The 576,716-nt window shown below is 35.9% G+C and overlaps 1 pseudogene; it reads left to right on the top strand.

Annotated features, from left to right (window-relative positions):
* Nucleotides 1-246,342: 246,342 nt before the first annotated feature.
* Nucleotides 246,343-247,075, top strand: LOC140507970 (mitochondrial dicarboxylate carrier pseudogene; annotated as a pseudogene).
* Nucleotides 247,076-576,716: the final 329,641 nt, after the last annotated feature.

The following is a 576,716-nucleotide window of genomic DNA, read 5'->3' as shown; positions in this document are numbered from 1 at the left end:
TCAGACGATCATTTTTGCTGAGCTTTCTTTCATTTGATTTGGCTTGATTGGCATTAGGGGAAGCTACATAGGGGAGATACATATAAGACAGAGTCCCTTACTTTTTTTTCTTTCTTTCTAGATCTGGGCTTCTAAACAAGTTGCTATTTTTTTTCTCTTTCCCATCCAATATACGAGACTTCTCTTTTGCTTTATTTTTCTTTTATTTTTCTGATCTTAAAAACACATACATATATACATGTATGCATTTGTGTGTGCATTTTTTCCCTACTGAACATAGTGGCCCTTGCCTTTAATTCTAGTGCCTGCAGAATCTGAGACTGGTGGTTTTGTTGAACTCAATAATTCTGAACTACTGTGGACTAAGAGCACTGGGTCATTGCACTAAGGCTGACATCAGCATCATGAGCCCCTGTTAGAAAGGGTCACACTCATCTACCCAAAAAGGAAAAACCAGCTTAGGATAAAAAATGAAAGTATCAAAGCTCCTGAGTCAATTGTAGGCTTTGACTGTTGAGTAGCCAGTACACTTCCAACCTGACCCAGATAGAGCCTTAATCTTTAAAAATAAAAAAGAATTTCAATTAACAAGCATTTATTTTCTCCTTGCTGATCTAACCTCACATTGTAACCTTGTAAGGCCCCTGTAACAATTTATATAATGAAGCAAAAGAAATTTCCACATTGGCTTGCCCAAAAATATATGTTTGCATCTTGAGTTTTGGAGCTACTAGGCCATATAATTTCATGTCAAGTAAATCCAACAAGGCCCAGCGGGAGGTATTAATTTGGAAAACTAATTTCATCCTCTTTACAGCAGTGTTTCTTTATCTTCTTATTAGTATTTATAGCACTTTAATGTTTTCAGAATGCTCTACAAATATAGCCTTATTTGGTCCTCACAACAATCCTGTGAACTAAATTCTATTTTACCCCTGTTTTACAGAAAAGGAAACTGGGGCAGATAAAGGTTAAGTGAATTGCCTAGGGTCATATCGCCAGTAAATGGCTAAGGTTGAATATGAACTCAGGTCTTCCTGATTCCATCTCCTGCTTTATGTACAGCACAACATTAGCCAATCTAGGATTATTAAGATTTACATTCTTGACTTATATGTTATTTTAAAAGTTAATTTACTGCTTTTATTTTGTATTTATATGCCACAACTTTCATTGAGTACATGTTCAGTACATTGTTCTGAGTTAGAAGCCAATTTATTGGGCCGTTTCCATGACCATGATGGAACATGGGACTAAAAAGAGAAAGGGATGCATGCAGTTATAATAAAAAGACTTATTTTGGCGAATAAGGTTGAGTCAGATGAATTATCAATTCCTGAAACCCCTGAATTTTTACAATGTTGTCTCATACAAATTTTCCAGTCATGAATCACTATACCAACAACAAATTCGTTTTCTGACTGGTCTCAGACCTTTGAATTCTCTGTGCTCTGCAAAAATGTTGACACTAAACTAATCTGTCTTTATTCAATTTACATTAGCTGTCATGACCTAGTCCCAGCTTTCTTGAGCATAGGTAGGGATTCCCTTATCCTTCAATGCCCACTATATGGATTATTGTTCATACTTGAGTCAAGATGTAGTATATGTGGTTGCTATCTTTTATTAAATACTTTGGCTTGTCTCTGCCTGAAATTCAAGCCTATTTTGTTGAGTGAGATCAATTCTATCAGAAAGTTCTGATTTCTAAATGTAAAAATAAAAGCCCCAGGTTCACAGAATCAGAATTTAGAATTGGAAGGAGTCTCAATATCCCTCCTATCCACTCCATTACATGGAAAAAACTTCCCTCTACACCATACTTAACAAGAGGTCATTGATTCCCTGTTTGAAGACCTCCATTGGCTGAGAAGGCAAATATCTTCCATTACTAATATTCATAACATAGTGTAGGTTTACCTAAGGTGTGTGCTAACATTGTGGAAGCTGCTCTTTGTGAAACCACAATGAAAGAATACCTTAATGATGTCAAAATTCATTGATGTCTTGCATTCACAGATGACATTGTAGTAAGTACAGTAAGTTTCTTAACACTACAAAGTCTCCTCAGTGTAATTCACAGCCATGCAACAAAATCCCAGTATAGAAAATGCACTGTGCCCAAATTATAATGTGTAGACCAATGGGCGTCTCACCAGCTTAGTCCAGAAATATATCCACATCAAATACGTGTTATAGTAGTTAGATTTTGAACTGAGCCCAGAATGGATTCAGAGGAGTTTAAGCAGAATCATATTTGAAAAACTATGCAGTACTTTCCATGATCTCAAATTGCTCACTGTCACAAAAGATCAAATCTTTAACTTTACTATTTTTCCAAGAACATTATGTATTTACATGTTACATGCATCATATTATATTATATGCAAGTTACATATGTTGCATACATAATGCAGTTGCAAATCACAGAACATTACCTCTAAAGAATTAAAATTACAACAATATAAAAGACAATGAAAAGACAAATGGTTGACATAGGAAGAATTATACGCATCACAAGTAACAGAAAACTTGGGCACAAAGAAGAATAAAAGAAAAGAAAGTGGGCCAATTATGTAATAGGAATGAAAGAAAACTGATTATATAGTGTCCCAAAAGTCTTAGTGCAGTTTTAAGCAAAAAATGAACTCTTGTTTTTATATACAATAAGCAAATAATACATTGGAATCACATAGTATCTACATTTTTAAGCTTAAAACTACACTGACTTCTACTGAACTTATTTTTTATTAATTATCTAGGATCCATTCTTTTGAATCAAGTGCTTTTTATTTTTGTACTCAATAAGCAAACACTACATTGAACTTGGATTCTCTGCATCTTTAAACTCAAAACTGCACTAAGACTTTTGGGACATCCAACATACCTCAAGTGTACCTTAGTATGAATAAGGGAACAAAAGAGCTTCTAGCACATTAAGGAAGAATTCTATTTTTAAAATTTTTTTAAATTACTTTTCATTGTATTTATGTATTTATTTATTTTTAGATTTTGATACTCATTTCCACAAAATTTTGAGTTCCAATTTTTCTCCTTATCTCTCCCCTCCCCCACCCCATAATACTTTGCATTCTGATTACCCCTTCCCTCAATGTACCCTCCCTTCTATCACACCCCACCCTTCCTTTATCCCTATCTTCTCTCTTCTCTTGTAAGGCAAGATAAATTTCTATACTGCATTACCTGTGTTTCCCAGTTATAGGCAATAATAATTCTCAACATTCATTTCTGACACTTTGAATTCCAACTTCTCTCCCTCTCTCCCTACCCATCCCCACTGAGAAGGCAAGCGATTTAATACAGGCTATATATGTATCATTTTGCAAAAGACTTCCATAATAATCATGTTGTGTAATACTGACTATATTGTCCTCTATCCTGCCTTATCCCCCATCTTTTTTTATTCTCTCATTTGACTTTGCCCTTTCCCAAAAGTGTTTACATCTAGTTAATCCCTTCTCCCATTTGCCCTCCCTTCTATCACCCCCCTCTCCCCACTTGTCCCCTCCTCCTCTACTTTCCTGTAGTGTAAGACAGATTTTCATACCAAATTTAGTGAGCATGTTATTCCCTCCTTAAGTCATATGTGAAGAGGGTAAGCTTCATTTTTCCTCTCTCCCCTTCTCCCTTTTCTCCTCCATTGAACAAGATTTTTATGATCTCTTTTATGAGTTATAGCCTGCTCCATTCTATTTCTCCCTTTCTCCTCCTAGTATTTTCCTCCCTCACCCCTTAATTTTTGTTTTATTTTTTTATGGATATCATCTCTTCTGGTTCAACTCAATCAGTACTCTGTCTGTGTGTGTGTGTGTGTGTGTGTGTGTGTGTGTGTGTGTGTGTGTGTGTGTGTGTGTAATCCCTCCACCTACCCAAATACTGAGGAGTGTCTCAAGAGTTACAAATATTATCTTTCCATGTAGGAATGTAAACAGTTGAGCTTTAGAAAGTCTTTTATGATTTTTCTTTCCTGTTTACCTTTTCATTCTTCTCTTGACTCATGTTTGAAAGTCAAATTTTCTATTCAGCTCTGGTCTTTTCAGTATGAATGCTTGAAAGTCCTCTATATCATTGAATGACCATTTATTCCCTTGAAGTATTATACTCAGTTTTGCTGTGTAGGTGATTTTTGGTTTTAATTCTAGTTTCTTTGATTTCTGGAATATCCTATTCCAACCCCTTCAATCCCTTACTGTAGAAGCTGCCAGATCCTATGTTATCCTGATTGTGTTTCCACAATATTCTAATTGTTTCTTTCTAGCTGCTTGCAATATTTTCTCCTTGACCTGGGAGCTCTGAAATTTGGCCACAATATTCCTAGGAGTTTCTCTTTTTGGATCTCTTTCAGGAGGTGATCAGTGGATTCTTTCAATATTTATTTTGCCCTCTGGTTCTAGAATATCAGGACAGTTTTCCTTGATAATTTCATGGAAGATAATATCTAAGTTCTTTTTCTTATCATGACTTTCAGGTAGTCCCATAATTTTTAAATAGTCTTTTGGATTTATTTTCCAGGTCAGTTGTTTTTCCAATGAGATGTTTCACATTAGCTTCTATTTTTTCAACCTTTTGGTTTTGTTTTGTAACTTCTTGGATTATCTCATAGTCATTGGCTTTCCTGAACTCGATTCTCTCTTTTAAAGAACTATTTTGTTCAGTGAGCTTTTGAACCTTCTTTTCCATTTGCCTAATTGTGCTTTTTAAAGTCTCCTTCTCCTCGTTGGCTTTTTGGCTTTCTTTTTCTGATTGAGTTAGCCTCTTTTTAAAGGTGTTATTTTCCTCAGCATTTTTTTTGGTTCTCCTTTAGCAGGCTGCTGACATACTTTTCAAGTTCTTCTATTGCCTGAGCCCATTTCATTTTCATTTTGGAGGTACTGGAAGCAGAGACCTTGTCTTCCTCTGACAGTATGCCTTGTTCTTCCTCATCCAAAAGGATGGAAGAAGACACCTGTTCACCAAGAAAGTCACCTTCTATGGTCTTATTTTTTTCCCCCCTTTTTGGGCCATTTTCCCAGCCAGTTACTTGACTTCTGAATCCTTTGTCAAGAGGCAGGTCCTAGTGCTCGTCCTCTCCCCAATACCATGCTCAAGACTGAGATTCAGATCAGCTGCTCAATTCCACCTGAAACTTTAAGCTGAGTTGCCTGGACAATGGACCCAGGCTGCTTCCATGTAGCTGTCCACAGCCTGCTGCTGCTACCATGTGGGGCCAGTGCTGGAGGAACCCCATTCCCCTTTCTCCCAGCTGGGAAAGCCCTCCCACACTGTTTTAAACTAATAACACTTAAAACTGTACTAAAATTTTTTGACACTTGTATAAATAAAGAGACAGGAAGTGCATTATATGGTAGATGTACAAATTGTCTCAGAACTAGGAAGAACTGGGCTCAAGTTCTGCCTCTGAAAGGTACTGACTGTGTGATCATAGTCAAATCACTTAACTTCTCAGTGTTCTGGGAAACACTAGGGTTCTGATGTTGACAAACTGCCTTGGAAAAAAGTTCTTCTCTAAGAACTCTATTTGCTAACATTATCTCAGATTCAGGCTGAATCCATATATAAACTAAAGCCAGGAAAAACAAGAAAAACATTCACCAGTACTTTAGTATTTAATTTACCATGGGAATATTATTCCATGTAATTTTAGTAATCTTTGGATTAAAACTCATTTGAACATAAAATATAATATGTAGGTATATATATATATATATATATATATATATATGTCTTGCCTTCCTCACTACCTTTCTGGTCTGGTATGAGAATGACAGGTATCAACAACAGAAAATGAAAAGATAAAATGAAGGTATGCTACAATGAGCGTCAAGACAAGAGGGGTGCTAGATCATCATGGCAGCACTAGGCTATTCCTTGATAGGGCTGGTCACTGGGTATACTTACCTTGTTCCACAAACAAGAGATACCTGCAGCCCAAGGACAGGGAAAGTATGACTGCAGCAAGCACTGGTCATAGCTGTTTCTGTTTTCTCCTGTCTCCACCTGAATCCTGAGACTATGTGCTGTGCTATGAATCCCAAGTCTTTTGAAAGTATTTGTGTCTTAGTCTTAAGATCAGCCCTGTTGAACACATGAATCAATAATCAAGTTTTGAACAATACTGCATTGTGTTTGTTCTCTTGTCTGCTTACATGGAGACCAGTCATGGAGAACTAAACATCCTCAAACTGTTCATTTCTTTGAAATTCTGTTTTTGATGTTATCCTGTGTACTGTTTGCAGTCTGCTTCAGGGATCTTCAGGATCAGTAACACTGTGATAGATATATTGCTCTTTGCTTTCACTATCCCTGTGCCAAATGGGAACTGCCAACCAACATGGAGGAGAAGAGCACTATCCTTCTCCTCACCACCTCATGGGAAGACCAGAGGCAAAAGAGAACTACTTGTCACATGGGAGATATAAAGTTTACACCTATTATCTCATTTGACCTTTTCAGCAATCATGTGAGGTAGGTATTATTTTCATCCTTTTTTCACAGATGAGAAAACTGAGGCTGACAGAATTTTCATGACTTGTCCATGGTTACATAGCTAGTAAGTACATATATGAAACAGAATTTGAACTAAGATCTCCCTGATTCTATACCCAATGCTCTATCCACTGTCCCACCTATCTGCCTAAAGAGAACATTTTTATTCTCTAAAATGGCAACCACTCCACTTTGTAGGACTATTTTGAAATATGCATATATATATATATACATATAAAAATATATGTAGGTATACATATACACATATATATGTACATATGTACATGTGTATATATGTATATTTATATATAGGCAATGTCCCAGAATATATATATAGTATACAAATAAGAAGAAATGGCAGAAATTAAATTCTTTCAAATCTAACAAAGATAATATACACTTTCACATAATATACATTTCACAGCTTTAAAATGGTTTCAAACATACCATATCAGTCACTTCTCACAACAGCTATGCCAGGAATGTAGAGATATTTTCACATCACTTTACAAATAACGAAACGGGAGTTGAGAGAAGTTAGGTTTCTAAAAGATCACATGACTTAGGTTGAATTAGAGCCTAGATTATCTGGATAGCAGTTTTCTTTTCCTATATGTTTAAACGTACATATGCTTTGAATATAAAACAAAACTGAGAGACTGACAGAGTGAATCTAATTAGTTTTACTTTATAGAAAAAGACTATGTATCTAACTAATACAAAATTGAAGCCTTTTATAGAAAACTCCAGAAAAAAATACTTTCCATCAAAGATATATTTATGACTTGAGCTTTATATTTGTCCTGAATTGGCTAAATAATTGCTTCTAGCCTCCCTCTTTTGCTCGCTTTGGCAGCATCTATTCCACATGTGGAAATATACCTTTAATTTTGAAATTGTGAGCCTGGGCTGTCCTCGGAACCTTGCATTACCTTTCACATTCAGCAATTCCAACTCTTGAACTATTTGAATGGTTTTCTCACAGCAATGGGGGAAAAGATACTTGGGATTTTTGTTCCATATATAAACTTTCTAAAAAATTTTGAGACTCAAGCACAAAAACATGTAAAAAGTAGAAGTAGTAGCGTATTGGGAGTAAATGAGGGTCAGAGGTGAGGGAGAGTGTTTGTACTGAAACATAAAGTAAAGGAAAGAGAGGGAAGCCAGAGATTAAAGCCCAGAGATTTTTTTATGGCAAACTACGAAGCACTTTGATCTATCCTCAATAATACCTCAGCAAAGTTTCCAGAGAAGTTTTGTCCCATTAAAATGTCAATATCTAACACTCAGGTGATGTCACCATCTCTGTCACAAAAACAAGGAAAGCACATAATTGTCTAGCTCATTTACTTAATGTAGATCAGTAATCTAGAAAATATGGATCTCAGTAAAAGATTTCTTGTAAGATTTACTAATTTTAATCAGAAAATAATCAACCAAGATGAATTACCAATTCAATGTGCCAACTTTCCTTCCCTTTCATTTTGTGCAGTAGGTGCAAATTCCATATGTAAAGTGGGCAATATCTCCCTCCCTCCATTACTATTTCCCTCCAAGGAATAGAGAAAAGATTAATTGGAGGTTATGTGTGTGCTTTGAATAACTCATACAATGGATATTATATGTACATAGAAAACTTTTACTGTTCTAAATTTCATTTTCATTTCTTCTTCCTTGGCTACATAAGCTTTCTGAGATAAAGATAAAAAGAAACAACACTAACAAGCAGAAGTTATTAAGGCTTAATTTTCAGGTGCTAAATATCCCACCCTAGTGACTTTCATTGCTTGACCCTTGCTCCTTTTTTGTTGACATGATTTTCATATATGTCTAAGATTTATTTGTTGAATTTTCTATTTATTAATACATTCATTCATTCAAATATTTGTTTGTGTATTTATTTAGCTGTCCATCTGTTTTTAGAAAGCATAATGGCTCTTTGTGAATAAAAGTAGACCTGGGAATCAAAATAGAAAAATTTGTTAATAAGGAGAAGTAGAAATCCATAAATATATGTAGAACAGTATCTTGCACACAGCAGAATAATGACTTCTCATTTGCCTGACTTTTCTATAACTCCAACTGCCTTTAATCATCTCCAGGGGGTATTATAAAATCTTACCCAAAGGTATCAAATTTCCTTTAAAATCATTCTAATTAAAAAATAATACAAGCAGTGTATTTTAAAACTTAGGAAGTGAGTATTATAAAATCAATATTCTCTGATCACTACTATAGACTAGTACTACTATTATTAACTTATTTGTTACTTTAAAGTTTACAAAGTACGTTTCTTGCATCAGCACTGTGATGTAATCTGTGCATCCATGTCCCTCATCTATGGATGGCATCAGAAAATGGCTCTTTTAATGAGCAAAAGGAAAAATAATTAGAGCAAACTGGGAGGGAAAAAGAAACTGTTACTCTAAGCAAGCCATTAAGTGCAGCTTGGGCAGGGACATCTTGTGTTCCAACCTGTAGGTTTCAGAGTGCACCGGGTTTCAGGTTTTGGGAATGAGAAGGAAGGAAGGAAGGAAGGAAAGAAAGAAGGAAGGAAGGAAAAGAAGGAAGGAAGAAAAGGATATCTAGTCAATAAATCCCAAAGGAAGAGGAGAGGGAGAAAGAAGAGAGAGGATGAGCTGGGTTACCCAGCTATCTGGGTCTCCACTCAGGCAGCTCAGTTTACTCAAAGGTTATATTCATTCCTCATTTTCGAAGTATGACCAAATATGAGTACATCAAGAGATTTAGCCTAAAAAGACCAAGGTCTCCCATTGCATCCTGTGCCATCTCCAGTCATCCTGATGAATATCTGGTTATTGGATCCAGAAGGTTCAGGAGGAGAAAGAGAGGTTGGTGAACTTGCACAGCCCTCCCTCACTCAAAACAAAGTCAAGTGCAAGTCATGTCATCATTTCTCTTATGCCATGGTCTCCTTTGAACAAGAAGGAAGAACACAACCAACAATAACAATCTATAGATGATGTTATAGTATGAGAAAGCGAATCAAAATTACTGGTCATGCAAACTTCAGAAAAACTGAGAATATCTGTCTTTGACAACTGAGTAAAAGTCTCTCTGTGTCTCTCTTTGTCTGTCTGTGTTTATCTCTGTGTCTCTGTCTCTCTTTCTCTCTAGGTGTCTCTCTCTGACTCTGTTATTCTGTCTTTCTCTCTGTGTCTCTATTACGCTATCTCTATTGGACCCTCATGGAGGTTACAAGCAAAATTTAGGATAACACAGTGAGAACAAATATAGATGAAGATGATAGACAGATAATGTTGCTGCTACTTATTCACCTCTGACAATTCATTTTGCCTTTCTAGACCTTGGCTTTCTCATCTGAAAAATGAAGTGGTTAGACTAGAGAATCCCTACGATCCATTTCAAGTCTACATCTAAAATCCAATGATTTATATGATCTTAGAGATTAAGGGCACTTAAACTTCTACCAAATAACAAGAGCTACAATAACTATAATAACTAGCATTTACAAGGTACTTTAAGATTAGTGAAGCACCATATATATATATATATGTGTGTATATATATATATATATATATATATATATATTCTCTTTTTATTCTCACAGCAACACTATAAAGCAGTCTTATTATTTCTATTTTATAGATAAGGAAACTGAGGGTTTGAGAATAAATGATTGCCTAGGTTTGCATAGCCTCCTATCTGAAGCAGGAATGATACTCAGTTTTTTTTCAACTCTGGTCTAGCCTGGCGCCTATTCTACCACTACACTGCCTGACAGACGGGAGTAGGTTTTACTTTGAACATTTACAGAGACATAGAGATCATGACTTTGCAAGAGAGATCATTTTCACTTTGGACCTAAGCTCATTGGGACTTAGAGCAGAAAGAAACTACAGAGAACATTTGGTCCAAAGTCTTTATTTTACAGATGGGGAAATTGAGGTCCAGGGCAGTTAAGTGATTTGTCCTAAGTCCTACAAGTATCTAATAGTAACCATTGGAATTAGCTGTGTTTGCAGTCAGAATTATGTTTCTGAGAGTCTCCTGTGATCAAGAAATTATACTTCTATAATTCAGGATGGAATGACATCATTATCACCATTGTCATCACTCTTCAGGTTTATCATATAATGAAATTTCTTTACCAAAGCTTTAGAAACAAGTGTGAAGAGCTCTGGGTCAAAGATGAAAAGCTACCATATGAGCACTGTGAAAAATATATTTGCCTAGAAACATGAAGATATAATGAAGAGAATGGAAATGATATGGAAAAAAGAAAATTGTCCACATGCATATACTAAGCCCAATATCACAAATCTTGGCAGGTATGACACAGAAAGAATGTTTAGTAATGACAAGAGACAATACCTATGAAGTGGGACCTTCATTGTCTCAGATTCGTGGATACTGTGTAGATGTTTAATGCAATGTAGGTAGCAAATAAAGGGAGACAGATACCAAAGTACTTAAAGAAAAGTTGCAAAAAGTGAATAAATGTTCTAAGAATGAGATAATAAACAGAAAAAACCCTATAGATTTTAACATAGAAAGGTAAATTTGACCTAATAGTCACTGGATATGATTCAGGATTGCAATACAGCAATAGGATACATTATTTAAAAGATGTAGATAAGAGGGGTGGTAGAATACCATTATATAATTATATCTATCCATATGTATCTGTTTAATATTTTAAAAATTAGTTATATTTATATGTATGTACATATATCTGCATAGAGATAGATATATAATTCTTTAGAAATCAATGAACTGAAGATGAGAAGAATGGTGAAAATTATGTGGGTGCTCATCAATGGAAAGAGAAACATTATTGTGATGGAAGTATCTTGCAAATTGCAACTAGAAGTATCTCAGAAGAAGCCTAAGTTTGCCATAAATGCTAAGTAGAACAAGAGGTTTTTTTTTTGTTTTTTTTTTTTAAGCTATGCCAGGTGTAAGAAACCAGTCAAAGAAGATATCAGAACACTGCCTGGGTATACTGTACATGGTATAACCATAATTTATAAAACTGATGGTGAAATGAAGGCTTAACTATTCAGTAGCTATTTCCTTTTCACTTTCTTGAACATGGAGAATAATCTTCAGTCTGGGTAAGATAAGACAAAAATGTTAATAAGAAATTGAAATGCAATATAAGTATGGAGATGATAAAAGAAAGTCTAGATACTTTCAAAGAATTTGAGTTGATAGGTCTTGAATAAACTACTTTCCCAGGGTACTAAGATCCCTTATAGATCTGCATTCTAAGCTACTACTGATAATCTTTGAAACAATGTGGAAAAAGGGAAATGTTAAAGAACTAAAGATTGGCAAATAGGGTTTTGCTTTTCAAAAAGAAGAGGGTTTCTACTACTATCTCTTATCATAAATATCTGTTTGACCTTGGACAAGACATTTTCCTTCCCTAGAGTAGTTTCCTCATCCATAAAATGAGGGAATTGGATCCGATGGGCTCAAAGGCCCCTTCTAGCTTTAGACATATGATCTTATGAATTCCTACCTAGACAGTGCTTTTGGAAGAGGTGAATAGTCAGAGTAGCTCATAATAGCTCACCTTCAGGGAATCTTCTTTGAGAGGAAGTAAGTGTGAGTGACTCAAGCACAGTAATAACCCTTTTCTTGATGAGAAAACTAATGAATCATTTTGATCAAAAGGAAGGTGTGATGGGTGCAGCTGTAGGTGCCATTTTCAGCTAAGTTGGGGGACTGATGGAGCAATTATTTGACAAAAAGGTGACATATCATTAATGTTGATAAATTCATTTTCAAGAGTAATATGAGAATAATATAAGCTATATAGTCAGTTATATATGGAAGCTCTGAATTATGTGTTCTTAGCATCTGATTAATTTCTTCTTGTCATTTCATTAATGTACTTTAGTTAAAGCTCTAGTTGATCTTTTAAAAAAGATTTTATTAAAAAAATTTTTTTCGTTTTATGTTTTTCTAGTAATTACAAATTACGCTGAAAATTAGGACTTGAGTTGAACTGGAATCAGAATCTCTTAATGTATTGCTGGTGGGAGATGGGATTTCTGAAAATTTCCAATCAAATGAAGCATCTTTGTTAGCTTGCATTGTAGTCTTCTGGACCTAATATTCTTCAGGGATTAGAAAGCCTAGCAGGAAGAAATTTGCTATCCAATAAGATCTATGAATTTTTAGCCAATGGGGAGCCTGGAGGCAATGTGCTAAATTTGATTTCTGCCATGCAAATGATATTTTTCCTCCTCTGCTTCCTTGACACTGTAAGAACATCTGCTTAATTAGCATTTAACTTAAAGCCCCAGGTAATTTATAGTAGGGCCTTTTACTTAGGACCGTATTGCTAGATCTTTTTGTTTATTTGCTGTTTTTATAAATCTATTTTTATTTTTGTTTTTCTTATTCTATTTTTTAAAAAATCTCTTTCCTGTTAGCTAGTGCTTCACATGTTATTGTTATGATTCCTTTTTTTATTTATATCTTTATTTGAATGCCTCATACTTATTTCATTCCTAACTCACAAAATGCTTCTCTCAATTTTGCATGAACACAATGCTCAAATATAAAAAGACATGAAGAAAATAGCAACCCAGATTTGTTACTATGATTCAAATGTCTATAACTTATCATGCAAATGCTTCAAATATATATATATCCCTGACCTACATTATAATAATAACAAACATATTTAAGTAAAGGATTGTCCTTAGGACTCCTTTGCTGCAAAGGTAGTACAAGCATTCTTATTGCAGTTGAGGGAGCTGAAACTCAGAGGGCTCAAGTAGCCTTGGATAAAGTTGTGTAAAGTTGAAGAAAAGAAGCTTGAATTCATGTCACTGGATTGTTTACTTTATACTACAACATGCTGCCTCTAAAGAAGTACTTTTTTACCTAATAAAAAGAGAAGCAGTATGGAATAGTAGGTAGAGACCTGACCTCAGAGTCAGGAAGACACAGGTTTGGAACCTGCTTCTGACACATACTGGCTATATATGGTCCTCCTCAGTTTCCCAGAACATGTTCTATTACTAAAAGTTTTAAAACTGGTGGCTGATCTACATTTATAAAGGAAAAGTTCATTACTAAGTGATGAACTCCCTTCTTGGATGGGTGCATGGAAGGAAGAAAGGAAAACAATCATAATAGTTAGGATTTATATGTCTTTAAAGTTTACAAAGTACTTCAAATATTGTCTCATTTTGGCCTTATAACAACTCTGGGAGCTAGTTTGCAGATGAGGAAACTGAGGCACACAGAGATTAAGTTACTTGTCCAGAGTCACACAGCTAGTAAATTTCTGAGGTCAAATTTGAACTCAAGTCTTCTGCTTGCAAGTGCTACACTATCCCACCAATTACCTAGCCATAGGAAGGAAAGAAAAAGAAAGAAAAACACACACATCTAAAAACATTAGCAAGTCAATACCGTAACATCAAAAATTAATATGATAATAAATCTATTACCATAAAAAGTACTAGTTTTTTTTTTCTGGTTTACTATGCTATTTCTTTTTAATGTTTGTTTTAAAAATTAGAAATGCAACTTTAAATGTCAATAACTAGAACACCTGAACTTTTTTACTAATGAAGAACACTAAAATTAATTAATTTCAACACAACATCACTACACTTTTTCAGTTGTTACTTTTAAGTATTTGTTAGGATTCTTTGCCCATTCATTCACTTTGCCTCATAAGACACTAGTTTTGTTTGCTCCAATCTTCGTTTCTGAAGGGTGTGTGTGTGTGTGTGTGTGTGTGTGTGTGTGTGTGTGTGTGTGTGTGTGTGTGTGTGTGTCTGTATCTGTGTCTGTTTGTGTGCATGTTCATATTACCCATTTGAGGGAATTATAGATTAGTAATGTTGCATATACTATCTTTTTAAATTGATGCTATATGCTTTGATATAATTTAATTACTAAATTAAAAGTATTGTTTCATTTTTTGTTCTTCGAACTTAAATTATCATAGTCATTGCCCAACACATTTTAAAAAGTGTGGAAATGATGTTGTTGTATTTGAAAACTATATGTTCCAAGTCTGCACACATTTCAAATTGTTTTTCTTTTTTTTTTTTTTATTAATTTTTTTATTTTTTTAATGTTTAACAATCACTGCCATACAATTGCGATTTTATCCCTCCCCACCCACCCCCCACTACCTCCCTCCCTCCCCACGACTGCATACAATTCTGTATAGATTCTACATATACTTTCCTATTGAGTATATTTTCACTATAGTCATGCTGTGTAGTCAGACTAAGATAAATGAAAGAATCCGTATAACAAATCAGAACATGATACACAAACAGATACACATACACAAACATGATCTGCTACATTATGTGAGTGACTTCCATATTTCTCTCTCTGAGTGTGGAAGGCATTTTGCCTTGAGGTCCACCATTGGGATTTTTTTTTTTTTCAGAAGTTCTTGTGTTATTACAAAAATCTAAGTCTACCAGAAAAAACTCTCACACACTGTGGTTGTTGCTGTGCATAAAGTTCTCCTGGTTCTGCTCCTTTCACTCAGCATCAGGTCATATAAGTCCTTCCAGGCCTCTCTGAAGTCCTCTTGTTCATCATTTCTTATGGTACAATAGTACTCCATTACATTCATATACCATAATTTATTCAGCCATTCCCCAATTGATGGACATCCCCTTGACTTCCAGTTTTTGGCAACTACATAGAGTGCTGCTATAAATATTTTTGTACATGTGGGACCCTTTCCCATTTTTATGATCTCTTGGGGATATAGTCCTAGTAGCGATATTGCTGGGTCAAAGGGTATGCACATTTTTGTAGCCCTTTGGGCATAGTTCCAAATTGCTCTCCAGAATGGTTGGATGCGCTCACAGCTCCACCAACAATGAATTAGTGTTCCAACTCTCCCACATCCTCTCCAGCATTTATCATTTTCTTGTTCTGTCATGTTTGCCAATCTTATAGGTGTGATGTGGTACCTCAGAGTTGTTTTGATTTGCATCTCTCTAACCAATAGTGATTTAGAGCATTTTTTCATATGATTATAGATAGCTTTAATTTCTTCCTCTGAAAATTGCCTGTTCATATCCTTTGACCATTTATCAATTGGGGAATGACTTGTATGATTATATATTTGGGTCAGTTCTCTATATATTCTAGAAATGAGGCCTTTATCCCCGAGCTTAGCTGTAAAAATTTTTTCCCAATTTACTACATCCCTCCGGATTTTGGTTGCATTGGGTTTGGTTGTGCAAAATCTTCTCAGTTTAATGTAATCAAAGTTATCCATTTTGCATTTCATAATGCATTCTATCTCTCCTTTAGTAAAGAATTCTTCCCTTCTCCATAGATCTGATAAATACACTATTCCTTGCTTCTCCAGTTTGTTCATGGTATCAATCTTTATACCTAAATCATGTACCCATTTGGACTTTATTCTTGTGTACGGTGTCAGGTATGGGTCTATGCCTAATTTCCGCCACACTGTTATCCAGTTTTCCCAGCAATTTTTGTCAAACAATGGGTTCTTATCCCAGAAGCTGGGGTCCTTGGGTTTATCAAACAGAAGGTTGCTATATTCCTTGCCTACTGCGTCTTGAGTGCCAAGTCTATTCCACTTGTCTACCTCTCTGTTTCTTAGCCAATACCAAGTGGTTTTGATAATTGCTGCTTTATAGTACAGTTTAAGGTCTGGTAGCGCTAGGCCACCTTCCCAAACATTTCTTTTCATTAGTCCCTTTGATATTCTGGACCTTTTGTTTTTCCAAATGAATTTTGATATTATTTTATCCAGCTCTAGAAAGTAATTGTCTGATAGTTTAATTGGTATGGCACTAAATAAGTATATTAATTTGGGTAGAATTGTCATTTTTATTATATTAGCACGGCCTACCCATGAACAACTAATGTTTTTCCACTTACTTAAATCTGAGTTTATTTGTGCAAAAAGTGTCTTGTAATTGTGTTCATATAGTCCCTGGGTTTGTTTTGGCAGGTAGACTCCTAAGTATTTTATACTGTCTGCCCTAACTTTAAATGGGATTTCTCTTTCTATCTCTTGCTGTTGAACTTTGTTGCTAATATATAGGAATGCAGAGGATTTGTGTGGGTTTATTTTGTACCCTGCAACTTTGCCAAAGTTGTTTATTAATTCAAGTAATTTTTTACTTGAATCTCTGGGATTCTCTAGGTAAATCATCATATCATCTGCAAAGAGTGATAACTTAGTTTCTTCTTTGGCTATTCTAATTCCTTGAATATCTTTATCTTGTCTAATTGCTACAGCTAACATTTCTAGTACCATATTGAATAATAGTGGTGATAATGGACAACCTTGTTTCACCCCTGATCTTATTGGGAATGCATCTAGCTTATCCCCATTGCATATAATGCTTGCTGAAGGTTTTAGATAGATACTGCTTATTATTTTATGGAAAGTTCCCTTTATTCCTACGTTCTCCAATGTTTTTAGTAGGAATGGATGTTGTATTTTGTCAAAAGCTTTTTCTGCATCTATTGAGATAATCATGTGGTTTTTGTTAGCTTTGTTGTTGATGTGGTCGATAATGCTAATAGTTTTCCTAATATTGAACCAGCCCTGTAGTCCTGGTATGAATCCTACCTGATCATAATGTATTAATCTCGTGATAAGATGCTGTATTCGTTTTGCTAAGATCTTATTTAAAATTTTTGCATCTATATTCATTAGGGAAATTGGTCTATAATTTTCTTTCTCTGTTTTGTCTCTTCCTGGTTTGGGTATCAAAACCATATTTGTATCATAGAAAGAATTTGGGAGGACTCCTTCTTCCCCAATTTTCAAGAATAGTGTATGTAGTATTGGAATTAACTGTTCTTTAAATGTTTGATAGAATTCACTTGTGAATCCATCTGGCCCTGGAGATTTTTTCCTAGGGAGTTCATTGATGGCTTGTTCAATTTCTTTTTCTGAGATGGGGTTGTTTAAGTATTCAACTTCCTCTTCTGTTAATCTGGGCAATTTGTATTTTTTAAAATATTCGTCCATCTCGTTTAGATTGTCGAATTTGTGGGCATAAAGTTGGGCAAAGTAGTTTCTAATTATTGTTTTAATTTCCTCCTCATTGGAGGTGAGTTCACCCCTTTCATTTTTAATGTTAGTAATTTGGTTTTCTTCTTTCTTTTTTTTGATCAGATTAACCAAAGGTTTATCAATTTTATTAGTTTTTTCATAAAACCAACTATTGGTTTTATTTATTAATTCAATAGTTTTCTTTATTTCAATTTTATTAATCTCTCCTTTGGTTTTCAGTATTTCTAATTTGGTATTTACTTGGGGATTTTCAATTTGTTCTTTTTCTAGCTTTTTCAACTGCAAGCCTAAGTCATTGATCTCCTCTTTCTCTATTTTATTTATGTAAGCATTCAGAGATATAAAACTTCCCCTAATAACTGCTTTTGCAGTGTCCCATAAGTTTTGGTACGTTGTCTCACTATTGTCATTCTCTTGAATGAAGTTGTTGATTGTTTCTATGATTTCTTCTTTAACCCAATCCTTCTTTAGAATTAGATTATTTAGTTTCCAATTGATTTTTGGTTTCTCTTTCCATGGCCTTTTATTACATGTAATTTTTAATGCATTATGATCTGAAAAGGATGCATTGATTATCTCTACCTTTCTGCACTGGATTGTGAGATTTTTATGTCCTAGTACATGGTCAATTTTTGTAAATGTTCCATGTACCGCTGAGAAAAAGGTATATTCCTTTCTATTCCCATTTAATTTTCTCCAAAGATCTATCATATCTACCTTATCCAGAGTTTTATTTACCTCCTTAACCTCTTTCTTGTTTATTTTAAGGTTGGATTTATCGAGTTCAGAGAGGGGGAGGTTGAGGTCCCCCACTAGTATAGTTTTGCTATCAATTTCTTCCTTCAACTCCCCCAACCTCTCCTCTAAGAATCTGGATGCTATACCACTTGGAACATACATGTTTAGTAATGATATTGCTTCATTGTCTATGGTGCCTTTTAGTAGGATATAGTTTCCATCCTTATCCCTTTTGATTAGATCTATTTCTGCTTTTGCTTTGTCTGAGATTAGGATTGCTACTCTTGCCTTTCTTACATGAGCTGAAGCACAATATATTCTGCTCCATCCTTTGACCTTTATCCTATGTGTATCCCCCCGTTTCAAATGTGTTTCTTGTAAGCAGCATATTGTTGGATTATGGCTTTTAATCCATTCTGCTATCCGTCTCCGTTTTATGGGAGAGTTCATCCCATTCACATTCACAGTTATGATTACAATCTGTGTATTTCCCTCCACCCTCTTTCCCACCATTTGTGCTTTTAACTCTCCCGTCTCCCTTCCCCTCCTCAATAGTATTCACTTTTCTCCCCCTCCTCCTGCAGTCTTCCCCTCCTTCTTTTAGCCCCCCTCCCTTTTACTCCCCTTTACTCTTATTGCTTCTTTCCTCCCTTTTAGCCACCCTCCCCTTTCTTCCCCCTTCCCCTCCTACTACCTATAGAGCTAGTTAGGATTATCTGCTTAAGATTATTGTTCCCTCCTTTGAACAAATCAGATGAGAGTACCTCTCAAACAATGCTCATCTCCCTCCCCTCCTTCCCTCTACTATGGTTTTGTACTTCTTCCTGTGATATAATTTGCCATTTTCTGCTTCCCCCTTTCCACACCTCCTATTACATTCCCTTCTCATACTTAAATCATATTTTTGCCATGACATCATTTACTTTATGCCCGTTCCCTCTACATATATCCCTTTTATCATAATAGCTGCACAGTTCTCAAGATTAACAGGTATCATCTTCCCTTATAGGGAGGTAAACAGATTGCCCTAATTGAGTTGCAAGTTTTTGTTTTTGTTTTTTCCCCTCTGTTTACCTTTTTATGATTCTCTGGAGACCTGCATTTGAAGATCAAATTGTCTATTGAGTTCTGGTGTTTTGGTCAGGAAGCTCTGGAAATCCCTTATTTCGTTGAATGACTTTCTCCTTGCCTGAAATGTTATGCTGAACTTTGCTGGGTAGTTGATCCTCGGTTGGAGTCCCAACTCCTTTGCCTTACGGAATATTGGGTTCCAATTCTTTCGATCTTTTAATGTAGAAGCTGCAAGGTCCTGTGTGATCCTGACTGTGTGACCTTGATATTTAAATTGTTTCTTTCTGGCTGCTTGTAGTATTTTCTCCTTCACTTGATAGCTCTGGAATTTGGCAACTATATTTCTTGGGGTTTTGAGTTTGGGATCCCTTTCCGGTGGGGAACGGTGGATTCTTTCGATGACTATTTTGCCCTCTGAGTCTAGTACTTCTGGGCAGTTTTCCTTGATGATTTCCTGGAAGATATTGTCCAGACTCTTTTCTTCATCATGGGTTTCTGGCAGGCCAATAATTCTTAGATTTTCTCTCCTGGATCTATTTTCCAGGTCAGTTGTTTTTCCAATTAAATATTTTAGATTTTCTTCTATCTTTTCATTCTTTAGATTTTGTTTGACTGATTCTTGTTGCCTCATTGAGTCATTAGTTTCTACTTGCCCAATTCTAATCTTGATCGTATTGTTTTCTTCAGTTAGCTTTTGCATCTCCTTTTCCATCTGGCCAATTTTTCCCTTTAAGGAGCTATTTTCTCCATTTAATTTTTGTACTTCTTTTTCCATTCGACCAATTTTCCCAGTTAGGTTTTGGGTTTCCTTTTCCATCTGATCAATTTTCCCTATTAGGTTTTGAGTTTCCTTTTCCGTTTGATTAACTCTTCCTTTTAGGGAATTATTCTCTCCAGTTAATTTTTGAACTTCCTTTTCCATTTCTTCAATTTTCTTTTTCAGATTGATGTTCTCATCAGTGAATTCTTTTTTTATGGTTTTAAAATCATTGGCCAGTTTTTCTTTTATATCCTTCTTCAGACGTTCCAGGTAATCTAGTTGTGCTTGCGAGAAATTCATAGTCCCATCTGAGGTTTCAGATGGAAGTACAGTCTCAGCTCTGACCTCTTTGGTGTTTGTGTTTTGGTCCTTATCCCCATAGAAAGATTCTATGGTTTTTTCACTTTTCGTCTGCTTTTTCCGATTCATGATGTTGGCTGAGTGTTGTAGCTTTTGGTTCTTTCAGTCAGAAGATACAGATCTTTTAAGTTGAGTTGATGTTTGTCTAGGCTAAAAGCAGGCTTTTTTTTGTTGTTGTTGTTTCCCAGATCAACCCTGGGTTTAGCTTGATAGGTGTGTGGGAGGTGTGGTCTGGTCTCAGGATATCTTCTCAGCTGGCCTGAGGCAAAGGCAAGGTCCGGGGGATGGTGATCCCAGCTTCCCTATTGTCTTCCCTTTTCCCCTGGAGGGCTGGGGCACGCCTAGAGGCTAATGCGTGTTCCCGCCCCTCCTGGGGCTCGTCTCCCGGGCTGCGGCTTGCTTGGGTCTCAGTGCTAATTTTTCTCTGCCCTGGGTCGTCTGTCCCTCCAGATAGCCTCCACCACGGTAGGAAGAATCCCCCTTTGCCACCTCTCCAGCCTCTGGTGTTATGAGACCACCCGCCCCCTTCTGCTGCTCCCACTGATCCAGGATCAATCTGGGGAAGAATTTTATGGTTCCCTCACGGTCATCGGGGGGGAGGGGAGAGCACTTACTGATCACTCCGGCATCCCAGCTCCTGGATGTTCAAGTAGTGACCCACTGAAGTCCCGTCTTTAGGCTGAAGATTTCAAAGGCTGTTGCGCTGATATCGTTGGCTCGGCCTGGCTTATCTCCTGCTCCGCTGGTCTCGCCCGCCACTCTCGGGCCCCTTGGGTCGCCTCCGCCCTGCCGCGCCGACCGTGCTGCGCTGTGTGCCGGGGTCTTACCCCCGCGGAACAGATCCCTCCCGTGGACCTTCCAGTCCAGCCTGGGCTCCGAATCTGTCAAAGTCCGTCTCCCACTGGATTCTACACCTCCAAAGCCTGGTCAGACTCTCCCCCCAGATATATCCAGAGGAGTTTCTCCAGGAGCTTAGGTGAGTCGTAGCTTTCACTCCGCCATCTTGGCTCCGCCCCCCCCAAATTGTTTTTCAAACTGATAAAATTCTAGCATTTTATTTTGAGTGAAGCCAACATTAATAAAATCTTTCATGTGTTTATTATTATTAAAATCTAAAGCAATCAGATTTTTATTAAAAAGTCCAGACAAATATATATTACCTACATGACCTCAGACTAGTTATACTACCACTAGTTACTCTTGTTTTCATATCTATACATGCATGGTGTCCCAAAACTCTGAGAATGGTTTTAAGTTTAATATACTGAAACATTTGGGCTTGATGAAATATGAGTTTCTTTTAAGCCCTAACTAAACCTTATGATCCTTACATTCTCTAATCTTATGAACTAACATGTGGCTTAAAACAGAATGTCAATTGCCTTAAATGAAATTATTGTTTTAGTGCTTGAATGTTAATGCTTACCCAAAGAACAAGACGACCCTCGTCAGTGATTAATTAAGGCTTTCTGATGATGACAGCATTTATAAAACTTTTCTTTCTTTATAATACTATTCGCCCCCTCTCTGCTTCTCTGTTGAGGGGAGAACCTGTTTTTCAATTCCATAAAGCTTGGTAAAAGCTGGGAGTGAGATTATGAATATCCAAAATATGCATTTTAGCATGACAAATCCATTATGATCCTCCTTTTCCAGTTATAAGATGATGCTCTACTGGAGAAAAACACAAATTTTCTGTCATTTAGATCATTTAGATCATAAGATTTAGGGTAGCACTGCTTAAACTTCTATTTGTCATGGAACCAGGATAAATCTCTGCACATAGTAGATGCTCAATAATGTTTGACAATGTGTAGATAGTTTTCTTAGGCAATAACAAGAAATGTTTGGCATCCAATACTATAGCTTTTCTAGGTAGTCACTTATTTTATACTATTTTGAATATGAAGTCCACAAATATCCAGGATAATTTATAAACTTTCCATTAGATTAATGTGATGTCATGAGTAATACGAACACTCGTTCATATAGCAATATTTGGGGGAAAATATTTAATTCCACACTTCAATGGCCAATATCCATACCTATTGAATATGATGTGGTAAAAATATTTTAGTAATATTAAGAGACTTTCTCATCTTGAACTTGCCTCTTAGAAAGGAAGTGCAAAAATGAACTTTGGGCAATTTCAAAAAAAGCTCTGGGCTGAGATTGTAGGGATAAGAATGAACATATTCAGTTCAATTCACTCAGCATTTATTAAACACTTGTTGTGTACAAATCCCTGAACTCTATGTGTGGGGAGAGGCATAAGAATACAAAAACAGCAAAAAAAAGTTCCTGACATAAAGAACTTACACTCTACTTAATTACATTTTATTTAATTAGTACAAAAAATGATAGCATAGGATGCAAAAATGCCTTCATTAATGACATGTAAAGAAATATATTTTCAGGTCCTTTTCAATTCTTAATGATACGACAGTTAGTAATTGGCTGGTTGAAAGGTCACCCGTCTTCCCCTATTCTGTCAAGCAGTTGGATGATCTCTCTTTTTAAAGGTGTAAATGATTGTAAACACACCTTTGTACTCCGTTTGTATCTGCCTTTCAGCAATTTAGCACCACGCAAATGAAACACTGAAGCAGTCACATTTGTGCCTTAGACGAATCACTCCCTTCTTCCAGCCTGCTTCCTAGTCTTTAAAAGTAAAACTGTTCATGTGACACTTTGTATACTCTGCATGTGTCATTTTTGTACCTCATATGCGACACCTAGGACAGCTAGGTGTAGGGCAGCCAAATGGAACAGTGGAGAGAATGCTAGGCTGGGAGTCAGGAAGACCCATCTCTTAAGTTCCTTAACCTTGTTTGCCTCAGTTTCCTCATCTGTAAAATGAGCTGGAGAAAGAAATGACAAACCACCCCAGCATCCTTGCCAAGAAAACCTCAAATTGGGCTGTGAAGAGCCCAATATAACTGAAACAAGGACAGTAAAACAAATGTGACACTCAGAGCATTGTAACAGTAGTCTTCTGCAGTGTAATCAGTCCAAGTCAGTTCATTTGCTCCTTTCTTAACCCTACAGAACAGCAGCCTGTCATTTGCGTTAATTATCCAGCTAGTGAGTACTGGATGTGAATTGTGCTCCAGGTAATGCTTTCCTGGCACTACAACAATAATAATCACTAGTGTTTATTCTGGGCAGCTAGATGGCACAGTGGATAAAACACTGTGCCTGGAGTGAGGAAGACTCATCTTCCTGAGTTCAACTAAGATTTCAGATACTAACTAGCTGTGTGGCCCAAATTACTTAGCCCTATTTGTCTCAGTCTCATGTCTGTAAAATGAGTTGGAGAAGGAAATGGCAAACCATTCCAGTATCTTTGCCAAGAAAACCTCAACTGGGATCATGAAGAGTTTGACATGACCGAAATGACTGAAGAGCAACAGCATTCATTTAACATTTACAATTTTGCAAAATCCTTTACACACACTGTCTCAAATGATCCTTACAATAAATTTAAAGGGTTTTGTTGTTGTTATTATTATTGTTATCATCTATATTGTCGACCAACTTAGCACTGTACCTGGTACATAGGAAGCACCTAATGAAAGCTTGTTGACGAGTTAGTAAAAATATAAGACTGGCATTCTCAGCATTGTCCAGTTTCAGGACTTGGAATATTCCTTCCATGTGCTCTGGTTCCTAGGGCTTAAGTCTCCTCTACAATGCTGGTCTCCAATTTCAGTTACCCACTGATAGTATTGCGTCTCAACATCAGCAGTCCTGTACGGTGTAGGTGTTGATCTAGAAGATTTTGGCTCTGCAGGAGTGTAGGCCTGATTGGGGAAATGGAAAGCACAAGCTGAACATCAGATCTAGTGTTCATGTCTGCTGAAATGTACAATCCCTACTGTGTACAGACAGGATAGATGTCAGGATAGAAATTGATAGAAATGACCATGGCTCCCATAGAGCACAGTCCAGGATGCTTCCCTTCCAAGTCATTGTGACCAGCAGCCTCCCCCATCAGCACTGGCTCAGAGCAGGGCAAGGGATCTTGTGAAAGGTAATGATGCCCTTTGCTGTTTTGATTTCTTGTTGCTGGTTTTCATATACATCATTTGCTTTCATTTCTTTTCTTTTATCTCTTTTGCTTATTGACTCTGCCCATCCCATAATAGTGTTTTATTCTACTTGAGGTTTTAGAGGGTGGTAGGTTTTGCTGGAATCTTTTGCAACACATGCCTAGGAATTCCTCCCTCTCATTTATGGCTTGACTTAAAATTTCCCTTTAGGAAATCTTCTGTGGTCCTCCAGTCTGTGCTGATTTTGCTCTCTTTAAAGACTTCTTTAAAGACTTTCTCTCCCTTAAAAACTTGCCCAAGGAAGATATAAGCTTTAGAAGAACAGTGCATTTCTTAAAGTACTGATGTATTTTTTTTTACACTCTTTCCTTCAGGGATCTTATCTACTCCCACAAATCAATTTTCAACTCTATGCAGATGATTCTCAGAACCTGACATCCAGCCCTTATTTCTTTTCTGAGTTCCAATTTCATATCTCTAAATGCCTCATGGACGTTTCAAATGTTATGTCCCATAGGCATCTCAAATTGAACATGTCTAAAACTCATTTTTTTCTCCTCACATTCTCACATTTTCTCAACTTTTATACTATTATCAAGGGCACCACCGTCCTTTCAGTGACTCAGATTCACAAATTTGGCATCATTTCTTGGCTCTTCTCTTTCACTCACCCCATGTAGCAAATGCACTGCCAAATCTTGTTTCTACCTCCACAACATTTCTTGTATACACCTCCTTCTCTCCAAACACAGGGCTACTACTGTGCTTCAAGACCAAATTGCATCTTGACTGAATTACTACAGAAGCCTTCTAATTTAACTCCCTGACCCAAGTTTCTTTCCACTCTAATATACCTTTCACATTGCTGCCAAAGTGATTTTCTTAAAGTGTATGTCTGCTAGGTCACACCATCACCACCACCACCACCACCACCACCACCACCATCACCACCATCACCACCACCACCACCACCACCACCATCACCACCATCACCACCACCACCACCACCACCACCACCACCACCACCATCACCACTACCACCACCACACCTTCTTCAGTAAGCTACAGTGATATCTTATTACCTCTAGGACAAAATAGAAAAGTCTCTTTTTGGTATTTAAAGTTTTCCACAGATTGATGACTTCTTTTGCTTCCAGTCTTCTCACACTCTCTTCCCTTCACCTATTTCATGGTCCAACCACTCTGGTCTACTTGTTATATGATTTGCACATGACATTCTCCATATCTTCTCCATATTATTGTAACATCTGTTCCTAAAATCTTAAATGCTCTCTGTCTCTCTTACTCTTTCTTTGTCTCTTTGTGTCTCTGTCTGTCTGTCTCTATCTTTGTCTCTATCTATCTCTGTCTATCTGTCTTTCTGCCTTTGTCTCTGTTTCCGTTTATTTCTTTCTCTCCATCTTTGATTGTCTGTTGCTTTCTTTCTCTGTCATCACTCCATCACCAGACATCCTTGGCTTTCCTCAAGCCTCAGTTCAATATCACCTACTTCAGGAGGCCTTCCACTTGCTTCCACCTTCAGTTATTGGAGCTTTCCTCTAATGTTAACTCATTCACATGTTGTCTCCTCATTAATTTCTAACTTCCTTGAGGGCTTTTGCTGCTGTTCATTTGTGTCTGACTTCTGGTGACCTCAGTTAGGATTTTCTTGACAAAGATACTGGAGTGGTTTGTCATTTCCTTTTCCAGATCATTTTACAGATGAGGAAACTGAGGGTAAGTGACTTGCCCAGGATAACTGACTGTGGCACCTGTCTGTGTAGTCCTTGAGGGCAGGGACTACTTTTGTGTTTTTTACTTCTTAGCACAGTACCTATCATACATTAAGCACTTAAGAAATGTTTGTGAATTGATAGTTTCTTATTAGTCATGACTTAATCTAAATCTGCCTATCCACTTATAAATTTAAATAGGAAACTCATTCTGAGATACTGTTGCCTTGTCTGGGACTTTTGCACAGTTCTGAGACCTTCCTCTAGTTCTGTCAAGTAATTTAACTGGCAAAAGTTTTTTGTCTGGGTAAAACTTCAATTGACCATTTTGTCATGCTTTGTTCTACCCTCTAACCAGTGCTCAGTCATTTCATCCAAGTAAAAACATTTATTATCTGCTATATGAAGAACAGAAAATATAAATTATTGCTAAGACATGGTTTCTGCTGTCATAGGACAAGACTGTCCAGTGAGGGAACTCCTTCTACCAAGTGTTGGCTAGCAACTGCTCCGTAATTAATGTATTATCTTAGTGAGTTGCCTTGTAGGCTAAAATGTTAAAGGATTTTTTCAGAATCACACAGCTGGCATGTCAGAAGTTGGGCTTGAACCCCAGCCTTCTTTTTCTTAGAAAAAAACTTCAACATTCCTTTAAAAAAATGGGGTTCTAAATTTTCTCTGTCCTGCCCCTTCCCCACCCATTGTGAAGGCAAGCAATGCGATATCAATTATACATGTGAAGTCATGCAAAACACATTTCCATGTCAGCTATGTTGCAAAAAAAGCAATTAAAAAAAAGTAAGTTTCAGTCTACTCACAGTCCATCAGTTATATCTTAGGAGGTGAATCTTTTATCATGGGACCTTTGGAATTGTCTTGAATTATGTATTTGATCAGAATAGCTAAGTCTTTCACAATTAATCATCCTTACAATTGCTATTACTGTGTTCAGTGTTCTCCTGGTTCAGCTCACTTCCCTTTTCATGAGCATATATGTCTTCCCAGGTTTTTCTGAAACCCTCCCCCTAATTGTTTCTTAGAGCACAGTAGTATTTTATCAGTTATGTAGCACAATTTGTTTAGTTATTCCCTTATTGATGGGAATCCCCTCAATTTCCAATTCTTTGACAGAACAAAAAGTTTATACAAATATTTTTGTACATGTAGGTCCTTTCCCTTTTCCTTTGATCTCTTTGACTCCCAGTCTTCTTGATTTCAAAGTTGGTTCTCTATCCATCATGCCACATTGCCTTTGATAAGCTTATTATAGAATTACAAGCAAAGTACATGGAAATTTCTCATGGGGGCAAGGTTTTCACTGACATAAGGGATCAGGAAATACTCAGCTTTCTCTGTAATACTTGCCAGCTTGTCTTTGCTTTTTTGTTTGGGGAAAAAGTTGGCTTTCTACTTCATATGACTTGGCAAAGTCTGGTAGCAAGAGAGATTATGTGTATACCTTGTGTGCAAATCAGCAGTGTGAATCCTTTGTGAGTCCTTTTCCAATTAGAAGAGTCTTCTGGCAGGAGAAGAACTTGGCAGTGACAAGTTCTATGTCACTCTAGCTTCTCCCTCCCATCAGGTATCTTGACATGAACATATAATTGGTTTCTTTACTAACCTATGTTGTTGTGCAACCTGGCCTTTCTCAGAAGAAGCCTCTCATAAGGGACTTGTCACAGTCAGCTCAGAATATAGCTGCTCAGAACACAGTGGCACACAAGCAAGGAAAGGGGTTGTAACTATGAACAACTGGTACAAATTCATACTGCAAACAAGCCAAAGGTGATTCAGTCAGATCATTCCCTCTGACATCCATGACTATGAATTCTCTCTGTCTTTCCCTGGTTCTCTGATTGAGTCAGTTTTCCTGGAATTCAGCTTCTGCTTGAATCTAGGTTTTCATTTATGGATTTACCTTGACTCCTTTTCCCTCAGAAGAGCATGATTTACAGCTGGAAGGCACTTTGGCCTTTATCTAATCTTAATTTTATTGATAAGATTTAGAGGGGGTGAAGTTACTGGTCCAAGGTTATTCAGATAATAAATAAAAGAATTAAAATTTGAATCCAGGTCATTTGACTCCAAATTTTATGCATTTTGCACTATGTCACTTTGCTCTAGGACATAGCCTGTCCCAACTCCAATCAAATTGTTCCAGCTAAGATACAGGACTCAGCCTCCTGACTTGCCTCTGGTACCCTGGACTCTGATACTTCTGCTTTTTTACCTTGCACAGATTTAAGCCAGCATGGCACTTCCTGACCATTTCTGAACTATGCTGCTTATACCTGACCATCTTCCTATTCTCTCCCCTGGAATTTGAATTTTGCCCTTGGGATCCTGCACTCCTATAGGAGAGCATTTACTGTATATTGCCTGGAAACAGGCCATCATTCTACTTTCAAACCATTTCTCAAACACTCCCATCTCCCAGTCTCTCCACCCTGTCATCTCCAATTTCCAGTTCAAGTTTTCTTTTATTACTTATCTTCTGCTATTAGAATATAAACTCATTGGAGAGCAGGGCAGGAACTGTCTTGTATGCTTGTATTTTCATCCTGAGATCTTAGCATAGTGCCTGGCATATAATAAATGATTTTTCATTCATTTTTTTATATATCCATTCATTCAATATCTTATATCCCAACTCAAATTAAGAACCTGCTTTAAGACAGGATTGGACAAAGCTCATTTTCCAGAGCAATTGAAAACAGGTCTAGAAAGAACCTAACACATTTTAAATGAAACATGAAGTGACTTCCTTATATTACCTCTTGCTTTCCAATACTTTCTCTAGTAATTTTTTACTTCTATGGCTTTGTGGATAGTCTCCATGCTTCTTTTTGTATTTATAGCATGCAAATTCTCTAGCATCAACCAAGGTAATATCAGTGGCTTCCTATTTTCTTATAGAAAAAAATGTCAACAAATTGTGCAAGGTCCATCATAATTTCATCCCTTAACCTTCTTACCTTCCTCCCACTATTCCCTGATATGTATCCTCTGTTCCAGTCAGACTTGTCTATTCCCTTAAGCATCTCCCTTGTGCATCCCTACCTTTCCAACTTTGTGTACATCATGCCTTCCTTCCTTGAAAATTTGCCCTCTCTTATCTTACTACTCAAGATGTAACTGTCCTTTAAGGCTCAAGTTCCGTTTCCCCTGAGGAGCTTTCCTTGGCTCTCCCTTGCCACACTGATTTTGCCATCTTCTAAATTTCCATTAAAGATATGTATACAATCTTTCTGATTCTCATTGTATGCCACCTCATGTTGTTGTTTAACTTCTCCTTCCAATGTATGCTTATATCCCCAAATCCAGACCTACATGACACTATATCTATAATTCTACTGTTTGAAATCTCACTTTTCATCCAAAGCCAACCACAGGTGCCACCTCCATCTTGAAACCTGCTTTGATTTGCTAAAACAAGATGAATCTTTTCATATTCCTTATAGCATTTTCATCATGAACATTCTACCTTGTGTCATTCCTCCCACCTTTTTTTGCACATATACCATCATTCTTATATAGCTATAAACTCTTTGGGGATAAGGCTCTGTTTCTTTTTATCTTAGTATCCCTCAGTGTGAGCATGGAATCTTACATGGAAAAGGCACTTAATTAATGTTTATTGAGTTGAACTAACTAGATTATAATTTTCCCATAACAGAATAACATAATTTTAGGGTTGAAAAGTACATCTTTTTTATTATACTGTGTTATGGTAATGTTTATTTTATTACATAAATTAAAAAGAAAAAAAAAGAAAATTGTAAGAAAGAAAAGAAAAGGCATTAGGAATCATTTAGCTCTACTTCCTGGGGTAGTGAAATGACTTGCATAAAGTCAAATAATTAAATAGGAGTAGAGCCAAGAATAGAGGCCAGGGCTTCTACCATACCATGGCTTGTCTCCTTTCCAGTGGGCAATAAGTGTAGCTTACACTTCTTGGTATTCCTGAAAGCACTTGCACTTACTTGATAAATATTTAATTGATCAGATACCCCAGTTATTTCAGCTATAGCTCCATGCCTTCAGGGAAAGTCAAATGGATTTCTTTCCCGAGGCTCTGTTGCCCTTAGGATAAATTATAAACTCCTCCATTTGGCTTTTAAAGCCTTTCACACCCAGGTTCTAGCCTACCTTTCTTAAACTATTTCATAGTTACTGTCTTCACACATTCTATCAGTTTCAACTAAATTGCCCTGCTTATAAGTAGTCATAATTGATTTTTCCTTATATATATAAAGTAAGTGAAGGAGGATGCTGTAGATATCATATGACCTCTGAAACACATAAATCCATAATGGACATAAATGGAAATTGCCACCCACATGTAGTAAACAGTTACCCAAAATTCCCTAAATGCTCCTGGTTGGAATATTTTCCTAGGTATTAATATGTACTTTAATGCATAGCAATGGGGAATAAAAAAGGAGGATTATGTTGAATATCACATTGCTTTTAGACTAAATGTAAACATTCATTTAACTCATTTAACTCTTAAGTATGCAGTGATAAATAAGTCAGTAAATATTTCAGTAAGTATTATTTAAGCCAGGATTGGGGAACCTATGGCCTCAAGACCTCATGTGGCCCTCTAGGTCATCAAGTGCAGCTCTTTGACTGAGTCCAGTCTTCACAGAACAAATTCCCTTAAAAAAAAAGATGGGTTTTTAAGACTTGGACTCAGTGAAAAAGCTGCACCCAAGGACCTAGAAGGCCAGATGTGGCTTTAGGACCAGAGACTCCCCACCTCTGGTAAGCCCTTACTATGTTTAGGTACTGTACTAAGTGTTCAGGATGCAAAGGAGAAGCAAAAACAATCCTTGCCCTTGAGAAACTTACATTCTTTTCATTAGATATTTTTGTTTTTTAATTAAATTTATTTTTAATGATCGCAAATCCTCTCCCTTCCCCCTACCAAGTCACCTTCCTCATTGAAAAGTAAAACAAATCCCTTTTAAGGAATATTCACAATCAAGCAAAAGACATTCTTGCATTGATCATGTGCCAAAACTGTGACTTAACCTGAACCCTGAGTGCGTAATATCTCTGACAGAAAGTGACAGGAAGCATCGTACTGCATCACTGGTTCTCTGACATTGAATCTTTCAAAATTGTTTGACTTTAGAATGCTATTACTACTGTATACGTTGTTCTGGTTCTTACTTTAGTCTTTATCAATTTGTATAAATCTTCCTGAATTTCTTTGAAATAATCCCCTCAATCATTTCCTCTTGCATCGTATGCCATAATTTGTTCACCTGTTCTCCAATTGATGGGCACATCTTTAGTTTCTTTACCACAATGATAAGACCCATTATAAAATACTTCTGTATGTATACACCTCTTTCTTTAATATCTTTAGGTTATAAAGTAGTGGTATTGCTGGGTGAAAGGGTATTCACACTCCAGTAATTTGGGAAGTCTTGTTCCAAATTATTTTCCAGAATGGCTGGATGACATCTCCACCAACAAATTCATTAGTGTAATTTTCCCCACAGCCCCTCTAGCATTTGTCATTTTCCTTTTTGTCAGTTTAGCCAATGTGATGAATGTGATGCAAAATCTCAAGGTCATTTTAATTTGAATTTTCCTTTTACTAACTTGCTACATTAAGGAGTCCACATTATGATGGAGAAGAAGACATAAATAAATGTATGTAAAGCATATACACAGAATAGATGAAAAGTAACCTTAGGGAATAAGGCATCAGTACCTGGGGAGATAGAGAAAGAAAGGCTTCAGGAGGACATAACTCTTGAACTGAGACTTAAAAAAGCATATGGATTCTTAAGAAAGAAAGGTTAGTAGAGAGAATATTCCAGGGGTGTGGGATAGCTAGCAAGAAAGCTTAAAGGCAGGAAATGGAGATTTGTATGTAAATATGGCAAGCAGAAAAGTAAAGTGGGACAATAGACTTTGTGGAAGGGAGTAAAGTGTGAGAAGACAGGAAAGCTAGGAAGCAGTCACACTGTGAAGGGTGCTAAAAGCCAAAAAAAGAAGTTTACATTTGATCTTAAAAGTAATGGGTAGGCATTGGGTTTATTGAGCAGAGGAATCATATGATCAGACCTAGTCATAAAAATCACTTTTGACACCTAAATGGAAGATGGATTGGAATGTGCAGACATTTGAGGCCAGGAGACAAACCAGAAAGCTATTGAAATAGTCTAGGCAGGAGACAACAAGAAAGCCCAAACAATCCAGAAATTACCTTGACTACTTGACCTCCATGCTGTACAGAGACATGGCAAGAAAGGAAAATAGAAGTTTAGAATACAAACTAATTTGAAAAATTGTAAGGTTAAAGATGAAAATGCAGTATGTGAAAAAATCTGTGATTTTTATCAGTCTGGAGAACTACCTTCTCCACAGCAGATCATCAACTTTAAGATTTAACACATAACCCTTGTTATGTCTGAACCACATAAAGTTTAAGTGATTTGCCCAGGTTAAGCTCTGTGATTCTTACAGCTAGTAAGTTTCAGAAGTTGGATTAGAATCCAGGTTTCCCTGAATAGCATTGCCTCACATATTAGGGAGAATTGGTAGAGGGAAAAATGATTAGATCACACAATTTAATTTATTGTCAGGCCATTCAAATCTCATACAACTAACTGAGACATTCTCATTGAGCAGTAATTGCCATAGCTTTTTCTCCTTCCATGACACACTTTCCACCTCTCTTTTCTCTCACCCTAAAAGCTTTTTCTTCTTCTTTTTCCTATTGCTACCACTATATCCATTTTCTCCTTTGACTGGGCAAAGGAGAATAAGAAAACACAAAATATTGTAGCATATGCCTATTCCAATAATTTTAAAAGGTATTTCAGAGGTTAAAATATGTTCTTGTTTTCATCTACCTATTAAATATAAGTAACGGTAAAATAGGAAGAAGAACACCAAAATAAGTAGTTAAAGTCTTTAATGTCTAATAGCACTGCAGAATCTCTGGACCCCATTGGAGTGGAGGTTGGGGTGGTTTCGATGGGAGAAGAATGATTCCTTAGTGGAATCTGAGGCAAATCACAGAGCAGTAGCAATCCAAACCAAACACTGGAAAGGGAGAAGGGTGTGGTTTTGGAGGGGGAGGAGAAGAGAGGAGGTAAACAGAAAACCAGGTCAGTGTCAAAGGCAGAGTTATTTCACAAAAACAAGTGACCCAGAAAGCCAGATAGGAAGGAGTGAACTAAATCCTGAAGCAGCATTTCAAAGCCAGCAATGGAATTCAGAGCCAAATAGCCACAGGGGGACCATGGAGGGAAGTATGAAGCTTCAATGATTGGCAGTTTGTCTGAAATTAGAAAGTAGAGTGAAACAGCATGAATTAGGCAGGCCTCTAACCACTCACATACAGGAACCACCTTTGGAGTCAGAAAGATCAGCATTCAAGTCCTTTCTCACAAATGATGGCTGTATTACCATAAACAAGTCAGGTAATTCTTAGTCCTGAGGGCAATTAGCTAAGACTCTAAATTACAGAAACAAAGAATAGCTTTTCTGCGTCAGTGGTGAGTTCTTATTCTAATGATATTCCAGTTCCAGACCTCCACCATAAAAATAAAAAACCTTCAAAACCTTTATTAGTAACGTATATTGGGTCAAAATTCTCCATACTCCAGGAATGCATTCCATTTTTTCCCTTCCCAGCTATCTCTGGATACACAAATCAGTAATTAAATCAACTGTAAAATATTCAAAGAGATAACCGAAGAAGCATTTTAAGTAGGATTCTATATAGCATGCTCCATATCACGTTTCAAGGAATCTAGGTCATTTTAAAGAATCTGAATATATAAAAAAGAACATTTTTTTTCCCCACAGAACTATGCTTTTAAAGGAAGGATTTCAGGAGTTACAAAGAGCTACAAAGTAAAAATGATCCAGTCAATAAAAAACGGCTTTAAAAGATGGATTTTTTATTCATCCATGATGGAGAGGTTTTAAGGTTTAGATCCACAAGGAATTTTTACTAGCTTATACTACATGTACCTAGAATGTAATGACTTAGGTTTGTTTTAGGAGAAGGGAGATAATTGCCCTAAATATCTGACAGCACATTAAGCTTGGTTTGTAATGATAAAATGATATGCCCACAAATACATTTGCTTGTGAGTTTCACACTGATACTTAAAGGGCTTTGACTGTTACTTCTCTAAACATACCTAACACCATGGATGGGCCTACAAAGAGTAGTGAATAGGTTTTTTTTTTTTCCCCTGTACAATGAAATGATCAGTAAACTCATGTAAAACATCTAGGAAGTAGTCAGCAAGCTTTTGTTAAGTGCCTACTATGTACCACCCACTGTTCAAAGCAGTTTTTCATCCTTCTTGAAGAACAATGACACCAGATGGCAATGTCTTGACATATAAATGAATTGGATTCAAGTAGCAGAGATACAAAAAAGGGCAAAAGACAGAATGTGTGTTCAAGGAGCACATGGTCTAATGGTGAAGATAACTTCTAAACAGCTATGTACAAACAAGATGCATACAGAATAAACTGGAGATAATCAACAGAGGGAAGGCACAAGCATTAAGAAAGATCAAGAAAGACTTCTTATAAAAGGTGAACTTTTAACTGGGATTTTAAGGAAACCAGGGACCCAGGAAGTAGAGATGAAGGAGAACATTCTAGGCATGGGAGACTGTGGGTGAAAGTGCCCAATCTGGAGATGGAATATCTTGTTGAGTATCAGCAAGGAAGTCATTGGCACTAGATCATAGAGGATGTAGAGAGGGAGCCCCATAGAAAGAGCTCAGGTTATGAAGGGCTTAAAAGTTAGGGAATTTTATTTTTGATCCTGAAGAAATAGAGAGTCACTGGTTTATTAAATAAAGAGGAGAGATATGGTCAGATCTTAGCTTTAGAAAGATCAGATTGATTGGTGAGTAGAGAATGGATTGGAGTGGGGACAGTTTAAGGTAGAGGGAATAAACAGAAGGCTCTTGAAATAGTCTAGGAATGAGGTGATGAGGACCTGAACCAAGGGTGTGGAACCTGTGGCCTTGAGGTTACCTGTGACCTTCTAGGTCCTCAGGGGCAGCGTTTTGACTAAATCCAAGTTTTGCAGCAGAAATCCTTTTATTAAGGGGATTTGTTCTTTGAAGTTTGGATGCAGGCAAAGGGCTGCATTTGAGGACCTAGAGGGCCACATGTGGCCTGGAGGCCTCAGGTTCCCCAACCCTGGTGAACCAAAAGAATATAAATGTTAGAGGAGAGAAGAGGAGAGCTATCATCTATCTATCTGTCTATCTATCTATCTATCTATCTATCTATCTATCTATCTATCTATCTATCTATCTATCCATCTATCTTTCTATTTATCTATCTATCCATCTATCTATCTATCCATCTATCTATCTATCCATCTATCTATCTATTATCTATCTATCTGTCTCCCTTTCCCTTCTCTAATATGCACAGAGAAAGCACACATGTGTATACACACATACATGTATATACATGTATGTGTGTATACACATAAATACAACTACCAAGTTCAGTAAATGTTTGTAGATTTAGTGTATTTATAAATTCATTGAATATATGAAGAGTTGAATTACAAGGACTACACCTAAGTAAAAGTGAAAAGATTTTTAAAATAAAATAATGTATTTGTCACACATTTATATGTTGTCTTCTCCATTGCCCTGTCCATTAGACAACAGCACAACAACAACAAAAAATATATGTGTGTGTGAGAGACAGAGAGAGAGAAAAATGTTGTGAAGGTAGAAAGAATAAACAGGTCTTGACAGCTAATTGGAAATAAGAGGTGAGAGAGAATATGAAGTCAAGAATGACTTTGGGAACCTGGTTAACTATGAGAATATTGGCGCTTTCTCAAAAACTCAAGGTGAGAGCAAAAAGATAGAGAAACTGAGCCTTTGGAATCAGTCCTCAAGATTGACCATGGTCCTTGCAAGCACAGAATCATTGGGAGGACCCTGAGCTCTGCGTCACACTAGGAACCATTAGGGTAGATAATTTAGTGGGGAGGAATCTTCCCAATATACTTCTGTAGTGCCATTGCGATATTCACAGTGCCTATAGCGGCCGTGAATATCCCATCACAACTCTGAATTGAGAAATACCACAGACTCTCCACATGGAAGACAGAACCAAAACATTTATTCAGACACCAGAAAATCAAATCCATCATAGTAAAAATTAAAATCTATACACAATAACAATGCAAAGGACAACACCTTCCCCAAGCCTTCCCTCTGTTAGGCTTCCCACAAACCAGCTCCATTAAACAAATCACAAGCAGAATAAAACAAAATGCCCTTCTCTCACTCAGGCTAGAGAGCAGCCCACATCCTTCATAGCTCTGACTGCTCACAAGACTCACTTCTTCTCAGTTCTGCTCTAGCTCTGCCTCTTTCTGTTCCATCCATTCAGCAAACTCCTCCTACCACAGGCTCCATGGGACTCAGACTCATGTGCTCCCCATTTTAAATTGCCATTACAACCTTCAATCATCCACATAAGCTACTACCTTCTTACACCTACTCCAATTAGAGCTTATTGTGGTTTCAGAATTTTTTTCTTCTAATTGTCAAGAATTAATAGAGAAATACCTATAGATGAAGTTTGAACTCAGACATCTTGTGGCAATATTCACCAAAGGAGAGCAAGGCAGATTGAATCTATGAATCTGTGCTGTGTATTTTAAGAAATGCAAAACTCTCTGTAAGCACATTTTGAACTGCTGTGGGACCTCAGAGTTAATCTTGTTCAGTGTCCAACATGATAAATTATCTAGCAACGATACTGAAAACATTCCCACTGATTTTTTTTCTTTTCTTCTCGTTAACAACTTTCTATAAATGAGAACATTTAATCTTGAATATAAAAGATCATCTGAGTCCTTTAAAATGTAAAAATTACATATAATATGGAATTTTGTCAGAAGCAGAGCACTGTGTTAGGATTCAGGAGTCTAACAGTAGTTTGTAGTGCAACCTTGGGCAAAGCATTTAAATTCTTTGGCCTCATTTTCCTCATCTGTAACTTGAGGAGATTGGGCATCATAATCTAATCCCCGCCCCGCCCCCAGTTTTTAGATCCTCTGTTCTTATGTTTAAGAAATGTGAAGTCATAACTATTTTATGTCACTCCATCTTCATTTATAAATATTTTCTTTTCTATTTTGAAATTGAATGTCTTAGAGACGAAGTCGTCCTTCCTTGCAAATCTCTGTAGGGTTATTTATAACCTAAGATGTACTTAGTCTAAGCAAGTAGATATAATGACTTAGATTCAAATTCACTGACTTTTGGCTGCTCAATTAAGCTCAACATTTATTGGACATTATAATATAAAAGGCACTTCATTATCCTTTGCAGGGATGGGAAAAATGAATAAAAGCCAATACTTTCCCTCATGGAGCCTAAACTTGAGTAAGGGAGTACAGATATACTTGAAGAACTGTAATATTAGGCAGAATGTCATATGTCAAGAAGAGATATACGCTGTGATATGATAGGGATGCAGAGGACAGAGAATTTGCTTTTCCTCTTGCAGTAAGATCATGTGTTCTGAATATGTATAATAATAACATAGTTAATTCTTGTGTGGTACTTTATATATATATTATTTCATTTACTCCTCAGACTAGTCCATGAGGAACTTGCTATCATTATTCTCCTTTTTTTAGGTGAAGAAACTGAGATTTAGAGAGGTTAAGATATCAGGGGTAAGGAACCTCACAGTCACATGTGGCCTTCGAGATCCTCAAGTGTGGTTCTTTCACTGAATCCAAACTTCACAGAATAAATCCCCTTAATAAAAGGATTTGCTCAGTAAAACTCGAATTTATTAAAAAGGCATACCCAAGGACCTAGAAGGCCATATGAGGCCTTGAGGCCTCAGGTTCCCCACGGGAGAAGTGATTTGTTCAGTCACATAGAGAGTTTATCAAAAAGGATTTGAACTCAAATCTTCTGGATTCCAAGTTTAGCATTCTATCCAATATCCCACAATATGCCTAGTTTAAACAAATAAACTTACAAAGAGATCTTCTTTGTACCTAAACACTAAAATCTCTATTATTGTGGATGACTTGAGAGGAAGCATTTTGTAGTGGAAGGAGGTCTAGACTTTTTGTGGCAGCAAACAACTGGAAACAAACCAGATGCCCATCGCTTGTGATTGGCGAAACAAATTATGGTGCATGAATGTAATGAAACATTCCCAGTATGCCCTGTTTATAGCTTATTTGTACACAGTTATTTGCTTGTTGTCTCCCTGATTAGACTATGAGCTACTTGAGAGCAGGACTGTTTTTACCTTTCTTTGTATCCTGAGTTTAGCATGGTGTCCCTTGTTGGCACTTAATAAATGCTTATCCACTTACTCTCATAAGAAAAGATGAATGTGAATAATTCAGAGCGAAATGGGGACATGTGAACCTAGGATGGGTGAAGAGAATGAGGAAAACAGTATTCCCAGTGACTACAGCAATGTAAATGGAAAGAAGACCACCTCAACTACCACCAATATTAACAAAACAAAAATCTGAAACTGAATGTGTAATTATAATGATCAAGCTTATCTCTGAAGGAGACATAACAACATGAACTTCAATGGAGAGGTGGAACACTGCATGCATTGTCAGATTTAGTATTGGTTGGTTTCATTAGCTGAACTGCTTCTTTTTCCTTGTCTTTAGCTATCTATCTGTATATCTATCTATCTATCTTTTTATTTTGTCACAAGAGATGGCTTATGGGAGAGAAAAGGGCAGGAATATATTTAGGAATGAAAGTGATCTAATAATACAAAACATATCTCAAAGCACAGAAAGCACTATAGGGTCTTACTGTGATTTTAACTTTTAGAAGTTTGAAAAAACCCAGTTACAAAAGTAAAGCTAGCCAACTTTGCAAATGTCTGTGAACCAAGGTTACAATGCTATTTACTCCTTACTTACATCACAGCATTTGCACTGGAAGGGACTTTAGAGGCCATCTATTCCAAATCCCTTATTTAAGAGATGAGGAAGCACAGATTGTAACTGATAGTGGCAGGATTGGAAACCACTAATCTGACTCTATTGTTTTCTCCCCACTATCCAGAGTATATAGTCATTACCAACTTCCCATGACATGTATCCTTTTTGAACCATTCCCTCTTAGACTTCCTAGACATCTATTACTACTTGCTTAATCAAAGAGTAAACGAGGACCAAGTTCATGGACTCAATGAATGTACACATGCATTAAACATATGAAGTGTCTTATGATCAGGACTGGTCCTAGGTAAAAACTAAAAGATCTGAAAAGTAAATTTATTTATTTTTACACATATTCATATACTATCTTTCCCATTGCCCCATCCATTAGATAACAATCACAATGAAAATAACAACAACAAAAATTATGCCCTCATCATAAGCATTGTGGTCAAGCAAAACAAATTCACACATTGGTTATATTCAAAAATTTATGTTTCTTTCTGCATTTTTAAGACAGCAGTTACCCCACTCAATCTCGGGGCTTCTTGGATTCCCCAATTACATCATCCACCTATATTTTCCCTCCCTTTGCTTACAATGTACCTGTCTTTTCTGTTTCCTAACCTTAAAAATGTATCTATCTTCTGTAATATTCTTTTAGGAAACTAGTTTCCAATGTAACCTTTGGCTAAATTGTTAAATTAATAGAGTTTAATAAATTAACTGGAGCCAATGTCTCACCCAGCTGTCACTGGCACCTGGGTGATATGTAGTCTTCTATTAATAAGCATTTATTTAAAGCAAAACAGAATTGCAGTCTTCTACTTTAAAGAATATCTAACCTAAAGGAGTGAGTCTAATGGTTCACTCTTTTATTCTTCTCTGGCTCTGGTCCAGACTCTCTGACTTCTTTCTCTTCTGTCTCCCATCCTTTTATTATCATGTTGTTTTTGTTTTTTTACTGGATCCTCTTCCTCCAAGTTCCTTGTCGATAAGGACTGTCTTTTTTTTGTTCTTATTTATGTTTCTAGACCAGTGACTAGCACATATTAAGCTCTTAATGTGAAATTCAGTCTCCTGTGGGAGGAATATTTCCTGAGTAGATTCTACTTCAGAGTTTAAATCAAACTCTATTGTTGGTCACCTGCACATAGCTAGTTCTATTTAACAAGTTTCAGAAATAGTGGGAAAGTAAAAAGCAAGTGACCTATAAATTTCAATGTCATGTGTTTGGTGCTAATTACACTACACTATACTCTCTAAGAGTTTTTGCTCTCATTTCTTTCTTTCCCTGAAATATATCCCTTTGAAATCTTCCCCCCTGACCCTTGGATTCTCTAGGAAAACAAACAAACAAAAAAAAGGTTTTTTAAAAAAAGAAAACCAAATTAAGCATTCTAAGTGACTTTCTGTTAAGTATGGATCACCAATATGGATCATCAGTATCTTAATTGTATCAGACTTACACAAATATCTCAAGGAAGTAATTAGCATTCACTGTTGTTACGTTGTTTCAGTAGTGTTCTACTCTCTCTGAACCTATTTGGGGTGTTCCTGGCAAAGACACTGGAGTGGTTTGCTATTTTCCTCCCTAGCTCATTTTACAGATTAGGAATTGAGGCAAACAGGGTTGAATGACACAGCTAATAAGCATCTGAGGCTGGATTTGAACTCAGGTGCTCCTGACTCCAAGGCCAGCACTGTACCACCTAGCTGCCCCAATGCAGCTTTTTCTTATTTGTTATTTTTTGTGCTTTTTAGAATATGTCTTTCCTCATTTTGCATATTGATTTAAATCAATAATTATAAAACCTTATTGAAAAGAAATTTGATCCTTCTTAGTTATTCAGCGATTGAAAGAAACAAAGTTCAGTTTAAACAGTTTGGGAAACACCAATAAGAAGGGGGTAAAAATAGGATTTGGAAGGATGGTTCCTCCCTCCTTACCCCCCAAACCCCAACAGCAATGATAACAAAATCCTACTACACGTTTTCCTGGCCTTTGATGTGACAGGAGAGTAATTTGAAGTCTTTTATGCCTTGGCAGTCAGTCTTCATGAGTTATGCCCAACTTTTTAAAATCTATCACCTGTTTGCCAAACTTCTCATGATGAGACTCTCTGAAATTAACCAAATTGGAGTTGAATCTTAGATAATAGACATATATTCTCCTGCTTAACCTACAGTTGAGTTTTTTATTGGAAGGAAGGTAAGATGAGGGAAGGGAGAACTTTGCAGAACCTGTATTTCAGCACCCAGAATTATCATGCAGAGGAATCAGAGGCAGCAGCTTGGCAAGGTTGATTGGATCTGATGGCATTCTCTATCATTATCTGGTAGGCATTTCCAGGAAGGTTGGTGATTAAGTTTTAAGGCAACAAGATTGACATAGCAGTTTCTGTGATCCTATTAACTCATCCTTCTGTCATTTGACAGCAATATTTCCTTGATGACATTTTTCTCCCCATTGCTCATAGGTACACATAAGAATTATAGTAACTGAACTTTATCTATCATTTTAAGGTTTTCAAAATGTTTCCCTTACCATAATATATGCAGTATTATCAGTCATTTTACAGATGATGATACAGAAACTGTGATGGGTTAAATCATTTGTGTATCATTATATAGCTAGTAAATATCATAACCAGGACTTGTGCTTAAGTATTCTGGCATATATGCAACATGCTTTTCTCTTTACAGTACAGGTGGAATAGATATTAGAAATCACTTAATTCAAACCTCCTTCTTTGCTGCCCTTGCTCCCCCTACTCAAGTTAATCACAGCCTTCAGATAAGAATCACATTACCTTTCTCTCTCTCTCTCTCTCTCTCTCTCTCTCTCTCTCTCTCTCTCTCTCTCTCTCTCTCTCACACACACACACACACACACACACACACACACACACACACACACACACACCCCAAAATAAAGAAGATTGGAAGAAGCATTAAATAATGGGATAATTGATTCTAGTGATGTTTCTTAAATTGAATTTGTGGCTTCAATAAAACCCCCTCAAATCTAAACTTCTCAGCGACTTTCTGTTAAGTATGGGACATGAATCATTGTCCTTCATTCTTGAAGACCACCAATGACATTATCAGCATGATGTCTTGACTTGCAAGTGAATTGGATTTGAGGTAGAGTCGCACAAAGTCATCAGCCTCACTCTCTCCTACAGAGTCTTTGGAGTCCAGTGGGCAAGACGAGGGTCAAGATGACTGGCCATGGCCCAGGATGCAGTCAAAGGACCTTGGCCTTTCTGAATTAATGGTCTTCTCCTGGTATCAGGTTGTCTGAGACCAATTAAGCTAGTTGAAGCACTTTACAAAGGCTTAAACACATCTACACATTCTCTTAGCTTAATTGTGTCAGACATATGTAAATATCCCAAGGAACTAATTAGCACTCAATAACACATTATAAACCTTTTACTTATTTCTTACAATCTGTCTCCTTTAGAATCTATTTTTTCCTCATTTTGCATATTGGTCTAAATTAGTAATTACAAAATCTTATTGATCGTAAATCTTATCTAACTTCCTTCTTCCTTAAAGGACCCTATTCATTTACTCACCACATGCATTACATTCAGTTCCAGATCTCAGAATTAATCTGATTCACCAAAATGTTTGATTTTAAACCAATCTTTAATGTTACATCCCAAAGCCAAGCAGAAATTTGGTAATTACCTCATTAGACCACTTTGAGAACTGAATTATGGAGCTAGATGGCTTTATATTGATCAAATTAACAGTTAGTGTATCTTATAGCTCATCATATTTATCATGGAAAAGAGGGTGAAAAAATGTATTGTATAAGAAGTATTATCAATATATCTAAAAGTAGTGACTGGATTTAGAAAAAAGGATAAATGATTACAATTTGTCTGTACTCATCGGCTATTTCTGCACTGGTCATATTTAAAACAAAAGAACAATCTCCCAAGTGAAGATAGTGCTTGTGTTGATTTAAGCATTTTGTTCTCCTCTCTATTTCTGGCAAATAGCCAATCGACCATGAAAATGACATGTTTTTGTATGATTTTACAGATCACTAGTACTTGCAATCATCCATGTTAAAAAATTGAAAATTAACTTAAAAGGACAAAGTGTTCAGTAGAAATGATGATGATTATTGTTTACTTTTTTCCCCTGTTCAGTCTGTTTATTCTGTCTGCCTCCATCTAGCTCTAGACAAAGTCCCTTGAGAGGTAGCTTGGCATGAATATCTGAATTTGAAATCTTGCCTCTGACACTTTGTAAGCTGGATAAGTTCACTTTCTTCATCTGTAAAATGAAGAGCATGAACTTGGTGACCTCCAGAGGTTCCTTCCAACTTAGTGATCCCATGATCCTCCTCACCTGGGAAGAAGTAAAGGTGAATGAGAACTGTAATTGGTTGCTATTAGTTTGAAAAATTAGGGGTAGTAGGATTACAGGAAGACTATAGGAATGACCTACAAATTTAGGATGACAAGTTGTAAGGATATTTTGCGTTAGTTTAGTCCTTAAAAATTATTTTTCTAGGTTTTTCTGGCCTTGACTTTGATTTAGGATTAATTCTGCTGGTTCCCTCAAATTCCAGTGATATATATTTGTCCCCATCATTATGGCACATGGGCAATATCAGTCAACAAACATCTATTATGTACTTACTGTATGTCAGATAGTATGCTAAATTCTGGGGATATTAAGAAAGGCAAAAGACAGTCCTTGTTGTCAAGGAGTTCACAACTTAATGGGGAAGGAAACATGCAAACAACACATACAAACTAGAAATATAAAAGGTAAAATAGAAATAATCTCAGAGTGAAGGCACTAAGATTAACAAGACTGGAAAAGTCCCCTCGCCTTCTATTTTCCTGGGATTTTGCATTTGACAGCCCGGCAATTAGTCTCCACTAACTATATGATCAACTTTATTGATTCCACTCTTTCAGAGAATCAGTTTCATAACTTTCTTTTTGAATTTATCAATCAACAAGCATTTATTAAATTCTTACTGTGTACTAAACTGTGTGCTAAGATTTAGGGAACACAAAGAAACAATGTCTTCCAGGAGCTTATGTTCCATGTGGAAAAAACATGTTCACATGTACATATGTGTAACATATTTTCACACATGCATACATATGTATATCCATTTGTAGTTATATGCATGTGTGAATATATTTCACCAGATGTTAATTGGAAAGTATTGTTTTGTATAGTATCTGGTAAAACATATGTTTATATATGTGTATGTGTGCATATATATTATATATTGAAATATATGTATATATGTATTACTTTGTAAAGCCTTGAAAAAAATAACTAACATTTATAAAGTACTTTAAGACTGGCAAAAATGTTCCTTTATATAGTGTTTTAAGATTTGCAAAAATGCAAAAAATATATGCCATTTTATCCTCATAACAACCCCAGGAGGAATAAGTAATAGTTATCTTCATTTTCCAGATGAGGAAACTGAGTCAGATATAGGTGAAGAGACTTTACCAGGATCACACAGCCAATAATTTCCTGAAATTAGATTTTCACTCAAGTCCTCTTGATTCCAGGTCTATCACTATATCCGCCTTGCACTTCTTTCTTCTCAGGATTCATGATTTAGAGCTAGAAGAGGTGATTCAATGGTACAGCTGATAGAGTGCTGGGTCTCAAGTCAAGAAGACTCATCTTCCTGAGTCAAATCTGGCCTCAGACACTTACCAGCTGTGTGACTCTGAGCAAGTCACTTAACCCTGTTGTTTCAGTTCTTAAGCTATAAAATGAGCTAGAGAAGGAAATGTCAACCTATTCTAGTATTTTTGCAAAGAAAACCCCAAATGGAGTCATGACGAATCAGATGTAACTGAAACGACTGAACAACAATAACGTCATTTTATATGTGAGGAAAGTGATGCCCAAGAAATAGTATTTTTTCCAAGGTCAAAAAAAATAGTGATTTTCAGAAGGTGGAATAGAATCCATACCCGCTTACTATCGATCTAATATGTTTTTCACTGTCAAACTCTAGTTGACAAGTAAATAAAGATGTCCAAATAACTATAACGCAAAAGAGAATCTTTTAATAGCATAGCAGAGTTTAAAAGCCAAGTGTCACAAGATATTCAAAGATATATTAATTAGTTTCAGATTTTATATTTTTCTATTTGCTTTTCTGGATGTTTTATACATCTGCAAATTATGACCTATTACCAAAGCATCAAGATAGTAAACACTAAGAAGAAAAATGGAGTGATTAATAAATAGTCAGTGAAAGGAAAAGGCTGATCTTTTTAAAAAAAATTAGAAAAATATATGCACATACAAAATGATTATTAAAAAATAGGCCTTAAGTGAGAAAACATTAAATTATCATTAACAGTTTTAAAAGTAACTTGGATATGCATTTTTTAAAAATAATTTTTAAATGTATTATATTTGACTCCTAGTTGAAGCTATTACCTCTACCAGTTTTATAATAAAGGATTCTGCTTTCAGCTAAAAAATTTAGAGTGCACCTGGCACTATTATAAAGGGCAGTAAATTAATGTATTTTCTCTGACTCTAGAGAATCATTAGGCATGCCTAAGTCCATGAAACTACCCTAGGGAGCCATGATTGGCAGTACTTATTCCCAGTTCCATTTATACTAGATATCAAGAAATTGTCTATCTTCTATTAGGTCATTTTTTAAGAGGTGTACTTCCTTAGGATAATATAATAATTGTTTTTGATAAAGACAAGAAAAGTCAGTAGAGAGTTAAACTAAAAGAATAAAACTCTACTTAGTGAAGGCATTTCTTCTTCAAGGGTAAAGTGTTCCTGGGAACTAAAATTCTATAATTCATTATTAAAAAGATGACTTGCAAACATTTAAAAACAACAAGAGATCATAGTGACCCAGCTTAATTCATCTGGGACAGGCTTCATCTTCATTTTTTTTTTTTTTGAGAGAGACAGAATGGAATGTATTGGACATAACTGGATTTTAGCAGAGTATTTGATAAATATTCTCATGACTCTATTTTGGGCAAGATACAGGTAATCTGCATTGAATGATCATACGATTCAGTAGCTCCTCATCTTATTGAATGACTAAATTTAACAATGCTAATTAAAAGACAGGACCAAACATGGAAAGAGGTATCTAGTGAATAGAAACAGAATTCTATCTGATCATCTGTTTTCCTAAGAATTTAGATGGTGGTATAGATTGCATGCTTACCAAATTTGTGAATGACGTGTACCCTGGAAAGATAAATAACATTTAGATGATAGATATGGGATCAAAAACTAGCTTGACAGGATAGAAAAATTGACTCAGTTTAATAAGGTAAAAATTAATGGAAATAAATAGGAAGTACTACCATTGGGTTCAAATAATCAATAATACATATTCCTGGAAGGGTGCATAGCCAAAAGCAATCTGTATGAAAAAGATCTGGGGATTTGAATGGAATTCAATCTCAGTATGAATCAACTTGATGAAATTTTAGTTAGAAAAGCTAATGAAATCTTAGATTTCATTAGTAGAAGCTTATTGTCTTAAATAAGAGAGATGGTTGTTGCACTGTTCTCTGCCTTCATTGGACCAAATCTAGAGTATATTCTCTTTCCTCAGTTATCACTCTCTCACAATTGGAATGTAATAAAAGGATAAACTGAGGCAGATCTCAGAGCAAGATAGCATTTATTAGCAGGAGCATGCTACTTGTCAATAAATAGGCAGATGGATAGCCTCCATTTATGTCAAAGACCTTGAGGAAAAGAATGGTTCCCCTTTTATAGGTTTTTGAAAGTATAGAACAAAGAACAGAACAGGGTAGATGACATCATGGGATTAAGGGCAACGTGATTGCTTACAGAGCTGAGGTGCAGGGAATCACATGGTTCATCGAGAGTTTAGTAATGAGGGCTGTTGATGGCTCCAATTCTTCTTTTATGAGACTAAGAAATACTCATTGTTTGGGTTCAGGTGAGAGATGGCCAAACTTATGGATAGCAAACCAGATATTCCTGAAGGATATCTTGGTGGAGTAAAGATATAAGGCCCCACCCTTTTTCTTTCACACACATTCCCCAAGTTTAGTAAAATTCCTTAAAGCAAAAATAGATCGATGATTAGAAGGAAAGCTAGATTTTTCAACTTAATACATCACTGGCCAGCTGAACTGTGAACTAAATTCAGAGTCAAAGAATGATGACTTAAGAAGTTAGAATACAAAATCAATTAATTGTAAATGGGATCCATAAGAAAATAATACCCAACCCACATGTACAAAAATATTTATAGCAGCTCTTTTTGTAGTGGTCAAGAACTGGAAACCGAGGGGATGCCTATCAATTGGGGAATGGCTGAATAAGCTGTGGGATATGAATGTAATGGAATACTATCGCGCTGTAAGAAATGATGAACAGGTGGACTGCAGAAAAACCTGGAAAGACTTATATGAACTGATGCTGAGTGAAGGGAGCAGAACCAGGAGAACATCATATAAAGTAACAACCACAATGTGTGAGGACTATTTTTGATAAACTTAGCCAATCAGAGTAATGCAAGGACCTAAAACATTTCCAAAGGACTCATAATGCAAAACACCATCCACATCCAGAGAAAGAACCATGGAGTCGGAACGCAGAATGAAGCAGACTATTTTCTTTGTTGTATTTTGTTTTGTTTTTCTCATGGTTTCTTCCGTTCATTTAATTCTCCTATGCAACACGACTAATGTGAAAATGTGTTTAATAAGAATGTATGTGTAGAGACCATATAAGATTGCATGCTGTCCTGGGGAGGCGGGAGGGAGGGAGGGAGAGGGAGAAAATTTGGAACTTATGGAAGTGATTGTTGAAAACTGAAAACAAATAAATTAATAAATTTGGGAAAAAAACCAAACAAAATATTTGAGGCTTTTTGGTAGCAAGGAGAAATGCCTTAGCAGTTTATTTTACGTAGAACGTACTTACTAAATGTTTTGCTTATTAATTGATTTGTTGAAGTGAATCATATATACATACTTTTATTCATAAAAATATCATAGATATTTATTTGAGATTCTTTGGAAATTAAAATGCTTTTCTGCTGGAAAAAAGAAAATACAGGATATCATTCTCAATCTTCACCCTTTAGAAAGATATTAAGAACATGGAACACATTTAGAGGAAGAAAATCAGTACTGGGAGGAGGAGGGGGGTTTAAACTGTGTCATATAAGACTGGTTGAAACAGTAAGTATGTTTGGCTTAGAGAACAGAAGATTTAGGGGAGCCATGATAGCTATCTTTGAACATTTCATGGATATTGTGTAGAATAACAATAATCATTAATAAAATCATGGATATGGGTATTAATGTTACATAGAGGACAATTATATTTTTCTTCTAGCAGAATTATTAAAATGTTATTTGCATGTTACACACTAGCTTAAACTTGCCCAAATATTTATAGTAAATACAAGAGAGAAATCCAGTTTCACAGTTTTTTACGACTCAGTACTAATAAAGAGGCTAGAAAATAAAAAATAAAAAAATGATCATTTCAAAGAAGTTGGTATGCCTAGTTCTGAATAAATGTCCAACTTCTGTTCTACCTTGATGTCCTGATTTTGAAGTTTTATTTGGCATATTTAATTAGTGGGTATAAACAGGTGGTAAAAGGGGTATCTCTTGACCCAAAACTGATAAAATACTGAAACATAGGGAGAGTAGGGTCACCGGTCTTCTCTGGTCATTCTTACACCTTAATTCTTTGGGTTACTCCCTTTCTCCCTATTAGCTCACATGTAGTAAAGAACATTTCACATAAAATTATACACACACACACACACACACACACACACACACACATATATATATATATGTATGTATGTATGTAGATATTCTATTACCAGCCCCACCCCCTTTTTTGAAACTATGCTACTTTTAATTCTAGGACATGCTTTTGGTTTTTCCAGTAACTCAATGTTTCTTTTCTAAATGAAAATACAATTTTCTTTGAACTGGAAAATGAGCTACTCTTCTAAAAGTTAACACTAGAAAAACATTTTAACTTTTCATAAACACTAAGTTGTGAGACTATAAACTTCTTTAGGGCAGGGATTAGATATTAGGTATGTTTGTTTCTTTTATAGAAACAGTCATTACATATAGACATTTGGGAAACAAATGAATGCTTGCTGAAAAGATGAATTTAAAATTTTGAATTAAAAATAAGTGAATTGACCAAGGCTAAATGGCTCCTATGTGTCAGAGTTGAGATCTGAACTCAGGTCTTCTTGACTCCTGCAGTTGGCTGTATGCACCATGCAGCATTGTCACTTTATGAAATTCTACAAAGCTAAACATGCTTAAGACTAGATTGAACTTACTTTTTTCAGTGATTTCCTCTTTTCAATTTATTGTTCTGACTGATCTGTCCTTTAATTTTGTTGCTTTACAAGACTTATGAGTCATTATACTTTAAAATATCTTCAGCATAAAAGGAAAAAAATGTCTTTAGTTTATTAGGAATGCCTTATAATAATAATAGTATATTCTAGTTAATTAAGATATTATTTTAACACTTAAAGAATTTAAAAAGCATGTTTGTTATATGTTTTAAAGAAGAGAAACATTTAATAGTATAAAAGGATTTTCTTTTAAAATCTTACAAATATTATCACAATCTTGATATCAACCAAATAAGAAAGAGGTTATGGACAAATAAAGCGCATCTATTTTAAAAGCTACAACTATTAAATCATTTATTTATCATGAAAAAGAAGACATTAATGTTACATGACTATTCAACTTATGATTAATTTAGTAATCCATTTATTATGTATTTTTCCCTAAAATATAAGAAATGCATTTTCTAGGTCTCAACTCTTATAAGTGTTGACTCATCTTTTATATATTATGTAATTTAAAATACATATGTTTGATTAAGTTTCACATTTTGAAAATATATCAGTAGAATTTTTTTTTGTCAACATATTACTTAGCCTCTTTTGAAGTTAACATCCTTTTCTTTCTTGGTCTTATTATGTAAAATGCAAAGAATGAGGAATAAGTGATATAGAGTCCTCTTGCTCCATTGATATACACACAACCCAAAAAGATATGTAAGATATTTTCCATCTACGCATTGGTTGGACCCCAAGTGACAGATTTATAGGATTTATATTGTCAAAAATTTATTTAATTTATAGGATTTATATTGTCAAAAACAGCATGAGATCATCAGGCACAGTTGGATTGTTGCAAGGACTACACATATAGGATGAGATCACAAATTTAACAAAGTATGTACAGTAGAGTGAATAAAATATAACCTTTCTTTGATGATTTAATAGCTTTCAAATTCTGTGAACCGGTACTCTGAATAATGGTTACAAAGTCATTTAGATAGGAGGTCTTGAAGGGAAATTGAGACTGAGATTTATTTGTGTGTGTTATGCTCACATACAAATGCACACACAAATAGATAAGCCATAGATTTATCTATCCCTTTCTCTAATATGTAAATACATATATATCATATGCATAAATATAATGATATAACTATAACTATACACACACACGCACACAAACACAATAGCCATTTTGCTTTGGTTCAGTTGTTTTGGTCATTTCAGTTGTGCTCACCTCTTTGTGACCCTATTTGGGGTTTTCTTGGCAAAGATACTAGAGTCATTTGCCATTTCCTTCCAGCTCCTTTTACAGGTGAAGAACTGAGACAAACAAGGTTAGGTGACTTGCCCAGGGTCACACTGCTTGTAAGTGTCTGAAGCCAGATTTGAACTCAGGAAGATGAGTCTTCCTGCTTCTAGGCCAGGCACTCTAATCTTTGCACCACCTCCCTGCCCGTAAATCATTCTATGTATAAGATGAATGTATGTAAAAATCTAGGGCTTGGCCTGGAAGAAAATACATAAAATTATTTTGTTATTCAGTTATTCAATTGTGTCCAAGTGTTTGTGGCCCTGTGGACCTCTGTCCATGGTGTTTTCTTGGCAAAGATAATGGAATGGTTTGCTATTTCTTTCTCTAGTGGATCACAATCTGTAGGCAAGCAGAGATTAAATGGCTTGCCCAAGGTCACATAGCTAGGACATTTCTGATGTTGGACTTTGTGACTCTGAGTCTGGCACTCTATCCACTGTATCAACTAGCTGCTCCTTGGGTAATTATATGAGATTTATGCCTATTATAATATTTTGCATATGTTATATAGTATATATTTTATATATGTATTATATATTCTTCATATAATATGTATTTATACACACATATCTATACCCATATGCATATAAATGCATGCATAGATACAGTAAATCTTTGCAAAACAATAGCAAATGTGTAAGCAAATATATCAGAGAGAGGAATTCTAGGAGGCAGAGGTGAGGAAAGAGTGTATACATAGTCTGAGAGATAGCCTGTGTAAAAGGCATGGACACAGAGATGGAATTGAAATGCTTTCTTATAAGCCAGGCATAGTTCAGAGAAATATATTGACAAGCTACTGCCAATTGAAACTCTGATAATTCATTTATAAGCATATTCAACATTATGTTTTAATTATAGTTGCCTACAATTATGTATGTTCAAAATGTTTCTAAATTGTTGATCATTTGAGCTATTATCAAATCATATCTAGATTCTTTCAGTCTGACTAAGTAGCTATTTATTTAGTGTACTTCAGTTTATTGACGTAGATATGTATATATTTATATATTCCTGGATATGCAATTGTACTTCTAATTTGAGGCACAAAAATAATAGATTCTTTAAGCTGTGATTTTATTGACCAATGAATTATGTGTTACCGATTGAAATAAAATACCAAAACAAGACATATTTTAAGTCCTTATGGATTCTACTTCTGTGTGTTAATGTAAAAAGAAGATTTATTATGCTTCGCAGAGCAGGTTCCAGGTATTGTGCTAAGTGTAGATGTTACAAATACAAAAATGAAATTTCTCCTCCCCTCAGGGTATGTATATTTTACTGGGAAAGATAACACATAAATAAATATAAATGGGATATATTAGTGTGCATCTCTCGTTAGATGGTAAATACACATCAATGGGCACATATTTTATAGCTTTCCAGATTGGCACCACCTGTCAGAAGAAGCAATCCTATGGGTCACTACTTGTCAGTGCTAGCTCCATGCCAATGTAAGGCAGTGGAGGAAAATTTTAAAGGAGGTAAGATATCTATGGAGGATTCATGGAAGTATGAATTACACAAGTTAAGAGGCCATGGGAAAGGTTTTAACTAGCATCAGTGAAGAGAATACTCATATTGATCAAATCACCAATTTATCAAAATAGATTGACATAATTAAGTTTTCTAATTTTAATTAAATTAATGCTTACTTATGAATTTTTTTCAATTTATACTTAGCAAAAATATGAGAGGCAGCATGGGGAAATGGATAAAAAGCTGGCCTCAGAGAAAGAAGGAACTGGGTTGCAACCTCACCTCTGACATATACTGGCTGTGTGACCCTGGACAAGTCACTTGTCTATAACCCTAATGTCATTCTGGATTCTTCAATCTCACTTGCCTCCCATATGTAATCCTTTGCCAAAACCTGTCATTTCTATGTTTATAATATCTCTATTATACATTTCCTTCTATTCATACAGCCACCCTCATGGTACAAATCCTCATCACCTCCCTCCTGGATCACTACAATAGTCCTCCAACTGGTCCCATTGCTGCAAGCGTCTCATTACTCAAATCCATTCTCCAACTGATTATTTTAAAGTACACGTCTGACCAACTCACTTTCAATGAAATCCCTTCTTACTCAGCTCCAGTGGTATCCTATCACCTTCAGGATCAAATAAAATAGTTATCTACTTGGTGTTTAAAGCTCCTCATAATTTGGTTCCTTCCTACCTTTCCAGACTTGTCACATCTTTCTTCCCTCCACATATTCTACATCCCAGTGATACTGGACTGCTTAGACTTCTCATACCCAACATTTTGTCACATCTTTCAGTGCATTTGCTCAGGCTGTCTGCCCACCCCCCATGCCTAAAATGCTCTGTCCCTTCATATCCCCCATCTTAGTTTTGCAGTATTCCACCAATATTCAGTTCAAATCCCACTGTATTAAAGAGATTTTTATTGTTTAATCCAATTGTTCATACCTTCCTCTTCTATCTTCACCTATCCTGCTTCTAGATGGCTCAGGAGGAAAAAGTGAGGTTGGTGACCTTGCACAGCCCTCCCTCACTCAAAACAAAGTCAAGTGCTAGTCATGTCATCATTTTTCTGATCTCATGGTCTTCTTTGAAAAAGAAAGGACGAACACAACAACAACCCTGTTTCTATATCTTCTGTTTACATAGTTATATACATATTGTCTCTCTGTTAGAATCTGAGCTCCTTGAAGTCAGGGACTGTTTTGTTTTGGTTTGTTTTTGTATGGTGATGTGCCTAGCATAGAGCAGGTGCTTAATAAAGGCTTGTGCATTGCCTGACTTAATCTTGTAGTATCCAGGGTTCCTCTCAGATTCTCCATTTACCGAGGGCATTCTGGGCAGCCATCTCATCATTTTCCACCTGGTCACACTCCTACATATCATTGGAATCTCATAATCCTGCAAGATCACTCACAGCTACTCAGTACTCCTTACCCCTGGGGTCCTTCCTATTTCTGACTGGAAGAAGTCAACAGTAGAGTAGAGAGCTCTTGTACCATCTTCCATTTAAGGAGGTGCAGGAGAAGTGGGGTAGGAAGGAGTAGTTATCACTTTATTTGCCATCTGGCTGCACTGTTCTGGATTTCATCATGATACAGTCTTGGATCTTGAGCCATAGATTCTGTGTTTGAATCTTTGTTCTTCCAAAGATTACTTCTGTAAAATTGTGCAAGTCATTTAATTTTTTTGAGTTTCTTCAGTTTCCTCACCTGTCAGTTGAGGAGATTAGAGTAGTTGGCTTCTAAGGATCTTTCTAGCTCTAAATCTATTATTAATATAATATAATGAATATATATGATATAACAACATGACATAATATATGTATATGATGTGTTGTAATGTGCAATATGTGATGTATGAGATATATTAGATATTATGTGATAAGATATATCATATAGCATGATTACAACTCTATAACTTATGACCTTGCATTCATTCCTTCATTTGTTTTATAGAAATACCTCAACCTTCTGATACTTCTCAAACTCAGCATGTCTAAAACAAGTCATTTCTCTTTTCTTACCCCCAAACCCACCCCTCTTCCAAATTTTCCTATTACTCTCAAAGGAATTATCCTCCTCCTCCTCCTCTTCCTAGTTACTCAGGTTACAATCCTGAAATCATCCTTAACTCTTCACTGTCACTTACCTCACTTACCAAAGCAGTTGTAAAATCTTGTCATTTCTACTTCTATATCACATTTGTCACATCCATCTTTTTCTTTGTCTTTTTTCTTTTTACATTCAGACACTTGGTTCAGGCCCTCATTACTTCTTCTCTACAGTATTGCAATAGCTTCATATTTTGTCTCCCTGTCCCAAGCATCTCCTTATTCCAGTCTAGCCTCCACACAACCACCAAAACAGTTTTCCTAAAGCTCAGGTCTGATCATATCACCTACATTCAGTTAGTAAACCCCAGAGGCTTCCTATTACCCTCAGAGTAAATATAAATTTGTCTTTGTTATTTAAATCTCTCCACAAGCTACTCTCCCTGCCTTTCCAGTCTTCTTATACAATTAACAGAGTGATTGGCAAATTATAGATGCTTAATAAATTCTTACTGACTGATTTATTTCTAATTAAATATTATTTTGGAATAAGATATCACATGATTTCTGAAGTCTGATGTTTTCTATGCATGAGAAATTTTAGAGAACGATATTATGTTTTCTTCTAGGTTTAATCTGCTTAGCTATAGTCATCAGAGACAAACTGAGCTTTATATTTTCATGAAGCCTCTTTCAAACTGTATTCATTTACTCTGAAGATGATACTCTGGTGATCACATTGAGAATAAGAGGTTGGTGAAGTGCTGTGTTTCAGAGAATAAAGAACTGAGAGATAAACCCATGGTATCCTGCACAAATGAAAGAACTTTGGATGTGGTTGTGTCCTTGTATCCTGCACAGCGCCATCCTCACCACAAGAAGTTTCACTCAATTAACCAGAAAACTTAATTAGCCATGCCAGTTAATTGAGGTACAACTGTAGCTCAGAATTGACCCAATTAAATATTTCTCCCCAAGGAAGCATTATAGAGAAGTAAGATTTCTACTAATCCTTACACAAGCATACCTAAACACTCCCCATCCAGCCATCTGCTAAAAGTGAATATAAGTTAAAAAAAAAAAAGAGTACGGTCTCATGGAATTTCCCCAGAACAAACTTTACCTGAAAGGTCAGCTCATGTGCTTTGCTCATTTTTGAATCTCTGAATAAGTGTGAAATTCTCCAAAAAAATCTTGAGTAACAAGCAGTTTGGTTTGTTTAAATACACTAACACACACACACACACACGCGCGCGCGCAACTCACAAAGCCTCCTTTATAAAAATCTGAGTTTTTTTTTTATCTTTTGAAAATAAACAACTTTAGAAACTCATTTTATTCAAAATTGAAATCTATGGATCACAATGTTTGGATCAATAAACTCCATTTGTTGACTCATAATTGAAATAGGATCAAAGACTTTTGATTGGCAGGAAATTATTGGTATGCAATAGCATAACTTAGAAAGGTATGCCAGTAATATATTGTGAAAAAAAGAGACTGATTTATTATCAGTCTCTTTTTTTGAAGATGTGGTGCAGAAGGGAACATATATATTAAAAGAAGCTCATTAAAGAAGAGATCAAACAGCTACAGCTCTATGACAGATAATAAAATACAGAGCACAATGTGATCATAGAGTATTTTTTCAAATTAAAATATTCTTTTCAAATAATATCACATTTCCAGTATCTTGACAACTACCAGTGTGACAGTTTTCCATGAAATTCAAATGGATTACCATTGAGTGTTGCTGGATTTTTGTATTTATTTTCAGAAATTGGAAATAATTTTTGCTTTTTATTAAACAGAATGCTTAATAGATGTATTATTCCTATAAAGTAGCTCACAACTATAATATAAAAAGTATTTACTGTGAATGTCATAGGGTAGAAATCATTCTAACCAGTTCTTTCTTCTCGCCTAAATGATTCAGAATATCCTGGAACTTAACCATATTCCTCATGTCTCTTTAACTCTTTCTGTGATGTCACATGCTAAGAAGGTTTTCAGTACATAGTTTTTCACCCCCCACCTCCCTCCATGAGCTGTGAGTTACCAAACAGATTGGAGGCTTGTTCATTTTCAGAGAAACAAACAATTACATATCTAGAATTATAAAGGACCTTAGAAGCTACGTAGGCCAAATCCTTTCATCTGACAGATGAGAAAATCGAGGCCTCAGACATTAAGTGACTTGTCCAAGGTGTGTAGGCAGTAAGTGTCTCAGAAGTTGGTGATAATGACAGTAAGATTTTCTAGCATGGAAGCAGAAAGGAAATGGATTATAGGTGAGATAAGTGAAAGGACAAGAAAATTCCTTTTCACAAGGTAGCATGGTGTCAATTATTGAAAAAGATAGTAAAATGGAAATTGTGCCAGTCACTAAAGACTAGATTTAAGATTACTTAACGTTTCCTTAATCTGTTGCTCAATTTTAATAAAGTCTTTTTGAAAATGTAGACCTATTTTTTCAGTTACCCAAAGAAAAGAAAGGCAGTCTAAATACACAGGCCAGGACAGCAACCCAGAAGTGAGAGCCCAGGCATGAATTAGTGGCAGTGGTTGAAAGGGAGAGAGAAAAAGGTTCTTGCGCCCTGTAAGAACTCGTGCTTATCATGCCTGAGATCCATTCACAGGAAAAATGTGTTGTTATTGGTCTTATATATTCTGTCAGGGCATTTTATGTAGTAATCGCATATATAAAACACAATTTGATCAACAGCATTATCCAAGTTTAAATGTGTTTGAGACTCCATCCTGACTTGAAGAAGGTCCTTAACTTGGGGCAATCTTTTATTTATTTGACTTTCTTCTACCAACTAGGTGAAATATGGGAATTTGAGGATCTCTCTCAATGGGAGTAGAAGCTGCTTTTCTAAACAGACTCAGAAGATGTCAAACTTAGAACTAGTTTTGTTTACACAGGAAAATACTCAGGACAGATTCATATCCTAGTCCAGAGAGTTGAAAGAGTTCCTTTCTTCTGGTAGGCTTTTCCCCTCTCCTTTACGGATGCCAGTAAAATTACCCTGATCACAATGCTATACTGGATGTTAATTTGCTGTTCCCCATACACGATATTCTATCTCCTGACTCTGTGCCTTTGTACAAGCTTTCCCCTCTTCCTTCCTCCCCCAACCCTTTCGAATGTTTTCCCTATTCATCTCAATCTCTTGTAATCCCTAGCTTTCTTCAAAGCTCAGCTCAAGTGCTACCGCTTACATGAGGCCTTTTCTGATTCCTCCAGCTATTAGTACCCTCTAATCATTAATTTATGTATGTATGTATATATACATATATACATTCATCTGTCTGCATATATCCATGTATAATACATACATACATATATATTATATATACATATAGTATAGCTGCATGAAAATGAATTTTTGAGGGAAGTTTCTGTTTCATTTTTGCCTTTAAAAAAATATCATTGCTAGAATTTTAAAATTCCATCTCACATATTGTCTGGCACGTAGTAATTTGTTGAACGGAAGCAAATTAATCTGACTCTGGGAAAGTGGATGAAGGGAAATCAGGGATACAATCCTCCAGCTAGGTGTTCTGACATTGCATTGTTACCTCACCACATGCCTTTATCTGTCTGCCTATCCATCCATCTATCTATCATCATTCTAGTCCCCTGTCATTTTGGTCTTCTTTAATCCTCAAACATTGATGCCCATCACACTGTTTCCCACCACACTTTTTGAAGGGTCCCTTTTCCTGTCCCAACTGCGTAAGATTTGATGTTACACAGCTGCTGCATAACAACGGTAGAATGTATGAAGGCTGAGAAGAGAAGGCAATTATATTTAGGAAGATATTCTATGGTTTTCAATCACTCTATTTTCTTCAGAGAGTTTTTAGACTGTGGCAAGGAAAAGAGCTAGTACAAAGTTAGCCAATATTCATTTTAAGCTGTAACTGCTCTTCACAGATAGATCTTAGGCAGAGCTAACTTTCTAAATACATAATACCATCTGCCAAATGCTGCGATAAAATAAAAAAGTAAATATGATTAATGTATGGAATATGTAGGATTTTTTTCAACATAAGGTTAATGGAACTTTTTTTTAGAATTCTACTGTATCCACTTTTGATAACAAGTGATGCTTTAGCATAACGTAGAACCATGAGGAAGGAATTCATGTTACAGAGACTCAACTCTTTGTGGGCTATTCTAATTTTCCCCTAAGAAGAAGGAATATTATTTTCCATTTTCAGAACTGAGTTGTCAAATATAACTGTAGGCTGTGAAGTGTAAGGTCAGAGAGATTTTTGTTACATTTTTCACTTTCACCTTTATTACTCCCAAGTTCCAGATTTGGAGAGTTATCATATGTAAGGGAAAGAGAAGTGTTGATTAGAGGAGAACCAGATCCAGTATACTGACTAGAATATCATTGATACAGGCATTTTGTTTGTTTTTGTACTAGAGATGTCTCCTGATATGTGACTGACAAGTGCAGAAAGAGAAGTATCTTCCTTTGTGGTGTATAAAGACAGACTGAGAAATTACTCAGTCCCCTTTGTGCATTTTCTCTGTCTTTGATACTGAAACCAGGATATAGCAAGGCAGGGGAGGAAAAAAATTGCCCCTTCCTTCTCTATCACTCTGATGAGTGGTGATAATTTTTTGAAACACACGGCAAACTTCAGAAGGAAGTTCCTAAATCTCCAGTTTCTCAATGAGTGAATGAGTGAGTGAGTGAATGAAAGAATAAAGTTTATTAAAGAATTACTATCTGCTAAGTTCTAGGAATGCAAATTCAAAAGCAAAGATGTTTGTGTCCTCAAAAGATCGATAATTTAATAGGGGAAGAAAACACAGAAGAAAGTGGTGACCAAGGAGGAGTATATGGAAAGTCATAGGATGGTGACTAGAGCCACAGCGAAATGGGCTGAATTATCTTTTTCAGGAGCAATGGTAATTTTGTTTTGCATGGTTTTGCATCTAGAAAATTGGGGCTGAGGGAGTTTGGTAGCAGGCATGAAGATGGCCACAATGTACAGAATAAAGCCTGGCTAAGACAAGCTAGATAGAGTGAACCGTGTAAGTAAACCACTCACCATTCAAGACACCAATAATCTCTTGGCGGGTGTTCCAGAGATAACAGCATGAAATACTCGGGGCAGGGACTGGTTTAGACAAATCTCAGTGAGATGGCAGATAAGAAAGTTGAATATTGTGTAGCTTGCTGTTATTTTTAGTTGTGTCTCTTTGTGACTCCATTTAAAAAAAAAGGTACTGAAATGGTTTGCCATTTCCTTCTTCAGCTCATTTTACAGATGAGGAAACTGAGGCAAAGAGGGTTAAGCAACTTGCCTGAGTTCAGACATCTTGTAAGTGTCTGAGGTCAGATTTGAATTCAGGAAGATGAAACTTTCTGACTCCTGCACCAGCACTCTATCCACTGTGCTATCTAGCTGCCCATTTTGTGGGTAGTTATTGTTTTATTTGTATAGTTATATAGCTACATAACTTGAAAGAGTAATGATCCTTATCATATGTACAATATGCCCTGTCTGATTCTGACACATATGGATTGGTGAAAAATTTTCATTGCAAGGAAAAACAAGGCAATGAATTCTACAAGACTTCTCAATTATAATGCTATGGTTAAAAATTTCATAATGGTTCAGAAGGGAAAAAAGATGAAAAGTAAGGACAAGAATTAGAATCAGAATTCTCAAGCAGGAAAAAAAACAAAGGAGAAAACAATTTAGAACTTGTGGAGAAGATCTAACAGTTATATTGGCACACTTGGAGTTCCACATGTGGAGGTGACAAACAATCTAACGGAACATAATCAAAACTTTGGAACACATGAAATCTATGGAACTCAATACAATACTCTTTGAAGAATTAAGGCAGTGAGATAATTGTAGGATTATACAGTACCCAGAAAAAAATATGGTTAATTAAAAATCCTGGACACCATATTTTAGAAAATAATATAAAACATGTATTTGTAAGTGTTGGATAGAGAGGTAAAAATACAGATCAACAGAATGCACAGACTGTTGACTGAGAGTGACCTCACCTTTGAATCACCAGGACATATACTATTTAAACTTCAGAGATCCAAAGTCAAATCAATGTTCCTAACATACCAAAGAAAGCCTTTAACTAAAGAGGAATATCAATTAGTATTACTCAAACTACTTTCTATTTGTGAGAAAACAAACAAGAAACTGGAACACAATACTCTGAAAATAAAAGTTTTCACATCAAAACAACATATCTTAAGACTATTGTAATAATGATCAATGAAATTAGAGAAGTCAGTCAAAAAATTGAATTTCCTCATCAAACCAGAAGAATTCCAACGTGATTAGAATATTGAATATGTATATCATATCTTTAAACAAGATAAAAAATAAATGAGCACACTTAAGAGGAAAACAATCTCTGAAATGTATATTTATGTTCTGGGTGTTAGACAAAACTATCAATTAGTTTGGAACCACATAAAACCCCTCTCTTTAGTTTATCTAGAAAGTGAATTGAGGGTGATAACTGAAGTCTTAACTCTTGTTTAGATAAGATCATTGATAGTAACTACCCAAAGTCCTTTTATGATTCCCTGAAAGCTATTTATGGACCAAAAACCTGTGGTGCATAACTACTCAATGCTGATGGAGCATTGATTAGTGATAAGGACATGATCCTAGAGAGATGGGCTGAACACTTCCATAGTGTTCTCAACAGACCATCATCAATCAATGCTGAGGTCATTGACCTCAGGCTGAAGTCAATCCCTCCTTAACTAAACTTCTAACTGAAGAAGAGGTTTTAGGCTCCTTTCATGTGACAAAGTATCTGGTTCTAATTCTATTCCAGCTGAGATTTACAAGGGAGGGGAAACATTGCTCATACAAAAGCTGACTGAAATTTTCCAGGTTATGTTGCAAGAGGAGGTTATCCCCTAGGAGTTCAAGGATGCCTCTGTTGTCCCTCTCTATAAAGGTAAAGGAAATAGATTGTCCTGTGTCAGTCACAGGGGTTCTCTCTCTTATTCACTGGGGACAAGATTCTTGCTAGAATCCTCCTTAAAAAGTTGATCCTTCACCTAGAAGATGATCATCAACCTGAGAGCCAATGTGGCTTCAGAAAGGATGAAAAAACAGACAATATCGTGTTTGCTGCCTGACAACTCCAAAAGAAATGCCAGGAGCAGAACAGAGGTCTGTACACAACGTTTATAGATCTCACCAAAGCCTTTGACATTGTTAGTCATCAGGGTTTATAGAAAATTATGTCAAAATTTGGCTGCCCAGAGAAGTTCATCAGTATTGTATGTCAATTTCATGATGACATGTTTGCTTTGGTTCTGGATAGTGGACAATGCTCTCATCAATGCCTTCCCAGTTACCAATGGAGTGAAACAGGGCTGTATGTGCTTGCTCCCATGCTTTTGAACGTGATGCTTTCAGCCACGTTATCAAATACTTTCAGTGAGAATGAACAAAGCACGTCAAGGTCAGCTACCATACTGATGGTAAATTCTTCAATTTGAAAAGGCTACAAGCCAAGACCAAAGTGGAGGGAGTGTTGATGAATGATTTTCTGTTTGCAGATGATTGTACACTCAGTGTAGCCTCTGAAGCTGAGATGCAACAAAAGATCAATTCTCTGCTGCCTGTGCTAATTTTGGTCTACTAATAAACACTAAGAAAACACAGGTGCTCCAACAACCACCACCACACCATCCATACGTGGAACCATTGATTACAACAAATGGAGAAGTTTTGAAAGCTGCGGATAAGTTCATTTGCCTTGGTAGTGTACTTTTCAGGAATGTACACATTGACAATGAGATTGTCGCACGCATTGCCAGAGCTAGCTCAGTGTTTGGGAGGTTCTGAAGAAAAGTATGGGAGAGAAGAGGTATTAGACTGACTATTAAACTGAAGGTCTACGGAGCTGTTGAACAGAAGTTGTTGTATGCCTGTGAAACATGAACAGTGTACCAGTGCAATGCCAGGAAATTGAATCACTTCCATTTGAACTTAGGAAGATTCTGAAGATCACCCGGCAGTATAAGGTAATAGATACAGAGATCTAATAGACACTCAAACTAAATTGCCTAACATTCAAACAATATTTCAGAGAATACAACTCCAAAGGGCTGGCCACACTGTTCAAATACAAAATGTACACTTGCCAAAGACTATTTTATGGAGAACTCTCATGGGGCAGGCAATCACACCGTGGTTAGAAGAAACAATACAGGGACCCTCTCTAAGTCTCTCTCAAGAACTTTGAAATTGATGGTGTGACATGGGAGACACTGGTACAGGACCACTCAGCATGGTGTGCCCACATCAGAAAGGGTGCTGTGCTCTATGAGCAAAGGAGAATTGAAACAGCTCAGAGGAAACATAGAATGCACAAATTTGGAGTATTCACCCCAAATGTTCATGTTGACTACCTGTGCCCAATCTGTGGTAGAGCATTCTGAACTCGTATTGGTCTGATCAGCCACAGTCAGACACACTGAAACTTGACTTTGTCATGGTGATGTCATTTTGATACTCTTTGAGTATGAAGGACAACGACCAAACATACTCCACCTCTGAAGCACTAGTGCTACTACCCAACCAAGTAAAATGTCATCTTCTATTGAAAGGGAAACATTCTCTCTCCTGTTCTATTCAGTATCCAGTTATATTCTCACTAAAGATCTCTGAAAGGAGTCACATTGATTCAACACTAGGAAGCCGTCTAGGAGGAATAGATGGAATGTTAATTATATCTTTACCTTCTTCAAGATTCATGTAAACATTACTTCCAATCTTGGGGCAGAGAGCTAGGTAAGAGAACAAAAAAGACTAGATTCTAGTCTGGAATCTCTGTCTCTCTTTCTGTCTTTCTCTCTGTCTGTCTGTCTGTCTGTCTCTCTCTCTCTGTCTCTCTGTCTCTTTCTCTCTCTGCTTTGTTTCTTTCCAGGCTAGAAATGCCTTGGATGCAGCTTACTAGCAATTTCAATAAAACTTTCTGTTAGACATACCTAAACTCAGAGTACTTAATTATTGGTGAAAAGAACTCTTACTCTGGAGTTCAAAATCTGAACTCTGATGATTCCTCAGAAATTCATTTATCCTCCTTTAAATTCCCTAAATGTAAAATTAGGGAAATAAACTCGATGGTATCTCAGGTCTCTTGAACCTCTAAATCTATGATTCTATCACCAAAGTAGGTTTCAAGAGTACATAGGAGGGAAGGCTAAAGAATTGAATTAATATTTATTGAGTAAAACTTAAATTCTCTCCTTCCTATCATCTATCTATCTATCTATCTATCTATCTATCTATCTATCTATCTATCTATCTATCTATCTATCTACCTATCTATCATCTGTTTGTCTGTCTGTCTAACTCTGTCTGTATCTATATACCTATCATCATCATCATCATCATCACCACCATCATCATCATCTATCTCTCTGTCATCCATCTGTTTATATTGGTAGGTCAGGGAAGGTCAAAGGTAAGATTTATACGGGGGAAAAAGAGGGACAAAATAGGAAAATATATTCTTTCTTGATTTCAGAGAAAATCTAAATTTTATTTTTCATCTCTAGGTATTCCAAAGGTTTGTGGGGAAATAAGAATCAGGTCTCAACTGTGGAGGACGATTGCTCTGAAGTTTAGATTCTCATTTCCTAGAAAAGGGATTGATTGGGATAGAATGGAGGCCTGCAACAGGTCCCATTTTGGGAAATAGGTACTTCAGGAGACCTTTCCAGATGAGGCATTATGCTTCTCAGGTCACTTCCTGTCCTAAGGAGGAATACTAGGTCTATTTAGCATAAAATACATGTAGAAGAAAAGGGGCAAAAATCTGAAAGAGCTAGAGATGAAAAAATGAAATTTAGCTTTCTCTCTTGTCAAGTTAAGAAAGAGTGTTTCCCCCATTCTTTCCCTCTTCTTTCCTCATGTAATAAATATTTTCTCTGAACTTCGAAGGAAACAGAAGTCAACATATAAAAGAATTTATACTGAAGTGTGTATATGTGTGTATTGCAATTTTGTATTGTGTGGTATAGTATCTTTCAAGTGCAGCTTTGTGTGTATGTGTGTGTGTATGTGTGTGTACACACGTGCGTGTGTACTGATATTACTAAGTTGGGTCTAGGTTTAACTGGGCAATAAAAATAATGACTAAAAAATGAGACACGTTATAATTCTAGATGTCTACTTTTGTTAGATTAACTTAAGAAAGTATAAGCAAAATCACAAAATCAAAATTTGATTGTCATTTCTGAACTTATCTAGAGAATTATGAGGGCAAAGTATATTGTGGACAATCGACCTAGCTACTAAAGTTATTAAAGAGGTGAACTAGAGATGGTAGAGGAAAAAATGCAGCCAAAAGTCATTTGGCAAGTGTTTCATGAGTAAGAATTGTCAATGACTTCTATTGGGAGAAATTTACATGCTGTGGGTGGAAAACTTACATTAAAACCGGTGATATTAAATCAGACAATCAATCATTCAGAAAATATTCATTATGCACTCTATGCCAGGAAATTCTCATTCTCATACTAGGGGTTTGTGAATGAAAGAAAAGTGAAAACAATTTCCTCTCTCAAAGAATTTATAATTTAGAATGAGGGTGGGGAATATAAAGTGTACATATTAAGCACATATAAAGTAGATGCAAAAGAACTATTTACTACATGAATATATGCATGTGTTGGTATATGTACCTGCATGTGTGCATATGCATATATATGTGTGCATATATGTGTGTATATATGCATGTAATTGTTTGCATGTTGTCTTTCCCATTAGAATTTGTGTTCCTTGAGGTAATAATTTAGTGTTTGCTTTTCTTTGTATTTCCAACACTTTGCATATTACCTAGCATGTATTAAGCACTTCATAAATGTGCATTAGTGATGATAGTTCAATAAATTCAATAATTGAATAAATGTTGATTAAATTCCCAATATGTACCAGGCATTGTACTGTGTTACGGATACAAAAAGAGGCAAAAGATAGTCCTTGCCCTTATAGTCAAGGTGATTTTTTTGAGGTGGGCACTAAAATGTACTGGGTTCATGAAAAGCTTCTTGAAAATGTTTGTAGTGCAACTAAGCTTTAGTGAAAAATAAGGATTCTGAGGAATAAATGTGAAGAACAAATACATCTTCTGGGTTGGAGTACAGTCAATATAATGGTACACAGAGAGGAGATAGATTGGGTAAAACAATTAATAAAAGATCAGTTTGACTGGACTGCCATTTATATGGTAGGTACTAATATGTAATAAGACTAGAAAAACAGGTTGAGGCTAGATTAATTTAGATGTTTCAAATGATTTTATATTTAATACTAGAGGTAATTGAAAGCAACTGAAAGTTTATTCAGTTGGGGAATCTATACTTTAGAAAAATCACTTTGGCAGCTTTAGGAAAGATGGGAGGAGAGAGACTTGAAATAAGGAAATCTACAGGTTATTTAAATATTCTAGCTATAGGTAACAAGAGTGTAAATGGGGTATGTGTTTATATGACTAGAGAGAATGATAGAGGTTTTTAGAAGTAGAATTAAAAAGATTTGATAATTGAATGTGAGTTTGTAGAACTGGGGATGATACTGATGTGAATGACTTAAAGGGTGATGATGGTATCATTGAAAGGAAAATGAAAATGCAGTTTAGGAATTTTAAAAGAGTACTCTAGTACTCTTATAGAAGAGCAATTTTTGCAGTTTAGAAATCATAGGTGAATTCAGCCATGGAGTTAAGGTCAGAATCAACATAGTTACATTGAACCATATGTTTTATATTTTTCTGTGTTTGGGTGAAATGGACTTGAGAGGTAATTCTCACACTAAATCATTGTAACAGGTTCACTCTCATTTCTGTGTATCGGATAGTTCTTAAATAAGCAAACATGTGTGATCTCATCAAGGTGGATATTCCTTTCCATCATGCAACCCATTCATGCCTACCCACCTCATATAGCTCTTGTCCATATTTCTTCATAAATTCATCACAAGAGCTCAACCCAATATTCTAGAAATCTTCTTACCTCTCAGTCTGTGAGGATACTATATTTTCTGTCCATATTACATATCTCGCTCTTGCCATAAAATCAGTCCATCTTTTTTAATCTTACAGTTATTTTATTAAATCTTTCTTTAGGATTCTTCTTATTCTACACACATAAAATGGTATAGTAAGATTACATTTTGCCAGTGGAAGTAAGCATCACTGGGCAAGACAACTCTCACAAAATGAGAAGTCAGCGTTGACAAAAAGTTTTCAATAAATCACTTTTAGTGTACAAAGACTTCCTCCCTCCTACTGTTTGGTTAAATAATACAAAGGCACATACAACTTAGGTAATATTAATCTTCAAATACCGGAATGGTAACAAAAATGCAGGACCCTATTTCATGAAGTAAAAATAGTTGATATTTCTACAGCCCATTTCTTACAATGGCCTTATGAGTGTGAAAATGCAGAGATTATTTTCCCTGTTTGACAGATGGAATTGAGAGAAGTCAAAAGACTTGCTTCAGGTCACACAGCTATTCAGACTTAAAAGCTGGACTTCAGATTCCAGTTCTTTGACTCCTAGTTCAAGTTTCTATGTAGTACAGTACAAACATCATAATCTGATCCAACTATTTAAAGAAGATAATATATCAAAAGGGTGACCAAGAGAGAAGAAAGAGAAGTGGTGTAGGTGGCAACTCATGGGCAGCCTCGAGGCTGTGTACCATCCTCACACTGAAAGAGAGATGCCTAAGAACTGCTGATCAATAGCTAAGTCCAGACATGCAGTACATTTTCACTGAGGTTGTCAAAACAACTCAGTTGGCAATTAAATATATCTTAGAAATGAAACTACTGTAGCACAAACATGTTAAATAACATATTCATGCTCAATTGTAGGGAATTAGTGAAGGAAAACGTAATGTTTTTTGGGTTTTTTTTTACATTTCTAGTCAATTCTGCCTTTGCCTTTTAATGGGAAAGTGTTCACATTGCTGCTAAAATGCCTGGTTTTGCTTTTAGGAATGGAATACATCCTTTCCTTTTAGAATATTGCATTAACTCTTCTTTCACTCTTCTAATATTTATTAAATGTGGAAAAAATCACTTAGCAAATATACTTATTAGGTTCTGGAAAACTTCATGCGGAAATGAAGCACATGCCAAAAAACCCCATTCCAGCTTTAAATTCTACACTATTAAGATGTCATGATTAAACAGAGTGCATTTCTGTCCCCCAGGGAGCTTAGAGTTTTTAAGGAGATATATGCACAAAAAGTATTCAAGAATAAGTAATATGAAAGTGATGGATGCTATTTTGAAAATTTTCCTATGCTTTTAGTGACCGCAATTTCCCTTGGTACGTCTTTTACATCTTTTCAATACAAATTCTCTCCTACAAAAAAATAATCTGTGGTTGTGAATCTTGAAGTATCACAATCTGCAAGGAATAAAGATGTAGGTAGCCTAAAAATCAGTGGAGATGTATAGTACTTTTCTGATGATCTACACTCAAGAAAAGATGTAAAGCATGTCTTTGGATAAATGTTTAATCTGAAAAGGCTTATTGGCTGGTCATGTGCTGCTATAGGCTATAACATATAGACATTCCAGGTGCTTTCATATTATCTTTGAGATGGAAAAACACACAAGCAAAAAATTAGAGGAATATAGAACATGGATAAGAATACTGGATGAAGAAGGAAGAAATACTGATATTGATGTAACTGATGTTATTGTCAAGTATGGCCTAAGTGGTAGGCATGAAGAAATCAGCTTTCTTTAAAATGAAGATTCCAAGACAATTTCAAACATTACTATCTTGATAAAAGAAATACTTTATAGTCAATTTTTCATGCTATGTAGTTATCAATACCTGCACTTAGAAAAAAGTCATTCAGACCATTGCTTATGCATTAGTACCAAACTTGTTGATATTTAAGACAATAGTAAAAATAGGAGTGTTGGGCATCTCAGGCATTTCCCTTCCTGAACCTTTTCTTGGTAAGAGTTTAAATTCTGTATGCAGTCTAAAATTCTTGCAAGCAGCTTTAAGAAACCTGGTAACAAGAATTGTTTGACTTTCTAGAAAAAAATTAGTATGTATCTGTATTTTTTATATATTTTTAATGAAATTGATGTATTTTAATGGAATGAGAAGATCTTTCCCATCATTAATAGACCTATGTGACCTGCTTACATCACATGGAAACCTAAGCCACATGAGTTTGAGTCACATGAAGTTTATGATGGGAGGAGCTTGCTGAATGGATGGAATAGAAAGAGGTGGAGCTGGAGCAGAGTTGAGAGGAAATTAGTTAGACTAGTCAAAGCTGGGAAGGACAGAGGAAGCAGGCAACTGGCTGTGAGTGAGAGAAGGGCATTTTACTTAAGGGAGCCTGTTTGTGGGAAGACCTGATAATGTGCATAGACTTCTTGGTTACTATGACAGATTTCTTTGTTGCTATGATGGAGTTGGTTTTCTGGTGTTGGGATTTGGCTTTCTGGTGTTTGGATTAATGTTTTGACGTTGTCTTCTGTGTAGAGAGTCTGTTGTATTTTGCAATTCAGAACTGTGCTGACATATTCATAGCCACAGTAGGTGCAGTAGATATCTCATTGGGGCCATAGTAGCTGGCCTTACTCTCTTCCCCACCATTTCCTCAAGACTTATCCCTCTTTGGGAAAAATTAGAACCCTGGTTCTTAATGTGTTATGGAAATTTTAAAATTGTGCATATTTTAATGATAGTTCAGTATATAACCTTTGATAAAAGATATATTTATATAGCAGTGTACATGGTAGCAAAAAAATAATGTTCAGTGCTTTGATTATTATTACATGACAAATGTTACATAAGGTAAGTTTAGGAACTAGGTTGTGACTGAATAAGGGCTAAACCGGACATTTCATTTGGATTAGGGAACTTCTTGGTGAAAAACAAAATCAGAAACTTCACTCTACCAATACAAGTCTGCATTTTCATATGATTTAAAATCTTACACAATTGCAGAGCAGTGAGAGGTTGAAAAACTTGCCCAGGATCACAAGATCAGGCCCCGTCAGTGGCAGGGCCTCTAAACCCTTTTTTTCTTGTGTTCAAAATCTTATTTAATTAGACATCTATTCCTATTGTCTTGTGTTGGGAGAGCCAGTAGATGGGAGAAGACCCAATAAAGGTCACTGCTGGTGTCAATGGGTCATCTACTCTGGGAAAACATCTATTGGGGAATTTGAATGGTGGTACTCCCTGTCAAACTGTATTGGCAGGTATCAAAAGAGAAAGTCAGGAAGGACAGAAACTCTCCAGAGATCAGATAAAAAATTCACTAAAAATTCACAAAAATTCACAGATCAAATTCACCAGACATTGAGTTCTAGTACAAATTAGGCGAAGTGCTTATATAAATACAAAGTTTAGTAATCTCCAGCTAGCTTCTAGTCTACTGGGGGTTGGGAGGAACCACCCACATGTAAATATGCTGTTATATGAGTTCAAAACCAATAGGAGGACTCAGGGTGGGAGAGGAATAAGGAAGACTCCCTCAAGGAGCTGAACTTTTCAACTCAATTGAATGAAAAACTCATTGATTTGTTCTTTAATTAATGAAATTATTAAAGAAGAAATACTGACATGCCCAGATTTATACATAAGGAAGGCTATTCTTTTCCCCATATGATGGAAAGATTGGTATATGGAGGGGGAGAATGGAGAGTGGCACGATAAAGTTCCATTTGGAGGCTATTGCAGCAGCTTGGGTGGGTGGCAGCAAAGGCCTGGACTAGAGTGGTGTCTAGAAGAATAGAATGGATATGATGGATTAGGATCAAAATATCCAAGATTTCAAATTAAAAAAGGCCTTCTAGATGAACAAAATCAGTCCCACTTCTTTTCTAGATGAAATTTTTGAGAACAAGACAGGTTCATTGGCTTTCCTATATTTACATAGCTAGTAAGTATTTGAGGTAGGTCTTCCTGGTTCAAAACCCATCATTCTATCCATTCCACCACTATATGTCTTAATTAGATAGATTTTACCTAGATGTAATCAATAGAACCTGGTAATTGATTATATATAAGAAGCCAAATAAAGGAAAATGTTTGAGATTACCCCAAGGTAAAAACAAAAATATGGGAGGTCAATTGAACAGTGGTACACAGACAGAAATGATGAAGTCAACATGAGGAGCAGATCTAGGGAGAAAAACCCTGAATTTCTTTTTGGACAGGTTGAGTGTGTTTGTTGGTGAGACACTTATGTAGAAATATCCTATAGGTATTTATGAAGGGAGTCTGAAGGTCCATTAGAAGCCATTTTTGGATTCAGATTTCATGATCAGCTACATAGAGATTACACTTGACAATATGGGAGTAAAAAAGATCTCTAATGGAGAAAGTACAGAAAGGCAAGAGATACAAGAATAGATCTTTGAGGAAAACTCACATTAAAATATCAGAAAGAGGATGAGGAGAATGAGACATAAAGGAGACAGAGAAGTTGTTAGAGAATTCTGAAAAGAAGCAGAGTATATGCCTCTGAAACTAAGGTAAATTAAGATATATATTAGGAAGATAGAAATTACAACATTAAAAAGTATAAAAGTGTTTAAATGTTTAAAACTGAAAAGAGAGAATTTCAAATTCAATAGGTTATTTGGGATGTAAGTCTGATCTAAAAAACTTAAGAAGAATCACTCATGAGCAAGTGAAGACATTGTGGGTAATAAGTTACATTTCTTTAAAATTGGAGTTGGGAAGTAAATGGAGAGATATGGGACAATAGATAGGCCAGAGGGTTAAGAGAAATGATTTTTTTAAGAGTAAGGACACCTGAGCCTTTTTGTAGACAGGAAGAAGTCTGTATCAAAGAAAACGCTAAAGAGCTACAAGGGAGGGACTATCTCGAGCAAGAACTAGAGATGAAAACAGAGAATTAGAGTAAGGATACAGATATATAGATCCAATGCAGTAAAGAGTCTACAAAGAGTATTTCATCATTAGTGACTAGAAGGAAGGAATAAAGGGATGATGGTAAGAAATTTTAAGAGATAGAAATGATGAGCTGAAGTAGTTCATGTCAGAGGACATCATTTTTTCAGTGAAATAGGTTGACTCAGTTATCTGCTGTAAATAATTGGAACGTGACTATGGCTAATAGAGAGAAGAGATCCAAAGAAAAATGTTTGGAAGATTTGTTGTGGAGAATGACAGAGGGTTACAAAGGAGATCACAAGATCACAGATTCAGGGCTGGAGTGGACCTTAAAAATGCTTACGATCAACATATCTATTTTATAAATGAGTAAACTGAGGATTATAGAGGTGAAATGACTTGCCCAAGGTCTCACAAGTATTAAGTTACAAACCTGGGATTTGAGCCCAAATCGAGGAGCAGAGTAGAAATGTGTCTGACAGCATTGAGAGCCTCCCTAAGATTGCTTCCCGAGAATGTACAGTGGTTGAAATCAATTTCTTTACTTTCTCCAGTGATTTTTAGTATGAGTACAAAAATTGAATCATGGAAACCTCTTATCCAGGTATTAGGATTTATAGGTCAGAAATGGTAGAAAATCAAGAAGGCTTTAGGGTAAAACAATTTAAATTTTATGTCATTTATTACTTTAGTTTTATGCATTTCAAGTTCATTCTTGTTTCCTTTCATATGTAAGAACAAACCACTAACAGTTAAAAACTGGAATATCATGAGTATACTGGCATTGAAGCCATACTCAGAGAAACTCAGCTTTGTAGGTCAAGCAAAAGAGAAGGATGGGTAAAATATGTTCACATAACTGCTGAGTGGTAAGAAGAAAGATGGGAAGGTAGACCTAGGTGTATTTCAAGGAAATAGTGAATCGCAGTATTCATGAAAGTATCCATTATTTACTATAGCAGACAGAGTAGTCAGATACATTAATATAAGCAAAAACCCAAGCTAGTCTTTCAGGGCCTGACTGATTCTTCTAGGTAGCATTCATATTAGGAAAAAATAAAGTAGGTTGCATGTAAACTGTATAGGAAAAGGATCATAGATTCACATTTAATGAATATAATAAACAAGGCAAGACTTTATTCCTAAAGTTGACTTGGCAATCAGAGACAGTGTGGTATGGTGGAAAGAATGATGGATATGGAATTAAAGTACCCAGTTTCAAATTCCATTTCTACCACTTATTTTTCAAGTCTACAAGGGTTTAAAGTACCTAATACATGCCAGGGCCTGTGCTAAATGCTGAGGACAACATAACAATGGATAAAAACAAAACAAAAATTAAACAATAACAGTCTGCTCTCAAGGACCGCCTAGTTTAATGGGGAAGAAAACATAAAAAATCTGTAAGATATCTAGAGCACAAATACGAGATAATCTAAAAGGGAAGTCATCAAGTTTAAGGAAGATGAGGAAAGATGGGAATTTATCTGAGAGTTGAAAGAAAGCAAGGAAATTTACTACCCCATGTGACCTTGAGCAACTCACCTAACCCCTTTGTCTCTCAGTTACATCTCCTAGAAAATATGAGAGCTAGACAGGATGCCCTTAAATGTCCTTTCCAATGCTAAAATCTATGAACTATATGATTTCTGTAGTACTAGATTATAAAGATAGAAAATGGAGGAGACAGGATATGCACATTTTAAAATTGTCATTCTCTATGATGCTGAACAAATATTTTTGGTGGACGATTATGGATTAGGAGAATTTCCTTTGTCTATTTTATGCAACATATTCTCATTCTTTCCCTCCAGTCCTTCCTATTTATTTTGCCTTTTTCCTGTGATATGGTATTCATACTTTCTGAATCCATCCTCCTACATCTTAAAAGAAAAAAAAATCTTTACTGAAACTATCTATTCTCTTTGGCTATTTATTGTATCATCTTCCCCTTCTCCCTCACCTTTACAGAAAACTCCTAGAAAAAGCTGCCAACACCTACTTCCTCACCTTCCACTTCTCAGTCCTTTACAATCTAGTTGCTAGACCCCACCATTCAACTTAAATTACTTTCTTCAAGGTTGCCAACAATCTAATTTCTAAAGCTGATAGCATCTTTCAATCATCATCCTTTCCTGGCAATTAGCACAGTGCTTTGTAAGTAGTGGGTGGTTAATAAATTCTTATTCAATTTCTGATTCAATTCCCCTGGCCCATTTCTGTTGCTTCATGGGTAAGAGACATGCATTACTTCTTTAATGAGCAGTTAACAATCATATAGTATGTGAGTGTTTGTAAAGCACTTTGCATATATTATACCTATTGATATTGAAAACAATGATTTGAGGCAGATGCTATTACTATCTGCATTTTAGTAATGAGGAAATTAAAGCTGAGAAAGGTTAAGTCACTTGTTAAGGGTTATGTATGTAGAAAGTAAGTGTCAGAATGAGGATTTGAATTTCAGTTTTTCTGACTGTTGAATCACATGCTCTAACCAGTACACCATGTTGCTTCTACTTCATTGTTTAACAGTTCTATTACTTCACCCATCCTCTCTTCCTTGACAGAGGTCACTGCTCTTCTCTACCTTAGGAGATGATCTTTGTGAGTTACTATGGCCGAAAAATTCACCAACCTGTCCTGAAAGTGAGTTCACCTAAAAACACACAGGCTGGTCCTTGGATAAGAGTCATACAGCTTTTTGCTCCTGCTGAAATAAAATCCCTTCCATCTTTTTCAAATCTTGTGTTTAGTAGAGTAGGCACAACATAAGAACTTGTTAACTTGACTTATCCTCTGTGTCCCTGACCTACAGAAAACAAGTGTTACCTCCAAGGCATCAGACTGGGACTTAAGTAGAGTTTAAAGCTTGCCCATTTTCTTGTTGTTCAGTTATTTTCAGTCCTGTCTGATGCTCTGTGAACTCATTTGGGATTTTCTTGGCAAAGATACTGGAGCAGTTTTCCTTTTCCTTCTCTAGATCTTTTAAAAAATGTTTTTTTAAAAATTGTTTTATTTGGGGGGCGGAGCCAAGATGGTGGAGTAGAAAGACGCACATACACATAGCTCCGAACCCACAACCCACAGAACGGCTAGAGGGGAGTAACTTATGGCGAATTCTGCACACAGAGGACACGGAATATTGGAGCGAGGGAGATTTCTGTTCCGGAGAGACCTGCAAACCTCTCGCGGGGGGTCCTTCACGCTGCGGACTGGGCGCCGGGACTGGGAGCTGAGTGCAGCCCTGCAGTGGCCGTGACACTGTGAGGAAAAGATCCGAGCAGGCTACGGGGACGGGATCTCCAGCGGCCACGCGGGTCCCTCCACCCACAGAGGGACCTGCGAACCTCTCGCAAAAGGTCCGTTGCGCTGCAGACGCGGAGCCCAGCCCAGACCTGCGGCGGCCGTGGCTCCGAGAGGTACAGATCCGAGCAGGCTTCAGGGATGGGATCTCCAGTGGCGGCACAAGCCCCTCCACCCACAGGTGACGGGGGTCGGTGAGAGAGTCTCTTTGGCGGGTCGAGAGGGGAGAGGGGTGCCTCCATGCCTCAGGCCCCCCCGGGAGATAGAAGCTGAGAGGCGGTTGCAGACAGGGGCTCCCCAAGTGGGCGGGAGCCTGGATCCATTGTGGAAGGTCTGTACATAAACCCCCTGAGGGAACTGAGCCTGAGAGGTGGCCCTGCCCCCACCTGACCACCTGAACTTAATTCTCACACTGAATAGCAGCCCTGCCCCCACCAAAAGCCCTAAGGCTGGAAGCAGCATTTGAATCCCAGTCCCCAAACGCTGGCTGGGAGGACCAGGAGGCGAGGTGGGTGTGAGGAGAATATTCAGAGGTCAAGTCACTGGCTGGGGAGAATGCCCAGAAAAGGGAAAAGAAATAAAACCATTGATGGCTACTTTCTGGGAGAACAGACATTTCCTCCCTTCCTTTCTGATGAGGAAGAACAATGCTTACCATCAGACAAAGACACAGAAATCAAGGATTCTGTTTCCCAGCCCACCCAGTGGGCTCAGGCCATGGAAGAGCTCAAAAAGAATTTTGAAAATCAAGTTAGACAGGTGGAGGAAAAACTGGGAAGAGAAATGAGAGGGATGAAAGAAAAGCATAAAAAGCAGATCAGCTCCCTGCTAAAGGAGAACCAAAAAAATGTTGAAGAAATTAACACCTTGAAAACTAGCCTAACTCAATTGGCAAAAGAGGTTCAAAAAGCCAATGAGGAGAAGAATGCTTTCAAAAGCAGAATTAGCCAAATGGAAAAGGAGATTCAAAAGCTCACTGAAGAAAATAGTTCTTTCAAAACTAGAATGGCACAGATGGACGCTAAGGACTTTATGAGAAAGACAGATATCACAGAACATAGCGAGAAGATTAGAAAAATGGAAGATAATGTGAAATATCTTATTGGAAAAACAACTGACCTGGAAAATAGATTCAGGAGAGACAATGTAAAAATTCTGGGACTACCTGAAAACCATGATCAAAAGAAGAGCCTAGACATCATCTTCCATGAAATTATCAAGGAAAACTGCCCTGAGATTCTAGAACCAGAGGGCAAAATAAATATTCAAGGAATCCACAGAACACCGCATGAAAGAGATCCAAAAAGAGAAACTCCTAGGAACATTGTGGCCAAATTCCAGAATTCCCAGGTGAAAGAGAAAATATTGCAAGCAGCTAGAAAAAAACAATTCAAGTATTGTGGAAATACAATCAGGATAACACAAGATCTAGCACCCTCTACATTAAGGGATCGAAGGGAATGGAATAGGATATTCCAGAAGTCAAAGGAACTAGGACTAAAACCAAGAATCACCTACCCAGAAAAACTGAGTATAATACTTCAGGAGAAAAAATGGTCTTTCAATGAAATAGAGGATTTTCAGGTTTTCTTGATGAAAAGACCAGAGCTGAAAAGAAAATTTGACTTTCAAACACAAGAATGAAGAGAAGCATGAAAAGGTGAACAGCAAAGAGAAGTCATAAGGGACTTATTAAAGTTGAACTGTTTACATTCCTACATGGAAAGACAATATTTGTAACTCTTGAAACATTTCAGTATCTGGGTACTGGGTGGGAGTACACACACACACATGCACACACGCACACATACATAGAGACAGAGTGCACAGAGTGAATTGAAGAGGATGGGATCATATCTAAAAAAAAAAATGAAATCAAGCAGTGAGAGAGAAATATTGGGAGGAGAAAGGGAGAAATTGAATGGGGCAAATTATCTCTCATAAAAGAGGCAAGCAAAGACTTATTAGTGGAAGGATAAAGAGGGGTGGCGAGAGAAAATCATGAGGTCAACTCTCATCACATTCCACTAAAGGAAAGAACAAAATGCACACTCATTTTGATAGGAAAATCTATCTCACAATACAGGAGAGTGGGGGACAAGGGCACAAGCAGGGTGGGGGGGAGAATAGAGGGGAGGGCATGGGGAGGAGAATGCAATCCGAGGTCGACACTCATGGGGAGGGAAAAGATCATAAGAGAATAAAAGTAATGGGGGACAGGATAGGATGGAGGGAAATATAGTTAGTCCTATACAACACAACTAGTATGGAAATCATTTGCAAAACTACACAGATTTGGCCTATATTGAATTGCTTGTCCTCCAAAGGGAAGGGGTGGAGAGGGAGGGAGCTAAAGAAGTTGGAATTCAAAGTGTTAGGATCAACTGTAATGTTCTTACAACTAGGAAATAAGAAATACAGGTTAAGGGGTAAAGAAAGCTATCTGGCCCTACAGGACAAAAGAGAAGACGGAGACAAGGGCAGAGAGGGAGGATAGAAGAGAGAGCAGATTGGTCACAGGGGCAATTAGAATGCTTGGGTTTGGGGGGGGAGGGGATAAAAGGGGAGAAGATTTGTAACCCAAAACTTTATGAAAATAAATGTTAAAAGTTAAATTTAAAAAAAAGGAATGTAAAAAAAAATTGTTTTATTTTTAATTTATTAAATAAAACAAGATTTCTATAACAATAAAAAAGATGATTGAACACGAAACTGCAAATTTATAGTGTGCAACATACTATTCCTTTTAAATATATAAAAAGCTATATAATTTTTTTGCCCCTTTTTCTTCCCTGCCCCATCCCTCCCCTCTCCCTCACTCCACTATGGCTACCATTAGACACACACATGTATTTTTGTATTTATGTGCATGTGTGTAAAATCATTCTATACATACATCTATTTATCAGTTCTTCTCTGGATGCAGATAGCTTGTGAAGCAAGGATGCCCACTATCAGCAATATTATTCAGTGTTGTAATGGAAATATTAGCAATAGCAAAAAGAGAAGAAGAAGAAATAGAAGGAATCATAATAGGGAATGAGGTAATAAAACTATCTCTTTTTACAGATGATATACTTAGAAAACCACAAAGACTCAACTAAAAGGTCAGTTGAAACAACTAATAATTTTAAAAAATAGTAAGATATAAAGTAAATCCACATAAATCACAAACAAACTCTGCAAGAAGAGATCATAGAAAATGTAAAATACCTGGGAGTACTCCTGTCAAAACAAGCTTAGAAACTATATGAACAGAATTATATAAAAACTTTTTATACAAATAAAATCAGATTTAAATAGTTGGAAAAATATTAATTGTTCATGGATAGGTAGGGCCAATATTACAAAAATGAAAATTTAACCTAAACTAATTTATATTTTCTACGCCATCCCAATTAAATTACCAAAAATTATTTTACTGAATAAGCAAAAATAATTTATAGATGAAGAAACTGAGGCAAATAGGGTTAAGTGACTTCCCCAGAGTCACAGAGTTAGTAACAAAGGCCAGATTTGAGCTCAGGAAGCTGTCTTCCTGAGTCCAGGCTCAGTACTCTATCCATTTGTCAATTTTACTTTATTGTTAAATCATCACCACACAGAACTCCCTTAATTTACTGAAAAAATGTAAACTTGAATTATTCATGATAAGTCAGGCCAAATGACTATTATCATCTTAATAAGATGATCTAGGCAGAATGGTCTTTGTGAAATTGATGCTCAATGTTTATTTCTACAGGAGCAGTGGTAGAATCAAGGATAATGTCATTTCTACTTCCAGAACTTTTTTTTTGGTGAAGTAGTAGCTGCTTATATTTTTCTGACTTACTAAGGACCCTAAGCTGCTAAAGAAAGTGCAAGGGTGGGGGATGCTTTGTGTTACTCCTCCAGTGATAATGGATAAAGGCATAAGCACTAGGTTTTCCAGAGACCATTTCCTCCATCACTAAGGTTAAGGAAAACTGACCAGAAATAAAAGTCAACATTGAGATAGAAAAGATTCGTTCTTTTCTAGTCTTTTCAAGTCCGTAAATGAAGGACTTATATGAACTGATGCTGAGTGAAAGGAGAAGAATCAGGAGAACATTACACACAGTAACAACCACAGTGTGAGAGGAATTTTTCTGGTAGTCTTAGTCCTTCACAGCAATGCAAGGTCCTAAAAACTTCCCAGTGGACTTGAGACAAAACACCTTCCACATCCAGAGGAAGAGCTATGAAATTGGATCACAAAATGCAGCAGATCATTTTCCTCTTGTGTTATATTTTGTTTTGTTTTATGGTTTCTCTCATTCATTTTAATTCTTCTATGCAACGTGACTAAGGTGAAAATGTATTTAATAGGAATGCTTATGTAAAACCTGTATAAGATTGCAAGCTGTCTCAGGGAGGGAGAAGAGAGGGAGGCAGGAGGGAGGGAAAAAATCTAAGATATATGGAATTGATTGTAGAAAACTGAAAACAAATAAAATAATTTTAAGAAAACACAGAAAAAAACATAGTAGGCAAAAGTCAATTGCTCCTCTTCAGAAACTTAGAATCTAGTAGAGGAGGTAACATACAGATAACAATGTACAAACAAGATATATGTGTGTATTCATATATATGTATATATACATATACATGTAATTGAAAATAATCTATAGAAGAAAGGGATTAAATCAGGAAAGGTATATTGAAGAAGAGTTGAGATTTAATGGAAGCCAGGGAAGCTAGGATGGAAAGATGGGGTGGAATGGGGATGGAGGAGGGAAAAGAAGAAGTGTCTAATGTGAGAAATACAAAGAAGGCCAGTGTGACTGGATCAATGAGAGGAAGGGGAATTTATATAATATGTAAGAAAACTGGAAAGGCAAAAAGGAATTGGATTATGGAGGACTTTAAAATAGGAGATCCCTTAAAATATGATGAATGTAGACTTGTAACTTAAATATATGAAGTACTATATATGGTGAAAAAATATTTCAGAAAGATGTAATGACATCCAAGGCTATAAAACTAGCAAGTACCTCACTTAGACTAAAATCTCAGTCTTTTATTTCCCAGACCAGGATTCATTATAATAAACTGAATTGTAGTGAACCTGTATTGCAGTCAACCTGTATTGCAGTCCTGGCTCAGTTACCTACAATAACCTTGCAAATTTGAGCAAATCATTGTATCTCAGTTTTTTCTTAAATAAAAATGAGTGTTATAAACTTTCTGTATCTATCAAAGATAGGAAGATATAAGACATCATCATCATTAACAGTTATATAATACCTGCTCTGTGAAGATCTGCATTAAGTACTTTACAATTATTGTCTCATTTGATAGGACAACCCTGTGAGGTAGGTGCTACTATTATTTCCATTTTGCAGATGAGGAAACTGAGACAAACAGAAATTAAGTGACTCACAGGTATCAAGTGTCTTAGGCTATGACTGACTTCAGGATCTAGCACTCTATATACTGTGCAAGACTGTGTTGAACACACTATACATAACTTTAAACATCCTTTGTATTTAGAACATTTACAAATATTTCTTTTTTGTCTACATGGTCTACCTTCCATCTTCCTCCCTATAAAATCTAAACTTCTTGAGGGCAAGGCTCATTTTATTTCTTTCTTTCTATTTTTGGTACATAGGAAAGTGCCTTGCACATAGTGGGTACCTATGAAATCTTTGGTGAATTGAAAGATTTGTATGTAACCAGAAACTTCATATCTATACATCTTGAAAAATGTTTCCAAGAAGAAAGTAAATACTGTACATATTAAGTACCATATAACATCAGAGAAAATGAAATGGGTTGTAGTTTAATAGACACTAAATGATTAGTTACTGAAGTAGGAAGCATTTCTGAATTAGCTGTTTCTGTGGAGTGAGACCACAAACTTGTTATTGCAGAAGATAAACGTCAATACTAAATTAAAAAAAATAAAAATGAGAAAAATATATGATGTACAAATGGGGCATCTCCAATATGACTTGTTTAAACAAGTTGTTGACATGAAAATTGTGAAATAGGTAAAAGAACAAGCATCTACAAAGATTATCACACTTTCCCAAGGAAGTTTTACCTATGTAAATCAATTGCCACAGAGGATATCAAAAGAGCTTAGCTCAGCAGTCAGCACATTATTAGATTTCCTTCCAAGTAAAATGTATGATTGTTAATAAGGACCCTGGTTTGAAATACAAAATTGGTTTGCAAAATCATATAAGGCAGTAAGGTTAGTAGATTTTGAACACTATTACTTCATAAAATGGTAAGAAGTGTGAAAAAACAAAGTTATAGAATGCTTAGTGAGGGGGACTTAACTAAGCTAGATTATCCCAAAGGCTTTTATGGATAAAATCAAGAGTGCAGAAAATAGATAAAATGAAAAAATATCTATAAATACTTCTAGGATAAGCTGTTTTCTCACTCAGTAAGTATGAATCTGTCTTCTTAGGAATCTAACACTACAGACCCTGTTATTGCCATTTTGTGGGAGACTAGGATGAGAGCAATGCCAGTGCACTGAGGAGGTCAGAAGAGAGAGTAGGTATGGGAGGGAAATGAGGAGTAAAATTTGGACATGCTCAGTTTGAGGTGCTGGGGAACATACAGGCAAAGCTCTATTGTACAGTTGGAAATATGTATCTGTAAGTTGGGAGAGAGGCAACAGCTGGGCATCATATCCTAGGGTCATAAACATTGAAGTAACAGCTTTGGTTTTTACAGTGGGGAAAAAACTCCACTGCCCCTAGAATCAGAGGATTTGGGTTAAAATTTCATTTTTGACATTTACTACCTGTTGGCCTTTGGGCATGTCATTTAGCCTTCTGGGCCTAAGCTTGCTAATCTGTAGAATAAATACATTGGATGATAGTATCAGATGATATTTCTATCTCCTGATTTATTTTCCACAATCCCATCATGGTCATGGGAAAAGAATACAGAGGCATATAGAAAAGCAACCTTGAAAACAACATTAAGGGAGTGGAAGAAATAAGAATCAGTCATACCGAGAGAGAGAGAATCTGCAGAAAGCAGTCAAGCTGAGAGTTTTAAGGAGGAAATGGTTAACACTTTCAGATACAATAGAGAGGACAAGGAGCTTTAGGATGAATAAAAGCCATTGGTCATTAAGATAAGTAGATAATCTGAGGTAAAAAAAAAGAATAGGGAAAACCCACCAAAGAAACCCCATACTTAAGGAATATGATAAGAAATGAAGCCAGACTGCAAGTTGTTGAATAAATAGGTGGTGAGGAAGTGACTATTTTTAAAAGAAGATTGGCAAGTCACAGTAACAAGAAAGAGGGGAAAAGACAAAGCTAGGTTGGAGACTATCGTTTATTTTCTTTCTGACTCGTTTCTTATCATAGGCTGGTTATAAGAACTCTCTTACTAAAAATTACAGCTGATGATCTATGAAATGCTTCAATATTTCAAGAATCTGTGGCTTCATGTGTGGTTACCTCTGTTGATGAAGAGGCAAATCTCTTTGTAACTTAGTTGTCAGAGATTTCAGGCAAGAAAACTCATCACCAAAACCTGCCTGATGATGAAATTCTCCAAACATAGCCAGGCCCATCCTCCTACAACATTCATACCATCCATTGCTGGATCCAAAGTCCAAAGTCTTTTTAATGTGGTAAAACCTGCCGGAGTTTAGACTCTCTTATAATCTCCAAGAAGTCGGGGTCACCTCCACATCACATTGAAGCATGGCAGTAGGATTTTAGTGGAGATCCTTTGGAATTATATTTATAACTGAAGTCTTTGCAACATGCTATAGGAGAGGATTTTCCAGGACTTGTATTTCATTCTAGGCTCTGACACTGTCTGAACTTGGAAAAGTTACTAAATCTCCATTTTCCTCATGAGTAAAATGAGAGGTTGAACTAAATAATCACTAAATTTCCTTAAAGTCCTAAACTTTATATTACTTCAACTTCAACTCTCTTTCTCTCTCTCATCTTCAAACAGGTATATTTAACTGATCTTGCTCTGTTTAGCATGTAGGCCCTCCAGTTAGATGAGACCAAGATAGATTCAGGTTTAACTGTAATTTAAGATGAAAATTCTCTTTTAATTTTGAAGATAAACTAACAAAAGCCCAATTTAGGGATAATTGATTTGAAGTTTATTTTCTGAAACCCAGCATTTGGTTACTGATTTTAGAAAGATGAGCAACACATTGAAACTTCATTTATCCTTTCTTTAAATTGTATCTATTGTTGGCCAATTGATGAGAACCAGTGTGATTTGAGTTTTCCACTGGTTTATTGTTTGGGACCTTACTGGCTCAGAATGAATGTACATAGCAGTTGTTTCTGTTTTGGTCAGAATCCCTTAGTGTCTTATTCCTCCAGATTGATTTTTTTTTCAGATGAGGTAAAGAGACCTTATTTCTCTCTTACCCTTAATCTCAGATTGGGTGTTGCTTCATTCAGAGACCTTTAAAAGACAGTTTAAAAAGGCCAGAGTCCCATTGCATCCAGGGAGATCTCCAGTTTTCCTGATCTATATCTCACCACTGGACCAGATGACTCTGGGTCTGGGAACTTTTCACAACCCTGCCTCACTTAAATCCAATTCACTTCAATCTCATGGCATCACCTGCCTGATATCATGGTCCTCTTCCAGTATGAAGGACCAAGGCAGCAAGAACAAATAGTAATAAAAATTGTATCAATAGGATATAATAGCAAAAAGTTGCCCAGCTGTCAGAAGCTGGTTTGGGGATATAGTTTGAGACGTGGTTCTGAAAATAAGACTTTGCCAATAAAAAATAAGCCCAACAAACTAGGGCACAGGCTAATAACTAATAAAAATGATTTAAAAGCATTTTGGAAACTGGTACTGCTAAATCTGTGCTGTCCAATGATGGTAATAGCGGTGCTGATCAGACAGCTGTTTAAAAAAGTGCCCACTCAATAGTACAACAATATTAGGTGCTTTTAGTACTGACCACATTTCTAAATTATAATCCCATTTAAAATATTACCCAGTAGCATAGGTGAAAAATGTAAAAGAATGAAAAGCTAAAGATTATCCACGATTCAGAAGGTTTAAAAAAATCTATTCCCACCTTTTCCATGACTTTAATTTTAATATTGTTTTAATAATACATACCATTTTATATTAATATAACCTAATGACTATTTATAGGTATTACTTATCCATCTCTATGACATTTTGTACATATAGGTTGATAGGTAAGAAGCATGCCAACTCGATCATTTTAGAGATTTTTGATCCTCACATTTTCAGGCCAATTAACTAGGAACTATGTACTTTATTCTCTCCCATTACATGCTAATGTTTTAATTAATGTTAATGTTTAATTTTTATTTTTTTTAAGTTTTGAGTTCCAAATTCTATCTCTCCCTACCTTCCCTCTTTCCTCTCTGAGGTGTTAAGCAATCCTGTATGGCCCTGAACAAACTATAGGATTCTATGATCAACATTTAGAGTTGGAAGGATCCCTAGAAACCATCAAATCTATCCTCTTCATTTTACATATAAGAAAACTGAGGCTCAGAGATATTAAATGACTCTAGCCTAATGTCACATAGGTAATAAGTATCTGAGGTAGTATTCAAACCCAGGTCCTTCTGATTCCAAGTCTGGAGCTCAAGCCACTTAAACTTTCAGATCTCTGTTATTTCAACTGTAAAAAACAATGGAGGCTGAACTACATAAACTTTAAGGTCATTTCTAACTGAAATGTTTGAAGATTTTTGTCACTGGGAGCTGTATGAACAATTTTCAGAAAACTTAATCAGTATGTACTTAAAGCTAGAAAACAGATTTGTAAAAACATGCTCAGAATCTATAGTTCTCATATGTCTGCTTCCTCATTCTTATTTAAGTTTCTGATATTGCAGGTAACACACTGATACCCATTCCCACTCCTATAATTTTAAAAGTGTTTATGAAGGACTCAAAAATCCATAGCAAAACAAGAAAGATTACAAGGATCTCTCATATGGTTCTCAGGTAGGATTACAGTGAAGCTATCTGGGACTTGACCTATGTCTGAAGGCTGTCAGCTTCATATGAGTATGGTTTCAAAGGCTCCACAGGCCAGTTGAATGGCTTCTCCTGGCTGATGGAGGAACTAAATTCTTAAGAGTCTTTATCAATGCTATGACTACTCACTAGTCCTTTCTCCTGTATTTTTCAACTGAGTGATTCCATTTGGTAAGTCTACTTTGCACAGATGAAAAGTATTTAAAAGGGATTACCCCCATTGAACAAGATGAACATTTGAAGGTCAAAAGAACAGTAGTTACAGAATGTGTATGTTAGGCATGGAGGATCACAAACAGCTTCATCTACCCAATACATCATACAACAAACCAATGCTGTTCATCCATTCATTCAATAAACCTTATAGTTTCTGTGTTAGGCATAGGGAAAAATACAAAGTTTAGATGACATAGTCTCTGCCATCATAATGTTTACAGTCCAAAAGAGGGATAAAATGAAAATGATTGGATGGGATTATTTCATTGGACAAAATGAATAATTTGAATGTTAAAATCATAACGATAACAGAACATGTGTAATAAGTTTAGGATGTTTCAAACAAGTTCATCTTCCTAATGAACCAAGTAGAAAGCTGATGTTGTTTATTCATTTATTCAACAAATACTTATTAAGCTCCTATTAATATGAGCATTGGACATAAAAAAAAATGAAAAGTTAGATGACTTGGTCTCTGCCTTCATGGCATTTATAGTCTAGAAGAGGAATAAAATAAAAAATAAAATAAAATAAAAAATAAAAAAATAAAAATAAACAAGCAACTATAATGAACAATATTACACAAGTATGTAAAAGAATGCTATATTAAGTTCAAGAGAACAAGTGTTTACTGACTGAAGAAACAGAAAAAGGTTTCATGGAGTAGAAGGCGTTTGACACATTCATTAACAGAAAATAAACACAGGATCATAATTTGAGTCCAAAGTAGCTTTCAAGTTTATTCAATGACTGCAAAATACCACCTGTGACATCCTCCAAGTGCTGATCCAGTCTTAGTTTGTACAACTGTACTTGAGGTGGCCCATTTTCCATTGTCAGAGAGCTCTTGATGTAAGGAAAATTTTTCTTAGATTAAACTTACATATGTTTCTTTGTCCAATAATTGTTTCTTGTTTTACACTCTGCTCTAAGCAGAAAAAGTCCAGTCCTACTTCCACATGACAGCCCTTAAAAATATTTGAAGACAGTTACCGCACTGTTTTGTTTTTCTTCTTTAAGCCAACCATCTCTAAATCCTTAGACTAAACCTCACTCATATGGAGTGAACTTCCTGCCCCTTTCCACTACTTTCCTATGAATTCTCCCCTTCATCAATATTCTTTTTAAAATGTGGTTCATAGAACTAAACACTATATTCCTCATATAGTCTGACCAGGGCAGTATTCAGTGGGACCACCTTATTCCTAGAAGCTAAGTCACTCAGTTCAATTAGTTTATTTGGCTGCCATATCTCAATGCCAACTCACTGTACTTATTAAAATACTCAGATTTTTTTCAAAAAAACTAACAGTGTCTCCTCTATCTTGGACTTCTGAACCCAATTGTAAAATGTTACTTTTATCCCTATTGAATAATGTCTTATTAGATTTAGCCTAATAGTCTAACCATGTGTAGTGCCAATGTAATATTCATAACACCTATGGTGGCCATGAACATCCTGGTGCAATTTTGAATCATGAAATACAGCAGACTTCCCACATGGAAGACAGAACCAAAACATTTATTCAGACACCAGAAAGTCAAATCCATTATAGTAACAAAAATCTATACACAATAACAATACAGAGAGCAACAGCAGCCCCAAGCCTTCCCCTTGCTTGGCTTCCCACAAACCAGCTCCTTTAAACAAATCACAAGCAGGCTCCCTTAAACAAAATCACAAACAAGCTCTCTTTCTCTCACTAGTCATCAACCTGCTTGCCTGCATCCTTCCTACCTCTGACTAGACTCTGATCAATTCCCTCTCAGCTCTGCTCTAGTTCCACCTCTTCCTGTTCCACCCCTTCAGCAAACTCCTCCCTCCACAGACTCATGTGACTCAGGCTTCCATGTGACCCAGGCAGGTCACATGGGCCTATTAATGAATGAGAAAGATGTTCCCATTTAAATTACACAACTTTGAGGTCACATGTAGTCCTCTAGGTCCTTGGGTGCAGCCCTTTTAGTGAATCCAAATTTCACAGAACAAATCATCTTAATAAAAGGATTTGTTCTGTAAAATTTGGACTCAATCAAAAGACTGCACCCAACAATCTAAAAGTCCATATGCGGCCTCAAGGTCAGAGGTTCCTCACCCCTGGTCTATCCTGTGAAGCTTTATTTGGATCTTGATTCAATCATCACTCCTCTCAGCTTTCTTTCACCTGCAAATTTAATAAGTGTTCCATTTGTGCTTTTATTTGCGTTAACAATAAAAGTGTAACATATAGTATCAAGCATTGACCTTTAGAGCATTCCACTAGAGAACTTTTTCCAAGATGACATGGAACCAGTGCTATGTACTCTGATTCTGGTTCTTCAATCAACTTTTAATCTTTCTAGTTTTACTGTCATCATACAGACATCTTTTTGTTTCTTCCATAAGGAAAACATGAGACTTTATCAAACATTTTGTTAAAATCATGGCAAACTCTTTGTGACATTGATCTGCCCATTTAGTAACTCTGTGAAGAAAGGAACGAAGTTAGGCTGGCATGACCTATTCTTGATATGATGATTCTATGTTATTGCAACTTCCTATCCTGGATATTCACCAACCATATATTTAGTGAGAAATTCTAAAAATGTTCCAAGAATCAAAGACAATTTTACTGTCCAATAGTTTGTAGATTCCAGTTTCTTCCTTTTTCTTTTCAAAATTAAGATGAGATTTCTCCTTCTCCATCTCTAAGGTTTGTATTTCTGTTTTCCATGATCTTTCAGACATCACTGATAATGAGTGACTTAGTCATTAAGTTTACAGATTCTTTTAGTTTCTCAGGATACTGGGACAGGTGACTTGAATGCACCAAGTCAAGGTATTTTCTCTCTTGCTATCTCCTTAACAATATTGGGTATCAATTCTCTGTTAGTCACTTTTGTTCTGACTTTTCATATCCAAAGGTCATTAAAAGAGACAAAAGAAACAAAAAATGAATTGAACGCCTCTGGTTTCTCTCCATTATCGGTTAATATGGCACTCATATAGTGATATTTCTATGTGATATCTTCATGTTTTTACATAGGCAGTTTTCACTTTCTTTCCTTTTCAGTTTAATTAGAATTTTTCTTTTTGTAATATTTGAGAGACACTGGCAAAATACATTCTTACCATGCTTAATATATATTCTCCATTCCTGGCTAGGAGTCTGCCACTCCTATATTTTAAACTGAAATTCAGTCCTCATTTTTAGACACTAGCTTTTTAACCACTGGTCACTTACTAATTCAATGTATATTGGTTCATTAAAGTGAATCTTATTTTGGACGTTGTTTTATAGCTAACCTACAAACTTTTCACTGAAGTGTAGAATTTGATGGATGTTTTCATATATAGTGATGTTGAGAACAGTATTGTCTTTTTCTTTCATAGATTTTATGTTTTTAATTCAGTAACTAGTCAAAATGTTATTCTGAAATTTTAAATGTCAGCAACGCACGCTGATCTCGGCATCAAGCAGGAGTGTCCTTTCCATTAACAATATATTTTCTAATGGAAAATATGTGCATTTTAAGAATTAGGCCCTTGGGAATATTGGGCATCTGTTAAAAAATACATAGGCAGCTGTTCCCATGTACAGATAAAGAGATTCCAGCTCTGAAATTAGGTTCCAAATGCTTTGTTCTGAACACAAATTATGAAAATATAAGTACCAATCAGTTCCTGAATCAGTAAAAGCTTTTATCCCACTCCATGTTAACAACCTGTGCTTTCACTAATCTCTGCCTCTTTTTTTTTTCCCATGACCAGTACTTCTCAGTCCTTTTCTGTCAGAGAGAGTACAGCAATTAGTGTCAGCACTGTTCCTTATACTTTAAAGCAGCTTAGAAATGTCCATTTGGGAAAAGGATTATTGGAAGGAGGCTGAAGATCAGATGAAGTAGTAAAGAGGGGCCTAGTTTGATAGGCAATGGTGACAGAAAGACAAAGGAGACCATTGTTTTTTATGGTCATTCAATATAAATGCTTGCCTTAGAAAAGAAAATAAAGCCTCCTTTCCACCCCTTCTGGCTAAATTTATTGTATATATGCATGTATTGTGTATGTATTTATATACATATGTCTGTATGTATCATCTGTCTTTTTCATACAATGTATGCAAAGTGTTTTAAAAACCTCAAAAAACTATATAAATATGAGATACTACTATAACTATGTGTTGCATTGTCAGCATTCTTTGAGAAAAGTTATCAATATATAATTCAATTCACAAACATTTGTTAAATGCCTGCCATGTTCAAGACACACTCAGAAATTCTTTCTGATCCCTTATTTCTTGAGTCAAATTCCCCACCTGCATAAAAATTAAACTTGAGGAACTGTATTTATATTTTCCACCCACTAGAATATTGTAAAGTGACACTTGGGGACATGATATATTTGGGATGGAAAAATTTTCTTCTCCATCAAAGACTGTTAAAAGTTTTTGATCAATTTAATTATTAAGAACTGACCTTGGATCTAGAAAGAACATGTCTGAGTGGTTCCTCTGATGGAATGTATAACTCTGACTATATAAATTAGCTTTTCAATGTTGTAGGTCTAAGACTAGACTATAGACTAGACTAAGGCTATATTAAAAAGAAGGTACTGACCTGTCTTGGTAGTGAGAGTTGTCGCAATTGGGAGTTCCCTAGAGAAAAAAAATTATGGATCCATTCACTACCCCTTTTACATAAAATCCTTTATGAATTCAGTATTTTGTTTAAAAGTCAATAATGTCATCACTACCACTTCTGCTACATTTGTCACTAAGCTAAAATAATGAAAATTATTTCCATGGTTTCTAAAATACACTCTACTTTTAAATATTTCCCATGTCATAGACGTATGCATACATATGTACATACATACATACACATGTATATACTAATCTTTTAAAGGAAGGTATACTGTGCGTGATTTGATTCAATTCAGAATATCATCCATATCTAAAAATATTCCCCTTTGAAAATAAGCATAACTTTTTTCAAAAAGTCAGATAAATCCTGGACAAATGCAAAGAATCATTTAGGATCAATGATTCAAAAACAGAACAAATGACAAAGAACTTGAAAAGAGCTATTAATAACGTAAATGCAGAGGCATGTGTGATTTGGCTAAATAGGAAGGGATCATCACATCCATGATATCAGAGACTCATACTGGAGAAGAAATCAAGAAAACTAGTAGAACATTTTTTTTTTAACATTTGAAAGTTAAGAACTTGGTTCAGTGGACTTTGAAAATTAAAGAAAGGCTGAAGATTTTGCTACCACCTGAACAGGGTTTTATTCAATTTTATGAAAATTAGGAATGAAAATGGATTTGAATGTCATGGCGATCCTGAAATAAGCAAATGTGTGTGCAAATGGATCATAAACGAAATGTAAAATTACACAACTACTCACCTGAAAACAGGTGACTTATGTGTCAATTATAGTTAGTTTATACTGTTGATCTTAAAAGGCAACACTCAGATACTTTGTTTATAGAATGCCATAGTCAAATTGGGCAAGGGTTTATAATAAACTGAAAATAATTGAATATTTTTAAAGGTCCTGATTTATAAATCTATCACTAGTATCCTGAGTATAAGGGAAGGAACTATAAATCAAAACTTTGTGCTTAAGATTTATTAGTATGATTGAAAAGCTGGTGGTAGAATTTTAAAATGTATTTTCCTGACTTGTGAATGCTGACTTACGAATGGGAGCTGATACTTAAGATAATGATTTCCAAATAAAAAGTTGAGCTGGATTTATTATCAGGTTTTATAAATTGGGCACAAGATATATTGTTGAAATTCCTAAAAGCAGTGGTTTATACATCCTTGTCTTAAATCAAAAAGAGAACAAGTGTCTGCAAAGTCCATTTTTCTCTTAATCTAGTCAATTGCTGGGTAAATACTTCATGTCTTTTAATCCATTCCATATTCATAATTAGGAGTCATTTTCTGATATATCTATCAATTTATAGTTATCCCAAAAGGATAAATTTGATGTAAATCTGAGAGTCTTCCTGCATATTAATAATTGTAGTAGATGACTAGTGGAATCACTATTGAGAAGGAATGAAACGCAATATAAAAGTCATGAAACCCAATGTAATAAAACAGTTGAGATGAAATCCTTAATGTTGTTTGCCACATTTTTAAAGTTACAGCACATATTCTTATTTTCTATGAACAATTGGAAATTAGAAAAGTTGAATATGACATGTACTACTACTCCCAATCACTCTATTTAGCTACTTTAGCTGGTTCCAAAGAATGATTAAGGGGTGTCTGAGTATTTGAATACTTTTTGAGAACTGTCTGTGAAACTAAACAAGTTATAAAACTTTAAAAATTAAAACTGAAAATATATGCCCCTGTTTTCATTAGGGATAGAGACAAAGCTTATGATTTAATTGGTATGTATGTCTTCCAGGAGGGAAACTCTCTATTTATGCATGTTGGCACCTCATCTATTACTTGCAATCTCAATGGGTTATCTAGAGCAGTGGTGTCAAACTCAACTAGGAACAGAACTCTGCAGGCCACTTATTGACTTAGAAAACCACAAATTGACATTGTCTATGTTTTATTGTATTTTCATTTATTTTAAAAAAGAATTTTCCATTAAATTTTTGTCTGGCTTTGGCTAAACAGGGAATTTTTCAGACTGCCTGACATCCAGGTGTCAAATTTAAGAACTCACAGCTGATATGTATCAGAAGGGAGGCATGAATTTTCTCTTTTTCATTCTAAGATCAGTTCTGTATCACCTACACTATGTTGTACCTACCTCTTGCTTCCATTCTTATCCCCCAATCATTCTGTGGGCACCATATTGATAGTATCTTATACTTGTAGAATGGTTTATATATTACTTTTACGTACATCATATGTCTTTGATTTCATCTGTTTGGTTCTTCATACTATTCAACTTTGTCTATGTCTTCCTGTAAATCCTCTAGAGTGATTCCCTCCAAGTTTCTGGGGCCATCTTATAGTCTCTTGATGGAAACCCTATTAATTAATGGAGTATAAGCATTGTCCTATGTTATTCTTTATTCTTGTCCCATGACTACCTCACCTCCTTTCTTGGAATGCATCTCTGATGACATGTTTCTCCAGTGTGGTTGCTTACTGATAATGTATTATAGCCATATAAGGTCTTTCTATTGCCCTTTAGATGATTTTAATTCTTTGAAGACTATTGTGTGATGTATTCATACAGTATAATTGTTAATAAATAGACCTTTGTTTCAAGTAGAACCTTGGGGGTAATTAAAGGCACTGAATAGTTTCCAAAAGGCTACATAGCTCATCCACCTCCTATTCAATTTCAGATCCAGCTAATTGTCCATTCACAGTGGCTGTCCAAGCTACATACACTAGTGAGTGAGCTCCCAGTCTGTTCACTTGTATGCCATATCAGGCACTTTTCATTCATTCATTCATTCATTCATTCATTTATTTATCTATTTATTTATTTATTTTACTGTAGGGTTAGTCTGAATTCTGGGTCATTTTGGACCTCATTAAGGAGGCTTTGAATTATCTGAGCATTTCATAAAATCACTAAAATGTGCAAATGAGAATATTTAGAGGACTTCAGCATTTATAAAGAATTCATCCTCCATCTAAAATTCTGACCTAGATGTCTTCCATGATACTAACATACATAACATCTTTGGCAATCTTTTGTTTCCTTGTTGTATACCTTGTTTGCTATTAATAATACTAGGTTTATTGTGCAAGTTATCATGTTCCAAATTTCCCTTAGTAACTTGCACATAGTAAGTAAATGATACATAGTTTTAAATTATGAATAAAGGTATAATTCACAAGCAAAATTTAAAAAAATAGTTTTTAGATTTTTTTTCAGGGGGGAATTTGTTAAGTTTAGTTAAAAAAATGAATTATGCTAATGATTTATTAATTATCTACTTATTAGCTGGGCATCAGTCTAAAAGATAACATTTCCTCATGGTCAATGACTTACCCCCTCTTCCCCTGCAAAAATCTCTCTAACATTAAGATACATTGTGCATCCCCTGCTGTTTTTTAATAAATCTTGTCATATTGAAGACAATATCAATAAAGTGACTTGCAGTCAGTAATAATACCACACACCTGTAATGCTTGTTACTGGGATGAGGGTGTGTGTTTATGTGTGTGTGTGTGGGGGGGGGGGGGGTTGGTGCTGGTGGATTGCTTGAATTCAGGAGTTCTAAACTATAGTAGGTTAAGCCAATCTGATGTCTGCTGCGAGTTTTGCACTAATATGGTTGTCCCCTGGGAGGAAGGGGTCACAATGCTGCCAAGAAGGAGCAAACATGACTAGGTCTGAATCAGAGGAGGTCAAAGCTTCTGTGCCCATCAGACTGTGAGATCAGCAGAAACGGCTGTTGCATTTTCATTCTGGCTAAGATAATCCTAGCCTATAAGGTAAACAAAAGAAAAATGAATAGATGGATGGATAAATGAATGAACAAATGAGTGAATGAATGAATGACTATATAAATAGATTCATAGGCAAATGAATGAATAAATAGATAAAGCATGCATAGCTCCTTAATCATACTTCTTATGCTGGGAGATATCCTAAATCATTTTCATTTCAGGAACAGGTCAGATAAAATATGGCTCTCTTCTTGTTGGATTATAGATAAAAGGATTTCCACCCACATGGGATAAGCCTAGCAGAGGCAACAACTCAACTAAGTCCTTTCAGTGATTAGTAGGTATTCCCAAGCATACTCAAGGATGCTGTCTTGCAGAGACACTCAAGTGACACATTTCAAAGAAGAAAGGATGGATTTATTTTATTATTTAAAATTGTGTCTTGTCATCTAAAGGTCTGCCAAAGAACTCAGCAGAGTAATGTAGTTATGTATTGTCCCTGTGTCAAAGATCATATTAAAATTTGTCTGAGCACTTGTACAAAAGGGCAAATTTCATTGATTGATTATATGTATATAAATTCAGCCAGCACATGAATATTCAGCTCTCTGAGACATAAATCTCTCTTTTGTAACTTAAAGAATGTTCATTTTTGCTCTACTGTGTCGATAATAATTTCCTATTTGAATAATTACTAGCAAAGCGGTTTTGTTGTGCAAGAGTTCTTCTTCTGAAAGACACCATTTTGGCCTCTCTAGTAATGCTCTTTATGTAGCTTTTATTAAGGAACCAGTCTAATAACTTTCTAAATAGGGTGATGGGTAGAGTACAATTTCTAATTACTCAGGAACACTCAAGATTCTATAAGCTTAAAATTGTAATGATGCATTACTGAAGTGTTTGCTGAAGAATTTTTACTTTATAATTTGACAAAGGTGACCCAATTTCCCAATACCCATATTTTTACATTTAATCCCTTCCTTAATTTCAGCCTTATCATCGTCATTCTGCAAAAATAGGTAAGAATGACAAAGCTCTTAAAACAAAGACCATGGTAGCTATGGTAAAGCATAATTGAAGGACACATATTTCCTAAAGACAGGATACATGCTTTCAAGTATGCATTCATAGCAAATTCAAATTTCTTATAACAATTTGCACAGAACAATTTTTATTAAGTCAGAATTGCAGTCATACATGATGCTAGCCCCAAATTAAAGCAATGTAGTAGAAGCACTGAATCTCAGAGTCAGAAGCCACATTGCAATGTTAGTGAGTGATCATTTAGCCTATATTTGAATACTTTTCCTTTAGGAGAAGTGACAACTTCAAGGCAAGCCATTCTACTTAGTGATTATCTCCTCCCTCCCCCCATAACATTTTAATTTTTTTTTTACTTCTTCCTCATTCTCATTTCTGAGTTCATGCAGAAGTTGATTTCTTTACATTTGATGGCACTTCTAACACTTAAAAAAATTACTGGGTCCTCCTGTGAGCCATTTTTCCTTTGGGTCAAACATTCCTAGTTTCTTGAACATCTAGGTCGTTCTATAGAATAATGTTGAGACTCATCAACAACTCTGTCACCATTCGCCGGATGCCCTTCAGCTCATCAATGCCCTTCCAAAAATGTATCATCCAGATTTGAACAAAATACTCTAGAGGTAGTCTGATGAGGGCAGAGAACATTTGGGCTACCATATCCCTAGATGTCTCTTTTCCTGCAACAAAGTGATTACTTTAGGCATTTCTTTAATACACAAGAACATTTTTTTTTTTAACCACATATTGATCATCCTCTACTGTGAAGCATTACAGTCCCAATAATTTGTATTTCACAAATTGCCACTTAATTATATTGTCAAGTACTATTCACTATTAATTTATATCTATTCAGAGGATTAGAGGTAGCTAAATTGTACAGAGCACTGAGTCTGGAGTCAGGAAGATCTGAGTTATATAGCCTTGTATACATAAGTAGCAGTATGGCCAGAGGTAAGTTACAACCTCGGTCAGCGTCAGTTTCCTCATTTGTGAAATGGGGATAGTAATACCTCCGACTTCCCAGGGTAATTGTGAGAATAAAAGGAGGTCTTCCGAAGCAAAATGCTACATAAATGTTATTATTGCTGTTACCATCATCGTCTTCATCATCACGGATTTAGAAGTGCATTTACCCTTACTGGTCATCTTCTCCAACCCTAACATTTCATAATGAAAGAAACTGCACTGAGAGAATGAAATTACATTTCCAACTTCATAATGTTAAAGATATAGGTAGGGTTGATGAGTGGCAGAATTGAGATTTGAACTCAGATTCTTTGACTTCAAATTCAGTATGTTTTCCACTGTATCATACATTTCATTTTATCATTCCAAATATAGTATTTCTAGTAGCTGGGACTACATATTCTTTTGTAAATCTGAGGGCCTGAGCCATGTATAGTATGTGGATACTTGTTGGATACTTATTGGTTAATGAGACAAAGGCTAATGCGTATTTTAGTTCTTTAATTCAAGTGAACTTATTTAGATCAGGAATTTAAGACTTCCTTTATAAAACATTCCTCTTTTCATGGTTCCTGTATTCGTGCTTGTAATCCTTTCTAGCATGACAGTGATGCTATTTTTAGATATTCTAAAGCTGAATGACAGGAGGGGGATCCTATTACTAGGAAATGAAAGATAATTAAACAAGGTGTCCTGTAGTGAGTAAAGGGAATTCATTCCATTGCCAGCTTTGGATGATCTCATAAATTGTTGTTCTGCTTGGCAATTTCACCATAGCCTGCTACAGAAGGTTGAATTATATCCTTGCAAATCAGACAACCTGCCTACTGTCATAAAGAACACAAGGTATGTGTATCTTGGCTGCCTTGAGAGGCATAGGGCAGATGCCCATGATTTTCTGACAGTTGTGGGCATCAGAATCAGCAACAGATCCTTGAGGTACAATTGATTTTATTTTTAAAAGCATATGGGAATAAAAAACAACAGCACATGGTTGACTGCAAAGGTTTGGGCTAACACATGGCTAGAGACAGAGAGCAGTGTGATACAGAAATCTACCATATTCACATCAGAATGAAAGGGACTTAATTTGAGATTCAGAAGTACAAGTGGTCTATGAAGAGATGAGTGTAAATGACAAGCATCCATTGATATTTTCAACAACACATGGATAATGTCACATCCTGTAGAAGAATGGCATCTCAATAGGCACCAGAGGACTCAATAGGATCATGCACCATAGAAAGTAAAGTCCTCACAAGATGCTATATAGCCTCCTCAGGGCTAAACTCTAACCACTATCACCATCATCAACATGGTTAGAAGTTACCCAGAGCTCCTGTTTCACTTGGAGTCTCTGTTCAACATTCTCTCTTTTTCGATAATCATGGCCTGAACCCCACCAGACTCCTCCTTGCTTCCTTGTCTCCCACAACAGGAGGCTCCATATGCCATTTAGAGGAGCAGGGAATTTGCAAGCACAATCCTTTGGATAACAGAGTAAACCATCAAACTTAACTATTTGTCCTGCTTTCAAATCCCTTGGCATTGCCATATGAACTGTCATTTTATGCTAAGGACTCTTGGATCTTGTCACTCATGTACCGATGACCTCAGAAACATGAACTATCCTACATGTGCTGTTAGAGGTGGTTATTTAGCACAGTGCATAGAATGCTGAACTTGGAGTCAGGAGGACCCAAGTTTAAATCCTGCCTCAGATGCCCACTAGCTGAATGATATTGGCCAAGTAATTTCATTGCCATCATCCCCAATTTTCTCATCTATAAAATCTTTATAATAACACATAGAGTTTTGTGAGGATTAAAAGAGATAACATATATAGTAGAAAAGACAATTTGTATATAGTAATAAAGAGAAAGTGAGCTGCAGAGGGAGGTCTGTTTATGTTAAAGGGGCAATCATGATGTGACTCAAAGGGAGGCAGAATAGACTTCTCTCTACCTTTCTCCAAGGGAGGTTTTCATTCCTTTCAAGAGAGTAAGCAGGAGGTTGGAGCCAGAGGCCACCACTCTGCTCTTGTTATAGAGATGTGGTGTAATACCGGAAGTATGTCTAACTGCTTCCTTAAATATTATTACTTTAGGGTATATGGTCTGGTTTGAGCTAACTTGATCACTTGGTCATTTGGGAGTAAAGGGATCCTAAACTCTACATTCAACACTTGGCTCCGTCCCTACCTAATACCAATTCCACCATGAACACACACAGAGAAAAGAAAAAAAAATCTAAATCACAGCAAAAAGAGAAATCAGGGAAGGCACACATAAGAGAATATAAGGCAGGCAATACAGAGTGAAGGAGCTCTCCCATGGAAAGCAAAGTAACTGCTCAACCAAGAGAGAGGGTCCTGGATTTTACTCAAAGGGAAACTCCCCAAAGTCTATGGAGTAGCAAACTAAGAGCAGGGACATGATGGAGATTGCCAGCTTCTCTTATATCTTCCCAGAGACTTTCTCCTTATCAACCTGAAGTGAGATTGACCTCTTCCATCTTCTCTTTTGAAGTTGGAAGCTGACTTAGTGCTATACTCAAAGAAGACTCTTACTTGGAGAGTCCTGTAGGATTACCACTGGAAGAATTCCCGAAGTAGGGGACTGGCTATGAATTGAAGCTCTTACCTCTTGCTAACACTGCCTGGCCCCTCATGAAGTGTAGGGTCTTTATCTCCACCAATAAGAAGAGTCTCATGTCCATGACCTTTGGGACAGGAATGACATATGTAAAGCACTTTTGTAAACCTCAGAGCACTGTAGAAATGCTATTACTCCTCCTCCTCCTCCTACTTCTGTTTGTCTAATTAGAATATGAACACTTTGAAAGCAGTGTTTTTTTTTTTTCTATTTGTATCCCCAGTACAGTGATTGGCATAATGGTTAGAACATAGGAAGTATGTAATGAACCCTTTTTTCATTCATTCATCCATTTATTTGTTCACAGACCTATAGATTCTTAGATATACTACCATGATGCAACATGATGAATTCTCTATAAATAAAACTCTGATTGTACACAGGCAAGCTAACTTCAAGAAATGCTCTATTTGTCAACTCTTGGCTCTGTATATTAATTGAAACTCAAAAACTGGTATTTCTTCCTTTTATGAAGGAAAGGAAGAAAAAGAAAGCTTGAGATATATACCCCTAGGGGCATCTAGGTGGCACAGTGAAAAGAACATCAGGTCTGGAGTCAGGAATACTTGGGTTCAAATCCAACTTCAGGCATTTACTAGCTGTGTGGTCCTGAGAAATTCACTCAACCTCTGTTTGCCTCAGTTTTCGTATATGAAAAACAGGGACAATAATAGCACCTATTTCCAAAGGTTGTTTTGAAGATAAAATGAGATAATTACTATAAAGCATTCAGGCCATTGCATGGAACATTGTGAGCATTATATAAATGTTAGCTGTTATATCCAAGATAAGCCCTCAGAAGCTCTAAAGCAGTTGGTCTGTGATCAGAGAATTAGATTGATTCAGTATACTTCATTTGTTCTCTTTGGTTTTATTTGGTTCTAAATAAAACAGACATTAGAGATCAATGGTCTCATGAAAGTGTAGGCATTGATCAAGAAATAGTCCCTGTAGCAGAAATTTGTCACCCTCTTGTCTCCTTAAATGAACCTGTTCAGTGAGAGGCAGTAGTGCCTTTCAAAGTAGCAACTCTGATGTCTTGAGATAGCCTGATAACCTAATTGGCAGCAAACATGCCCTTTGATGTGATGTACTTGGCCATGTCCCATTATTTTGGTAATTTGTCTTTGGAGTCAAGATGGAGTTCTGTAGGCTTCTTCAAGAGGTCCTTTATTAAAGTGTAATAGAAGCAGCACAAGAGAATGCAAGATGATCTGCTTCTCCCATTCCAAACTGCTTATCTCAGTAGTTTCTGCTTTGTAGCACTCATTTTCACTTGCAATGTTTGATATTTCATTCCAAATCTGGCATTTATGGACAGATCCTCTGATTTATGTCATGGGATGTCATATCTTTAGTGAGTCACATCTTTACGATATTCCAATACAGGGAAATATCAAGGATTTCACCTATGTTAAGTACTTCTTCCGTGGAACTCTGCTCTGGGTTTTGATTGGTGAATGTATCACATGACCCCCTTTGTCTAAACCCAGTTCCAACCATATTTCATTTTACGGGCTACTCATCTTTTACACCACTCATTTTGCTGCCATTTGCATATACTTTATACACCCCTACCTTCTCCTTTAAGTTCTGGAACCATTATGGAATTAGCTTCATTGTTCTGGGAAAGGGTATCTCAATTTACTTCTCTTTTTTGAATTTCATTTCAGGAATTAAATTAACAGACTTATGTAGCTAGTTTGTGTATTTCACAAAGATCTGAATTTTAAACTTTCTTCAGAAGCTTATTGGCTATGTGATCCTGAGCAAGTCATTCAGTTTCCCTCATATTTTCCTGACTCTTGCCCCATACTATATTCAATCCACCACCTATATGTACCAAAGGCTGAAGTTGGATCAAACATTAAAGAGAAAGCATGTACATCATTAATGTAAGAAGTAATAGAAGTATTACAACACTACAGAATATTACAATATTACTGAAATCCTAGCTTCTGTGCAAAACTTAAAGGTGGTCAGTCTGAATAAGACTGATAATTATTTGATTTAAAAACTCAGACTTCAGGGATAACTAGCAAATCACATTTTTAGCTTCATCTCAGATGTAAGGCAGATCTTGGCTTTTCCAAATAAAGGCAACACATCATTTTTCTCCCTAAAGATGATAACATCAGTGACCTCTTACTCTTCAATTGACCCAGTATATGCTGACATCATTTACAGAAAGCATTCATAGCCTGTATCATTCAATAAATTTATAGACACTTAAATATAAATAATATTTTGTCTGTAAAAGATAAAAAAAGAAAAATTTAAAAACCCTAGGAGTATAAAGAACAATTTGATGGTTATTTTTTAAAAATTACCTGGAAGTTCTATAACATTTACACTTCCTTTAATGATCATTACAAAGTCTTTCAGCTGTCTCTCACTCAAAACAAAGTCAAGTGCAAGTCATGTCATTATTTCTCTGATGGCATGGTCTTCTTCAGCAACAAAGGATGAACACACACACAAAGCCTTTAGCTCAGTTTCATACTCATGGCTTTGTCACGTGTGACAAATGCGTAAACTGAACTCAAATATAGTGAAAATAATGGTGTAGTTGATGTCCACAAAGAATTATCTGAAACTTGTTCCTAATTCTATAATATCAACATGATATCTTGAAGTGAGATAGTGCAAGACTGGCATGGTTCTGCCCAACCCCAAATCCATTATTATCATTGCTGAATAGAATTGAATATGGTAGCAAAACATTGCATTGATGAACTTGGATAACATTCTTACACAGCTCCACTGAAAAGCATATTAAACAGCTACTTTGTCCTGAAACTTTCTCTAACAATAGAAAAATATCATTTGGAATTAATAAGTATAAAACTTATAATGTGCACTGAGAAAAAATTAACTGAAGGCTTTGTGCTTGCTTCTGGAGGTCAAATTCAGCCAACAGATGAAAGGAATGCTAAAAAATACCTTAATCTTCTTTAAATAGGATACATTGAGCTTAATTCTGTTAAGAAAAAAGTTGATGCTGTTTATGTTGAGACTTATTGGCATCAAGAAATGAGAGTTTGATGAGAAGGGCAATTCAAATTCTAATTAAAAGCAACTAAAACCTATATAAGCAAGAGGCTTAGTTTATTTTTTGGCATAAAATTGATTATAATGGTTCTAGAAGAGATATCTAAATGAAAACCTGTACAATATTAATGAAACAAAAGACTCACCACTCCAAGGCAACTATAGAAAGATTGAAGTTTTTGCATGAAAAAGGAAGATGATTTACAGTTATTCATAGATATATGATAAACAGTTAAAAATTACAGTAATATTATAGGGACAAATAGACTCTCATAAAACAAAAAAGTTGACAAGTCATAAACCACTGAATTTGTCAAATGTAACAAAATATAATCATCTACAGGTGGAGTGTATGAAAGAGCTAATATCTGAGTGGAATCTAGAGGAACTCCATGCACTCCATTCAAAAGAACTCAACCAACAATGTGTTGACAAAGAAACACTTAACAAATGGTTGAGTCCACGAAGGGAAAATATGGAGGGCAGACATGTATGTCATCACAGAAGAATGGTTGAGTCATTGTGTATAGAATGAAAAGAATTTGCAATAGCAATTCAGTTTCCAATTAATTTTTGGCCTATCTTTCCATGACCCTTTAGTACATATAATTTTCATTGCGTCATGATCAAGAAAGGATACATTGACTATCTCTGCCCTTCTGCACTGAATTGTGAGGTTTTTATGCCCAGTACATGATCAATTTTTGTATATGTGCCATATACCACTGAGACAAAGTTACATTCCTTTCTATCCCCATTCACTTTTCTCCAGAGGTCTATCATATCTACCTTTTCCAGAACTCTATTCACCTCCTTAATTTCTTTGTTGTTTGTTTTGAGGTTAGAGTTATCAAGTTCAGAGAGGGGGAAGTTGAGATCCCCCCACTAGTATAGTTTTGCTGTTTCTTTCTTCCTGTAACTCCCTTAACTTCTCCTCTAAGAATCTGGATGCTACAGTACTTGGTACATATATGTTCAGTAATCACATTTCTTCATTGTCTATGGTGCCTTTTAGCAGGATACAGTTTCCTTCCTTATTTCTTTTGATTAGATCTACTTTTGCTTTTGCTTTGTCTGAGATTAAGATTGCTACCCCTGCTTCTTTTTTTTTTTTTACATCAGCAGAAGCATAACATATCCTACTCCAGATTTTTATCTTTATCCTGTGTGTATCCCTGTTTCAAATGTGTTTCTTGTAAACAACATATTGTAGGATTATGGTTTGTAATTCATTCTATTTGCCTTTGTTTTATGGGAGAGTTCATCTCATTCACATTCGTAGTTATGAATACTATCTGTGTCTTTTTCTCTATCTTGGAAGATATTGTCCAGTCTTTTTTTTGCATCATGACTTTCTGTTAGATCAATAATTTTTAGACTTTTCTCTCCTGGATCTACTTTTCAGATCAGTTGTTTTTCCAATGAGATATTTTACCTTTTCTTCTATTTTTTCATTCTTTAGATTTTGTTGGACTGGTTCTTGGCCTTATGGAGTCATCAGTTTCTGCTTGCCCAATTCTAATTTTCACCAAATTGTTCTCTTCAGTTAGTTTTTGTACTTCCTTTTTCATTTGCCCAATTTTCCCTTTTAAGGAATTATTTTCTCCAGTTAGTTTTTGTGTCTCCTTTCTCATTTGGCCAATTTTACTTTTTAAGGAGATGTTCTCCAGTAAATTCTTTATTCATTTTGTCAATTTTAAAAGAATCATTGGTCAATTTTTCTTCTACTTCTTTAATTTGGTTTTTCAAATTCTTCTTGAGCTCTTCTAGGAATGCTTTTGGGGCTTGAGAAAAGTTCATATTCTTTTTTGAGGTTTCAGATGTGGATATATTGTCAAAGCTGTCCTCTTCTGAATGTGTATTTTGATCTTCCCTGTTCCAGTAGTAAGATTCTATGGTTTTTGTTTTTCTGATTTGCTTCTTGCTCATGGTGATTGCTTTTTCCTTGATTTTAAAGTGGATCTCTGCTTCTGGGGCTTAGGGGCTCTGTCCCATCTTTCTTGTGCTGGGAGCTTGGGGTCTAGTTATTGGCTTTGTGACTTGTGGCCTCTGGTTTTTCAGCTAGAAGCTATACAATGGTGCAATTTAACTAGTGCTGAGCTTGATGATGTGTGTCAAGGCCTAGGTCAGGTGAAGTCTTTCTGAGGTTCCCCAGGGTTACATTAAGCACAGGGGTATCCAGGAGGGGTGGTTTGGTCTCTGAATGTCTCTTATTCTCCTAAGGCTGCACTAGAGAACAGGCAGGTTCAACAACTGGTGGACCCCTATCTGCTTTGGTGTCTGCCCAATTCCCCTGCTGTCCTAAGGCATGCCAGGGGTCCAGGTGTTGGTGTTTACTAGCTCCATTCCCCTCCCTGAGGGGCTCAGGATCTCCTGTTGGTGCTCTGAGGTGGGGCTTAATGGGACACTTCATGTCCTGTACTGATCCACTTCAGCCATAGCAAGAGCGACTCTTCCTATTTTCCTAGCCTCCTGAGCTGAAAGACTGCTGCTCCTACTATTCTTGGAATTTTCCTGGGGTAATTTGTTATGAGTTTTTCAAGGTCTAAAAGGGGAAGGTGAGAACACTTACAGTTTAGTCCACCATCTTGGCTCCTGGAAGTTCAAGTAGGTGACTTTCAAGCATTAGGAGTGGCTGTTGCTGCTACCAAAGGTTGTATGCTTCTCTCTCACTTAGTTCTTCAGGACTCCTGTCCTGTTCTGAGAAGTTTGGGAATCCACACTGCTGCTTCTGATTCAGTCTGCCAGAGGGCATTCCTGCTCCACTAATACAATAGCAATTCAGCATCAGGTCATTACCACCAGAAACTGCAGGAAGATTAGGATAAGCTTAAAATTATGTATCAATGCAAAATATGCAATTAGGTGGTAGAAACTGTGCAAGCCAATCACTTGAAGCTGTAATAATTCAGCATCTCCCAGCTCACTGAAACACATAATCAGGTGCCTGGAATAACACACTCTCTTTTATAAATTAAAAAAAAGATTCCCTCTCCTTTAAATAATACTCCATAATAACTTTGATAATTGACAAATAAAGTGCATTGGAATTGGATTGTTACCAAAGATACAATACTGCTTATAATCATCACAACATTGATCCATACATATTTAAGAATAATGCTTTTTTGGGGGCAGAGCCAAGATGGCAGAGTAGAAAGACACACATCCGGAGGCTGCCCCCACACAGCCGACGAAACACCTGTAGAGAGGAATGCTCAACAAATTTTGGAGCAGCAGAAGTGGAGAACAACAGAGTAGAGGAGATTTCCAGCCCAGGTTGACCTGAAAGACCCACAGGAAACACCAGACATGGAGCAGAGCTCAGAGCATGAAGCCCAGCCCAGCCTTGGCCCTGCCAACCCTTGGCCCTGCCCACCCAGCTCGTGAACAGCCCTCTGGGGTGGAATATCCAGTCCTGGAATCCCCAGTCCCAGCAGCAGAGGGTCTGCAGATCCCTCAATCCACAGGTGCCAAAGGTCAGTGACAGGGTTTATTCAGCTGGCCAAGAAGGGAGAAGGGCCTTCACACTGGGCAGGCAGCAGGAGTTCTCAGGGCAACCCCTACAGCAGCCTGAGACCATAGCTGTATCATAAAAACCCCTGGGGGCACTGAAGAGCTGAGTCTTACCTCAGCCCCATGTAGGCGCCCTGAGGCAGCTGTTCTTTGTCTCCCACTGAATAGAGGCCCTGCCCCCATAGCTTGACTGAATCTTACCCCTCCAGTGCTAGCTTGGCAGAACTGGAGGTCAGGTGCCTGTGAAGAGGAAATGCTGCTAAGATTCTGGGCACAAAAATCCTTCTGTATGCCCAGACCAGTACACACTTGATTGTGCCACCTTGGAGGAACTGATATCATACAGATCCCCAGAGTATACCCTACTCTTGACAAAGGATCCAAAAGTCGAGTAACTAGTTGGGGAAAAAAAGGGAAAAAAATAAGACTATAGAAGGTTACTTTCTTGGTGAACAGATATCTCCTCCTATCCTTTCAGATGAGGAAGAACAATGCTTACCATCAGGGAAAGACATAAAAGTCAAAGCTTCTGTATCCCAAACATCCAAAATAATGGGTGAGGAAGAGCTCAAAAAGGATTTTGAAAATCAAGTAAGGGAGATGGAGGAAAAACTGGAAAGAGAAATGAGAAAGATGAAACAAAAGCATGAAAAGCAGGTCAACACCTTGCTAAAGGAGACCCCAAAAAATGCTGAATATAATAACACCTTGAAAAATAGGCTAACTCAATTGGCAAAAGAGGTTCAAAAAGCCAAAGAGAAGAAGAATGCTTTAAAAGGCAGAATTCACCAAATGGAAAAGGAGGTTCAAAAGCTCACTGAAGAAAATAATTCTTTCAAAATTAGAATGGAACAGATGGAGGCTAATGACTTTATGAGAAACCAAGAAATTACAAAACAAAACCAAAAGAATGAAAAAATGGAAGATGATGTGAAATATCTTATTGGAAAAACAACTGACCTGGAAAATAGATCCAGGAGAGACAATTTAAAAATTATGGGACTACCTGAAAGCCATGATCAAAAAAAGAGCCTAGACATCATCTTTCATGAAATTATCAAGGACAACTGCCCTGAGATTCTAGAACCAGAGGGCAAAATAAATATTCAAGGAATCCACAGAACACCGCCTGAAAGAGATCCAAAAAGAGAAACTCCTAGGAACATTGTGGCCAAATTCCAGAGTTCCCAGGTCAAGGAGAAAATATTGCAAGCAGCTAGAAAGAAACAATTCAAGTACTATGGAAATACAATCAGGATAACACAAGATCTAGCAGCTTCTACATTAAGGGATCAAATGGCGTGGAATAGGATATTCCAGAAGTCAAAGGAACTAGGACTAAAACCAAGAATCACCTACCCAGCAAAACTGAGTATAATACTTCAGGGGAAAAAATGGTCTTTCAATGAAATAGAGGACTTTCAAGCATTCTTGATGAAAAGACCAGAGCTAAAAAGAAAATTTGATCTTCAAACACAAGAATCAAGAGAAGCATGAAAGGGTTAACAGCAAAGAGAAATCATAAGGGACTTAATAAAGTTGAAATGTTTATATTCCTGCAAGGAAAGATAATATTTGTAACTCTTGAAACTTTTTTTCAATATCTGGGTAGTTAGTGGGATTACACACACACACACACACACACACACACACACACAGCACAGCACAGGGTGAATTGAATAGAATAGGATTGTATCTTAAAAAAATGAAATTAAGCAATGAAAGAGAAATATACTAGGAGGAGAAAGGGAGAAATTAAATGGGGCAGGTTATCTCTCATAAAAGAGGGAAATAAAAGACTTTTCAGTGGAGGGAAAAAGAGGGGAGGTGAGAGAAAAAACATGAAGCTTACTCTCATCATATTCAACTAAAGGAAGGAATAAAATGTGCACTCATTTTGGTATGAAATCCTGTCTTACAACACAGGAAAGTGGGGGAGAAGGGGATCATCAGGGTGGGGGGGATGATAGAAGCGAGGGCATTGGGAGGAGGGAGCAATATGAAGTCAACACTCTTGGGGAGAGACAGAATCAGAAGAGAGAACAGAAGCAATGGGGGGCAGGATAGGATGGAGAGAATTATAGTTAGTCATACACAAGACAATTATTATGAAAATCATTTGCAAAACTACACCGATATGGCCTATATTGAATTGCCTGCCTTCCCAAAGGGAATGGGTAGGGAGGGAGGAATGGGGAGAAGTTGGAACTCAAAGTTTTAGTAACAACTGTTGAGTATTGTTCTTGCAACTAGGAAATAGAAATACAGATAATGGGGTATAGAAAGTTATCTTGCCCTACAGGACAAAACAGAAGATGGGGATAAGGGAAGGGAGGGATGTTAGAAGAGAGGGCAGATTGTTGATAGGGGCAATTAGAATGCTTGGCATTTTGTGGTGGGGGAGGGGAGAAATGGGGAGAAAATTTGGAACCCAAAATTTTTTGGAAATGAATGTTGAAAAGTTAAATAAATAAATAAAAAATAATAATGTTTTTCATAGATGTCACTATAAAACCTATATTCCCTCAGCTTCATGAAAATAAGAACTTTCCAAATATAGTGGCCTAGAGGAAAAAATTGAAGTTATGATGGAATTGAACTAGGTATATATCATCCCTGTTGTCTTCTCTGCTCCTAGAACTGTTCTGGCTTCAGTAAGTACTCCCAAAATGAGCTTACATCCCAATAATCTTATTCTTTTATTTAAAAAAAAGTGTTTTATCCACCCGTGCAACAATCTTTTCTCCATAAACATATTTGCTAATAAGCAAGAATTGCTATTTTGTCCTTATAACTTTTCTGTCCAAATTCCATAAAAAAAGAATGAGAAGGAAACCTGAGGCAAGTGTGACACAACAATAATTAGTGTCAGTGATAATATCGCATTTATATAGTGCTTTAAGATTTATAAAAGATTTATATTTATTATCTCATTTGATCATCACAACAACACTGTGAGATTTTTGCTATCATTACCTCCATTCATCTTCATACCATGATGACGCATCAGAGTTGAACTTTACTGGACTTACATTTTCACAAGCACAAGACAATGAAGGAAAATCAGGTGGAAAAACCTTATGTGTGTCAGGGGAGTTGGGGAGAGACTGTTGGAAGTCATGGAGTTTTTCCATTATGGTTTCTTTAGTTGCCCTCAGAAAATTGCTTAGCTCTGATGAGGTGTCTACAGAATAACTCCTACAATGTTCACAAACTATTGAAAATTATTTGGTATTTTGGAAACCAATATTCTATAAGACCCATTTCTTTGCAGATTAGTCTTCTGTGAAGAATAGTTCTTTTTCTTAATCTGCCAAAGACACGTTTTGAGCAATAGTGACATATGTTTGCTTTGTTTTGTTTTTTCAAAGGGACTATTAACCTCACCAGGAGAGAAGGAAAAGACCTTAATTTTATCACATGAAATCCCAAAGGGTATTTTGATCCATTAGGAACAATACTTCCATGTAGACTAAGTAGTCCCAGTTGCAGTGACATCTCACAATGGTCTTGTTCAGTGACCTTGGTAAAAATCTTGCCTTCCTGAGTCTTTGGGACTATACACAGCAGAGTTTATAATTTAACAAGTTACAAAGTATGATTGTTAAGAGGAAAAGAAGGCCTCTCTTTTCAAAAAGAAATTGGTCAATACCCAATTAGAAATTCATTATTTTGTCCAACAGCAATAACAAAAAGTATGGAAGAACCTGTTGAAAATGTAGCTTTAATTATTCAATTAACAAGACCACAGATGGGGAACGTGAGGCCTTGAGGCCACACTTGGCCTTCTAGATCCTCTAGTGTGGCCCATTGTCTCAACCCAAACTTCATAGAACCAATCTCCTTAATAAAAAGATTTGGTCTGTAAAACTTGATGTAATGGTAATTTAAGGATAATGGTGGGTGGGTGGAAGAGTTAAAGGTTTTCCCATCCCATTAATAGACCTCAATACTTTTGTTAATTTCTGTTAAGGTACTGGGCCAGAGAGTCATGCCCTCCAGCTCTGAAAAGTGTATAAACACTCTGAGGTGAGGTTATATTTTGGGGTTTACTCATTCGAAATGTTTGTTTGGCCAGACAAGATTCTGGGTACCCACAAAGGAGCCCCTCACTTTGAAAACCCTGATGTTAGTGCTTTTCTCTCTGATAACTATGTATGTATGGCCAGACAGTTGGATCTGTCTGTTGATCTGTGATGTATGGATTGCTTATGGAGAGAGTTGGAAGCCCTGTTGTTGGTTTTTTTTATTTCTCTGTATTTCCCCTGAAGTTCAGGGTGCTGACTTTTCCCCCTGAACTAAGTGAATGATATATGTGCTTGATTAAAATGATTGTTGAGGATTTCTGGTTCTGGGAGCCAAGATGGAGGAGTGATCAGTAATTGCTATCTCCCTCCTCTTGTTGACCTTGAAGAGTCCAAAGAATATCTCCCTGGGTAAAACCCTGGAACAGTGGGAGCAGCAGAAGGGGTAAGTAGTCTCTTAGCCTGTGAGCCTAGGAAAATTGCTAAGGAGGGTCACTTTTATTGTGGCTGAAGGGGATCAGTGCAGGATCAGAGTTGTCCTAAATAGCCCCACTTCAGCAAATTGGAAGAAGATCTTGAGCCCCAGGGGGGTGAAGTCTGCAACCATCAACCCAAGACTCCAGGCATGCCTCAGCCTCCCAGGGGAATTGAGAAGACGCTAGTGCAGATAGGATCACCAACTGCTGAGCTTGCCTATGCTCTAACTCAGCAGAGGAGATTTCCTGTGATCAGACCACTGCTCCCCCACACTTAAGAAGCTAGATGACTGAGGAGAAACCCAAAAAGACCTCATTTGGCCTCTGCTTTCCAACATCAGCCAGCTCAGCACCAGGTAAGCTGCAGCATTTTAGCTTCTAGCTGAAAGAACCAGAGGCCACAACACACAAAGCTTCAAGTTTTAGGCACAAGAACTGTGAGACAGAGCCCCCATGCCCTAAATATAGAGATCTACTTTAAAAGACAGGAAAAGGCTGATTATCATGAGTAAGAAGAAAAGCGGAAAGGAAAAGACCATAGAATCTTTTTATGGGGACAAAGACAAAAACATGCACACCAAAGAAGTTAGCATTGAGACTGTACTCCCACCTGAAACTTCAGAAGGGAATATGAACTGGTCTGAAGAACAAAGAGGTTTCTGAGAAGAGCTCAGGAAGCATTTTAAAAGCCAAATTAGAGAAACAGAAGAAAAACTGACAAAAAGATTTTAAAAACATGATAAAAGAAATCACAGAAGAATTTAAAAGGACAATTGGACAAATGGAAAGGGAAATACAAAAAAGAACTGGAAAAAAATAACTCCTTAAAAGGAATTGGACAGATGGAAAAGGAGATGACAGTTAACTGAAGAAAACAATCTGATAAAAAAATAGAACTGGGCAAGTAGAAGCTAATGACTCTATGAGACAGCAAGAATCAGTCAAACAGAATCTAAAGAATGAAAAGACAGAAGAAAAGGTAAAATATCAAATTGGAAAAACAACTGACATGGAAAATACATCCAGGAGAGAAAAATCTAAGGATTATTGGTTTACCAGAAAGCCATGATGAAAAAAAGAGCCTGGACAATATCATCCAAGAAATCATCAAAGAAAATTGCCCAGAAGTCCTAGATCCAGAGGGCAAAATCGTCATCAAAAAAACCTACCGTTCACCTCCTGAAAGGAGTCCCAAACTAAAAACACAAAGGAGTATTGTTGCCAAATTCCAGAACTCTCAAGCAAAGGAGAAAATACTCCAGGCATCCAGAAAGAAATAGTTAAAATATTGAAGAGCGACAGATAGGATCACACAGAACCTTGCAACTCCAACATTAAAAGATCGAAGGAATTGGAATATGATATTCTATAAGGCAAAGGAACTGGAACTACAACTACAACCAAGGATTAATTACCCAGCAAAGCTGAGTATACTATCTCAGGCAAGGAAATGGATACTCAATGAAATAAGGGATTTCCAGACCTTCCTTCATCTTCAAATTCAGGTCTCAAGAGAGGCATAAAAAGGTAAACAGGGGGAAAAAACAACTTGTTACTCAATATTGACAAACTGTTTACATCCCTATAAGGGAAGATAATACTTGTTAATCTTGAGAATTGTATATTTATTATGATATATAAAAGGGATATACAAAGATAGATGGAGTGGTATAAAGTAAATGATGTCATCATAAAAATATGATTAAAGAGTGGGAAGGGTTTGTAATCAGAGATGTGAAAAGGAGGAGTCAGGAAAAGATAAAAATATATTAAAGTATAGGGAAAGAGGGGAGGGAGATGAGCATTGTTTGAGAGTTACTCTTGTCTGATTGGGTTCAAGGAGGGAACAAAATGCTCAGTTAAGTATAGAAATACAACTAGTTCTAGAGGCAATAAGAGGGAAGAGGGGAAAGAAAAGGGAGGGGATGCTAAAAGGGGAGGGAAGAAATAGTAAGGGAAAAGGGGATTAAAAGGGAGGGGGGCTGAAAGAAGGGAAGGAAGACTGAAGAAGACAGTGGTTAAAAATTAAACCTCTGTTGTGGAGGGGAAAGGGAAAAGGGAGAACTAAAAGCATAGACTGGGGAGGGGGAAAGGGGATGGAGGGAAAGACACAGATAGTAACCATAACTGTGAATGTGAATGGGATGAACTGTCCCATAAAACGCAGATGAATAACAGAATGAATTAAAAAACCATAATCCAACAATGTGCTGCTTAAAGTGATTGTTAACCCCTCAAAAGTTCTTTTCCTTTTAGAAAAGCAGAGATAAGAACCTGTACAGCAGGCTCGCCTGTGCATGCTGGGGTCCTTACTGTTACATTTAGACTCAGTCAAAAAGTCTCTCCCAAGGATCTAGAAGGCCACATGTAGTCTCAAGTCTTCATGTTCCCCACCCCTGAACAGGAACCTACTATGTGTGAGCCACTATTTTAGGCACCAAAGATAAAGGTGCAAATAATGAAGCAATCTCTTTTTTCAATGGGTTTACAGTATAATGGAGGAAGACAACTAATTAATAGAAATTCAAGGTCCTCCAACTGTCCTGGTGCAGTTTTGACTTTTATAAGCTTAAAGCTTTACTAGTTTAAAATTGACCTTTGGAGCACCCTGATAGACACAGGACAGTTGACTTAGAAATGGCATGGTATAGTGGGTAGTGTACTGGATGTGGAGGCAGGAAGACCTTGATTCACAATTCTAAAACTTATTAGGAAGGTGACTCAGGGCAGGCTAATTAACCTCAATGTGCTTCAAATGCATCTCAAGGATTTATCTATTAAATCATAGAGGACTTGATCTCTGTTTTTGTTGGGGGAGGAAATTTGCTAGGTTGATTAAATCATATGTCTTTTGATTCTGGAAATTTTAGCATTGCATTCCTTGCAGAATAGGATATTATGGAAGAAAAGATCACAAATAATATCCTCAAGCTATTACTCAAAATTTAACAAGATTTCTCCATAACTCCCTATAACTTGATAAAATGTCACTGTTTTTCTGACTGGTCTTCTGAGTTCAACTGATCATCATTCTTTCAGGATGATTCAGTTCTTTATTCCCTAAAGATGGAGGAGTTAAGACTTTGCAAAAATTAGGTTCTTCAAATTGATATTCAAAGTTTTTCAGATTTTCCTATTGACTTACCTTTACAAAATGGCATCTAGTTAATGCCTCAATGTAACTGAAATTTATACTTCTCAAAATGTTTCTTGCTCTTTGTTTACACCATTTCCCCTCCTTACTCTCCTTTCTCCCTCTCTGCTTTCCCCATGCCATCCAGCCTTTAACCTTTAGGGTAAAACTCCTCACTTCCTCCACAACCCTTCCCAGGTTACAGTAATCTCTCTTTCATTGAAAAAAACCATACTGTTTTAGAATTTGTGGCTAGGGAACTGGATTAAAGTCTCAACTCTGCCATTTAGTAGCTGTGACACCTTAGAAAAAGCAACCTAAACTCTCAATGTTCTCGATGCTCAGTTTCTTACCTTCCCCCCAAATTGCTGAGAAGACCAAGCGAGATTACAATTGACACAGTTTTGCACATTGTAAAGCATAGAGCTTAATTCAATATTTCAAAAAATCTTTGAGAATTTGCACAATAGGCAAGATGGCAGAATGGCTATTTTCAGCATAGGTTCCCCAAGCTAATAACCTAAAATAACCCATTATATCTATAGTAATTAATGATGCATCAATACAATTAGAAGAAATACTTCACAAAGTAAGAGCTATATAATTTAACAACATAAGACAGTTGAAACACTTAAGGCTGCCACTCACCCTACCCACTACCAGAGCAAAGCTTGATTCAGACCTAAGCAGTGATGGATTCTACCCAGCTCTACAATGACTGTGATTCAGTCTGAATCACCCACATCCCACAAGAGGCTGAAGATATTAATCCTGACCAGTCATATGACATACATGGGTTGGAACTGTGAATGTTGTTGAAAGACATAGCAGTTCAGAGGTAATTAGAGAGGAAGATGTAGGAAGAGGTTCCTATTTCCAAGGGAAAGAGGGAGCTAGCTATGGTTAGTTATCTCATATGGGAGTTTACAGGAAATAAGGATCCAACCCATGATCCTTTTACCCAACTTGAGGAAGTTGACACTACTAGACCTCAGGAGTCTTGATAGGAAAGAAACCCGAGGACCACTGAAGTAGGCATGGAAGAAGCCAGATCATGAAGAGGGAAGTATGGTGCACATTCAAAATGTAAGACAAAAGATGAAAGATCAAAAGGTCAAGAGAGAAAGTCTGGATATAAAGCTTAGCAAAACTCATGAAGATAATAGGAAAAATTAGTAAGATTGTTTTAAGCCACAACACAATGAAAAAGTATTGCACAGGTGTCTCAAAAGTCTAAATGCAGTTTCAAGCTACTAGAAACTGCCCTGAGACTTTTGAGAAACTGTCTATTTTAAACTTGGGAAACTCTAAAGGAAAGTGAGCAAAAATAATCAATTAAAAAAATAACAAATTAGTTGGCTTTCCCAGAAAGCATGGAATGTAGAAACTACAGAATGATTCAAAAGAGAAATAAAATTTAAGAGGCTATTAAGATAGTAATTATGTCAGCAATCAGATCTTCAAAAGGAGATATAATTAAGAGAAACCCTAAAATAGACAACCTAGAATACATGACAGAGAATGTCCTCAAAATATTAGGGACTGAAAGACAAAATAACAAATTTGTAACTCAAAAAACATAGAAGATAAAGAAAATGGAAGGAGTGAAGCAAAAGATAAGTCTGAGAGACCATACATGAACTTATATGAGGCAAAGCATCTGACCTTGAAGACATTATGCACAGAGATAAATTATGGGTGAGACGTCTCCTAGGGAGAAAATGATAAATTAAAAGACTTTATTACTATCCAGCAAATAACAACACAAATAAATTGAGCAGAATATTTGAAACACATAATAAAGCACCAATTTATAGAATTCTAACTAACCAAATGCTTTTTGGACATTTCAAATTGGATTCCCCAAAGACATTTCAATCTTAACATGCCCTAAATAGAATTAATCATTTTTACTCCCACTCCTCTTCCAAACTTCCTTATTTCTGTTGAAGGAATCACCATTCCTCTAGTCTCCCAAGTACATAGCATGGGACTTATTTTGACTCTTCAGTCTCCTTGGATCATGTATACAAACAATTGCCAAATCTTGACATTTATAACTTCACATTATGTCTCACAGTTGCATCATTTTACACACCTCTCACCTTATTTCAGGCCCTTATTATTTCTCAACTAGATAATTGTAATGATCCCTCAATTGGTCTCTTGGCCCCAAGTTTTTCCCCACTCTAAGTCCCTTCTCCACATTTCTGACAATATGAATTTCCTTCAGAGATGAGGTGACTATGTCCCTTCCCAGGCTCAATAAACTTCATTGGCTTCCTTCCCTTTTTCAACACAATGAGAAGAGGTGAGAGAAAGAGCAAGCATATTTTCATTAAAAAAAAGAAATGAAATATAAACTCCTCTGTTTAACCTTTAATGCTCATCACAATCTTGCCCCAACCTATTTTCCTAGTCTCATTTTATATTAATCTCCTGCTTGTACTTGTGATACAGCTAACCTGTTCTTCCCATCTCTAATCTGTGCTTTTAACTGTCTGTCCTCCGTGCCTGGAACGTACTCCCTCCTTGTCTACAACTTATAGAAAACCTCTCCTTCCTGAAGACCTGATTAACTTACTCTCTTTGAAGACGTACCATCTTCTACACGATGACTTTGAATCCCATAATATCTTCCCTCTCAAATTACTTTATATTTAATTTATGTTATTTGAATTTATTCTCTGTGTATGTTTTTTATGCACTTATATAGTTCTGCTTGAAAGTCCCCAACTCCTTCCACTTATTAGAATTTAAATTCTTTTTGAATAAGGGTTGTTTCATTCAAAATATTTGTATTCTCAGAATCTAGAACAGTGCCCGGCCTATAGTAGGTGCTTAATAGATAATTGTAGATTGAATCCATGAATTGCCAACAGAAAAAAACCCTACACCTGAAACTCCATGGTATCTTGTACCCTGGGAGACAATGTCCTTGACTGATTAAGGCACTCAACCTAGAGTCAGGAAAATTTGGGTTCAAAACCTGCTTCAGATACAACTTGTTTCAGCATGGACAAATCACTTCAGTTTCTGTGCCTCAATTTCCTTATCTGTTAATTAGGAATTTGGATTCAATGGTCTTCATGGTCCCTTCTAGCTTTAAATTTATAGTCTTATGATCCTAAGTATAAATATTTCATAATTCCAATATCCTAATAAATCCTAACTCTACTCCTTTCTCTCTCTGAACTCTTGGACAAGTCAGTTCTCATCTTTGGGCCACAGTTTTCTTATTTATAAAATGAAAGGGATTGACTGGTTAAATCCTGAAGTCTTTTTTTCAGCTTTAAGTTACAGGACTTAAGTCATAGGACTGGCAAATAAAACTCTATAAGTTAAATATAGGAATACTAATAGTTAACCCTGAGAAAGTACTTTAAAGTTTATAAAGCATTTTGCATGTATTATCTAATTTGATACTCACAACAACCCTATGTATTCTCATTTTGCAGATGAGGAAACTAAAGCTGAAAAAGTTAAGTGAGTTGCCCAGGGTCATATAGCAAGTGTCTGAGACAGAATTTGAATTCGGATCTTCCTAATTCAAGTTTATTGTACCGTCTAACTGACCCTATCCACCATAGATGGGCAAATTTTACTGAAAATTCAACAACTTTAATTTGAAAGGAGCTCCATAGATACTATATATTATTCATCCTCAACCAAACAGTGCTTTTACTGGTGCATTATGCATCATTCCTAAGGGAAGGACTCATGGTGCTTCAAGATATTTTTGTGATTTTAAGCAAAAAATCATACTTTCTTCTCCTTTTTTCTTATACTAAATATATTTATAGTAATGAAACTAGATGAAGTCTCAAGGATAATTAAAATAAAGATGTAGTGAACTGCAGTGGGGGAACAGAAGTGAAAAAATTATATCCACCAAGAATAAGAAGCAATATAATTTATTAAACATATGAGTTTAAACAAAGCCAAAACATGTGACAAATATGGATACCAAAGGGTGTTTAAACATGAAGGTATTAAATTAGCATGTAGAATTTAGATAGGAAAATTTTTAAACATTTTTATTTAAAGTTGTGTGTTTCAAATTCTATCCCTTCCTCCTTTCCTTCCCTCCTCCCTCCTTGAGATGATAAGCAATCAGATATTGGTTACACATGGAGATTATATAAAACATTTCCATTTTATTCATTTTGTATAAGAAGACTTGAATAAAGGACAAAATGAAAGAAAAATGCATGCTTCAGCTTGTATTCGTACAGTATCAGTTCTTTCTCTGGTGGCACACAGTATGCTTCATCAATAGTCTTTTGGGATTGTCTTGGATCACTGCATTGCTGAAAACAGCCAAGTCATTTATATTTTTTCATGGAACAATGTTGCTGCTACCATGTACAACATCCTCCTTGTTCTGTTTGTTTCACTATATATCAGATCGTGTAAATCTTCCCATGCTTTTTTCTGAAATCATCCTGTTTATCATTTCTTATAGCTCAATATTCCATTACATTCCATTATAATCATATACCACAGTTTGTTTAGGCATTTCCCAGTTGATGGACATCCCTTTGATTTTCAATTCTTAGCCACTACAAAAAGAGCTGTTATAAATGTTCCTTTTCATTATGGAGGATGTCTTTGGGTTATAGACCTGGCAGTGGTATTGCTGGATCAAAGGATATGTACAGTTTTGCAGCCCTTTAGACATAGTTCCAAATTGCTCTCCAGACTGGTTGGATCAGTTCACAACTCTGCCAACAATGCATTAGTGTCCCAGTTTTCCCACATCCCTTCCAACATCCAATATTTTCCTTTTTTGTCATATTGTCTACTCTGATAGGTGTAAGATGTTACCCTACCTTTTAATTTTTATTTCTCTGATCAATAGTGATTTAGAGCATTTTTTTTCATATGACTATAGTTAACTTTGATTTCTTTGTCTGAATATAGGGAGGAAATTAAATAAAAAACTTATGACATATGATATTAATATCTTTGCTTAAACACAGTACAATTTAAAGGAGGAACCCCGCTTATAGAATGGGAGGGTAAAGTTGAGGAGAAAAGAAAGGCAAGTTTCAATTATATAAACCTTCATTCTTAGAAAGATATCTCAGTTCAAGGAAAATGTATTTAGAAATAAATACATAAATTTAGAACTACGTGGAGCTTTAGCGACTATCTTGTCCAGATTCGTCATTTTATAGATGAGAAAACTGGTCCAGATAAATTAAGGGCCTAGTGGCTTGGGTCACACAGGTTATGACAGAGACAGAATTGGAACACAGGTCTTTTAACTCCAAATCCAGTGCCCTTGCATTGTACCATATTACTCCTGTCATATGGAAGTATTTATTATATCCAAGACAACAAAAATTTAATAATGATAATGATGATGAAAGCAAGTAGCATTTACATAGCACCTTAAGGTTTGCATAGCACTTACATATTTTTTTCTTAATGCTCATGTGCTATTTTCAACATTATACATATGGGGAACTTGAGGCTGAGGGAGGTTGCATGATTTGTCCAGGGTCATATAGTTAGCAATATCTGAGGAAGGATTCATACTCAGGCCTTTCTGAGTCCGAGTCCAGCACACTAGGACTTTAAAGAATATGCCCCGAGAGAGAAAGATAATCAAAGACACCTGAGGTGAAAAGTTACATACATAATCACAAGAGTTACTAGACAGACTGAAATGAAAACTTGGGCACACAAAGGGTGATGTTTGAAGAGAACATTCTACATAGATTAACCATAAATTTCCACATATTTTAATTCATCAGAAACAGCCTCTGGCAATAAAAGTTTCCTTCAATATTGTAATTACTAAGCCATATGTTCAGTTTGTTTACATTAGAGGGAAAGCCTACTGAAGAAGGGAATTTTGCATCCAAGGAAAAAGCTATTCCATCAGAAAACAAAGGTAGGGAAAAGGTCATATGTTCTTATGTTTTACCACTCTCTAACAGTGAGGAAGGTCTCCTTATAAAACCTTAATGATACAAAATTATGTATTTCCTATGCAAAATGTTTCTCACTATAATGAAAATGTAGAATTAGAGTATTTGTAGACATGAAGGTGTAACTAATTGAAACACAGTATGTCTAATCAGATAATCAAAGCCACTGACTCAAGAAATAATAGAAACCTTATTTTGATGATCACACGTATATTTTTCTGAGACTCTGAGAGGCCATTACTTTACCTGAAGCTGAAAAGAAGATTGGCATGTAACTTGTAACAAAGAGCTAAATTTATTTTTATTTTTACAAGAAAATGTTTGATGGCTCTGAAATATAAATCCATCTCAACTCCACTTGTGGTTGTAAAAAGACAGATATTAAACTAACTCTATGTTACAGGAGGAAATCACCGTGATTTCTGGTCAGCACTCCTAACAAGAGCAAATTAACCCAGAAAACTAAACAGCATTTAGCAATTGGCTTTATGGTCCAAACAGAACAGGACATTATTTTGAGAGTTAGATGAACAGCAATGAAGGAATAGAAAGCATATCCTCCCACTTGTCTTTGTACTTAACAAGAAAGAGGTGGTTATGGGATCATAGATGCAACACTCTTCTAGTACCTCCCCCTGCCTCCAGTACTGCTCACAGTCCAAATGGCTGACAAAAGAAATTTTCTATCTCTAGGCAGCAATCTAACCACCCTATCAGGAATTTCTAATTACCATCCAATCTGAATCCCCCTATTATTAAAAAAACCAAAACATTTTCCTTTACTTTTCTCAGTAGGCTTGGCTATAGCTGGTTGATAGTATGGCTGATTAACTCATTGTACACATTCTTCTCCTCTCCATGTTAAATAATTCCTATGACTTTAGCCAGGATTGGATTTATGGGAAATTAGACAAGATGGTGTCTTATCCATGTAGTACACAATGGGAAAGTCTTCCTATTCCCCCCTATGGGTGCCAAAGAACCTAAAGTTACACCATTAACTCATTCTTTTGGCTAAAGCTCTTCCTCCTCCAGACATTTTCTCTTAAAATGGAAATGCCCCACGAGAATGGCAGCCAACAGAAATATCACACATTATTGACTGAGTTTATCAGTCCATTTTCTTTCTTTGCAGGGAATGCCTAGTACCATGAGGCTCTGATGTTTTGTTTTTGAGTTGGAAAATAGAGGGATAAAAGAATGGTCAAGTAAAGAAAGAGAGATATTCAGTGCACTAAATAAACTTTGTCTTCTTCACAGTATTGCAGGTCTGACTTCCGTCTTTCATTAGAGGATTGGCTGCATATTTGATAGCCATTTATAGTGACCTTTATAATCTCTTTGCAGTTCTCTACATGAGGGAATCATTACTACTACCACCTTAACCAAAAGTTAACTACTTTGTCCTTATAGGAGGTTAGATAGATCTGACAGTAAGCAGTTGTACCCAAGGCAGTCTCATGCTTACCTATTGACTTTCCCTGATGTTTATAAACTGATTTTTGGAAGGATAACATGTATACATACATATGTGTGTATATATATATATATACATATATATATATATATCCGTATGCACACAAGGTATGTATGTATGTAAATGTTTATGCAACTGTGTAAAGACAAATGTATTCCTATATATATTACCCATATAGTCTGGGGACCACTAATACTCTATAGTATTGGTGTATCCACAAACTTTTTCTATCCTAAAGACCTGGCCCTAGAAGGTTTGATTTCTATTTTTGCTCTTCTTCTAAAACAAAATTTATGTGTGGTTTGTCTCTAGGATTTCCCTCTATTCAGATTGCCCTCCAGGTGTGTTCTGGAACTTTTTCAAACTAGCTTGGGAGAGATGATTTAAATTTTCAGTGTGAACATTTTTACTTTGAAAATGAACATACACTACAAATTGTTGTTTAATTTATTATTTTGCTGATTTCTAGACTTAGAAAAGTGATGGTGAAAATATTAATTATACAGATTAAACTTAAAAGTGTGTTATATGTATATTTTTTCATATACTGGTTGTTAAACATTAACCAGCACACCACTGGTCCCCTCCCACAATATATAGCATGGGCACTGGGTGTGGGACAAATTTTTATTTCCTCTACCACATAGAAAAAATAATCATGAGACAGAAAAAATTCACAGGGAGATGAACAAATGACTGCAAGGAAACAAACACTTAAAGAGCCTATTTAATTTATTAGACTCTCATAGAAAGGCAAAGACATTTTATATTGAATAAATTATTCTCATAAACTTTAAACCTCTACTGGCTGAACAGCTCATACTGACATTGTGTAGTATGGACAAGGTCTAGATTTCTAGCTCCACATAACAAGGTTTTAATCCTTTAGCTATAGGATCTCCCTTCCTCTTCTCCTCCAAGAAGATGATATTAAGGAAATCTCCATCTAAGTTTTTAGTACCTGAATTTTGAACTTGGGGATGTTTAAGTTCTGAGAATTCAATTCAACGTTATCCACAAGTTAGCCCTCAGGTTCAAATGTACATGATCAGGATTCTTAGTCACTGACTTATAAATGGAAAGAGAGTCAGAACATGGTAGCAAGGTCTGGAGGCCACCAGAAACTTCTCTGTTAGAAAGACTGGAAGCACCCCTTGCACTGCTATATGTTTCTGCTGAAAGTTCCATTACTAGTGCTGGGAAGGATTGCCCTCTTCCATTTTGCTTCATCCTGGTCTAGAATTCCAAGGGAGAGAAAGCCAAGAAAAAGAAAAGGAGTAAAGAGTGTGGAGTTGCTTCATATTTTGTTCTTAAAGATCACCAAGGGGGAGCACCTCTAATCAGAGAGCACCCTTCTTCATTCTCAGTTGATCATTTTGTTAGCAGCTTAGATACTAGGGAGCAATCAAAGGAGTTCGCTTTGTCCTCTTGGTCAAGTGACAGAATATATGTCTACATGTATGTGAGATATTTAATTTTCAGTAAATCTCATTAGGTCAATTGGAGGTATCATTAAACTGATCAATGGTTCTACTTATTGACCTCTTATTACTTACAAACATGCACATTTACCTTTCTTGAAGGTAAATTTCCAGCATTTCTCGTATCACATTTCATTATGTTTTCTCACCAGTTCAAAAAGGGAAATAATTTTTCTTCTTATCTCTTTCATGAAAGGTCTTAAAATATCAGAGCTGTAATATTTCTACTACTCCTTCAGTACCGCCTCCCTCTCAACCCCATGCATCCATCCAATAAAACTGTTATAGTATTCTAGCAACAACTGTGAAGAAGATGGAATTTGTTTTAGTTATTTTCGTATGTCCCCTCTTAGCTCCTTTGGTTTGAAGGCCTCTTTCTGCCAGGAGTCAAGCACCCTCTAAAGTATTTTATAAAAGCAAGCCTTTCTCTGAAGAGTGCCCTAAGCTCTACATCCCACTCTATCTTCTCCTTTAGCAAAACTTCAATTTCCTACATCCCTGTTCTGCAAAAACCTACAAAAAAAGAAGTCTCTATTGCTATCAGCTAGCTAATTCATAACTAGGTGTTAATAAGTGATAACAATGCACTGACCCATTCTAAGGGAAGCAGCTACTGGTATTTTTAAACTTTTTTTCTTCTTTCTTTTCCCTTTTAAACATTCATTAAAAAAAACAAACCTTGATTTCCAAATTTTCTCCATCTCTAGCATCACTCTACCACTAATTGAGCAAGTGAGCAATATGATATCAACAATATAGAATTGTCACGTAAAACACGTTACTGAATGAACGCAGTAAGTTTCAAGAAACAAAGTGAAAAAAGTATTCTTTGATCTTAACCCAGAGTTCATCAGATTTCTTTCTGGAGGTGGATGATATTTTTCATCATGAGTCCTTTGGCATTGTTTTGGATTATTGTATTGCTTAGAGTAGCTAAGTCTTTCAACAGTTGAGCATCCTTAAAATATTTATGTTACTATATAAAATATTCTGTTCACTTCACTTTGCATCAGTTCATATACATCTTACTAGGTTTTTCTGAAATCATCCTGCTTGTCATTTCTTAGAGCACAGTAGTATTTCCTCATAATCACATTTCAAAACTTGTTCAACTATTCCCCAACTGAAAGGCAATTTTCAATTCTTTACCACTACAAAAAGAGCTGCTATAAATATTTTTGTACATGAGTCCTTTTCATTTTTCTTTGATTTCTCCGAGATACAGACCTAGTAGTGGTATTGCTGAGTCAAAGGGTAGGCACAGTTTTATAGTCCTGGGGGCATAATTCCAAATTGCTCTCCACAATGGTTGGATCAGTTCACAACTCCACCAACAATACATTAGGGTACCTATTTTTCCACATCTCCTTCGGCATTTGTCCTTTTCTTTTTCTGTCATGTTAGTCAATCTGATTGGTATGAAGTGGTACCTCAGTGTTTGTTTAAATGTGCATTTCTCTAATCATTTGCAATTTAGAACATTTTTGTATGACTATAGAGAGCTTTGATTTCTTTTTTTTTTGAAAACTGCCTGTTCGTATCCTTTGACTATTTACCTATTAGGGAGTGACTCTTATTTTTATAAATTTGGCTCAATATATCTATATTTGAGAAATGAGGGCTTTATCAGAGAAACTTGCTGCAAAATTCCTCCACCCCAAAATTTCCCTCTTTCCTTCTAATTTCGGCTACATTGGTTTTCTTTATGCAAACCCTTTCTAATTGCATGTAATCAAAATTGTCCATTTTACTTCCTGTGATCATAAACTCTTATCTTATCCATAGAGCTGTCAAGTAAAATGTTCCATGCTCCCCTAATTTGATTATGATATCGTTCTTTATGTCCAAATAATGTAACTATTTTTACCTTATATTGGTATATAGTGTGAGACATTGCTCTATGCCTAGTTTCTGCCAAACTGCTTTCAAGATTTCCCAATAATTTTTCAATAAATAGGGAGTTCTTCACCCAAGAGCTTGTTTTGTTGGTAATAGATAAAAATGCTGATTATATATATGAGTTTATTTTATATCCTGCAACTTTGTTAAAGTTATTGTTTTTTCGACCTTTTTTTACTTGATTCTCCAGGGCTCTCTAAGTATAGAATCATATCATCTTTAAGAGCAATAGTTTTTCTTTATTGCCTATTTTCATTCTTTCAAATTCTTATTCTTTCTTATTGCTACAGTTATCATTTCTAATATAACACTGAATAACAGTGCACATGTTTGCTTCACCCTTGATATCATTGGAAAGTACTCTAGCTTTCCCCTTTTACAGATAATGCTTATTTTTGATTTTAGATAAATATTACTTATCTATTTAAAAAAGATTCCATTTATTTCTCTGCATTCTAGGGATCTTAATAGAAATGGGTGTTAGATTTCACCAAAAGCTTTTTCTGCATCTATTAGGATAATAATATCCCAATACGATTTTTGCTGTTTTTGTTATTGATGTGATCAACTATTCTGACAGTTTTCCTCATATAAAGTCAGTGCTGCATTTCTGGCATAAATCCCACTTGGTCAAAGTGTTTGATTATTGAGATATATTGCTGTAATCTCCATGCTAGAATTTTATTTAATTTTTTGCACTAATATTCATTAAAGAAATTGTTCTACAGAGTTCTTTCTCTGTTTTTCCTCTCCCTGGTTCAGTAATCAAAATCATATTCATGCCATTAAAAAGAATTTGGTTGGACTCATTTTTTGCTTTTTTCAACTTTATATATGCAAATAGTGTACATAATGTTGGGATTTAGTATTCCTTAAATGTCTGGCAGAATTCACTTGTAAATCCATCTGTTCCTGAGATTTTTTTCTTAGGAAGCTCACTGATGGCTTGGCTTGTTCAATTTCTTTTTCTAAGACAGGGTTATTTAAGTATTCTTTTTCCTTTTCTGTTAATTTGGGTAATTTATATTTTTTGTAAATATTCATGCATTTCACTTAGATTGTCAATTTTGCTGGTATATAATTGAGCAAAATATCTCTTAATAATTGCTTTAGTTTCATCTTCATTGTTGGTAGATTCACCTTTTTCATTTTTGATACTGAAAATTTGGTTTTCTTTCTTTTCTAAATCAAATCAATGTGTAGTTTATCTAACATTGTTTTTTCTCTCACAAACCAGTTTCTAGTTTTATTTCTTAGTTCAATGTTGTTGCTTTTTTCACTCTTATTATTCTCTCCTTTGATTTTCAAGGTTTTCATTTTGGTAAGTATTTTCCATTTTTCCATTCCAAATTAAGGATTTTTAATTTGTTTTTTTTCTAGTATTTTTTTAGCTACATGTTCAATACATTGATCTCTTTATCTCTTTTTTTTGGATATATATATATATATATATATATATATATATATATATATATATATATATATGTATGTGTATATATACACATACATATATATACATATATATATATATTTAGAGATATAAATTGTTCTCTAAGTACTGCTTTGTCTATATCCAATAAAGTTTGATATACTGTCTAATTGTTGCCATGATTTTTAGTGAAATCATTGATTTTTTCTATGATTTGTTCTTTGACCCACACATTCTTTAAGATTAGATTATTAGCATTCAATTAATTTTAATCTATGCTTCTATAGTTCTTTATTGAATTTAAGTTCTATTGCATTGTGATTTTTAAAATTAATATTTCTGCTTTTCTGTATTTACTTGTGAATTTTTTTGCCCCAATACATGGTCAATTTGTGTGTAGGTACCACATAGTGCTGATAAAAAGCTATATTCCTTACTATCTCCATTAAATTTTCTCTAGAGGTCTATCATATCTAACTTTTCTAAAATTCTATTCATGTCCTGTTCATCTTCTTTCACATTTACTTTTATGGTTAGATTTATTTAACTTTGAGAGGAGATAGTTGAGTACACACACTATGTGTATAACTTGCTATCTATTTTTTATTATAATTCATTTAGTTTTTCCTTTAAAAATTTTGGATGCTATACCATTTAGAACATATGTATTTAGCACTGACATTGCTTCATTGTCTATAGTGCCTTTTAGCAAGATGTACTTTTCCTGCTTTTATCTTTTAATTAGGTCTATTTTTGCTTTGTCTAACATCATGTTTACAACCTCTGTCTGCCTTTTTACTTTAGTTGAAGCATAATAGATTATGTCCCAGCCCCTTATTTTAACTGTGTGTGTCTCTTTATTTTGTGTATTTTTTGTAAATAACATATTGTTGGTCCTGATTTTTAATCTATTCTATTTATATGTGAATTCATCATCATACTCACATTTGTGATTATTAACTGTGCATTTCTTTCCATTTCATTTTCTTTTGTTTTGTTCTTCTCTATTTTTACACAATCCCTCCTCAGAAATTCCTTTTATTTATGACCATTGTTTCACTTAATCTGTTCTTTTTATCATTCCCCAGCCTATGTTATCTTATCCCTTTTACCTCCTACTTTCTTGTTGCATAAGATAGACTTCTATAACTAAGTGTGTGTTCTTCCTTTTTTTAACCACTGCACATAAGAGTGAGGTTTAAACACTGCCTTCCTTCCCCATTACTATTTTTCCCTCCTCCATAAAAGCTTGTTTTTATATAACCCTCTTCTGTGATGTAGTTTTTCCCATTCTTCCTCTCCTTTCCTCCTTCTTTCAGTGCATCTCTCTTTCACATGCATCTGTGTTTTTTTGATCAAAGTAATATAATGGACTTATTCTTGTATTCTTTGTTTATGTAGAGCCCCTTTAACTGCCCTAAAAATGAAAAATTTCTTAGAAATTACATGTATTATCTTTCCATATAGGTATATAAACAGTTTGACCTCACGGAGTCTCTAACGATTTCTCTTTCATTGTAATCTTTTTATGCTTCACTTGAGTCTTGTATATGAAAGTTATATTTTCTACTAATCTCTGGTATTTATTTTTTTAAATCATAAATACTTGAAAGTCTTCTATCTCCATAAATATGCATTCCCCTTGCCAAGATTATAATCAGTTTTACTGAGTTGATTATTCCTGGTTGTAATCCTTGCTCCTTTGCTTTTCATGGTATCATTTTCTTAGCCTTCTACTCTACTATAATAACTGCTAAAATATAGTGTTATCTTGACTGTAGCTAGGTGGTACTTTTATGGTTTCTATTTAGTTACTTGAAGTACAGTTACCCCTTCCATGCTGTGGTGTTAAGAGGCAGGGCATCCCTGTGATCTATAAAATCAATGTACAATTTTTTGGCTCTCCCTTTGTACCAGAGAAGAAATGTGAATTTTTTTCTTTTTCTTTTATAGAATGTTAACAGTAAAATTTGAATTAAGTATTTGATCATAATTTGTGTGTCATCTTTTAGCCTTCACATGTTATCTGTACCTTCTGCAAAACTCCCCAAAAGGTCCCATTTATTTTCTTATGCCAGCCTCCAATATATAAAAACCAAGATGGTGAAAGTAGTGATGTGGAAGGGGCAACTGCATTTTCTCTTTGACCTGAGACCTCTGGAATTTGGGTATAATATTCCTGTAAGTTTAAATTTTGGTATCTCTTTAAGGAGTTGATCAATGAATTCTTTTAATTTTTATTTTATTTTCTGGCTCTAGGATCTCAGGCCAATTTTCTTTGGAATTTATTGAAATATGATGTTTAAACTTTTTCTTTGATCCTGGCTTTCAGGTAGTCATATAATTCTTAAACTATCTCTCTTCAACCTATGTTCCAAGTCAGTTGTTTTCTATGAAATATTTCACATTTCCTTTTATTTTTCATTCTTTTTTAAACCTTTTTTTCCCCTTGATATCTCATGGATTCACTAGCATCCATTTGCCCAATTCTAATTTTTAAGCAATTATTTTCCTCATTGAGCTTTTGTACCTCTTTTTTGCATTTGGCCAAATCTGGTTTTAAAGAAGGTATTTTCATTGGTGAAGTTTTGTACTCTTTCCATTTAGCCAATTTTCATCTTTTAAAGTGTTAATTTCTTCAGTAATGTTTTTGAGTCCTTTTTACCAAGCTGTTAATTGACTTCTTATAATTTTCTTACAGAACTCTCATTTCTTTCTTCAATTTTTCCTCTACTACTCTAACTTGATTTTAAAAAAATAATTTTAAATCTCTTCCAGGAAATTGTGTTGGACTTGTGTCAAATTTATATTTTTCTTTGAGCCTTTGCTTGTAGCTGTTTTGAAATTGTCATCGTCTCAATATTGTGGAGTAGAAGGATAGACCTGCTGAGATTTCCTCCCATTGCCCATAAAATACCTGTAAAAATGACTCTAAATGAATTCTAGAGCAGTAGAAGCCACAAAATGAAGGAGTGAAACAGATCTCCAGCCCAAGGCAGCCTAAAAGGCTGACAGTAAAGGTCTATCCCACTGGGCTTGGAGTGCAGTACAGCATAGCCTTGACTGTGCTGCATGGCTAGGACAGGACTAGAACAGGCTCCAGACCATACAGTCATGGGCAGCACCCACAGTTCCCAGATTTCTTAACCCACAAACATCAAAGACAGCTTCAAAGGTCAATGAGAAAGCTCTTTCACCTGGGTGAGAAGGGAGCAGGGTCTGTCCCTTACCCCGACCCTAGCATGGCTGAAGTCACTGTGGCACATCATTCATTTTTGGAGCTCTTAGCCTAAAGATCCTGGAGGAATACAGCAGCTGATCTAGGTCTCAGTCTTGAGTGGTGGCCCTAAGGTGAGGAAGAGCATTGATGTGGTGGAGCTGGTGAAGGCTCCAGAGAGGGAATTCTGCATGTGGATCCTGGGCAGAAAAGCTTGTGGTTGATTCCAGACCAGAGTACAGTCCAGGAGAGGAGTAAACTCCTCTCCCTTGATTGTACCACCTTGGAGGAACTGAGAACTTACAGGTCCCCAGAGTATACCCTCCACTTGACAGAGGGCTCAAAAGTCAGGTGACTGGCTAGGAAAATGCCCCCAAAAGGGAAAAAATTGAGACTATAGAAGGTTACTTTCTTGGTGAATAGGTATTTTCTTCCATCTTTTTGGATGAGGAAGAACAATGCATACTATCAGAGGAAGACCTAAAAGTCAAGACTTCTGCATCCAAAACCTCTAAAATATATATGCAGTAACCATAGAAGAGCTCAAAAAGGATTTTGAAAATCAAGTAAGAGAGGTAGAAGGAAAAGTGGGAAGAAAAATGAGAGCAATGCAAGAAAATCATGAAAACCGAGTCAACAGTTTGCTAAAGGAGACCCAAAAAATGATGAAGAAATTAACACCTTTAAAAACAGACTAACACAAATGGCAAAAGAGGCCTAAAAAGCCAATGAGGAAAAGACTGCTTCAAAGAGCAGAATTAGCCAAATGGAAAAGGAGTTTCAAAAGCTCACTGAAGAAAATAGCTCTTTAAAAATTAGAATAGAGCAGATGGAAGCTAATGACTTTAAGAGAAAACCAAGAAATTACAAAACAAAACCAAAAGAATGGAAAAAGAGAAGACAATGTGAAATATCTCACTGGAAAAACAACTGATCTAGAAAACAGATCCAGGAGAGAGAATTAAAAATTATAGGACTGACTGAAAGCCATGGTAAAAAAAAAAATAGGTTAGACATCATCTTTCATGAAATTATCAAGGAAAAGTGCCTTGATATTCTGGAACCAGAGGGTAAAATAAATATTGAAAGAATTCACTGATCATCTCCTGAAAGAGATCTGAAAAGAAAAACTCCTAGGAATATTGCAGCCAAATTCTAGAGTTCCCAGGTCAAGGAGAAAATATTGTAAGCAGCTAGAAATAAATAATTCAAGTACTGTGGAAATACAATCAGGATAACACAAGATCTAGGAGCTTCTACATTAAGGGATGAAAGGGCTTGGAATATGATATTCCAGAAGTTAAAGGAACTAGGACTAAAACCAAGAATCACCTACCCAGCAAAACTGAGTATAATACTTCAAGGGAAAAAATGGTCATTGAATGAAATAGAGGACTTTCAAGCATTCTTAATGAAAAGGCCAGATTGAATAGAATATTTGACTTTCAAACACAAGAATCAAGAGAAGCATGAAAAGATAAACAGGAAAGAAAAATCATAAAGTATTCACTAAATTTGAACTGTTTACATTCCTACATGAAAAGATAATATTTGTAACTCTTGAAACTTTTCTCAATATTTGGGTAGCTAGCAGAATTATATACATACATACATATATATATATATACACATATATGTATGTATGTATATATATATATACACATATATGTATGTATGTGTATATATATATATATATACACACATATATGTATGTATGTGTGTATATATATATATATATATATATATATATATATATATATATATATATATATATATATATATATATATATATATATATATATATATATATATATATATATATATATATATATATATATATATATAGACAGAAGGCACAGAGTGAGTTGAATAGAAAAGGATGATATCCAAAAAAAAAGAAAATGAATGGGTGAGAGGAGAGTATATTGGGAAGAGAAAGGCAGAAACGGAATGGGGCAAATTATCTCTCATAAAAGAAGAAAGAAAAAGCTTTTGCAATGGAGGGGGAAAGGAGGTAAGTGAGAGGGAAAAATTGAAGCTTATTCTCATCATATTTGGCTTGAGGAGGGAATAACATGCACACTCAATTTGCCATGAAAATCTATCTTACACTACAGGAAAGTAGGGGAGAAGGGGATAAGTGTGGTGTGGAGGGGATGAAAGAAGGAGGGAAAATGGGAGAAGTAAACACTTTGGGGGCTGGACAAGTTCAAAAGAGAGAACAGAATAAATGGGGGGCAGGATAGGATGGAGGGAAATATAGTTTGTCTTTCACAACATGACTTTTGCATAACTATGCATATATAACCTATATTGAATTGCTTGCCTTCTCAGTGGGGATGGGTGGGGAGGGAGGAAGGGAGAAATGTTGTAACTCAAAGTTTTAGGAATGAATGTTGAGAATTGTTTTTGGATGCAACTGGGAAACAAGAAATACAGGTTATGGGGTATTGGAATCTATCTTGTCCTACAGGAAAAGAGAGAAGATGGGGATGAGGGAAGGGATGGGTGTGATGGAAAGGAAGGCAGATTGGGGAAAGGGGTAATCAGAATGCATGGTGTCTTGGGGTTGGGAGAGGGGAGAGATGGGGAGAAAATTTGAAACTCAAAATCTTGTGGAAATGAATGTTGAAAACTAAAAATAAAGAAATAAATTTTAAAAAGTTTTAAAAAAGAAATTGTTATCTTCTATGTTTTGTATCTTGGTATCTCTGCCACCATAATAGATTTTTATTGTTAGGTCATTTTTTCTTTCTGTTTTTTAATTTTTTTGTCATTCGTACAGTTTATTTCTTGATTTTGGACTTTATGTGAAGTTTGGGCTCTGTTCTTGGATAGAGGGGAACTATCCAAAGGTTCAGGCTTTTTCATATTATTGTTTTGAGAGCTAGCTCTGGAGGTTTGGAAGTTTTCAGTGCTTCCAACCTAGTGAGATCCAAGAAAAAGTGTGGTCATTGCTCACTTGTGACTGGAAGTGATATTCTTCCTCAGCTTCCTGCTTTCTTCTGATTAAATGTGATACTGCTCCTCAGCTTCCCTGCTTCTTTATGACTGAAAGTGATGCTGCACCTCAGGACCTCTGCTCCATTGTGACCTAAAGCATTTTTGTTGCTTTGGAACTGTGACCTGGAAGTGGTGATAGGCAATGGAGTTGCCACACAGAACCTTGTTTGGTAACCAGTGCTTAAAAAGGTGTTCCTTGTGTTCTCTTTCTGACCGTTTCCTGATCCCTTTCCTGTCTCTGGTTTGAGGCTTCCCAAAGTTGATGTTGTTGATACCTCCAAGGCCCACAGCTGGTGTTGCTACCAAGTACTCTCTGATCTAGTTCTCATTACAAAGTCATGATTATTTCTCCTCATTTCCCAGATTTTCTTGGGCTGCAAAAAATCTCGCTGTGATCTTTTGTTGACTTGTCTACTCCAGAGTTTGATTTGAGGCATTTTAAAAAGTATTTTTTGGAGCAGAATGTTGGGAGAACTTGGATGCTTCCTCTACTCTGCCCTCTTGGTGTCTATCATTTACATACATGTGACATTAAAAAATATATACACACATATACGTACATATGTATGTTAGTAAGAAGGTTATAAAAAATCCATAAACTAGACATAATTCTGCCTCTTTTGCTCCTGTTCAATTCTGAACTGCATTAATTGTCCATCTGTGTATCTGTCCAAAATATAGATACTTGCTGACTATTCTTATGGGTTATCCATCCAATTGTATCCAAGAAAATAACAAATAATTTTTGCCCCCAGTCATCTACATTCTATTGGGAGAAAGAAAATATACACAAATGCATAAATAGAAAATATGAACAAAATATTTTCAGAGCAATTTCTAGGGGGTATTAGTATTAGTATTAGTAACAATCAAGATATTAGGAAAGGTTTTATTTAGCAGCTAGTGCTTGAATTGAACCTTAAAAGGAATTCAGGACTATATGGGATAGCTTGTACATGGGCATAGAGGCTTTGAAAGGAATGCCATGTTAAGTAGGTCAGTTTAAGTAGGCTGGAATGTAGAAGAAGAATAAGGTGAGCTATATCTAGAAAATCATTTGGAGTGAGACCAAGAAAGGTTTTAAACGCCATAGGAGTTTCTATTTTTAACGTTGAGAGAACAGAGAGCCACTACAATTCTTGAACAGGACGAGTAAGGCAGTCAAACATGCTTTAGGAGTATTATTTTGCTATCTCTGTTTACCATGAATTGGAAATGGGAGAGGTTGGAGGAAGGAAGAACAATCAGAATGCTACTGCAACATTCAGAGGAAAGGTGATAAGGGCTTTAACTAGGGTGATGGCCATATGAGTGAAGATACGTGAACAGCTGCAAGAGGTATTACAGAGATAGTGTATAATGATTTGAGAAATGATTGAGTATGGCAATGGTAGGAAAGCATGAAGGGTCAAGGGTGACTCTGAATTTGAGAACCTGAGTGATTCAGTGCATTGTGGTTTACTGGATATAAATGTGGAACTTAAGAAGAAAGAGTGAGTTTAAGGGAAAAAAAAGATAATAAACTCTGTCTCAAAAACATTCACTTTATGGATCTTTTTATTTGAGTATGATGTTCTACTCTAAGGTTGAAAATGTTCCAGTTTGGAAAAGTTTGCTCTCTTTGCATTCCTCACGGGTTGAACTCTTTACTTATGAATTTATAAATAATATCCTTTACATCTTTAGCCCTCTCTTTCTTCAAAATTTCAGTTCTAAAAGAACCTTAATGCTTATTATATTAGTTCTATTTAATTTGGAAGTTTTTGGTGGTTCAAAAATGACTTGAAATTATGGGAAAGCTGAAAGACATATATTGTGGAAGAACACTTTTATTTAAAATTTATTACAATTTGTTTAGTTAATACAAACTGGCACAGTGTGAAATTGCATCAGTACAGTTTGAATAGGAAGAATAAAAATGAGTATGGTTTTTTAAGATAATATAACAGATATTGTCTATATTTTATGAGACATCAAAATAGTCTGGTGGGATTTTACAATAGTGACAGAATCAGGTAGAGAGAAAATCTTTGAGCTGACTGAACCAAATTTAGTCAGATAGTGTATATCACTGAACTATTTAGGTTAAGAGGTCACCTTTAATAAGAATAACAATTAGGCTACTGAGGATAGCTAACCTGATAGTGACAAATAGAACAGAGACAGGTGTAATCTGTGCAAAGAAATCTGACAGACTGGAACAAAAGTTAGTTTATGAAACACTGTTAGAAAGGTAAATTAAATAAAAACATATTTCATACAACTGTTAAACATGATTTTTCATTTACCAATGCCTCCCACACTTCCTCCTTATTCTCCCACCAGACTTTCTTTTCTGTCAAAAGGACCATGCTTCTAGTTGCTTAGCTCCAAACCTCTGAGTTGATATTCACTTCCCTGGCTACACCTACATTTAGTCTCTTACCAAAATCCAACACTTCTTTGTTTCTAATATCATTCCTATTTATCCCCCTCTGTTCATTCTTACTGTAAAAAAAAAAAAAAATTAGTGTCTCATTTTTCAGGCCATAACTCTATGGAGTTATCCAGTCTTTTGGTACTATCTTCCTAATGCAAGTACAGAAAATATTTTCTAGGGCCTTTTCTCTTGGTTGTCATGTCTCCTTGCTATCCCTTCTTATCTAGTTTTGTTGAGTCTATTGAAATAACTGCCCCCTTTCATTTCCCTTGAGGTAGATATAGTGTTTTCACAGGTTATTCAAATGGGAGAGAAAGGGATCAGGCAGTGGTAGATATCTCAGAACTGACATTTCTCAAATAGCCTTTTGTATGTATTGTTTCTTTGTTTAAAAAAATAAAACAACAACACAGCAAAAGCTTTGAATGACCTTTAGGCAGTTAGAATTATAATATGTTTCTTTACTGTCTTAAGATCATTCAAAGTTACATTCTTATAATAATTATTATTAAAATATTTATTGACTTAATTATAGATTAAATAGGTAATTATAAATGTAGGTAATTATAGATTTATATGTTATATAACAGATAGGTAATATCATATTTAATATATAATACAAATAAATGTGTATGTGCAACATACATGTGTGCACGTACACATATATTACTACTCACATATGTGTATGTGTGCATATGTACACACAAGATAGAGAAGAAGGCTCTGACATCCATCAGATTTACCAGGAGCAGGATACCTCTGTATTAGACATGCCCTCTTTTTCGGCTTAACATTTCTTCTTCCTGCTCTTTTTTGAAAATTTTCAAGATCCATACTTGCGTGGTAGGGCTCTACCTGATATTTATCTGCTAGTGACATCTGAGATGGTAGGGCAGACATGAGTGAAACCTTGGGCTCTCCTAACAAAATACATGTTCCTTATCATTGATCTGCCCTTGTGTTGAAGAGATGAAGAACCCAGGCAACTTGTCCAATAACTAGCAAGAGTGATGAAATCTTGGCAAAAGCTGAATGTGCCAAATTTCAGGGCAAATGTTTACAGTACCATCTCCCAGCCTGTGGTGGTCTCATTGTATCCTTTACCTGAACCCTTTTTTCCTTTTCTCCCTACTACCTCTATGACTTTACCTTAGGTATTTTATATTAAATCCAAAGTCTTTCCTTGTGTGAAGCAATATGTCCAATAATAATGGTTGATTACTTCAAGCATTCCTGGCTTGTTTGATCCTTTTGTGAAATCTTTTAGAAGAATTATGTAAGGTACTATAAGAGGTTCTTATTGACTACAGAATAAAGTTGATTTTAATGAGAGTTAAAGATCTTCGGCCACTCATTAATGGGCCTGCCCATTAAGGGAAACTTGATTAAGGGAGGTCCACACCTTTTCTTCATTTCTAACGAGGCACTGGTTCTCAAGGGCTGTGATCCCCTCTGGCTCTGAAAAGAGTATAAATACTTTGAGGTGAGGTTTTACTTTGGGACTTACTCATTGGAAGTGTTTGTTTGGCCAGATGAGACTCTGAGCAGCTGGTAAGGAGCCTCCTAGCTTTGAAAACTCAGACATTGGTGCTTCTCTTTCTAGTAGTTATGTATGCATGGTCAGACAGTTGGAATCCCTGTCTGTTGGCTGATCTTTGTTTCTCTGTTTGTATTTTCTCTGAAGTTCAGGGTGCTGACTTTCCCCTCTGAACTAAGTGAATGATATATATGCTTGATTAAAGTGATTGCTGATCCCTCAAAAGTTGCTTTCCTTTTAGAAAAGCAGATCTAAGAACCTGTACAGCAGGACTTCCTGTGTATGTCAGAGTCCTTGATGACACAACATCCCAAACCCTGGTTTTCAAAGTCTTCCACGGTGTTACCCATATCTGTCATTCCAAAATGTCTCCCACTTACTAGACATGTCAGTCACTTTTGTGAATTTTAAGGAACTTAGACAAATTAATACAGAGACTCACATTAAGTTGATCTAATTGCATGTTTTTGTTTTAAACTAAACTATGAACAAATCTGGTGGACATATAGAAGTATGGAAGGGAAAATATATGTCCATTTTCCATTTCTATGTCACCCCTGACTCCCTGAGGACAGTGAAATCACATGTTGAATTTCAAGAAATAATTTCTGTCCAAAAGTTGACTTGTTCTGTAAAGCCTGAAGATGTTAGAGGCTCTGGGATTTTTCTATCAAGAAGGACAAAGGGGGCAGTCTTTTTAAAAATCCATTAATCTTAGATTAAGCAGTTTAGGTACTAAGGACAGGGGTGGGGATGATTCCTTTGGAGCCAGAGATTGCAAAATGGATATTCACCTGTTACTTTATCTGTCTATGAATATCTCCTATCCCTCCATTCCTAGCAAAAATGCTTACTCTAACTATTTGCATCATTCTTCCACTTAAAACCTTTCCACTAGCAAAACTGGTTTGCTACTTGTTTCTGCAAACAATGCATGCCTACTCTTTCTTTAAATTCTTTGTTCCTCCTTTTCTGCAGTCCTCCAATTCTCCGTTCCTGCTCAGTGCTCATTTAGAGACTTTCACCAGTGGTTGGCACACTTTATCTTTGTAATTTTAATTGACTTCCCTAGTTAAAAATGATTGCATTTTCTGCTGAATACCCATAACACTTATATCTATACAATTTCTGCCATTATAATTTTCTGTGTTGCACCTACTTATATATATATATATTTATATATACGCATAAATACACACACATATACATAAATTATATACATATATTAATATATTAAATATCGTTTGCCTCATCTTGCCAACTGAATTGTAAAACTTAAAGAAAATAACCAGGTCTTTGTATTTTTGGTACCTTGACCCAATCATCTGAATATAGCATATGATAACTTTTTTTCTTATCTTTCCTAAATGTCTAGCAAACTTTCATTTGTATTTTCATTTTTTGAAAGTCTCACATGAAAATTGTTTTTTTTCAATTAATAAACATCAATTTTCTCTCTTTCCCACTCCCCCACTGAAGATGAAGAAAAAATAGCCTTGAAACAAATAGTCATAATACTTAAAAAATGACCATATGGGTCATATCCAAAAAATTATTTCATTCTGTATCTTGAGTATATTACCTCTCTGTCTAGACATGAGTAGCATTCTTCATCATTAGATTTCTAGAATCACAACTGGTCACCGCATTCATCAAAGTTCTTAAATCTTTCAACATTGTTTTTATAATTTTGTTGTTGTTGTTTAGATATTTTTCACTTAGTTTTGTAAATTTCACTTTGAATGATTTCATACAAGTCCATCCAGGTTTTTCTACAATTGTCCCCTTTGTTTTTTCTAATGGTACAGTTTATGGACAAATACTTAGTTTCCAGTTCTTTCCCATTGTAAAAAATAGTTTTTATGCACATACACTCACACATACTCATCTTTTAGGTCAACAGCAACCTGAAAAAATGTTAAATACACCCCCGCCCAAATCAGACAATACAAATTAAATCAATCCCTAGGGTATTATGTAAGTTAGTAATTATGGCAAAATATGGGAAAATTAATTATAAAAAATAAGAGCACCAATGAAACTTTTTCAAATGTACAGAGGAAAAAAGTGCATATGCACAATTAGAAGAATTTCATTACTACTAAGTTAAATTATATAATATAAAAAGATATGTCTATATCATTAACATGCATATATTATATACACTTTGCTTTTTAATTGTTTAGTTGTTCTTTTGTCATATCTGACTTTTCATGACACTATTTGGGGTTTTCCTGGCAAAATGATGGAGTGATTTGATATTTCCTTCTGCAGCTCATTTTATAGTTGAGGAACTGAGGCAAATCAGGTTAAGTGACTTGCCCAAAGTCACACAGCTAATTAAGGGTCTAAGGCCAGATTTGAACTCATGAAGAGGAATCTTCCTGATTCAAAGCCCAGTGCTCTATTCACTGCACCACTTAGCTTCCCATAATTTACCTAGTTTACTATGTATATATATATATATATATGTATATATGTGTATATGTGTATATATGTGTATATATAAATATATATATATTTATATATACACATATAATAGAATAGAATACACATGTCTGGCTTCTTTTCTCCCCAGCCTTTTACAAGGGAGACTTTAATTCTTCTCAGGAGAAGAAGCAGGAAACAGAGGGTCTGGAGGCCAATCTCCTCTCTTCTGAAAGAGGGGGAACTAGACTAGAGTTATATCTATCTTCTCTATATCCTACTTGGATTATTGTAAGTCTCCTTATGTGTTTAAAACCTCTATCTCCATCCCTTCCTCTAAACCTCCCTTCATGTATAGATTTAGTCATATTAATCTTCTGTTTTTTTTTTTTTTAAAGCAACCAGATAATTTTATGCCTCTGGAACATACCACTGTATTCATATATCTCTGTACATTTGCTGACATTGCTCCCTTGTGTTCCTATGTCTTCAGTTGTTCAATTGATTTTTTTCAGTTGTATCCTACTCTTCGTGACTCCAGTTGGGGTTTTCTTAACAAAGATTGTTCACTAGTTTGCCATTTCCTTCTCCAGCTCTTTACAGATGAAAACATTGAGGCAAATGGATAAGATGCTTGCCTGGGATCACACAGTTAGTAAGTGTCTGAGGCCAGATTTGAACTCAGGCAGATGAGTCTTTCTGATTCAAAGTCCAGTGCTCTATCCACTATGCCACTTAGCTGCCCATAAATTCACATACTTTACAAAATATATGGAACGGAATACACATATACACATATCTAGCCTCTTCTCCCCCATTCCGCCCCCAGTCTTTTACAAGGGAGACCTCAATTACTGCCAGGAGGAAAAGTAAGAAGTAGAGAGTCCACAATTCAATCTAGTCTTTTCAGAAAGAGGGGGATCTAGGGTAGAATTATATCTGCTCCTTTCAATATTATTAGACTAAGGAATACAATTTTCAGCTTCAATATAACTTCTGATAGCTGTTCATCATACAATATATCCCATGTTGTATATCCAAGGTTTTACCACATTCCCACCATATATCTATTCCACAATGAACCCACATAGTGACTAGCAAAGAAACCCATTTACCCAATTCAATAACCAAACAGAAATAATAGAATATATACATAGGCAAAATATAACAGACCATATGTAGTGAAGGAAATCTCCCACTGGGAATTGAGGCAATTCAGAGAGGAGAGAGGAGGAGAGAGAAATAAGAAGAGAGGGAGAGAGAGAGAAGGAGAGAAAAGAGGGAGAGAGAAAAGGAGAGAGAGTGTATGGGGGAACGGGAGGGGAGAGTGAGAGAAACTGGAAATAGGGAAATGATGAACACTGTTAGCTCCTCTCATGTCTTTTCAGGGTCTTTTCCTTTAGCAACTAAAGTAGAATTGGCCTCATCTATCATCTGGAAGCAAGAAGTGTCCCAAACAACTTGAAGCTTGAGAGAACTCTAAAATGACTCAAGGAAGACTGAAGAGATTTGAGTTCTCCTGGTGTCACCAGCTGTGTCCTACGCTTCATTTAGGCTCAGGAGATTGAGCTCTACCAGCAAGGAGAGAGTTCTATATCAATAGGCTTTGAGATGGAGGATATATTCCTCCTATGGGCTAAAATTCTTTTCAGTCCCTGGCAGAGATCAGCTGGGGCTGGTCCAAAATCCTGTATTTGCACGATAAAAACACAACCATCAACATCTTAAAACAATAAGGGTGTTTATCTTGGCATCCAGCTATCCAATCTTTGGTATTGTTGAAAATGTAAAGGTGTCACAATATATAGAGTGCCTGCCCTGGGGTTATGTGGATCTGAATTCAAATCCATCACCTGATACTTCTTAGTTGTATGCCCCTGGGCAAGGCATTTAACCTCTGTTTGCCTCAGTTTTTTTCATCTATATAATGGGGATAATAATAGCTCTTACTTGCCAGTGTTATTGTGAGGAGCAAATGAGATAACATTTATAAATTGTTTAGGACAGTGCCTGTATACATAACACACACATACACACACACATATATATTAGGTATTAACAATACATACAATAGGGGGCAGTTAGTACAGTGGAAAGAATACTGGGTCTGATGTTAGGACGTGAATTCTGATCTCAGACACTTACTAGCTTGTGACCCTGGGCAAGTCATTTAACCCTACTCGTCTGTTTCCCCATCTGTAAAATGAGCTGGCGAAGGAAATGGCAAACCCCTCTAGCATCTTTGCCAAGGAAACCCCAAATGGGGTCACAAAGAATTGTAAATGACTGAAATAACAAAATAACAACAAAAACAGAAACATTCATTAGATATGGCACTCTACAGAGCGTCACTTAGAAGGATACTACAGTGACAATGTACCTAACTACATACTGGACATGAGACCTGCACTTTTCAAAAATAACATTTTACCCAAGTGTCCATAGTACACAGTAGCCAATGAAAAGCAGCAAGCATGACAATTAACCAAACAAGCTGCAATAGTTACACTATCTATAGGCCTATGCATAAAATTAAATTTAACTATGTACAATAGCTTACATACAAAACAATGAACCAACACGTATTTCTATAGTATGACCATACATAAAACAATGAAAGGAACATAATAGCAAAATAAAAAAGAAGCATATGCAAACATTCAGTAATTCACCTATATAGCAGTAAACATATGTAATTATTACACTCAAGGCATATTTCCCATAGGCAATTTCTGGTATTATCACTCAGATATATGTGCAACTAAGTCTTCAGGTTTACCTTTTGTCATCATAAGTTAACATAATGACTGATTTAATAGATCTAGCTCTTTTGTAACTATCTCTCTGCTCCTACACTAGTGCTAGTAGTTGGCATCTCATCCAAATAGCAGTCCTGAGTGGAAACACACTTTTCTGGATGGCCACAGTGAAGGGGAGGGCCGTGAAGCTGGCATAGGTTTTGTAATAAAAACTAATCTAGTCAGCAAGCTGGTGTGCCTGCCAAAAGGAGTGAATGACAGGCTCATGACAATGCAATTACCACTTGCTAGGAAAACATCATGCCACCATCATCAGTGCCTATGACAAACCCTGGTGTGCCTACATCAGAAAGAGTGCTGTGCTCTGTGAGCAAAGCAGAATTGAAACAGCACAAAGGACACTTAGGATGAGCAAATTTGGAGTATCCACCCTAAATGTTCACATGGACTATCTGTGCCCAATCCATGGTAGAGCATTCTGCGCTTGTATTGGTCTGATCCACCACAGTCAGACGCACTGAAGCATGACTTTTCCTGGTGATGTCATTTTGGTCCTCTTCAAGAATGAAGGACAACAACCAAGTAGTTGGTATGGGCTAGCCATCAGAATTATTATAGATGTGTCTACACAAGGTCTAGCTGCCATGACAGATTGGCTATCATGTATGTTCAAATTTCCTAGGGTGAGTCTGTAATCTATGAGTCGTTGTAGCAGTTTTGGGTAAACAAAGAGCTGTCTCTGGATTTCATTTTCCTTCCCTATAGTAATATATAGTTTCCTTAACTGGCTATATCATTTTCAATGTGCATATCTGCATCAGAATGTCTTTGTAAAGCTGGTGGGTGGTATCTTTTTCTCAGCCTTTTCCTTGTTGAGTGTCTATCAGTTCTCTCCACTTGCTCATTACAAAATCCAGCTATCTCTTCTATGGGCAATAAATGGTTGCAGTAAATAGTTGGATAGGGGCCCCTCTATTTTCTGGGTCTATTTTATAAACAGCAAGTTGTTCATTCCCTCAATTACTTTGAATTGGTTAGCCTTCTCTCAGTTAGCTAACACAAATCCCTTGAATTTTAAAGATTCTCAATAGAATCCTGTCTCCTTATTGAAGTTCTTGACCCCATACTCTGGTCTTGTAATTCTTTCTGATTCTGTCACAGATCTTCTAAAATGAAGGCATATCTGCTTTACTAGGCATCTGTCAATTTCTCCTTCCTTTGACAGATTTGTCCTTCATCTGATGTACCAAAAGTCAATAGGTAGAAGTGGTTCTTATTCAAAGTTGAACAAGTATTTTATAAAGCCTATAGCATCATCCCTAGCAGAATTGTATGCATGTAATAGAAATGATAAAAGGTCCAACATGTTTAACAGAGTGTGGTTAAAACTTTCAGGCAGTGGATCTCCTTGAGGATGGTAAGGAGTAGTACTAGACTTCTTGATACTTGCCGAGGTCAAGATTTCCTTGAGTAACTTAGCTTTGAGGTCTCTATCTTGGTTAGAATGAATCCTGATAAGGAATCAATATACTGAAAAATACTTTTATTCACAATGCTTTAGCAATAGAAGATGCTTTTTGGTTTCTGGATGGATATTCTTGTTCATATTTGGTGAAATGGTCAATCACCACTGAGATATGACACATTTTTACAGTCTCCTTCCAGGGATAGAAAATCAATAAAGACAAATTCCAAAGGCTTCCTGTTACCTATATGCTTCAAATATGCAGCATGAGTTGTTAATATTTTACTTTGTTCACATCTGGCATAAATTTTATACTTTTTTGTGATATATGCAGTCATTTTGGACCAGTAAAATTGGTTTCTTACCAGCTCTAGGGTCCTTTCTCCACCTATATGTCCAAAGTCGTCATGCAAGGCATTTGTAGCTATTGAGTGTTATGTTTTGGGTAGCATCAGCTGACTCATGGGAGTAAGCACAATCTGACACAGTTCTCCGTTGAATATCTCTTACTTTTGTCATTGCCTGAATAGTGAGGTGCCTTATGCTGTCTGAAGCTTCTGACTGGTAGGACTATTTATCCTAATTTCTTCCATGTATAGTGAGGTACGTATGTTTTAAAGACTCCCCCAATATGCACCAGGGGTATTCTTATGTGTCTCCTAGAGAGGCAAAATAGATATAATTAGCCTCTTCTACTTTTTCCAAGGGAAACTTTAATTCTTACCAGCAGTAGAAGCAGGAAGTTGGAACCACGGGCCACCAGTCTGCTTTCCTCAAAGAGGGAAGATACAAGGCTAGAATTATATCTGCTCCCCTAAATATTATTAGTCTCAGGGATGGGTAACCTGCAGCCTTGGGGCCACATATTCTAGGTTCTCAAATGTGGCCCTTTGACTGAATCCAGACTTCACAGAGCAAATCCTCTTAATAAAAGGATTTCTGTAAAATTTGGACTCAGTCGCAAGGCCACATCTAAGGTCCTAGAAGGCCACATATGTGCTTGAGGCTGCAGGTTCCCCACCCCTGCTGTAGAGGATGTGATTTTCAGGTTCAATCTAACTTCTTCCTTACTGAGGGGAAGCAGGATCCCGTGCATTATTTTCAAGGCTGAACTCTTTTCCCATTCAAATACTGGTTCTACAATGAACTCACATAGTGAATAGCAAAGAAACCCCTTCCTCTGATTCAATAAGCAAATAGAAATCATAGAAAGTATGCAAAAGAGAATACATACCAGACAATATGGAGTGAAGATTTCCCAACGCGAACAAAGTAATTCAGCTCAACAGAGAGAGAGTCCTACATCTTGCCCAAGGGGGAAGTATCCTGAAGTTTCTAGTATATCAAGCTAGGGATAGTGACGATGGAGAATGCCAGCTTCTCTCATATCTTCCCAGAGTCTTTTCCATCAACAATCAGAAGTGAGGTTGGCTTTATTCATCTTCTCTGTGAAAGCTGGAAGTCAGAGGGGCTTGAGGAGCCTAAAGTGACTTGAAGCTTGGAGAGAATTTAAGAAATAAATAAATAAAACAATTCAAAGAAGACAGAATAGAATTGAGCTCTTTTGCTCTCACCAACTTCACCTTGCCCCTCACAGAATCACAGAGGATTCATCTTCACCAATGAGAGTCCTGATGGGTTTGGTGATGCAGTTTGTTAGAAGAGATTTGAACATTCTCTGCTCCTCTCTGCGGGTTTATCTCTCATCACTTACACCAATATGTTAAAACCACTTTTAAAACATTCTGGAAACCTCTCTTGGTCTTGCTCCCTTTGAATATTTTTATTTAGCAACATAATTCTTTCTCCGTGGTACAAAATTAGCACTTTTGATTGGGATTGTCTCTGGTTAGTCATACTTCTATATAATATTGTTAATTCAATGAGAGGAAGAGCTAGACAGTGAACAAAAGGAGAAATTCAATTAACCAATAGTCTTTATAATTGTAAACATCATTGAAATAGTTTATGACAGTAGAGGAGGGTGAAAGACACTCTATGAAGCTAATAATCTCCTTACCTATTAACCAAAATAATGTAACAATCATCATCAATATTTTAAGTAATTTTTTGGACAGTGCTGATAGATTCATGTTGCTATATCCCCGCTCACTTCCTAGGATAAGTTTTTCAGAAAGCTGGTTCCATATTTAGGAGATCCACACACCAAAGCTATTGGCCTACATTGAGACCGTTGTGATGAATTATGATCTAATTGTACCAGTCACACACAGAGACTTAAGGCTTAAAAGAATAGACTAAATAGTAAAAAATGGTGGAAAACAATAAGAATGTAAAATATTAAATTCATAGGCTCATATAATGTTACAGACAGCGATGATCATACAAAAAGACCTCATACAGGAATAATTTAGAGACTGGACTAATTTAGAAGTTATTGATCTGCTACTTGTGTATTAATTTTGTACCTGATTCTTCTACAACTGAATAAAATTAATTTGCTCCTCTATATTCATTAACTAATAATATAATAATGGTTAATATTAGTTAAGCTAATAATTAGCACCTACCTCCCAAAGTTGTTGTGAAGACAAAATGAAATAATTGTAAAGCTTCGAGCAGAGAGCCTGACACATTGCAAGCACTATGTGAATATTAGCTATAATTAATAACTTAATTTTCACAAAATATTCAAATAAAAACATATCTCAAGATGGAATCAGAACGTTTTCCTCAGGCCTATAATTTTAGTTGAGCAGATTGAATCAGAGTGAGGAGTTGCTTAGATTTTTATTTCTGGGAGATTTGGAAATGTATGTGTAATCTAAGTTCCTTTTGATGATCTCTTAATACCAGAATGCTACTATAGTAACTTCTCACATTGACATCTGTACTGTGAATCTTCCAGATTCTGGAGGGCTATGTTCCTAATATTCTATTACATAAATTGTGATTAGTTCTTCCCCCCATGATCATACGCATACATCATTATAGATCTCAGTGGACTGATGTGATCTCATTGGTATGGTGTGGTCTCAATGATTAAATGCACCAGCCTTTTCTAAGAAGACATTTTGTTGCTGTATGTAGTTATTGGTTTGAAAGATAGTTTAAAATTTCTTTCTTCCAAATTGGTCTTAAAGAAGCACCAAATTACCCCAGAACATAAATTAATATTTGCCCAAGGGCCTATTGGTCTCCGTCAAAAACATGTGCTTTTGAACAGTGGCAGCCTGTTGCCCCTGGAAACTCTGTCTACTGGCTTGGCATCATGGGAATTTGCACTGCCTTTTTCATTGAGGTCATCCAACTCAGTGAGATGGAAGGTGATTGGGAAAGAATTTAGAGTTTTTTCACTTTTAAACTATTCCACCATGAATTAGACATGCTTATTCCACATACAAATCAGGATCCATTAGTATAGACTAATTACAGAATATCTTTTTAATTTTAAAAGTCCTCAAAAAGACAAGTATGATAGAATATCACAAAAGGTGGGAGGTTTAAGCCATAATCAGAGATGTATAAATGTTGTAAATCAGATTTAAGACCATTATGAAATCAGTATTACTCTTGACAAGATAGAGCTGATTTGGGGATTAACTGTGATCAGAGAAATAGGGTCAGAGTGTAGTCAAATGTGACATTAGGGCTATTTATCTTTTTACATGGTTGTTGGACTTGTCATAGACATTTATAGTAAGAAAGAGAAAGGAAATTAGAAAGAAGGGAAGGGAAAGGGAAAAGGAAAAAGAAAGGGGAAAGGAAGCAGAGGGACTGCTTGGAAAGTTGAAGAACCTTTATTTTTATTTCAAAAGGAAACCCCTTATAAACTGTTTGGTTTATCCAGCTGTCTCTCTCAAAGGGAGGAAATGCATACAAATAAAACCTCTTTTCATTCTGAGTCACTGACTCTGCTGTACAAGGACCTAATCTGACTCCTATATCTTTCTTGGTTTTTCCTGCACTGCATACAGGACTAGATACTTAGCTGGTGGTACCTAGTATATACTTGCTGTTTGATACATTGAGATGTAAGGTTTAGACTTCCTCTTATACATCCTGACTAAATGATAGTTGTCTAAGATGGGGCAGTGGGGCGAGGATGGGAGGGGAAAGACGGAACAGCATTCTTTGTGACTGAAATACATGAACTTCAAAGCTCATGTCAGACAAAGTGAACTGATTTGTGGTCCTGTCCAGCATTTGTGGCATCCCAAAAGGGTTTCATTTTATGGGAGAAAGACTGAGATGTGCTTTCCAGGCTTCTGCATTAAGTAGGAGAATCCCTCTGTTTTAGGTCTCTCACCTCTTTACTTTTCTGGGCAAAGGAATTCTTGCTGCAGCCCTTTGAACACGCTCCCAGTTTCAGAGTGCCCTCATTTTAATCACTTCACTTCAATAAACTCATTCACTGGAGCTTTCCCACAGCCAGAGAATGCAATCTGGGCTGGCCTACTCGGGTTTTATGAGCTGCTGTCCTAGAAAGAGAACAGGGGAACAGTTCTGTTCAGCTATTGACAGCATTCCTGTGCTGTCATGTCATGGGGCTTCAGAAGTGTTTAGGAATCTCATGATTAACACATTCCATCCTAAAGCAATATGCTAGGCACCCTTGTGTGAAGGGGAGTCTGCTCAGAGAACTGTGCAGGACTCTAGAGAAAGACAAGAAAATAACAGAAAATATTTTATAGTCAATGGCTTGGTATGCTGAATGGATGGCAAGCTATACATATCATCATGGCTGTCAATTCTACTTACTAAAATACTGATAAGATCTTTTTGCTACAATCCATACCACCTTTATAAAGATATTTAGATTGCAGACTTTAAAATTGTATTCCTGGATCCCAAAGCACAAGAGAATTGTAACATTTAATAAGCGTAGTTCTTTTCTCTTCACTCTTTATCCCTCAATCCAATCAGTTGTTTAGTATTTTTGATTCTGCCCCCATAATATCTCCCATATATTTCTTCTTTTCTCCCCTTTCCATTGCTATACCTTAGCTTGAGCTTTCATCACCTCTTGGCTGGATTATTACAAAAATCTCCTGGTTAGGAATCCAGTTAGATTTCCTGCTTCTTGTGTTTCTCATCCAATTCACCTTTCTCATTGCTGTGGTTATGATCTTTGTGTTATACAAATATGATTAGGACACTCTTTTGTTCAAAAATCTTCAGTGGTTTTTCATTGTCTTTTCAATAAATTTTAAAATTCACACCATAATATTCAAGGTATTTCACAGAATGGATTCAAACGACCTTTTCTTCTCTGAACCAATACTGGTTTCCTTTACTCACTCTGTCTGACCAAATAGGTCTGACAAATAAGGTCTGACTTTCTATCCAGTTCTCCTAATGACCTCTCCTATTTCCATGTCTTTACTTTGGTCATTCTTTATTTCTGAAATTGATGTTTTTGCTGAATCTTTATCTATTAAAATCATTCCCTTCCTTTATTCCCTTCCTTTAATATCTAAATCAGTTACCACATCTTCCCTGAAGTCTTTTCTAATGCTACATATGAGAATGAGCTCACCTTTCTCAAATTTTTCAGAGTACTTTTATCCTCTCTCCAAAGCTCTTGTTGCATTTTACCTTATTATAGTTAATTGTGTACATGGTTTATACTTCCTTCCCTCTCCCCGTTAGATCACAAACTCCTTTAGGACAGGATGTGTAGCTTATTTAATCTTTTTATCCCTAACAACTATAAGACTGTCTTCTAAGTGACAGAAGCTTAAATGTTTGTTGAATTTAAGCTATAATAATAACTCACATTTAAATGTGCTTTAAAGTCTTTATAATTCTTTCTTTATAACATACTTCTAAGGGAGATAATACTTAGTAATACCCACATGTTAAAATTTTTATCAAAATTATTTTGGATTTTATAAGATTTTTTCTTTTTAAATTAAATTTCATTTTTTTAATTAACAGAAATAAATTTTCTTTCTTTTCCCACTGTCCCAATTCATGGGATGGGGAAGAGAGAGGGGAAGAAAAACACATTCCTTGTAACAAATATTTAAAAAAAACAAATTTTTTTATTGTTCATATTCAAAAAAGTGTATACAAGTCCATTCCTTCTCTGTCATGATCAGTCTCCTGGAATCATGGGTGGACATTGTGTTGAATAGTTTTGAGGAAAAATAAAATGAACAGAACCAGAGCAATTTATAAAACCAAAATAACAACACTGAAAAACAAACATGCAATAATTTTGTTTTATAAAATCTATCTGGTATGGCAAGCTAGAAGGAAGACTCATTGCTACCAAGAGCTTTTCCTCTTCATGACCTTTCCCTGAGCTAGGGCAGTCTCAAACTCAGGTTACTTCACTGTCCATGTGGCTTAGATGAGATAGGAGTCATTGTTCTCAGTGAGATGGAGGATTATCAGTATTTACTGTCTTCTCTGCATCTAAACCCTGCTGATCCCCCAACATTGTCATCTGACCTACTACCATCACCTAGAAATCTCTGGACCTGGAAATCTGTCACTCTGCTGTGCATTTAGGAATTCTGGCCCTTCCCATCACTCTTAGAGCTACCTTTGATTTCATATTTTGCTGCTCCATATGTAGAGTCCTTGAGAGCAAGGACTGTTTTGATTTTTCTCTTTGTATAGCCAGGGCTTAGCAGAGTGTTTGATGCATGACAAATGACAAATGCTCTATAAAGACTTTTCCATTCATTCATCCATGCATCCATGCATCCATCCATTCATTCATACATGCATGTATTCATTCATTCATTTGTCCATTCATTCATGAGAGAAAACTTAGGCCCAGTGGGGTTAAATGATTTGCCTAAGGTCATGTGAATAAATTATGTCAGAACAGAACCTGGAAGCTGGCCCTTCTGACTCCAAGTCCAGCAATACCGTGCTGATTTAGTATCGGTATAATGGAAAGATATTTGGTTTCTGAGTCAAAGGACATAGGTGTGAAACCCTATTCTTCTCCTTACTTTCCATGTGGCCTTGGGAAAACCTCCTACCATGTCTCAGTATCATCATCTGTAAAACAAGTGGGTTGTACTAGAGGACTCTCCAGGCCCTTTCTAGTTCTAAATATCTCCTAATAGGATGACATAGTATACTCATAACTGGGCACAGTGAGGTGGTACAATAGAGAACCAGGCCTGAAGTCACAAAGACTCATCTTCCTGAGTTCAAGTCTGTCCTCAGACATTTACTAACTATAAGACCCTGGGCAAGTCACTTCACCCTATTTGGCTCATTTTCCTCATCTATAAAATGAACTGGAGAAGGAAATGGCAAACCACTCCAGTGTCTCTGCCAAGAAAACCTCAAATGAGCTCATGAAGGTCAGACATGACTGAAGAATGAGTAAACAGCAAAAACAATAATTTGTATTAATGAAAACAGAAGTTCAGACAGTACAAAACAACGGATAATCTAAAAGTCATTTATGTTTAGCTTTAGAATGATGGATAACCAGCAGAAATAAAAACACCTCAAAACGTAAGTGCAATTTAGTTTTTTCTAAGAATGTGCTGCTTACGTTAATAATAAAATTTGTTAGCATTCTTGGATCAACAAGAAGATGAAAAGTAGCCTAAGAGCACTTTGGTTATCTGGGGAACATATTCATGAATTATCTGGAAGAGACAGTGGACACATAGGTAATGTTAATTAAATACGTGCAGAGCTGTAAGGATGGCATAATAAATGAGTGAAGATTTGCCCAAAGGATGCCAAAATTTAGAGAACTACTAACAGTTCTTGTAGTCTTTCAACAAACACAAAGAAGTGAACATGAGTAATTGCTGCTTTATTGAAGTCTCCCAACACACTGAGATTTAATAAACTATAATATTTTGTTATGTATATTTACTATATTTAATAGACTAGTATATATGTATGTATGTATATATATAAAACAAATTAATATTAATAACTGACATTTACATAGCACTCTAAGGCTTGCCAAACATTTTTCAAAGATCTTTTTATTCCTAAAACAATCTTAGAAAGGTGTTTATTATTCAACTTTATAGGTGAGGAAACTGAGGCACACAGAGATTAAATGACCTGCCCAGTACCTCACAGTTGTTAAGTGTCTGAGGACAAATTTGAACATAGATCTTCTTGACTCCTGGTCTGGTGCACTACCTAGGTGCCCTGTTTTGAAAGTTCTTATCATAAACAATGTCCTCTGACTGTTGTTTTCTGATACATTAGGGTGGGACATATTGGTGGTACAGTAGATAGAATGCTAGCCCTGGAGTCAAGGAGACCTGAATTCAGCTCTTGCCTCCAACACTTAATAACTTGTGTGATCCTGGGCAAGTTGTTTAACTCTGCCTCAGCTTCACCATTTGTAAAATGAGCTGGAGAGGAAAATAGCAAACTGATCCATCCATAATCTTTGCCGAGCATATCCCAAATGAGGTCATGAAGAATTAGACATGACTTAAAAAGACTGAACAATAAATACAGTAGAATGAGCATAAGTAGTGAGAAGGCTAGGTAATGTTACATATTTTAAAGGAGATAATGGAAATATTGATCAGAGAGCTGGTCAAATTTAAAAGTTTCTGTGGTTTGATTCTTATCCTTTTGGCCTCATCCAAGTAAGTTCCTTCCCAGCAGGTCAGCCTACACAAACACTTTGGGTAACCTGGTCTAAAGACAGAGGGAGAGGAAGGCAAGGAAAACTCCCAACTCCTCGTAAATTTTTCTTGAGGGAATTTTTAATATCGTTTGTCTTAGAATTTCTTTTCCCATGAGCAACAACTGGTTGTTATAGCTCTGCATATGATAATAAGGTAATCTAAAATCAGCTATGTACTTAACATAAGATTGTTAGGCTTCCTCATCCAACTTCCATGTCTTTATCAATAATATCAAGATGCAATATCTTATAGTCATTTTTGAAGGGAGTTACCAATTCCTGCACATTTTTTCCCTAGAAATGTCTATGAGATGTCCTTGAAATCTCTTCCCCCATTTGTTCTTGCTGTCATTACCTTAAATCTTGGCCCTTATCATATCACTGGCATCACCTTGGAACGATGACCACACTACTGACTTCTTTATTTAATACACTGATTCATTTAGAAATCATTTAGTACCTACCTTCTATGTGTAAGGCACTGTGGAAGAAAGGAAATTAATGCCCTGGTGTTGAGAATATAGCATGACATAGTGGTAAATATCACTTTTGGATTCGGATGACCTGAGTTCAGAGGTTGACTCTGCTGAATACTACATATGTGACCTTGGATAAATCACTTCAACTCTTTTGGCCTTACTTAATTGACTTGTAAAATTAAGTTACTGAAATAAATGATTTCTAAGATCCGTTTTGGTTCTAAATCTATGCCCATGATCAAGAAATTACATACGTCTCTATGTGGTATCTGAGTGTGTGTGTGTGTGTGTGTGTGTGTGTGTGTTCAGTCATTTCAGTTGTGTCTGACTCTTCATGATCCCATTTGAGGTTTTCTTAGCAAAGATGCGAGAGTGGTTTACTCTTTCCTTCTCCAGCTCATTTTTCAGATGAGGAAACTGAATATGTACATATATATGTATATATGTACATATATATTTCAGATTGTATGTGTTTATAGAATTTCAGAAGAGAAATTTGGGACTTGAAAGCAATGGGGGGAAATGAGGAGGAGATGGGTAAGGAGCAGCTCAGAGCAATGAAAGCTTAATTTTTCCTCCTCAAAGAGATCAAGGAAAGCAGAAAAAGACCCATATGTACAAAAATATTTATAGCAACAGCTCTGTTTTTGGTGGCAAAAACTGGAAATTAAAAAAAAAAACCTGGAAATTAATGGGGTGACCATCAGCTGACTCTGGGAGCAAAATGAGATGTATTTTGAAGGGTCTGGTTAATATGAGCATTTATTTTGCTCGATTACACATGTTTGTTACAAGGCTTTCCCCTCCTCTTCTTCCCTTCAGTGTGGGTAGAGTAACAGGAAGAGGAGAAAATAAACCTTTGTTAACTGAAAAAAAACCCACAAAACTTCATTTAAGCCTAAAAATGGTGATATGTAGACAGAATTTGGAGAACTTTGATTGTTTGGATAAAGAGTTTATACTTTATTCTATAGGCAATCATCTATACTTTTGGGACAAGTGTGTGATATGGGTCTTCTCCTTTCTATCCATGCTGCATATTGTTTCTAGACCTTCTTTGCTTCTTTCTTGAACAGGACTTTTCAACTGATCACTCCATTAGGGATAAAAAATGGTTTACTCTCTGTTTCCTACCACATCAAGTTTAGATAACCTTGGTTATTAGTAGCACCCTATTTAGCTCTTTTGTTTTCAACTACTTCTCAACAAAGAGAAGATGAGAATTGGAAGTAGCATGTTATATTGGATAGAGTACTGGATTTCCAGTCAGGTAAACCTGGATTCAAAGCCCACATCTGACATTTACTGGTAAATCATTTAGTCTTTCAGAGCTTCAAGTATCTCTGGGACTGAATTATAGTTGGATATATACTCCTGCTCTCTGCCCCAGTGAAGCCAGCTTCCTCACTCTCTCACTGACTGAACTATATTCTTATTTTTGCCTCTAATTGAGAATGTTTTCTCCTTTCTCTGTCCAAACCCTACCCATCCTTCAAGGCCTAGCTCAAAACCTTCTCTGACATTTCTGCCGCTCATTGAACTTCTTCTCCTCTGAACTCATCCAGCACTAACAGTCTGAGCTATACAATTAGCACATCATTATCACAGAATTGTAGAAGTTCAGAGTTGGAAGAGACCTGAGAGATCATTTTGACATACAGGAACAGCCTTCTTTCTCTGCATTTTAATTTGTTATGCACAGCTCTAAAAATCAGAGCTTCAATTTGGGAAAAATTTACAGAGGCTCAGATCTGGTACCTTTTTTTTGGACAGGACAGAGGAATAGAAACTGGGAATTGAGCCATCAGTTGGTACACAGGAGGTGGGATTCCAAGAACACTCTCTTAACCATTAAAACCCTTTTGAACCAATGCCTGAAACATTCCTGCAGGTTAATTTTGACTACTGGGGAAATAGCCTTAATTTGCATTGATTTTAAGTTATTTCCCTACCAGCAAACAGCTGGAAACAGTCATACATAGATACCTTCCTGAAGTCAGGGGTACTCTCTTTGACTATGTTACTTCTTCCTTGTACCCTATTAGTTAAAACTTCTCGACTCCCAAAGTCATCACTTAATGAGCTATATACCCTCAATTCTTAATTCTCTTCCTAGTTTCCAGCTGGCTCTTTTTTGACTGACATTTTCTTTAATTATCTGCGATTCCCCACCCTCCTATGGGGTTGTGAGTTTTTTTTTTTGTACCTACAATTTAGATGCAATATTTTTTCTGGTACAATTTAATCATTGAGCGGTACTATTATCTCTGTTATATTGTCTGATTACTATTATCCGGGAAGGCCAATTTCTTTTGTTATCTTGTTATCTCAGAAGCAGAATGATGCAGTTGATATGATACTGAGCTTGGAGTAAGGAAAAACTGAGTTCAAATTAGGTCACACTTAGCTGTGTGACCTAAGCAAGTGATTTAGCCTTTATCTGCCTCACTTTCCTCAACTGTAAAATGGAGATAATAATAGTATCTTTTGGGTTTGTTATAATGCAAAATTAGAATATTTGTAAAGAACTTTGTAGACTTTGAAGTGCTCTCTAACAATAATAATAACAAAAGTGAATTAACTTGTTTTTTATTGTTAGGAGAATGAGTGTTAGATTTGGAATCAGAGGACATAGGTTCAATTCCTGTCTTTACTATTTGTTTTCTCTATGACCCTGGCTAAGTGACTTCTCTGGACCTCAGTTTTCTCATTTATAAAATGAGGGTATTAGATTAGATCACTTCTAAGATCTCTCCAATTCCAAATCTATGAGACAACTTGATGGTACAGAGAATAGAGCCTGGAGTCAGGAAGACTCCTCTTCCTGAGTTCAAATGTGACCTCAGACACTTACTAGCTATAGGACCCTGAGCAAGTCACTTAACCCTGATTGCTTTAGTTTTCTAATCTATAAAATGAGCTGCAGAAGGAAATGGCAAACTGCTCCAATATCTTTGCCAAGAAAACTCCAAATGGGGTCATGAAGAGTTGGACATGACTGAAACAACTCACCAAAAACAATTATAGGAATTCTAGGACACATCTTTCATTTTCTTTTTAAGTGTTACTTTTGCTCTATCTTCTTTTCACTCCATCCCCCATTCCATTTCTTTTTCTAACTATGGCTGATATCGCCATCAGTCAGGTGGTGATATCATATAGATTCTCCTTCTCAAGGACTCAGAAGGAAGTGGAAGGTGGATGAACTCATTTTATGAGACTTTCTTCCAACTCTGACAAAGAAAGAAACTCTAGTAAAACTTCCCTTATATGAGCAGTTCCATGGAAGGAAAAAAACCCCAGAGCTGAAAGCTTTTGCTAACTACATCTAGACTTTGACCTCATTACAGTGTATCAGCATTTCTTTTCTGAAAATGGATATGGAACTTAAAACTATAACTGAAGGGATGTTGGAGACCATTTAGTCTGATTCCCTCATTTTACAGATGTGGAAACTGAGGCCGAGGGAGGTTAAGTGACTAGGTCACATAAAAAGTAAGAATTAGAAACAAAATTAGAATGCAGGGCCTTTGAACCCAGTGTTGTTGTTCTTTCCATTGTACTTCTAGAGGGGCTCCAATTCAGATCACCTCATGTTTACCCCATAACTCGCAAGATCATTTTCACTTTTAAAGAGTGGTTGAGCAGGCAACAAACAGAATTGGCTAATAAGAGCTTACCATAGGTACTTTCCTAAATGTAGTAAACTGCAAAGAATCATAAATCCCCCAAAATCATAGCAATCCCTAGAGAATTTTCCTTCCCAGTCATGTTGTTGAACTCAATGGAATATACCCACCATTGTAATTATTAATAACATTTCCATGAATAGGAAGTATTCTACTTTTCTTGTTAGAACTTCTTATATTTTTCTTAGTCTCTCAATCCTTTCATCAGTCTTTTAGTCTTCCAAATATCCAAGTTCATGAGAACTGATTTCACAAGTGGTTTTATGAGAGACTACATTAAATGCCTGAGAGTGAAGATTTTCAATGTTCTTGTTTCTATGAAAATTGTCATCCTTGGCTCACAATTCATTTAGCACCTGCAGGGTTGATCCAAGCTGTGTATTTGCACACCAAATCGGTAGCAATGAAATTCCATTATTTAGGATGAGTTTGTGTATGTGTGTGTGTGTGTGTGTGTGTGTGTGTGCGTGTGTGTGCATGTGTGTGTATCATTCCATTTCATTATCATAGGGACCTCTCAGTAAAGAAATTCCCTCTATTAATTCTGATCCAAAACTTTGCTGTAAGTTACAATCTAAAGGATTTGCCATGATCACTAAGCGGTGAAGTGATTAGGATGATAAAATTATGGATCTAAAGCCAGAAGAGAATTGAAAGGTAATCTAGAATAACCCTATAATTTTATAGAAGAAACTCAGGGAGGTTAAATGATTTGCTCAAGGTCATACAAAGAGTAAGTATCATAGCAAGTATCAGAGCAAATGAAGACTGGAGTCTAGATTCCACATCTCCAGTTAGTTCTTTTACCAATGAACTATGTTGCAGTCCAGTGGGACTCAGTCAGTCAATGCCACCCCCAGGTCTTCTGAACTCCAAGATTGACTCTATCTCCACAATCCACGTTCTTTTTCAAGGTTATAGGAAAAGATTATGTACTGCATCTACCATAATGTCTTCTAGTCCTGAGTTCTGGTATTCCCTACTGTTAGGGAGTGACATTGGCATCAGAACTTTTACCAGCCAAGTAATAGTCAAGCACAGTTCTATACCTACTACCCTCTCTAAGATTATCCAAAGAACAACAAAGGATGTAGAGTTTTATACAATTTCAAGGGATATTAGCCAACATCAATCAAAGAACGAACCAATGAGATTCAAGCACTGACCTGACCAATGAAAATTAAAACTTCTCTAGTTGCAATAGGTATAATAATAAGTATATATAAGTACATAATCATATACTACATATTACATACTAAGTTTTAATTGAATTTAATTTGATATTTTCAAACGAAAAATTGAGGCAGTCTATTAAGAGTTAAGACTCAGATTTCCACAGCTTGTATTAAGCAAGTCTTACGGGAAATGCCCAATTGGAGGGCAAGAACTATTTATTTTTTTATCTTTATATTTATTTAGTGCCTAGCACAGTATCCAGCACATAGTAATAGACATTTAATGAATGTTTAATAAATGAATTTCTATAGGCATAGTATTTGTACACAGTAGGCATTTAATAGGTATTTAGTGAATTGAATGGGCTATACATTGTGAGCTCCACAAAGGCAGGACTTCTTGCATTCCCAGTACTTAGAAAAGTGCCTGGCAAATAGTAGGGATTTAGTAAATGCCTATTGACAGATTATTGGAACTTTTTAAAAAAATCACTTAAAAGTACTATGCTATTTCAAACTTCAAGAATTCTATTGCCATGAAATGTGTTTTTACACTTTATTTTATCTATATTAAAGGTAGATTGACTGGATAGTTATTTGAGACCTTTTTTGTTAATGTGATAGAACCTAAGGCCCTATGGAATTTTTCATAGCTACCCTTATAAAAATTTTATGGGTAACTAGACTCATCTTTCAAACTATAAATGAGAAGATCTCAAGAAACTCAATAGCTATTGAAGACCACAAAGCAGTTTCATAGCCTGTAGTTCCAAAAAGTTCCAAACAAAGAAATATAATTCCTGTTGTACCAACCATTATAATAGTGAATTAATAGTCTTTTTGTGCCCTTTGTTGCCTTAGGCCAGAGAAACAAATTTTGAAAGTGACCTGGAATCCTGTTTTGTAGTCAGTCAGAGTATGGCCATTTACTTGAAAGAACTCAAGGAACAAGAAGCAGTACACAATATTTCAAACACGTATATGTGTTTGCACATACAACAAGAAGCAGTATACAATATTTCAAACGTATATGTTATACAAGCCATGTAAAGCTTACTTATGTCAATGATATTCTAGTTAACAATTCCACCTCTCTAAGGATAACCATAGGGATAGATCCCATCCCATTTCTTTCATTCTGTGTATGTGTGTTTGTATGTTTATGTGCATGTGTGTAGTGTATGTATATCTATATGTTTCTATGTCTGAGTATGTATATATGTGAGTGTACATATACACACATCTATACATATATGCATACAACAATATAAAATCTCTCAACCTGTTGATATGTATGTGAGTATATACATATTTGTAAATGTATATGTGATTATGTAAATATGTAACTAGAGTCATATTTTTTATATATAAACTGAGTTTGTTTGCTACAATATATACTTTTTACTTTGTTTGAAATAGCATGTGCTGGTTCTTGTCCCCATAGTCTGTCCTGTTAAATAGCTTGTGTTGTTGTTGTGTTCATCCTTCATTTTCAAAGAAGACCATGACATCAGAGAAATGATGATATGACTTGCACTTGACATTGTTTTGAGTGAGGGAGAGCTGTGCAGGTCACCAGCCTCACTTTCTCCTTCTAAGCCACCTGGATCCAGTGACCAGATATTCATCAGGATGACTGGAGATGGCCCAGGATGCAATGGGAGATCTTGGCCTTTTAGGCTAAGGCCTTTTTAGGTACTCACTTAAAGGGAGGCAATGCCCATTCAGTGAATAGGTCTCTTTAGAAAGTAGTCAGGGGGTGGCTCCTTTGGAATTCAGTTTCTAATACTAGAAACATCCCTTGGCCCCAGCTGCCTCTTCTTGTCCATTGAGGCACCCCCCTGCTTTCTGTGTTATCCTGGAGGTTTCCAGAGGTTGGGGCTCAGGCCTGTTTAGCCTGCTTGTCTAGGGCAGCCCAGGGAAGCTGCTGAATACAGCCTGGGTAGGGGATTTACCAATGTCTAGCCACACACACACCAGATTACCTCACCTTTGCCATCAGAGAGACTGGGGGTGGTAGCTCCAAGCTCAGACAGTAGACCTTCTGTGCAGCCCAGGGTCTCTGGTTCCACAAATCTAATCCACCTTTCCTTCCTTGTTGGTTGTTCTTGCACTGCAGTCTCTCAGGGCAAGAGAAGGCTTATGACCATTGCTGGAGATGAGGGTCACTCATAGCTACTCTCTGAATGACTCTAAGGAAAAGGACTAGGCAACTTTTTTGAAGTAGGGAGAAATTTGGGATCAATGTTAGTCCTGCACTTTTCCAAAATGTGATCCATCCTGATATCTTCCTATTTAATTCTTAACCATGTTCTTCTCCATTAGAAGTGCTATTCCAAGAAATATCTACTGAAAGACTAACAAAATGGGCTCCTTAGCATACTAATTGTCATAATCTGGACCATCTGGATTCTTCATTCATTTTTCCTCAGTGTTTATGGATATGCCTAACTCATTTAATTAAATGAAAATTTGAAGGGGCCATATAATGCTATGGGGCTCAATGCAAGCAGTTCAGGGATATGGCAACCATATCAAGACAGCCTATCCATCACTAGGGAATCACTTCCACATTTGTATTTTGCACAGCTTATATTCACCAAAGAAGCTCATTAGTGTATACTCCATGGAATTGACAAACATCTTTGGTGAACATATGTGTCTGTTTTATGCCTTGTTTGAAGATGAAACTCAGTGGACTGTGGAACAAAGTTATCTTTTTTTCTTGCATCTGTCATACCACCATCTTAAGAAATGGAAGGGAGATGCCTTATTTGAAAAGAGCCCCTAAAGATGTATTGTGTTTAAATGATTCAAATTATTTTTTCTTTTGGTAATCAAACCACTATAGACCCATTGAAATACAGGTACCACAGTGGTTTTTCCCAGTGTTTTGGTCAAGGAGTCCTATATAGGCTAAGGAATTGTTGCAAGAGATCTTTGATCCACATGTGCAAATCAAATGGCTATTTTGATCTTGATTTAATTACAAAAGAAAAATGCCACATGACTTGATATTTGTAATGAGCCAAAATATCTCATGCAGATTGAATAAACATGATGTATATATAAATATTTCTATTTTTAAAAGCATGTAGATGCTGTCCTCCCACAATTGTTGCAGGGAAGTGATCTGGGTTCTTAAGACTATCACCATAATTTCTGTGAGAGTCTCTCAGGTTAGAAAGACTTTGAGTATAATCTTGGCAACCAACCAGGTCTGCTCACTGAGAACTAACTTAGGCTCATAACCAGTATGAAAGTGATTAGAGGACGAATTCTTTGATCATCACAACCCATGCAACACAGGAAATTTTTAATGATTCTCAATCCTGTGGGGTCCCATCTGATTCTGTAGTAATGTTGTCAGAGTAGTAGAAAAAGAGAAGAAAGTGTTAAGAAACACAGTTTTTAGACTATTAAGGTTATTTAAATGTTATGTTAAAATATATTTAATGCAATGACACAATTGACTTGTTATTGAAAGAGGTGAATTAATTTATTGATTCAGTATTGATCAATATTGATTGATTATTGTGATCAGTGTAACAGGATAACAAAAGTGATTTTCAGCTAAATGTAAGGGTGATTCACAGGTGCTCCTAGCAAGAGAGAGACAAAATTGATGGGATTAGTTTTGTCCAATGCTCAAATGAAATAAGAAGCAGGATTCTATGAGGCATTTGGTTATCTTGTTAAGCAGTACACATGATGAACATAAGCAAAGAAACCTCTCTGAACATAATTGTAGCTTAAACTCTAGTATCGGTTGCAGGCTATACAAAATAGATACATTGTTTGAAGAATGTGAAAAGTTCCTACAAATAACTCAATATATACTTTGATGGTTGTTGATTTCAATAAGAATGGACTATTGAATAAGAATGGGAGGCTACTGAAAATAATGTTGGAAAATAAAGCTTAAGTTTAACAAATAAAACGATCCAAAAGCTTGCACTCTGCTCAAAAGCCATATACCTATTAGATTAAAAAGGTGAAGGTCTTCCACTTCATCCTGGGACATCTCTGGTGGTCCTGAATTATGTCTTGCCACTGGACTCAGATGACTATGGAGGAGAGAGTGGACCTGGTGACTTTTCATGGCTCCGCCTCACTTAAAGTCAATTCACTTACAAGTCAAGACATCACCTTCCTGATGTTATCAGTCCTTTTTGAGAGAAAAGGACGAGCAATAATCTAGGGTTTCCTCAGCAAAAATACTACAATAGCTTGCCATAGCCTGAGGTAAACAGGTTTAAGTGAATTGTCCAGGGTCACATAGCAAATGAGTATCTGAGGTTGGATTTGAACTCAGGTCTTTTTGACTCCAGGTCACATAGCTGCCCAAACTTTGAGATATAATGCAATATTTGACATTAGGATGTTGTACAGGCATTTGTTTAAAAACAACAGCAATGGTTCTGGAGAGAGATAGCAGAAAATTAGCAACAACATCGTCTGAAAAAAAATTGAAAAGCAGTGGAAAAGAAAACAATTCTGCATAAAGCTTGGGTGAGCCCCAGTGAAGAAATAGCATTCCAAAAGCATTCATTGATGTAATTGGCAGAAGGACAACACAAAGATGAAAATGTAAACTGTCTTTAAACATTTCTATAACGATCAATACTATTGTCATTGAGAGGAGAATCACCATATTTGGATTCTAACACCTCATTTTGCAGTGGGTTTTATGATGACACAAAAATGACATTTAAGAAGATTAGCTCAGGAAGAGTCCCTCATCAGGAAAAAGTACATTCTGAGGAAATTCATTCTGAATGTGCTAGAATCTTGAAGGTGCTGGAATATTATTTTATAAAATATCTCTCAAGGATGGGACATTACCAAAGGAATAGGGGGAAATCCTCAGATATTACTACTTGAAAATATAATTGAGAAGGCATCAATAACAATAGACAAAAAGTTCTATTTTGTCAATTTTACAAAATCTTGATGAAAACCAAGTACCTACCTATTGAGGGTATCGTTGATGAAAATATGAAAAGTTGTTTTATAGCTTTTTTTAAAAAAACATTTTTATCACAATTGATTAAAATGTTCAGATAATATGAGATTCTGCTACATTTATTTTTGATAGTAATGAACAAGCATTTGACAGGCAAAACAAAGTATTTATTGTATTAAGTGCTGTCCTGAAACAAGGAGTCTTTTGTAATAATATAGTTTTTGAGATACCTGGAAAGCTATTCCCCTAAGAGCCTTATTTAAATTGTCACCTATGACACTGATTTCTTCCCTGTGTACTTGGTCAGGTTCACTTATCTCTAGAGAGTGGATTGCACACTGATGTCAAGAAGTCGAAATGTAGGAATTCTACTATTACTGTTGACAAGCATGTTATGGTTGTTGTTCATTTGTTTCAGTCGTGTCTTTTTGTGACCCCATTTGGGGTTTTGTTGTCGAAGATACTGAAATGGTTTGTCATTTCCTTCTCCAGGTAATTTTACATAGGAGGAAACTGAGACAAATCAGGTTAAATAACTTGCCCTGTGTCACACATCTAGTAAGTGTCTAAGATCAGATTTGAACTCATGAAAATGACTCTAGACCCCGCATTCTTTTCACTGTCACCTAACTGTCATGTTGAGAAGAATGAATCTATCTTAAAACACTAGAAAAACGATTCCATTTTAAAATAATTTGTTAATTTATTCAACAAACATTATCAAGTGCCGCCTACATACCAGGCACCATATAAGGAGGTGAACCCCTCAAGTATCTTATGTGTGTGTGTGTTTGACCTTTGTTGCCAAAGAAGACCATGCCATCAGAGAAATAATGACATAACTTGCACTTGATTTTGTTTTGAGTGAGGAAGGGCTGGGCAGGTCACCAGTCTCACTTCTCCTTCAGAGCCATCTGAATCCAGTGACCAGATATTCATCAGGATGACTGGAGATGACCCAGGATGAGGCAGTTGGGGTTAAGTGACTTGCCCAAGGTCACACAGCTAATGAGAGTCAAGTGTCTGAGGTGAGATTTGAACTCAGGTCCTCCTGACTCCTGCACTGGTGCTCTATCCATTGCACCACCTAGCTGCATTTTCACTTAGAATGAGACATACCCATTCAATGAATAAGCTTCTTTAAGTAGTTACTAAAGAGTTGGCCCCTTTAATAAAAAAAAAAAAAAAAAAAAAAAAAACAACAAACTGGGAGGGGAAGACCCTCAGGGTAAGAGAGAAAGAGTTACTTTTAGTAATTATATTCACTCTGTGCTAGGTAGGTGGGGACCTGTTGTTCAGTCTATGAGCTCCAGAGTGAATTGGGTTTTTGAGGCTTGATCTTTGGGCAAGGGCTCTAGCCAGTAAACCCAAGGGAAAAAAGGCAGCTTTTGGCCATGGAAGTGTACTTCTCCCTGGGTAGAATACCAGTGGAGAGGAGAGGAAGGGAAAGGAGAAGAGAGGAACATATATATTAAGGTTGGATTTGAACCCAGGTCTTCCTGGGGCCAAAGTGGCCTTTCTGTCCACTATGCAACAGTATAGCTCATTCTATTGGGGAGGAAGCAATAGATACACAGAGAAATTTGTAAAAAAAAAAAAAAAATAGATACAAAGTGCATTCAAGGCCTAGGGGAGGTCTTTTGCAGTTTAGCAGATTAAGACAGTTCTCCAGTAAGAAGTGGCACATAAGTTAAGCTTTGTGAGGAAACTAAGGAGTCTTTGAATTAAATCAGAGGTTCCCAAACTTAATTGGCATTCCATCCCCTTTTCAAGAAAAAGAAATTACTCAACATCCCCTTGGAATTCTATTCTTTTTAATCCTTTAATTTTTTTTTTGAAATTTGCATCATTTAAAAAATATAAAATATATTTTTTAAAAATGATGCATCTTAAATTTAATAATTTATTGTAAATTTGTGGGTTTTTTCCTGCATTAAAATTCTGATGATGCAACATTGTATCATGTAACTGTATTGTATCATAGTATAAAGAAGTCATTCACACACATATTCCTACCCATGCATTCTAGACTTCCTGACATTGGGCAACATGCTCACCTGCCAGTACTCACTTGTTAAGATCTGTCAGCAGTCTGGACCTGTGATTGGTCATAATTTTGTATGTTTATTTGAAAAATAATGTAATCACTACAATTTTTACTCTGTTACACAACAGATGAAAATGTATGAATGGTTTTTCAAATTTTCTTCTCTTCTTTCCTGATGCTTCCCTGCCCCCTTTTTTTACTCAATGCACCTCAATTGCACCCAAGGCTACTATTGCCCCTCTTGGATCATTCTAGTGCCCCCCCAGGTGGTGATATCAACCACTTTGGGAACTTATGAAGATGAAAGATGTAAATACATTACAGAAATGGGGAATTATCTTGGCAAACTTATTTCTTGCCCTCCTTCCAGCTTCTCTAATATATGCTTTTGAGTTTGATTTGGTAGGTTAGAGACTACGTAGCAACTTTATGCCTGTCTATGACTAGTAACTTTTACAAAGAGAGATTCAAAAGGGACTATACAACAGTGTACATGCACACACACACACACACACATGCTCGTGGGCACACACATGCACAAAGACATGCATAAATTAATGAGTGAATTTTAATATAGAGGAAATAATTTCTCCCTAATGTGGGGATGCAGGATGCAGAGTCCACTATTCTGCATATAGTCAGATCTTCAACAATGATTAACATTAATATCAAATTAAAAGGAAGAAAGATAAGAAAACTCGTGTTCAACCTGATCTGTTTAAATAATTATTAAGTAAAAAAAATCTTGATTGGTTGAAACAGTGGATGGGAATTTAAATTGTTCTGTAGAAAAGGAACATTAACACTCCCTCTTGGATGGCCCCTATCCTGACCTGATGCGAGCTATTCATTTCTACCTTTTCCCATCAGGTTTCCCATTTTCCCTTAGTCTTTTAGACTTCCCCATATCCATCAAGGGTAGATGCCTTTGGAACCTTCTCCGAGAAATAGACCAATAAAGAGATTTATGGTTCTTTACTTGCTAAGTCTCCTTTCCCTTACCACTACTTAGCTCGTTATTTGCCCAGGGGAATCCATGATGTTTGAGTTCACATGGATTAATCTTTTCCTTGCTTTGGGAGAGATATAATACCATTTGTGAGTAAGATTTCTTTGGTTTATTTCAATTCCCCCAGTAAGGGAAACCCTTAAGTGATTTAGAAGACAGCTTCCTTCAAGCTCTCTGTGTAGCTGACTTTTTTCCTCTTCAACTGCCTTTAAGCAAACAAAACACATGCATACTGCTAATGCTGAGGGTTAGCCCCAGTTGTACCTTACTATTGATTTGTGGAGACTCAGTGAAGAACATCATATATTATCAAATTTAAAGAGACAGACAAACATTAGAATATACATATATATATATACATACACATATGTGTATACATATACATGCACACACACACACATCATCCCTTAGAGGGAAGGGGCAACAAAGAGGGGAAAGGGGCAGGGGAAGAATCACCACCATTGATTTTTGTCAAAGATAGCTAAAGCATTTTTTGCATATGACTTCTATACAGTTCAGCCCTCAGATGTGGCAACAGCAATAGTGGTAGGAGCATCAGCACCATCACTGATTTGACCTCTCAGTCACATTCTCACTTTTGATCTCTTGGATCCCCCCTTCCTTGCTCCCTTCCTTCCTTCCCTCCTTTCTCCCTTCTTTCCTTCTTTTTTCTTTCTTCCTTCCTCCCTTTCTCTTTTTTTCTTTCTGACTTGACCTTCTTGTTTCATCCAAGATGGAAGCACAAGAATTACTCACAGGCCTGATCCTACCACTGATCATCATGGAAACTTTGAGCAACTCTGTTTCTAGCCTAGGCAAGTTTTCCCCTTTTTAGGGTCAGCCTAGACTGTCTACACTCCCCCTGCTATTAATGCCAAATGGTGTGAAAATCTGATAAACCCAAAATCCTGGAGCTCAAGAAATCTATCAGTCTCTACTTCCCTGGTGGTGGTGCAACAGGCAGGACCACCATTCCTAGAACTTTCTATTTATTGCGAGATTTTTGCCCTTTCCTTTTCTTTTCTTATGATGAAGGGAGAACGTTGCTGTCATTTCTGGTATTAATATATTCTCTCAGCTCCCAGGGACTTGTATTAAGAGACACTGGCAAGGGGATAAATGTCTATAAAGTACTTACTAGATGCCAGACAGTGTGCTAAGTGCTTTATAATTGTCTCATTTGATCCTCAAAACAATCCTGGGAGGTGGGTGGTCTTATTATTCCTATTTTACAATAGAGGAAATTGTGGCAAAAGGAGTGAATAATCCAGGATTATACAGCTAGTGTCTGAGGCTGGATTTGAATTCAAGTCTTCCTGATTCCAGGTCCAGAACTCTATCCTTTGTGTTACCACCTCTGGAAACCTTATATTTGCTCACAAATACCAATTTGCACAGTTCCATTATGACTTGGAAAATTTGTATTTCCTTTCAAGGTCAGCCACAGTATATTTGAAATCAGGAATTATATACATAGAAATAATAGAAACATATTATACATAAACAGATATAAGCAATATAAACACCAAAATCAACGCACAACAAAATGAAGACAATTAACTCAACATCCCAGTTGGTCATTTCAGAGCCTATTCATAGGAAGCATTCATGCAATAGACATAGTATTGTATAAGGTGTTGCTTCGTTGATTACTGGTTTTTATTATGTATAGGACATATCACATGCACGTATCGCAAAGAAAACAAAGAAACATGTATAACAGTAAAGCAAAATTAAAGAAATAATAATATAAATAGATCTACAGAATAATAAAATATGCATGAACAGCAGTATATGTGCAAATAAATCAATAACAAAAGTGTGCTTTTAATGGGCTAACATATGTACAATATATGTAAGATACCAGCACAAAAACAAATAAAAGTGATCATAAATCATAGAGCAGAAGCAAATTCAAGCCATGAAATAATTAACACATTAGTCAATGAACATAGACAATTACACAGAAGACACATACTACATAGGGAAACATTAGTACTGGCATCTGGCTACATGGGTTAACTACTTTTACAATTTCTCCCACAATGTCATGTTAGTGTGGTCACTGTTCAAATATACCTAGCTCTTTATGATCTTCTGACTTATCTGTCTTTGTACATGAAGTATGACATGGTCATAGTTCTCATCAAAATCACAGACACGCAATGCTAAATTTGATCTTGCGTAGAGTCCAAGCTACCTAATGGTGTTACTTTGCTCTGTGGGATGTCTGTACTCTAGATGGTTGAAACCCAAGGTAGAAAAAAGTACTCCTTCTGGATTTAATCTTTCCCCCTATTTGAGCTTGCTGTTTTCTTGTAAATACTCTTCTTTTCTAGAAATGTCATTTTCTAAGTCATTGTCTGTGTCAGTCTTTGCATGACTAGCAGGTGGTCTCTTTTGCTTAGAGGCTACTGAAATAAGTATCTATCACCCGCCACTTTCTCATCAGGGAATCTAATTGACTTATATAGACAATAAATAGTTTGACTGAATTGTCTTTATAGGGCCCCTGCTAGTATCTGGGACTATTTTGTCAAAAGTCAAATTGCCTTATCTCCCCAAAGTTAGATGTAAAGTAGCCTTGCATCATTCCACTCACTAGAACATCCCATGAACACAGATTTCTCAGCAACTCTTCTAAGAGATAGAGAGTTGCTATAGAAGTCTTGAAATTAATCACTGGGGCAAATTCCTTGGTGTTTAAACTCTCAGAAATAAGTAACATCAGTTCTCAAATGACAGACATTACTAAACCCAGATCTGGTGCTTTTCCAGGACACTGGAATCTTCCAGAGTTTAGAAGTGGTAAAATACTCATATTTCCTGCTGTGTTGTAATAAAGTATCAGAGGAGGAGTTTAGGGGGGAAAACACACATGTGTGTTTGAATGTTTGTGTATTTGAATGTTTGTTTGTTTGTATTTAATTGTTTGTAGTGGAGAGGACATGAAACCTCTGTATCTTAATTAGATGTATTGTAAAGCCTCAGGCATAATACAATAGTTAATCCCAAGCCAGGTTTAATTTATCTGTAAAATGGATTAATTATACTTAGGTCCATCTCTATTGTTTGTTCTCAATATAAAATTAAATTTAGGCACTCGTAGTTTAATACTTCAGTGGATCTCTGAGATCATTCACATTGTTAACTTCTCTAGAAGACATGATCCTAATTCATTTGTTTTTTCGTGCTGTTTTATTCTTGCCCCTATCTCCACATAAATTCTGATGAGGGTCCCCCCAACATGTACTAATATAGATACCAATAAATACCTATTTAGGCATAAGATTAGGTGTGTTTGTATGCACAGATGTCAAAGTACAATTAAATCTCCATTCAGAGATAGAGAACAATGTATAGGCAAATATAAACATTAAATATATATTTTTATAGACATACGCAGGTACTGAAGCTATCCATTTAAAGATGTGCTTGTATAGCACACCTCTCTATACAGATGCATATGAATATGTTTTCTATGTGCATATGTATATATACACACACATAATCCTCTCTGTCTTTTTTTTTTTTTTACCACAAATCTGCCTCTTTGTCTCTTAATTCTATATGATCTTTCTTTTTTATCTTTTCTTGACTCAGCTAAGTTGCACAGTGGATAGACTACTGTACCTGGTTAGGAAAATCTGAATTCAAATATGTTCTCAGTCAGTTACTTGCTTGTAATGCTAGGCAAGTCACTTTAACACTATTTGTCTGAATTTCCTCCTCTGTAGAATAAAGATACTAATATTTGTTGCTGTGAGGTTCAAAGAAAAATACTTGTAAAGTTCTTTGAAAACCTTAACATGCTGTTATCATTGAAGGGTGTGTGTGTGTGTGTGTGTGTGTGTGTGTGTGTGTGTGTGTGTATGTGTGTGTGCACGTGTTAGAGAGAGAGAGAGACAGAGAGAGCATTCAGGCATGTGCTAACCATAATATTTCAGAAGTGATTACAGTGAAATAAGATATTATCCAAAACTAAAGACTTGATTGTGCTCAGAAATTCATATACTGATTAAACAAGTTTAAGTAATGTTGTTTTCTCACAAGTAATATCTTGGCAATTTTTATTGGAATTTAATTACTATTTAGAACAATAGATGAGGACTACACTAGTTCTCTTCTCAGAAGAAAGATAATTGTGAGAGGAATCCTGGATAAGTCTTCAAGAAAAAGAGAAACAGAGCAAATTAAAGGGTTAAAGTTTAATTAATGTTTAATTTTCTAACCAAAATGAGAGAAAAATGAGTTGAAATTCTCCATGTAACAGCAATATTAGGATATTGGCAGTAAATTTTAAAAAATAAAAAAATGAGGTTAGTTATTGATTTTGATTACATTTTTCTAGTCTATCCTTTCCAGGAAAGCAGAAACATCCTTTCAATAAATAAAATGACATTACCATTGTATACAATCAGTTAATTAATTAAAAATATAAAATCCCAAACAATTTAATACAATTTTAAAGAGATTCATTACTTTGGCTGCTTCTTTTAATCATTTAGCAACTTAGTTTCTTTTCTCTCAAGGAGCTAAGCTTTTTGCTACTCCCTGGAGAAATCTGAAGTTAAATTAATCTTTCAATTATAAATACAAACATATGTGTCAATGAAATTTAAATTACAAAGGATTTTTAAAAATCCTTGTCATTAAGGCCCTAGACTGTTTCTATTTTGAAAACAAATAGAAATTAAACTTTGAAAAAATGAATGCCCAACAAAATGAAATCTTAAATGTTCTTATGTGTACGAAGAGTGTGTCTCTAAGTCTCATGTTGGTATAAATGTCAATATTTTGTAAAGTTGCATATTAAAAGAACACTGGGTTACATGATATACTTATCGACAATAATTCGTAATCAGCCCTGGAGGTATATATAGCACTGCAGCACACATTATGGTGATTGTTAGACTTGAGTAGAAATTTACTATCTAGTGGCGACAGAAGGCAGATATATACAATTTGAGTAACCAAAAAAATTGAAATATGAGAAAAAAGTGAAGAAACTATATATATTAACCTACTTGGACAATCAAACCCAGAAGTGAACCTAGGAGGAAACATTTAAGAGCTTATGTAAACGATACCTAAAGATTTACTTTCAAAATTTGTCTCGATGTAGATTTCAGAAGTATCTTTTAAAAGCTTAAGAGTATGCTGATTTTCATGATTGAGGACTATACCCATATACTTAGCTACACAGAAAAAAAAAATCGCATGTTAACTGAATCTATTTCCTACCTCTGAATTTTGGGAAAAAATTATTTTCTTTTCTATGTAGAAATATTTATTTCTATAGAAGAGATTGCATTGTAATGAAAAGAACAATAACCTGGAAATTTAGAAACCTGGCCTTTTCCTGGCATTGCTTTTATCTCTATAAGAAAGGTTAAAGGGTTTTATTTTTCTTAAGTTTCTTTGTTAGTAAAATAAGAAAATTGGACTAGATTTCAGAGATTTTATCCATCTCTGGAGTTCTTTGTTGCATTTTGCTTACCTAAACTCACTATTAATAGTTTTATTTTACATTTTAAAGCATGTGGTTGATAATCTGGTTAGTAAAGTGATTGGAAAGATGAACCATGAGTGGAGGCAATCTATTTGTAGATTTTTTTTTTTTTTTGCATCTAGTTAAATTACCTGGCCAACTGGTTGAAATTGACCTTTAAAACAACCACAGGTGTCTCTTCCCTGGCAGATGAATAATGGGAAAACATTCAGCTTGTGGCTTGATTTCTGGCCCAAATCCAAGGATTGTGTTTCCTTGGCTCTCTGATTGGAAACCTCAACTTGGACTCAGCTTGGTAGGAAGTTCTCTCCCACAAATAAATACATCTTCATCTCCTCAGGTGCCCAAGATAATTGTAAGTAGTGTTTAGTAATTAGTGGAACACACACACACACACACACACACACACACACACACACACACACACTAAAGTAAGTAGCCTTTAACAGACACTTTCAGACTAAAAATTTTTTAATGTACTGTATAATAACCATATATTCCAAGCTATTTCCAAAATATTTAAAAAACAGGTTTATTGCTATGAAATCATGATAAAAATGAATCCAATTGGCTTCTAAGATCCCATCTGATTTCATCTTCTGTGTATTTTTATTTCATTATTCTTATTATTTTTATTATTTTGTTACTTTTGCATAATTATTGTCAATATTTACACTGTTATCACATCTATTCCACTAACTCCTATATCTATAGTCTCAACATTAATTTCTCTTCCAGACATCATTAATTGCCTATACGATATTTCTAACTGGATGCTCCAGAAGCACTTGGACATTATCATATGCCAAACTAAGCTCATTATACTCCCTCATATTACTTGACCCTCTTCCAAAATTCAATTTGCTATGTCTACCATTCTCTCTATTTCTCAGGTTTGTAAACTGACAGTTATATTTGCCTCCTCCTCCTCCTTAATTTTAAATATTAAAAAAATCCTAAACCAATCCAAATGAGAATAAAACACAACAAAAATGATTTAAAAAATGGTTAATAAAGTTAGTGGATTTGCTCCTCAGACCAATTGGCTTTGAGTAAATTGGTTTTAGGTGAATTGATTTCACATAAATTGGTTTAGACAAAATAGTTTTGGACAGGTTAACTTGTTCTGGAAAGAGTTTATTGCCTCTTGGAGAGGTCCCAAATTCAACTTCTAATGATATTAGCACATACCTTCATATGTACTATTGCTATTCATATCTTATAAACTTCATATTTTCCTGACCATCCCTATTGTCTTTTCTGGCTTCATTATTGGACCATGTTAAATAGTGTGTTCAGGTTAACTGTCCCTTTCTGTCCAACCGATAAAAGAGCCCCAGCAATAGGAGGAATTGTTTAAATTGGCGAGCTCTACTTGGGAAGCTTGACATAGAAATAAAATTTTAATAAGAGCCAAAGCACACTATTTCAGTTGATTTTGTCTCTAAGGCAAGGGACAAGAACTGCTGAGTGCCACAATTCTCAAGCAGTATATTAAGAACCTCTTGGTATAGCTGTATCACCTGCTTGGGTGATATTTCCTGAACAGTGACCCCCTTTCAACCATGGCCTAAATTTTTAAAGCATAATCATGTGCCTAACTGTAGGTTACTTCCCTGAATCTAATTCTTCTGACCTGATCACTCTTGTTTCCAAGGATCTGGCCCATCAAGTCTATAGTTGAAGGGAGATTCTAAGGAGTGTGTATGTGTGTCTGTGTGTGTGTGTGTGTGTGTGTGCGTGTGTGTGCATGCATATGTGAATGTCAGCAAAAAGTTTTCATGAAGTCACACCTGAATAAGGATGCGTATGAGGAGATGAAATCATATACAAAATGAAGCTACATCATGACAATTCTGCAATGACCAGAGAATAGTTTTCTGATGCTAGTCAATAAAAGATCAAATTGAAGCCCAGGAACCAATTCTGTTTTGCATATTATGCATATTAAATGTATACATACAAATACATGCATATATGCATATATTTATACATAGAGGTACATGACACTTCCCATGTCTATTATTGCAAGAGCCTCCTAAATTATCTGCCCACCTTAAGTCTCTGACCACTTCAACCCAAAGTCAATTTTCTTATGTGCTCACTTGACCATGCTACTGTCCTACTCTGTCCATGTCAAATGGTTTCCTATTTCCTCTAAAATCAATTATAAACTTCTCTCTTTAAGTTTTAAAGTTCTTCATGATTTATTCTCCACCTATCTTTCCAGCTTCATTGGATATTATTCTCCCCCGATGTTTTTCCATCTAGCCAAATCTATTTACCATTTTTGTGCTTTCGCATTGGCCATATCATATACTTAGAATGCACTTTTGCCTTGCCTTCAAAACACAGAATCCATCTCTTAAGCTGTAGCTCAATCACTATGTTCTGCATTGCCTGTTCAAGGAGGACAAACCCTTCTGGTGTGAGGGCTTGCCAATACCTTTTCAGGAGTGCTCAGCCACCTTTGCTGTACACCTGGCACTCAACTCTCACTGTGATGCCAAAATGCTATAGTATGTGCAGTGAACAAATCCTGGTAAACAGTCTTTATAGATGGACGAAACCAGATTGAGGATAACCAATGAGGCTTATTGGTGAGTTAGCAGGAAGTCTACCCCAAGCATGTGAAGACATCCCCCAATGGAATGGCTAGATGATAAAAATTTGTTCCAGTGATCATGAAGGTGGCTGAAGCAGGTGCTATGGAGTGCTCAGAATTTGATCAATCCAATCAAGCCAAGGTCATCCACTGCATCGTGGACCATCACCAATCATCCTGACTTTCGTCTTGCCACTGAATTTCAATGATTCTGGAAGGAAGAGTGAGACTGATGACATGGTGCAGCTATGCATCACTTAAATCCAATTCACTTGCAAGTCAAGACATCACCCTATAATGTCATTGGTCCTCTTAAAAATTGAGGGACAAATAGCACCTTCTGTATGAAAACTTTCCTGATTCCTCCAACAGCTAGCACTCTTCCTTGGGAATTGTCTTGGATTTAGCTTTGTTGAATATATTTGCATTTATTCACTTTTTTATTTACACTATCTGTATTTCTACGTGTACTTGGTGTCTTTCTCATTTACAGGGTAAGATCTTGAGAAAGTTGTAGTTGTTTGATACTTTGTGCATGTATCCCAAGTCCCTAGCACAGTGCCTGCTAGATGGCAGGCACTTAATAAATCCTTTTTATTGATTGATTGATAGAAAGCCACATGTACAATTTCATCTATGGATGTTTCTCCTAGTAGAGAACTCTTTCTACCAAGGCAGATTCATACCAGTACCAGTTTTGCAATTTAGAGTCTGAGAGTCTGAGAGGCTGTCACTTTCCCAGGGTCACACAACAAAGTTGGGACTTAAATTCAGATCTTTTCAGATTTGAATTCAGTTCTCTAACTATACCATGTTGCCTCTCATGTTGTAATATAATTTGTGTTTTCATTGTTCAGTGATTTTTCTTGGTCTACTCACTCTTGTCATGCTACGGTAGATGGTTTCATTAGTTGTTGTGTCCAAGAGAAGTTATCATTTCCAGTGAAGAGTCAACTCTGAAGTTAACTTAGCTTTTCTTAGGACAACAATCCATCACCGATTCTGTACATAATAAAAACCAATAGCTAACATTTATATAGCACTTATTATGGATCAGGAAACGTGCTAAGTGCTTTACAATTACTACCTCATTTGATTTTCACAACAACCCTGGGATATAGTTGCTATTATTATTACCATTTTGCAGATGGTGAAATTGAGGCAAAGAGTGGTTAAGTGATTTGCCCAGAGTCACATAACTAGTAAATAAATATCTGAGGTTAGATTTGAATGCAGGTTTTCTTAACTTCAGGACTGGCATCTTTTCCCCTGTGACACCTAGCAGTCCCTGTTCCTGAAAACTTACTCTTGGCTCAGCCTGTGAGAGCCCAGGTTCATCTTGATGCCACCCAGAGACATCAGAATTGCATTATCTGTGTGATGCTGGGTAAGTCAATCAATAGACAAGACTCTATTAAGTGCCCTGGGCTATGTTTGGGGGATACAAATATAATAGTAAGAATTCAGTCTCTATTATCAAGTTGCTGACTAAATCACAATCTCTTTATGTCTCACAAGAAATTGCACATGGTACAGTCAGACTGACCTCTACCTTGGTGGAAAGACTTCCCACAATCATGAAGTCATTTATAAAATGTCTGGAATTTAATATAACTATTTTCTATGCAAAAAAAATCTTTTACATATTAAAGGAAATTTTACTGTAAAATGGTCTTAACTCCTAAATCATAAACTTGCAATATTAGACTGTAGTTTTACTTGCTGAAAAGATTTACATCTTCGAAGTATTAGACTAAAATTATTTCATCTGAAAATTTGATTAAGGCATATATCCCTTTTTTGCTAATAATTTCAATAGATCATTTCATTTTACTGGGAAACATTCAAAAGAAATCTGAAAGGCAGTGTTATATCAAGAAAGGCATTAGAAGAGGAGTCAGAAGGCTTGCGTTTTATGATTCACTTTAGTCAAATAAGTCTCTTAGTCTCTCAGACTCAAAATGCCTACTTGGTAAAATGCCAATAAGCATCTGGGATCTCATCTATTTAGACGTTCTTTCCAGTGCTGCAGTTTGTAACCGATTTCTGCCTATACACTCGGTGACATTCTTGCCCATATACTCCATCCAAGATGCTTGAGTCTTATTTTTAGGGACTCAGTAGATAATGATTGATTGATTTTTCCTGACATTACAATATCAGTGGAGTGCACAGACTGTTCACTTGTCTTTCCTCACACTCTCTCACATTCTGCTATTGTACCCTTCCCTTACGGCATCTTTTACTTCTGTAAAAATTCCTGTGAACTTCTGTTCTAAGTTCCTCATCGGCTGTATGTGGCAACATATTTACACGCATCATGCATCTCTTCATTGACCTATGTCTGCTATTCATTTTAATTATTTGGAAACTGGTGTTCTATATTGCAGTCATACAAAAATACCTATATAAATTTCCTTTTGGTCAATTTAGCCTGCCTTGCATCATTGTCCCATAGTTGAAAGGAGCAGAAGAGAGAACCTCTTTAGGCAGTTGTTAAAATTTGCTTTGCCATTGACCTAATTCTTGGTGCTTTCCCAGTCCATATGGTGTCAGTGGTTGGGTAAGTTCTTTTCTTCTATTTTTCTAATGAGAGCAGAGCAAATTGTCCTCAAGTGTCTGAAGACCTCTCTCCTCTTTATCCACAACTCTTGCCCTTGTAGCTCAATCACTTCTATCTTTTATTGTATTAACTCTATTTTTGTATCTAATTTCATCTTTTTTATCCTAATTAGCAAGCACTGGTTTTATCTCTCTCCCATATCTCCTTTCCCTCTCACATTTGAAAAAAATATTTTTTTTTTTCAAAAATTGTATGTAGTCAAGCAAAACAAATGCCCATGTTGGCCATGTCCAAAAAATGTGTGTTTCGTGTTACATGCTGAGTACATGAACTCTGCAGCATTTTGGAATAATGGTTTATCATTAAATAAATCAGAGTTCTTTAAGTTTTTCAAAGTTGTTTGTCTTTACAATGTTTTGTAAATTATTCTAGTGGTGTACTCCCTTCACTCTATTATAGTTTATATATGTCATCCCAGGTGTCTCTGAAACTGTGGGCTTTTTTGGTTACTTTTTTTTAAGACACTATAGTATTCTATTGCATCACCACACTGTAATTTGTTCTTTAATTGCTGTCTATAAAGATGAGTCTGCAGAGATTTTATTAACCTTGATTAAAGTGTATTTGATGTTGTGCTTTGTACAAAATATTGTGACCAACTACTCTGGTGATGGGATGTTGAAAATCTCAACTTCTTTTCTTTTCTGTGTTTGCCAACATATTGTGATTATGCAAATAAATGCTCAGTTCAAATTATTGCTAGTTTTGAATGATCAAGACTATCCTTAAACTTTCAAAAGAAGTTTCTTTGAAGTAGTATCATAGCACTAGAAATGGTAGGTTTCAACTGTGAAAAATAGGCATTATTCTGCCCTCTTATTGCTCTAAATTAGAATAAAAATGACTATAACTAGAAAAAAATCCCCAAATTGATATAAACCCATTTAGTTTACAATTCTTTGCCTTAACTTCTTTCTTACTCATCTTTTATCTTCACTAGGCTCTAATTCACCTCTTTTGAAGGAATTAATTCTCTATTTGCCATAAATATCCATTCAGAGCTAGATACTTATAGCGACAGAACTGGAACGTTTAGTTAAAATAGCTTTCCTGGAACATGACTTTCAATTAGTTAGTCTTTTTAGGTCCTTGCTATTGCTGGGGTCTTATTAGTCTCCAGTTTGAATCTCCTATTATCCCTTCAGTTAAAGGATTATTTCCATTTCTATATGTGAGACTCGATGGGACCTCACGGAAAGTGGAATGAAAGTGAATCACAGAACTGAACAGTACAGTACAATCAATTAATAAAAATTTATTAAATACCCATTTTGTACCTGGCACTGTGTTTAGAACTAGGGATACAAAAAGAGGCAAAAGAGTGCCTGCCTCCCGGAGCTTACAATCAAATGGATACAAATCATGTTGTATCTCATTTCTTAGCGATATTTCCAAAGGATGAGCTTAAAAAGAATAGTATTTATAATGATATGAAAGTATACATTCCTTACAATTTCTTATAACTTCAAATGACATGCTGACTTTGACAGGAATAAAGTATTTATTCTGAACACACTATTCACCTTTGAATTTTGCTTCTTGATCATTTTAAATTCGCATGAAGAACTTGTTTCTGTGTTTCCCATATTCATACTTTTCCCATAAAATCATATTCAAATTTGAAAGCAGAAGCTATGAACTCATTAAGTGGTCTATCTGCCTAAATTTAGAACAACCTAATATAACTTTTTTTTAAACAGTCCCTTGAAAAGCTGACTCAGAATATATAACATTTGGCTTTGTATGTGTTTTCCATTTCAACTGTAAAATTGTTGATTCACTACAAGTCTCACATAAAAATGTATACTTTTGTTTTTGCAAAAAGAAAAAAAGTGGGCATAAACTGATTATATTAGAGAAAGTTTCTGAATATTTCTCCTCACAAACTAATATGTTGTAAGATACAAAAAACTGAGCAATAAGACTAGTGATGACAACTTCAGTGATTTGCTTATTTTAATGATATTATATTGGGAGAAGTTTGCACTATATGAATAGCTTTATCTTTGCAGTTTTCCTAATTCTTCCTATTTCTCAGAACATATGTATGTATGGGACATACATATGTAAGTATGTATGTATGGAACATGCATGCACACATATTATATAAAGACCTTTCCATGTTATTTTACAATTGTTCTTTTAAAGGATTTTATTGATGACTTTTGTCTTTACATTTCAATCATTTCACTCCCTCCCCATGAAGAATGAATGTTTCTATTAAGCAAAACAAACACATACAAACAGAAACAACTGATAAAAAAAATGGGTCAAAAATATATACAACACTCTTTTCTAGTAGTCGCATACCTTTTGGTTGTGAGAATTGTGGTATATTTCATTATCTCTTCTCTGAGACTTTCATTGATTTCTCATTAATTTAAAATCTACTTTCCTTTTAATGTTCTTTTCTTTTACATTGATGCTGTTGGAAATATTGGTTCAGCTTGTTTTGCTCTGCATCTGTTCATACAAGTCTATCCATGTTTCTCTGAATTCTTCATAACTTGTTTCTTAGTACACAATAATATTCTATTATGCTTATATAACAATTTTTTTTAACCATTCACTAATAGATGGGCACCCACTTTGTTTTCTAGTTAATTGTTACCAAAAAGAGTGGAGTTGTGAAAGTATTGATATATGTTGAGGTTTTGTGTCTTTTTTTGACCTCCATGGTATTGATACCTGGGAGTGAGATAAAAGCAAATGGGTGGTTTACTCACTTTTCTTGTAAAATTTCAAATTGAATTTCAAAATAATTGAACCACTTCCTAACTCCACCAACAATGCATTGGTATGCCTAACTTTTCCCTGGTCTGTTTAATCCTGATGGTTTCTTCCTGTCTTTGGTCATCTTTGTCAATTTACATAATGTGAAAGAAAATAGTAGTTTTAATTTTTTCTATTGTTAGCTATTTGGAGCATGTTTTATTTAGTTATTTATATGTTTCATTTTTTATGAAAGCTATTATTTATGTTAAGAGATTACTTATCTATTGGAGAATGATTCTGAATTTTATATATTTGTATCAGTTTCCTACAAGTATTTAGATATACTTGTACTGAGGATATTTAATGAAATTGTATTGAGGATATTTAATGAAACTTTCCCCCATTCCACTACTTCTTTTCTAATTCTTGATCGATTTTATTCACATACAACTGTTTTCTTAAAATAATCAAGTTGGTCTCTTTTTGCACTTTATGATTCCTTCTATAACTTGTTAGTACTAAAGTCCCAATCCAATTGTGATATGTACCTTGTCTATTTTTTTAAGTGTGATCTTTTATATCTATGTAATGTGTCTAATATCAAGTATATTTTGATATAAGGCACAAGTTGTTGGTCTAAATCTGTTTTTCTGCCAAATTACTTCCCACTTTTCCCAGCAGTTCTTGTAAATAAATAAGTCCTTCAGATATCAATTCATGTTCTTGGGTTTATTAAGCACCAGTATACTGTTTTTGATTGTTTCTGCTTTTTACTTATCTATTCTGTTCCATTGATATATATTTCATGCTTCCTAACTAGTAGGAAGTTGTTTTGATAACTTCTGCATAATAATATGATTTCACCTTTAGTAATGTTATACTCTATTTTCCCATTATTTTCCTGAATATTCTAGCTCTTTCATTTTTCCAAGTGTTTTTTAAATTTATTTCATCTATTTCTTACTACACTCCTAGTTACAAGTACAGGAATATATATCTTCCTGAACCTTTTCTCTATACACTCAAGGGGATAATTCCTCAATATCTGAGTGTATCCTGGTCAGAGCTGACCTGGCTGAGGGTGAGTATCTAAAACAAACTTCAACCCTTTACAAAATAGCCTGGGTCTAGGATTCATTCTACCAACTCTTGTCTTCATTGTCAGGTATGACCAAAGCCTAAACATCAGCTCTATTATACACTTGTATAAACATCAGCTCTATTATACACTTGTAGCCTTTCCTATGTATTTGATACTTCTTTCTTAAGGAATAATCACAGTAATAGTACCACTGCTACTGAAAGAGCATGATAATCAACTATCATCTGACTCCACTTAGACTTTCTCTGATGCACAGTCACAGTATGATTTGCTCAAAGTTTCTTCCTCATCCTCAGCTATTTCAGTCCTGATTCCTACAGTGTCCCTAAGCCATTTCTATTGTAAGCCATTTCCTACCTTTCCATTGTTCCCTGTGGAATCTCATGCTATTGCTTTTAAAATGCCCTTTCTATAAGATCTGTGTATTATTTCATTAAAAGTACTTGGAGTCCTCCTTGGAGTCTGGTCACTCCTGAGTAAATATGGGCTCTTTTCTAAAGGATTTGATACTTGAGGATGTCAGATGAACTTGAGCAGTCCCTTGTTTTCCTACCACTATGATGGCTTGAAGAAGGTGTTAGTTATCATATTGTGTCAGAGTACTGAACAGAGAAACTATCTGTTCAGTAGACTTTAGAAGAAGAGAGAATTAGCCTCTGACTTTATTCATCTTTCTGGGACATGTAGCAAGTAACTCGCTCCCTAGAATTGTGTGTAGGAGGTGCTGATGGGTGAGCACCCTGTCACATCCTGCCAGATGTATCCAGTGTTCCCTTATGGCAGCTAGAGAAGAGTCTTAATTTGATGAACTGAGCCTTTGCCTTTAGGCTCTGATTAATTATTCACAAAACTATTTATTTTCCTGTCTATTGATTTCTAACCATCAATCTTGAGAGGCAGACTTTGAAGGAGTATTTACTTACTGAATTCCTACATTTCCTACTTGATGCTGCCTACACTTCAGGAGGAGCTTCAGCAGTATTACAACACTTGGTGTATAAGATGACCTCTGCCTGAAGTATAAGCCAGACCCTTGGACTAATTTGCTACAGGATATTGGTGCATGTAGAGGGAGGTGTTTGGACAGGGCATAACTAATGTGATGGTGACATACAAATTCTACAGTTTCAAACATCGCTAATGTTTTGAAGTTTCAAATAGCCTCTCAGAAGAGTATTACAGAATTAAAACTTATTATTAATTTGTTGAAGTATTTGTAAATGGGTCTTGTGATCCTTTGGGGTTTGTTCTTTTGTGAGGTAAAAGCAAATATCTGAGTTATTCTTTTGAAGTATTTTTTTTTTTTTTAGTGGAGGCAATCAGAATTAGGTAACTAATTACTAGGATCACATAGTAAGTGTCTGGGACTGGATTTGAACTCATGTCCTCCTGACTCCAGGGCCAGGTGGTGTATCCACTGTGTCACTAAACTGTGCAATTCTTGAACTTCATTCTATATTAAATCTGTCTCTCAAATTATATATATATACATACATACACAAGTTGTCAGAGAATGTGAGCTCCTTGTTGACAAGAGTTTTATTTTGTCCTTTTATCCTCAGCACTTAGAACAGTGCCTGATATATAGTAAGCACTAAAAAAAGCATGTTGAATTAAATTGAATTCTATAAAATATCTCTTAGATAATTTCTTGGTATTACACTAATTAATTTAGGTGGTATTGTAATGTTTCTTACATTGGTACAGCCCATTTATGTCAGTAAAATCTCCTTAATCACTTGTTTTCTTTTATTTCTGTGAAGAATAGTTGCATTTGCATTTACATAAATTGTGCATATGTTTCTACAGCTTAACCCCTTGATATTTATCCATTGGACATTTATTGTGTATCCATTATGTATTCAATTTTGGTTTCCTTGTGGTTTTGACCAATGACTCAGAATGCTCATGATTTTATTAATTTATTTTATGTATTTCCACCTTACAAAAGCTATTAATCACCTAGAGGGTTCATTGCTAATTCTCCAGTTTTCTAAGTGAATAATCAAATAATTTTCATTCTTTAGTCCCCTAATGCTCTTTTTGAATTTTCGCCATTACTAAAATAACACAAATTTCATTTTGTATTTAAAGAAAATCAAGCATTACCAGCAGAAAATTTTATCTACTCAGTCTTCATGATCTTGTCTAGCCCTAGCCACATGGAAACAAATTATTCATTTTTTAGCATTCCATGCCATCTGAAAATATTTAAATTTATAACATTTGATTAGATTTCATGTTTAATATACTGCTCATTTCTGAGTCATTTTGAATGAATGATTCTAATTTTATCTTTTTTTATTGAGTATCCAATCATTTTATTTGATGTTTCAGAGCAGTTTTGAGGGATATATTATTTTTTTTTGTCTCTATATCATTTTCTTTTTTTTTCTTTTTTTAATTTTTTTATTTTTTAATGTTTAACAATCACTGCCATACAATTGTGATTTTATCCCCCCCCACCTGCCCCCCACTCCCCCCTTCCCTCCCCACGACTGCATACAATTCTGTATAGATTCTACATATACTTTCCTATTGAGTATATTTTCACTATAGTCATGCTATGTAGTCAGACTAAGATAAATGAAAGAAATCGTATAACAAATCAGAACATGATACACAAACACATACACATACACAAACATGATCTGTTACATTATGTGAGTGACTTCCATATTTCTCTCTCTGAGTGTGGAAGGCATTTTGCCTTGAGAACCACCATTGGGATTTTTTTTTTTTTTGGTAAGAAGTTCTTGTGTTATTACAAAAATCTAAGTCTACCAGAAAAAACTCTCACACTCTGTGGTCGTTGCTGTGCAAAAAGTTCTCCTGGTTCTGCTCCTTTCACTTAGCATCAGGTCATATAAGTCCTTCCAGGCCTCTCTGAAGTCTTCTTGTTCATCATTTCTTATGGCACAATAGTACTCCATTACATTCATATACCATAATTTATTCAGCCATTCCCCAATTGATGGACATCCCCTTGACTTCCAGTTTTTGGCAACTACATAGAGTGCTGCTATAAATATTTTTGTACATGTGGGACCCTTTCCCATTTTTATGATCTCTTGGGGATATAGTCCTAGTAGCGATATTGCTGGGTCAAAGGGTATGCACATTTTTGTAGCCCTTTGGGCATAGTTCCAAATTGCTCTCCAGAATGGTTGGATGCGCTCGCAGCTCCACCAACAATGAATTAGTGTTCCAACTCTCCCACATCCTCTCCAGCATTTATCATTTTCTTGTTCTGTCATGTTTGCCAATCTTATAGGTGTGATGTGGTACCTCAGAGTTGTTTTGATTTGCATCTCTCTAACCAATAGTGATTTAGAGCATTTTTTCATATGATTATAGATAGCTTTAATTTCTTCTTCTGAAAATTGCCTGTTCATATCATTTGACCATTTATCAATTGGAGAATGACTTGTATGATTATACACATGGGTCAGTTCTCTATATATTCTAGAAATGAGGCCTTTATCCCCGCGCTTAGCTGTAAAAATTCTTTCCCAATTTACTACATCTGAGGGATATATTATTTGGGGGCACCAACTATTTCTCTTTGGTTCTGTAGAATACTTTGTTCCAAGTTTTTCTTTACCTTCCCTATAAATAAGGAATAATCTTGGGTTGTTCTGTTGCATTTACCTTGGAATTTTAAATGTCTATTCCATCTATGATCTTGCCATTCTAACTCTTTACATACTCAATTGACTTCCTTTTACATTTTACAAATTCTTAATGATTCATTTCATGCCACATCCCATAAATTCCATCACTAGTGACATTACTGTAGAGCTATCCTGCCGTTTTTTGTTTTCCTTTGAGTCATATTTAATTTTGATTCTTTTAAGACTGTGATATTTTTTAAAAGAGTTTTTCAAAGGTGCTTTTGCAGCAATAAGTTGCTTGGGATCAATGATAGCACTCTATTGCTTCCAAAATTTGGCTCAATCTAAAGCTATTGAATTCTTGGCCCCAGGTTGTTGTCCATTTGCAGTGCTTCTTAAATATGTGTGTACATCTATATGAATTTACATATATATATAAATATATACTATGTATTCATATACATAAACATGTACATGCACATATACATATATTTCCACATGTACACATAGAGATATCTACTTTTATTCTAACAAAATGGGATTCTTGTCCAACTGCTGATCAAAATACTAACTTCTTTCCTTCCCTCATTTTGCTTTTCTCCTCTGTTTTGATGAATACATTTGTCTCATTTAAATGACTTTAAATTTCATTGAGAAGACCCTATATTGTTGTGGGTCTCAGTGCGTGCAACTTAGTGGCATAGAGATCAGGGTTATCAAGAGAACATATTCATCACTAGGGAACTGCTCTTCTATTTGTATTTTGCACGGAATAAGAAACGGAGAATTTAAATGAACCGGTATTGGAAAAAAAATTGAACAATGCATAAATGAATTCCCATAGGAAGAAGAAATAGAGGACCACACGGATAAGTGAATTTATGAAAACCTCAAAGAATAATTAATTCCAAATTATATAATTATTTTGAAACAATTAGAAAAAGAATTGATCTTGACAAAACTCTACCATGATTACAAATGTGATATTGGTACCTGAAACGGAGATAGAAAGCAGAGAAAGAAAAAATATAGATCAATATCTCTAATCAATATCATTGCAAAAATATTAAATGAAATTATTAAGAAAGAGGCTACAAAAGCATATGAAAAGATTTTCCACTATGATTAGGTTGAATTTGTACTATAAATGCAAGGTTGGCTCAATATTAGTAAAATTACAAACATAATAGACATAATAACAAAATAATGAAAATTAAATGATATATCAATAGATGCAAAATAATCTTTTAACAATGACATCCATTTCTACTTAGTATGTTAAAAATCATAAGAATAAATATAATTTTCTTAGTATGGCAAGTAATATTGATCAAAAACAAGAGTTAGCATTATACATAATGGGGAAGCTAGATGGTACAATGGATAGAGTGCTGGGCTGTCTCAGGAAGACTCATCTTCTATTTCAGATATGACCTAAGACACTTATTATCTATGTGACCCTGGGCAAGTTACTTAACCCTGTTTGTCTCAGTTTCTTTCTCTGTAAAATGAATAGGAGAAGGAAATGACAAACCACTCCAATATCTGTGTCAAGAAAACCTTGAGTGGGATCATGAAGTGTTGGACACAAAACAAGAATCCCCCATATATTGAAGGTGATACCTTTTCACTTTAACCTCTTATAATCTCTCTCTTACTTCAAAATACAGCTCAAATGCTGCCTTTTACACAAAGCTTTGCTTGGTCACCTCAACTGTTAGTGTCCTTCATTTCAAATTACTTAATATTATACTACTTTGTATTTATTTGTATTTATTCTGTATATGTCTATATATGTTGCTTAACCCATTGTATTGTAAGTTTCTCATGAGTAAGAATTGGTTAGTTAATTGTATTTATTTCACAAGTACCTAATATCCTTCCAGGTTCATAACAGGTGCTTAATAAATACTTCTAAATTGATTTGCATAGATATTAATTGTTCATGGTTGGTCCTTGCTGATATGATAAAAATCACAATACTACCTAAATTAATTTACTCATTCAATGACTTGCCAATCAAATTAACAAAATTCATCTGGAGAAAACAAAGGTCAGAAATCTCAAAGGGTAATGAAAAAATTGGGGGAAAAGGGAAACAGCACTATTAGATCTCAAATCTTGTTAGGGATCAGTAATTGTCAAATTATTTGGTACCAGTAAAAAAAAAATAGAAGAGCTGATCAGTGATACAGATTAAGGACACTCAATCCACAGGCAAAAGAATATGGTAGCATGGTTAACAATATAACCAAACACCTCTATTACTGAAGTAAGGGCTACTAAACAACAAGCAAACCAAAACTGGAAAACTGGAAGAAACTAGGTTTAAACAAACATTACACATCATATGCCACAATAAGTTCCAAATGGATATATGACCAAGATATAAAAGGTCACAACATAAACAAATTAGATGAACAGGAAAGCAGAAATCTCATGGCACAATTGGAGGGGAAAAGTTCTCGAACAGGAACAGAGGGAATTATAGGTGAAAAAATGGACAAATTTTGATTCCAAAAAATTTTATGTTTTTCTCACAAACTAATTGTGATTAAAATTAATAGGGAAAGAATTAAAATATCTAGAAAAACTTATTTGCAGCAACTTTATCTGATAAATATCTGATGTCCAGTATATATATATATATATATATATATATATACACATATATATGTATATACATATACATATATATGAAAATGATTTCAGCTATGTAAGAAAAAGAGCTATTCTCCAATAGATGAATATGAAGAGACTTCTATCTAAAGAAGAAATTCAAACTTTCAACAATTTTTGAAAACATATTCCAAATCATTAATAATTAGAGATATGCAGGTTAAAAACTCTTAAGTTCTACCTCAGAAATACAACATTAACTAAGAGGACAAAAAAGAAAAAGAAAAATCATTAAAGATGATGTGAGAGTATTGGCACACTAAAACACTCTTGGTGGAGCAATGAATCGATTCAGCCATTCTAAGAAAGCAATTTGGAAAGTCATGAAATGGTACATAGCATTGACCCTGTGATATATGCTGATGACTACAACACTGCAAAAAACACCTCCCCCCAAAACTGAAAGCCTTAAGAATAAAAAGACTTATGATTAATGTCATCATGCTATCCACTTCTTGACAGAGAGATGATGGATTAGAGGCACATTACTGAACATATTTTCTGATATAGCAATATTGTGGGGATGTGGGAAGAAGAGAGAGGGAATTAGTGACAGTGATGTCAAAAAAGGAAGAAAATCAAGAAATTATTTTAAAATCTGCAACAGCAACAATAAAAAAAATAGAATAAGGCAAAGTTCAGAGTAAGATACAGTCACACAGGACTGTTTTGGACTTTATTGCAAAGAGGCAGCTGGTGGCTCAATAGATAAAATGCTAGTCCTGGAATTAAGAAGATCTGAGTTCAAATTTGACTGCGGACAGCTACTAGCCAATGACTGCGGGTAAGTCACTTAACTGCTTGCCTCAGTTTCCTCAATTGTAAAATGAGGATAACAATAGCACATATAAAGACAGTTAGGTTGCACAGTAGATAGAGTACTGGACTTGGAATCAGGAAGACTCATCTTCATGAACTCAAATCTACTCAGACACTTAGTAACTATGTGATCCTAGGTAAGTCACTTAAACTTTTTTGCCTTAGTTCCTCATCTGGAGAAGGAAATGACAAACCACTCCAGTATCTTCACCAAGAAAACTCCAAAATGGGATCATGAAGAGTTGGACACGACCAAAATGATTGAACAACAACAGAATAGTAGCATCTATCTTGCCGTGTTGTGGTGGTGAGGATCAAAAGAGATAATAATTGCAAAAAAAACCATTTAGCACAGTGCCTGGAACATGATAGGTGCTATATAAATGCTCATTAACTTTTCTATTCTCAATATATTGTTAATCTAACAGAAATTCATGATTTTATATACAATCTTCTTTTTCTGTTCTTCATATATGGGCATGTTTATGTTTTTTTTGGTATTTTTAAAGTTTAGAATAACAAAATTATGTTTTAAAATGTTGAATTTTTGTTCAATTTGGCACATTTCTTACTGCTTTGACATGGCAGTTGATGGATGTGGGTTGGCTTGGAAAAATTTACTTTGCTATTCTGCTAGAAACCTACATGTCATCTATTAAGTCTAGTAACTCCAGAAAGAAATCCTCAGAACCAGTATTTTTATAGGATGAAAGAAAGAACATTGTGTTCTGAAGCAGATAATTTTATCATGCCTGATACATTGATTCAGCTGTTGTGGAAAAATACTAGAGAGCAGCTCAGAAGCCCTTCATTTCAGTTCCAGCTTTGCCAGATAATATTTGAGGGACTGTAGGCAAGTGAGTTAACTACTCGAAGCCTAGTTCTTCTTTTGTAAAGTGAGGATAATGCTATTAACATGTCTACTTTACAGGATTGGGAGAAAAGCACTTGATAAATCTGAAAACACTTTCTAACTTTAAGCTATTACTTGCCTCGTTATGTATGGGGAAGGAAAGTGTTTGGTAAATTGTAAAAGAAAGATGATTAACAGATATAACAGTAACAACAGGAGTTAGCATTCATATAGTACTTTAGGGTTTACAAAGCACCTTGTTCTAAAAACAACCCTGAGGGTTAGGTGTTGTTCAAATTTGGAGAGATTAAGTTACTTGCCCAGTGTCACAAAGCTAGTGTCTGATGCTAGAGTTAAATTCAGGTATATCTGACCCTAATCCCCTATCTCCTGAACCTAACTATCACTGTTGTAAAAAAAAAAAGTCACCAATAAAAAATAATTAAAGGAAATAAAGCATGGAGTGTAAAATCATCTATTGTCTGTTGGATATGAAATTCTACTAGATTGGCTGGTGACAATCTCAAGGTGATACAAGTGTTTGACTCAGTCTGAAGGTCTTCCATTTTTCTTCTCTTTTAAAGGATGCTACTCCATGAGGCAAAGCCAAGATGACAGAGTAGAAAGACACACCTACTCTAGCTCTTACCCCACAGTCCATAAAATACCTGTAAAAAAATGACTTAAACAAATTTTAGAGCAGCATAAGCCCCAAGATGACAGAGTGAAAGAGATTTCCAGTTCAAGGTGTCCTGGAAGGCCAACAAGAAAGGTCTATCACATGGGGCGTGGAGCAGAGCACAGCCAACGGAGCACAGCCCATGCTTGGCCATGTGGCACCAACAGTAACAGGATAGCAGCAGACTTCAGGGGTGGAATTGCCAGGAGTAGCTGAGGTTCCCAGATCCCTCAACCCACAAATGCCAAAGACAGCGTCAAAGGTCAGTAAGAAAGATTTTTCACCTTGGTGAGAAGGGAGTAGGATCCTCCCCCACCACTAGATCTCAGAACAGAGAGCAGACCAGGAGACAAGTAAACTCCTCTCCCTTGATTATGCTGCCTTAGAGGAACTGAGAACCTTATAGGTCTCTAGAGTATACCTTCCTCTTGACAAAGGACCCAAAATTCAAGTAACTGGCTGGGAAAATGCCAAGAAAAGGGAAAAAAATAAGACTATAGAAGGCTGCTTTCTTGGTGAACAGGTATTTTCTTTCATCCTTTCAGATGAGGAAGAACAATGTATACCACCAGAGGAAGACCCAAAAGTCAAGGTTTCTGCATCCCAAACCTGCAAAATAAATATCCAATGGTTGCAGGCCATGGAAGAGCTCAAAAAGGATTTTGAAAATCAAGTAAGAGAGGTAGAAGAAAAATTGGGAAGAGAAAAGAGAGCGATGCAAGAAATTCATGAAAAGTGAGTCAGTAGCTTGTTAAAGGACACCCCAAAAATGCTGAAGAAAATAACACCTTTAAAAATAGGCTAACTCAATTGGCAAAAGAGATTCAAAAAGCCAATGAGGAGAAGAATGCTTTAGAAAGTAGAATTAGCCAAATATAAAAGGAGGTTCAAAAGCTCACTGAAGAAAATAGATATTTAAAAATTAGAATGGAGCAGATGGAAGCTAATGGCTTTATGAAAAACCAAGAAATTACAAAACAAAACCAAAAGAATGAAAATATGGAAGATAATGTGAAATATCTCATTGAAAAAACAAGTGACCTGGAAAATAGATCCAGGAGAGACAATTTAAAAATTATGGGACTACCTAAAAAGCATAGTCAAAAAAAGAGCCTAGGCATTATCTTTCATGAAATTATCAAGGAAAACTGTCCTGAAATTCTAGAATTAGGGGGCAAAATACATATTGAAAGAATTAATCAATAACCTACTGAAAGAGATCTGAAAAAGAAAAACTCTTAGGAATATTGTAGTCAAATTCTTAAGTTACCAAGTCAAGGAGCAAATATTGCAAGCAGCTAGAAAGAAACAATTCGAGCATTGTGGAAATACAATCAGGATAACACAAGATGTAGCAGCTTCTACGTTAAGGATTCAAAGGGCTTGGAATGTGATATTCCAGAAGTCAAAGAAACTAGGATTAAAACCAAGAATCACCTACTCAGCAAAACTGAGTATAATACTTCAGGGGGAAAAAATGGTCATTCAATGAAATGGAGGACTTTCAAGCATTCTTGATGAAAAGACCTGAACTGAATAGAAAATTTGACTTTCAAACACAAGAATCAAGAGAAGCATGAAAAGGTAAACAGGAAAGAAAAATCATAAGGGACTTACTAATTGTTTATATTCCTACATGGAAAGATAATATTTATAACTCATGAAACTTTTCTCAGTGTTAAGATGGTTGGAGGGATTATACACACATATATTATATATAATATATATAATATGTATATATATATATATATATATATATATATATATATATAGAGAGAGAGAGAGAGAGAGAGAGAGAGAGAGAGAGAGAGAGAGAGAGAGAGAGAGAGGGAGGGAGAGAGGGAGAGTTGGGTGCACAGGGTGAGTTGAATAGGAAGGGATGATATCTAAAAAAATAAAATTAAGTTGTGAGAGAGGAATATATTAGGAGGAGAAAGGGAGAAATAGAATGGGGCAAATTATCTCTCATAAAAGAGGAAAGAAAAAGCTTTTTCAATGGAGGAGAAAAGGATGGAGGTGGGAGGGAAAAAGTGAAGCTTACTCTCATCACTTTTGGCTTAAGGAGAGAATAGCATGCACACTCAATTTGGTATGAAAATCTGTCTTACACTACAGGAAAATAGAGGAAAAGGGGATAAGTCGGGTGGGGGGATGATAGAAAGGAGGGCAAATGGGAAGAGGGAGTAATAAGAAGCAATCACTTTAGAGGAGGGACAAGGTCTAAAGAGAGAATAGAATAAATAGGGGGCAGGATAACATGGAGGGAAATATACTTAGTCTTTCACAAAATGACTATTATGCAAGTCTTTAGCAAAACTACACATATGTAGCCTATAATGAATTGCTTGCCTTCTCAGTGGGGATTAGTGGGGAGGGGGGAAGGGAGAGAAGTTGGAGCTCAAAGTGTAAGGAATGAATGTTGAGAATTGCTTTAGCATGCAATTGGGAAATAAGAAATACAGGTAATGGGGTATGGAAATGTATCTTGCTCTACAAGAAAAGAAAGAAGGTGGGGATAAGGGAAGGGAGAGGTGTGACAGAAGGAAGAGAAGATTGGGGAAGGGGTAATCAGAATGCATGGTGTTTCAGGATGGGGGAGGGGAGAGATGGGGAGAAAATTTGGACCTCAAAATCTTGTGGAAATGAATCTTGAAAACTAAAAATAAATATATAGAGAAAACAGGATCCTACTTCATTTGCTGTATAGAAAAGAAAGCCTCTGAATGCCCTCTGTATTGACAATGATTTTACCAGATTTCAACCTGGAGTTAAAAAAATATTTTTGTAAATTTAACCCATGAGGAACAGCCTCAGTAAACATAAGATATATTCCAATTTGTCTTCTGCCTATATTTTGAGTCCACTGGAGCTTGATAAGGACACTGAGGGGGTTGATCCATTATATTCCTACAGAATTTAGATTCAGTTAGGATAGACACTAGGTTCCTTTTTATATTGTGTCCTAAAATAAAAAATATATTTTATGATTTAGTCATCTCAAGATGGTAGACTCATAACTGTCATTTTCCAATATAGGTGTTCACAGTTTTGAATCTTACTCAATTCTTTGCTTAAAAGCAGCCATTTGAAATTACTTAGTCTCTTCTCAACGGTCAATGTTTGACATTCCTACTGATCATAATAGAATGTAATATGATTGTCAGGGTGATTGAAATGTTGTTCATGTCTCCATACAATTTACTATATTATACAGCACAGAATTTATGAAGAACAATGCAAGTAGTAAGATAAATTTACTTGGGTCTTTGTTATTACAGTTTACTTAGAGTGCTTTTTAAGATTCTCTTAAAAGATGAGTGACATCTGTTAGTTATACAATTGTTCTTGTTCTTAACATGACCTCAATCTATTGCACCATGGCTACTAAAATCAATGATGCATTAAAGAAAACACAATTCTAGGCTATTTTTTAAAAATATTGAAATATAATTTTGATTGAATTAATCATTCACAACTAAATTGTTATTCCATTAAAATTGTAAGAATAGTGTGTTTTTTTTACTCATTTATATCCCCCTAATGTTTGTTCTGAGCAGCAAGTATTTACTAATTTTCAGGGGGAATGCTTAGCTTACTTATTGAAACGCACTGCTTCCAAGTACAGTTACTGCCTCATTTGCATATAATTAATGTGTTGATTATTCATGTGTGTTTTCTATTTATGAAAATCACCATGGGACTTCTAGTATGCAATAATTGGCTGCTGTTAGTTGTTTCTGAATGTACTAGAAACACTGAATTTCATACACACATACATATAGATGTTTATATGTTGTATTTCTTACCAATATTCTGTAATTCAGAATTTTTAGTGTGACTTTCCTTCCCCACCAATTAATCCAATGATAACAAAATCAATAATAATGCCATGTTATAATTCTATAACAATTCACCATTTTCAAGTTTTCACATATGTTTTCACATTTGATTGTGTAAGTAGCCTAAAAGAATGCCTGGAGCCAGATTGTGAAGGGCTTTAAATATCAAACAGAGGAAAATATAATTTATTTTTAAGGCAATGGAAAACCACTGAGACATCTTGAATAGGACATCAACAAGGTGATCTATACTTCAGTAATATCAATATGGCATCCACGTGGAGGACGTAGGGGAGAGACTAGATGTATTTGTACCAATTAGGAAGCCATTGGCCCAATGGTCCATGAAAGAGATTATAAGTCGCTGAACTGTGTTCCCTGTAGTTTGAGAAAATATTGAAGAAATAGAATTGATATCACTTGGCAACAGATAGGGAGTGGTGACTAATGTGGGTTTGAGGATGAATTCTAGGTTGTGATCCTAGGTGCCTGGAAGAATGTTGGTGCCCTAAAATGAAATAGGGAAGCTGGGAGGATGGGTAGAATTAGAAAGAAATGATAAGTTCTATTTGTGTCATGTTGAGTTTGTGATGCCTATGGATATGCAAGTATGTAAAAACTTCCTAGTGGAAAAGGAATTAGGATAATTAGAAAGGAAATTTAGGAATATATATCAAGGTGGAGTATAACAATTGCATCCAAGAAGTGCTCTGTGCAAGATAGGAATTTATCATGTAGAAAATAGCTAGAATTTTTCTTGGAAAATAAATTCTTGTTGTATTCCATGCAGATGGGCAGTCTACCATCATTCTGTGCTAGGCCCACGTTATAGAGTTGGAGTGACTTTAATAGCTATCTTAATATATTATGTTTAGAAGAACATCTTGTTTTAATGGAGGAGACTGACAATTATATTTTAATGCTAAGCACCTACCATGATGCATTGAACATAGAAGATGCTCCATAAAATTTTTTTATATTTAACCCAATTTTAATATCAATAAAAAAGAGCAGAAATCTCATTGTGTAAATAATTTAACCAGAATTTTATGTTCTAAAATTATCAACCTATGCAATTTAGTATATTGCACAAATAAATGTAAATTTTTCTTTACCACATTTTAAAATATACCCATTCTGCAAAACTGATATGGGCCAGAATACAAATACTGCCTTCAGTATATTTTCTTCTATTTAGAATTTATGATCATTTGAACAACAGATTGGGTTTGCTAGGCAATGTTATTGCTTTTTTTCTATGTAAAAATGACCACAACAACTACAGCTAATTAGGTTTGGCATTGGAGGAAGTTATTTTAAAATTAACTAGCAGTTTGCTAGACTGAACCAACTGACTATAAATAAGAACACTTTGGCATTTTAATGAATAATAGTAATAATAACAACATTTACATAACATTTAAATGCCTGTAAAGTGCTTTATAAATATTATCTCATGTAATCTTCACAACAACTCTGGGAGGTAAATGCTATTATTATTCACCCTATGAAGAAATTGTGGCAAACAGAAGGTAAGTGAGTTGCTCAAAGTGACACAGCTAACAACTGGAGCTGCATTTGGATTCACTTCTTGCTGATTCCAGGTTCAGCACTCTATCCATTGAATTACCTAGTCTTTGTTAACAGGATCCATTGGCTGATCAGTGAGGGAATTCCAAGTAGTTTAGATAGGTAGAAATATATTCATTTCTTCATACCCTTATTCTCTTTACCATTAATCCTCAAATTCTCTACGGTGGATGTCTAAACTGGTGGGAATTGATAAGATTTATGAGACAATAAAATGAGGCTAGGACAATGCCTTCTGAAATACTCATACTAAGGAGGCAGGACATAAATGGTGATGTGAAAAAGGAGGCATGAGTACCAAAAAAAAGCAGTCTTGTAAGTCAAGAAAGGAGAGTGTTTTTAAGAGAAGCAGGTAGTTAAGAATATTAAAAACTTAAGAGAGTTCAATTACAATTAGGACTGGGAAAGGACTACAAGGTTGTATAACCAAGAGGTTTTGGTGACCTTGAGAGTGATTTCAAATAATTTGTGAGGTCTGAAGACAGACTGCAATCGATTGACAAGTTGTTGTGAAAGTAGAGGCCGCAGTTTTAGTGGATATTAGGAATTTGTTATTGAAAAAGAAAAGAGATATAAGATAATAACCTGAGAGATGACAGTATCAAATGTGTATTTTTTTTCTTTTTTGAAAGAATGTGTCAAATGTTAAACAAGTTTATAGACAGTAGAGAAAGAAACAATTGGGAGATGTTGAAAGTGAGATAGAGTAGAAATGATCACTGGAGATGAAGAGGGGTGGAATTTAGGACACAGAAATTTAGGTTTGGTGTTTGGAAAGAAAAGTGCCAACTCTTTCTCAGAGATAACAGCAGAGGAAGAGAGGATTAATGTGTATATGGGGTGGGGTTGGAAGTGTGAAACAAGAGAGAAAAGAGTACTAATGACTGATGTCTCTTTTCTTAGTAAAGTATCATACAAGAAGATCAGTTGAGAAAAAGAAGGATGAAGAAGCCACTGGAGACTTAAAAAGAGATTTTGAAGTAAAACTGAGGGAAGTTGAGTAGACATTCGATTAAGGAAAAATAAAAGATTTCTATACAGGATTAAGATCAGTTTTAGATACTTGATAGAGTTAGTATAGGGCTATGGTTTCCTCTAGTGATGTTTGGCACTTTGGGAGCATGAGCAGATTAAGCAGAGAAGTTAAGGAAGGGTGAGACGTGAAGCTGATAAATGAGACAAGATTGTGAAGTGTTAAGGGAAGTTCATATCTGAACTCATGAGTTATACGTTCAAGATCATGAATACAGGAAAGTGATGCCACAGTAGGGGCAATAGACTGAGAAAATAGGGAGGGATGGAGACTGGAGGTTGTAATCAAAACACAGAATAGGTTTAGGAATAATGAGACAGAGGGAGATGTGGAAAGGCAGAAGATTATGGTCCTGATCCTGGAGGTTATAGGGAGCGAATGAAGTTTATTACAGTGCTGTTATGGCCAATCCTGGATTTTGAAAGACAACTGAGTGGAGGATGGATGGAAATAAGCAGTCATCTGAGGCAGAGAAACCTTCTAGTAGGCTATTGCAGTAGTCCACGCATAACATGAGGAAGACCTGCACCAGGGTGGTTGTTTTCCAGTGCATTTTAAATTCTCTCAAATACCTATCCTTGTCTTGAAGTCATCCAATATTAAGAGATGTTCATTTTGCTCTGAGGATTTAAAAAGATTTTGGATAGTTTCTTTGTTTCTTCAGTCTCCAAAAGAGATGGTAGCAGATAAAGCTATGGCTATTTTTTTTGAGTTTCTTAGTGTTCCCTTGCTTATATTTGCCATGATTGTTAGAAGATAAATTAATCATTTGTTATACACAATGTTTCCTCTTGTTTTGGGACATACAATGAAAGCACCTCTGACTTCTTTATTTGACCCTCCAAGGAAAATATATGAGCCCCCTCCCATTTCTCTTCATTTCCTCTTGTTTCATTTACTTCAATAATGTCAATTTTTATATAATTAAGTTCCTCTAGTGGTATGCCATCTGGTTTGTTGTGCATGGATGTTATGATCAGAATGCAAAGTGTTAAATTCATGAATATATTTGTTCTAAAGACTGAATCGTTTCCAAGAATTTTGTTATTGCCTCCAAAAAAAATGGAAGCGGGCTCCAAAGGATTGAATAAATAACTAAACAAATAAAGAGGAGTATCTAAAACAATTAGAGTCATTTTGAAATGCCACCACCCATAGTTTCCAATTTTGCAGTCTAGGCTTTTATTAATTCAGAAGATATACCTTTAAAATTTTCATTATATATGTTAATTTAACAAATGGGAAATTCTTTTGGGGTTATAAAATTTCATTTACAGATCATAAACAAAATTAATACCAGAACATGTTACATTCATTTCAAATGCCTAAATCCTTATTTGTGATCATTATTTTTTTCTCTTTTTTTTTTCTCTCCAAGGTCCCATGGGAGATAATAATTAAAACATAGACCTAGCTACATATGAATACATAGAAATTTCCAAGATTGAGACAATCAGACAAGTAGGTAGAAAAGAAAATAAGAGGTCATATCCATATGTTAATTTTTCATGCAGTACATGTGCTCTTGAAAATTTATGTATAATGTGAATATGTGATTTATCTTTAAATATATGATTTACCTTAAGAATTCATATGTGTTTTCCTCTACAGGAAAGAATTATATTTATTTATTATATATATTTATTATATATAAACCCATTATATATAAAAAAGTTACTCTTATTAACACACGCTAATCAGCTAGCTATTGCACAGATATAGACTTTGAATCCAGAAGCTCTCAGCTGCCTCAGTTACTTACAAGCTGTATGATTCTGGAGAGTCACTTGACCTCTCTCAACCTAAGTTTCTTCACCTGTAAAATGTGGATAATAATAATAATAATACCTACATTACAATGTTGTTGAATGGATCAAATGAGTCAATATATAAAGAACTTTGTAAAACGATAAAGTGCTACATAAGCACAAAGCTATTATCAATAGTCTTTTTATGAAGGAGAGTTGTTCAAAGTTTCCAATACTAATAATCCACAGGATCTCTGATGTGTGAATTTCTTCCATTGTCATGGCTGTAATTCATTCAAGCCTCCCTTTCCTAGTGACTTCCACATTTCTTCAAAAACTAGCCATACGTATCTCACTAAATATATTTATTAGAGGTCTTCATCTCTTCAAGTATTGTGTCAATACTAAAGGAAGTGGTGAGATATCCATAGGGTATTAAGAGCCCTTACTATACAATCAATTTGCTTTTTACCCCCTTGGCCCTATATTTCCCTAATTACATTTTTAAAGCAATTCTTCCATTTATTATCTCCTTTGCATATATTGCAGCCACTTCATGTCCAATCCGTATCTCTTCGTTGCCCTTTAAGTGATGTTTTGGGGTGTGTGGGTGTTCAAAATGGGTTAGCACCTCTGGTGTGAAGGCCTGACAAGTCCTTTTAGAGTTGCTCATTCGCCTTTGGTGTCCGCTGGGCCATCAGCTCTCACCTGTGGCTCAAAAGCTGTAGCATGAACTGTGACAAGTATAACAGGACAGTATGTTTCTGAGTCTTACATTCCCCTCATAGAGAGAAAATTTTATATACCCTGTCTACCTGATGGTGCTGTGGCAAAGAACAAATGTGATAATGAATGTAAAGTACTTTGTAACCACAAGCACTATGTAAATGTGATTTATCATCATAAAAAGGCATATATATTTTTTCCTTAATAGTATTTTAATTTTTTCCAATTGCATTTAAAGATAGTTTTCAGCACCCTTTTCTGTAAAATTCTGAGGTTCCAAATTTTTCTCCTTCCTTCCTTTGCCCCCTCCCCAAGAGAGCAATCAATTTGATATGTGTTATTTGCCAGGCCTAGAGGCCTGTGTGGGCTACCCGAGTCTTCTTACCTCACCTCCGAGGTCTTCGGTTGGCCAAAACCGGATGCTCATATGAGAGAAAGGACGTTCCAGAGTCGAACAAGGGTTGAGCTTTATTTCAGGGTCTTGGTTACAAGTGCAGGGGAGTCTTCCTTAGGAGGAAGAGGGGGAGATTTCCTAAGGAGGCTAAGATCTTAAGGGATTGGAAGTAGAAGTACAAGCAGGGAGAGAGGGGGAAGGGAGAGAGGAAAGAAGAGAAGCGGAGCCTACTGTCCTCTTGGCTCCTCACGTGCTAAGAGAGCTTTCAGGCTTCCTCAATCCTACTTAACCTTCAGCCGCACAGTTTGCATCTAAATACCGTGCTGTTAGATAACAATAGTGTGCCCAGATCCGGGACGACCTCAAGGGCAGGGAGACTCCACCCATCACGTATCTCCTGGGGAGAGACGGAAATACCCGAGCTAGCCGAGCTAGCTCAGTCTGACTTTCTCGAATCCCCGCTGTTCATGGAGGGCCTCATAAGACTCTAAGATTTAGAAGTCCCACTTTTACCCACCCGAGACTGTCCACATGGATTTGAACTTCCAATCCCAACAGTTATTCATATACAATAATGTTAAAGATATTTTCACATTCATTGGTTGTTTGATTGGTTGGTTGTTGTCCTTCATCTTCAAAGAGGACCAAAAGGACATCACTACAATAAAGTGAAATTTCAATGTGTTTGACTATGGCTGATCAGACCAATATGAGCTTGGAATGCTCTACCACAGATTGGGCACAGATAGTCCATGTGGATATTTGGGGTAGATATCCCAAATTTGTGCATCCTGCATTTATTTTGTGCTGTATCAATTCTGCTTTGCTCAAAGAGCACAGCACCCTTTCTGATGTGGGCACACTATGCTGAGTGGTCCTGTACCAGTGTCTCCCATGTCCCACAATCAAATCCAAAGTTCTTGAGAGAGACCTTGAGAGTGTCCTTGTGTCATTTGTTCTGGCCACCATGTGATCGCCTGCCCCATGGAAGTTCATAAAACTAGTCTTTTTGGCAAGCATACATTTTGCATTTGAATAACCCATCAGAGTTGCACTCTCTTAAGCATAGTTTGAATACTTGGCACTTCAGCTTGAGCAAGGACTTCAATGTTTGGTACCTTATCATGCTAGATGATCCTCAGAATTTTCCTAAGACAGTTCAAATGGAAGCAATTCAGTTTCTTGGCATGGAGCTGGTAGACTGTTCATGTTTCTCAAGCATATAGCAATGAGGTCAGCACAATGGTTCTGTAGATCTTCAGTTTGGTAGTCAGTCTAATACCTCTTCTCTCCCAAACTTTTCTTCAGAGCCTCTCAAACACTGAACGAGCTCTGGCAATGCGTGCATCAACCTCGTTGTCAATGTGTACATCCCTGAAAATTACACTCCCAAGGTAAGTGAACTTATCCACAGCATTCAAAACTTCTCCATTTGTTGTAACCTATGGTTCCACATATGGATGGTGTGGTGGTGACTGATTTAGCCTAATAATTAACACCCAGATTTCCTTGTGAAAGATGAGTCAAAACAAAAGGAAAAAACCATGAGAAAGAAAAAAAAAGTGAAAAGAGTATACTTCAATTTGCACTCCATAGTTCTTTCTCTAGATATAAGTAGCATTTTCCATCACAAGTCTTTTGGAATTTTCTTGGATAATTGTACTGCTGAGAAGATCTCAGTCTATCATAATTAATCATAGAACAATATTGTTGTTACTGTGTTCAGTGTTCTACTGCTTCTGTTCAGCAACTCAGCATCAGTTCATGTAAGTCTTTCTAGGTTTCTCTGAAATCTATCTACTCATCATTTCTTATAGCACAACATTATTGCATTATGTTTATATACCACAGGTTGTTCAGCCGTTCTCCAGTTGATGGGCATCCCCTCAATTTATAATTCTTTTCCACCACAAAAAGAACTGCTGTAAATATTTTTGTATGCATAGGTTCTTTTCCCTTTTTAATGATCTCTTTGGGATACAGATATAGTAGTGGTATTGCTGGAACAAAGGGTATGCACAATTTGGACATAGTTCCAAATTGTTCTCCAGAATAGTTACATCAGTTCACAACTCCATCAAATATATATTAAGGTTCCAATTTCCTCACATATTCTCCAACATTTATTATTTTCCTTTTCTGTCATATTAACCAATCTGACAGGTATGAGGTGGTATTTTCATTTTCATTTCCATAATCAGTAGTGACTTAGAGTATTTTATGTGATTATAGATAGCTTTAACTTCTTCCTCTGAAAACTGTCTATTCATTATCCTTTGACCAATTATCAATTGGGGAATGACCTGCATTCTTATAAATTGCTCTTAGTTCTCTATATATTTTAGAAATGAGGCCTTTATTAGAAACACTGGCTATAAAAAATGGTTCCCCATCTTTCAGCTTTCTTTCATTGGTTTTGTTTGTAAGGCATATGTATTTTTAATGTATGCTATAGAGTTACTACTCATTTAACTGGTGTTTTAATTTGCTTTGTGGGATTTGAAATATTCAGGTAGTCCTGCTTAACTTTCTATTTCTTTAGTTTCTGGGTAGAAGACTAGAATGCCAGTGCTGGGAAGACCCTTAGGGGCCATCTAGACCACTCCTTCATTGTAGAGGTGAGGAAACAAAGATGTAGGATGAGATGAATTTCTACTTATCTTGGAAATATCTCGGACAGAATTTAAAAATATATATTTGTTGTGATTGCAAATACTAAAAAAAAAAAAAATAAGAAAAGAAGGAAATAAAGTACGGACAAAAACATTTTAAATTACCAAAATAGTACAGAAAGAAGTTCAGAATGGAACAAAGAAAAGGATGGTAATTTTGTTATCATGCTAAATTTAATGTGCACTTTAAGAAAAGCAATTTGCGCATCACAAATTTTCAGTTTCGTATACAATCCTTTTTTCTGTTCATCTTTTTGTAATGGCATGTACATTTGTTGTTTCTTAAATTTACGTTAAAAATAATATTTGAACAACAAAAACAAGAGAACTCTCCTTCAGGCTGAGGGAGCTGGGGATTTGCCCCAAGGCAACAAAATTCAATAGCTGCAAAAATTTAACATGTATACTCTTAATTAAAAACCACAATAGTAATTAATTCCTTCTCCTAGTCAACTGAAATTGTCTAAATTACTTGGATTAATTTCAGGTCATGAATTTTGAAATTAATTTGAGGGTGATTTTTGCTTGTACAAATCAGCTCGTCAGAGTGCTAACATGAGTTTGCATAAGCCCTTTGAGGGAAGGAGTTTCATTTTTATCTTTATATCCCCCAGTGTAACACAGTGCCATTAGTATACTAGGCATTTATTAAATGATTGTTGAGTTGAATTGAATTTGTTGTGTTTCATGTCTTTCTCTTCAATAGCTCAGATGGAAAACTAATGCAATAATTGAGAGTTCTGGTTAATTGGATTCTGATTAACCTAGGTTTTGACTATTTCTTTCCCGGACTATCTGATAAGAAACATTTGAGCTCCAGTTCAAATTTCACTTTACTTGGATACAAATGAGCATTAATTATAATTTGCAATTCTTACTCTAAAAGCGAAATGTCAAAAAGCTTACTGTATATTCATTGAAAATATTTTTGTGTGTATTGGCAGCTTTGCTTCAACTATTCATTGAAACCTTCCTGAATTTCACATTGGAAAGAAGACAGGGATTCTAAGCAGCTCTGCGTTGCAGTGACTGAGAGGTCATTTATCTGAGGGCTTCCATTGTGTCATCTGACACAGAGGTGGAGTTTGTAAATGATATATACCTCATAATTTCCACTTCCATTTAACAAGAATGTTAAAATTCTAAGACCCTAGCAAGGAAAACACACGCCCACACACATACACACACACACACAAGCATAAACATTTGTTAAGTACTCACTATATATACAAGGCAGTGTACTAAGCCCTGAAGGTACAAACTGAAGCAAGAAAGACTGCCCCTGACTTCAGGAAGTTTACATTTTAACCATAGAAGACAACCCATTAAAGGAAGAATGGGAAGTGTGTGTGTGTGTGTGTGTGTGTGTGTGTGTGTGTGTGTGTGTGTGTGTGTGGTACATTTGGAGAATTGGTAATATTAAAGAAGCAGAGAGTAAAATCAAAAGTTGTAAAGGATTTTTGCTTGCTTGCTTGGTTTGTTTTACCATAGGCTAGGACCCAGCAAAAAAATAATCAGGTTTTTTAAAAAATCAGCTTAATGTTTAGGTTTCAACATGGTGTGACCCCAAGTAAATTATTTTATTTTTCATTTTTGGATTTGTACTGTGCAATGGAAATGACAATACTTGAACCACCTACAAAAAGCCTTAGAGGGGAACCTGTGTTGTAATTAAAGCGATAGATCAATGTGAGTTATAATTAAAATTTCTCTTTGCTTCCATAGGCTGGTTGTGAAGATAGTCTTTTTTGCCCCTCTCAGTTAATATATAAATGTAAATGATCATTATGAGACAACTAGGAGCTACAAAAATATGTCTGGACCCAGAGTTAGGAAAGCTTAAGTTCAAATCTAGCCTCAAACACTTCTTGTTGTTTATCCTTCATTCAGAGGACTAATGACACCACAGGGAGATGACCTGCAAGTGAATTGGATTTATATAAGGCAGAATTGCACAAAGTCATCAGTGTTATTCTGTCTCCGGAATTATTAAAGTCCAGACAAAAGTCAAGATGACTGGTCTAGCTTGGGATGCAGTGAATGACCTTGGCATTTTAGATGGCTGACCAATCTCTAATCACTCTACAATCCCTGCTTTTACTTCCTTCATGGCCATTGGAACAAATTGTTCTCATTTGCCTACTCCACTAGGGAAAGTCTTAATATGCTTGAGACAGACATTGTCCTAACTCACTTGATAATTACCTTCAACCTGGTTTAACTCATCTTCCCTGATGGCTCTGTCTCAGTATGGCTTTTGTACGTTCTGTAGCTTCTTGGAGTCACAGGTGAGAGTTGGATGTAGACAACAAAAGTAGACAACAAAGATGAATGAGTATCCCTGAGTCCTACCTAAATTCCTCATATACCCTCAGACGTTTACAAGCCATATGAGCTGTATGAGCCTGGGAAAGTCACTTCCTCTGTCTTCCTCAATAATAATCGCACATACCTTCAACAGTTGTGAGGATAAAATGAAGTTAATGTTTGTAAGCCAGCTTGCAAAACTTAAAGTTCTATAAAAATGCTAGCTATTATTTGTGGTGAAGAGTATCACTTGACAGTGAATATGCTACTATCTTTTTATTTGGAGTTGCTCAGTTGTCAACATATATTTATTCTCTCTAAATCAGCTTCTAAAAGAGAAGGTTTACTATACACAGACACACTCACATGTGCACACATTCATACACACACACTCATGCACACTCACACACACAAATATACACAGATACTTACCCATGGTGTTTTTTTCTGAATCAATCTAGATGCAGGAAATCAAGGTGCAATATAGAATATCATGGCTCAGTAAAAACAGGTACTGAATTTCATACTAAAACAGTAATAGCTGAAGCCATTTTTATAAGAACAAACAACAGCAAAACATAATCCTTATCTCAGTTAATTGAACAGCAGAGGTTTTGAACTAATTAATGGGTTCTAAAAATATGCATTCATATTTTTTGATTTTATATCACTTTTATTTCCAAATTCATTCCTTTGTCCCCTAATTAGAGTGCCATTTGTTATAGCAATGAATAAAAAAAAGAAAGAGAAAATAAAGAATGGGTCAACAAAATTAATGAATATTTTATCCAAGTCTGGCAGTATATACAGTATTCCATATTTATATTCTCCCAATTCTGAAACAAAAGAAAATGGTCTATTTTCTCCACTTTTCTTTGGAGATAAACTTAATCATATAATTACATAAATTTGGTTTCATTATTTTCTTCTTGTTATCTTTTTTGAGGCACTCATTGAGTGTTTTTCTTCCAACAAGTTAATTTTTACTAATAAGTTGATCTCTTTAAGTTTGGTCTTGTTTCTTTCCACTAGGTTGAGGTGACCTGGCCCATAGAAAGGGTGTATTTTTGGCATCCAGTAGAATATTGTCAAGAGTTGAAGACCTGGTCCCATATAGTGATGAACTATTCCCATTTTCTTTTCATTTTGAGAATCAAAAAGTAGGGAAGCTAAAAAAGCTTTTATTAAGAACCTACTATGTGCTGTGTACTATGCTAAGTGTTTTACAAATATGTTATTTGATTTGATTTTGAAAAGAAAACAACTTGTGGACCTGTTCCAAAGGGATGGGGCTATGTGAATGAGGAGCTATTCACCTTCCAGTTGGCATTTCTCAGCTCAGTTATGCTTCTGGTTTGCCTTTTTTTGATGCAGACACCCTGGTGCCTTTTCCAAGCCCCCACCAAACTGAAGCCAACCATCTCTGCCTTGAAGTGGCTCTGCTTTCTATCTTCTAGATCACTGCTTCAGGGGTATTTCCTCTTTCCTTCCAAAAGAACAAGAGAGAGAATGGAGCCAAGTCCACCTGAAAACACTGAGGAAATTAGTTGAAAAGCTTAAAATGTTTCTTGGCCCTTTAGAGCCAGACAGCTTATCACATACAAATTGACTGTGAGTGTTTTCTTGTTTGTTTCATTTCTGCCAGAGCCTGGAGCTAACAGGAAGAGATGTAGAGGTAGATGAACGAAGTGCATTTAGGGAGAGAAAAGTAGATCTGGGAGACAAAATAAGACAACTCATCAATGTACACTGAGGAAACCAGGAACATAAGGGGGAAAAAAGATTAAAGCAATTTAGAGAAGAACAGAGGAAAAGTAGGCATTTCTCTTTACACAACATCACTTTTGGTCAGAAATTTGCCTATGTATGAATGTGAAAATGTCTACGTGAAGCCATCAAGTCAGAATTCTTGTTTAGGAAAACACATACTCACATACATACACAAACATATATACTTTCAGGAAGAAATGAAGGGTTTAGTAGAAAGACAGAACCAACTGAACAAGTAATTTTACCTTCTTGAAGTCTAAATATAATATAGAGTAGACAGGACTAGTTTTTAATATAAAGAGCAGTTCTCTAATGGACTGTTGGAAGAGTTGTGAACTAGTACAACCATTCTGGAGAACAATTTGGAACTATACCCAATGGGCTACAAAATTGTACATATCCTTTGAACCAACAACACCACTACTAGGTCTGTATCCCAAAAAGATAAAGAAAAGGGACAAGGCCCTATCTGTACAAAAATATTTTTATTAGCTTTTTGTGGTTCTCAGAGAATTAGAAATGGAGGGGAGGTCCTTCAATTGGGGGATAGCTGATCAAATTGTGGTATATGAATATGATGGAATACTATTGTGCTCTAAGGAATGATGAGGGGAAATGTTTCAGAAAAACCTGGGAAGAATTATATGAACTGAATCAAAGTGAAGTGAGCAGACCCAGGAGAACATTATATACATATACATACATATATATGTATGTATATGTACATCCATATATAGTAACAGTAATATTATAAGCATGATCAACTGTGAAAGACTTAGCTACTCTGATCAATCTAAGACAATTCTAAAAGAGCCTTGATGGAAAATGATAACCACCTCCAAAGAGAGAACTGATGAACTCTGAATACAGATTGAGGCATACCATACTTTTAAACTTTACTTTCTTTGTTTTTTTTTTTTTTTTTGCAGAATGGTTAATACAGAAATTTGTTTTGCATGATTTCACATGCATAATTGATAATATTGCTTGCCTCCTGAAGGGCATGGGATAGAAATGGGATGAAAGGGAAGGAATTCAGAATTCAGAAACTAAAAACATTAAATATTACCATTTTTACATGTGACAGAAATATTTAATGAAAGAAATTATACATTCATATACATACATACATATACACATAGATATTACAGTTCTTGCTAGGCTCTTAGATTTAGAATTAAGAGGGATCTAAGGATATAGCCCAACTCCTTCATTAATTTTTTACTATTATCAATTTGACATATATGAGCATTTTCACATAAAAAGTGGATTACATATGAATTTTCAATCTCTACCATGTATGGTTTGTTTTGTTTAGAGTATTTGATAAACTTAATACTTCCAAAGCTGGCTTGCTTATCTGTGTTTCTCTCTCAACATCTTTCTTTTATCTTCTGTGCATTTGAAAATCTTTCATTGCTACTTTCTTTTTTTCTTATGTTTTTTTAAAAGAATTATTATCACTAGCTCCCTGCTGTAATCCAACTTTCTCTTGCATTCCCCTCTATGAAAAACTTCCTTGTCCTTACAATAAAAAAGCATAGTCAAGCAAAAGAGATGTACACATCTACTCTATTTCTGAAAATGTATGCTTCATTCTGTATTTCTATTTTAGCACCTCTATGTCAAAGGAATGTGAGGGAAAGAGGGAAACCAAGTCTTCTGGAGTCATAATTGGTCATCGAATTGATCAGAATTCTTTAGTTTTAACTTAATAGCATTGTGGTCATCATAAAAACCTTTCTCCTGGCTTTGCTTATTTTGCTTGATTTCAGTTCTCATTAAGTCTTCCTGGGTTTCTCCAAATCCCCTCTTCAATTTATTTCTCTTTCATATTCAATTACATTGATATGTATCAATATATCATAATATTTTATAATATCCCAGTTGATGAACAGCCCCCTATTTTCAGTTCTTTGCTCCAGTAAAGAGTTCTGCTAAATTTATCTTTGTACACATAGCTTCTTTTTCTCTTTCATTAATGTGCTTAAGAGCATTAAAACGTGAGTAAAGAATAGGCACAGTTTAATGTCATTTTGGGTATGATTCCAAATACCTTCAGTTCTATCAGTAATGTACTTATCAGTAAACAGGGGCATCTTAGGTACTTACCTACTTATTTTTCAACAATTACTATTTTCCTTTTTTTGCCATCATTATTAATCTTATGGATCTGAGAATTTGAGTTCTTAATATGCATTTCTTTCCTTACTGATGATTTAGAACATTTTTCTAAGGTTTTGAGAAATGTTTGTTCATATTCTTTAACCACTTTTTTCTTTTTTTAATAAATTAATTAATTACTTTTAAAATTTTCAACATTCACTTCAATAAGCTTTAAATTTTCTTCACATATATAAACGTTCATATAGTTCAGATAAGTGTGCATATAGTTCCTGGAATTGTATTGGCAAGTAAGCTCCCAAATATTTTATAGTGTCTACGGTAACTTTAGATGGAATTTCTCTATCTCTTGCTGTTGGACTTTTTAAATAGTTTATATATGTGTATATACATATATATATATATATATATGTATATACATAGAGGAGAGAGAGAGAGAGAGAACTGGTAATGATTTATGTGGTTTTATTTCATATCCTTCAACTTGGCTAAAGTTCTTTATTATTTCAAGTAATTTTCTACTTGATTCTCTAAGTATATCATCATATCATCTGCAAAGAGTGATAATTTAGTTTTTTCATTGCCTGTTCTAATTCATTCAATATCTTTTTCTTCTCATTGCTAAAGCTAACATTTCTGGTACCATATTGAACAACAGGGTAATTATAGACATCCTTGTTTCACCCCTACTCTTACTGGAAATGCTTCTAGCTTATCAGCGTTATATATAATGCTTATTAATAGTTTTAGGTAGATGCTACTCATAATTTTAAAGAAGGATCCATTTATTCTTGTGCTCTCTAGTGTTTTTAATACAAATGGGTGTTGTATTTTATCAAAAGCTTTTTCTACATCTATTGAAATAACCTTAACCATTTTTGTATTGGGGAATGACTTTTGTTCTTACATATTTGAATCAATTCACTACATATCTTGGATATCAGACTTCTATCAAATAAATTTACTTTGTATATTTTCTCCAGTTATCCCTTTCCCTTCTAATTTTAACTATCAATTGTGTTTTTTCCAATATATATTTTTTTAAAAAATTATGCAATCAAAATAATTCATTTTCTCTCTTATTATCCTAGCAATGCTTTGTTTGGTCAATGACATTCCCCCCATCAGTGGTTGTTAAAGGCACCTCCTTCCCTGCTCTCATAATTTATATATGATATGACATTTTATGTCAATGTCTTTCATACAGTTTGTTGTAGCATGTTCTAAATTGTTCTAAATCTAATGTCTGCCATGGCCTATATATAAAATTCACATTACTAAAAAAGTATGGAGGAAGAGAGAGAAAAAGATAGAAAGAAGAATAAAGAGGAATATAGAATGATGGCAGTGGTACAATGAAGGGAGTATTTTGGACAGGAGGATCAAGGAGAGAAATAAAAAATATAAAATACCATAGAATAAAAATTATAAACTCCATCTGAATAAAAGCCTACACAATATTCCTAACAGTAGTCTGATTAAGCTCAAGCTTGAAGAACTTCAGCAATAAGCACCTTACTATCTCTTAAAACAGCCTATTCATTCCACTTTTGAACAGCTAAAATTTTTAGTCAAAATCTGCTTCTATTCTATTTACAACAATTAAATCTCATTTTTCTCTCTAACAATGAAGTTAAATAACTTAAATATGCCTTTCACAGAGTATCTCTTCAAATGCTGAAAGCCCTAAGACTGAGCCAAGATAAATACCCCTTCAGTTAATGTTTGTTTATGGTAGATAACTAAAGTTCTGGGAGATTTGCTGCTGGTCATAAGTACGTATGTTAGAAAAAAAAAGGCAGGGATTTGGAATGAATAAGGTGTGCACTAGGAACTTTTCAGTAGCCCCATCTAACTTATTTCATTTCTGGTTTTTTTTTTTCATATCCATTCATTTTGTTGGAAACTCAGAGAACCTTGGTGGTTGGAGAGAAAACTAGTGATCTTCAGACCTATACAACTGGTTGTCTTTGTTTTGTTTTTATCATAAGAATCTCATGCATGAAATTAATTTTGAGAGAGCAGGATCACTATAAAAAATAAATGCAATCGGCAAGGACTTTTAAACCCTAAGCCAAAGACTTTCCTAAAATAATAGAGTTTGATTTAATCCCAGACACAGGAAGTTCAAAAGACAGAAGAAATACTTTTAATCTCTAATTAGATAATTAGTTCTTCTGTGTTCCAAAATAAATTAGCTTCTGGAAACTGAGGCTCTATCTGGTAATTGACAGATTTCTTTCTTTGTGGAGAGAAATTTGCTTTCATAGTCTGATGACAAGGTGTACAGTCTCTCTGTGTGTATGTATATATGTGTCAGTAGGTATGTATATATAAACACACACACATAAGACAAATACATACATATGTGTATATATGTGCATAATGTTTATATATTAATGTCTGTGCTTGTATTCCCAATAATAGTGTATTTGTAAAATTTATGGGACAAATATTCTATTGCAACTGTGGCATTGAAAAAGTTCAAGATACATAATCTCTGGGCAATTTAATAATGTCAACATTTTAAATAAAAGGATCAATGGCCCTCTTGAATGCCAAAGGTCATCATGGCAGTGGGCTTATGGCTTATATGTCCTTTGTAAGAGTGGTATCCCAAGGGTGACAATCAACTTTGATTGGTTAAAAATTTATGAAAGAATGAATATTACAATAAGAGGCCAAGTCTGTTCTAATGAATTTTAATTAAGTCATTTACTTCTAAGTAAGTTATCATCCTTGGGAAATGTATCTAAGAATTTTTCCATCACCTGAGCCTAAGCAGAAGGGAGTTTTACCTTAGATTTGAAGTCTGACCTAACTGGGTGGAGTAGCAATACCCAAAATGAGGAAAATGAGTCCTATCTTCGATCTTCACTGGAGAGTTTGGACAAGGAAATAGTAGAGAAGACAAAAACTTGGATCTCCCCAATTTTAATAATTGGTTATTAATATCAAAGAGATATAATCATTTCTCATACTACTATGTTTTTCTCAAAAAACTTTTGCTTTGAACTAATTGTGTCTTCTAGTTGACTAATAAGAATCTGTAAAGGATTGTGAGCTATGACTTTGAGTTACTACAGACTTACTAACAATTCACCCATTACCTTTATCCAAATGCTTACCACCATGATTTCTCATCCAATTCTTAGATTTCTATACACAGGCATATTTTCCCATGATGCCACTCTAGCACTCCTTTAGTTTACTTAATTCCTACTGAATAAGATTTCCTCTTCAATATCCATATTCAAAGGATGAACCTCCCTCATCTCACCAATGTCTCAATTACAATTATAAGATTAAATTTGCCATAATCTACTAGGACTTCTTGTTTTCTTTTTTTATAAATATTCTCAGCATTTGTGTACATGTATCTGAGACCATTATTTTATTTCTGACTCTTTTCTTGACTTCTGTTTCCTATGAGTTACTGACTCTCCAGAATGATGTCCTAGATTGTATGGTTAGTATCTATTGTATCTGGTTTGGCAGATACATATAGAGAGCTTTCTTCCTTCTCCCGTTTTTAATTTAAAGCACTCTTATTACATTTGCTAGACTCCAGATGAATCAATTCTTACCAGTCTTCATTAATTCCACACCATCTGTAGTGAAATCTATTATTCCTATATTTAAAGTAATTGCCCAAAAATGCAAATTCTTTTTTCAGGCTTTTCTTAGATAGATGTTATGGTATTAAATTTCACAAAATGCATGTATCTTACAGTGATTCAAAATAATGGTAACTAAAATTTATATAACATTTTAAGGTTTGCAAAGTGTTTTTTGCACTTATTTGATTTGATCCTCCCAACAGTTCTAGAAGGTAGATTTACAATCTCCATTATGTAAATAAGGAAACTGAAGCAGAAATAGATTAATCTGCCCAGAGGCATAGAGTTAATAAGTAATTGGGGCAGAATTCAAACTTGGATCTTCATTTCTGGTTTATATTCTATCTGTGGTATCATCTAACTGACTTCAATAGATTTGTGACTTCTTCAATATAAATATTCACTTCATCAATAGAAATAGTAACTATCTACTTCACATCCTTGTGATTCTGGTCTATGGTCTCCCATGCATCCTCTATAAAACTCTCTCCCATATGTTGGAGGTCTTTAGCAGCATCTTTATAGTTTTTCTTTGGGCCACTGCAGCACTCAGGCTATCCATCTGTTATCTCTTGATTTTGTCACATGATTGACATGCCTACTTCTCTGATCATGCATTTCCTGGATGATATCCCTTATTCTGATTTTTAGAACTAGGTCATCATTGGAAATACTACAGCCTATTTGGGCTATGACAAAATGGTTAGGAACCAGGGCTGACCATAGGAAAATATGGCAAGCTTGTGAAGTATATTTTATATTTTGTGGTACATTTTTTTCTGTGCCCCTTCCCTTCTCCAAGGAGGGCCCATTCAGGTGCTAAGTGTTTTGATCCTTGCTGTCTTTCTTCTCTCCTCTGTGAAAATATGATCTTAAAAAAGAATCAAGTAGTTATTCATGTCTTAATAGTAATTAAATTCAATTTGTTGCCTCTACAAAAGTCCTACTCTGATAGCTCATTTTGATCCAGTCTTCTCAAGGCCTAGGTGAGTAGAGTGCAAATTCTAGCAAGTTTTACCAAGTTAGGAAGGTTGTGATGATGGTCTCAACAACAGATTATGGCTGCCTGTCAACTTTCTAATCACACATTTCCTTAATGATTTTAACAATAGCAGTAGATGACATTTAAGTAGATCCTTAAGGACAACCAAGTGCTTTACATATGTTATCTCATCTGCTATCCTTTACATGACTTCTGGTGCATGAGTGTAATCAATGGAAATAGGCTAATACCCACTTTTTGACACTCTTCACAGTCATCATTGCCTCTCTACACTGCCTTTTGGGTAATATTTAACTGATATTTCAGCATTGTCAGTAAAATATTTTCTCAAAAAAATGAATTTTGAGTTGGGGAACAGTTTGAGATTGATAAAAATCATTGCAGAGTTCCCCCAAATGCAATCTGTCCTGTTTTCATTTCATTTTTACACATAGTATACATGCTTAGATAGATGATGTGGTATTCAATTTAATGAATGCTCATCCACTGTATTTAATAATCAAGAAGGGAATAAAAAGAAAGAATATTTATCAGCTATTAGGTTTGTCCTTCAAGGGATGTTAGCCTGATTACTTTTGAGTAATTCACAATCCCTTAGTAATCATGGATTACTCAAACCCATGAAATAAAGAAAAAAATTCAAAATAACAAATCTTCTGCTTTACCATTTTGTAAAAAAAAAGTGCGTAAAATTACATTTTAAAACAATCAATATATAGTAATTTAGCTGTTGGTACTTTAATGCAAGACACTTCTCAATATGAATTCATATACTATTGGAGGAACTAAACCATACTGATATAGACATTCTTCTTATTAATGAAACAAACCATAAAGATGTTGTATCTAAATAGAAGGATGGCTCACAGGCTCTCCTTGAAAAGGAAAATGAGTGAGTTGCTTATAATGAACATAAGCAAAAAAAGATCGACTCTGGGGCTTAATCCAATACCTAACACATAATAGATGTGTCATCGTACTTGTTAGCTTATCTTGATAAGAAATTCCAGTAAGAATGCCACAAAATTTTCTAAATCACATGAACATTTACCATGGGGCTGGCCTTATATTTTAAGGCAGACTTAGAAGAGTATGGCTAAAATGTTAGTAGGAAATAGTATGCAGAATTAAGAAACACAAGAGGCCAAGAACTTGTAGACCATCTGAAAGCCTTTGTTTCTATAAGATGATTACATCCTACCAAATGTCAAAAGGAAATGGACATGGTAAATGCTGAACAATATTGACTATATCTCAACACACAGAAAATTGTGAAAAAATGTTTAAAAAATCAAGGAAAGAAAAAAAGATGAGTGGAGACTCCGCATAACTACAACAATCTTTTGTGAGTATTTTTTCTTTTTACTAATTAATTTATTTTTAGTTTTCAACATTCTCTTCCAGAAGATTTTGAGCTCCAAATTTTTAAGGAATTATTTTCTTTAGTGAGCCTTTGGACCTCCTTTTCCATTTGGCCAATTCTTCTTTTGAGGCATTCTTCTCCTCATTGGCATTTTGGACTTCTTTTGCCATTTGAGTTAGTCTATTTTTAAAGTGTTATTTTTTTCAGCATTTTGGGGGTCCTTTTAACAAGCTATTGACTTGTTTTTCATGATTTTCTTGCATCACTCTCATTTCTCTTCCCAACTTTTCTTCTACTTCTCTTACTTGATTTCCAAAATTCTTTTTGAGCTCTTCCATGGTCTTCAACCAATTCCTTTTTGTTTTCTTGGAGACTTTAGATGTAGCAGCTTTACCTTTGTTGTCTTCTGGTTATATATTTTGATCTTCCTTGTCACCAAAGTAAGATTCTACAGTTAGATTTTTTCCCCACTGTTTGCTTATTTTCCCAGCCAACTACTTGACTTTTTAACTCTTTGTTAAGGTAGAATTCTGCCTCCAGTGTGGAGGCTGTACTGTCCCAAACTTCAGGGCTTTTGTGCAGCTATTTTCAGAAATATTTCTAGGGATCTGTAAATTTTCAGTTCTTCCTAGGCTGTATGATCAAAGGAGAGGTATTTACTCCTCTCTTGGTCTGTCCTCTGGTCTATGAGTTACCAAAAGCACACTCTTCTGCCTTGGAACTGTGAAGAGAATTTCCTCTCCACCACCATAAGCTCCTCCTGACCATGGCTCATCCTCACCACAGGACTGCCACCCAGGATTGTGACCCAGATACAGGCATGAGCAAAACAAAAGAATCCTGCCTCAGTGCCAACAAAGAGATCCCTGCAATCCCCCTCTAAGCAGCTGCTTGATCCACTCACAGTCTGAGAGTTCTGGAAGCAGCTACTGTCACTGTGGCTGCCACTGCAACTACCCGGGGGCTGGAACAGGGGCCAGACCATGCTCTTCTCTCATCAATGTCCAGCTGATTTTTTCTGCTGACTTTCTAAGTTGTCTTTGATGTTTGTGCATAGAGAAGTTTGGAAACCACCATAAGCTGCCAGTGATTCCTACAACAACCTTTAACTGGCCTATTTTTCAACATCAAAGATTTTAAATCACAGATTTAGAGATGAAAAAAACCTCGGGTATCATCTAGGTAAACTCCCTCATTTGACAGACAAGGAGACTGAGTCCTGAGAAGGTTTAAGTGATTTACCTATGGGTCTACAAGTAATAACCTTCATACACATGAAATTCTCTGTCTCCAGAAGTTACTGTAATATTGTGCTATGCCATTGACAATAAAAATGAGGAGTAGGCTAAGAAAAAAAGATACTGCTATTATGTTTATTAAATACAAAAGTTTAAACACTGTAAAGCAGTTGCAAAGAGAAGGTAAAATAAAACACAGAAAGTTCCTTGGTCAGTTATTGCTATTATTGCCAAATGGAAAAAAATGGCAGCCAAGGGCAATACCAGTTTGCCTAGACACACATTTGGGTGACAAGTCCACTAAATTACTACACATATTTTGGACAGACACTACAGATGGGCAATAAGTTGAACTGAGAATTGAATGGGCAGAGGAGAGTGGGCTATATTTCTTTTAGGTAGTAGATCAGCTCTTTCAATAATTCTAAACTATTTCTTTATACAAAGCCCCATCTTTTTAACACCAACATTCTTCCAGTAATGCTTTATGATTTTGAATTATGGAACAAGCAAGCCTCCAACAATTTCTCTATAGCTACTACACCATACTCTGTTGTTCAGTTTAAATCTTTGAGTTTTCCAAAGCTACACCTCAGTGTTTCATATCACATAAGCAGCTACCTATATTTTGACTGACCTAACTTAGTACCACCTTAACTGGATAGAAATGCTGGACAGGACTTACAATATGTTGTAAAATCCCAGCTACATAATGGGTCCTGTGCTAGTTCACTCAATTTTTTTTAACTGAAAGAAAGATTAATATCATCTGCAAAGCAGAAAATGTTGCATCTTGGGAAATGCTCCTAGCCTCATATCTGGTGGTGTACACATCAGCATTGATCTGCATGTGATTTACAGTTTTTCCTATGCCAGGAAATATTTGGCATTAGCCAGGATACAAATTAAGCAGTGGAAGGCTTGGGGAAATGCTGATAGCCTTATAGCAGTCAGTTACGAATATGGCTATGGAGAGGTAAGAAATACGTAAGTGATGCATTAGAGTAAATCCAACTAAGGCTTTACAGAATACATCAGAACAGCAAAGTAGACTTGAAAAAACATCCAGCTTTTATCCTTTAGGGAGCAATTCTGCTTCTAAATGATTATTTATGTTCGATATAGAAGTGGAAAAAGTGATCTTCTTCATACAGAATAGATCTTCAGCGTTCTTTCTTTTGCCTAAAACTATTTCTCTTGCATTTATGCCTCTCCAACCCTCTTCAAAAAATGGAAAGTTAAGTCTTGAAATAAACAATTTAATCCTTCTATTTTATCTACAAAAGGTGCAGAGACCAGCAAAACCAGCGTGAGTCAACTGTATTCAGATAAGGAAAGATATGAGTTGGACGATCACCCATGCTGAATTACTCAGTGGTTAATGGTGCCTAACTTTCACCAGATTGCTCAGTTTCACCCATTTTATCTAGGATCCTTTTCCGTAATTTTGTTTTACATTAATTTACATATTGGAGTCTAGAAACTATAACTGAAGATCCTGAAAAGATAAGGAATATAACTCAGTATTCATGAGAAAGGCAAATAGCCTTCATGATATTCTGCATTAGGGTATGGGGAAAAGGAAAGTTCAGATAACAAGAATGATAAAGTGGGGCAGGAAAGTGGGAGAGTATTGATTCAGAGAAGAGACTCTTCCTTGCCATAGAAATTAAGGATTACGAGTCAAAAGTAAAATTAGGAAATAGATGATTGTCTTGAGCATCCCACCCACGCCCATTTCTTCTTTCTGTGTTCCTTCTTCCCTATTTCATGTAGATATTTCCTTCCTCTGACTCCCTGAAAGAGATAAGAAGAAGGAAGAAAGGAAGAAAATAAGGGATGAAGGAAGGAAGGAAAGAAAGATTATTGATATGATATGATATAGCAGTTATTAAATACTTACTATGCACCGTACTAAGCAATGAAGATACCATTGTAAGCAAGTTGTGTTTAAAGAACTTACATTATAATCCTGGGAAAACAGCAGCTAAAGGGGAACTGGAAAGGGATAGAGAAGCAAGGATCCCAGAGCCTTCATGTGCAGAGAATATATGTTTTTTTATCTCCATCCTAGACATGGTATCATATAACCTAGGCCAGTTCTCCGGTGGAGGGTTTCATGCTCCAGATTTTTCCTTAATTTTTCTCTGTACCCAAAGTTACCTGCTCAGCGTTCTATATTATCTGTGCTATGCTAGATGATTAACTAGATAATTAGTTAAACCAACTGCTACTGAGAAGAAGCTGATATAGTAGAGAGGCAGCATGAAGATCTGTATTTGAATCATGTCTACTCAACCCTTGACAAATCACTTTACCTCACATTGCTAGGCAATTGTATAAGACTATAAATGGCAGGTATGTTTCTAGCTTCATTGGTAGAGTTTCCTCACTCAGGAATGCTCTGTACCAAGGAAACTGGTCAGTTCCCTATCACATAGTTTGTGCTAAAGAGTTAATGGCTTATTTTTACCACTCTCAAATGATATTTAATCATTTTCTCCTATAGAAAATTTCATTTATCTTCAGATTAAAATCATGGCTAATATCATTTATGGAAAGACCAGTGAGAAGATACTTAGTGACAAGAATATTCTCTTGATGTTCCTCAAAGCAAGTCATATTACATAGGATAATGTTGGCCCTGAATGTAAATTGCTTGAGTTATTTTAATGTGATGTCCCTTTCTTCTTCTTCAAAACTCTATCCATAAAATTCTATCAGCTTCTCTGGGGACCACTGTTGACCCTCAAGATTGTGTCATTCAGAATACCCAAGGTCAGACAACAGCAAAACTAACCTGTGGGGGGCAGGACTGGGTCCAATAAACCTCAAACAAGACCAGTAAACAAGTTGTTATGGCACTTTAAAGTGACCAAGGATTGAGCGGGTGGTCTCTCCATTCTTAAGTGTTTAGAAATTCAGAGATAAAACAAAAAAGTGTTTATACATATGATATATTACTGACAGTAATGAGGATAATTCCTAAATTGAACATTATTTAGGATAAAGGTAGTATCAAATTGATAGAGATTGTTAAGGTTGAAATCATGATTGATTTCATTTATTTTACATTTTGCAGTTTAAAAAAATGCTTCTCATACAACATATTGAAATTTCTACAAAACTTTAAGAGGTGGGGAGGGCAAATATTATTTTATATATGGCAAAAGTCAGAGAGATGGAGGTTTTTTCAAAGTCTAGGTAGTGATGAGGCAGGATTCAAATTCCAGGTGTGAATCCTTTTTTTTTACAACCCCAAGTTCAATTATATTTTATTTTCTACTTTTCTCTGAAGATACATTTTTTCTTGTTCTCATGAAAGCAATTAGGTCAATCAATAGGAGAAATAACAGTGGTTACTTAAAGAATTAAGTTAGATATCTTTTCTATGGAAATACAATAGTAAATTCCTTTAAAGCAAAGGTTCTTAGAGGCTGTGCACTTGATGGAAAGAAAAAATTACACCTTTATTTTCATCAACCTCAAACTAAAACAGCATTCCATTCAATCTTAAACATGGGCAATGAACCAGAGAAGCATTATTATACTTGTAACCTTGTCATCATTAAAAATCAAAGTTATTCTCATATCACATTGTCGTCGTTGCAGATATTTCAAACTAGTACTTATACTCTTCATTACTCCTAGGCTACTACTAGATCCTAGATTACTACTAGATCCACTGCTGGATTGTATGTGACTCTAGTCTTCCTGATATAGACTGTATTTCAATATAATTGATTTCCATTGTAATCCTATGTTTTTGATTTATTTAAAAACTTTATTAGGAGAAGGGGTAGACTGGTGGCCCCAGAGTGCCCAAGGGAGCATGATACAAAAAATAAGAGCACCTGCCAACATGGTATCCTCATATCCACCAACCATACAAGTTCAATAACAAAAGAAATTTTACACAGAGCAATATTCAAGGACCAGTGTATATAGGCGTCCATTAAAGCAACTCTTCTTGCTTGTTATAGACCTTTTCTGAGGCCCCAACATTTCCATAAGTGACTTTCTGCCCCCTTGAACTTAGTCATCAACTTAAATTATTTCTTTAGTTTTTTTTAATTAGGTATAAAATGAGACCTTTGATAAACATAATAACAAAAGAATTAGTTCAGATGACTGACTTTAGGTAAAAACTGTGGAAATTTGGAATTTTAAAAGGTTATAAGTACTGAGTTGGGAGCAAGGGATGCTGAAAAACTAAGAGAATCATTAAATGTATCCTAGATAATTTTGCTACACTCATGCCATTTTTTCCCTCCATTGTAGATGTGCTCTCTTTCCCTCCCACACCTGTAGTGTTCCTTAGTGTGTTCTATATTATTTAAGATACCGTAAAATACTATCTTGCTTTTATGTCTTCCCCATGGGGTCATTTAAAGTTACATTGGACTTAGGCTTCTGTATTTTAATTCTCTGTGTTTTTTTATCATAACCATAAAATTGAAATTTTATAACAGTTCTGTCAGATGACATTCAATGCCCAGAGGACAGAGTCTATTACCTTCCTAAACAAATGACCTGACTAGAGAATTACCAAGTTTGAGTTATTTTTATATCACTCAAGAATTGAATTTTGTTTTTGATTGCAACATATCAGATTCTGAGGGATCTAACCACAGACCTAAAATTTCTGCATATAGTTTAACAGATTTTAATGTGTGACCAACACCTTTTACCTAGAATTAATATGCTCAAGCTTTTGCATTGTCTGGTGCCCAATTCAAATCTTGCTAAATGATTGTGCATTTTAGTTTTAATGCTTTGCTGTAGTGTGTGTTGGAAATTGATACTCATTCTAGGCTTCTGGAGAACTTGTTTGTATATATTGCCTTGCAGACAGAATGAAAAAATTTAAGACAAACTAGATGTCATTGGATGGATTATATCACATAATACCTTCTTTGTGAGTAGAGCTGATTTATAACGTGCATTTTTATTTTGACTCTTCTGACTATAAATACTAGAGTTGAAAGCCAGAGAAATCAATGTGGCTGAATGACTGTTCCTTCTTATAAAGTTCTTGTCTATAGGTTCCACAAGGAAAATCTACACATGATATGTGGGTCCACCATTCACAATTGCCAAAATTTCCAAGGTGGAAGGGAAGTTAGATCTTTTCTAATCTAACTGACCCATTTTACTACTTGAATATGTTAGCACTTTGATGGACCTGTGGTCTCTCTATGTTGATGTAGATTATAATTTAACAACACTTATCCCTCCTTCCTGAATCCTGTATTGATTCTTCTATAAATCCACCAGACATGCTGGAAGATTTCCTTTCTTTATGTTGATACTCTGTAGATTTTAATGCAGAACACAGGCTTTCTATAAATTATCCCTCACTCTCATTATGTAGCCAGCCTGTTCAGGTCATGCAAAATAAAAACAAAAACAAAACAAAACAACAGAAATAATGCCACAACTTCTCTATTTACACCTCTAAGGAGAACTTATGGCCATCCTTCCATTTAACTGCATATGTCTTTTTTTGGTTTCATTTTACATTAAGAATATCAAGCTTTGGGGGCAGAGCCAAGATGGCAGAGTAGTTGCAATGACCTGCTAGAGCTCTCTCCCTAAATACCTCAAAAAGTCTGTAAGAAATGACTCTAAACAAATTTAAGAGCAGGAGAAGCAACAAAATGACAGAACGAAGCAAATTTCCATCTCAAGAAAATCTGGAAAGTTGACAGGAAGGGTCTATTGCACCAGCCTTGGAGTAGAGTGCAGTTTGGTGTGGGCTGTGATAGATAGCATGGAAAAAGCTAGAGCAGGCCTTAAGGGACTGAATTGCTGGCAGTGGATGCAGTTTTCAGACTTCTCAAACCACAAACACCAGACAAATTTGAAGGTCAATGGGAAGGGTCTCTCATCTGACTGAGAGAGGAGCATGGTCTGGTCCCAGTCCTGACCCCTGCTCCAGGGCAGGGGCAGCCACTGTTGAAGGGAGGCTGCTTCTGGATCCTCTCATTTGACAAAGATCTCAAAAGTCAAATAATTGGCTGGGCACCTGCTTCTGAAGCCCTCAACTTAACCAAGAGCTCAAAAGTCAATTAACTGACTGGGAAAATGTGCAAATGGGGGCAAAAAGAAACAGACTATAGATTCTTATTTTCTCAGTGAAGAGGTATTTTCTTACATCAATGGTGACAAGGAAGATCAAAACACAAAGCAGAAGACAACAAAGCCAAAGCTCCTACATCCAAGGCCTCCAAGAAAAATATGAATTGTTCTCAGACCATGGAAGAGCTCACAAAGATTTTGAAAATCAAGTAAGAGAAGTAGAGGAAAAATGGGGAAGAGAAATTTGAGTGATACAAGAAAATCATGAAAATCAAGTCAACAGCTTGCTAAAGGAAACCCAAAAAATGCTGAATGAAGTAGCAGCTTTAAAATTAGACTAACCCAAATGAAAAAAGAGGTCCAAAAAGTCAATGAGGAGAAGAATGCCTTAAAAAGCAGAACAAGACAAATAAGAAAAAAAAAGTCCTAAAACTTACTGAAGTAAACAAGTCCCTCAGAATGAGAGTGGAACAAATGGAAGATAATGACTTTATGAGAAATCAAGAAATTATAAAACAAAACCAAAAGAATGAAAAAATAGAAGACAATGTGGAGTATCTCACTGGATAAATGACTGACATGGAAAATGGATCCAGGAGAGATAATTTAAAAATTGTTGAACCACCTGAAAGCCATGATCAAAAAACGAGCCTAGACATTATCTTTCAAGAAATTATCAAAGAAAACTGCCCTGATATTCTAGAACCAGAAGGTAAAATAGAAATGGAAAGAATTCACCTGCCACCTCCTGATATAGAGGCCAAAAGGAAAACTCCTAGGACCATTGTAGCCAAATTCCAGAGTTCCCAGATCAAGGGGAAAACATTACAAGCCAGAAAGAAACAATTCAAGTATTGTGGAAACATAATCAGGATAAGACAACATTTAGCAACTTCTACACTAAGGTATCAGAGGACTTGGAATATGATATTCCAGAGGTCAAAGGAGATAGGATGAAAAACCAAGAATCACCTACCCAGCAAAACTGAATATAATACTTCAGTGAAATAGAGGACTTCCAAGCATTCTTGAAAAGACTAGAGCTGATTAGAAAATTTGACTTTCAAACATAAGAATTAAGAGAAGCATGAAAAAGTAAGCAGGAAAGAGAAACTATGAAGCATCTATCAAAGTTGAACTGTTTACATTCCTACATGGAAAAAATGATATTTGTAGCTCATGAGACCTTTCTCAGTATTAGGATAGCTGTATGTGTGCATATACAAGAAAGAGAAAGGGAAAGATAGAATGTAGTTAATTATCTCAAATAAAAGAGGCAAGAAAGAACTTTTACAATGGAGGGCAGGAAGGGGAAGGTGAGAGGAAATAAATGAGCCTTCCTTTCATCAGATTTGACTGCAGGAAGGAGTAACATACACCCTCAATTGACTATGGAAGTTTATCTTATCCTACAGGTAAACAAGGGGGAAGGGGATAAGAGAAAGGGGATAATAGAAGGGATAGCAGGTTGGGGGAGAAGGTAATTGGAAACAAACACTTTGGTAGAGAGAATAGAATAAATAGAGGGTGGGACAGTGTAGAGGGAAATATAATTAATCTTTCACAACATTACTGTTATGGTGGTGTTTTGAATGACTGCACATATATAACATACTGAATTGCTTGCCTTCTCAATGAGGGTGGGAGGGAGAGAATGTGGAACTCAAAGCTTTAAAAATGAATGTTAAAAATTGCTTTACGTGTAACTAGGAAATTAAACATATAGGCAATAGGATATAGAAAGCTATCTTGCCCTACAGGGAAATAAAAGGAAAGGGAATAAGGGTGTGGATGATAGAACAGTGCACAGATTGGAGAAAAGGGTAGTCAAAATACATGCTATACTGGGGTGGGGGGAGGGGGAGACGCTGAGAAAGTTTGAAATTCAAAATTATGTGGAAGTGAATGTTGAAAACTGAAAATAAACAAATTAAAAAACATGGAAAAAGAAAGAATATCAAGCTTCATGTTATATTCCTAAAGTAGCGTGTCTATTCCTTGGTCATAGGACATTTATATATGGAATCTCTACATATTCAATTTGCATTTGGAGTACCAATAGCTACATTAACATTTTGAGGGTCTGAAAATTAGATAATTCTTGATACATTTTTCCCCTCTCTTGTGTCACTCTATTACTATTAACATAAAAGGGTGCCAAATAGTTCTGTGAGCCATTTTACTGATAAGGAAATTGAAACTCAGAGGCTTAGGAACTTGCTAAAAGTCACCTGAACAATGATAAATTGGTAACAAATTGTGATTAAAGCTTGGATCTATTGACTTTTAGTCTAGTGCCTTTTTTACAATTAGAAAAGTAATATAAAGTGTATGACATGAAGTATTTTTTTTCTAATTTTCCTATTCAACATTTGACATGAGTTGAACAGTGTATGAAGTGCATTTAGGGTTGTTAAAAGTGCCATGCAGTCAGAAGAAGGATGATGAAGAATGCCACCCACTTCCTGAAGCATCTAGTAAGACAGTGGGTAGAGTACTAGAAGACCTGAGTTTAAATCTTATCTCAGACATTTACTACCTGTGTGATCCTGGGCAAATCGCTTAACCTCATCTATTTAAAAAAATTCTTTTTTTCGTAAGATGTAAAAGAGGATAATAATAGCACCTACATCCCAGGGTTTTTGTGGGAACCAAATAAGATAATATTTGTAAAGCATTTATTACAGCGCCAGGCACCATCGTAGATGCTTAATACATGCTTATTTCCTTCTTCCCCTTCCTTTATGAAAGAGAAATGATGAGTGAAATGTGCAAAATAAGAAATATTTTTGGTCCTGGTTATAATGGAGACCCGATTTGCTGAAGTATGCATGTTTGTTACAAGATTTTATTTTTATATTTTTCTGTGAGGTGGAAGAAGGCAGAAGAAAGAAAATAAATGCTTGTAACTTTAAAAAAATGTTCAACACATTGAATTACTGAATAGAGAAAGAAGGATTCAGGGTATAATACATCATGTTGCTGAAGCCACAAAGTCATATTCTATGTAGGGCGTTGAGGTAGATGGTTAACGTATAAATTTCCAGGGAACACAGTGCTAAATTGCCTTGTTCTTTAATAAGGATAGTGAAAAGAAAATTGGTTGGGGAAAGTAGGAGAGGATCTTGATGCAGGAAGTAGCTAGTAGAGGTTGGAGTGATTTACAAAGAATGTCAACCAGAAAGGAATTGTGTGGTCATGCAGTCCATCCCTCTTGCAGAGGTGTGAATAAACTCAAAAACATCCCTGTCAAGTCATTATGCAGTCTCTGCTTCTATATCTCCAATAATAGAGAACTTGCTGTGTCATTGTCACTGTTGCCATTTTCCATGCTGTTTTTCCATCCCTCCTCTGAATGGAGGGGAAAACAAGGTGAATTCTAATCAATTTCCCCACTTTTCAAAGCTTGGTGACTGAGATTGCCTCCTCTTTATACAGTAAATTTTCTACATGTATTTAACTTGAAATTTTGTTGCTCATGTAAGATAATGAACTCCTTGAGGATAGGCACTATCTTTATTTTTTCTTTTTTTACTCAGCCATTAGCACAGTTCTTGACACACAGATTTAAATGTTTTTTGACTGACCAACAAGCTATCCATGAAAACTTACATGTGAAAATAATTTTCTGGGATGAGATGATTTTCTTCTCTTGGATGTATTACATAAATTCTGTTGTAAAGTCTGGAATTTTGGAAAATAATCCAACAAGCCAAAGCATCACATTCCCTAGAGTTTTCAAGAGGAGACTATCTCACTTTGATAGTATAAAAATGTCTTCTATACTTCAAAACAATGAGAGGAAAGCCGACTATATGAAAATTTGGATGTTTGAATTTCAGAGATTTTTTACTGAATAGGAGTATTCAGTGTTTTCATTCACTCTCATTGCCAATGGAGTTGGTACAATTTAAATATGAACTTGGTATAAATGTATAGAATAATAGTAAAAGAAAAGTTACTGAAAAAGGCAGACATTTATAAAAAATAATGATCTACTATGTCAAACATGTTCATATTTCATCCCTATTGGGTTATCTCTTTTGTTAGCGTCAGTCTACATCTGGAGAAGTCAATCCCATAGATATTCTAAGTTGGAAGAGGTGTGAATATTTCAAGACAAAAGCAGAACATTTTTAATCTGAGAAGTGAAAGTAAAAACATAAATTTTTGCATGATTACTTTTCATATTACAGATTACTTCAACCTATACAAAAGTGTGAGAGAATCTTTTGTAGTTTAGACACTGTACAACTTAACAAAATAAAGAGGCTGTCTTTTCCCTTGCCTCTGTAGATTGTAGATTTTAAAAGAACAGTCTAAGTCTTCCTTTAATAAAAAAAGGACAACAAAGTAAGAATGATATTGTACGATTTCACTTTCTTCTTTTAATAAAAGCACTTTGGGAAACATGCCACAAAATATGGTAAGCTATTGCACAAAGGTGACTGTGGCTGGTACTTCAATAGCAAACAAAAAAATACGAGGAGGAAATAATGCAAATGGGTGCTGGGGGTAGGGAGACAAGGATCACTAGGTAGAGAGAAGTAAGATAAAAAGGAAGATAGTAGATAATGGGAGGGAATATGGATATGTTTTAATGGACCTATTGGAAGAAAAACTCTTTAGAAACCACCCAAATTTATCTTAATCTTTACTTGTTCAAAATTGAACTTGTATATCCCCCAATACTCATCTCTCTTCTAAACTTCCCTACTACTAAGATCACAGTCACCTAGACTTGTGATCTAAGTAACATCCTCAATTCCTGTCTCTTTCTCTCTCTCTCAAGTATTATCTTTAATTCACATATCTTTTTCTCTTCTCACACTGCAACTATCTGTTGCAAGCTCTCACACATGGACTTTTGAAATAGCCTGCTCATTGGCTTCCCTTTCTCAGCCTCTCCCTATGCCAATCCATCCTCCACCACACTATCAAATTGATCTTCCTAAAATTCAGGTCTGACCTTCTATTCAAAAAAATTCAGTGGTTCCCTATTATTTCCAAGATCAAATATAAAATTCTGTTTGGCTTATAAAGCCATGATCTAGCCCCTTCCCACCTCTCCAACCTTTTTAGTCACTTCAATACTTTGATCCAGTAACACTGAAATCCTTGTTGTTCCCTGAACAGGATCCTTCATATTCCTAGTTCCAAGAGTTTTCATTGGCTTTTTCTCATGTTTGGAATGTTCTCTCTCATCGTTTCTATCTCCTACCTTCCCTGGCTTCTGTCAAACCTCAGTTACTGTCCCATTTTTTTTCATGAAGCTTTTCCCAGTCCTCCTAAAGCTAAGTACCTTCTTTCTGAAATTACCTCCCAGTTTATCTTTTATATTATCTTTCTTGTACTGATTTGCTAGCATATTATCTCCCCTTTTAGAATGTGAACTACTTGAGAGCAGGGACTGCTTTTCTTATTTTCTTTATATTCCCATCACTACTACAATGCCAGGCACAAAGTAGGCACTTAATGAATGCTAATTGCCTAACCTGCCTGTTTTGGCAAATATTTGTGCTTTTTTGAATTACTTCCATAACTTTCCCCACATTCTGCACATTCAAATCAATCTAAACCAATGCAATAAACATTAAGTACCTAAAATGTACCAGGCACTATGCTAAAGCCCTGGGGATGCATTTAATAAAAAGAAAGACAGTCCCTGTGGTTTCCTGATTTACTTCAGCTCTGTTCCTCAGTAGATGAATAGAAGCAAAGGAGGAAAATCGTGGAAGTAATCATTGTTTGAGGTGTGCCAAGGAGATCAGTGATAGGGCATGATGTGAAAGGATTCTAGAAAGGAGAATGCTGTAGAATTGAAGTCATTCACCAAGAGGCAAGCAAATTTGGAGTATGTACTGGGGGAAGAGTGTTGCAGTGGATGGGAATAAGACAGCAGATAGCTAAGGATAAGGAACATGTTTGTACATCTGTAGCCAGGGGTTCAAATCACTGGGTTTAAGAGAGTATGAGAGGGTTGGGAGTATGCTAATCATTAAGGAATGAATCAAAGAGAGTACCAGTAGTGTGAAAATAAGCTACTAAGGGAGGCAGGTAATTAGATTGTTCAAGGCCCTCCCTTGGAAATCTAAGGTAATGTTTGAGTTCTATTCTCTTGGTAGGATGTGCAGGCCCCTGGAGGCCCAATGTACAGCAGACAGGAGCAGGTATGGTATGGACAGGTCAGTCTAGGATCCCAGTCATAAAGCAGGAGGCAGCAATATGTGTTTATCCTAGGTGTGGAATGCCCTAAGGTTAGGGAAAGGGAAGCTCAGATAAATGTAAGTGACGATGTAAAAGTTGGGGGTAGCGGTACTTGAGTTGTGTTGGTGATGTTGGAAACTCAAAAGTGGGTGGGTGTAATGCCAATGTGATACCCATAGCAACCACTGTGAATATGCATGCATATTTCCAGAGAAAATTCCCAAAATATAAACTCTCTTCCTCAAAGACAAAATCAAGGCATTTATTCAAACTCCAGAAGGCCAGATCCATCACAGCAACAAAGAAATCTATGCACATTATCAGTTTTGGGAGCACAGCTACCCCCAAACCTTCCCTCTGTTAGGGCTCCCCACAAACAATCTCCCTTAGACAAAATCACTCCCTCTCTCACTCACATTAGCTGCTCTGCTCTGCTCTGCCTGCTCTTTCTCTCAGTTCCACTTCACTCTCTCTCCCTGCTGCACTTCATCCATTCAGCAAGCTCCTCCCTCCATCAACTCCATGTGACTCAGGCTGTGGGCTGGGCCAGAGCTCAAAGCAGGTCACATGGGCCTATTCAGGGGCAGGAAAGATCTTCAGATTCTCTTACTATTACAGTGAGTGGTAGTGTCTTATCCTGAGTCTGGCTGACCAGCTATAGGGTAAAGATGTAAGCCAAAAGTTCTAGAGATGGAAGAAATCTCAGATGTTAACCCGTCATTTTATAGATGAAGAAACTAAGCTCTAGGGAGTATTTGACTTACCCCAAATCACAAAAATAGCAAGAGGTAGAGCTGAGATTTGAACCTTTACCTGACTCCAAAACTGGCATACTTTCTCCCACACCACAGTACTTCCCAAGTCCCCAGGCAGTCATGAAAAGCTACATGGTATTCTCACTCCAAATCCATTGCCCTATTATACAACTGACAAGAAGCAGATTGGTAGCAATGAATTTTCTGCTATAATATAATACTTCTAGGTTTCATAGAAACCATAGTGAACTTCAAGATCTGCTACTTATCAGTTTGTTATGTTTGGGGAAAATGACAACCTCTCTAGGTTAGACTTCCTCATGTGAAAAATGAGTGAACTGGATGAAATATTTTCTAAGATTGCTTCTCACTTTTAATCTATGATTCTTTGATCTTCTTATAAAAATTCCAGATTGAAACTAATGAAAATGACCAAAGTGCAAAATGTGTTGAAATCAGGAATGATAGAACAAGAGTTAAAGGTTGTGCTCAAGAACCTATAATTGGTCTTCATCTCAGGAAAACACTCACACACAATGCACACATGCATATACACATATGTGCATGTGCACACACACATACGCACACACCAAAGCAAAATAAAACAAAGTAAAACAAAATAAAAAATCTGAAGCTCAAAAATGATGAGTATTTCACCCAAGTTCACATAGATAATAAATAACAGAGAAAGTAGAGCTTAGGTCTTCTGACTCCAAATTCATTGCCCTGACCACTACACAGCTGGCAAGAAGCAGCTTGGTAGCAATGAGCAATAGGATGAAATTTCTGCCTATAATATAAATGCCTATCTTAGGTCTGGGGTGTTTTAGGTGTGAATTAGAATACCTCAGAGTGACTTCTCCATGCCTATAATTTTCTTGTGTATATAGACTCTGAAGATAATTATTTAGTTTGATCCATTCAAGTGGAATGACTTTACAGATTAATTTTACACACATCTTTAGTTCCTTTGGTGTATTCTTTTAGGAACAAGCCTAGACAAATTACGGTGTGAGATATTTATTGCACCTTTCTCAAGGATAGAAATATGGAGTGATAGAAGTTCTGTTTGCCAAAACCTATTTAAATTTAATACAGTTTCTCCCCCCAAACCCGCAATAATACAAAGTGTGAAATAAGGTGAGAAGTTAGACTTTTTTCATTCTCATATATAGTGGGAAGCTGACGCAGTGGATAGAGTCATCTTTCTGAATTCAAATCTGGCCTTAGATACTCACTAGCTGTGTGACCCTGGACAAGTCACTTAATCCTGTTTGTCTTAGTTTCCTCATCTGTCAAATGAGTTGGAGAAGAAAATGACAAACCACTACAGTATCTTTTCCAAGAAAATCCCAAAATGGGGTCACAAAGATTGACATGTCTGAATTATGGCAACAAAATATGGTATCTGAGATTGTGAATTATATTGTTCATTATATTGTGCATATGAAAAATTCATATTTTTAATTTGACAAGCATAAATATCTTCCCAATATTAATAAACACCACATACTAGACATTACAGCCAAAATATACTCTTTCTTCAAAGCATAATTTGTGTTTTTCCATCTCTGTGTCTTTGCTCACATTATTTTTATGCCTAGAATATCTTTTCTCCATCTTTGCCTCTTGAATTCTTACCCATCATTCAAAACTTAAGTCATATGCTCCCTTCTCCAAGAAACTTGCTCGATACTCCATCATAAAAGAAACGACTTATACCCTTGTTTGTTTTATCATCATGACATTTTGTTTTGTATCTCTCAAATGTACTTATCCAAAAATATTGTTCATGACTGTCACTAATCTATATGAACTCCAGCTTTGACAAAAGATATATTAGTTATATAACAAAAATGAAGGTTAACTTATGGACATTCTTCTTTCTGCTTTGGTATTCCACCTAATATTAAGAGAAGTAGGATAAAGGCTTTAGAACATTGAGTGGGTACCCTGAGAAATATTTCTCAAAAACCATGAAGAAGAATAGCACAGCATGGATGAATTTTTACCTGAACCATCCACATTGATGAGATCAAGATTCATTGAAATAATAAAGTGTGATAGTAAGGATACATCTCTTATTTCCCAACTAGCTAGTAAATATCATTAAGATAAAAGTGTGTCTCATTTACACTCTGTACTTTCCCCATTGTTCCCTACTTTACTCATTGTTCTCAAAAAGGATGCATTTTATAAATGTTTGATGAATTCAGAGGCATTGGTACCTTAAGTTTGCAGTGAAATATGAAATGACTTCATATCTTTCTGTATTTCCTTTCATATAATTTCCCTTCTCCTACATTCACAGTGGAACCCCCAAATTCTAAGACTAATGTAAGTAGATCATCCTGAAAATATTCCTCTTACTAGGAACTCTTCCTTTTTAGGTTTTGATATAATCAAATTTTATATTACTATAACTACTTAAAAGATTTTTTTTAATAAAATCTTAGAACCGTAAATATTTTGTTGAATGAATTTTATATTGCCACCCAGTTTAAAGTACCATTATAATTTCTAAAAGGAATTGATGATGGAGATTTCCGTAGAAGGATCATATTTAGGATCATCATTCAATTCTTTGTGTGGAGCAGCTTGCTTTAGATTTAGATAGGCTCAGCTGGGGAACTTCTACATGCCAGCCCATCTTCACTAGTAATTCTTTGATTTCTAACCAGTTTTGAGTTAAGCTATGGGCAAAGATGTTCTCTTCAAACTCAGAAGGATCTCCAAATCAGATTGTCCTCTGTTGATTGTCTTAGAGTCTTTTAAGTCTAGAAATATATAATTATCCTGAAGGTGTAGCAAATCTATCAAATTAGATCCCTATCTTGATCTCAAAAGTTATAGAAGTCTGGTGATTTATTTATGGTTTGGTATCCTGGGAGATTATTTCACAGCTGTTAACCTAGTCTATGCCAGTTGTTTGGATTCTGGAACTACTCTACTACCATTTGAAAGACACCAGAATATTCAGACTATAAAAACATGTTTGAGCCTAATTTTCCTTAGCATCTCTTGTCTTACTTTGATCACGCACCAGACTTCAGTCTCAAGGGGAAGGGGGAAGAAAACTCACCTACTAATCAATCTGAAATTTAATTCCCTCCAGGAAGCCTTTCCTGGCTAATTCTATCCAGCTCTGATCCCTCCACATATCCTCAGCACTTAGATATATTTGGAAATGCTTTTAGAGCCTGCAGCATATATCTCTGAAATTCCTAAATGGTGATGAATCTTTGTCTTTTGAGGGTGCATTTGATTTTTGGGAACAGTCACAAGTCATCTTAACCCAAGACTGTTGAATAAAGTGGTTAATAAAATTGAGTAATAAGATTTGGGGTCAAAAATATGATGTGATTATACAGTAATAAGACTGACTTTCTTGTGTGGATTAAAGCACTAGCTCTCAGAAAGTGTCTGAAGGGAATTCCAAATGAGGAGAATGAAAAATATTTTGAACCAAAGAAAGGCATCTGCAAATATATATACATATATATATATATATATATAATATATATATGTGTGTGTGTGTATGTTTGTATATACATACACGTATTTTATATATATATACATATATATATATATACACACAAACATAAACACACACACACACATATATGTATATCCAGACTTCCCAGGTGACTACTGCTAAGAATAGAGAACTCAGTTGGATGCAAAATTCTGGTGTATTTCCTTAAAAGTCAGTCATGTTATTTACTTTTGCTCAATCATGTAATCAATCAACCAGTATTTATTGCATACATGCTTCATTACAGGCAACTACTCTGAGTACTGGAGATAAAAATAAAAATGATTCCTGACCTCAAGGAGCTTATATTCTCTCAGAGAAAAGAGGCATAAATACATCTAAGTAAATCTGAACAAATGAAGGAATTTCAGGGTTCTGGGGCACAGGTCTACAGGGTAATTTTTTAAAGTAACAGAACAGTGCTTTCAGAAGAAAATGTAAGGAAAAAAGAGAATAAAGAATTGGAGTGCTGACATGGGAGCAAAGAGTAGTGGTTGTGCAAGAGAGATTCAAGTTTGTCAACTTATGACTCAGAATCAAAAAGAGATATAATGGAAAATGTAATGCTGATTTGATTATCAATCCATGAAAAAGAGTTAGAAATTAAGGGTGAGAGGTTAGATGGGGGTGTACCTATGCAGACATCCAGTCCTGGCTACTGGTCAGAACAGGGTTTAATGGAGTTTTGGGCAAGGGGAGCCTATGTTATACAGTTCTTAGTCATGAAGTGATTTCCTTGAAGATGATAAAGTGTGGAATTTCACTTTATGAAATAAAATAGCACACCTATTCTTTTATCATAGCTAAAACTGAAAACACAATCATCAGCATAGACTCTCCCATCCCCCTTTTGGTAAATTTTTAATATGGTGAGTAGAGAATTAGGACATGAAAACATTCTCTTTATGGGAACTGCTTGCCTTAGTCTCTAAACACCAGGCAGAAAATTTACCCTTAGGTTTATAATGTTAATTTTCATATGCATTAATGAGTTGTATTTTTAGGATGGGTATTTTTCTGTAATCTCCATTAGCAACTTTGTCCTTGAAATGTAAGAGACAGTGGAGACATTGTGATTTAATTGTCTTCTTTAAAAATATGAAAACAAGAAAGCTAAAGTTTCATGGATTCCTATCTAAATGCTTCAAATGCACTATATAAATTCAGAAATAGTGTTTTACATTTCCATGAAATATCTATGCCATATTGTAATAGATATCATGTTAATTAGTTTGCTTTTCTCTATTATTGTACTTTTTATGTAAGATTGCATCCAGTAAAGGATGAACTGGTTTTTTAGGCAGAAACTTGATAATCTGGAGCATTTTAGTAGTGAAGAGCAACTGGAATGGTGAAGAGTTACAAGATTCTGCCATAGGAGTCGGCAGTGAGAAGTCAGTGAAAAGGACTGGAAATGTGTAGCCTGGAGAAAAAGAAAAGAAAGGTGGGGAGAAGTGAGAGCTTTCTATATATATATATTTAAAGGTCTATTTAATGGAAAAGGGATTGTCCCCAAGGAAAGAACTAAGAGAGAGAAGTTACAAAGAGGAAAATTTGGCTTAATATACAGGGGAGCAAAATCTTCTCAAAGAGTGGAGCAATCCAAAAGTAGAATGGGAAATCTTGAGAGGTAGTGGATGGTCACATACTATATTCTTCAAATAAAGGTGGGATGACCACTTGCCAGGGACATTTTGGAGGGAATAGACCAGGTAACATATTCAGAGGGATCTTTCCTTGGAAGTCTTACTTAAGTCATGACACATCACAACTGGTGTTGTGAGGGTTTAGGATTGCCAATATCAGAATCTTGACCCCATGATGTATTTTTTGCCCCACTCTAGGAATCAGGAGGATTCAAACAACTTCAATTCACTATCAGAAGGTTTCTGGAAGATGTTTAAGGATTCTTCTGGCCTTTCACAGATGAGTTAATTAAGGCAAAGAGATGTTGTTTCCCATTCATCTGCTTTCCTTCCCCTGAATATTTCTTTCATGTTCAATGATCTTTTTAAAGCCAAAATTAAATCAATAAGCTTAATGCTAATAGGAGCCAGAAACAGGAAGGGGTAATTTAGCGTTAAGGATTAAATCAGACAAATCTCAGATCTATAACCTCAGAGGAGAAAATTCAGTTCAAGTACCATTTCTGTTGAGTATGGGGGGAAAGATGCGAAAGAGGATCCTGGATAGATAATCAGGGAAAGAGAAATTCATTGGTTACATCTGCATATACAAATCTATCTGAGTGCTTAAATTAACTTAATGGGCTAAATGAGTCAAATAAACAACACTCATTTGAATAAAAACAAAAATCAAACTAGCAGCTTGATTTGATTATTTTGTTACTTACTTGACCCACTCAGTCATTTGAAATAGTCAACTCTAGTCAACACAATAGTCTGTGTTCCCTTGTTCAGGCAGTATAATAAGCATTGAAATTTTACACATGAAAGAGATGGAGTGTCGTATTTTTGCTGACTCAGCATACCATAAGGATCTTGGTTTTATTTCCAACTCTGTGATTAACTAGGTCTATGATCTTGGAGAAGTCATTGACTCTCCCTGGGCTTCACTTGTCAAATGGAAATATAACCTCTTCTTTGTCAACTTCACAGTGGAACATGATGGATTTGGAAGCTCTCTTCGAAGTATGAATTATTGAATACATGTTAAGAATTATTGTGGTTGTTGAAAGTCAGAGATAACTTTAGGTATTGAACTCAGTCTACTGGATTGTAAGCTGCATGAGAGCAAAGAACATATCTTTTCTCAACTCTGAATCTCCCCTACTACCCAGTATAGCATTGTGCATAAAGTAAGCCCTTCATAAATGCCTTTTGAAGTGAAATATAATTTTTATGCCAAATTACTTATCATAGATTCTTAGAATGAGTGGGAAACTTGGCAACCATCTGGTCACCCAAGCATAGAGAGCCTCGTAAAGATTTAGATCTGGAAAGTAATTTAAAAGTCATTTAATCCAAATACATCATTGTATAAGTAAGGAAACCAAAGTCAGAAATCCAGTGCTTTGGGTAATCTCATACAGAAAATGGTCATGACAGGTGGGTCTCTAATCTAACTCTGACACTGAGTACAGTATGTTTACCACTACATCACTCTGTCTTTCTGTCTCTTTCTCTCTCTTTCATAATCAGATAGAATATGAATGCTACACAAAGGCAGAGAAAAATAGATCTTTAAACGTTATAGCTGGTTTGCTAATACTCTTATTTATGTTGATAATATTAGGAACTAAGGGTTTACAGCTAATAATACTTAAAATACAATTCAAAAGATAGAGGTTGGATAAATGTGGGTAATTCAAGGTTTGAAACCTATGTTCTTTTTTATAGTCTCAAGTTTTAGCAAAATTAATTTTTTTTCAAAAAATATTAAAGGTTAAGACTGTGCTAAAACTTTTGAGACATCTTGAACATCCAAGGCAGACTAGAGTTACAATATCAAGGAAGGAAAACTTCCATGATTAAACAACAACAACAAAACACAAAATTTATTCTGAATAACTAGTGATGCAACCTTATATTTATTTGTTTTTACCTGAAGAAGTCACATGGTTAATTTATCAATGATCATCTGATCTGCCAAACTGGCCTTGGGCCACTTACTTTACTTCAAGAGGACATTCAACACTATAAGAGAAAGAAATTTTAATCAACACAGTTATAAAACAGAGAGAATCACATTTCACCTCAGCAATATTAGCACTAATTAGCTAATTTAAGTGCTTCATAAACTGTGGACACTGTGTCATTAATGAATCATAAAGATTATACAGGTTAAACTCTTGAAAAAAAGGTAATGGATTGGGTTTGGTGCTGACAGGGAAAAATCTAAGGACTTCAAATGTTATAGTAAAGCCGACAAGGAGAACTTTTAAAATAATATTTCCATTGGTATTCCAGAAAGGCAATTGATGAATGTTTGCTGTGAACATTTATGTCAGCAAAAGCCACAAATTAAAGTTTATTTATGATTTTGTTGGTTGTCTAGACATAAAAAAATGTTGATAATGCAAGTTAAACTTAAAAGTGTACCCTACAGTACTTTTCTTCTTTTTTTCCATGGATATCCAGCTGTTAAACATCTACCAGCATACTTCTGCTTTAGATCAATGTTTCTCAAGCTTTTGGTCTCTGGACCCTATTATTATTCTTTCTATTTTATGTTATTGTGGTTACTATGGACATGGTTCTCCTGGTTCTGCTTTCTTCAATTTGCATCAGTTAATTTGTTTTCTTATGCTTCTTTGAATTTTTCATATTCATTGATTCCTGTATCATTTCTTGTTGAATCATTTTTTCAGTTATGTCTGACTCTTCATCATTTCCCTTTTGATTTTCTTGGCAAAGATACTAGAGAGGTTTGCTGTTTCCTTCTCCAGTTTATTTTACAGATGAGGACCTGAGGTAAATAGGATTAAGTGACTTGCTCAGGGTCATGTAGCTAGTGAGTGTCTGAAACTAGATTTGAACTCACAAAGAGCAGTCTTCCTGATTCTAGGACTGGCACTTTATCCACTGTGCCACTAGCTTCCTTCCTACTATCTCATAGTAATATTCTATTACAATCATATATCACAATTTTTTAGCCATTCTTTAATCCAAAGGCAACTTTTTTTTTGTTTTAAAGTCCTTACTAAAACCAGAGCAATTTAAAGATGCTGCAATTAATATTTCAGTACAAAAGGACCTTTCTGCCTTGGATCTCCTTGAAGTACTTTGGTAGTAGTGAAGTCTCTTGGTCAAAGGTTATTCATATATTAGACATTTTCAAGCATAATAACAAATATTTTTTCAGAATGATTGAACTTGTTCATATGTACAATAACTATGTTAATGTACATGTCTTTCTTGACCCTCTCCAATGCTGATTAATTCTATCTTTTGAAATCATTGCTAACCTACTGAGTGGTAGGTGAGACCTTAGGGTTGTTTTGATTCACATTTCTCTTTTAATTAGTGATTTTGCACTGTCTTTTACTTAGTGAACTATATGTTGCATTTTTTCTTTTGAGAACTATTTGTTCACATTTTATGATCACTTACCCATGGAGGGAATGCCATTATTTATTTCTAAGTCAATAGAATTTGTCAAATTTGGAAGATGAATGGATTTGGGGAAAGATAATGTAATAATATCTGCAATCCCCATCCATGTTTGCTCATCCTCTATGACTGATCTTATTCCACCTCAAATAAAAAGGAGAGGGAGTTTTATTCATTCATTATTGCTACCCACTGAGAAGCGCCTGTCATAACTACATAGTGATATGTGGAGCAAAAGACAAAGAAAGGATTTTCCTAATAGCAACTACATAGCTGCTGGTTTACTTATGCTCACATGAGGGATCAACATTAGTTCTAAACAGGAGGAGTTTGGATGCTAGCACAGCAGAAGGAAGGATCAAAAGTAGTAGAGTACTGTGTAATAAGAGAATGTGTGGCCATGTTGGGAGCAAGTTCCATAGGTGAGATAAGATTCATCTTCCCATCTTCCAACTGGTTAATCAGCATTTTGTAGGGGTACTCTCATAGACCCTAGAGAGGCCTGTCCCCTCATTTTGGAGACTACTAATACAGAGTTTATTCAAAATGACTGAGAGTCTATCTAAATAATTTATATATCCAACAGAATCAAGTCCAAATTCTACAAGAATCTATGTGTCTAAAATATGCAAATCCCTGAGGGAATTGCAAAGATAAATAAAGCATGGTCCCTAACTTCATAAACTTAAGTGGTTTACAATCAAATGGTATATGAATTGGGAACATCCATAACAATTTGCATATTCAGGATCACAGGTGCATCCTATGAAATAAGTATGAGGTACACCCCCTTTAGATGTTTTTAATCTATTATTTGTCAATTTAGAAATCCTATATGCCTTTACATTTATACAGAATGTAGAACAAGAAGAAAAGGAAAATGGTTGAAGGAATATCTCTCTCAGGAAGAGGTATTTGCTCACTGAAAGAATGCAGGAAGAGATTCAAGAAGAAAAAGAATTTGAAGATGTGGAAAATTATATAACACTGGATCAGGAAACTGGAAGAGGTAAGTGGAGAAGGAAAAGGAGAATGTAACAAAAAAGAAAAGTAAGAGGGATTTTGAAATTTAAGAACTTTCTGATAGGTTCATGGCAAAAACTATTACACGGTGCTAATTAGTTTATCTGTTTCTAGGCTCTCTCCTCTCCCATCCATCCTTCATCTAGCTTCCAAAATAATCTTTCTAAGTACAAGTCTGACCAAATTACTGAAAATCTTCAATAGCTTTATAATTACCTCTTGGATAAAATATAAGGCCTTAATTTTGCTACTTTAAAATCCCACATAATTTGATCCAAACCCAATTTTTTCATCTTATTTTGTGACTCCTCTGAGTGTTCTACACAAACTGGACTACTGGAATTTTCTAAAATCAGCATTTCATCTCTTGCTTCTATGTAGAAGAGCATAAAACTTAAAATCATAGGACCTTAATTTGAATTCCCTTTCTGCCACTTTCTACCTGTGGGCAAATAACTTAACCTAAGTCTTTTTCTTCTTCTTTCAGAAAAAAAATGGAAGGTTTTTTAGCTTGTTTCCAAGGTCCCACCAAGCTCTAGATCTATTATCCTTTCATTCATTTGCAGAAGCAATCCCTGATACCTGAAATATATTCTTTCTTCAACTCCTCCTCTTTGACTCTTTATGTTCCTTTAAAACTGCTCAGTGTATCCCCTTTCCTATGAAGCATGTTCAATCACAATTTCCCAAGTTAGTCTTGTGCCCCTCTTTCAATTAACTTGTATTCACTTGTGTGCATATTGTGTATCTTCAATGGGATGTAAACTTCTTGATAACAGGATATTAGAGTTGGAAGGGACATTTGAGATCACCTCATCCAACTCCACCAGATAAGAAAATGGTGGTACAGAGAAGTCAAGAGACTTACACAGTAAATTGTAGAGCCAGAATTTGAATGTAGGTCCTGTGACTCCAAATGTCATGCTCATTTTACTGAACTTTGCTTTCCTCTTGGGGGCCTAGTTCATTTTTTTATCTTTTAATCCCTATATTGTGCCATTATAAATTCAGTATATTAGGTGCTTAATAAATAAATATGGGGGGAAGTTAGCCTAAATGGATGAAAATCCACCAATACAACCAAGAGGAAGGCCATTCAGTACACTGATTAGAGGAGTAAAAGATGAATCCCCGTTGATTAATAACTCCCAGTTGAGGAATACTAAAGTCATCTTATATCATTTTGATATGCCAAAAAGAAGGGATCTTCTCAAGGTATATATCCAGCAAGTGACAGATATCCTTCAGATACTTGTCAAAACTGACAACCAGCATTCTCCATTGTAGTAACTCTTGGGAGAACAAATTTTACCACCTCGAATCATTGCTATGTATAATGAAGACATGAGTAAGAAACTAAGGGGCATAGGAAAATATGTGAATGCTGTTTAATGAAGATGGAGACTTCAGTAAAAAAAACAAAACAGAAATGGAAATGAACAAATGATTAAGGTGGTGATCGAGAATGAGATTTGTCATTCTGGGCTAGGCTTGAGATTATAAGATACTTTATGGCTTGCAAAACACTCCACTTGTTGCTGCTTTCACAACAGACCTTGAGCTAGGTGCTATTTTTACCCCCATTTTACAGATAAGAAAACTGAAGCTAAGAAACCTTAAGTGACTTGTCCAGGACCATTTATTTAGCTAGTCAATGTTGAAATTTGAACTCGTGTTCCTGACTCCAAATCCAATGCTCTTGCCCACTCTGTCACCTAGTCTCTCGACTTGAATAAAGGTCTCTTGCCCATGATTAAGCAAGGGGAAGGAAGTAAGGGAAAGGAAAATATTTATTTTCTTGGAAGCTTAAAGATCTGATGAAGTCAACTTTAAACTGAAATTGGAGAGGGAAGGAGAAAACCCTCCATATACATCCACTAATTTGTGTTTCAGAGAAGTACAATACAAGTACAAGACAGAAGGAAGAATAGTGGAGAGACCTAATGTCAGAAAAAGAAATATTCAGGAAGAGAGACAGTAATGGCTTCAAATGTTTATTCAAATGCACCCAGAGAATGGGTTATTAAAAGGGAAATTAGAAAATTGAATGTAAAGAGGTAAAATAGAATTTCTAGGTTTTACTGAGAGTTAGTGGGATGGGACACATGACAAGGATGTGAGTATGCTTTGTTCAAAAGGAATATATCAGATTTAAAAGGACAGTGGATGAGGACTTCATAGGATAATAGAATAAGAAGATCTATTCCAGTGAGGAAATCCATGAACCAGAGGGAAAGAATATTATACAAAGCATTTGGGTGAGAATCAGTGAGAGGTGAAATATTCTTAAGGTTCTTTGCTGCATCTTCATCCAAGTTGTGCCCATGAACCATGGGTGAACCCCAAGTCTCTGTCCTGGCATTTCTCTTCTATTTCACTTGGTTGCCTCATCAGATCCTAGGGATTCAATCATCTCTAGGCTGTTGATTCTAAAATCTACTTATCCACTTTGAACCTCTTAGCTGACATCCATTCTTATATCTCCAAGTGCCTATTAGACAGTCCAAACCTGATATTCTACAGACACCTTAAATTCAGCATATTTAAAACCAAACTAATTTTTCTCCCTCCATAGCCTTTCAAGCTTTTCCCTCTAAGTTTCCTTTTACTGGTGAGGACACCATTATCATCCCAGTCACCCAGACTCACAATTGAGATGTAATCCTCAATTCCTCATCTTTTATAATATCCAATAATTACTAAATTTTGTAAATTTTACCTTTTAAATATTTCTTATATATGCTCCTTTCTCTCTGCTTACACTGCCACCATGGTTCAGGCCTTCTCTGACTCACACTTGTACTATCTTAATGGTATTCTGCTTGGTCTCTCCACTTTATCTCCCCATTTGAGTGGTTCTCAAATTAATCTTCCTAAAGCATAGGTTTTGACATGCCCAGTTCCCCATTCAATAAACTTTAGTTGTTCCCTATTTATCACCTGCAGAATCAAATATAAAATTTGATTTGGAACCAAACTCCTTTCCACTTCTTTTATACCTTATTCCTTTCCAGTTATTCTGCAATCCACTGCAGACTGACTTCTTCTTGTTCTTCATGCATGGCACTCTATGTCCTGAGTCAGTGCATTTTTACTTCTGTCTTCTAGATCTGAAATTCTCTCTCTCCTCATCTCCATCTCCTGGTTTCTTTTAAATTCCAACTAAAACCCCACCTTCTAAACTTCCTGATCCCCCTTAATACTAGTGCCTTTTCTCTGTGCCTATCTCCAATTTGCCCTGCTTATATGTTGTATGTAAATATTGGCTTGTATGTAAATATTGGCCCTATTAGACCTGAAGATCCTTGAGAGAAAAATTTCTTTTGCCTTTCTTGGTATTTCCATTCCATTCATTAAACATTTATTGAATGTTTACATATGTCAGACAATGTGCTAAGTGATGGAGATATAAAAAGAAGCAAAACACAGTCCCTACTCTCAAGAACCTTACAGTCTAATGGGAGAGAAAACATACAAACAAATATATGCAAAGCAACCTATGTGCAGGATAAATAGGAAATAATTAAGAGAGGAAAAGCACTGAAATGAAGAGGTGTTAGGGAAGGAGTCCTATAGTTGGAACTAAAAGGAAGCCATAGTGGTCAGTAGTTAAGTGAAAGAGGAAGAGTATTCCAGGCATGGGATATTGTCAGAGAAAATGGCTGAAATTGAGAAATGGAATATTTTGTACATGGAACAGCCAGAAGAACAGTGCCATTGCATGTGTATTAAGGTTTAGGAGGAGCTTTTATATTATGAAGCGCTATAAATTCCAAACCAAACATTTTACACTTGTTTCTGGAGATGGTGAGAAGCTCCTGTAGCTTATTGAGAGGGTAGGGGTTGATGATAAGACCTGTATTTTAGGAAAATCACTTTGTGATTTTCTAGTGGTTGAATGGAGGATAGAGTAAAGTAGGGGTAGACAAAGCAAGCATTCCTATTAGCAGTTTATTGTAGTAGTCAAGATACGAGGTGATAAGGAACTGTACTAGAATGGTGATCGTGTCAGAGAAAAGAAAGGGACATATTCCAGAGATGTTAGAGAGGTAGAATGGACATCCTACTGTGTACACAGTGCCTGACTAGTAATATGTACTTAATAAGGTACTTAAGAAGTGCTTGATGACTTGACTTAATATTGATATAAAACTATACCAAAGATAACTTGGATGAAAAAAACAAATGACAGTAAGTTGATCATATACCTGACTCAAAGACAGAATGTATTATGAATGATTGATTCAACTCTCTGAACACCTGTTGGCCTTAGTTCTTTGCCAAAAACAGAATAATATTTTGTTGCTACTAATTTCTTCCTTTAGGAGGTGTAGGAAGTGAATTGCTATTAGCAATGGCAATAGAATAACAAATTGCTATTATAGTATAGATTTTAGCTAATAAAGAATGACATCGCTTAAAGAGAAATGATGGAAGTTGGAGGAAAAGTGATCACAATATTTGAGAACAACAGATAATGAGACACATTCAGGTACAATCTAAACAGTACCCTAGCTTTTAAAGAAGCAGCTTTCTAAAAGTCAAGAGAAAAGACAGTTAGAATCATATAACTTAAGATTCTATAAGGGATATCTCCTGACAAAGGATAGGATTCTTCCAAAAATGAAACTGTGACGACACAATGCAAAAAATAATTCTGAAGAGGAAGAAAAGGGGGAACTATCTAAAGAAACTGATATATCTACAAAGAAGGTTAAAAATTTAAGGAGGAACTTAGAAAAATCACAGGGAAAAAATTGATGGTAGGGCAAGTCAGTGAGGATGTGAACAAAACATGGACATAGTCTTGCAAGAATAATGACAGATACATTCAATCTCAGGCTGAACTGAGACTTGATGTGAATGTTAAATATAGTAGAAAGCTCTTGTTTTTGCTTTTTAGCTTAGTTGAGGACAAGGGAAAGATTAAAGAAGGGACAGAACTCTTGTTTAGCACAGGAGAATTGATTAAAACTGATGGAGAGAAGGCATGACTACTCAACTCCAATTTAGCTTCTCTTATCTCTGCTAAGCAGAACAAAATCATTAATGGAACAAAAATTATTAATGGAGAATTAAAACCAAAGATAAGCAGACGATGGCAAGAGACTACTTATTCTTTTATGTGTTTAAGTGACCATGACCCAATTTTCTATATCCTTGTGTAATAAAATAATATACTTAAACATTACTTTCTCAGTGTCTCAATGAGTCATTTCAATTCGGTTCAATTCAACAAGCATTTGTTAAGCAACTTCTATGTATAATTCTCTGTGCCTTGCACTGATAATACAAAGGCTAAAACGAAAAGGATGTCTTTGCTCTCCAGGGGTGTAAATTCTATTGGTTGGTACAACATATAGACAGATAAGGGAAAACAAGAGTGAGACCATTTAAAAGTATGGACAGCAGGAAAAGCTTCCTAGAGGAGGAATCACCTAAAGTGTTTTGAAGAATGCTAAAGATTTCTAATAAATGTACAGACTACATTCCATAAATGAGGAACAATACATGTAAAGGTAAAAGGAAAAAAATGAAGGGAAGGAGATGAACATTCATTTAGCCCCTACTATGTGCCAAGTTATGTAATAAACATTTTCTAATATCTCATTTTATGATTATAATAATCCTGCAAAATAAGTGCTTTTATTATCTTACTTTTACAGTTGAGGAAATTAAGGCAAACAAGTTGTGTCTTGTCCAATGTGTCACAAATGGTAAGTGTCTGAGATTGAATTTGAACTCAGTGCTTCCCCATTTGGAATTTTCTTTGCAAAGATACTGGAGCAGTTTGCCATTTCCTTCTCCAGCTCATTTTACAGATGAGGAAATGGAGGCAAACAGGGGTAAATGGGTAAGTGACTTGCCTGGGGTCGTGCAGCCAGTGTCTGAGGTCAGATCTGAACTCAGATATTCTTAACTCCAGATTTGGTGGCCTATCCTCTAAGCCAGCTAATTGCTCCCAGTAACGTTTGCAACTTGCTGAATCCAGGCCCGCCATGCTATCAGTTCTGCCACCAGATTGTCAAGCTGAAGAAACAGCAGTTAGCTCAGTCCTCATTCCCTCTTCAAGTTCCCAGGTACCTGGAGTCATCAACTTCTATGAAGATATTTTTGACAGACCTCAGGTTTAATACCACTTTCATGAGTGCCATACACATTGAGAGACTCTAGATCATTAGTCATACCCTTCAAACCTCACCATTGATGCTGTCAATGATGCTTCTTTATCTTCATTTTCATCTGCTAAGTTTTTTTTCCTTTATTCAAAGCCTACCTCAAATACTCACCCTTGTCATATTCCCCTTCTTAATTAATGTAGATAATTTTCATCTTCAAACATATGTTCTTGTGACTGCTTTGAATGTTTACTCCCAGAGGCAAGGTAGTACAGTGAAAAGAGCAACACATTTGAAGTCATAGGACTTGAACTTGGTCCCTGTTCTCACACTTAATGTAACCAAGCTACACCTTTATAACCCCTAATTTCCTCATCTGTAAAATGTGAATAATTATTTTTATACTACCTATTGTAGACCTTGCTCTACAAGTATCACTTTAACTCTTGTGACAGAGTTTTGTGTCAAAACACTTGACAAAATCCTTACAGTAAATATGCCAGAAAAGGAGGTAGTATAATTAATACTGAGGTGGTCAGTCTTAAACACAGGTAATATATTGTCAGCATATGGGTGATAGCATATTACCCAGGTTATGGATGCTCTTTGGGCAAGTAACCTATTCAAAGAATCTGAAAATAAGGTGCTGAAAAATACTTCTTTGTTCTTTTTCCTGTAGTCCTGTTCAGGATTCATAGATCACAGCACCTCATCTTGCTGGAGTCCTAAGATATTAAAGTGCTGACATGAACCTGCAAATCAGTATGGGTTATAAGTGCATGGAATAAATTCTTGAAAGTCATGCTCTAAAAATAAATGGAATGGAAACTCATGTTTTAAACATTGATTACTGCCTCAACCACCACATTTCTTTGATATAGATGTTTTGCTGTAGGCTGAATTAATTAATTAATTTGCATCAGACCTCAGAACTCAAAATGCTTTCTTTCTAAACTAATATGCATTTTAAAATCAGGTCTATAAAACAAAAGTCAAAGGAGGACATGTTCTGCCACTTACTGCCTGAGTGACCATGAGTGAATCACTTAACCTCCCTGATCCTCAAATCCAAGCCTCAACTTCTCTGGTCTCAATTTTTGTTGAGAGAGAGAGAGAGAGAGAGAGAGAGAGAGAGAGAGAGAGAGAGAGAGAGAGAGAGAGAGAGGTGGGCCAGATAATCTTGAATGTCTCCTTACACCTTTACTTTTGGTAATCTATAAAATAGTTTGATGATCATTTAAATCTTATAATATCTTAATCTTCTTGGAAATTTATGTATCAGTGAGGCAGTCTCAGAAATATCTCAACCTTATTATGTCCAGAAAAGAATTTGATGCTTTCCTCCCCCTCAAAAAAACTCACCCCTTTCTAAAATTCCCTATTTCTGCCAAGGGCACTACTATATATCTAGTCTCCCAGGTTCATAGCTGTAGTGTCATCTATGACTCCTTCTTTCTGACCCATCATATCCAATTAGTTGCTAATTTTTGCTAATTACACCTCTACAACATATCTTGCATTTGGCCTCTTTCCTCTGTGCTCAACTATAAGCCCTTCAGCATTTTTTACCTCGACTCAACAGTGGTCTATCTTAATGTCTCTCTCCACCCTAGTACTTATTTCATGAAACCAATAAAGTGTTCCTTAAGCATAAATCTGACCAGATTTCTCTTCTACTCAATTCTTCACTCTTCTTCTAGTAGCTTCCTGTTGCTTGTAGGACAAAATATAAAGACATCAATTTGGTTTTAAAAAACTTTCACAATCTGACCCTAATCTCTCTTTCTGGTCTACATACATTACATTAATCCCCACATGCATAAGTCCCTTCCTTCCATTCTATGATCCTGCCTGGTTGACCTTTCAGTAATTCATATGTGACATTTCTCTTATTTCTGTGCCTTTGCACTGAGCATCCTCTAAGCTTGAAATATAATCCTTGATTACTTCTTTCTAATTAAAATCACACTCTCTCTTCAAACTGCAAATTTATGTCAACATAGTGAAGGTTAGATCAAATGTTGAGTTCTCTACTTGTAGTCCAAAGATCAATTTAGCTGGGGAGGCTTATCCCGAACTTGAGCAGAGGATGATAAGTATTTTGCAAGTTAATAAAGACGATCCACTAATTTACAGATGGGTTTTAATCTTAATTTATGGACAGAACTCCAAACCAATTAAATTAGATATTCTTGTGGTCAGTATTCAAGAATATTTTGTCAAAAAATAGGGTCTCTCATGCTAAGAATGACATTGACATCTCAGAACAAGTCAAAATTAGGAGAAACAAAATGACAAAAGTCCTTGAGTTAAGTTCTATTTGGTGAACATGTATTAAGTTTTTACTTGCTCATGTTATTATATGGATAAGAATATATGAAGAAATGCTAAATGAATTAGGGATGTTGGTGTGGGGATGCAAGGATTTCATGGGTAAAGCAGACTGGGGAAGCAACCTTCAAAGAGTTGAAGGATTGTCATTGGGAAAAGTGATTAAATTTATTTTGTGTGGTGTCAACAGGAAAAACTGGGATCAACCAGGTAAAATATAAGGATACAAATATTACTTCAATGTAAAGAGTAGCATTATAATAACATGAGTTCTCAAAAGACCAAATGGAAAGCCTCAAGTGGGGATGCCATAGGGAAGTTTCTTGTTTCAGAAGAGGTGTTAGTCTAGATGACCTTAGCTGACCTTTCCCAACCTAAGTTAATACATAGCATCTACTTCATACACATAGTAGTATAGGAATATCCTTTATAATACCTTAGATGGTCATCTAGTTTCTTTGGTATAAACACTTCCTAAACACTTAAAAATATAATCTATTCCATTTTTTAAAAGCTTTCAATTTTATAAGAGTCTTCCACATGGAGAGCTGAAATTGAATACCTTGAACTTTCTCCTCAGCTCATTTAAGTCCTACTTGTTTTTCAGAAACACACAAAATGAATTCAATCCCTATTCCATATCAGATATGTGGATGATATGTGAAGACAGCTATTATTGACTGAAAGTATTCTCCATATAAAGCATATTTAGTTCCTTCGACTTCTCAGATGGCATGGTTTTGAGTTTCTTCACCATCCTGGTCACCTTCCTCTAAAAACTCTTCAGTTCAGCAATTTCTTGCATAACATATGACCCTGCAAACTGAAAGCAATATTACCAAAATGGTCTGAGCAGTGCTAAATACAGTGGGACTATTATCTCCCTTTATCTGGACGTGAAATTCTATTATACAACCCATGACTATATTAGCGTTTTTGGCAACCGTATGACATTGTTGATGCATATTGAGCTTGAGTTCAACTACAAGTCAGTTTTGTAAGCCCTATTTTCCCCAACTAGTAAATGTACAATTGATTTTTAACCTAAGTATAAAACTTGGCTTGATTTTCTAACTGTTGTGAAAGATTTTATTTATCCCCAGTTGAAATTCATCTTTTTGGATTTGGCCCATCATTCCAATATGTCAAGATATTTTTAAATCTTGATTCTGTCATTCATTGAATTAGTTAGCCCAACCAATTTTGCTCTATCCACAGATTTAGAAAGCATGAGAGGACAGAGGGGAGAAAGCCCAGAAAAAAATTGTTAAGAGCTGGTAATATGGAGGATAACACATATGACATAGAACGAAAAATAACACTAGAGAAGGCACCTATAAATTCAAAGGAAAAAATAATTTCAAAGATGATCTGAAACAATACTTATGACCTCAGATATCTATATACCAATACATGGAGTGTGGATAATAAAGAAAGAGAATGCGACATTTTAGCAGATGGTTGTAAATATACCTTTGTAAGTGTCACATGAATTTGAAGGTATGAAATTCATGACTATAGGATGGCAATAGAAGGGATTTTGAAACAAATGGAATTTGTTTCAACAGAAACAAATCTAGTAGATAGGAGTACTGAATAGCATTATATGTCAAGAATATCATATACTACCAGGACATTTGACAAAGTCTTTTATGAAATCCTTATCAACAAGATGCAGAAATGCAGGCTGCATAATAGAAATGTTAGGTAGAATCATGATAGATTGAATGAATATAACTAATGATTAGTGGGTCTAAGTCAACTTGAGGAATCCTCAAGTGTCTCTAACACAATAAACTACCCTCAAATCCATCCTGATCAACACTTGCACAAATAACTTAGTTGATTAAAAACATTTAATTTTCAATCCAGTCTAATCTAGTAAATTCATACTAAGTTTCTACTACACCCAAGGTATTATGCTAGGTACTAGGGGCAGCTAGGTGGTGCAGTGGATACAGCACCAGTGTAGGAGTCAGGAGGACCTGAGTTCAAATCTCACCTCAGACATTTGACACTTACTAGCTGTGTGACCTTGGGCAAGTCACTTAACCCCAATTGCCTCATTCTGGGTCATCTCCAGTCATCCTGATGAATATCTGGTCACTGAATTCAGATGCCTCTGGAGGAGAAGTGAGGCTGGTGACCTGCACAGCCCTCCCTCTCTCAAAACAAAGTCAAATGCGAGTCATGTCATTATTTCTCTGATGGCATGGTCTTCTTTGGCAATGAAGGAGAAACACACACACTCTCCCATCCAGGTACTAACAAAACAAGACAAAAAGCCCTCAAGGAGGTTACATTTTACTGTTGGGAGGGGAAATAATAAGCAAACAAATACACATACAAATATAATTTCAGAAGTAAGACTGGAGAATGGATGACTGGGGACCAGGGAAGGATTCCTACAGAAGGATGGCACATAAACTGAGTCTTGAGGGAAGCTAGGGAATCTAAGAGATGGAAGTGAAAATGGAGTATACTCCCAGTATGGGAGCAAGCCTGGACAAAGACATACTCATTGGTGATGGAATGCTGAGTTTGGGGAAGAGCAAGAAAAATACTTTGGCTATGATGTAGAGGATATTAAGGGGAATGATGTCCAATAATTGTGGAAAAGTAGGGCAGAACTAAATAATGAGGGTTTTTAATGCCCAGTTTTTTAAAAAAAAAATGTAATTCTAGAAGCAATATAGAATGAGTAAAGAATCTTGTGTAATGTAGCAAAATGATAATCATTATATTCTGAACATTACTCCAGATCCTCATAAGATGTATCCATTTCCTTAAGGATGACTCCATTATTCAAACATAACATGTAGTCCACAAAACTAAAGCCCGTTTCTTGACAGGGTTCTCTCTCACATATGATGTATGGCAGACAACATACATTTATTATTTCCTGTCCTTTAGTAAGAAGATACTAATCACTATGAAGTATTTCTTCCAACTGGCATCAGAAAGAAGTTGCTTTTTACTTGAAAATGTGAGAAGAACCTCTTTTTCCCATGGAGCATGGAAGGCTTCTGCCTCCTCAGAGGCTCATGATTGGCCTTGGGTAGTAAGAGCATCATAGTTATTTATAATTTCATGTTTCTAGAATTACTTTCCCTTACCTTTTTCATCCAGATCACAGCTTTCTATTGTCCAAATTCTTGATAATAGTTTGATTCTCCATCATCTTAGAAAAATTTTATTTGCAGATTTCCTAATAAAAACTTTCTTCTTTATAATTTCTTCATCCTGCTCTCTGACTGTGCCTCATCCCATTCACCTTGTGCTGCATTCCACCAGCTTGCGCTCATCCTGGCTCTGGCCTATGCAGCCTGGCCGAGGCTCAACTCTGAGCAGTGCAGCCATGTCCAACAGGTGCGTGTCTCGCTGGTACTTTGGGGGACTAACGTGCTCCAGGGACGCATCCTGCACCCACTGTCTGGACCTGATCAAGATCCATCTACAGACACAGCAGAAGGTAGAGAAGAAGATGACTGGCATGGCATTAAAGGTGGTGTGGACAGATGGCTTCCTGGCCCTGTACAAAGGCATCAGTGCCTCCATCCTCTGGTAGATGACCCTTACCTGATTTACCATCTATGAGTCATTCTGAAAACGACTGCAGCGAGACAGGGGCACATCTTTTTCTATAAGAAGGTGCTTTTAAGATCTCTTGGAGGTTTTGCTGGTGGTCTTGTGGGGACTCTGGCAGATGTGGTGAATGTCAAGATGCAGAATGACATGAAGTTACCTGTGCAGTAAAAGCAGAATTACTCCCATTCTTTAGAAGGCATCATATGTGTAGCCCATGAAGAAGGTATAAATAAATTATTTTCTGGAGCTATGATGTCGTCATCCCATGGATGTCACTGTGGGGTAACTATCTTGACCAAGCCAAGCAGGTGATCCCCAGCACAGAAATGATCTAGGAAAACATCTTTGTTCACTTCCTGTCCAGTTTCATTGCTGGTGTCATTCATTGCACTTTGGAGACAGTGAAACTTCGACCACTGACCTTTTACAAGGGTTCTTTACTTGCTGGAATTCATCTGGTCCTCCACACTGTCCTCACTTTCATCTTCTTGGAACAACTCTGATTATAAGTTGGAGTAGATGCCTAAGCTGGGCTTGTTTTCTTGGGAGCCATACAGATGCTACAAGTATCCCAGTCCACCCACGATTCTTCCAAAAAGACCCAGGGAGGGAACACTTAAGCATCCTCTCAGGGGCCAGTACTTCCCACATTCCTGTCCTGTTTCTCCCTTTTGTGTCAACCTGTTCCCACTTTGGTTCATGAGCACAATTCTCCCAAAGGTATCATATCGTCTCTGCCTTCCCCACTACTCTTACCCCTCCAATCTTAGGGAACAAAATAGTTTTTCATCCTATCATGACAGAAGCCTCTTAATTCTACTGATCACTTTCCCCCTATCTGTGTAGCTTCATTTGCCTTAATTGCCCCCTTGGCCCCTCATCTGGATCCTCAGAATGCTTCTGTACCTTAACCTCCGGCTCATTGAAGGGGAGGATCAATATGTTTTGTGGCCAATCTGAAAAAAACCTTGAAAAGTGGCCCCTTCCTCTCATTGCTTATACCTCCCTATCAATCCCACCCTGGACTTCCCTTTGTTTTTATACAAGGGGAGAAAATAAGTGTTTACAGAAACATGACCCTCTTCCAATATCCACTCCCCCTTACTTGGGAATGTGAAGTACATTCTGGTGTTAGTGACCCTCCGGCCTACAAATTGGGTGGAGATGTCAGTTATTAAGTGCTAAAGACTTTGTAGAAGAAAATTAACCACTATAATGAACACAGAATGCACAGTAGCTTTCCATACCATTTCAATAGTCAAAGAGAGACTAAGGGGTGAGGTATATCTCCAGTCTGTCAATCATAACGGAATATGGAGTATCTAGATTTGACTTGGTACCCCAAGTCAAGATACATTTGCTTTTCTTCTTAGCTGGTTCTCATTTTGGATTGTATTAATTGGAGAATTGAGTACTGTAAACCTTATTCTTTTCCTCTCTTTTGACTGTGAAAAAGGAAAATTGATATCCAACAGGTATGGTTCTCCATGGGTCCTGGTGAGAGAAAGATAACAGTTTCTTTTCTCCCTCTCTCATCCTCCCAATGACTCTTTCTCCCCCTCTCATTATTTCTACCATTAAGTCCATCTTGTCTTCTAATTTCCTGTCCCTTTGCCATCCAGAGCAAAGGGGCTGCAACATTGCCCAGTCTGTAGCATTCTCTTACATCACCACAACTTCCCATCTCTTCTCCCAAGTCAAACTTCCAGTAGCCTCCACTGCCAAGCTCAGTAATTGCTTTAAAGATCAAATTTTAGCCCAAACTCAGGCACCAAATAGCTGTTGCTGTCTTCAGGGATTTCCCCTCTATGCCTTCTGCTTTCTCCTATTGTCTCCCAAGCCCTCCATCTCCTTACTTTATGGTACCACATTTCACCACAGCAACTGAATGACTTGTGTTGGACAAAGGTCAGGAGGCCTGGGAGTAGAAGGAAACAGATGTATATTTTGACTTTTTATTTTCTCAGTCTTCAATTCCCAGCCTCCCTAATATTTGATGTTGCTTCTGTAGAAAGAAATTAGACCAGTCAAACTGGCTGATTTTCAGTCAAACCATCATGTCACCCACTGGGAGGTGTCTTTATATCCCCACCTTTGGCTCATTATTTTTCTAGCTGACATTAATGTTCCTTTTCACCTGTTGTTAACTACCTGCCCTGTGGTCCTTAGGAAGGACACTATGTCCTCATGTGTACTGTGAAAACTTAGAGACAGATAGAATTGCATAATGGATAGAACCCTGGACTTAAGAATTGGGAAAACCTGGATTTAGATCCAGCCACTCATACTAGCTCTTTTGACCCTGGCGAAGTCATTCAACTTGTTTAAGCCTCGATTTCCTCATTATAAATATCACCATTCTCATCATAAATAATAAAATAACATCATAAAAACAAGTCAAGGACAGCACCTACTTTACAGGGCTATGGTGAGGATTACATTAGCTAATCTGTATTATACACCATTGAGATATGAGCTGCTATTATTATTGCTACTTACCTATGTACAGGATGAGTTGCAGATCAGTCAGGTAGCTTATTAATGATTCAGAATAGCTTCAATAAACCAGTGGGAAAAGGTTTCCCTTTCTAAGTCAATTAAATAAGTTTTTAGTGAGTTCGTCCCTTTGCAAACCAGCACTAAACAAGCCTGGAGTTTTAGAGAGTATTCAAAGAAGACATTGCTACTGTCCTGTTTGACCTTGCAGCGTATGTGAGGGAAGCAACTAGAAAATGACTCTTGGACTACGGAAAAGAGCATGGTCCGGTCCAGAAACATACCTCACAGGAACAGGTCTTTACTGAGGGCTGTCGTGTGCCAAACTCGAGCTATGACCAAATGGGATATTGTCACAGTCATCTGGATGTGAGGCACCATGCTGGTTTGTAGTAGGGAAGGGTTTCTGTGGAATTGAGGAGTCCTTTTAGCAGTCTTAGAGAAAGCTGTATTAGTTGCATCTCAGAAATCCTAAAGATTAAATGCGATAAATAGCCTCAACTGCTTGTGCGCTCCATTGCCCACCTACCACTACCGCTCCCTGCCACTCTTGATTCTCGTTCTTCTCTGAGTTCATTCCCCACTTCCGGTGTTAGATGGTTTCTATGTGGTGTATAGATGCTTCTATATTAAGGACTTGGTGTCCCATGTTCTTAATCCTAAGCCCCTAGCTTGTGTTTAAAGTAGTTCAGGGGTAAGGAACTTTTTGGATGAGGCCAAGAAAGGTGGTTAGCAGAAGGGAGGCGGAGATTTGTCTTTGCTGAAATTTCCAGAGATTTCCTTTACGCCTTCCTGATATGGTCCAAAAGGGAGTGGGAGGGTCGTTGCACTGAGCTGAGTGCCCAATTTGATTTACTTGACATGGGTAATGATTTGGGTGGCAGAACTAACAGAAAAGTTTGCATTTGTATTTAAATTTTCATTACTCTATCTTTGTAATGGCACATTTGACTGCTGAACTAGCTCTTTCTGGCCCAGGGAAAACCCTCTTCTCCCCCAGGAAATATCTTTGGAAAGGATTTTATTTATCTAAATCTGATTTCTGGATGACTACAGGACTATCACCACCACCATCCCAAAACAAACAAACAAACAAACAAAGGCTAGGGCTAGTTTCCCAGGGAAATTGTTGAAAATGACAAAATCATAGAAATTTAGAGCTGGAATAATGTAGCTTATATTCATACAATGGTGAACAATAATGAAGCATTCTCCCATCTTGGAATGGTATGGAGAGTAAACAGATTACCATTTTCCAGATGAGGAAACAGGCCAAGTTGAAGTGACTTGCCAAATATAATCCAATATAGCAGCTGAGGATTAGAATTTGAACTGAATCTCTTGAATCAAGACCCCTCTTCCCATAATACTACAAATATCTCATGGAAGGGACCTTAAAGATGATCTAGTCTGATTTTCTCATGTTTCTTGGTTGGCATTCTCATATATTTTTTTGGTTGATCAACTTTGTTTCAATTTCCACCAACATGAACATTAAAATATATGACCAAAAATGAGAGATTTTAAACAAATATAAACTACTGAAAAGTGATTGCACATGTAACAATATTCAATGTTATTTACCAATTGTTAAAAGAAAATAATAATTTTAACAAGGCTGTGTCAACATTGTCTTTTGTATTTACCATGAATTTTGTTGCTGTGGTCATCTTCAATTACTTAGTTGGAATCAATTAAAAAATAATTTCTCCTTCCTGTCTAATAAGCCATTGAGCCACTTTATGTCTTTTTTATCATTTCACAAAGTAGGAAGATTAATTTGAATTTAGTTTGAATGTAGGTGCCTGAATTCCATCCATTTCACTTCAATTCAACTCAATTCAACAAGCACTTAGTAAGCTCATAAAGACTTCAAGGCATGTTCCTGGATGCTGAGGATGCAAAGATAAAAATAAAGTAGTCTCTTCCCTCAAGGAACTTTGATTGTGAGAAAGACACAACATGTACACAGAGAAGCATAAGATAATGCAAGGAGTAACGGGGCAAAGGAATCACCAGATAACAATATTCAAAGGAGAGCATTCTAACAACTAGGAGAGATGATCATGGAAGGCTACACAGAAGAGCTGGCACCTGATCTGAATCTTGAGGGAAGATAAGGAATTAAAAAAAAGATGGGGAGTAAAGTACTCCTTAAATAGGAAATGACTAATATGAATAAATCAAAGACATGTTGAGCTCTGGGAACAGCACATTCTCCACTTAATAGACTACCTTGAACAGGAAGTCAAACATTACACGAACCTGGAATAAATGGAAAAACTCCATAATTTTCATGGGATCATGAAATTCCACATCTTCTAGTTTGCCCTGACAGATTTCCCCTCCTAGGGTGTTTAGTTTCCATGTAACTAGGCAACATCTTTTTTAATAAGACTATCCTTTTCCTTCTCATACATATAGACCTTACTAATCTGACTCAGATACTGGCAATTATCATTTAGCTCCCTTTTGCTCAGTTGATTATCTGCCAATCATTTTAAGTGGTAAGACGCAAGAAGTGAGGAAATAGAGAGCAGTAAAAAAAATAATAATGAAACATCTTTTGGGGAAGGAAAACTTAAACAAGAGAAAAATAGTTTGTTTTTTCCTTCCAAAGAACTAGGGTCCAGTTTTTCTTTAAATAGAACAGAAAGAATAGGACATAAGAAACATAGGAATACTGATAGCTCTAATTCTAGGAAATGAAGTGGTGAAACAAAGACCAGCTAAATGACCACAATGATTCAGTTTCCAATATCACCAATATTTCCAATATGCTTGTAGTCATCTATACCCACATGTATATGTCACATCCCCTGCTGTGTCAGAAGTATGTGCACAGAGAAGATAGTTTAATAAAGGCAGTTGCTACAGGCAAGACTGATTGTAATAAATTGCAGTTCAGACAATACAACCTATTATGGAAGGAACATTTGAAAGTCAAAAAAAGAAAGCGTGTCTGCATGCCAATTATTAATGAAAGTTTAAAGAAGACTTGTAGGCTCCTTTCCTCCACTTTTCTTTCATTTTTTTTCATTTTCCTATCCTCCCCCTAAACACACGTGCACAGTTTTTTAAACCATCTCTCTCTATGTCTCTCTGTGTCTCTGTTTCTCTGTTGGTCTCTCTGTCTCAGTCGGTCTGTCTGTCTGTCTCCGTCACTGTATTTTACTGAAATGCCAAGTGCCTTGCTGAAGCTACTTATCCAGATAATGTGATGAGGGCTTACACACAAATTTCAGGGAAACATATTGGGCTATGAGATAGCCTGATTTAGAAAGACTATATTGGACCACAAATAATGGATTAATTGATCCTCCACAGTTCTCTACGTGGATGACAAATGATGGCTTGATTCTGCAATGTGAGTTACTTATGAGTGCCAGCTAATCAGGGCTAAAGGATCAGGCCCTTATTGCCTTTTCCTCTGGAGTTCTTGGAGGTAGCCAAATTCCTTTCTAGATGACAAATAGTTAGTGCCAAGGAACATAAAGCACACAGGTTTGAAATACCCTGTGCTGTGCTGGCTCTTTCAATAAAAGCTGTATAAAGGAACAGTGAGCCTGCCATGTCCTCTTGTCCTTGCATATATGATGTTTTCTTCCATCCATAGAAATGGGTGGACAAGGGTCACTGAGCCAGTAAAGGATGGATATCTTCTTTCTCAGACCTTTCAAGAAATGATTTTGAACTGAATAAAAGTTAGCTGTGTTAATGAAAATGATGATGGATAATAATTATAATTTCATAACCTGACCCAGTAATAGTGAAGAGACTGCCAGTTGGATATTGGGGAAGTAATATAGTATAATGAAAAGAGTGATGGATTTGGAATCAAAACATCTGACTTTGACTTTGGGCACTCTAATTGTTGTTCATGTGACTTTGGACAAGTCAGCTAACTTTTCTGGACTTCTGTTCTCATCTGTAAAATGGGGAGTTGTACAAGATGGCCTCTCAAAACCCTTCCATCTCTAAGTGTATGATCTTATGATGCTACTAGAATCAAGAGAGTTAAGTCAGAGAAAACAACATGAAATCACAATAAATTCAGGCAGGTAAAAAAAATAGATCAAGCCTAAGCACAATTGTAATTTGGGGCCCATAGGTTTAGAGCCTCTATTTACGCTTGGAAGGCACCTTAGAGAACACTGAGCTTAACTCTCTTATTGTACAGATGAGGAAACTGTGTCCCAGAGTGATTTGCCCAAAGCCACACAAATTCAAAAAGTGCTAGAAGTGGGATTCAAGTTCAGGTCGATTGACAAGAGGATCAACACTCTTTCCTCTCTTCCATAATGCACTATAAGTCACTAGACTTTTACTTTAAAGTGCTGACAATCAGGCTGTCATTGAAAGGACCTGCTATGGAGGCAAGTTCATCCAGGACTTTCTTAAAATACTACTAGTTAGGGCAGCACTTCCTCCTTTGTTGATCACTGGTATTACAAAAGCTTTAAGCTTTGTATTATCTTTACTTCTTAAAAGATAATGTTGTGATCAATATTGGCTAATAATGTTTATGTGACAAAGGATATGGGAAAATGAGATCTTTTCATTGATAAATTTGTATTAACAATTATATGTGCATACATACATGTATATATTTATGTATGTATATGTATACATGCATATGTATAAATGTGCATGCATATCTTTTCCTTGCCATTGATCAATTTTTTCATTATTTCTCTTCTTTGGATCTCACTGTGGGTATTACCCAATTAATATGGTAGAGGGAAGGAACATTGAACTTGGAGGCAGGAGAAGTTAGATTTCATACGGAAGCAATCATTTTCAACCTTTGTGACCTCATATTCTGTTCCTCAATGCCCATTCCTTAAGAAGATTAATTGGTTTTCCTGGAGTTGGGAATAATGAACTTTTACCATATTTGTTAATATCACTACTTTCGGAAGGGAATGTAGGTAGGTATTAACCCCTCTCCTCAAGGCAGAACAGAAACAGAGACACAGAGAAAACAGAGAAAGACAAGAACAGAGAGAAAAGTTACTTGTCATTTTGTCCATCATGGGAAATGAACAAAGCCAATCTGTCCATCAGCAAGGGTCTGAAGAAAGTGAGAGCACAGAACACTTGTTTTGAAGATTTTCCTTTCCCATTTTGAGACTTAGGAATCCCTTTGAAAAATAATTAAAAATCTATAAAGCTTCTGTTCCAGCACCCCTAAAAGGAAGGAATCAAAAACATTTGTTCTGTGTGAAATCTTAAACCAGATGGAGCTGTTGCCCCATTTTAAGGGACAAGTCACTTTCAGTTGGAGGAATTATGACCCTGTTAAGCTGCTGCGTCATCTCCATCACATGACATTGCTTCTGATACTCAATTTTTTCTACATGCCTCTGAGTAGGGGGATGGCAAACTCTTAAATATGCCTTATCTTTTCCCCCATTCCAAAGTAATTAATAAGTAATATGGATAAAAATTGGTAATTATCTCCTTGTCAAGGATATTATTTTTAGTTATGTAAAGCTGAATATGCCTAGGAAATAAAGGTGAGATGATTTCATGTGAAAGAATATACCATTATTTGAAGAAGACCATAATGTGGTCTTCATTTTATCTCATTTTCTAGGTAATTTCAAATATTCCAAGATCAAACATTTTAGATATTTTCTGAAATGAATAGGCAAAACTTTTCATCTTATTCTAATTTATTGAAACACACTCATACATTCTACCTTTAATGTATAATGAAAGTCTACATTAATGATTTACCTTAAGATCTATTAGAAATTTATATTTTAAATATATAGCTATGTTTTCTTAAGAGATTTAAGTTAATCATTAAACCAAACTCAATATTGTTCACTTTCAAAGTTGAAATCAATTTTCATGATTTATATATAACCTGAAATATCTTTCCCTTTAAAATATCATATCTTTTTTTCAGTTAGAATATTACCCTGAATAATAGCATATTTAAATCTTGTCCTCTAAAAATGAATTGGGATTTACCTAGTCTTTATTTTTGGATATATATGATATCTCTATTAGAGTCGAGAATTCATAATCTATTTCACGGAGTAAAGCAGTTGCCATTATACTTTAGTGGATTGTAATGTGCTGTGCTGTAATAGCTCAGTCTGCATGCTGAAAAATAAATCCAGCTAAACCCACTTTGTAGATTGTTGATGCATTTTATGTTAAACTGTGTACCCAGTCCCTTTTTACATTTTCAATACAGAACTGGAAGGTAAAAGGTTTTCATTAACAGCATCTTGAAATATTCGAGTCTGAATGCATACAGAGAGGGAATTAGAATAGTGTGAAAAGATTTGCTTTTGAATTCACTCACTTGGAGAGTAGTAACACTTCATTGGAACTGGGAACATTTAGATTGCTTTCTTTAGAATTTATGTTTTATTTACCAGCAAGGCAATGCTTCTTTAACTATGTTTAAACCAAAGCTGCACCAGTGTCTAAGATCATGCTTCCCAACTCAAGGTACATTTTTATTATGGGATGAATAACAGGGGAATATTCCACATGACTTGCTTCATGGGACTGAAAAGTGACTGTTATAAAATGGTTCCCTTGAAAATAACTTTGGTATTCACTCCATTAGACACTAACATAAAATGATTAAGGGAAATAGTGATGGGTAGGCTATAAAAGGTCCTTGTATACTGCATTTTTATGAATATTAGAAGTAGGCCTAGAGTTCATATAAATCTGCCCTGTTAGAGTGAAGGTAGTACTATAAAATCTAGAACCAAATTTACCACAACTCTGTTAACCAGGTTGCTTCCCCTTACATTCTACCTTTGGTAGTATGAGGTGTTCAGGGATAACTATCACTTTGCTGTGCTGAATGCTTTTAGGACTGCTCAACCACATTTTGTATTTCCCTGTGTAATGATAAGATAATTTGAAAATCTTCACTGCCCCTTAATAGACCAGTGTGACCTGCTTTGAACTCTGATCCAACTCACAGTTTGAGTCCCATAGAGTCAATTGTGGGAAAAGCTTGCTGAGCTGGTGGAGTAGGAAGGCTGCAAGAGAGAGTGAGGTGGAGCTGAGAGAGAGAGAGAGAGAGAGAGAGAGAGAGAGAGAGAGAGAGAGAGAGACAGAGAGAGAGAAAGAGAGAGAGACAGAGAGAGAGAGAGACAGAGAGAGAGAGAGAGAGACAGAGAGAGAGAGAGAGAGAGAGAAGAGAGAGAGAGAGAGAGAGAGAGAGAGAGCAGGCAGAGTAGAGCAGAGCAGCTAGCATGAGTGAGAGGGAGTGATTTTGCCTAAGGAAGCTTGTTTGTGGGGAAGCCTGACAGAGGGAAGATTTGGGGATAGCTGTGTTCCCAGCATTGATAATGTATGTAGATTTCTTGGTTACTATGATGTATTTGGCTTTCTGGTGTTTGAATAAATGTCTTGGTTTCATCTTTTGAGGAAGAGGCTTTATATTTTGTGAGTTTACCATAGAAGTACTCATGCATATCCATAGTGGCTGCTGTGGATATTATATTGGTGCTACACCCTGTCTACTCTGTTCTCACCTGTATCTCCAAGAAGCTATAGAATGTACAGTGGAAAAACTATGGTGAACATATTTGCAGATGGGTTAAACCTTTTTGAAGGTAATTGACAGGCTTTAAACCCATTGGCGAGTTAGGAAAATACCTCCCGCAAACACATGCAGACATCTCTCACTGGAATGGGAAGATAAGTACAATTTGTTGCAAAGGCCATGAGGGCATCTGAAGCTCCATGGAGCACGTAGAGCTTGGTAAGATATTGAAACCATGAAGATCATCCACTCCATCCCAGCCATCATCAGTTAACTGACTTTTGTCTTGCCATTGGACTTGAATAACTCTGGAAGAGAGAGGTGGATGATTTGCATAACTCTACCTCACTTAAATTCAATTGTCACATAGGTCAAGACTTTACTCATTTGTGATATCATTAGTTTCTTCAAAAACAAAGGACAAACAATACCTTTTGCAGAAAAAAAAAATCATAAAGCAATAAGTTCATATTAGGAGGTTGAGAAAAGCTGGAAGAAAAGAAAAACTTTCTAGGATATGACCTGAGCACACATTCAACCTAATTTTATAGATCTAACAAACTGAACCATGAAGATAATATTTCTTCTTGTGACCTCCTTTCTAGTCAGAATCCACCAGGTTACCTTGGTAACTAGATTATTAGCTGTTTGTGGTATGACAACACATGGCCAAATTGATTAAGCAGATCCTCTGGAAATGAATTAATTTTCCCCTTGAGACTAGTCTGCAACTTGGGACAGTTACATGACATAATAATGGTATCATGTCAAACTATAAAATTAAGCTAAAGGTTGAAAGGTCACAAAGTACAGTGGAAGGAACACTCAAAGACAGTCTGGCATATTCTGAGCTCCATCACAAAATGTGTGACTTGGAACAAATCATTTAGCTTCTTCAACCCTCCTTTTCCTTACCTACAAAATAGAGATAGTATCTATCCTTCCCATCTCTTCAGATTGCTATCATATAAAAATAAGTATTCTAAGAACCTGTAACAGTTTGAATGAAATTACTATTTTATAAAAGATGATCAAAGTAAAATAAAAATAATTTGCATCAATATATAGAGAAATAGAAACCTAACAGCTTTAGGCTACTCTACAAATTAAATGAAATTATTGTTCTATTCATATTGAAGCAAATCTCACATTGAAAATTTACTTGTGATTTTCAGGTCTATTCAGCACAGCTTATTTTGGTTACTTTTCTACTGTATATGAGTTCAGTATGTTGTGCTTTAGGACTTGTAAATAGCAGTGGTGTAAACTATTCTATTACCACTTACCTGAATTTTTAATTAGGTCTTTCCTTACTACTCTGTTCTTTTCTTTAAAAAAAAAAATAGTTTTCAACTAGTCTTAATGGATTGTTTGGGTGTTTAAAGAAAAGCTCCCCCAACATTAACAAAACAGGACAGGTTTTAAATACAGCATTTGTTCCAAGTCACCCTTACGAGCTTCAGCGGCTAGTCTCTTATAGGTCACAGCAATCAACCAATAAACAGACTGAATACCTGCTGCATGCATAGTATTGATAGGCACTTTGAGGGATACAGAAAGTAGCGCATGATCTAATTAGGAAGTCATCTACAAAGTGCATGAAACTGTTTGAGAACAGTATAAGGTAGTGTAGCATAAAGTGCTAAATTTTGTGATATAAACTATACATTACAAGGAGTCAGAGGAGGAAGTATTGGAATTGGAAAAATTTTGGTGTCAAGAAAAATAATTGAATTGGAAAAATTTTGGTAGCAAGAAAAATAAAGAAAAAGAAAAAATATACTTCAATCTGCACTCAGAGTTTAGAATTCTAATTCAGATTGCCCTTTTCCTCCTCACTGACTTTGTAACAATTCTTGGAACTTAAAAAAATTGCAAAATGGCTAATATGAAAAGGTTTTGCATAACCTCACATGTATGAGGGGTATCATATTACTTGCCTTCTCAGTGGGTGGGGGAGAGGCAAAAGGGTAGGAGAAAATTTGGAGCTAAATTTTAAAAATGAATGTTAATTTTTTTTTTTAAAAGGAAATACTTCTAAGATAAATTAATCCTGGAGAACACAAGTATAGAAATAAACTCATAGTTTACTCATTCAGGCACAGAATACTAAATTTTACATGACTTATTCATATTAAAAATGTTGCACCACTAATGTGAGCTTAACTTAGGAGAAGAAACATTTTATTTATAGTAATTCAAATTATGAGATGCTTGATGTCAAAATAAAATCTTTGCTTTTACTTCCTCATGTTCCATTCATTTCTCAAGCATTACTTCCAATCCCACCATTTGATTATTCTTTCTAAGGTTATCAGTATTTTCTCTTTTTTTAAAAGCAACTAATTTTTTAAATAAACATTACCAATACAAACAACTATGCTTGTTTAGTAACTTCAATTGTTAGTTAATTTAATTAATTATATAATGTGCTATGACTCTTTGTCATCCCCACTCCCCCAGTACCCATCAATATCTTTTATCCATTCATTGTTGTTCATTTTTCCTCAGATGATCATTGTTAGTGAATGTTCTAATTTGCTAGTTCTGACTTATGTTCTTTGTATTATTTCATAAAGGTCTTTCCATCTCTTTGTATTTTTTACAGTTATTCATGTTAATTGCCTTAGAGTAATCCATTACATTAATTTACCAGAATTTATTTAACCATTCCCTGATTATTAGATATTTAGGTCTTCCAACTAGTTTTTAAAAGTATATTTAAGAGTTACTGGGGTGGATGCAAGAAAGAGAAATAGAAAAAAACCCTCAGCTGTGCTCCCCCAACATTCCTTTCCAAACAACTTTAACAACTCAGATTGAATTTTGGAATGGCAAAGTCAACCAAAGGTTAAAGTGAGACTTACTTCTAGCCCTAGACAACATATGAGATTACAAAGAGAGATATGTGATATGGGGAAGAAGGTGAGTGAAACACCAGTGGCGGGACACAATGGTGGTGACATAACCAGCAGCAACTTTGGGAGCTCTCAAACCAGAGATGGTAGCAACCAGTTAGAAAGAGATTATAGGGGACACCTGTGCTAACACTGGATGCAGTAGCAGATATTGTTTGGCAGCTCCACTGCCTATACCCATTCTGGGTCATGATTCAAGAGCAGAGAGGAACACTTGCAGTCAAGAGGGAGTAGAATCCCTGAAAGACACTGCCATTCCCTTGTATTGGGGGGTCAGGGACTCTAAGGAGCAACATTGTTTTTGATCTCCCTGAGGAGCAGTATTGACTGCAATATCAAGGGATCAGGAGCCCTTCCTGGGTAAGGACCAGAGTACAGACCAGGAGAGCAGTGAACACACTTCTCCCCAGATCATCCCAACTTCAAAGCATCAAAAACTTCCAAACACTCAGAACTACCTATGAAACAACCTGAAGTTGTAGAAGGAAACAACCTGAAGCTTCAGACAAAGCCCCTCCCCCACCACACAACTGGAACAGAACCAAACATTTATGTAAAATTCCAGATCAAGAAATAAGATGGGAAAATGAGCAAATAAAAATAACCTAACCATAAAGACCTGCCATGGTGACAGCTAAGATCAAGACACAAACTTGGAAGAAGAAAATAAAGTGAAAAAAGCTACAAGCAAAGCCTCAAAAAAGTGATTTGGATACAACTCCAACAAACATTCCTGAAAGAGTAAAAAAGTTACTTTAAAACTTAGGTTAAAAAATGAAAATGAAGGAAAAAAAATTGTGAAAAAACAATTAACAGTTTAGTAAAAGAGACATGAAAATACTGAGGAAGAAAACACCTTAACAACATAATTAGCCAAATGAAAAAACAGAAGGGGCAAAAATTCACTGGTGAAAACAACTCTTTAAAAAGAATTGACCAAATGGGAAAAGAGGCACAAAAGCTCACTGAAGAAAGTAATTGCTTATAAATCAGAACTGGAATCTGGTCTCAAAAACTTAGCTGTGTGACCCTGGGCATGCCACTTAACCCTGATTGCCTCCCCCAAAAAACAAACAAACAAAAAATTAGAATTAGGCAAATGGAAGAAAAATGACTCCACAAGACATCAAGGAACAATAAAACAAAGTCAAAAGAATGAAAAACTAGAAGAAAATATGAAATGTCTCAGGAAAACAACTGACCTGGAAAACAGATGAAGGATAAGAATTATTGGATTACCTGAAATCTGTCATCAAAGAAAGAACCTAGACATCAGGTTTCAGGAAATTATCAAGTAAATCTACCCTGATATCCCCAAACCAGAAAGTAAAATAGAAATTGAAAGAATCCACCAATCACCCTATGAAAAGCATTCCAAAATGAAAACTTCCAGGAACATCATAACCAAATTCCAGAGCTCCTAGGTCAAAGAGAAAATACTTCAAGCAGCAAGAAAGAAACAATTTAAATACCATGGATCTACACCCAAGGTCACACAAGACTTAGCAGTTATCATGTTTAAAGAAGCAGAGAACTTAGAATATGATATTCATTAAGGCCAATGACCTGGGATTACAACCAAGAATATTCTACCCGGCAAGTATGAGTGTAATCCTTTAGAGGGAAATAAATTTTTAATGAAATAGAAGACTTTCAAGCATTCCTTATGAAAAGATCAGAGCTGAATAGAAAATTTGATTTTTAAAGACAAGACTCAAGCATAAAAAGGCAAACAGGAAAGAGCAATCATAAGGGGATCAATTAAGTTAAATTATTTACTTTTCTATAAGGGAATATGATTCATGAATTGTCTAAGAACCTTAGAGTTATTAGAATAATTAGAAGGATTCCACATAAAAGAGGGTATAAAAGTGAGTTGATTATATTAGGATGATGTAAAAAATGAATAGATGAGAAAGAAAAAATGAGAAATTATTTAACATAAAAAGTCATGCAAGGAAAAGCTTTTACAGTAAAGGAGAAAATGGTCGGGGAGGGGGCAGGCAATTCTTGAACTTCATTGGCATCCAATTGGTCCAGAGAGGGAAACATATATCTACTTACTTAATTGATAATAGAATCCTATCTTTCAAGAAGGATGAGGGTAGAGGATAAGAGAAAAAAAGAGGGTGATAAAAGGGAGGGCAGATAAAAGAAAACAGAGGTTAGAGGCAAAACAAACTTGGATAGATAGGATAAAAAAGATAAAATCAAAAACAGAAGAAAATAGGTAATAGTTCGTAAAACTAGACTAGTGGACAACGTCACCTTTCCCCTCTCTGAACTAGATAAAGCTAACTCTAAAATAAATTAGAAAAAAAGCAAAAATAAGAATACAATCTTAGAAAAATCAGATCTGATAAACCTTTAGAGAACAGTGCCTGGGAATAGAAAGGAGTACAGCTTTTTCTCAGGTATACCTGACACCCTCACAAAAACTGACAATATATTAGATGATAAAAAATCTCAAGATGGCGGAGTAGAAAGATGCACATACACATAGCTTCGAACCCACAACCCATAGAACATCTGTAAATAGCAACTCACTGCGAATTCTGCAGCACCAGAGGCTATGTTCTATGGAACATTGGAGCGAAGGAGATTTCAGTTCCAGAGGGACCTGCAAACCTCTCACAAAAGGTACTTTGCACGGTGGACTGGGAACCAAGCACAGCCTTGCCGCGGCTGCAGCACTGAGAGGAACAGATCCAAGAGGGCTTCAGGGACGGGATCTCTAGTGGACACGAGGGTCCCTCCACCCATAGGTGACTGGGGTCGGTGAGAGGGTCTCTTTGGGGGGTCGAGAGGGGAGTGGGGTGCCCCCATAACTCAGGCCCCCTCGGGAGGCAGCAGCAGAGGTGGGAGCAGACAAGGGCTCCCCAAGCAGGCAGGAGCCTGGATCCATTGTTCAAGGTCTCTGCATAAACCCCATGAGGGAACTGAGCCAGTGAGGAGGCCTTGCCCCTACCTGACCACCTGAACTTAATCTCACACTGAATAGCACCCCTGCCCCCACCAAAAGCCCTGAGGCTGGGAAGCAGCATTTGAATCTCAGACCCTAAGTGCTGGCTGGGAGAATCAGGAGGCAAAGTGGGTGTGAAGAGAATATTCAGAAGTCAAGTCACTGGCTGGGAAAATGCCCAGAAAAGGGAAAAGAAGTAAGACTATAGAAGGCTACTTTCTTGGTGAACAGGCATTTCCTCCCTTCCTTTCTGATGAGGAAGAACAATGCTTACCATCAGGCAAAGACACAGAAGTCAAGGCTTCTACATCCCAGCCCACTCAATGGGCTCAGGCCATGGAAGAGCTCAAAAAGGATTTTGAAAATCAAGTTAGAGAGGTGGAGGAAAAGCTGGGAAGAGAAATGAGCCATTGCAGTCAAAGCATGAACAGCTGGTCAGCACCCTGCTAAAGGAGACCCACAAAAATGCTGGAGAAAATCACACCTTGAAAAATAGACTAACTCAATTGGCAAAAGAGGTTCAAAAAGCCAATGAGGAGAAGAATGCTTTCAAAAGCAGAATTAGCCAAACAGAAAAGGAGATTCAAAAGCTCACTGAAGAAAATAATTCTTTCAAAATTAGAATGGAACAGATGGAGGCTAATGACTTTATGAGAAACCAAGAAATCACAAAACAAAACCAAAAGAATGAAAAAGTGGAAGATAATGTGAAATATCTCATTGGAAAAACAACTGACCTGGAAAATAGAACCAGAAGAGACAACTTAAAAATTATGGGACTACCTGAAAACCATGATCAAAAAAAGAGCCTAGACATCATCTTTCATGAAATTATCGAGGAAAACTGCCCTGAGATTCTAGAACCAGGGGGCAAAATAAATATTCAAGGAATCCACAGAACACCGCCTGAAAGAGATCCAAAAAGAGAAACTCCTAGGAACATTGTGGCCAAATTCCAGAGTTCCCAGGTCAGGGAGAAAATATTGCAAGCAGCTAGAAAGAAACAATTCAAGTATTGTGGAAATACAATCAGAATAACACAAGATCTAGCAGCTTCTACATTAAGGGATCTAAGGGCATGGAATAGGATATTCCAGAAGTCAAAGGAACTAGGACTAAAACCAAGAATCACCTACCCAGCAAACTTGAGTATAATACTTCAGGGGAAAAATTGGTCTTTCAATGAAATAGAGGACTTTCAAGCATTCTTGATGAAAAGACCAGAGCTGAAAAGAAAATTTGACTTTCAAACACAGGAATGAAGAGAAGCATGAAAAGGTGAACAGCAAAGAGAAGTCATAAGGGACTTTACTAAAGTTGAACTGTTTACATTCCTACATGGAAAGACAATATTTGTAACTCTTGAAACTTTTCAGTATCTGGGTACTGGGTGGGATTACACACACACACATGCACACGCACACACACATAGAGACAGAGTGCACAGAGTGAATTGAAGAGGATGGGCTCATATCTTAAAAAAATGAAATCAAGCAGTGAGAGAGAAATACATTGGGAGGAGAAAGGGAGAAATGGAATGGGGCAAATTATCTCTCATAAAAGAGGCAAGCAAAAGACTTATTAGTGGAGGGATAAAGAGAGGAGGTGAGAGAAAAACATGAAGCTTACTCTCATCACATTCCACTAAAGGAAGGAATAAAATGCACACTCATTTTGGTATGAAAACCTATCTTAAACAATACAGGAAAGTGGGGGATAAGGGGATAAGCAGCGTGGGGGGGATGATGGAAGGGAGGACATGGGGAGGAGGGAGCAATTTGAGGTCAACACTCATGGGGAGGGACAGGATCAAAAGAGAATAGAAGTAATGGGGGACAGGATAGGATGGAGGGAAATATAGCTAGTCTTATACAACACAACTATTATGGAAGTCCCTTGCAAAACTACACCGATTTGGCCTATATTGAATTTCTTGCCCTCCAAAGCAAAGGGGTGGGGAGGGAGGGAGGTAAAGAAGTTGGAACTCAAAGTGTTAGGAACATCTGTTGAGTAATGTTCTTGCCACTAGAAAATAAGAAATACAGGTAAAGGGGTATAGAAAGTTATCTGGCCCTACAGGACAAAAGAGAAAATGGAGACAAGGGCAGAGAGGGATGATAGAAGAGAGAGCAGATTGGTCATAGGGGCAGTTAGAATGCTTGGTGTTTGGGGAGGGAGGGGACAAAAGGGGAGAAAATTTGGAACCCAAAATTTTGTTAAAATGAATGTTAAAAGTTAAATAAATTAATTAATTTTTAAAAAAATCTCACAACCAAATGTAGCAAAGGAGAAATTTTAAATACACTATTTTCAGAGCATATGGTAATACAAGATACATTTTAGGATCATAAGTATAGATTAAAAGTTAAACATAAATTTAGTAATCTAGCCACAAAGAATGAATCACAAAACAAAAATCAACAATTTTATTGAAGAGAACTGCAAAAATTAGACAACATTTCAAAATTTGTGAGATGCGACCAAAGTGGTATGTAGGGAATTTATATGTCTAAATGCTTCTATTAATAAAAGAAAGTGCAGAGCAGTGAACTGTGCATCCAACTAAAAAAATTAGAAAAGGAAAAATTTTAATTTCCCAATTAAACTCTAAATTGGACATCCCGCAAATCAAAGGAGAGATTAATAAAATTTAAAGTTAAAGGAAATGAACTGTTAAATAAAACTAAGAGCTGCTTTTATGAAAAAAAGATAAATTATTGGATAATTGGTGTTAAAAAAAAGGAAAGGAAAAAACCATTAAAATAGTTTTTAGAATTAAAAATGAAAAGAATGACTACACCACCAGTGCAGGTGAACTTAAAGCAATTATTAGAAGTTATTTTGTCCATTTATATGCTGGTAAAACTGACAGTGTAAGTGAAATGGATGAATATTTTACAAAAATGTAAACTGACCTGATTAACAGAAAAGGAAATAGAGTATTTAGATAACCCTGTCTTTAAAAAGAGAAAGAAGACAATAGATCAATTTCCTTAATTAATAGCGATACTAAAATATTAAATAAAAATTATAAGGAGATTACAGTAATATGTCACAAAAATCATTCTCTAAGACTAGGTGGAATTTATACCAGAAATGCACATTTTGTTCAACATGAGGAAAACCATCAGCATAATTTACCATATCAATAAGTACAAAGATCATGTAATGATATCAATAGATAATAAAGAAAACTTTTTCACACAATGCAATTGCCATTCCTATTAAAAACACTAGAAAGTACTGGAATCAATGGATACTCTCTTAAAACCATAATTAGTATTTATCTATAATCAAGAGCAAATATCTGTAATTTGGGATAAACTTGAAGTCTTTCCAATATGATCAGGAGTGAAACAGGGATGTCCACTATCACCACTATTATTTCATACTACACTAGTAATGCTAGTCATAGTGAGGAGAAGATAAACAAATTGAAGTAACAAAAATAAGCCATGAGGAAATAAAACTCTCGCTCCTTGTAAATGATATGGTGATATGCCTGGGGAACTCTAGAAAATCAAGTAAAACACTAGCTGAAACAATTAACAAATTTAGCCAAGTTGCAAGACAGAGAACAAGCCCATGTAAATAATCAGCATTTTTTTATATATCCCTAACAAAACCAAGTGGGAAGAGATAGAGAAATTCCATTTAAAATAACTACAGATACTATAAAACACTTGAGAGTCTACATGTCATGACAAACCCAGAAATTATGTTAACCCAATTACAAAACACTTTTAACACAAGTGAACTCAGATCTAAACAATTGCACAAGTTTTAGTTGTTCATGAATATTCTAAGCTAGTATAATAAAAATGACAATTCATCCTAAATTACTTTACTTATTCAATGACATACCAATTATATTACCAAAATCTATTTTGTAGTACTGGTAAAATTCATTCAGAAAAAGAAAAGGTCAAAATATCAGAGGAATAAATGAAAAAGAAATGTGAAGAAAGGCAGCCTAGCAGTTCCAAATTTCAAACTATATTACAAAGTAGTAATCATCAAAACAATCTAATGCTGACTGAGAAATAGAGTGATGGATGAGTAGAATAGATGAAGCACATAATATTCAATAGCAAGTGAACATAGCAATCTAGTGTTTAACAAACCCAAAGGTCCAAACTTTTTGGGTCAGAACTCAGATTTGGTTGTTTGTTTCTCTTTTTTTGGTAAATTATAGTATTATACTTTTTTTCCAAGTACATATGAAGATAGATTTTGATGCTTATTTTTAGCTTTTATTTAGTATTTTGTTTCCCTGTTACATGTGAAGACAATTTTTAACCTTTGTTTTTAAAACTCTGAGTTCCAAATTCTCCCTGCTCTTTCCTCCCCATCCCCTTCATTGAGGAGGCAAGCAATTTTATATAACATATATCCGTGATTATGCAAAACATATTCATAATAGTCATACTGTGAAAGAAAATATAGACAAAAAGAAATATGCTTCAATTATATTCATACACCATCAGTTTTTTTTTCCTCTGGGGATGGATAGTCTTTGATTATTACATTGTTGAGAATGGTTAAGTAATTCAAAACTCATTATCTTACAATATTGCTGTTACTTTGTACACAGTACATTTTATTTTGCATCATGCAAGTCTTTCCAGGTTTTTCTGAGAGCATCTTGCTCATCGTTTCTCATAGTACAATAGTATTTCATCATAATCACATACAACAATTTGTTCACCTATTCCTCAGTTGATGGCCATCCACTCAATTTCTGATTCTTTGACACACTCCCCTCCCAAGAAAAGAGCTGCTACAAATATTTTTGTACATATAAGTCCTTTTCCTTTTTGGGATACAGCCCTAATAGTGGTATTGCTAGGTCAAAGGTATTATAACTCTTTGGGTATAGTTACAAATTACTTTACAGAATGGTTGAATCAGTTCAGAACTCCACCAACAATGCATTAATACACCATTTTTCCCACATCCCCTCCATCATTTGTCATTTACCTTTTCTGTCCTATTGTACAATCTAATAGTTATGAGGCAGTATTTCAGAATTGTTTTAGTGGGCGTTTCTCCAATCTATAGTGTATTTTCTCATATGGCTATAGATAGCTTTGATTGCTTCATCTGAAAATGATCATATCTTTTGATCATTTATCAATTGGGGAATGGTTCTTATTTTTATAAATTTGACTCAGTTCCCTAGAAATGAGGCCTTGATCAGAGAAATTTGTTACAAAACATTTTTCAGTTACTGTTTCTGTGTTTCCCTCCATCCTGTACCTCATTTATTCTACTCTCTCTCTCTCTCTCTCTCTTCATCCTGCCCCTCCTCAAAAGTGTTTTGCTTCTTAGTATCCTCTCCCTTAGTCTACCTTCCCTTCTATCACCACTTTATTTCCCTTATCCCCTTCCCTCCTACTTTCCTGTAGGGTAAAATAGATTTCTATACCTAGTTCTGGGTATATGTTATACCCTTTTTGAGACAATTCTGATAAGAGTATGATTCACTCACCCTCAACTCCTTCCTTATCTCCTTCACTGTCAAAGTTTTTTCTTGTCTCTTTTATGTAAGATAATTTATCCCATTCTACCGTTTCTTTTTTCTTTCCCCCAGTACCTTCCTCTCTCACCCTTTACTTTTACTTTTAGATATCATCCCTTCATATTCAACTCACATCTGTACCCTCAGTCTATTTATATTCCTTCTAACTACCCTAATAATTAGAAAGGTCTTATGAGTTACAAATACCATCTTCCTATGTGGGAATGTAAACAGTTTGAAATTACTAAGTCCCTTATGATTTCCCTTTTCTGTTTATCTTTTTATATTTCTCTTGAATCTTGTATTTGAAATTCAAATTTTCTATTTAGTTCTGGTATTCTCATGAAGAATGTTTGAAAATCCTCTATCTCATTGAATATCCATTTTTGCCCTGAAGGATTATACTCAGTTTTACTGAGTAGTGATTCTTGGTTGTAATACTAGCTCCTTTGTCATTCAGAATAACATATTCCAAGCCCTTTGGTCCATTAATATAGAGGCTGCTAAATCTTATGTTTTCTTGACTGTGGCTCTATCATACTTGAATTGTTTTTTCTGGGTGCTTGTAATATTTTCTCCTTGACCTGGAAACTGTGGAATTTGGCTATAATATTCCTGGGAGTTTTCATTTTGGAAGCTCTTTCAGGAGATGAGAGGTAGATTCTTCCCTTTTTCATTTTATTCTCTGATTTTAGGATATCAGGGCAGTTTTCCTTAACAATTTCTTGAAAGATGATGTCTAGGTCTTTTTTTTGGATAATGGCTTTCAAGTAGTCCAATAATTTTTAAATTATCTCTCCTGAATCTATTTTTCAGGTCAGTTGTTTTTCCAGTGAGATATTTCACATTGTCCTTTATTTTTTCATTCTCTTTGTTTGTTTTATTGTTTCTTGATTTCTCACAGAGTCATTAGCTTCCATATGCTCCATTCTAAATTTTAAGGAATTATTTTCTTCAGTGAACTTTTGGACCTCCTTTTCTATTTGGCCAATTTTGCTTTTAAGGTTTTATTTTATTCAGTATTTTTCCTGTGTCTCCTTTACCAAACTGTTGACTCATTTTTCATGTTTTTCTTGCCTCACTCTCATTTCTCTTCCCAATTGTACCTCTACCTCTATTAAGTGATTTTCAAAATCCTTTTTGAACTCTTTCATGGCCTGACAACAATTCATATTTTTCTTGGAGACTTCAGATGTAGGAATTTTGACTTTGTTTTCTTCTAAGTGTGTGTGTTTTGATCTTCCTGGTCACCATAATAACTTTCTGTAGTCAGAGGTTTTTTTTTTTTTCCATTGTTTGCTCATTTTTCCAACCTATTACTTGACACTTAACTCTTTGGCAAAGTGGGACTCTATTTCCAAGGTGGAGAGCACACTGTCCCAAACATCAGGATTTTTTGCAGTTGTTTTCAGAGATACTTGAAGGGACCTGTAAATTTTCATTTCATCCAAGGGGGTATGATCTAAAGAGATGTATTTACTATATTTCTGGGCTATGCTCAGGTATCTGGGTGAACACAAACACTCTTCTGTTTTGGAAGTCTAAGGACACTCACCCCTCCACCATGGTTGCAAGTTCTGCTATGCTAGTGCTCCTCTGCTCCCTGGGACTGCCACTTAGCACATATACATGAATCCAAGTATGGGCAAAGCAACAGAGTTATGCCTCAGTACTAGCAAAGAAAAAAACAACCCTGCAATATCCTTCTGACTAACCCCTTTGCCATCTGTGGGCTAAGAGCTGTGGAAACAGCTACTGCTGCTGTTGCTGCCTTTGCTGCCACCACCACTGACACCCCCATTGCCACTACAACTGCTTATCCAGTCACTCCCAAGGCTTGCTTCTGGTTTCCTGGGGCCAGGGCTATGTTGGTGTGACCTGCACTGGACTTCACTCCACTCTCACCCAGTTGTGACAGATCTTTTTTGCTGACTATGTTGTTTTTGGCATCTTTGGGCTGAAACATATGGAAATCACCCTTGCTACTAGTGACTCAGTTGTCCTGAGGACTGCTCTGGGTTTACTGGGCTCAGTCTGTGATGGAATGGTCTGTGCTGGACTGCACTCCTCTCTCACCCTGGTGCAAAAGACATTTCCTGCTGACCTTCAAAGTTGTCTTGGGCTGTAAATTTGTTTCACTCACAAAAAAATATTTGTTTGTGGGTTATGCTGCTCTAGAATTTGTTTAGAGTCATTTTTAAAGGTATTTGGAGGAATTTGGGGGAGTGCTCAGGCGATTCTCTGCCTTTACACTGCCATCTTCCAACATTGATTTTTATAAGATTTTAAATTTCAAATTTTTCTCTCTCTCTTTCCTCCTCTTTCTCCAAGAAGACAAGCAATCTGATACGGTTATACATGTGTGAGTCTGCAAACATATTTCCACATTAGTCATGTTATGAAAGAAGAAACAAAACAAAATGAAAAAGTCACAAAAGTGGGAAAAAGTGAATATGTCATGCTTTAATCTTCATTTAGACTCAATAGTTCTTTATATGTTGATAGAAATTTTCAGTCATGAGTCTTGGAATTATCTTGGATCATTGCATTGCTGAGAAGAGCCAAGTCATTCATAGTTGATTGTCACACAATGTTGCTATTATTATGTATAATGTATCCTAGTTCTGCTCACTTTACTTAGTATCAGTTCGCTTAAGTCTTTCCAGATTTTTCTGAAATTAACCTGCTCATCATTTCTTATAGCACAATTATATTAATATTTCACAACTTGTTTAGTCATTCCCCAAATGATGGTCATTCCCTCAATTTCCAATTCTTTGCCACTTCAAAATGAGCTGCTGTAAATATTTTTGCACATGTAGATTCTTTTCCCCTTCTTATGATCTCTTTGAAATACAGACCTAGTAGTAATATTGTTGGATCAAAGAGTATGCACACTTTGATTCCCCTCTGGGCATAGAAGAACTGGCATTTGACTACTATTTCTGGGAAAACTAGAAAAGAGTTTGGAAGAAGTTATTACAGACCAACATCTTAGACTGTATAGCAAGATAGAGGCAAGATAGATAAGTGACTAGACATAAAAGGTGATATCATATACAAATTAGGAGAACATAGAAAAATGTTCCCATCAGATCCATGGATAAAGGAAAGTTTATGACCAAATAACAGATAGAGGGGATGATAGGAAGTACAATAGATACTTCTGATTACATGAAGTTAATTTTTTTCCACAAAACAAAATTAACTTTACCAAAAATAGAAAGAAAACGTGGGGAAAATTTTTAATGGCACATTTATCTGATAAAAACCTAATTTTTCAAATACAAAAGTGACTGAGTCAAATTCATAAAAATAAAAGCTCTTCTTGAGTTAACAAATGGTCAAAGGACATGAACGGGCACTTTTCAGAAGAAGAAATCAAAGCTATCTTTGACCATCAAAATAGGCACATAAAAATGCTCTAGGCAATATGAATGAGAGAAGTGCAAAATATAATACCTCTGACATACTACCTCGTATCTCTCAATTGGCTAATATGGCAGAAAAGTAAAATGACAAAAGTTGGAGTGGATGTGGAAAAATTGGGACACTAATGCACTTGGTAAAGTTGTGAACTCTCTGGAGAACAATTTTGAATTACACCCAAGGAACTTTAAAACTATATCTACTCTTTGACTTAGCAACACCACGACTGAGTCTCTATCTCAAAAAGACCATAAAAAAAGGAAAAGAACATATTTACACAAAAATACCTATAGCAGCTCTTTTTGTAGTAGCAGATAACTGGAAATTGAATAGATTCCTATTAATTGGGGAATAGCTAAAGATGTAGCATGTGAATGTGCTAGAATACTTTTGTGTTATAAGAAATGATGCGCAAGATGATTTCAGAAAAACCTACAAAGACTTATAGGAACTCATGCAAAGGGAAGTGAACAGAATCAGGAGAAATCTGTACATGGTTAAAGCAACATTGTAAGGATGATTAATTAAGAAACACTTAGCTAATCTAATCAAGACAATGAACCAAGACAATTCCAAAAGACCAGTGGTGAAAAGTGCTATCCAATTCCAGAGAGAGAGAACTGGTGTACTCTAAATGCAGATTGAAGCATACTTTTTTAAACTTTATTTCTATTATTTTGTTTGCATTTTCTTTTACAATATGTCTAATATGGAAATATGTTTTGCAAACATGTATAATCAAAATCAAATTCCTTGCCTTCTCAATGGGTGAGGGAGATACTAGAGGGAGGAGGAGAATTTGGAACTCAATATTTGAAAAATGTTTGTTAAAAATTTTTTACATGTAATTGGGAAATAGTTAACAAAATAAATAAAAATAATAAAAAAGCCACAATAAAATTATGGTGTTTTTAACTTGAATTGAGTTGCATGACATTGACATGAGACACTTCAGCAGACATTTCCTAAGAGGCCGCCAGTTAGTACCACTTTGGAACTGGGATTTCTGAAAGATTCTTTCTGGATATTTCTGGGAGAAAGACACTGGAAGGAGAAGACTTGGTTGTTTAGAACTCATGAGTTCATAGCCAAAACCCTACTTTCTGTCTTTGGATAATATGGCAGGTTCCAGGAAGTCTTGGTCTTTTTCTCCTCGCATTCTGCCTTTTCAGAGGCCATAATGAGTCACTTCTGTTGTTGCTACTGATTCTGATGAAGGTATTGTGGTGACGAGCAGATAGAAGCTGGACTTGAAAAGGACAAAAATAATGAAATATTAAACGGGATAATTGGCAGGGTATGTCTCCTATCCTATTACCTCTGCAAGAGTGCTAGGAACAACTCCCATTAATTGACCCACTCCTTAGAAGTATTTGCCATGTTCTCCTTCCCATTGATTTTTACCTGTGCAAATATCCAGCAAAATTTATTCCTCCTGTTAACATAAAACTGGTGGCCACTTATCCTTGTTCCTTGGTTAATGTCAGCAATGCAGTTGGTAGTTTGGCAAAATGTTTATGCCTAGATAGAGGGAGACAAAGACACATTCTGTTTTAGTGTGAGACTGAGGAAGAATAGTGCTCTCCCCTAGGTTAGGCAGTTTGTGGAACAACTCAGAAACTAGTTTCAGTTGATAAGCAGAAAGGATTATTCACAGAGAAGTTACAACAGCCTAAAGTGATTAAGAAGCCTATATGTGTGTATATACAAATATATGTGTATGTGTGTGTACATGCATGTATATATGTAAGTTTGTTTATATGTATGTGTATATATATATACATACATATATATATACACATATATGCATGTATATGTTTATGAAACATAAACCATTTAAGGAGAACTTTAGCCAAGGATCTGGGAAGATGTGGTGGGGTCATTACCATGTTGGCCTCTTGGGCTCCCTTTTGGATTCTTTGCCACTTCTCACATGAGAATCCCCTCCTTTTCTAACGTATCCTACAACTTAAGAGGATTTACATGAGGGAAACTCCTCTCATTTACCTTACCTATACTTAGTATATTGATATATTAACCTTTGAACAGATCACTCCTAACTGCTAAAAGTAATGGGCCCCTTCTCAAACCTGTGGTCCTCTCTGAAACATTTGACAGTATTCACTGCTTTCTCTTCTAGATATTCCTCCATACATTTGCTTGGCATTTTCTCTCTTAGTTCTGCCCTTGCCTATCTGTCCAAATTTTCTTTGTTTCCTGTGCTGGATCACATTTCCTACTTCAAATATACAAGCATATTAAAGGGATTTGTCTCGAGTTCTCTTTCTTTCCTTCTCTATCTCTCCCTCTCTCACATCTCACCAGCTTCCATGGGTTCAATTATCATCTTTAGCAGATGACTTCTAAATCTATGTATTTATGTTAGACTGTAAAACTCTCTCCTGAGTTCTACCAATATGAATTAACTGTCTGCTAGACATCTCCACTTAAGTGTTCCATTGGCACCTCAAACTCAGCATCTAAAAATTCTAAGCCATTGTCTTCTCCCCTGCAATCTATCCTTCTTCCTAACTTCATTATTTCTATTGTGGATACCACCATTCTTCAAGTCACTCAAGTTTTCAGCCTTGGAATCATTTCAACTTCCCCTCACATCCTAAATCCAGTCAGGTACTAAGTACTATTAATTTTACTTCCACAACACCTCTTTCTTACAACATCTCATCCATCTCCCCACTCATGTGATTACCCAACTTAGTCTGGGTCCTTATCACCTCCTTTGGATTATTACACTGGCCTAGACAGCTAGATGAAATAGAAATAATTCTGAGCTTAGAGTCAGGAAGTTTTGAATTTGGAAGCACACTCAAAATCTTTCTAGCTATGTCACCCTGGACAAATCATTTAATGGCTCTCAACCTCAGTTTCCCTATCTGAAAATGGGGATAATAATAATACAGAGTTGTTGTGAAGGTCTAATGAATAATATAGCATCTTGCAAATCTAAAAAGATCACTATAAATGATAGCTGTTATATCATCCTAATCAATCACCTTGCTTGTCTCTTTGCTTTCCAACCTATCCCTCACACAGATGCCAAGTTGATATTCCTAAATCACAAATTTGGCTATTGAAATGTTTCATTAGCTTCCTATTACCTCTAGAATATAACAAACTCTATTGAGCATGTACAGGCCTTCACAGTTTTGCTACAGTTTATTTTTTATAGATTGATTTCGTATCACTCCCCTTCATGCTCTTAATGTTTTTCCTCCCACATAGAACACTTCATCTCCTGCTTCTATTAACTTTATGGAGATTGTGCTCCATTCTTGTAATAAACTTTCTTCTCAAATCTACTTCTGGCAATCCATAGCTTTCTTAAAGACTCAACTCAAGTGCTGCCTCCTATACAAAGCCTTTGCTGAGCCCTCCGGTAGAGAGAGACCACTATTTCCATGAAATTAACTTGTAGGGAATTTGAAGAGAGGAAGGGAAGAGGAAGAGTGGAAGGTAAAGAAGAAAAGCAGGAAGGGAGAAAGGAAAAAAGGAAGCGAGGGAGGGACAAAGGAAGGAAGAGAGGGATGGAATAAAGAAATTAAGGAACAAAGGAGGGATGGAGAGAAGGAAAGAAGTGAGGGAAGATGAGGAGGGAAGGAAGGAGAGGAGGAAAGAAAAAAAGGAGAGAAGGAAAGAGGAGGGAAAGAGGGAAAAAGAAAGAGGGAAGGAAAAAAGGAAAGAAAGACCAAAAGAAAAAAGAAAAGACAGAAAGATCACACACACACACAGACACACTCAAGACTCACTATGAATTGGGCTTAAACATTATCTGCATGTCTCCTCTTACAGTTTCTAATTCACAGCAGAGTAGGGGTAAAGTTTTTTGGCTTCTGAAAGCAATGGTTTAAAATGTACTTGTTTCCTAATAGAATGTTCTCTTTAGTAACGAAGGTTAAATTGGTTTGTTCAATATCCTTGTTGACACTTGGAGTAATGAAAGCAAATTGGATGAAGGGCGAGTAAGATTCAATGGTGAAGGATGTGGCCAGGGCAAATTTTAAGGAGTGTGAATTGAACTGGGTCGCAAAAAGGAAAGATAATTAGATATCTGAAATGAACTTCTAGGTTAGAAAATGTTATAAAACTGGATCAATCAAAGACAAAGTTTATTTGATTTACAATTCTCCTTATATCTCACTGATACACAGAACTGCATGAACTCAAGTAATAGCAAAATTATCAGCTGCTAAGCAAGTGGAAAAGGACTAGTTTACTTTTCAACACTCGTAATAAATACCACGTGTTGTGTCTGTGCTATTGAATTATCAGTGTGTCATGGACAAATATGTTACTCTTTCAAAGAGTAATTATAAATTTTTCAGTCAGCTCTGGTCTTTCTCCGTTGAAAGCTCTTGAACTGTTTTACTGTTTTTAATATGATGTTTTACTATTGAATTTTCCTTTATCATAACCTTCAATGTTGTTCCTTCATCATTCCTTCATTGCAGACTTTTGAATATTTTCTAGTTTATCATTTAATTTTTTTAAATCTCTTTCGTTTCTTTTGGGCATCTTCTACTTTTAAATGGTTTACTATTAACCACTGGTAATTCCTCTACATTCTTTTGAAAATTTTTCAAAGCTCATTCTTTTTGGAGATCCTTTACCTGATTCATAATACCACAATCACCATGAAAAGTAATAAAAAAATCATACCAAGTAATAAATTATGGTAATAGAAAGAAATCCTTTGGTCAATTTTTTCCAGATCTTTCCAAGTTTCAGTCTACATTTCTTATACTTATTTCAAATATTCTTGTAATTGTAAATCCATTATTTGAAGATATATATAATTATGTAATTTTCAGTTCGCTAAAATAGACTACTATAAATCAAACGTGTGTATATGAATATATGAATGCAAACTCATTATACATATATATACATATATTTGATCAAGGGTGACCTATTGTAGGTAATTTAAAATTACATAATCACATATAACATCTGTCTCCTGGAACCCACAATCTACTCATGTACATGCACAATGTACATATATACACATGCATGCCTATGTACATATATTCAATCCATGCACATGCGTGCACATATACATAGATTTATATACACTCCAATATCATGTAAATATAATGTAATTAACAATTATAGTAAATTAATAAAAAATTATTCAAAACTCATTTCTTTGGAGAAACTGACCCATGTTTCATAACACACCACATTCACCAATAAAAGCAATAAGAAATTGTACCAAATATCAAATAATTATAGCAATAAAAATCACCCCACTTGTAATCCAATTTTCTTTGAGATCTTTCCAAGGTCCACTCTACTTTCCCTATATTTATGTTAAATATATTTAATGAATTGAAAATCCATTAGTTAGAACTATTATTGTTGTTGCTTGATTGCTTCAGTCATATCCAAATTTGCGTGACTCCATTTGGGATTTTCTTTTTTTTTTAAATCAATTTATGTGTTTGTTTTCAATTTTCAACAATCACTTCCCTAAGTTTTAAATTTTCTCCTCCTCCTTCCCCCTCTCTCCCCAAGATGGCATGCAATCTTATATGGACTCTACATATACATTCTTATTAAAAATATTTTCACATTAGTCATGTTGAATAAGAATTAAAACAAATGGGAGAAAGCATGAGTAAAACTAAACAAATTCAAACATAACAAAAGAGAAAACAGTCTGCTTCATTTTGCCTTCTGACTCCAAAGTTCTTTCTCTGAATGTGGATGGCATTTTGCATCATGAGTCAGTCTTGCCCTGCTGTGGAAGACTAAGTCTATGAAAAACAGTCCTCTCACTTGATGGCTGTTCTTGTGTATAATGTTCTTCTAGTTCTGCTCACTTCACTCAGCATCAGTTCATATAAGTCTTTCAAGGTATTTCTGAAATCCATCTGTTTGTCATTTCTTATAGGACAATAATATTCCACTACATTCATACATTTGGGGTTTTTGGCAAAGATATTGGACTGGTTTGCCATTTCCTTCCCCAGTTCATTTTACAGACAAGGAAAGAAAGGCAAACAGGGTTAAGTGACTTGCCCAAGGTCATACAGCTAATAAGAATCTGAGGCTGTATTTGAACTCATGAAGTTGAGTGTTCCTCACTTAAGGTCCAGCACTCTATCCCACTCTATCTATTGTGCCCCCTAGCTGTCCCATTAGTCAGTTAGTCTGGCTCGCATAGTTATAATTATGTCATTTTCAGTTTGCTACAATATAATAACATTTATTAAATGTGTGTACACATATGCATACAAATATGTGTGTATTCATACATATGCAAATATATACATCTGTGTATGTATACACATATTATGTAAATGTGTGTTTACATATGGTTTATGTGTAGATTATATATATATGTATATATTTGATAGCCTATTGCAACAAGCTGAAAATTAGGTAATTATATATAGCTCTTGGCTACTGGAATAAATAATTTATGCACATGTGTATATGTATGCAGATGTGTGTTCATGGTTTGATTGTACATGTACATATGTCTTTAATCATGCACTTTTGTGTAAATTTACATAGATGTGTGTGTATTCAAATAATCATGTGGAAATATAAAGTAATAATGCAGATATATGTTATTTAAGGTGACATTAAGAAACTGACAAAGATTTAAGTCACTCTGTGTATTAAATAAATCCACAAATGCAAAACTATCTACATTTTTGCAATTGGTTAAGAAAGCAATTCTTAAAATACCCCCTTCAGGAAATCATTTCTTCACCCAGCTACCAAAATATATTAAAATACAATAAAATATCATTGATTGGAAGTTTAACATCTATTTCTTAAGGGAAAAAAAGAGAAAACTCTTTCTGATATCTATATTTTAAATGATTTTTTGAGTGTTCAATAAAAATCCATTACTTGAATTCCTGAAAATTTCTTTGAACTAGCCCAACCTTCTCTCTAATATTCCCTCCTGGCCCCACTTCCTCCAGCCTGCACTTTCATTAAGAAGATTTCATTTCATTCTTAGCCATCACTCTCCCACTTCTGAGGCTTTTGTCCCACACATATGAGATTCCATCTTTTTCTACTTTTTATCCTTGTCTTTTAAAACAGTAGGTTTTCCAGTAAACATAGTAGATAATTTTTCCTCTATGACTGATTTTACTTGAGGCATTTTTTGGACAAAAAATGAAAAGTGGAAGTGTAACTAAAGTCAATGATAATGCTTTAAATATGTCAATGGATAGTCATGAAAACACTCAATTCATTGCCATAGATAAGTAAAATTTTATCAACACATCATATCAATAATCTGATTTAAATGGTTTTGCTAATATTGTAGCACATGTCAAGACCCATCTATTCTAAAGAAGTGTTTTCCTCTCCACCATTAACCCAACTTTTTTCTGGTCTACAAAAACATTCACTAACAATCTGTACCCATCTTCCCTCATGAACTTAAATAGCAGTTGATAAATAAAATATGCTTCTTTTGACTGCTTGTTCATCTCCCTAGAAATTAGGCTATAAGTTATTTGAAGGTAGGATAGACACACACATATGTATATGTGTATATTTAGACATGCGCACACACACACATATATGCTACAACTCTGGGTAACTACAATAATACAATATTATGCTAAGTGAGATACTAAATAAAATCTTATCCAAGTTCCAAATTAGTTAAATTCAGTCATTACCAGATTGACTACAGACTGATAAACTTTTCAGCCTCAGGACTCCTCAGATTTATCTGTTAGGCCATAGAGAGTATGCAATATGCATGAGTGTACTGAGGTTGGTATTTAGATAACAGTTGTGCAATCTATCACCAAGTCCATATTTGTAACCTTCCCAGCTCAATAGGACTTACCAGAAACTGTTATCTTGAATGTTATGCACATTCAAAAATATGGAATTAAAACATTAGAGTAAGACTTTGGTGAAAAAAATATTTTTATTTCTGTACTGAGAGACAGTGTGACACAGTAGATAGAATGCGGAATGTGATGTCAATAAAAACTAGATTCACATTCTACCTTTGACACCAAAATGAGTTCCAAATAGCTACATAACTTAGATGTAAAATCTTACACCATGAACAATGTAATAGAACATGGGGGGAGGGGTGGGAATTTCTTTCAGATTCATATGGAGGGGAAGAGTTCATAGCCAAGCAAAGTACAGAAAAGATAACAGAAGAAAAACTCAATAATTTTGATTATGTAAAATTTACTAAGTTTTTGCACCAAAAAACCCCAATGCAATTAAATTTAGAAGGGAAATAAGTAACTGAAGAAAACTTTCTCACAAGTTTCTCTGATAAAGGTGTCATTTTCAAGATATATAGGGAACTGAATCAAATTTGTTCAAAAAAATGGCTACTCTCTGAAAGATAATTGGTCAAAATATTTGTAAGTTTTAAGAGTAAGAAATTCAAAACAAGAAATAGACATATATCAAAAATGATTCAGATCACTAATCATTATAGAAATGAATAAAGCAACTCTGAGATCCCACCTCACATTAATTTTGAGAATAAGAAAAAATGAAAATAACATTAATGCATTATTCCTGGAGCTGTTAATTGGTCCAGCAACTATGGAGAAGAATTTTATACTATAAAAGGAATTAAATTGTACATACCCTTTGACAAAATGATATCATTACTATTTTTATACCCCTCAAAGAAGCCAAAGAAAGAGGAAAAAGGTTATACACACATACACATGCATATGTGGATGTATATGTGTATATGTATATGCATACCTATATGTATATATTCTTCCTGTGGTGGAAAAGAGAAGTACACACAATATAAATAGATAAATGATTCACATTTTTTATTTCTCTTCCATTGCAAAGGAATTGATATTTTTAATGAGCTCTTTATAGCCTATCTTCTCCATCTTGTTTTCTTTTTCATTGCTAACATGAAGCATCACTTCTTTTTATGGCCTATAACTGAAATCACTCTTATGCAGAACTCTGCCTGTCTTAATTCAATTGGTTAATTAAATAATTCACTGGAAAAAAAACTTAAAGGCCCTAGTTTGTGCATAGGTGGAGATTAGAGAGAGATAACATTTTTGTTTAGACAAGGTCTCAGCCTTCATGAAGCCTGTATTCATCATAAGGTAAATTGCTGTATTAGTATGGCACAGAGAGTTTGTTACAGTGGAATGAGTGCTAGACCTAGAATCAGAAAATTCATAGGTTACAATCTCATCTTCTCTATTTACTATGTATGTGACAATAGACAAATGACTTAATAGCTTTGAGTCTTACTTGTCTTATCCATAAATCATAGATCAGATTATCTAGACGACATGCCTGACAGGAATATTGTAAGATTTAAATAAGATTTTGCATTCTGAAAAACTTAAAACATTAATAGAAATATAGGTTGCTTTTATTCACAATGGCATTTAGAAAGCAAGCTTCCCAAAAGAAGAGTAGTGTGAAGGTGTGTATAAGAACTTTTTTGTAGAAATCACTTTGGAAGGTGCAGCAGCAGATTTTTGCAGATGAAAATCTTCAATAGGTATTTTCAGAATCCAACCAGAAGCATATGTTATAGTTTATGAAATTTCTCTAAGTACAGCATATGAATATTACCCTTAACTCTTCCCATAGTAACCACGGAAAACAACGCCGCAAGTTAAAGCTATGAGAAGAGAACATTTACAAGATATTTCCGATTTTAATATGTGTTAAATTATATTGTTTAAAGGAACGTGCATTTCTAGTATGCAGTTTGGATGCTCCTTAAAATATGAGAGAATTGACCAGTTAGCATATTGTGAAAGAGTGATTTGAGGTAATATACTATTTTTTATGGACAACTAGTCTCATAAAGTAGTAATAATGAGACCTAGAAAGGTGAGACCTTTATTCAGAAAAATAAAACAACAACCACAAAAAACCCAGAACCCAAACCAAAACAAACCTGGATTGATAATATGGACAGATGGATTGTTGCTGAGGAAAAACAGTATGTTGCCAAGGAGAGTTGGTTGATCCATAGACACAGGTGGATGGATGCTAATGTTTCTTTAGTTTGTCAAGGAAAAACCTTGGCAGATGGATTATCCTGATGATTAGATTATCCAAAAGACTCAGTTTCATTTACAAAGTTTTGTGCATTTGAATTTGTGGTTTTGAAAGGAAACGCCACTATATTCATTGTCAGAATAACTCTAAATCGTTCAGTTTATTTCTGTTGCAAAGTCAAAGGTGCTATTATCTAAAATGAGATGGCTTATTTTCAAACCTTTAACCCATGAGTATGTGCAACTAAATTTGTTTCTCCAAATAAAAGTATATTGTCTCTTTCACAAAGTACTATATCATAACACTTTATACTATATCATGCACTATACATACTATATACTATATCATGCACTTTACATGAAATAAATACAAAATGAAGATTTTTGAATGATTTCAATATGAAGAACCAACATTTTAAGGTGTGCAAAGTTCTTTACTGGTATCCTCTTTCCTGAAACATCCTGTTAGGTAAGTATAATAACAATAAGAACAATTATTATTATTATTGCTATTGTTATTCCCATTTTACAGAAGAGAAAAGTGAGGATAAAGATGGTAGGTGATTTGTCCAGTATCATACACCTAATAAGAGCCTGAGATAGGATAGATTAGACGTAGTACTTCTTCCTAACTTCAAGTCCAATACTGTGTCCATTATTACATGCTAACTCTAATTAAGCATTGCCATTTGAAGTCTAGTAAATGCAAATAAATCACTCTCTTTACAAGGTGCTTCATCAGTTGCTGGTCATCCTTCTTCTTCAAAGAGGACCAAAATGACATCACCATTGTAAAGTGAAATTTCAATGCATCTAGCTGTGGCTGATCAGACCAAAAAAAGCTCAGAATGCTCTACCACATGTTGGGCACAGATAGTCCATATGAATATTTGGGGTGGATATCCCAGATTTGCCCATCTTGCATTTCCTTTGTGCTGTCTCAATTCTGGTTTGCTCAAAGAGCACAGCACCTTTTCTTAGCACGCCATGCTGAGCAGTCCTGTGCCAGTGTATCCCATGTTGCACAGTCAAATCCAGAGTTCTTGAGAGAGACCTTGAGAGTGTCTTTGTGTTGTTTCTTCTGGCCACTATGTGATCGCCTTCCCCATGCACGTTCTCCATAAAATAATCTTTTTGTTTAAAGCAAGCTTGTTTTAACAAGCATACATTTGGCATTCAAACAATGTGGCCAGCCCATCGGAGTTGCGCTTTCTGAAGCAGAGTTTGAATACTTGGCGCTTGAGCTTGAACAAGGACTTCAGTGTCTGGTACCTTATCCTGCCAGGTGATTCTCAGAATCTTCCTAAGACAGTTCAAGTGGAAGCTATTCAGTTTCCTGGCATAGCACTGGTAGACTGTTCATGTTTCACAAGCACACAACAATGAGGTCAGCACAATGGCTCTACAGACCTTCAATTTGGTAGTCAGTCTAATACCTCTTCTCTCCCAAACCTTTGTCCAGAGTCTCCCAAACACTGAGCTAGTTCTGATAATGCTTGCATAAACCTCATTGTCAATGTGTACATCCCTGGAAAGTCCACTAACAAGGTAAGTGAGCTTATCCACAGCACTCAAAACTTCTCCATTCACTGTAACCGATGGTTCCAAGTATGGACGGTATAGTGGTGGCTAATGGAGCACCCGTGGTTTTTTTTTGGTGTTAATTGTTAGGCCAAACCCTGATGAAGTTAAAGAAAACTTTTATGAAGACCTAGAGACCCTTATAGTCCATGTGCCAAGAGAAGATAAGTTTATAATTCTTTAATTATGACTTTAAAAAAATGACTTTAAGGCTAGAGTAGGTTCAGACTACCAGACTTGGCAGAGAGTCCTAGGCAAGAATGGAGGTGGAAACAGCAACAGCAATGGTCAAAGGGTCATACACTGCTGAAGACTTGTGCATCACAAGATCTTATCTGCTTACCTAAATGCAATCTTCATGGAACCACCCTCACAGCAAACACTGGCATCTAATAGATTATGTGATTGTAAGGAGAAGAGACAGACAAGATGTGAGAGTGACAAAGGCAGTGTGTGATGCAGAGTGCTAGACTGATCATAGACTTATCCTTTCCAAGCTAAATATTTTCATTCATCAAAAGCGCTGCCCCCAGGCAAAATGACTACCAGAAGAATTAATGTCAACAAATTAGAGTTCTTTTCTGAGTGTGAACAGTTTGCTGTTGACTTGGAGGGAAAATTGAGCCAACACACAGTTGGCAACAGTGGAACAGAAAAGGAGTGGGCAGCTCTCAGAGATTTGGTGTATAGCACTGCATTTGCTCATTTGGGTCAGAACACTCACAAACACCAAGACTGGTTTGATAAAAATGGTCGTGAAATTCAGAAGTTGCTAAATGAAAAACGAGAACTCCACAGGATTTACCAGCAGGATAATTCATCCACCTCTAAGAAGGCAGTATTTAATTCCATCAAAAGCAAAGTCCAAGCAAAGCTTATAGAGATGGTGGATTCCTGGATCAGTAAAAAGGCAGATGAAATTCAGTTTTATGCTGACAGAAACAATCCAAAATGCTTTTATGATTCCCTGAAAGCTATTTATGGACCAAAAACCTATGGTGCATCACAACTACTCAGTACTGATGGAGCCACATTGATTAGTGATAAGGATATGATCCTAAAGAGATAGACTAAACACTTTCATAATGTTCTCAACAGACCATCATCAATCAATGCTGAGGCCATTGACTGTTTACCTGAAGTTGATGTCAATCCCTCTTTAGCTGAACTTCCAACTGAAGAAGAGGTTATGATGGCCATTAGGCTCCTTTCCTGTGGCAAAGCACTTGGTGCTGATTCTGTTCCAGCTTTATCAGTGCATTTTATAAGAAAGGTGGTTTTGTTTGGTATATGTTGCCAATAGAAAGTCAGCCTCTTGAAGGCATGAATTGCTTTGAATTTTTTCTCTGTATTCCCAGCATGTGGCATAGCATCTGAAATTTGGTTGGTGTTTGAGAGACAACTGTTGAATTGAATTGAATTAAACTGAACAGAATTGAATTCCATTATGTGGTAACCGGTCACTATACATTTTAGTCTCTTTAGATAGACTTATAATGCATCTCAAATTAATATATCCAAAGTTTAAATTAGGATTTTGCCAAGATAAGAAATTAATATCTGTTAATAGTTAACTGAAGATCAAGACCTTTCTAAATAAGGTATTCAACAAAGTGAGCACATTAGTTAAACTATTTTGCCTGATAACCATAAATAGTTCTTTTCAAAACACTTCTAAGGCATTTATCCTGATGGAGTAAATTTATCTTAACTGTTAAAATCAAATATGACTTCCTGAGTAGTTAATTTGCATTTTCCTTATTTCCTATTCTGTTTTGTTTTCATTTTATCTGTTTTATCTTTTGGATACTTGGTGACTAATCATTTCTTCACAGATAATGGGTTCAGACTTTGCTAACACCTGACATTTTGTATAAGGAATTGGCATTTCCAAAGTGATTTCTCACTCATCTCATTTGGTCTCTCTTACACCATTTGAGATTGGGAGAACAGATTTTTTCACCATTATCCAGACTACCAAACAAGCTCGCATATGCCAGAGGCAGCACTCCTAGTAAGTGCAGGGTAGCGTTTGAACCCAGGTCTTTCAACCCCAAGTTTTGTTTGTTACATAAAACTTCCTAGCATTCCTGGACTGACTAGTTGTGTACTTTTATTTAGCTGTTACATAAATAAATACTGCCAAACAATGCAAGAAGGCATTTGTTGACAATATTACACACATTGGGTGCAATTTATGTTTTGTTATAGAGGATAAAACTGCATATGGAGTAAGGAGAAAGTCATATCTCATCAAAGTTGGAAATATAATCTCTTTCTTTTGGCCTTGTTTTAAAATGCTTCTCTGCCATAAATTTCTTTAAGTACAGAACAGGTATAAAGTGTGGTTAATCTGAGTTTAGTGATATCTCTATGTCTAATTTTAGTTCAGATGTAAAATCCTCCTCTTCACTGTGATGCAAAACTTTTTAACAGTGAACAGGCACAAATAAATTTTTAACTTTATATTAGTACTTTTATTCATAAGATGTCACAAAGCATTTTTTCATACTAACTGGCAATGTATGGAATGTATGGGATATTCAAGGAGGACTAGCACCTCTGGTGTGAGGATGTGAACCCTTTTCAGGGCTACTCTTTTAGCTTTGGTGTCTATCTGGCACACAATTTCCAACTAATGACTCTAAGAAGCTGCTGCATGCACAGCAGACACACCCCAGTAAAATGTCTCCACAGACGGCTAAACCAGGTTGAGGGTAACTGACAGGCCTCAAAATGCTGGGGACTTAGGGGGATGTCTTCCTTGAGCACGTGAAAATTTTGCCTGGTGGAATAGGCAGATGGGAAGAATTTGTTTCAATGACCATGAAGGTCACTGAAGCAGGTGCTGTAGAGCACTTAGGGCTTGATCAAATATCCAAGATGCCAAGGTCTTTCACCGAATCTCAGGCCATCACCAGTCATCCTAACTGCTATCTTACCACTGGACTTCACTGACTCTGGAAGAGTTAGGCTGATACTTTTGTGCAACTCTGCCTCACTTAAATCCAATGAACACACAAAGGATGAACAATAAAAACACATAGGAATGTGTTAACATTTTTTTTAAACCATCCCCATGGTTTCATGGGCACGAGGAATTCTCAGCAAAGAAACCTCTTCTCGAAGTTTTTTGCAGGTAATTGCTCTGCAATATAAGTGTATTTGTATATGCATATATGCATGCATATGCACATAAACATATGAGGCAAATAGAGTTATATCTGCCAAGGGTCACACAATTAGTAAGTGCCTGAGGCCAGATTTGAACTCTGGAAAATAAGTCTTCCTGACTCCAGATCTGGTGCTCAATCCACTGTACCACCTAACTATCCCAACAACTATAATGAAAATTTGTACATATATGTATACATATGTACATGTGTATGTGTCTATATACACACACATGCACAAATATGATCACACACACATACACAAGAGAGGTAGGTATACAAAATGTGAGAATTAAAAATATTATGCTTTAGGACCACAGTTCTAGAGGTTTCCAAATATGTGATAGAGAGGTAGCACATATCTTCTCTCAATGAATTCAAGTCACTAGATCTGTAAGAATTACACTATAGGGTACCTGGAAGAAGCAGTACATGTGTGATTGCTGAATTCTTGTCCACCAAATAATTTCTCGATTCTTCAAATCAAGATTGGACAGTCTCTGACATAAAGGTCTTGCCTCTAATACGTTCTCTTAAGATCAGTCAGGAACCACTACACTCTATTTGCCTCTTGGATTTTATGTCATTCCTCTTCCATGGGAAACTTTTGCTCTAAACATGTTGATATAGTCTTCATTTCCTTAACAATGCCCTGGGTCTACCTGCGATTTCATATTCTAATCCTCAGACCTACTGGCCCTATAAATGTTTCTCACTATGAAGCCCCATCTCCTATTTAAGACTTTTTTCCCCCCTAATTACCTCAATTGTTTTGAGAGTGGAAGGGAGAATAATTCCTACAAGACTCATTGGTTCATAGAATCATAATATCAGAGCTGAAAATGACCTTTGATGTTAACAAGTCCACCCCATCCCATTTTGCAGATGAGAAAACAGAGTGATTGATTACATAAATAATTATCTCAGTAAGTATTTGAATTCAGATTTTACTCACTGCAACTCCAGTTTCCTATCCACTGCGCCATCTAGGTGCTTTTGATATCTTCTGACTGGTACAAAAGTAGACAATTAAACTCTACCTGAATTTCATATATTGTGAGGATAATTGAGACCTTTTAGTGAGAACTTAAGAAATTACATGGGCATTTTAAGGTAAAAGTAAAATTGAACACTTGTTACAGGTAATGTTACCATGAGAATCAGTTTTGTTGTCCTTCACACAGGATACAGTGTTAGATTAAAATGAAACGTTCCACATTGATCAATAAAATCATAGAATCTTCAGTTTACATTTGGAAGGGACTTTAGAGGTCAGTGGGTCTGCACAGACTCCATTTTGGAACTTTTAGCCAACTGAAAACAGTGTTACTTTTGGTAGCAATTCAATTTAGTCACTATATGTAGACATAGCCACTTTGTCACCTTTCATTATTTAATAGCATGGTTGTATTTTTTCCCATTCTGCACTAGGAAAATCCTGAATTTCTCAGCATATATGTGTGTATAAAAATGTTTATATATTTTTTTCCTGAAGCAAAATAAAAACACAAGAAACACACTGAAGCAGAGGTGTGTTATTCCTGACCAGTTCACAATTTATTGATCTGTTACTAAGTAGAAATCATCAAATTTTCGAAAAAAAATTATTCTAGGGTAAGTCTCTATGAAGAGTTCTTGGCTTGAGTGAAGGTGTTAAATTTTTGTTTCTTTACTTAGTGGGTTGTTTTGTTTGTTTGAGGTCAATTTCATCTAAAGTCAGATCCTCCTTACTTCATTCATTTTATCTCTTTGATTGGGGGCATTTTCTCTGGGACTGTTTTCTTTCTCCCTCTGAACTTATACCACATTTGCAATGTTTTGTTTTGTTTTTTTAATTTCCTCTGGGTTTAATAAAAAAAAAGCACTGGAAAATATTTTACCTCTTCACATCACATGATTTTCTGCTGCAAATTGTATTTATGAGTTTGGCTCCTCTTGCTCTTTCAGAGAAAAGAAATTTTATCTTGCAATTTCCCCTTCAAGTTAGTTTCTTTACAAATTAATAGTGTATGAGAACTACCTACTTATCCACATAATACAGTTTTTCTTTGTCAAATATGAAATAACAGTTCAATTTCAACTATAATTAATTATTTAGTGAAAGCTGTTGATGAGGAAGATCCTATTTTGAGGGAAATTTAGTCTGACCATAGTTGAGAAAAAGGATAAACAAACAAAAAAAAATGTTCTACCTGTCAGTCTGGAGGCACAGTAAGGAACTGTCTTCATTGTCGAAGACTGACACAGTGTATTTTCCGACTGAGTCAGGTGAATTAAAACTTACCTTAATGCATGCACATCATGAAGAGAAGTGCAAATGACATTTTTAAAGCTATCTGTTATAAATATACACATCTTTAATGTAAAATAATCCACTCTCCCTGCATAAGTATTTATATTCTGATAAATGACAGAAACAGTTTATTACAGTGAAAAGAAGGTTAGATTTGGAGTCAAGATGTCTTGGTTTGAACCCTAGCTTTGATATGTACTAGCTATCTGACCTGGAGCAAATTTTTTTTTACCTCTATGAAACTGCTTTCACATTTGTAAAATAATAGTAACCATTCTTTGGCTATCTAACTCAAAGAATAATTGAGGGTAAAGCATTCTTCAACAATTGTTCTTTAAAGTGCTTATAGAAATGAAGGTTGAGATAAGTAGGGTGTAAGGGAAGATTTGAAGTTTGCCGTAGTCAGACAAAACAGGAAGCACAACTTTGAAACACTGTTTAAGGCAAACAAAGGTTTTACCCTGTCTCTGATTTTCACCCACATACATTTATCTTTTTTTGATAACTCTTTACTTCCTTTGGTTGATTATCTTCAATTAATTATAATATTTTCAGATAGTGAATGGTTAAGCACTCATTTAAATATTTTACAATTTGTTATTATGAAATGATTTTCTTTTTTTTTTTTTACCTTCACTAAAGAAATGATTACTTCACTTCTGAAGATAAAAGCTAAAGTGACATTAGCTTTAAAAAAATTCCACCTCCCCTCTATTTTTGTTTTGGAAACAGAGCAGGGAAACAGAACTTAGGATTTTGTTAGAATTCCTAGGGAGGAGATGCCCTCTACTAGTGCAGAGTAGTATATTTTCTGCAATTTATAGTCTTGAGGCACCAGAAGGTTAAGTGACTTGCCCAGGGTCACTCAGCCTGTATGTTTTTGAAGCCAGGACTTAAATCCAGGTTAACTTAACTTGTAGATTGGTTATATCTGCTCTGCTAGGATTACTCATAAAACCATAGATGTAGAATTAGGAGGGACTTTATAAATTAATCTAGTCCAGCATGTTCATTTACCAAATAAGTCAATTAAGGTCTCCAGCCACACAACTGGTTAATGACTCAGTTGAAAATCAAGCCCAGGTCTCCTGAGTAATGCTCTCTAAATTACACTATGCTGAAAAGCACTTTTATTTCCATCTTACAGACAATATGAAACAATCATTTAGAGGCATTATTGAACTATGTGTGTACAATCTGACAAAAACACAAATTGATTTTCTTGAAAGATCATTGCATAGGGATGAAAGCCTAGAAAACTGAAGACTGTATTTTTTTAAGATACTAATTAATATGTCAAGGCTGCTTATCAATGACTACAATATTTTTGAGAATTGACCATGTGCTCTACAATCTAGGTACTTAATAAATATCCATTGAATTAATTAATGAACAAATGATGTGATACACTAAATATCAGTGAGAAAATATGTTATAGATAACAATTGTGATCAACCCCATAGAGATACATCTAGGAAGGCTAGATTTCTCTCTAAGTTTTTCTATTTATCCTTACAAAGAATATATTGTTTCCTCCATAGAATGTAAGCTCCTTGAAGACAAAGGCTGTTTCATTTCTGTTTTTATCTTGTTAAAATGTAGCACAGTGATTGGCATTTACTAGATATGTAATATATGCTTATTGAATGACCATTCTACTGAAGTTATCGTGAATTTTTGCCATTTCCAGCACTAGGGCTTTTAAGATTCTTATTCACCAATATATAAATTATGATTTTTTACTTCAATTAATATCACAGATGCCTCTTATGTTCAAGTCGTGAGAAGCAACAAGGTTTAGGGTATATAGAATTTTCCTCAGGGCCAAGAAGATGAGGGTTCGAGTCTTGCTTCTGATATATGCTAGGATTGTGGCCCATTGTTAAGTCCCTTACTCCCTCAGTGTTCTGGATGACTCTCTAAGAATCTTGGTTAGCAGAGCAGAGTTAACCTGCATTAAGAGAGAAAGTTCATCACTGGCAGCTCCCTGCACCAATGAAAACATAGCACCTGTTCCTATACCTATTCCTATGAATAGTTCAAAGTCCTAGATACATATGCATACTAACTTCTGTCCTGAAAGAAGGCTTTAAAGGTAGTTTATCATTCTAGTATGAAGACAATACATTGGTTCTTTTTATAGTTTCTCTACATAGCTTTCTATAACTCCCTCCATACATCCAACTGCAAAGAATGACAATAGCAGCCTGCATCAGTTCTAGAACTTGGAAAGATTCTGTGGCCTTTCTTTTAGTACTGACTCCAGACAAAGAATTGTCGATGTCACTGGGGAAAGAACAGTACAACAGGGGCTAATAGTTTGTTTTACACCCTTTGAAGAGTGTTATAAAGTGAAAGAGGTTACCTGCTGATCTGAATTGCTACCTCTGTGAGGCATGTCCTTATTCCTCCCACATTCTTCTCCCTTAGCCTCCCCCTCCCCACCTAGCGTGACTGCTTTATTATATGATACCAAGAATATTGATTAGAAGTGGGGGGTAGAGTGGAAAAAATCTCTGAGTGAGAATAAAATCTATTGATGCAGACTACGTGGAACATGTCTGATGCATGGTGTCTTTACTGCTCTAGCAAAGTCAAATCAAATGTCACCTTCTAAGGAATTAAGTAGGATCACACATAGCTGGTAAGAAAACAGAAATATTCTCTCTGGCCTGCAATGTAGTAGCATCAGAATTATAAAACTAGTATTATACTTAATTGTCCAGCTCATGTGGGGTACAGTTGGGAAAAATTGGCACTTCATTCATTTGCCTTGTGGGAAATGCTAAGATTTAAACCTGGCATTACCCAAGAGAAAGAGTAGCTATTTCAACACTATAAAAGATCCACTAAGAAAGCAATAAATAGACTTTTGATATAATGTGTACATATTTGACACTGTATAGGGACTGCAAGTTATACGTTGGACTTAGTAGAATGTAAAGAAGAGCTTAGCAAAGCTAAGCAAAAGGTTGCTGCATAAGATTTAGGACTTTCTGGTGAGTTGTTTTCCTCATAAGAAACACTCTGTTGGTACCAATCACCTCGCTGACAGAGGTTGTGTGGGATGGCTTGTAGGAAAGCATAGGCAGATCCATAACCAAAGTGGTGTAACTAGGGCTTCACCACAGGACACTGAGCATAAAAGTCACTCACAGATTTCTCAGAATTATTGAATTCACATTGCTTAATACCAAACTAGAAAAATATGTTTAAATTAAAAGGCATCAAGAAATAGAATAAGATGAACTCAATCTTTCCCAACCACCCAACATGACAGTCACCCAAGCAGTGTCCTTGAATTAGCTGTCCTGGCATCTTTATTTCTACACCACAGAGACAACTCTCCCCATCCTTAATTTATTTCCCTTCCCCACCCCTTTCAGATTTTCCTTCCTTCTACTTGCCTTAGGGATGGACTGTAGAATTTTCTGAAAGAATGAAAATTCCTCTTTACTGTAGATATATGCTGTAAAGGTGCTTATTCAACCTCTCTTACTCCCTATTTTGTGACTCTATTATCAAGTCACTACCTTAAAGGTCTCTTGATCAACTTAATTATTTTCAGTGCTTTGGACAATACTGCTATGCATCTATTTTAAAGTGCGTGGGTTTTTTTTGTTTTTTTTTTTTACCACTTTAAATGTGTTTTCTTTAATAGGTGCTGTAGGAATAGTTTCCTTTAAAAGAGAATGACTAGAAAACTGAAAACTCTAAACTCTGAAAACTGTATGTTTATTTCCAGGGTAGGTAGAACAGACAAGACTAATCATACGAAGTTATAAGACCTAAAAGTATGAAATAAGTCATTTAACTGAAAACCAAGAGTGAGAGGAGAGAACTCCATATTTCCATCTTATGCCACAACCCCTCTGATTTCTGGAATGATAATAGAATAAGACAGTAGTTCTTAAAGCTTTTCATGTGTTTCATGAATGCCTCTGGCAGGCTGGTAAAGGCCATAGACTCCTGCTGAGAATAATATTTTTAAATGAATAAAATGAAATATAAAAGAGTACAAAGGAAACCAATATAGTGGAATAGGGCTATCAATTTCTTTAAAAAATCCATGAACTCCAGGTAAAGAAACCCTATTCTAAGAAATTAGGTAAGGGATGGTCTCTATTCTGTTGACTTTCACGTATAAATTTCAAAGTAGAGTTTGAGAAGAGTAGGGGCAGAGAGAGACAGAACTCCTGTAGGTGTGAACAGTCATATTCTTAGAAAGAGAGTTTAAATGCTGTCATTAAGTTAATGGATATGGTGAAGGTTAGCTGGGGCATCACAGCAGGAAGCCTGAAGCAGTTCTGGAGATGTAAGAAAAGAAAACCTCAGTGGACTATGAACAATTCTAGCAGTCAGAGACCTGAAAAATTTTACCTAAAGCTAGAAGGAAGGTGAAGGAAGGGGACTCATGAAATTTGAGGAAATTAGCTAAATAAGATTTAAAATTGTGCTTAGGAAATAGGTACAATTTCATAATATATAACCTAACCAGATCATAAGTTAAGTGTCTGATTTTGTAATATGGAATGCTGGTTATTTAGGTATATTTTCTAGACAAAGAAAATCACTTTAATGATTCATCATTTTTTAAGGAAACAAAACAAAATAATAGGCACAGGTGAAGATCAGTGCTTGAAAAAAACAATTATTTCTAAAATCCTTGGATACAACATTTAAGAAAATTTTTTTAGTTGGGAGAAGAATTAAGGTAGGAAAGTCAAAATCAGTTAGATAATACCATTGTTGGACTTTTGATTTAAAAACACATTGAAAAGGAATTCGTCGGGTATTTATGAGGTGTTTACTATGTTCCAATCACTGTTTTAGGTGATGTAGATGCAAAGACCAAAAACTAAAGTTCCCTCTACCCCAAGGAACTTACTGATAGGAGCATTTGGGAAATAACATTCCAAGAAAAATAACCACTAAATATATACAATGAAGATTTTGTGCATTACAATAAACAATTATTATGTATCTATTATGAATAATGTACATTTTAGGTACTTTCTAGCATTATCTCACACCATCTCACTTCATTCATCCCCATATATGTACTGCCTTGGTCTCTTTGCCTTTGCTCACACCACTTCTTCATTAGAATGTTTTATTCCCTTCTCTCATCTTTTGTCAAAATCCTGCTTTTCTTTAAGATCCAGAACAAATGACACCTCTTTCATAAAGATTTCCCTGATTCTACTTAACCAGAAATCTTCCTCTGCCTTATATCCATAGCCCCTTGCTTATGCTTACTTTCCATTGAATTCAACAGACATTTAATAAGATCCTACCATGTACACAGCATTGGCATTGTGAAGGTGTAAATAATGGTAGAGTTCCTATTCTCAGGGATCCTAAAATCCATTGGAGCACAACAAATAGAACATGTACACGGAAAAGAGAGATGTGGACAATGTACTCTAGGAAAATATGAGGAAGAAGAGAATACTTTCACTTGGCAGGAATTGAGGAAGGTTTCATGAAATAGTTAGATCTTGAGCTGCAGAAAGAGAACTTTAACGGGCAAGAATCAAAATAGCATAGATTTTGCTAGAAATTTGTCCACCCATTCTGTACAACAATTATGGAACTATACCCTAAAATAGTCACAAAATTGCATATACCTTTTGACCCAACAATCTTCCTACTAGTCCTCTACCACAAAGGAATTGAAGAAAAAGTAAGAAAGTTTTTTTTTAATATTAGTTTTTTTAAATATTTTTAATTTAACTTTTTAATTTAATTTTTTTAATATTAGTTCTTTTGTTGTGGCAAAGAACTGGAATGGCTATACAACTGAAGGCATATGAATGCTATTATTGTCCTGTATGAAATGCCAAAAAGGGGTTTTAGAGAAAACTAGTGCATGATATTAATTGCAAAACTAGATAGTAGGGACCTGTTTTTCACTTACTATTATACACAAATATTTTCCTATCTTGTATGAACTTGTATGAACTGATAAAGACTTAATTAAATAGAACCAAGTAATACAGTAACAACAAGAATGTAAATAAAAGAAACTTTGAAAGATAAGATAAATAAAATTGCCAAACAAATTCAAACTACTGATAAGAAGCATGCTGCCCATTTCTTAACGAAAAATAATGTATTCAAATTGTAAAATGAAACATATATTATTGGACAGGGTCAACCTAGAATATTTTTTTGCTTGACTAAGCATATTTGTTACAATTAATTTTCAATTTAGAGGGAGAGGAGGGCTATGGACACAGACTAAATGCCCAAAAGGGATCCCAGAAAAGTCAGACATCATCGAAAGTTACATGTTGACTTTATTATAGATTTTAAAAAGATGGCTCCCAACTTGTCATATATGCAAATAAGACAATATTTACTAGAGGTTCATAAACACAGAGTTACAGAACACAGGAACTGGAAGGAACTTTATAGATTATCTAGTCCACATAGCTTTTTAGGTCAGGAAACTAAGGTGAAATGACATGCCTGAAATCATATAGATAGTAATTGCTATGGTATCGGCATAGCATACCGAGAGGAACAAGTCTTACGCCTGACCAGAAGGCTGCTCATCCTCCTGTGGAGCTCGCGAGTAAAAGAATGAGGCGGGAGAGCGGGTCATGAAGCAACTCCAATTTATTCAAGCAAGCACTCTGATTATATAGTCTCTGCCAGCCAGCCCAGTGAACCATAGTAACACACACAAACAAACCTGAAACTATAGTAATGAACACAAGCTGGAACTATAGTAACAAACACAAACCAGGGGTGGGGCCGTCCCTTCCAGCACCATTTTGTTCACCCTTCCCTGCACTGGACTCAGTTTACCTGATGTCCATCAGTGTGGCTTCCCAGATGGTGTGGCGGTCAGTGCTCCTTACAAGTAACTGCCAGAGCTAAGATTCAAACCCATGACTCTTAGTTCCAAGTCAACCAATCCATTAATTATCAAGTATTTATTAAGCCCCAACTATGTGTCAGACACTACGATAAGTCCAGAGGTGATGAAGATACAAAGTTAAGAGTAAAACAAACCCAACTTTCTACCAACTTATAGCTGAATGGGGAAGGACTACCTCTATTTCTATATCTTATATCAAGAGATAGAGATAGCAACAGAGATAGAGATTGAAATAGTTTAATTGATCTCCATGTATAGAAATCTACTGCCCATTCCTCCCCCCCCCCCCTTATAAACTTAGAGGGTAAGGAGGTAAGGATTTAGCAAGTGGAAGGGAGAACCAGGAAAGGCCTCTTGAAATACATGGCGCTTGAGATGGTTCTTGAAGGGAACCAGTGATTCCAGGAGACAAAGGTGAAGATATTTTAGGGAAGTTTTTCCTGTACTTTTGGTTTCCATTTAATGCTGAAAACACACATCAGAGAATCCCCCCCTCCCATATATCTTTATAAGAATATTTGATGTAGTAAAAGAAAAGTAGAATCAAAACAAATGAAAGAATCTCAAGGTTCCTTTTCTCCTGAAGATCACCATTATTTGTATGACTTTCAAAAAAAATTAAGATGGAGAGAAGGAAATCTACCTGTGCCAGCTGTTACTATATATGCAGATGAATGTGACTGAATGAGAGGATTTGTGATCAGTACCATTAGGCATTATCTTCCTAAAAATACTTACATGGTGATATATTATGAATTCAAAGGAAGATGTAGAATCAAAGTAGCTCAGTGTTGAAAGAAATCTCAGAAGTAATTTATTCTACAATATTCTATCATCTGAAGCTTCCCTCTATTGCTCCTATCTTTGCTTTTGAGGAAAAACAAAATGAGCATAATTCCTTTTCCACATGGAAATCTTCATTTATTTATGGCAACAATCATGTTCCACATCTTCTCTTTTAAAGGCTAAAATTCCCAGTTTCTCCAATTGATTATCTCATGAAGTAATTTCTAGTCCCACTACAAACAGGATTACCTTTTTAAAAGATAAAATCCATCTGGTTATTTCCGAAAGTTTGTTCTGCTTATGATTGCGCATCTAGAATTGGGCACAGTACTCTAAATATGATCTGAACTAGTGTACTGTTGGTGGAGTTGTAAACTGATTCAACCTTTCTGGAGGGCGATTTGGAACTCTGTCTAATGGGCATCCAAACCGTGCATATATCACTACTAGGACTATAGCCCAAAAAGATCATAAAAATGGAAAAGGACCTCCATGTATACAAATACAATTCTTTTTGTAGTGGCAAAAATCAGAAATGGAGTAGATGTCCATCACTTGGGAAACGGCTAAACAAGTTGTGGTACATGTGTAATGGAATACCATTTTGGTACAAGAAATGATGAGCAGGCAGATTTCAGAAAAACCTGGAAGGACTTATATGAACTGTTGTAAAGTGAAATGAGCAGAACCAGGAGAACATTGCACACAATAACAGCAACACTGTGTAATTATCCATTGTGAATGACTTAGCGCTTCTCAGCAATTCAATGATCTAAGACAATTCCAAAGACTCATTATGGAAAATGCTATCCATATCCAGAGGAAGAACTGATGGAGTCTGAATGCAGATTAAAGCATACTATTTTCGCTTTCTGTATTTCTTTAGTAGTTTTTCCTTTTAGTCTGTTTCTTCTTTCACAACATGAAATGGACTAATATGGAAATATGTTTTGCATAATTGTGCAAATGTAATCTACATCAAATTACTTACCATTTTAGAGTGAGGAAGGAAGGTGGTAAAAATTAGAGCCTAATTTTTAAAACATTTAAAAATTAATGTTAAAAATTGTCTTTACATGCAATTAAAAAAAATAAGATACTATTTAAAAAAATAAACATGGTCTGACCAAGACATAAAACCAAGAAATTTTCCTTAATGGAGTCAGATGTCATATGAGATTTCTTTTCTTCCCCTTCCTTTAACTTTCATGTTACTGTTGATTCATACTGAGTTAATAGTTGACTAATACAGTACTGAATTTTTTTCAAATTCCTCCATTTTATGATATTTCATAGTTCAGAAATATCTAAGTACAGGGTTTTACTTTTATCTTTATTATATTTTATATTATTTTATTTATATTCTGTTGAGATCACCTTGGATCCTGATTCTGTCAGACAGTGAGTTAGAATTACTTCCCTGTTTTGTCCTATTTTCATATTTGATCAACATGTCATCTCCCCCTACACAGAAATCATTGATGAAGATATTGAATGAAACATGACCAAGGATGGATCTCTACCTCCACAACCTTATTTATTTTCAAGTCATAAATCCAGGTGTAATTATATGTAAATTTCCTATTATTCATGTCAAATTTCATCATCTTTAAGAGAATCCATAAGAGCAATAAAATCCAGGTTCAACATGACTTGATGTAATATAATTTACTACAATATAATATAATGCAATTCAGGATAATACAATACTGTACATTACAATATAAAATGATGCCACACAGCATGATACAATATAACTTCATCTGATGTAATACAATAAACATTAAGCATCTACTGTTCAGTGTAATGTGCTAGACAATCGATCTCTAGATGAAACACTCAGATAACCCTGTTTTAAAAAAATGAAGTTAATCTGACATGACTACTATTAATGAATTAATGAATCCATGCTAGGGCAAAATGACCATAATTAACCCCACTTACAGAAACTGTGTCTAATTGCAAAGTAAACCATCCAAGCAAAAAAAAAAAAAAAGAATCATAGGGACAACATCTGTATACAATATTTCTCATCTTTCAACCAACTTACATCTATTGAAAAGAGCAAAGTGCATTTTACCATTGTTTCTTTAATCATGATTGGTCATTGAATTTAATCTATATTCTGCAGTTTTTAAGTGTTGCTTTCATTTGAAATCATATATTTTACAAGTATAAAGCTGTCTTGATTCTGCTTTGTTCATTTTACGTTAGTTTATAGTTCTTTATTCCCCCCATAATTCTTCATAACTACCATTTCTTATAATGCAGTAGTATTTCATCACAATCACTTATATAAATTTATTTAGTTTTTCTTTAATTAATGGGCACTCATTTTGTATTTTTTTGGTGTTAATGCAAAAGTTACTGTTAAAAATATTTTGTTATACATATAAACTTTCATTCTGCTCTTGACTTCCTAGGGGTATACACATAATATTGGGATGGCTATATCAAAAGATATGAACAATTCACATATTATCTTGAGTGCGTCCAAATTGCTTTCCAAAATTATTGGACCAAAGCACAACTGCACCAACACTGTACCAACATGCCTATATTCCCAAAGTTCCTTCAACATTTTAATTATTTTTCTCCATTTGATACAAGGGAGATTAAATCTGAGTTGCCTGCTTTGCATTTATCTTTTCTATTACATATAACATTTTCATATATTTGTGGATAATTTATGCTTTTTCTTTTGAAAATGTAATCTTGGATTACTTATTTATCAGAAAAACGTTTATTTATCTAAGTGCTTATAAACTATCTCATTTATAACGCATCCTAAAGGTCACCAGTTCTGTTTAGGAGAAGGGGAAGGAAAGCAAATCCTTCAATTCCTTTTAAAAAGGAAAATAGAGGGAGCCAAGATGGCAGCATAAGCAGTAAATCACCATAAATCTCCCATATTCACATAAAAACAACCATAAAATAGCACCTCAAAAAAATCCTGGAACATCAGAACATGAGTTCTTTCTGGGCTTGAGACTACCTCTCATTTTTCTTTTGGGGGTGAGGGAGGAAAATACTGAGAGGGGAAAAGTGAGGTTTACTGTCTTCACATATGGCTTAAGGAGGAAATAACATGCTCATTAAATTTGGTATGAAAATCTATCTTATACTACAGGAAAGGAGGAGAGGAGGGGACAAGTGGGGGAGGGGAATGATAGAAGGGAGGGCAAATTGGAGAAGGGAGTAACTGGAAATAAACACTTTTGGGAAGAGACAAGGTCAAATGAGGGAATAAAAAAAATAAGGGGGGGATAGAGTAGGGTAGAGGGCAATATAGTTAGTATTACACAATATGATTATTATGGAAGTCTTTTGCAAAACGACACGTGTTCAGTCTTCATTAAATTGCTTGCCTTCTCAGTGGGGATGGGTAGGGAGAGAGGAAGGGAGAGAAGTTGGAATTGAAAGTATTAGAAACGAATGCTGAGAATTATTATTGCATATAACCAGGAAATAAGAAACACAGGTTATGGGGTATAGAAATTTATCTTGCCCTACAAGAAAAGGGAGAGGATGGGGATAAGGGAAGGGTGTGGTGTGACAGAAGGGAGGGCACACTGAGGGAAGAAATAATCAGAATGCAAGATATTAGGGGATAAGGGGAGGGGAGAGATGGGGAGAAAAATTGTACATATTACAAAGTGATGTAAAAGTAATTAGTATTAAAACAATTGACAATTAATTACTGAGATTAATCAGAGACATCTAGTTTGGGGAAAAGAATTTTAGTCTAAGTTTTCTAGAGGCAGGTAACCTAGATTAAAATTTAGAATTGCTGGAAAAATTAAGGTTTTAATGGTAAATTTGATTTTATGATTGTTATTTAAGCAGGAGCTAGAACATGTATAGAAAGGCATGTAAGCCACTTAAGACTTGCCTCAAAAGATGTTTCTCATCCAATGTGAAATTATAGTCATATCTGAAACATGGTTATTGGGACTTGCTATTTTAAGATTCTAAGGGACTATTAACTGACTGTTCTGAGTCTAACTCCAGGTGTGGATAGCCAGAAAGGCAGTCTGAGTTTCCAATCCCTGATGCCCGTAAGCCTGTGAGATGCTGGTATAAAGTGCAAAAGGTGATCTCATGGGAAGGGTGGAAGAGCGGTTGTTCAGCCTGGGCTGAGGTAAGATTCTCCTGACTCACTTTCCCCACTAACACCTGGCAGACTTTAAGCCTGACTGAATGCAAGTGGACAATCTACTCCTGCCTGCAATTGACATGAAGTGGGGGAGATATTGTTTCCCTGCAATGTCCCTACCTTTAGTGGCAGTTTCCTATAGTCAAAAGATTTGTAGGCTTAATACCAGATCTATTAAATTGTAGATTGTTGGTAGGGGAACATCCGAGGTTAATTCTAAAGTTAAGCTATCAGGCTTAGGGCTTTAGATCAGCAACAATAAGTTAGAGTCCTTTAATTCTTAGTAATAGTGTGGAGACAATTAGGTCAAGGGCCTGCGAAGTTAGCATACATAGTTATAATTTGTGTCTCAGTTGGTTAATGTTAAAAAAAAAATCATTTGTGGTCTATATTGTAAATGCTTTAAAAGAAGTATCTCTTGTCCAAAAGTTGGAGCTGTTTTATGTGATATGAACTGTATTAAAAATGAAAAATTAAAAAATTAAAAAAGAAAGTGCTCTATAGGTTTTAAGTACAAAGCTAAGAAGCTGTCAGTAATAAATATTAATGCTAATAGTATTATCAGGCATTAGTAGCAGCAGAATAGATGACAACATAGATAAGAAGTTGTACAGTAGGGAGAGAGATCCAAGGCAGCAGAATAAAAGGAAACAATGTAGTCATACTCCCATCTATAAACTTCCATATAGACCCAGAAAATGCATCAGACCTAATTCTGGTGGGGAAATCCAGGAAAAAAATGGAATGTTCCTCATTCTCATGGAGGTAACATTACAAAGGTATATACAAGACACAAGGTACACTTGGATAGGAAGGCACTATGAGTAGAGTTGGATGGAAACCTCAGGTCATCTAGTCCAACCCATTAGAGTTGCTACTGTTGTTATTATAACAAATTTAGCATTTAATATATTTAATTGCAATTTGGAAGAGAAGCATATTACAAAATATTTAATTAGAGAGAATAGCCTTTTAGACAGCCAACATTCAATTTGTCAGGGGCTAAATGAGTACTTTCTGTATTAATCAAAAATTTTGCTCTTTTTGTGCAAAAATTTCAGATCTTCCTTTTTCCCTCGCTCCTCCCTTTCTCCCTCCTTTCTTTCCTTCCTTTCTTCCTTCCTCCCTTCTTCCCTCCTTCTTTCTTTTTCCTTATTTCCTTCCTTTTCTTCCTTCCTTCCTCCGTATCCTCCCTTTCTCTCTCTCTCTGTGTCTCCATCTCTCTCTCTCCTTCATTCTTTTTTTGTTCCACTTCATAGATCTTTAACACTTCATCCAAGGGTCAAGTAAGCAAAGGGTGTATTAATGAAAGACTTGTTATGAAAGAACAACTCAATAATATTATTGAATACCTGTTACAACCACATTATACCCTATTGGTCTGAAGAAAATAGAGACTGCGTTTCTGCATGATAATTAGAAGGAAAAAGAAAGATAGGACATAGAGATTAATTAGGAGTTAGGTGGAGTCTCATCCTGCATACTTTATTGAATAGTGTCACTTCTGCTTTTTAAAGCTAATCCATAAATACTTAATAAGTTGTCTTCAATATTTCTTCTCTCTCATTTAGCTTTGAAACTAGAGGGAAAAACATATCATACAATTTGCTGGTCTAGAAATCCAGTTACTCTAATCCCTAGCCAGGAAATGACAGAGTGTCTAACTGCAGAACACAGGTTGACAAGATAGGTGATGAGGAATGAATGAATAGAGGCTCTGATCAGGTCCAGTTCTACTCCTCCGTGAAGAAGATGCTTTTACATTTTTATACCACTTTCTAGTCCTTAAAGGGTTTTCACATGCAATATCTCATTCAATTCTTACTAAAAATCCTATGAAGAAGGTGTGATGGGTTGCAATATTCTCATTTAATTCTAGTTTTTCATCTTTTAAAACAGATACTGAGGCAATGACACTGGTATGATGTAGTAAACATTAACTGTTTCTTGACTGCTTACTATGTGTTCAGCCCTAAACTAGGTATTGAGGGAGAAAATAAATTTATATAACTGTATGTTTGAATGACATCATATACGTTTATCACTGATATGAAAGACTGAGCATTGTCAGAGATGGAAAGGACAATAGTGAGAGAGATGGGGAAAGAATCAGAAAGACTTCACATAATAAGTCATATTGGTGTTGGATATATAAGAGTAGGATATATAAGAATTAGGAAGGGCAATTACATGGTGCAGTGGATAGAATACCAGGTGTGAAGTTGAAGAATAATCATCTTTCTGAGTTCAAGTCTGGCCTTAGACATATATTAGATGTATGACACTGGGCAAGTCACTTAACTCAGCTTACCTCAATCTCCTCATCTGTAAAGAGTAGGAGAATAAGGGGGCGGAGACAAGTTGGTGAAGTCAGAGCAATTACTCACTTAAGCTCTTAGACAAACTCCTTCAGATACCTCTAAAAAGAGGTACCTCTAAAAACTACCTGAAATAAAAAACAACTTTGGCAAAGTTGCAGGTTACAAAATAAACCCCCACAAGTCTTCTGCATTTCTATATGTTGCTAAGAAAGCCCAACAGTAAAAGATAGAAAGAGAAATCCCATTTAAAGCTAGGATAGGCACTATAAAATATTTTGGAGTCTACCTGTGAAAACAAACCCAGGGACTATATGAATACAATTACAAAACACTTTTCGCACAAATAAAGTCAGATCTAAGTAAGTGGAAAAACATCAGTTACTCGGGGGTAGGCTGAGCCCATATGATAAAAATGACAATTCTACCTAAATTAATTTACTTATTTAGTGCCATACCAATCAAACTATCAGATAATTATTTTCTAGAGCTAGAAAATTCCATCTGGTAGAACAAAAGGTCCAGAATATCTAGGGAACTTATGAAAATAAATTCTAGGGAAGGTGGCCTAGCTCTATCAGATCTCAAATTGTATTATAAAGCAGCAATCATCAAAACCACTTGGAACTGGCTAAGAAACAGAGGTATAGACCAATGGAATAGGTTAAGTACTCAAGACATAGCAGTCAATGAATATAGCAATCTACTGTTTGATAAACCCAAGGACCTCAGCTTCTGGGATAAGAACTCACTGTTCGACAAAAATTGCTGGGAAAACTGAATAACAGTGTGGTGAAAAATAGTCATAGACAATGACTGACACCGTACATAAGAATAAAGTCCAAATGACTACATGATCTAGGTATAAAGATTGATATCATAAACAAATTAGTAGAGCCAGGAATAATATATTTATCAGATTTATGGAGAAAGGAAGGATTTTTGACTAAACAAGAGATAGAAAGCATTATGAAATACAAAATGGATAATTTTGATTATATTAAATTAAAAAGTTTTTGCACAACCAAACCCAATGCAACCAAGATGAGGAGGGAAGCAGAAAATTGGGAAAGAATTTTTGCAGGTAGTGTCTGAGATAAAGGCCTCATTTCTAAAATATATAGAGAACTGAGTCAAATATACAAGAATACAAGTCATTCCCCAATTAATAAATGATTCAAGGACATGAACAGGCAGTTTTCAGAGGAAGAAATCAAAACTATCTATAGTCATATGAAAAAAATGCTCTAAATCACTATTGATTAGAGAGATGCAAATCAAAGCAACTCTAAGATACCACATCACACCTATCAGATTGGCTAACGTGACAAAATAGGAAGATGATAAATGTTGGAGAAGAGGTGGGGGAGTTGGAACACTAATTCATTGTTGATGGAGCTATGAACTGATCCAACCATTCTGGAGAGCAATTTTACCATGCTCAAAGGGCTACAAAAATGTGCATACCCTTTGATCCAGCAATACTGCTTCTAGGACTGTATCCCTAAGAGGTCATAAAAATGGGAAAGGGTATATGTACAAAATGTTTATAGCAGCTCTCCTTGTGGTGGCCAAAAAACTGGAATTCAAGGGGATGCCCATCAATTGGGGAATGGTTGAATAAACTGTGGTATGTGAATGTAATGGAAAACTATTTTGCTATAAGAAATGATGAACAGGAAGACTTCAGAGAGGCCTGGAAAGACTAATATGAAAGGAGTGAAAGGAGCAGAACCAGGAGAACTCAAGATTTTCCTCCACGGAAGAGATAAAATAGTGCCTCAAGGCAAACAGAGTGTTGAAACTAAGTTAGAATAGGGAACAGACAGAGGTCTGCCTGGGACAATTGGAGAAGATCTGAAGAAAAATTCCCTGATGAGGTTTCAACCTTGTGAAGAGCAAACACCTCCAGGTTAGGGACAGGACCACTTAAACAAGTTGTAAGCCCTTGGGTTAGCTGGGTTTGGAGGCTGCCTAAGCCCCAGCCACAGGAACTCTCACTCCTGTTACAGCGAGGAGAGGTGGATATCTGAGCTGGGGAAGTTGTAGGAATCCTCTGCTGACAAGAAACCAGATCCATTTGTGCTGTGGAAATGTGGTGGGGGTAAGAAGGAACCAGCACACACTCGGTGAGTGCAGAAGCAGTGGGGTCAGAGCTTGCTGACTGTGGGTATTTGCAGGAAGCTGAAGATCTTGCTTTGAGTTCAAAGTCAGAGGGGAGAACTGAAGAGGGTTTGAGACCACAGCCACATCCCCCATAGCCCAGTACTAGAGGAGGAGATTATAAAAACTAAATTATTGACAAAAAATGCACAGACGACAGAGAAAGAATCCAATCATAGAGAGCTACTAGGGGAGGATATTCTTCTATCCCAAAGAGTAATGTCAAATAGCCACCTGCCCAAAAATAATTCATTGGAGAATTTAAAAAAATATTTTAAAAAGCAAATGAGAGAGATTAAGGAAAAACTAAAAAAGAAAAATAAGAATAATTCAAGAAAAACAAGATTATGTAAAGAAAGTCAACCAATTAGATAAGGAGATCCAGAATCTTAAGGTAGAAAATAACTCTTTGAAAATCAGAATTGGGCCAGGGGAAGCCAGTGAAGTTATAAGTGACCAAGAAATAAAAAAGCAAAATACAAAGAATGAAAAAATAGAAGAGAAAGTGAAATATCTCATAAGAAAAAACAACTGATCTGGAGAACAGATCAAGAAGACAAAACATAAAAATAATCAGACTACCTGAGGTCAAAAAAAAATTTGATACAATAATGCAAGAAATAATTAAAGAAAATTGTCCTGAAGCATTAGAGCTAGAGGGTAAAGTGGAAATAGAAAAAAATCACTGATCACTACCTAAAAGAGATCTTATGAGGAAAACTCACAGGAATATCATAGTCAAATTCACAAACCCCCATCTGAAGGAAGAAATATTATGAGCAACAACTACAAGAAAACACAGCAATTTATATATGGCAGTACAGAATATTAGAACAGCACAAGACCTAGCAGTGGTGATGCTAAAAGATCTCAGATCTTGCAACACTGAATATCAAAAAGCATAAAGAACTGGGCATCTGGCTGAAGCATAATTTTGAATGAAAAATAAATGGATATTTAATGAATTATCAGACTTTCAGGACTTTGTTAAAAAAGCAAATAGCAACAAACAAACATTTGAATTTAATAGAAGATTTGATGTACAAGAGCCAAGAGAAATATAAGGTACATACCAAGGACCAATTATAAGGAACTCAAAAAGAATAGATTATTTACCTTTCACATACGTAAAATGTAAAACCTATGTCTAAGATTGTTATTAGCAATTAGGTAGCCTATAAGAAAACTGGGGTAGATCTGAATATGATATGATTTCAAAAAGTTAAACTGTTCAAGAACAGCTAAGAGAGTAATTATACAAATGAGGAAGAATCAATACAGAGGAATTAGATGGTGAAGAGGGCTGTTAGTTCTGGAAACCTACTTCATCAAGAATGGGATCAGGAGGGAAAAATGCTTATACATCTAAAAGAGTATAAAAGTCTTCTATATTTAGAAAGAAATAAAACTAAGGACATAGAGAAGGGAAGAGGATAAAAGAGGGACTTTAGAGGGGAGAGAATAGGTTAAAAGGGTGTACAAAAAGGTTTTTTGGAGTAGAATAAGCGACAGATTGTTGTAGGGGGAGTAGTAGGTAAAGTAAGTAAGAAGACAAGGTAGTAGGTAGAAAAATAGCAATAAGACAAAGGGGTATATAAAAGGGTATTTAGATTTATGGCAATGGGAGAATAAGTTAGGGACTGCTGGAGAGACTGTAGGTTAAGAAATTGCTATTATTATATTATATTATGATATTCTCCTGCAAAGTAGCAAGTAGAAGAAAAGTAGAGGAGTTAGGAGAGAAAGACAGACACAGAGAGAGAGAGAGAGAGAGAGAGAGAGAGAGAGAGAGAGAGAGAGAGAGAGAGAGAGAGAGAGAGAGAGAGAGAGACAGAGAGACAGAGAGAGAGAGAGAGAGAGAGACAGAGAGAGAAGAGGAAAAAAAGGGCCAAGGGCAGAGCCTACCACAAGTAAAGGGAGATACGGTGCCAAAATCCATATTCCCTGAAATAAAAGGAGTTTATGATCTCTTCATTACTTCACACTGCCTCCCAGAAAAGGAACTAAGGTAGCAATTAGGGAAATTATCTCTTTTCTAAATGTAGGTTTTGCTTTCTTATGATGTGACTAACCCATATAGATATTCAGAAAAAAAATAAATAGTGCACCATTTCCTGGATCCATGGAATATAGTTGTGAGTAATACAGAGTGTACTCTAACATTTGAATGTTTTGACGTATTTTCCTATATTCCTATGTGCCACTCACTAACACGTGTGTTTGCTTTTCATAAACTAGTATTGTCATTGGCCCTCATCAAGGCCTGTTATTGTCATTAACAAGGAAGTTAAAAAAAAATCATTTGACTTGGAAGGTCAATCTCACTTAGCATATGAAAAACAGTTGCAATCTTCTTCAAGAACAATCAGCTAAAAGAAGGAATTTGATTGCACTGCAATCAGAGAAGGAACTATTTTTTGGGGGGAAGAAAACATGAAAATGCTGGGCTTGTACCTGAGCCTCAGAGAGTGGAACTTGAATCAGGTTGTCTAAGCATCAGGAACTTCAAATGGAGATGGGTACTTTTTATCTTTAATGAAAACTACTGTTTTATCTATTATTCTTTGACTCAAAGGCTGTCAGTGAAAAATCATCAGAATAGACACACTAGAGTCCCATTTTTTTCAGGCTAGATAATAAAACTACTTTCCTCTGAGACACCTTGCACTGGATATTGGATGTATAAATATACTCACTGTGTTCCACAGGACATTAAGCCAAGCATCTGTTCCATCCTGGACTATTGAAAACAACAGTATCTCATTACATAATCAGATCTCACAATGTCTTCCCTAAGAATAAGGACACCCATTCTCTGCATTATAAAATGTCATTCAGATGTGCTTAGCTATCCATTTTTAAAAGTGAACCTGACAGGCAAAGACTTAAATGTACCTGCTTCTCATAAAATAGTGCCATTGTGTAAAATTCAGGAAACTACTATTTATAACTAACCTTGATTCTAGTCACAACTAGATCAACCAGAATTGGCTGTCAGTGACACTACTGCATCCCCCACCCCCACCTTTACAATATTTTAAAGTAGATGTTTGAAGTGAATCATCTGAGTTTATATTTGAGAAATTGCATTTTCATCCTAGATTTTACAGGAATAGATGACAACGTCACCAGCCCTAGATTCTTCCTGGAAGCAGAATTATTTAGCATTTTTTGGTCTCCAGGCTTATTTCTTAAATCAGTAGAAACATCAAAATTACATTTTGCTTCTAAGACATATTCTATAGGGTGTATCAGAGACAGTTGGGTACCTTACATGTTGACACACTTTTGTTTGCATGTAAATATTAGACTACCAAATGGGAACTAAAGATGAATTTGTATTGATAGGAGAAGCAACATCAAAGATAAAAATAAAAATTAAAAAGCAAGTTCCACAAATACTAAAATGGATATTCTCTTAGTAATAATAGCATGACAACTGATAGTTTGTCACTGATGAAAAACATTTTTTCTTTGATTTATATGTGAATATATATTCTGTGGAAATGACATAATGCTCCAAGAATTAGAAACCACAAACGTTTCAATTGGTCCTTTAAGGTATCTTTCACCCCAGCCCTCACTTCATTAAATAATAAGTATCAATTATTCTCACATAATGATTTGGAGAAATTTAAAAAAAAGGTTTCTAGGATGTTGCCATCTTTATACTTATAAACTTTGATATTTTATCTCACAAGTGTGAGTACTCCATCCACTTGTGCAGATTGCAGTTTCTCCATTCTATGGAATTCTTTATTCTTTCATTGAAGTTTCACTAAATTTTCTGAAGGCCATCCTCAGGTTCTTTTAACATCTCCAGGTTAAGAATAACAATTTACCTTTAAATGAAGCGTTTAAAGTTTACTCATCACTATTCTCACAATTGTCCTGTGAAGTTGGGGGTACATATATTATTATATCCTGATTTCACTGTTGAATCTGAGGATCAGAATACATGTAATAATCTATGACAAATCTGTGACAATCCCCCAATAAACTTGCAACAAAGAATTCACTCACCATTTCTCATGATGTCCTGATGTTTCATGGATATTTCATTTTATCTTCAAAAAACCCTGGGAAGTAGATGCTCCATTTTAAAGAAGAGAAAGCTGAGGTAGAGAGAGATTAAGTGACTTTCCCTAGGTTACGAAGATTGAGTCTGGATTTGAACTTGGACTTTCCTAACTCTAGGTCCACTTCTGTACCCACTTCACTACCTACTTGTTTCTGGTACATTGACATTGCTTCTATTTTGCAATTCTTCATGTGTAATGTGTTGCAGCCCATTCAAACCTAAACTACCTATTTTCTATTGTCTTTTAGGTGATCTTCAACTTCATTTCTTCAAAGATCGTGGCATGCCGTTGTTTGCAAAGAGGAAACATCTGTGGAAGAAAATTGAGTTTAAAATGATAGATCTTTCTTTCAGAGAAAAGCTGGCAATTATAGGAAGAAATTCCCAATTTCCCAAAGGCAGTCCAGCCCAGTCTCCAAATGCTATTCAATCCTTAGGTGAGTTCATTATCAATTTTTAGCACCTCACCAAGATATAGAAATAAAAGTAGAGATAGAGATAGAAATGACATAGGAATAAATGAGATAGAGAAAAAAAAATACAGAAGTATAGATATAGTATAAGTATAGGTATAGGGATATTTGTTGATTAATAAGTTCTCTATGTTTTTCACCTAACTTGAGTTTCCATCATTTTGTGTGTGTGTGTGTGTGTGTGTGTGTGTGTGTGTGTGTGTGTGTATTGGACACCTTTGATATTTCATTAAAGCCTGTGGAGATTTTTCAGAATAATGTCCTTAAATGCATAAAACAATATACATAGAATTACAAAGGAACAATCCTTATTATAATAAAGTTATCAAAATATATTAAAATAATGAACCCCAGGTTAAGAATTCTTGATCTAGGTGAATTAGCATTTTTTTATCCACTTTGTTTTTTCTTTGTGGATGGTGATTATAGATCTCCTTTAGGAAAGTCTACAACATTCTAGCATTTAATCTAATTAGAATAATATCATATACAAATAGCAACATTTGAATGACATCTTTATCACCAGATAATCATTGTTAATCTTATACTCTGTGCTGTTCCTCTTCTATAATAGGGGTGAATCCCTTTGCGGAGACTGCATTTCCTTACTGTATGTTTAATTTTATATGAATAATTAATAAATCATTTAGTAGCATACTATATTCCAGGCACTGTGTGTTTACTATGTTATTAGTAGTAAAAGAGTTATTGAATAAGGCTATCTCATTTCTCAAATATGTAGAGAGCTGAGTCAAATTTATAAGAATACAAGTCATTCCCCAATTGATAAATGATCACTTGATATGAACAGACAGTTTTCAGAAAAAGAAATCAAAGTTATCTATAGTCATATGAAAAAACTGCTCTAAATCACTGTTGATTAAAAAAACACAAATTAAAACAACTGTAAGATACCACCTCACACCTATCAGAATTTCTAATATGACAGAAAAAGGAAATGACAAATGTTGTAGGGTATGTGGGAAAATAGGCACACTGATGTACCATTAGTGGAGTTGTGAACTTGATCTAACCCTTCTGGAGAATGACTTGGAATTCTGCTCAAAAGGTATTGACACAGCAATACTACTTCTAGGTCTGTATCCCAAAAAGAACAAAGAAAAAGGAAAAAGAACTATATGTACAAAATTTCTTATAATAGCTCTCTATGTGGTGGCAAAGAATTAGAAATTGAGGGGAGGCCTATCGATTGGAGAAGGGCTGAAAAAATTGTGGTGTTTTATTGTGATGGGATAGCATTGGACTGTACAAAGGAAGAGAATGCTTTCAGAAAAATCTGGGAAGACTTAAGTAAACTGAAGAACACTCCACATAGGAAGAACAATATTGTATGACAATCAACTGGGATTGACTTGGGTTTTTTCAGCAATACAATGAGCCCAAATAATTCTAAAGGACTTATATTAATGAAAAATGCTACCCACCTCCAGAGAAAGAACTGATAAAGTCTGAATGCAGAATGAAGCACACTTTTAAAAAACTTCATTATTCGTTTCTTTGGTCTGCATTTTATTTTACAACATGGTTAATATGGAAGTGCTTAGCATGACTGCACATGTAAAATCTATATCAAATTACTCACCTTTCCAAGGAAGAGGGAAGAAAAGGAGAGAGACAGAGATTTGGACTCAATTAAAAAAAAAACTAATATTTTTTGTTTACAGGTAATTTAGAAAAGTAAAGACAAAAACCAGGAAAAATAATATATCTTTCAAGAAATCTAGTATAATTTCCATTTATTTCAGTGATATATGGATGACAGCAAAACTTAATGCATAGAAACTTGACCCTTGAGCCAAGAAAGTCTAATTTCAAGTCTTGCCTCTAACATATTTTTACTGTATGATCCTGGACCGCTGACAACCTCTAAGTGCTCTAGGCAATTTTATGACTAAGTTGAAGAGAAGGAGTCTACTACACTGAGGAAAGAAGTGTCTTCATCCAGGAGTTCTCTAGACAAATGAATTCATAAGTCTCTACCTTTCATGAAAAACATTTTATTGGAAATCACATTTTGTCCTTCCAAATAAATAATGAAAAAGCAATAAGTGCAGTAAGATCTTGTATCCTGATATCTTTGATCAATTGTGCGCTTGCAACATGTGACCTACTATTGAATAGCATTTGCTAAAATCTGCCTATTAGCTTCCTATGACCTCAACAAAAATGTCTTCATTGTGTACATATATTCTCATTACCATTTTTTTTTTAAATTTGGAAAAAGGGAGCATATGTATTGATAGTGATTTTCTCTTGGTCTTTTTGGTAGCAACATCCAAGAATTTTTCAAGACTTCAGTATTTTCTGTTCTTTCAGATACTTTGAGAATTGCTCTGTTGACACCCTCAAAACTGTATAAGCTTTAAATATATTCTATGTAGTTTGGTCTAATACAGCTTTTCCCCCATCCTTGTTTTCTTTAATATGATTTCTATTTCACCATACAGCATGTTTAGGGTTTAGAATCAATTTGGAGGAAAATAGTTTGTTATAGAAATTGTTACAAATCTTATCCATTTGTTCTTTATTGTCATCCTTTTATCTTAATCCTAACTACTTTTTGAATAATGTTGCATAATTTGGTCTACTCCAAGATTTAAAAGAAAATAGCTTTCTGCTCCCTCTATTATATCTCTCAGTTTCATGAGATGCTGCCAATCACGATATTTCTTCTACTCTACCATTCTTTCCCAAAAGATCTTACAAATGAACTTATACTAATGTTGCCCTTAAGTTATCATATCTGTCTGCTTGGTAAAGGGAGCAATGTTTTCTGGCTGCGTCAGTTTTCAAGTGTTTTAATTTCTTGAACTGGGATCCAGTTTACTTTGAATTAAATTTGTATGGAGATATGTTGCAATTTGGATCAAAGTTCTATGTCTCCATCCATTTGCCACTTTTATGCACTGATAGGTCATTTAAATAGACCTGGTTATGGTTGTTTTATTGCGTGTCATTTTTTTTTTTTTGCTTTTACTTTTCCTTCTAGTTTTATATTATTTTTTCTTTGTTCTAGCAAGCTGGTGATTTGAATATAAATACAAATTGAACTGAATCTGAAATGACTCCCAAATCAATAATGTTGGTTCTATATTTAAAAACAATTTCATTTTAATGTTATTTTATTTTATGTATTCTGGTACATTGCCTATGCAGTTCCAGGGTGTGCAATCTTGGTCACAGTTCCAGGGCAGAAAAGTTCATGTGGTCATTCAGAGACCAGAGCACAGGCCAGGACAGACAATGAAAGAATCCACAGATCTCCTCCTAAACAAGATATCAAAATGAAAGCTCCCAAGCATATTAATAGCCAAATTCCAGAGCTCCCAGGTCAAGGAGAAAATGCTCCAAGCAGCCAGAAAGAAATAGTTCAAATGGAGCTGCCCAGTCAGCATCACACAAGATTTTGCAGCTTCTACTTTAGAGGATCAGAGGACATTTTATGTTGTTTTATTTTAATGTTATTTTATTCTTTTTCTTGACAACTGAATTAATTTACTACATTCTAGGTAGTTAAAGTCTTTGAATTCTCTCATTTCTAACTCTTTTGCTATATATTCCAACTCTTTTTTTTGAGGTATTCTCCCTGTATCACCAAGGTGGGAAATATAGTTGCCATTCACAGACCTGATATCCCTATTGATTGGTGCAGGAACTTTGACCTACTCCATTTGTGACATCTTTACATCTACTTTACATCTGTTAATGCAGTTTGAACCTCCTTCCTATGCTTAGTGTGGTGTATATAAGGGCGATTTTGTTATCCTTTTTAGTTTAGTTTCTCAGAATCCATGGCCCCAGGAATGTCTAATCTCTAGGTGTTAGCAACTCCCAGAATAGTTTCAAGGGTTCTAGATAGTAATTCTTAGAATCATAGTGACAGATAGTCCTACTGAGGCTGAGCTGTGAGATAAATGGTGATATCATGTAATATTTATTACACTTTCACAGAATGATGATATTGCTAAAGTTAGCCTGTTAGGTTAATGCTGGCAAGATGCCTTCTTTGTCTGTTGCCCTATAAAAGTAAAAGTAAGTGGGCATTGGTCAGTGAGGGAGGAATACACAGGGAACATGAAAGGAGAAAACCATGGGGAACCCATGGGGAATCTATGCGTGCCTCAATTGGCCCCCATTGGGGCTTGAGGGGCCTTAGGGGAGTACACAAGTGTGCTTATCTTGATTGACCCCATCAAGTGTGGGAATAGTTGCCTCCCCCTTCTGGCCAGCCTAGTAAGAAGGGTGATTAGGGAATGCTGTAGGAGCTGGTTCTCCAAGAAATCATTTGAGAAGACTAGACCAGAATAAAGCTGATCATTAACCCCTCCAAAGCTGTCTGCCTGTCTGACCAGATCAAGAGTGAACCTGTTAGAGGCTGGAGTTTGAAACCTCCAGTGTCTCCTTTGTGTTATCTGGGAAACATATGGATATAAAATTGGCTTTAACTTCCTTCAACCCAGAACTCAGTAACTCTAACAATCAACCAATCTTAGCCTACCTATATTTGGCACCTAGCACCTATACATTTGTCACCTCATTAACCTATTACTTCCTTTGCACTGACATCACAAAGTATCAAAGTACATGTTGACTTAATTAGAAAGGTCTTTTCTTTTCTATATAATTTTATTCCTCATATTTTGCAACAGATGGCTATGCATAAGCTGCAATTATTTTATGATTGTCTCTTTGGAAACACTTGTCATGAACATCACAATATAAGATGAACAAGTGTATCATGAAACTATTTTTTGTTGCCTCTGGATATACAGTCTTACCAACTCCAATTTCTTTGCTTTTTCAAGGACCACCTATGAATCATCCTTGTATTGAGCTATCTACTTCTCTTTTCTGTTTTCATTTATAGAAAGAATATCAAAACTAATGATTCAGATCTACTTGTAGTTTAACTTGGTCACTAGATGGTTTTAAAGGTATGAGTAACAGCAAGTAAGTGAATATTTAAAACTGACCTAAAAAAGTGCCAAGCTACTATTTTTTGAACCCTCTTAAATCTACTAATGTAAGTGGAAGAATACTGCATTGAACACTAACTCAACGAATACTTACAACATGTCTACTATGTGCAAGGTAAAATGCCAAGAGCTTGAGATATAAAAATGAGTTACGTTGTATCTCAAGGAGTTTACATTCTATTAGAAGGGATCCAGGATGTGTATAGGATGTGTAAGATAATAATAAAACATGGAACAAGAGGTTAGCAATGAATGCAAATAATAAAAAATTGATATTTTTAATAAAAATAATGTTGCGGGCAGAGGCAAATGGTACAGTAAAGGCGGGGACTTTCCTGAGCTCTCCAAAATTTCCATGCAAACAACTTTAAAATAATACTTCCAAATGAATTCTGGATTGACAGAACAAATAAAAAGGACTGAGCAAAAAGATTTTTCAGGTCAAGACAACCTAGGTCTACAGGAAAAGGCTGTCTTGCTGGGGTAAAAGTGGAGCATAGGCCAGCTAAGGCTAGGACAGAAAAGCCAGAAGCAGACCTTGGGGGATAGGAGGAAGGTGGTGTCTGCATTGGAGGCTGCAGCTTCCAGAGCTCTCTGGCCACAGCAGGCATTAGACAACTCGTCAGAATGAGATTGCAAGGACCCTTTGCTAGGACTGGAAGCAGGATTCTGGTACATTGCCTATGCAGTTCCAGGGTGTGAAACCTTGGTCACAGTTCCAGCGCAGAAAAGTTCATGTGGTCATTCAGAGACCAGAGCACAGGCCAGGACAGACAATGAAAGAATCCACAGATCTCCTCCTAAAAAAGATATCAAAATGAAAGCTCCCAGGCATATTAATAGCCAAATTCCAGAGCTCCCAGGTCAAGGAGAAAATGCTCCAAGCAGCCAGAAAGAAACAGTTCAAATGGAGCCACCCAGTCAGCATCACACAAGATTTTGCAGCTTCTACTTTAAAGGATCAGAGGACTTTGAATATGATATTCCAGATGACTAAAGGACTAGGATTACAACCAAGAATCATCTACTGAGAAAAATATTATCATTTCCCACTTCTGGGGGAAAAATGAACATTTGATGGAATTAGAGACTTTAAAGCATTCTTGATGCAAAGACTAGAGTTAAATAGAAAATTTGACTTTCTAACACAGGACTCAAGAGAATCACAAAATGTTAAGTATGAAAGAGATATCATAAAGGACTCAATAAGGTCAAACTCTTTACATTTCGGTATGGGAAAATTATATTTGCAACTCCTATGAATGACTTCCTTATTAGGGAAATTAGAAGGAGTGTGCATAGAAAGAAGGCATTGATATGAGTTGACTATGATAGGATGGTATAAAAAAATGGGTGAGAAAAAAAGATACAACAGGAGAAGGAGGGAGGGAGAGGTAGAAAGGGAGCAAATTACCTCACATAAGAGAGGCACAAAAGAACTTTCACAGTGGAGAGGGAAATAAGGGAGTGGTGGGCAATGTTTGAAGCTTAGTATTATTGAAATTGACTCAAAGAGGGAATAATATACTCAGTTGTGTATAGAAATCTATCTCACTTCACAGGGAAGTAGGAGGTGAGGGTGATTAGAAAAGAGGTAGAGGCTAATAGAAGGAAGAGTGGTTTGGTAGGATGTGGTGGTCATGCAAAAAACACTTTTTGCAAAAGGAATAAATGGGAAAAATAGGATGAAAGGAAATAACTGTGATTACTGTAATATCAGTAAAAAATAAAAACCCCAACAAAACAACACATATGCACCAAATGGTATAGCATCCAAATTCTTAAAAGAAAAATTAAATAAAGAAATCAAAGGAAGTAGACAATAAAACAAAAATAATGTGGGAGCGTGTTTCCCTCTTAGAACTATGTAAATGTAACAACAAAATTTAGAAAAGAAGAAATTAAAGAGATGAGTAGAATTTTGGATAAGTTAGATATGATAGACCTCAGAAGAAAATCGAATGGGAATAAAAATGAATATACCTTTTTTTTCTCCTTATCTGAAAGAACAGAAGAAAATACCTGCTTACCAAGAAAGTAACCTTCTATGGTCTTATTTTTTCCCTTTGTTGGGCATTTTCCCAGTCAGTTACTTGACTTTTGAGTCCTTTGTCAAGAGGAGGTTATACTCTGGGATCCAGTAAGTTCTCAGTTTCTCCAAGGTGGCACAATCAAGGGAAAGGAGTTTACTCCTCTCCTGGCCTGTGCACTGGTCTATGAGTAGTAGAATTCCCTCTCCACAACTGCCTTCAGCTCCACTGCCATGCTCAGGGCTGAGGTTCAAATCAGCTGCTCAATTCCCCCAGGGGCTTTAGGTTGAGGACTCCACAAATGGACGCTGCTGCCGTTGCTACTGCCACCACCTAGGGCCGGGGTTAGGGGAGGACCCTGCTCCCTTGTCACCAAGGTGGAAAAGTTTTTTCACTGACCTTTGAAGCTATCTTTGGCATTTGTAGGTTGAGGTATCTGAGACCTACCACTGCTACTGGGGATTCTGTACCCAAGGCTTATTCTGGTACTGTTCCTCCTGACCCCAAGTGGCCAAGGCTGGGCTGTGCTCAGCTATGTGCCCCATGTGATAGACCTTTCCTGTTGGCCTCCTAGGCTACCTTGGACTGGAAATCTCTTTCACTCTATTGTTCTGTGGCTTCTGCTGCTCTATAATTTGTTGAGAGTCATTTTTTTACAGGTATTTCATGGGCTGTGGGGGAAGAACTAGAATATGTGCGTCTTTCTACTCCACCTTCTTGGCTCTGCCACCTTTTTTTCTCAGTAGTGTATGGCACCTACACAAAAAAATAACTATGTATTTGGGCATAAAAATCTCAAAACCCAATCCAGAGAAGCAGAAATATTAAATGCATATTTTTAGAGTCATAATACAATAACAATTATATTCAATAAGAGGCAGTGGAAACATGGACTAAAATTTAATTGGAAACTAAATAATCTTATCCTAAAGAAACATGTCAAAGAACAAAACACAGAAACAATTGATAATTTCATTACAGAAAATGACAGCAATGATAGGACACACCAAAATTTATGTGATACAGTCAAAGCAGTATTTAGGGAAAAAATCATACCTCTAAACATTTACATCAATAGAATAGAAAAAGAGCAGATCAATTAATTGCACATGCAAATGAAAAGCACTAGAAAGCCAACAAATTAAAAAAATCCCCAATTAAATACTAAATTGGAGATCTTGAAAATTAATTAATAAAATTGAGAGAAAATTATTGAACTAATAAATAAAACTAGGAACTGGTGTTATGGAAAACAACAACAACAACAAAACTGATAAACAATTGGTCAATGTGATTTTTAAAAACAATGTTGAGGGCAGGATAAAGATCAAAAAAATGAATGGAGCTAATGCTTGTAGGTAATTGGATTATGCTTACAATGAGAAAGCAAAGGAAACTATGTAAGGTACTATAGGTAAAGAAATAATGTCAGAACCTCACATGTGCACTAAATGGCATAGTATTGAAGCTCTTAAAGGAAAAAGTTAATTGAATTACAGGAGGAACATACAGTAAAAGTATAATAGGATCTTAATGAACCCTTTTCAACCCTTAACAAATCTAATAAAAAGATATATCAGCCAGCTACAGCTTAGCCATCTTCTTGATAGTCTCTCTGGAAGTCTCCTTGCACCCTGTACCAGAAACCATGCTCTTCAGGTAGTACAATTAGAAGAATTTTGCAGAAGTAGAGAGTCATAAAATCATAAAATTTGAGAGTTGGAAGAGACTTTAATGATCATTTCGTTCACTATATCCATATACCTTAATATATATGACAAGTGATCATCCCATTTCTGTTTAAAGCTAATCAAGGAGTAGGAACATACACACACACACACACGCACACACACACACACACACACACATACGTACTTTCTTTCTTTCTTTCTCTCTCTCTCTCTCTCTCTGAAAGGTATAATTGAAATATGCCCTTCCCTAATATGGAGGATAAATTTGCCTCTAAAATTTCTACCTCATTGCCACTAGTTTTACCCTCTGATGCCTAAGTCAGTCTAAAACCTATTGAAATACTCTGACAGTTATAATGTGTCTCCTGAATCACTTCTACACCAAGTTAAACTTAGGTAATTTCTTCAACTAATGATCATATCACATGTATTCAAGGCCCTTCACCATCCTGGGTACATTCCTCTTGGTACTCATAGCTTATCATTCTTTTTTTAAACACTGATGAGCAAATATGAACACAATACACTTGATGAGATCTGTTGAGGACAATGTTAGTGATACTATCACGTCTCCCCATTTACTGAAAGTTGTACTGCACTGTTAAATTATCATTTTCAGACTCATTTTTAGATTGTAGTCCACTAAAATGTTCAGATTTCTTTTTCAGAATTATTGTTGTGTACCCACAAATCCCCCATTTTATAATTATTTAGTTGATTCTTTGTATACATATCTAAGAATTTATCTTATGCTTATTGAACTTGATTGTATTACCTTCAAATCAATGTTCCACGCCAGGGAGTCTTAAACTTTTTTGTGTATCATGTACCATTTTCGAAGCCTGGTGAAACTCTTTTTCAGAATTTTTTAAAAGAGGGGGGAAGATCCAAGATGGCTGAGTAGAAAGACACATATACTCTAGTGCTTCCCCCACAGTCCACAAAATACAAGTAAAAAAATGACTCTCAAAAAATTCTACAGCAGCAGAAGCCACAGAACGACGGAGTGAAGAGATTTAAAGCAAAGGTAACCTGGAAGGTCAACAGGAAAGGCCTATCCCATGGGATGCTGAGCAGTGCATAACCTAGCCCTGGGCACCCAGCACAGGGAGGAACAGGACCAGAACAGGACTCCAGGGCAGAATCCCTAGCAGGGAGGGTCCCAGATCCCTCAACCCACAAGCAATAAAGAAAGCTTCAAAGATCAGTATAAGAGGGCTTTACCAGCTGGGCGAGAGGTGAGCAGGGTCCTCCTAGCACTGGCCTCAGGTGGTGGCAGAGGTGGTGGCAGGAGCAGCACCAGGCAGCTACAGCGGCCACAGAAGCAGCTTGGGTCCACTGTCAGAGTTGCTCAGCTTAAAGCCTCAGGGGGAATTGAGCAGGGGATCTGAACCTCAGCCCTCAGTGGCAGCCCCACCCTCACCCATAGCACATGGAGGAATTGAACAGCTGATCTGAATCTCAGTCCTGAGTATGGTCCTGGGGGGAGGAGAAGCACTAGGACCTTCCTTTTGACAAAGAATTCAGAAGTCAAGTAACTGGCTGGGAAAATGCCCAAAAAAGGGGAAAAATATAAGACCATAGAAGGTTACTTTCTTGGTGAATAGGTGTGTCCTTCCACCCTTTCAGATGTGGAAGAACAAGGCATACTGTCAGAGGAAGTCAAGGCTTCTGCCTTCAGTACCTCCAAAATGAATATGAAATGAGCTCAGGCCACAGAAGAGCTTGAAAAGTGAATCAGCAGCTTGCTAAAGGAAAACCAAAAAAATGCTGGGGAAAATAACACCTTTAAAAATAGGCTAACTCAATTGGAAAAAGAGGTTCAAAAAGCCAATGAGGAGAAGAAGGCTTTAAAAAGCAGAATTAGTCAAATGGAGAAGGAGATTCAAAAGCTCACTGAGCAAAATAGTTCTTTAAAAATGAGAGTGGAGTTCAGGGAAGCTAATGATTATCCAATAAACCAAGAAGTTACAAAACAAAACCAAAAGACTGAAAAAAATAGAAGATAATATGAAACATCTCATTGGAAAAACAACTGACCTGAAAAATAGATCCAGGAGAGACGATTTAAAAATTATGGGACTACTTGAAAGCCATGATAAAAAAAAGAGCCTAGATATTATTCTTCATGATATTACCAAGGAAAACTGCCCTGATATTCTAGAACCAGAGGGTAAAATAAATATTGAAAGAATCTACCAATCACCTCCTGAAAGAGATCCAAAAAGAGAAACTCCTAGGAATATTCTGGCCAAATTTCAGCATTCCCAGGTCAAGGAGAAAATATTGCAAGCAACTAGAAAAAAACAATTCGAGTACTGTGGAAATACAATCAGGATAACACAGGATCTGGCAGCTGCACCACTAAGGGATCAAAGGACTTGGAATAGGATATTCCAGAAGTTAAAGGAACTGGGATTAAAACCAAGAATCACTTACTCAGCAAAACTGAGTATAATACTTCAAGGAAATATATGGTCATTCAATGAAATAGAGGACTTTCAAGCATTCATGATGAAAATACCAGAACTGAATAGAAAATTTGACTTTCAAACACAAGACTCAAGAGAAGCATGAAACGGTAAACAGGAAAGAGAAATCATAAAGGACTTTCTAAAGCTGAACTCTTTACATTCCTACATGGAAAGATAATATTTGTAACTCTTGAGACTTTTCTCAGTATTTGGATAGGTGGAGGGATTATACACACACACACACACACACACACACACACACACATAGACAGAGGGCACAGGTTGAGTTGAATCAGAAGAGATGACATCCATTAAAAAATTAAATTAAATTAAGGGGTGAGACAGGAAAATATTGGGAGAAGAAAGGGAGAAATGGAATGGGACTGACTCATATATTACTCATAGAAGAGAAGAAAAATCTTTTTTCAATGGAGGAGAAAATGGAGGAGATGAGAGGGGAAAAGTGAAGCTTATTTTATTTCTCATATGGCTTAAGGAGGGAATAACATGCTTATTAAATTTGGTATGAAAATCTATCTTACACTACAGGAAAGTAAGGGAGAAAGGGACAAGTGGGGTGAGGGAGATGATAGAAGGGAGGGGAAATGGGAGAAGGGAGTAATGAAAAGTAAACACATTTGGGAAGGAACAAGGTCAAATGAGAGAATAAAAAAGGGAGGCAAAGGGTAGGATAGAGGGCAATATAGTTAGTATTACACAACATGACTATTATGGAAGTCTTTTTGCAAAACTACACAGATATGGCCTATATTGAATTGCTTGCCTTCTCAAGTGGGGATGGATAGGGAGGGAGGGAGGGAGAGAAGTTGGAATTCAAAGTAATAGAAATGAATGTTGAGAATTGTTATTGCTTATATCTAGGGGAAAAGAAATACAGGTAATGGGGTATAGAAATTTATCTTGCCCTACAAGAAAAGAGAGAAGATAGGGATAATGTAGGGGTGGAGTGTAATAAAAGGGAGGGCACATTGAGGGAAGGGGCAATCAGAATGCAAAGTGTTATGGGATGGGGGGAAGGGAGAGATGGGCAGAAAAATTGGAACTCAAAATTTTGTGGAAATGAACATCAAAATCCAAAAATAAACTATTAAAAAAAGAATCTTTAAAACAAAAAACACAATAAATAGAATTACAAGACTGTAAATCATATAAAAATATAGTTATCAAAGACATTTGCAAAACATCAGTGACCCCAGATGTAGTATCCTTGTTCTGATCTATTAAGATCTTTATGAATCTTGACTCAATCTTTCAATGTATTAGCTATTTCTTCCAACTCTGTATTATTTGCCATAAAATTCAATGGCCTATAGTTTAAGAGGGTAGCTAGGTGGCCCAGTGGATAGATTGCTTCTTAGAGTCAGGAGAATTGAGTTCAAATTGAGCCTCAGACATTTACTAACTGTGTGACCCTGGGCAAATCACTTAACTCTGGTTACCTCAGTTTCTTCATCTGTAAAATAAACTGGAGAGGGAAATGGCAAACCACTTCATTATCTTTATGAAGAAAATCCTAAAAAGGGTCTCAGAGAGTTGTACGCAACTGAAACAACTCAAGAACAAAAATAAAAGTTTACAGGATCTGTTTCTCTCTCTCTCTCTCTCTCTCTCTCTCTCTCTCTCTCTCTCTCTCTCTCTCTCTCTCTCTCTCTCTCTCTCTCTCTCTCTCTCTCTCCTGTGCCAAAATCAGGATAACAGTTATTCTCTAATCCTGTGAAACCTATTTTATTTTTCATGATCCTTTATGTACATCTGACAGTGGCTCAGCAATCACATCTACAACTTCTTTCAGTACCAAAAAATGTAGTTCCTCTTGGCCAGGAGACAAACTTCTTCACACTTATTTTTATTCTGTATTGCTAGTGGAAAAGTGATTTTCCTTGGCAGAATAAATAATTAAAAAAACATATGAATTGAACACCTCTGTCTTCTTTCTATTGCTAGTTACTACTATCCCATCAAATCCAAAAAATCCTTTCTTTGAGCTCTCATTTTTTCCCTATAGAGTTTAAAATATTTTATTGTATTCAATTTCCTTCAACCATCTCATAGCTCTTATGTTTGGCAGTATTTTGAGCTTTAACACTTTTCTATTTTAGCAACATTCCATATTGATATTTATCCTCTAATACCTGTCGTTGTTTTCATTTTCAACACATTTAAAAAAAACACAGTTTGGTGAATTCCCTGCTAATCCACATGAACTGTACAGATATATCCCATTTTTCTTCAGGTTCCCTTTTTTTGTGTGTTCAGAATTTCATTCTTGAACTTCTGCCATCCCTCATAAGCTGACTTCCCCCCGAGAATTTTATTCCAGGGGATCTTAGTTTTCATTTCTCTAAACTTTTTGAAATCAAATTCCCCAAAAGTTATGGTTTCTTTTAAACTATACCTACATTTCCTTTCCCTTTCTATCACAAAGAGTATCAAGGAGTAGTTACTTCCTTAAAGGCTTCCCATAATGCTTACTTAGGTAATCAGTTCCTCCTTGTTAGCATGAATATGATAGGGAATAAATTTTCTGCTTGTTGCTATTTCTATTGCTTGAAGAAATAAATTACCATTAAGTTAAGAAATAATTAACTGTTCTGCTTTTGACAGAGACTTCTAAAGGATATGTGGATAATTAAAGTCCTCCAATATTGTTATGTCATACTTTTGAGCCAGGTTTGCAATCTGTTTGTAAAGTTCTTCATCTAGTTTCTCTTTTTTTTTTTTGTCCAAGTGATATGGAATATATTCCAAACTCAAAATCAATTTTACTTCTTCCCCTGATGAATTTCATCCATATATTCTCCATTGTGTTTTTTTTTCCCTCTGCTTCCTGGATCTTGCCACATAGGTGTATCTTTTTAACATATTATGCCACCCATTTAGCTTTTGCCAATCCTGTTTCTTTTCCATAAGATTATAACCCTCACATGAATTTCATTTTGTCATATCTTCATAATGCTAATGAAATAAAATTTACCTCCTTGCATCAGGAGCACCATTTGTTCTTGCTCATTAACTAAACTTTTTTCATTTATATATGGATGTTTGGAGCTATGGATTTTACAGTTGGCTTCTTTCTTCTCTTCTATCTCCTATAAAGTTCTGGGAGTTTCAACCAGTAATCCTCTTCCTATCTATGCTATCTTATCTATGGTATCTAAGTTGGCATAAATAAATAGATACAGACAGATATAGAGATATAGGTATATTTATGTCTCTATATATCTATATAGATGTGTGTACCTATAGACTTCTCCCTCTCCTATCTTTTTTAAATGACATTCCTTTTGGTTTTCTGTCTAAGACCCAAGATAATATACATCATTTTAAGAAAAAGTCATATTATACACATACATACATACACACATATCTCTGTCTTATATCACCTTTATTTTCCAATATATTCTTTCTTTTTCTCTAACAAGTGAGCCAAGAGAGGGATTTCTGAGTTTAGAAAATTAAGCAATATCTCACTTAAGTCCAAGATTATAGGTTGTCTCATATCCAAAGTCTTCCACCTCTGTAAAGAAGGGAGAGAGCCAACATTGGTGATTACAATTATGATGTTCGGTTTCATTTTTTTTTTGTTAGTGGTCTTCCTCTTTTGATTCACATTGTTGCAATCATTATATATATATTATTTTCCTGATCCTGCTTGCTTCATTTTGCATCAGTTTAGATGTCTTCAGTCTTGATGATCATCATTGTTATGGTGCAAAAATATCTCATTACATTCACCTCAAGCAATTTATTTAGCTATTTCCCAGTGAGCCTCTACTTTGTTTCCATATTTTATCCTCTTACAAAATATTGTAATGTATATGAGATGTTTCATTCTATCTTTGACCTTTGGGGTATATATGCCTAACATTAGGATCTCTGGGCCAGATGGGATGGACATCTTAATCACTTTCTTAACATAAAATCAAATCGATTTCTAGAATATTGGGGTCAAAGCAAAGCCATAAGGTCAATGTACTCATGTGCCTGTCCTTCTATCCCTCAGTTATGGACTCTTTCCATTTTCATTTACTTTTTCCAATGGCATATTCATTTTCTCCACTTTTAAAATTTGCATTCCATGACCCCTCAGGAATTTTTCATTGCTACACTTAAAGCTGTGATCCAAACATCTAAATCATAGTTTCACACACATTCCTAGCCAGTTGTTTTGTTATCAATTTTTTTCTTTTTTTCATCTTTTTCTTCAGTAAGCAGCAAAGGAAAATATCAACTGTGCCCCTATGTTCTTTTGTTTCTTGTTCAACATTTCATAACTTTAGAAATGCTTCCCACATTCCTTCTGGCAGGATCATTTGTGCCCATATGACTCTCCAGGGGTGCATAGTAGTCATCTGTTATGACAAGTCATGTTAGGTTCTCTATTATGCCTTGACTACATGCCCTGGGAAGACAACGGATGTCTCTATTATGATCAGGTCAATAAAAAGTTGCTCCAGTACCCTTCAGCAGAGTCACCTGCCACCACTACTCTTCTCTTCTTTTATTCTTACTATTTGATCTTTCATCTGAGTATTTCCGTGGCTTTACTTTGTCATTCCTTGGAGGAAAAGCTGATGCTTCCCCTTCAGAACATTTAGCTCCCTCTTCTTCAGAAATAACCAAATTTTTTTGACTTTGAGAGTAGTTTGCTTTTTTCTTCCCTTCCTTTTCTAAGTATAATTCTTACAGCATCTGATCTTCTAACATGGGTCACTTTGTTGACACTTCCGAGTCCCTGTTTTGCCCCATTAAAGCTCTACTTGAATCTTTTTACATTATTTTACTTATGTATTTATTTTTTGGAACACAATAATTACTGGTAATCTGAAGTATAAAGAAGCATTCTCAAGTCCTGTACTTTTATCTTCTTGGAGGGAATCCAGCCAACATATGGAAGACAGGGAGCACTCATTTGACTATTGGAGAACTATAAACATTGCCTAGTCAATAAAATTCATTCAAAATTCTCTCTGCCTCCTGTGTTGATTAAAATTCTTAACATTTTTTCTTAATTACTTGTGGTTATTTATACCTGACCTCTGAAGTACCGTACTGAGACCACTTTAAACCCTTTATCACTTAACAACTTGACATCCACTTTCAGCTGTTTACTTTGTCTTAGTAGTAACTTTGTAGCCAAGTTCTATTTCCTTTCCCTTTTCTTACCAAACTAATTAGCGTCACCAGTTGGTTAAAATTGGCCATTTATTTTGTCAGTTTGCCTGCTTTTTCTTACTTGCTTCACCTTGACAACTACTTTCATCCATTCCTTGTCCTTGAGTCATTTTCAGATTTTTGCTACCCACTCCTTTTCTTCCTTCAAATGATAGTTTCCTTGAGATTTGCTCTCAGTTCAAATTTCAATTCATCATTTTGTTTACTTAAATTCTCCTTCCCTCATATTTTATCTCTAGCTTTCTTCACAATTCCAACTCCCTAAAAATCATCACAATTCCTTTCTGTTTATTTAGTTTAAATCCTCATCTCTTCTCAAACTTTTTCTTACAGAAACCAGAAAAAGAAGCTGGACCGGGAGATTTTTCTTAAGTATTCTTTTATAATTCCTCTTCCCCAAATGCAATCTCTAGCTTTCTTCACAAGGCCCAAACCCTCTAAGCCATTTTCAGAATTTACTTCTCTTAATTAAGTCTTTCTCTTTTCTCTTGCTCCTTCTATTAATACTTTCTCCCAGAGAAGCTGGAAGCAGAAAAGTAAAAATCAAGAATAAAAAAAAGAAATACAAAAGATCTTCTGATTTCATGACTGTTTGACCACTATATCTCATCACAGATGCTTTTCTCTGTGTGGTGGATGTAAAGCTAATTTAAATAGTTCATCAATTCAGTTATCAATGACTAGGGTTATGATATTCATTCTATTGAAATTTGTTCATCTAAGATTTCAAGGAAAAGCAATTCCTTGGACCTTAAATAGCAACTTTTGTTTGTAATTACCATGGCATCCATCAATGATTGTAGAGAATGCCATCCTTGCATTGTCTGTGTCCTTGATTACAGCTATTATTTTATTAAATTAATGGTGAAGTAGAGTTAATTGTTATATTGAAATTCATGGTGTAATAGAAAGAGTGCTGAATTAAGAAATAGAGTACTTGGGTTGAAATAATGCTTCTGTCTCCTATTATTCTTGAGTCTTTAAGAAGTTAACTTCTCTGAGTCTAGCTGTATGACCCTGGACAAGTCACTTCTGCTTGCTTCAGTTTCTTCTTATATAAAATGAACATAATTTTAACTCCCATCTCCCAGATCTATGTGTGAGGATCAAAGGAGATAAAAACTGTAAAGTGCTTGCCACAATGTCTGGGACGTAGTAAGCACTATATAAATATTAGCTATTAGCTATTCAAATGAGAGAGTTAGATTATTTTTTTCCTTTGAAGTCACTTCCAGCTTTACATTTCTGATAGTATGATCCTAAATCTTATATTCCATTCTCTACCATGAAGAGTTGCAATGTAAAAGCCATCCCCAGAGTATATTTCACAATAACCATGAGGACCACTTTGTTCTAAGGTAATTATTTTAAATACAAAATTAAATTCTTCCTTAAAATGTCCCATCCACATACTCCCATACTTTAAAATGACAATCACAAAAGAACTCACTGTCAGCTGATCCTGAAATAATGAGAGCACACTGTGCCTAGAAACTCTCATAGGGTATAAACTTTACTAGGGGCCACCTTGTCTTCAGGATTGTTAGCTGTTTTGGTTAAACCACTAAAACAATTCTTTTATAGTAGAGATTAATTTGTTTGCAACTTTTAAATGAATATTTCTTCCTGGAAGCTCTCCAATCTGTCTTCATGGATAACAGTCTCTAGATGTTTGAGATATTGAACCGATCCTGGTGTGATAACAAGATTTATTCAACTACGGGTCTTACTGTCCAGTCTCCTACACACAATAGATAGTATCAGCCTAGAGGTAGTTCAATAACTAATTTAACCTCAAACTTAATGCCTTTAATGATATATCAATCACATCACCTTAAAATTCTAATATTGAATGGATTTCTAGAGTTTTGCTTAGAATTCAATTAATTTGTAAAGCATTCATTCTCCCTTAATGAACACACATAAGTAGATTGAAAGAATACATGTCCTTATAGACTACAAGCTTCCTAGTGTCGTTCAGTAAAAATAAAGTGATTTGAATTAATAGTATTAACATACATGTCATCTCTAAAGGAGTGGCACTACGATATCATTGTAAGACACTAGACTGGGAGCCTGAATATCTGACTTCTTAGTCAAGACTTAGAAAGTAACAAACTTATTACTTGGGCAAATCATTTAATGATGCATGCCTTGGTTGTCTTCTTCATCTGTAACATGAGAGGTGGGGTCCAGAAAGATCTCTATGGTCTTTTTCAACTCAAAAATGCTAAGACTAAATTAAATAGAAGGGATGTTGAAGTAGAATTACATTCCATAAAATGTGAATAATGAACCCCCTGAAGACATCACATGTATTCAAATTCACAATATTAAAAGTTGCAATTATGTGAAATACGTAATTTGGTTCCAGAGAAATAGAAATATGCAGCCAAATTCAAATAATGTGGTCATTTCAGGGAATTCATTATTCTCACTATTTGAAATTTAGCTGTGTTTTCCAATTATTCTATATAGCTGCAAAGTATGGGATACTATGATTTTAGAAGAACCAATATTGTAGGTTATCTGAAGAACATTAGAAAGATGTTTTGGTTGATGTAAATAGGTTGACATATTTCCAGAAATAATGTGATCAAGAAGTGGTATATAAAACATAATCAAGGACATATATGATCAGAAAAAAAGAAGGGAGCCATTCACGTAGTAAGATTAATGGACAACCTATGGCAGCCCAAGTGCTAAACTGTGACCCATAAGATGGTAAAGGAAATACACATAAATCCTTATTTGTATGTGAATCGCATAAAAATGTAAACAAATCTGTAAAAGCAAAGATGTAAAAATGCTAAAGGAGTGGCAATGAGCACATATGGAGGGGGAAAATGCAATAGCATAAAGCACAGATTTGTTCTACTTGGCACCCAAAATAGAATTTGGAGCAATGATGGAAATTGGAGAAAGGGAAATATATCTTTGCTATATTGAAAGGAAAAACTTCCTAGTGATCAGTTGCATTGCAAACCAGCAAGATTTTCATTACAAGAACAAAGGATCATTTTGACTGTCTGTAATATGAGTTTCTTTAGAACAGGGTCTGATTTTAGAGTTCTATCTCCAGTGTCTGATAGCCAGTTGGTTGGTTGGATGTTGTCCTTTGTTCTCAAAGAAGGTAAAAATGGCACCACTCTGTTGGAGGCAACGTACAATGTGACTTATCAGATGAATATAAACTCAGAAATCTCCACCACAGTCTACACATAAATAGTCCTTATGAACTTTTGGAGTAGAGATGTTTCTGAATTTGCACATCTTATGTTTCTTTTGAAATAGAGCACAGTGCCTTCTTTGATGCAGAAACACCATGTTTGGTGGTCTTTTGCCAGTGTATCCCATATCATGCAATGGATTCCAAATCCTTCAGAGAGACTTTGAAGGTGTCCTTGTATCACTTCTTCTGTCTGCCATGTAAGGGCTTGCCTTGTGTGAGTTCTCCACAAGATAGTATTTTAGTAAATATGTGTTTGGCATTCAGATAAGTGGCCATTCATCAGAGTTTCACTCTCTGCAGGAGAGTCAACACTTAATAAAAGTTTATTTTTTAATTGACAATTTGATGGATTGATACATAGATAGAAGAAAACTTGTGGGTTATCTAGTCCAACCTATTAATTTTACAGATGAAAAAATAATGACTCAGAGAGGTTGGATGACTTGCCCAACATTACAAAATAAGTCAGCATTTGTACTCTGTCTTCAATTCCAGCAAATTGTACTTGAAGTGCTTTATTTTTTCCCCCCTAGATAATTCCATTCAATTCTTCTTGGCTTTTATCATATACCCCATTATCATATGCCCCATCATTTTATAACTCAAAGTTCTGTCTTGCTCCTTCTTCCCTTCCCTCACTATTATCTCTCATTTTGTGACTTTAACAAATCCCATTACTTTCAACATTATCTCCATGTAGATGACTCCCAGAGTGATATCATCAATCATATTTTTTCTTATTTCCAATCACACATCAACAATTTCATATCCTATAAGCATCTTAAACTTGATATGTTCCAAACAGAATTCATTATCACTCTCCCCCAAAGCCACATTTCTTAATTACCCTATTTCTGCTAAGGGTGTCAATCTCTCCTAGTCATCAAAATTTTCAATCTAGGATTCATTCTAGCCTTTAGATGCCAAGTCTTGATGATTGCATCATCACAACTTGTCTTCTCTCTACTTGTACAGTTAATGCTCAGTTCAGGCTCTAATCACCTCTTGCCTGGATTATTGCAAAAGTTCTCTCTTTCAACTCTATATTTTAAATATTTCTCCTTTTCTATACATTTTCCATACAGTTTCCAAAGTGATATTTGATAAATCACAATTATGATCATGCCACTATTCTACTCAAAAAACATTCTAATGACTCCATATTAATTCTTGAATAAAATACTTGGAATTTTAAGTTCTTTACAACCTGTCTCTTATCTGCCTTTTCAGTTTCATTATACATTATTTGCCTTCTCAAACTCTATGGTCAAGTCAAACTGACTTTCTTGCTTTTACCCACATATGGCTTTGTGCTCCATTTCTGTGCCCTTGCATTGACAGTACCTCATTCCTGAAATATATTTGCCTCCTCACCACTGCCTTTTAGAAACTCAAATTTCTTCCAAAGCTCAGCTCAAGCTTCATTGGAGGCCTTTCTTTTCTGAGTCTCTCAGTTCCTGAAGCCTCTTTCAAACAAACTAGCTTACACTTATTTTAAATATATTTTACATGTACTTATACATATACATTTTGGTTCCCCTGAAACAATGTCAGCTCCTTAAGTATAAGGGCTGTTTCATTTTTGTCTTTGTATTCTCAACACCTAGTACTTCCCTGGAGCATGTTGATTAATATGAAGAAGAGATTGTTTGAGATCGTGGAAAGTGACAGTGTACAAACAGTTTTTCTCCCATAGAGAATGGGACCAGAAAAACTGCACACATGAAAATGTGTTGGCTAGAAGTTTGTATATCTATTTCTAGCACTACATCTTGGTTGAATTGAACATGAGAAATAAGTTGCCTGTAATGGGAATTTAAGGTTAATGGTAGGGGAAGAAGAATTAAAGATCTTCCTTGCCCATTAATAGGTCTCAATATCTTTTGTTAATTTCTGTTTAGGCACTAGGTTAGAAGGTCCTGCTCTCTGACTCTGAAAAGTCTATACATACTCTGATGTGAGGTTTTGTTTTGGGGCTTACTCATAGGAAGTGTTTGTTGGACCAGACGAGATTCCAGGTAACTGCTAAGGGACCCACTGGCTTTGAAAATATATATGTTGGTGCTTCTCTCTTTGATAACTATGTATGAATGATCAGAGAGTTGGATCTGTCTGTTGATCTGTGATGTATGTATTGCTTATGGTCAGATAGCTAGAAGCCCTGTCTGTTGGTTTTTATTTGCTCTGTAATTTCTCTGAAGTTTAGGGTGCTGACTTTTCCCCCTGAACTTAGTGAATGATATATGTGTTCGATTAAAGTAGATTGTTGACTACTTAAAAGTTGTTTTGCTTTAAGAAAAGCAGAATCAAGAACCTATACAGCAAGCCCACCTGTGTATGTTGGGATCCTTGCTGTTATAGTGCCCAGAAGACATTTATAAGAAATGAGGAAGATTTTTAGCAAGAATTGTCATTAATTACTGTTCTCTCCTACCTTCTAATACTTATACGTCCACATTTCTTAGTATTCTTCTCCTTTCCCATTTCAAATCCTTTTGACTCAATTTAAGATTTGTCTGTGATGCCTTCCCAACCAAATTCCATCCATCTAGACACTGGATTAACTCTAGAAATTGCATAGCACACATTAGAGATCTATATAGTCATACTAAAATTCTGAAACTGATCTGTGATTCTATTGATTTGAAAGATCATTTTAATAATGAAGATAATTGCCTAATCCATATCCGTCTCTCCCATACAGCTCTTGTCCATTCAGAAGTGGGGGGGGAAGAATTTTCAAAAGAAGGATGAAGGGAGATTACATTGAGGATGTGACACTTAAGTTGAACCTCTATGTATAGGTAGGAATTGAACAGATGAAGATGAGAGAGAATGGTAGGAGGGAAAGATATACTACATTAAGAAAATAGTGGGAGAAAAAGCATGACAGGATAGAAGTGAAGGACATTTTACATTGAAGAAATAGCATGAGAAAAGTCATGGAGGTTGGAAATTATAAGGCATATTTGAAGGATGTTGATGTTCCCTTTTGGCTAGACAGGAGGGTGAGTAAATGAAGTCTCTGAAATGAAGATTATTTTCCAAAAATACAGAAATTCTTCCAAGGAATATGGCATAATCTAGAAGAAGTAATTGAGATTGATTAGAGTTAGTTACCAGTCATGTAAATGCTAATGTTTTCTGTTAGAAAATTAATCAATTAAGACTGTTATTGATCATTACTGATAACAACATAAATGCATAAATCCAGATGGAAGGTATTCTAAATATTTCATGAATGTCCCTTCAATCAAACTCCAATCTTATTTCTACGAGTTATATGTAATATAAAATTACACACACATATTTAAATTTTGAATGAGTTGAAATCCAGTTATTAAATTGAAAGAAAACATTTTAAAATAAGGAAATAGACATCCATCCTCTAAATTCTTGATAAACTTTTAAAAATCCTTTTAAAATAGAACATTTAGTAGACTGATTATATATTAAGCATAAATGTGCATAGAGTGTGGGCTAAATGTTTCAATAAGGTGTTGATGTTCTCTTATGCATGGGAGTGGCATTAAGGCTTCTTTCTTTATTGTCCACATGGGGGGAAAAGTTATGCCTCTTTAATACCATTAGGATTGTTATCTTCATTTTGACAGAAACAGAATAAGAATGCTCTTATGAATGAAATTTCAGTTATCAAAATAATTTGTTTGTATTATAAAGTACGTTTCTTTTGGATGTATAGCCCTAGAACAGAACACAAGAGATCATTTATTTTAAAAAATATGTTATTTTCTATAAGAAAACTAATGCCCAGAAAACTAAGTGACTTACACGAGGTCACTAAGCTAGTTAGTGATGGAACTAAAAGAGGCCTCTTGAGTCCTAATCCAATTTTCTTTCCACTACAACCCATATTCTACTCTAGCCAAATAAGCTCATGGTGAATAGTCAATACTTCTAGCCATCACTCTGCTCTGGTTATAATCTTTAAAAGAGCAAAGGTTTCATCTTCCTCTTGTTTTTTAGACCTGTAAAAACTAGTGCATGTATTAGATGAGTAACCTTTGGTGATGAAGACTATATCTTAGAGAAAAATACTCTAATTGGCATAGGAAGAGAAAAAAATACATGAATAAAGAGATCATTGCCAGAAATGGTGGAAGGGTGGTGGTAGAAGGGGGCAAAGAAAGAGGTTTCAGGATATGATATGCTTGTTAATGAGATTATTAGACTAATGAGACTTTGATATTCTCAATCATTACACCTAAGAAATCAAATCAAACATCATAGTCAATTTAAAGTTACTGCTTTCCTTTTCTGTTTAGTTAAAAATTTCCATTTTTTTCAGGGGTGAAAATTAATAAATTGCCCATGCTGGAAATTTGGAACGGATATTTCTGATATCAATACTTTTTCTGAGAATGATCCAAAATCTTTATTGCATGAAAGTCTCTTTGTCTCTGAATAATTAATTTGTCCAAACACCTTTCAAAATAAGGTCTTTTTTCTATGATTCTCCACTTTGGTAATTTCCGTTAGGAACAAACAGACCTAAGTGGTAGTCTTCCTTTTTGTGGTGATTTTGTTTTTTGAGTAGAGGGGTAGCATGTCACAGTGGGAAAAGCCCAGGCTTTGGAATCAGAAAGAAAATGGGTTCAAAATCCATGTTATATTTTGCTATCTGTGTGAGTTCATACTAGTCACTTACCCTCTATGGGCCTCAGTTTCCTCATGTGTTTCAAAGAGAGAGTATCTGAGCTCTCTTCCAGTTCTACATTTATGATTTTATGAAATTATTAGTTCAATCTTTAAAATCTCTCTTACATTTATTTTTTATGTCTACTTCCATAGTAACTATCTCAGACCAATCTCTCATTACTTATTTTAATAGTTTCCTACATGTTCTTCTTGTCTTCAGTCTCTTCCTATTGTAATGAAAGTCTTGTACTGCCTCCTCCCATTCTCAATTGGTGATAGATTTAAAGGCAAGACTCATCAAGGCTTTTGGGCAAGACTTTAACATGAAGTAAATTGTGATGATAGCAGTGTATACTAGTTTGGAGTAGGTTATAGATAGAAAAAACATATGGGTGGTAAAGAGACAGAATCAAGTAGAAGACAATATAACACTAAAGGGTCACATATCACTAGCCAACAAGCAGGCGTTGGTTCAGAAGGATGATGCATAATTGGTTGTTGTCCTTCATTCTCAAGTGGACCAAAATGGCAGCCCTATGTGAGAGTCAAGTTACAGTGTATCCAACTATAGTTGATCAGACCAATACGAGATCAGAATGTTCTACCACAGGGCAGGCATAAATAGTCATGTGAACGTTTTGAGTGGATTCTCTAAATTTCTGAGTGTTGCCTTTTTATTTTTAGCTGCTTCGATTCTGCTTTGCTCACAGAGCGCAGCACCTTCTGTAGTATGAAGATGCCATGCTGAGAGGTCCTGTGTCAGTGTCTCCCATGTCACACAATCAAGTGCAAAGCTCTTAACAAAGACTTTGAGAATTTCCTTGTATCATTTCTTCTGTCCACCATGTGAGTGCTTGCCCAGTATGCTTCCTGCAACTTCTCTCCTTCAAACTGAACCCTTCAATCATCCAGACTGGAGAAAAAGCTGCTTGCAGAAGATTCCTAGAGAGAAAAAGAAGTCTCTTTCAGTTCCCCCCTCATCGGCAGAATTCTTGAGGAACATGTCTATCAGATGACCTTCCTCAATGAGTGCTATCTCTTAGGATGTGCCCAGCAAATTGACACAGAAGTAATGTCCTCCCTTCCTTCCAGAATCATGGATAAGAATATTCTTTAGAAATGTTAACTGCTCAAGAATCAGGATGCATTATTCACCCAGGAGGATGTCATGAGTAACACTGAAATGAGATGAGGGAGCTACTTAATCTGAGGACCTTCACGGTGGCCTTCCATAAATCCTTGGGATAGTTTCCTCCTTCAGTTTATTACTTTGTTCTCCACCCTAATAATTTGATTCTTAAAGTCAAAAAAGAGACTGAAATGTGAATTATGATAGACCTTCAGTTTGGTGGTTAATCTAATACCGCTTCTCTCCCACAATTTCCTTCATAGTCTCCCAAACACTAAGCTGGTTCTGGCAATGCATGCATTGGCCTAGTTATCAATGTGTACATCCCTGGAAAGTGTACTACCAAGATAAGTGAATTTACTGACAGAATTCACATATTTGCCATTTGCTGTAAATGATGGTTCCACATATGGATGGGGGGGGCGGGGTATGGTGGCTGATGGAGCACTTGTGTTTTCTTGGTGTTAATTGTTAGGCCAAAATTAGCAGAAGTAAGAATCAATCCATATTTCATTGCATGATGCATGAAAAAGGTCCATTAATGTGAGATATCAGTGAAGATGTGTTAACATTCAAAGGGCATAATAAGCGAATTTGGTAAAAAATATAGTTGAGTTCAAGAAACGAAGAGACCAAATAAGTTTGAATTCAAACAATTATAGTGTTCTTAGGATACTTTTAACCTTAAAGGTTGAACTTTTGAGCATAACTCCTCTTTTCTGCTACAGTTTCCATTAAAGGTAGCAGTTGAGTCTGAACAGTAGATGTAAACTGTCTAGCAGTTGTCTATATGCATGGATGTCATTCCTTTGTTCAAATAATTTCCTATTTTCTAGAAGGTAACTTTCAGACTTCTTAACCTGATATTCAAGGACTGCCCCAAATGAGTACCATCCTATTGTTTTAGTCTTAGTTCATAGTCTTCCACTCACTTTATGATAAATTAAGCTGCTTCTTGTTTCCTGCACACCCTCCCCACATCTAGAATATTTCGCCCTTGCCTCCATTTCTGCTTGTTGAAATCTTAACCATCCTCTAAAGCTCAATTCAAATGCCTTCTCTTTAATGAATATTTGATAACCCCAAACAGAAATGGTTTCCTTCTTTGGAAGTCATAAAGCATTTTGTTTGCACTTTTATTCTGTCCTCATGTATTATTTTGCAATGTGCATGGATCATATCCCTCCATTAGTCTATAAACTTTATGAAGAATGTGTCTTCTCTAAACTTGATTTCTGCCACTAGCACAGAACTTTGAGCATACTTATTGCTCAATAAATGTTTATAAAATTAAATTGAAATGAAATAAAATTGAATTCATGGAGGAAATGGATTATACAAATTCTGTTTGGCCCTAAAGGACAGAATTAGGATCAATGAGCGAAAGGTGAAGGGAAGTTGATTTTGACTTGAAAAAAGAGGGACTTCCTAACAGAGTTAACCAAAGTGTAGTAGTTTGCCTTAAGGAATAGTAAACTCCGTAAAACTAGACGTTTTGATGAGTAGGCTGGATTACTATTTTGAAGAAAATTTTTTGACAGTTTTTGTGTTTGGGGGATGGGTTGAACTATGTGATCTCTAAGGTGCATCCTTGCTCTGAGATTCTGACACTGTGATTCCATATGTGCACTTCAAGGATCTATTATGTTGTTGAAATTGGAATTCCCTCTAACCACATAGACCGCACTCATTCCTAATGACTTAGGAGTGGGTCTTCAAGAATTGATACAGATAAAAACTCATTGTTTAATCTGACGATGTGCTATTCTGAGCTTTAGCTGATCTTCAGAGAATAGACTTATGGAATCCATCATCAGGCCAGTACTTGACAAAAGTTATGCTTTTCTGGTCCAGGGTCAGTTCCTTGCTAATTTATATACCACTTCGTATTTAGTTATATATCCATGTACCATATTCTGAGTCGTGTTAGATGATTCTGTAAAGAAAATAGATCATTTTTCACAAACAGACATTATCCTAGATCAAGTACCCATTATCCATTTTAATTGCCCCCTAAGAGCTTTTTTACCAGTTTTTATAACATAATAATAATGATGATGGCTAACACATCACTCTTTAAAGTTTTCAAAATGACTTGCATATTTTCTTTCATTTGGGCCTCACAAAAAAAAAAAACAACATTGTGAAACAGGTAATACTATTTCAACCTTTAGATGAGAAAACTGAGTCACAGTAACTTTTCTCTAAGAATAAAGCAAGTGTTGGAGGTGGGATTCTAAACTAGATCTTTCCTGCTCCAATTTTAGTGCTCTATCTCCTATACTATGCTAAGTCCCAAGGTAATCAATTGATCAATTGACAACTATTTACAAAATATCTGTTATGGAAAAAGTGTCATACTAAGCACTGGGAATGTAAGTACAAAAATCAAACAATCTCTACTCACAAAGAGCTGACATTTTAATTTAAAAAAGAAACAAGTATAGATACGAGCTTACGAAGCACAAATACAGTACTAATGAATGCAGAAAAGGAAATATCCAGTTTAGGAGTGAGATTGGTAGTACTTGACAAGATCAGAAAACTTCATGCAGAAAACGAGGCTTTAGCATCCTCTTAAAGGGTTTCTATAAGTAGAAGTAAGGCCAGAGTACGTTCCAAGCATGAGAGGCCACCAATGTAAGTTACAGAGATGGGAGGCAGATGGCACAGAGCATCTCCTATGTGAGAAGGCCAGGTGACTAGACTGCAGAATGTGAGAGACAGAGGGAGCAATGTCCATTGAGACTGGACTGATTGTTTGGGGCCAAATCTAGTAAGGCTTTAAAAGTTAAACATCTGTGTTTTTCTTTTGTTTTATGTTTTTGTTCTTTTAGAGGATGGTTGCTGATTGCTTTTCTCTCTCTTTCAGAACGTCTGCAGAACTTTACTAAATTAAAGGTGGGCCTTAAGAGACTCATTACTATTATTTAAAAAGATCTGTTTTAGCTCTTTTCCTTGAAAATTCTACCCCACTTGGGGAATAAGTAAAGAAGCTGCTAGCTTGTGTGCACATGCTTGTGACTTAAGTCAGGCCTGAGAACACCTTAGGAGTGAGTTTTAAATAAAGGACTATCACTGGTGATAGTACATTTTGATTTCCTGAGAGGAGTCCTTTAACAATAATTACCCAGTGCTTTCAAAGACTTTGCTTCACCACCAAGTATGCCAAGTACTTGCAAAAAGAAAAAAAAAACAAACCAAACAACAACCTTAAATCATTTCTGAATTTAAATAAAAGCACTCTGTGGGTTCATAATCCATAGAGTACATAAAAGTGTATTGGCATTCAGGAAAAAAAAGATTATTTTTAATACAGCCTAGAAAAATGGATATTCCAAATGAAAAGAATGTCATGGTTTGCTCAGACGTTTCAGTGTTTGATTTAATCAAATACTTAATACCAGTAAGCTCCCCCATGCACACATACACCTCACAAAGCTTTTTCTTATTTTACTGGTTTGAGGCTCCATTTTTAATCAGTTCTGGCATTCAGTATGTGAGCTTGGGGAAATAATTTCTCTTTCTATTTTTCCCATTTGCAATGTAAAGAAAGAAATATTGAAACTTGAAAAAAATTATTTGGTATGATTTTTATTCTGAAGTGGATTGTTTGTATTCACAAAATAGCATAATTTATTTGAAATAGACATGATAATCATAACTTATATGTATTGGGTGTTCTATAGTTTTCTCTGCACTTTCACATGTAATTACAGTCTCATCCCTCAGAAAAATGAATACAGAAAACATACATTTCTAAATTTTTAATATCTAGACTTCTAGAAGTTCTTTTTATTTCTTGTTTTCTAAATAAAAGTAAAGGATGAAATCTTTATCTTATAAATCAGTGTTTGAGAAAAAATAAATTCTGGAAGATGACCCTAAGGGCATCTAATTGAACCTGAAGTCCACACTGATTGAAATACTTGCACAGGGTCACATAGCTAACAAACAACTTAAGGTACTCTGGTCACCAAAGTTATAATTAAAGTCTGTTCTAGGTGTATTCTAGGACTTCACTCCAGAGAGCCTGACATCAAGGTTTATGCTTTCTTCCCTCTATGGTCCTCCAACACCTCTGAGGGCCTCCCCCCACATCTGTAGCAAGGACTCCTCTTCACTTTCAGGTGTCCTTGGGCTACCATGTCCCTATCTATTTTCTGGTGGTCAGTATACCACATTTAAAATTTTCTTCTCACATCCCCAGGCTGAGAGATATACATTATAAGATATGTACAAAATGGGATAATACAATGATATAATAAATTTTAGAGGATTTTTAAATCTTATTTTATTTATTAACAGTACAAAGCACCTTTTGCTTAGGTCAAGAGACATGAGTACTTAGATTCATTAGAGTGAGTGTGTGGGATTAATGAAAGGAACACACAATGGTTAAACTGAGGCTGCAGGATGGGTGCTATGATCAGTTACCTACCTTTTTGTCTGCCCGTAATGGCAACTAAATAGTATAATCAAGCACCATAATGCCTCTATTTGAATGTAACTGAGGAGGATCTCTCCAGCCACTGATGGGCCTGCCCATTGGGAGAAGGTTCATTAGGGGAGCTGTGTCGTAGGAGGGTCCCAAGTACCTTTTGTTTTTTCTATTGAGGCTCTGGGTCAGAGGGTTATGCCATCTGGCTCTAAAAAGTATATAAATACTCTGAGGGTGAGGTTTTACTTTGGGGCTTACTGACTAGAAGTCTTTGTTTGTCCAGAAGAGGACTCTGGAAAGTCACAAAGAAGCCCCCTCCAGCTTTGAGAAAAACTCAGATGTTCCTTCTCTGTTAAAGTATGTTAATGGTCAGACATTTTGGAAGTATATCTATTGACTTTTAATTTCTCTGTACTTTCTTTGAAGTTTTGGGTACTGACTGCCCTGAAATAGGTGAATGATATATGTGCTTGGCTAAAGAATTGATACATGTACTTGATTAAAGTGATTTAGAAGTTGCCTTTCCTTTTATGAATGCAGATCTTCCTCAGAAGTTGCCTTTCCTTTTATGAATACAGATCTAAGAACCTGGGATAGCAGATCCCCTGCCCCTGTGTATGTTGGGGTGCTTATTGATACATTGTCTGACTCACTCATTACCTTAGGAGAAATGTCCATGGCTCAACGTTCAGCAAAGGCAAAGGAAGTAGAGTAGCAGAAGTAATCAGTCATTCAGCAAGCATTTATTAGTGCTGCCTATGTGCTGGTCCCTTTTACTCTGGGCTGGGAATACAAAGTACTTAAAAAAAAATCTCTGCTCTCAAGAAACTCAGATTCCTATAGGGAAGACAGCATATATAAAGAAGCTGGGGGATATTGGGGAGAGGCATAGAGAGGGTAGGTGTATAGGGTAGGCCCAGGTATGCCTGGTAGAGTATAGCTTGGTAAGAAATAAAGAAATGTCTGGCCTGAGCACTCTCCTTAAATTAAGGTTCTGAAAGTAGCCATCCAATCAGAGGGAAGGGCCACAGAGAGCAGAGAGAGCACAGAGGTATGTCTGTGCTGTCAGTTTCAGTACTGAAGTCATCTTCTGTGATGACGAAGTTACTGGGATATAGTGGAATATGAAGGAGTGCCCATGGTGGGAAATGAGGAAGGGAGGTAGGTGATAGCTGTAAGCACTCAGAACAGTTAGGCTGATCCCCTCAATTTAATATTTGTTGCACATTTAAATAGATAATGTTGTGTACCTCCCAGGGCAAGGGTGGGGAACTTGCATCTTGGGGCCACATGTGGCCCTCTAGGTCCTCAAGTGTGACCCTTTGACTGAATCCAAACTTTACAGAACAAATCCTCTTAATAAAAGGATTTGTTCTATAAAACTTAAACTCAGTCAAAAGGCTGTACCCAAAGATCTGGAAGGTCACATGTAGCCTTGAGTGCACAGGTTTCCCACTCTTGTCTTAGGGGATGGATGCTTCATTTTGGAGACAAATGTTCTATGCTGTGGTATTAAGTCCTTATTTGCATGTGCACATAGCAGACTCTGATGATTTGCAAGTAGTGTGAAAGGAGCTTGAAGGGGTTACAATCCCAAACTGGGACATTGATAAACACCAGGAAGCAGACAACTTCACCACATATTTGTTCAATGCCAGCTTTCCATACTAATTTGTTAAGCTCATACTATTTGTAAAGAACTGTACCAGACATGGAGGGCTATTAAAAGATGAAAAAGGCTTGGCCCCTGCTTCCCTAGAATCACAGGTTCTTTTCTCAGAGTTGGATGGGAAACTCAGAGGCCAACTTACACAATGCATCCCTGATGCAAAGTGCCTCTTCTCACGTCCCTAACAAGTGGTCATCTAGTCTTTTCATCAAGACCATGGCTGAGTTGAGAACCTCATAAGGCAGCAAATTCCATTTGAGAATAGCTCTAAATGTTAAAAAAAAATTTTTTTCTTACATAAAGTCTAAGTCTATCTTGCTACAAATTCAACCAATTATCCTTGTTTCTGCCGTCTGGAGAAAAATAGAACAAGTCCAATTCCTCTTTCATATGGCAGTCATTGAAAATGTTAAAGACAACCATCATATGGCCAAATAAGTAAAGCACTTTTAAAAACTTTAAAGAGTTCTAAAAATGTTAGCTATTATGACTGAAATAGGCAGCTAGGTGGCATAATGGATAGAGCATTATACTTGGGAGTTAGGAAGACCCAGTGGTGTACTGATAAGTGATTAACAGCCAGCTCTCTGGAAAAAAAAGCTATTCGTATTTTCAAGTTCAATCTGCCTTATAAATGTGTTCTCCATCACTTTCTAAAATCTAGACAATGAATAAAACAATAAACTGATCCTGAATTTGTTGTGTTTGCCAATTTTCGAGTTGTAAATGCTTGAAGTGAAAATTTAACAATAAGCAAGAATTTCTGAGCTGACTGCATCACATACCTGAGAAGACCTTAACTAAAATCTTATTGGCACTAACATGCTATGTGATCCCAGGTGAGTCATTGTCAGATCAGCTTCAGTTTTTTAGGAAAAGAAAGTAAGTTTGGTGACCTTGCACAGCTCTCCTTCTCTCAAATCAAAGTAAACTACAAGTCATGTTATCATCTTGATGTCAGGGCCCTCTTTGAGAATGAAGGACAAACACAACCTGTGAGTGAGTGAGCTGCTCTCCTCTCCTCTCCTCTCCTCTCTTCTCCTCTCCTCTCGTCTCGTCTCGTCTCCTCTCCTCTCCTTTCCTCTAGTGTTCTGCACAAGGAAAGGGAAATTCCATGACCAAAAGCTGCCTTTTTTCCTTTAGGTTTACTAGCTACATTACTTGCTCAAAGATCAAAGCTTAAACCCAATTCACTCTGGAGTTCATAGACTGGACAAGTCCATACTCCCCTGGCACTGAGGAAATGTAACAACTAAATAGGAATTATTTCTCTTTTACCCAAGAACCCTGAGGGTCTTCCCCTTTAAGTTTGATTTTTTGTTGATTAAAGGGGCCATCCTTTGAGTAACTTAAACAAGCCTATTCATTGAATGGGTATATCTCAGTAGAAGTGAGAATGTAATAAGACCTTAACCTGAAAGGGAAAGGATCTCACATTGCCTTCTGGGCCTTCTCCAATCATCCTGATGAATATCGAGCCACTGAACTCAGATAGCTCAGGAGAAGAAAGTGAGGTTGGTCATTTCCCTGATGTCATGGTCCTCTTTGAGAACGAAGGACACACACAACAACAAGCAAATTAGCTTCAGTTTCCTCATTTGTAAAATGGGGAATATACATAAAGTGCAGGTGTGAGGAATAAATGAGATTTTATATGTAAAGTGCTTTGAAACCTTAGAATCACCATTAGCTACTATTACACTCTTACAAACCCATAAGTCTCCTCTAAGCTAAAATTTTCCAGTTTCTCCAAATTATCTTCATACATTATGATTTTAAGGTCCTGTATTATTCTAATTATCCTTTTCTGGAGGCTCTCCAGTTTATCATTTACCTTCCTAATAGAACTGAATATAATATTCTATTTGTAGTCTGATTGTTGCAGGAAGCTAGGTGGTTCAGTAGGTAGAGAATTGGGCCTAGAGTCAGAAAAGACCAAGTTCAAACGAGTCTCTCAGACACTTAATAGCTGTGTGATCCTGGACAAGTCACTTAACCTCTGTTGGTCTTTATCCACTGGAGAAGCACATGGCAAATCACTTCAGTTCCCTTGCCAAGAAAACCCTATGGACAGTATAGGCCTGATATGATTCATAAGATCGTGAAGAACAGAATGCAACTGAACAATTGTTCAATAACAACAGCCTGACTGTGGCAAAGCACACCTACCTCCCAAGGTTAAAATGCCAACTAGATTGAACCGGCCTCTAACCTATTGGTGACAAGAGCCAAACAGAGCAGACTATAGACAGGAGAGAGACAGGAATCAAACAAAAGTTTAATTTCAAAGTGAGGAAAATGGCTTGCAAGCAAGGAAGACACATGTGCTGAAGCTTTCCCCTTATTGCAAGAGAGGGGAACCTGCTTTAGTGTGGCCAAATCTCAACACATACCAATGACTGAGCATGTAACAAGTTTGATTCATAGCAGGGCTTCATGACCAGAACATGGATATAGAAGGTGCTTGTCCCAGTTCAGAGAACATCTTGTGCTGATCAAAGCAATACACTAATTATATATGATTTTGCCAGATGGTGAGATCCTCCAGAGTGTGAGAGCAAAAGATTGTTGTTAGGCAAAGTTCAGAGCACAGCTTCCTTGCACGGGCCTTAGCTCTGAAAAACAAGACGTCTCCTAATATCTTGTCAAATATTATAAAGACTTTAAGGTAGCCTAAGATCACATTAGCTTATTTGGTTACCCTAGTTGGATTGTTGATTCCTATTGATCTCATAATTTGGCTATAGACTCATGCTGAGCTTATAGCCCACTAATTATCAATTCAAATTAATTTCACAAGAACTGCCATCTTGCCATATGGTAGCTAGTAGTTCTGGTTCTTGGGAAAAGCAGGAGTGGGGAAATAGATTTTGGGGAAAGAATGCTTACTTCAGGACACAAGAATATATAATAATATAACACACACACACACACACACACACACACATATATACTTATTAATTCCAAATATCCTAATCATGAGAAAGGTTTCATGAGTTACGAAGCTCATCTTTCCATGTAGCAATATAAACAGTTCAACTTTAATAAGTCCCTTATGATTTTTCTTTTCTCTTTACCTTTTCATGCTTCTCTTCATTCTTGTATTTGAAAGTCAAAATTTCTATTCAGCTCTAGCCTTTTCTTTCTTTTTTTTAAAAATTTATTTATTTAACTTTTAACATTCAATTTCACAACATTTTGGGTTCCAAATTTTTTCCCCATTTGTCCCCTCTCCCCACCCCAAAAACACTAAGCATTCTAATTGCCCCTATCATCAATCTGCCCTCTCTTCTATCATCACTCCCTTCCCTCGTCACCATCTTCTCTTTTGTCCTGTAGGACTGGATAACTTTCTATGCCCCATTACCTGAATTTCTTATTGCCTAGTAGCAACCATGGCTCTAGCCCCCCCAGGAGATAGAAGCTGAGAGGCGGCTACAGACAGGGGCTCCCCAAATGGGTGGGAGCCTGGATCCATTGTGGAAGGTCTGTGCATAAACCCCCGGAGGGAACTGAGCCAGAGAGGCAGCCCTACCCCTGACCATCTGAACTTAATTCTCACACTGAATAGCAGCCCTGCCCCCGCCAAAAACCCTAAGGCGGGAAGCAGCATTTGAATCTCAGTCCCCAAACGCTGGCTGGGAGGACCAGGAGGTGAGGTGGGTGTGAGGAGAACATTCAGAGGTTAGGTCACTGGTTGGGAAGAATGCCAAGAAAAGGGAAAAGAAATAAAACTATTGAAGGGTACTTTGTTGGAGAAAAGACACCTCCTCCCTTCCTTTCTGATGGGGCTGGAACAATGTTTGCCATCAGACAAAGACACAGAAATCGAGGATTCTGTGTCCCAGCCCACCCAATGGGCTCGGGCCATGGAAGAGCTCAAGAGGAATTTTGAAAATCAAGTTAGAGAGGTGGAGGAAAGACTGGGAAGGGAAATGAGAGGGATGAGGCAGAAGCATGAAAAGCAGATCAGCTCCCTGCTAAAGGAGAACCAAAAAAATCTTGAAGAAATTGGCACCTTGAGAACTAGCCTAACTCAGCTGGCAAGGGAGGTGCAAGGGGCTAATGAGGAGAAGAATGCTTTCAAAAGCAGAATTAACCAAATGGAAAAGGAGATTCAAAAGCTCACTGAAGAAAACAGATCTTTCAAAACTGGAATGGTACAGATGGATGCTAAGGACTTTATGAGAAAGACAGATATCTCAGAACATACCGCGCAGATTCGAAAAATGGAAGATAATGTGAAATATCTTATTGGAAAAACAACTGACCTGGAAAATAGAATCAGGAGAGACAATGTAAAAATTCTGGGACTACCTGAAAACCATGATCAAAAGAAGAGCCTAGACATCATCTTCTATGAAATTATCAAGGAAAACTGCCCTGAGATTCTAGAACCAGAAGGCAAAATAAATATTCAAGGAATCCGCAGAACACCGCATGAAAGAGATCCAAAAAGAGAAACTCCTAGGAGCATTGTGGCCAAACTGCAGAATTGCCAGGTGAAAGAGAAAATATTGCAAGCAGCTAGAAAGAAACAATTCAAGTATTGTGGAAATAAAATCAGGATAGCGCAAGATCTGGCACCCTCTACATTGAGGGATAGAAGGGAATGGAATAGGATATTCCAGAAGTCAAAGGAACTAGGACTGAAGCCAAGAATCACCTACCCAGCAAAACTGAGTATAATACTTCAGGAGAAAAAATGGTCTTTCAATGAAATAGAGGACTTTCAAATTTTCCTGATGAAAAGACCAGAGCTGGAAAGAAAATTTGACTTTCTAACACAAGAATGAAGAGAACCAAGGAAAGGTGAACAGCAAAGAAAAGTCATAAGGGACTTACTAAAGTTGAACTGTTTACATTCCTACATGGAAAGACAATATTTGTAACTCTTGAAACATTTCAGTATCTGGGTACTGGGTGGGAGTACACACTCACACACATGCACACACGCACACATACATAGAGACAGAGTGCACAGAGTGAATTGAAGAGGATGGGATCATATCTTTAAAAAAAAAAAATGAAACCAAGCAGTGAGAGAGAAATATTGGGAGGAGAAAGGGAGAAGTTATATGGGGCAAATTATCTCTCATAAAAGAGGCAAGCAAAAGACTTATTAGTGGTGGGATAAAGAGGGGAGACAAGAGAAAAACATGAGGTCTACTCTCATCACATTCCACTAAGGGAAAGAATATAATGCACACTCATTTTGATAGGAAAACCTATGTCATAATACAGGAGAGTGGGGGACAGGGGCACAAGCAGGGTGGGGGGGAGGATGGAGGGGAGGGCATGGGGAGGAGAATGCAATATGAGGTTGACACTCATGGGGAGGGAAAGGATCATAAGAAAATAGAAGTAATGGGGGACAGGATAGGGTGGAGAGAAATATAGTCAGTCTTATACAACACAACTAGTATGGAAATCATTTGCAAAACTAAACAGATATGGCCTATATTGAATTGCCTGTCTTCCAAGGGGAAGGGGTGGAGAGGGAGGGAGCTAAAGAAGTTGGAACTCAAAGTGTTAGGACCAAATGTAATGTTCTTACCACTGGGTAACAAGAAATACAGGTTAGGAGGTCAAGAAAGCTATATGGCCCTACAGGACAAAAAAGAAGATGGAGACAAGGGCAGGGAGGGAGGATAGAGGAGAGAGCAGATAGGTCACAGGGGCAATTAGAAAGCTTGGGTTTGGGGGGGGGGAGGGGATAAAAGAGGAGAAAATTTGTAACCCAAAATTGTGTGAAAATAAATGTTAAAAGTTAAATAAAAAAAAAAAAGAAAAAAAAAGTTTTTTGCTTGCCTCTTTTATGAGAGATAATTTGCCCCATTCCATTTCTCCCTTGCTCCTCCCAATATATTTCTCTCTCACTGCTTGATTTCATTTTTTTAAGATATGATCCCATCCTCTTCAATTCACTCTGTGCATTCTGTCTCTATGCGTGTGTGCATGTGCATGTGCATGTGTGTGTGTGTAATCCCACCCAGTACCCAGATACTGAAAAGTTTCAAGAGTTACAAATATTGTCTTTCCATGTAGGAATGTAAACAGTTCACCTTTAGTAAGTCCCTTATGACTTCTCTTTAGTGTTCACCTTTTCATGCTTCTCTTCATTCTTGTGTTTGAAGGTCAAATTTTCTTTTCAGCTCTGGTCTTTTCATCAAGAATGCTTGAAAGTCCTCTATTTCACTGAAAGACCAATTTTTCCCCTGAAGTATTATACTCAGTTTTGCTGGGTAGGTGATTCTTGGTTTTAGTCCTAGTTCCTTTGACTTCTGGAATATCCTATTCCATTCCCTTCGATCCCTTAAGGTAGAAGCTGCTAGATCTTGTGTTATCCTGATTGTATTTCCACAATACTTGAATTGTTTCTTTCTAGCTGCTTGCAATATTTTCTCCTTGACCTGGGAACTCTGGAATTTGGCCACAATGTTCCTAGGAGTTTCTCTTTTTGGATCTCTTTCAGGCAGTGATCTGTGGATTCCTTGAATATTTATTTTGCCCTCTGGTTCTAGAATCTCAGGGCAGTTTTCCTTGATAATTTCATGAAAGATGATGTCTAGGCTCTTTTTTTGATCATGGCTTTCAGGTAGTCCCATAATTTTTAAATTGTCTCTTCTGGTTCTATTTTCTAGGTCAGTTGTTTTTCCAATGAGATATTTCACATTATCTTCCATTTTTTCATTCTTTTGGTTTTGTTTTGTGATTTCTTGGTTTCTCATAAAGACATTAGCTTCCATCTGTTCCATTCTAATTTTGAAAGAACTATTTTCTTCAGTGAGCTTTTGAACTTCCTTTTCCATTTGGCTAATTCTGCTTTTTAAAGCATTCTTCTCCTCATTGGCTTTTTGAACCTCTTTTGTCAATTGAGTTTGCCTAATTTTCAAGGTGTTATTTTCTTCAACATTTTTTGGGTCTCCTTTAGCAAGGTGTTGACCTGCTTTTCATGCTTTGCTTGCATCTTTCTCATTTCTCTTCCCAGTTTTTCCTCCACCTCTCTAACTTGATTTTCAAAATCCTTTTTGAGTTCTTCCATGGCCTGAGCCCACTGAATATTTATTTTGGATGTGTGGGATACAGAAGCCTTGACTTCTGTGTCTTTCTCTGATGGTAAGCATTATTCTTCCACCTCTGAAAGGATGGGAGGAGATATCTGTTCACCAAGAAAGTAACCTTCTATGATCTTATTTTTTTCCCTTTTCTGGGCATTTTTCCAGCCAGTTACTTGACTTCTGAGTTTCGTCTCCACAGCCATCTGGCCTCCAGATCTGCCCAGCTAGTGCTTGGGGGCTGAGATTCAAATGCTGCTTCCCAGCCTCAGGGTTTTCAGCAGGGGCGGGGCTGCTTTTCAGTGTGAGATTAAGTTTAGGTGTTCAGGTGGTAGCAGAGATGCTGCATGGGGCTTGGTTCCCTCAGGGGCTTTACATGGAGACCTTCAAGAATGGATCCAAGCTCCTGCCTGCTTTGGGAGGCCCTGTCCTCTGCTGCCTCCCAAGGGGGCCTGAACTATGAAGACACTCAGCTCCCCTCCCAGCAAGCCAAAAAGACCCTCTCACTGACCCTTGGTTTGTGTGGGTCGAGGGACCTGCGCTGCAGCTGGAGATTCTGTCCCTGAAGCCTGCTCAGATCTGCTCCCCTCAGTGCCGCGTGGCCAAGGCAGAGCTAGGCTCTGCTCCTGGTCCAGTGCATGACAGACCTTTCAAGTCAGTTTTTCAGGTCTCTCTGGGACAGAAATCTCCTCCACTCCATTGTTCTGTGGCTTCTGCTGCTCCAGAATTTGTTGGGAGCTCTTCTTTACAGGTATTTTATGGGTTGTGGGTTAGGAGCTAGCATCCAGCTCTAGTCTTTTTATTCAGAATGCTTGAAAATTCTCTATTTGATTGAATATCCATTTTTTCTGCTGAAATATTATACTCAGTTTTGCTGGGTAAGTGATTCATGATTTTAATCCTAACTAATTTGACCTGTGGAACATCATATTCCAAGCCCTTTGATCCTTTAATGTAAAAGCTGCTAAATCATGTTACCTTGATTGTGTTTCCACAATATTTGAATTGTTGTAACAGTAATTTAAGGTTAATGGTGCATAAAGGGAAGAAATAAAGATCTTCCTCACCCATTAGTAAGCCTCAATACCTTTTGTTAATTTCTACTGAGGCACTGAGTCCAAGGATCCTGTCCTCCAGCTCTGAAAAAGTGTATAAATACTCTGAGGTGAAGTTTTGTTTTGAGACTTACTCATTAGAAGTGCTTGTTGGGCCAGAAACGACTCTGGGTAGCTGCTAAGGAGGCCTCTAGCTTTGAAAACACAGATGTTGGAGCTTCCTTCTGTGGTAACTATGTATGTATGGTCAGACAGTTGGATCTGTCTGTTGATCTGTGATGTATGTATTGCTTATGGTCAGACAGTTGGAAACCCTGTCTGTTGGTTTTTATTTCTCTGTATTTCCTCTGAAGTACAGGGTGCTTTCACCCCTAAACTAAGTGAATGATGTATGTGTTTGATTAAAGTACATTATTGACTGCTTAAAAGTTGCTTTGCTTTTATAAAAGCATATCTAAGAAACTGTATAGTAGGCCCTCCTGTGTATGGTGAGATCCTTGCTATTATAATTGTTTCTTTTTGGTTGCCTGCAATATTTTCTCCTTGACCTCGGAACTCTGGAATTTGGCTTTCCTAGGAGTTTTGAGATCTCTCTCGGGAGGTGATTGGTAGATGTTTTAAATTTCTATATTCCCCTCTGGTTCTAGACTATCAGGACAATTTTCCTTGATAATTTCCTGAAAGATGATGTCTAGGCTCTTTTTTGATCATGAATTTCTGATAGTCCAGTAATTTTTAAATTATCTCTTCTGGATCTATTTTCTAAGTCAGTTGTTTTTCCAATGAGATATTCATATTGTTTTCTATTTTTTCATTCTTTTGGTTTTGTTTTACAGTTTCTCAGTTTCTCATTAAAATTATTAGTTTCTGTTTGCTCCATTCAAATTTTGAAGAAATTATTTTCTTCAGTGAGCTTTTGGATCTCCTTTTCCATCTGGCCATTTTTTAAAGACATTCTTTTTCTTATTGACTTTGTGGGCCTCTTTTGTCATTTGGGTTAGTCTATTTATTTAGGTGCTGTTTTCTTCAGTATTTTTTTTTGTCTCCTTTAGCAAGCTGTTGACTTGTTTTTCACAATTATTCTTTTTTTTAAGGAAAAGTCTCTTTTATTGTGATGACATTAATATATATTATATTTCAATCATGTAATTTAACCCTGCAAAGATCTTTATATATACAAAATATAAAATTCTCCCTTGACAACAAGTGGCTCAAGAAATGTCATTATAATGGACCTAACGATACAGGTCTGTATCTTAACGCTCTTAAGAGGTAAGTCATGAAAGTACTAAATAATAAATACATGAATTTTGAAAAGCACCACGACAGCATTTTTGAGTGGGAGTCAGAGTCCAATAGTTCTTATTTCAGCATAAGCCTGCTAAGAGAAAGATCTGAATGATGCCCCAGAGGCTTTCCACCATTATTCTTGAAGAACAAGCATCACATTTCTGAAGAACTTCCCTACAGAGAATCTAGCTCTTTCCATTTGAAATCTTCTGTCTGGTATTTAGCTCTAAGAGGTCAGTAGTCCTTCTTCCAATTATCTTCTCTGTCATGCTCCTCTACCATCAAATCTCAGCAGTCAAGATTCTGTTTTTCCTCTTTTTTTTTTGTTCTTTTGTGGAACCACTTTCATTGCAAGGGAATACTTTCTTGTCCCTGACAACTTATAAAGTAAAGAGGCAATCCTAAAGCCCTTTTATTTTTCTTAATGGGGGAAGATCAAATTATACTTTGAATATAGACTGCATTTATTAGCCATGGCAGAAATGTAAAGATTAGACTGTCCCATTTAGGTCTCTGCTAGAGTCTACCTATTCTCCATAATTTCTGGAAGTAAGATTTTTCAGTTCTTTGTCATTTTTACTAATAGTTCTTATACTATACATAGTAGAGGAGAAGAAGCATATAAACATATAAAACATGCAATAACATAATTTCAAGTTCTGTGATATATTTTAGTTGATTTAATTTCATCTCTGCCTCTTTTCATGACATTTTATTGAGGACATTTCAGTACTGACTTTCAAATGTGATCAATTAACATTTTTTCTTCTGTCTATTCCCTTTATATTGGCTCATTTTTTCTTCCCCCTTCACTATACATATTTTATTGAACTTCTATTTTCTATTCACTTCACCAGGCTCTAAAGTTTAAATACAATTTTCAATTCATTTGTCTTTTTCTACCTACATTTAGTCTATTACTGAATGCTGAAGGTTTTTCTTTCACACTTCTCTAAAAATCTAACCTTCCATTTAAATAGCTATATAAACTTACCTAGTAGTCAGCTCTTGCCTCAATTACTGTGACCCACTCTATGCTTTCCTTGATTCTCATTTCTCCATTCTATTTCAAGTTCTGCTACAAAAATAATCTCTCATTCTTGTCATTCTTGCTAGCTCATCTTATTAAATTGTAAGTTCTACCCTTCTCCCACATTCAAGTCAAATTACTTTTCTTGGCTGTTAATTTGGTCCAGTTTTGTCTCTCTTGACAATTTTCCTTAAAACTGATTTTGTTCTCAATTTAAAAATTAGATTATAGTTTCTCTGTTCTCTATTTGCTTATCCCAAGCTGCATGTTTTTTTCTTTTTTTTCTTTTAGACTCAAACACCAGAACACAAATACAGAATAGAGAAAAGAACCAAAAGCATATCATAAACTTAAATATTGGAACTTAAATACAAAGTCAAAAGGAAAAAAAGCATGTTATGTGCATTTCAGAACATAGGAGAGAATTCAAATTATGTAACAATAAGTTTTCATTTCAAGAAAGCTGATATAATAAATAATACTGTTGTGTTGAAAATTGTCCATCTTTTCTCCTTTGTGAGTTTTCTTTTGTTCTCTGCTGTGCAGTTTTTACTTTATTTTTTCCCCTCCTCCCATTCCTGCAGAATACAATAAATTTTAGATTTGTTCCTCTATAGCTATAGATATATACACACATACATATATACATACATATACTTTCCCAAACATATTCTACTCCTGATCTTTGTTTCTTATGTTTGTGCATATTTCATTTCCTATCCTACCTGCCTCCTCTACTTTACTTTTACTTACCACCTTGCCTAAGCCTCTCCAAGGATCCTTCCCCGAGGATCTCTCCCCCATCCTCTCATTCCCATAAATCTAAACACTTGTCTATACCCCCTTTTACCTATACCTTCCCTCAATCCTCTAAAGAACCCTCTCTTGTCCTCTCCCCCCTGTATGCCCGTACCATTTTATTTCTTCTGAATTTAGAAGACTTTTATACTCTTCTAAATACTTATGTATTGTTCTCTCTTAAACCCATTCCTGTTGAAAGTAGGTTACCAGAACTACCAGTCCTCCTCCCCCATCTAATTCCTCTGTATTGATTCTTCCTCTTGCACCTCATTTGTATAAAATAATTACTCTTTTTAGCTGTTCCCAAATGGTTTTGCTTTTTAAATTCATCTTACTCAGGTTTTCCCCAAACTTACTTATGAGATACCCAATTATTAATAAGAATCTTAGACATACATTTTGCATTTCATATAAATGAAAAGTAAACAAACTGTCCTTGTAAATCCTTCATGATCAATCTTTGATATGTACCTTATATTTTTCATGGTTCTTGTATGCCAAATTTATTAAATTCAGGATTTTTTAAAACAAAATCTTGAAAGTCTGAAAGTTTATCAAATGTTTTTTGTTTTCATTTAGGATAATACTTAACATGGCAGGATATGAAATTTTCAGCCAGAGCCCGAGTGTTTTTGCTCTTTGATATATTAAGTTCCAAGCCCTGCAGTCCTTTAATGTCTCTGCTGCTAGGTGTTGTGTGAGTCTAATTGTGGCATCACCCCATTTTAATTGTTTTAATCTTGATGTTTTTAGTATTTTATTATTGAGCTGGGGGTTTCAGGATTTGGCTATGACAATCTTATGAGTTTCCCTCGTATGATCTCTTTTAAGTGATGAGCTATGGATTTTTTTTTCTATTTCTACTTCCCCCTTGTTCTAATGCTTCAGGACAATTTTCATTCATTATTTCTTGTATTGTTTCATCAAGATACATTTTTTGATCATAACTTGCAGTTAGTTTGATTATTTTTATATTTTGTCTTCTTGATCCAAATCTTTTGTTTTTCTTATATTTCACTTTCTCTTCTATTTTTTCATTATTCATATTTTAGTTGATTATTTCTTGGTCTCTTATAAATTTACTGGCTTAATGTTGCCCAATTCTGATTTTCAAGGTGTAATTTTCTTCTTTAAGATTCAGGATTTTCTTTCCTAATTGGTTGACTTTCCTTTCATAATCTTCTTGTGGTTTTTTTTTTTGGATTATTCTCTTTTTTCTTTTCTTTAGTTTTTCCTCCATCTCTGTCATTTGGCTTTTAAACTCTTTTTAAAGATCTTCTAAGGATTCTTTTGGAGTAGATGACCATTTCTCATTGCTCTTTGGGGTTTCTTTACTTCAATATCCTCATCTGAGGATAAACCCTGGTCATCTCTATTCCCATAATAACTTTCTGTGGTTGGATTCTTTCTCCTCTGCCTGTGCACTTTTTGTGGTGATAGATTAATTTTTGAAATCATCTCTAGCCCTGGGTTATGGGAAATGATGCCTCTTGCCCCAGATTTTCAGTTCTTCCCTTCACCCTGGAACCAAAGCCAATCCTCCAACCTCCTGTAAGTGCCTGTAGACAGAGGTTTTCTGCTCCACTGCTTCTGCACTCACCAGGGATGTGCTGGATCCTTCTCAACCCTGCCTCCCCCCCAATAAAACTTCCCCCATTTCACAGCACAATGATTCTGGTGTTCCTTATCAGCAGAACTTCTCTCAGTCTTCCAGGGCTCAAATGCCTGAATCCCCTCACTATGGAGGGATGTGATGTGTGTTAAAGTTCCTGTGACTGGGGAAGAGGTAGCCTCTCAAACCAATTAACCCCAGGGCCTGCTGCTTTTTATTAAAATGAAACCTAGGCTAGAGGTGTTCATTCTTCACAGGGACCATACCTGTTCCTGATAGTTTTCTTCAGACCTTCCCAAATTGTCCCAGGAAGACCCTGATTATGCCCTTATTCTTATTTATCTCCGTCCACACTTTGTTCACACTAAGGTGCTATTTTAACTCTTTTGTAGGGAGAAATCTTGAGAGCTTGGAATTTTCTGACCTACTCCACCATCTTCTCAGAATCCTCTCCCAAGTTGTATATTTTAAAGAAGTGGTGGCTCTAGAGTATGTTATTAGTTATGAGCCTTTTCTTTAATATTAAATCCACCAATAATTTGGTAGGAAAATTATTTCCTATCATATATGATATTGACACACATACCAGCCTTTTAATCCTGCCCTTTATCATTTCACGTTAAAGTCCTTTTTTAAAGAGTCTTATAACAACACACAAGAGAGAAATCTGACCTTTTAGACAATCTTAATGAAAATGTATATTCAAATGACTTTCAAAGTATGGAAAAGTAGAATTATCAACTTGTTACTTTCTTTTCTTTCTTTTACTTCAAGGTAAAATAATTCTAAATATTATCAGAATACTGATTGCTAAAAATCTAATTAACCAATATAGCATCATGTTAATATTCCTTCATTTATCCATCTAATAAACTCCTACTTTATGTTGATCAGTCAGAGATACTAAGTTTATATAATTGTCAGTGATATAGGGAGATAAAACACCAATAAAACAGGAATGAATGAATGAGGAAGTGGTTGATTGATTGAATGAATGAATGTAAAAACAGTAAATACTTTTTATATGTCAGGTACTGCATTAAATTCTGAGAACAGAAATAAGACAATCGGATCGGTGCTTGCCACCATTCTAATAAGGGAAGGAAAACAAACAAACAACAAAAAGAGTAGTAGCCAGAGAGGGGTTTTTTGAACAGACAAGCCCCAAGCACAGTGAATGAATGTATTACATTTAGTATTACATGTTATGTGAATTTGAGAATAGCTTAAAAATGATATGTGACTTCTGAAGGGGAAAGTTGCTATCAACTGAGGAAATCAGAAAAGGTGCCATGGAGATGAACTATAATTAACAGGTAGAAATTCAAAAGACCAAAAGAAGAAGGGAAGATATTTTTAAGTATGTAAGCAAAAATATGCAGGTAAGAAAATGCTAATTGTATTCAAAGGGCCAGAGATTAGTTTGGTTTGACTCTAGCTTAAAGTACGTAAAAGGGAATAATACAAAATAAGATTGGAAAAGAAAGATAGTGGCAGACTATGGAGAGCCTTAAACGGTAAAGCAAGGATTTTGAATTTGTCATTATTGCATATTTAATAAAATTATTACAAATAAAATTTCTATAAACATCTCTTGAAGAGTATTTAAGACAAACAGTTATTTAAGGGGGAAAAGCATTTCACCTTTCAAAAATGATTAACAAGCATTTATTAAGCACCTATTATGCTCCAGGTATTGTGTTAGAGATTGGGGCTAAGAATAAAAAATGGAAAAGTTTACCATCTATTAGGAAAAATCAGGAAAGAAACAAGTCAAAAAATTGAAAAAGATTGACTAGGTGCAAGCAGGACTGAAGAGATACTTAAATGTCAGTAGGCTTTCATAAATTTAATGTGGGGGTAGGGAAGATGTCAGCAATGTTGTGTGCTGCCATTGTAAAAACAGGTATACCAAACTATATTTATGGGAGTAGGAAGTAAGCAGAAAAGTCAGGATTTAAAAAATTTAAGAAATGAACTAATACTTCTGCTGTATTCAGCATTGATTAGGGCCTTTGAGTTTTTAAAAAATGCCTACTTTTAGTTTTATTCTTTTAAAATGATCAGGTAAAGTTGGAGGGGTTCAAAGAAGAGAAACCAAATGAATTAAATGATGAAAAAAATGAATCCTCAGAGAAGTGAGCTAAAGTTTTGGCTGATAGAAGAGAAGGTTCATGGGCAACTTAATAACTCTTGGATTATGTGGAGATTTATAAGAAGATCCTGATAAATTTGTTCATCTCCATCGAAACAGACAAATCAAGAAAATTTGGTTAGTTGAAATGAAAACCTTTTGAGTTTTTAAGGAGGTTGTTTTACTTAGTAGTTTGTTCTGTTTCATGCATATTTGTTTGTCCCTACTACTTTATGACATAAGTGATTTATATGCTAATACTCTGCTGCTGGTTAAATCAGTTGGCTAGGGCAAAGTGTTAATGAGGCCAAAGTAATGAGGCCATTTAACTGCTCACTAAGGGGAAAAGAAAAACAAAAGCATACGCACAAACTGATATACACAAGTTCACACAGAGTCGCTTAGAGCCACAAACTCAACTTCCAACCTGACCTAGCCAATCATCTAACAAACAAAAAATAGTGATTGCATGTAAGAGTAAGTAAAACAGCATAAATGGGTCATGGGATCATAGATTTAGAGCTGTAAGGGACCTTCAAAATAATTTAATCAAATCCCTTCATTTTCTACATGAAATAATTGAGGCCCAAAAAGGTTAACTGCCTAAGTTCCCATAAGATCTCAGAGGAATTAGAGTTTGAAGAAACCTTAGAATCTATTGTATCCAACCTCTTCATTTTAAAGAGGAGGAAACTGAGGCACTGAGTTTCAGTGAACTGAGCATAATGAAACAGCCAGTATCAGAGGCAGTAGTTCAACCTAGATTGACTCAAGTTCCAGCTCCTTATAGACTTTATTGAATTGCTTCTGGATAGTAAACAGAAAAAGCAAAGGCTTCTGAGTTCAAATCTTGTTCTGCTTTCTTTTCCTTCAATAGAAGGGAAAGAGGTCCATTTTTTTCAGCCACGAAATAAATTATGTCAAATATTTGAAGCACATAAACATATTAAATACATAAGATTGATGGCTTTTGTAAACCTTTGCTAAGCTGGCTAGTAAAATCTGTCATCTTAGAAATGTATCTGGACTACAAACAGATAAATCTATCTAAGTTCCCTAGAAATATGACAGTTTATTTTGAAGAATCTAAATCTAGGCTTAAAAAGAGGGGTAATTGACATGTTTCTGTCTTTACAAACTTGTTTAAAGAAGGAAGTCACCCAAGACTCAGAAAGTGGACATCTCCATTTCTAAATGCTAAATTCATGATGAGAATCAATGGGTGGCAAAGAAGGGAAGAACTACCGTGAGGAAAAAACATGTCTTCTGGTGATTTTAAAGATTTTCAGTATCATTTGTTTTTATATTACTTTTGTAAACAGAGGCAAATGCTTTCTTTGGGGAATTTAGATTTCTCTTTCCCCTTAAAAGGGGAAGATAATCAGAGAATTCTAAGGTCTGTTTTGAGATGTAATTCCCCCTTTTCCCTAAAGGGAAGAAAAGCAGAGGATGATGGTGCTTGTGAAATTAAAGATAATTTTTATTAAGCACGGAAGTAAAACATGTCAATCTAATACTGAGCAGCCTGCAAAGTAATGGATGGTGAGTATATATTTTTCAAACAAAAGGAGGCAAGAAAATGGGGAGCAAAGAGGGAAATCCTAGAAAGGAACAAGTCAAGGATCCCTATTCCAAAGGGGAGGAGGAGATCTAGGAGAAATTCCAAGTGTCAGAGCTGTGACTCTGATACCCAAATCAGGATGCATTCTTAGTGCCCACAGTTCAAGACTTGAGGAAGAACAATAAGATAAGATGATGTCTCCAAAAACATAAAACAGAATGTATCCAAGAGTCTCACAATCAACAGTTAGGGGAATCGCTGAAAGTAAGGATATGTCTTGAAACAACCAAATGGGTCAAAGTCTGCTGCAAAGCTAGTATGAGCTTAATTGGCTTCAGAGTTGCTGATTGTCTGCACATTCAACTGGCTTTACTCTTGGTCATTGCAAAGAATTGTTCGTATGTAAAGCTACTCTGTATTTCAGCTAATATAGCTAGTCCTCATAGCCCTTCTTGGTTACCCAGATAATCAGGGACCTCAAGTACACTTTCATTTTCAAATTTATCTTCCTTCTTTCCCTTTGTAACAAAGAATTTTTTAAAAGAAAGGTAACAGCCAAAATATTCAATAAATTTGATGATGTAATTATTGTTTTATATCTAGAGGTATCCTACCACTGTAATGAAGAAAGAAAGGATTATTGTCTAATTCTTTTGTTTTTCTGAGCCTGGCTTGGTCATTACAATTATAGTGTTCAGTTTCGTACATTAGGTTGTTCTTCCCTACATTTATATCGCCGTAGTCATTTTGTATATTATTTTTCTGGTTCTCCCTATTTAATATTGCATCACTTTATGCAAGTCTTTCCATGTTTCTCCATATTTGTGACATTCGTTTTTTAATGGAACAGCAATATTGCATTACTTTCATGTACATATTGTGTTTAGTCATTCCTCAAATCAATATCTACTTTGTTTACTATTCTTTGCTTTAAAAAATGCTGCTATAAATGTTTTGAGCATTTGTAACTTTTATTTCTATTTTTATCCACCTCCAACACGGTGTTCTAAATAAAGAAAAATAATGCTTCATTAAACAAAAACGCAGAAGATATATACCAAAAAAATGCAGCTTATGCTCCCTATCACTACACAAAATACCAGGTTAAAATCCTTACTAAATCATCCAAGATTATTGGGAAAATTAAGTATGCATATTTTGCATATAATAATTCTGATACTGTGGAATTAACAAATTGTTACAAATTCAATCAATGTAAACTCATTACCATTCCCAGAGTTTTTAATGTCTGTACCCTCTTGATGAATCAGCATTGTAACCTTTTCATGAGCATAACTGTATGCATGTGTGTATACATGTATGTGTATATATGTACACATGTACATGTCTGTGTATATGTTTATATATACATGTGAATTATTGTTGGGGGTGTAAGCTCAGTTTTCACATGGACAGTCTCGGGCAGATAAAAGTGAGGACCTCTAAACCTGAGTTCTCACGAGACCCCCCCAGGGAACAGCTGGGGATTGAGGCGTGAAACACGGGCTGTCTCGTACATTTCCACCTCTTCTCAGTGGGAAACTTGCTGGGGAGAGCATCCCACCCTTGAGATTGGTCCGTGGTCTGAGCACACCTGTTGTTAATTAGCTAGGGGCTGAGAGTACACATGGTATTCACGTGCAAACTATGTGGTGGGAGAGCTTAAGTAGGGACAGGAAAGCCTCTTCCGGATGCGGGGTCCCCTGCGGGGGCTCTTCTTGCTGTGGGGCCCTTGGAGGGAAGAGGGGCCCTCCCCTCTTCCCCTCCCATCCTCTTGCTGTATGATCCTTGCCCCTTGGGAGGAGGAGGATTCCTCTCTCCTGAGGAAGAATTTCACCCTGCACATGGATACGTAACTAAGACTCTGAATAAAGCCTAACCCTTGTTTGGCTCTGGAAAGTCTCTTCTCTAAATACGTTTATCTGGTTGGCCACCGAAGACCTGGACGAAAGGTAAGCAGACTCGGGTGGCTCATCGGCCTCTAGGCTGAACAAATTATATATGTGTGTTTATGTATATTTACTGTTCTACTGGTCTAAAATTTTATCACATTAAAAACTCCTCCATTCACTTGCTTGACAGAAAGTTAATGTGTCCACAGTTTTCAGAGTTCTCCCTCATAAAATAATGGGTGAGAAGACATAATTCAATACTTATAAAATGAGAATCGGGAGAGGGTGTATTAGTAATTTTCAAATAGATCTGGAAATTTATAAAAGTCAGCAGAGCAAAGTGAATAAAGTCATGACCTAGAAAGGGGTCAGATCTAGGTTCTAGTTTTATCTATGGCACACACTGGCTACGTGGCTTTGGCCAAATCACTTAACCTTGTAGTACCTGAGGAAAATTTTCTTATCCTACAGGTTGGGAAAGAGTTGAAAATTGGTGTTGAGTGTAGAGGGGAGTACCTTCATTGGCTTATCCTACACTGGCTAAATCATACGTCTGGACCAAAGTGTCCAAAATAGATCCCTAACCTACCAAAATGTTTATGAGTTCACTTTTACTTACTTTTGCCATCTCTAATAACCTCTGAGACCCCCTATGCACACAATATCCTGTCTCTACTACTTATCTAAACACCTCCAGTTCAGATAAAGATTTTCTTTTCCTGCCTCACTTTGTTTTCTTATTAATATGAACCTAGTCTCAAGGTGCAAGAAGCTGGCACTGATGATGATTTTATTAGTTTATGAGTCTTCAGGATTATTCATTTTATAATATTGATATTAGAGTATAAATCATACTTTTGCTTCTGCTTATTTTTTAAACCATATCTATAATAGTCATGTTGTGAAAGAACATATAGACAAAAAAATCTCAAGAAAAATAAATTGAAAAAAAAAACTTGTTTCAATCCATGTTCAGACATCATCAGTGCTTTCAGTGGGAATGGATAACATTTTTCATCCTAAGTCCTTCAGGGTTGTCATGGATCATTGTTTTGCTGAGAACAGCTATATCATTCATACCTGATCATCCTACAATATTGCTGTTACTTTGTAATGTAGCCATTACATTTCACTTTGCATCAGCCCATGAAGTCTAAGTTTTTTCTGAGAACATCCTACCCATCATTTCTTAGAGTACAGTAGTATTGCATCAAAATTACTTACCACAATTTATTCAGCCATTCCCCATTTGATGCACATCCCCTCAATTTCCAATTCTTTACTCCCAGAAAGGAACTGCCATAGATATTTGTGGACATATAGGTCCTTTTCCTTTTTGTTTTTTATCTCTTTTGGAATACAGAACTAATAGTGGCATTGCTATGCCAAAAGGGTAAGCATGGTTTTATAGGCAATTGGGCACAGTTCCAAAGTGCTCTTTATAATGGTTTAATCAATTCACAACTCTGACAACAGTACATTAATGTCTTTTTTTCCCACATCCCCTCCAATGTTTGTCATTTACATTTTTCTGTTCTATTATCTAATCTAATAGGTACAAGGTAGTACCTCAGAATTGCTTTAACTTGCATTTCCATAATCAATAGTGATTCAGAATTTTTTTTTATATCATTGTAGAAAGCTTCACTTACTTCATCTCAAAACTGATTACATCTTTTGATCATTTATCAATTGAGGAATGGCTCTTATTTTTATAAATTTGCTAGTTCTCCATATGTTAGGAAAATGAGTTCTCTATATATTAGAGAAATGAGACTTTTATCTGAGAAACTTGCTTCAATTTTTTTTCAAGTTACTATTATTAACTGTATTTCCTACCATCCTTTCCTTCCTACCCTTGTTTATTCTATTCTCTCTCTTTTTTCACTGTCCCTCCCCAAAAGTATTTTGTTTCTGATTAACCCTTCCTCCAATCTGCCCTCCCTTCTACCACCCCTCCCCCTCTCTTATTCTCTTCCCCTCTATTTTCCTGTGGGGGAAGATAGATTTCTATACCAAATTGAGTATGTATATTATTCCCTCCTTAAGTCAATTCTGATCAGAATAAAGCTCACTCATTCCTTTTCACACCTCCCCTTTCCTTCCATTATAAAAGATTTTTCTTGCTTCTTTTGTGAGATAATTTACCGCATTCTACCTCTCCTTTTCTCCTTCTCCCAGGACATTCCCCTCTCATCCCTTAGTTTTACATTTTAGATATCATCCCTTCATATTAACTCAAACTATGCCATCCTTCCAACTCCCCTAATAATGAGAAAGGTCTCATGAGTTACAAATCCCATCTTTCCATGTAGGAATGTAAACACTTCAACTTTAATAAATCCCTTATGATTTCTCTTTCCTGTTTACCTTTTCATGCTTCTCTTGAGGCTTGTATTTGAAAGTCAAATTTTCTATTTAGCTGTTTTTTCTCAAGAATCAGTTAAATTCTTCCACATCATTCAATGTTAATTTTTTCCTCTCATGGATTACATTCAGTTTTGCTGGATCGGTGATTTTTGGTTTTAATCCTAGCTCCTTTGACTTCTGGAATATAATATTCCAAGCTCTGTGAACTCTTAATGTAGAAACTGCTACTTGTGTTATTCTGATTGTGCTTCCATAATACTTGAACTGTTCCTTTTTGTCTGCTTTCAATATTTTCTCTTTGACCTGGGAAATCTACAATTTGGTTATAATATTTCTGGCAGCTTTCCTTTGGGGATCTCTTTAAGGAAGTGATTGGTGATTTTTAAAAATTTCTATTTTATCCCTCCTGGTTCTAGAATATCAGGGCAGTTTTCTTTGATAATTTCTTGAAAGACGATGTCTAGGTTCTTTTTGTTTTATCATGGCTTTTAGGTAATCCAGCAATTTTTAAACTATTTCTCTTGGATTTATTTTTGATGTCAGTTGCTTTTCCAATGAGATATCTCACATTGTCTTTTATTTTTTTCATTCTTTTGGTTCTGTCTTATGATTTCTTGATTTCTCATAAAGTCATTAGCTTCTATTTGCTGCGTTCTAATTTTTGTGAAATTATTTTCTTTGGTGAGCTTTTGGACCTCCATTTCCATTTGGCCAATTCCACTTTTTAAGGTGTTCAGCTCCTTTGGACCTCTTTTGAAAGTTGGTCTAATCTATTTAGTAAGGTGTTAGTTTGGGGTCTCCTTTACCAAGCTGTTGACTTATTTTTCATGATTTTCTTGCCTCATTCTCATTTCTCTTCCTAATTTTCCTTCTACTTCTCTTACTTGATTTTCAAAATCCTTTTTGAACTCTTCCATGGCCTCTGACTAATTCATATTTTTTAGAGACTTTATATGTAGGAGCTTAAACTTCATTGCCTTATTCTGGTTGTATGTTCTCATCTTCTCTCTCACCAAAGTAAGATTCAATGGTCCGAGTTTTTTCTTCAGTTTATTTTGCTCATTTTCCTAGTATATTACTTGACCTTTTAATTCTTTCTTAAGGTAGGACTCTGCTTCCAGTGTGGAAGGCATACCGTTCCAAGCTTCAGGGGTTTTGTGTAGCTATTTTCTAGGGACATGTAAGTTTTCAGTACTTCCAAGGTGATAAGATCTAAAGAGAGGTGTTTGCTCCTCTCCTGGCCTATGTTCTGATCTGTGAGTGAACACAAGTACTGTTTTCTTCCCTGAAGCTGTGGGGAAGGTTACATTTTCACCTCTGCCACAAGCTCTGCTTTCCCAGTACTCATTCCTGTCCTAGGACTGCCACCCAGGACTGTGAGTATGGGCAAAGGAACAGAGTTCTCCCTCAGTGCCAGAAAAAAGACTCCTGTAATCTCTTTCTGATTAGTTGTTTGACTCCCTTACTATCTGTGGGTGAGAGCTCCAGAAACAGCCACTGTTGTTGCCACCACCACTGCTGCCACTGCTAATTCAGTTACTCATAAGGCTTGTTCCTGGTTTGCCAGGGCTAGCACTATGCTGGGACCAGGATTGCACTGTGTTCCTCTCTCACCCACATCTGATAACTCTTTCCTACTGTCCTTCTAAGTTATCTTTGGTGTTTATGGGTTGGGAAATCTGGAAACTGTCATGACTGCTAGTGACTCAATCCCCTGAGGCCTGCTCCAGATTGGTTGGACCTGGTCTGTGCTGGCACAGCCTGTGCTGCCCTGCACTCCTTTCTCAGCATGGTGCAACAGACCTTTCCTATTGACCTTACAGGTTGTCTTAGGCTGGAAATTTCTTTTCCCTCTGTCTCTTTGTGAGTTCTGCTGCTTTGGAATGTGTTTAGAGTAATTTTTATAGGTATTTGGAGAGGTTTGGGGGAGACCTCTGGCGAGTCCCTGTTTTTACTCCACCATCTTGACTCTGCCCCCAGTTTTGCTCATTTTATTCTGCATCCATTCACACAAGTTTTTCCATAATTCTAAAATTATCTATTTTCTCATTTCTTATAGTACAATAGTACTTCACTTCAATTTGTTCTACTAAATAGCTCTTATTGTTAGGAAATTTGCCTGATACCAAATCCAGATTTGCCTCTCTGTTGCTTCTATCCATTATTCCTTGTTCTTCTCTTTGAGAAGAAGCTTGATGGGCCTTATACATCTTTTTCTTTCTTTTTTCTTATAAATTAATCTGGATTTAGTGACTTGCCCAGGGTCAAAAAACTGTAAATGTCTAGTGTCTGAGCTTGGGTTTGAATTCAGGTCTTCCTGACTCCAATGCAGGTGCTCTATCTACTATGTCACCTACCTGTTCCTGCCTTATTTATCTTCCATATGACAGCCTTTCAAGTACTTAATGGTAGCCATCACCCACATATTGTTACCCAAGTCTTAACACCCCACTTCCTTCAGAGGAATCTTATATAATAAAGAATTGAGACCCTTTAGCATTCAGATGGCTCTATTGTCTGTGTACTCCTGCTAATCCAATGTCTTCCATAAATGGTACTGTACTGACCAAAACACTCCAGTTGTAATCTGACTAACTTACTCAGATTTCCCCATCTTTTCTGAAAGAATAATTAGAGATATTTTATTATATATTTTGTTTAAATAGAGGTAAGCTGCATTTATAACATTTTCTTGATCTACCATTTTAGTTAATCTAAAAGGTGATGTGAATTTCATTTAACAAGTTCTGTTCTTGACATCAATCTCTTCTGATCACTGCTGCCATTTCTGGTTATTCATTAACTAGCCCTCCAATAATATATTCTAGAATCTTGCCATGAATCCACGTCAGGTTTACTGACCTATATTTTTTATAGTTCTCTCTTGTTTGTTTACTTTTAAGGGTTGTGATTCTTCAGTACTGCAATATATTTCCTGTTATTTAAGCTTTTTCAAATATCACTAACAGTGACTCAGAAATTGCATCTCTTAGTTCTTTCAGGGCTTGAAGATGTAGTTCGTCTAGGTCCAATGACCTCAATTTATCAAGGGCAGTCAGGTAGTTAGTCTCTGTCTATATATCTAATTATCTCAAACACTCAGTCCCTATTTCCCTTTCTGCTTCACAAGTCATTCTTAGCAGAGGAAATAGAAACAATAAAAAATTGAAGACCCCTTTTTTTCTCTCTGTTATTTGTTATCATTGTCCCATCCACCCTAGGAAAGAATATTACACTTTCCTTTATCCTCTTTTTTCCCCAATAAAAATGTAAAAAAAAAAAACCCAGTAATTTTTTTATAACTTTGACTCATGTCTGTGAGGTAGATTTATAAAACAGAACCCAAATTAAAAGTATATTTGCATTTAGATGCTTATGACATTTGTTGTTTAGTCATTTTTTTCAGTCATGGCTCCTTTTTGGAGGTTTCTTGGCAGAAATGTTGGAGTGGTTTGCTATTTACTTCTCCAACTCACTTTACAGATGAGGAAACTGAGGCAAACAGGGTGAAGTGACATGTCCACAGTCACATAGGTAGTAAGTGTTTGAGGTTGGATGTGAACTGAAATCTTCCTGATTCTAAACCCAGTCCTCTTTCCACTGTGCCCCTTAGTTGCTCATTTATAAACACCATTTGTCCTTTATTACCTCCCCTTCTTTCATCTTCTGTATATCTTTTTAGTAGACAAGGGAGTATGGGAGTTGGGATGTTAGTCTATACTTGTGATTTCATTGGTTTATATATGCAGGTAATTCAAAGAAAGTATTTCGATTTAGAAAGAATTATTTGTAATTTTAAATAGTAACTCCTTAAGTGTTCTTTGATTATTTTAATTTTTATTTTCATATAACAATTTTAATATGATGATATAAAATATTTTATTTTAATATAAAAATAGTTTATTTAAATTTAACCCGATTTGTAATATTTTTATATAATTATCTAGGAATACATTGGAAGATATATCTATACAGCAAATACATTCATTCATGGTCTTGGATATTATTTTATAGAAGTATATTAAATCAGAAGAAGATCTTAATTGGCTACAAATCTTTCATTTTATAGATGAGGAAATAGAGGCCTATAATTTTTCTTAAAGGACTAAAGTGACAGGACACAATATTCTAAGACTACAGACTCAGATGAGGAAACTGAGACTCAGAGTTCTTATTTCTCCCTCTCTCTAACCTCTACTGAATGAATCCTTCATTCTCAGCACAATCAGCAGACCCTCTATCCTTCCTGTTCTCCCAGCGTATCATCTCTACTCTGGTTTCACTTGGATCTCTTCACAATCTTGATTCTGCAATTTAACTATTCAAACAAAATACTATCATCCAACTTTGGGTACCTTTGTCCCTTGTTCTTTGGGCTTTCTACAATCTGCCAACTCAAGGCAATAACTACCATACGTATTTTTTTCTGATTTTGCTCCTCAATTCTTGAATGTTACTGAAGGATGTCATATGACTGTTCTGACTAATTTAACTGTAAATGTAGATTACCTAATTTTAACTGGATCATCACTGCTATTCAGAAATCATTTGAATCATCTATAAATGACTCTGTCATAGTCCCAACAATGTGTTCCAAATTGTTTCTTCTCTTTTCAAGTTTCCTATGCTCAAGAGGTCTCAGAAAATGACTTCACATCCAGCCTTAATGAGGAAATTGAGGTCATCTATCTAGAATATCTTCAAGTGGCCTGTGCTACACCTCAAAACCTATGTACCTTCACCTGCCTTCTCTTCTGTTTCTTCAGTCTTAGAAGAAAATTTGCCCATTATTTTTAACAAGGCTACCTTTCTATTTGTTCTCTTGATACTATCACCTCCAGGAGCTTGCCCCATTAATCTTTCCTTCTTTTTTAATTTCTTCTTATCAGTTAGTTTCTTTACTCTTTTCTACTACCATTGTCAGGTCTGCCTATACCTATCTCCCACTCATTTTTCAGTCCCTTGCAATCTAATTTCTGACACTACTATTCCACTGAAACTAGTCTTCCTAAATTAAAGGATTTCTCAACTTCTAAGTCCAAAGGCATTTTGACAGTCTATGTCTTCACTGGTGTCCCTGTAACTTTGGGATCTCTCTCTCTCTCTGTCTCTCTCTCTCTCTCTGTCTCTCTCTCTCTCTTTCTCTTTCTCTCTCTCTCTCTTCTTCTAGTTATTCTCTCTTGCCATGGTTGCCATAATACTTCCCTCTCCTGCATTTTTTAAAAATTTGTCTAACCACTTTCACTCAACCTATCTTCACTATGCCAACATCTATCTACCTTTCTTACACATAAACATCCCCCAAAGCCCTGCCTTAGGCCTTATTTTCCTTCTCATCCAGTGATATAGTCCTTGGTAACCTACCAATCAATAAATCTATCACTAATTTCCCTAATAAACCATACTGCCCATTGGACTTAGGATCACACATTTAGATTTAGAAAAGACTTTGATCTTACAGGCAGAGTTCTTAATAGCGTGTGTGTGTGTGTGTGTGTGTGTGTGTGTGTGTGTGTGTGTGAGTGTCCTGGACTACTTTGGCAATCCAGTAAAATCTAACTACCTCTCTTAAGGCAGATAGTTGACATAAAGGATAGAGTTCTGAGCTTAGAGTTAGGAAAATCTTATTTCAAATCTTTTCTCATGTACTTGCTAGATATTTAATCCTAGACAATTCACATAACCTGTGACAGATTCAGTTTCCTCAACTTTAAAATGTGGGAAAATAATAGTACCCGACTGATACAATTGTTGTGAGGATAGAATGAGATAATATTCGTAAAGTATGATGCTTGGCATTTTCCAAAAATACATGCATAAAAGAATAAAATGAAATATTTGATTGGAAAGAAAACCAGTTACAGTGAAATATACTTTTCATATATACATATATGTATATACATATACACATTCATATATATAAACACATTGTATATATTATATGTATATATATTATATGTATATGTCTGTGTACATATATATATATATATATATATATATATATATATATATATATAGTGTATTTGTGTGTGTGTGTGTGTGTGTGTGTGTGTGTGTTTGTTCTTGGACACCAGGTTAGATTTTCTACCTTAGAGATTTTTCAGTTTAGGCCCTCTGTTTTATAATATGAGAAAACAGATATGAAGAGAAGTTGAGACTTGTCCATCACACCAATTAGTAAAACTGCTATTCTAATCCAAGACTGACTCTAAATTTAGCTTTCTTTGCAATGCTCTGTGCTTTCTGTCCACTGCTCTCCCCTATCAATCTCTCAAACTCCACATATCCAAAACCGAACTTATTATCTCCCCCACCCACATACCTCTAAGCACATCTCTTCTCTAGATTTTTCTATTTCTGTTGAGTGCATTATCACACTTCTAGCCACCCTGCTTTAAAACCTCAGTATTATTCTTCACTCTTCCTTTTCTCTTAAACCCCATAACCAATCATTTGTGAAGACCCATTTATTCTACTTCTGCAGTAATTCACATCTTCCACTCACATTCTTTCCATTCCCATAGCCTCTGTTTTAATTTAGTCCATCATCTCCTCCCATGTGACTTATTGAAATAGCTTGTATTTGAGTCCTCTGTGTCTGGTCTCTCTTTTGTCCCATCCATACTCCATTCACAGGCCAAAAACCATCTTTCTATGGCACAAATCTAACAACGTTACTTCCTTATTTAAAAAGTGATCAGAGAGGCAAATCAAAGGAGAGGATAGGACACTGGACTTGGAGTAAGGGAGACATGGATTTAATTCCTGACTTGGCCACTTATGAGCTATGGGACCCTACACAAGAACTACTTTCTGCTATAGTTAACTCATCTTTAAAATGAGGACTTTAGACTTTGATGGTCTCTAAGTTTCCTTATGATCCTCTGATCATAGGGCTTGATGGTCTCTAAGTTTCCTTATGATCCTCTGATCATAGGGCTGTACTGAAAATACATACTCATCTGTCTGACATTTAAGGTATTCCACAATCTATTTACAGCCTACCTTTTGGGTCTTATTTCATATTACTCTCCAGACACTCATGGTTCCAGGCAAATTGGACTACTTTCTATTTCCCAAACTAGACACTCTATATACAAGTCTAAATCTATTTCTAAGATGCCACAATTTGTTGTACATAACCTTATCTGGTGTTAATGCTTTTTCCCCACCTGAAACAAATAAAAGAACGAGGTATTTTCTTGCCCTGCCACCAATAGTCAGGGACACAATTCAATTTAGCAAACATTTGCTAAACATCCACTGTGGACAGTGCACCATACCGTGAATAGAGAGAAGTAGCAGTGGAAAATATTAGAAGCAAAATTGGAGGCATTGGATTTGTTTCACATCTCAGGAGAAGCAACATTATTAAATGTGAATGTTGTATGTGGTAATTGTGGTTTGTCCACTGTTCTCAAAGAGGACCATGTCATCAGGAAGATGATAACACGACTTGCAATTGACTTTGATTTGAGTGAGGACACCAGCCTCACTTTCTCTTTCACAGTCATATGGGTCCAGTGGCCAGACATCAATCAGGACAACTGGAGATGGCCTAGGATGCAGTGGGAGACCTTGACCCTTTTAAGAAAAGGTCTTTTCAGGTTCTCACTTTAAATGAGGCAACACTCATTCAGTGAATAGACCTCTTTAACAAGTGAGTCAAGTGATGGCCCCTTAAATGCAAAAAAAAAAAAATCAAACTGGCTGGGGAAGACCTTCAGCGTTCCTGATCAAAAAAGAAACAGCCACCTTATATTCACTCTGAGCCAGGAGAGCCAAAAAATAACTGTTAGGTGATGTCTGAACAGGGATCTATTCTTGTCCAATCCATGAGATCCAGAATGAATTGGGTTTTAGGCTTGGTCTTTGAGAAAGAAATGTGGCCAGTAAACCCCAAATTAATTGAGTAGCTTTTGGCCATCGAAATTTACCTTCCCTTGGGCATAACACTCACAGGTACAGGGAAAGGAGAAGAGAGGAGGGGACGGGGAGAGAAGATGGAGGAGGGAAAGACTAGAGGGGATAAGATGAGTGGAATTGCTCGACCAGTCATCTGGGTCCCCATTTAGGCAGCTCAGGCTACTTACAAGTTATGGTTTGTCCTTCATTCTCAAAGAGGACCATGATATCAGAGAGATGATGACATGACTTTCAATTGACTTTGATTTGAGAGAGGGAAGACTGTGCAAAGTCATCAGTCTCACTTTCTCCTGCAGAACTATCTGGGTCCAGTGGTAAGATTGAAATCAGGACAACTGGAGATGGCCTAGCATCCAATGGAAGACCTTGGCCCTTTTAAGCTAATTAGTTAATTTGGAGTTTTTTGGCTTGATTTCTTTCTCAAAGACCAAGCCTTAATCCCAATTTACTTTGGATTAGATTGGACACTGATAGGTCCCTGTCCAAACACAACTTAATGGTTATTTTTGGGCACTTCTGGCTCAGAGTGAATGTGAAAAGGAACTGTTTCTCTTTTGGCCAGCAACCCTGTGTCTCTTCCCCTCCCAGCTTGATTGGTTTTTCTTTTATGTTTTCGTTAAAAGGGTCATACATTGACTCACTTCTTAAAGAGGCCTATTCACTGAATGAATGTTGCCTCACTCAGAGGGAGAACCTGAAAATGTGAATGTGAGAAGTACTTAGCATGGTCAATGAGACATTGCTCTTGATTGATTTCCCTGAATGTACAACAAATGTGTGGTCCTCTGATGAATGTACTGGAATACTTGTCATTTTCTGACTTTCTTTCAAGGCGATCAGCAGCAAGAGAGAACCCACAAGGAGGCAAAGAACTATACATCTACAATAGTTCATGTAAGGTATTTTGGGGGCAGCTAGGTGTCATACTGGATAGAGCTCTGGACCTAGAGTCAAGAAGATTTCTCATTCTGAGTTCAAATCTGACCCTAGTCACTTCCTAGTTGTGTGACCCTAGGCAAGTTATTGGGTTACTGTTTGTCTCAGTTTCTCATCTGTAAAATGAATTGGAGAAGGAAATGGCAAATCACTCCAGTATCTCTGCCCAGAAAACCCCAAATGAGGTCACAAAGAGTTAGATGGGATTAAAATGACTGAAAGCAATATGGTGTTTTTGGAGTAACTCATATACCATAGTGAGGTCTTTGAGGCTCATGATAATTTAATAATAATTGTCCAATAGTCAAAGAAGAGAATTGGATCTCTAGGATCACAGTTTTATAGAAATAGGGGATCTACTCAACTAGAGGATAAATACTCAAATTCTCTCATTTTACCAATAAAGAAATTGAAGCCCAGAGTGGTCAAGTGACTTGCACAAGGTCACATAATAGGTGATAGAGTCAGAACTTGAACTCAGGTCCTGTGACTTCAAGTTCAGGGATCTTGCTGCTACACTGCACTGTCCATCCTAGTTCTTATATTCTCTTGTTTTTCTTCCTACCAGTTCAGACAATGTAGTAAACAGAATTTCAGAATATTTACATATAGGATTATGGATTTGGAGCTAGTAGAAACCATACAGGTCATCTAATAAAACCTCTTCATTTTATAGGTGAAGAAACTGAGGCCCAGAGATTAAATGACTTGCTCATTGTGTCAGAGGAAAGATTTGAACTAAGGTCATCTATGGCAACTAGGTAGTACAAGCGATAGAGTTCCAATCTTAGAGTCAGGAAGACCTGAGTCCAATTCCATCTTCAGACGCTTACTAGCTATGTGACCCTAAGCAAGTCATTTAACCTTGTTTACCTCAGTTTCCTCATCTGTGAAATGATCTGGAGAAGAAAATGGAAAACCATTCCAGTATCTTTGCCAAGAAAACCTCCAACAGGGTCACAAAGAGTCAGACATGACTGAAACAAGTCTGATCAACAAGTCTGACTGCAAATCAAGTGTCCTTCCACTGTACCAGTCTCTATTTTTTTTTACTAAAATTGTCTCTTCTCCCCATCTATAGGGCAGATACAATGATAAATGCCATTCCTATTTTACCCAATGCTCAATTTTTCATATGTTAAAATGGAATTTCTTTATTCCAGTTCATTTATTTACAACTTAATGCCTGTTGATTCACTCATTCATCCATTTCCTCACTCATTCATTAATTTGTGATTCAACAAAATGCATTCATTTGACATTAATTCATGCCTATGTATCATGGGAATATGGGTGTTTAAATGTTAGAGATTCAACTAGTTAAAATGATTTCCGTCTATTCAGGAAACGACATATCCAAAGAGTCTTAGATCTGAACTCAATCTCATCACTTGTTTATTGGGCTATATATTTGAGTCAAAATTATAGTTTGCCCTGAGTAAACTATAACAAGCCAGAGTACATGCTTTATAAAAAGGACTTTTTAAATTTTCTTGTCCTCAGACCATAACCACTTTCAACTTTCCCCACTACTCAACCCTATAGAAGAAAACTTCGGTTTTAGAATAAATATTGACAAGCCATTCAAGTCAACACTGACAATAGAGAATAGACAAGAATGAAATAAGAAGAACTTAATTACTTTGAATGTAAGGAAAGAACACTGAGTTTGGGATTAGAAATTTAAATAAAAGTCCTTCCATTTATATGTGTGTGATCCTGTGGAATAGCATTCTGATCCTCAGCTTCCAATTTGTAAAATAAGAGAGTTAACCAGATGACTGTTAGGGTCCTTTCCATCTCCAAGTAAGTGATCACACTTTGAAGCTGACATTTTCAGAGTGACTTTGAAAGATCTTTGTTCTTTATACAAGCTGAAATGCAAATTTCTTTAATCATTCATTCTCCTATTCATTCAATAAGTGTTTATTGGGCTTTCACTATGAGCACAGCATTGAAGTAGAGACTGCAGGGCACACAGGCATGTACAAGACATTTTCTGTGCTCTTTGGAAACTTGTTAGTTTATAGTTTAATTGAGGAGGTATGGAAGGAGGTATAAAATAAAAAAAACATATGGCAGTACTTGTTTATCATATGACTGGTACAAAGTGCTATAGAAATTCAGGGCAAAGAGATCAGACCAATAATTGCTCCCAAATATAACTATACTCTATCCTTTTTGTATCCTCCATTCCCTCCCTCCCACCCCCACCCCCCATGGCTGAACACATGCTTTCTGACATCTTCCTATTGAAATTCTTTTTGCTCTTCTATTGAGTTTCAAACAGGGATAGTAAATGGCTACCTACTGCTCCTCAGGATCTGCCTTTTCTCTTTCTGGACACCTTCCATACATCCACTCTATCCCAGGCTCCTTTCCACTTCCTAGCCATACAGAATTTCCTGACACCTGAGATGACTCTATCTGAGGATGAACCACTGTGGACAATATTAACCTATAAAATTCATTCCTTATATTTAATGTACATCCATTTCATCATATTCACCCCATTCTAGATATTCTGAACTCCCAGTTTTCATTGTTTTAACTTAATTCTTCATCCTCCACTGATTTTTCTTTTATTCCCATTCCTTTCAATCAAACTTTCCCAACCTACCATTCCGAAGTTTCCCAACCTTTCCTCTGTGCTCTATGGAATGCTTGCTCGAAAGGCAACAAACTACTGGACAGAGCTTATACACTATTTAATAGGAGAAATTTTTGTTTTTGATGTTGGTGTTGCGATTTTTTAATAAAGAGATCAGGTCTATGCTTAAGCAAGACCAGTTTGATGGCAATATGTAAACTAGACTGAAGAAGTTAGGGGAAAGAGATTAGGAAAATAATATGCTAACCATGAAACACTACTGTGTGTTTGTTTTTTTAATATCTTTTTAAAGTGAAATCCAAGAAAGCTAGAATTATGTCACAAATGTGGCACACACAAGTAGAAATCAGGCAAAAATCAAATTAGAGTGATGCCTATTCCAAATAAGTTTTCTTCATCTAATGAAATTGCTTCATATAACTGCTTCAAACTGACTAGAAAATCTGAGTATTCCTCTTCATTAGAAATATTTGATTACTCAGTCCACACATACTGAGCTGACTTCATAAGTATGTAGATTAAGTTGTGTGATTTGAGGGTTGCCAGTTACAACCACACTCCATTTATTCTATTCCTACCTAAAATTATCAGACTTCCTCTTTAAACTGTCCCTTGTCCACAAAACTCTTAAAATGCAAATACCTTGGGAGAAATAGACCATTAAAGTTCATTTACACCACTGTGTGAATGATTTTTAATAAATTACATTTTTTTTGTCTACAGAAGAGCCCCCTGACTACATTAGTTTGCCTATTTCACAATTTTGCCCAAAGCTGGCAACTTCCCATTGAGAGCTAGCTGAATGCTAATCACCCATAAGAGGTTGAAGGGTATCTTTTATGTGTTAAAATTAATTTTGCAAATTAAGCAAATGGGTTAGACCATAGATTCCCCAAAGTGGGTGGTACTGCCTACCGGTGTAAAAGGTGCTGGAATGACAAGGGACAGTGTAGTAGCCTTGGGTGCAATTGGTAGGCATCAAATAAAAATAAGAGGGTGGTAGAAGCATAAGGAAAGAAAAAATAAGAAAAATTTGAAAAACCCTATGTACATGGTTCAACTGTTGTTTAACAGAGTTAAAGGCATCAAGCTTACATTATTTTCCAAATAAACACAAAAAATACAAGTTATGACTTATCAGTGGTCAAGTCTGCTGATAGGTCTTAACAAGCAGATATTGGCAGGGGAGTCTGTCACATATTGATGAGAAGTTCAGCATGCATTGGAACAAATATATGCATGTAATAAATTCTTTACAATATAATGCTATGTGGTTGCATAAAACAATATTTTGTCATCAAAATTTCAATGAAGTAAAAAACCACAAATTTACAATAAATTATTAAGTTTAGAATGTCATTTTAAAATATATGTATTTTATATTTTTTGAAATGATGCATTTTTTTTTGAAAAAGTATTAAAGGGTTAAAGAAGGTAGATTTCTAGGGAGGGTGCTGAGTAATTAAAAAAAAAATAAGTTTGGGAACTTCTGGTCCAGACACTGGAGGTCATCAGTCCACACTATTGTTTATTCACAGTTGTATCAAGAATGTTGTCCTACCTCACAGGAATTTGGACAAAAGTTATAGAAGTTCAAAGACTGATCTGCCCTTTTGAGTACAAATCAAATTGTCATTAAAACAAACAAAAAAATAACTAAAGACTTTATTCACAAAACCTGTATAGAAGTTATGTCAAGCTATATGGAAACATGGGCTCATGGCATGAAGGAAATTCAACCACTCCTTAAAGTATCAAGCTTTGGAATAAAAATGTTAAAGAAAGACTTAACCTAAGTATGGCAGTTTAAATTTCCTTTGTTAATAACTGTTGTCAGTAGCATCATCACTGTTATATGTCAAGATGCCTAGTTTCTTTAAAAGAAAAATTTCATATCTTTATTGAAATTCAAATTTCATAAATTTAAATTATTAGCTAAGGTATAATTGGCCTAAAATGTTGTAGTGTGCGTGTGTTGTGTGTGTATATATGTTTGATTCATCTACTTGAATAATTGATAGGACTTCTAACCTTTAGAAAACAAGAAAATTTAAAATTCAGTCTTTAAAAATCATCAGAAGCAGTGTTATTTTAGTTGAATATCTCCAACTAAATATGTTACTTAGGAGGGGTCTCAGAGAGCATTTGACATCCAGTACAACAAGGGAGATGACCCTTATAATATATTAGCTTGTAAACAGCTGTTCTTCTTACATGGAGATGGTGCAGAAGACATGAGCTAAAAGTGGACTTCATTTGCCTAAGACTGGAGATGAATTCTTACAAGGTGATCCAGATTTTCTACTGTGGTTTCTCTCATGGTCCATGGTGTGTGTGCATATAAAAATTTGTATGGGTTAGATAGGAAGCCTGTGGCCTAAGGTTACAATTCATTTGTCTTATTCAACGATCAGAAACCTTGGTCCTACTAGTATTGCCCTTTAATCTCACATCTAATGTCCATCTACTTTTTACATATCTTGAACTGGATGTCTGTAGACATCTTAAACTAAATATGTCCAAAAGACAACTCATTATCTTTTCCCCTAAATTATCCCCCCCTTCTATCACCCCTTTTTTGAAGGTAAAACCATCCTTCTGGTCCCTCAGGCTTGCAACCTTGGATTTACTATCTCTTTTGCCTCCTTTATCCCATATCCAATCTATTGTCAACACCTGTCAATTTCACTTCTGCAACATCTCTTGAATATGTCTCAACTTCTCCTTTAACGCTACCACCATTCTAGCATAGAGTGTCTGTTTGTTAATGGGTCTGCCTACCTCAAGCCTCCCCTCTCCAATCTATTGTCTATTCATCTGCCAAAGACAGTTTCTTAAAGTATAGGTCCAATCATGTCGAACACACATACAAACACACAAACACACACACCACTCAACAAAATCCAATGTCTCCCTATCTCTTCCATGATCAAATATAAATACAAATTCTCTGTTTGGCATTCAAAGTCATTCATAACCTAGCCCCCTCCTACCTTTCAAGTCTTCTTACACCTTACCTTCTCCTTGATCCAGTACCACTGGACTCCCGGTTGTTCCATGAACAAGACACTCCATCTCTTGACTCTGGGTATTTTCTCTGGCTATTCTCAGGCCTGAAATGCTCCCCCTCCTAGCTTCACTGATTTCCTTTAAGTCAGAACTAAAATCCCATCTTCTATAGGAGTCTTTTCTCATCTCCTTAATCCTAGCTTTTTTGTTCTGTTAATTATTTCCTGTATATCGCTTATTTGTATTTATTTGCCTATTGTCTCCCCTATTAGATTCTAAGCTTCTTACAGGACTGTCTTTTGCCTCTTTTTGTATCCCCAGGGTTTAGCATCATTGGGCACATATTAGGTGCTTAATAAATGTTTGATTGATGAATACATTGATAGGTCAACCTATTCAGCCCAATTTATTGAGGAACATATTGATAATAGAGGGAATTGATTTGTCAAATAATAAGAATAATTCATTTGTTTTTAGTGAGCAAAGAACTTAGAAATATACTAACACTGACCCAACAGAGTCATTATTAATATTCAAGATGTCTGCTTCATAGTATAGTGGTTAGGAATAGTTGAGAATGGTAGCAGGTTTGGAGGAGGACAATTGGTAGCAAATTTTAAGTCTAGATGTAATTTCTACAGTTATTGAATGCAAATCATGGATAGACCTTGGAAAGGGGAACACTTACATTGGAATCTTGCCTCAGACATTTGCTAGCTATGACCCTGGACGAGTCATTTATTTAATCACCCAATCTTATTTTGCTTATCTGTAATATGGTGATAGTAATAGCACCTCCCTCAAAGAGATTTGATCAATGAGATTAGATAGATGGGTGAGTGGGAATAAACACATATATAGTGTTTACAACCTTAAATGGACTACATGAGTGTAATTGTTCCTGTTTTTATGCCACCTTGGCCAACAGAATGATAAAAGAAAACCACTTTTAGTTTCTTTCCCCACCATTCTCCCAGATCCATTCCTTCTCCCCCTGCCAGTCAATATTCATCTCTGTTAAAATTTTACCTATCTCTTAAAGTCCAAATCAAAGCCTGCCTTCTCTATTTAATCTCCTCTGAGTTATTCATTCAGAAAAGACTCCTTTAGGCCTCACATAATACTTTATTTTCACCTTTCTGGGTACATAGGATCATAGGTTCTTCTTGTTAGAACTTGGAAGAAAACAGTCCATATTTGGTCCATTTTATCATCTTAGAATTGAGAAAATTGAAACTTGAGGAGATTAGATCATTTGTCCAAAGTGACATAGTAAGTGACAGAGCACTGCTTGAACCCCTCTACCAAATGCTTTCTACCATTCTACTAAGCTCTACTTCTTCCAGTATGTATCATGTATTATGTTATGGAAACTCAGTTTAAAGGCCTCTTGTTATGGGACTCTCTTCTCATTTGTGGAAATGAATGTCTAACCCTTCATAAGGGATTGGGGTAGAATTGGCCAGAATGAAAGAGCTCCAGTTTCTTGAGTCTTCTTTGAGTCTTTTTCAAACTTTTGGACTTGCTTCGAATCTTTTTAAAGATTTCTTCAAGGTACTTCAGGGGCTTTTTGCTTCCAGTTTTGGGAGAAGATGGAAGAGGTTAACCTTACTCAAGACTGCTGAAGGAAAAGATCTTGGGAAGGACCCAACATGAGATAAGCTGGCATTTTCCATCATATACACATCCCTGGCTTGCTATATTAGAGACTTCAGAGAACTTCTCCTTAGGTGATATTTAGGACTCTCTCTTTCTTGGCTGAGCTGAGTTACCTTACTCCCCAGGGCAGAGTTCCTCACTCTGCATCATCTGGTACATAGTCTTGTCTGTTTATTTCCTCTGATTTTTGTTGGCTGTCAAATTGAATGGATTTCTTTGATGATTCCTATGTATATTTATTGAGGAACTGGTATTTTTTGGAAAGGGAGTCAATCTTTCTATATAGAAGCTGTGGTCCTACTTCCTCCCATTAATAAAAAAAGCGATCAGTAGTTATTTTGAACCGAAAAATCACATCCCCTAGACTAATAAAATTTAAGGGAATATATATACACACACATATGCACATATATATGCATATACAAATACATATACATACATATACACACATATATTTTTAGTTTGGTATTCTTCTCTCTCTGATGAGAACAGAATTACCTTGTCTGAATATACCTACTGCTTTTGCTTCTGGCAGGAATTAGAATCTCCCTTAGAGAAAGGTGGGGGAGAAGAGACTAAAGATGTCTACTCTGCCTTCCTCTGAGCCACATAACTACATTCCTATGCTATGTATAGCATAGTCCCAATATGTGGCATTCATAATATTTCTATTTTGAGAAGCTGGTGAGTGTAGTTCATAGAAAGTTGGACTTAGGAAGTCATTGGTAAATGTTTATATGTATATGTATATATATAATACATATATACATGAATGAATATCTATCTGTATCTATACTTATTACTATTTCTAAATATATTTCTAGAAACCTAGAAATCTCAGTCATCGTTAACCACATGTCTAACATGAAAATATGTTTTGTGTGATTTTACAAATACATATATAATCTATAACAAATTGTTTACCATCTCAGGAAGGGAGAAGCAGAGGGAGAGAATTTGGAACTCAAAATTTTATTTTATTTTTAATATATTTTATTTCCTCCTTAATTACATGTTAAAACAATTGTTAACATTATTTTAAGTTTTGAGTTCCAAATTCTATCCTTGCCTCCCTCCCTCCTCTGCCCCTTCCCTGAGATGGTAAGCAAGCATAAGTTATGAGTGTGTGATCATTTCTATGTTAGTAATTTTGTACAAGATTTGAATAAAATAAAAAGAATGAAAGTGAAAATATCATGCTTCGGTCTGTACTCAATTGATATCAGTTCTTTCTTTGGAGATGGATAGTATATGGCATCATTAGTCCTATGGGATTTTTTTTGGATCGTTATATTAATGAGAATAGCTAAGTCCACAGTTCTTCATTAAACAATATTGCTGTTACTGTGTACAATGTTCTCCTGGTTGCGTTCAATTCACTTTGCAGTGAATGCAAAATTTTAAAAAGATGCTAAAATTGGTTTTTTGTGAAGTTAGGAAAAATATCATTTAAAAAAAGAGGTGGATGGATTCCTTGGTTTTGTCAGTCAGTTATTCTATAAGTCTAGTTCAGATTCTGTGTCCCTTTAATTTGCAGCTCTTATAACAGAGATAGATAAATGAATAAATGGATATCTGAATTTTTTTAAAGCAAATATTTATTAAATGTTTAGTGTGTGCCACACACTGGGAATGCCAATAGGAAAAGCATAATAATCCATTTATTCAAGGAGATCACATTATAATAGAGAAAGAAGCACATATATGAGAGTTTGACGACAGGGCAGACAGAAAGGTCCACGGAACTTTAGAGTACAGTAGCAAGGCAAGTTAATATCTTCTTGAGTGTCATTTTTATGAATAAACCATATCTCATTCTGATGCTGGAACATTTGACAGGAACAACTACTTTGATGCTAAGAACTTTTCTGGGTCTTCAGTACTTGTGGTGCTAGAGGAAATGAGAGTATGTCTTATAATGTCTCTACAAGGGTTTCTTCTCTGGACAATAGCTGCAGCAGGTGGAACTGGAACCTGGTGAATGTGGTATTCCCAGAATTCTTGGGTGTGATATCTTGGTCTTCTTTTACCAGGAACTGAGGAGAAATGGCAATCAAGGAATTGGTAGTAGTTTGATATGCTGCTTAGGTGTGAAGGTTATTACCAGCAACATACATAACCATTCTTCTGGTTCTTAAAGTGGTGACCATCAGTTTTACTGCTTCACTGATTCTCAGAAGTCATGCAAACAGTTGCTACTATATAGGTAGATCTGTGGTTATTAGCCTCATTTCAAGGGCAGACAACAGCTTGCTAAATTGGGTGCAGGTTCTTTATTTTGCTTTAGTATAAGAGTAAATCTTTTCTATATATCATGGATCCTATTGGCAGTGTCTTGAAATCTATAGATCCCTTTAAAGACTATTTTTAAATCTATAAAATACATAGGATTATGAAGGGAGTCACTTATAATGGAAGATGCTTAACAATTTTTTTTTTAATTCATAAGCCCCAGGCTAAAAAATGACTGATTATGATTGTTGATCATCTTTATTTAAAAAGTGGTGGTTAAAAGTAAGTCACAGATCTCCTTTAGCTACTGTCACCTCACACATAAGTTATAGATAATTCCTGTCTTACTTATATATACTTTTCTATTATTCTCCACTGTTTCTTTTTAAAACAGGAGACAGTAATTACTGACACCAATAACATTTCAAAGAAAAAAACCCAAATGTTCATATCCATGATGTAGCAAATGAAGTGGTACTTCCATGGTTTTCTAGTAGTTTTCTTGCTTATCTTTATTTTTGAAATTAGTAGCAGTTAAAAGTGATATTAAAGAATGTATTTTTGAAATAATGGATAATGACAGCAGCGATTAATTAAACAACGAAACTTTTCATAGGCAACATATCATGAAAACAATGCTGGGCTACACTTCGATAGATTAAGGTTATATAGCTGACTACAGTGGGAGAATTACTGTGAGAACCTACGTCTTCCCCCTCCCCAGACTGTGATTCAGATTTAAATTCTAAAAGAAAATTTGTGACATTTATTCTCGATTATTTTTCTTAAATATTCTTTCATTATGAAAAGTTCCTATGAAAATGTATACTTTTTACTCCTGTAGATATTGGTAATTCTCTGTTATTAACTCTTGTTTTATTCTGGTTCTCATCTTTGATTGTGTTGTATTGGTAAAGCAACTTAAAAAACAGGAAGCAAAGTGTGGGAGAGCAAACAGTTGTTGAACTGAATAGTGGTGACTTGAAAAAGATTTTCATTTTCTATTAATCCTCAGTAATACAAATGAAAAATTTACTTGAGAAGAGGAAAGGAGCTAAGTTTAATTTGACTGTTTATAAATTTAATTTAGCCTCAGACTTGGAAACGACCACTAGCTGTACCCTAGTCTACCACTGATTGGTATAAAGTAGAGAACCTGAAATCGATGTTGACATTTTCCCAGCCCGAAGCAGTTGGTAGGCTGCTTCCCTTAATTGGCTGCCCAACTCCTGTTTTTCCAATAGAAGTTATAATGCTCAGAGAATTGCACAAATGCCCTTCTTCTCTCTCATACCTGGATGACCTACAGGGGAAGGGTTGGATATTTTCATCCTACCCCTCTCTTGTTTTATAGGTTGCTGGAGGTGAAAACAAAAAGTTCCTGAAACAAATAACCTTCCTTATTTTTCAGGGAAAACATGATACTAGTAAACTCAATGCACTAATTTGAAAATCCTGTTTAGGTTTCAGAAAATGCTATCCAGACACAGCTGTGTGTGCTGTGTAAAACCTGTTGAGCTTTATTAGTGGTGACAGCCATAGCTATAGTAAAGAGCATGCAAGCAAAATTAAATTATCTCCATTATAATGACTGGATTGCAATCAGAGAATGGAATTTGTTTTCTAATCTACTTATGCCAAAATGCTAGATACAAATCTGAGTTGTCTTTTCTCTTTCTCACAAAGATGCTCTAGGAAACCATATATAATTTGTGCTTATACTCTTTAATGAGTGCTTAGACACAGTATAATAAAATCATAGAATTGCAGGCAAAGGCAAATTAATTACTCTTAACAACTGAAGACTGAAATAAGGGTATATAGGCATTTGTTAGAACATTTTCAGACTAAGTGGAACGATAATGCACATTTTTTCTACTGACTTATTTACGGCATGGAAAAAATCATAAAAATATTTTATGAATGTTACCACTTGTAATATTCAAAGTAAATTTAACAATGAACCTGCTCACAGGGTGAATAGATGCTTAAATAATCTGCAGTATTTATGGTATGATGAAATTTATACCATATTAGACGTATGCGTTCAAAAATTCTCATAATTATTAAATGCATTATATTTATATATTTACATACATATCTTTTCTGTATGAATCAAAAGAAAAAGCCTAATTATTTCCAGGCAGACTAAAATGCATAGCATCACAATTAACTTCAGGGGGTTGAATAAGAAAAGAAAAAAAGTTGATATTAAAAGACCACAATAAGAAAAATTTCATACTAGACATTTTAGAGTTTATTTTAAGGAAAATTTCAAAGCACTCAGCCAATTTCTCCCGGAGGAAAACCCATTTACTAGGAGTAATAGTATACTCTTGAATTATGTAATACCTATCAGGCAACTAGGAGATTACAGACACTGATGTACTAATCACATGCCCTCTATTCTGAATAATCATGAGGCAGAGGAGGTGCTAGCGAACAAAACACATATCTCATGAGAAGGATAAATTTTAAGGCATTGGATCATAGATTTAGTTATGGAATGGAGTTTTGAGTCATCTAGTTTCTCTCTTCCTTTTATAGATGAGTAAACTGAGTTCTGGAGAGGTTAAGTGACTTCCTAAAGTCAAATACATACTAAGTGGCAGAAATGTGAATCACACTTGAGCCCTGTGACTCCAAGTTCAGTCTTCTTGCCATTGCATCTTCTATCTTTGGATGGTCTTGGAGCAAGAAATAGCCGAGTTTACATTTTGGCTATGTCTTCCAATTGTGTTTGCCATGCACTGGGCTGGGTAGGTTTGGCAGTCCCCAGGCCTGAGCCTCTGTGATATTTAATCCTGCATGTGAACAAACACTTCGAAGTCTTGCCTGTGAGAGAGGAAGTCTACTTCCATGGCATGATAAAACTGGTTTCTGTCAGTCCCTGAATCTGACCTCCACATTTGTAGGTGATGCTACCCAGTCTCCTATCCATGTCAGCTCTGTAGTCTTTCTATATGAATTAACTTATCTTAAAATCTAACCTACAGTAGAAACATAGCTCTGAAAATAAATTCCTATTAAAGCACAAAAAAGAAAAGAAAAGAAAATTCAAGGAAAGTTAGAGGACTCAATATTCTCAAGAAACAGCCAGTGATGGGTGGAAGTTGGGATTTGGTTGGAGCTCAGGTCAAAGACCAAGGAAATAGCAAATTATGAAATGCAAACGTTCAAAGGTACCTGTAGAATGAATCTATTTCGTGGAACATATTTTGGATAGTGACTTCAATCTTCCCTAAGACCTAAGATGGCCTTGTACTCAGAGAATTTATGATGGAGTTGTGTTATAGCAGTCTAGCAGAGATGTGGTTCTATGCTGAACTGCTGAGCCACTGATTTTGTACTGTCTGTGAGTTAAAAACAAATACAATCTTAGCTCCCTGGCCATACAAAAGGGGTGTGCCAGATATGGACCAGTCTCTGGCCTGGGTGAATCCTGATAAAAAATATCCTCTCTTCCTTGAAAAAGTTAAAAATGAATCAACAAATCTCTATAATATCTCTGAACCCCTATCCAGAGTTTACGTTCTGGCAAAGTACCACATTAAAACAAAATCTCCCTTCTTAAGATGACTCTTTATGACCTCTCTACCATTTTGTGCCAATAGAATTATACATTATAGGTGAGCAACGATAGTGGTTAGCAACACTTATCACAATCCTCAATTTAAGAGACAAAGTAAATGTTAGAGAAGTAAACAAACTTTTAAAATGTCGAGGTTAAACTTGAGGACAAGGGAAGACAGAAGGCTCAGAAATCACAGAAAAGAGGGAAGGATAAGAGAAAAAAAAAACGAAGATTTCCTTATTGCTGTCTGGATTTCTAACTGGTTTCTGTAATTCATCAGCCTGGTGTTTTGTGGATGACTTTGCCAGAGTGCTTCAGCTCAAGGAGCTGGATTCAAGATTCATTTTATCAGGATTTATTTAATGGCACCTTGCTCCCTCCATCACTTGTGTCTCTCAACTCCCATGAAACTTCATTCTTCCCCTAAATCTAAATATGTTTGACAATGTCTCAGGGCTTATTCTTGACAGGATCCAAAGGGTAAGGGAAATATGGCAAATGTGCAAAACATGGCAGTAGGTAGGGACCAAAATTAAAATAAGCTAAACTTCTTTGGGCCACAGGTAGATTTTTAGTGGTTCACTTTCGAAGTAAAAGTAGCTAAAGACAGACTGATGATGGTTGGCTGTCATAGGTCACATGACAAACAGGAGAGAGTATGTAGTGGAGGGTCCACAAAAATCCTTTGGTGTACCACAAGTAGCTCTCAGGCTGTCTGTTAGGCAGATCTGGCATATAATCTTCCAGAAGCTAATCTTTGCATATAATACTGTGCCAGTTACATCAAACCATAGCATTTTAAAGGGCCCGTTCAATGAGATCCATAACTAGAGAGGAAATGGGGTTAACAAACTATACAAGTTGGAAAATGTTGTCCAAAATTTGACATTCATTTAGGCAGTTAACACAAAGGATGAATATATCAGTATCTATATTTGGGACAGGAATTACAGATAGCCCAATTCATTGGGCCCAGAATTCAATGGGAGAAAGAGAACAGCATGGATTGCCTTAGGCAAATGATAATAAAAATTAGATTGTGGCTTCCTTGAGAGCAGAAACAGTTTTTTTTTTCCTTTTCTTTTTGTTTTTTCTCTTCTTGTACCCTCAGTGCTTGGCAAATAAGAGTCAACTTAATATGGGCTTGTTGCTTGGACTTGATTTAATACTTGTATAACACTTTAGTTTTACAAAATGCTTTCTACACAAGAGCCATGTAAGGAAGATAGCCTGAATATTATTATTTTTATTTCACAGATGAAGCAACTGAATCTTACTGAGGTTAAGTGATAATTTCTGTTGTTACTTACCAAGTAAATACTAGTGATGAGATCTGAACTCAGTTCTTGTGGCAGCAAGTCCAGTGCCCTTTTTGCTATATTCCACTACATCTCAATTCGTAGGCTAGAAGGATGAATGCTTTTGGTGAATATGACACCCAAAAATAAAATAATATATGTATTTTAATATTTGCCAAACACATCATACAAGTAATTCTTTTTATCATAATGCCCCTATGAGCAAGTAGTACTATCTCCATTTGACAAATACAGAGATTTTGAGGTAATGTGAATAATGAAAGATATATTTTATACTTGAAAGAGACCTTAGGGATCATCTAGTTTAATGTAATTTTGCTGATGAAGAAACTGTAGTCAAGAGATATAGGGTGACCAGACTTATCTAGCAGATCAGATTGAAGTTCAGCTTAGAGAGAAGTCATGACTAGTTTGAGAAAGAATAACCTTATGTCTAAGAATGCAAATTCTGATAAACACCCTTGGTGATTTAAGGATACCCATAAGAATGGTTATCCTATTTTCTTCTCTGCCCATGGTCTATAGGGAACATGTTACTATTCCAAGCTGATTCCCAGTTATCTGAGACTAGGGAGGGCTGGCTTGGTAAAGACAAGGTTCCTATAGATTGGAGGAGAGAATGGCTTATCTAATGCTGAAAGATAAAGGAAAACTGTAACCTGTGGAGGGGAGGTCAATAGCAAAATATATTCATCAGAAGATGTGAAGCATGTATGTGGTAAGGAGATTTGTCTCACTGTGGTACAGATTTGAAAGATTTCTGAGCTGGGAGGAATGAATGTTACAATGAAGGTATGGATGAGGTATGCTATATAAAAAATATTAAAAAGGAAGGAAGGAGAAACAATAAGCATTTTTCACTACATTATTCACTACACTATCTATTATGTGCCAGGCACCATACTAAGTGTTTTGTCTCACAACAGTTCTATGATTTGTTACTATCCCCATTCTATAGTTGAGGAAACTGAGAAAAAGAATAGTGAAGTGATTTGCCCAGGGTCACAAAGCTAGTAATTGTCAGAAATCAGATTTGAACTCAAGTCTTCCTGACTTCAGTCCCAGAACTAAAGAAGACACAAGAGGGAAATATTAAATCTTTGTCTCTTTACTTTTGTAAGGAGTTTCAGCTGCTCTTACTTTAATTCAATAAACAGTTAAGTGCTCATGCTTCATTTCTGATACTGTTATGGTCTAGCTTAGGGGAGCCCATTGGTTGTAGCTATAGATTTATAACCATGCATTCACCAAATCTTGTGATCTATTTCAATGTCCATAGCTGTGGTGGTTACATATTGTACTGCTTGGTTGTACTTCATGGAATGTAACACTACTCATTGCATATACAACTACTTTACCTATAAGTCTAATGACAGAATAACTGCAAATAATTGTAAAGATAAATGAAACAGTAATAAAACCATTACTCTAGAAGAATGCAATGGCTGAATGTCATGAACTACAATGTATTATATTTATCATAGTCATTCATCAAAAAGAATGATTTTCAAATGAAGGCTCAGGTGACACTGAACAGCTTCTGAATCAAGTCACTGAAATAATTTTGTAATGATTTTTCATAGTTATATCTCAAATCATACAAAACCACTGTTATGGCACCAAATCTAGAAAGCTCTCAGATCAAAAATTGTCAGAAATATTTCTAACATTTCGTGTGTTATTTTTTTCCTGGCCCTTTTCAATCTATGAACCTAAAAGCTTTGTAAAATTCCGTTACTACAGCATGTGTCCTAGGGAGAGTACCACTTAATGCTCATACTTGATACCAGTGTAGAAGATACTAAATGTACACTATAAGGCTCACCTTTCTGTGGTATGCTTCCATTAGCAGATGTCTAAAAAAAGCATTGAAAAGGAGGCATTTTTCAAACCTCTTCTTTGCACTCAGTGCACCTTTGCTTCCTGAAATAGTTAAATGGCTACTGAATGACCACTTGGGGATTTTGTTAATGATGTTTCTGCCCAGGGATAGATTAGAGTAGATGTCCCCTAGTGTACCTTCCACTTTTGAGATTCAGTGATTTTTCATGGAACCTGTTTAGTTGTTGGTGTTCACACAAAGAAAAATCATGAGAAATCTGGAACTGTATCTATTTTAATAAATATTACTCCCTCTTGCTTAAAAAAACCCACATGATTATAAATTTTTCATTTCTAGAATGAATACATCAACATTATTTTCTCCTTTATGAGAACTTAGCAAAGAATACTTCATCTTGAAATGTCACTACTATGTGAAATATTGGGGACTGATTATATAAGTCATGGATTTTCTTTTTTAAATTATCAATATTTTAAAATGATACAACATTTATTTTCCCCTTCCAATTAGAGAGAAGAAGAAGGAAAAGAAGGAAGGGGAAGAGGGGGAGGGGGAGAAAGGGAGAGAGGGAAAGAACAACTGCATCACGGATTTACCGGCAAGTAAAAATTAATTCCCATATAAGCAATATGAAAAAGATGTATTTCTTACTCTGAAAATTATCTTATCAAATCTCTGTCATGAGAGATCACTTAGTTGATCAGAGTTCCTGAGTCTTTCAAAATTGTTCATTTTTGTTATATTGATGTTTTATATATATACACACACACTATATACAATATATACTACATATAATGCTATGTGTATATGTATATATGTGTGTGTGTGTGTGTGTATATACACGTCCTTTCCATATATATATATATATATATATATATATGTGTGTATACAGGTATGTATGTATATGTGTATGTATGTGTGTGTTACACACATACATATATATGCTGCTAGGCAGCATTGTGGATAGAGAGCTGAGCCTGGAATCAGGTGTATGTGAGTTCAAAACTGAACTCAGACACTCACATCACTTTATTTCTGTTTGCCTTGATTTCCTCATCTGTATACTGAGGATGATAATACTACCTACCTCCCAGGATTTTTGTGATAATCGAACAAAGTAATATTGGTAAAGTGCTTAGTCCAATATCTAGTATACAATAGATGCTACTAGATATTGTTACAGTATAAATTGTTCATCTGTTTCAGTTCATTTCACCTTTCATCATTTCATATCGGTCTTTCAATGTCTCTTTGAAACCATTTTCCCCTTATTTCTTATAGCACAGTGGTATTCCATTGCATTCACATACCTTAATTTATTCAATCATTCTCCAGTTGGTCACCCTCTTAGGTTCTAGATCTTTCTCAATACAAAATTATTTTTATTATTAATATTTTTGTATACATAGGATATTTTTCTCCTTCTTTAATCTCTTTGGAGTACAAGTCTTATGGATTTTTCAGGCTAATTTCTCTGTATTTTTAAACATAAAACACTTCCCTGATCTCTCACGTAATGAATAAGAAACATTACTAGATTATAGTCAGAAGTCAAGTCTTCAGCAGTTGAAGGTATGATCTATAACATTGAAATTATTTGAGGATTTTTAACCTAGGTGGTCTTTCTCTCTTTTGAATGGGTAATTGATTATTTACTGTAGATCTAAATCAATTCAACAAACATTTACTAATCACCTGCTCTAAATACTGAAATTTAATAGGAAGATGAATGGAAAAATTACTTTCCTTCATGAAGTTGTCAGAGAGACTTTTGTTGCTGAGTCATTTTTCAGTGAGGTCTGAGTCTTTGTGATCCTATTTGGGGTTTTCTTGGCAAAAACCACTGGAGTGGTTGGCCATTTCCTTCTCCAGATCATGATACTGATGAGGAAACTGAGGCAAATAGGGTTAAGTGAATTATTCAGCTAAATAAATTAAAGGTCAAACAGATAGTAAGTGTCTGAGGCTAGATTTGAACTCATGAAGATGAGTCTTCCTGATGCCAAACCTAATGCTCTATCTACTGTGTTACCCTAGCTGTCCCACTGGAGAGAGAAATGTAGCATAATAGAAGACAGAATGGCTTAGGATAAAGAGCATAAGTTTTGGATTTAGAATATCCAGCTTTAAATTGAATTAGGATGACTGTGTGACCTTGGGAAGTGTCAAGAAAATTCTAAGGAAAGAAAAATGAGGGTATGGAATGGATGTTTGTCAGGGCTATGGGCCTGCTGCAACACATCCTTCTTTCCCCTTACTTACTCTGATACCCAGAGATTACATGATGCCTCCTTCTCCATATTATCTGGGTTTTTTTCTTCTGAGATATCTTGTGAGAAGGAATGCATTTCCACTCCTTTTTATGTTCCAGTTCCATAAAATAAAACAAACACTTCTTTGGACTTTATAAAAGAACTTTTACTGTTAATCATTATATAGAAATTGTCCAGTGTAGCTTAATCCGGCTCAGTTGGGGTTCCCGGTTTAGGACATTTTAGACTATGCCAGGATAGCATCTGAGTCATGCTGAATTGTGGTAATACAGATCCATGGATGGTGAATGAAAGGGAAACAGATGCTGGAGCTTGTTTAGGGGAAAAGGTCAGCCAAAATAGATTCCCTGAGGACGTGTGGAGAAAGGGGGAAGTGGCTGGATAGCAAAAACAGAGAAGGGATCAGAGAGCATAAACAGAAGCAGAGTTAAGAGCCAAAGTAGTAAGTAAATCAATGAAATCTGAAACAAGACCCTTCAAAAAGACATGCTAAGATTCCATAGCAAGTTGTTGCTTTCAGTAAGCTGGGAATGATTCCAGGCTTTTAAGCTAATTTCAGATTGCCAAGGCTGAGAGAATTCTTAGTCCCTTTTAGTTTTGATTCCTAGTTCTTTTTCCATGTTTTGGACTACTTGGCTGACAAGGACAGTATTTCCTTAATTGGTCCTCCAAATAATGTGCCTTGGGCTTCAGTTAATATATCATATGAAATGTATCATGTGATGACTCCTTTACCAATAGTGAAGATTGTAATAGTTTCAGGTTCATTTGACATATTCCCCTTGCCCTAGATCCTTGAATAAGAAACACCTTCCCAGTTTGACCTCCAAAGATATAAGCATACCCCACTTAAATATGCCCAGTCCAACGTTGTTTTCCAATAATATTACCGATGAAATATAACCCAGTTTCATCATTAAAAGTTACCAGATCCAACTGTAATGTCATTCAGCTGATTTCCCATTTATAACATTTTTTTCCTATGTAATTCGATGCCCCCTGGAATATCATTTTGCCTAAAATAGTGTTTTCATGGAACCAATTAATGATGTTAGCAGAGTATGCCTGCATTGACTTAACATATACTCACTACAATAATTTGAATTTGTAAGGCCAATTATATTCTCTCCTAATAAAGACAGAAGCAAGATCATACAAATTCTTTCTTGTACCCTTGTCATTGAAACATAATTTAGTAATGAGGGCACATAAGTAAGAATGTTCAGATAATTAATTCAGCTAAAGTTAGAATGGAAATTCAAATGAATGGCCATTCTAGTGAGACATATATAGTCATAGTCTCATTACAATTAAGCATAAATGCAAAAAAGATTAGCTTTGTTTTCATGGAATTATCAGTCTGCTAAGGTATCAAGACTTCAGTCTTGTCAGTGACCCCTTTCTTGGTCTGGACAGTATCTAAACTGTCCCACCAAAAATGTACTCTCTTCCCAAATCCTCAGAGGACTTTATGTAGACTTTCTTGATAACAACCTATAATGCCCATCACTGAAAATAAAAGCATTTTCCCTCGTCTGAACTCAATCCTTTCTGCTGCAGTATAAACCTATTTCTCATCTTGTATTCAATAAAGAACAAATGTTAGCTTTGTTCAACTCTGTGATCTCTCCTACAGAATACATAACTATAATATTTTCAGCTTTACTTATAAATCATCTTTGCATTTTCTTTGGCATTCTCAAGAGTCTCTTAAAACTGGATACAATGACCCAAACAAAAAGGAGGAAAAAAGGTTGAGTGTAATGGTTGAAAATACCCTTGATATAAATGTTAAATAACACTCCAGTATTCCCCCTTTAAAGTCACCTTTGTGCTAGAATCTATCATTACTCCTTCCACTTTTTTCTTGTTTTCTTTCTCTCGGTGTGTTTTTTAACAGATAGTCTTCTCTAAACAGAATTCTCTCATTTTTGATTGTTTCCTGATACTTTTCCAGTTTTAGAGGATTAGAATTAAAGAAAGACTTCATAAAGCACGTGCCAAATGTGAATATATAGTCTCTATTCCATCATTCCAGACACTGGAAAAAACATTCCATTTATTTTAAATACTACATATGTGCAAATATATATGCATATGTATGTATATATATAAAGATACACATGTATTTATATAAGGTATATAGTACATATGTGTGTGTTTGTCCTTCATTGCCAAAGAAGGTCATGCCATCAGAGAAATAATGACATGACTTGCACTTGACTTTGTTTTTGAGTAAGGGCTGTGCAGGTCACCAGCCTCACTTCTCCTCCTGAGCCATCTGAATCCAGTGACCAGATATTCATCAGGATGACTGGAGATGACCCAGGATGTATATAGTAGTATATAGTACTTATGTGCATTTATTTGTGTATTAATAAATATATATTGCATTTATTAAGTACTTACTACATGTAAAATTACAATTTTTGTCATACAAAATTTGAACAAGGCACAATCCTACTTTTATGGAGATTACAATCTGGTAGGAAGCTAAGGCACCAGCATGGCTGTGTGGTTGCAACTGTCTACATCTTTAAAAATTCCTGAATGAGCATAGTTATGGCTTTACCAGTACCTAGAATAGAAAAGGACAAAGAAAAAGGCTTAACTTCCAGATCCATTTCTCATGGGTACATGACCTAAGTCAGGAGGTAGCAAGAGGCCCAAGATGATTTCCATTTGCTGCAAGGTGTCTTTGATTATGAATAGAATCCTTTGCGCTCAAATCTGAACACACAAAAAGCCCCAGCTCTACTCAGTCAAAGAATTTTAAAGAATTAGTGCAATGATGTCGCCGACCAAAGCAGAATGTCCGTGCTCATTTTCTTGACTTCCAGAAGACAATCCCTCAGGTCTTCCACGAGTGACACCAATGGAAGTCATCTATGTATGTATAAACACTCATCAAAATAAGATCGTTAGGGAATTACAAAACAGAATGTTATATAAGATATAAGGCAGAAAATATTATGAATTTGGGAAATCAGAGAATGCTTCAGAGTTGGGAATTTGAGTTGTATTTTAAAGGATGAGCAGCCATTCAGCAAATAAAGAGGCAGACAAGCAGCATTTCAGGCAGAGTACCTGGTGAACAAAGACTTGGGCATCTGAGGGTATAGTATGAGTTTTGGGGAAGAGAGCAGTCAAATCACCTAAGGGTTAGGCATATAGAATGTTCAAACATCTTTATCCATTCCTATCCCCTACCTACTTGAAGGGTTTGTCAAACTTTCACTTAATTAGCATAGTCAACAGATGTGATCTCCCCAAAGCCTTTACAACATAGACAATCTTAGGGTAAGACTGGAAAGCTTCCCTCATTCAGCGCAATTGATGTGGACATCAATGAAATGCTGCATAGTCAAATGTTACAATTGCTTAGGCATCAGTTTCTCAGCACACAGCAGTTACACTGTTGTCTAACGTTAGCGGGCAAGAAATAACTGATAGTGATTGACAGGTTAGTAATAGTAAGAAATGGTGCAGAATAAGATAACAGGTTGACAGTTTGGCTATTGTAGCCATGATAATAATAATATTTTGTATTAATATAATGTCTTTCATCAGCAAGCACCAAGTACTGAGACGTTATCTTATTAATGTTCATAAAATATCTGGCAACTGGCCTAGAATAAAATCCTTAGACTCAGATCTTTGCTGATTGCTATTACTGAGTATTTATTGAATAGCTATTAGGCACAAGATATTACATATTGGACCCTAGGATATTACATAGACTGGTTATGGCCCCCACCCTAGTGGATTTAGAGTCAAATGTAGGAGATAAGAGAGAGAGATGCAATCAAGACAGCTATACAGAGAGAGGCAGCAGTATGGTTAGTGAAAGGAGAACTGGCTTTCTAATCAGAGCATTTGGGTCCCCTGACTCTGTCTCTTAATACCAGTGTGACTTTAAGCAAGTAGCCATTTCTTCATCAGTAAAATGAGGGAATTGGATTAGATGACCTATGAGATCCCTTCTAGCTCTAAATCTACAATCCTATTTAATGATTACAGACAAAGCTGGCTTATTCTTATATTCTATGAGGTATTATCTTTTTTTATTTTTAAATAACGCATGTCTATATTTAAAGTACAGTGATAATGGGTGCAAGTGATTCACTGAAATGTGAAGGTAAATTCGGTGAGTTTTTAGTGTTAAATATATTTCATTGCACCCTGTGTAATTATTTTATAATTGCTAAGCTATATATGGTATATTGGATAATTCTCTACTTGATGCATCAAAATGCCATATATCTTGATTATGTCAGCTAATTTACTGTATTTAAATCAATTCTTACAAAAGAAGGAAAAAGAAATTCAGTGTTCAGGCCAGTACATGACTTGTTGTTATCTGGGAAAGTTTCCCCAAAGACATGGCATTTGATTTTCATTCAATAATTAGAGAATATTTTATTGAAAATTATAAGAGAAAAAATGTCAAGTCTCTTCATTTCTGAATAAACTCCTCTTCCAGTTGTAGAATAAGACTTTCCTTTTCTAGGAGTAACTTTCAAGCTCCTTGGGAAAACAAAGCATGATAAAGTGTAAAGAATGCTGAACTATCAATTAGGATACCTGTAATCCAGCACTAATGCTACCACAAACTATGTGCATTACCTTGGAAAAGTCACTTTATGCCCCTCCCCCCATCTGTTTGATCGCCTATAAAATAGCGGGGCAACACTAAGATCATCCCTCCCAGCTCTCAAATTTCTGATACTTGAGAATGAAGATGATTTGTCTTTTTATCCCCAGCTCCAAGAGCACAAAGCCTGGCAAATCGAATATATTTAACAAATGCTTATTGATTAAGAAGTTGGATGATCTCTAAGGTCCCTTCTATGATTCTCAAGGAGGATAACAGGCATAGGGAACTGGTCTCAGAGTTAAAAAAAAAAAAGTCATGGATTCAAGTTTTGCCTTCTGTCCATATTGGAAGGCACTGAAAATCAGCAAGCTTTCTAAGATTAAGTTGCAGTTTTTTAGTCATTTCAGTTGTGGCTGATTCTTTGTGAACCCATTTGGGGTTTTCTTGGCAAAGATTCAAAATCAGCTTTTCCTAACTCTGGGCAGCTAGAGTGCAGTGGATAAAACACTGGACTTGAAACCAGAAAGACTCATTTTCAAGAGTTCAAAAGTGGCCTGAGACACTAGCTGTTTGACCCTGGGCAAGTCATTAAACCCTGTTTGCCTCAGTTCCTCATCTGTAAAATGAGCTGGAGAAGGAAATGGCAAGTCACTCTAGTATTTTTTCCCAGAAAACTCCAAATGGGGTCACAGACAGTTGGACACAATTGAAAAAAAAGACAGAAACTTGACTTCACTCCAAGCTCAGAGCTCTATCCATTATATCACATAACTGCTCTAAACTGCAGAACAGGTGCTTACCTTGGTAGAAGGAAAATCCTTAATGGCTCTCCCTCCATCAATGGAATCACAAGCCTACTCCCCTATCCAAAGTCTTATTTTAATTCAACATGAACACACTCAAGCTGTTTTTTTAATGTCCTATCTTCCACACAATTAAATGGGTTTTATTTTTACAACTTTTAAAAATCTGTTTGGGAATATATGAACACTTGGTCAAATTAAATAGAAAAATGTACAGCTGGAGAGTTGGGATTGAATATTTCAGTCACTTCTAATATTTAACGTTTTCTGGCTTTCTCAGTCATTTAATATTCCAGAGCTTGCATATGTATTTTAGATTGCAGACAGAAGGTTTAAACCACCAAACTCCTGCTTTAATCAATGCAGAAAAATACTCATTTAATCTGACAAGGCGACCTACTTGTACATAGTATTGTTCATTTAGGGAAAAAAATGTTTGGAGAAAGGTTAAAGAATGGAGAAAAATGTAATTGGAAAATTATGATGTTTGTAATAGCTACAAGTGATCAGTAAGAGATTTACCATATGTTCAACTATTTTTTTCCTTCTACACAAGAATATCTTAGAATTTAGACTTATAATTAATTTCACTTCATTTAGAAATTTGAAAATTAAAAAAAGACAGTAGCTATCACAGGTAATGAAAGAGTATTTAGGAGTGAAAGATGATAATTGTTCAAACTTCGGCGTTTTTGCCTCCACCTCATACAATGCTTTTCCCCTACTTACAGATGGAAAATGACATTGAATATTGGACGCTGATAGCACTGGGAAAGCATGCAACACAAATATTTCTGACCTGAAGAAAAGAAGTTGGGAGAAGGAGAGGTAATTGCAGTCTTTAAGGATTTGAAAAGCTGTTTGTAGATAAGAGGTTAGATTTGTTCAGACTGACTGAAGTCCCAACTAGGAACCATGGACAAAGTTGCAGAGGGTCATTTTTAGACTTGATATGAGGAAAAACTTCCTAACAATTAGAGCAACACAAAAGTGGAATGACTTTTTTTGTGAAATGGTGTTGCCCTCGCTGGAATTCTTCCAACAAAGGCTGAAAGACCACACGCTAAAGCTCTAGTAGATGTGATTCGTATATAGATACAGGTTCAATTAGATGGTCTATGAGGTAATTTCAGCCCTGGAATTCTGTGTTTCTATGAAACTGTCATAATTGCTACAATAAAATAAAATGTATCATGTTAAATACTCAATAATGCTCTCATTTCTTTCAATTTTGTTGTTTCCGATATTTAAGATGACCAAGCCAATCCTAGGCCTATTGGGAAGCTTCAGACATTTGAAAGTGGATTTGAAGTAGCTCTAGGATTTTCAGTTAGAATTTTAAATAAGCTTCTTGAAAAGTAGATCCAAGTTTTGGGAGGTCTCCCTAAAGCAATCACCAGAGTCACCCTTAAGTTGTAAAAGTAGAACCAATCACTCACCTTGGCCTAGTCCACTCCAAAATTCTGAGACTGGAACATATGACAAGACCAAAAGTTATTCAATTTCTGCATTCTTAAAACATCCTTAGAATCTGAATCAGAAGAGACTTTGCAGATCCAAAACTTTCATTTTTCAGATTAGGAAATTGCTGCCCAAAGAAGTCAAACGACTGTTCAAAATCCAATGAGTGAATAGCTGAGTTTGAATCTGAATCCAAGTTCTCTGACCGCAAATTCAGGGTTCATTTCACCCAATCATGCTTTGTTACTTGTCAGCCTCTTTACCACCAACTAGTAACCAAAATTTATTAATACTCTAGTTGACAATGACAAGGTGGACCAGAAGATGTCTTTGGTCACTTTCCAGGTCTAATGACATACATTTGTAAAATATAGGAAGGATTTATGATACATGAGCATTTTTCTCACTACTCTCATAATACTCTAGTTGACAATGACAAGGTGGACCAGAAGATGTCTTTGGTCACTTTCCAGGTCTAATGACATACATTTGTAAAATATAGGAAGGATTTATGATACATGAGCATTTTTCTCACTACTCTCACAATTGCTATCTCCTCTGATGAATATTGTTTCTTGAGAGTAGGGGTTATTTAATTTTTGTTTTTATATCCCCAATACCAGCCACTGCCTGATATAAAGTAGGCACTTAATGAACGTTAGTTGATTAAGTGACAAAATTTAAAGCAAAACTAAAGGAATGAATGTATGAAAAAGGATTTATTCCACCTACCATCTGTAGCTCTGCTTGATTTGAGCTCCACAGAACAAGATGTCTTGTACGGGGCACCCCTTGTGTACTCCCTGCTCCCCCACCTGACTTTCCAAATTTCTTTTGTGTATTATTCCACCCCCCCCCACTAGATTATAGGTTCTTTGAGGGAGGGGGCCATCTTTATTTTTTTTCTTATTTGTACACCTAGAATTTAGCACAATATCTGGCACATAGTAGGCATTTAATAAACCTTCATGTAATTTAATTTAATTTAAGTAATTATGATAAGCAAAACATGATAGGCACTAGGGATATGGTTACAAAATTGCAAAAATGTTAGTTGTTATATGAACAATTCTAGTATAGAATTGAACATTCCATATCACACTTGAGAGTCCTTGCTCTCAAGAAGTTCACATTCCAACTGGAGAGGAGCACAAACATGTGCAAGGGGTTTTAGTTGCAAATGAGATGTACAAGTTCAGTGTTGCTTAGAGTGCGGTTGCAATGCAGATAGCAATGTATTTTCTTTAATGTCATTCCCACTGATACTTCTGATGATGGCTCTGGAGGAGAAGTGCAGCTGGTGACCTTGCACATCCCTCCCTCACTCAAAACAAAGTCATGTGCAAGTCATGTCATCATTTCTCTGATGGCGTGGTCTTCCTCGGCAGCAAAGGATGAACACAAGCCTGTGAGTAGACACAGGTGGCTGAATGGGGACCTAGCTACCTGGGTAACTCAGCTCCTCCTCTCCTGTCTGCCTCCCCCTCCCTCCCTCCCTTTCCTTCCCTCCCCTTCCCTTCCCTTCCCTTCCCTTCCCTTCCCTTCCCTTCCCTTCCCTTCCCTTCCCTTCCCTTCCCTTCCCTTCCCTTCCCTCGCCTTCCCTCCCCTTCCCCAAACCTTAAACCTACTACAGTCTGAAGCTGGGGCTCCAATGGGCCCCCAAGGGCTCTTCTGGACCCTCCTGGCTTTAGAGTGATTATCAGTAGTAACTGTTGCTGTTTCCCTCCCAGCCTGATGTCTTCCTCTTCTCTGCCTCATTCAAGGGGCCATGCCCTGACTACTTCTTTTAAATAGGCCCGTTCAAAGAATGGGCAGCACCTCACTCTAAGTGAGTACCTGCATAGAACTTGGCCTAAAGGTGCCAAAGTCTCCCAGTGTATCCTGGGACATCTCCAGTCATCTTGATGAATCTAGTCACTGTATTCAGATGACTCTGGAGAAGAGGCGAGCCTGGTGACCTTGCATAGGCCTCCCTCACTCAAAACAAAGTCACGTGCAAGTTATATCATCATTTCTCTGATGGCATGGTCTGCTTCAGCACTGAAGGATGAACACAATCTGCTTCTGATGGTGAAACATTTGACAGTGCCAAAATCTGTTCTGGATCTTCATTAATTGTAGCTGCTGAGGGTATGAGTAGTAGAGTACCTGCAGAGGCAGTTTTTAGAGCTGATTTCAACAAAGTTCCTCCCCATGCTGATGCCTTTGGAAGTGGGATAAAAGAAGGACAATAATGTGGGAATGCTTCTATTCTTAGAGCTTATGGGGTCATGATCCTAGGCTGCCTGAGGGAGGTGATGATTGAGGTGGTAGATTTGGCATTCCTGGCATCTGTTACATCATGTTTATCTCTCAGGATGCCTTACTATTTCACATAGGCTGTCTAGTCTGACCCATCAGGGCTGGTGGCATTGGTGTTTGCAGGAATGGAAGACCCACTGCCACAAGGGTGGATCCCATGAATAGTTGTTTGCCAGGCTAGTACCAAGTGCAGCACTGTAAAATATCTAAGTGGAAAAAATGTATCTAAAAAGGAAATTATTAAAAAAAAAAAGGTTTCATTGTCCCCTCCAACAGTTGTTGCCAGTGATAAATAAGTTGCTTTTGATATTACACTACTCAGAAAGATTTTTTTTTCCCAATGTGGGACTACCACTTCACAAGTTAGACATATTAAATGTCTTACTTCTAGATATGAATAATATTCAAACTTAGAAGCATTTTTCTCTTCATGAAATATTTCCTCCACAGTAATTATAATGCAAAATGATTATACAAATAAACGCAATTTCTAGTGATATTTTGAATTGACACAGATTGGTCCAAGAATACAGTTTATTAAAACTAAGCATTGTGAAAATAAAAAACTTTATTAATTTAATTATCCTAACAATTAGTGTTGCCAAAAAGTGAAATACTTCCTCCAGAAGTGCTAGTTGTGTCGGACTCTTCCTGACCCCATTTGAAGTGTTTTTGGCAGAGGGGGTTTTGCCATTTACTTCTCCAGAACATTTTACAGGTAAGGAAACTGGGGCAAACAGAACTAAGTGACCTGCCCAGAGTCACATAGCTAGTAAGTGTCTGACGCCAGATTTGAATTCAGGAAGATGAATCTTCCTGACTTCAGGAGCCTCATTTTATCCAGTGTGCTACCACCTGCACCAACAAAGGTTAATTCCTAATTCTTAAAGGCCTCTAAGAATGGGACACAACTGAAAAGATTAAGCCACAACAAAAGACCAGTTGTCATGAAATTTATAGTGAAAATTCCTTTCAGATATTGTTTGCACTAGTTTCTGGGATCCCTTTAAAAGATGTTGTTTGTTAAATTAGTTAATTAATTTTTAGTTTTCAACATTCACATCCACAAGATTCTAAGTTCCAAATTTTCTCCCCATCCCTCTCCTCCTGCTACCCCAAAACAGCCTGCATTCTGATTATCCCTTCCCCAAATCTGCCCTCCCTTCTATCACCCTTCTGTTATCCCCTTCCCTTCTATTTTCCTGTAGGGCAAGACAGATTTCTATACCCTCATTGCCTATATATCTTATTTACCAACTGCAGGTAAAAACAACTTTTAACTTTCATTTTTAAAACTTTGGGTTCCACATTCTCTCCCTTTTTCCCCTCCTCATCTACCCTCAATGGGAAGACAAGCAGTTTGATGTAGGTAATACATGTGTAGTCATACAAAACATTTGCATAATAGTCATATTGTAAAAGACCAACTATATTTCCCTCCATCCTATCCTACCCCACATGTATTCTATTCTCTCCTTTGACCCTGTCCCACTTCAAAGTGTTTGCTTGATTACCTCCCATTTGCCCTCTTTTCTATCATCCCCCCTTTCTTATCCCCTTCCTCCCTATTTTCTTGTAGGGTAAGATAGATTTCCATACCCAATTGAGTATGTATGATATTCCCTCCTTTGGCCAAATCTGATAGGAATAAGGTTCACTCATTCCTTCTCACCTCCCCCCATCTCCCCTCATTGTAAAAGCTTTTTTTGCCACTTTTATGTGAGACTGGGATCCCTTTTAACTCTCACATACACCAGTTAGCTGGGTAATTCAGCTCATCATCTCCCTTCTCCCCACACCCCTTACTCAAAATAAGTCAAGTACAAGTTATGTCATCATTTCTCTGATGTAATGGCCTTCTTTGAAAACGAAGGATAAACACAGACAGACAGACTATGATTCTGTAATATTTATCACTAAACTTTGAGGTACTCAAAATATTGTAAGCATATGCATTTTCAAAATATTTCCATGAGGCAGCTGTATCATGTAATCTTTCTGTAAATATGATCCTATACTTCCTTGTTTTTGATGGTGTTTGTTAGATCTTCAAGATTCTATTTACTGGATCTAGTCAACATTAGTTTGGCTAGACCCCAGAAATCCCACAATCCCTCCACACTACAGTCGTACTCAATGTCAAATTAACAGTTTGAATACCAAGTTTTTCCAACCAGAATACATAAGTGAATGAGACTATGCTCATCAGCATCAAATCTCTCTAAAACCATTATGTGGCCCTTCCCTGAAAAAGAAAAGATATCTTTGAATTGAAAAGAAAGCTTCCTTTTTTTAAAAATTCATTTAAAACTCACTAATGATCATGAAATCCTAGGTAACTAACTATGTCAAATGATTTTAGTGCTAATGAGACAGCACTAAGGCGAAAGCTCATGGCAAACTGGTGCTGGTGAGAGCTAATTTCTGTTCACTTTTGATCAGATCTGAATGTAAATGTCTAGTTGTTTCACTGAAGAACTAGAGGATTTTCTGAGGGAGAAATTAAAGGTTATTTACTTTGATGTGAAAAATTCAAGCTATAGTTGATATCACAAAGTGAAGAAACAAAAACGAATTTAAATGATCCACTCAAATATTTTGCACCTGGATTATCAAGGTTAGGTTTATATTAAAACAACATATATATGTGCATTATGAATAGCATAATTTTCAGAAAATTAATTTTAGTATAATTTTCACTCATCATTTTAATCAAATATCACTTTTTTTTTTTTAATGAAAGTACTCATTTAAGTGCAATTGTAAGCTGAAAGTCTATTTAAGCTTTGACTGGCTATATATGCATATAAAAGGCCAGAAATACATCTAGCATTTAGAAGATAAAATGACCATACCCTCTAGACTTAGCTCTGTCTGCATTTTTCTATATCTACTCATCTATATTAGGGAACCTAAGAGGTTTAGAGTTGAAAAAAACCCTCTGGAAAGCTGAGTCCCATAACTATTGACACTCAGCCTTTACATGGATGACAACCAATTGAAATCCACCTACCAGACATGTGAAGGAGGGTGGGATTTTCATCATAAACTCAAATTTAGTTACCCAAGCCAAGAGCCCAGGAACTTTAGTCAAAAGGAAACTTTAAGCCTTAAGAGCATAGGTTACCTGGGAAGACTGTTCTAAGTCTTTATCAGTTTGGTGTCTAGAGGTAAATAATTTTCTTTTTTTTTTTTTCTTTTTTTATTTTTTAATGTTTAACAATCACTGCCATACAATTGTGATTTTATCCCCCCCACCAACCCCCCACTATCCCCCTCCCTCCCCACGACTGCATACAATTCTGTATAGATTCTACATATACTTTCCTATTGAGTATATTTTCACTATAGTCATGCTATGTAGTCAGACTAAGATAAATGAAAGAAATCGTATAACAAATCAGAACATGATACACAAACACATACACATACACAAACATGATCTGTTACATTATGTGAGTGACTTCCATATTTCTCTCTCTGAGTGTGGAAGGCATTTTTGCCTTGAGAACCACCATTGGGATTTTTTTTTTTTTGGTAAGAAGTTCTTGTGTTATTACAAAAATCTAAGTCTACCAGAAAAAACTCTCACACACTGTGGTCGTTGCTGTGCATAAAGTTCTCCTGGTTCTGCTTCTTTCACTCAGCATCAGGTCATATAAGTCCTTCCAGGCCTCTCTGAAGTCTTCTTGTTCATCATTTCTTATGGCACAATAGTACTCCATTACATTCATATACCATAATTTATTCAGCCATTCCCCAATTGATGGACATCCCCTTGACTTCCAGTTTTTGGCAACTACATAGAGTGCTGCTATAAATATTTTTGTACATGTGGGACCCTTTCCCATTTTTATGATCTCTTGGGGATCTAGTCCTAGTAGCGATATTGCTGGGTCAAAGGGTATGCACATTTTTGTAGCTCTTTGGGCATAGTTCCAAATTGCTCTCCAGAATGGTTGGATGCGCTTGCAACTCCACCAACAATGAATTAGTGTTCCAACTCTCCCACATCCTCTCCAGCATTTATCATTTTCTTATTCTGTCATGTTTGCCAATCTTATAGGTGTAATGTGGTACCTCAGAGTTGTTTTGATTTGCATCTCTCTAACCAATAGTGATTTAGAGCATTTTTTCATATGATTATAGATAGCTTTAATTTCTTCCTCTGAAAATTGCCTGTTCATATCCTTTGACCATTTATCAATTGGGGAATGACTTGTATGATTATACATTTGGGTCAGTTCTCAATAAATTCTAGAAATGAGGCCTTTATCCCCGAGCTTAGCTGTAAAAATTCTTTCCCAATTTACTACATCCCTCCGGATTTTGGTTGCATTGGGTTTGGTTGTGCAAAAACTTCTCAGTTTAATGTAATCAAAGTTATCCATTTTGCATTTCATAATGCTTTCTATCTCTCCTTTAGTAAAGAATTCTTCCCTTCTCCATAGATCTGATAAATACACTATTCCTTGTTTCTCCAGTTTATTCATGGTATCAATCTTTATACCTAAATCATGTACCCATTTGGACTTTATTCTTGTGTACGGTGTCAGGTATGGGTCTATGCCTAATTTCTGCCACACTGTTATCCAGTTTTCCCAGCAATTTTTGTCAAACAATGAGTTCTTATCCCAGAAGCTGGGGTCCTTGGGATTATCAAACAGAAGGTTGCTATATTGCTTGCCCACTGCATCTTGAGTGCCAAGTCTATTCCACTTGTCTACCTCTCTGTTTCTTAGCCAATACCAAGTGGTTTTGATAATTGCTGCTTTATAGTACAGTTTGAGGTCTGGTAGCGCTAGGCCACCTTCCCAAGCATTTCTTTTCATTAGTCCCTTTGATATTCTGGACCTTTTGTTTTTCCAAATGAATTTTGATATTATTTTATCCAGCTCTAGAAAGTAATTGTCTGATAGTTTAATTGGTATGGCACTAAATAAGTATATTAATTTGGGTAGAATTGTCATTTTTATTATATTAGCACGGCCTATCCATGAGCAACTAATGTTTTTCCACTTACTTAAATCTGACTTTATTTGTGCAAAAAGTGTCTTGTAATTGTGTTCATATAATCCCTGGGTTTGTTTTGGCAGGTAGACTCCTAAGTATTTTATACTGTCTACCCTAGCTTTAAATGGGATTTCTCTTTCTATCTCTTGCTGTTGGACTTTGTTGCTAATATATAGGAATGCAGAGGATTTGTGTGGGTTTATTTTGTACCCTGCAACTTTGCCAAAGTTGTTTATTAATTCAAGTAATTTTTTGCTTGAATCTCTGGGATTCTCTAGGTAAATCATCATATCGTCTGCAAAGAGTGATAACTTAGTTTCTTCTTTGGCTATTCTTATTCCTTGAATATCTTTATCTTGTCTAATTGCTACAGCTAACATTTCTAGTACCATATTGAATAATAGTGGTGATAATGGACAACCTTGTTTCACCCCTGATCTTATTGGGAATGCATCTAGCTTATCCCCATTGCATATAATGCTTGCTGAAGGTTTTAGATAGGTACTGCTTATTATTTTATGGAAAGTTCCCTTTATTCCTACGTTCTCCAATGTTTTTAGTAGGAATGGATGTTGTATTTTGTCAAAAGCTTTTTCTGCATCTACTGAGATAATCATGTGGTTTTTGTTAGCTTTGTTGTTGATGTGATCGATAATGCTAATAGTTTTCCTAATATTGAATCAGCCCTGTAGTCCTGGTATGAATCCTACCTGATCATAATGTATTAATCTCGTGATAAGCTGCTGTATTCGTTTTGCTAAAATCTTATTTAAAATTTTTGCATCTATATTCATTAGGGAAATTGGTCTATAATTTTCTTTCTCTGTTTTGTCTCTTCCTGGTTTGGGTATCAAAACCATATTTGTATCATAGAAAGAATTTGGGAGGACTCCTTCTTCCCTGATTTTCAAAAATAGTGTATGTAGTATTGGAATTAACTGTTCTTTAAATGTTTGATAGAATTCACTTGTGAATCCATCTGGCCCTGGAGATTTTTTCCTAGGGACTTCATTGATGGCTTGTTCAATTTCTTTTTCTGAGATGGGGTTGTTTAAGTATTCAACTTCCTCTTCTGTTAATCTGGGCAATTTGTATTTTTTAAAATATTCATCCATCTCGTTTAGATTGTTGAATTTGTGGGCATAAAGTTGGGCAAAGTAGTTTCTAATTATTGTTTTAATTTCCTCCTCATTGGAGGTGAGTTCACCCCTTTCATTTTTAATATTAGTAATTTGGTGTTCTTCTTTCTTTTTTTTAATCAGATTGACCAAAGGTTTATCAATTTTATTAGTTTTTTCATAAAACCAACTATTGGTTTTATTTATTAATTCAATAGTTTTCTTAATTTCAATTTTATTAATCTCTCCTTTGGTTTTCATTATTTCTAATTTGGTATTTACTTGGGGATTTTCAATTTGTTCTTTTTCTAGCTTTTTCAACTGCAAGCCCAAGTCATTGATCTCCTCTTTCTCTATTTTATTTCTGTAAGCATTCAAAGATATAAAACTTCCCCTAATAACTGCTTTTGCAGTATCCCATAAGTTTTGGTATGTTGTCTCACTATTGTCATTCTCTTGAATGAAATTGTTGATTGTTTCTATGATTTCTTCTTTAACCCAACCCTTCTTTAGAATTAGATTATTTAGTTTCCAATTGATTTTTGGTTTCTCTTTCCATGGCCTTTTATTACATGTAATTTTTAATGCATTATGATCTGAAAAGGATGCATTGATTATCTCTACCTTTCTGCACTGGATTGTGAGATTTTTATGTCCTAGTACATGGTCAATTTTTGTAAATGTTCCATGTACCGCTGAGAAAAAGGTATATTCCTTTCTATTCCCATTTAATTTTCTCCAAAGATCTATCATATCTACCTTATCCAGAGTTTTATTTACCTCCTTAACCTCTTTCTTGTTTATTTAGAGGTTGGATTTATTGAGTTCAGAGAGGGGGAGGTTGAGGTCCCCCACTAGTATAGTTTTGCTATCAATTTCTTCCTTCAACTCCCCCAACCTCTCCTCTAAGAATCTGAATGCTATACCGCTTGGAGCATACATGTTTAGTAATGATATTGCTTCATTGTCTATGGTGCCTTTTAGCAGGATATAGTTTCCATACTTATCCCTTTTGATTAGATCTATTTCTGCTTTCACTTTGTCTGAGATTAGGATTGCTACTCCTGCCTTTCTTACATGAGCTGAAGCACAATATATTCTGCTCCATCTTTTGACCTTTATCCTATGTGTATCCCCTCGTTTCAAATGTGTTTCTTGTAAGCAGCATATTGTTGGATTATGGCTTTTAATCCATTCTGCTATCCGTCTCCGTTTTATGGGAGAGTTCATTCCATTCACATTCACAGTTATGATTACAATCTGTGTATTTCCCTCCAACCTCTTTCCCACCATTTGTGCTTTTAGCTCTCCCGTCTCCCTTCCCCTCCTCAATAGTATTCACTTTTCTCCCCCTCCTCCTGCAGCCTTCCCCTCCTTCTTTTAGCCCCCCTCCCTTTTACTCCCCTTTACTCTTATTGCTTCTTTCCTCGCTTTTAGCCACCCTCCCCTTTCTTCCCCCTTCCCCTCCTACTACCTATAGAGCTAGTTAGGATTATCTACTTAAGATTATTGTTCCCTCCTTTGAACAAATCAGATGAGAGTACCTCTCAAACAATGCTCATCTCCCTCCCCTCCTTCCCTCTACTATAGTTTTGTACTTCTTCCTGTGATATAATTTGCCATTTTCTGCTTCCCCCTTTCCACACCTCCTATTACATTCCCTTCTCATACTTAAATCATATTTTTGACATGACATCATTTACTTTATGCCCGTTCCCTCTACATATATCCCTTTTATCATAATAGCTGCACAGTTCTCAAGATTAACAGGTATCATCTTCCCTTATAGGGAGGTAAACAGTTTGCCCTAATTGAGCAGCAAGTTTTTGTTTTTGTTTTTTCCCCTCTGTTTACCTTTTTATGATTCTCTGGAGACCTGCATTTGAAGATCAAATTGTCTATTGAGTTCTGGTGTTTTGGTCAGGAAGCTCTGGAAATCCCTTATTTCATTGAATGACTTTCTCCTTGCCTGAAATGTTATGCTGAACTTTCCTGGGTAGTTGATCCTTGGTTGAAGTCCCAACTCCTTTGCCTTATGGAATATTGGGTTCCAGTTCTTTCAATCTTTTAATGTAGAAGCTGCAAGGTCCTGTGTGATCCTGACTGTGTGTCCTTGATATTTGAATTGTTTCTTTCTGGCTGCTTGTAGTATTTTCTCCTTCACTTGATAGCTCTGGAATTTGGCAACTATATATTTGAGTTTGGGATCCCTTTCGGGAGGGGAACGGTGGATTCTTTCGATGACTATTTTGCCCTCTGAGTCTAGTACTTCTGGGCAGTTTTCCTTGATGATTTCCTGGAAGATGTTGTCCAGACTCTTTTCTTCATCATGGGTTTCTGGCAGGCCAACACTTCTTAAATTTTCTCTCCTGGATCTATTTTCCAGGTCAGTTGTTTTTCCAATTAAATATTTTAGATTTTCTTCTATCTTTTCATTCTTTAGATTTTGTTTGACTGATTCTTGTTGCCTCATTGAGTCATTAGTTTCTACTTGCCCAATTCTAATCTTCATTATATTGTTTTCTTCCGTTAGCTTTTGCATTTCCTTTTCCATCTGACCAATTTTTCCCTTTAAGGAACTATTTTCTCCATTTAATTTTTGTATTTCTTTTTCCATTCGACCAATTTTCCCAGTTAGGTTTTGGGTTTCCTTTTCCATCTGTTCAATTTTCCCAATTAGGTTTTGGGTTTCCTTTTCCGTTTGATTAACTCTTCCTTTTAGGAAGTTATTCTCTCCAGTTAATTTTTGAACTTCCTTTTCTATTTCTTCAATTTTCTTTTTCAGAGTGATGTTGTCATCAGTGAATTCTTTTTTTATAATTTTAAAATCATTGGCCAGTTTTTCTTTTATATCCTTCTTCAGACGTTCCAGGTAATCTAGTTGTGCTTGCGAGAAATTCATAGTCCCATCTGAGGTTTCAGATGGAAGTACAGTCTCAGCTCTGACCTCTTTGGTGTTTGTGTTTTGGTCCTTATCCCCATAGAAAGATTCTATGGTTTTTTCACTTTTCATCTGCTTTTTCCGATTCATGATGTTGGCTGAGTGTTGTAGCTTTTGGTTCTTTCAGTCAGAAGATACAGATCTTTTAAGTTGGGCTGCTGTGTGTCTAGGCTGAAAGCAGGCTTTTTTTTGTTGTTGTTGTTGTTTCCCAGATTAACCCTGGGGTTAGCTTGTTAGGTGTGTGGGAGGGGTGGTCTGGTCTCAGGAGATCTCCTCAGCTGACTTGAGGCAAAGGCAAGGTCAGGGGATGGTGATCCCAGCTTCCCTATTGTCTTCCCTTTTCCCCTGGAGGGCTGGGGTACGCCTAGAAGTTAATGCGTGTTCCTGCCCCTCCTGGGGCTTGTCTCCCGGCTCTGAGGCTTGACTGGGTCTCAGTGTGAATTTTCTCTGCCCTGGGTCGTCTGTCCCTCCAGATCGCCTCCGCCACAGTAGGAAGAATCCCCCCTTGCCACTTTTCCAGCCTCTGGTGTTGTGAGACCACCTGCCCCCTTCTACTGATCCAGGATTAATCTGGGGAAGAATTTTATGGTTCCCTCACGGTCATCAGGGGGGAGGAGAGAGCACTTACTGATCACTCTGCCATCCCAACTCCTGGAAGTTCAAGTAGCTGACCCACCGAAGTCCAGTCTTCAGGCTGAAGGTTTTAAGGGCTGCTGCGTTGATATCTGGCGCTCAGCGGCTCTCATCGGCTCAGCCTGGCTTATATCCTGCTCCGCTGGTCTCGCCCGCCACTCTCGGGCCCCTCAGGTCCCCTCTGCCCTGTCGCACCGACCGCGCTGTGCTGTGTGCCGGGGTCTTACCCTCGCGGAACAGATCCCTCCCGTGGACCCTCCAGTCCAACCTGGGCTCTGAATCCGTCAAAGTCCGTCACCCACTGGATTCTATACCTCCAAAGTCTGGTCAGACTCTCCCCCCAGAGATATCCAGAGGAGTTTTTCCAGGAGCTTGGGTGAGTCATTGCTTTCACTTTGGTAAATAATTTTCTATAAAAAACAAAGTCTTCTGGTCAGCAGTGGAAACTGATGTTTAATGGCCACTGTATTTAAAGAAAAAGCTTTTTTTTTTGTTCTGTATATTTTGGAGAAGAATTTTTGTAGGTTCAATGTATAAGGTTATTAATTTGCTGCTTTTATAAAAGAGCATTTAAAAAAAAAGTTTAGTTTTTGAGCTAAAAGAGCATGGCATAGCCTACTCTTTTCATCCTGAAGAAATGGGATTATACTCAACTATAAATAGAGTCAGAATCTGGAAACAAGAGTAGCTGACCAATAGAGCAATATGCAGCAAAGATGCACAGGCCAATAAGAAAAAGCGGTCTGTGAGATTTCTGTAATAGACATCAGCAGCTTTCTAGCATTTGATATGATATGACCTTCCACTTATGTGATCTGGTGACCTTTGTTCTTTATGTGTGTAACTTCTATTCTCCATTTTCTGTCTTCAGCTCTGCTCGGATTGAATTGCACAGGGCAAAATGCTAGGCTCAGGATAAACTGATCACCTGAAATTTCATTATCAAGCTGTTTAACTCAGTTTAGGATGCAACACCTTGGCACTTCTGGTATGAGGGTTTGCCGAGACCATTTGAGGGCTAATGTTTTAAAGACAACTTTGGTGTCCACCTGACACCCAACTTACCTGTGCTTCCAAGAAGCTGTAGCATGCACAGCTGCCAGACCTTGTTAAAATAATTTTGTCAGATGAACTAAACCAGGTTGAGGGTAACCAATAGTCCTTAAATCCATCAGTGAGTTAGAATATTTATCCAAGGCTTCTATTGGTGGAATGGGTGGATAAGAAATATTTGTTCTCATGGCTATTAAGATGATTGAAGCAAGCACTGTGAAGTGCTTAGAGCCTGATCAGGCAATGAAGATGTCAAGGTCATTCACTGCATCCCTGTCCATGACCAGTCATCTTGACTTTTGTCCTGGTGCTGCAGTTTGGGGTTCTGGGAAACCTGAAAGGCAAGGGTACAAGGGGTCTGCCTGAAAAGAATTCAACCACTCAAACCTTCTTTCAGTGAGAGCAGTAAGGTTTATTGAAATGCTTATAGGAATGGGGGAGATTCTTAGGGAATCTGCAACTTGATGGTAGTGAGATTGATACTCATAAACAAAAAGGGATCCTTGGATGGGATTAAGGAGTGGTATGGTATGGTATGGCTATGGCTGTTGTTCTTCGTTCTCTAAGAGAACCAACATGACATCATCATGATAAAGTGAAGTTTCAATGTGTACGACTGTGTCTGATCAGACCAATATGAGGTTGGAATGCTCTACCACAGGTTGGGTACTGATAGTCTGTGTGAACATTTCCAAATGCATCCTACATTTCCTTTGTGCTGTCTCAATTCTGCTCTGCTCACAGAGTACAATACCTCCTCCAATGTGGACACATCATGCTGAGTGGCCCTGTGTCAATGTCTTCTATGTCCCACAATCAGATCCAAAGTTCTTGAGAGAGACCTTGAGAGTGTCCTTGTACTGCTTCTTCTGACCATCATGTGATCACCTGCCCCGTATAAGTTCTCCATAAAATATTCTTTTTGGCAAGTGTACATTTTGCATTTGAACAACATGGCCAGCCCATCAGAGTTGCACTCTCTGAAGCATGGTTTGAATGTTGGCAGTTTAATTCAAGCTAGGACTTCAGTGTCTGGTACCTTATCCTGTCAAGTGATCCTCAGAATCTTCCTAAGACAGTTCAAATGGAAGCGGTTCAGTTTCCTGTCATGGCTCTGGTAGACTGTCCATATTTCTCAGGCATACAACAATGAAGTCAGCACAATGGCTCTGTAGACAGTCTACATACCTCTTCCAAAGTTTTCTTTGGAACTTCCCAAACACTGAGAGAGCTCTGACAATGCATGAATCAACCTCGTTGTCAGTGTGTATATCCCAGGAAAGTATACTACCATGGTAAGTTAACTTATCCACAGCACTCAAAACTTTTCCATTTGGTGTAACTGATGGTTCCATGTATGGATGGGGTGGTGGTGGCTGATGGAGCACCTGCATTTTTTTGGTGTTGATTATTAGGCCAAAATTAGCACAGGCAGCAGAAAATTGATCTATACTTTGTTTCATCTCAGCTTCAGAGGCTGCATTAAGTGCACAATCATCTGCAAATAGAAAATCATGCACCAACACTCCCTCTACCTGTCACCCAAGTGGAGTGGTAAGGAGTGGTAAATAGGACAGGACCATCAAGTAAGCTAATTAGGTACCTAGATGAGCTCTGGTGAGCCAGACGCTTTGGGCAGAGGCACCAGTGATGTGGGCTATTGAAACGTATGGGAAAATTGAAGGACTGGATTGCTTTCGAAGACATGGTCTTTTCTTTTTAGGGGTCTGGGTCCCATCACCCCATCATTGCCACTGGGATTCAATGATTCTGGAAAAAAAAAGTAAGGCTAACGATTTTGTGCAATTCTGCCTCATTTAAATTCAATAGATGTGCAAATCAAGATATCATTTGTGATGTCACTGAATGTCTTTGGAAATGAAGAAGCAACATATTTCCCAGTTACTTCTCAACTCTGATTTGAGATGGAGTACTAAACTCCCCCCAAAGCTTTCCTTTATAGAGTGCTGGATCTGGATTCTCCAGCTAACTCTTCACTCTCCATCTGCAACTCTATTTGGTTTGAACTCCAAGGAACATAATCCCTTCTGTCAGATTCCCTCTAGTTTCTCTCTTCATTTCCAGAATCCTTTTGTATATTGTTTTCCCTCATTAAAATGTAAGCTCCATGAGGGCAGGGACTGTCTTTTTTTTTTTCTTATTTGCTTTCTCAGCACTTAGCACAATGCCTGGCACATAGTAAGCACTTACTAACTTTTTATTGAATTCAATTGAACTTTCCATGGATTTTTCTTATATGTATTCTCTAACCACAGATGTTAAATGTATATGTGTGAAAGCCTGCCCAACGTTTATTAAGGGAATACTATTTTTTACTAATTTTTTTACTATGTCATTTCATTTAGTGTCTTTGCAGAGAACTAATTGTATACTCTGGATGACTACTAAAGATAAATAAATTGATGGATGCTCATGAGCTATAGTGAATACAGATCTACAGAGTACTGTGAACTTAGGGTAGTATTATTTGAGTGAACCAACCTGTTAAGTAGACAGGGGAGAGGGAAATGGCTCTAGCAACAATTGTCTCTCTCAAAGAAACTTCATCAGATCATGTTTGAAAATAAGAAAAATATGACCCTATGTCCCTGCTTCAGCATGAATAAGGGGCTACTATTGTCTAAGAAATATCATTTTAGAAAAATGTTTTCCTTCAATATCATTCTTATTATACCCTCAAATTGAAAGAAAACTCTTGAGAGCCAACATTTAGATATCACAAACACAACAATCTCTCTTTAGAAAGATCAGTTAAATTAACGTTGCTGAAAGGTAATTCAAGGAGATTGAGACTAGGTTACACATAGACATCAAAAACCTAATCAGAAAGCCATGAGACATACACAGTCTGCTGGAGATTGTTTCCTATCTTTCTAACATAGAGTTGTTTTTTTGTTTTTGTAGTTAGTACACCTATAGGGGAAATAAAGTCTTTCTTTCCCATATCCCTCAATATTTTCCCTCCTGATCCTGCAATTTGAAGTCAATATCATTTTGAAATGTGAATCTAGTAACAATTATGAGGAAATTTTCTGATTGTTAACAATATCATAGGTTCATATAATCATAAAATCATAATGCTAGCATACTTTCTGGGTGCCTGACCACTAGCAAATAAAAGACCCAATTACCTCTCTTTTGAGCATGGGGTGTCCCACTCTATATTTGATATGTAGTTATGACTGACACATGACTTGTGCTTAGTAAATTTTTGTCAACAACTTGTTCACTTGGAAAAAGTTGAAAATGGCCAAATTAGATGAAAATAGGAATATCAATCAGTAAACATTTATTAAGGACCTACATTGTGCCTGGCACTGTGCAAAGAAGTGCTAGGGATACCAAAAACAAGGCAAAAGACTACCCCTGCCCTCAAAGAGTTTACAACCCAATGGAGAAGACAACATAAAACATATATACATATACAAAACGAGCAATATTTAGGATAAATAGGAAATAATTAATGGAAGGAAGGCATTAGAATTAAGAAGGATCAGGAAAAGCTTACCAAAAACATCAAATTGTAGCTGGTACTTAAAGGAGCCAGTCAGTAAGTGGAATTTATGAAGGAGTGTGTTTGAGGCATGGGGAAGCCACAGAAAATGTCCACAATAAAGTGTCTTATTACTGTCTTGTCAGAATGCTATTGTCACTGGATCAAAGAGTATATTCAAGAGAGTAAGATATAAGAAGACTGGAAAGGTAGAAGGGGGCTAGGTTATAAAGGTCCTTAAATGCCAAACACAGCCTTTTGGATTTGTTCCTGGAGGCCATAAGAAATCACTGTAGCTTATTGAGTAAAGAGATAACATGTTCAGAGCTGTGCTTTAGAAAAATCACTTTGGTGGCTGAATGGAGGATGAATCAGAGTGAGGGAGACTTGAGGCAGACAAATTCAGCAGCATAATGTTATAATAATTCAGGCATGAGGGGATGAGGGGTTTAGGTGAGAGTGGTAACAGTATACAAGGAGAGGAGAGAAGAGATGTTGCAGAGATGAAATTGACTGGCCTTGGCAAACAGATTGGAAATAGGAACCTGGAATACGAGAAATAGAGAGGAGTTGAGGATAACTTGTCCATTGACAGCCTGAGGGACAGGGATCAAGGGAATACCTTCTCCAGAAAGAGGGAAGGTCGGGGAAGAAAGGAAGGAGGAAAGAGGAAAGATAATGAGTTCTCTTTTGGATATGACTCCTGGAAATCCAGTTTGGCAATTGGTGATATAAGATTTCAAGAACATAACATTTTCCCAATCTGAACAGTATTTCAGAATACTATAATCTAGTTTACTTCATGTAAAAGTAATCAAAACTCATCTCCAAATACAAAAGGATTATTCATTCTACAATTTTGTAGTATTGGACACTCAAGTATCGTCACAGCAGCAGTCTAATCCTCTTTTTTAGTAAACAATCTCATATCTATGATTTTCATGCTGAGTATACACAATAGTGCTAAAATCTTGATAAAAATATTTTTAACTGTACTTACTCTCTTACTAGGTATAACATGCAATAAAAATATTATTTAATCACGTTTTGCAAATTAATGATTGCAAGTATAGGATCTCTGCCTTCTGAGAGTTTATAATCTAAAAAGAGAAGAAGCATTTTATGCTCATCTGACCTATGAAATCTATACATCAAAATAGGGCCTATAGATGCACACAAAGCTGAAAAGAAAGAAAAAAACAGAGACTTTGAAAAAAGAACACATTTTTTCCCTAAGACTTTTAAATTTCTGATGTTTATGGTTTTCATTCATGAATTTAAAGAAGGAAAGGGAGAACCTAGAAGAAGAAAGCAGTATGCTGGGCATAAAGAAGGAAGAAAAAAGCAAATGACATTGATATGCAATTAAAGAAAACACTTATTAAGAATCAAATGTTTGCAGAGTTCTGTGTAGGCAGTAAGATAGACTGAGACAAAATATAATCCCTTATTTTAAGGAGATTATAATTATTGGAAGAGGGAAAGGGAAAGGATGTGACCAAACAGCTATGCATATATATACATATGGTATATGTGTATCTATACATATGTGTGTGTATCAAGGAGAAATTTCGCATGAGAGAAGAGTTAGCTAATAAATTAAGGATGCATACTTGTGAAGGGAACAATATTTGATAGTCGTTTGAGCACATTTATAGAATTTTTTTTTAAATTGCAATCAAAGATCTGTGGTCTTTGCCTTCAAGATTCGACAAAGAAACAATCTGAGGGAAGAGAAGTGACTTATAAAAAGAAAAAAATGGTTGGTAGAACGAGTATACATTCAATGTGTTTGCACATCATATTTGATCTCTTTTCATCTCCATCAGGTTAACTAAAGTTTGAACATCTAATAAGACACAATGAGGGATTGTTCTGAATTTGATTTCTTTTCTAGAGATATTTTACTTGATAGAATGTGATGTTTATTACCAGGCCAAGTAAATAAACCTAAATATTTATTTGAATTTGCAAAACTAAGTTAAACTCAAAGAAGAAAGCCTGTTCCCTTACAGAGGAAGAGATTGAAAAGTATATAATGACAAAGTCATAGAAAGCTGGTATAGAAACTTGATCATATATATGTATATATATATATGTATATATATATACATATATATTTGCAATTTGCAATCACTTTTTAGAGAAGGATCTTAAAGTACATTATAACATGATCACAATCCAAGTTGGAAGTAGTTTTCAACGGCTGGAAAAAGCTTCAAGGATTCATCTACAATATGCTTAGAGGACAAACAAGACACTTAAGCCACAATATTGTATTGCTATTCTACAATGGAATTCCATTCTCACTTGTCTATTCAAGTTTAATCATCCATGTCTAAACTTGATCCCTTTTGGCAATTTAAACCTATTTGTTCTAAATCGAATCTCTACAGATGACAGAGTCTTCCTTATAATAATCCTTCAGCTATCTAAAGACAATCAAGTGTCTCTTTGATTAAAACAAACAAATAAAAAGAGCTACCACAAATCTTTTTGGCAGTGTTAGCACAGAGATCTAAAAGCTTAAATAGAGACATGACTCCAATATTTTAGCTATAACTTCCTTTATGCTGAAACTTTCTCTAACGTTATCACCAATTTTTTTATGCTTTTTGTCACATAAAATTATAGACATTTCTGGGAGAAGACCTACTCCCTTTTCCTTTAGATTAAACTCTCCCTTGTTAAAAAAAAAAAAAAGGCAAAAAACCCCCCAACCAAACAAGGAAAAACATACAAAACATCAGACTAGATATACAATATTTTGTATTATTCCTCCCCAACTTCTGTCCAAAGAAGGATTTCATTATCTGTTCTACAGAATCAGGACAAATTTTTTAATGTTTATTCATTTATTTTTAGTTTTCAACATTCATTTCCACAAAATTTTGAGTTCCAAATTTCCTCCCCATCTTTCCCCTCTCCCCACCTCCAAACACAGTGCATTCTAATTACTTCTTCCCCCAATCTGCCCTCCCTTCTATCACACCCCTCCCTTCCCTTATCCCCATCTTCTCTCTTTTTCTATATGGCAAGATAGATTTCTATACCCCATTACGTGTATTTCTTATTTCCCAGTTGCACACAAAGACAATTCTCAACTAAAGAAAGGAACAAAGTTCCTAAAACAAAGAACAACTAAACAAAGTTTAGGAACAAAGTTCCTAAAACGTTGAGTTCCAACTTTTTGCCCTTCCTCTCTCCCCACCCATCCCCACTGAGAAGGTAAGTAATTCAGTATAGGTTATATATGTGCAGTTTTGCAAAAGACTTCCATAATTGTCATGTTGTGTAAGACTAACTATATTTCCTTCCATCCTATCCTGCCCCCCCATTTATTCTTTTTTTCTTTTGATCTTGTCCATTCCAAAAAGTGTTTACTTTTAATGACCCTCTCCTTCCATTTTCCCTCCCTTCTGTCATCCCCCCACACCACTTCTCCCCTTCTCCCCTACTTTCCTATAGGGTAAAATAGATTTTCTAACCAAATTGAGCATGCATCTTATTCCCTCCTTAAGCCAAATGTGATGAGAGTGTCACTTTTTCCCTCTCACCTTTCTCCTTCTCTCCTCCATTGAAAATGCTTTTTCTTGCCTCTTTTATGAGAGATAATTGGACCCATTCCATTTCTCCCATTCTCCCAATATATTCCTCTCTCACCTCATAATTTTATTTTTTTAGATATCATCCCTCCTTATTCAACTCACCTTGTGCTCTCTGTCTGTATATATGTGTGTGTGTGTGTGTCTGTGTGTGTGTGTGCATATATATGTGTGTGTGCATATAATCTCACCAACTACCCAAATACTGATAAAACTTTCAAGAGTTACAAATATTATCTTTCCATGTAGGAATGTAAACAGTTCAACTTCAGCAAGTCCCTTATGATTTCTCTTTCCTGTTTACCTTTTCATGCTTTTCTTGATTCTTGTGTTTGAAAGTTAAATTTTCTATTCATCTCTGGTCTGTCTTTTCATCAAGAATGCTTGAAAGTTCTGTATTTCATTCAATAACCATTTTTTCTCCTGAAATATTATACTCAGATTTTCTGGATAGGTGATTCTTGGTTTTAATCCTAGTTCATTTGACTTCTGGAATATCATATTCCAAGGCCTGCTATTCCTTAGTGTAGAAGCTGCTAGATCTTGTGTTATCCTGATTGTATTTCCACAATACTTGAATTGCTTTTTTCTAGCTGCTTGCAATATTTTCTCCTTGACATGGGAACTCTGGAATTTGGCTACAATATTCCTAGGCATTTCTCTTTTTCGATTTCTTTCAGAAGGACATCAATATTTATTTATTCTTTCAATATTTATTTTTAACCTCTGGTTCTAGAATATCAGGGCAGTTTTCCTTGATAATTTATTGAAGGATAATGTCTAAGCTCTTTTTTTGATCATGGCTTTCAGGTAGTCCCATAATTCTTAAATTGTCTCTCCTGGGTCTATTTTGCAGGACAGTTGCTTTTTCCAATGAGATATTTCACATTATCTTCTATTTTTCATTCTTTTCATTTTGTTTTGTAATTTCTTGGTTTCTCATAAAGTCATTAGCTTCCACCTGCTCCATTCCAATATTTAAAGAATTATTTTCTTTGGTGAATTTTTAAACCTCTTTTTCCATTTGGCTAATTCTGCTTTCTAAAGCATTCTTCTCCTCATTGGCTTTTTGGACCTCTTTTGCCAATTGAGTTAGCATATTTCTAAAGGTGTTATTTTCTTCAGCATTTGAAAGTCTCCTTTAGAGAGCTTTAGAGCTTGCTGTTGACTCAATTTTCATGATTTTTTTGCATCACTCTCATTTCTCTTCCTAATTTTTCCTCCAGCTTTCTTACTTGATTTTCAAGATCCTTGTTTAGCTCTTCCATGGCCCGAGACTATTGCATATTTATTTTGGAGGTTTTGGATGCAGAAGCCTAGACTTTTATGTCTTCCTCTGATGGTATGCATTGTTCTTCCTCAATTGAAAGGATGGAAGAAAATACCTGTTCACCAAGAAAGTAGACTTCTATAGTCTTCTTTTTTCCCTTTTTTGGGCATTTTCCCAGTCAGTTACTTGACTTCTGAGTCCTTTGTCAAGAGGAGGGTATACTCTAAGGACCTGTAAGTTCTCAGTTCCTTCAAAGTGGCACAATCAAGGGAAAGGAGTATACTCCTCTCCTGACCTATGGTCTGGTCTGTGAGCAACCACAAGCACTCTGTTCTGCCCAGGATCTCCCAATAGGGTTCCCTCTCCAGAGCCTCCACCAGCTCTACCAGGCCAGTCAGCACTCCTCTTCACCCCAGGGCCACCACTCAGGGCTGAGATCCAGATCAGCTGCATGATTCTCTCAGGTATTTTAGGCTGAGGGCTCCTAAAATGAACATTGTGCTGCAGCAGCAACTGCTGCCTCCCTAGGACCACCAGGGCCAGAATATGTTCCCTTCTAATGTAGGTGAAAGTGCTTTCTCACTGACCTTTAAAGCTGCCTTTGGCATTTGTAGGTTGAGGGATCTGGGAACTGCAGCTGCTGCCAGGGATTCTGGGTGTCCTGAGGCCTGCTCCAGTACTGACCCAGCCTCATGGCCAAGGCTGGGATCTGCATCTGGTGCAATAAACCTTTCCTGTCAGTCTTCTAGGTTGCCTTGGGTTGGAAATCTCTTTCATGGTCATTTTGTGGCTTCTGCTGTTCTATAATTTGTTTAGAGTCACTTTTTATAGGTATTTTTGGGCTATAGGAGAGAGCTTCTACAGGTCCATCCTTCTACTCTGCCATCTTGGCTCCACCCCTAATCAGGACAATTTGAAAAATTATCCAGTATTCCATTTACTTTTAATGATCTTGTCATTTAGAATGTTATTGTCCTTGATTATGCTGGACTTATTTGTTTGTTGTTATTTGGCCTCCTAATTTCACTTTGCTAGTTGATATACATTTTTTCATTTTTCTCTGAATCCCTCATATTGTTATTCCTAAACGTATAATAATAATCTATTACATTCAAAGACTAGTTTTTCATCTGTTCTTTGACTGATGGGGAACTAATTTGAGAGTGTTGCTATAAATATATTGCTATACAGTATACAGGCTCTCATTTCTTTCTTTGATCCTCCTCTCTTTGTCTCCTTGGGGCAATGTATATGTTATTAAAAATTCCTAACTAATGTTCAGATGATTGGACCAAATAAAAGTTTCCCCACTTATTCTTTTGTCTTTGTGTGACTCCTCCAATGCTGTTTCTATTTTTTGTTACAGCTTTAAGGTAAAAACTCAGAGTTGGCTTAATTTGCATTTGTCTTCCTACTGGGGATTTGGAGAATTAGTCAGTTTTACATGTTTCTGTCAATTCTCTGAATGTTTAGCTATCAGATTTTCGTTGGTGATATTTGACATAAGTAACTTACCCATCCTTTATATTTTCTTCTCTAATTCTGTCATCATTGATTTTATTTATGCTAAAAAAACTTAAAACAAACATGCACTGAAGATTGTCTCTTTTGCCTGTGATCTCCAATATGCCTTTTTTGTTTAACAATCCTCATCCTAATTCTTAAATTGAGTTAAGGGGGTATGGGAGATCACAGAGGAAAAAATGAATAATTTCAATGGCATGAAATTGAAAAGCATGTACACTAGGCAATGGAATAGCACTAAGATAAGAAGTCCAATAGAACAACAAACAAACAAACAAAACTTGTCATCAAATTATCTCTAATTGATCCTGTATGTCTTGTTTATACATAGCTGTTGGCATGCTGTCTCCCCCATGGTAGGCTATCAAAGACCGTATGTAAAAATGCTATAAATCATTAACAATAAGAGAAATTCAATGCAAGTTTATTCTCATGCTCATAAAATTAGCAAAGCTGATAAATAGGGGATTGTCCTTATTTGAAAGGTTGTAGAAAAATAGACATTATTATCAAATTTTTGATAGATTTGTGGGATTAGTCCAACCATTTTGGAAGACAATTTGGAATTATAGTAAGAAAGCAATAAAACACCTAGAGTTCCCAGTGTCAGTCTCTAAGGAAGTCAAAGATATATGAAAACATTTTGTAGAAGAACTTAGTTTTTTTTCTGGTAATTGCAGTGAACTAGAAATAAAGGAGATGTCTACTGATTAGGGATTATGTAAACAAATTGTGGTACATAAATATAATGGAATATTATTGTGCTGTAAGAAAGGATGAAAATGAGGCACTGTAAGACAAATAAACTTTTGCTATTTTAAAATACACAAAAGATCAATATATACAATGGCTTCAAAAATGCAAATGTAAAGAACATCAACAACAAAAATCAAAATGTAATAAAAGCAATTATTTTCAAAACAACCATACTACAAATCTAGTGATGCTGACCTTATTTCCTTTTCTCATGCAGATACTCACACCACTCCATTTCCTGACTGAATTTTCACCTGATGTCCCTCATGTGTCAAATTCTCTTACTACTCATCTCAGTCTCCTAGAATCCCTGGCTTTATTCAAGTCCCAATAAAATCCTTTCTTCCGCAAGAAGCTTTCCCCAATCCTCCTTAAGATTAATGACTTCTAAGATTATATTAACTCTAATTTATCCCATATGTCTCATTTGTACCTATTTGCTTGCATCTTATCTCCTCCATTAGATTGTGAGATTTTTGAGCTATGAGACTGTTTTTGCTTTTATTTGTATCTCCAGCACGTAGGACAGTGTCTTGCACATAATAGGTGCTTCTTAAATGCTTGTTCACTTGACTACAGACTATATAACTATCTAGTTGCTAACCAACCAAAATATGTACGAGATAAGCAACGTGAAAAAACTATGTGTGTGGGTAAATTGTTTGTCCAATACATAATTCTCACCATACATTGAATAACCTTCTCCTACCCCCTTTTTGGGGGAGACTCTAGCTTTAAACCATAAATAAAATTGTCTCTAAGGTTTCACATGGATATTTAAAGAGCCAATGAGCAGAAGAAAAGGTAGTCCCTTCTCATTAGAGATCGTGATCCTCACCAATATGAGTCTTTATGCCTTGACACAGAAGAAGGAGTGGAACCGTACTCTTACTGCCTGTTGGCCTAGCAACAATTCTTCATGTTAAAACTTATAGTAATGATAACGATAATTTATACTGCACTTTAAAGTTTGCAAAAGTCTTTATATATGTTATCATATTTGAGCCTCACAAAAGCTCTATGAGATAGGGGCTATTATTGATCCCCCTTTACATTTGAGGAAATTGGGGCCCACTGACTTACCCAGGGTCACAAAGTGACTAAGTGTCTAAAGTAGAATTCAAATTCATGTTTTCTTGACTTAAAATTGAGTGCCCTATCATTCTAACTGGTTTCCTCTTTAATTTCTCTGTTCCTTAGGTTTCCATTTCTGTTTTAAAAACAACAAATTCAAAATATAGATTAAGTTCAGGTAATGCTAGAGTTGTAGCAGACATATTTTTTTCACGTTACTTGTCTTGAGTTCAGGGGCATAATAGGTTGAAAATGTCTTAGAGGTAGAAATGCAAGTTTACAAAGATATAACTTTCCCTCTGGGGACTGCTTTAGCTTTATCTAAATGGTTTTTATTTGTTGTCACATTGTTACATTTAGATTTAACACAGTAATTTATTGTTTCTATGACATAATTGATCCACTGGTTATTCAGTGTGTCATTAATTAGTTTCCATGTAGGTCCATACTTTTTGCTTATATTTATTTAATTCATTACTGTTTTATTGCATTGTTTTTTTTAAACAATGTAGTTTTAGTAATCTGCCTTTTAAAACTTTGCTTATGATTATTTTAGGTTCTGACATATAATTATTTCTGCAAAAGTGCCATAGAATGTTAGAAATAGCCATAGGTCAGACAAAATATTTATCTAATTATCTCTTCTGCTCTATAACTCCTCTACAGTAGTCTTTTTCTATTGAATTCATCCATCTTTGAGACAGGGACATTAATGTCACCAATATTTATTATGTTCCTATCAATGATTTTTCAATTCACCTATCTTTTAAGAATTTAGATGATTTTATCACCTCCACCATTACAAAATCATTTTTTAATTCAGAATTTGACTCTAGCTCCACCTTAGACATTAAACCTTACTTCCTGTCTCCCAGTTGCAGGTATCCTTCTTACCAGCATTTACCTTCTATATATTCCTTCATTCATATGTACATGTATACACATATCTTATATAATTACATATCTATGTATTATTGATAGATTGATAGCAGCTGAAGGAACATAAGCTCCTTGAAGGCTGGAACTGTTTCAGGTTTATCTTTGTATCTCCCTAGCACCTTGTATATAGACTTAAGAAATGCTCATTGCTTGCTTGCTTGCTTGGATCCTATACCATCTGGAACATATGTATTTCATAATGTTACTATTTAGTACTTAGCATTATGCTATAGGATATTAGCCTGAAAGGGCCAGGGTCTTACGTTGCATCCTGGACCATCTCCAGCCATCCTGATGAATATCAGGCCACTGGACCCAGATGGCTCAGGAGAAGAAAGTGAGGCTGGTGACCTGGCACAGCCCTCCCTCACTCAAATCAAAGTCATCTGCATGTCATGTCATCATCTTGAGGTCATAATCTTCTTTGAGAATGAAGGACAAACACAAAAACAACAATAATTTCATAATATTTTTTTCCTACAGTGCACTTAAGTGTATATTCTATTTGTCTCTTTTTCCCCTTTTCTAAACATAATTTTTATTATTGTATTAATTGAAATCATGATTATAACTCCTGGTTTTTTCAAGAGTTTCCTGGAACATATAGATTTTGTTCCATCTTTTAATTTTCATTCTCTAAGTGTATATATTTTAAATGGTTTCCCTTTATGAAACAAATTATTAGGGAACTTTTATACATCTTTCCATTTTGTATATTTTATTGAGTAATATGATGCATTCATTTTTATGCTTATAAGTATTTGGTTTGCATGTGATTTTTTTTTCTAGACAAGTATATTATCTATCTAATTTCTCTTCAATTTAAATCAGCACTTACTCATTATCTTTTGCTTTGCTAATCTGATCTCAATCTCCTGCCCCTCTTCCTCTGCCATCCAACACCTTTCCCTATTCCAAATTACTTGAACCCACATTAGTTGTTTCTGTTATTACTCCCACTTCCTTTTTCCCTCTCCCTCTTCTCCACACTTCAGTTTTTCCCCCTGAAACATTGACTTCATCCTCCTACTCTCCAACTGATTTTACCCATTATATGTTTTGATTCTTATATTCTTTTGTTCATTAATTCTCTGACTTCTCAATATTTCTTAGACAATATGCAAGTCTGTCTCTATGGAAATTACATAAAAGATTCCCCCATTCTACTTTCTATGGTGCTCTTGCTTTAAATATTCTTCTTCCCCTCAATCCTTTCATTCTTGCACATTCAGCGTTACTATGCTTCTGTTCCAGCCCCTAGCATTTATTCTTTGTTCTCTCAGACTACTGGAATCAGAAAATACGTGTTATTTTCAAGAGGTAAGTGTGGGCTATTGGGAAACTGCCACAAAGAACCTCCATGATGTCTCTGTAGCTGGACTTCTTTACATTTCCCAGTCTCCACTATTATGGACTTCACATTCCTCCCTGAAACTTTTTCAGTCTCACTGATAACCTGAGGGAAGAGGTAGTTAGAAAAAGATTGGTGAGACTACTCCAAGGATATTGCTGAAGAAACATTCCAAGATATTTATTGCAATTGTGAGTCATCCTTCTTTTCTTTAAGTAAAGGCCAAATAAATTTGGGTTGGTGAACTTGAAAAAAAATCTAATGGGAAATAATTATCTTCAGGTATGTGATAAAGTTGTTATCTAGTCCTCTAACTCTATGGGGGCAAAGCAACAGTTGATAGCATGCAAATTATAGACTAAGGGATTGCTTCTTGAGTGTAATATAGTTGAACATGAGGGGAAAATCTACCAAAATGAAAAAGGTCATTCAAATTAAGAGATTTAAATGTGACTTAGACTCTAATTTTCCCAGAAAAGCAAGTCACTGCATCAGAAGGTTATGTCCCTTCAAGACCTACAAAAAGTATTGGTATTCATTCCTTACTCCTAGATTGCCTTAACAACGTAGACTTATGATGTCTTAATGGTTGGCAAGATTCTTGTAAGACTGATTTTTCGCACTGTACTTAAGATACTATGGTATCAATGACAAAAACAAAGTCTTCTTCTTTGTGTTTATTTCAGAAAAAGTGTGACTAACTCCAGGTGATGATATGAAATTCAATCTTGTCTGAAGCTACTTTGAAACAAATGGTCCATTATACACAAAGAATAACTGATACAAGTCCTATAAGATAGTAGCATCAAAACGGTGATCTGACAATGGAAGAATGGAAGCTACCATAATATTCAGTAAATATGTCTATAAATATAATGACACAGATGAGTTTGCTTGTTTTTTCTCTTTAAAAAGCACACATACAACTCCACGCAACTACTTTTCTTCGTTTTGTAGAGGTTGTGGATATGTGAAGTCCCTGGGAATGACTAGCAATTTTAATTTGTTTTTTAAGATCCTTGAAGTCAATCTTTGAAATAACAAAGAGAGAAGTACTTATTTTCTCCTGAAGGGGGTAAGGAGGGTGTAAAGATAGAGGTAGGGAACAGAATGGACAAAGAGAAGGAAAGGAACAAAATTTTGGAGAAAAGAAAGTTAGCATGGGCCCCTGGTTGTTTTAGCAAGAAAAGAGTGAAGTCATGGAGTAGAAATAAAATAGAAGGGAATGGAGGCTAGAATATCCTTTCCCTCCTCAACAACTTAGAGAAGTTCCAACAGTTTTCTCCAGAGATATCTTGAGAGGAGAGAAAAAGGAAGTGAGAGAACATGAGCAGGGTGAGGTGGTGAGGAATAGGACAGCTGAGTTTATTGTAGTGTCAAACTCCAATTCCTTACCTGAACAGCCTTGGATTATAGCAGCACTACCTGCTAAGAGGTATTTGGAGGACATAAGTGCTAGAAAGTGGTCCTGATAGAGATTTTCCCTTTGCTCTCGCTGATTAAAGTGTGATTTCACTAGAATTGACCTATAGGGAATTCACAGTGATGAAAATCATTTCTACCATACAAGGAAGAATGAGGCAGGTAGGTGAGACAGTAGATAGAATGCTAGACCTGGAATCAGGTCTGAATTCCTGAATTCCAATCGAGCCTCAGACATTTACTAGCTACATGACCTTGGGCAACTTAACTTTGCCTCAATTTCCTCATCTGTAAAAATGAGCTGGAGAAGAAAATGACAAACCACTCTAGTATTTCTGCCAAGAAAACCCCAAACACAGTCATGAAAGACTAAACAACAACAACAAAGGGGAGAATGGCAACTTTTATGCAAAATCTTGTCTTAAATAGTTCCTTGGGGCACTGAGAGATTCACTGATTCGCCCAGGGTCATATGAACAGTTTATATCAAAAGCAAGATCTGAACCCAGATCTCCCAGAATGTAAGGCCTGTTCTATATCTGTGATGTTATGCTTTACTTTCTCTAAAAGATATTATTAATAAAATTGGTAATTAGAATAAAATTCCTCTTTGTCTGATATATAAGGTTACAATTACTTCCTTTTAGGGTTGCAACATTTTTTTTTAATGGAAAATGCCATAAACAATATTGCCACTCAATATTAGACACTACAGAAGGGATGGTGCTTTTAGACCAGGGAATAGAGGCCTTGTCTCTCACAGTACTACAGTGTGTGACTAAAAAAGTGATCATAACAGGGGTAGATTCAGTCATGATTCAGCTGCTCTTGCTTTTTGCTGTTCTCCACCCCCAGAGATGTGCTCATTTTCTGAACTTGATAGAGACTCTTTAGCTCACTTTACACATAACCATGGGAAATTATTATTCTGAATTCCTAAAGTAGCAATTATGTGGTGCTTTGGAGTTTATAAAGTGCTTTACCTATAACATCCCTGTGCAGCAGGTTAAGCAAGTTGCTCATAGTCCCACAAATTGTCAGGACTGAAGCTGGAATTCAAACTCTGGATTTCTGTCTCGAGGCCCAGCTCTAGTTTGTTCTAGGCTAGTTTCTATGATGACAACACCGCATTTTAGAGTAGGAAGGAACCTCAGTGGTTATCTAGTCCAAGATATCCCCTAAGGGAATCCCTTTTAATTAATCAAAACAGCCATCCAATCAGTCTTGGAGAGCATATCAGGGAAAGATCGAGTTTATTAATTAAAAAAAATAAACCCTTTGGCCATAGTTAAATCAGCTGCATATATGTAAAAATACTTGGGTTGTTGAAATTGACTGTCTCATATACATTACTGCTGAACAACTGTCATCTTTATTTTCAGTGATCCATAGTAGGAAGAAATGTCCATGTGAAAAACATAAGTAGTGGGGAGAAAAACCAATAACAACCACGGGAAAGTACTTTAGGGAGCGAATTTCTTTATTTTAACTACTGATTTTTTTTTTAATTTTTCAAAAACTCCTCCACTAAAATCTCTCTGATTTCTCATTGTGGTGTGGAAATGATTTTGTACTCCCTATGACATGACCTGTAATATTAGGTTTCTGGCAATCTCTAAGAACAAGTTGATCACAGTCTGGGTGACAGTTTGTATGTCTGTCATTTGAAGACCATTCTGGATGACTTCAGAGAGATTTTTCAACAAAATGTAGTCCTTCAAGTGATGACCTTTTATTAGCTGCTGTTACTCATAAAAACAATTTACTATGTTATGCAGAGGTTGGGATTTGTATTTATAGAAATATCCAAAACAATAAAATCATGAAATCCTTTTCATTTTGAGAAATGAATAAAAATGGTTAGAAAACCTACATATGCAATTTCAAAACTAGGAAAACTTCCATTTTCAAGAATCATTTCCATATTTGGAAATGGATATGAAAGTTACACACTTTCATATCACTTCCTAACTACTTATATTTTAGATACAGAAAAAAGTATCGTTGTATGAGATAGCTAGAGAATTTTAAAGATGAATTTGTTCGATAGATAACTTGAAAGTGCTATTTGAATTTCTGCCCATTTTTAATGACTATTCTGGGAGAAGGCCAACCTTGACCCTTCATCATTTTCTTTATTAAAAAAAAAAATACTGGCAGATCTTACAACCCGTTTACTCACAGTTACCAGTCCACATGAGTTAATGCCAAATTGAATCATAGTTTCTTTTTATATGGATTACCTTAGTCATGCTAAAGATTTGTCAGAGGTGCTTAAGAAATCATAAGAAGATGAACTCTGAACTTTATGTAGTCTAAGATGTTTTCAGCTTATGTCCTCATTAAAGCTGCAGTTTCTGTCCTCATTAAAGTTTTAGGCCTAGTGCTACATCAAAAGAAAGAATAAGTTCATAATGATTACTTCAGTTGAAATATGAAGGAAAAAATTCAAACAGGCTCTAGAGGTACTCTGCCAAGGACAAACACCATCATCCATCCTCTAATGTCATGGTGGAGGAGGACGGGCATTGTGGAGACAGCGTTTCTTATTTTCCCTTCCTAGATGAATGGTTTGGTACTTCTTTCCCATGCTTTTAAAATAATAAACAACCTAGCACGAGCTATAACTTCTTGAATAATGTCAAGCTTCACAAAACTTTAAAATGTGAGGGAAAAAAGAAAAGATAAAAAAAAAAAAAACAAGTAAGGCTAGAAGGCTTGGATTTATCCAAGTATTTCTATTAATTACCTGCCCCTTCCCACCAATTTTGAACCACAAGATAATTTTCTTTGCAATTCAATTTCCATTGGATAGTTTGCTGCAATCATCTTATCACAACCTCAATTTCCTTTATGCTTACAACCCCAGCAACAGGTGAGACATCAGCAGGTGTACACAGAGAAAAAAGAGTGAAATTGATGAACCCCAAACCTATTAAAGAGAATAGCATGGCAAGAATCAAGTGCTAACAATACTATAGATGAGATCTTAACAGTATGAATCTGTCATTGGGAGAATTCCAAGGGTATGACTTTGCTGGAAAATAGCAAGGAAGCTATTTTAGCAGGGAATCCATTTTAGTTTGTTCTAGTGGGCAAATTCATGATGAGGCACAGCTGGGTGCATGCTTCAACTAGGCTAACTCCTGCCGAGGTAATGTCTTCACCTACAACGTGCCTTTTCCACATGAGGTTAGTGAGGATATAAATGGAATAGTCCAGTAATCCACCATAGGTAAGTGACCTCTATACATCATGTAGTCTCCCATGAGTAAATAAATGAAGACTTTTCATTTAGGCAAAACACCTACTTAAGCACCCACATCTGAAACAGTGTCATTTTATTTTGCTGAATGAAAACACCAGAAAGACATTTTTAAAGGTCTCCATCTTCTGCTACCCTTTAACTTTCAAAGTTGCAGAATCATCAACTCACTTTGGTAATCCACACCTGTGAAGACTCTAACAACAATCTCCATTATAGAATACTTCCTTCCCTGTAGTCCATAATCCAATAATATGTCACTGACCCTTCTACTCACAAAAGTGGCCTGTAATTCACTGTCTTCCTTGTTAGTCATAAGTTTCCTTTTCTTCATGATCTAGCCTTTTCAATTTTGTATCAAAAAGGAACTTTTTGTTAACTTTGCTTTTTACTTATGTTTCTAATGCATGATCTTGATTTCTTTTGTGTATTTATCACAATATCCCAGATCTTCAAATCACTAAATCTTAATGGATGTCATGGAAAGACTTATGAAAGCATCACAATAAATTTATGCTGTGACTATCCCTGTTAACTTTTTGAACATTTTTGTCAAAATCTGTGGACTTGAGAAACAAAAGGAAAAAATCCTTTCAACTTTCTAGACATTTAGAATCCTTCTGTTAATAGGACCAGAAACAAACTATTCCTTTGTTTCTTTACATATTCTTGGCATAGGTCTCTACGGGTCATTTCTCTCTGCCACAGCATACCCTTGTTACATGGAAGGCCATGCCTGGATCTCTTCAAGATTTCTCAGTTCATTCCACTCCAACCTCTGAAACCGAATAGTTTTAATAAAGTCTCCTTCTGTCAAGGAGACACAATTGGGTGCCAGATGAGCAGAACAGATATTTGTAAAGTACATAGTCTGGTGCCTCCCATATAGTAGGTGCTTAATAAATGTTTCCTTCCTGCCCTCACTCTATTACATGGGCATAGGTTTGTGACAATGGAACCAACTTTAGTTTCTGTTGTCTCCAGAAGAGTGTTTTGAAGTTAGGAGTATTAACACCTGTCATTTATGTAGTGCTTAAAGTTTTCAAAGTGCTTTTGCAAAGACCTTACATGTCTTACTAGAATAACGTGTAATTTAGAGTTATATTCAAACAGGACTCCTTGGAGCTAGTCTTGAAAAACAAAGTAGCCATCAAAAATAGCAGCAATTTCCTTTACTTCATCTCAATCAATTTTTGGTTTGTTGAAGTGTTAATGGTGCAATCTTCCCACCAAATCTGAAAATCAATGACTATTATACAGGAAGGGTATCTAAGAAAAATTTCTTTGGAAACTACCTTTTGGAAATTTCTGTTGAAACTGGAATACCAAATTGTTCGATAGTTATTTGGTTTTGTTTTTTCAAGCCTAGGAATTTCAAAGTATTTGTACATGCCTATTTTCAATTCCTTTAGCAATTCTGTAACTATCTGAACTTTCTTTATACTCCAGCCAAAGTTTAAAGTGATTCGTTTTTTTCATTGTAAATGAATACCAAATTTGAGAAGAATTTTGTTTTTAAAAAAAACTGAAATTCCAGTTTGAAAATGTAAACTGTTCCACAGAACAGAATTTATTACTGTGTCTGGAATATATTTTCATGGTGATTAAAAGGCTAACTTGTAATAGTTAGTTTTACAGTTCTTTAGGGTTCAAATAAAAGAGGACAATTAGCAAATTCATATACACTATTGGCGGTTCTTCTCACTATCAAGTTTCTCTACTCTGACGTAGGTAAAGCTTAACAACAAATCAGAAGTGATCAGGGATGAAGCTTTCATTGATGATTAAATGAAGGTTCCTCATCAATTACCTCTCAATTCAGGGTTCTTACCTTTTTTCATATGTCATGGACCCCTTTGGCTCTCTGGTGCAGCCTATGGAACCCTTCTTACAACAATGTTTTTTAAATGCATCGAAAGGACATATAACATTACAAAGGAAACTGATTATAATTCAATTATGAAAATGTATTGAGAAAAGAGTTCATGAACTCCAGGTTGTGCACCCTTGCTCTAGAACTGAAACCTTATCTGCTTTTCTGATAGGATGTGTACATGTCCAGTTTAAGTAAGGCAAATATAAAGACTAGGTTTTCCTGAAATCTTAAAGGAAGGTGCTTCAGGGGCATAAATACAAAAAAAAAAAAAAAAAAAAAAAAGCACTTACAATATATCTGCACAATTATAGTGTGCCCTAGTAGTAAGAGACTTCAAAGTCCAACTGACCTTCTCTGACGATTAAACCCCTCAGTGATATCCTTAACAAATGGTCATCTAGTCTTCACTGAGAGAGGTAATTAGTAAAGAATACTGTACTCCCTCCTGAAGCATTCCTTATCACATTTGGATAGATATTGTTAGAAAGATTTCCTTCCTTTGAGTTGGAATCTGCCTTCTCTCAACTGGTTGTTTCTAGTTGTTCCTTCTGTGGCTCAGCAGAACAATGTCTAACCATTCTTCTACATAAAGAGCCTTTCAGATTTTTAAAGATAATTCTTCTGTCCCCATTATCATCACTTCTCTAGGCTCAACACTTGCAATTCCTTCAAAAGACGTAATATCCAGTCTTCTGATCATCCTCTTCTGAACAATCTGTCCTATTACCTGCTGCTTTACTATGCCAAGGAAAAGTCACAATTTGACCCTGCTGCCTATTTTTCTATGAGATAACAATATCAGCATATGGGAGAGGTTTCAAAGTCAAAGACACCATTCAACTCCAGCAGATTTGATTGCTTCCTGTGGTTTAAATACAGGGGATAGGTATAGCTTCACCATTCTAAGTTAATCCACAAGGGACTTCCTGGGACAAATGTCAGTTCTCCTTCTGACCTTGTTATTCCAGTTCACTTTATCTGAATTGTTCTAATAACTGTACTTTACTTGCATATTTCTCAAGGCTAATTAGGTATTTGGTTAGAGAAAACTCTGATTTTTGCCTTCTCTAAAGCAAAGGGTAGATGGAGTCTGCCTCCAACTACTGTGTCGTTGCAACCTATTTGTAGACATATAAATAGGTTTTACTTCTCTTCTTTTCTAACAAAGGAAAAGGCTTTCCCCACTAAAATATTAGTTGCTTTTAGAGAGAGAAATTTTAAATTCCCAGAATAATTCATGAATGAATGTTAATTATTCTTCTCTTAATATTTAACCTTCGACATACAAAGTATGTCTTAGGTTATGTTCAAAGTAGTCAAACGTATAGAATAGTAACAGAGTTTAGGAAACGTTTGTGGTGGGAAGACCCAGTTAGTTGTTTTAGAAACAGTATGACTAAGTAGAGGTCATGAAGGGGTCAAAGAGAACCTAAGCTTTAATCAGAGCACCAATAATTATTCTACCCTTCTGCCATTATCATCCTCTGGAAATGATCTAGTTTTTGTCATTAATTACATATATTGGGTAAATAAATTCAGAAGCAAAGGTCCAGGAAGAAGGCAATCCTATGTGGAATTAAAGTGTTGCACCAGGGCTACTATGAGAGTTGTAATCTATTTTCATATTGTCTTGGTGAAGACCCATTTCCACAAAACTGAAGTAAAAGCTAGAATGGAGCAGTCCATAACTACTTATGCTTCTCATTTTGAAAATGCATTATTTTCTACTTCATCTTTTTGACTTTTTATCTCTACATACATTTTAATAGAGTTTAAAATGGCATGCATTTTTTTCTCTTTTTAAATTGTGAGTTAAATTGAGAGATGGGGAATCTAGAAAAGGATCAGTTACACCAATTCAAAAGTCACTTCCTGAGTTTTTAAGAGAATAGAGCTTTTCCTATGATATATGGAATATAATAAACTTTAACTGCAACCAAATATTTTGTGATTCTGAAAATGTTGGTATAATGAATATATATGTGCTTTAGACATTTTGTTTATAAAGACTTAAATGTATTTATATGTAAGAATTATAGTATGGGGAAAATAGCATTTGCTCTGGAATTAGGGGAACTAGAATGATGTTTAATGTCTATGTGAACATGGACAAATTATACTCCCCTAATATATTAATATTCTCATCTATAAAATTAGGAGGTTGGATTAGTTTGGCTTTGGGGTCACTTTTAGCTCTAGATCTATGAAATATTTTCAAAATACAATTCTTTTTTGTTTCCCAAGATTTTTTGATATTAACAATATTTTTTCCAAACTATCTTATTTTGGATAATGCAGAATCTTTTCTCCCACCTTCACCTTTTAATTCAAATAACATTTCATTTTGTGCTGCCTTTTTTCAAGAAATTTTCCTTTATTTTAACCTTCTCTTTGTCTCTAGCCCCTTTTCATCTAATCTGAATTCTGTTCTCCACATCACGGACTACAATCTTGTTTCTTCTGGATTTTTCTGTTCTGACTGAGTACAGTTTCCAGAATACCAAATTTTAACTTCTTCCTCTTTTTTATTTAAATATTATTAAATTATAGATTTTAATTCCTCCTCTTTTCTGCTCTGTTCCTAAAAGATAACAATTCATGAAGTAAGAAGTCTAATGAAAGTAGTGTCATGTGGTGGGAACCACTGTTTTCTAAGTCATGAGGCCCATTCTTATCTTCCTGACCTTATCATAATTATTCAGTACTTCTAAAACCAAGTTAACATATTTCTGTTTCTATTTTTCTCCTGAACTACAGACTTTGGGTTCTGAACACCCTCAAAAACTCATATATTCTAGGTCCCAGGAAAGGATACAGTCTTGAGGGATACTACATTTTCTTAGGAAAAGAGGTCTCCTGATTTGTAAATTACTGAAAATAAAACAGATTCTAGGGCACTCGTCTATTATCATAGATATACCTCAAAAAGAACATTTTTTGTTGATACTTTTTCCATTTTTTCGGGGGCAAGTCTTCCCTTTACTCCCAACATCCTTGTTACTCTCTTTTTCCTCAGTTACTATTGTCCTCTTTTCCTATAGCCCCAACTCTTGCTAAGAAATTTTAAAAGTTATTATTTATCCATCCCTTTGTTCACTGAAGGAATGGGTTAGGAGCATCTCTATTTGACCTATTCTTTTTATTTTTCTTTTGTGTGACTGACTTCTCACTATATTTCCTACAGCAAATATCGATTAGTTTATAAGGGATCATGATTTTTAGCAGATGAAAATGATTAACTTCCTTCTTTCATTCTCTAATATTTTTTTTAAGTTCCCCTTAAAGTCATTAGTTCTTTAGGTCCTTAGCCCAAATCCAGAATTCAGACTTTGCTCCCTTCTTGACTAATTTGATGTCATAGTCATCTACTGTATCAAGTGAATTTTTTTAATACCAGGTGCGATGTCTCCTGTTGTGAATAGCTCTGGAGAATGAAAAGGAAGTGCTCTCACTTCCTACTATAAAGGAACTATTCCTTCTCAAGGGTTGGATTTCTTTTTCTCCAGCTGGCTCTCTTCTCTGCTGTCAGGGTTATACTTCGGATTAAGTTTGGGCTTTAACTCTTACCTAACTTCATAGAGAACATGTCCTAGGAAACGGGATAAAGAGCTTTGACATATATTTGTACTTTTCTCAAAACCCTTAATTGTCATTTTAATCTATCCCTAATGTGATTTTATCAGTTGGACTACTGTGTGTATATGTGTGTATGAAATCAATGGTTCCTACATAAACTGATGAGCTCCATATCCTACACTTAAAACATAACACACACACACACACACACACACACACACACACACACACACACACACACACCATAGACCTTTTATTATATTCTGATCACACAACTCCTACCCAAACTACCATACATTTAACTATTTTACATTTATTTGTTTGGAGTAGTGACAAAATATTTAGGAAAGAAGGCACTAGAGGGTGATATCAAAAGAGGTTTCATGAAGAATTTTAACCTACTGAGCAGAAGTTTGAAGGTTTCTAAGAGGTAGGCATGAGGAAGGAGTCTATTCCAGATATGAGGCATACTTAGCCAGAGCAAAGGAATGGAGATGGAGATGAAAAATGTAGTGTTGTGTCTGAAGAAAAGCAAGATGGTCAGTTTGGTTAAAGCACAGAGTCAGAAGGAACATAATGTAGAATGAGACTGGAATTGCAGATTGGCACCAGGATTTAAGAAAGGATTTAAATGTCAAACAGAAAAGTTTAGATTTGATCCTATAGGCAATCTAGAGTCGTTGAAGTTGATTGAGGGGGGGAGTGATTTGCTAAGATTTGCATTTCAAGAAAATCACATTGGTAGATCCTTGGAGGATGTTTTGGAGGAGAAAGTCATTTGAGGCATGGACTCAATTTTATATAGCCAACCCTCCATATGGCATTTATATTTTGACAAAGGTATTTGAATTCAGTAAAGGATACAAAAACTCCTAAAGTGTTCACTAGACCAAAGAGGAAGATTTGTCTTCTTGGAGAGTGTTTTTCTTGTTCCAAGTCACAGAAAGTAGGTAGTATTAAGTCAGTGTTATATTGAACATTGCTCCAACCTTTGTAAAAAGATTCAGTGTCACTATGGTAGCTACTGAAATATTCCACAGGCTTGAGTGAACTTCTACCCATCTTAAAAGTTCAATTTGAAATACCTTCTCCTCCAGGAACAGATATAATAGCTTCATCTTTATTGTGTGTGTGTGTGTGTGTGTGTGTGTGTGTGTGTGTATGTGTATGAGAGAAAGAGACAGAGATAGTGAGAGAGAGAGACAGAGAAACAGAGAGAGAGATCAAAATAGAGAATTTCTGATGTGGAAATTATCTACTCTTATGAAGATTGTGAAATTGTTTATAACGTATTTTTAGATGGTTGTCTGGGACACAGAGATTAAGTGACTTGTCCATGAACATTCAGCTAGTATGCGTCAGAGGCAAGACTTGGACCAGGTCTTGCTGATTTCCAAGTAAATCCACTGAATACTCCTATAAATTGTTTCTCTAGCTATTCTTCATGGAATATTTCATGTTGTAGTTATCTGCATTTATTTTAGCACCCTAGTAAATTTTAAAGATCCATATAGTCAAGGATCATATCTTCAAAGTGTATCTTTTTGTATTATTCTGTATTGTACTGGACATCCTGGCAATGGCAATAAGAGAAGAAAAAGAAATAGAAGGAATCAGAATAGGGAATGAATTAATAAAACTCTCCTTTTTTGTATACTTTGAAAATCCCAAAGACTCAACTAAAAAATGAGTTGAAACAATTTTAGTAAAGTAGCAGGATATAAAGCAAATCCACACAAATCATCAGTATTCATAGATAGATAGATAGATAGATAGATAGATAGATAGATAGATAGATAGATAGATATATGTAAACCGCTTTCATCAATGTCTTCAACTTAGCTAGAGATTTAATTCTAGAGAGATTTATATGGAAAAAGAATATGGTATAATAGCATGGCAGGTAGATTGCTGGACATGGAATCCGGAAGAACTAGATTTGAATTCTTTCATTGTACAATAAGTGCATGGGCAAATAGTTTCATCTCTCTAAACTTCAGTTTCCTTGAATATTGAATGGGAATATAATGCCTATAGTGTGAGGATTTATTGATATATGTAGATATATAGGAAAAGCCAGATGAGTGACAGAGTAGATAGAATGTCACGTTTAGAGTCAGAAAGATTCATCTTCCTGAGTTCAAATCTTACCTCAGACACTTATTAACCATATGACCCTGGGCAAATTACTTAACCCCATTTGCCTCAGTTTCCTTGTCTGTAAAATGAGCTGGAGAAGGAAATGGCAAAGTACTCCAGTATCTTTGCCAGGAAAACTCTAGATGGGGTCTCAAAGAGTTAGACATGACTTAAATGACTGAACAACAATAAAATATAAAGTAGAATGCTATTGGAGGCATCAGTTCAGTCCTCTGATGGTTTAAAGCTCCCTATAAATGTTAGCTATTATTGCTATTATGTGATCATGTGGCTGTTATCAGGACTTGATCTCCTAAGGAATTTATATCCTTGGGTGGATGTAGAGAATGGGGTTGGGAGGGAGAAGGGGCTAGAGACAGGAAAGAAGGATGCCACCAAGGCTAGAACTTACCCAAGCAGCTTACTTGATAGGAAGCACTTGACTAATAGCAGAGGCAAAGTCTTCCGGAGAACATTTAACATTTCTGATCACATTGGTTGGGAGTCAGGGACAACATATCATATTATTTATACATGTTCCATATTCCCTATTGCTCTGTAGGCTTTATGAGGACAAAAATTATCTTATCAAAATTCTGTTCCTCTACCAGAGTCTGCATGTAGTAGGCACTCAAAAAATGTTTATTAATTTTTAAAAAATCAAATAGTCTCTGCCTTGCCAAAATATAACTCATGTTCTATTTGGATCAAAGTGTTGAGGTCTGGGAACCATAATGAGTTTTAGGGTGCTCAGGACCCCAAAATACCAACACAACAGGTCCTGCCAAATGCATTTGACTCAAGACTTCTTTCAGTCAAAGTAAAACAAAGTTTATTAAATGTTTGCCATATTGGATTGACTCTTAAGGAGCCTAAGTATTTGTGATACTTGTATTGACAAGTGGGCCAGATAGAATCTAAGCTAGACAGTCAGAGCTAGAATCTGAGCACTTTCATGGAGGCTAGATGAAATTTATATACAGAAAGACCATGGGAAAGATCTGAGGGTGGTCTAGTAGTCTGGGAGGAGGGTCTAAGGAAGATCTTGATGAGACTGGAGTAGCTAGTGATCAAGGGTGGGAAAGAGCTGGAGGCAATTGGGAGGTATCAGGTAATGGAGGGCTTGAGTGGGAAGCAAGTGTTGCAATCCAGACTACGGAGGGCCAGGTTAGGTTAAGGGTAATGGATCTGAGAATGAAAGGCCAGATTAAGGGGGAAAATTCAAGGGGAGTTCAAGGAGGTTCCCAGAGTCTGAACCCCATCAAAAGTATACAGTCAGAAAATTTTTTTAAAAAAGACCTGTTCTAAAGTAACATCATGGGTAGCAAGGACACAATGTCAAAGTGAATACAATCTCAGTGTCAAAGAATGCATAACTGTGTAGAAAAATATTCATCTTCTTCAGTTAGAGACATAGGTGTCCAGAAAAACATCCTGTTGGGGTTAAAAGAGAAAATATAATATATTTCTTTCCTTTTCTCTATGTACAGACTAGTAAGTTAGGAAATGAAAGATGAGGGGAAAGGATAACATAAAAGTAAAGAAAGAATTTTCTTTCTTTCTTTCTTTCTTTTTTTACATAGCAGTGATGGAAGGATTACATTACTTTGTCAAAGGAGAAGCACTCTGTCATTCTGTGCTAAATATAGAAAAGGCTATCAACCAGGACAAAGCATTCTTCCACCCTCCAAGGAATTCAGATTTTTGAAACTGAACATTCTTATGAATAAAAATAAAACTATCTTTACTTCCTAAATTCCACTAAACCTGATCACACTGATCTACTAAGTTCCTTTAAACATTTTCTTCCCTTTTTTTTTTAAACAGGATATTTGGATTTTGAATGTGTACTCTGAAACAGAGCAATTTTACCTTTCTGTCTTCTCAGTCAAGCACCTTATTCCTCTTAACTGCCTCATTAAGCCCCTCTTACAGTTTCAGATTTAAAAAAATGTTATTGCCCTACAGTTTTCTGTCATAATTAGTCATTAGGGATAACTTGAATGGCTCTACATATTCAAACAGAACACTACACCTGTGAACTCTATTTTGAAGAATATCAGGATGGATAGGGTAGGGAAGAGCCCTTCCGGCATACTATTTAATATAAAGCACCATCACCATGATGCTTGTTGCTCAAACTTTAATTATATCAAAGTCAAGAAATATAAATTTAAGACTCCCTAGACAATTGTAACATTTGCGTATTGGAACTATGTGTTGTATTATTTTTGTTGACCGTGTTTCTTTAGTAGAGGCAAGAAGAATTTCTGATGATGACTTCTAATACAATATATGATGGAATACAGGGGTAGTTGGTTCATGAGACAAGAGTTAGGAATAAGAAATTGATTCCCAGACTGATTCATTGGTCTCCATGAAATACTTAATGTCCTGGAAGAAAGCCTCTATTTAGCATGTTGGGAGGATCCTCTGTGGACCATCTATGGGGGAATATGACAACGAATTTACTAAGATGAAAAGGTATGGATGAATCTTTGCTTCAAAGAAAAGAGTACTCATATTAATAAAGCCACAGTCCCATTTTAAGTACTGAAGGTCTTTGGAGTATAGGTTTAGAATTTAAAGGGTCCTGAGAGACCATCTAGTTCACCACTGAGGAACCCAAGTCCCAAGGAGGCTATGACCTTCCTAAGGTCAGTTTCAGGATTTGAAACCAGGACTTTTGACTTCAGAGCCAATTCTCTTTGAAATATAACATGTTACGTATTTCCTTAGATTAAGTCCTGCAAATTAGACTGCTTTTTTTATGTTCCTTTTCACTTTAATTCAACCCATTTATTAAGCACTTATTGTGCACATAAATATTCTGTTTTCACAGACCTTGTAGTTTAGCATGTCAGCTAGGTGGCCAGTGGATAGAGTGCTAAGCCTGAAATCGAGAAGGATCATCTTCCTGAGTTTAAATCTGGCCTCAGACGCTTACTAGCTGTTTGGCCCTGGGCAAGTCACTTAACTTTCTTTTCCTCAGTTTCTTCATCTGTAAAATGAGCGAGAGAAGACATTAGAAAACTACTCCAATATCTTTGTCAAGAAAGCCATAAATGGGGTCATGAAGGATCAGACCTGACTGAAAAGGACTGAAGAACTACAACCACATAGCAAAGTACAACCAGCATACACACAATAAACATATTTGGAAAATACAAAATAGAATGCTACTTGATGCCTGAAATGGGCAGGGTTTAGGTGGGGCAGCATAGTTCATTACTGACAAGAGGAGATGACAGAAGTTTTCTTAGAGGAGGTACCAGTGAAGATGGACTTTAAAAGAGAGATAGGAATGCAGTAATGAAAGATGGGAAGGGAAGGTATTCCAGGCATAAAAAACAGTGAGCAAAGGCAAAGAGGTGAGAAAGGATAGTGTGTGTTTGTGGGACAAAAGGATAATCCATAGAGTATAAAGAGTTTGGAAAGGAATATTATGGGATAATAACAGTAAGATATGGTGAAATCCTTTGGATTTATCCCTTATGCCACAGGACCCTCTTTATTCTGTAATGTCATCATCATGGAAACTCACATCTTATGTATACCCTCTTACCCTGCGTCCCCTGATTAGAGGGCAGGGTAGAGAGATTCCTTCAAAGATTCCATTTAAGGAAGTCACCTAAATCTATATATTTTCATTTCCCTGCCAGTGGACTTCTCTATCGTGATTCTCCTCTGCTTACCTTCCTTCCCTCCACAATCTTTTTTTCTTCCTATTCTGTATTGTTTTCCCTCCCCATTAGATTATAAGCCCCTTGAGAGAAGGGACTACGTTTCTTTTTCCTATTTGTTTCCCCAGAGCACAGCACAATTCCTACATAGTAGACACTTAATAAATGTTTACTGATTGACTGACTGACAACTGGAACCAGAATATGAAAATCTATAAACACAAAGTAAAAATTAACTATGGTCGGTATGTAACAGAGTCATGGAAGACATTTGAGCAATGAAATAGAAAGACAAGAGAAATGTTTGAGCAGGATTATTCTGGAAAATGAATGAAAAATTGAATTAAAATAAGAAGAGAGTGAAGTCAGGAAGACATGTCAGGAGACTATTATAATAGTTTGGGTAGAGGAATAATGAGGGTATTGATGATAGAAACAGAAAAGAGGAAGGGGATTTAAGACATACTGCCTATTTTCACCTCCCAATTTTTGTCTTGTGGAGATGGTGAATAACATTGAAACCTCAAATTTAAAAAATAAAAACAAGTAGACCAATCAAGTCCAAATAAGTCATCTAAGTTTTATGAAGAAAATAAGCTCCCTTTGCATAGAAAATAAGATAATAAAATAAAAGTTTTCTAATCATAAGCTATGAATTCCATTCTCTAATAGTCAAAGGTTTGAACAAATCACTCTTCAAAGATTTGCAAAAATATTAAAAATAGTTTGAAAGAATGCTCCAAATCACTAATAATGAGACAAATGCATATAAAAACAAAGGCTCAATGAATTGAGAACAATGGAAATAATCATATTGGAGGGATTATGGAAGGACAACAATGCATTATTGCTAGAGCTGTCAATTAGAATAGCCATTCTGGAAAACAATTTGGAATTATGTCAATATGGTTAAAATGACCATAACCTAGATATTTCATTATGAGACATATACCCCAACGCCATCACTGATAAAAAGAAAAGATGAATATACAGAAAAATATTTATTACAGAACTTTTTGTGGTAATAAAGAACTAGGAACAAAGTATACATCCATAGATTGAAGTGTATGTTTTTGTCCTTCATTGCTGAAGAAGACCATACCATCAGAGAAATAATGAAATGATTTGCACTGGACTTTGTTTTGAGTGATGGAAGGCTGTGCAGGTCATCAGCCTTAACTTCTCCTCCAGAGCCATCTGTGACCAGATATTCATCAGGATGACTGAGGATGATCCAGGATGAGGCAATTGGGGTTAAGTAACTTGCCCAAGCTCACACAGCTAGTGAATGTCAAGTGTCTGAGGTGAGATTTGAACTCCTGACTCCTGCACTGGTACTCTATCCACTACATTGCCTAGCTGCTCAGTAGATTGAGGACTAGCTGAACAAATTGTGGTACATAAAAACAGAGAAATATTGTTGCTGTAAGACATGAGGACCATGACGAAAACTGGGAAGCATCAAAAGTCTTACATGAATGAATGCCAAGTGAAGAAAGCAGAGCTAGAAAAAGAATATACATGATGATCACGATAATGTAAATAGAAAGAACAACCACAAAATAACAGAAAATATTGTGAAGCTACCAATAGCCCATCAGAGAGATACATCAAAACATTTCCCCTAACTCTTTTGCAGAGGTGGGCAGTCAATGAGTATGTAACATAACATATAATGTTATTTAAAAATATATATTGAATAGTTTTATTTCTTTCTATTTTATTTTTCTTTTGAAAAAAATCATTTCAAGGAATGACTGTCTTGGAAGGACTAGAAGGAAGAGGAATCTAGATGATGTAAAAAACAAAACACATCTAAGTAAAATGTAAACTATATTGTCTTTGCAGTTTGTGCAGGTTCTTCCATCTCTACACTCTTCTTCTCAGCCTGAGACAGAACTTGTCATAGAAATAATTGTAAGATAAATTGCTTAATGTTTTTGTTAGGTGAAAGGGTAATGATTGTATGATATACCTGCCAAACTTCCTTTTATAGATTAAATGAAAATTTCAAAGTGATCTTGTTTTTTTATCAACAATTCAAATTTAGAAAGAATGTTAACACAAAGTATTCATATACAAGTTTAGAATATAATATTGAATTCAAAATGAAGAGAGAGAGGAAAGGAATAAGTATTTAATAAGTATTTATTATGTGCCAGGTATTGTGGTAAGTGCTTTACAAATATCTCATTTATTCTCACAACAAGCCAGGGAGGTAGGTAATAACATTATCCTTATTTAAAAAAATATTTTTCACAATTGCTACTTTAAATTTATAATATAATTTACAATTACAATTGTAAAAATAATTTCTAACATTAATTTTAAGGAAAATTTTGAGTTGCAAATTTTCTTTTTCTCTCTTCTTTCCCACTTTCCTGAGAGAGTAAGCAATTTGATATAGGTTATATATGTGCAATCATGTAAAACGTTTCCATATTAGTCATGTTGTGAAGGAAGACATGGACAGAAAAAAAAAACATGAGAGAAGAATAAAGAAAGTAAAAATAGTATGCTTCAATCTATATTCAGACTCCATCTGGATCTCATTTTTCATCACGAGTCCTTTGTGTCTTGGGTCATTGGATTGCCAAGAATAGCTAAGTTATTCTTACAGTAGATGATCACACAATATTGCTTTTACTATGTACAGTAGTCTCTCTCACTTCACTTTGCATCAGCTCATGTAAGTCTTACCAGATTTTTCTGAATCATCCCCATTTTACAGATGAGAAAATTGAGGCAGATAGAGTTTAGGTGACTTGCTCAGGGTGACAAAGTTAGCACTATCTCTCAAAATAAAAACTATTCCTATTGAAAACCAAAGAACTTGTTCCTCAGTCAGAAAAAAGACCTCTTGTGGAGAAAGGTTATGAAAAGAATTCCTTCATAAAGGAGTAGTGAGACATTGTAGTAGGAGGATTAATACCTGTCTGCCTTGTGGAGATAGACATCAGGGCCTTCTTCCTCTCTTGATGATGCTTTGACAACTGTATATAGACATTATGATCCTACATGTCTATTTCTTACACATTTTTTTTTTTTACTCAGTCAAATTGCCAACCCAGTGCTTGGTAACCAAGACTTTGAAAATGGGAGGCAGTGAAGGCAAACCTAGGATACCAAAACTAAATCCAATCTCATCTAATGATTCTAAGTTGGTAATATGTTCAATTGTTTCTTCACTCCAGGCATTTTCACTGGCTTCTCCCTATTTCTAGACTTTTCTTTCTCCTCATTTCCACCTCTTGGATTCCTAGGCTTTCTTCAAATCCGTGCTAAATTACCATGTTCTACAAAAACCTTTCCTGATCCTCTTTAATGCTAGTGCCTGTCTTTTGTTTATCTCCAATTTATCCTCTCTCTATATTGTTTATACATAGTTGGTTGTTGCCTCTCCCATTAGATTGTAGGTTCCTCTCTCAATTCCATTAGCACAGTCCCTGTTATATAGTAAACACTTAATAAATGCCTATTGATTGGCTAATTCTTAGCACTTAATCAACCAGGATTTATTGGGCACCTTTTCTATGTCTAATACCACAGCTTAAGACATATTCCATTACGCAGAACATTAAATCTTTCTGGCCAAATGATATTGTTGTATTATCCAATGAGACAAAGGAGACTTAGATATAAAGGGTGACATCATAAATAAATACAGAATTAAGGAAAAATAAATTTTTTAGATCGAAGAATAGAAGAAACCTTTATCAAACAAGGGATGGAGAAGATTATAGAGAGTAAAATAAATAATTTTGATTATATAGAAAAGGGTTTTGAATAAACAAAACCAATTCAGTTAAGGTAGTAACTAAGGAAAAAAATATCTTTGCAGCAGTAACTCTGCTGAAGGTCCCAGTTTGAAGATGTATAAAGAACTGATTAAAATTAACATGAATAGGAATTATTCTCTCATTGATTTACGGATATGAACAGGAAATTTTCAAAAAAAAACTCCATTGATATCCATGTGGGGAGGGGGAAATTCTGAAACAACTAATAGAGGAGTGTTAATTTAAACAATTCTGAATTTTCACCTTACCTCCATCAGCTTAGGCAAGTTGGTCAAAAACAAGTACATTATTCCAATGTTATTATTATTATTAATTGGTCTAGCCATTCTGAAAAGCAATTTGAAATTTAAAAAATCAATTTAATTGTGCATATACATTTACTCAAGGATAACACTACTAAGCTCATACTCCCCACCAAGCCCCCCAAAAAAATCAAAGAGAGAGAGAAAGGATTGACTCAAAAAATATTTGTAGCAGTTCTTTTTGTGGTAGCCGAGAACTAGAAAGTAAAGGGATGATGTGAACTGATCTAACCATTTTAGAGAGCAATCTGGAATTATGCCCAAAGAGTTATAAAACTCTATAAATTCTATAAAAGAGTTATAAAACTCTATAAAACTCAACAATGTCACTATTAGGTCTGTTTCCCAAGGTGATCCAAGGTAATCAAGGAAAAAAGGAAAAGAATCTACATGTTCTTAAAAAAAGTATGTGTGTGTGTGTGTGTGTGTGTGTGTGTGTGTGTGTGTGTATATATATGTAACAGTTCTCTTTGTGATGGCAAAGAATTGGAAACTCAGAGTATGCCCATCAAGTGGGGAATGCCTAAATAAGTTATGACATATGATTGTTATGGAATACTACTGTGCTGTAAGAAATGATAAGCTGGTTGATTTTAGGAAAACATGAAAAGACTTGCATGAAATAATGAAAAGTGAAATGAGCAGAGCCACGAAAACATTGTATACAGTAACAGCAATATTGTTCAAAGAATGATTGTGAACAATCAAGTTACTCTGAGTACTATAAATACTAAAATCAACTGTAAAGGACCTATGAAGGAAGATGCTATCTAACTACAGACAAAGAACTGATAAACAGAAGTATTGCCTAGTTTGGTTTTACACATATTTATAAATTTGTGTCAAATGGTGGCCTTCTCTGGTGCAGGGTGGCAAGAGGAGAAGGGAGACAGTTCAGAATAAAATGTCACAAAAATGAATTTAATTTAATTTAAAAAAGAAAATAAGGGTTGCCTATCAACTCTGGAATCATGTTCTTTTTTCATGATGCCAGAGAATGATGGTTACAGATTAATATATGTTAAGATATGTGTTTTATGCATACACACCTATATACATATAAATGGTAGGGTCAATACGTGATTTTGTTTTGCTTGCTTAGGAATATTTGTAAAAAGAGTTCTCTTTTTTTCTTTTCAAATAGGGTGTGGGAGGGAGAGGAAAATTAATTTTTATTATTTGAAAACAATTTTGAAGAAAGAACAATGGACACAAACATAAAGTAAGAAAAGTTTCTACACATGATACAAAAAGCATCAGAACTAAGATTAGAGATTCAGCCCTCTGGGCTTTGAGAAAAGATAGAAGTCATTTGAGCACAAGAAACAAAACTGAATATGGAAAAGGGAAATATATTGTGTATGAACAGATTAGATCTGAGGGTTTTATGCTAGTCAGTAAGCCAAATGAGATTGAAAAATTTATTCAAAACATATTATGTGACTTGAGAAATATGAGCTCTTGGTTAGACAATATAACGATCAGGGATATGATTACAGGAAGGGTGAAAGAAGAAATTTGTGATCTGTGTGTATCTCTCTCCCTAGAAACAAGAAAATAATTTTGTTATAATGCCTTCTTTTCATACAACAAGATGTGATGCTGAGAGAGTATATCAATTACATTACAGGGTCAGAAGTAATCACGAAGTGAACCATGAAGTCGAGTTAAATAATAATATTATTTCATTTATTACATCTATTATATATTTATATGTATAATATATATATTATTCATTATTATAAACACATTTTTTATTTATTGGGTTTATTATTTTTAACTGTTTACAAAAATAGAGATGGGACTATACTTACTGAGAAAGGGAAATGGGATGGTAGAATTGACATGATTTGGTTGCACATCAGAATAGACATGGTTTATAAGTGAAAGAATCCCCCTTTTTTGGAAAGGTCACTATAAAATTTAACTTTTTTTTTTGTAAAGTTTGGGACGTTTAGCAAATTTTTGTTTAAAAAGGGGGATTTTTTTAAATCTAAAAGTTTTGATTCAGGAAAAAAGAACCATGCTTGCCTTTCATAATGCCAGACAATGATGTTTACCAGTTAATATACAAATAAAGAACACCCTTGAGGGAAAGTGTGGGAAAACCAAAGATTTGAAGAATAAGATAGATATTCCTATTGGTATGGGAAAAAAGTACATTAATACAGTGAATTTAAAATGATAAAACAGTATATTAACATAACTAAAATCAAAGGCCATTGTTTCGGTAAGGAAAAAAGAAGTGCTACTTAAAATATTATAAAACATCCAGGAAGAAAAATGAGGAGAGAAAAAAATGCTAGTTGCAGACTAAAACTGAAACTGTGGATAATGGATCAATTCTTTTTGGAACTTTTTCAAGATACAGGAAAAAGTCTCAAGGAAAGAGACAGGTTTTTGGACTAATGTTACACAGCAAAAGGAAGAATAAATGAATTATTTTTCAATATCTAGTTTAAAAAGTGAGTATCAGTACTTGAATATTGGCATAGATGAAATGTTTAACAAATTTTGGGATGACATGAATGTGGTAGAGATAGATATTATATCAGATATCAGAATCAAGATCTGAACATATCTATCTCAACAAGAAAAATTAAAGGTACAAATCCAATGCCATATTATGAATCCTACTCTTGGCTTTTAAAAAAAATCTATTTTATAAGTAAAGAATAGTGGAAAAGCATGGAAATGACCTGTAGACTTAAAAAGACTGAAATTTTAATGCAAACAGACACTGTGGCATGGCAGCTAAAAGAAAATAAAAACTACTGTGATTTTATGTTGAATGAATAAAAGAACAATATTCAGTACAATGGGAATTATAGTCCTCAAATATTCCATTTTGCAGCTTGGTGGCACAGTGGATAGGGTGTCAAGTCTAATATCAGGAAGACTCATTTCCCTGAATTCAAATCTGGCCTCAGAAACTTATTAGTCATGTGTCTCTCCATAATTCACTTAACTCTGCCTCAGTTTCCTCATCTATGAAATGAGCTGGAGAAGGAAATGGCAAACTACTCATATCTGCCAAGAAAACCCCAAATGGGGTCACAAAAAGTTGGACACAACTAAAAACAACTGAACAACAAAATTCTGTCCTGGTCAAATGACATTCAGAGTATTCTATAAAGCTCCAGACCCAATATTTTAAAAAGGATGATGTATAGCCTGTACTAGTAGTGGATGTGGGTAAATGAAGTTTTTCTTTAGGAACCAAAATTTGAAGGGGTCACCAAGGAAAGCAACCAATTAACAAACATTTGTGATGCAACTAGGTTGCATAGTGGCTGGAACGCTGGTCTAGGAGTCAGGACACCTGAGTTCAAGTCTGGGGTCAAAAACTTAAGCTGATACTATGCTCCAGCCTTCATTAGGTGCTATTAACACAAAAACAAAAATAAAATCTCTTCTCTCAAAGCATTACATTAGGGGAAATAACATGTATATACATGAATAGATTCAAAATATATATAAGCTAATTTTGGGTGAAGGGACTAGCAGCTGGGAGAGTCTTCTTGTAGGAGTTGGCTTTGGGGCTGAGTTTGGAGGAAGGTATGGATTGCATGGTAGAATGTATTCCAGGCTGGGGTAGCTAGTAAAAAAGCATGGAGATGGAAGTTGTAATATCATCTAAGTAAGAATGAACATTTTGGCTGGATTGTAGCATATTTGAGGTGGTGATGTTGTCGTTTCCCAGCAGGTAATTAAATATATTTTAATTACTGGTGCAAAATATAAAAACAGCCAGATCACGCAAGTTTTTCCTTCTGCTATGAATGCCTATGGAATATTTCCTCCATTTTTCTGCTCAAGTAGTTCTTATAAGGAAAACGATTCCAAGTTATGGAAATGTCTCATAAAGTCTTTTTAGAAACAGCAGCTTGACTTCTGCCTTACAGATGATTCCACTAAAGAATCTGTTCCAAGGTTAATAGTCCCTTTTCAGGTTTTCAACTAGGCCTTTGCAAGGAGATTAGGAGAGTAAGTAAGGTGTGAAAATCACTCTCATTTTAAAGTGCACCTTGTCTTCCTTCCTAGAAACAAATGCAACTGTATGGAATTTGGAGAAGGTAGGACGAGATCTAAGAATTATTCATTAGTCCAGTGTGGCTGGAATATAGATTAATAAAAGGAATATTATGAAATAAAGATGGACAGTTAAATTGTATCTAGAACATGGGAGGCTTTGCAAGGAATTTGTATTATAAGTTGTAAATAATGAGGAACCCCTGAAACTTTTTAATTAAAGGAGAGAAGTGATTGAATTTATTGTTCTATATAAGATATTGGAAATGTGTAAAGAATGGATTGGAGAAGGGAAAGACTAGCCACAAGAAGTCTAGTTAGGAGAAAATGGTTCAGGCAAGCGGTGATTAGAAATAAAATAAGGATGGTGGTAGTAGAAGTGGAAAGAAAGAAAAGGAGAAATGGGAACATAGATCAAAAGCTGAATTGATAGGTCTTATAACTGACTAGTTAATGATTCGGAGGGATAAAAGGATAAAAAGAACCAAACTTGACTGAGAGTTAGTGTTATTTCCAGGAATATAGAAGGTAAGAAAAGAGGAAGATAGGGAAGGGGGTAGATGATGATTTTACTTTTCAACATGCTAAAGTTGAAATAGTGGTAACTGAACATTCAGCAACACATTGAGGGGTGTAGCAATAATCATTATTAATAATAGTGATATTTGAATAGCAATTTGCAAAACACTTTAAAGATGTTATATCATTTGATCCCTCACAAGAATCCTTGGTTGTGCAACTCTCCTCCCCTCCATGTCATGGACCCAGTTCTCTTTCTTCTTGGTAATTTCATCAGCTTCTATATTTTCAATTATCATTTCTATGCAGATGACTCAAATTTACTCACTCAGCCTCATTCTCTTTGATGAACTCCATTGTCAAATCACCATCTAATCGTCTCCACCTGAATATTCCAAAGTCTTCTCAAACACAAAATATCCAAAACAGAATTTGCTTTCTCCCTAAGCCAACCCGCTCTGTGCATATGCCTTTCTACCACTCTAATTTTCATTTACCTGTAAACTTTTAGTACAGTGCCTGACATGTATTAGGTGCTTAATAAATGCTTATTGGCTGACTGAAGGTAGTCAACTGACTTTTGATATGTTTTCTATTGTGTTTTACAGAAAAAGTCATTCGTTAGATTCACCATATTTTTTTTTCAGTTTTTTCCACACCTCACCTCCCCGCCCCTCAAACATGTTCTGTCCATAGTCTGACTGAACTAGGTGACTCATCACCTTCCAAACAGGTCATGCTTTTCTCATTTCCATACTTTGATCTATGGCATTTTCATACTTTGACATCTTTTCCATCTTCAAACCACAAATACTACCTCTTAACCTCCCACGCTGATAATTATCATAACCTCATATCACACATCGGTCAACAACTTAGGCATTATTCTGAGTCCCCTTTCCTCAAGAAACTTACCTTCAAACACCTTGATCCAAACCTTTTATATTTCCCATTTTTATTTCTCATGTTCTGAACTGTTTGAGGTTGAGCTGTGTATATATCTTATCTTCCCTACTCCATTATAAATTACTTTGGGAGAGGTGTCATTTATTAGCTCTCTTAGCACAAAACAGTGCTTAACACAGAACCGTGCAGGTAAAAAGGCCCTTCAAAAATGTTTGACTAATGCAATTTGCTTGAACCTTGCTGTGTTGTCTGTATTTTTCTCCTTATGTATACCGGCTCTGCTGAATGTGGTTTCCTTCTGCAAATTAACCAGGGTCATTTTAGATGCTGCCAAGCACATCCTGAGCTTTTTATTCCGTTGCTGTAGTTCTTGATATACATTGTTAAACACAATGCCTAGGAGGACTTGGTAAAGTCCTTGAGGCAAAGACACCTAGCACACTAAGAGGCACTCAGGTTATCATCCCTTAGGCTATGGAGCAGACATTAAATGATAATGCCCTGGTGCATTCAGATTGGGTGGAAAGTGAAGCCAACTATAACAGAGGAAAATAACTTGTAGTTTTAAAATAGACTCATGGTCTTGAGCTATTCAGCTCAATTTGCATCAGCTGGATGGCCATTTATTAAGCACCTGCTAAGTATTAGTCATCTCTCTAGGTCCTGAAAATACAAAGGCAAAATTGAAATCAAGGAGCTTATATTCTACTGGGAGGGGGAAACAAAATACACAAAGATTTGTAATTATGTACAAAGCATACTTAAAGGAGATATTAACAACTGGAAGGATCAAATAGGTCTCCTGTAGGACTTGATATCTTAGATGAGTTTTGAATAGAGCTGGGGTTTCCAAAAGGTGGTGGTGAGGAAGACAGGACATTCTCTCATGGACAGTCTGAGAAAAGGTGCAGAAATGGGAAATGGAATATCATGCATGATGAACAAGTAACTTAGTTTGACTGGAAAGTAGAGTAGGTGAGGTAGAGCAATGGGAAACAAATCTGGAAGAAAAAAAAAATGAAACCAGATGATGAAAAGTTTTAAATTCCAACTACGAGACCTTATATTTTACCCAAGAGACACTAGAGGGTCACAGAGTTTCTTGAGCAGGGGATTCACATGGTGAGACATACTTTAGGAGTATCAATTTCATATTTATGTAGAGGATGGATTGGAAAAGGGAGAAAGATGATCTAGAAAGGTCAGTTAGGAGGTTATACAGTAGCCTAGGTAATGGGTTATAAGAGAATACTTTACTATGAAGGTGGTTTGAAGGGAGAGAAGGTGTTGGATGTAAGACATATAGTGGAAATATAACAGATAAGACAACAACTGATTGAACATGGGTGGTGAAAGGGTGAAGTGATGGACAGGGACTAGTAAAGATATCTCCAAGATTGAAAACCTAGGTAAAAGTATAATGGTATTCTTAACAGAAATAGGAATAGAGATGAATTTTGGGGGAAAGGAAATGGACATGTTGAATTTGAAATGTAACATATCCACACAATCCAAACATACCTGCATATTGCAGGCATCTCACCTCTCCTTAAGCTGTGTAGAACTTGCTAAAGGAACTGTTTCCAAAGCCTTTCCTACAATGGGAATATTGCCTCAAATAATTCTTTCCTTTCCTTTTCTGCAACCCACAGGGCTATGCACCAAGGAAGTATTCAATCAAGATTAACTGATGTGCATATGTACAGGTCACAAATATGCATGCTTGGCATCATTAAAATACTGAGAAAAGTACTCTAGAAAAAGTGTTATGTGTCCTTTATAACCAACCCTCCTCAAAAAAGAAAAAAATAGAGGGAAACCTTATTTCATATTTATGGCAATCTATGGTATTAAAGAAGAAAAAATAGAGCTTGAAATGGAGCTTGCATTATTCTGCAGTGTTGGCATATAAAGAATATTGCCAGAAAGAGGTATAACTCCTCTCCCTCTCTTTGCCTTCCCACACACATCTCTGTGATTATGTAGACAAAAGGAAGACAAATCTCAACATATAAAAATATCTGGCTCCCTTACTTCAGCTTCCTAAAGACAGGCATTATTTAGAGTAGCAGCTCTTTTGCTCTTTGTGGAAAGCCTACGATTTCTGATCCTGCCTCTGTCCTTGAGTTGCCCCATGTTCGGGCCCATTTCTTCCAGATAGCCTTTTAACAGGGAACATTCTTATTCACACCTGAAACAACAAGATCTCATTCTCAGTTCCACAAGGTCTTTTCACAGCAAAGAGACAGCCTTCTAAAGAATAGGAGTCTTGGGAAGGTGATACTGAGATGAATGTTCCTTTTAAATGGAATTGTCTCTAACTCACAGTCATGTGATTAAAAGCATTCTAGAGGTGTTATCTAAGAGCCTAAAGCTTTTGGGGAGAGGGGGAAGTATAAGAATTTTGATGATAAAACTGTTTTGACACCTCCCCTCTCTGCAAGGAAAAAAATCCCTTCTTCTGTAGCGGGAAATGAAAAGTAGCGTAAGAAAAAATGGCCAAACAAATACATTTTGTTCTTTAACCACAAACCAGAAAGATCACTTTTAGACAACTTACATCACCCAATGTAATATTTTCTCAAAATAGGCCTGTAATTAATAGGTACTGTCTCTCAAAGCTTTCTGATGCAATTGACACACTGCCATATTGCTGATTTCAAAGTCCTATGCACACCTACTCCCATCAGGAATATATGTTCAGATTTTGAGAGGTTCATTGATTTTTCTATCTGTTCAAGACTTTAGGGAAAACACCATTACTTTAGTGTTGATATCCTTTTTATACCCTGTTGAGGGGTTAAAAGAGTATTTACATGTATTATGGTATTTTGAAATGTTGAATTATTACTGCTAAAAGAAAAATGTAATGCATGTGTTCCAGCCACCAAGCAGACAAATTACCATTATACTGTGGGAGTAATACTTTATAAACCCATTTGTCACGCAAGAGATGTGTCACATGTAATCTGATTCATTGAACTTAAAGTATTAAGTGAAATTTACTTAGATTTTCTGCGATGGGTGTGAAATAACTAACTCAACTCATCAGCAAACTATATTTTATCTTTTTAAATCATGTTAGGGCTCCTTGGGTATACACAAAGAAAAATAGGTGATAATATTTCAGCTGGCATTAAGAGAGGCTGCTGTGGTATTGTTATCCCACAAATCAAAGCCAAATCAGCACCATGTTAGGTGTTTCTTCTGGGCATATGAAACCGACTTGCAGCAACCTGAAAAAGCCTCTGTTCCTTGAGTCACAGAAAATGGTTATTGTTTACCATATGTGGATGATGCAGACAGAGATTTCTAATTGAATCAGGAAAAAACAAAACAAAACAAAAACTCTTGCCTAGGAGCAAAACTGGTAAATGACTAGTACTTAGGAAATGTACATCTGAAATCTGCAATATGGATAATACCATGTACTGATGAAACTTTTTACAGAAGAATGTTGTTTTTAGGACTTATCCATGCATACTGTAGAAACTTATTATTGTGGCTAGAATTTATAGGTGTAGCAATAATAAAATATTTATAAGATGAGTTTACAAAATATTTTTCTCTTCATTCTAGTAAGGTGAAGAGTATACTAATATTGTGGTGTATATATATGTGTGTGTGTGTGTGGTATTGAAAAAACAACAGAGATAGAATCAGAAGACTTGAGTTTAAAGTCTCACTTTGATATTTGCATTCCTTGGATAACTCATTTGGTCTTTAGGGGCCTCAGTTTCCTTATCTGTAAAATGTATTAATATCTATCCTATACCATGCAAGTCATGAGATGGGCAGTGCCCGATAAAATTTAGTTAAAAAGTACTGGGAGCTATTATTATTATCCCCATTTTACAGAAGAAGTAAACTGAACCTGCTATCATAAATAATTTGTTCATGGCCACATGGCTGACAAAAGTCAGAAGGAAGTTTCTAATTGTGGCCTTCTGACTCCCTGTGTGATGTTCCTTCCACTTATATTAAACTCAGACCTCAATAAGTCTGAATTTGTGATCCTGTTGAAGTTTTTCTTTGTCCTGTCTATGAAGAATATTTTCTAAGAAAATTCACAAATGTTATATGAATATAAATAAATAATATAATACTTTAATAAATAAACATCATAAACAAGATTATAGGAGTCTATTTTTAATTTACTTTGGAGAACAACTCAAATAGTTTTTAGGGACTTTAGCTAGTTACTGTTTGCATGTACATGCTAATTATAAAGTAATCTCATCAATTATTAAAGAACCCCTGCAGGACTTGTTTGTGGAATCTTAGTAGATAACTCATGCTTCTGTGTACCCACTTGAAAGGATTACATTGTAATTCCTATAAGAATATATATTCTATAAGTCAGATGTTGCATTGGCTTTGACTATTTTCCTCCCTTCTCAACTGATTTGTGTGCTGTTCCTTGTACATGATAATCCGTTCCTCATTTCCATCTCTGTGCTTTATAAAAGCTATTCATCATTGCCTGGAATGTAGCCCTCCTCAACTCCACCTTGGAATATGTCTGTCTTTCTTTAAGACTCAGTTCATCACCTCCCATATGGATCTCTCAATTGTTACTCCCTCACTACTTCACTTCAATTACTTTTAATTTTTTAAATATGTATTTTGTACTTGCTTATCTGAGTATGTTTTTCCCTAATAGAATATAAGTTCTTTGTGGTCAAGAACTGTTTCATTTAAAATAAAATGTCTTCTAAGACCCAACACAGTATCAGGTCAATGTTGTTTTTCAGTCATTCAGTCCTTCAGTAGTGTCTGACTCTTTGTGATCCCATAAACCATAGCCAGGTACTTCTGTCCTCCACTGTCTCTTGAAAGCCGTCCACATTCATGTTCACTGTTACCATGACACTATCTATCTATTTCAGCCTCTACCATCCCCTTTTCCTTTGGCCTTCAATCTTTCCCAATATCAGGATCCTTCCCTATGAGTCTTGTCTTCTCACTACGTGGTCAAAGAATTTAAGCTTCTGCTTCTGCTTTGACCTTTCAGTGAATAGTCTGAATTAATTCCTTTAAGTAGTGACTAAATCTCAATATCTTCTCCCACTCCACAATTCCAAAGCATCAATTCTGTAGCTCTCAGTCTTCCTTATGACACAACTCTCAAAGTCATACATTACTACTGGAAAAAGCAATCAAGGTGATGTCTCTGGTTTTTAGTATATTGCCCGGATTTACCATAGCTTTTCTTACAAGAAGTAAGCGCCTTTTAATTTTATAGCTGCAGTTACTGTCTGCAGTGATCTTTGATCCCAAGAATATAAAATCTGATAAAGTTTCCATCTTTTCTCCCTCTGTTTGCCAGAAAATTATGGAACCAGTTGTCAAGACTTTAGTTTTATTTTTATTTTTTTATTTTAAGCTTCAAGCCAGCTTTTATACTCTCCTCTTTCACCCTCATCAAAAGACTTCTTAATTCCTCTTCCCTTTCTGCCATCACAGTGGTATCATCTCCCTATCTGAAAATGTTGACATTTTTTCCTGACAATCTTAAGTTTGACTTTTGATTCTATCACGCTGACATTTCCCATGATGTACTCTGCATATGAGTTAAATAAATAAGGTGAAAACATATTATCTTGTTGTACTCCTTTTTTGGTCTTAAACTAATCAGTTGTTCCATGTTCCATTCTAACTTGCTTCTTGACCTACATGCAGATTCCTCAGCAGACAAATAAGAGGATCTGATACTCCCATCTCTTTGAAGACTTGCCACATTATGTTGTGACCCATGCAGTCAATGACTTTACTGAAGTCAATGAAGCTAAAGTTACATTTTTTTCTGTAATTTCTTTGTTCTCTCCATTATCCAGAAAATGTTGGCAATTTGGTCTCCAGTTACTCTGCTTCTTCCAAAACCAGTCTACACCTCTGAAAATTCTCAGTTCACATATTGTTGAAGCCTACCTTGCAGAATTTTAAGCATAAACTTGTTGGTGTGTGAAGTGAATGCAATTGTTCAACAATTTGAACTTCCTTGGCATTGCCCTTATTTAAGATTGAGACATAAGCTGACATTTTCCAATCCAGAGGATACTGTGGAGTTCTCCAAATTTGCTGGCAAATTGAGTGCAGCACTTTAATGACACCATCTTTTAAGGATTTTTAATTAGCTCAGTTGGAATTCCATCACCTCCACTGGCCTTACTGTTAGCAATGCTTCCCACTTGACTTCATTCCCTAGGATGTCTAGCTCTAGATCTGTAATCACACTGTCTTATAGTTATCAGTGATGTTAAGACCTTTTTTGTATAGTTCTTTCATATATTCTTGAAATTTATTTTCTTCTGCTTCTATTGTTGTGCTGTTTTTGTCTTTTATCATACCCATTTTTGCATGAAATGTTTCCTTAATATCTTTAATTTTCCTGAAGAGATTTTTTTGTCTTTCCCTTTCTGTTGTTTTCTTTTATTTCTTTCAATTACTCATTTAGGAAAACCTTGTCTCTTTTTTCTAGACTCTGGAATTCTGCATTCAATCAGATATATCTTTCCACTTCTCCTTTAAGTTTCATTTTGTTTCTTTCCTCAGCTGTTTATAAATCCTAATTATTTTGTTTTCTTGTTTTTCTTTTCTTTGGAAAGTTTTTTGTTGATGCCTCCTGTACAATATAGTGAACCTCTATCCATGGTTCTTTTGATACTTTATCTCCTACATCCAATCCCTTAAATCTATTCATCATCTTCTCTTAATTTTCATAAGGAATGTTATTTAGGTCATACCTATGTTGTCTGATGGTTTTCCCTATTCTCTTAAATTGAAGTCTGAACTTTGCAATAAGAAGCTCATCATCTAATCCACAATCAACTTCAGGTCTTGTTTCAACTCTTAACTGACTATATAGAACAGGGGTGGGGAATCACATGTGGCCCTCTGGGTCCTCAAATGCAGCCCTTTCACTGAATCCAAAGTTCACAGAACAACTCTCTTTAATAAAAAGATTTGTTCTGTAAAACTTGAACTCAGTCGAAAGGATCTAGAAGGCCATATGTGACCTCAAGGCCACAGGTTCCCAAATCCTGGTATAGAATTTCTCCACCGTTAGCTGCAAAATATATCATCAATCTGATTTTGATATTGACTATGTGATAATATCCATGAGTAGCATTACCTTTTGGTTTGTTGAAAAAGAGTGTTTTGATGACCAGCAAATTTGGGGGGGTTTTTTGGACAAAACTATTAGTTTCTGCCCTGATTCATTTTATATTCCAGGCGAAACTTTCCTATTATTCCAATTATCTTTTGATTCTCTACTTTAGCATTCCAATCCTCTATGATGAATGTGACATATTTTGGAGGGGTATTATTTCTAGAAGATGCTGTAGGTTTTCATAGGTCTGATCAACCTTAGCCTCTTTAGCATCAGTGATTGGAACATAGATTTGTATTACTGTGGTGCTGAATGGTTTGCCTTGGATTAAAACACTGGTATTGCTTTTTTTGATCCTTTTCTTGATCATGAGGACTGCTCCGTCCCTTCAAAGGGATTCTTGCCCACAGTAGTATATGTAGTGATCACCTGAATTAAATATATTGCTTCCCATCTATTTAAGTTCACCAAGATGTTCATGTTTAATTTTTGCATCTCCAGTTGGACCACATGCAGCTTTTCTTGCTTCATAGATCTTACATTTCAGGTCCCTATGCAGTATTAATATTTATAGCATTAGATTTTCCTTTCATTGCCAAATGCATCCATAGCTGAGTTTTCTTTCAGCTTTGACTCAGCAGCGTCATTAGCACTAGAGCTACTTGTAGTTATCCTCCACTCTTTCCCAGTAGTGCGTTGGACACCTTCTGACCTGAAGAGTTCATCTTCCCTGTCATCTCTTTTATCATCTTAGTACTGTTCATGGGATTTTCTTGGCACAGAGATGGAGGAGTTTTGCATTTTCCATGTCTTGTAGAGAATTCTGACAAAAGGTGATCTACTAGAAAAAGTAATGTAAAATTGCTTCAGTATCTTTGCCAAGAATACCCCATGAACAGGTCTAAAATGATAGAAAAAAAATGACATTGTACTTGAATGACTGCCTCATGGAGGAGGGGCTTGGATAGTTCAATGCAACTGTTAATTAGGTTACACAGGGTCAGATCCATAGCATTTAATGTATTCTTATTGAACGAATGGTCAAATGTTGGTATAATCCTTCACAAACTATTTATCTATAGTTTATTACCAAGCCTGAAACCTAGTTGCCCATTTTTACCTATAATAAGTTACAATATATTGAATCATAGATCAATTAAACTAATCTGTGAAGCATTTCTGCACTCATCCCACTTGCTCCAGTGAATGCAACCCCTTCCACGATCTCTTTAGCCCATTTTAAATATGTATGCTAATTCTCTGCATTTAATCCCCCATGGAATTTGTTACAAAACTCATAGGAAAGGAGGTTGAATGACCAGTCATTTTCTTTTCATTGATATTTTCTGAAAAGAATGAGTTGTTCAAAGGATTAATGGCATTGGTATGGCTGAATGACCTGAATTTTAAGTGTAATTTAAAAATATTAAGTGACCTGAAATTTTAGATTTAGTCTCTTTGTTAGATCAACCTCTCTTAAGCTACAAATCAGGCTGAAAGAAACAATTATTGACATTTTTCCTAACACTACTAACTACATGTCATTAGATATTATAAGTAAGCAAATTATGTTAGACATCCAACACAGGATGCTCAGAGCATGGGCAGTGATTCCATGTGTGACAATACAAGTAAGGATTATACTATTCACCTATCAATACCATAAGGAAAGGGTGTGTTTTGAAAGAACAAAAGAATCTCTTAAATGGTAATAATTCTGTCTTTTCCTTCTTTTATAGCTCTGTAGGTATCATGTAACCATGGTATTTCCCATGAAGGTGGGCCTGGGCTGCTCCTTCTGCACTCCATAAGAAATGGTCAATTGTCCAGCATGTAGCAGTTAATAATCAGAGCTAACACTTACAGCATTTTCACTGTTGCAGAGGGCTGTACATCTATTGACTAGTTTAGCTTTATTATCCCTCTTTTACAGATAAAGAAATTAAATTGAAATTAAGTGATGTATCCAAGGTCATGAAGCTGCTAAGTATCAAGGGATGAATTTGAACTCAGGTTTTCCTACCTCCAAGCCCAGTGCTGCAAATGTAGCTAAAACTTATGTTCTGCTAAATTGAGACTGAGCCAGAGTTTGAGCCTGCCTCTGTTGTTCTTATACTTTCATGCTGTAAGGGAATCAATCACTGATCCTAAAATGGATGTCTTTATTTCAGTTATATTGTGAGTTGGAGAAGTTCAGAGGGTCTACATAATGACACTGACTGGTGGAAAGGGAAGTTCCTACATCAAACAGGATACCACATAAAGAGGAAGAAAATAAATTCCTAACTTAATTTGCATAGAATTTGAGAGAGACAGTAAAATATAAAATGTAAATGTAAAATGTAAAATGAAAAATCATCTGTCCACTTAAATCCTCTATTCTTTTTTCTGCTCTCCATTCTTTTTTCTTTCCTTCCCCCATCAAAAATTTACTAAGTGAAAGTGAAGCTTCTAGGGAGCACAGTAGATAGAGACCCAGGCTTGGAGTCAAGGAAGACTCATGTCGTGGAGTTCAAATCTGGCCTCAGATACTTATTAGCTTTGTGCCTCTGGGAAAGCCACTCTGCTCAGGTTTTCTCTTCTGCAAAATGAGTTGGATGAAGAAATTACAAAACCACTTCGATATCTTTGCAAAGAAAACCCCATTACATTGAGGCAATTAGCTGGCTCAGTGGATAGAGACCTGGGCCTGGAGTCAAGACCTGAATTCAAATCCAACCTCAAACCCTTAATAGTTCTGTTACCCTGGGAAAGTTATTTAATCTCTGTTTGCCTCAATCTATTGAAGAACCAAATGGCAAACTATCACAGTATCTTTGCAAAGAAAAAGCCCCATGGACAGTATCCTATTACTGTGGTCCACAGGGTCATGAAGAATGAGATATGACTAAAGAAGAACAATATCATTATATTGCTTCTCTATTTAAGATGATTGTATATGTGTAATACATTTCGAAATGTTTAATTACATAGAAAGTAATTAGACAAAGAACCTTACAGAAAATATAGTACAATGTCTTCATTTTATAGATGAGGTAAACTGAGATCCAGAGAGATGAAATGATTCACCAAAGGTCATTTATTTAGTAGTAGAGTCTGGAGGAAAATCAAGTTCTCTGACTCTAAATTGAGGACTCTTTTTTCATACACAACTTTTGCTCTCTAATATTTCTGATTCATCATTTTAGGTAAATACAAGAAAGAAAACTATTATTATTAGTTTTATATTCTTTTCAATGAGCTTTCAAAAGCAGTTTCTTTTTATCCCTCTTCAATGACTTTTCAAAGGGAAATGGCTCTGTTTTAAAAGAAATCTCATTGTAAATGTCCTAGAAAAAAAAAGCACTACTTACCTAGGGTAATATGTTTCATTCTCTTGGGAATAGATACATAATTGTATTTGCTCATACTTACTTCAGTACCTGTAGCTCTATGGATCCATGATCTCATTGATGCAGATCACAACCTTTCCACATCTGCTGATTCTGTGCTTATCCTATCCACATCCTCCCATAAATTCCCATGGCTAATGTACCCAATTCAGCATAGTTTTTCCTGTGTGTATTTTTAACATTTTGAGTGCACTATTGAAGTAATTGGATTCTCCATCTGTCATCCTTTGCCACCAACACTTCATTTTCCCATTGCAGGATATCTTTTGTAAAAGGCATGATGTCACTTTTGTCCTTTTAGCTAACATTTATACAGAACTTTAAGGTTAGCAAAATGCAGTACATATGTCATCTTATTTGATCCTCACAGCAACCTTGTAAGGTCTGTCCTATTTTGTCATGTTCAACTTTTCATGGCCCCATTTGTTTGTTTGTTTTGGGGCAAAGATACAGGAGTGGTTTGCTATTTCCTTATTAGTTCATTTGACAGATGGGGAAACTGAGGCAAACAGGGTTAAAGTAACTTGCTCAGGGTCACACTGATAGTAAGTGTCTGAGGCTAGATTTGAACTCAGGAAAATGAGTCTTCTTGACTTCAGGTAGCATCTAGCTGCCCCAAACTTGTGAGGTAGATATTATTGTTATTATTATTCTTATTAGCTTTTTTCAAAGATGAGGAAACTGCTTCAGAGAGGTAAGTAATTTGCCTAGGGTTAAATAGCTATTGAAATAGCTGAGGCAAGATTTGAATTTAAGTCTTCCTAATTCTAGGCAGAATTACCTTCACTGCCTCCTGAGCACTGAGCACAGTGCATGGCATATGGTGGGTTGCAAAAAAATCCTTATTGATTGATTAGCTTCACTTCTTAGATTCAGGCTATTGTTGGCAATATGCTACAGCATAATTACACACAGCATGAGTCTCTCCATTGACTCTTTGGCTCACCTACATTTTAATTCTTTAGATATGACACCTCATGTTATATAGCCACGATGCTCAGCCACACATTATTTTTGTAAATTTCTTTCAACTTTGGACTGGACTTGTGATTTCATTGGTATAAGGAACTCCTAACAAGGATAATTTTTCTACTAATGGAGGTTGGCACATGGCCAGAATTTTTTTGTCTTAGATTCTTGCATAGAAGTTTAATTTACTCACCCCGGGGTCCCATAAACATAATCTGTCAGAGATATGACTTGGATTCAAGTATTTTTGACAGTTCTACATCTACTGCACCACACTGGCTCTCAGAGGATGCTGGAGTTTAAACAATAAGTTTCTATGACAAGGAGGAGTTTGGGGACGGTGAAAATACTGCCCTCCCAAATGCGCTCCAACTGTTCTCTTTCTTTTGATTAGTTCACCATCTTTAGAGTCTGTTTAGATATATGAGTGATGCTTTACCTTAATGAACTATAATCAATTGCGTGACATAGTCTGGACAGTAGATAATTGTCATCCTTTTTTTTCCTCTGTGTGTGGGTGACTATAGATGTCATTAAAGAAGTTCTTTAGTATTTAGGGGCTTGATTCTATCATCACAAAAGGGAACATCTGAAGGACCTCATAATCTATAGGAAATCCCTCTGGTCAGGTAATCATCATGACATTGTCAAACACTGTTGGTGAGCACATGTTCCATATTATTTCACGTTTAATATCAATAATCAAAACAATGTAGCAAGATATCTTTTGTGTGATCTTAAGATGTACAAAGGAGACACCTTGTTGAAGAGAGCTTTTAGGGATGTGTTCTGCTACACTGAGTCAAATACTTATAAAAAAAAGTAATCAATAAATAAATGTAATTGGATCTTTCCTCCACCTTTCACAGTTATGTCTGTTAGAAAGTCATTTGTGAAAGACTGTTGTATTCATTCTTATATTTTCATCAAAGAGATCTCTGGTTCATATGTGCATATTTATAAAGTTGTCATAGAAATGAGGAAAGAAGTATATGATGTCCTCTCGTTCATCTATTTCCATCATTTTGATAATTTTTTTTCAGAGTTCAGATGCCTTCAGCAGAAAATTCTTTTGTGTGCACGTGGCCTGGTCCAATCACTTATCCCTATGTAGCATATATGAAACTGAGATGTTAAAGTGCTAAATGTGTGGGGTAGTTACATGACCATTAATGTTGTAAATAGATTGCTACAGAATGCTGGACATATTCTTCCATTTGTATCCTGTTTTCTTACTACCAGTTTCCTTTTGCTCCCACTCAGGATTATTTGCCACAATTGGGTCCTGTGCCAAGTTTTCTGCAAACTTGTGGGCTCTTCTGTTTCTCTTCTCCATTTTGGGATGGATTTCATGACCTATCTCTATAATGTTATATAAATGAGAATGCGTTTTATGAAAGGGGTGAATTCACCACCAACCAAGAAGAAATTAAAACAATTGGTAGGACTTCTCTTGTCTAATTATATGTCAAAATATTTAATATTCTAAGTGAAATGGATAAATATCTATAAAAATATAGATTATCCAGATTAACAGAAGAACAAAGAGAATACTTAAATAACACAATCTTAGAAAAAGAAATTGAAGAAGCCATCAATGAACTTTCTAAGAAAAAATTCCCAGGGCCAGATGAGTTCACAAGTAAATTCTACCAAACAGTTAATTCCAATACTATATAAACTATTTGGGAAAATACAAATATTGGGCTATTGTGTTTGTCCTTCATTCTTAAAGAGGACCATGACATCAGGAGATGATGACATGACTTGCAGTTGACTTTGATTTGAGTGAGGGAGGGCTCTGCAAGGTCACCAGTCTCATTTTCTTCTCCAGAGCCACCTGGGTTCAGTGGCCAGATATTCATCAGGATGATTGAAGATGGCCCAGGATTCAAAGGTTAAGGTCTTATCAGGTTTTCACTTTGACTTAGATAATACCCATTCAGTGAATGAGCCCCTTTAAGTAGTTACTCAAGGGATGACCCCTTTAATAAAAAAATAAAAAAACTGGGAAGGGAAGACAGTCAGGGTTCCTGGCCAAAAGAGAAACAGTTCAGTGCTAGGAGGGCAGAGACCTATTGTCTAAACCCATACAAGAAAGTGAAAACAGAAAATTATAGACTAATTTTCCTTATCATTATTGATGCATAAATTTTAAATACAACACTAGCATAGAGATTACAGCAATATATCAGAAGGATCATACACTATGACTAGGTGGAATTTAAATTAAAAATGTAGGGCAGGTTAAATATTAGGAAAACTATGAGCATAATTGACTCTATCAATAACAAAACCAACAGAAATCATAAGAGTATCTCAATAAATGGAGAAAAACCTTTGACAAAATACAGCATTCATTCCTGTTAAAAACACTAGAGAAGATAAGAATAAATTAAACTTTTCTTAACATGGTAAGTAATATTTGTAAGTAATATCAGCAAGTATTATCTGTGATGGGATAATAAGCTACAAGTCTTCTCAATACAATCAGGGTGAAATGAGGACGCCCATTATCACCTCAATTATTCAATATTTTACTAGAAATGCTAGCTATAGCAATGAGAGGAGAAAAAGAAATTGAAGTAATTCAAATAGGCAGTGCAGAAGCAAAACTATCGTTCATTGCAAATGATATGATGGTACACTTAGAGAATTCTAGAGAATCAACTAAAAAATTACTTGAAATAATTAAGAACTTTAGCAAAGTTGCAGGATACAAAATAAAACCCCATAAATCACTAGCATTTCTACATATTGTCAACAAAGTTCAGCAGCAAGAGATAGAAAGAAAATTCCACTTAAAATAATTATAGACAATATGAAATACTTTGGAATCAGCCTACCAAGACAAACAGGAACTATATGAAAATAATTATCAAACACTTTTCACACAAATAAAGTCAGATATAACTAAGTGGAAAAATATCAATTACTAATGGGTAAGCTGAGCAAATGTAGTAAAAATGACAATTTTCCCTAAATTAATCCGTTTAGTCAGTGGAATACCAAAAATTATTTTATAGAGCTAGAAAAATAATAACAAAATTCTTCTGGAAGAACAAATGTTCAAGGCTATCAAGAGAATAAAAAATATGAAAAGAAATGGTTCTAGTTATACCAGATCTCAAACTATATTATAAAGTGGTAATTTTCAATAATAATCTGGTATAGCTAAGAAATAGAGTGCTAGATCAGTAGAATACATTAAGTACACATTCCATTGTCATAAATCACCATAGTAATCTAGTATATGATAAACCCAAACTTCCAAACCTTTGGGAAAAAAATCTCATTATTAACAACAACTTCTGGGAAAACTAGAAAACAGTATGGCAGAAACTAGGTATAGGCCAACATCGCACATCATGTATCAAGATAAGATCCAAATGGGTACATGATTTACAAAAAAAGGGTGATACCATAAGCAAATTAGGAGAACATGAAATAGTTTATTTGTCAGATCTATGGATAAGGTAAACATCTAGGACCAAACAAAATGTAAAATACATCACTTTGATTCTATAAAATTGAAAAGGTTTTGCACAAACAAAACCAATGTAACCAGAATTAAAAGGAAAGAAAGTTTGTATCAAGTATCTCTGATACAGGCTTCATTTCTCAAATATGTAGAGTCAAATTTATATAAATACAGTCATTCCTCAATTGATAAATGGTCAAGGGCTATGAATCAGCAGTTTTCAGATAAAACCAATGATAGTCATATAAAAAAATGCTGTATCTCACTAGTGATTAGAAATATGCAAATTAAAACAACTCTGAGGTAGCAACTCAAATATATTAAGATTGACTAATACGACAAAAAAGAAAAATTATAACTGTTGGAGGGGATGTGGGAAAACTGGGACACTAATGCACTATTGGTGGAGTTATGAACTGATCCAACCATTTTGGAGAGCAATTTGAAACTAGGCACAAAGGGCTATAAAACTGCATACCTTTTGATCCAGGAATACCACTGCTAGTTCTATATCCCAAAGGCATTTAAAAAATGAAGAAAAGGGCCTATTTGTAGAGTGTGCACTGTGGGCTCACCCCTGTGGAACAGATCCTTCCTGGACCTTCCAGTTTGTCCTGGGCTGTGAATCTGCCACAGTCTGTCTCCTATTGAATTTTGCCCCTCCAAAATTTGGTTGGATTCTCTTTTTAGAAGTATCTGAAGGAGTTTGTCTAAGAGCTTAGCTGAGTTGTTGCTCTCACTCCACTATCTTGGCTCCACCCAAACATTTTTTAAACAAGTGTGTGAAGATCTAGAAGAAATGAATCAAGAGATTAAAAAAAAAAAAGAAATAAAAGCTCCGGTGGAAAGAATTGGAAGGAAGAGATAGCTTAGTGGTTAACCTCATCCTTGAAGTAGAATGCCTGAAAACTAGATAACACCAAACCAATTAGTGACTTCAGGAGAAAGAAAGAAATATTACAACATTCCCCAATTGATAAATTTCAAAGAATTTGTAGTTGACAGAGAAAGAACTCAAAACTACCTTTAGTCATGTGAAAAAAAAATGCTCCAAATCACTAATGATTAAAGAAATATGAAGTAAAACAACTCTGAGGTAGCACCATATAATGTTGACTAAGATGACAAAAAAAGAAAAGAAAAATGACAAATGCTGGAGGGAAAGGAAGAAAATGGGTACGCTAATGAACAGTTGGTGGAATAGTCCAACCATTCAGGAAAGCAATGTGGAACTATGCCCAAAAAACTATTAAACTATAAATATGTATTCACTCAGTTATATCAGTACTACTATATCTATACCCTAGAGAGCAAAGAAAGAGGAAAAGAATCCATATGTTCAAAATATTTATTGTAGTCCAGTTAAGCTGAGTGGGAGGGCCCCGAGGAAACCTGAGACAGCAGCAGGTGGAACCGTAGAGCAATAGCTCCAGGTGAGAGACCAACAGAGCTGAGCGAGTGACAGCTGATTAGCCCCTGATATCAGCGGCAGCAGCTCCCGAGACTTTCACCCTGCAGATTAAACATCTGTAAGTCTCCTACCTACTTGAATTTCTGGGAGCGAGGATGGCAGAGTGATCAGTAAATGCTCTCTCCTCCCTCCTTGATGACCTCAAAAGAACTGCAAAATATTTCCCCAGAAAAATCCTGGATCAGTGGGAACAGCAGAGGGGGCAAATAGTCTCATAACACCTGAGACTAGAAAATAGCTAAGGGGGATTCCTCCTACTGTGCCAGAGGCAAACAGGAAAGAGAGGGACTCCAGGGTGGTAGAAACTCACACTAGGACTCAGGTGAGCCTCAGTGCTAGGAGAGGAGCCCCAGGAGGGGTGGAAACTCTCACTAGGATGTAGGTGTGCCTCAGCACTCCAGGGGAAATGGGAAAACAATAGGGCTGGTGGGATCATCATCCTCTGAGCTAGTCTTTTCCTCAGTTCTGCTGAGAAGATCTCTCCTGACCGGACCACCCTTCCCCCACACTTAACAAGCTAACCCCAGGGCTGATCAGGGAAACACAAAACAAAGAGATAAAAATACACCTGTTCTTAGTTTTTTCACAGAAGTCTGCTCAGCACCAATTTCTGCAGCTTCTAACTGAAAGAACCAGAAGTCACAACACACAATCACCATCCTGAACCAAAAAAAAAAAACAAAACCAAGAGTGAAAAAACCCTTGAATCTTTCTGTGGGGACAAACTCCAAAACACAAATACCAAAGAAGTCAGCAGTGAGACTGTCCTTCCATCTGAAACTTCAGAAGGGACTATGAACTGCTCACATGCACAAACAGCTCTCATGGAACAGCTGAAGAAGGAAATAGAAAAACTGGCCAATGATTTTAAAAGTATGAAAAAAGAATTCACTGATGAGAACACCTCTTTAAAATGGAAAATTGAACAAATGGAAAATGAAACACAAAACCTAACTGGGAAAATTGGACAAATGGAAAAGGAAGTACAGAAATTAACTGGAGAAAATAGCTCCTTAAAAGGAACAATTGGGCAGATGGAAAAGGAGATGTAAAAGTTAACTGAAGAAAACAACTTGATAAAAATTAGAATTGGACAAGTAGAAATTAATGAGTCTATGAGACAACAAGAATCAATCAAATAAAATCTAAGGAATGAAAAGATAGAAGAAAATGTAAAATATCTAACTGGAAAAACAACTGACCTGGACAATAAATCCAGGAGAGAAAATTTAAGAATTATTGGTCTGCCAGAAAGCCATGATGAAAAAAAAGAGTCTGGACAATATCTTCCAGGAAATCATCAAGGAAAACTGCCCAGAAGTGCTAAATTCAGAGGGCAATATGGTCATTGAAAGAATCCACCATTCACTTCCTGAAAGGGATCCCAAACTCAAAATCTCAAGAAATATCATTGCCAAATTCCAGAACTATCAAATGAAGGAGAAAATACTACAGGCAGCCAGAAAGAAACCATTCAAACATCAGAGAGCTACAGTCAGGATCACACAGGACCTTGCAGCTTCTACATTAAAAGACTGAAGGAATTGGAATATGATATTCCATAAAGCAAAGGAGCTGGGACTACAATCAAGGATCAACTGCCCAACAAAGTTCAGTATAACATTTCTTGCAAGGAGATGGTCATTCAGTGAAGTAAGTGATTTCCAGACCTTCCTGACAAAAACACCAGAACTTAATAGAAAATTTGATCTTCAAATGCAGATTTCAAGAGAGGCATAAAAAGGTAAATGGGGAAAAAACAAAAAACATTACTCAATTTGGGCAAACTATTTACCTCCCTGTAAGGGAAGATGATATCTGTTAATCTTGAGAACTGCACATCTATTATGAAAGAGAAAAGGGATATACATAGAGGGAACAGTACAAAGTAAATGATGTCATGTTAAAAATATGATTTAAGCATGCAAAGGGATTGTAACAGGAGATGTGAAAAGGAAAAAGCAGAAAATGGTAAATAACATCACAGGAAGAAGTACAAAATTATACTAGAGGGAAAGAGGGGAGGGAGATGAGCATTGTTTGAGAGGTACTCTCATCTGATTTGGTTCAAGGAAGGAATAATAAAGTATATAATTCTAACTAGCTCTATAGCCAGTAGGAGGAGAAGGGGGAAAAAGGGGAGGGGAAGCTAAAAAGGTAGGGAAGAAGCAGTAAGGGTAAAGGGGAGTAAAAGGGAAGGGAGCTAAAACAAGGAAGAGTAAGCTGCAGGAGGTTGGTGGTGAAAAGTGAAAACTATTGAAGAGGGGAAGGGAGATGGGAGAGCTAAAAGCACAAATGGTAGGAAAGACAATGGAGGGAAATACACAGATTGCAAACATAACTGTGAATGTGAATGGAATGAACTCTCCCATAAAATGGAGATGGATAGCTAAATGGATTAAAAGCCATAATCCAACAATATGTTGTTTACAAGAAACACATCTGAAATGGGGGGATACACACAGGGGAAAGGTAAAGGTTGGAGCAGAATATATTGTGCTTCAACTGATGTAAGAAAAGCAGGAGTAACAATCCTAATGTCAGACAAAGCAAAAGCAGAAATAGATCTAATCAAAAGAGATAAGGAAGGAAATTATATCCTGCTAAAAGACACCATAGACAATGAAGCAATATCATTATTAAATATGTATGCTCCAAGTTATATAGCATCCAAGTTCTTGGAGGAGAGGTTGGGGAAGTTGAAAGAAGAAATTGACAGCAAAACTATACTAGTGGGGGTCCTCAATCTCCCCCTCTCTGAACTTGATAAATCTAACCTCAAAATAAACAAGAAAGAGGTTAAGGATGTAGATACAACTCTGGATAAGGTAGATATGATAGATCTCTGGAGAAAACTGAATGGAAATAGAAAGGAATATATCTTTTTCTCAGCAGTACATGGCACATATACAAAAACTGACCATGCACAATCCAGTACAGAAAGGCAGAGATACTCAATATAACCTTTTCAGGTCATAATGCTATAAAAATTGTATGTAATAAAAAACCATGGAAAGATAAGCCAAAAATCAATTGGAAACTAAATAATCTAATCCTAAAGAAGGAGTGGGTTAAACAAAAAATCATAAAAACAATCAACAACTTTATTCAAGAGAATGACAACATTGAGGCAACCTACTAAATCTTATGGGATACTGCAAAAGCAGTTCTTAGGGGAAGTTTTATATCTTTGAATGGCTACATAAATAAAATAGAGAAAGAGGATATCAATGACTTGGGCATGCAGCTGAAAAGGCTAGAAAAAGAACAAATTGAAAATCCCCAAATAAATACTAAATTAGAAATACTCAAAAATAAAGGAGAGATTAATAAAATTGAAATTAAGAAAGCTATTGAACTAATAAATAAAACCAATAGTTGGTTTTACGAAAAAACTAATATAATTGATAAACCTTTGGTCAATTTGATCAAAAAAAAAGAGAAAAAGATCAAATTACTGATATCAAAAATGAAAGGGGTAAACTCACCTCCAATGAGGAGGAAATTAAAACAATAATTAGAAATTACTCTGCCCAACTTTATGCCCATAAATTCAACAATCTAAATGAGATGGATGAGTATTTTAAAAAGTACAAATTGCCCAGATTAACAGAAGGAGAATTTGAATACTTAAACAACCCCATCTCAGAAAAAGAAATTGAACAAGCCATCAATGAACTCCCTAGGAAAAAATCTCCAGGGCCAGATGGATTTACAAGTGAATGCTATCAAACATTTAAATAACAGTTAATTCCAATGCTATATAGACTATTTTTGAAAATTGAGGAAAAAGGAGCCCTCCCAAATTCTTTTTATGATACAAATATGGTTTTGATACCTAAACCAAGAAGAGGCAAAACAGAGAAAGAAAATTATAGACCAATTTCTCTAATGAATATAGATGCAAACGTTTTAGATAAGATTTTAGCCAAATGAATACAGCATCTTATCATGAGAATAATACATTATGATCAGGAAGGATTCATACTAGGAATGCAGGGCTGGTTCAGTATTAGGAAAACTATTAGCATTATTGATCATATCAATAGAAAAACTAACAAAAAACATGATTATCTCAATAGATGCAGAAAGCTTTTGACAAAATACAACACCCGTTCCTATTAAAAACATTGGAGAACATAGGAATAAATGGAACTTTCCATAAAATAATAAGCAGTATCTATCTAAAACCTTCAGCAAGCATTATATGCATTGGAGATAAGCTAGATGTATTTCCAATAAGATCAGGGGTGAAACAAGGATGTCCATTATCACCACTTTTATTCAATGTGGTACTAGAAATGTTAGCTGTAGCAATTAGACAAGATAAAGAAATTGAAGGAATAAGAATAGGCAAAGAATAAACTAAGTTAGCACTCTTTGCAGATGATATACTTAGAGAATCCCAGAGATTCAAGTTAAAAAGTACTTGAAATAATAAGCAACTTTGGCTTGGTCTAGATGATGTTCTCAAGTTACTTATAAATTTTTTACATTGAAGATGAGGGAAGAGAGAACAATAATTAAAATGAATGATACTCCTATGAGAGAGGAGGGATGGGTTAGTATGGGATTAAGAACACAAGTGAAGAAGATAGCTTTAGCAAGAAAGAGCATTTCATCATAGGACTGAAGGCTATGTTGAATTTGTTTTTATCTAATAGGTTACCTTGCCTAAAGGTTAATTGCTTGGTGACCAAGCAACTGATGAGCCTTTGATCAGTAGATTCAATCTGGGGTTTAACTATAATCTTTCTCATTGGTAGTATTTTCTACATTTTCTGTTTATATAACTTTTGAGACCCTAGGATCATTTTCATGCCAGAATGAAGTCATGGAGAAGAATTGCAGTGAGGGTGGTATAAGTTTAAAAAAGGGGGGAGAGGAACTGGCCAAGACAGAGATTTAATTTATGACTTTAGCTTTCCTACAACAATATGGCAGCCCAAAACAGTGGTTACAGTAATACCTTATGTTTAGATAATGTTTCATATTTTTAAAGGTGCTTTCATAGAAAGTGTCTCCTTATGAGTTAGAGCAATCTTGTGAGTTAGAGCATTTTTACCCTTTTTATGTTAGGAAACTGACTTTCAGCACTATATAATAATTTACTTGATGTCATTCAACTACTAAGTGGGAAAGACTTATTTTTGTCCATGTATTCTTCCTCGCAGTCTAATAATCTTTCCATTGTTTCAAGATGCCTCACCTCCTGATCTAATGAGCTTCAGACTTCAGTTAGATATTTAAAAAATATTCTTTAGGCATGAGTCTTACATCTAGCTCAGAACATTTCCAGCCTGGCTAGCAACCTTTATATCCCCCAAAATGGCATCTATTGTCAAATATCAGCTGATTTTGAATGTCCTAAAGGAAGACCAGGTTCCTTGCAACAAGAACACCGTTGTTGGGGTTGATACAGTTGGCATGGCATGTTCCATCACTATTTTAGCAAAGGATTTGGTTGATGAACTTGCCCTAGTTGATATAATAGAAGACAAACTAAAGGGAGAGATGATGGTTCTCTAACATGGCAGCCTTTTCCTCAAAGACTACAGTGTGACTGCAAAGTCAAAGCTGGTTGTTGTTACAGCTAGGGCATGTCAACAGGAGGGAGAAAGTCATCTTAATTTGCTCCAGCATAATGTGAATATCTTTAAATTCATCATTCCCGGGGTGGAGCCAAGATGGTGGAGTAGAAAGACGCACATACACATAGCTCCAAACCCACAACCCACAGAACGGCTGGAGGGGACCAACTCACAGTGAATTCTGCACCCAGAGGCCATGGAATATTGGAGGGAGGGAGATTTCTGTTCCGGAGAGACCTGCAAACCTCTCGCGGGGGGTCCTTCGTGCTGTGGACTGGGCGCCGGGACTGGGAGCTGAGTGCAGCCCTGCAGTGGCCGCGACACCATGAGGAAAAGATCCGAGTGGGCTACGGGGATGGGATATCCTGTGGCCACGCGGGTCCCTCCACCCACAGAGGGACCTGCAAACCTCTCGCAAAAGGTCCGTCGCGCTGCAGACGCGGAGCCCAGCCCAGACCTGCGGCTCTGAGAGGTACAGATCTGAGCAGGCTTCAGGGACGGGATCTCCAGCAGCCGCACAAGCCCCCCCACCCACAGGTGACGAGGGTCGGTGAGAGAGTCTCTTTGGCGGGTCGAGAGGGGAGTGGGGTGCCCCCATGGCTCGGGCCCCCCCGGGAGATAGAAGCTGAGAGGTGGCTGCAGACAGGGGCTCCCCAAGCGGGTGGGAGCCTGGATCCATTGTGGAAGGTCTGTGCATAAACCCCCCGAGGGAACTGTGCCTGAGAGGCAGCCCTGCCCCGACCTGACTATCAGAACTTAATTCTCACACTGAATAGCAGCCCTGCCCCCGCCAAAAGCCCTAAGGCAGGAAGCAGCATTTGAATCTCAGTCCCCAAACGCTGGCTGGGAGGACCAGGAGGCGAGGTGGGTGTGAGGAGAATATTCAGAGGTCAAGCCACTGGCTGGGGAGAATGCCAAGAAAAGGGAAAAGAAATAAAACTATTGAAGGGTACTTTCTCGGAGAAAAGACACTTCCTCCCTTCCTTTCTGACGAGGAAGAACAATGCTTACCATCAGGCAAAGACACAGAAATCAAGGATTCTGTGCCCCAGCCCACCCAATGGGCTCAGGCCATGGAAGAGCTCAAAAAGAATTTTGAAAATCAAGTTAGAGAGGTGGAGGAAAAACTGGGAAGAGAAATGAGAGGGATGAAAGAGAAGCATGAAAAGCAGATCAGCTCCCTGCTAAAGGAGAACCAAAAAAATGTTGAAGAAATTAACACCTTGAAAACTAGCCTAACTCGATTGGCAAAAGAGGTTCAAAAGGCCAATGAGGAGAAGAATGCTTTCAAAAACAGAATTAGCCAAATGGAAAAGGAGATTCAAAAGCTCACTGAAGAAAATAGATCTTTCAAAACTAGAATGGCACAGATGGACGCTAAGGACTTTATGAGAAAGACAGATATCTCAGAAAATACCGCGCAGATTCGAAAAATGGAAGATAATGTGAAATATCTTATTGGAAAAACAACTGACCTGGAAAATAGATTCAGGAGAGACAATGTAAAAATTCTGGGGATACCTGAAAACCATGATCAAAGGAAGAGCCTAGACATCATCTTCCATGAAATTATCAAGGAAAACTGCCCTGAGATTCTAGAACCAGAGGCCAAAATAAATATTCAAGGAATCCGCAGAACACCGCATGAAAGAGATCCAAAAAGAGAAACTCCTAGGAACATTGTGGCCAAATTCCAGAATTCCCAGGTGAAAGAGAAAATATTGCAAGCAGCTAGAAAGAAACAATTCAAGTATTGTGGAAATACAATCAGGATAACACAAGATCTAGCACCCTCTACATTGAGGGATAGAAGGGAATGGAATAGGATATTCCAGAAGTCAAAGGAACTAGGACTGAAGCCAAGAATCACCTACCCAGCAAAACTGAGTATAATACTTCAGGAGAAAAAATGGTCTTTCAATGAAATAGAGGATTTTCAAATTTTCTTGATGAAAAGACCAGAGCTGGAAAGAAAATTTGACTTTCTAACACAAGAATGAAGAGAACCATGAAAAGGTGAACAGCAAAGAGAAGTCATAAGGGACTTACTAAAGTTGAACTGTTTACATTCCTACATGGAAAGGCAATATTTGTAACTCTTGAAACATTTCAGTATCTGGGTACTGGGTGGGAGTACACACACACATACATGCACACACGCACACATACATAGAGACAGAGTGCACAGAGTGAATTGAAGAGGATGGGATCATATCTTAAAAAAAAAAATGAAATCAAGCAGTGAGAGAGAAATATTGGGAGGAGAAAGGGAGAAGTTGAATGGGGCAAATTATCTCTCATAAAAGAGGCAAGCAAAAGACTTATTAGTGGAGAGATAAAGAGGGGAGGCAAGAGAAAAACATGAGGTCTATCTCATCACATTCCACTAAAGGAAAGAATAAAATGCACAGTCATTTTGATAGGAAAACCTATCTCATAATACAGGAGAGTGGGGGACAGGGGCACAAGCAGGGTGGGGGGGCGAATGGAGGGGAGGGCATGGGGAAGAGAATGCAATACGAGGTCGACACTCATGGGGAGGGAAAGGATCATAAGACAATAAAAGTAATGGGAGACAGGATAGGATGGAGGGAAATATAGTTAGTCCTATACAACACAACTAATATGGAAATCATTTGCAAAACTACACAGATTTGGCCTATATTGAATTGCTTGTCTTCCAAGGGGAAGGGGTGGAGAGGGAGGGAGCTAAAGAAGTTGGAACTCAAAGTGTTAGGATCAAATGTAATGTTCCTACCACTGAGAAATAAGAAATACAGGTTAAGGGGTCAAGAAAGCTATCGGGCCCTACAGGACAAAAGAGAAGACGGAGACAAGGGCAGGGAGGGAGGATAGAGGAGAGAGCAGATTGGTCACAGGGGCAATAAGAATGCTTGGGTTTGGGGGGGGAGGGGATAAAAGGGGAGAAAATTTGTAACCCAAAATTTTGTGAAAATAAATGTTAAAAGTTAAATTAAATAAATAAATAAATAAATGAATGAATGAATGAATGAATGAATGAATGAATGAATTCATCATTCCCAATATTGTTAAATATATCCCTACTTAGTGATTATTGTTTTCAGTCCAGTGGATATTTTGACATACTTGGCCTGGAAGCTTAGTAGTTTTCCTAAAAATTACATAATTGGTAGAATCTGAACTCTGCCCATTTCCATTACCTGATAGAGGAGAAACTTGCTGTCCATTCTTCAAGCTGTCATGGATGGGTCTTTGGGGGACATGGGTGTGGAGTGGAGTGAATGTTGTGGGAATATCTCTAAAGAACCTTTATCCTGCTTTGGGAATTGATGCTGATTCAGAGAATTGGAAAGATGATCATAAACAGGTCACTGAAAGGGCTTATGAGGTAATCAAGCTGAAGGGATACACTTCCTGGGCCATTGGCTTCTCTGCAGCAGATCAGGCAGAAAGTATCATGAAGACACTTAGGAGAGTGCTTCCAATTTCCACCATGATTTTAAGGGCCTGTGTAGCATTAATGTATCTCATATGTCTTGGGGCAGAATGACATTTCAGATGCAGTGAAGGTAAACCTGAATACAGAGGAGGAAATCCCTTTTAAACAGAGCACAATTACTCTTTGGGGTATCCAGAAGAAGCTGCAATTTTAAAGTCTTTTAATGTGCCGCCATCAAGAGAACATGACAATGGCTAAAGGGTTATGTAGGATGCACTTTTCAAATAGGTCAAATCCTTCCTCTGATTAGTGATTGAATACTAGAAATGTAAAACCTGTGAACACACTCTAGTCTCTTCCTAAAGTTAGAAATGGAGAATAGTACAGTGTGACTGCTATTTGTTAAGCCCTGTTATTGTCTGCATATGATGCTTGATATGACTTGCATAGTCTCAGTGGTTGGTGTCAAGCAGAGCCAGTGCCCCACAGGTATATAAACTACCTGCCTTGTATGTAGGTGCTACATATTCCCATAGGTCCAGAAGACAATATTCCTGGATACAGAACACTATACAGTAGTAATACTTTATTGATGCATCGATCACCTTTCTGCTCCCCTCCATGAGGGCTCTACAGCATGACCCCCCTGTATCACCTTTCCAGTGGCCCTGATTTTTGTCTACATAAATAAAGTTATAAATTTTCCTATTATATAAAAGATCTGTATATATACAATAATGCAGCAAATTCCTCAAATGTCTTACCGACTCTGAATACTGAATAAACAGCAAATAACTAATAAAAAATTATGCATCAATGAGTATGGCATAATGGCATAATAAAAAGAACTCTGAGCACTTGTTCAAATTTTGACCCAGCCACTCATCAGCTGTGTGATGTTGGCAAGTCACAAGATCATTAAATAGAATTGAGAGGGACTTGAGATATTATCCAGTTCACTACACCCCTATTTATACATGAATAAATGGAAGTTCAGAGAAATTTGTAGGATTTTGTGAATTTCATAGTAGTTCACAGAGGTCTGCCTCAGAAATTCTAGTGAGGTTTTTTTAATTGATTAGCTAAACAGGATCTTGGGCTTCATCTAGTACAACCTGATTTTGCAGATGAGAAACTGAGTATTGGAAAAATTAAATGACCTATCCAAGGTCACACAGTAAGTTACTTGCAGTGTCAGAATTAGAATTCACTTCTCTCAGCTTTGTGATTCTGGGTAAGTCTCTCAGCTTCATGTCCTCATCTGTAAAATGTAGATTAAAAAAAACCTATTCTGGAGACTTTTCATGAGGATTAAATGAGGTAATATATGTAAAGTGCTTATAAATCTTAAAGCACTTTATAAATATTTATTGCTATTACTATAATCTGAAACTGAAAGAGGAACCTAAGAAATAATATATGTTGAACCCTTGATTTTACAGGTGAGGAAACTGAAGCCTTGAGAAGTGAAGTAGATTGTCCAAAGTCATGACGTTTTCCATATTCTGTACCTCCAGTTCAATGTACATTAGATCTAGGTCATCGGCAGTTGAAAGTGGCTACATATTCTCCCTGTTTGAAAGGTGGCTATGACAAGGAGATAAGAAAAAAAGGTTCTTCTTTATGATTCTGAAGATAAAAATAATTACCTTTGTAAAACATTGTTTAAGATAATTCTAACATAACACATACAGATAACATTGATACCTGTTATAGTCTCTGTCCTCAATATTATCTCTCGGGAAACATTTTCAATATTTGCCTCATAAAATTATCTTTAGCAGAAAAAAAATTCTCAGATTTTAATGTAAAAGAAGACTGACAAAGAATGACTCTACATCTGCTGAATCCTGTGGGCCCACCCTTTATCATAGCTGTCTTGCTGAGACCACAATTGAAACCTGGCTCTAATGAGGCAGATCATTCAATCTGAACTTAAACTCCCTAGCTAAATGAACCCAATGAGTGGTTGGACAGCCACTTTGAGTTCCTCTAGACCAATTTCCTCATTTTATATATGAGAAACTGAGGATTAGACAAGCTTAATGATTTTTCCAATGTCATAGAGCAAGCTAGTGGCAGAATTAGAATGTAGTTCTCCTTACTCCCAGTCTCCTTCTCTTCACTATACTAGGTTGTCCTCCTCCTTCATTAAGCTTTCCTTCTTTAGATCCTAACATTATTATTTAATTTGCTTCTTCTAGAATGATAAGTGCTATTTTTGGTTCAAATTTAGAAAATGCTATTCCACTATATATCCATCATGGGATATAAAAGCCATAGTAGGTTCAGGGGGAAAACTTTTCTCATTTCTGTTCATATATATCTCTTCTTTAATTACAAAATTAATTTGTCTATTCTTTGCACATAGCCTGTAAATTGATAACAAGAAGCATAATAGTTATCAAAAATTGATATGGCATGACAGGAGTAGAGGTAGAAAAATATTTCTAAATTTCTAAAAAAGAAAAATGATTTCTTGCAAAATTATTAATGTTATTATTGAAGGCATTACTTGTGAGCAAATAGTAAGAGAAATACCGATGACTGAGCTAGCATAGGTTTTTCAAGAGTGGGTTATGATGGACTAAAGCTTTCCTTTTTTTAGTGGTATACATAGATTAGTTCAAAATTAATAAATTGATAGATCAAAAAAAACTCATATATATACTTGGATTTCAGTGAAGCGTTTTTCCAAATCTCCTTGTAGACAAGTTAGAAAGCTATGGATTAGGTGATAGTACAGTTAAGTGAATTAATAACTTGTGGAGTGTCCAAAGGAAGTTATTAATAAGTTAAGCTCAACTGAGACAGAAGTTTCCAGTAGACTGTCATAGGTATCTGCACTTGGCCCTCTGCTATTCAATATGTTCATCAGTAACATGGTAAGACACTAGTCATCAGAACTGAAATATCCAAATCTGAACAGGCTAGAATCACGGACCCAAAAGAAATTAAACAGTCATATACGAATTAGTAAAGTAAAATTAAATAAGATAATGTTCAATAGGGGATAAATGTAAACTTCTGCATCTGAGTTAAAAAATCAACTACACAAATAAAAGAAGGCGATGTCATGGCTAGAAAATAGTTCATATAAGAAAAAAGAAATTGAGAATTCTATTTTATGTGACATGGAAGCCCCAAATTCTAATATGATCTTAGCCTTTATTGAGAGAAATTATATACAGCATGAAAGAAATGATAGACACTCTACTCCTTATATCAAGTCATATTTAAAGATTTACATTCTTCAGTGGACAAAACATTTTAAGAGAGATAGTCATTAATTGAATCATGTCTGGATTAGAAGAATTAGGATGGTGAGGAAACTAGAGACTAAGTAAGGTAGAGATATGTTGAAGGAACTGAGCATATTCATTTTGAGGGAAAAAAGAAGACACAAAAGAAATGACAGCTGGTGTAAAGACTTTAAAAGTTGTCTTTTGGAATAGGGATTAGATATGTTTTATTTGGCCTCAGAAAGCAAAACCAGGTTAACATTGCTGAAATTCAAATATTAGCTTAAGGAAAAATTTCATGATTATAGTTATCCAAAAGTGAAGTGGGATTCTTTGGAAATTAATGAGTTTCTATGACTGGAGAGCTTCAAGAAAAGTCTGGATGATCATTTCTTAGGTGTGCTGTAAAAGACTTGTCAGTCAGGGAGTGGACCTTGGGTGGGATGATAGGGAAGCCTAGCATTTTGGGAAGAATCACCTTGAAGGACATCAGTGTCCTGCAGTGCTAGCTAGGAGTTATCTTTGCCACGTGGGTTGCCTATAAATGTGCTCCACTAATAGTATATACTCCATATTTGTGCCCATCTCTCCCCCCCCCAAATGAACTTTGACTCACAAGTTTGGGGCTAACTACCTTATCCTCAAAAGTAGGTTCATATTATTAAAACTATGGATCATAAGCCTCAACTTGGGTGTTTATCTTTAGTAGTCAGTTAATAGAAACAATTTGTTCAAGGCTAGGTTATTTACTAAAATGATATAGTGAGAAAAAAATGGCCACAAAATATTTCCTCCATAAACCTGGAGGTTTATTATTGTCCCATAAATAGAGTATCAGTGGAAAAGTGGCACATCCTGTGAGTCAGGGTATGCTGGTAAATATTTAACAACCAAGTCTCAGGGAAAATAAAAAAGGTAGACATAACACATTTTTAAATAAAATTTACATTGTAAACATTTTTCCATCACTTTTTAAAGTCTAGACAATCAACAAAATAATAAATCAAGCCCGGATTTGTAGCTTTTACTGATTTCTGAGGTGTAAATGCTCACTAAAATTTAAAAAGTATTCTTCAAAAACTGGTTCCAGCTGGCTCTAGCACAGCTCTGCATGGAGAACATAGGGATAATGATGCCCACAGGTAGGAAAATTATGGTGCTGTTATTACAGAGACTGATATTTCTTCTCACAGGAAAAAGTCTCATCTTTACCTTTCTTCCCTCAGACACAGGTTCCCCTGTCCCCACAAAAATACATCTGCCTCTTCTCTAAACTGTCAATGGTGGTACTTCACAAAGCTCCCTGGCCTTATTGTGTCTCTAGAACTGTCAATCAAGTTTTTAAACCCGTCACAGGTGTGGTCAAACTTTTTGTCTGCCAATGACAAAATGTTCTTTATTTCCAACAGCAAAACCTTCTTCCTATTTTTAAAGGTGTACTGGGGGCAGAGGCAGGTTTTTGCACTTTAACACATTAACACCTCCTTGTCTCTGTTTCCTTTCCTTTTTGTGACTTCATTAACTGAGCTAGAAGAAGGGCAACTAGTTAACTGAAGGGATTCCTAAACAATGTCCCCTTCACTATAATTTTTTTAATCTCAGAATCATTATTAATTCAATTATAAAATCAGCATATAATAATGAAGATGTTGGTGATGATGATAAGAAAAAAAAAAGATCCCACATTTACAAGCACTTTATAAATATGATCTCATTTGGTCCTCACAATAATCCTAGGAGGTAGGTTATTATCCCCATTTTACAAATGAGGAAATTGAGGCAATCAGTGGTTAAGTGTCTTGTCTAAAGTCATGACTGGGGCTGGAGTTGAACTCAGGTCTTTTGACTCCAGTTCCAAAGCTCTATCTACAATGTACCTAGCAGCATCTTTAAGATCAAATAAGGCAGCTTTTACGTATTTCGTTTTATTAATGGAATGAGACTATATTTCAAAAAATAAACCTAGGGCAAAATTTTTCCCATATATAACTCTGAAAAAAGCAAATTTGGATTTTACCTGTACAAAGTCTTCAGAATCAGAGCCTTTTCCAAATAAAAATGGAATCCTAGATCAACTTCATTTTCTTTCCATTTCAAATATCAAAATCCTAAGGTACCAGGTTTTATTAAGATCATGGACTAATGCCAGAGTTGGTAACTCTGATACTTCTTCAGTCCTTAGTGATTGTATACCCTTACTGTCATTACAATCTCTCCTTTCTTTTCCCCCATTGTCCCCTTCCTGTCTTTTTCTTTTCTTTCCCATTCTTCTCCTTTGCCTATGGCTTACAGCTTCTAGTATTAGCTTCCTTTAAGTCCCAACTAAAATATCATTTTCTACAGAAAGCCTTTCTTAACCCCTCTCAATTCAAGTGCCTTGCTTCTGTTGTCATTTGCTATTTATTCTGTACATAGCTTGTTTGTATATGTTTGTTTTGTCTCATCCTCCCATTTCGTTGGGAACTCCAGCTTTTTGGATTCTAAGTACTAGGCCTAGTGTGAACTTAGTAAATGTTTGTTGATTGCTTGATACTAAGATAGGAGTGTGATTATTATTGAGGCATCTAGCCAATCATTTCATTTTTCCATGCCTCAATTTCTAGGTTTATGAAAAATTAGACCTTTTGAAGACCACTAGTTTTACAGAAATCAGAATAGCTACTAGTAACTAGATTTTTAAAAAGTGAAAATGTGCCAAAAAAGAATCTGGGAGTTCCTGAGTACATAAAACAGATCAGAATGAGAACATTGAGCAAATCTATGAAAAATTAAGGCACAGACCAACAGAGCTCACGATGCCAAGACAAGAGCTTTACACTTCAGGCTTCCAACCCTGTGCCTACTTTTAAATAATGATACATGCTACTGGATTAGCCAGTGTGACTGCTGGACACACACACACACACACACACACACACACACACACACACACACACATATATATATATATATATACATAATATATCCTTAGGTAAATTATTTCTTTAAATTTCAATTTTTTCCATAAATATAGAGGAGATGATAAAGTTTTAATTAACTCACAGAGTTGTAAGAAGGAAATTCAATAGAACATGTGTAGGTGCTTGATAAATATAAAATGCCATGGAAAGATAAGAATAAATTATTATTTCAATTGGATGCTTGACCTCATCCACATATAAATTATAGTCACTCCAGTTTCTTATTCTATGTGAGTCTTACTCATTTCTGTTGGTTGGCTGTTGCCCTTCTTTTCTGAAGAGGACCAAAATGACATCACCATGATAAAGTGAAGTTTCAGTGTGTTGGACTGTGGCTGATCAGACCAATATGAGCTCAAAATGCTCTATCACAGTAGGAACAGAGAGTCCATGTGAATATTTGGGGTGGATATTCCAAATTTGTATATCCTATATTTCCTTTGAACTGTTTCAATTCTGCTTTGCTCATAAAACACAACACCCTTTCTGATTTGGCCAAACCATGCTGAGCAGTCCTGTGTCAGTGTCTCCCATGTTGCGCAGTCAAATCCAAAATACTTGAGAGAGACCTTGAGAGTATCCTTGTATTGCTTCTTCTGATGACCCTGTGATCACCTGCCCCATGTGAGTTCTCCATAAAATAGTCTTTATGGCAAGCATACATTTTGCATTCATACCACGTGGCCAGCCCATCAGAGTTGCACTCTCTGAAGCATAGTTTGAATGCTTGGCCATTCAGCTCAAGCAGGGACTTCAGTGTCTGGTACCTTATCCTTCCAGGCAATCCTCAGAATCTTCCTAAGACAGTTCAAATGGAAGCAGTTGAGTTTCGTTGCATGGCACTAGTAGACTCTCCATGTTTCACAGGCATACAATAATGAGGTCAACACAATGACTCTGTAGACCTTCAGTTTGGTAGTCAGTCTAATACTTTTTCTCTCCCAAATTTTTCTTCGCAGCCTCCCAAACACTGAGCTAGTTCTGGCAATGTGTGCGTCAACCTCATTGTCAATGTGTATATCCCATGACAGTACCCTACCAAGGTAAGTGAACTTAACCATAGCATTCAAAACTTTTCCATTTGCTGTAACTGATGGTCCCACATATGGATGGTGTGTTGGTGACCGATGGAGCACCTGCGTTTTCTTGGTGTTAATTATTAGGCAAAAGTTAGCACAGGCAGGAGAGAATTGATCCATACTTTGTTGTATCTCAGCTTCAGAGGCTGCAACGAGTGCACAATCATCTGCAAACAGAAAATCATGCACCAACACTCCCTCCACCTTGGTCTTGGCTTATAACCTTTTCAAACTGAAGAACTTACCATCAGTATGGTAGTTGACCTTGATTCCATGATCATGCTCATTGAAAACATTTGTCAACATGGCTGAAAACATCATGTTAAAAAACATGGGAGCAAGCACACCCCTGTTTCACTCCATTGGTGACCGAGAAGGCACAAGAGCATCGTCCACTATCCAGAACCCCTGGCAAACATGCCATCATGAAAATGACACATGCAACACTTATGAACTTCTCTGGGCAACCAGATTTTGACATAATTTTCCATAAGCCCTCATGAATAACATGTCAAAGGCTTGGTCAGATCTACAAACGTTGTGCACAGACCTCTGTCCTGCTCCTGGCATTTCTCCTGGAATTCTCGGGTAGCAAACTCCATATCGACTATTCCTCAGCCCTTTTTGAAGAGAGAATTTAATTCCATCAAAAGCAAAGTACAAGCAAAGCTTAGAGAGATGCAGCATTCCTGGCTCACTAAGAAGGCAGATGAAATTCAGTTTTATGCTGATAGTAACAATCCAAAGCACTTTTAAGATTCCCTGAAAGTTGTTTATGGACCAAAAACCTATGGTGCATCACAACTACTCAGTGCTGATGGAGCCACATTGAATAGTGATAAGGACATGATCCAAGAGAGATGGGTTGAACACTTTCATAGTGTTCTCAACAGACCATCATCAATCAATTCTGAGGCCACTGACCATTTACCTGAGGTTGAAGTCAACCCCTCCTTAGCTGAACTTCCAGCTGAAGAAGAGGTTTTGAGGGCTATTAGATTCCTTTCATGGGGAAAAGCACTTGGTGCTGATTCTATTCCAGCTGAGATTTACAAGGTAGAGAAACCATTGCTCATACAAAAGCTGACTGAAATTTTCCAGGTTATATGGCAAGAGGAAGTTATCCCCCAGAAGTTCAAGGATGCTTCCATTGTCCATCTTTATAAAGGTAAAGGGAATAGATTGTCCTATGACAATCACAGAGGGTCTCTCTCTTAGTCATTGCTGGCAAAATTCTTACTAGATTGCTCTTCAAAAGACTGATCCTTCATGTGGTAGATGATCATTTCTGTAAATAGTCTGTGGATGGGGTTTGTGGTAATTTTAATATTTCTGGCTTGAGTATGGCACATTTGAACCCCTGTTTGTTACACCTGTCTTTCTACACCATCATCATCATCATCATCATCATCATCATCATCATCATCATCATCACCACTAGCATTTATGTAATGCTTTAAGGTTTACAAAGCTTATAGTATATTGTCTATTTAATTCTTACCACAATCCTCTGAATTAGGTCCTATGATTATCCCCATTTTACAGATGAGGAAACTGAGGTAGGCAGTCATTAATTGGTTAAGAGTTGACCTGGGTCACACAGCTAATAAATGTCTGGGGCAGGATTTGAAATTAGTTCTTCCTAACTCCAAGTCTAGCACTCTGAGTATATCACCTACCCATCTTCATGGTCATTCTTCGTGAGTCAGTATTGCCTTTGAGTCAGTATTGTCTATGATTATTTCTTAATTTTGCTTCTTGAATCCAAGTCATTGGTGTATGTTAAAACCTACTTTTATCTACTGTGAATCTTTCAATTGAACTTTGGGTAACCTGAATTTCTGACTCTTCTGAGATTTTGGTATTGAATGATTCACAGACACATATTTTCCTCAGATGAACACTGATATTGAAAATGTGGACCTTTGAAACAGCAAGCAGTTCAGGATCATCACAAGAGCATAACCTTTTCTAGACTTCCTGACTGAATCCAGCTCATTTAATCAATGAACCAACATTTATTAAGCATTTACTCTGTACTAGACATTATGCTGGATTCTGGTATTGCCAAGACAAAGATTAGTGTCTGAAATAAAAGAACTTAATTTTTTTTGGAGAAAGCCATTCATATACATGATAAATACAAGAGAAGTTTTAATTTTTGAGTGAAAACACTAACAACTGGTAACGGGTTATGAAAAACCTCATTGTGTCATGAATTGTATTTGTACTAATTGTTTTAATAAATAGATTGCTATTCATAACTGCATATTATCTGAGTACCTCTCTGTTTAGAGGGTGTGTTCGGGAGGATCCAGGTAAGGTCTTCCTACATTCTTCGTGTCTCTTTACCAAAATTTATTTCCTTTACAAGGTTAATTCTTTATCAAGGTTAGTTCTTTGTTAATTGTTTCTCTTTGACAGGGTGTGAACTTGTCTTGTCCTAGAACTTTATTGGTTCATTGAAACCACATTAAGGATTGATTGAAGCATGACTATTCATAGATCTGAACAATGGAATTGGCTATTGAAAGGAAAATAGAACATGTGGACAGATAAAGAGAAATCTAGACCTCAAGATTCTCAAAACCAGGCAGACAGAAATGAATTTCAGGTCTCTGAAGGAAAAGGTGCAGAGTCACCTAGACCCTTCAGGAAACCATAGACATAAGAGAAACACATGGCTCCTTTGTAGACCCATCTGCACTTAAGAAAAATGGGTGTGAAGAAGGGCAGAATTATATAGTCCCAGAGATGGCAACATAGGGAGCTGTGATAAAGCAGCTAGATGTTCTTTGGAGAAGTTAAATTGACAGGACAAAAAGTCAGCAGCAGTGGCAGTACTGTTGCTGAGGGGTTCTTGTACAAGGACAGGAATTCCTGCATTTATAATGTAAGTTCTTAGACAAAGAGCTAGAAGCAAAGAGAATAAAGTCACAGAACTATGATGTGGAGAAATGACCCTGGATGTTTTCCATTACTCTTACTGTGAGTAATGTATGGGAACTGTTCAGGTACAGTGAGAAGTGTTGACTCTCTAAAAGATCTAAATACTCCTTCCCCTAGAATGGTGAGTTAGTGGTATTCAACTACAGAGTTCTATTTTAAATGGAGAAGATGGCAAAGGTCTCTGAGGACGACTAGACTCTTCAGAGAAGGAAGAAAAGTAGCCATCATGGTTTACTGCCTTGGGTGTGAGAGCTCTGCATTTTCTATGAGATGAAAGAAAACCTGCTCTGAATTTCATGTATTGTTTTCCTGAGTTCTAGCATGGTAAGTGCTGAAAGTATTGTAAAGGGGAAAGAGTACTGATGTTCAAGACACAGGATCTGGGTTCAAATCCTACCTCAAACATTTACTACCTGTGGGACTTTAGGCAAGGGATTTAACCTCCTTGTCCTTCAATTTTCCTCATGTAAGTGGGGCCGGGGTAGAATAGGCAGCCTTTAAGGTGCCTTCTCACTCTAGAGCTATGCTCCTCTTGGAGACGAATGCTCTTTCTCTTTTGTTGTAAAAGTCTAGGTACAAGTTTCGATCTAATACCCTGGGGAGAAATCCTAGCGGATGGTAGATTTTGTTAAGAAGTCCTCAATATTAAATAGATTGTGTGTAAAACCAGAACTTCATATCTGGGCCATGGGTTGCATATACATTTTTCATCTTCTTAATGTTTGCAGTGTGAATATATATGAGTATCTTTTAGATGATAATAAATTTCAGTTAGCTGCCTGTAGCATTCTGGGGTTCAGTGAGATTTTTTAGGAGCTTGGGACTGCAAGGCTGAGAGGGCAAGCAAAAGCTGAGTGTTACCCCTGGGACGGGAATGTTTCTTCCCCATTCCTTGCATTACAAAGCTAGTTCAAAAGAAGAGTGATTGAAATTCTATAGGGGTTATTTAGGAGTATCAGCAAACAGCCAGAAGAACACTGGTTTTGAAGTTTTTCAAGGCTAGTTTGAGATCTGAGGGTATAAGAGTCTAAGATCTGGGAGTGCTGAGGAAGTGATTACAATCAATGCAACTTTAGAGTGTGCATTCCTAACAGAGAAGAGATAAAGTAGAAGAAAAGGTTGCAAAGAGAATATGCTCTGGGTAAGCCTTGACCATACGTGTAGAAGTTGTAGTACCTCAGGACTTCTGACAATCAAAAATTAGTATAATCTAAAGCCAGGAGAACTAGGTTCACTACTTCACCAGCAGTTTATTAGTGTACTTACTTTTGCGTCATCTCCTCTACAATTTGTCATTTCTAGATATTTGTGATTTGTTATTTCAGAATTGTTTTATTTGCATTTCTCTAACCAATAGTGAGGGCAGCTAAGTGCCAACAGTGGACAGAGCACTGGGCTTGGAGTCCAGATCAGTAAACATCTGTTTTGCCCTGGTCAAATCTCTTCTGGAATAGTGTTTTTGATTATGGGTACCATATTTCAGGAATAATAATAAACTGGAAAAATGTTAAGGGTCAGCTAAAGGAAGTAGACATTCATAGTTCAGACAAGAGAAAGCTTGGAGGTAAATTCTATTTTCAAGTATTTGAAGAACTATCAAAGAGAGAAGAGGGAAGAGGTTTCTTTTGCTTGGACCAAGAGGGCACAATTAGGAATAATGTAGTAGAAATTATAAAGACACAAATTTAGGGTTGATAACTATTTTTACATTTTAGTTTATTATTTATTTTACCATTCTTTTTGAATTTTAAGATTCACATTCTCTCCCTCCTTCCCACTGCATCCCCCATCTTCCAGGAAAGAAAGTAATGTATTAATTATGCATGTGAAATCATGCAAAACATTTCCACGTTAACGATATTTCAAAAAAACCCACTAAAAATAAAATGAAAAAATTATACTTCAATTTGCATTCATAATTCATCATTTCTCTCTCTGGAGGTGGATAGTATTTTTTTCATCATGAGTTCTTTGGAATTACCTTTGATCACTGTATTGATCAGAGTAGCCAAGTCTTTCATAGTTGATCATCATTACAACATTGCTGTTCCTGTGTACAATGATCTCTGAGAACTTTTCACTTCACTTTGTATCAGTTCATATGAATCAGGCATTTTGTTGTGTTTCTTTTAAAACCACCCTTCCCATCATTTTTTAGCACAATAATACTCCACTACAATCATATGCCACAATTTTTTCAGCCATTCCCCAATTGATAAGCACCCCCTCAATTTCCAATTCTTTATTACCACAAAAGAGCTGTTATACATATTCTTATACATATAGGTCTTTTCCCCTTTTCTTTGGTCTTTTTGGCATACGACATAGTATTGGTATTGGGTCTTATTCCAAAACGTTCTCCAGAGTGGTTGAATCAGTTCACGACTTCACCAGCAGTTCATTAGTGTACTTAAATCCCCTCTAAAATTTGTCATTTCTAGATAGATGTGACTTGGTACCTCAGAGTTATCTTAATTTGCATTCCTCTAATCAATAGTGACAGCAGCTAGGTGTCACAGTGAAGAAGGCACCTAGTTTGCAATCAGGAAGACTTATCTTCCCAGGTTCAAATCTGTCCTCAGACACTTATTAGCTGTGTGATCCTGGGCAAATCACTTAACCCTGTTTGCCTCAATTCCTCATCTGTAAAATGAACTGGAAAAGGAAATGGCAAACCACTCCAGCTCTTTGCCAACAAAACCCAGAAATGGGGTCACAAAGAATTGGACATGACTGAAAATACTGAAAAACAAATCAATAGTGATTTAAAGCATTTTTTTGCTCAAGCTTTGATTTCTACATCTGAAAACTGCCTGTTTTTATCTTTTGGGTTTTTATCAATTGGGTTATGGGTCTTATTTTCACAATTTCTAAATAATTTTTTAAAGTAATTTTTATAAGTATTATCAATTAGGTTATGGGTCGTATTTTTTTTTATAAATTTGACTTTGTTCTATACTCGGTATCAAATTAGAAAATGAGGCCTTTATCAGAGAAATTTGCTATACATTTTTTTATATTGTTTTGTCTCTGGTACCTTGTTTTGTGATTTTTAAGAGTTCGGATTCGTTCCTGTAAATAACACTCCCACACTGCTTTAAAAATGAAGGTAGTTTAATTATACAATACAAGGAATAGACTGTCTATAATAACATCCAATACAACAGATAATACACAATAAACGCAGAATAATAAGTATAATAATCAGTATAGCAGAAAAAGATAAAGGAAACATCACCAATTCGGGGAGGCACCAACACCTGAATTTCATCAGCTGGGGAATCCCGGGATACAGCGTTCAGGGTCCAAATTGGGAGCAAGGGGTCCCAGGCAGAGCGTCCTCTCCATGGGTGAGATTCCGAGGACTTACACTAGTTGGGGGGACTTTATAGGGACCTACGCAAAGAAGAGGAGGTGAGAGGGAAAAAGTGAAGCTTACTCTCATCACATTTGGCTTAAGGAGGGAATAAGATGCACACTCAATTTAGTATGAAAATCTATTTTACACTTCAAGAAAGTAGGGGAGAAGGGGATAAATAGGGTCTGGAGATAATAGAAGGGAGGGCAAATGGAAGGAGGGAGTAATTAGAAGTAAACCCTTTTGGGGAGGGACAAGGTCAAAAGAGAGAATAGAATAAATGTGGGGCAGGATAGGAGGGAGGGAAATATAGTTAGTCTTATACAACATCACTATTATGGAAGTCTTTTGCAAAACTACACATATATAGCCTATATTGAATTGCCTGCCTTCTCAGTGGGGATGGGTGGGGAGGGAGGAAGGGAGAGAAGTTGGAACTCAAAGTTTTAGGAACAAATGTTGAGAATTCTTTTTTGCATACAACTGGGAAATAAGAAATACAGGTAATGGGGTATATATTTATGTTGCCTCCCAAGACAAGAGAGAAAATGGGGTTAAGGGATGGGAGCGGTGTTAGAAGGGAGGGCAGATTGGGGAAGGGGTAATCAGAATGTATGGCATTTTGGGGTGGGGGAGGGTAGAGATTGGAAAAAATTTGGAACTCAAAATTTTTTGGAAATGAATGTTAAAAACTAAAAAATAAATGAATAAACATAAAAAAATAATGTGATCAGAAATTATCCATTTTCCATCTTGTTTTGTGATAAATTCTTTTCTTATGCATAGAGCTGACATGCTCCCCTAATTTGCTTATGATATCATCCTTTGTGTTTAAATTATATACACATTTTTACATTATCCTCTACCCCTCCTACTTCCTTTTAGATTAAGACATCCACCTGAGTGTATATGTTGTTCCTTAAGCCCATCCCACTGATAGTAAAGTTCAAGTGTTGCCTACTATTCCACCTCTATTTTCCCTTTACTCTAGAAGCTTTTCTTTTCATGCTGATTTTCTGTGAGATAATTTCCCCCATTTTCTACTCCCTCCCCCCTTTTCCCAAAACATTCCTTTTTCATACCCTAATTTTATATTCTTGAAATCATCCCATCATATTCAACTCACAGGCATTTCCTCTGTTAATTAAAATCCTTCTAACAGTCCTAATAATGAAAAAAATTCTTAGGAGTTGTAAGTATTATCTTCCCATATAAGAATATAAAGAGCTCATCCTTATTGAGTCCCTTATAATTTCTCTTTCATGTTTACCTTTTTTATGCTTCTCTTGAGTCTTGCCTTTGAAAGTCAAATTGTCTATTCAGCTCTGGCATTTTCATCAGGAATGTTTGCTAGTCCTCTATTTCATTAAATATCCATTCCCCCTCTCCCCCCACCACTTAGGATTATGCTAAGTTTTGTTGTTTAGTTTATTCTTGGTTGTAATCCAAGCTCCTTTCCATTTCAGAGTATCATAATCCATGCTCTCTGATACTTTAAGGTGGAAGCAGCTAAATCTTGTGTGATCCTTCCTCTGGTTCTTTGACATTTAAAGTGTTTCTTTCTGGTTGCTGAAGATATTTTCTCTTTGACCTGGGAACTCTGGAATTTAACCATAATATTCCTGGGAGGTTTTATTTTGGGATGTTCTTCAATTTCTGTTTTATCATCTGGTTTTAAAATATCAGGGCAATTTTCCTTCACATTTTCTGAAAATATGATGTCTAAATTCTTTTGTTGATCATGGTTGTCAGATAATGTAATAATTCTTAAATTATCTTTCCTTGATCTATTTTATATTACAGTTGTTTTTCAATGATATATTTTACATTATCTTCCAAATTTTCTTTCTTTTGACTTTGTTTATTGAGTTTTTTATGTCTCATGGAGTTCTTAGTTTTCGCTTAGTACTAATTTTTAAGCAGTTATTTTCTTTAGTGCGCTTTTATACTTTTTCCCATTTGTCCAATTCTGCTTTTTAAGGAGTTCAGTACTTTAGTAAATTTTTGTACCTCTTTTTGCATAAGGCTAATTGTGCTTTTGAAGGAGTTCCTCTCTTCCAGTATATTTATGTGCCTCTTTTACCATTTAGCCAATTCTATTTTTAAGGGGTTATTTTCAATATTTTTTGTGCTTCTTTTACCAAGCTATGGATTCTACTTTCTTCTATCACTGTAATTTCTTTTCCAAATTTACCCTTTATTTCTTTGATTTTGAAAATCCTTTTTGAGTTCTTTGAGGAGTTCTTGGTGACCTTGTGCCCAATTTGCATTTTTTCTTTGATGCTTTGCTTATAGATTCTTTAACATTATTTTCTTCTAAGTTTGTGTTTTGAGCTTCCCTGTCACCATAGTAACTTTTTATGATCAGTTTATATTTTTTTTTCATTTTTTCCAGTGTATTTCCAGCCTTTGAATTTCATGTTAAAGTTGGGCTTTACTCTAATTTTAAGGGGACACAAGCTTTAGGTTTTTCATGCTGATGCTTTCAAAGCTAATTCTGGGGAATCTGTAAGTTGACTCACTTCCAAGGTGAGTCTAAGGAAAGGCATGGCACTACTCTGTTGGCATGTGCTCTGTTCTTTACCCAGGAATAGCTCTTGTTCTCCTATAGCTGCAAGTACTAGTGCTCTTTTCTGCCTTAGAACTGAAACCAGGAACTCAATTCCCTTGTGAGCAGCCACAAGCACTATTTTCTGCCCTGTAACTATGACCAGCACCCCTGTTCCCCTGTGGCCATAAGTATCAGTGCTAATCACAAATCAAGCTAATAAAATAGAAGACATTTAACAAAGGCTACCATATAGAGATGATTATGAATAAGCAAGAGAAATGGTGGCTAGATGATACCACAATTATGGGGGTTTGTAGTTGATCAAATAACTTTGATTGAAAACAAAGACTATTGATTAATGGATCATTGTTAATCTGTAGAAGAGTCTCTAGTGTAGAAGGGTTTGGTATGTTCATCTTAACTTCAACATTATTTCAATTGTTTGGAAGAGGATATATTGACTAACTCAATATGAACAAATCAAACACTTATGATTTGCTCAGTGTGTGTATTCCTACCGTTGTAGGAACTTCTTTGACTCCCATAGATAGTTACACATTTATAACTAATTGCCTGAAGAAGTTTTCAGAGGCTTACCAAAATCAAGTGACCTACCTATGGTCACCAGGATAATAAGTGTAAAATGTGAGATCTGGACTAAATTCTTTGTAATTACTAGTCTAACATTATAACTACTATGCTTTTCTAGTTCTCATTAAAGATGTATGTGAATGAGATGTGTAGGTAGTCCAAATATAAGAGGGATACAAAATATATTAGATCACAGATTCAAAAATATATAGACAAACTGGAAAAATGTCACAAAACAAAAGAAAATCTAAGATGAATTAATGTGAAGCTCTATGAATGGGTTAAAAAATAATAATACAAGTACAGGATGAAATTGATATTCAATGGTCAGCTGCACAATGGTGAATCATAGATTTAAGAGATGGATGAGATTCCTCAGAAGATTTGGGTTCAGTTGTATTATGCTTATCCTTTGGACATGGCAAGGAGCTGAAAACCTTAATACAAGACCATACATACATCTAATAAAGAGCAGTCAAAGGACCAAAAGTAGCAAGTTCTCTATTTCAGGAAAAGCTAAAGTAGGGAAAATTGAAGAGGGTACTTTTTGTATAAAATTTATCTATGTAATGAGGGTGTACTGGTCAATGAGGGCCAGTCATTCAGCATCTACCAAAATTCTCTCCCATGATCTCAGTCCATGTGACCATAAGGAAAATTAAAGAGAATTGTTTTCTAGTCATCTGTGACTAAAGGACTGGTATCCTGGGATGATGAAAAAAATCTAGTTTACTATGGAATTATAACTGTTGATTTAGTAGCTGCAAAGCCAGAATTAAGTGCGAATTTTTAAAAAGGGAAATCTTATCTTCCAGTCTCTTCTCTTTGCCACTGCAAAATGTTAGGACTTCGATCTGACTGGAGGTCCAAGTGTGTGGGGAATGCACGTACTCTGATCTAATTACAAATCATGAACACATAATTGCCTCTGGAGAGGTACAAATCCTTAGAGTCAGGTAGAAAGCTGTCTAATAGGAACTTTACAAGAATGTCATGAAGAGAGGAAAGGACTTCCAGCGCGAGTAGTCAGGAGCTACCCTTTTGCCACATGTATTTTCCATATGTGTGCCTCACTATCATCGTGCTCTAAGGATAAACACATTCTCCTTTGGAACTTGTAGAAACAATGAAATTATACACCCTCAGTTTGGGTGTATGTTTGAGAAAACGATATTTGTGTGTTCACTATTATTATTGTAGCTTTTTAGTAAGTATCTTTGCTAAAAGTTATTTGATATCTAGTGGCTAATTGCTAATGAGAAACACTCTGGTAGAACTTTATAAGCAACAATACTGGAAACCCCAACTCTAAGATTAACACTAAATTGGAGAAAGAGAGAGAGAGGGAAAGAGAAAGAGAGAGGCAGAGACACAGACATTTTCATTTAATTCATCTTAATCTAAAATGTTATCTAGGTGTTTTCAACAGCTAAATAAAATATTAATAACTAATATTTATAGTTTTATAAAACTCACTAGTGAAGAACATTTATTATCTCATTTGATCCTTACAACAGTCTTGTGAGTTAGTTCCTATTAATATCACTGCTTTATAGATGAAGAAACTGAGAATTAAATACAGCAAGTAAATGTTAAAAGGTAAGGGCTGCTAGATAGCAAAGTGAATAATAAAGTACTGGGTTTGGAATCAAGGAAACTCATATTAATGAGTTTGAATCTGGCTTCAAAGACTAACTAGCCTTGAGCAAATCACTTAATCTGTTTGCCTCAGTTCCTCATCTGTAAAATTACATGAGAAGGAAATAGCAAACCACTCCATTGTTTTTACCAAGAAAACCCCACATGGGGTCACAAAGAATCAGACAAGACTGAAACAACACAACAATAAAAATAAATTATAAAGTCATGATTCAAATTTAAGTCTTCAGGACTCCATGTCTGATCTATTAAACCACTTAACTGCCTCTTGGATGGAATGATGTGGAAACCGGGCCTGGCTAGATCTATTGGGGCATGTTTATTTGTACTATTGTACTCATCAATCGGTACCTCATGGCTCCAGAATCTCTATGATTATGAGTTGTATACTTCCAAAGCTGAAAATCCCTTCCCTGACCAAGCAGCCACAATGCATTTTTCCTTTTTATTCAGCTCACAATATTTTTCTCCTGATCTTTTCCAATAATCTTCTTTGAAAGAAGCCAGAATCTAAAAAAAAATCTTTAATAATAACTTAAAAAAAATATCACCTATGTATTTATAGAGAGATCAGGTGTGATTTGTTGATGGGGGGAAAAGGAGTGAAGTTTAGCATCTTTTTTAAAGCCTTCCCTAATCAATGCAGCCCTCGTTATTTTCATAGCATAATGGTGTCACATTTTGATTTCTCACAACTTCATTCAGCTCCTTTTCCACTGTATAAAATAGAGCCCTAAGGATATTTGCCCCAGCCAAGTCAGTATGGTAAGAACTAAGAAATAAAGGGGTTTCTAACCATAAGTTAGATGGTTCCTGAACTAAGGGACTCAGAGAGGAGAGTTTGAAAGCACAGATGTGATTCTACTAGGGCAGCTGCTATGTTTGTGAGCAGTCTGCCTGAGTGAAAGGGCACGATAGTCATTGACTTAAAAATGGTAGATGATGGCTCTGGAGTCAGAGAATCTTTGTTCAAATCCTGCTTTTGATGCTAAATATGTATATGATCAGTATTAAGTCACAACTTCCCTAAGCTTTAGTTACCTCATAAATAAATGAATAGATTGAGCTAGATGGTCTTTGAGGTCCCTATCAGCTTTAGTTTTACATATTAGCAGGTGACCCTGAAGATATCACCTCAGCTGAAAACTATAACTGTACCCAATGGGAAACTGAAAGTTTTGAGTGAATAATCTTCAGCCCTTGCCTATAAGAGAAAATGTGTTAAATACAGCACAGTGGGTTGAATAGGATATTAGGTGACCTTGAAGATGACTAGATAGCTTAAGATAAACCAAAATAGAAACAAGACCCAGGACAAAGAAGTTGAGTTATGGCACTAAGCAAGGAAGATCAGAGAGCAGCAGTATTACATCACTAAAAGGCATTAAGAATTCTAGAGTAACAGTGGTAAGAGTTGCCTCTTCATGTTTATGCCCTGAGCAGATATGTTGCCTACATGTGAACACTTCCACACAAATGTGTTTGACACCTGGGTTCCCTATGTGTCTATGCCTAGAAATTATCCCTAAGCAGATTCACTCTTCCTACCGAAGATATGTGTATTTGTGGGAAAGTAAGATCAAGGTTTATAAAGAAACTATTCTCCTCCTATTTGGTTATTGTGCCATTTCAGTAATTGTCTGCTATTAAATAGGTTTGTACTATGTATGCACTATGGCTGACTACTAAAAAGTTCCATTTCAACATGTGCCTTGTGATATGGTCAGAAGATTATGCTGATCATGAAGCACCAACACAGTAGAGCAAGTTTCTAGGGGACTCAAAAGTGAAGGATACTGTAAGTGCTCCAGACTCATTTATTTGGAAACTCTTTATTTTGGAATAAAATACATTTCCCAAACAGTACTCATACAATGCCCCTTTTCCCTTGACTCTCTCCCCCTACTTTTTTCTTGAAAATGACAATTAAACAACACCCCGTACAAAATTACAACTGATTACTTGTCATTTCCCATTTCTGTAGTTTAATGACTGGTAAAAGAGAAAGTATTTTTGAACTTTTATTGTAGGCTATTGATAATATTGTATTTGATCCAAATTTTGTTGCTTTTTAGTATTGCTTAATTATGCATAGTAATTAAGTTATATATATACATATATGTATATACTCACATATATACACATAGATATATATATATGTATATATATATGTACGTATATATATATATATATATATATATATATATATATATATATATATGTACGTATATATACAAGCACACACAGATATTACTCTTTTGGTTCAACTTTCTTTATTCTGTATCACTTCATACAAATTTTCCCATGTTTATCTGATTGCTTCCTATATCTTATTTGTATGATTCAATAACATACTATCACACTTATATATGACTTTGCAAACTGTTTCTGAACTAGTGGAATATACTTAATTTCCAAGTTTTTATATCACAAAAATAATGCTGCTATGAATATTTGTGTAAGGATGAGTCTTCCTTATTATAAGCAACCTCCTTATGGAATAATCCCAGCAAAGATTTCTAGATTGGTAAGTAAGTAAAATCTGATAATTTTTCTTGCATAATTTTTTGCCAAAAGAGTTGGACCAATTTATAACTATGCCAGCAACGAATTAGAGTTCTTGGCATACTATGTACCTATGAGATTTAACATTCCCTTTTCTAGTCTTTACTAATTTGATGGGTAGAGGGAGATATATCTGAGTTCTTTTTGTTGAATTTTTCTGCTTATTAGTGATATTGAATAATTTGCCAGATGGTTATTGAGAGTTTGTATTTATCTTTTAATATTTTGTTGCTATAACTTAGGCACTAGGATCACTGCTGATAATTATATAGATTTGTGGCAACTCCCTATAGATGATTTATATGCAGTTTTTCTCTCAAACTTCTTGTTCTGATTGCATAGATTTTATTTCTACAGAAGCTATTTATTTCTATGTAGATAAGATAATCTATTTTATCTGTTTTGATTTTTCCAACCATATCTGGTTATGAATTCTTCCCTAAACTGTAGCTATAAAATATAAAACCTTCTACTGTTTAATATTTTTTTTGGTGTGAACTTTATATTTGGATCTTTAAAACTTTAGGATTCATTGTGGCACATAGTGTGAGATTCTGATTTCAATCAATTTTATTTAAATCAAAATATTTTCTGTCTGTCAAGAATTCTTTTGTTGGTATTTTATTCTATAACTTTATTATTTAATCTATTCCAGTAACCAACTTTAAAGATTTTATCTTCTAGAAAATTTTCATAATTAGAGTTTTGTAAAAATATAGCTTGAAACTTGAAACGTCAAGCTCCTTTCTATTAGCATATTTCTTGTTTCATTTGTTTAACATTTCATTTCTTCATATTGATTTTGTCATTTTGTGACATTTTGTAAGGTAATACTTTGTTTTTGTATAAAATTAAATCTGTAGCATAATTTTTGTAAATCATAATTTTTACTATATTGTAAACAACGTAAGTATGATGAACCAACAGACCAATGATAAACGCTATTTTTTGCAATTACTTAGAGCTTATTTTATTTCTATAAAATTATCTTGTAATTAGGATAGTATGTATATAGTTTTAATTCCAAGTATTTAATAATCATATTGTTTTCATTCTATTTCTATTCCTATATGGGTTTTCTTAGCAATATACAAAAATGTTAATGATTAATATGAATTTATTTTGTATCCTGCTACTATATTGAAGCTGTTAATTGTATTAATAATTTTCATAGTTACTGTGGTTCTCTAGGGTTCACTAATTGGATCCAAAAAAAGAATTGTTTTTTCTTTGTATATTTGCATCCATATTCTTTCATAATTGCTGTAATTGGGGCTCCTAAAAGGTAGTGGGTATACTTGCTTCACACCTGAAATTATTTGGAAATAATCCACTGTTTAATTATTTAAAGGAATGAGAGCTCTTGGTTTTAGATAAATGTTTTTGAACATCGCATGGAGAGTTGTATTTTTTATTGTTATGTTCTTTAGAATCTTTTACATAAGTTAGCAAATACTTTTATTAATAAACTTTCTGAGTTAATTGATAAAGCTATATTATTGTTATAGTTATGTTATTGATGCAATTAATTGTAATATTTTTTCTAGTATTGAAACATTCCTGTATTCCTGGTATAAATACAACTTACTCGTGATGAACAATTTTGATCATAAGTGACCTTAGTCTAGCAGTATATTATTTTCTATTTTTGTATCAATGGTCAATAGTACTCTGCTTTCTACATCGATGGTTTGGATGTCATCAGCATATTTGTTTTATAGAAGGCAAATGATACATTCCTTTCTTTACGTATATATTTTTGGAAATAGTTTATGTTGCATAGGGATGATATAGTATTTAAACTTTTGATATAATGAAATATAAATCCCAGTGAAAGAAAAGTTTCTTTCTTTAGGGAAATTTATTTCTACATTTCTAATTTTTCTCTCTGTCTTGAGATGGGCATGTACAATCCTGTTTTCTTCTTTTTTGATTTGAATAGCTTGTATTTTTCAGATAATTTTTCATATCTTTTCATTTTACAACTTTTGGGGGGCATGTAACTCAGTATAGCAGTCCCTGATTACTGTATTGTTTCTTCTCCATTCATTGTGAATCACAACTAATTTTTTTTTACAAATATAGTTTTCCATTATCTTTAAAAAAAATTTCATAATTTATTGCTTTTATCATCAAATAATAAAAGCTAATTCCTGTTTATTTGTCATTAATAATATCTGTATTTTCTAGTTTGCTTCTATGTCCTTTGGTTTTCAAGGACTGTTGTGCTTATTTAGGGGTCATTAATTTGTTGATTTTTTAGGTTTTAAAATAGCATCATCAATGCATTTGAACTCTCCTTTTCTCTTATATGTCTTCAGTTATATATGTTATGTAGTGATTTTCCTTATGTCAGCTTTAGAATCTCTGTCACTTTTATGCAAATGATCTATATATGCATCAAAGGCATCCTTGATGAAAGCAGAAAAAGCATACAAGCAGGTTTTCATAAATACAAACACATCTTTACAGCCATAGATCACAACATCCTATTATTCTCATAGTCTGATGATTGTAAAATAAAATAAAAACTTTTGATTCACTAGAATATAACACAACTTTAAAGAATTTCTACTAATGGGGTCTCCTATACTTGTAACAAAACTGCAAAGTACTCCTTGAATGATATAACATAAAGTTAACTATGTTTTACAGCTGTGATTATCAAAATCAAACAAGGCATTTTATACACACACACATATGTTTGTGGAGGTGAGGGTGTGTGTGGGTGTATTTTTCTCACCAAGGATATTCTGCGTTTTAGTGGATAATGTTGATTTCCAAGTCCAAATGCAATGGGTTTCCCTATAAATGGTGAGGTACTCCAGACACTCCTATTTCAGATTATAATCATGCTGATTGCTTCAGTTTTGAGAGCTTCCTAAATAATGGCCAAGATAATTTTGAAGAGTTTCTTCTAAATACTCACATGGAGGGGGAAAATGGATAATATACCTATTGTATAATTTATCATAAATATGTATATACATTGTAAAGGGCTAATCTGTGAAAGCATATATTTTAACCAGACTCTGTATATGGTCAGAGAATGAGGGCTCAGAATTAAAGAGGAGGAGAATAAATCAGCTGGGTAGCTCAGTGAACAGAGTACTAGCATTGGAGTCAGGAAGACTTGTCTCCATGAGTTCTCATCTGGCCTCAGACACTTATTAGCTGTATGACCATGCACAAGTCACTTAACTCTGTTTGCCTCAGTTTCTTCATCTATAAAATGAACTGAAGAAGGAAATGGTAAACCACTCCTGTATCTTTGCCAACAAAACCCCAAAATGAGGACATAAAGAGTTGGATAAAACTGAAAAATGATTGAACCAAAATTAAATCAGAAGTATTAATCACCCCTTCTCCCCATGAATACATGTAGTCGCCAACATTCTACTTTTAAAATATTTTTTCAATTATGTGAAATTTTTTAGCATTTGTTTTTTTAATTTTGAGTTCCAATTTTTTTGTTTTATAAGGCAAGCAATTTGATATATGTTGTATATATGTAGTCATGCAAAAAACAATTCCATATTTGTCTTGTGAAAGAAAACACACACACACACACACATACACCAGTAAAAATAAAGATTAAAAAAAGATGCTTCAATCTGCATTCAGACTCCATCAGTTCTGTCTTTGTAGGTAGATTACATTTTTCATCATTCATTCTTCCAAATTGTCTTAGAACATTGTTTTATGAGAATAGCTAAGTCATTCACAGTTGATTATTGTACAATATTGCTATTACTGTTTACAATGTTCTCCTGGTTTTGTTCACTTAAGCCTCCATCAATTCATATGTCTTTCCAGGATTTTTTGAAAGTACCCATTCATCATTTCTTATAAGACAATAATATTCTATCAAAATCATACCACAACTTGTTTGGTCATACTCCAATTGATGGACATCCCCTCAATTTCTAATTCCTTGCTACTACAAAAAAAATGATAAAAATATATTTATACATATAAGTCCTTTCCCTTTTTTGTTCTTTTGTAGGGGGACAGACCTAGTTGTAAGGTATACACAATTTTATAGCCTTTGGGGTATAGTTACAAAGCACTGTTCAGAATTGTTGGATCCACTCACAACTCCATCAACAATGCATTAATGCCTCAAATTTTCCACATCCCTCCAACATTTGTCATTTTCTTTTTTTTTCTGTCACATTAGCCACTCTGGTAAGTGTAAAGTGACACCACAAAGTTGTTTTAATTTGCATTTTGCTAACCAACAATGATCTGGTGGATTTTTTTATATGTCTAAAGATATCATACTGTAATATACTCTATCTCTTGTTTTAGTCATAAATTGTTGCCTTATCCATACATCTAACAGTTAAAATTTTCCATGCTTCCCTAATTTGCTTATGGTATCACCCTTGAGGTCTAAATCATATACCTATTTTGACCTCATCTTGGTATATGGTGTGAGATCTTGCTTTCTACCTAATTTCTGTCAAATTTTCCCAGGGCTTTTAGTCAAATAGCATGTTTCTGTTCCTCAAACTAAAGTCTTTGGGTTTATCAAACACTGGATTGCTGAGGCCATTCACTGCTGTGTGTTTTGTACCTAATCTTTTCCACTGATTCACCATTATATTTCTTAGCCAATACCAGATTATTTGATGATCATTACTTTTCAATATACTTTGCAATCTGGTATGGTTAAACTATCTTCCTTCATATTTCTAATTGATGTCCTTGATCTGTTGTTTTTCCAGATGAATCTTGTTATTATTTTTCTAACTCTATAAAGTAATTTTTGGTAGTTTGGTATTGCACTAGATAAGTAAATTAATTTAGGTAGAATTGTGCTTTTTATTATATTGACTTGGCCTACACACGAGCAATTAATATTTTCCCAGTTGTTTAGAGCTGGCTTTATTTGTGCAGAGTGTTTTTCAATTGTCTTCTTATAGTTCATGGGTTTGTCATTACAAAGACTTCCAAATATTTTGTTGTCTATAGTCATTATAAATTTAATTTCTCTTTCTATTTCTTACCACTAGAATTGTTGATAATATATAAAAATGTTGTTGATTTCTGTGCATTTATTTTATATATTGTCGCTACTAAAGCTGTCATTTCAAGAAATTTTTTAGTTCATTCTCTAGGACTCCCCAACTATGCCATTTCATCTGCAAAGAGCGATAATTTTTCCTCAATGCCCATTGTAATTCTTTCAATTTCTTTCTCTTGTCATTGCTATACTAGCATTTCTAATACAATATTTAATAATAGTGGGGATAAAGGGCATCCTTACTTTACCAGTAATGTTACTGGGAAGACTTCTAGCTTATCTTCATTGCAGATAATGCTTGCCAATGGGTTTAGATACATATTATTTATCATTTTAAGGAAAGCTTTATTTATTCCTATTTTTTTCTAGTTCTGTCCCCCCATGGGAATAAATGTTGTATTTTGTCAGAAGCTTTTTTCTATATCATTTGAAATAATCATGTAATTTTTGTGGTTTTGTTATTGATATGGTCAACTGTGCTAATAGTTTTCCTTTCATTGAACTACCCCTGTATTACTGATATAAATTCTAACTGGTCATAGTGTATATAGTCCCTTTAATTGTATTTTGGTTAAAATTCTTGCATCTATATTCTTTTTGAATATTGGTCTGTAGTTTTCTTTCTCTGTTTTCACTATTCCTAGTTTAGGTATCATCACCATATTTGTATCATAAGAAGGAATTGGTAGAACACCTTCTTGACTTATTTCCACAAATGATTTACATAATATCAGAATTCTTTAAATGTTTGGTAGAATTTAATTGTGAATTCATTAAATCCTGTGAATTTTTTCTTAGGTGGCTCATATGATTGCTACTCCTGTTTGCTTTTTTAACTTCAGCTGAAACACAATAGATTCTGTTCCAGTCACTTACCTTTACCCTATATGTGTGTGTGTGTGTGTGTGTGTGTCTCTGCTTCAAGTGTGTTTCTTGTAAACAACATATGGAAGAATTCTGTTTTTTCAATCCATGCTGCTATCTGCTAGTGTTTTATGGGTGAGTTTATCCCATTCATGTTCACAGTTAATGATTCCTAACTCTATATTTCCTTCTATCCCATTTCCACCTGTTTATCCTTCTCTCTTTTTTTCATTCTGTCCATCAAAAGTATTGATTTTGACCACCATTTCTCCCAGTCTCCCTTATGCTCTATCCACCCTTCTTATCCTTCTTTATTTCCTGCAGGGTAAGATAGGGTACTAACTGAGCATGTATGTTATTTTGTTATTTCCTCTTTGAATCAATTCCAATGAGAGTAAGGTTCAACTTACTTCAATTGTGCTATCCCCATTCTTTATCTTCATTCTGTAAGTTCTTTCACACCTCTTTTGCATGAAATAGTTTACCCTGTTCTTCTTCTCCCTTTCCCCTTCTTCAGAAGATCCTTTTTGATACCTTAATATTATTTTTAAAAATCATCCCTTCATAGTCAACTCACATCCATTTATCCATCAATGTAAATTCCTAACTGCTCTGATTGATAATGACAGCTTTCAAAAGTTACAAATATCATCTTCCCATGTAGGAATGTATATAGTTTAACTTTATTGATTTCTCTTCCGTTTACCTTTCTATGCTTTTCTTGAGTCTTATCTTTGAAAGTCAAATGTTCTTTCAGCTCTGTTCGTTTCATCAGGAATGCTTGAAAATGATCTGTTTTATTCAATGTCCACTTCCCAGCTGAAGAATTATACTCATTTTTGCCAGGTAGGTTATTCTTGATTGTAATCCTAGATTCTTTGCCCTCTAGAATATCACATTTTAAGCATTCTGATTCCTTAAGGTAGAAGTAGCTAAATTTTATATTATTCCTAACTCCATCACATTTGAATTGTTTCTTTCAGGCTGCAATGCTTTTTGACCTGGGAGCTCTGTAATGTGACTATAAAATTTCTTGGAGTTTTTACTTTAGGATCTCTTTCATGAAGTGATTAGTGAATTCTTAAATACTTAATTAACTTAAATACCCAATAAGATGAGTTTTTCCATATACAAGGAAGAAAAGAAAAAAAACACATTGCAACTAAAGCCATAAATCTATACCATGTATAACTAACTTTTCCTTCTGAGTATGCAACAAATTAAACAAACTAATTTCAAAACTTTTCTGCTGGTCTTTGTTTCTTACTAATTTTACTTTGTCTCTTTTGTGAATTTAAAAAAGTTTCAATGACCCTCTTTTCCTTTCTTTCTTCTTTTGTTAGAAAAAGAGTAATGTTATCCCTACCCTCTCTCCTCAAATTGAAATAAAGCAAAACAAAAACAAACCAAATATTCAAGAGAATCAAATTATCCTTTTCAAAAAAATATCTTATTTCGGACTTCAGTTCATAACCTCACTCTCAGGAAATGAGCTGCATGTTTTGTCACCAGACCTTTGGCATAATATCTGGCCATCAAACTAATCATAATTCTTCAGATTTTCTACATTGTTTTTCTTTATAATATTGTTATAATTGAATGGATGGTTTGTCTAAGTTCTGCTCATTTTACTTTGCATCAGGTCATAAACGTGTTCTGAGGTTTGTCTTTTGTCATTTCATATGGCACAATAATATTCCATGACACTTGTAAACTTTCATTTGTTGAACACTTCACTAATTGATAGCTATCTCCTTGTGTCCAGTTATTTGCCACTGTAAAAATAAGTTCTAAATATCTTTTTGTACATAATGTCCTTATAGTCTTTGATCTCTGGAAAACTGAACTAGTGATGTTATTACAGGGTTAAAGAGTATGTACAGGTTAGTAGACTTTTGGGTTATAGTTTCAACTTTCTTTCCAGTAACTAGACCAATTCAGAGCTCCACCAACAGTGTGTTTGCATTCTACTTTTCTCTCAGACTCTATAATAATTTTGTTTTTTTTTCATTTTTTCCAAGATAGAACCTGAGTTGTTTTAATTTGAATTATTGACACTAGTTATTAGTGATTTAGAACTCTTTATGTGTTGTTTGATAGCTTGGATTTTCCCTTTGAGAACTGCTTTACATATCTTTCGATTATTTATTTATTGGGAAATGGTACTTGCACTTTTACATTTGAATCATTTTTAAATATATGTTGGGAATGAAACCTCTGTGAGTGAAACCTAATAAAAAGGTTTATTTCCTTCAGTTGAGTGTTTTGCTTGTAATTTCAATATGATTTGTGTAAAATCTTTTCTATTTTCTGTAATCAAAATCATTTATATTATATCCTGTTGTGCTTTCTTTTCTTTGTTCATGATCCTATCTTTAAGCTTCTGGAGGTGACCATTTGATTCTTTCTATTTTCATTTCTGTCTCTAGTTCTAATAATGCTAGGCAGATTTCCTTTACAATGCCTTGAAATATAGTATCAAGTTCTTTTATGTGGTAGAAGTTTTCATAATTTTCAGATAGCCAGATGATTCTTAAATTGTGTACCCTTGTCCTATTTGCCAATTTAGTTTTGTTAAAGGGTATTTTTTTTCATTTTCTTCTTTATGTCTTTTAAATTTTTTTCCAATATTTCTTGTCTCATGGAGATATTGATTTCAGTTTGATCCATTTTATTAAATGGGCCCTGTAACTTGGTTCAAGTTTTGTGCCTTTTATACTTATATGGTTCTTTTATTTCCCTGTCCCTTTTTAGAGCTCTGATTTCTTTTCCAATATTTTCCAGAGATCTCATTTCATTAATATCATTTAAAAATCCCTATTTAATTTGTTTGAGAAATTCTACTTGACCAGTGGTAGATAATGTTGAATTATCATCTTATCAGTTTGTGTCTTGAGTTTCCCTCAATCCATATTGTTAAGTTAGCAGTATTTTTGTGTACTTATTTTCATAGTCTTACTTCCTATATTGCTGCTTTGCACTGGGGCAGGTTCTGTCTACTTATGAAAGAAATGGAGGGGTGTTTTTTGGTTATGATCTTTACTTTTTGGTGTTCTGCCACTTCTTCTCTCTAGTATTGAGTGTTATGCTATTCAAAGACTTCAGGAACATCTCAAACCAAAGCACCGCAAACTTTCAATGCTAATAGGGGTTGTGCTTTAGGGATCAAACTGATTTCTACCTCCCTGGTGTGTTCTTTTTGCAGGTTCCCTGTTCATAGTCTACTTGACGCAGCTTCAGGCTTTCCCTGGGCTGGAACTCCATTTGACAATTATTGAATCCAGTCTGTATTCATCACAGGAGAAAGGTCCTCAGGGTTAAGAAGTTCAGGTTTGCCCCTGTACATATATCTCTGTCCTATATCTATAGCTGTAGGCTCTAACTCTGTCCCAATGGCAGGGTCAGAGTGACACAATTACAAACTTCTCCTTGATTCACAAGCCCTGCCCTAGGACACAAATACAGTTCCAGTCTTGGTTGAATTGGAAATCTCCACAACCTCAGAAAAAGAGTAAGACAGCTATAGCTTTCCTCCTGACTCTTGGAGCTCTTACCATGCCTTACTTTTGCTCAGGAAATAGAAGCTTCTACGTGTATCTTTCTGGCTGGAACTTTCCTATAGTTCCTGAAGATCTTCAGTTGTTTCCCTTTGCTGAAAAAAATTGCCTTGGATTTCTATTCACTCTAGTGAATTTCCTTGATTCTTGTCGTGGTAGGTATGTGAGAGAACTAGGCTTCCTCTCACTCCAAAATCTTGCCAGTTTTCCAAAAGTTCATAACTTAGGAAAATGCATTAGGGCTAATTTCCCCATTCTATCTTAATTTTTCAGTTATGCCCAAAGACTTATTCCAGCCAGGATATCTTCTAGATTTATAATACTTCAACATTTTTCTTGAGATAAAAATTTCTCATAGAACGGCAACAATTTGTTCTCCTTTATCCCATCATTCAAAAATATATTGAATTATCAATCATGTTAAAACCAAAGGTCTTGGTACAGTCAATTTCTAGGCATTGAGGCTTATAGATAACTTTTATAGGGTGATGACATAAAAGAGTGTATGCTAGCAATATATCAAAACAATCTTAGCACAGTGAGTGAACACACTGAAGAAAGCCACTTTTATACAAGACTATCAGAAGATAGACTTCACAGCCCCATTCTGAAGTGATAAAGCAGAGTTGTTGATAGCCAGGGAGTAACAGCATCAGTCAGATGACACCATGGAACAGTTCTAACAGTTGAACTGGCTCAGTGGGACCAAAAATGCTAAGTGTCCACTGAGTTAAGAGGTGGAGACAAAAATGCATTCCCAGAGAGCAGCAGACATTAGCTGCTTTAGACATCCCAGACAAAGAGCAAATCTGAAAAGGGTCAGTAACTATACTGGTTTTAGGAACTAGTTTATCAGCCTTATTATACTTCTAATGAAATTAAAGATCTAAAATCTATCTTTCTATTATAACTTTTCCAAGTCAAGATAATTGGAGTTTTATTATTTTTTGCACAATATACTTTTAAGTTTATTTTGTGTTATTAACATCTTCTCCATCACTTTTATAAGTCTAATCTATAAAATAAATCAAGCCCGGATTTGTAGCATTTGATAAATTCTAAAGAATAAATGTTCAGACTGAAAATTTAGCAATTGTCTCTTATGTATGTATTATATTTAAAAAAAAAAACAAAACAGGAATATAGCTGTGTTCATAGAGGAACCAGCAAAGAGGAATTAGAATATAAGGGGAGGAGGTGAGATCACAATTTGTCATGGGATATTGAATAGGGCACAAATTCTCAAGTATAATTTGGACTATATGGACTCATACATTTAAGTATGAAATTCTGTGGTTTTGTGAATCAAGTTAAATTTGCTGCCAGAATGAAATCATTCATATGAATGCAGTGTAGTGTGATAAAAAGTGTACTGGATCAGTGTCAGAGAACTAAGATTTAAATTTCAGCTCTACAACTTATCATCTGTGATTTTGCACAATTCACTTCATATCTCTTGGCCATAGTAAAGATAATAATGATGATGATGATGATGATGATGATGATGATGATGATGATGATGATGATGATGATTTTTTCTCAAAAATGAGGAAATCTCTGAAGTCTCTTTCTTAAAGATCCCAATCCATGGTCTTATATTCAGAAAGAAAAGATGCTGTATGAAATGTCTCAGAAATCTTAGTACAGTTAAGTTTTAATAGCTGAAAATGGCACTAAGACTTTTGGGACACCTTGTATAATTAATCAGTAAACTGGTAAGGAATATACCTTCACCATGACTGAGGTGGTTTTTCTTTTTTTCTGAAAATTTATTCTGAGTAAAACTTTCTCTTATAAATTATTTCGTAATGTAACTACAAGAATTCAAAACAAATCAAACACTAAGTTAGTCAAAGGACAGGTTAATTTCACCTACTCTAAATTCTTAAGTTGTCATACACATATCATTAATTTCCCCTAACTCTGTTTCTTGCTCCAAGATCTCCCCCAGGATTCAAAACAACATTTCCCATTACTTGCTACTTAGCTTCACCAGAATCTCCTTCTAATATTTCAAACTCAGTATGTCCAAGGCTAAACTAATTTTGTTGTTGTTTTTATTCAGTAGTTTGAGTTGTGTCCAACTCTTGGTGGTCCCATTTGAGAATTTCTTGGCAAAGATATTGGAGTAGTGTGACATTTCTTTCTCCAGCTCATTTTACAAATGAGGAAACTGGGGCAAATAGGGTTAAGTGATTTGCCCAGGGTCACACAATCAATAAGTAATTGAGGCCAGATTTGAACTCAAGAAGATGAGCCTTCCTGACTTCAGGCTTAGCAGTCTATCCACTGGGCCACCTACTTGCCCCAATTAGTTAATCTAATTATTTTCCCCCAAAATCTGATATTTTATGGCATGTTAATACTCTCCTTCAATTAATTTCAAAACCTTGGTATATTTGATTCTTTATCTTGTTTTGTCCTCATATCTATTAAATTGTTAACCTTGCTAGTTTTATCTCCAAATATATATTCATCTGTTTCTATCTGTTCCTACAGTGAAAACCATACAACTTGGCTTCCATCTCATTGCTGTCATTCAGCCATTTAAGTTATACTCTTTGTGACCCCTTTTGGGGTTTTCTTGGCAAAGATACTAAAGGGATTTGCCTCTCCAGCTCATTTTATGAATGAGGAAACTGGGGAAACAGGGTTAAGTGACTTATTCACCTGAGTTCAAATTTGGCCTCAGAGACTTACTAGTTGTCTAACTGTGGGAAACTTACTTAACTCTGCCTCAAATTCCTCAACTGTAAAATAAGAAGAGTAACAGCACTGACCTCCCAGGTGTTTTGAAAGTACCAAATGAGATAATATTTTGTAAAGTGCTTACTAGGTACCAGATAAGGTGTTAAGCTTTAGGGATACAAATATAAGAAAGAAAACCAGTCCTTACCCCTCAAATCTATCAAGGGAAGACAGCGCATTAATGAAAGCTGATAAGGATTACTAACAAAGTCCAATAGCAAGAGATAGAAAGAGAAATCCAATTTAATACAGTAGACACTATAAAATATTTGGGAGTCTACCTGCCAAAACAAACCCAAGGATTATATGAACACAATTATGAAACACTTTTCACACAAATAAAGTCAGATCTAAGTGGAAAAACATCAGTTGCTCATGGGTAGGCTGAGCCAATATAATAAAAATGACAATTCTACCTAAATTAATTTACTTATTCAGTGCCATATCAATCAAACTACCAGATAATTATTTTCTAGAGCTAGAAAAAATAATATCAAAATTCATCTGGAAGTACAAAAGGTTCAGAATATCAGGGGAATTAATGAAAAGAAATGCTAGGGAAGGTGGTCTAGCCCTAGCAGATCTCAAATTGTATTATAAAACAGCAATCATTAAAAACACTTGGCACTAGTTAATAGAGGTATAGACCAGTGGAATAGGTTAGGTACTTAAGACACAATAGTCAATGAATGTAGCAATCTACTGTTTGATAAACCCAAGCACCCCAGCTTCTGGGATAAGAACTCACTGAAAAAAATTGCTGGGAAAATTGGATAACAGTGTGACAGAAATTGGGCATATGCCAATGCCTGACACCATACACAAGAATTAAGTTCAAATAGAGACATGATCTAGGTATAAAGATTGATACTATAAATTAGGAGAGCCAGGAATAGTGTATTTGTCAGATTTATGGAGAATGGAGAAATTTTTGACTAAACAAAAGATAGAAAACATTATGAAGTGTAAAATGGATAATTTTGATTACATTAAATTGAAAAGTTTTTGCACAAATAAACCCAATGCAACCAAGATTAGAAGCAGAAACCTGGGAAAGAATATTTGCAACTAGCATCTGTGATAAAGGTCTCATTTCTAAAGTATATAGAGAATTGAGTCAAATGTACAAGAATTCAAGTCATTCCCCAAATGATAAATAGTCAAAGTATATGAACAGGCCATTTTCAGAGGAAGAAATTAAAGCTATCTATAGTCATATGATAAAATGCTCTAAAGCATTATTGATTAGAGAGATACAAATCAAAACAACTCTGAGGTTCCACATCACACCTGTTAGACTGGCTAACATGACAATACAGGAAAATGATAAATGTTGGAGATGTGGGAGAGTTGGAACATTAATTCATTGTTGGTGGAGCTGTGGGTTGATCCAACCATTCTGGAGAGCAATTTAGAACTATGCCCAAAAGGCTATAAAAATGTGTATACCCTTTCACTCAGCAGTATCACTTCTAGGGTGGTCTTTGATCTTTATGATCAAAGAGATCATAAAAATGAGAAAAGATCCCACATGCACAAAAATTTTTGTGGTGGCCAAGAACTAGAAATTGAGGGAATGCCCATCAATTATGGGTTGTGGTATATGAATGAAATGGAATACTACTGTGCTATAAGAAATGATGAACAGTCAGAGTTTAGAAAAATCTGGGAAAACTTATATGAACTGATGCTGAGTGAAGTGAGCAGAATCAGGAGAACATTATACACAGTAACAGCCACAGGATGTAAGGATTGTTTCTAACAGACTTAGCCCTTCACAGCAATGAAAGGACCTAAATCATTCCCAAAGACCTCTTGATGCAAAATGCCATCCACATTCAGAGAAAGATCTATGGAATCAGAACTCAGAATGAAGAAGACTATTTTCTCTTGTGTTACGTTTTGTTCTGGTTTGTTTTTTCTCATGATTTCTCCCATTCATTTTAATTCTTCTATGCAACATGACTAGTGTAAAAATGTCTATAATAAGAAGGTATGTGTAGAACCCACATAAGATTGCATCCTGTCTCAGAAAGGGAGGAGAGAAGGAGGGGAAGAAAACTTAAAACTTTTGGAAGTGGTTGTGGAAAACTGAAAACAAATTAATTTAAAAAATAAAATACCTTGTGTCTGAAAAGAAAAAAAAATGGCCTTTTTTTAAACATAACCATCTCATGCAAATATATTTTCCTTTTTCCTACACTCCCATATTGTCTGAGAATATATGTAATTTTATTCATTCATACTCTCCCCCACTACAGCAAAAAAAAAAATTGAGTTATATATTTTTCTTCAGTGGAGATATATTTTATTTTTATAATTGAAACACATTCTGTTTTGTATTTTTATTCCTTTTACTTAAATCATTATCATGATTATGTTAATTGTCTTTCTGGTTTTCCTTACCTCATTTTATATCAATCCATATACACTTCTTCATGTTTCGCTGAATTCTTCATACTTATCAGTTCTCATATAATATACAATTATGTACTACAATTGGGGTAACCATTTCTCTAATTATGGATATCTATATTGTTTCCTGCTTTTTACTATTGGAGGAAAAAGCTGCAATAAAATTTTGATATATAAAGGGCTTTCCTTTCTCTTTGACCTCCTTCAAGTTTATGTTTAGTAGTGAATTCTCTGGGTTAAAATGTATTGGCATGGATATATTAATGTTTCCCAGAAAAAGAACAAACTGCTTTCCAAAAGTGATTGAGTATGCCCATCTCTTCATAGTTCTTCCAGTATTCACTGTCCCATCCTTTTCAAATTTCTTGGGATGAGGTAAAAGTTGTTTTGATTTATGCTCCATTTTTATTCCTAACAATTCATTAATGGTTTAGAATTTTTTAAATGAATGAATGAAAAAAGCATTTATTAAACCTTTACTATGGGCCAAGTATGGTGGTGACAGAGGATACAAATTTTAAAAAGCAAAATATTCCATGACTCCAAGGAGTTTTATTCCATAAGAGGATGATAGCATGTAGAAAAAAGTGATGACCCAGGGTCACCTTGGGATACCCTCAACTATGGATAGAAGTAGAGACTAGAGAACACTAGAGAACAGACAGTATGGCATAGAGATCACAAGGAATGTTTTATTTTTTAAAAAAATAACTTATTTCTCCACAATTACATATTAAAAAATTCTTAACTTTTAAAAAAGTATATTTGGTTCCAAATTCCATCCCTTCCTTCCTTACCCCCTTCCTGAGATGGCAAGGAATCTGATATATATTATATATGTGCAATCATGTAAAACATTTCCATATTAGTAATTTTGTACAAGAAGACAACCAAAAAAAGGAGTGAAAGAATGAGAGCTCTTTCCACTTATACATTGTGTATTTTGAATAGCGGATGCAAAGATTTTTCTACTAAATGACAATTTCCCATCTAACATTGCATTGCTTTTGTTGCTGTAAATGTTTTCAAGTCCATGCTATCGTAATTATCTATGCTGACTTTTGTGATTGATTCTACCTTTTGGTTGCTTGAGATCCACTTATTGCACCTGACCATGATTCTGTTCATTTCTTTTATTTACTGTAGAACTTTTAATATTCTGGTCACTTTCCATTTTGAGTTTATTGTTTAAGGAAATGAATTAACCTTAATTTCTGCCAAACTGTTTTTCAGTTTTTGCAGAAGTTACTGTTAAATAGGAAATTCCTACAAAAGTAGTTTATTTTATCAGATTTATTGAACATTGTGCTATTGAGCTCAATCATCTTTATTATGCTGATATATTTTCCCACTTTTAACCAGCAGTAAATGGTTTTAATGATTACTGCTTCATAAGTTGAGGGCTGTAAGTGTAATCTCCCCTATATTCTTCCATTTTATTTTGTTATTTTCCTTGAGATTCTAGGCTTTTGCTCTACCAAGTGATTTTTTTTTCTTAAATTTTTACCATCTTTATAATGTATTCTCTTGCTGGTTTGATTGGTATAGCACCCCATCAGAAAATTAGTCCAGAGAGTATTGTACCTTCCTCATTATATTGACAAGGCCTTTCAGCAGCAAATATGCCTGCAATTATCAAAGCTGTTCTTTATTTTTTGATGACAATATCTAATTTTATCTACATAAGTCAAATCTAGAGCATGTTTTGGTTGATTGACTCAAGAAACATTATGTATTTTGCAGTTATTTTGAATGAGACTTCTTTTCCTGTTTTCTCCCATTTTTCCAGTATTGTTATTGCTAATATAACTGGGGTTCTAACCCATCCCAATTAAACAAAGAAATTCCAGAATTCTCAATGGAATCAGTTAATCACTCAAAGGTTTATCCATTCACACTGGCAAGGTGGGTCCCCCAAAAGTGGCCACTGACTTTTTCCCTTGGGGCTCTTGAATTAACTTCAAGTGGATGAAGATTTCTAGCACTACCACTCAAGAACCCCTAGGATATGTGTTGTACCTTAGTTATCAGTTAGTTAGCCAGAGTTAATTAACCTTGCTAAAGAGGTTATTTACTAAGAAGCTATAGCAAAACATTCTCTTGATGTTTTGGGCACACTTTGCTTTTTCATGCACAGTCACTAAAGACTCAAGCATAGAGAATATACAAGTCAAATGGTAAACTCATAGCTCCTGAATATGTGAAGGCCATTGCTATGCTGGGGAGTGCAGGCAGAAAAATCTATATTTTCCTACTTTTCAAACTTTATAAGGTCTTTTTCCAATCACTTCAGGTCAGAGAGTAGAGAATACTCATTCCTTCTACACCAAGGTTAACTGATATAAATCTCACTTGGTCAAAATGAATAATTTTGGGGTATTTACTATTGACTTTTTAATAGAATTTTATCATTTTTTAAAATCAGTACTCATTAATTTTATCATCCCTTATTTTTTCTTTCCTTATCCTTCCATTATTTATACATTAGAACTACATTTGTATCACAAAGAGGTTTGGTAGTGTGTATTCAGTCTTGATTTTGAAAATGTCATGTATAGTATGTATTGAATTATTTAGTACCAAACCTGCCTGCAAACCTATCTGGAAAAGGGTTTCTTTCAATTGGTAATTTATGGCTAGTTCAATTTCCTTTTTCAGAATTGGACTGTTTAAAATGTCTGTTTTATATTCAGTTCACTTGGGTATCTTATTTTTAATATAATTTTCAATTTCCTTTAATTTTTCAATTGTGTTGGCATAAAATATTATATAGCAAATTATCTCTCTGTCTTTATCTGTCTCTGTCTCTATATTTTATCTCTTTTTCTCTCTGAGTCTCTCTTCCCCTCCATCTCTGTTTCTCTGTCTTCTAGTTCTTCCTACCTAACCTGGATCAGAAGCTCATAGGCCATTCACAGGCCTGACCCCACTGATCTGCACAGGAGCTTTAACCTCCTTTGTTTCAAACCTAGATTGATGTACCTATCTTTTGGTAGCTCAGCGAAGAAAGGTACTAAAATTAAGCAGCTGGAAGGGAAAAAGGAGGAAAAGTCTTTGAACTTGTTCCTTAACTAAATGAGAATAGGGAAAGAACAAAAGAGGAAAGAGTTTTTAAAAAGGGAGAAATTAATAATTTAAATAACGTGAATAGGGTAGGCAAATAGTTGAAGGGAGCTGGAGAAAAACCTTTGGACTACCACCAAAGGAGTGTATGTAAAACTAATCATAGGGACAAAGTAATGACTTAAAAGAGGAATGAAATTAAAAATAAAACAGTATAAATTTTAAAAGAAAAATAATGTCAGCCTAATTACAATAGCAACAAATGGGAATGGATTAAATAACCCAATAAAATTAACAAAATGATAGAAGGGGTAAGAATGCAAACAACAATGATCTCTATTTATAAGAAACATATATAAAAAGTTAAGACATATAGGAAATAAATGAGGAATCAGTTATAAGTAAAATGAACCCTAATCTTGGAAAGGGGATAATGAAGAGAAGGTTAAAAGCAAAAGCAACAACGTTTGTCAACTTGAAATAGGCAAGGATAAAGAAGTACATAGAAGAAAAAGGATAAAAGAATAGGATAGAGGGAAATTAAAAAGGAGCTATCATACTCCCAATGTGAATAGAATGAACTTATACATAAAAGGAAGAGGTTAGCAGAATGGATTAGAAGACAAAACAAAACAAAATATTATTTACAAAAAAATAACTTGAAGCAAAAAGAATCACGCAGTTGAAATAAGGGATCAGAGCACAATCACTTATGCCTTGGCTGAACAGAAAAACAAACAAAAAACAAAACAATGGGGATAGTACATGATTTCAGACTAGGTAATAGAAAAAATAGATGTAATTAAAAGATATAATGAGTGAAACTATGTTTTGCTAAAGTTAGCATATCCAATATAATTATTTCAATCCTAACTATGTATGTGCTGATTGGCATAGCTCCTAAACATATATAGAAAAAAATGAATTATAAAATGAAATAGGAAACCAATAATGATGAGGAACTCAATTTGCTTTGTAACTAAAAATTAAGAGAAAAATTAAGCATCTGAATAGAATTTTAGAAAATTAGATATAACAGACTTCTGGTGATTATTGAATGGAAATAGACAGGAGTACACATATTTTTCAATTTCAGAGGTCATCTTTACAAACATCAGTCATGTCTTAAGATAGAAAAGCTTTATACAAAAAAAGTAGGAAAGTAAAAATATTACATTCCTTACTGACTACAATGGAATAAAAATTATTTTACATAAAAGACTAATGAAATAGCACTAAACTTAACTAAGGACTATATAACTTCATCCCAAAGAACTGATGGATCAGAGAAGAAATCATAGCAACAATAGATGATTTAAGATATTGATAACAATCAGACAACATACCAAAATTTTAGGGATGTAGCTAAATTAGTTATAAGGGGAAATGTACAGTCTTATTTGTGCTATTAACAACAACAAAAGAAAGAATAGATTAATGAATTTAGTAGTACTAAAAATATTAGAAAACTAATGAATTAAAACTAACCTAAACAGTTAAATCTAATTCTTAAAATTAAGGAAGAAATTAACAAATATTACAACAACAACAAAAAGCATTGAATTTAAGCAAAGCCAGAAGCTGTTATTTTTAAAACCAATAAAATTTTGATTAGAAAGAAAAAAAAAGGAAAGGTAAATTACAATATGAAAATATATTATTAAAATTATATATAAATATATAGTTAAAATCACTTTGTCCAACTGTATGCTAATAAAATCAAGAAAGTATAGAGATAAGATTTAAATATTTCAAATACAGATTGTGCAAATTAATAGAATAAGAAATATATAATTTAAACAAATTTTAGAGAAATTCTGGCTATCTGAATAAGATAAGAAAAATAAATTGAAGGAAAAAGCAAAAGTAAAGAAGAAACAAAATTATCACATTTTGCTGATTGTATAATGGTGTATCTAATTTTAATTAGCCCTCAAAAAGCAACTAAAATATAAAATGAGGCAATAACTTTAGTGAATTTGCAGAATATAAAATAAATTTGTATAAATCATCAGCATGTCATTAATGTCAATAATACCCAGTAGAAAGGGATAAAGTGATATTCAATTTAAAATTTCTCCAGAATGTGTAAAATACTTGGTTATCTCCCTTTGAAAATACATAGCCATAAGGGAAATTTATTTTACTTGGCTATAACAAGAATTTCTTTTCTTTTTTTCTGCTGGGATTAGAGATGGAAAGAAAAGAAAATAGGTTTCTGTTTATTAACAAGAAATCAAAATAAAAAGGTGTGAGTGTGTGTATAGGAATAATCCAGATATGGAATGTTACATCATTTGCAGATGAAGTTACTATTATTAGTTTTACCTGATTGTTTTGCTTTGTTGCATGAGACCTCCCATGGAGCTGAGGTAATCTGGAAATGTTTACAATTTAAAATAAAAATATGTCAATAAAATTCTAAAAAAGGAAATATGTGTTCATTTTCCTATATGTTATATTCATTTAATGTGCTTTGTTTCTCTTTAAAGTTTGACTCATTCTTCTTTTTGATTTTAGGATCCTCTTCGCTTGTTCATCTGCTTGTATATTTATCTTTTTTTTTCCTTTTTCTGTGTGTGTGTGTGTGTGTGTTTGTGTGTGTGTGTGTGTGTGTTTCAGATTTTATTTTTTTTCTTGAATTCCCTATCACTGTCATTCATTCTTTGGACTCTCCCCTCATACTGGTGCATAGACTCTCTATAAGAGTCTGTAAGACCACTTTAGGGATATATTGAGGGACATAGAGGTCAGATAGCATAGGTATCTCCCCTTAAGAACTTTGAAGGAGAGAATCTTTTTTTTCAGTTCCCTTTCCATCAAAACTGATGCTTTCCCTTTTCCCTTCTTTACAAATCTGTGGATCTGATTTACTATTTACATTCATTCTAAGCCATGAGGGCCCAAACAATAACCAGTAAGTGGCATTTGGTTAAAGAACTGTTGTTGGCCAAGCAATGAGAGCCACTGTGAACTGGATTTAAAGCATGGTCTTCAAGAGAGAAATCTACCACTAAAGCCCAAGATATCTAGGTAGATTTCAGCCTTCAAATTTTACCACCCTTAAGTAAGGACATGATACCCTGTGTGGAGAGAGAAGAGGAGAGGAGAAGAAAGGAGAGGAGAACAGAGGGGAGGGGAGGGGAGGGATAGGGAACGGAGGTTGTTGGCCTTGCCTCAGTCAAAGTGAGAACTCAGAAAGACCTTACCTTAAAAAAGCCAAGGTCTCCCACTGAATCCTGGGTCATCTCCACTCATTTTCATTTATATCTGGCCACGGTATTTAGATGGCTCTAGAGGAGAAAGTGAGGCTTTGCATAGCTCTCCCTCGCTTAAATCTAATTCACTTGAAAGGCATGGCATCATCTTCCTGATGCCATGGTCCTCATTGAGAATGAAGTATAAACCACACAATGGATTTAATTGCAGCTATGGAATTTCATTTTCTTTTATTTTTTTTTTGTATTTTATTTATTTATTTATTTTAAGTTTTCAACATTCATTTCCACAAAATTTTGAGTTGCAAATTTTCTCCCCATCTCTCCCCTCCCTCCACTCTAAATATATTTCTCTCTCTCCTTCCCTTAATTTTATTTTTTTAGATATGATTACTTTCTATTCAACTCACCCTGTGCTGTGTGTGTGTGTGCATGCGTGTGTGTGTATGTGTAAAATCCCATCAACTACCCAGATACTGAAAAAAGTTTCAAGAGTTACAAATATTGTTTTTCCATGTAGCAATGTAAACAGTTCAAATTTGGTAAGTCCCTTATGACTTCTCTTCACTGTTTACCTTTTCATGCTTCTCTTGATTCTTGTGTTTGAAAGTCAGATTTTCTTTTCAGCTCTGGTCTTTTCATCAAGAATGCTTGAAAGACCTCTATTTCATTGAAAGACCATTTTTCCCCTGAGATATTGCACTCAGTTTTACTGGGTAGGTGATTCTTGGTTTTAGTACTAGTTCCTTTGACTTCTGGAATATCATATTCTACATCATTTGATTCCCTAATGTAGAAGCTGCTAGATCTTGTGTCATCCTGATTGTATTTATGCAGTACTTAAATTGTTTCTTTCTAGCTGCTTGCAATATTTTCTCCTTAACCTGATAACTTTGAAATTTGGCTACACTGTCCCTAGGAGTTTCTCTTTTTGAATCTCTTTCAGGAGGTTATTGGTGGATTCTATCAATATTTATTTTGCCCTCTGATTCTAGAATATCAGGGCAGTTTTCCTTGATAATTTCATGAAAGATAATGTCTAGGCTCTCTTTTTGGTCATGGCTTTCAGGTAGTCCCATAATTCTTAAATTGTCTCTCCTGGATCGATTTTCCAGGTCAGTTGTTTTTCCAATGAGATATTTCACATTATCTTCCATTTTTTCATTCTTTTGGTTTTATTTTGTGATTTTTGGTTTTTCATAAAGTCATTAGCCTCCATCCATTCCATTCTAATTTTGAAAGAACTATTTTCTTCAGTGAGCTTTTGAACCTCCTTTTCCATGTGACTAATTCTGCTTTTTAAAGCATTCTTCTCCTCATTGGTTTTTTTAACCTCTTTTGCCAGTTGAGTTAGCCTGTTTTTAAAGGTGTAATTTTCTTCAGTATTTTTTTGGGTCTCCTTTAGCAAATTGTTGACTCGCTTTTCATGATTTTCTTGCATCACTCTCATTTCTCTTCCCAATTTTTCCTCCACCTCTCTTATTTGATTTTCAAAATCCTTTTTGAGCTCTTCCATGGCTTGAGACCATTGAATATTTATTTTGGATGTCTGGGATACAGAAGCCTTGAACTTTTATATCTTTCCCTGGTGGTAAGCATTGTTCTTCCTCATCTGTAAGGATGGGAGAAGATATCTGTTTACCAAGAAAGTAACCCTCTATAGTCTTATTTTTTCTCCCTTTTTTGGGCATTTTTCCAACCAGTTACTTGACTTGTGGGTCCTTTGTCAAGAGTAGGGTATACTCTGAGGATCTGTAAGATCTCAGTTCCTCCAAGGTGGCACAATCAAGTGTGTACACTGGTCTGGGAGGAACAAGAAACTTTTGTGCCCAGAATCTGTGAGTAGTAGAGTTTCCTCTCCATAGCCACCTGGCCTCCAGTTCCACCAAGCCAGCACTGGGGTCTGAGATTCAGATCAGATGCTCAATTCCCCGAGGGGCTTTACAATGAGGCCTTCAACAGTGGGTGTGGTTTGCTGCCTATCTTGGGAGCCCCTGCCTGCTGCTGCCTCTGCTGCTGCTGTCTGAGGCCAGAACTATGGGGACAACCTGCTCCCTTTTTGGCCAGCTGAAAACCTTCTCACTGATCTTTGGTATCTCTGGGTTTAGGAATCTGTGCTGCCACTGGGGATTCTGTTCCGAAGACTGCTTGGTCCTGCTCCTCCCAGAGCCATGCAGCCAAGGCTGGTCTGGGCTCTACTCTGTGTCCTGTCAAACACACCTTTCCCATTGGCCTTTCAGGTCACCCTGGGCTAGAAATCTTCTCCACTCTGTTATTCTGTGGCTTCTGCTGCTCTAGAATTTATAAAGAGTCTTTCTTTACAGGTATTTTATGGGCTGTAGAGGAAGAGCTAGTGTATATACATCTTTCTATTCAGCCATCTTGCCCACAGCTTCATTTTCAAGCCACCCAAATTCTCCTTTGCCTATCCTTCTTCGTCTTTACCTAAATAGGCTTAATTAATTAATTACTATAATTAATAACTGAAATCTCCTATGGGGTTTGGGAATAGTGTTCAGGTACAGTTCATGGTAGTGTTGAGGATTCTTACAGCTGAGCTCAAGCCCATGAATTTGCGCTCCCTACAGTAGAGGTGGTATAGGAAAGGGAAGATTCCGATAATGAGAGTGCTGCTCTGTTTGTTAAAGCATGTTAGCGTCCATATGTAAGAATTTTGCTATGGCCAGAGAGTCTTTTTTTAACCAGCTATAATTATTCTATCACTTGCATGGAGTTTCTTTCTTTATAGGTATGAGACTGAGGAGCTTTGCATGTATTCTTTCCTCTTGATCTAAATTGTCTTCCAATATTGACCCCATACCTCTAGTCTCTCTACCTATTCCCTTCATTCCAACCTGTAGAATACTTTCCAGTTAATTTGCTTAATATAGCTGTTATAATGCTGCCACCCCCCACTCCCACGCATATACATACACACCCCTTTCTTCACCCATTCAAAATCATTTAATGGTTCACTAACATCTACTGACTTAAGATTGGGTAACCCAGCTAACAAAATGTTCAGTGATTTGGTTCTAAACTACTTTTCCTCTCTTATAGACCAATATTTCAAAAATGCCAATGCCTCCATCTTCCATGTTGTTTTCTCTTCCCTATAATTCCACTGGTCCTTTAAAATCCATATCAATTGTTTGTGTGTGTATTTGAAAACTTTTATATCTCCCCTATTTAGGCTTTATGAAATAGCAGTTCACCAGAGTATATTTTTTTTTCTGGAGAAGAGAAAAGAGCAATAGATGGAGGAATTTCAACAATCCCTGGAGGATGGTTGTTCTAAACACACTCCAAGACAGTGAGATCATTGAGGACAGGGACTTTATTGGTGTTCTTTGTGTTCCTAGGACTAAGTACTAGCAAGTACTAAGTATGATGCCCTACACATAATAGGCACCTAATAAGTGTCTACTAAATGCATTGATTTTAATTGTGGACTCTTTGCATGAAAAACTATGTTCAATGTGCTTATAATAATTTGATAGTATTTATATGTTTAAGTTTCATTTAATTATGCAAGTAGCATATAGTTGAAAAGCTATTCCTGCTGAAGTAAACCAAATAACAGAAAGCACCATATTTTGAGACTCTTTTTTTCAATTCATTCAACATATATAAGTAAAACTATGTTTCTTACCACCTGTTATTGAGGTGAAATTCAGGTCTTTATATCTATCTAAACATATGTATAATAGAGATGTTTTTCCCCTTTAAAATGACTCACATTAACTTATGATATGGTATGAAATGTATTGCTCTATATGCATCATCTCATTTGATACTCATGATGACTCTGTGAGCTATACATGCCTTTATTATCTCCATTTTTCAGATGAGGGAGACAAGTAATAATACCCAGAAAAATTAAGTTACTTTGCCCTAGTCATATAGATAATAAATTCCTCGGGTGGAATTTTAACTGCTTTCTTTCTGACTCTACATCCAATATGCTATTTAGTCACCTTTAGAGAAAGGTTTCAAGATAGTTTCCTAATGAGTTCCCTTAGCTCAAAGTTTGACATTCAAACCAGTTCAGAACAGTAGCTGCCTCTTTTATTTTCTAAAAATTAGAGACAGATGCTTCATAATTTATCTCTTAATATGAGATATTAATATATGACTACTTAGTCAACATGGAATGATGCAAGGGACATTGACCCTGACTCTAGAAAGTATAGATTCAAAGCACATGTATGATGTTTACTGTGATTGTGACCTCATACAAATCAAAATCTCTCTAAACATCAATTTTCTTATCTGCAAAGTGAGGGGGTTAGACCAGGTGAAGTATGTCTTATAGCATTTATTTTACAAGTAGAAAGTCTAGTCTAACATCCATTTGATAAATATTAAGTGGTTCCTACATATAAGACACAGTTTTAGGTGTTGTGGGAGGTTAATAAAAATGATGATTACGATGAGGAAGATGACGATGATGATGATGACAATGTATTGTCCTTGTCACACCCGTGATCTATGCTTTACAACACTGTGACTATAAGTGTGTAGGCAAATGGGGGTCAGGACCAGGAAAGGAAAAGGACAGCTTTCAGGAAGCCCACTAAATAATACTCTTCTCACCTGGATGAAGTGAAATGTATGATAAAATACATTCAATTAATGACGTAGAAGTACCTGTCCTCTAACACCCAAATGGCAGGAATGTCACCGAATAATTTTCCATTACTCTTTGCTAAAGCAATGTGACATTATCAGCTCCAGGGTCATTTCATTATGTGTCTAGAAAGATTCAATAAAAATTAAAATAAAACTAGTCAAATTCATTTTTATGCAAGAAGCAAAATAATTACACTTGTTTATACCATTCCCCAAAGTGATTCAGTATCAGAAGAAAAGCTTTGTGAAAGACAAATGCTTATTTTTTCATTATTATGCTCTTGCACATCTATGTTTCACCTAGGATTCCATGTAGGGGAACACCTTGTTCTTGTCCCTTTTACCAGGGAAAGAACACAGAAAAGGTCCTGTTAATTATCCTTCCCCTCCACTAAATTCTTGACAATAACTTCCCATATTTTGGATGATAATTGAAGTAGACAGGTATCTGTTGATTGTCCCAGTGAGAGAATAAAACTCATTTAAATTATTTGGCAGGGTGGGTGGCAATCTAGCTTGACAAAGAGGAAACATCATAAATCTTCCCTTTCCTCTTATTTGGAATATGGCCATTGATTGATGCTGTGTGAAAAGGTTGTACATTATGTGCAAATAGGAAAATGCCCAGGTCCTTTTCCTTCTTTCTTAAGCTTTTCAGCTGGATCTCACCTTAACCTCACACCCTAAAGAGCTGAGAGTTTCTTTGCCCTGAGAAGAGAAAGAGAACTGTACTTCAGTCACATCTTGTGTTCCCAGCTGAACATCACTGCCTACACAGCACATGCCCAGATAACCCTAGGTCAGATTACCTTTGGGACCACACTTCAGTCTCACTCTCAGATTGTGAGGGGAGAGAAATCAATATAAATAGGAATCTGAGTTGTGATTTTCAGGCCTTTTCTTCTCCACAGTACTCCTGACTAATGGTGCTAATTAAACAATGTTTAGGTTTTCTTGTGTATTAATTGGGTAGGAACCCGTGTCACAAAGCAGTTAGCTACTGCAAGATTCATCCAAGTTTGTGGGTGTTATTTTTTCACACATATATATTTCTGTGACTGCAATGGAAGACTTTGCTTTCCTGTTTCCTATTGGTTTTCCTTTTCTGAGTGGGATCACCAAGATCCCACCTATCTATCATGGCTTTGTACCCACAAAAGGCCAGCTCCAGGGTTTCCTGCCAAATGAAGGCAGGCAGTCACACAACTGAAAGCACATTCAGTGTAGATTATTTTTGCTCTCTGAGGCAACTGTTGCAAGTCACAGAAATGCTTATAGAATGTAGCATCATCTCACTACAGGCAGTGAGGAGGTGGTAGGAGCGGCTGCTGGGACCGCTGGAGCAACGTTCCACATCGACATGAGAGCAATGAAAGTCGCTTGGGAGATGAAGGGACTTTGTCAAGATATTTGTAAAAGAGGAAAATAATTGTTTTCTTACATTTGAACAAATATTGATTTTAGCTGACTGATAACACGTATTTACATGTATTATCTGAATTGGTGAAATTATGAAAAAGCTGATGGTAGTTTCCTCACACTCTCAAAATACATACCAAGGAAAACATGGTAATAATAGTGATTATAGTAATCCTGGGTACTTACCTATTGATTTTCTTTGTAGGCTTACGAATGGTAGAAGTATGGGGAATTATTCTTCCCTTCGTTCATTGGTCACTTGATTTACTGCCCTAAGATTTATCATCTATCAGTTCAGAAAGCAATCCCCTGCACCTAGGCCAGAAAATCTAACCTGTCTTTGAGGTAAAGAGGCACTTCTTCTAAATGTACCCACCAAATGTCATTATTATTAGATGACAGGTTCACTATGGCAACTCTACTGCTTTAATACCCCACTCTTCCAACACTTGACCTGGGGGCAACAACATCTCCAGCATACATTTTGTATTAAGAAAAAACACTTTCCCTGTGTCATAGAGCCAGCATGGCTATATTAGCTCCTCATATTTCTAGGATATTCTGAGAAATTTATAGTATCTCTTCTCTACTACTATTACCTCAGACCTCTTCCCCCACAGGCTACATTCTCCTTCTTGTTAGGAGCAAGCATCTAAGCCTCAGTCAGTTTAATCACTTAATATCAGGTAGCTATAACCAAGGAATATTGAATTTGAAGATACAGTAAAAACATATTTTCCCCAATGCTTTGTGGGCATTCTCTCCCTACACCATCTTAGTGTAGTGGAACCGTAGGCTCAGCATAGCTGAGGGAGAGAGGAAGTAACTGAAGCTGAGAAAGACTTTTGAGTGTCTCCACAACTAATCAAAGAGCTTCTCCTTCACTACCTATTTAGGTGACTACAAGAGTTATAGACCCGATGCTCCAATTTCTTTGTTTTTTTATTTTTTGTTTTAATTTTTCATTAATTTGTTTTCTGTTTTCAATAATCACTTCCATAAGTCTTAGATTTTCTCCCTCTCCCTCAAACCTCCTCCCCAAGATGACATGCGATCTTATATGGTTTCTATACATATATTCTTATTAAGCACATTTTAACATTAGTCATGTTAGATAGAGGAATTAAAATAGAGGGGGGAAACTATGAGAAAAAACAAACCAAAACAAAGCATAACACAAGAGAAAATGTTCTGTTTCACTCTGTGTTCTAATTCCATAGTTCTTTCTCTGGATGTGGAAGGCATTTCGCCTCAAGATTCCTTTGGGAAAGTTTTAAGTCCTTGCATTTCTGTGAAGGGATAAATCTATCAGAAAAATTCCACGCACACTGTGGCTGTTAGCGTGTACAGTGTTCCCCTGGTTCTGCATCTTTCACTCAATGTCAGTTCATATAAGTCTTTCCAGGTTTCTCTGAAGTATGACTGTTCATCATTTCTTATAGCACAATAGTATTCCATTAAATTCATATACCGCAACTTGTTCAGCCATTCCCCAATTGATGGGTATCCCATCAATTTCCACTTCTTGGCAACCACAAAGAGAGCTTCTATAAATATTTTTGTACATGTGGGCCCTTTCCCATTTTTATGATCTGTGTGGGATACAGTCCCAGAAGCAACATTGTTGGGTCAAAGGGTATGCATATTTTTGTAGCCCTTTGGGCACAGTTCTAAATTGCTCTCCAGAATGGCAGGATTAGCTCAGAGCTCCAGCAAAGTGTTTCAACTCTCCCACAAATTCTCCAACTTATATCATCTTCCTGTTTTGTCATGTTAGCCATTCTAATAGGTATGATGTGGTACCTCAGAGTTGTTTTGATTTGCATGTCTCTAATCAATAGTGATTTAGAGGATTTGGTGTTTTTGTGCTTAGGGGTTCCACTCCTCTGGGACTCAGGGTCTCCTGCTGATTTACTGAGGTGGAACTGTCTGGGATGGCTCCAGTCCTGCACTGGTCCACTTCAGCCACAGAAAGAAGGTCTCTCCTTAATGATTTTCCTAGCCTCTCAAGTTGAGACTGTTTACCCCTTCAGTTGATCCCACTATTCCAGAATTTTTTCTGGGGAAATATTCTCTGGGTTTTACAAGGTCAACAAGGGGAGGGGGAGACCATTTACACAGCACTCTGCCATCTTGGCTCCTGGAAGTTCAAGTAGGTGACTTACAGACATTTAATCTGCAGGCTGATAGTCTCAGGAGTGACTGCTGCTGTTACCAGGAGTCCTGCACTTCTCTCTCACTCAATTCTGCTGGACTCCCATCCTGAGGCGAGAATGTCTGAGAATCCCCACTGCTGCTGCTGCTTCTACTTCAGTCTACCTGAGCAGACTGAGCTCCACTATGGAGTGGTCTGTGCTAGTGCAGCCTGTGCACTCTCTGTTTTCCCAGTCCCATGTAATAGATCCTTCCCAGGCTGTCCTGGGCTAGAAATCTGCCACAGTCTTTCTACTAGTGGGTTCTGCCCCTCTAAAATTTGTTCAGATTCTCTTTTTAGAGGTAGCTAAAGGATTTTGTTGTAAAGCTTAGGTGAGTATGTCCTCTCTCTCCACCATCTTGGCTCCAACCCCCTCCAGTTTCTTTCAAAAGCACTTCGATTCCATGTCATCATTATTTTTTCCAAGAGCAGGAAGAAAAATTCCAGGAATTTCCATGGGGATAGATGACACTTCTGGAAATCTGTGAATGTGTCAGATGCTTATTACATCTTAAAAAAAAAATAAGTTAGTTGAGGACTAGTTGTCATAGAGGATTTGGGGCCAGGTTATAAGAGTTTAAAATCTCTGCTTCTGATAATTACTATTCAAGTACCATTTGAATTTACAAGCTATGAAATCTTGTAAGTCCTTTAACTTCTGTCTGTTTCAGGCAACTTCCTACTTTGTAGTAGAAGTCTTCAAGTATTTTTAGAGTTCTACTCCCCTTCAGCAACTCATCATACCAAGAATAAGAACAACTTCCACAGACATTTAACATGTATAAATCATTTCCCTCCCATCAGGCTTGTGAGGCCTGAAAAATGAATATTACCCTTCCCTTTCTGTTGTTGAGGAAACAAGCCAAGCAATGATAAAAGACCTGAACAAGGAGAGAGAGAGAGATAGATAGAGATAGAGATCTATACATATAGTCATGATAGTCAGATTTAAAACCTCAGTATCCATACTCCAATAATACTACAGTTGAAAAGATGCCTTTATTCTTGATAAACAGTGGCAAGAACATTTTTTAAGTTTTCCTGGAAAATTGTCTGATTTTTTTAAAAAAGAATTTCATCATATAGATTATCAATCATATAATCCATCAGTGAACAAACATTAAGTCTCCATTATGTGCTAAGCAGTGTACTAGACTTTAAGACAGGAAGGTAAACGTGAAAGAATTTCTGATCTCAAGAACTTTCTTTGGTTGAACCTTTTGGATTTGGACACTTTTATTTGTAGAAAAGAGAGAGAGATGGTGAGAAAGAGAGAGAGAGAGAGAGAGAGAGAGAGAGAGAGAGAGAGAGAGAGAGAGATTCTATCTACCTATCTATTGAAATCTTGGAGAAAATATTCACTTAGTACATGGACTGAAACAAAGTTCTGAGAGTACCTGAGAGAGAGCAGCCTTCAAAAAGTACCTGAAAGATCTGAGAGAAAATGATTCCTAAGGAAAAATGTATTTATTGAAGGTAAAGGTGGTCAAAATATTTTGTTTCTCAGCAGGAAATTTACATGATTGCTGTGAATCTGAATGTTTGTTTCTCACCCTAAGGTAGAAGTGAACCACCTCACATCTAGCTCTCACATTCCTTAAATTGATGATTATATAATATGGAAAGGAATGGTCAATGATTTTTTTAAAAAGCAGAACATAAATAAAGTCACCATAAGATAAGATTAGGCAGGGCAGACTACAATTGCCAATCTAAGTAATGGCCACAAAAATAACCCTAATTACAAATATTTTCCCTCAGAAATGTCAGCCTACCAGAAATGTCTGTTCATTTCAAAATAAGAATATCTGTACTCATTCGCAATAACCTCTAATACAAACTAGTATTTAGATCTTCTAGTTATTTTGCAAATAACAGTCTTATTTTCTAATATCTTATCTTTAGAATAATAAACTGAGGTTAATATCATAGCAATTAAGAAGGTTGTTGCATTATATTGCATGGAGTTAATATCTGTGCTACTATGATCAGAAAGAAAAATCTAGCAATAACAACATTGTCTTAGATTTAGCTAAACTATAGAAATGAATTTGCTGTATATGCAGCAGCAATTTAAGAATAAGAAGTGGTTTCTCTTCAAAATAGAATTGAAACGTGTTAGGTATTTAAAATACCAACACCAGCATTGCTGCCTACCTCTTCTTCTGTCAAGTGCCATGCTGTTCACATATTTCCAAGATTGGCACAACATGAAAAGGCTTGCATATTTTATGCTGGGTCAGGTCTATGAATTTCAGTGCATTAAAATGCCTATAATTAGTTAAGATCTAGGAATATATCTTCTCAGAAATTTCTAATTGATTTCTATGTTCATGTGTAAGTTATGCCAATCCTGAAGGGGGGGGGGTCATATTGACTTACATGGTTTTATGAGGTATTTCTTTTAATATCTTTTATTTAACTCATGTCCTATATCTGATAATACATCAATAATTCAAGAGCGCACAATCACTATTTTATAACAATGATTCTGCCTGCCCTTAACAACCACAATCTTTAGAATAAAATTCAAGAAGAATTATATTTTCAAAGTTTTACAACATCATAGAGCTAATACATGCATACATTTTTCTTCACTTATCAGTATGAAATGCTACTTGAAAGAGTGGGAAAGAAGCCTGGATCTGGAATCAGATGGCTGGATTTCAATCTTGGCTATCATTGTGACCTTGGTGACCTTTTTAAGATTCAATTGCCTACTCAAGAAATCAGACAATTCAATTGGTATAGTAGAAAAGACTACCTGATTTGTAATCAAAAGTCATGATCAGAGGACCTGGGTTCAAATTCCAGCTTAACCATTTAATTGACTTTGTTCAAATCACTTTAGCACTTGGGTCTCAGTTTTTCATATACAAAAGGAAGGGTTTGGAAAAGATGACCTCAAAAGTCTCTTCCAGCTCTGAATCTTTGAACCTATATAATTTCATGACTTCTGAGATCCCTTTCAGCTCTAACTATACCACCTTACATTCTTAATGTTTGTAAATTACTAGATTGTCTAAATTATTCCTGTAATATAAACATTAATATATAATTCTAAGCAGGAGAGGAATATTCTTGTTTGGGGTCTTATGTATGTATATACATATATATATATATAGATATATATATATATACACACACATACATATACATAATAAGATATCAAATTGGGATCTCTAAAAATATTAGTGTGTGGCCAGCATATTTTGGGGGAGGAGAATAACAAATCAGAGAAGTATGCAGAGAGTTTTAAGGGTTAGAGTAGGGAATATGTTATGCTAAATATTGGCAGAAGACAACAAAGAATATTTTTAAATAAAGAAAGGACCATAGAGATTATCTAGTTTAATTCCCTAATTTTACAGATGAGGAAAATGAGGTCCAGAGTAGTTAAGTGACTTGGTCAGTGTCATAGAAGAAAATAACAGGGTTGGAATTCAAATCAGGCCACGGATTTGGAATTTAACAAGAGCAAATGGTCCCCAACATGTACATGTCCAGGAGTGCTATGTCTTTCTAGGAGTTTTTTCCAGTTCTAACTTTTTTTAAAAAAACAAACTGTAGTGTCCAATACCCTTTGATGGGTATTGTGAGATATGAGAGGTCTTTGGTAAGTGATCAGCTACTTACTAAGTTAGAGGATGTTCCAAATGGAAGTAGATCTTTAGAGGCTGGGGGACTGCTGGATTAACAATCATCAGAATGAGGAAGGTCCTCAGAAACCATTTAGTCTGAATCCTTCTTTTTACAGACCCTTGGAGATTAAATCATTGGCTCAAGATCACACAGGTATTAAGTGTCAGAAGTAGGATTTACATACAGTCCCTCTAATTCTAGAATTAGGACTCTTTCCACTGTAACACATTTCTTCTAAAGAATTCTCGGTGATTCTTATTCAAGAAACAATCTAAGAACAATAGAAAAGGAAGGAAATAATAAAGAAATAAGGATTCTGTAAGTCTATAAGAATTTGTGTTTAATTTGTATGAAGGGCAAATGCCAAAATACTTAAAGGATTTTTTATTTCATTGACCAGTCTTTCAAGCATGGGTGCAAATTTCCACACTTTCTTCACCAAAGTAGACAATACTTTCAAATGACTCTGGTAAATAAAAAGAAAAAAAAAGGATTGATGAGAAACTTTCTGCTTATGCACTCTTGAGATTACAAGGTCTCTTCCCTGTGAGTAAGAAATACATGGGTTTAGCAAGTTGGTAAGACTTGCCAGAATTTGTAATAGCTTTCAGGTTTCAAATAGCTTTCAATACCCCAGGATCATCTTCCTTCCACCAGGAGGCAATAAAAGTAGGATTTTAGCAGAAGCATAGTACAAATACTTTTGAAAATTCCAATTATGACTCTGAACTGGTATTCACTATTCTTTCTTCCATCTTGATTACTTAAGCTATAGATTTCACTCATTACTGATTACCTTTACACTGCAGCAATGTGGTAACAGAGTAGTAACTGTAGGATGGGGTAGCTAAGTGGTATAGAAGATAGGGTGCTGGGTCTGGATTGAGAAAGACTCATCCTTCTGAGTTCAAATCTGACTTTAGACACTTATTTAACAGTAAGTACCTCAACAAACAGAGGGGGCCCTGCTATCATAGGTTCTTAGATCTGCATTCCTAAAAGGAAAAGCAACTTTTGAGGGATTAGCAATCACTTTAATCAAACACATGTATCATTCCTTTAACCAAGCACATAAATCATTTATCTCCTTCAAGAGAGTCAGCACCCTGAACTTCAAAGAATATACAGAGAAATTAGAGGTCAACAGACATGGCTTCCTCGGCCTGAATTCAGAAGAGGTCCAAATGTCTGACCATAGTTACCAGAGAGGGAAGCACTAGCATCTGGATTTTCAAAGCCAGTGGGCTCCTTTAGTGGCTTCCCAGAGTCCTCATCTGGCACCCAAACCTTCTTACAAAAACTAAGCCCCAAAGTAAAAACTCACTCTGAGTATTTATACACATTTTAGAACCAGAGGTCATAATTCTCTGACCCAATGCCTCAATAGAAAAAAGAAAAGGTACTTGGGCCCCTCCTACAAAACAACTACCCTAATCAAACTTCCCACAATGGGCAGACCCCATAATGGGCAGGCCCATCAATGGGTAGGAAAGATCTTCTTTAATCACATTATTCAATCAGAGGCACTTTTAGTAAAACAAAAACAGTAAAAGGTCCTAATTTGATTGCCATCACACCTTACTTGCTATGTGACCCTGGGAATATCACTTAACCTTGTTTGCCTCAGTTTCCTCTTCTGTAAAGTGAAATGGAGAAGGAAATGACAAACCACTCCAGTATCTTTGTCAAGAGAACCCCAAAGGAGGTCATGAAGAATGGGACACATCTTCAACAACTGAACAAGAACAAAGGTGTAGGTAGGGTAAGGACCTTGGTGACCTCATGTTGACTGGATGTCACAGTGGATAAAAAGCTACACTTAAAGTACAAAATCTTGAATTGAAATCCTTTTTCACACACTCACTAACTGAGAGACCCAACAGGACTAATAAGGAAATGTGTTTAATATGATTGTACATGTATAACCTATGTCAGATTACTTGTGCTGGGGAGGGGGGGAGAGAGTTAGGGAGAAAAAAATTTGGAGCTCAAAATCTTATAAAAGTGAATGTTAAAAAAAAAAAAACTAGCTATGTGACCCTGGTAAAATCATTTGACCTCTCTAACCCTCAATTTATTCATCTGTATAATGGTAATTAATAATAATACCTGCCAGGGTTTTGATGAATTTCAAATACAATCATATATGTAAAACACTTTTCAAACTTGAAAACACTATAGAAATGCTACTGATTGTTATTGGAAATGGATGATGATGATAATACTTTCAGGAAAAGTGTCATAAACATTAAAATACTGCATGTATATGAGCTTTATAAGTTGAAAAAGTAATTAAAATCAAGTAGTTATAAAATGAAGCAATATAAAGGATGTCATCAAAGATATTTCATAAAAAGTAAATCTGGCCACATGGAGAGACTGAGGAATTCCCTCACTGGACAGCCTACATATTCCACAGATATAAATATAATATCAAATGAAGACAGTGCATCAACAATTTGGATAGATCTCCCTGTGAGGTGTGGAGTTATGATATGGAATAGACAAGAGTTCCAAAAGAAGGCCAGACTATTTCACTTCTACCTCTTAAAATGTGGTGTTTCCTTCAAATTTCTGCTCAAGTGATAACCACATGAGGACTTTCTTGATTTCTTCCATATATCAAAGCTATCTCACTCTCCTAAAAAAAAAAAAAAAAAGATCAGGCATAGGGCATTGATTTCCACCAAAAAGGAAGGAATCCTATACCAATGCGCTTTGGACCTTGGGTTGGGTTACATATGTACTTGTTGTCTATCAATAAAAGTGACTAGAGGTCAGGGACTTTTCCACTTTATCCTTGTTCTTCCAACAAATAACACAATTCCTGGCACAGGCTTATTTAATACTTATTGATCGAATTATTGATTGCCTTCTTGGAAGGAATTTTCACATAGATGAGTTCACAAATCCATTGCATTATTTGAGCATTAAGTATAAGCTATTAATAAAAGCACTGTTGAAAAGGTTTAAGTGAATCTTCGTATCCATGCTTCTCCTCTAAATTACCAGAAAGATCAAAATCTCCAGCTTGGAATACTGAAAAAGCACTGGGTTACCTTCTCTAAAGTATTTACCTATCAATAATACTAAATTTTTCAACTTTTCCCTCTCTCAGTAGAAAGCAGAAACAGTGTGTTGACTACTTTTATCTAACCTCATTCAGTCTAACACTTGAAATGATCTACTTTATAAAATCATGGGCTTTGAAGGGATCTTAAGAAGCCATTTGATCAACTCTCATGACTTGAGATGGAATCACATCTAAACTATTCTAAACTGACAAAAATGTATACTATTTCCTAAAAATTCCTTGGAAAATTAATCTAACAGTCATCATTGGTTTAACTACCAGCATTCTCAGATAATCCTTCCATATATTTAATTCTCCAGATTGTGAAGTTATGGTTTATTGTCCTCTCAATTGGAATAGAAAGTTGGGTATCATTATTCTTTGTTCAAGCATACTCCTATTTCATTAAGTCATGTCTCTCCATCTTCTCTAATGTTTATATTTACTTCTTTAATACTTTTATATGTTGTATTTTATAATGCTTAAAACATTTTATCCCTTTTAGCTAATCTTCACCATCATCTTGGTGAAATATGTAGCTAGGTGCTATCTGAGTTCAAATCTAGCCTCAGACACTTACAAGCTGTGGGACCCTGAACAAGTCACTTAGCCTTTTTTGCCTCAGTTTCCTCATGTGTAAAATGAACTAGAGAAGGAAATGACAAACCACTTCGTTATCTCTGCCAAAAAAAAAAACAAAACCAACTTTAAATGAGGTCACAGTCAGATGTGACTGAAATGATTGAACAGCAACAAATACTGTGTTTTATAATGCTTAGATGATTCCCCCCACCCCACCCTATATGATTCTCACCATCATCTCAACGAAATAGGGAAAAGTGGTAGAGCATTGTAGATTCCTCCCTCATCTCTTGGAAAGCATTTTTGCTGATTGCGAAATAAAGATAAATTTTCTCTTTCTTTTTAAAATCCTCATATTTGCCAGAATAATTTTGTATTACAGAGGTATTTCCTTTCTAAAACCGATAACTCAATATCTTCTAACAACAGATGGAGGGAAGACAAAAAACAACCACCCCTGTGACTTAGTTTGAGTCCTAGAGAGTCACCTGAGTTTGTGACTTCATCAGAATCAATAGCTAATAAGTATAAGAGGTAGAATTTGTCATCCTACTGCCTCAAAGCTTAGTATTCTAACTTCCTCTGTGGCATCTAACAATATTTAGTTCAAATAAGCATCAGTCTGCACAGGTTTCTAATTTTAATTCTGTTCTGAAAATGTCTGCTATGTGAATAGTAAAGTAACATGTGTGCCATTTAAAGCTCATCACTATACTCCTGAAAAGTGCAGGAGACTGACTTCCTGAATGAGAATTGAGTTCGATGGGAGCAGAGCAGATGTGTGGATAAGCACTTAGCTATCCCAAAGGAGGATGATATAATAGAGACAAATACCTTACCCTAAATTTACGTGAAAGAAAGAAACCTTCCTATACTTATGGATATCAGGTTTGCTAGGCCAGGGGTCTCCAAAATAGTGTGCATATAATCCAAGTGACAGCACATGCAATTGATTAGAATGCAAAAAGAAAACATTAAAACTTCAATTACAATTTATTTTTTCTTTAAAAGTAAGGAAGAATTTGACCTTTGCTAATATTTATTGAATGAATTGACATTTAATCCTTCAGTTGATCTGTACATGTTGCACAAAATATCCCAAAGGATGAAGGAGAACTCTATGATGTAGAGAAATTGAATGTCAACCTCACTCATTCATCAAGGTGACATTGAGATTTACCAGTACCCTGTTAAGTACATTCATAAATTACATAATTTATCTTTAATGAAGATAACTTTCACAAGGTGGACAAGTAGCTTAAAAAAGATTCCTACAAAGAAGCCTTGAATTGAAGATAATAGTGCAAGCATAAGCAAACAAGAAAATGGCAGAGCTTTTAATTTCTACTACTAATACAAACTATTCATTGATTGCATTATGCAGTAAAAACAGTGATAGACTGACAAGATCATTTATTTAATTTATTGGCTGAAAACTAAAAATTATCAAGATCACTATTTGAAGTATAGGTTGTTATCTACTCATTAATAATTATACCTTGATATGTTAACTATCATGGTTGATAAGACATTAAAGAACTAATGTTTTGTAGCGCCCCCAAAAAAGTTTGTTACTTATAAAAACTTACATTTCTACCCTGAAAAATGGAATTTAAATTTTCTAGTTGACATAAATGAAGATTTTCATTAGGTTTTGTATGTTCTTGTTAAAAATATTAAAATGTAACATTCTCATTAGTTTAGAAGAGGAAGATGGTAGTTAAATTAAAAAAACAACTTTGCATAGTTGGCAGATGAGATTGAAAAAAAATAGTGCCATGATTGAGTAAGTACAGCCAATAATGTTTTTCTTCCAGTTGTTACCACCTCTGTTTGTAAAATGTCTTTTTCAGCTGATGACAACCATTAAAACCAAATACCCAAATGAACCAAACATTGACTCAAACCTTCAAATCACTAGAACAAAGGATTTTGGAAAATTACAAAGTAATTCAACCATCTTGTTGACACTGGAGAAACATTCTTATTAAAATGATTTTCTAGTGAGAGCAAAAAGTCTTTTATAGCATTAATAAATATCTTAAAAAATTAAACATTATTTCTTTTGTCTTTTTAAAAACTTTCCACTTGTTTGTAATATACTTGAAGTATTAGTAAAAATAGTATATGCACATGCTTGAGAAAAAAATACATATGGAAGTGTGAGCTCTTTTTTTTCAACTAATGGGTGTGTGTTCAAAAACTGTTTCAAGACCACTCCTGCAAGTTATAGCTTGAGAATCAGTCTAAGGAATTCTGATATTGCCAATAACTATCAATCAGATCAGTCATATAGAATAATATCACATTTCTGTGTCAAAATGTCAACTATAACACTGCTATGGATAATGAGTTCATTTAATTTGTGGTAGTTAACCATTGGGCTTAATAGTAAACTGGAAAGACAAAAGACTTCAGTTTGAGTTTTGCTTCTGGATACTTCCTAACCACGAGATCCTAATAAATCACTTAACTTCTGTTTTTGTTATTGATCATTCACTCATGTCTGACTCTTCGTGATCCCTTGGCCCATATCAAGCCAGGCTTTTCTATCCTCCATTGTCACTTAAAGTCTGTCCAAGTTCATGTTTGTTTGTTTGTTTTTTTATCCTATGGCTTTTGTATCTATCTTATCCTCTGCTATTTCCTTTTCCTTTTTCCTTCAATGTTTCCCAGAATCAAGGTCTCTTTTCCAGTGAGTCTTATCTTCCCATCATGTAGCCATGAAGCCAAGCTTCAGCTTCAGTATTTGACCTTCCAGGGAATAGCCTAAATTAATTTCTGTAAGTATTACCTGATTTGATGTTCTTGCTGTCCAAAGGACTCTCACAAGTCTTCTCTAACACCACATTTGAAAGCATCTATTCCATAGCACTAAGATTTCCTTATAGTCCAACTCTCACAGCCATATAATGCTACTGGAAAAACCATGCCTTTGACTGGATGGATCCTTTGTTGGCAAGGTGACATCTCTGTTTTTTTAGTATATTTTCTGGATTTGCCATAGCTTTCCTTCCAAGGTGCAAGCATCTTCTAATTTCATGGCTGCAGTAACTGTCTTCAGTGATATAGAGCCCAAGAATATAAAATCTGACACTGCTTCCATTTCTTCTCCCACTATCTGCCACAAAGTAATGGAACCACTTGCAATATCTTACTTTTTTGATGTTAAACTTCAAATCAGCTTTTATACTCTTTTCTTTCACCCTCATCAAACGGCTTCTTAATTCCTGTTCACCTTTTGCCATCAGAGTGACATTATCTGCATATCTGAGATTGTTGTTATTTCTTCTCCCAGAAATTCTGGCTTTTGAGTCATCTAGCCTAGCCTTTTGCATGATATACTCTTCATATGAGTTAAATAACATGACTATATACAGCCTTGTTGCACTGTCTCCAATCTTAAACCAATCAGTTGTTCCATGTTCAGTTCTAACTATTGCTTCTTGGTTCATATATAGGTTCCTCAGATAACAAGGTGATCTACTACTCCCATCTCTTTGAGGACCTGCCACATTTTGTTGTGATCCACACATTCAGAGGCTTTAGTGTAGTCAATGAAGTAGAAATAGATGTCCTTCTGTAATTCCCTTGCTTTCTCCATAACCTAGTGGAAAGTCAAATAGCTCCTCATTTCTCACAAAACTGTATTCATTTTGGACTTGTTTGAATTCTCCACCATACTTACAACAAAACTCATCATTGGGAAATTTCATCATGTTGCAAGATCCAATCAGCCTTATTACTCATACTTTGTCAGTACCCTCTTCCCCTCTGATTCAAGGGTGGAGCCATAAAGTCCTCCTTTATAGAGAGAGGACAGACATCTCATTTTCCACTCAGAAGCACTCATTTTGAACTTCTTTGAATTCTCCACCACTACCAGTCACCCCCTTCCATGCCTTCTCCACTCATATTTTTCAACTTTCTGTTTTGTTTTGTTTTCCTCCATTGGAATGTTAAGTTCCTTGAAGGCAGGGACAGTCTTTTTAAATTCATATTCCTCAGTGCTTAGCATAGTGCCTAGAAGTTATTCTGCACTTCATAAATGTTTATTGGCTGAGTGAATAAGAGTTATTGCTGACTTTAGGCTATTAGGCTTCAGGTCCTTCTCTGCCTAGCAAAAACTCACAAAAATAATATGGTTCATACTTCATGAAGGCTATCTTTTCTTTGTAAAAAGAGTTGTGTTGAAATTTACAAAGCACAGTATCTTTTGATGCATTCATGTGGCTCCACCTGTTCCATCTGCTTATTCCCCAATCAAAGTCATCATAATCCTCAATTTGTACTATCACAATTGGTTGCTGTGGAGATGATTGCGATGTCACAAACAGGATTTTGACTTCAAGTGGGGAATAAACAACATGAGCACTGAACTCTTAACAAATAAAAATCCTGTTATTATGCAAATACTTTGTATAATAAGAGTATGACCCCCAAATGCTTATTTTAATCTTACCTAATTTCCTCTTTTCCCTTACTGTCACTGTGTAAACAATGGTCAAAATGGAAACATTATAAAAACAAAAAAAAAAAAGGGCAAGATTTAAATATCATAACACATGAAAAAAATACCAATAAGTTACTAAGACAGTTCCAGGAAATATAATTATTTCTACAAATTTAACCAGAGTGGCTTCTCTGAATCAGAAGGGCTATCACTCTCTCACTGAGGAACTGCCAAACTGAAGCTCCCAAAATAGAAGACTTGCCACAGAAATGAGTACAGAGAAGTTAATGCTCCGGTAGTGATCAGGTGATTGATTGCCTATGAAGATCACCAAGGCCAATCCTAAAATAGGCAGAATAGAATCTTGTCTTAACAGAAAAAGTTTAAGACTAGCAATCAAGATTCCTGGATCTTAATCTTGTCTCTCCTATTTACCAGCTCTGTGACTATGGTCAAGTTATTTTGTGATGGAATATTGGCCAGCTAAGGCCTAATCATGAAGCATGTTTTAGGGAACTACATGGAGTTTAGAAAGCCTGCTTCTGGAACTAGCGATGATATGGAACAGAAGGACCTCATTCTCTACTTTAAAAAATATGCAAGCATTCTGTTCTATAATTCCATGTCCATTTATTAGTAGTAGTTTTTAAAAAAAAAAAGATTTTTAGATTGCTGCTAAGTCAACACTGTATGCAAGCACAAATAAACCAGTCAAATGAGGCTCCTTTTTTTTCTCTTAGCAGTGATCAAGTAGAAAACAACTATAAAAGCCTCCAGAGAAAAACAGTGAGATCTTGAGGCTTATTCTTAGCCCCAGGGTGGACATATGGCCACGTGCATGATGAAGTTACTTTTTCTATTTTAGTTGGGAAGAGTAGAGCTCTCCATTCTGTATCCTCATAAATTTCTAGAACGGGTTTTACAAAACCCCATGTGGGTCCCCCATGTTTGCTACTAGAACTGAGCCCTAATTAGCTAATCATCTGTTACATTTAACTTCTCTTACTTTAATTACTTAATCTGTAAAATGAGAGTATTTATACTTACATCACTTATCTTGAGTACTATTGTGAGAAAAGTACATGGCAAACCTTCAACGGATATATAAATGAAAATTATATAAGGTGACTTGTGGAAAAGGCCACACTATGTCCCACTAGAATATCTTCCAAATGACCCAAGCTCACAGTCCTTTCTTTTTATTTTAAATTTAATTTTAAATTTATGGAATACAACAAACATTTCCATAACAGAGTACATATGATGAGAAAGATGATTGCAAATGGAAGTGCATATTTACTTTGCATAATTTGCTATTCCTTTCAAATATAGAACAAAATTATCATATAAATTTCTTTTTTTTCTTCCCTTCCCCTTGCCCCAGCCTAGAGATGGCTACCATTTCACACATACACACACACACACCCACATGCATACATGCACACACATACATGTAAAATTGTTCTGTACATACTTCTATTTATCAGTTCTTTCTCTGGATGCAGATGGAATCTTTCATCAAATGTCATTTATAGTTAATTTGAGTATTTATAATATTCAAAATAATTTATTTGTTCAAACTCATTCTTAAAACAATATTGCTGTTACTGTATACAATTTTCTCTTGGTGCTACTTATTTCACTCACCATTATTTCCTTCCATGTTTTTCTAAAATCATTGAGCTCATCATTTTTTATAATGCAGTAGTATTCTGTCATATACTTTACCTTGTTCAGCCTTTCCTCAATTGATGGGCATCCTCATAACTTCCAGTTCTTTACCAAAATAAAGATAATTACTATAAACATTTTAGAACATATAGATTCTTTTCCTTTTCCCCTAATGATCTTCAGAAATAGAACAAGCAGTGATATTGCTGGGTCAAAGAATATAGGTAATTTAGTAACTCTGTGCATAATTCCAGATTGCTCTCCAAAATAGTTAGATCATTTCACAATTCCACCCACGGTGAATGTGTCCCAATTTTTCCACATCCCCTCCAACATTTGTCACTTTCCCCTTCTATGATTTAGCCAATCTGGTAAGTGTAAAATTATATCTCAAGGTTGTTTTAATTTGCATTTCTCTGATCAATAATGATTTAAGCATTTTTTTCATGACTATAAATTGTTTTGATTTCTTCATTGGAGAATTGCCTGTATATATCGTGTGACCATTTATCAATTGGAAAATGGTTCCTATTCTCATAGATTTGACAGAGTTCTTTATATTTTTTAGATAACTCACACTTCTTAAATTTTTAGATAACTCACACTTGTCAAAGTTACCTTTCTATTCTCTCCTTTAGGTGAAATAAGTGAAGAATGTGTTGAAAATATTACTTGGAAGAATGTATTAAACTATAATCCTGTTGATTCAGATTCACTGTCTTGATTTACCAGTCACCTAAAAAACCTGGAGGGAATAGAACTCATGATAAATTAAACTTTGACTGGAAAGAATACTATGAGGCATTTCTGGAGGCATTATTCCCTGTTACCTAGAGGTGGCACATCTATACCTTTACTAGCTAAAACAAATATGACAAAGACCTGACTTAAACTCAGATAGATTGGACAATTGGTTGTCATCCTTTGTAGTTAAAAAGAACCAAAATGACATCGCTATTTCAAGGTCAATATACAATGTATGTAACTGTGACTGATGAGACCAATATGAGCTCAGAAGGCTCTACCAAAGATTAGGCACAAATAGTCCACATGAACATACAGAATGGAGATGTCTAAAAATGTGTGCAAATCACATTTCTTTTGAGACACTGCAATTCTGCTTTGCTCATGGAATATGGTGACTTTCTTGATGTGGACATACCATGCTGGATGGTCCTGTGCTAGTATTTCCTGCGTATCACAATTGATTCCAAAGTTCTTCGGAGAGACCTTGTGATTGTTTTTATATCACTTCTTCTGACCTCGGTGTGAGGGCTTACCTTGTTTGAGTTCTCTATAAAACAGTCTTTTCAACAAACATATGTTTGGCATTTGAACAACACTGGAGTTGTACTCTCTGCACCAGGGTTAAAATGCTTGGCAGTTCAGATCAAGAAAGGACCCTAGTGTCCAGCACCTTATCTTACCAAGTGATCTTCATAGACAATTCAAATGCCAGCAACTCAATTTCCTGTCATGGCTCTGATATACTGTTCAGGTTTTATAGGCATATGAGGTCAACAAAATGGCTCTGTACACTTTCAATTTGGTAGGCAGTCTAATCTTAATGGAAGTAGACTGGCCTTTATTTCCTAAGGGCAAGAACTCACCTAGACTGGAATCTCTTTGGAAGGTTTTCTAGTTGCTTTGAGTTCCAACCAAGATTGAGAAGCATGTACCCTAATCATTTGGGCAATCTCATCTAATAGCAATATCCTTCAGAGACTGGCTAAACATAGGGACCAGTTTCTGAATGAAGAAATATGAAGTGAAAACCTTAATCCAAATTTAATAATTGGTTATTAATATAAGAGGAAATAATCACTTATCTCAGAACTTATCCATAGAATTCTCCTTTTGTTATAACCAATGTTTCTCTATAATGACGGTACAGTGCTGGCTGGTGGAGAACCTCTATTTTTTTGGTGTTATTTGTCAGGACAAAATTAGCACAGGGGGCAGAGAATTGATCCATGCTCTGCCACATCTTAGCCTCAGAGGCTGCATTGAGTGCACAGTCATCTGTGAAGAAAACATCCTGCACTTCTCTCCCTCCAGTTTAATCTTGACTTATACCCTTTTCTTTTTTTTTAATAAGAAAAGAGAAAAAAAAAGAACATTTCCCTGTACACAACAGAACATGAGAGGATTTAATATAAGGCACTAAATTTCCATTTCAAGAAAGCCTATATAATAAATACTACACATTATTTTCAAAGCTATCTAGCTTTTCTTTGCTTCTTTCTAGGTTTTCTTTTGTTCTCTGTTGTGCATTTTTTACTTTTTTTTTCACCTCCATACCCCTGTCCCTGTTCAAAATCAGGCTACAGTAAAAGGCAGATACGTGTGTGTATACATATACATTTACATAAATATCTATAGGCATATGTATATATATTTTATACACACACATGTTCACAGATACATACGTAAAACCATACTATGCATATTTCCATTTGTCATTTCCTTTTCTGGAGGTGAATAGTGTCTTCCTTCTTATGTTCAAGTCTTTCCATGTTTTTCTAAATCAACCAGTTCATTATTTCATACACCACAGCAGTATTCCAGACCAATTACATCCTATCTGAGAGATTGTCTATGAAAGATTTTTTCCCAATTTTCTTTATTCCTTCTATTCCTGGCTATATTGATTTTATGTGAGAAAATTCTAATGTAAAATAATTGAAATTATCCATTTTGCACTTTAACTTTGCTTTATAATATAATTTAAAATCTGATTCTGCTGAATCTCCTACCTTTACATCTTTTTCCCCCTTGTTTCCTTTAAATTCCTGACCTTTTGTTCTTCCAAATAAACTTTGTTATTATTTTTTCTAAATCAGATAATTTTTTAGAAATTTAATTGGGATAGCACTGAATATGTATTCCCCATTTGTGAAAGAAGCTTACAGAAATTTTGTGTGTGTATGTGTTTGAGTGTGTTACATGCAAATATAGGGAGTCCTAAAAGAATTTTCAGTCAAGACTTTTGAGTTTTTCACTTGAAAACTGTGTAGAGAATTGATTTTTCGTAGTCTCCAGATCCTTGATAGAGTGATCTAGAAGTTCTGTAAGGACCAGGTATGTTCTGTGAGAAGAAAGACTTAATTTTCATTTCCATATCTTTCTACTTCTTTTTGCTTTTCATGTTCGAAAGGCCTTTTGTAAGTACCCCAAAAAGCTGGTAGCCTATGGGAATTTTTAAAAATATTTGTTTCTTAAGGTGTACCAACTTGTATTTGGCAGTTTAAAAGAATGTAAGTTTCTGTTTTCTCTGTGAACTGTACTACATAAACTTTTTTGGAAACTCTGTCATACAAGGAAATGGAAAGGGACAGTGCTTGAATTTTGTCAGGTCAGTAGAAAGACATGAAAAAATTGGGACTATGAACTTGACCAAAAATAAAACCTCTGGCTCATTTTCCCAGGGCACCAAATATTTAAATTTGGGGTGAGTGTAACATGTGACGTTCTACATTCGACCTGAATTAACAAAATAGTCTACACTTGTACTCCTTTGCCATATGTTGACTCTAACATAAGGCTCACTTCCCCCTATACTATGTACTTGTGGGACAAAGTGCCTTAGATATTATGGGAAGATGTTTAGTGTAAACTATTCTTACCATACTACCTTAGTAAACGTTGCTGTGCAGTCATGTCTGACTCTTCTTGACCCCATTTGGGTTTTCTTGACAAAGATACTTGTTTGCCATTTCCTTCTCCAGCTCCTTTTACAAATGAGGAAACAAAGGCAAAAAGGGTTAAAGAGCTTTCTGAGAGTCGTACAACTCATAAGTGTCTGAGACCTGATTGAAATTCAGGTCTTCCTGACTCCCAGTCTAGCACTCTATCCACTGTGCCACCTAGCTGCACTTTGGCAAATACGTTTCTAAAAGCACATATTTTATCTGGCTAGTTAATATCAAGCAATGATCATGGAGGGAAGCATAGTAGCAGGGGCTTGTGATCTATAGAACTAAAAAACAATACCTTCCTAAACCTTTCTGGATTATCCAGCTGGAAATGAAGGAATGTTAGTCACCCTCTGGGAATCTGACTTGAGAGAGAACTGGGATAGTAGCCTCAGTGCATATGCAACATCTTTATATCTCTAATGCCTAGCACAGTGCCTATGATAGTGCAGGCATTTAAAGAATGTTTGTGGCATTGTTGAATGAATAACCAGTTCATCGCTAGCCAAAGTTCTATACCCAGGGAATTTTGTATCAATGAAATCAAAACAATTACCAAGCACTTCAAATGGCAGAAAGCATACACTGGGTTAAGAATAATGTAATACAACATGTGCTACTCACTGAATTTTACTAGGGTCATGACATGGCATCAACCAGGGTCATATAACATCAAAAGGAGTCGCAGTAAGGGTCACACTATCCACTTTGGAAATACAAAAATTATGGATAATCCATTTATAGTTCAGAAAAGAAATAATTACAAGATTGGACATGCAGAAAGGGTAGGCATTTGAATTACCCACAGTCAGAATGCTCCTTTACCTCATTTATCATCTGAGTGTCCACGTCATTTCTATGACAAATTACTAAATCAAAGTCTGACCTTGTCATATATTCAAATCATATTACCACTTTGTCTGTTGCTAAAATAGTGTCTGAAAGGGTTAGTTTTATGAATATGCTCTAAATTTGAAAAATTTGAATGTAGGGGAAACTTTCTATAAATAACTTTTAAGAGTCACTTTCATTAAGCATATTTATCATTCTGTCCTTATTGTCTAATCCAACCCTTAGGAATAATAGGATTTTTAACTCTTTATGCAGATACCTCAAATTCAACAGAACCTTCTATGATGATCCTGAAGTTCTGTACCCAAGGAGTTTTGTATCAATGAAATCAGGACAATTACCATTGGCTGAAATTCAACCTCACTACTTTTCTAATGAATTATATACTTTTTTTTCTTTCGGAAAATCTTTATTGCTGCCTTATGTGATTTCTTTTGGGTAATATCTACTATTGTAGTTCTGAGTACATGAGATTATTTCTCATAACTATCCCTTTGCTCAGAAAAATATCATACTACATATTTCTTTGAATTTCAAGGGAAGTGAATATTCAGGTGAAGAATAAAAAATACTGGGATTCTAGGAACACTTCTCTCATGAAGTAGTTGTATGACCTTGAACAAGTCATGTGAACTTTCTAACTTTGGTTTTCTTATTGGTAAAATGAAATGTTTGATCAGGGTGCTATCTGATGCCATTTTGTTAGATTGTACCCTTTCCAGATTGAGGTGAAATGGTTATTAGTATCCATTAGTCTAAAATCTCACTAACTCTAACCATCTTAAGCCATACCACTCAAGATCCATCTATGAAATTCTAATCAGGACTAGTGCCATGAAGGTGGCCACATCTTTCAGGGATCAGAAATTACAATGAGACCTGGCTGGAAGTCAAGTTGCCAGAGCACGCATATCCTCCATATCTCTTGCTTATTATCTCAGCTTCTGTGCTATCAATAAACCCTATCTTCAGACTGACTGAGCATGAAGGTCTGTGTCTGTTCCATTTAAATCCCACACCAGATTGGTGGAATCTCTCTGAGCCCTTCTAGTTATAAAAATCTATGAATATACAATAGAGGGGAAAAGGCAAAATAAAACAAACCCAAAGCTAGAAGAAAAATGGGTCTATATAATGAGTATCTTGATACTATATAGAATCTTAGAGTATGCAAATTTTATCCTAAATATATATATATATAATAAACACACACATATATGCACACACACATAAACAATGTGTGTGTGCACATATGTATATATTTATAACTGAATCAGCATCACAGTTGGGTTTCTACTTTTACCTATTCCGTGGATCAATTGGATCCACACCTTCAAGTACTGATATGTTGTCTGAGTTACAGCTCTGGCTTCTAGGAAGTAAATTCATTAGTCACAGCTTCTCATGAGCACTGTCTAAGTCATAAAGAACTTGCTGTCTGTGTTTTCAGAAGGAATATCTACACCAAAGAAAACAAAACTACTTGGAATATTGAGATAAGTTTGTAGCAACATGATCTGGTTGTTAAGATGTCTACCATAGAATCAGCTAGGGGTTGTGTAGTTATTTTTGGTTGAACTGACATAAACTATTTCTATTCTCATTTTTCTCTCTGTACTACCCTAAGAAAAGTTTGCTCCTAGCCTTTTCTGTATGTGTCTACCCCAAAGCTGGCTTGGATCAGAGAAAATGTGTGATTTTCCCCACCCAATTTAATTTTTGATTCCTGATAACTATAATTTCTTCATGGTGAAGAAAGATCTATCAAAATTAAGGTTCTCTTGCTTTCATCAAACCCTATTTTTATGGAAGCTAAGCAACATATCCATTGCACCTTAGAGAAGGATTTTTTCCCACTTCAAATTTTCCTTGAGTTGTTTTAAAGTAACAGTAATTCAAAGACAGAAATGCTCATTTCTAAAAGATTTTTATTGTTTTCTCTCTGATTACCAGTGGCAGAAAGGTCCTCATCATATGATTGTTTCTAAGTTATTGTAGTCAACTTTAAAAAAAAAAGTTCACTTCTGCATCTGATACCAGGTTTTTTCCTGTAGTAATTCTCTTACGGGGAGTCATTCAAATAAAGAAAAATCATAGAATTAAATAAGTAAAGGCAGAAAAAGAATCAGGCTAACTACAGTTTGATTTCTCCCAAAAGAAAGCTCCCTTTGGGACATTGTTCAAATTGGATTTTTGTCTTTAAAAACTATGGAATTTTCAGAACTTGGTTTATAATATATGTTACTCATTTGGATTTTTATTGTCTTTCAATTTCACATGAAGTGGAGATTTCATTATAATGCTACTTATGGTGCTTTGGAATCCTTCACTGTAGACAATTTGTATTGGATATGCATCTATATGATATTACTCTAAGGAGCCTAAGAAAAAGTCTTGGGCATTCTGGGGGGAAAAATAAATCTGACCATATTTGCTATTGCTGATGGTTCTGTTTGTGTAACATCTGCATACATTTTGCCTTCTCTCCTTTAGGGGCCTGGTCTCCTGATTAATTCTGGAGCCTTCATATCTGATCAATGAACAAATTGTTCTTCATGATTCTTATCATCTTCAGTTCCATTAAAGGAACATCTAATCCTCTAACTACTATTTGCAAGGCTTGGAGGATATAAAGAAAAATAATCCCTTTACTCAAAGCCTTTACTTCCAGCTGGAGGAAAATAAAATGCAAACAGACAAAGAAATAGTTTGAGAGGGAGGGAATACTTATACCTAAGACGTCAGGAAAGGTTTCAAGGCCTGGGGTAGAAAAAGTCACCTGATCAGGGGCCTTGAATGAAGTTTGGGATTCCAAGATGTGGAGATGAGGAGTGAGTGTTTTACAGACTAGTTAGTAAACAAGTTTGACTAAACTGAAAATTAAATGAGGTAGTTTAATATGAAATAAGCCTGGAAAAATAGATTATGTACAGATTAAGGCGGACCTTAAATAACAGGATGAGTTGTTTCTATTCATACTGGAGATAACAAGGAATGAGAATAAGTGAAGATTTTTGATCAGGGAAGACACGGTAAAAATTGTGTACCAGGAGAAATATTTTCACAATTATGTGGAACACGGATTAAAATGGGTGAGAGCTTGGAAACTGAGGATGGTAGAGTGAAAGGAAATGAAGGCTAAATTACAGTGTGGGTTGTGTAAGTGGAAAGAAGGGGAAAGAGAAATGTTGTGGAGGTAGACTAAGAAGACTTGACAACTGTTTGAATGTGGGGAAGGGGGTCAAGAAGAAGAATAATCATAATAATAGTAAGAAGAAGAATGGCATTTATATATTTTTTAGGAATTACAAAGCACTTTATATATGTTAACGCATTTAGTTATCAAAACAACTCTGTATTATTTTCCCCTTTTTAAAGGTAAAACTCAAGTTGAGAGACATTAAGTGATTCTGTCAAGATCATATAACTTTCAAGTGCCTACAGGATTAGTCTTTAGTTCTTCCTGATTTCAAGTCCAGCAAAATGGTTCTAAGGTTGTAAACCTGTGTAATTATGGATGGTTGTATCCTCAGGAGAAACAGGCAATAAGCATTTATTAAACACTTATTGTGTGTCATGGAAGTGTTCTAAGTCCTGTGAATACAAGAAAAGCAAGAGACAATCCCTGCACTCAAGGTCTAATTGAGAAGATGAACAACTATGTACAAAGGAGCTATGTAGAGGACAAATTAGAGATATTTAATAGAAAGGAAGCAGTAGAAATAAAGGAGGATCAGCAAAAGAGGACCTTTAGCTGTGATTAGAAGAAAGTCAGGGACACCAAGAGGTAGAAAAAAGGAAGAAGTATATGAGAGTTAAAGGGTATAGTCACTGAAAATGCCAAGAGTTTGTATATCATGCAAGGAAGAAGAAGGAGACGTGTGAATCAAAAAGCATCAGAAAAAGTTAAGTCTAAGTAGACTGGAAAGGGAGGAGGGGGCCTGGTTGTGAAGCGCCTTGAATGCCAAAAGGAGCATTTTAAATATAGCCTTGGAAGTGATAGGGAAAAACTGGAGTTTATTGAATACGAGACTGGCATGGTCACATCTATGCTTTAGGAAGATTAATTGACAGCTAAGTGGAGGATGGACTAGACTGGAGATATGGTTGGTTGTCCTTCATTCTCTAACAGGACCAAAATGACATCACCAGGTAAACTGAAATTTCAGTGTGTCCCACTGACTGATCAGACAAATATGAGCTCCGAATGCTCTACCACAGGCTGGGCACAGATATTCGGTGTGAATATTTGGGGTGGTTACTCCAAATTTGCACATCCTATGTTTTCTTTGTGCTGTCTCAATTCTGCTTTGCTCATAGAACACAGCAGCTTTTCTGATGTGGGCATGCCATGATGAGCAGTTCTGTGCCAGTTTCTCCCATGTTGCACAGTCAAATCCAAAGTTCTTTAGAGTGTCCTTGTATTGCTTCTTCTGACCACCATGTGATTATCTGCCCCATGCAAGTTTGCCAGGCCTAGAGGCCTGTGTGGGCTACCCAAGTCTTCTTACCTCACCTCCGAGGTCTTCGGTTGGCCAAAACCGGATGCTCATATGAGAGAAAGGACGTTCCAGAGTCGAACAAGGGTTGAGCTTTATTTCAGGGTCTCAGTTACAAGAGCAGGGGATCTTCCTTAGGAGGAAGAGGGGGAGATTTCCTAAGGAGGCTAAGATCTTAAGGGATTGGAAGTAGAAGTACAAGCGGGGAGAGAGGGGGAGGGGAGAGAGGAAAGAAGAGAAGCGGAGCCTACTGTCCTCTTGGCTCCTCACGTACTAAGAGAGCTTTCAGGCTTCCTCAATCCTACTTAACCTTCAGCCGCATAGTTTTGCATCTGAATACCGTGCTGTTAGGTAACTAGGTGTGCCCAGATCCGGGACCATCTCGAGGGCGGGGAGATCTCTCCCCCATCACGTTTCTCACGGGAAGAGGCGGAATAACTCGAGATAGCTCGGTTCACCTCGATTCCCAGCCGTTTCCTGGGGGGGTCTCGTGAGAGCTCTAAGATTTAGAAGCTCCCACCTTTACCCGCCCGAGACTGTCCACACGGAATTGAGCTTCCAATCCCAACACAAGTTCTCATTAAAACAGTCTTTTTGGCAAGTGTACATTTTGCATTAGAACAACATTGCCAATTCATCAGAATTGTGCTCTCTGAAGCATAGTCTGAATGTTTCACAGTTCAGCTTGAGCAAGGACTTCAGTATCTGGTATCTTATCCTAACAGGTGATCCTCAGAATCTTCGTAAGACAGTTCATATGGAAGTGATTCAGTTTCCTGGCATGGTACTGGTAGATTGTCCATGTTTCACAGGTATACAACAATGAGGTCAGCAAATGGCTCTGTAGACCTTCAATCTGGTAGTCAGTCTAATACCTCTTCTCTCCCAAACTTTTCTTCAGAGCCTCCCCAACACTGAGCTAGCTCTGGCAATGCGTGCATCAACCTCATTGTCAAGTCAATGTGTACATCCTTGGAAAGTACATTACCAAGGTAAGTGAACTTATCTACAGCATTCAAAACTTCTCCATTTGCTGTAACTGATAGTTGCATGTATGGATGGTGTGGTGGTGGCTGATGGAACACCTGTGTTTTCTTGGTGTTAATTATTAGACCAAAATTAGCACAGGCAGCAGAGAATTGATTCATACTTTGTTGCATCTCAGCATTTTGGATTGTTACTATCAGCATAAAACTGAATTTCATTTGCCATCTTACTGAGCTAGGAATCCTGTATCTCTCTAAGCTTTGCTTGTACTTTGCTTTTGATGGAATTAAATACTGCCTTCTTAGACGTGGATGAACTATCTGGCTGGTAAATCATGTGATGTTCCCGTTTTTCATTGAGCATCTTTTGAATTTCCCCATCATTTTTATCAAACCTGCCTTGGTGTTTGTGAGTGTTCTGACCCAGACGAGCAAATTCAGTGCTCTGAAAGCTGCCATTCCTTTTCTGCTCCACTGTCGACAACTGAGTGTTGGCTCAACTTTACCTCCAAGTTAGCAACAAACTGTTCACTCTCAGAAAAGAGCTTTAATTTGTTGACATTAATTCTGGTAGTCATTTTGCCTTGGGGGTGGCACTTTTGATGAATGTGAATATTTAGCTTGGAAAGCATAAATCTGTTATCAATCCTGCACTGTGTACCACACATTGCCTTTGTCACTCCCCCACCTTGTCTGTCTCTTCTTACAACCACATAATCTATTAGATGCCAATGTTTGCTGCAAGGGTACATTCATGAAGTTTTATTGCATTTAGGTAAATGGAAAACAGTATTGGTGATGAGGTGATGTGATACACAAGTCCTCAGCAGTCAATGACCATTGCTGTTGCTGTTTCCAACTCCATTCCTCCCTAGGACTCCCTGCCAAGTCTTAGTTTGAGCCTACTCCAGCATTAAAGTCACCTGGAATTATAAGTTTGTCCTCTTTTGGCACATTAATGGTACGGTTCTCTAGGTCTTCATAAAATTTTTCTTTGACCTCATCAGGGATCGTCATGGTGGGAGCATAAGCACTGATGATGGTGACATGGTGTTTTCTTGCAAGTGGTAATCGCATTGTCATGAGCTTGTCATTCACTCCTTTTGGCAGGCACACAAACTTGCTGACTAGATTAGCTTTGATTACAAAACATACTCCAGCTTCACAGCGCTCCCCTTCACTGAGACCACTCCAGAAAAACGTGTATCCAGCTCCAGCTTCAGTAAGCTGGCCATCATTTGCCAGCCTTGTTTTGCTCAGGGCTGCTATTTGGATGCAATACCTGTTGAGTTCTCTTGCAATAAGATCAGTTCATCTTTTGGGTATACTGGGTTTTGTGTTATCTATAAGTGTATGCACGTTCCATGTGCCAATGGTGAGTAGAATCATCTTTGCTGATGTTTTTTTACATTTTTTTGTGTTTTGATGCATAGTGGGATTCCCTGTTTGCTTCAGTAATCAGATCAGGGTTGGGTAAGCAGACAATATTTAGGGCACATTTTCTAGCCCCCTTCCTCACATCAGGAGGTGAGCAGTGCAATCCTTAAAAGGTTGCTCAGGTACCCAGGGGTCTGCTGAGTCCCACTGCTGCTTCTAGTGAGAAACAACCCTATGGCCTGGGCCGCCTGTGTGCAGGGTTGTGACTACAGCTCTCACTGTGAACTTGCTGCTTCATCACTTGTCTGTTGCCATAGGACTTTGAGGTATAATAGTAAAATGGTATGGGTGATGTCTTTTGATTCATGCATAAGTTGAACTTAATTGAGACAGAGTTGCATGAAGTCATCAGCCTCATTCTGTCCTCCAGAGCCATCATAGTCCACTCGCAGAACAGTGTCAAGATGGCTGGAGATATCTCAAGATGCAGTATATGCCTTTGGTGTCTTGGAGGTCTAACCAAGCTCTAAGCACTCCGCATCACCTACTTCAACTGCCTTCATGGCTGTTGGAACAAATTGTTCTTATTCAACCATTCCACCAGGGGAAGTCTTCACATGCTTGGGGTAGACACCCCCTTAACTCACCAATGGGCTTGAGACTTCTTGGTTTCCCTCAACCTAGTTTGGCCTGTCTGCCAAAATGATTACTGGGGTGTGGCTGCTGCACATGTTGCAGCTTTTTGGAGCTACAGGTGAGAACTGGGTGGAACAAGTGGACACCAAAGGTGGAAAGGGCCCCAAAAAGAGCTCGGCAGCCATCACACCAAAGGTACTGGTCCTTCCTGAACACACCCTACACCCTAAGATTGGAGATGTTGGATTGGAGATATACTCAGAGCAGAAAGACCCATGATCAGGCTATTGCGATAGATGAGGCATAAGATAATGAAGGCCTGGACCAGGGTGGTAGCAGTGTCAGAGGAGAACAGATGCATGTGTGAGAAGCTACTAAGACAAAACTGACAGGACTTGGCAATAGATTGGATATAAGATAGATGTAAGAGTGAAAAGTCTAGGATGACATCTAGGTTGCTAGCCTAGGTGACTGCGATGATGGTTGTTTCTCCAATAATTGTAGGAAAATTCAGAAGTGGGAAGGGATTGAGAGGAAAGATAATAAATACAGATGTGGATATTTGAATTTAAAATGTTTTATAGGACATCTAGTTTGAGATGTCTAATCGACTGGTATGGATTTAACTCTGGAGGTTAGAAGAAAGGTTAACACTGGATAACTAGATTAGAAAATCATCAGCATAAAGATGATAATTCAATCCATGGCAGCTAATGATATCAGCAAATGAAAAGTAGAAAGAGAAAAAGGGCAGAGACCTAGGACGGAACCCTGGGGAACACTAAGCTATAGAAGACATGACTTGGAATAAAATTAAGCAAGGAAGACCAAGAAGGAACTGTTAAGACTAAGAAGAAGCTAAGAAGAGATCCATGAGAGAGTCACGGTATCATGGGAACCTAGAGAGAAGAGGTTATCAAGGAGAAAAGGATAATTGAATGTCAAAAAGGTTGCAGAGAGGTCAAGAAGGATGAGGATTGAAAAAAAGGCTATTTGTTTTAGCAATTAAGAGATCATTGATAACTTTTGTGGGCAGTTCTGGTTGAATGATGAGATTAGAAGCCGGCCATCAAAGAGTAAACCAAAATCAGTACTTGAGGCATCATTTACAGTCAGCTAAACTCAAGGTGTTTAGCCATGAAAAGAAGATACTTGGGATGATAACTAGTTGGGAAGGGAGTTTTGCAGATGAGGGAGGCAAGGGCATATTTGTAGGCAGCAGGAAGCTGCCAGTAAACAAGAAAAGATTGAAGACAACTGAGAGTGGGAAGGATGGAGGGGAAATTGTTGGAGAAGATAAGGTAGTACAGAACCATTTCCATATGAAGAGACTTGCCTTGGTAAGAAGGGCTACTGTTTCTTATGAGAAAGGAGGATCTAGTGGCGTAAAGCATCTGGATGATGCTAGATGAAGAGGGAGGTCTCAGTGAATGATCTCAATTTCATTTGTGAATTATGAGGTACATTTCTTAGCTAAGAAGGTAGGGGGACCGGAAACCAGAGGAAGTTTAAGGAGGGATGAAGAGATTTGAAAGTGCCACTAGAGTGGTATGGTGAATTAATTAAATGTAAATTTAATGTCATTAATTAAATGTAAATTTATTACTTTATTTTATTATTATATATTATGCAATATATTATAATGTTATGTTATTATTATTTACATGTATTATTAATAATAAATCCAAACTAATTAAATGCAAAAATTAATTAAATGTAAAAGAATTGCTTTGCCCTAGTGAGGGTTGAGGTTATTTACATTTGCCAGAATATTCAGCACAGTTTTGTGTTTTCTCCAACCTAGTTCAGCATCAGGAAAGTTGTGAAGAGGAGTGATTGTAAGGAAAAGGAACATGAATTTCATTTTCGCCATGCTTAATAAGATATGCCAAAGGGATATCAAGAAGAAGATGTCCATCAGACAGGTTTATTTTTTCCTCTGTAAAGTCCCTTTTCTGGGTTTCCCCTTTTAATGTTTTCCTTCTCTCTCTTCAGCTGCCATTTTTCTATTGTCTTCCATTTTATAATGTTGTGCAAAGTTATCTCTTTCTTTTTGTGTAGTGACCCTTTGAGGGGCATATGACCCGTCTCCAGAATGAAAATATCCTTAAGCTTTAGAAACAGGAGAAACGAGACAGGCATAATTTTTTTAACCACAGGGGATTTTTTTAGGATAACATCACAGGAAGCATTTCCAACTTCCTGTGCTGTGCTCTTCTTTATAGAAATCACATGTAAAGGCACATGGCATCCAGAAGCACCTACAGAACTCTGTAGAAGATACTTCTGCCAATCATGTGAAGCAAGGTTATAAAACTCATGGCCTGCTGTTACTGCCTGCAAAACTATCTAGTGAGGCCAGAACCAGATTAAAACGCAATTGGGAAATGATTAACAAAACAAATAAAACTACAATACAACACAGATAATGTTAATTTGTGGTTTTCTAAATCAACACACAGCCTGTAGGGATTCATTTCTATTAAGAGTTTAACATCACTAATATGACACAATTTTATTCAACCATAGAACTATTTTTGTGTGTGTAATGGTTTCTTTTAATAAAAATTCACAGCACATCTTTTTCCTGTCATTTTCATCTTTTAAAAATCAATCTCTATTTAGATAGATTTAGATAGAATCATACAGAAGTTGTTGAAAGTTGCTCAGGTGGAATGCTTGGTGAGAGGTGGTTTTTTTTTTTTCTTATCTCTGTGGGAATAAGAAATAATATCTCTCCTTAAAGTATTTTGTCTATAGGTATCAACTTTGTTATAATGGTATCAATAAACACTGTGTTATTCAGGCATGCAGTACTGCAAAATTTCTAACTAGAAGTAAAAACAACTTGGAAATTTGAAGTACTATATTTTACCCTCCTTCCTCTCAAATTTAAATTTCCTGAAGAATCCATGGTCTTTACAAGATTGAAACTGATCATATGTATAGAAGGACCACATTTAATATTTGTGTACTTCCTTACCATGATCTTACCTAGGCCTTTGATGCTGTCCATTTGGAAGGCTTATGGAAAATTATGTCAAAATTCTGTTGCCTGGAGAAGTTCATCAGTATTAAACATCACTCTCAAGATGGTATGCTTGTTTGGGTTCTGGATAATGGAAATTTCCCCGTCACCAATGGAGTAAAATAAAGCTGTGCTTTTGCTTGCTTCAGTGCTTTTTAGCATGCTGTTTTCAGCTATGTTGTTAGATGCCTTCAAGGAGGATAAACACAGCATCAAGGTCTGCTACCACAGTGATGGTAAATTATTTAACTTAAAAAGACCACAAGCCAAGACTAAAGAAGAGGGAGAGTAGGTGCATGACTTTTTATTCCCAGATGATTGTGCACTCAATGTTTCTGAAGCTGAGATGCAACAAAGTATGGATTGATTCTCTGCTGCTTCTGCTAATTTTGCCCCAACAATTAATACCAAGAAAACATAGGTTCCTTGCCACCCAGCACTAGACCATCCGTATGTAGAACCAAATGGAAATGATTTGGTTTCCTGGCATGGCATTGGTATATTGTATATGTTTCATAAGCATAAAAAAATGAGGTCAGCCCAATGGCTCTGAAGACCTTCAGTTTGATAGGCAGTCTAATACCCCTTCTCTCTCACACCAAACACTGAGCTACCTCTGGCAACGTGTTCATCAACCTCATTATCAATGTGTACATTGCTGGAAAGCATACTGCAAAGGTAAGTAGACTTATCCACAGTATTCAGAACTTTTCCATTTGCTGTTTGTGTTCATCCTTTGTTGCCAAAGAACGCCATGCCATCAGAGAAATGATGACATGACTTGCACATGATTTTGTTTTGAGTGAGGGAGGGCTGTGCAGGTCACCAGCCTCACTTGTCTTCCAGAGTCATTTGAATCCAGTGACCTGATATTCCTCAGGATGACTGGAGACGATCCAGGATGCACTGGGAGACCTTGGGCCTTTTAGGCCAAGGTCTTTGCAGGTACTCAGGGAGGGTGAGACAATGCCCATTTATTGAACAGGTCTGTTTAAGAGGTAGTTAGGACATGGCCCCCTTAATGAGGTCAAGAAAAAGAAAGACATCAGGCTGGGTGGGAAACAGCAACAGTTACTATTGATAATCACTCTAAAGCTAGGAGGGTCCAGAGGAGCCCTGAGGCAGGAGCCTATTGGAATCCCAGTTTCAGATTGCAGTAGGTTTAAGGTTTTGGGAGAGGGTGGGAAGGGAAGGGGAGGGGAGAGGAGGAGAGGGGAGGGAAGAGTAAAACCCAAGTCACCTGGGCATCTTTTGACCATTCAAATTTAAATTTCAAGGTCTCTCTGAAGAACTTTGGAATTGATTCTGTGACCTGGGAGATGCTAGCAAAAGACTGCCCTGTATGGCATGACCCCATCAAAGAAATGAGTAAAGCAGAATTGTAGTAGCTCAAAAGCAATGTGACATGTACAAATTTAGAGACATCTCCACATGAAATGTCTATATGGAGTATTTGTGCCCAACCTATAGTAAAGCATTCCAAGCTCAAACTGGTCTCATCAGTCACAGTCAGATACACTGTAACTTGCCTCCACCATAATGATGTCATTTTAATATTCTTCAAGAATGAAGGACAACAACCAACCGCATTATCAATATAAAATATTTCACATACGTTATTTTCTTTTATCTTTAGAACCATCCTATATGTATTTTATAATATTTTCTAAATGAAGCTTGAATGACAAGCTTCAAAAGCTACTCACAGAACTCTTTAGGAAGAAAAATTAAAGAAGAAACCTTTAGCTTTTAAATATTCCTAGCATGGCTGGATTTTATTTTGTGTATGTGTTGGAAAAGAATGATTTTTTTTTTAAAGAAGTCTGGGTCTCTTGATGTCAAGACTATTGTAGGGTCATAGACTTAGAACTGAACCTTTATGATTATCTAGTCCAGCCTGTTCATCTAACAGATGATGATAAAAGACCAAAAAATGGTACATGGCTTACCCATGACCAAACAAATTTTAAGAGGAAGAGCTATGATTTTCTGGCAGAGGTAGTTCCTCTGACTCCAAATCCTTTGCTGTGAATATTCCAGTAGAATGAAGCAATAGGAATTTTCTATAGCACAGGCCACTTGTGACCTGGTGACGGACTTCAAAACAAATAGGAAAGAAGATGGACAGACTTAGAATAAAGAGAGTAACTCCTCCTTTCCATGACTAGATAAAGAGGAAGCAAGATATGTGTCTTCATGTCACTTACTAAACTAGATTCATAGCATTGTAGAAAAGTAGTCCTAGAAAAGGCCTTCATATGATGTAGTTCATTTTCCCCATTTATTATCCCTCTTCCCATTCATTTTTTTAATTGTCCTGCTCCTATCATGATAGTAAAAATGATGAGATTTAGAGAAGTTGTATATTTCTTTTAAAAATTATCTTTGGGACATACACACACACACACACACACACACACACACAATACCTACATAGACTTTTAGACTACCTTGTGTGTATATTTATACATAAATGTATTTTTGTATAACATGTGTGTGCATGTGTATATACAATTATAATGCTATGTATTATAGTAAACAAAAAATCTCTGCTGAATATATATACATATATATGTGTATATACATATATATACACATATATGTATACATATGTAGCCAGAGATTCCTTGCTTATCTTTGCTTATTATAATAATGTGTAGCAAAAGTATCATTTTTCATATAAAATAATAGTAATATAAGCAAAAACAATTAGGCTAAAGACCTTGTTCAAATTATGAAAAATATGTGGAAATAAAATCCCAAAGCTAATGCAAATATGGAGCTCACATTGCTTCCAGGGACTAGTCTATTCATGTAACAGTAATCAATTCTAGACATTCCTTCAACTTAGAGTACTCTGGGGAAATAAGTAGTAGTGAAAGCAACTACCTCCCTGGATCATTATCTTAATTTCATCTAAACTTCTTCAAGTCCCTGAATTTTTCTTCCTTGAATCAGCTTTAACTATATATTGCCCATCTTATTTTTCAAGTGGTCATAAATTCCAGAGGGCTTCTTTCTCCTCTTTTTGATCTCCAAATCTATACATTTCAAGGATTTTAAAGCTAGAAAATCTCCTTCATCTCTTCCTCTCAATCATTTTTTTTTCTTTTTCAAACAAAAACTAATTTTTTAAAAATAAGATGGGAAGGAGGAGGAGGAAATAGGATTAGGAAGATTATCTACAAAAATATGTTTTCCTTACCTTTCCATCCCATAACATGTGACAGGGATTTTGATGTAGTGTATTGAGAATGTCCTCAGAGTCAGAAAGAGCTGGGGTCCGGCCTTGCCTCTGGCACATACTGACTGTGTAATCTCAAGCAACTCACTTCATTTCTCAGGGCCCCCAAGCAATTCTCTAAAACCTAAAATTGCCGAAAAGTTACCAACCTGAATTGATAGAGGGAGTCTCTTAAATAGGAGTTATACCTCTATAGCAAAGAAGTTACAGGCCTGGTCCAGAAAAACACAAACAAATATTAGTAGCATGTGGGTAAAAAATCTCTTGGTTATCTGAGCTACGTTTCTGGCTTTCTGGTCTGGTGTGTTTGGTACCAATACTTCTATGCATTATTAGGAATAGCATAGGCAATTTTCTCCTCAAAAATCAATAGTCATTCCAAATTGCCCATCACCCTTACTTAGTTGATTCATCTTCCTGAATTTAGGTTACTTTATCAACTGGTCTATTTCATTCTAACTTTATCTCTCATTTCTTGACCCCTCATTTGGGTTTAGTTAATTTCTTTAGTGTCCCTGAAATGTTTCTCCTAATTCATACCTTTCTGCTTTTCACATGCATTTCTTTCTAATGTGTTTTATGCTAATCTATCAATGACACCACGTTCAAACTTTGATGTAAAATGTCACTCCATGACTTCCCCCGAATCAGCATCCCTTTAACATTACTGATCATTTTGTATTTATTTTGGAGCTGCTGAATATACTGCTTCATGCTATTATTATGTTATATCCTGTGTATATGAGGTACAGTTATAAAATGTTATAAATTTTGTTTTAAAAATGTACCTCCCACAGTTGTTATATAAAATGACTAATATTTCCTTGGAGGAGAAAATACTCTTATTGCAATGAAGCTACTATTGCTGAAAACATTTTTTTTGGAACTTTTCAGAGAGAACTTCCTTTTAACAACAACAAAAAAAAATCCTCATTGACCGTAAATCTTTGTCTTTGGATTGTGCATTTAAGTTTTGGAAATAGCCAAAAGGCATTTGGAGCAAAGTCTAGGGAATCAAAGAATGTAAGAATTGCAAGGGACCTCTGGGATCATGGAGACCAACCCATATCTGACCTAATCCTAACATATTTCATGCCTGACATGCCTTCAGGGAGATCAGGTTGACAACCAGAGTAGAGCATTGTGCTATCCTGAGAGTGAAGGGAAGAATGTGCCTCATTGGCTCTGTAATGAATCTGCCAGACTGAATAAATCAGTAAAATAGAGAAAAGTGCTTATAGAAACCTCAGAGATAAAATGTTTTATTGATTCTATTGGCAACTTAAAAATGTTAATGATGATACAAAGAAAGGTGACATTTTCAGTTACAATAGATATTACTTAAAACATCCTTAACTGATGTTTGTCAGTAATAATGAATCATTTCCCCACAGAATATGTGGGAGAACATATAATATCTTATATGTATATATATATGTATATATATATATGTATATATATATAATTCTGACACATTAGGATTCTTCAAATAAGAATAGAGAGATGTGTATCAGCAGCCTGATTAAAAGCAGGATCACTGATCCAGATGGGCATATGGGATTTAATGGTATTTCTAACAATTATAATAATCAGTATTAACCAGGTGTCTATCTCATTAGAGTTTTAACTACCACTAAAAGAGGTAAGTTCATTGGGATTGTATGATAATTGGCAGAGGGCAATGGGAAGACCCTTCTAAACCTAATCAATGAAGAAGAAATATTAAGGCCTCAAGACCACATGTTAGCATTGTTGTGTCTCTCTTCTGTTGTAATACAAAGTAGATGGAAGATAAGCTGTTGATCTTCCTTAAAAAATATTCATATATTTCAGTTTCTCCATAGAAAACTGATTTCACCTTGTAAGTAGTCAAAAGTGGGAAGTAGCTCCCATGACTGTGTTTATCTTTACTGGAGATGGATAACATCTTGTTTGGTGATTGTTAAGTTCAGAATTTTAAAAATGTAGAATTCCTAGCAAAGGGTTCTGCACGATGTAGGTACTTAGTAAATGTTTGTTGATTAAAAATTAACTTGTCTTGTGAGTAATGAGAAGGCATCAAAAATTTCTGAGTATGAACAAGATATGAAGAATATGTGTTTTGTGAAGAAACACTAATGATAGACCAGAGGGAATTAAAGAAAGATGAGATTGGCACAAGGGGAAGTGTTCCATTGTGAAATAATGACAACCACTACTAGAGTGGTGTCAGTGAAAATATGAAGGAAAAGATTTGAAAGGTCATAAAAAAGAGGAATTGATGGAGTTTGAACTGATATGGGTGTAGCAATAAGAGAAAAGAGAAATGTCTGAGAAGATTCCATGATTTCTAATCTCAGTGAGTGGGGGAGAATGAGTGATTTGTTGACAAAAATTGGGAAGTACACAGAAGGATCTGATTTGGAGAAAATTATGATATGTTTGGTTTTAGGTATATAGACAGAAATGTCCATCATGCTCCTGGAGATGAGGGATTAAAGGTCAGGAAAGAGAGGCTAGTGAGAGAGATACTGTGATGATGGGAAAAGCACCCTAGGAAAGAAGATTGAAGTAAACAGGTAGGAAAGGAACATTTTTGTGTTTGCTAATATTCTTACTCATTTCACCTTTTCCTTCAAATTCCAATGGTCATTTGGAAATATGTGCAGGGATGCGACCTTGGCCAATATGTAGCATTTATAGCTTTTTATCAAAAAGTAAATTCACTTCTTCAAGGGAAGACTAGTCTTGAAGACTAACATTTTTTAAAAATTGCACTAATTAGTATTAAGCTAAATGTAAATGAAATGGATTCACCACTTGACCCAATTTTCCCTTGAGTTTGAAGATTTTATCTATTGGGAATGAGAGTATAGTAAACTAGCATCAGAGTAAGCATTTTCTGAATTTATTTTCTAAAAATCTCTTGAAAAAGCACAACAGTATGTGCACTAGAACATATGAGTATGTGTTCTGATGGAGTACCTTTTTGTGCCTCTCTTGAGTCTTGTATTTGAAAATCAGATTTTCAATTCAGCTCCAGTCTTTTCATCAGGAAGTTCTGGAAATCCCATATTTCACTGAATTTCCATCAACTTGCCTGGAATATTATGCTCAGTTTTGCTGGATAATTGATCCTGGGTTGTAGTGCAAGCTCCTTTGTCTTATAGAATATCATATTCCTATCCCTCTGATCTTTTAATGTAGAAGTTGTAAGGTCCATGATGGAAAATGCCATCCATATCCTGAGAAAGAGCTATGACGTTGGAATGCAGAATGAAGCAAACTATTTTGTCTTGTATTATGTTTGATTTTGTTTAGTTTTATTCATGCTTTCTCCCATTCACTTTGATTGTTCTATGCAACATGACTAATGTGAAAATGTATTTACTAAGAATGTATGTGTAGAGTCCACATAAGAGTGCATGCTGTCCTGGGGAAGGAGTAGGGAGGGAGGGGAAGAAAATTTAAAACTTATGAAGTGAGTGCTGAAAATTAATTTTGCGGGAAGTAGAAATACATGTATTTATCTCCTTATCTTGTACTTGGTTTACTAACTGGCACATCTTTATGAAGGTGACAATTGACATTTTCCAGGTTATTTAAACTGATTATGATTTATTAAAATGGAACCATGCACACACTAAGGTACTAGAGTTGAGTCATTTACCAGCACTGAACCAATAGGCAAATGACCTCAAAGAGTGACAAGTTAAAATTTTTTACTTCTCTGTGGCTTGAGATACACAAAAAAAGACTGGACAGTGGAGAAAGAATGTATCTAGTATGAAAAGAAAGGTATATGCTGTAAAATCAGAACCATCAGTGTTCTCTTCTTTCTCTAGCTGAAGCAGTACACTTTGTAGGTTGAAAATCTGAAGAAATGTAAGGGAATCAGTTGAGCCTAACTGGGTTTCCAAAACTGTTGAAAAATATATTATCAAGTAGAAGAGGAAGAGGAAATTGAAACCTACCAATCATTAAATAACATTATCATTCTTAGAGACATGACATAGTAGCCAAAGACCTCACAAGCTGTATATATCTATCATCAGCAAAATACAACAATTTGTCATATCCCAAGACCCTGATGGGATTTTTTTAACTGCATGAACTCAATAAGTTGTTAGAGTGAAACGTCCTATTTAAAACAGTAGTACACCAGTTTTAAGGTCTATGTTTTTGTCTATTGTAGTGATATGCCAGTTATGTCAAAACAACTCACTGAACTGTCCAAGTCAAATAAAACTCCCCCAGTTTTTATTTTGTTTAAGAAACTTAAAATATAATTATTTTTAAGCTTTTAAAATTTCACTTCTGGATTAAGGGTAACTGCAATATTTTAAAAGAATTACTCAACTACTTTTTCCAAATATTTTTTCTCAAGTTTTTGCACAATCTTGCATATCCCATAACTCCTGGGACTGTTTTCTTAATCTATTTTTCTTTAGTTACTAAACATTTGCAATTTCACTTGATTGTTCCATATTTCCTTTCATAAATCACTCCAATTATCTTGTTTTCTTCTCTCCCACATTCACAAATATTCACCTTACATACACTTTAATACTTATATAAAATGAAAGCTTCTCTTATTAAGTGAACTTGTGGGCACTGGGGTCTACCTCACCTTCTCTTGCATCCAAGTGTGTTAACTTTCTTTTGATTATTTTTATTTGGTTCTGTTTGGCAACTTGAGCTGAACATGGGGGTGGAGGGAATCAAAACCCTTTTCTCTTATTCCCAAACTCTTATCTTTTCTACATTATAGAAAATGTCAGTTATATCACAGTCTTGATCTTGCAGAAACTCAAAGAATTATTGATTCTTATATCACCTCCAACATCTCATATGCTGCCAAGTCCTACCATATCTTCGTAGCCAAATTGCTGAGCTTGAATCTTCTTAGGTTCCATTTGGATATTGTTACTGTCTTTTCTGGGTATATTACCCCCACATTCTTATCCTTCTGGACAGCCCTCATCATTATGATCTAAATCATCTTTATTTGTATACCACTTTGACCACATCAGCCCTTATCTTTTAAAGCCTTCAATTGACATCAAAACCCTGTTTCACTCTAGCCTGGCTCACAGTGTCTTGCTTTTACTAAAATACTATTTTCAGTGCCCTAGACTACTAAGGGCTAAGGCCCCTGGGAATACATAACATGACCACAGTGTGTATGTAATCAGCTAATAAAAGGGTGGGAATCTTGGACACAACTTAACCTACTTTCTTCACTGTGATAGCCAATCATGGGGCTTGATTCCAAAACAACTATACCTACTAAATGATAATCTACTCCAAATCTGTACAAGCTCTCAAACATTTCCCTTCTGAACACAGAGAGCTTCAACCCCTCAGCAATTTTGACTTAACTCTTACCTCCATCAGCAACAATTTATGGGGAAAACTCCAGGTCTAAGTCATAGGTGCAACTCTATGATTCTATCATTTTAATTCACACATGTGTTGCAAACTGTATTGATGAGTGAAACTCCCATGCCAGGAGCATCCTACTCTGATGAAATCACAGCTCCTTCAAACCTTTGTCTAATTGATAATAGTACACAGATTATTTTCAATCATCCATCATGATTTGAAAATAGTGATGCCAAAATTGAATCCACCAATGATTCATATTGCCAAACAATGACGCCCTCTTCCACTAACAAACCATATATTAAAACTAGCAACTGAAAGAAAACAGTTTCATTGATTTGACTTTTAGTCTATCACCTTTATTCTGGAACATGTTCTTATAGAAAATGGTAATGAAAATTAACAGAACTCAAAGTCTGACAGGATAGAAACAGAAGAGAAACAGTGGGGCATAATAGTCCAGTTGTATAATGAATATATCCAAAACTGGGAGCTGGCTGCATCTATTTATGTTATTTTTCTTCTTCAGAATGTAAACTCGCAGAGATCAGTGACTTGGCCCTTGATTTAATTTCATAAAGTAGTTTGCACAGCACCACACTGTATCCAGATCCAAGAAAGAGTCATCTGATTATTCTGATATGTTCTTGAGTTGATGCAGTACTCAATGAAATTAACACCATCATAGGCTCCTTTGAAGTAATTAGCATGGTGGAGATTTAATAATAGATGTCAAGTATTTGAAGGGCTTTTAGAGGAATGCCCAGCTGTTTGCACTGTCGATTGAGGTTATAACTGGAGAAACTGTGCTTTAAGCTACAGCATGAAGTGCCAGGCCTAGAGGCCTGTGTGGGCTACCCGAGTCTTCTTACCTCACCTCCGAGGTCTTCGGTTGCCCAAAACCGGATGCTCATATGAGAGAAAGGACGTTCCAGAGTCGAACAAGGGTTGAGCTTTATTTCAGGTCTAGGTTACAAGTGCAGGGGGTCTTCCTTAGGAGGAAGAGGGGGAGATTTCCTAAGGAGGCTAAGATCTTAAGGGATTGGAAGTAGAAGTACAAGCGGGGAGAGAGGGGGAGGGGAGAGAGGAAAGAAGAAAGCGGAGCCTACTGTCCTCTTGGCTCCTCACGTACTAAGAGAGCTTTCAGGCTTCCTCAATCCTACTTAACCTTCAGCCGCATAGTTTTGCATCTGAATACCGTGCTGTTAGGTAACTAGGTGTGCCCAGATCCGGGACCATCTCGAGGGCGGGGAGATCTCTCCCCCATCACGTTTCTCACGGGAAGAGGCGGAATTACTCGAGATAGCTCGGTTCACCTGGATCCCCTGCCGTTTCCTGGGGGGGTCTCGTGAGAGCTCTAAGATTTAGAAGCTCCCACCTTTACCCGCCCGAGACTGTCCACACGGAACTGAGCTTCCAATCCCAACAATGAAGAAGCCAGGTTAGTTGTAAAAGTGCATGTAATTATAAACATGGGGTGCTTTAGAATAGGTCTAGACCCAACTGATAAGGGGACTTTAAAATATAGGATAGATTTTCATCTTCCAGGATGTGTGTGTGTGTATGTGTGTATGTATGTATGTGTGTGTGCTCTTGTACCTGTCAGAAGCAAATCACATTATCTTCTCAAAGTCCTTTTCTTAGATTCTTATTTCTCCTCCAATTTATCAGTCCTCTTCACTTCAACCACCTTTCCTTTTTCTCATGGAAGGAAAAATAAATCTAGGAAAGGAACATTTTTATAACTTTGATTACCATTGTATGAAAGGAATAGACCATGTTTTTGAAAGGTGAGCTCAGTATTTTAAAGATAATGACTATATTTAGTGGCACTATAAAGAATAATGACCCAGCTACTGGGGGTGGGGGTGGGGAAGGTTAAGCACTTGCATAATGTTTCCCACTCTTTATTTGCTGAAAGATGCCTAATAATAATAATTACATTTAATAATAGAATTTAGTGCCTGCCTAACTGTGTTTTGATTTCGTAGGATTAGCAGTTGGTGCCCTAATTGTAATTCCTTCTGATTGCGAACTGCACTGCATGGCATTTATTCAGTCCCTGGGTTTGTTCGGTGTTTCAGACTCTGCACCCCTTTTAGGCTGATTTGGAAGTAATGAAGCAATCTATATTTAGGCACTTTGCAGAGGTTTTTATTTTTGGTTAAACATTAAGTATCCATTTTCTAGGAGTAAATGCTGTTGACTTCCAGGGAGTAAAAAAGAATCATGGGGAGGAAAATATCTCATATACAACTTGCCTCTAAATAGTGACATCTCATCTTTCTCTCAATTCACCTCAGACACTGAGGAAAAGGGAATATTTAATGAATTCTACATGCAGAAATCGAATCGAATACTATCTAATACTAAATGCAACATGTGATAGAGTAAAGAATTGAAAGGGATATTCCTTTTGAATATGTCAGAAGAAATTTCTGGAAAAATATATTTTGGTGAGTTGAGGCAATAGATTCAATTTGGTGAATATTTATTGAGTTCTTTTTGTGGGTCCAGCCTTGTGCTAACTGCTTTAAGGTATATACAACATTCTACCTACATGCAAGGAGCTATTATTATATAATACATAACAAAGCAACAGAATATATTTGAATATCTAAATGTGCCAAATAGATTCAAAGTGTTGTGGTCAACATATGAAAGAATGGTCTAAATCGCTAATAAAAAGAGTTGTAAATCAACTATGTCTAAGGTTTCATTGCATACCCAGATGGGAATAGTCTATGCTGGAGGGATTGTAGAAAGATATACATGCTAATGTGTTGTTGATGAAGCTGTGAATTGACCCAAACGTTATGAAAAGCAATTTGAAATTATGGCAAGGAAATCATTAAAATGTCTATACTTTTTGATCTAGAGATCCTACTGCTAGGCATATTCCCTAAGGAGATCAATGATAAAGTGGGGAGAGAGAAAGATTACACCAAAATATAGTGGACTGAAAATACAATAGATCCCTATCAACTGAGAAATGCCTAAAGAAATTGTGGTAAATGAATGGAATGAAATATTACTGCGTTCTAGGAAATGGTGAGCTCTATCAATACAGAGAAGCTTGTAAAGGCTTTTATGAACTGATGCAAAGTAAATTAAAAAGAAACAAGAAAATAATGAACACAATATAAAAGGAAAGAACAACCAAACAATTGAAACTGAATGCTGAGAAATTATGATGAGCACATTTGACCTCATAAAAGACATATGTGAAGACACTCTTCTCCAATTCTTTGCAGAAGTATGAGATCTTGAGAGTGAAATATTGCAAGCTGTTTGATATTTTGATTAATTTTACTGTATTTTTTGTCTTTATTAAAAAGTCTGACTCTGGAAAAGTATAGGGAGTAGGAAATATATGTAGTTGTTTTTTTAAGATACCAATATAATTTTTGCTATTTTTTTTATTAATTGCTATGTAAGACAAGAAATCACTATTTGAAAAAAAAATTGTTGGGGAAACTGGGAAGCAGTTTGGCAGAAACTATGTATAGATCAATATCTCACACCACATACAGAGATGATGTAAAAATGGGTACATGGTTTAAAGAGTGGTATCATAAGCAAATCAAGGGAGCATAGGATATTTTATCTGACTGACCAAGAGATAGAATTACAGGATTTGAAAATGGATAATTTTGACTATATCAAATTTGAAAAGTTTTGCCAAAAAAAAGCAATGCAGCCAAGAGTAGAAGGAAAGTGGGAAACTGGGGGGGAAATTGCAGCAACTATCTTTGATAAAGGACTCATTTCTAAAATATACAGACAATTGAGTCAAATTAATAAGAATACAAATCATTCTCCAATTGATGAGGAGTCAAAGGATATGAACAGGCAGTTTTCAGAAGAAATCAAAGTCATATAAAAATGCTCTGAATCACTGTTGATTAGAGAAATGCAAATTAAAGTGACTGAGGTACCACTTCACACTTATAAGATTGGATAAAATGACAGAAAAGGAAAATGACAAATGTCAGAGGAGAGGTGGAAAAATAAGGACACTAAGGCACTGTTGGTAGGGTTATGAACTGATCAAACCATGCTGGAGGGCAATTTGGAACTTTGCCAAAGGGTTATAAACTTATGAATACTCTTTGAGCAGTACCACTGCTACATCTGTATCCCAAAGAGATCAAAGGAAAAGGAAAAGGATCTATACATTCATGCATATCTTCCTAAATATGGAAATATTTTTGCATGACTCTACAGGTATAATCCATATCAAATTGCTTGCCCTGTCAAGGAGGAGAAGAGGAAGGAGGAGAAAAATATGAAACTCAAAATTTTAAACAACATTTTTCTTTATATGTCATCAGAAAAAGTAAAAAAGATATGTTAAAAAAACAAAAGAAGTACTATGGTTGAAGAGGAAATGGAGATATTGTTGGCAAAAGTTTAAATACATATTTTAAGAAAGTAGGACATAAATGGTACTCTTAAACATATACAGGATTTAAATATGGAGAGACAAGTGGGAGGTAGCATTTTGGACAAGGCAAAAGCACAAATGAAGGTATCAAAGATGTACGCCTGTTGAGACAGAAAATCTTAAATAACCAAAGACTAGCAATAGATGCTTTCATTTAAAATTTAACTGACTTTTGCCAAAACATATTTTAATTGAGTTCCTGCTCTATGCAAAACACTATACTGGGCATTACATAGGATATTTCTTGAGGTTTTGTTTTTACCTCTTCCATCACCCAGGTTTAAACTTTGGAGTGATCTTCAAAATCTTCCTCACCTCCCATATCAAATATAATCAAAAATTATTATTTCTATCTTTAGGTCTCTCAAACATGTCTGCTTCTCTCAACTCACAGGAATACCTCAGAGCCTCATGATTTCTCATCTGGTCTTTTGACATAGGTCCCTTATTTCCAAGTTCCAAATGTCTTACTTCTCCAGTCCAATCTCCACATAGTTGCCAAAGTCAGCAGATCTACATGTCACTTTATTACTCAATAAACTCCAAGGGTTCACCTTTGTATGTAGAATGAATAATCTGCTTAAGTTTTAAAACACTTCACAACCTGGTCTCAATCTACTTTTCTAGACATATTATACATTATTCGCATTCCTTTACTTTATCATTCAGTTAAATTGCATTCTTGCTTTTCCTTATTTACAGCACTCCATCTCCGTTCTTTATGCCTTTACATGCATTGTTACTCATGTTTAATATTCACTCCTTCCTTGCCCCAGGGTCTAAAAATCTAGTTCCTAAAAAAACACAGCTCAATTTTAATGCTTTATATGAAGTTTTTCCTGGTCCCTCAAATACTAGTGCCCTTTCCCATCAAAACTACTTCGTATTTCATTTGTATGCATTTTGTCTGTATTAGCAAAGCAGCCGCAACAGTAGCAGCAGTAGTAGTGATGGTAATAATGAAAAAATGATAAAATAATTACTATGACATGCATGCTCTGGCCCTACTCTCTCAGGGATAGTGGCAATACCTGCCCTTCAAAGCTCTATAGTACCTAGAGGGTTGTGCAGGCATCTTTTGTCCCTCTGTCATCAGTTTAAGCCCCCATTAGCTATGTTTCCTCAGTTTTAGGGAGCTAGTAACTAACATCACAGTTCCATTTCATCATTTAACACCAAGTAGATTTTACAAAGGGATATTTAATTTAAATATATTGCCAGAACAAAGTCCAAACATCGCCCTCAAAATCTCAGGGCCATAATCCCTTTCCAAATGACTTCAGTCTCTTAATGAGAGTAAGGAAGAATTAGTCTGAAAATTAAGTTCACGTTTAAAGATGGAATCATTGCTTGCTTTTCTCTGCGCTGTTACCCTGAAGGTCACCTCAGATAATGGTTCCATTCTAGATTAATTGCAACACACAGTCTAGATTTCTGGACTCTGATCCTTTGGCTCGTTCTCTCAACCTCTCTGAACTTTCCAAAATCAGAGACTTCACTTTGTAGAATGGAATATATTAAACAATAAATTCATAAATCCAGACCCTTTTTTGGGGGAATCATATGACCTCAGAGGGGGAAAAGACAGGTCCCAAACCCACTGTGCCTTCCACCATATAATCTCACTAGCCGTAAATGATGGAATGTTTATATTCTCCTAGTCATAGGCATAGCAAAACAAGACAGCTACAGCGAACTAAGATTTTGACAACATTTCTAGGTACACAACCAATGGGGAAGAAAGGCTTCTCCTAGCCATGTGGCTGGCCCCAAGAAATGAGTTACAGAATGTCAACACATATGTCAGTCATCATAATTTTCTGGAAATAGTTACTTAGCATCCTCTATGTGGATGAGTTCATTTTAGCAAACTGATGCTATCTACACATGCATGTAATTCCCAATACTCTAGCATTTACGTTGCATTTTAAGTTTTAAAAATATCTCATTTGGTCTTCACAAAGACTCTGTGCGGTAAGTGCTACTATTATCCCCATCTTGTAGATGAAAAAACTTAGGCTGAAAATGGTAAAAATAACTTTCCCAGGTCACCCAGCAAGTGTCTGAGGAAGGATTTGAGGAACTCAAGTTTTTCTGACTAAATCTAGTGCTATTCATAATGCTACCTTGCTACCATAATACATACACATTAACTCTCCTGAGAGAATGTAAGTTTCTTGAGGTCAAGTACTATTTCACTTTTCTCTTTCTAAACCCAACACCTTGCACAGTGCCTCACGCATAAGCTCTTGTGTATTGGTTGCTTTTACAAAGCTTCCACTCAACCGGAGAAACAGTATGGATAGAGTAATAGGTCCTTTTTTTACCCTCAAAATTGTCCTGGCTTGGAGTTAAATCTAGTCCAAACAATAAGTATGACTCCAAATCCTCTTAGTTTTCCTTTATCCAGACCAATTGTTACTGAACCAATTAACTTTAGATTTTGTGAAAAAAATAAGACCTTTATTTAAAATGATAAGCATTATGATAAGGCAGCTAAGTGCCCTAGTGGATAGAGTGCCAGATCTGGAGTTAGGAAGACTCAGACACTTACTTAGTGCCTTAGTCACTCAACCCTGTTTACCTCAGTTTCCTCATCTGTAAAATGAGCTGGAGAAGTAAGTGGCAAACTATTGGGTATCTTTGCCGAGAAAACCCCAAAATGCAGTCACGGAGCATCAAACATGACTGAAATGACTGAACACACTCACAAGCATTGTGAGATTAAGGTACTGTCAAGAAACATGCAATATAAAATCTATATACTGTTGACTGAAAGCAGCTCCTCCTTTCCAGTTCTCAAATTCAATGTCCTGTGACTTAATTTATAATTGCTGTCTTTAGGGTAGAGTCAAGATAATAGAGTGAAGCCAACATTTTTGTTGAGTTGTCCCAACACAACCTCCTCCAATACAACTTTTTAAAAAAATGTACCAAATTGAATTCTGAGCAGAAAATGGAAGCAAAAGTCATGGTGAGTCATTTTTTTCCAGTCCAAGGAAATCTAGGAAGACAGAAAGAAAGGTGCATAGACAATTGGAATAGGGAAGGTCAGGAATGCACCAGCTGAGGGCTGTAGCAGCATTCAGAGATAATAAGAGGGCTGAACACCTGGTCAAAAAGAGATCCCAGTGGACCATTGTACTATCACTTTGTGCAAGATCAGATGCCATTTACTCTTTTGCCCATTACAGTTGTAGGCCAGAGAAAAATAGTTTCAGTTACAAAAGAGCAGGTGCCTTACATGTATAAGAATCAGAGCAGAGACTTAAGAGGGTGATGACCAGACCTCTCCCAAGATCAAACCATATAGAAGTGCTGAATATTTGAGGCCCCAAGTCAGAGCTGTGAAAGCAGCAGAAGGATATAAAGGAAAGAAGCTCAGGCTAAGCAGCTCTTTAAACCCCAAAGGTGAGCAGATCCCAACTCCAAAATAAAGTCCAAAGTCAAGAAATAGCTGGAAAGCCTGGTAAACAAAAGAAAAAGACCTTCACCATGAAAAACTACTTTGATGACAGGGAAGCTCAAGCTGCAAACTCAAAAGAAGACAATGACCTGAAAACATCTACACACAAACCTTCAAAGAAAGATGAAGAAAGAATCTCAGTCCAACAAAATTTCCTCAAAGAGCTAAAGAGATAAAAGAAGGACCAAAAATTTATTTTAAAAATCAAATAAGAGCTAGAAAGAAAAAATTGGGAAAAGAAATGAGATCTACGATGCAGAAAGCTGGGTTATAGACATTCATCCTACTCAACAGGGAAGAACGAGAGGAAAAAGAAAGGAAGGTTGGTGTGACAAAAGACATGGCTTGTTCAGGGAGGCAGCTGTCAGAAGCAAAAAATACTTTTGAGGAGGGGATTGAGTTAAAAAGAAGATAAGTAGGGAATACACAGTTAGCAGTCATAAATGTGAATGTGAATGGATGTACTCATACATAAAGTGGGAAAAGATAGCATAATGGAAACCAAAAAATCAGTGATATTCTGTTTAAGAGGCTCACCTGAAACAGAAAGATAGACCTGGAACTAGACTAAAGAGACTAGATTGAGATGAATCTATAATGATTTAGCTGAAGTAAAAAAAAAAGAGAGAGAGAGGTAGCAATTATGAGCTCGAATAAAGCAAAAGCAAAAATACTCCTGGTTAAGAGAGATAATCAGGGAAACAGCATTTTATTAAATGATATCTTATAAGTCATATCAATCCTGAACGTATATGTACTGAACTAAATGGCATCCAAACTCTTGAAGAAAAAGTTAAAAGAATTACATGAGGAAATAAGGTAAAACTACTAGTAGGGGATCTCATAATTGCTGTCTTCTACCACAGCACTGATTGTGGAATGGGCAGAACATAAGACTTACCTTTCAAATGGTGGCAAAAGGTACAAAACCTCCATTATTAAGACTGATGTCTTTATTCTCTGTATTGTAGAGTACCAAGGGACATCCAGTAGCAGAATCTCACATGAAAAGTGGAGTCTCCAAAACTGGATGTGTATATCAAGCACCCAATCTTTTCAAGCCTAGGGTCAAAATTCAATGTCTGAAAAGATGAGGTTTTCCTGACCTGCACAGATTTCTCACACTCTTGGATGCCCCTGTCCTAAGTACCACTCTTCTTTTTCTGTGCTTCTGTCTTCTCTTCCTGCTTGGTGGTCCTTGCAAAAAAAAGCACATTCCCAGTGCTACACCCTTATGCTTTATGTCTAAGGAAACTACATTCAGTATATTTTCCAATGAACTCACCCTTTCTCAATAAAGCTTTCTGGGAGAGATAGCTCCTATGGAGTTCTTGACTACTCAGATACAGCTTTGAACCAAAGTCTCACTTCTGGACTTCTGAAGTAGTAAGCACGATTGTAACTTTGTAACTAATGCCTCTCACCTAACTACTTCTGTAAATTCTTTCCTATTCACCACTTCCCCTTCATTTCTCCCCACCCCACCAAGTTACTGGGTCCTCTTCTCTACTTTCTATGGGGCTCCTTTGTAAACAGATGTTTATCTTCCCAATTAGACCTTGAGTGCAGGGATTGTCTTTTTTTTTAAATTTAATTAATTTATTTAACTTGTAACATTCATTTTCACAAAATTTTGGGTTCCAAATTTTCTCCCCATTTGTCCCCTCCCCCCGCGCCAAAACACCAATCATTCTAATTGCCCCTATCACCAATCTGCCCTCTCTTCTATCATCCCTCCCTTCCTTGTCCCCATCTTCTCTTTTGTCCTGTAGGGCCACATAACTTTCTATACCCCATTACCTGTATTTCTTATTTCCTAGTAGCAAGAACAGTACTCAACAGTTGTTCCTAAAACTTTGAGTTCCAACTTCTCTTCATCCCTCCCTCCCCACCCATTCCCTTTGGAAGGCAAGCAATTCAATATAGGCCATATCTGTGTAGTTTTGCAAATGACTTTCATAATAGTCGTGTTGTATAAGACTAACTATATTTCCCTCCATCCTATCCTGTCCCCCATTACTTCTATTGTCTCTTTTGATCCTGTCCCTCCCCAAGAGTGTTGACTTCAAATTGCTCCCTCCTCCCCATGCCCTCCCTTCCATCATACCCCCTACCCTGCTTATCCCCTTGTCCCCGACTTTCCTGTATTGTAAGATAGGTTTTCATGCCAAAATGAGTGTGCATTTTATTCCTTCCTTTAGTGGAATGTGAGGAGAGTAAACTTCATGTTTTTCTCTCACCTCCTTTCTTTTTCCCTCCACTAATAAGTCTTTTGCTTGCCTCTTTTATGAGAGATAATTTGCCCCATTCCATTTCTCCCTTTCTCCTCCCAATATATTTCTCTTTCACTGCTTAATTTCATTTTTTTAAGATATGATCCCATCCTATTCAATTCACTCTGTGCTCTCTGTCTCTGTGTGTGTGTGTGTGCATGTGTGTGTGTGTGTGTAATCCCACCCAGTACCCAGATACTGAAAAGTTTCAAGACTTACAAATATTTTCTTTCCGTGTAGGAATGTAAACAGTTCAACTTTAGTAAGTCCCTTATGGCTTCTCTTTGCTGTTCACCTTTTCATGCTTCTCTTCATTCTTGTGTTTGAAAGTCAAATTTTCTTTTCAGCTCTGGTCTTTTCATCAAGAATGTTTGAAAGCCCCCAATTTGAAAGACTATTTTTTCCCCTGAAGTATTATACTCAGTTTTGCTAGGTAGGTGATTCTTGATTTTAGTCCTAGTTCCTTTGACTTCTGGAATATCATATTCCGCATCCTTTGATTCCTTAATGTAGAAGCTGCTAGATCTTGTGTTATCCCGATTCTATTTCCACAATACTTGAATTGTTTCCTTCCAGCTGCTTGCAATATTTTCTCCTTGACCAGGGAACTCTGGAATTTGGCCACAGTGCTCCTAGGATTTTCTCTTTTTGGATCTCTTTCAGGTGGTGATCAGTGGATTCCTTGAATACTTACTTTGCCCTCTGGTTCTAGAATCTCAGGGCAATTTTCCTTGATAATTTCATGAAAGATGATGTCGAGGCTCTTTTTTTTTTTTATCATGGATTTCAGGTAGTCCCATAATTTTTAAATTGTCTCTCCAGGATCTATTTTCCAAGTTGTTTTTCCCATGAGATATTTCACATTATCTTCCATTTTCTCATTCTTTTGGTTTTGTTTTGTGATTTCTTGGTTTCTCATAAAGTCATTAGCCTCCATCTGTTCCATTCTAATTTTTCTTCAGTGAGCTTTTGAACCTCCTTTTCCATTTGGCTAATTCTGCTTTTGAAAGCATTCTTCTTCTCTTTGGCTTTTTGAACCTCTTTTGCCAATTGAACTAGCCTATTTTTCAAGTTGTTATTTTCTTCACCATTTTTTGGGGTCTCCTTTAGGAAGGTGTTGACCTGCTTTCCATTCTTTTCTTTCATCTTTCTCATTTCTCTTCCCAGTTTTTCCTCCACCTCTCTTACTTGATTTTCAAAATCCTTTTTGAGCTCTTCCATGGCCTGAGCCCATGGTATATTTATTTTGGATGTGTGGGATACAGAAGCCTTGACTTCTGTGTCTTTCCCTGATGGTAAGCATTGTTCTTCCTCATCTGAAAGGAAGGGAGGAATTATCTGTTCACCAAGAAAGTAACCTTCTATAGTCTTATTTTTTTTTCCCTTTTCTGGGCATTTTCCCAGCCAGTGACTTGACTTCTGAATTTTCTTTCCACACCCACCACGCCTCCAGATCCACCCAGCCAGCGCTTGGAGTTTAAGATTCAAATGCTTCTTCCCAGCCTCAGGGCTTTGGGCAGTGGCGGGGCTGCTATTCAGTGTGAGATTAAGTTCAGGTGCTCAGGTGGGGGCAGGACTGCCACTCAGGAACTTAGTTCCCTCAGGGGGTTTATGAGGAGACCCTCAACAATGGATTCAAACTCCTGCCTGCTCTGGGAGCCCTGGTCTGCTACCGCCTCTGCTGCTGCCTCCTGAGGGGGCCTGAGTTATGGGGACACCCCACTCCCCTCTCGACCAGCCAAAGAGACCCTCTCACCAACCCTTGTCACCTGTGGAAGGAGGGATCTGCGCAGTGCTGGAGATTCTTTCCCTGAAGCCTCCTTGGATCTGCTCCTCTCAGTGCCATACATCCAAGGCAGGGCTGGGCTGTGCTCTAGGTCCAGTGTGTGACAGACCTTTCACGTCAGGTTTTCAGGTCTCTCTGGAACAGAAATCTCCTCCACTCCATTGTTCTGTGGCTTCTGCTGCTCCAGAATTTGTTGGGAGGTCTTCTTTACAGATATTTTATGGGCTGTGGGTTTGGAGCTAGCATATGTGTGTCTTTCTACTCCACCATCTTGGCTCCTCCTTGTAATTGTCTTTTACTTTTCTTTGTATTCACAAGACTTAGAACACTATCTGAGACATGATAAGTGTTTAATAAATGATTATTGATTGTAGATGCAGCTAGTTGAATGGAGACCCAGCTAGCTGGGTAACAACTCCCCCTCTCCTGTCTCCCTCCCCCTCCCCTTTCTTCTCCTCTCCAAAGAAAGGTAATTTTGGATAGCCAAAAGATGCCCAGTTGACTTCGGTTTTACTGACTCCTTTCTTTTCCTGTCCTGTTCTCTCCTGTCTTTTCCTGTCCTCAAACCTACTGCACTCTGAAACTGGGCCTCCAATGGGACCCTGCCTAAGGGCTCCTCTGGACTCTCCTAGCTTTAGAGTGATTATCAATGGTAACTGTTGCTGGTCGCTCCCCTGATGTCTTTCTTTTGCTGGACCTCATTAAAGGGGCAACATCGTGGCTACTTCTTAAACATTCAATAACTGGGCATTGCCTCACCCTAAGTGAGTACCTGCAAAGACCTTGGCCTAAAGGACCCAAGGCCTCCCAGTGCATCCTGGGTCATCTCCAGTCATCCTGAGGAATATCTGGTCTCTGGATTCAGTGGGCTCTGGAGGAGAAGTGAGGCTGGTGACCTGCACAGCCCTCTCTCACTCAAAACAAAGCCAAGTGCAAGTCATGTCATCATTTCTCTGATGGCATGGTCTTCTTCTGCACTGAAGGACAAACACAATACTATCTTGCCTGGGGGAGGGGACAAAGTAGGGTCTAGTGGGGTAGCATTCATGTCTGAGTCTGTGATAATTGGTTTAGTAAAAAGGAGACCACATACTCCACCAATGCCTTAGTGAGTATTACCTTAGTGCAAGCTTTCATCACCTCTTGCCTGGATTATTTCCATAGCCTTTTGGATGTCTCTTTCCACTACAATCCATACTCCACTTAGATACCAAAATGATTTTCCTAAAACTCCAATGTGACCATGTCAGCCCCACTATTCACTGAATGCCAGTGGCTCTCTCTTATCTACAGGATCCAATACATGCTCTATTTAGTATGTAAAGCCTTTCATAATCTGTCCCCTTCCTACCTTTCTAGTCTTATACATTATTTCCCTTCATACTTTCTAATATTGGTAATATTGGGATGCTTGCATTTCTCCACTCACCAAGGCTCACAAGATTTATGACTGAACTAACCTTGGGAAGTGGGAGTGAGGGTGGAGATTTGTTGATTTTGATATACCACTTATTTTGTGATTTTTTAACTGACTGTCCCCATGCCTGGAATTTTCAACCCATTTATCTCTGTTTTCTAGTTTTCTCTGGCATCTTTCAGGACTCACCATCCTACCATTTGCAAGAGGCCTTTCTTAATCTCCCTCCTTCCATTCACCCCTACACTGACTTCCTTCTGAATTGCCTTTTATTCAGACTGTATATATTGTATGATTTTGTTTGTTTGTTTGTTTTTGCCTGTTGTCTCCTCCATGGAGGGTGACAGATGTAACCTCCTTAAGGGCAGGGACCATGTGTATCACCAATATGATATTCACAGCACCTACAGGGGCCATGAATATCCTGGTGCAATTCTGAATTGCAAAACACAACAGATTCTCTACTTGGAAGGTAGAAGAAAAATATTTATTCAGACACCAGAAAGCCAAATCCATCATAGCAACAAAAAGCTATTCACAAAAACAATGCAGAGAACAACACCAGCCCCTAGCTTTCCCCCTACTAGGCTTCCCACAAACCAGCACCCTTAATCAAATCACAAACAGGCTCCCCTAAATAAAATGTCTTTCTCACACTCAGCTAGCTGTGGGCTTGCCTGCTTCCTTCAGTTCTGACTCCTCTCTGACTAACTTCCCCTCAGCTGTGCTTTAACTCAACTTCTTCCTGTTCCACCCTTCCTGCTCCACCCATTCAGCAAACTCCTCCATGTCACTCAGACTTTCATGTAATGCCAACAAGTCACATGGTCCTATTAATGAATGAGAAAGATCTTCTCATTTAAATTACCATTGCACCATGTTTTTGCTTCCCTTTTTGTCTTCAGTACTTTGCGCTTTGTGGTACATACTAAGTACTTAATAAATGCTTATTGGTTGATTGTGTGTGTTCATCCTTCATTGCTGAAGACCATGCCATCAGAGAAATAATGACATGACTTGCACTCTACTTTGTTTTGAGTGAGGGAGGGCTGTGCAGGTCACCAGCCTCACTTCTCCTCCAGAGCCATCTGGATCCAGTGACCAGATATTCCTCAGGATGACTGGAGATGACCCAGGATGAGGCAATTGGAGTTAAGTAATTTGCCCAAGGTCACACAGCTAGTGAGTGTCAAGTGTCTAAGGTGAGATTTGAACTCAGGTCCTCCTGACTCCTTCACTGGTGCTCTATCCACTGCACCATCTAGCTGCTTACTGGGGAAGGATAACTATGCTAATGAGATTGCAAGAAATGTCAAACCCAAAAATTTCTTTGGTCTATTTCAATGAAGATATTTGGTCAACAGCATGAGGGCAGTACTTCCGTGTTTCAATCTCTCACCTTCTATGTAGTTTAGTAGCGGTATATCAGAACCAACAAATCTCCATCCCTATCCCCCACTTCCCAAGATTTGTTCAGTCCTAAATCTTGTGAGCTTTTCCTAAGAAAACACAAACATCTGCCTATACTAAATATACTGAGTGCCACCTCAGAAAGGCAGAATCCCATAGAAAACCAAACAGAGAGCAGAAACAGAGCTTATCAAGTTTATTTTAAGCTAATTGCCTGATTTACTTCAGGGCTAGCTGGGTGCAGTAATCAGCAATGCAGTTTTTATACCATTTGGTGAACTCTAATCTTTACTTAGGAAAAACCCCTCTGATTCCCTAGGAATTTTGCCTACATAAAGACCATAGCATCTGGACCTGTTTGCAGAGACATATGTTTAAATGCTGGGTCTCCAGGCAAAAATTTCAAAGTGGTCTCCCTAATCCTTTATTAATTTCCAAACAAATTGCTCTCCTTTGGAGAGGTGCCCTTTCCTTTGAGGAGGGGACAAAGTAGGGTCTAGTGGGGTAGCATTCATGTCTGAGTCTGTGATAATTGGTTTGACTAGTAAAAGGAGACCACATACTCCACCAAGGCCTTTTATCCATATTTCAGAGAGAGCATTTTCCTTTTGATTTAAATGTTTTGAATATTGGAGATTTCAAGTAGTACACACGAAAGTTTCAGGCCCTGTAAGATCAACCATCTGGCATGTAAAACAGCAGGTGTGTCATGGGCCTTCGGGTAGCCTTGTGGGGCAGTATGCATG

The sequence above is a fragment of the Notamacropus eugenii genome, chromosome 5 (assembly GCF_028372415.1).
Source record: "Notamacropus eugenii isolate mMacEug1 chromosome 5, mMacEug1.pri_v2, whole genome shotgun sequence".
Lineage (NCBI taxonomy): Eukaryota > Metazoa > Chordata > Mammalia > Diprotodontia > Macropodidae > Notamacropus > Notamacropus eugenii.
Note: the sequence above shows the minus strand (reverse complement) of the source record. Positions and strands in the feature narration are given on the sequence as shown.